Source organism: Diprion similis, chromosome 1, assembly GCF_021155765.1.
Source record: "Diprion similis isolate iyDipSimi1 chromosome 1, iyDipSimi1.1, whole genome shotgun sequence".
Classification (NCBI taxonomy): Eukaryota; Metazoa; Arthropoda; class Insecta; order Hymenoptera; family Diprionidae; genus Diprion; species Diprion similis.
The window spans coordinates 10,773,481-11,239,826 of record NC_060105.1 but is presented as its reverse complement, the minus strand read 5'-3'; the positions used below and the strand labels follow the sequence as shown (position 1 = coordinate 11,239,826).

The following is a 466,346-nucleotide window of genomic DNA, read 5'->3' as shown; positions in this document are numbered from 1 at the left end:
ATTTTCATTATTAAAAATATAATTATTCAACTTCACTTCGTCGTTGACTCCGTTCAATTTTATTAACTTGTTGAAGAATAGGAATTTTTTTAAAAGAAAAGGCGAAAAATTTGATTTTCCTTAGACAATTTGTCATCGAAATTTTCTGTAAATAAACAATTAAGTTAACAAACTATTAGATCTCCAAACTAATCTTCAATCGACGCCTGAGTCCGCGTGAAATGGCAATTTTTCGACCATCCGACCGCGCTGCGAACAGCTCGTGTAGTGTTTCCGACCAGTTGAGACTTGTTTCCGAGCGCGGCGCGGCGTCAGTCGCTTTTGAGCAGCCGTAGTGAAACCACGCAAGCCACGTTAAGAATTCAAATCGTCATGTACAGTCTATATATTCGTTACATGGCCATGTACCGATACCTTAAATGGTTAAAAAAAAGCCTGTGTAACGTTAATCGATCAGTGTATTTCCACGAAACGCCATGTGATCAGTGTACAAGCGGCATGCAGCGTTATACGGACCATATTACAGAACGCAGTTACTGAAAGAAAAACAGCCGAGGGCATCCAAGGTGAGTTTCGTGTTTAAAATTTTCAATCTTGCATGCAGCTTCAGTCTTTATAGCGAGTTCGATTCTCGACTGTCCGCGTCGTGTGTCGTTTGTTATTGTTTGGGCGGCTGATTCTCGGTAAGTGCGTCGTTTCATTGTTTGCCATCTTACTACAACACAAAAAGTGTGAATCTGTTTGGAATTGAGGGTAATTATTACGCTGCATAGTCGCAAGCGCTTTGTGACACGAAAATGCCCTGATAATCTTCCGTTGTCGTTTTCTTTGTTCAATTGTGGAAGACTGATCTTGCGGAAGGTGACTTTCGTGCGAGTTGTGTCTCGGATGTCGGTTCGCGGATCGCGTCTCTCACGTGCACATACATTTGTGGAATAAAAACGTTATTGCGTCGTTGATTTCGGCGTTGTTTCTTATGTAAGAAAAGTGTGCATGTGCTTGAAGTCGAGTGTAATTATTACGTTGCATAGTCGCAAGCGTTTTGTGACACGAAAATGCCCTGATAATCTTCCGTTGTCGTTTTCTTTGTTCAATTGTGGAAGACTGATCTTGCGGAAGGTGACTTTCGTGCCAGTTGTGTCTCGGATGTCGGTTCGCGGATCGCGTCTCTCACGTGCACATACATTTGTGGAATAAAAACGTTATTGCGTCGTTGATTTCGGCGTTGTTTCTTATGTAAGAAAAGTGTGCATGTGCTTGGAATCGAGTGTAATTATTACGTTGCATAGTCGTAAGCGTTTTGTGACTAGAAAATGCCCTGATAATCTTCCGTTGTCGTTTTCTTTTTGGTGATCGATCGAATTCGTAATGGAGTGAAATTTGGAAATTTCGAGTGAACCTAAATCGTCGACTTTTATTGATTCCTCGTAACTATGATGTTTTAAACAAATATGGTGAATTTTAAATGCTCTTTGAATCGTTATTAAAGTTACATTAAGTACTAAAAAAATATTTCTTCATCTTACCTGATTGCAGAGAGAATCTGCAGCAACGTTGATTGGCATTAGCAATCCTAGATTGAAAGGCCTCGTCAATAAATCTTGGAAAACATCACTCGGTAGCGGAACTGATGAACTTATTACAGATAGAAACAACAGGTATAAAACAATCCCAATTATATCTCACTTGTTTATCTAAACAATCGATAAGATTGTCCAAAGCTTGGCATAATATATTAGCTACAAACGGAAATTGCACGTGTTCAAGCATTGAGTATACCATGAATGTTGAGTTAGATCAAATATTAATAAAATATTTTGGTTTTGTTCTTCGCCTGATTACAGAATCAAACTACTGCAAGAATGATCGAGGGTAGGAAGTTTCCGAAATAAGTGACCCTGGTAATATACGATGGAGAACAAAATGGAGAAGCTGAACAGGTCGCCATTTTGTGGAAGACCAGAAAACAGGTACACATTTGAGATCGTTCTCTAATTTCAATTTGAGTAAATTCGTGAATTGAAATTGTTTGCTATTCAGTACATCGTGATATTTTACAAAAATAACAGTAATTTTTCAATGTCTTGTGCGTAGATTTTAAAAAACAAGTTCTAATAAAATGTTGTTATATCTTACCTGTTTCAGGGGCACACCATATTGCAGCACTATCGACCACATTTAGTGATGATCCGAATGACGTAACCCAATCAATCCATCTCTGACAACAAACTGAAAATTAAAACACCTGCTATGCAGTGAATAAAACTGAAAGGTACACATTCGCTATGATTTTCATTTACTGTGTCCCTTTGGATTGTACATGATTTTAGCTGCTCACTAATTTTATGCATTTATTCAACATCTGTTCTTATTTTATTAGTCTATTATTGTTTGATTGTAATATTTTATTATATTCTCATTGCAGTATGAAAAGTGTGTCACTGCCATACAACATGAGAAGCCACGAGGACTACTACACGTACATGGAAAGTGTGGAGCAGCCCAGAGGAGGTGAAAAAACTTATTTGACATACAACCTGAGAAGCCACGAGGACGACTACACATACATGGAAAATGTGGAGCAACCCAGAGGAGGTAAAAAAACTTATTTCAATTATTGTTTGATAATTCAATGTGCTGCATTTAAAACCTTATTTATGTCATTGCGTAACATCCGGCAAACAAATATGGAAGTAGACAACAGTAATAATTGTAAATCTAGTTTGCTTATCTAATTCGAGCTTCCTCTTTCGTTTTTTCAGAATTAAGCAGAGACATCTGAGCAACTTCTCCATTACTCAGCAACGTTGGTGAGTTTGCACGTGTTTAGGTTACGGGTATTTCCCTGGGATTCCTTTGTCACGTGGCGTGGCGGTAAAAATTGTTACACAAATCTTCGATTTCTTAGCTGCATGGATAGGCTCATTCGCGATCTCAACGGTGCTTGACTTTCAGTCGATTCATTTTCTTTTTTTCTCTTTCTCACCGAAGTTGACCTATTTTACCACAGTTACTCAAAGTTAGAAATTTTGCACGTTGCTGAAAGTGGAATGAGCATCGCGACAGGTTACCATTGCTTACTCGACTTTCGCGAAAAAAAATTGTGTTTAGCTACAGATATAATTACCTACCTGTATTTGAATTTTCCTATGATGTCGTTTAAGCGGTGGATAAACCTGAGGTTTGAACATATTCCAACGATTGTTTAATTCATAACGTTTCAAAGTCTGGCATAACATAACGTAATCAACTTGCATGATATATCTTGAATCATTTTCAACTTTTTAATACTTAGTAAATACCGAACAACAACAGGCTTAGCTCGCTTAGAAAAATGCTAATCAGCATACAGGATGTTTTTAATCCATCTTACAAAATGTTGATGTACCGATAGTCCGTCAGCAATCACTAAAACAATACTCTCGCTGACTATGGTACAAAAACGTTTTGCTCCCCACAGGTAATCAAAGAAAAAGTAAGTCTCAGTGACCACGGCGCAAATGAGGAAGAATGATGTGTGTTGGAAAGAATGGAGAATCGTTTAGAGCGAATATAGGTAATCGGGTAGGTAGGTGGTCGTTGTGGGATCCGTCGCGGGATTTGATTTGGATGTGCGTGTGAATCTCTTTTCAACATTTCCGTTGGGTGGTTCAGTTGGGAATCAGACGAGGGTAGGAAGGTCGCGATGTACCGCGATGTTATTAACTTTTGTAATCCACAGCGTCAAATGATCACAGTGATTTTCGTCCAGAAACACGTAAGAGACTGAATATAAGAGTCTCCGGACTATTTATTAGTAAACTTTCAAGTTTTAACGAGGTTCAATTTTCCATATCTCGTCACTTTGCTATCATTTTCCAGCCGTTATTGAATTCAATTATTTAGTCATTGTCTATAATTGTTTCATTCGATTAATCTCTGTGATCGTCTGAATGGGCAAAATGCATCTCTGGACCATCTATCGCGTTCCGTGGCACGCTAGATCGGGAGAGATGCTGAGCTCGAAGACTCCGCGTCGAAGAGGACCGCCGACCGTCACGCCACACAATAATGCATGCCCTCCAACCTCCCTCCCGGACTTGACTCGCATCTTGGAACAACAATCCGCTTCGCAATGTGTCGGATTCAAAAAGACGCAGATGCGGATTGGTTTTCTACAGAATTTTGCGACAAGTCCTAGATGTTTAAGATTTTTTGACGGATTAATCGGCCGCGCCTTTTTGCGCGTAGATTAATCACGGGAATCAGACGCGTCATTTGCGCGACGATTGATAATCAGGGTGGCGATGATAGACCGGGATAGTCGGAAGCAGTTTTTTGTATCTCGAACAGTCAGGGAATTATGATGAACCATGGGGAAAAATTGGCTTTTTAATAAATATTTTTTAATCTTCATCTATGCTTCGTTAAGTCAGTTGAGCTAACTTTGGGAAATGGTATCGTTCAATTTATAATTATTCGTGTGACATGAAGCAATACTACGTGTTTCTTAGATCCAAATTTATATATTAAAGCTGCACAAGTTCTGAAGCCTTTGACCATAAAAACTGCCCAACATTGCCTAATTTTCATGGGAAAACGTCAGGGAATTCTGAAGTTTTTTACGGGAAGAGTCGGGAATTTTATTTGGGTAAAATAGACGCCATCCTGCGCCTGATCGAGTGATTGAGTGATCCAGTGATCGAGTGATCGAGTGCTCGAGTGATCCAGTGATCGGGAGATCGAGTGATCCAGGGATCCTGTGACCGAGAGTTCGAGAGGTCGATGGGTCGAGTGATTTAGTCCGGGAGGTAACAACATATTTCATTACACCATTTCCGTAGGCTTCGTTTTTTTGCACTAGTTATCCGTGTATCACAAAACAGTAATGTACACGCCTTAAAAACGCACCGCTACGACGGGGGGTTGCAGGAGGGTTACAATTTACAGCAGGAAATTGACTAAATAATGTATAGCCGCATACGCGAAACTTATCGAAGGGATTAATTGAAATATAAGAAGCCTAAAAAATATCTTCTTCTGCCTAAATTCCACGACGAAATTCTATTTCTGCCGACATAATTAAGGGTGAAAAAATATTTTCAAAATTCATGCCTGCGGGGACAAAATTGATTAGAATGCTATTTTTTATAGTGAGAAACACAAAAATAATAGTCTTCCATCTACAGGATACATTTCACAGGGTGGTTCAAGAAAGGGCCTATCTTTTGGTTTTCGGTCTTCTCCGAGATTCTTGCACTTTTTTACTAAAAAATAGATAACGCTAAATGGCTGGGATGAACATTTTCTTTTACTTCTGTCTCAACGACGATGGAATTTCAAAAAAAGCCTATTTTCGAGAACTTCAAATTTGAGATATTCCTTGAATCCTTCGGTGGATATGTTTTGTGTGACGAAACAGAAGTTTTTACGAGTCCTGAGAGGCGTGCGATTTTTTCGAGTACTGAAATATCTATCTTGAAATTCTTAGATGAAGAATTTTTTTAACTTTTAAACATTGCAATGAACTTCAATGCAGATTTTTCGGCACTATAAAAAACTGCACGCATGCCAGGTCTTACAATAACTTTTGTTTCGTCATACAAATTGTAACGGATAACTCTCCTTACTGATTTAAATATTAATAAGAATAAAAAAAAAAACAAAACACAAAAATGAATAAATAAATACTGATGGCTAGAATCTCTATTTATGACGTGTTTATAAAAATGTGTAAACGGTGTAAAATTACAACAAAAATGTAAAATAAAATAAATAGAGACGTATAAATTAAAACAGAAAAACAAAAGGTAAATAATAAAATAAATGTAGATGTAAAAATAAAAACAAATAAATAAATAAATAGTAAATAAATATAGACGTATAAAAATAAAAACTTATCCTAGAAATGGCCAATAATTCTGTCTCGTCGTTTTCCTCTTATAACAATTTGCTCTCCGTTTTTGTGCCTCACTCCTCTTTTATTTAAAAACAGATGACCTGTGCGGTTTCGTAGTTTTTTTATTTATATAGATACGTCGTGACGAAAGGGTCTTCGCTGATTCCGAACGCTTTAACGAATTATAATTAAAATACGTATCTTTCACACCCTTTTCGAAATAATGCGTGTTCGTACTTATCTAGTCAACGGAGGAGTGAGTGAGCTTTGGTCACGGCGGAAATTATCGACGTACAGATCTGAGGTCGAATTTGTTTGGTCAAATCTGGTCGAATAACTTTTGAGACGGGCTTATTTGAATGGTACAAAATTAAACATAGCCGCTGAAGGATTCAAAGATATCCTAATTTTGAAATTCCCTAGGATAGCGTTTTTTCGAAATTTCAATGTGCTCGAGGCAGTAGTAAAAAATTTTTATCAGCCCAGCCCTTTTACTTGAGCTATTCTTTAGTGAAAAGTACAAAAATTTTAGTGGAGAGCGAAATCTGAAATAATGCCCTATTTGAACCGCTCTAAGATTCAACGAAGGTCGTCTTCGAAGCCAATGAAGCTGCATCTTTACGTCCTGCCTAAAAGACGATCGTTGTTGTTCGAAATAGTCGAATGACTATCCTGAAGTTTTTTGCTTTTTTTTTTATGTTACATGTTTCTTCAGTATATTAATTTATACTTTGGTGCATAGTTGTACTAAATCTTCTACCGTTAAAATCGAGACTTAAATATATCGATGAAATTCGATAAAATGGTTTACGATAAGAAAAACAATCTTTTACAATGACATTAAGGATTAATTCCGAGAAAATCCGCACTAATATTCGGAAATCTCAAAGCCGAAGTAATATTACACCGTCATTTCCCAAAATTGCAATCTATTCTTTTATTGAATAGTTGTAAGTTAAGGTAAAAAAATTACTTATTGATTTTCACTTGAAAGAATTCTATATTTAGAATGTGCATGCTGTATAACGTATGCTCATTTTGTTTGACAAAGGTAATTCCATGAACATTCATTGAAATCTTTAATATCAGAACTATTGATTTCAGCATTGTCGTCTTCGTCTCGTTCTGTATTTATTTCTTCATCTGTAAATATATAAATATAAAAATGTAGTAATGATTAAATAATTATTTATGTATAATGTTTTATGTTTTATTTATAATACCTAGATTTTTTTCTGAGTTGATTGCTATGTCATCGGTGGATTCAATTGAGAAACAAATTTAATATCTGACTTTTCCTAACCACAGTCAGCCGGAGAAAATTTTGTTCAAATCAAAATTTACAAAATCTTTGGAGGCATGCATGTCTCCCGCAAACGAACGAATTTTATTCTACTGACTATGGTTGAAATGAATCATATAATAAACTTGTTGTTCAATTAAATCCGTCGATGACGTAACAATTAATTCAGCAGAAAGTCTAGGTATTGTGAATAAAGAAAAAAACTAAAAAAGTTATGTAAAAATTATTATCTAGGCATTAACAAATTATTATATTCATATATTTACAAGTAAAAAAACAAGTACAGAACAAGACCCAGATCAATCAGACGAAGAAGACGGTGGTGAAATCAACAATTCTGATATCGAAGATCAATGTCATACTAAAACATTGTTGTTTTAATTTGAAGCATTTTATAGAATTCCATTAATATATCTAACTCTTGATTTGCATGGTAAAAGATCTAGTATAACTATCCGCCAAAGTTCAAATTATTTCACTGAACAAATGTACAATATAAAAAAAAAAAACTTCATGACAATCTTTCAACATGCAGAACAGCAACGATCGTCTTTCAGGCATCTCGTAAAGATGCAGTATCGTAGACGCGTGCCTGGAGCAGCTTCATGGACTTGGAAGACTACTTTCCATGTATAGTTTAGGTGGTTGACTATTATTCTTGAGTTTCTTACTATAAAATGAAGCATTGTAATCAATTTCATCCTTGCAGGTTTGAGCTTTTTAAATATTTTATCGCACTTACTTATGTGGGTGGAAGACGAGTTTTGTCGTGGAATTTAGGTGGCAGACGATTCTTTCTAGGCTTCTTATGTTTCAATTAATGCGTACAATAAGATTCGCGTGAGCGACTGTAAACTTTTTTTTATCAATTTTTTGCTGCAATTGTAACCCTCCTGTAGCCTCTCCGTCGTGGGGGTGCGTTGGAAGGCGTTTATTACTATTATACGATACACGGATAACTAGTAGAGAAACAATGAAGATTGTGGATGTGGGCCGGAAATTACTGATGTTCCCTTGCGGACTGATCGAGGGATCGAACGTATCGAGGGTCCCAGTGGCTCAGTGATCGCGTGATCCAGTGATAGTAACCCCGTATCCGAGTGATCCAGTGACCCAGTGGTCGAGTGGTCGAGAGGTCGAGTGATCCAGTGATCGAGTCAGGATGGCGACGGACCGGGAAAACCGGGAATTCACTTTATCGGGAAAAGTCAGGAAAACGTCAGGGAGATATGATTGGGCATAGAGAAGAAAAACGTGCTGTTCTTAAAGAATCGTTTCTAAATTTCAGCTATGCTTCGTAAACTCGGTTAAGCTAACTTTCGGAAATGGGATCGTTCAATTTCTAATTATTCGTGTGAAACGAAGCAGTACCATGTATTTTTTCGATCCAAATTTATATATTCAAGGTGCAGAACTTCTGGAGCTTTTCATCGTAAAAACTGCTCAACATTACCTAATTCAAGTTCCGTGGGAAAAGATCTGAATGAATTCTAAATATTTTGACGGAAGACGTCAGGGAATAGTCAAGGAGCTATATTCGAGAAAAATTGTTGCCACCCTGGTGATGCGAATTGATTGATCGCCCCTTTTGCTTGTTGATTTCGTGAACGGTCTATGAAAAAGTAAATCACGCTCGGTGTGTTAAGCCTTCAGCTTTTCAATCAATCTTGTTACGAACAACTGAGTGCTTACGTTCAATTTGATCGTGCATATTGCGCGTTGACTTGATACTTTTTGGTTCTGAGAGAAAGCGTTGCATTTGCAAGCCGGCGATCAATTCACGGGAATAAAAATCGCGGAGTGTATAGTGATGGTGAAGAATCTTGTCGTAAGTATTTATGTAGAATATATCTGAGGTGTATGAAAGTATTTTTTTAATAATTGTATTTTTTTTTGTTTCAGGGCAACGAACTAAGTTTTTTTTTAAGTATACCGAGAAATATTTAGTCTTCACTTGAACGAAATCGTTCTTGTCGGTGTACGCACTTTTGTCATTGTGCTAATCGTATTCTCATCTGTTTCAGCTAATAAAACCTTTTATCTGTTTCAGTTAACCAAACTTCTTAACTGTTTCAGTTAATCATAACTCTTGTCTGGAAATCCTGCTGAAATCTAATTAAGGTGTGTAAATCTCTGTACATTTCACTAACTGTAAGTGCGTGCATTTTACGCAGTACAAAAATCTGTACCATAAAGCTTGCGCTGACTGACGCTGAACGGCCCTGATATCGAAAAGATTAAACGAGTTGTGACGTCATGTTAGTGAATTCCGGACGAGTCAAGAGGCAGACTCAAAATTGAATCGCGAAAATGAACTAATTATCTATCATTTAACTCTTTATATTTCACACCCTCGCATTTCCCACCATCAAAGTAGTCTGACTTGTTTGAAAAGTTTAGTCAACCAATCAGAACGCTTGGATGGTGGAAAATGTGAAATTGTTAAATATGAAAAGTTACATGATAGATAGCTTAGGACCATACCTCTTTGGGTTAGTTCCGATATTATCTCCCAGTGCTGTCAACGACTTTTTATCGTTTTTGCGCTGTTGAGTTCGCGGCCACGGTATTACATACAGGTCTGGGGACTCGTCGAAATTTGCGTGATGGGGGAAGTACGCTTACGCTGCAGTTTTTGTTTTTCAGCGCTACCGCTAGTTGGCACTAATGGTAAAGTAATGTGCGCAAACATAACCTCAAATTTCTCAAACAATAAGTGGTGTGCGATGACGAAGTGATAATGGCACACGTTATTCTTAAAAATATATAACCATGTACGATTTATGCGATTTTCACTATTTTTACGTACATTTGGACCACGTCATTTGCAAAGTTTGAGAAATTTGGAGGTTATGTTTGCGAACATTACTTCAGATTATTACACTAGAGTCCCCAGACCTGTATGTAAGACCGTGTTCGTGGCTTACGTCTCCCTCTGTCCTAGGGAGTTTTTAGCGCTGATAGCTAATTTCGGAACGCATTTTTGTGTAAAATTCGGCTGCTTCGTGAAAGTTCGGCGAACCGCCGAGCCAATGGTGGCGTTCGAAAATGTCTGATCGGGTGCAGTTGATAAATGGAGGATATTGTGTATGTCAAGGTAGTTTTGTTTACGCGATATATTTCACTCGGAATAAACTCCCCGTGTGTCTAGTGCGCGTTGAGAGGTAGATGAAGGTGGGTAATGATAATCCGGGAACTTATAACCGCTTACGAACCTCCTCCGACCAAAAAAAACCCAGAAAATCCGCATAACGCCGTCGGCTGTCGTCCCGAGGGTAAACGGAGCCTTGTCTCAAAGAAATAGGAATTCCGCTCGGAAAAACGTCCGGATTTTGGTGGAAGGCTCGTCGCCCCCGTGCGTCGCGGTTAACGAGCGCTCGTTGACCCGGATATATTCACATGGTTAATATACGGAAGAAAACAGGTTAATACAAGCAAATCTTTGATGATAGGTTATGGATTCCGCTTTTAGTTATCCCCAAAGAAGTCGCATCCTCATCCTCGTCCACCAAATTATTCCCGAACGTTATGACGCGAGGAATTAACCCAGACAAATGTCGACTACCTATCGTCGAATGGCTCTGCCCGTTGCCTTGGCCTGCGTCAAATGCCTCGTGCAACAAAAAGACACTCCGATCCTCCTTCCTGTCAAAATAACCTCAAACACTAAACTCCTCTTCGTCGTCTGCCTCACTAGGTTAGTCCAATGTGGCGCAAACGAGGCTTATTTACAATGTCATAACCTCTCGCTCGGTGTCCCAAAGAAGTCTTTGATGTAAACCGCAACTCGTTTCTTCATAGCCGAGACTGTGTTACGCGGAAGAGACGCAAACAGCTGTCTTTGGATTTATCTGTCGATTCTAGTTTGTTCGACAGATATACGTTCCATATGCGACATGATTTTCTACAGTTTTTGGATTTTTAGCTTATTTATTGCTGGCAAAGTAGACTTGTTTTACTTTTTTTGTAACAAGGTCTCTGGACTTGCATGATCGGCGTCTAGACAATGATCTATGAATTTTTCTATTCTGCGGTAGAAGTAATGGGTCAATATTTCAAAGACTGTTTATAGAGCGAGTATTACAAAACTTTGGTCTATTGCGAAATAGATTATTTTTACCAATTGGCTGTTATTTAACAAACGCATCATAATCCAGCTAAAGAAGTGTTAGAAATAGTAGAAATATAAAGTATCGTTAAGACTCTGCCTTGCGGTTTTAAGACGCATTAATGAGTCGTTTCTTGATTCACATAATTTAAATGACTTTCTTGGTATTTAACATATTTCAAGTTGAATTCAGTTCAGAGTCAATTCAAATATAAGAGATAATAATTTCTTACAAATGTTTTGTTGCATCAGCATTACCAACACTATCACGTTATGTTTACTAAATTTATTTTTACGCAACCAAGACAATGTCTAGGATAGAAACGAGATAGCTGTTTGCGTGTCTGTTATACTTCGAGTTTGGTCTTTCAATTTATTGTCCATACATTTCATATTTTTAGATTTACGTGAAAATTTCTTTTCTTAGGTTTACAAGTTTAGTGTTTGATGAATGAGGACTTTGATTTATTATTACTTATTGGAATACATGATCATCGTTGTCGCTAAGTAGAGTTGCTTACGCGGCACTTGCTTTTGCCATGTCATGAATTTCTCCGTCTCTTCTAATACCAATTCCTGCTCATATAACCAAATTAACACCTCAAATAATCTAACGTAAAGCTAATACTTCAGCAACTTCGTATAAATTGCTTGACTTCTTAATAATATTTCTTTCAATTTGGTGTTTGAAAGTATATTGTATATATTTCAAAGTAATATGTTGTAGTGCTTGTTTAACGCTGAAACTTTTAGCCCGTTTGCATCTTTGATTTGTTGGTAAAATTCCTTGTAATCTGGTTCATGTATACATGAACAAGTCGTCAATAATTACTGTTTGTAGTGCAGCCACTTGCTATTAAATTCAAAAAAGTCAATAAATTTTGTGAAAAATTTTGACCGTAAGTTTTCTGATCATGAGACGGCGTTGTTCAGTTGCTCAAGTTATTATTTATACATAAAATAATAAGATAGCGATAGTACAATACATTGATTGTAAAGAATAAATTTCCAATATAATTATAATCTTTCTTTTCTCTTTAAAGGATTTAGGATGTCCCGCAATCACAAAGATAAGTATGAGAATGCTAACCCGCGTCGTACGCACACTATCATGTCCACTGAGGATGCAAACTCTGGGAAGAAATCTTATTGGCCGGAGTTGGAGATAACAGGCAGTATTAGAAATCTTAGTCCAAATGTTTGGCAGTTGACGCACCTGACCGCGCTGTATCTCAACGACAACAGTCTTCAGAGGATACCTTCTGAAATTAGCCGTCTTGCGAATCTACGATTGTTAGATTTAAGCAGCAACAAACTGCGTAGTCTACCTGCTGAGCTTGGGGATCTCATCTACCTCAAGTATGATGATTTAAAATAAAATTTAGAATAAAAGTATGTCGAAAAAATTGATCCGTTTTAACGTATCGATCTAATTTTTCTGTTGCAGGGAGTTATTATTGAATCAAAATTACCTTCGCGTGTTACCTTACGAACTCGGGAAGTTGTTCCAGTTACAAGTGCTTGGTCTTCATGGAAATCCGCTGAACAAGGAGGTGTTGGCACTCTACGGGGAACCATCAGGAACTCACAAGCTGCTGTCTTACATGCTGGACAACTTACAAGGTAAGTACCTCGCCTGGCCTGGCCTCTGCATGGTACTTGTCGTTACATACGGTCCAAAAACCTCCGCAAAATTGATTGTTAGTCGAAGGCAACTTCAGAATTACTGAAGGAGTTGAGCCTGTAAAATGAGAGTATGGTTCGTTTCACTATGGCTTAGTGAATCTCTGAGAAACCTGAAGTTGCGATGCAATTATTTGAAAAAGAAACTAAAAGTGTATCGTTACCTTGGAGTTATCAACTTCAACCTAATGAGCTGTCGTCGATATGAATTCACAGCTGGGTTGGTTCAGAAACTTCTTTTATTTCATCGATCATTGGTAAATAACTAGAGTTACATAGAAATAAATGATTTAACAACAGTTTAGTCAGTAAAAGTCATAAGGTTACAAGCTGATTGTCAGTCTGATTTCAATTTTTAGGATCTCCAGCTCTTCGGGGAAGAAGCCACCGTCATATGAACAGAGGATTACTAAAAATTGGCCGGCGAAGATATTCCACTTTTATTCTAGGAATCGTTCTATTCTGCGAATGCCTCTATAAAAAAGAGATTATCTCGCAATTTCCTCCGTTCATACGATGGAGACTTCTTTTCTAATAAGTAATGATATCTATTAGAAATTGGATAATGTCGCTGAAGATTTATAATTTTTATAGTTTTTTTTTTTTTTTTTGTGTAACTTTTGTCAATTATCAGTGATTAATAAATCAAGTAAAAGAGTTTCACAAACTTTCTGAACTTGCATTCATCATATAACTGATTTTTGGTTCTCATAGTTATCCGCGTATATCTTATACAGCGTTTGCGATTTGAAAGGATTCGGGAAATTATTTACAAAACGTCATTTGAATTTCGGTAGAAGATTATTTTTTGCACATGTCATTATTCATAAATCTGTAGATAAATTTCACTTTGAAAAACGTATTTGATACAAGTAAACGATTGTTTGTAATACTTATATATTCTAAGCACAAGATCTCATCAATCCAAATATATTTTTTTTAATTCAAGTATGTGTATTCACTTGCTAATAGTAAATTAATCATTTAGTTGGATCGAATACGTTTTCCTCCAGTTATATTTATCGTCCAAGAGTTGTTACAAATACACTGACAATGATTTGTGTTTAAACATTATCTCACCGGAATTTCGACGGAAGTAATATATTAAACTTTTGAAATTGAATTCAATCCAATTTTAAAACTATTCGTTTACATTGATATCGATTTGACTTTTGTACAGTAATTAAATTACAGGTATTATTTGCTTTATCATGTGCGATAAAAGTTTCATTTCAGTACGAGGATAAATAAACTCGTGCAGTGAAATTGATTAAAATTGAATAAACAAAAAAACAGAAAAAAATTTCGAATGTGGGTTTACCTATTTGAAAAATGGAACGAGTTGAGAACAAAAGTTGGGGAGGGTTCTGCGGTTGGGAGGAAAAATTGCCACAAGAAAAATAACTTCTGAAAGTATTGAACGTTTTTTCTTGGAGAATTTTAAGGGAATTCTTTCGACGAAAATAGAGATTCTCCTTTTATAAATAACGAAATTTTAATTGCACAGAAAGAAATAATTCGCTAAACTGCAGCAACTTTAAGTATTAATGCAAAGACAGCAAGAAATTTCAATGCAGTGTTTGTAAAAAAAATGTAACCAAGTGGGCTTTCGAATTTAGCAAGACAATTTTGACATACAGTAATTATAAATCTTGATAGTTCAGTGAATTATTTTTCTCTCTGTGTATGTAATAAATCTACTAAAAAATTTATCCACTTTATATAAATATTCGTAAGAATTAATGAAGTTTTTTTATCCTCGCAGATTCACGTTACGTCGATACGATTCTATTTATCTGAAGTGAAAAGATTTACTGTTACCAAAATTTTTAGTATCTTGATAAACAAATAAAAAATTTAGTCGCCTTGGAAACTTGATTTTTCTAGGTGACCTGTATGCATTCGATATGTGCTGCATTATTACATCGAAAATTATTAATTCGTAATTACGAGTCTAACTTATCTTACCTACCGACACACCTTATAATCTGCTCTTAGGTGCAGCTTATTTAAAAGCTCTTCAGCCACCGACGAATGGTGGTTTGTAACGAGTTTAGCGAATGCAGGTCATGGCTAATTTATTTATAGCGTAAGATTGACTTCTGCACCTAATCGAGAAGAAAAATCCCGCGATATTGATCATTGGTAAATTTATTCGTAAAGAAAAGCGTCTCGTTGTCGTTTCCGGTTCTCTCTACGTGTTTTTCAACTGAACTTTGAACGTAATCCGTGCAGAAGAGTCAGAGTTATCGATAATACGTAGAGGATATCTACTGGTCCTTAAATTTCTTCAAATCCTAGAATTATCCTGAAAAACAAAATTGATCCTCAAGTCCTGGAAAAGTTCTGGAATATTTTCATTTATTGTGGAAATTTTTACACGTTACATTTTTGATTGAAAACTACGACATTCAATTTGTAATATCCGGATTTGATTTCGATAAATTTTAGCAATCGATGGACCATGAAGTCCTTAGCAATTCACTCTGTATATATATATATATATATATATATATATATATATATATATATATAAACAGTTCATCATGAAAAATTTAGCAGTAAAATGAAATTGAGGTCCTAGAATTCGTCAATTTATTAGCGACCGTTTTAAAAGTTACTTTTTTCATAAAATGTTTTCAAAATTCAATTAGGCTTCGCAGATTTAATCAACTACTTTACAAATTTGCAAATACAGCTTTTAGTCGTAAACGAGGCACAAAATTATCTGACTTTCGTGGAAAAAGTTCAGGGAATTTTATTTGAAGAAAATTGTCGCCACTTCGTCCTGGAATCTAAATTCTCGATTGCAGTAGACACATCGAATATATATATATATATATATATCGAATTGATCGTGAAAGGAGATAAAGAAGAAGAGTAAAGACTGCTTTCTTGATCCAGAAACAACGACGCCTCGCATCGTGCAGCATTGCTCACTGCAGATACGTTGGATCGTCCGAGCACATTGGTCCATACATAATCTAATCTCTTCTACATCGAGGTCAAATGGGTGTGTCGTACCTACTCTTGGCAGACACAACAGCTTTGGGTGGAGTTCTCGGCGGCGAACCCAATCCCAACCCTCATCCATTGTGTTTTACCGATTTTTACCCGTTGTTAACCGATTGCCACGACTCAAGTCTTCGCCGCATATTATATCCAATGGAACTAAGCGATGGTCGGTATTGCGTGCCTCTATTTTTTCTCAAACAATAAAAACGATGTTCCTTCGGATAGCCAGGGGGTATAGAGAGGATGAAAAAATGGAATGAAAATGAATGAACAGGAACGTAACTAAACTAATCGAAAAAATCTTTCCTACCACGCCTATCCATTGTTAACTGACTTTTAACTATTCGACATTTCCATTCGTGGAAGCTCTTCATCTCAGATAACTCAGGGTCTTCGGACAGAGAAACTGCTTCTCAGGTTCATTCCTTCGCGTCATCATCTCTTGTGCAATTTATCCTCGAATCTTACTTCAAGACTTCAACTATCGTACCAACATCCGTTCTGTAATAATAAGTATGCGGACGAGCAGGTTGTTCGTTGTTAGAAAAATTCTCTGTAGCTCTACTCTTGGATACGGATGAACTTTTCTCGCCAAACCATATTTGCATAATAGACTGGCAGAATGGCTCGAGGGAAAGTCGAAGAGTCTTGTCGAGTTTTATTCTATAGGTTTATTTTCTTTTAACAATACCGTGAATTCAATTCAGTTCATAACGTTTCTTCAATGGTACCCAAGAGCGATGGGAAAGATCACAGCAGGTTACTATAAAAGCTAAAACCAGTTTTAGCCAGCAATTTTACTTCCACTAATTATTGAAATCATTACTAGATACCGGGTGTCGAATTCTCATTTGAAATGTCTTGTCACATGCGTTCGATTACATTCCACGATGGCTTGTTCTATTTGGAAAGCTATGAGGTTGAAGCTGATAACATTGGCGTAACGAACGAAACATTGAGGAGAAAAAATCACTGTTTTGAAACACTGGAGTCACTTTGAAGCGGCCAAGTTTCGAAAATATCAATTAATTTTGCTTTAATATAATTTACTGCGTTTCAGTGATTCCTAAAATCTCGAAATAAGAACAGTTTTTCCGAACACTAATCATTATACAATAACGTTTACTATCTTCAGCCTCTCGGAAAACTGTTTTCTAAAAATTCACTGTAATAAAAAAAAATTTCTTTTTCTAATGCCAACGCTTCATTATCGTTATTTCTTCACGGAATATTCGACGTTTCATACTTGTAATACGCTTAGCGGTCTTGCAAGTCAAATTAGCATTTTCCTTGGTCGTCTGATTACCGAAACTCATCTTTCATCGTCTTCGCATTCCATGCATCCTCTTTCAAAGCAAGATTATAGTTTGTATGCATAGAATGTAGTTTGTATGCATTGAATGTAAGTTTGATCTCTGAACGCTGTCGTAAATTCCGTTATCTATATAGTTAGACCTCTTGCGTTACATCGAAGAAGAAGGCGGTCGAACATCATGTCGGATTTTCCACTTGGATTCGACTCGTCTTCTCGTCACGCACTTTGTACCACTGCGCACCGTAGCCTCATTAAAGGGTTGGATTCGTTTGACGAGACTTTTTTTCTTCAGCATTTTTAACAGGCACGCTTCGCGAAAATCGCGTTATAGTTTTTAGCACATCCACGGTAGCGAATTTATATGCGCCCTGAGGTATTCTTCTTCGTTATACTTAACTGGATATATATCACGCTGCTGGAATAATATCATCGTATTTCAAAAGCAGCTGAAATTTTTGGCGATACCGCCCTTGTGCTGCCTTCCAAACTTCCAACGATTTATGTCTGTTACCTGAGGAGTATAATATAGTCTTACCTCTGGTTCGCTGCTTATTTTATGCAGGATTAGTCTTACCATTCATAAATTATACAATACAGTAGCCCATTGCTAGCCCACGATTTCGATGGAACAGAGTCTCCTTAATTGAGCACATTTTTTCTAAATTTTTGGATTGTTATTTCGTGTCAGTTTCAAATATTTAGGAATTTTTTAATTCATCCATCTCCCGTCCATTTTCAAAGTTTACAGTCCAGTTACAAATTTATCCTGTCAGTAACGAATATTTTTTACTATTTTCAATTATATTCGTTGATTGGATTTCGTCAGGGAACCTCTCGGTTTCCAATGAGGCTGATATCGATTTACATTTCAGATATTCAATTTCCGGTTTCAAATATTTTGGATAAATAATTTTTAGTCAATTACCTTTTTAACAAGGTTAGATTTTGTTCGATTACCTACCAAAGTTATTTGTTATTTTGAAAGTTCTATAGGTAGGTGGACGAATGAAAAATCAAACCATTTCATCTCACGATACCTAATCGTTAAACAATTTGCATGAAAAAGTTGAGTTTGTTAGTAAAATTATATCGATACGAGTTCTGGAAAAACCTTTATTTTCGTTTGGAAAATCAGAATTTGACATGTCATTGACGATTACAACGAGACGCAAAGACGCGAAGGCGATCGGCTGGTGGTCAAGATCGTAGTCCGAGATCGTTGCAATTGTCGGATCTTGAAGCAGGACTTTCTTTGCTCCATTGGCGTGAAATTACCGGAAATAGGGTAAAACAACCCGAGAGAATGGAAACGAAAACTGACGAGGTCCATGACCCGTGGAGGCGGCGGGAGTGCGTCGGTCCTGACAGCCAGATCTGGGTCAGACCGGACGTGACCCCGATCACCGACCGACATGAGCCAGGCCCAGGAGAAAGCTGTAAGCCATCGGGACGACCGACTGAATGATGGAAAATATTAGCGTCGAACCGGTTAGCCACAGTAAACTCTGTTGCGCGGGCGTAGAATCGACTCTAAAAATAATCAGCTTGATCCACTTTAACCGCGTAATGTTCGGGGAGGGATGGAGAAAATTTCACGAGAGAAAGTCACACCTCGAATGGCATCATTTACATTATTTATTTGTTATGCTGGGCAGGATTTTCCCTCCATGTAAAGTGTGCGTTTCGAAGCGTTTGTTAAGTCGAAATTTGATCAAGTGTTTGTTTCACTGTACGGATGACACTTTTTTATATCACGAGACATTTTTTTTTTTAATTACTCATTTAATAGTGGTCACTTTTGATATATAGTTGCTAAGTGAAACCGCATGGCATTGAGTTTGAAGTAGAATCGAAAATTGCAAATTTTTTATGTAGTTATCGAGTTGGCCTGCATGTTATATATTTAATGTTTTGCAATTTTGTATTTGTATTTTTTCACACTGAAATTCTCTGAGGAAATGATATTGGAGAGAAAAGAGCTGAGTGAGACACTTGAGAAAAGATTATTTTATGGTTGTTTGAATGAAATTTTTCTGTTTCTGCAGTTGGATTCTATGTAACGATTAACTAACATAAATATTCCAATTTTTAGGTGAAAATAAAGTTTTTTTTATTGAATTTGTGAACTATTTTAGGTTACTTCCGTCTTGATTATATGAACTTTCACATGGGATTAATCTTAGTCAATTTTAAATTATGTTTCAAGCAAATTACAACCTTAAAAGCCTCATCGAATGGTTCGTAGGTAGTTGAGGACCTTTTCAAGTAATTTAATCCAACAAATAATATCCAAGGAATCCTTGGAAAACTTGATCTATCGTAGTTGAAAGAGAAATGTTCATGTACACGTATGGTATTGGATTTCTGGTGAACGTGCTTCGCGACAAAACTTTCTTCGTATGACAGTTTTGTCACGCAATTGTGCTATGCACTTCTCTTGGAATTTAATGAGGTTGAATTCAGAATTCTATGCGATGTTTCCCCCTTTATTTAGTTGGCAGCAGTCGAAGTAAAAGTGGTCGAACTGGCTTTTGAGATATTTCAGGATTCTCTAAGTGTACTTAAAATTCGACAAAACTATACCATAACGTTGGAAATTATATAATACAGATCAAGATGCCACGAAACATTTCAAGTCCTAGAAAATTACGTGTAATTCAGGTGAATGAAATTTGCTGTGTAACGAACATCACGTGTTTCTTGTAAATATTTATCGTGAGGACGTATGCGTACTGCGTACTTCGAAGAACCCACGCAACCGAACACCCTCTTCAATTCGGCGAACATTGTTAGCGTCACGTCGATAATTTATAATACACACATACTCCGGGATTGATGTACCAAAAGTCTATTTGCCTTTCATATATATATATATAAGGAAAGCTGAAAGATGAACTGCCCGCTAATGACAACAATCTAAACTTAGTTTATACGCAATATTACCTCTACAGTGTAATCTGATTTTATATTATCTGAAATCAGAATATTCGACGAATGCTTATAGTTTGAGATTTCTGCAGTATTAGATACGCAGATAAAAAAATGTCGAAGCAGTCTCAAGTTTGAAAACGAATGTTCTATAACGAGGAACTTGGATTTGAAAATATAGTGAAATTTCGGATCAACCTGACAGCACTTGGCGACAATTCGAGTTTCGATTGTATCCACTGTATGTGTATGACTCTGATAATATCTGCTAAACTGCTGCGACAAAATTTCAGGATTAGTGAAAGGCTTGTCTTTGGAGATAAAAGTCTTTTCATAATTACTCCTTGATCGAGTGTTCTCGTGTCATGATACTAAGTTGCTGTCTTGCTTGTTACGGAGTTGATTCTCTCGCAGCCTCTGCTTTGCCCTCTGAAGAGATAGGACTTAGTTCTTAACTCGGTGTTAGTGTCTAGACTTAGAGTCCCATCCACATAACGTGCATAACTTTGTGGGTGGCTAGGATAGGTTGTTGCACGAAGTGTTACCAGGCGTATTGTTCTCTCGGGACCTGCGTGGCCTTTGAGCACAGTAGGTGAATATCTGAATACCCAGTGTATGTAGCATTGTGCCCTCCTTGTGGATGCTCTTCCATTCCGTACTCGCTCTCTTTTCGCTCTCTTGGCGGACCAGTTCGACGTTAGCATTGCGCCGGTGGCTTCGTGACCTGACCCACGAAGAAGTCCTCCTTCCAGAGCCTAGTCAGCACGTCTCACTTTCTAACGTGCGAGCTACTGCTTCATCGGTCTGGACTGGACTAGGAAACTTTCGTTCGGGTTTCAGTTTTTTATACGCGCTGTTAATACCAGATGAACGTGAAACGCTTTGACGTGCAGCGATTGATTGAGTTACCGAATCGTCTACCTCACGCACGCGCTTATAGGTACTGCCTGTATCAAATTGCTCGTTTCCAGCCTTTATCTGGCACGATCACCGTTTCGCCTGACCATTGAATCGTCCGTTTGTTTGTTCTTCTTTGTGTTTTTTAAGCTGACGCGCTTCGCCGTCGAAACAGCGATTCGCATCGGTGCACCTATAATGTCTGTGAAAATTTAACCATGTGATGAACACAATTCAGGATCTAATGACGTCGAAATGATCACTGAATCGCTGGTCTTATGAGTTGATAACTAGGTATATATATATATACCTTCTGGTGGTTGTTACTTCCACAAGTAGAAAGCCGTGACGAACCTCATTACGTCGAATGAGACAATTACTGCCAACCATGTTAGAATGCTCGAGTCCATATTTTACTCCGTTGGATGATGCCGAGTCACGCAGGATGCATTGGAACACTTGAAAATGTTTATCACTATAATCACTACGATTTGATTTCATGAAAACTTTTACCCCTTTTTAAGATCAAGAGGACGTGAAAGAACGAGACTATCAGCGTACGAGCTCTTATACTGCTCAACTGATTAATCCTTGTGTCAGGATACAGCACTCAGGCTGATATCCTGCTCCATTGAGTTAAAGAAGTGTATAACGTCAAATCTCAGAGAGTGGATGCTCGAGTCATCTTCTTTCCAGATGGGTCTGGACTGAGAAAACGATGACAAACGAATGCGCGTTGAGTGTTTGAAAGTGCTCGGTTCGTCGCAGTCGAAATCCATCCTACAAAGAAACCGCGGACTTGCCCATTTTTCGAAAACCTCACCATAATCATACCCTCGCCAATTGTAATATGGGCATTGGGGTGAAAAGGGGCACTTTCTATGGAATCAATCGCTCCCTCTTTCCAAACCACTACATTCACCTCGGTGTAACGAATTCATTAGCTCGAGGATCAGGCTTCTTCCCTCTTCTTCCTGCCTACCCTCACTTCAACTCCGTTCCACGCTGTTCGCGTAGCACTCTTTTTTTGCCCCAAACCCTGGGGGGTTCCGTGATACGCGTCGTAGAAACATATGATGACAGGCCTGACCCCAATGTTGGTGAGAATGTGTTCGATCGAGCGTTTGTTACGGGAAGAAGAAATGTGATTCGACTTTGGGCAGTACATGTGGGTGTCCATTTTTTATCAAGGGGATCAAGAAAAGGAAAAAGATAAATCAACTTTTCAGTCCAATCAACACCAATTTTATTCAATCATACGAATTCCAATATTCGTTTACGTTTGTTAAGTCGATCATCCACTCGTGCCACCTTCATGGGAAGCAAGAAGATCGAAACCGGATTTGCGGATACTCGGCACCTCCACGAACGGAAGTCGAATTCAGCTGGCACAAGTGACCGTTAATCCTTAGGGCTTGGTCCTTTAATCGAGTCGTTTCATCTCGACTGGGTTTCGCCCAGATGTGGCCCTCCAATTTTGGCCTTTGCTGTGTAGCCTTCGGTACAACCGACAGCAGAATAAATGGCGTGGAAATACTTCGTCCAGTTTCATCTAGACTCGTTACTATTCTCGGACTAGCGCCATATTAACGGGAAGCTCTATATGTGTTAGAAGACATTTGAAAGGTGGTACGGAAATACAGTGGAAATACTATCTTTATGATTTTTTTAGGAGAGCAAAAAAACTGTCCCAAAATTTTACTATTTAACTTTTCTTTTCAATCCAATAGTATCTTTCAAGTTTTTCAAGCTCTTTCAAATGGTCTAAACTCCGATTTAATATAGCATTCTACCTTTGAGAAAATGACTTGAAAACATTGATGTTTTTAGTGTAAACTTTTTTTTGAACTGAATGCTAATTAAAAACACAATTACGATGTTAAAAACGGTTTGACGGTTATTGGAAACTCATGTGAGACTTTAATCTGCTCTGATGTTATTTGAAGAAAGAAAATCACATTTCAGGGAGATTTGGTCGAAGCTTACAACCATAGAAATCCAGAATATGTTTATAATTAAAAGTTCATTTGTATACTCGTTTGGTGTTCTAAAGCCGCTTAACTACGTTCAACAGAAAAGAATTCTTAACTTTCGCTTACATTCGCACAATGTCCATTAACATTTAGTTGAAAATACTGTATTATTATACTTTTTTCTCAACTAAATGTCTCAAGTGAAGTTTTTTGCGCTTGATTATTGCACGAGTGTACCAACGATTATTGCATCTGTTCATCAGTAGAATCCAGATGTAATATCATGCGTTTTCTGGACTGAATGAACCTTATAAATTTCATATCAATTGCAAAAAGATTTTTCTTTCCAATCAACGTATCAATGCATCTTAGATTGGATCATTTATATTCCTGATTTAAGGGGGTATTTTTATCTATAAATTTGAAAAAAATCTAATATTTTGGCTCAAAGGTGGGCCGAATTTTCAAAAATTGAGGAAGTATTAAACATGGTGTGCGCATCAATTATAGCGCCGAGTTCAAGGCTAGAAAGATTTGTCTATGAGGAAACTGCGAATGCGGTGGAAGGTCTTTTATATGCTCCAGGTATCGCTGATTAAGGTGAAGAAAAATTTCCATTTTGTCTGATACAGGAATCAACTTCAAAACTGAGGTCAAAGCTTTAAATGCGTTTAGCTCGAAACTACATTTTTCAATCTGTCTCACGTAAAATCTCGAATTCCATTCAACCGATTGACTTCAAATTTGGTATGGACCTTCAGTATGTATTCCTCTATAGCCCGAATTATTGTTACTACTTTGAAAATGATTAAAAACTGAGAAAATGACTCGAAAAGTTGACTTTCTTCCGAATCGAAATTAAAAAATAAAAATAAATTTTTTGGTTTCGACTATTATGACGTTCTTATTGTTCCCTCCAGTAATCCGGATTGTTTGTTTATCGTCTAACATAAATTTTCTTTGCATGGAAATTCAATGTTGAATTATGTAACTTATCGTACAGATCCGTTCGAAGGATGTGAACGAACCATCGTTTCACTGATTAATTATGCATACCTATATCTATCGGTGTTTTTTAAAGCAAATACGACTGTGACGAGGACAAAATACCATTTTTTGAGAACTGCGTTTCTTCCGATGATGAACTTGCGCGACATTTCGCCTCAGGATATCGCCTGCAGTAACAAAAGTAAGGAATACTGCTTGGTGAATGTGAAAAATGAGAAACGCTCTTCAGGAGCTAGTAGCGTTCAAATACACGCTTTCGAATTCACACACGTCTTATTCTCAGTTCGGTGCTGAGTAGGTTATAATTGTACAGTTATTACAAGGTGCAGGAGAGAAGAGCAAATGTGCTGCTTCTACTTTGTCGCAGTGTCCTCGAAACGCGATATTCCCTCGTTAATTCGCGTGATAATAATCGGAAAGCAGCAAGTAGTTCTCGTGACAATTGTGCAAATCCTTTGTTCCTTTCTGCCTAGTATATTCTCATTTTTTCTCCACGTGTTTGCGAATCTTGGCCAACATATGTGGTAATACGAGGTGCAAGAAATGAACCGAATATGGTGGACGTCAAAATCACGAACGAGCAAAAAGTTAACTACTTAGTCGAAAACCTGAATCTTTTGAGATAAGATATTTAAAGTAATGAATGAATATTGGACGGAAATTGAAATTTTTTATAAATCACTCGGCACAACAACTGATTTTTCGAAAGTTCATTTAACCGAATGCTTTTTTATACGATAAAGTATTCTCAGAATAGCCTGCGTTCCGAATGAACAAAGCGGAGAATGGGAAATGGTAGAAAAATGAAAAGGTAACAAACCAAAAAATTTTGTTGTCGAAAATTGAAGATCGGAAGGAGAAAAATTTCGATACGTACATTGTAGAAGGACCGGAATTCCTAAAGGATGAAATATCGAAAGGTCGAAATGCTGAATCTATTGAAAATTTAAAATTTGTGAAATTCTTCAACTCGATGCTAGTTTTATCAAGATCATCTCATTGTATTAGACAATCTTCTGTGTCATCAGAGGAAGAAAGAACGCAAAAGAATAGGCAATAAATTTTTAATAACATTCAAAAAGTACATATTTTTTCTTGTACGATGTTCGATTTGTTCAAGACGTTATTACATTAAATCGTGTTTCACATTAGAGTCATCGATTAGCTGCAACTGGTGACGTTGGAAAGAATAAATGTGTTTCTGGCCTCTTGCAAACTCCGATATCTTGTCCATTTTGTATCGGTGGGTTTCAGAATTTTGACTTTTCAAATCTTCGGCTAGTCGTTATTGATAAATTTGGATTCTTGAATTTTCGAAAACTGCACGAGTTTCATATTTGAAGAGTCAGTTTTTTGACTGTTTGCTATTTTAGCAATTCAATATCTTGCTTGTTCTCAATTTTCATTTTCCGACAAGACAACTTTTCGTATTCATGGTATTGGACTGTACACTCATCGCCAGATATATATCATACATGCTGGGGTTACAATACGCTTGTCAATATGGGTCATTCGTTCCGTTCAATTAGGTTTGCTGAACTTTGCAATTTCCGAGTTCTCCTGCTTTCGCGAAAAGTTGTTCGATCAGCATCCCCGTGAGGGAGGGACTTCATCGTAGTCACTCGGACTTAAGTTCGGTTGCAGTTTCTCCGTAGCCAGTAGGTTTGTATCTAGGTATACAGGTTCGTTGAATAAACAACGAACGGGAATTTCGTTGCTGTTCAATTTCATTGCGCAAATAAGGAAAGCGCGGTTAGGTAGGTACCGTAGTCACTTTAGCTGATGCAGGCAGCCTGGATTCTCCATAAACTTCGTCTAGCGGCGGTTGTCTTGTTAGTCTTGTTGCTTCCAGCTCCAGGCGGCTGTTTTAGCAAATGTCTTTTTCGAACAGATTTTACGCTTGATCAATTTGTCGACGACAGAATTTACATTTTTTCATTTATTGGCTCTGTAAGTTGTGCAAAACCCGATATTATACAAGTTGAAATCATTTTTCTTTCTGAGATCGAAGAAATAAAGTCAATTGTTGATGAATGGATGATTTATATGTATATCGGTGTAGTTGTGTTTATGCAGTTAGTTTAAATACCTTATTCGGGTATGGCTTTGTGGTGAAGTTGAAGAATTATTGTAATATATGCTAAAAATATGCTAAAACAACTTGGTCGACTCTACCGTTATCAACTTAATTGTTAACATAACGATGAAAAATTATCTTTATTCTTAGATTGTACCATCATATATTTGTGTTCAAAGTCATACGAAATTAGGATTGGGGGATGATGAAAGTAAACTTCATACTTAGGGGGAAATAATTTAGTAACTTTTGAATTTCAAGGGGAGTGCTAACGCCGGCTGACTTTGACAAATGGGAAAAATTATACAGAATTTACGTTGTTGTAAATATTTTTGGTAAAAATTAATTTTTCATACTAAAACAAAGAGGAATCAATCACGAAGCGTTGTTTTGTATTTTTAGTTTCAGAATCTTTCGATTAAAATTGAAATAACTCGGCTATGGAGTTTGGTTTTCTTAATCATTATCACAATCTGCTAAATTTAATCAATTCGTTCTTTTATCGGTCAAAATTTAACAACGCCAGATGACTTCTGGACTTTACCTAACTCTTCGTAATAATAAATGTCGCTTTCACATTCCTAACGCGACGCTTAAAAAATTCAACTTTTATACATTACACTGCACTACCAACGACATAACTTTGCTGCCTTTTAATATTAAATCAATTCAAATTCTCCCGATCAAATTAAATTATGCAGGCTATTCTCGGACGCAATAGAGTGACTTTCATGCGGCGATGTAAATAATTTTTTATATATCCAACGAAAAGTTTTACTCTTTGATCTTTTTCTTTCAGTTATTATTCGTTTGATACTCGGTTCCTTTTGTATTTGGCAAAAGTATCTCCCGATTGTAACGCCAATCTTTACGACCTCGACGACGCAAGTTCTTGTATTCTTTAATCTTGCGAGTTGAACGAACTAAGATTATACAGAATTTTGTAACGAAGCCCCGAGGTTTTTTTTAATGACAATTAAATTTTCAGACAGTTTTTTCACCGTCTGCGACACCATCATTTTTATGCAGGTACACGCGGAACTACTTCGCTCGTCGCGTCTTTCACGGAACGTCTCGGTGCTAAATTGGGCGTGACTTCTTATCTTTCTAAATTTTGCATTAAGCGTCTTTGCCCTCAAACCCCTCGTCCTTTCTCTCTCTCTCTCTCTCTCTCTTTCTCTCGGGATTCATACTTTATACCCTGCATTTTCCACCCTTATTTTCTGCGAACGACTCTAGTTTATCGTTGGCGAGAAAACGGGGTCGGTCGGTCTCATTTCGTTAACCAATTAAAAAGAAATATCGTCGACTTTGACCCAGAAAATGATAATCAATTTTAGGTTACCGGCAAGGATTTTACCTACAGGGATATAAAATTTTAGATACGAAATGACTTCCTGTCATTTTTTTTTATTACGATCGTTGCTATGTTTTGTGTAGACTTGACTTGACGGAAATTCGTATCGATCATTCAGACAGATGAGTTTAAATTTTGGAACGTGAAATCAAAGAATTTTTGTCAAATGATGTTTTAATTATCAATGAATCCGATCGATGTTCTGTGAAGTCGAAGAGAATTGTCAAAATTTTTCGTTAAGTCACACAGAACACATAGAACTCTTTACTAGTTTTAAAATTATAGATGTTTTTTTTTTAAGTAAAATTTAACCTCAACAATTCAATTGAAGCTGAGACAAACAAACTTTAGTCAACCTGAGATGTTACAAAAAATCGTTTATTTTAGGGAGAAATTGTTACTGATATGTCTGAAAAATATACCAGATCCATGAATATTTATACAGAACTTGAGAAATTGTTTATACGTATTGTTAGGAAAGCTTATACATATTCCCAATCTATTTTTCTTACCCCAAGTTGTAAACAACGTCCACTGAAATCCATGAAATATCAATTAATTGAAAGAACTTGTTGGACAAATATTTTTCTAAGATTTTGCAATTGTTCAAGAATTATTTATTGTGCAAAAAATTTTAAATTTATAGTAATAAAACCATCACAAATTGCAACAAGAATTTTTGATTGAATTTTATCCAATCATAGATTAAAATTGTTCGGTAATTTTGTTTACGAATTAAAATTGTTGTTAGTATTTTTTTTTCATCATGCGAAAATTCTTGGAATTTGAAAATTTTAACCAATTTATGAATTACGTAAGCGAAGTTTAAGGCTAAAGTTACCGAAAATATTTGGATTCTTTTGATTGCTACTGAAATCGTTTGATCAAATGATGCATGAACTCAAACTGCGTTTCACAATTAAGGATGATGATTACATTATACGTTATCGTGATGTAAAAATTGTGTTTACCTTGCATATTTCTTAAACGATCAACTTTTGGACATAATTTATTTGTTGATGAAGTTTTACAGCGTTTACTTGAAGATTTTTGTACTCCTTGCGAATTATGATTACGCATATACATATGTAAATTAATATGGCGCCACTCATTGTCTGAGTATTTCGTGTGTTATTTTTCTTCCTCTGATTTCACGAAGAACAAACTATGCGAAGCTTTGAGTCAGGCTCAAGAATTATTTGTAGAACTGGAAATGACCGTGAATTATTTTTGTAGCTTGGAGGCTGCACAGTTTTTGTTTAATTCTGCTATTCTAACTCCTGACATCATTTTCATTGAATCTACAAACATGTCTGTCCGATACGATGATCGACAAATATGAAATTATTATTTCTATGACCTTTGCTTTAATTTAATTTTTTTATGATTGTGCGAAAATAATTATATTTTTTTTTTATCAAAAATATATCACTGCTATTTCTCATATTAGATATAACGAAATTGATGGTATTTGGTTGGTATATGGAAATGAATTATTCTAAGCCAGTATGATTGTGTCAATTATAGGCAGAAATTGCATACAATTATTAATTGAAATTTTTGTACGTACATAACATGCAAATATATTTCGCTCATTCGGACAAAAATTGTTGTCAATCCAGTGTTGAATATGAATGTATTCAGCAAAACACACAAATCATATGTAGTTTGTAAAATCTTTAGCTATATGTAATTGAAGAGTCAGAAATTCATAAGCACCGATGTTCTTTTTTAAATAATATCTCAAGTGATCTTCAATTTTATCATTCTGTTATTATAAATATTTTTGAACACGTCGTTCTTATTTCCTTTCACATATATAAAATGGCTGATTTTGACTTTTGATTTTTGACCGTCTTACTCTGATATCATATGCGCAGAATCATATTATAATTACTATCATAATTTCTCGGCACCAAAATTTTATTTCGTTCTACTTGTTTTTAATCAATCAAATTGCAGATTAAAGATGCAAAAATTGCGTCTTGTTCCACGAAAGTTTTGAGGCTCGAGATTCTTTTCGGGAAGGACCAACAGGTTCTAGAATGTTATTCACTCACGTCCTTGTCTTTCCATACATAGAACTAATGAAATGATTTCGACTTATGGAAATAGGAAGTTGCATACAAATTACCGGCTAATTTTATTTTGACCCATGCCTCCTTGAAATTTACCTTGTTTGAGGTTTTCTACTTTTTAGTTTTGGAAGTTGGATTAACGACATCGGATATCGTGATTTTTTTTTCCGAGTAGTCTGCAAAAATTTTAAATTCAGAAATTTTTTATTCGGTGGTACTGGCAACTGTGATAACCGGTTAAATTTTATGGAGTTAAAATTCTTAAGAGTCATGACCGTTAATCGAGGACGATCACTTTTTATTTTCACAAAAGTTGACGAGGGGAGCTTAAATCAGGAATCGGTACATTGACGTTACGAAAACAAATTCATACACTGAGATAAAAAGTTGTTGAATTAACTAAATGCCCGGTCACGAGCGGCGAAATGGATATTTATTTGTGTCAATTCAAGATCTGTTGGTTTAAAAAAATGATTCCGATTAATTGATTTAAATAAATTCAATTAAATATTTTGTAAGATCAACGGATCTTGAATTGATGCAAATGAATATTCATTTCACCACCCGTGACCGCATCTTTAGTTGATTCAACGACTTTTTTTCTCTCTAAGAGTATTGTAGAAAATATTGTTTTCAAAATTTTCTTGTTCCGTTAAAAGTGTTTGCGCGAAATGCGATAACAGATTGAATATAACGTAAAAAGCAAAAGCACTTTACGGGTGAATATCTCCAAAGTCATGTACCGTAGAGTTCTACAAATTGGAGGTTTTTGGTGAGTAGAGACTTGTCGAACGAATTGTCTAAGTTACAAGGAAATTCATTTTATTTTATCGAAATTTGTAACAAGAACTGGCGGGATACCCTATATATTTCAGCGTGAAATTTCGATGCGTATAAACGTTGAACGGACCTCGTTTTACAAGTCTGCCTCTCATTCAGTTTTTTTTTTTTTTTTTTTTCTTCTTCCCTTTTTTTGTCAGCGTATAATAAATTCAATGCGGGGGAGAAGTAGACAAGCGAGCGATGTATAATGGCTGAAGCAGCTCTCAGACGTAATGCGGAATTCGATGATGTCAGACGTCCGAAAGACGATGCAAATGTCAGGCTGAAACGTGAGCTGCCACGAGTTTTTTCCCTATTCATTATTCTTCTTTTTGTATTTAGGTAGCGAAAATTGTTTATGTTTTATTGACCTCTTGCAAATTTTTACTGCGCATCTCGACCGAGCATTCATTCAAATATTTACTTATGTCTAGAGTACTATATCGTATCCAATATTCAGACGCTTTGATTACGATGTGATAAGAAAGATTTTGGAATATTTGGTTCATTTGTAAAGGTGACACCGTAATTATTAACCAAGCGGAAACCTCCACGTCTTCGAGGTTCCCGCGACCCCGGCTGTGAAACCGCTTTTGACCGACGTCGTTTTCTAGTCACTTTTTAGTTCTCATCGTCCTCGATAAATCACTGTGAAACGGAAAGGACATTTGACACGCCTTACCGTGGACATCGTGTTGCACGAAGCGATAGATTCGTTACAACGCAGATTAGGATGATTCAGACTGGCGATTTTTTATGCAAAGAAAAACGTAAAGGAGCGAAAAAAGTTTTTTAACTACTCGAGAAAAGGTTGAAAATGTTTGAAAAAAATTGAAGAATATCCAACATAAAAAACGTTGACGAAGTTTGAGCATATTTAAAGACCGTTACAGAATATTTAGGTCTGAAATATCCGTTTAAATAATTGAGATACCAGTGGCTCTTAATTTATTATCCATATTTTGGAATCCACAATGATGGTTTTTATCTGTTGTACACAGCATCGTCATTTGAGAGAATTTATCGGTGAACGTCAAAACTTGGTGTTCCTCAGAAAGCTTCTTGCGTCATAGATCCTTTTTTGACAAATTTGAATGATAGTAAAAAAATCGCCAATTTTTATTCAATTTGTAATCTGATGATTGACTGTCAAATTATGCCTTTTATCAGTTCACAAAATATGTTCAAATACTTTGTGGAAATAAACATTTGACCAAAATTATATTTAACAATGTCTCACAAATTCAAAGTTTATTCATACTGATACAACCAAGTATGAAATGAATAGTTTTAGATTCACTATGTTTCAACTGATAAGGTGGGTGGAGCTGAGATAAAATTGACGTTTTGTCATACCATTCAAAGCTATCACTTTTGTTAAACAATTGCGAATAGTAGCGTTTGCCAGATTTTTCGATGACCACATTATTCAAATTTTAGTCAATCGGATTCTCATTACCAATTATCTATTATTCATGTTGAATTCTATAGCCTCTTTGCCTTCGTAGTGTATAGGGCCATTTTTTTAATTGATTTAGATCGATCTAGATCAGAAGCAAGGCGGTATATGAGAAAACATAAAGTCCCTTTGGAGTTCTAAGGGGCGAAATAATTCTATTCTATCACATTTGTTGCCAGTGGAACCGTTTACGACAGGTAAAAACCAACTTGGTTTTTTTTTCAATGGAACGGTATATTTTTTTCTCCCGGAATGTAAATTTAAAACTGCATCAGCAGGTTCGGGCACACATAGGCTTGGCCTCAATTTGATGAGTTATGATATGTGAGTTGGACAAGGTGGACTAGATGTTCATAGATATCGGTTTAAAACGGTTTAAAAAATCACCCTTCACATTAATCGATAGACTTTCAAGGTCACACATGGTCTTTCCGGCTGAATGTAATTCTTCCTTATACCGTTTCTATATCTATAATCTATTAAAAATGTTCTAAATCTTCGTTTCATTTTCATCAAAGTCCACTTCCATTGCATTTTTCATACAATTCCTTCGAACTAAATGTACTTCAAATCTACCTCTTGGACATTACACATAATTCAAATTGTTATACGTTCAATAATCACTTACTGAAAACAAATTCAAAGATACGTTCAATTCGCCAATTATTAAGAATAATTCATCTTCAACCTACTATTTTAAGCCAGAAAAAAAAGTCAGAAAGCTTCAAAATTATGAACGTTGTACGACATAGAATCAGATTCATTCCGAATTCAAGACAATTCCGTTTTTATACAAGTTTTTCACCATCCCTATGACTCTTGTTGAACTTTTTAATTCTGCCAGAATTGTTCCATAGTTGTCCAATTTTAGGCTTTCAGCACACCTGGTGTTACTCGGAGGTGTAGGTAGGTTTAGGTGGAGGGATGGGTTGAATAGAGTCGAGTGGTACTGTCTGGGGGACGTGCAGCATTGAGAGGCAGGAAGGTTTTTACCTAAGGGATTCACCCACGGTCTGAGTAGGATGTTAGACAAACGTTTTTGCGCTAATGGATGTCCGCTCTGTAAATCCCAAACATAATTACCACTGTTAAACCATTACGTCCGACGAAGTTCTGTATGTGGTTTCGCGGTGACATATCCAAAATGCTACTGATGAACACGATCAACGTACTTCAGAAGTTCGGTTTCATCGAACGTAATCATTGAGGCGTTTATACTGTATCCTGATTTAGTTGGAAGAATTGGATATTCATTATGGTGTTTCAAAAAAAGACGAATTTTTATTTTTTTTCTTATGGTATCCAAAAATTGATAGTATACCTAAAACTAAAAATTTTTGCGCCAATATGAGGTCTTAATATCAATAGTAAGGTTTGCTCTCCTATCCATTTCTTTTTTTTATAGAAAATAAAGAAATGGATAGAGGCAAACCTTACTATTGATATTAAGAGCTCATATTGGCGCAAAAATTTTTGGTTTTAGGTATACTATCAATTTTTGGACACCGTAAGAAGGAGAAAAAAAAAAAAAAAAAATTCGTCTTTTTTCTGAAACACTCTAATATCCATGCTTCATACGGCCACTGTGGCCATGATGACAAGTACTTTGATTAAGACTTTGCTCGGTTGATATTCGAAACCCATAACTTTTTAACGGTGGTGTGAATCATACCATATTTACTGAAGCTTGCATTGCACAAACAAATTCGGTATCAATCTAGTAGACTAGTGTACTTAATACATAATTCAATTTACGTCTTCTCATCATCCTTCGATCATAGTTACAATGTATTTAATTCAAATTGAACCTTGAATCAATTTGCACTCTGCCATCACTCAAGTTGCTCAGTTGTAGTCTTATAAAAATTGTATTAACTGTCTTTATCGGTGTATTGTTACCACTGTAGTCTTTAAATAACCACAATCGTCAAATTCCGTTGGTAGCTTAACAAACCCGTATATTCTTCGGTTCACAAATCTTCATTTCTTTTTTCATCGCCCCAATATTTTCAGTCCAATGTTCTTCCATCCATCAATATTTAGCTGCTGCACAGGCAGGTGAAGGGTTTCCGTGTATACCTACTAAAGTATAATAAATTGCTCTTTCTCCCGATCCTCTCTCCACTGAATGGAGGTTGACTGTCTACCTTTCTCCACTCCACGCAGACTTCACTCGGTCTTTGATTATTTATCTCTTCACCAATTCGTCTGTATAGTTAGGTACAGTCTGCCACTGTAGCGGTTCTAATTATACGTAGCGACGTTCTAGCGAATGTTCAGCCGAGAAATAGATACTAGGCCGAGGCACTAGATTTCTGGCATTTTTTAACCGCCGTACAACCGTTAATTAGGTTTTTCAACGCTACTGTTTGACCGTCCCGGATCGACGTTGTAATATCTCAAACAGTAAACTGTGGCGCTGCTGAGTCATCAATGCGGATGTGCATTATATATGCCATGCCATGCCTACTATGCGTAGTTCAGGTTTATTGGTATTCGTTTATTGATAAAGTTGAGGATAACTTATAAATTACTGCGGATAATCGATCGACGACTAGAAATTCAGAGCATCTAGAGTTTATCGCGTTCCAATCCACCGAAGATTCTTCATATTGTTTGAGGATGGGCTTGGCATGCATTTGCATGGTAAAATGGACGAAGGAGGTGTTAATTAACACTCTCGACAAGTACGTGATCTTTTAATGGTTATCCAGTCACTCTACGTTTAATGTTTCATTAGCATGTCTGATCAGCAGGTTGAGGCTGCAAATTCTATTTGAAAACCATCTTTTTGCCTCATGATTTTTCTGGATGAATGGAAAACTTGATACTTAGGACGTATAACAGAGTTATAATCTCTTTAATAATCGTTGTTATCATATAATAACTTGACGATGATTAATGAAGTCTGTCTGACACTCGCATATGACTGATTCTGCATCCACATGTGATGGCTGTGTGTTTATATGGGCAGTATATTATTCTCAATTTGCGGTTCTCGGTTTATGTATGACAAGTGAGCAGAACGGATGAAGTGTAGTCGAGAATGGTGGTGGCTATGCAAGCGGACGAGTTTATATAGAACAAGTCATTACTTGAACTACTTCCGGTAATCTTGGTTCGATCGTCGTCGTCTCGAATGGGCCGATCATTTTTATCGAGTATATATATACCTACTTGTCGTCACTTCAGACGTCTCTTCCTTCTGCCGACTCATTTCCGGATTAGGTAGTGCAGCCACCGGATTTCATTCTCTCTGAACTCTTCGGCTCACCTCCGTTTCATTGATCGGTATACCGATTATCTGATTTCTAAAGATCTTACGCTTCCTTGGTAGCATCGATTTTCGTCGCGCTGCATTGCAATATGCGATGAATTTGTTCCGATTTTATTATTATTACTATGTTGCCAGTTCCATTGTCCTGATTATTACTGTCACCATGCCCGACGAGCGATGCGATTATTACTCAAGCGGGAAAATTTTAGATTCTATGGAACGGCAGTGCGAAATTGATTGAGAATAAAATGTATAATGCATTGAATAAGTCTGGGAATGGAAGTAAAATCGGGGAAATATTTTCTCTTTTTAAATCGATAATTCTCGGTTCATTATCCAACGTTTTGTACAGCTGTGACAATGAGAATTAATCTGTTTTGGGTGTACAGTATCATTTCGCGACACCTTAAATTTCAAACTATTTTTCAACTAGCTGACTAGATGATTTATTACCTTCCTTTGAATCCTTTCATGCCTGTTCAGGAAATGCAGTAATTGTAACAATAAAATTTTCTGAATTAAAAAAACAATATTATTTATAATACTTTTTTAAATCGATGATACTTGATTGCTTTTTCGTCAGATTACTATCGCTTATTAAGGAGGGAGATAATAGATGTGGGAATGACCAGTATTTTCAAGTAGTATTCTTCTGCGCAAGTTCAAATCGGTTTACGACATAGCACTGTAACATTATCAGGATTGAGACCCAAGGCTTTAGAGAAGTTGCCAAACTTGGGGCCGGCGAGTTTGTGCAGTAAAGTGGCACTTTCAGTATATGAGATGGTTCTCAGAAATTTCTAGCTGCCTTTAAAACGATCAATGCTACTCTTAATCGGTTCACTTGGCATTGGCTACGGATCCCTATTAACGAGTAACAAAAAAGGAAATACCTAGAAGCGATTCATTAGTTCGAAGCATTCTAATACGATTTCAATTGATTACAGAGACAATTTATTTATTTTTTTTTTCGTTAAAATAAAAAATCAAGTTCTTCTTGAATGAATTTTTATCACTTCTTCATTCAAAATTTTTTCCAATGTAACAGCTTTTATCGATGCAGGACACAAATGTGCATTGAAAAATACGAAATTTTGATTGAAATGTTGGAAATTTTTTCTATCGATCAACAGTATTCTGCTTTGACTATTCATTCAAAAAACTTCTTTGGCATTTTTGACGTGCTTATTTGGCTTGATGCTTTGAAAAACAAGAGTACATCTGTACTAAATTCTGCTAAATCATTTCTTGGAAATTTTGAATCTCGAAGTTAACGATTTCTTCTGGGCTAGTTTGCAATCAGATTAGGCGCGGGGTCCAAGTTCCAAATTATCAAATTTCCGTCTGACGGCTAGGGTAAATGATAAAAACTCTCAGTGATCGAAATTCTGAATGTTCTAAATCCTGAACAGTGAAAACTCTAAACGCTAAGAATCTTTATATCTGCATTTTTCACCATTCGACACTTTGATCTATTCAAAGTTTTGGCCATTCAAAATTTTGATAATTCGACGTAACCGTTGGTCTGAACTTTGACCCGCAGATAAAAGATTCAATAAATCCATTATTCGTACGGTCAAAAATTACCCTTAACGACTTGCAAACTGCAGTCCTAAGAATCTTTCAAGAACCTCAGAACACACGAAAAAGATTCAACTCCAGCCGGAACGCTTCGATCAGGTTCTATAGCGTATAACCATCGGTGGTCGAGATGTACAGACGGGCGAATGATTCCATTTCAGTCATGGTCAAAGATATACGTCGATGATCCTCGATCGACGATCCAGCCTCTTTTTCTTCCGTGACAATAAAAGGAGGACGCGACGTCTCCGGGAGAGGAGAAGCGTCGAAGGAGGATTGCGGGGGAGGACGGAGGGAAGCAAAGAACCTACTTTCTCCAATGATTGGCCCACTAACCGTGATATTCTCGCATCAGACAGACTTCTTTCTATGTATTTCTGCTTCGTTACCTTTCTATGTGGGTTACCTAGGATTCGGTCTTTCGATATCTAGCCCCGGTTATATATATATATGTACAAACATCTCGTTGGAGGTTTTTTTTTTTTTTTCTTTGTCTTTAATCTGAACATTGCACGGGACAAGCTTTTGTACGATTCAAAAAAGCAATATTCAGATTAAAAATTCAATCTTTCTTTTATTATCTAAAGTTTATCAAAATAATACTACACAGCTTAACGTTCGAAGAGAAAAACAGTTTTTCTTTTGTTGCTCTGATTTTTTTTGACAAATGAAGAATCTTCGAATGAAACCATGATTATATTAGAAACCATCCCACCTCCTTACAATATTATATTGACAGAAAAAGCAGAGCTAATCTAATATAATTATTATTATTATATCCGTAAGTTCCAATCTTTGACATATAATGTAATTGGAAGTAGGATTCCATATTATTTAGTGTTATTTTATGTTTATCCGTAACTGTTATAAGAAATGTACTGAATACATTGAACGTAGCAATGAGAAGGTACCTAAATATTTATCTGAAAATAGAGCAGCAAATCTCTTGAAATCGAAGATTAGAAATTTTTATGCCCGGATTCCCGGCGGTCAGGCTTTTCCTCGAATTTGAATATCGCGAGTCTGAGAGTCTGCGGGTATATACATACCTGAATATCCAAGCTTTTCTAAACTTATGAAATATTGCTCCCGGCAGCAGGAAGCTCTCGAAATCTCTCGGAACTTTACGAACCTTTTCACGAGCTTATATTCCAACGGTTTGTCGGATGCTCAGAAATTGCTACCAGCGGGATCATCCGAGATGATGCATTTGCCGTACGAGTAGATCTATATTTGAATGCTTGGCGCGAGTTACTAACAAGAATACTTGATGCAGCATTTTTATTGGTAAATAAAATATAACTGCTCACTTTGCAGTTCGATACATCAGAAACTTGGATTTTCATCCTTTTCATTCACTCGTGTTACATTTTATCTGCATAAGACTCTTTTTTGGGAATCCGGATTATCCGAACAACGTGGATTATTAAAGTTTAAACATGGCAACTGACTTTTATAAATACTTTTCCATATCCGTATGACGCGTTTTTACCTCTTAATTGTCTTGAAATTCTATCCATTCTTAGCCGTTATCGAGATTCCTTTGAGAAATTGTCTTGGAATATCATAGGTAGTCGAAAGCCAGACGGTTCGATCAGTTTTGACTGCATCGATTTGTAATTTGATAAGTTTGTCGATTTCTCGTGCTCTCGAGCGACACGGAAAGTTCCTTGATCGTGAGATTGAAGTTTGGAATGTTTTAGTAACAAGTTGATCGAGAAAAAAACTTTGTTATATTGCAACCACCTAAGTTTTACGGTTGGCAAGAAATGATCTTCACATTTATTGATTGATTAGTAATTTTGAATCTGATTTTTTCAAACTTCAATTCAACAATCTTTCTACCTTCGATAGTCAGACTAAATAAATTATCTTTTACATTATAATATTTTGTGCCGTCAAGTTTTATCAAAGACTCAAACTGTGTTAACAATACTGTCAATGAGTTCCATTCATAAATGAATAAGTCATCAACTGAAACTTCATCGTTTCAAGCTCGTCAGCTTTCAATAAAACACCAAAAACTAATTATCGAAACCTTGGTCTCAACGACAATTCAAGTTTTCGATCAAGCTCGATTGATCCAAACTTTGTATGTAAGGTACACGAACATGTCACCCGTCATTTAAATAAAATTATACTTTATTACAACTTTGTATAAATTTTACAGACGTAATTTCTTATTCGCGAAATTATCGAATCTACTCAGTTATACACGAGCGTGTTATTTAGAAAGTAATATTTAATGTCTGTACTGCCTGCTGCAGAGACTTTAAAAGTTCGTACTATTAAATGCTCCTTTCAAAAGTCAAAATCCGCAACAGCCTACGGCGCTATTTTCTTTCACATGTTTTTATACTGTTTATGACTACCTTCACATTGTACACCCAAAAAATCAAGCGATGGAATGAAGTTTAAGTTCTGATCGTGAACTTTCAGACCCCGACCTTTCGACTGCCGAGTTCGCGTTCGAAGTGCGATTATAACTTTCACAGATAGATCGGGGGCGATAATAAACTATAGAAAGGTGCTTAGGGTTAACTATCTCGGTCAGCACTTCCTGTGTTTACGCTGCCTCTTCCTGTTCGTTGTAAGATATTTCACTATGCTGTTCAAATGTCGAATTGATTCATCGACATTTATATCTTAATTTCAATTGTCTAATTAGTTACGTTCATTTGTATCGTAAATTGAAAGAATCGTAATTTGAATGGAAACGAAAGTAAGAAAATTAAAATTCACATTTTTCACCTGAATTATTAACCATCCTGCTAGATATGATCAAGTTATTTGCGGTGATAATTTTTTAATCCCGTTTATTTAACGCAACGGAATTATCCTGTTCATAATATTTTGCCGCAGAACTTTGGAAGTTATTTTGATAATAATTCATGCTGTGTAGTTTGAAATATGTTTTTTGTACGTCGAGAGGCGCAGCGCTCTACTTTTTATCTTTCGGTGGAAATTAATCGAGTGGGTATAACGTTGTAAATAAACTTGATGAAAAGGAGGAAAGAAACAAACAAATGTGTGGCATTTCTGACCTCTGCAGTCACGTCTTTATCTAGTTGTATTTTTTAATATTCTACTCCATTTTCTTCAACAGTACCAACATTATAATCCAATTTTTATATCGAGTTACTTGTGCTCGGGAAATTTTTATCGTCTATCGTTGTTATTCGGTGTAAATTCATAAGCGAACGAGTGTTCACCTCCTATATATATATATATATATATGTACTTACACCTAGGTGAGAACTCATTCGCGTAGTAATCAACTGCTTATACGTGACTCTGACCGACACTGTATCATTCGATGTTTAAACTGCTCCTTTATTTTATGATCATTGCGAGAGTACTGTTAGAATGTTTCGTGCTTCGGATTGTTTAAAAAACAAAAAAAAAAAAAAAAAAGTGCGATGTGATGAGGGGAAAATGACACAAATTAAGAATTCGCATATGTGTTATAGCTTTATAAATCAGAGGTTTTTGATGTACGGCTTTTCTTTTGTCACTTTCCTGGAAAATTCAGTTATAGTCAGGCTGTGATGAAATTCCGATTTTGAAAAGATCCGAATTTTTTTGCTGGTGAAACTTGAAGTACGGTAATCAAACTTTCATGAAATGTCAAAGTTTCGGATCGTCCGAAAGTCGACGTTGAATAAGTTTCGAAAGTGCGGAAATGAGAAAATTCAAAAATCTGATACGTAGAAATTCCGAATGATCGATAATTTTCAGTTCTCTGAATTTCTGGCTTGGAGAAATTTCATCACTTTGATTTTTCTTTGTTTTGGATTTTTCATATTCTTACGGTCGGAATCTGGGTTATTTTGATTTTCTGTTTTTCTAATTTTTTTACACCCACTCGTTGATCGAATTACACTGTGTGACTATATTTTAACTTTCGGAATTTTGTTTTATCGTAACTTGAATTCTCAGAATCAATGAATTCGTTGCATTTCGGAACTACATTCGAAACTTTATTTAGTTTGATTTCTTTACTTCAAGTTTCGTCGCTAAATAATTCGAAATTAGACGCTTTCGGAACTTTTCAAATTTAGAACTTCAACCCCTGCCCTGACTTAAACTAGATAATGTCCATTTCACGAAGATAAGCAAGTATATTATAATGATCCGGACCACTAAATTTAAATTACCTATCTTTGAATAGATTCACTCCATCAGTAACCCGTACAAACAAACATTTTTCTGATCCCTTTTTCGATCTTTTCTTATTTAAATTTCTTTCAGTCTGAAAGGGTGAGCGGGGGAGGAGGGAGGGAGGGGGGGGGGGGCTGAATGCAGATAAGAGGCGAAGCAACAGCGGCAGCTTCAATCAGGAAATACGCAAACAACTTCTGGCTCGTGAATGAAATTACTAAAAGCACAAAGGAGATAAAAGCCACTCTGTACCGCGGGTCACGTAGCTACCCTCCTTACGGGGAGGGAGGAAATCAGGAACGCTGGGACACTGATCTCATTGCCGATCGGCTTCGGCTTATCGGATCTAAAAATCACGGCCACCTCGCGTGTCGATAAACGTATGAAACTAACGGATACACACACGACCGGTGATCGCTCACAATCCGAGCATCGAATCTGAATGATCCTGTTTTACCGACTATTCAACAGAGAAGTTCCCGATCGACGCAAAGCCGTGAACTTACCCTTCTCGCCATCAGCGGAAGCTCGAAGAGCGTTCATCCTGTAAAGTTTCTACGGACTACTTCGAGGAACCTCTAACTATCCTTTTTTCAGGATACCTAGAACGCTGAGATGGAAACTATGTTGTCTTTCCTCCCGGGGCGGTTTGCATCTGCGAGCTTGTAACCGAGCAAGAAAACGGCAAAAACGGGAACCGAGGCAACGAGCCTCTGCGTATGCATATAGTTATAGGTACTTGTACCCGTGTACCTAGGCTATATATGTATGTACAGTCGAACGACTCGCCTTGGATAAAAGGCCCCCCCTTTCCAAGACGCGGAACTTACTTGTTGGGAGGAAAACTTTCCACATGATCTCAGAAAGTTTTCACTTACTTCGGGAGAGGCTGGGCGGTAATGAGCAAAGTGGGTAGTTCCTTTTTTAGACTTTCAAACTTTGGCCAATTTTCGGATGGCTGCTCTCTTACCCCTTATGATTCACCCTCGGGAAAATGCCTTGTTGACCCCCACGTGGGTCCATTAATATTTTAAGATCATTAAGCGCATATATCGATTGCCTACGCTTAGCGAATGCTTTACGAATTATCAGGCTTCTTCACCCACTGCTTGCCGTCTGCCAGGCTTCTGGATTAATCAGTTTTAACTGCTGCGTAGGCTGGGAAATTAAACGCGCTTACTCTTCGTTGACGAATGAAATATTGAGATGGGGTAGCACATCTGGGTGGTGAGAGACCCTCGAGGCCAGGACTTTTCCTCAAACCTTGCGATGTAATATCCTCTTCTTCGAAAAGTATAGGGTGACGACGTCGGCGTCGTCCTCTCGCCTCGATCTTTTGCCACACTTTGTCACCCGCACTTCCACCTCCGGCTTCCTACGCAGTGCCGAGCTAATTATTCCATTTGAGACAAACTTAATTTCACCAAGCTTTACGGACACTTTCTTTGGTCATCACTTACTCCTTGGCTTTCCTTGAATTTCTCTCTCTCTCGCTTTTTCTTTTTCTTCGTTAAGTACTTTCAAACGTGATTATATTTTATTTCTTTCTTCTCTCGTCGTACACACATTTTAGCATCAAAAAGAATTGCTTAAAGAAAACACTCAACGGTTGTATAAATGGCAACAAACTTGAATGAATTCCGTTTTATTCTCACCATGTTATGACGAAGTATGCTTCATACGTTGCGAATCGTATTTCTACTCCGAGACTTTCAATATATTGAAAAAGCTCGATCCTCGATTTACCCACAAGCACTTGGTGCCCTCTTTTTGCTGTAAATGTAGCGAAGTTTTCGAGACTCTACCAGACGGGTTATGAACCTTTATTGGAAACTTGAGAACACCCAGGGGCTTCGGAAGTCTCGAAGAGGTCGAAAGACAGGTGTCTTAACCCTTTACCTTCGCAAAACTCGATTGTATAAAGGCGGGCGATGTCAGCGGTTGAACGGCGTCCCTCAAGTTTGCCCACAAAGCGTTTTATCGAGGGGCTTACACGTCGTGTCGTGTCTCTCTAAACCGCTGATTCTGCAGACGTCGGTTGGTTCTCTAATTAAATTGGCTGTGAAATTATGCCACTTAGATTTCCCACATTTTTTTTTATTCCTCGACCATACGCCGGGCGGTGGTAAGCAGCAACGAGTTTTTGGTCCCAGGTTTGTTGGGCCCTTTTCGCTGCTGTGCTATGCTGCGTTCGTTGCGCTGTGCTAGTCGCTAATAGTAGCGTCAAACGCTACGCCATGCGCCATGCGCCATGCGAAGAGGGATGCCACAGTTTGTAGCTTGCTGGTACTCAACCCTAACTCGCAAATCCCGCGGGAACTCAACCCCCCTCGACGATATTACACGTATTCCACGCATAGCCAACATATTCATTCCGCGGTGGAATTTCGCATCATTTACCATCGTTCGAATATTTGTGGCTCCGACGCACTCGAGATACGCAGTTTCACGGTTTATTATGAATATTATACATGTTAGGGTGATTCTTGCTTGAGTAAAAAAAAATTTTTCATCGAGGTGAAATTATATTAAAATACAGTTTTTTTTTTTTTCGTACCTACTTGTCGCTTTAGATTAGCCTGTCTGGAATAAAGATACTTGATTAGAAAAATTACGGTCCCACTGATAAACGGGATTGTTCTAGAAAATAACAATCGAAACATGGAATGTTCGTTTTTATTAAAAAAAAATTTGGAAAGAAATAAAAGAAGAGAGAAAAAAAAAAAAATTGAAACCAACATCAAATTTATTCAAGATTTCGAAAATACGTTATTATCTTGATCTTCATGATTGGACAAAAAGAAACTGGACCAAAATTCGAAAACATTAAGTTCTGATCCAAAGTGATATGCCTGATATATTTTTCTCTGATTTATGATGATTTTTTGTACTGATGAGATTCTGAAATTAACATATTATAAATCTACGATAACATGACTAAATATTTGAATATGGTTGTAAGTTTAATCTCTCATCTTTCTAATTGATTGCACGAAATTCAAAGGCATTTAAAACTATGTATTATTTCGAATATTATTTCGGAGTTGCAAAATTCTTTTACTTTTTACTTTTCTAATGTTTTTCCAACTTTTCCTACAGCGACGAGTTTTTATTTGCTCTAATACGTTACGTTGTCTGCGTTAGATTTCGTCGACGAACTTTGTTCACCGAAATAGTTACGAAATATTTTCAACGAAATTTTTCAGTCTCAGTATTAGAGAAATACTTGCTTCTTATAAACAAATTGTTTATTTTTTCTGGATCCAACAAGACTTTCTTCTGATTGATTTCTTACAAAATTTCAGGATATCCCAATAAATACATATACTCACTGCGTTGGTATAGTCGGTGAACTATAGTTGTGGAATAACGGTCATAACCCCAATCATTTCACGCTCAAAGTAATTGAATTTAAAAGAATTGTGGTTCGATCGTTTTTACTGCAGGACGTGCTGTTTCAGGGAAAGTCGATAGCCTGAACAGAAGTATAGTTGACGTTTTACACCTGTGCATTTGAACTTGTGAAATACAAGAAATTATTGAAATTACTTGTAAACTTCATATTTTGAAATCTATAAAAGTCTCTTCTCGAACCTTAAGACAAACGTATACCCACGTGAAAAGTAGAATTTCTGACAAATGCAAAGATAAGTGATCTTTGCATTAGCAGTAGGTACATTATGTATGTTGGTAATTGATTGTATCTACGAGTTAAGGCCTTAGGCCACTCTAGAGGCCGAAAAAAATAGGCTCTTTGGGGATTTTTTTTCAGAAATATTACAAAATAAATCGAGATAACAGAAACTTGATTTTATTATTCATATCAGTGACTGCTTACAATAATTTTTTTGAAGCGATGTATTTCAAAATGGCGGCTGTGCAGCGTTTTTGCGACGACGTCTCCTTTTTTTCGGGGTCCACGGCCGGACTAACAGCTCCTGTAATTTTTTTAATCATAATGAGCCAATGAATTTTTTTCATTATATATAATAACTGCTATATAAGTACGTAGGATTTTTGCGATGTATTGATTTTTGGCCAAATGGCACACTTCTAAAGTGGAAAGTGAAGAATTTGCCTAAAAAATTGTCAGATAATTGTTAATAACAAATGAACTACTCAATATAAAAAAAAAAATCCTTGCAAAAACGTTGCACAGCCGCCATTTTGAAATAAATCGCTCCAAAAAAATTATTGTAAGCAATCACTGATATGAATAATAAAATCAAGTTTCTGTTATCTCGATTTATTTTGTAGTATTTCTGAAGAAAAATCCCCAAAAAGCCTATTTTTTCCGGCCTCTAGAGTGGCCTAAGGCCTTATTCATTGTATCCAGTGTTTAACATCCATCAGTCAATCGCAAACGCAATCCTTTCACGGTCGCTGTTTCGCTAACTGTTGGGGGTTAGCAAATCATTCCCGGGTCAAAAAGGTCCTCAAGATCATCTCCTAGCCGCACTTGACCCAGTTCCGACGTTCCGGTGGCTGGGATCCCAATCACAAGATCGCCAGATCATGTTGCAGGGCAGTTTTTCACTCACCCGCCCTTCTCAGTCGTTCTTTGCTTTGTTATCGAGGCTGTAAATTAATATATGGAGCGCAACGCATTACCGTTATAACATCGTGTCACAGTTTTCACTGAGAAATGAAGAGGGGGAGAGATCCGAGATCCATAGAGAGGAACCAATTCCGCGAGTAACTCGTCTCCTCTCGTCGTGGAGTCAGTCGTGAATTAGAAAGTAATTCCATCTGCATAGATTATTCGTGTCAAGAGTTTCACACAGCTTCTTGTGTCCGTAGCTCGGTATCTTTTTCATATTCCGATTCGCTTGACTCAAACCTTCATCGACACAGCAAACAAATATCGCGTCAAATATTTTTACTTACTTGACAGAGATCCGATTGATCTCTGCCATGCCTCCAGAATAAATCAATTACTCGGCACAAAGAACAGGTCAAAGTTATGAGTCAGAGAGCCTGAAATCCGTTGCTTCCAATCTTGAGTCTCTCTCTTCCTTTCCGACTATGCCGTCGAAGCAGGGAAAAGCGGATACTCGCTTACATAATACAACGCAAGCCGCTTCTAAGCCCGGTTCTTGAATAGCCTAGCACCCAGAAAGGGCGGAGACATCAGGGTGGAACATTTTGCTGACGTGGCTTCACTCCATGGTACCGAAATATTGGGAAGGAGTTCCTTTCTCGGAAGGAACGGACCCACGAAAATATTATGGAACACGCTTATCTGACCTTGTCACATCCTTTCCAATCTATCGTGGATGGACAGACTTTTCAAAGTATTTAGGTCCTTCCGTTTTCGATTGACATGATTCAACTCAGTCATTACCACTCTCTATTTAATTCGTCTCGCAGTGACTTTTACATCGAGACTTTCTTGATGAGCCATGACGTTTAGTTTAGCGAAAGGATAGAACAAGAGATCTAGGTATTTCTCAGCGAATAGTTCTTCGGATTTGTATGTTTTGTGGGCAACCGCAAGGATGATAGAATAATGCAGTTTCTACCCGCAAATTCACGTAGTGATGATTGCCACTCGGATTATGCAAATTGATATCTGATCCGTTCCACCTTCATTTGAGTTCGTTCCACCTTTTCTCATGTTCCACTCTGTCCCCTTTCGCATGTTCTTCTTGTGGTGTTTTACCTCAGTAAAATTTGGTCACTTTTGTTCGTTCCATGCATACCTAAATTTGATACATTTCGCTACGTAACTTCTGAAATTTGTCCTTTGAAAGAGGATTACTTCCTTCCAAGGGGTTCTTGAATTCGTGACTCCTTGGTACGTAGAACATCACTCGATCTGGCCTCCTTTCTGAGGTGGCCATTTTCCACGCGCTGTTAACTAAATTCACTGATGTTTAGCATAGACTTGCCGTTTTCCGAGAGAAAGACGAGGAGTATTGAATAAATCTGGGGTAAACGACTTGCGCTTCTGAGTAAATGCTGCTACAGATTTGACCGGACAGAGTAAATTGCACTATCCGTTAGTCACAAGCCTACTTTGTTAGCTTTATCCTCTGTTGTGGAAATAAAAACGGTACTCAAATGACTCGGTGACTGTCCTTTACCAGGAGACAAAAAAAAAACAAATAAAAAATTATACACAAAATGGTGGAAGACGAAACAACGAAACGATAGTAGCAAGCGCATGCTCAATCGGTAACACCCTCAACATGAATATGAAAACCATGTGGCTAAGGTGTTGGATATGCGATTTACGATCAAACTGTTGTTATCTGAAAAACTTCTATTATATACACTCGAAGTAGGTATGGAACTGAAAAAGTACCGGGTATCAAGTCTGACGGGTGATTCGCCTGCATTTAATAGCACATCGTAAATATGGCTGGACATATTAGACACGCGCTCAAATTGCTACTTGAGACTAGCTGTTCCCGTAAATCTTAACCCATCATATTTATACACACATATATGAAGGTATTACGACAATCCACGAGCGAATACCCAATCGTGAATGTAAAATTTGTAGCTTTTCGCTGTCTGATTTTAAATTGCAGTACCAGAAAAAATTATTTCACACCATCGTTCTTGGCGTATAAAATTTACAGATTATTAACATTGTTTATCACTAAGGAGTTTCGAACGTGCCATTCGAACGCCTAAGGAAGTGTCTCGAATGTTTTAAGAAAATAATCTCAAAAATTTTTGTTGGTCAATGATAGAATTCTGAATATAGTTTCGGAAATTTATATACAAAATAATATATAACTTGTAGAAAAATTTACGTCTTTGCAGAATAATAAAATCCGATACTCCGCCATTTGGGCCTTATTGGTGTTTGATTTTATTTCGAAAAGTTTTTGGTGTTATTCGTCCTTATTGTAATCCGTTTTTCTATTTCGTATTGTTCGTACCCTAAGATAAGTGTCCCAGGGGCGTATTATTTTCTCGTCGTGAATAGTAAATCACATTTAAAAACAAACAAGTTATTTATTCAGAAATGCAATTTACACGTATAAGTTTGCAGTTTAAATACATAATATTATTAGACTTGATTCTAACTGATTATTCTTTGAACTTACAACAGACTGAAGTACGACTGAGGAACTATAACGAAACAACCGGAGTAGAAGTACACTCCAAAATGGTTCTCTGGCAACTAACTTATGTTTAAAACAAAATGCATGCCTTAGGCGGTAAAGACTGAACTCGTAAGGGTGGGAGGCAATGCCAGGTACCTACATGCGTTGTCCGGTAGGGGTTGGAAAAACGTAGAGACGCCTACGACACATTCGCGTGGCCCTAAGTGGAGGACCCTTAGCTGGTAGCCCATGGCGACGCGTATGGCGACCACCTGGACCTCGTAAACGGGGAAAGTTCGAGATCCCGAATTCATCAACCATTTTCTGGCCTTGTCTCTGCTACCTTTCCAAGCATGGTTATTTCTTGAACAATTGATGCGCGTTCTTTATGGCACATGAAAACCCATGGGGTCAGGACTGGCCTGGAATTACCTCCCCTTATGGTTTGGGAAATTTCGGGAGTCATTTTAATGACATAAATTCTTCGAAAATTATTTTTATCCGTACAATAAAATTGTGAATGGAATGTTCGGCCATGTTGGACTGAACACACGTGGATTGGCAGATGACTAAGTGGAGTTGGGAAGTGAATTCTTCAAATTTCGGGATAAAGTTGTATACACATATCACGTATGGTTATGCAATCGGTCATAATTGCGGTAGTTTTACAAGTCTGATTCGCTACTTGTTTGCTTGTTCACTTGTTCACAGGTGCCATTTCACATACGGCATCTGAAGCTTATATAGCTTTTGGATTATGAATCTTGAGGAGTGACGCCGTCTACCTAAACCGCGTTGCTCATCCTTCTCAATTTCCCTGCTCCTCACTCCCGCAGCCATATTCCTCCTGCGTCGTACCATTCGTATCGATATGGTAATATTCCGGATACGCTGGGAGATATCGGAACTCGGAGATGCGTTCGCGTGGGATTGGTTTGGCGCAATCCCCAACCGTTACGCAGGATAGAAGAGATCGAGGTGGTTTTTTCGTCTCTTCGATTTTCATCTCTCATCTTTCCTTATCCGCAAGCACATTCGCGAATATTTCCAGATTTGTAGACATCGGTGTAAATGGCTCCCCGGGGTTTGATCACCGGCAATGTGGACGCAAGGATTTCAATGTATTCGCTCGATTCACATCTCTTGCCTTCAATCTGCCTGATCCTCGTTATACACGCTACCGTACATAGTAACTCGGGATTCAAGGTGGATACGTGATGGCTTTTCATTCATTGTTACCTACTCGTGATGCGCACGTGACATCGAATTCCACGTACCAACGTTCTATACTACATTCTGCCAAATACTTTTCTCTGTGGAATTTCGCTCGAGTCATGCCCTAGAGATTTTCTTAGCTTCTACTATGGTTTGTCGCCTTTTTCATCAGGCCGAACCATCCGCGTAACAGAATTTCGTGAGAATATGTAGTACAAACTTGCACGTCATGCCGTGCCAAATATGTTTGTTGTCGAAAAGTCGTTTATATCACTGAATTGAATATTTCTGATCATTTCTCATGTTTCTATAGTCTTTCAAATATTTGTAGAATACTTGATGAGAAGTCCTAGGATATCTGTTTCGTCGAAGTCTAGTTGTTTCCTGATCAGGCTATGGTTGGGAAGTAATGTTATATTATGCAAATCATTACTAATCCTTGGATTAGTTGCTTCAGTCTTATCGAAAAGATTCCGTGCAATACAAAAATTTGCTGATATTACTAAATACAGCAAATGAGATAATCTTTTGTTTCAAGTACATGTGGTTCCAACTAATAACTCGAATTTCCTACTATTCCAATCACTTTTCGGCTAGATACTTTAATCGAACGACATATATTTGAATTCTTACTATTTGACGGTTTAAACTATGAAATTCTGCTTCTTATCGAATGTACGAACCACTTGTTATCTCTGTTGTTACCGTTACCTGAACTTTTGGTATCAGTTAGTTGATCAATAAATCTATCACCTTTACGTAGTCACTTGTTTTCTAAGAGGGACATAAATTTGAACGATGAAATAATTGGTGTTTGTGAAAATTTAATGCGCTTCAACATTTAAAAGCCCATTTATAAATTAGACCATGTTTCTTCAATCTATACTCACGACTGGCTCTACTAAAGAGCGAATATGTGGGAAGCAAGATTTCAAGTAGGTACTTATGATTTTATCTCTCTGTGTATACCGCATGCAGCATAGTGCAGACGAGATTGTAACTGTATACGGGACACAGTTACAGAGTGTTCATAAATCATCTCATTGTCAGCGGTGATATTTATACCTATATGCCAGAGGCGTATCCCTGCCTATAGCAATGCATATGTACACAAAGTGCATCTACTTGTAGCTCCGCCTGTGAGTATCACCATATATATATATATATATATATCCGTACATGTTCCACGTCCCTGCTTACCAATGGCGGCCTCTTGTTTGTTCTGCATTCGACATTCCCTGTTTCGACTAAAATTGGGTTGAGTCATCGGTCAACTCTTCAAACCAATGAACTCAAAAGACTGCCGGACTTGACTAGCCTATTATTGAAGACGTATATCTAGTACAAATAAACTCCCGTTGCACAGCAATTAGAATTTTTAATCAACGATCCTGAACCTTCAAAGTCTAGTGCATGGTCTGGTCAATGGTGAGAGAAATGACTTGAGTCTTAGAAGGTGAGTGTCTCAATTATTGACCTTATTGGTTCTATCTGTTTGATCTTCGGTTCTAAAATTACTAAAAAATAAATTTGCAGTGTCTTAACTATCTGGGAATTCAAATTGGTTTTAGTTATCGAGAAAATCATAATTTGTGCCGTAAATTTGTAATATTGGAATAATCAAAAGGGTTAGTAATTTGTACATTGGATCCGTACGTTTTTTTTTTGACTTCTTTGTTTTTCGTTTTATTTTTTTCAACGATCGAGGTGATTCGACGACTTGTCTGTACTTGAAGCTCTGTTACCAACCGTACACCAGACGTGTTTTCATTTCAAACCACGATGTAAACTTTGCACCTGAGAGCTATTTGCATCCAGCCGGTGCAATTTCTATAAGAGCTTCCACCCTCTGCGCTACCCTTTTTTTAGTCGTGTACCTAAGTTGTATAACTCCGTTTGTCATTTGTTGAATTGGAGATCCAGCGGGTCTTGAAGTAACCTACGTTTCATCTTTCTAAGAACGCAACTATACCAGACAAAAAGAAACGAGCTTTGCTATACTCGTTGCTTTTCTTATTCTTGCGCTTTTCACTAACCACATTTTCTTGCTCCTGCAATGATTTCTGTTTTGAATCTTACTATACGCAATTGTTCGTTTTTTTTCTTTTTTTTTTTTGTTTTTTTCCTTTGTTCATTTTCTCTCTCTCTCTCTCTCTCTACCTCTATATCATGTGTATACATTACCTATAGCCTTACCTTTGCCCTCGTTTTTTGATCCTGTTTCTTATAATTAATCTTCTTTCGTGAAGCTGGTATTATTTCTTTAACGCAACAAGACCTCGCTGGGTTCTGCTGGATTTATATCGCGTGAGTAACCCGATTATCAGTATTGGTGTATCTTAATAGTCGATGACTGGTGCAATAGCTTTCGTTGCCGATAGATTGGAAAAACTAAACCCAGTATTAGGAAACGTCATTATATTTATTTGCTGGCCAATAAAATGTAAGATACTTTATAGACAATGAAGTATTCGGGGCACGAACTGTTTCGTCTTACGTAATATAGTTTTTAGTTTCATTGTTTCATAGTTTTGTATCTAGATAAAATACGCATGATATAAAGAGATATATATGCACAGTTTGAAAAACTTGAAAGAAAGTATTTTTAATATCATTGGAAAATTAGATATAAAATACGATGCATCATCGAATGTATATCGAAATCTGCTTAAGCCCATCAACGAATCTTTCGAAAAATATGAAAAACTTGCATCAGATTTCTTTTAATTGTTTTTTTTTAGGTACTCTGTAATTAGTAAGCTATGTTAGGCTGATATTAAATTCGCTTGAATATTTCACCGTCAATTAAATTACCGAGCATATTGGAAAAAAAAAGGCAGGTCTTTAAACACCACGATATTCACTTTACGTCTTCATTATTTCGAGGCAAGACGCGTTTGTGTTTAAATGAGTTATTTCAATGTATAAAAATGTTTAAATGTCGTTATTTGTCCCAATTCATCCTGGACCTATACTCTGTGTACAACCATAACTCTGACGTTTTCTTGTCACATGGACGAGTGACTCCATAATATGTTGTACAGGGTAAAATAAAATTAGAGGAAGTCGAGTCGAGAGAATGTCCGAATTCAAAAGGGAAGCGAAGGAGAAGGAGCCGTCTTCCGAAGTTCGCTGAACGAGATAAGTCGGAAATGGAGACCGAGATGGTATCTCGGGTCTCAGATTTATCTCCAAAATTCTGTCCAGGGGTCGGTTAATCAGGTGACCAATAAGTGGAGTGGACAGTCGTACCAGATACTCTGCGAGAGTGAAATCTCACGTGAAAATTAGAGCAAGACATCTCTTCTGGATAACGTGCATAATAGGAATATATATAGAATTAAGGTGAATGCGACGGAAAGGACCAAGTTTAACCATTTGAGGGGCACATTTTTTTATGCAACAAATTTTCAAAATCATAGGTGGTCTAAGGGTTTTTGGGGTCGCTGATTACGATTCTGACGTAAGAATTAGAAAATTCAAGATGGCGGACTCGAAATCGCAACTATTTTAGGTTAAGTTCATGGTTTTTCGTTCAACTGGCACAAAATTTGGTATAGAGGGTTTTTTGGGGTCGCTGATTACGATTCTGATGTCTGATGTATAACATAAACTTTTTCCTTCGAAATTGGATTTTTGGAAAATGCGATAATTTTTTTTGAAAATTTGATCCTGCCGAAATATCTGAATATTTTTTATAACTTAGTAATAGACCTGAATAATGTATGAAAAAAATTTCAAAGCGTTTCGACACTTTGCTTGAGAACTTCTGAAAAAAAAAAACGAGTTTTTTGCGTTTGAATTATGTATAATTAATTATAAATAAACAAATATCCACTTTTTTTCTTAAGTATCTTTTAGCTTGAACCTTCAAGATACTAGAAACGACTTAGAAGTATAAAGGTATTGGAAAATAGAACGGCAATAATGAAAAAACTGCAGGAAAAAAGGTGGTACTCAAAGGGTTAATTAAGCAGCAAGTGAAGGGGTTCATTCTGATCTATTTTGCTAAGCTTTGGTCAGATTTAAAATGTCTGGTGTTCCGGGGTTATAGACGTGGAAATAAACACTTTGCGGATGGTGTAGATGTTGAATGAATCACGGTACACACTTGGGTGTAACCAATGAGTCTAATAGTATAAAGTTTTTATGCGGTTAGTAATTGCTTTGCCGATTACTTGCGCCCGAAGCAATTAAGTTACCCTGTAAATTTGTGACTGTAGTTATCCAGCGTCCATCTTCTGATCAAGACGTAATCTTTGGTGTATATCTGCTTTGTTTCCGATAAAATATTATAATCCTCCATCTTGGCGAGACAGGTTTTTACTTTGTTAATATCTGCGGTAGACTGTGATGAGAATATGCCTTATATCGCGACCATTTTCAGCTCGAGAGCTTTGAGAGCAATTAAATTAATGGGGAAATATTTAACCATCCACGAACTCAGCGACGCTTGAACGATTAAGAGGCAACGCAACGGTGCGCGGCAAATTTTTCGAATACGTTTCTCGAGTTGAAATTTCATCGAAAATTAAGTCTTAAACCATCTTGCGCAAAGTCTAGGATTTTTATCTACACACGTGTCAGCGGTTCTTTATCCTAACGTCTGCTGTGATGATAATGAATGCGTTTCAGAACTTTAAAATGGATTTACAGCTAAAATAGTCTTGCTTATTTATTAAAGTAAATCTGGGCTTCTGGCTGTCTGATCTAGGATATATTTCATAACACTTTTAATAAAAATCGATCATAAATGAGGACTGAGGTTCTATAACGCAATCGTGAATCTGCCATATTTTTCTCTTTAGTTTACACATAAATTGATCTGTGAGAAATCATTTTTTACTTGTAATTAATCTGAAATCTCGTAAATCTAAGGAGTAGTAGATCTAAAAAAAAAAAAAAAACCTAGTTACCTCGCTGCTTTGCAGCTTCGAAGAATCTCTGATTCGTAAACGTTGAGGTTTTAATAGTTCCTCCGTCGTTACATAGTATCTGATTAAATACATAATTAGCTTGAAATAAAAAAAAAAAAAAAAAAACGTGGCTGATTGCGAGAATGAGTCTCCTGGTAAGCATCCGGAGCTGAACAGCAAAGGAATGTAGAATCGATACCAGCGAGACCCAACTTGGATTTGGAAGGGTCAGTCGTCTGACGGTAGTTGGCATTGCGCCTCGCGTATATTACCCTCAAGGATGCACGAAACATTCCGGTATTTGCAAACTGAACACGCGCCTCGGTCCTTTCATTCCTGCATACGTATCTCGGAAGACATAAATAACTTGGTCATACGCTAGGTAGGTACTTCTCCTTATCCTTTCGATCCTTCTCTTCTATGCTGCACATGCCCTCTTTCCTCTTTACGCTTCTCTGCAGTTCAAAGCTGTATGATTCTCTTTACGTATCGGGTCTAGGATATGTCAAGGATCAATTTATGGCCATATTTGATAATATCCTTGACTTTTTTGTGAACTTGAATTCTCTTCCTTTATGCAAAACTTCTTTATTACAGACGGGCAACAGAGAAGATATTTCTCTAAGTTTTAAACTTTTTTTTTTCAACTCTAGTTATAAAATGGCCAAGATCTTTGTCCAAGTAACGGTTGAAATTTATTCGGAAAATTTTTAGGTAAAATTTTGTCATATTTTCAGGCTTCGAAAATCGGTCTGTCCAAGACGTTCGTTTAAACGTAAAACGGTAAAATCTACAATCTGTGAGGAATGTTTTGTTAACGAGACCAATCCCGGTGATTCCATATTTTGATGATTCCTTTTTTTTTGCATTCTATATTCTGACTTGACAATAAAATTGTTTTTTTTTTTTTTCTTGCTTGTCCATACTTCGGGCTTACTAAAAAATTTTTAATTCTTTAAACGAAGTTTTCCGCTTCTTAAAAAATCCAACATTTTGCCCTTCTATTTTTTGACCAATCAATATTTTTATATACATGTGACCCTGAAAGATTTGGATACGTACACCCCCTCCTCCCCCCCCCCCCCCCCCCCCCCCTGTGTGTGAGACGAGGTTGGCACATTTTTGATTTTTCAACACCTTTGGAACCGACGGGAATTTCTTCTCCGCATTACTTCTCGCCCCCGTGGAGACAGAAAGGGTGCGATGGCGAGGCGGTTCGTGTTTGAAGAAGACGAGACTTACTGCCTGACTTAGCAAACCGTCGCGTCGATCTGGTGCTCACCACACGTCTGATCTCGTCACCAAAAGTTGGTTGCACCCGGATCAGATACCGAAAACTGGCCACGTACGAGTCGATGCGCGCCATCCGCATTGCAAATTTTTTCATTGCGTCTCGAATTCCTTTACTTTTATATGCTGCGTTCCACGCAAACATAAAGGATCTCTGATCCGCATCATCTTGAATTTATTTTTCTCCAACAGCTGGTTATTAGCATAAATCTTACGATAAGTCGGATTTCTTGGATTCTTTGAATATGAGAATATTTTTTTTTTAAGAAATGATTATATTATTGTTTTCATTTATTTTACAATGTCTACTGATCGGACGGAGCAATTGAATAAAAAAAACGACATGTATACTGTTACGAATGAATCTTCTCACCATGTATATTCAAACAAGACTTCATAATCTATAAAGATAAATTAATGCTCTTCATAAATAGACGAATTACTGAGTTGCTGCATCAATAGCAGTCAGTCTCGAGATTTCAACACGAAACTGCATATTTCTAAAACACATTTTGCCCCATATTTTTCTGTCTTTATTGCACTCGCTTCATTTGATCGGAGGACTTTTTATTTTAAAGTAATTTCAGTTACAATACGTTAATATAATTATGATAAAATCGAAAATATTTTTATCCTACGAACACATCTGTGAAGCACTTTATCTTTGTCGCACTCTGTCGAAGATTCAGCTGATTTAGAGAAAAACATTGAAAGAAGTAAATTTTAAAAATGAAATCTGCAATCAGAACATTTTTTTTCTCCTAATTATACGTACTTGTGTATAAAATTTTGCAACCTTCATTCGTTTCTGACGTGATCTAAACTTGAACCAAATTTGACAATTGTCTTGAATGTTTAAAGTTTTGTGAAAAAAAAAAAAAAATGAATTTCCGTCAGGATACAATCAAGCTTACATAATAAAATTTAAACACAAGGTGTTGAAAGTATATTGAAGCATATTCAGCTTTTTCACTTTCGCATTTAGCCAATTTTCTTCTCATCGAAATATCAACAATCAATAGGACACATCGCATGATTCGAATTAAAGAAATCAAAAACGGATAAATTTAGCAAAGAATGTCCCATACATACGCGCGAGGTATTTCACGGAGCCTCCGAGGTCGTCCGCATAAGTATTTGGTTGTTTTCCTTTTCCAAAGGATCATGCACCTGCGGGGGACATTTCTCAGGCGTAGCTTAATTTATTCGCGGTGCATTGTCCTCGCTAATTAACACTCGCGAGTTTCTCCCAATGTCTCGCCAGTCTCGGTTCCGTCCTTTTCATTTCTCTTCACCAACAGCATCGCGGTGCTCGATCGTGTCGCTTCGGAGTTCTTGCGCTCCCTGGAGTATCGTCATCCTTGGAAATATGGCGGCTGGTAGCGTCATACACGTTTGAAAAAGAATTGCGAGACGGCAACAATTAGACTGCGAATACCTTATCATTCTGCTTACAGTTTTACGTCTGGCTGCTAAACTACGTTATTCAAATTATCAGCGAGGAGAAAATAATTTTGCGATATTGTACTTGAGAGAGAAACTTATTTTCTTACTTCTCACGAGAATACCGGTGTATTAATAAAATAAAATAAAAATCTCGTCTTACGTTTCGGCTCTTTGAGGGAGGGACATCAGAACTGTAAATGTATATTTTATTCAGAATCAAATTTTTATTATATAAACTGTACTAAGATGCGATAAAACATAATAATATACAATTCATTCAAGTCAGCGTTGCAACTAATTAATTATGTTTGTAATTAGAAATTAGTAAATACAAAAGAAAATTGTTATTTTACTTGTAATAATTAATAATTACATAGTAAAAATTGTAAATTATACTAAAAATAATTAATAATTAAAAAGTGAAAATTGTAATTTTTATATTCAAAACAATGAATAATTACATAGTAATTATTTTGTAATTAATAATTGTTTCGAGTGTAATTACAATTTTTCTTTGTAATTCTTAATTATGACGAGAATAATTACAATTTTCTCTATGTAATTATTAATTGAAAATGGATAATTAACCATTTTTGTAACCCTGCTTTAAGCATACTCCAGTCTAGATGTGATCTCACTTGCAAAAACCATTTTGGGTCAGCGGATTAGAATAAGAGATGATAAAATCCGATGGAAACAGAATTTCCTTCGGTATCATTGAACCCGATTCCCTCGCTTAAGTTGTTCATGTTTTTTATAATTTCCTGTTTTTTTGTTACAGGTAAGTTCGGCGTCTCATTTGAACCAAGAATTAGCGACGCTTGGTAGCAATGGTTGCCCGGTAACTAGAGTAAGTAGAACTATTCTACAACACCTTGGTGTAGGCATTCAGCGTCTCGCTCGTTTTATCCTGCGCTCGGCTGCGTCCACTGCGCCAAAGATGCAGTCAACCTGGCGTAGCAGTGTTTATACTGTTTATGGAGTAATAATACCGCTGCACTTGATCTTTCCGCCCTGTACCGAGTCAAGTAATTAAATCCGAGCGGAAAGACTGCAGAAGCTGTAGTCCTCTGCTTCTAGGCGGAGTTATAGCTCGTTGCTTTGCTTGTAGAAAATTTTCAAAAGGTGAACTATAGAATCAGAAAAATAGACAATGCGAAAAAATTCAATGGTTATGCACAAGCTTATATTTTTTACTTGAATTATGATTTTTTGCCCTAATTAAATGTACGAATATACGAATTTTACTTCGTACTTAAAACGTTTCAAACTTGAACTTGAATCATCATGATTTCTAGTTGCTCGAAATACGTTTTTAACTAGGTATAGCAGAATTTTTTTATGACAAGGGAATTGTTGTCATACTTGGGTGAATCGTATTCACGATATTCTATCCTTAAGTTTATGCTAATCAGCTTGATCAAACTAAATACAAGACTCATCGGTACTGTTTTCACTTGTTCATAAGTTACAAATTGAGAAACTTTTATCCTTCATCTTTGCGAATTCTCTTTCCTCTATAGGTTTAATGAAATTGCTTAATCTAGCAACGATAGATTGAGAATGGGTTTAGCCACAACAACAATACATCGGAACCGATTCTACTCCTCATCATATAGCGTCCGAACGAGACAGATATTATTTTTCGTCTGAAATATTCTGTAGCCCCCGCAATGCGACGAGTTTGGTATTTAGACGCTTTTTTTTTTTCTTTCTTCTTTCTTCTTCGTCTTCTTTCTCTTCCTGTAAATTGGTTGCAAATTACGATTCGTCCAGATCTGGCGACCCGCCGACTGATTAGTTTCCGTGTCGCAGCTATGGGGAGATCCTGAGTCCCTTCGGTTGTGTGGTTTGATTGCCCACCGTCAACCGGGGTGGCTAGAAACAGCCTTCAGAAAATGCCCAGAACTCTTCCGCTGTCTGGTCCTTGGATTGGCGAAAGTAATAGAGTTACGCTCGATGGCCGTCGTGACGCCTGAGATGAACAGATTGGGACGCAGGGGGAGGAGGAGGACGAGGATATGAACGCTGTCAGTCGCTTCAGGGTGGTCGGTGGGTGGGTGGTTGGGTGATTTATTGGCTCTCGTTCGAATTACCAGTTGCTCAATTAACTCCTTCTTCACCGTCTTATTATACCCAACTTTTCTTACTCTCTAAACGATTAATTACTAATACGCAAGTATTTATTATTTATAGATCCCAAAGAGTTATCATTTCGGGAAGTTTCAATTAGCCAGCTCCTTCGATGCACTCTTACTCTTACACCCTTCGACGATGGTGATTTTCTGTCCCTCTTTCATCTATTTCCGCATTGGGTATTGGAAATAAACTCTTCCGGATTCTTCTATTTCTGCCATGACTTACTCAGACCATCCCACCTCCGGGAATTTCTCTTTTCTCTGTCGTTTCACCACCCGGTAGACGGTAAGAGTCATCGTACCTCATTCCTTATCTTTGGAGTTCGTTACTGCAGCGTGACCAGTGTCACACGTTATCGCAGGTAGCTTTCGATGTTGGGAGCAATCTCAGAAAATGATTTGTATCCGCCAGTGGCGATCGTGAAAGCAACTGTTCTCTTCTACTTTTGGATTTAAAATTAGAAAAGACGTTCCACTAGTCTTGAGCTTCGTGTGAATGTTGTGAAAACTGGGGTAAGATGGACGTAGGTTTCAATCGTGGTTTACTTTGGTATGTACTTGATAGCTGCTTTTGATGATCGGCACTTTCTTTACGTGGATAAGGCAGGTTTTAGTTTGCGTCGTTTGCGTGTGACTAAAACTCAACGATGGATGTACTTACGTAGCTTGAAGTTTCACTTTTCAATTACAGGACGTGAGTGTGTGAATCGCTGCTCTGAAGCGAGCGCCTACAATTATTTCAAAGTGGGTAACTGGACCAGAGATCCGAGATCGTACTAGTAGTCATACAATCAGAGAAGTGTGTGTATTCCGCGGCTGGTCGTTAGCTACGGAACTACAATTTTGTTGTTCACTTTTTGTAATACCAAGGAAACCTGCTTCGAAGAGTCCCGTATTATACCATTCGTTAATTCTTTTCACTCCTACAACATAAACCAATTCTCACGATTTTTTCACTCACCTTTTTTTTTAAACATCTCTCACTTAACGCTGCTGTCATACATTTAAATTGCTACGTTGTACTGATCGTTATACTGAAATTATTGCCAGGGTAGTCAACTCTGACCTTCGAAATTAATTAACGCTTTTTGAGGGACTATAAAGAATTGCCTCTTTCATTTTACAGTTATTCATTACAAGGTGATTCGGTAAATTAAACCGAGTATTCATTGTTATAAATAATGGAATATCAGGTTTAAAAAGCCGTATATACATATGATCTACATATCGTTGTCAGAACTTTAATGATGGCGTGTGTAAAAGTGGAGTTTCATGTTATTTATGAGGTTAGTTTTTGCTTTGGGAATATTGCGGTATATATATGTCGTATCGTCGTAGTCGTAACAATTACTTTAGACAATAATAGGACAGTGTGTCTCAAACTACAATTCAAACTACTATTCTTAGGTACTTATACTTTTTTGTTATGACGAAGAACCGGTAATCCGCTTGACATTACAGTAGACTTTATAAATTCCACTGAAAAAGAAAGCAATGATGCTCACCTTTGAACTACTTAGCAGCAATTCCATTGAAACACGAAACTCAAATAAGTGAAATTCTCCAGCATAGTCTGACTGTTATTTTACAGTGACTGACAAGATCGGTATGTCAAATAATTTTGAAATTTTTAAAGAATATTCTTATACATACTGAGAATGAAATCGAACTTGGTATTGAGATCGCGTTAAAGTACCTGCTACTTAACTATACTTTCATACGGATATTCACTACACTTGTTGCCGTCGATTTACGTTGTGAATAAGATTGATGCACTGCCAGATTACTGGACGTATTCTTTACCAACTCACAATAAGCTTAGCCTCCTACAGACTCTTCTTGGGGATGATGGATGCCCGAAAGGAGCTTCCTGACCGGGATGCGCGAGAATAAGGTAATAGGGAACGAACGGTAGTCGAAGATGTAGACCGGACACACAGGTGGCACAATCCTATCAAAAACCCCGGGAAATCGTTGTCAGATCCGCCGGGCTGGAGTTGACTTCGTACAAGAATCCACTGTCTTCTACTTTTCTCACTTCGTATGAGTCTCATGTTTTTCAAAGGGCGTAGAAATTCTGTCTCTCTGATGGTTGGGGGGGATTTCATCGATAACGTCTTCTCATCCTGTTTGCGGAAGTTCGCAAACCTGTAAAAATAAAATCGTTCTCCACCACCATGATCGTTTGACTCTTTTTTACTATTTTCCAATTGCCGTGCTATTCAAGTTCCAACGTAAATTATCAAGGATGTTAGGAACTTCAAGTTCAAAACTACAAACTTCTCGTCGTCCAAATATTCTCGCTTATCCTTGCAAACTCTCCTGCGTTATTCTCTTGCGGTACCGCGATTCTAGGAAGTGAGCTGCAACCCATGGATTTTCTCCTGGTTTCTCGGCTTGGAATTAGTATGTATTATTGACGTTGGTTAACAAAGGTGGTCTTCGCTATGGCCGTGAAGCTGCCGAAGCTGTAACCCTCTTCATCATCGCGCACGAGTTCACCAAGTTGTTCTTCGACCAGGGATGAGTAGATTTAAGTCTTGAAAAAAAAACGTGCACAAATAAAATTAAGCTCCAATAGCTGTTACCTCGCGTCTTAATCACCATGAATTTCCGTCATCTCTCAAACTCGGCTGACACTTAATTACCGCGTTTTTTCCTCAACGGATATAAAGGCAGCTTTGTGCTCGGTGTACTTTACTCGAGATGACAACCGCACGCATATTCTTTGAGGATTATTAACTCGCGAGGTAATTAATTTCCAAGACGAGCTCAGCGAATTGAAAGACGAAACTCGGTTGATATCGACACAATACAACGTCTTACGTTCATTACTTTGCCAATGTGAATAATTAACGGGATAAAAGTTCACGCGTCAGAGGTTTTCGGTTTTGTCTTTTACTGTATAACAAAAACTCTACGTTGTTTACCTTCTCAATGAGAAAAAGATTGTTATTTATACGCTTATATTACTTGATATTAGGTGCGGACATTTTTGGAAAAGTTGGACCATTAGAATATCTAGTACATAGTCCAGTCGAATTAGCTCGAAAAAGGCGATATAAAAAAATTAATTCTTTACAGCAATTTTCCTTCGGAATACTTTGGGGGGGGGGGGGGGGGGGGGGGGGTCACTGGCGGTCTAAGTTTCGGTTTTCGGGATACTAGACCCATTGCGTCATCCGCCATCTTGAATTTAAGGGTCAATTTTTGTTTATTGAATAACTCGTTTATTATCAATTGTACACGGAAAACAGTTATTACAAAAGTTGTTTGAAATCAAATTTCCCACAATTTTGGTTCTTATACATTTTTTCCTAGGACCGATATTTTTTGATTTATACCCGATAAAAGGAGGGGGTAAAATCATATAACCGTATTATCACGTTTATTATCAATTTTACGCCAAAAATTATCATAGACAAAGTTGTTTAAAATCAAATTTTATACAATTTTTGTTCCTAACAATTTTTTTCTACGATCGATATTTATCGATTTACACGCGAAAAGAGGGGGTTGATTTTTTATCTAACAACTCGTTCATTTTCGATTCTACGCGAAAAATAGTTATTACAAAACTTGTTTGAAATCAAATTTCCTACAATTTTGGTTCTCATAAATTTTTTCCTAGGATCGATATGGCTGATCGATATATGATAATTCAAGATGGCGGATTACGCAATGGGTCTAGTATCCCGAAAACCGAAATTTAGACTGCCAGCGACCCCCCCCCCCCCCCCCCCCCCCCCCCCAAAGTATTCCGAAGGAAAATTGCTGTAAAGAATTAATGTTTTTATATTTGCTAATTCGACTGTGCTAACAGGCGAGCGAGTTGGCCAAAAGTAATATCTTCTAACTGGCTGGACCGAAGGACATCATATTATTGGGTATCGTTAAACTCCTTCTCCCTCCTCATCTTCAGCCATTGCTGGCCATTCGGTGAACGTTGGCACAAGTTTTGTTCGACGTACTATATAATTGTATATTCTTTACGACCTTTATCGTGCGAGTAAACGGCCTCTCCTGACCAGTTAAAATCAATGACGCTGCAGGTACCGTGTGCCGTGGGTAGCTGCCCATGTCCACTATGTGCTCAGCTACTATTATTTGATAGCCCATAACGCATCGCACGCGTTAACCAACCACCCGGTTCTCCGGACGAGGTGCATGCGCGTTTTGGTCCTGGCTACTTCGAGGAATGAGTGTGTCTGCAGAGATTCCGCTGGATTTCTGCTATTGTCCTGACTCTCGTTTGCAATCCAAGGTCCTGCAGCAGTGCCATGGGGAGACTAACGGATTATCCCCCTAGGTAGGTGGATGCTGCGATCAGACTCAGCCGCAGGCACCCCAATATCACCGTATTGCAATTTCGCCAGAACCATTCGGATATTGCCCAGGCTGCTTCCGTAAACTTTACGAGCGAACAATACTGCAGGGCTCACTTTTAAGCTCGGCATCGAATCGAGGTCTGGGTTTTGGTCTGGCACTGCAGGCTATCATCTTCAAATCTTTTTCACGGTGGTTCGGGGATTCGGGGTGAATGACACGATGTAGCTTGTTTGAATGGAGAATTCGTGTCGCAAGTTTGTACGTCGATATGCTGGAGCGATTTCGGTTTTACTATAGCGAATTGTTTGAAAAATTGGCAATTATGTTGGGTCGTAACATCAGGTAGAAGGATATTCTTAGTTACACGTGATATATGGATGATTTATAATTAGATATATAAACTTTGATACGCGATGGAAAATTTTTTGTGCAATGTTACTATCTGCCATCATGTGGAATGAACCTATTCAGAATATATGTAGCGTTGATATTATTTCGTTGATGGTGCTTTTCGTTTTCTGTCTGATGTGAATTGAATCGCTGTGAACAAAATGAAATACAGATTTTAATTATCGATATTTAGCAAGAATATTTGATGCAAACCCGATACGGCAAATATCAACTGCATGTAATCGAAAAGTTGTGACATTTGAATCGATGGTATTGTTGAAAAAATCAAGTTAAATTTATACAAGGATTTGTCATTCGTACAGGGTTAACAATTTTCAAGTTTTTTCATTCTGTTTTGTACTGATCGACCTATACTGTGTGCCAACATACGAATCATTGAAATTTTTAGTTCTCAGTCTGTTTAACAATTTTCTTGTCTCTTTTCAACTTCAATTTTATTATCCGGCTGAAGTTTGTAACGTTAATGTAATTATGCATCTGTAAATTTGCAGTCGAAACAAATCGTTATTTTGCAACTTTAGGATTACTTGAAGTTTCGTAAACTGTTAATACAGCATCAAAAAACTTAGATTTTGGAAATTCAATTTCTTTCAGGCATTTTAAACGTCTAAAATAGTAATTTTTGTTTCAACATTTCGATACATCAACGTTACTAACTTCAGCCTCGTTTACGATCACTAAGATATATTTTCTATTGTGAATCTAGGCTTGCTAGTTGCGATATCAATTTCAGGATCAATAATTCACCAAGTCATTACCGGGAAATATCATTTGGTCCGAGGATGGGAAATGAACGGCGTTTTAATTTCCTCGTCCTTGAATTATTTAGCCCCGTATATTCAGCTTCCTCCCTTTCCCTCGCTTTGTTCCTCTTCTCTCTACCTTTCTCTTCTTTATACTTTATACCTATACTTCGTTCTCGCCTGCTTGCTCTCTTATTCTCCCGTCGTCGTAGCTCCGTGCTCTACGGATTAAGTGCCGTGAAAAGAGCGATTCCGTTGAAAGACCCCGTTGAAAGCGATTACCTCAGACTCTCGCGAAGAACTTCTATATATGTATCCAGCTCATGTATATTTTTCGAAAACTTGAAATGTTTCTTAACAGTTATTGGCGGAACGCAACAAGGTATAAAGTACCATCATTGCGACGAATATATAAATACATATAATAAACTCGTATCTTGAATCAATTCTAACAATCTCGAAATAGGGCATTCAAAAATCTTTTTCGGAAATTTTTTTACGCGCAAGAGGATATCAGGTTAAAAAAGGGATGCGTACCGTGCGAGAAAATCAACGTAGTATTAGGACGGAAAGACTAGTATACTCGTCGAAGAAGACTCTTCGTGGAATTTGGCAAGCCGTCCCTTGCAAGAATTTAATCTTGGTGCTGCGCAAACGTTGTTTAATTCCTCCTATTTCTAGCTGGCTAATTCGCAGGAAAACTGCCGAGTTCCAGACTAGGAGTATAATGCAAACTTCTGAGACCCCTGAACTGGGAAATTGAGAGTCGAAATTGGTCATATTTTAGTCAAGTATTTCTTGAGCTTATATCCAGTACATGATATAATTATTTGGCAAGGATATTATGCGATATGAACATTTCACAAGGAGTAGATTTTTCAAGAATTTCATATTCTAGGTCTAAACAAATTCTCATTTGTTTGTTATCTTTGGTGGAATTCAAATACTTAAACAAAGTAATGCATTGTGGTTTTTCGGACTTCAAAACTTAACAAAAATTAACTTTTGGTCTCGAATCGCTTATCAAGTTAGAACTATATTCAATTGAAGTAGACGTAGAAGTGACACCTGTTACTAGTATTGTTTTTTTTATTAATCTTAAACGATATGAATATTACAGAAACTTGATAGACTATCAAGTAAAAAGAGATCCGAGTGAAAAAAATTCTGTTGTATTGAAAATTTATAGATAAAGCTTCTAGAATCTGAATATACTGGATCATAATATTAAAAAAAAAAAACTTCTTTCAATCACCATTTCATTTTTTTATCACGTGCGTATATCTTTCGACTAATTAATGGTGAAAATTTTTTTTATTTTCATCACGAAATCCACGAGGTGCAGTTGAGGTTACAGCATCGTAGTTCCAATAAAGATTTTTCGTTTGGATTTGGGTCACGAGGCCGTTGTCTAGGCTCGTGCTTACATCCTCGATTTTTTTTTATCTCAGTAATCGCCGCTCCGAATGTAAGGGGTATAAAATCGAAAAGACGGCACCTAAGTAGTAATCGGGAAGCGGATTTCACCCGGTTGGAGGAAACTGACTGATTTCTGGTCTCGGATCAGTCATCTTCCCATCCGCTCAACGCTTACGTGCCTCGGGCAATCCGGTTGACGGAAGATAAACAATATTTCTCGTTTTTCATCTCCGAAGGATGATCCACCCTTTTCGTTTACCACGTGGTATAATTGTCGGCTGTCAGTTGCAAGATAATATTTGCTAAACGTCGACGTAGATACAGATGACCGCTTCTTGTTGGGCTAAAGTCTTTGGCGGTTGGCTATCAAATTGATATCTGAGAAGTAATTTTGGTGGAAGATTATCGAAGAAATAGGTATGGTATGACTTTCAAAGACGCTAATCCATCGGCTATCTTAGTGACATTCATCGATTTAAGGAGAAACTAATATTGAGGAAAGCTAGGATTTTTCGAGTTTACCAGAATCAGAGTGTAATTTATCGAATTATGGAAATTTTAAAAAGTTTGTAACGCTTGATTAATTCTTTGGTACGCTGTACTCTGGGATATTTTTACCCTAAATTCTATACGAAAAATTTCCAAAATAATCTGATTTGATCCAAGATCAATAATTTAATATCGTCGAAAACATTGATTTATTATTTTTTTCAAAAATGAAACTTCACTTACTGAAATAAATAACTTTTTTTATTTTTTTCTTGTCTCAAACATCCGTGTCTTGAAAGTTACTCAGTCGATTTTCAGTTGAAAATATTGAAAATTTCGTGAGTTACGACATTTCGAGTAGCATGATCAATTTTTTGGTATTTTGTTGTTTTGTTATTTATTTTTGTATTCAAAATTTCATTTTGCTAAAGATAACTAATTTATCTTGAAATATAACAATGAAAGAGTGTCTCCTAATATTTTCAAGTTATTTGAATCGGTATCTTCGTTTTGATGCAATTACTTTTATCGTGGGGTCTTCAGCGACCCCGGTGTGATACCAGTGTTATAAAAATAAAGTGTACAGCGTAAGGGTTAATATTTACTTGAATTCGTTGTCAAATTCTGGTTAGTCTTTAGTAAAGGCATATACGTTGATCATATTCAGGCTCAAATATTTTACGTTATACAAACATTAGACACACAGTATTCATGTTTTTATTCATGTTTCAAGACTGATTAAGCTATAATTATCTTTGTGTATGCTAGATATTTTTCGTAAAAAGATAATATCAACGGTAGATAAATATCTGGTTATAACGATATTATTTTTACGAACAATTTCCGATTTCACAGCGAAACAAGAATATTTCATTCCCTATTTCGGAATAATTATTACAGTAAAAATAGTACCATACTCGAGCATACTTTTGTCTTCTAAGTGAAAAAGGATAAAGAATGCTGAAAGAATTCTTCTCAATTTTATGTACAAAATAATTTCCCACTTTTTCGTTTCTTGTCTTACGATAAATTTATTTATTAAGATCTCATTGCATACGAACCAGGAGTTTCTATTTCCGTGTAAAGAATTCGCTTTAATCACGCTTCTTCAAATCAAACACAACGTATCCGTGAAGTTATCGTCTTTGGAGCATTCGGCATCACACACAACCTTGTTGTGAAATCTCAAGATACGCTTCGTAAGTGCGTGCAGTAACCGATGCCTGAGGCCCAGAAGTTCTGCTGGATGAATGAATGAACAGGAGAGAAATGCTCATTGCTGCTTTGTCCTGGAAGCCTGGAGGTCCCGTCCCGTCAGTGAGAAGTTTGTTCGAGTGAAAACGAATCCTTATTTGATTACGATTACTTACTTACTCTGCAGCTGTAAACTCGTTATCCCTACGAGCGGATACTCACCTTCATACGTTCGGGTATAGCCTAACAAGTTTCGACGATGCATCCTGTGCTTCGAAACTTACGGCTAAAGCAAGGCTTAAACATAATATAACGTCGCATAATCCTGCGGTGGAACGAAGCATGATTATATCCTGTTGAACGATAAATTGAACTCGCGTTCTGCCGAGCTGGAAACAGTGGTTGATTATAATTATTCGAGTTGCCTGAATTTAGCCATAAAAGTTTAGAATTCAGGCGGTACACCTGCGTGAAAGAAATTGAGGAAAAACAATACGTGGACAAAAATTAAACAATCATTTTCGTTTTTCTTGTTTAATTTCTATAGACGTCCATGCCGCGAATGAAGTACGGTTGAACCTGTTTCGATTAACGGCAGAAAATCAACTCCATTACTTGAGAATCTGGATGATCTTTACTCTGCAGTATTTTATACCAATATTCATTTAACAACCTTGCACATAAAAGCTTTCATCTCGAGCACGTATTAAACAATAAAAGAATGTACAAATCGTTTCAGATTTGACATAATTACCTGATGTACAGCTTATAGCAGATTAATTATCTGATTGTGAGATGATTTTATGTCCTTTTTGCCATCATGGCACCAGTAACACTTGTTTCAATGTCATGCCTCTCACTGACCGTCTTTGGAAGTTCCGCATAAATGCGTTCAATGCTCTGCAGATGTTTTTTATGACTTCACGAATCAGACTGAAGTTTCTCCTGCTGCGAAATGTTTTTGCGAAAATTTTATACCGATTAATAGAAACTTGTTAGTCGACATTATAGGCTAATTACGTTCGTTTGATGCATTCCATGTGAATATTATGACCTTGGGAAGATTCTTTAACTATTTTTGGTCATTCGTTATCAAGATGTGCATCACAGACAATCACAGTATCATTTTTACACAGATTTTATCACTTCGAGTCTGATTGAATTCGTAAAGTTATCTTATATAAGTATTTCTTGCTTCACTTGTCATTTATACAAAATGTCATCAAGCGTGACGCGGTGGAAAGTTTCGCGACGGAAGTTCATGTATGTAATAGAATATCATCGCGAATATTCAAGCGTAGTAAAATAGCGGAAATAATGTTTTCGTATTTTCAATCAACATTACTTCTTAGCAGACAGAAAAAACATCTGGTGAACTTTCTGAATGAATATACATACATAGTCAAAAGAATTAGATTCGCTTTAAGTATCGTTCACCTAAATATGACAAATTGCCTTCCGCTCAACAACCCAGATCACAATTACAAAAACTATTAAGTTTCTGAGACAAATTGTGACTCGGAAAGTAAGAAAACACTAGATTCGTCACGTTTAGTTTATTCACAAGTACACAAGTCGTCTAGACAAATCGCTCCTCTGTTCATGTATAATTACAGAAAGTCTAAAAGGGTTGTCACCCTATTTTCCCTCGTCCCTCTAGCTCAACTGCCCGCTAATTCTCGTCGTGGTCATCGGGTTCTGAATAGCAAGTGCATGTTTCAGGTACGTTGCCTCAACAAATTTATACCTCTATTCATTCACTTTTCAATTTGCGACAGTCGACGTTGTCGGACAATGTATACTAAGGATTCGTCGGTCGTGAGCAACGATTCTTACATGCGGAACAATGCCTCAGTGCATTCCGTGTGTCGGTTAACCCTAATTGCGCAAATCGTTGAGGATCGAAGTGTTGTTAGGTCTGCGTGCATTCGAGTAAACTTTCTCATTCGCATGAACAACGTCACTACTTTTGCGATTCTGTACACAGATACATCGGGTCAGATATATAATCATGTCATTTACGTTCAGTCGTGCAAAAACGAACAATTCATGGTTCATTTATTCACTGTAATTATCGTATATATAATAATAAGTTGAGCATCTGAACTTTGGAAATTGTAGCTACGGTTTTATAAAAGACAGGGTCAAAATCCTACGAAACCCCTTCGAAATAAAGTTTATTATGCGGAATTGCGAGCTCACGCTGCTTATGAACGAAGTCTTTCATCGTAGAGTTTTTTTTTTTTTTTTTCCTCCTCTGCTCTGGACAAATGATTAATTTATTATTCACTTTTCATTGATGTTGCTTTCAGTTATTACAGAGCCTGCGTGGGTCTTGAAGAAATTTTTTTTATTTCTTAAGCACTGATGTTGTGGTCAATTCACGTGCTTATTCTAGTCTGTCGCGTGACGCTAAGCGAATCGGTTCGCGCAAGTTGACCTTAACCGATCAATTATCATGTGTCGGTGAACTTGGTCTACTAGTTCTGAAAAAGGAAACTTGCTCATGTTTCTTTTGTGCAAATTTTTTTTTCTCGCAACAGACATTTGGGGAGTGGGCGCGAGTTTTAAACATCTGTGTATCTACCCTTGACCTTGCCGAATCCAAGTCCATTTGCGAGTGACGATATCGTCTCGATCGAGTGGGATGCTGAAAGCTTCCTTGGAACGGTCAGCGTTGGTAACAAGAAACGACGATGGAAGGGAATGGAGAAAGAAAAACAAGAAATATGCGAAACTGAACTAGAAGTTGTGTATACACAACAACAACAACAACAATCATCATTATGCGTCTGTAAAGGCAAGAGGAATGCTGCTTTCAACCGCTCCGCCATTCGTACCTAACAATTAAGGATTAGTAATTAATTACATAGCTCGGATCGGTTCTCAGGACTTTCCCTGCAACCGTAGTTTCTCTTCTTTACTCTTCGTCGCGTCGCACGGAAAGGTATTATAATTTTTTGGCTTTACTTATTCACTCTGCAATTCCTGTAATTTCTGCGGCCTTTTGAAATTAAACGTATCTGTGACTCGCGAAGCGGTTTGTTTTCGTAATAATAGCCACTTGTTTTATTAAAAAGAAAATCAGAAAGCTTATATGTTGGGTTCCATTTAACTGCTACACCCATTTCGCGATTGCATTATTGTACGGACAGCTTCGTTTGATAGATCAGGTTGTTTACTGGGAACAATATTACATATATTGGGAATTATTAAAGATTTCATGTCTGAAGGAGAACGCAATTCAATTCTTATGTCGTTTGAACAGCGCTCTTCACCTCTTCAAGATCAAAATGATGTGGTACCGATATGGTATGACATGGATTTCAGACTATTTCGATCTATATAACCCTCGATTTTATCGACTTTTACATAACCGACATCGTCAGCTGACAATCAGCCGAAAAGAAAGCAGCTGGTAGGTAACCTTTCTCACTGCCAGTAATTTTTTTTTTTTTATCGGAGTCACTTTTTGTCACTTTATTTTTCGAGAAATGATCACTGAAATCACGTTTTCGGTTGTAATTAAGTTTCGTGCGTAAAAAATTTGGTTGCGCAATTCTTTTTCCCTGCGGTATGCACCACACAAGATTTTTTTTTTTTGTTGAAAGTATTTTAGTACCTATTTTCAGTGAGAAAACCAGACTCAGATCGATATCGAAAAATAAACTCTGATCAGATTATTCATTTTTTCTATATCGAAACCTTTTTCCCAAAGGGAAAATAAATTCATAAATCACAGTTATTGTTCACTAGTCACTGATTTTCCGAATATCGTGTACGATAATAAATTTTTGTTGTATAGAAAAACACGTGAAAAACAAGGAAAAATTCGTACGCAACGGCATAACACTGGCCTAGCACTCGTCGTTTAATCACTGTGCAATAATTACTTTTCACTAGTCATTTTTCTCAGTTTTTTTTTTTTTTTTTTTTTTACAAGTCAACTAAGCTTCTGCCAACCCTGAAAGTGAATAAACTCCCTCTTTCAACATTGACGTCTGTATCAGCATGGTTGGTACATCTGTATGCAGGGCAAGGACCAAACGGGTACGTGGTGCAAAGCGCGATGCGATTCAACGTGGAATTCGATAGAAACGTTGATCAGAAGTTACGGGTCGTGTACCTATACATTGCCGTAGGGTGTTATATATATATATGTATAGAAGGTTGTATAATACGTGCGGGGGCGGAGAATTGCAGGGTGTGTAACGGTACAAGAAGAACGAAGACCGCAGCAGCGCTCGCTCGCAGTGAGGCGTAATGCCAAATTCTGATTACACCAACAGATTAGAGAGCTTTGGCGTTCTATATTGGACGGGGGCTTAGACGAGGCCGCGTAACTTGCCCCAGAGTCGAGCTGGGCGAAGCGAATGCCTTAGGTGAGAAAACGATCATAAATCACACTAAAGAACAGTGGTGGTGTCGGCCAGATGGGGCTGAACTTGCCTGCGGCGGTTGCGCTCATTTTACACCCTTCTATTTCGAACGGACATTTTTATGTTATATATACGAATTATCACCCAGAAAAGGGGCTGAGACTTGAAAATTGTTGGCGAACACGCGAAATCTTAACAATTTGCATCGGTATACGATACTCGTTATTTCTTTTCTTTCATTCGTTAATTATTCTTGATATGAGAGGGTGATTATTTAAGCTCTTGTTGATTTGGTGGTTATAAAAGTGGTTCGTTGGACGGAATAGATCGTTTTACAGTCGTTATTGAGATCAACGATGGTTGAATTAAATTATTCTAAATTATGGTTATCGTTGTATTAACTTCGTGTGTCTAACTGTATTCGAGTAAAAATTTCAACCAAATGAAAGGAGGCATCGCTGGACTTGCAGATGAAATATGCCTTTCAACTGAATTGGAATTGCTTCACGTGAAACTTTTCCTTTTCGTAAGAGACCAAGTTTCTCCGAATTTCAAGCCTCTACTTTTAAAATGGTAGCTCAAATAAAATTCTCCAAAATGGCGTAGGATTCGGATTAAACTGAAAAATCACGCTCCAATCAATTTCACAGTGTACAAGTCAAGGTAGAGGGTTGAAATTTTGGTGAAACTTAGTTTCTTACGAAAAGGAAAAGTTTCGCGTAAAGCAATTCGAATTCGGTTGAAGGGTGCATTTCATATGCAAACCTGTTCAGGCCTTTTGTAAAAAATATGTTGTCTCTCACGCCTATTGTCATTGTAGATAAATCTCCACTGCTGGAAGCCATTTAAGTCCATATTTCAATTCAGTGACATCATTCGATTATCACTTATAATGATCGTTCGTCGGTGTAAGAATAATGAATAAATTGAGGGATAGTGTTGAAATTATACGTCAACGGGTTCTAGCTACGCGTTAGTAGTTCGTTGGAATCGAAACAAAAATTATTTTTTTGCAGATTAAGTGGTGAAATATTTATAAATTGTTTTTCAATACCTCATAATGTTCACAGAATAATGTTGAGAAATATCTGAGCATTGAACTGCTTCGTACTCTTGATTTAAAACACTTATAGAAAAAAAAAAAAAAACCGACTACCGTATAATTATACACCGTATCAGTCATTTACTAACCCTGCTCCTATGTTGTAGACAGCTTCTAATTTCCCTCAAGCGAGACTAATACTCTGTCGTTTTTGTGAAATATTTTCGAGTTAAAAATTGATGCACAAACATATTGAATAAAAATAAATTTTGACGGGACCGGGCTAAGGTATAGAATACTTTTTAGTCCTTGTGCGAATTCAGTGGAGCTTCCAACTTCCCGATTCAGTCCAATAAACTTCGGAAACTCTCGAAGCGATACTGGGAACATTTCTGTTAACAAGCGTGAGTGAAGCGGGTGGAATCCCTGACATTCGAGAGCCATTCGACCATGCTTGCGGGTGGGGTCGCAGGTCATTCAGTCAATGTATATGCCCAAGCCTCGTTCTGTGATGACACGAGTCCGAATCATGATCGGAGTAAAAACATCCAGTACCTACCCATGTAGGTTCAATCTGTTCGGTTAGATGGTTAGGGTTTCTCACTGCACAATTTTTATGAGTTTACATTGCTTACTTGTTTGAAATTAAACATATATATTTGTTCTATGGTCAGGATTTTTCTGTGAAAATTTCTATTGCTATTTTTTTTAAACATCGGTTTACCATATTTAATCCAAGTAAATATGTAATTGATGGATATCAGACTCTAACACAAAATTTCATACAAAATGAATTTAATGTAACTCTAAATATTCTTTCAAGAATATTTCAGAATTAGTGGAGAAAATTGTCGTTATCTTAACTTATAACACATTTATTAACAACAGGCAAGAAACACGTGAAAAATGAATTTGCCTTCCAATACGTCTCCCATATGACCATGCATTACACTTTGCACCAGAGTATTACAAAAGTTTCCTGTCGAGCTTAAGTTGCTGTGTGTCTTCATTGTGATCAAAAAATCTTCTAAGCCAAGGAAGTGACGCAGAAAGAATAAGACATGTTGGTTCTAGATTGTATATATGTACCAAGTACGATATATTGATTGCCGACGACGCATAGATTCTTAGACGTTCGACGTCTGTCAGTTTTAATTACCTACGTGTTTTTTTTTTTAGCTTCTTTTGGTTTCGAAAATTTTGCACAAAAAGACAGAGTGAATAAAAGCTCGTGCGTCAATAGCTGCCATAACCATAGGCGATGAACAAACGGTAGAGATGGTGGTAACAGACGGGTGACTCATGTTTGTCGTGCCGATTAGAGACAATCAAGTTCCTTGGGTGCTTCGCAAGATGAAAGAAGAAGTAATCACTCGTTTAACAAAGCCTTTAATTTGCAGCCGCGGCGCAGTGAACTGCTCGCTACCGTAATAAGATTTTGCGAGTTGGTGAAGGCCGTTGGGTGCTTGTATTAAAACAGGTTTATCGATTCCCTATACTTCAAATAATCGAAAAGCATTTAAAGGGGTTGTCAACCGCTGTTAATTTTTTTCTAACTTCTATTTAATGTACTTAACCTGTAGAAAATATTCGTTCTACATCTTGAGCTTATCAAACAATCCAAGAATTTCCGGTTCCTCGTACAAAAATTACCCGTTTGTTCTTCTGGTATAAATCTTAACGAAATCTAAGCCATTCTTTTTTTTCATGTCAATAATCATGCTATAGAATTGTACAATTTGGTGAAATTGGCTAGTTTCTTAACTATCGCTTAATTATTGGGACTAAGCGAGCTTAAGATATTCGAGACGCTAAGATTTTCTTGTCAAATGAGAAATAGGCAAAGTTCCTACGGACCTCAGTAAACTGCGTCAAGTTAAATACGACCGAAGTCATTGTTGTAATTTAACTCGAACAGCAGTGCCCAGCGACGCCGGTTGAGTGAGTAATGCTGAACGATAAAAGATAATGAAAGGGGCACCAATTAAGAACAAGTTGGGGGAATCGAGCGAGATAATCAGCGACAAAGGCCGAATACTCCGTTAATCGTGTAAGAAAGAGGTCCGAAAAAGGGAAGGCCGTTTTATTTCCACCCTTGATCATGCCCTCCGGCTCATGTCAGACACGAAGATACTCGAATCGATTTGAGTGTTCGCCCGAACTTCCAAGTCTAGCTCATACTCCAACTGAGCTAAGTTCAGTTTCAATAATTCATAGCTAAATTGCTACCGATTCTAGGATTGTTAACCATCGTGAAACTGCGCAGTGAATGAAATAAAATTTACAAGTTCTGAGAGTGAAAAATTCATTTTTTCAACAACTGTTTGAAAAGTTTGTATTTCGAAGCCTGTGAAGCGTGCGTAAAGTATACCATATTACTTAACAGGGCTGATAAATAACGTTGGCGCATGCGCATAACTGAACTGCTTCATTTTACACACTAGGGCTTTTTTTGAGCTGTTTAATGTACACAGTGAGTTGTTTAATGTGTATTTCGAATTGAGTTTCTTTAAGTTTCTATACAATTATAAATGATAGCGTTAAAACTCATCAGTCTTTTCTGAAAGGCCTTTGGTTACGGTTAAATTTACCTTTGATAATAATCTGAAAACGCTGCTGCCCTGTTGACTGATCCAATTTGATACTAAACCCCGATTAGGAAAGGTGTTGACATGTGAGTGGCATTGCGATACTTTTCACGATAAACCGTGTTGAATTTCTTTCAAACGGGTGAGGGTTTCTACTAGAACGCTAGCAATTCCTTATGATTCATCAGATACCCGAAAATCTAATCTGGATAATTTTTGGGAAATATGTATTTCATTTTCTGAGAAAGTTTCAAAACTTGACGAAGAGAACGGTACTTCATAACGTAAAATTGAAGCCTTTCGTCTCCAATTATGTATTTGCTAGTTTGTGAAAGTTTTGTTCTCTCGGCAATTGTCTTCGCCAATTCTGTTTATTTCATGAGTCTTAGATTATTTTCTATCGGTGTAAAGCGATAGCAGAATTTCAAAAATGTTTGCACGATTGCTCGTTGGTTGAATTTCCATACGGTTCATGCTGTATTTGACAAGTTTTCGTTTCGTTTTGAAGAAAATATATATATATACATATTTATGTATGTATAAAAGAGTAGAGTAACTTTCATTTTTCAAGACGAAACGAATATATATATATATATACATACATATACCTTCTTGCAATGGCTATAAATTGAAACTTTATTTTTACACTCACTCAACAACGAAGTTCAACTTTTATAACGAGCCGTAATAAATTATACCCCCGCTCAGCTCCGTACGCACGCTATTTCGTGTTATGGTCCGCCATTTGGTTTCAGTAAAACTTACTTTTGTACGAAAAGACTATTCCCGTTATTCCGTATCCGAGTAACTTTTTTTCAACGTAACGTGCCGACAAGTAGGACCCACCTACACCACCACCAATATCCTACAGTTTTGACTCAAATATTTGACGACCTTTAAGTGCTCGACAGGTCTGTGAGCAGGCTGTCAAGTACCTAGTTCACCAGAATCTTGATCCTCCCACATTGACTCATCAATGAAAATCCAATTCCCATGATCAGACGTCGATAATGGTTTCCTACAATGTTATCACGAACGGTGCCAGACCAAATCCAATCGGGGCCTTAACGTTCTTTGGGCCTACCCGAACAAATGTCCGCAGGCGAACTGCGTGCGTGCGTCTCTCGCACAAGGGTACACCGTAATCTCGGTAAATTGTGGTGGTAAGGAGAGAAGGCCCTCGTGTAGAGGTACATTGCATAGAGTAAAGTTTGTAGCGCCTGGCGGCATGGCAGTCGAAGTCGGTTGGCTGGTGGGGAGCAGCTGAAACGCGCCGATGTGGAGGTGGAGGTGGCGGAGGCAGTGCAATGGTGGGGGTGGCTTCATACCCGGGGCAGAGAGACGGTGTCGGCGCGCGCGACTCTCCCAACCTCAGTGTTGTTCGGGACGCCAATGCGCAAGGTCGTCTCGCGGAGGTTTCAAAGCGTTCGGCATCCTCGACGACGGTCACTAGGTCGCTCCTCGAGTTGGACTGAGTCTGATTCTTACTCCTCATCACCGTTACAGCCGGGATCCAACTAAACCCGAAATTGCACGTAGTGCAACGCGAGACGAGAAAATAGAGAGAGATATTGAAGAGCCGACGAAAGCTCGACGATTGAATCGGTGAAAACAAGGTGGAACCAGATTCTCGTTGACCCAGTTAAACAGAGCGCAGTAAATTCCGCGACCGGAGTGAACCATTTGTGGTTTGTAATATTTGACGAATAAAATGTGATAAGCGGAGAACTTGCACGATACGAGCACCATGTACTTGGGCTCAACTTGAATCTTGTCGTGATTCCGTTTGTTGTTTTTATTCAGTTTTTTTTTTCTTTTTACCCGGGCGTAATGAAGACCGTTGGTGTGAGTTAAAGTGGTGTTTTCGCGCGCGTAATACCACGGCGTAATCATAGATTGGCACGGTAATATTGAGGGTAAGATGAGCCCGACCTCCCAGGGCGCCCTGGAGGTGGAACGTTACATTGGAAGCTGTTTGATATCGTCTAGTGCTCGACCTGCGCTTCACAAGAGTGTCAAGAAACAGCAAGAACAAATTTGTCGAGGTAAACCTCGATACTCCCAACAAACGTTCGGCTCGTCAAACCCCACCGATCAGTCTCAGGTCCAGTATGCTCCCCAGGGTGGCTGGGCCGGCACTCCTCTTATATCTATGACGACTTCTCCCCGGAGGAATAACCATCGCTTGTCACCCACCCTCCAACAACAACAACAACAACAACAGCAGCAGCAACAATTAATCAGTGAGACTGACCAAGGAAATCCGCATCAACGAAACCCACTTTCACGACTCGCTATTCACACCCAAGGTGCCCCGCTAATTTTGTCGGGTCGATTCAACGCCTGGGGAAAATTACACAACGGTAACGCTGGGACAAATAACAATAACAACGGCAACAACAACAACAACAATAACTGCAGCAACAACAACAACAACGTCGCAGGGGGCAATACGAATTTTGGGATCGGAACGCGATGCGCACCCCCGCGTTTTCAGCGTAGTGGAGACCCGTTGAAAAAGGCCGGTAATTTGAGTCAAGGGTCATCTGGTAAGGAGATGAACGGAGGAAACGTGGCGAATATAGACTCGCTGAGTATCGCGAGTGACGAGAGTTCGGGATCGAACAATTCGGAGAACAGTTTGCCGAGGATAATAAAGCCGAGGAAGCGTAGAAAGAAGGATCGGAAACCACCGAACGTGACGACAGAGATTTCGAAATCCGAGGAGCTCCCAGCTGGGGGCGTCTCCGAGGCGTCTAGCATAGTCACGCTCAAGCCTTACGTGCCCGTCTGCTATGAGAGATTCGAATCCCACCGGACGCCGCCGCCTGGTGGTAATCGCCGGCCGCCGACGAGCAGAGAAAGTTATTCTTCCGGGCGACCCCATTCGACTCAGGAGATCGTTGACACGAGGCAAAGATACCACCGGCACCACGTCAAGGTCCTCGACAACAACCGAAACGTCCTCGCCATGCCGTCTGGCCGCATCCAGCAACCCGGCGTCGAGGCGAGGATCTACAGGAACACGGGTCACCAGTTCGTCCACGTGGTTGACGGGGTCAACGAGGTGACGGGGTGCAAGGAGGGTGTCTTTGACGGCCCGGGATCATGCCAATGTCGCTACTGCGACCCCTCAGGCCTGATTTGGGATGTCGACCAGAATGGATACTCGCCGTACTTGACGCCGCCGCCGACGACCGATTACAACAGTCCTCACTTCTCATCCGTGCCGTTGTTCTTGTCGCAGGGAATCAACGGGCAGGCAGAAAAAGCGGTCGAGTATCTCGAGGAGTCAGCTTCCATACCGACGTTCTATCATGAGAGAGAGAACGCCGCGTTGAGGAGGAGCTGGAGTGATCCGACAAGCTTCTTCAGCGACGAGATAACCCCTAATCGAGGCGTTGGGGTCATTGGTGACAGGGCACCTCCTGTCGAGACGAGTCGAACGAAACACGCGACCTCTTGGAGGGGCTGGAACACCGGGAGTGCCGCTACGTCTCCCGGGACATCCCAGGGACTCGAGGTGTCGACTGAGATTGTGACTTCGCTGAATGGTCATCGCGATATCGAGATTAAGTTCTACTCTTCGTCTCCTCCTACGGCTGTAACCGATGACTGCAAGTCGGGATTCGCATTTCCGGACGAGGATTTAAGCGACATTTGGAGCTACCATGAGTCCAAGCTGCAGCAGGACTTCCGCACGCTCCTGCAGGCTGAGGAGTGAGTGATCAGTGCTGGACTCAGTTAGTGAGTGATCATGATCGAAGCGATTGACGAGAATTTTTGCCTCGTGAAAGCCTATCGCTGTTCGGGTGAACCGCAAAAAAGTCGGTCGTGTCGGTTTTTCATCGCGTCCGAACTGTAGGAGCACCTTATCGACTACGTCGTGCGATTTGGACGAAGGGCAATGATTGAAATGAATAATCCATAAAATGACGAAGGAAACGAACGAAGAGTAGGGGAAAATATAAAGGAAAGAGTCCAGGTGCGGTGAGAGAAAGAGAAAGAGAAAGAGAAAGAGAAAGAGAGAAAGACGGAACTCGTAACGGTGCGAGTACGTGAGCCGATTACAAACGAGTCACGTATCTCGTTTACGTCGAGTACCTACCTGCCAGCCTGCCTACGTACTCCCTGATTACGTACACCGGGACGAAGGCGAGTGTGTGCGATAGTAACGCAACGCAACGTATGCATGATACTGTAAATAGCGAAGTGCGATGAGCTGCGATGATACTATCCGGCCTACGATTCTTCTCATTGTTGTTTTTCATGCTGAAACAGCAACGTGCGTGAGATTACCGGTAGACCCAATGAACACCACCGCTGGTGTGCAGTGACTATAAGCCGTCAGCGTATCCACCTCTTCGGGTCGGTCGGTCAGTCAGTCGTCGAAGAAGCGGAGGCAAGAGATGGAAGTGAAGGGAAAGGAAAGGAAAGGAAACGAGACCCACTTATCGTGCTAATGACCGACGTCAGCCACGTCGCGAGATGCGATATGCAGGCATGGAATCACTCATTCTTTCTATTACCAAGGAGATGAGAGAGAAAGAAAGAGATAGAAAAGAAATGAAAGTCAGACGAGGACAAAGAACTTGTTCTTGTCATTCACTACGAATTGTACTGGAATCGGCTACTTTCCGAACGAGCGTCTGTAGAACAAGTATTTGGCTGTGTAACGCACTCGGAGTCTTCAATATCATGAGGTGATAATCAATGGGACAGCGCTACTCACTGCGCAATCGGAAGGCAAGAAGATGGAAAGCGGCTTTCCTGGGAACGTAACCTCTACGTGCCGTGCCTGTGTAAACTGCGAGTTGAAATTTTGTTCCAGTGCGTGTATTATGTTTAGTTGAGAACAAAAAGAGAAATTACTGATTATGTAGGTATCCGTTCTGAAGAACGTATCAACCCCTCTTGGTACGAACTAAGTGATCTCGTTGATCGTTCGACAATGTCTATATGTGTATAGAAAGAAAGAAAAATTGTTTAATAACTAAGAGAAAAAACGCTAACGAAACATCATGTAGATCTGTATACGTGTATGCTGTGTGATTGCGCGTGTGTTTGTCTGCCTATCTGCCTATGTGTGTCAGGGTGGGAGGGGTTGTCAGGAACAAGGGGGCAAAGGGGTCGACGCGGTGTTTGGGTAAGGATAATGGTTTTACGTGTGGGTTATAAATGGGTTTGCCTTCGTTCACGGCGAAAGGACTCGTGGAAACGCCGGAGGAAGCCATCCCGTCGTCTAACTTGCTATATCGTAGAAACTGTGAAAACGACCCTGTTCCAGCTTTGCTCGATGTTACCCAATTTTCAAGCCGTCTGCATGTGTCATTGATCCGCCTATACTCTCGCTGCTCCTTAATTCTGTCCAACGATTGTGATTATTTTTCTTTCATCATCCTTCTCTTGTCGTTTCCTCAAATACGAACAGTCCAAGTGAATTTATCCACGTTTAACACTGTTTCCAGATATCTTTGGAAAACTGAACGAAATTTCATCTCGTGTCGTTAAAGGAAGTTATCTATTTTCCTACCACTACTACTCCTAGATCGAAACCCACCGATCTCTTGTTACCTTATTTACTCCAGTTCATTAATTCTTATAGCCTCATAGACATTTTTCTGAGCTAGTGGCTTTTTTGGTTGCGTCTTTACGCCACTACATACTTCTCTAGATTCGTGTCGCACTTCATTCACTTCATATCTTTCAATCTGCATCTTTTCTAATCCTATCAACATCTGCTATCATACCAACATATCTCGATGCGAAATACATGTCACTGGTGAAACGACGACATTCCCTACAGCAAACTAAATAACGAGCCAATCATCAGAAGTTGTAGTTATAAAATAGGTGAAATGTTAACTTATCACATGTAATCCAGATTGGTATTCTCGTATGCTTTGCCCATATCTGTATCCAACTTGTTCAAACCGTTCGCAGTGACCCAAACTCGATACTAAAACTGTGCGCTACTTACTTTATAGACGAATATAATTGAATCACTCGTTCGATCCATTTCCACCCCGCCATAATTATCCGCCACACCACTTCTCAGTTGGAATCGGATTTCGTCGGCCCGCAATCACAACCACATATCGCTCCTAGTCTAAACTGTATCGCTAATTAACGTCATGTATCGACCGAATCTGCAGTACCAAGTTGATTGTGTATTGCGGATAACAATTATTTATTTAACGCATAATCTACGCGAGTGTGGATGTGGTGTTGGTGTGAATGTGTCGCGAACGAACTCCTGCGGATCAACGTAGCTTTTGCATAGGTTTGAAATTCGTTATGTAACAAGGTTCGATGGGATTATTAGAAAGGTGCGGAAGAACGTGTCGCTTGTATTCTCAGCGATTTGCGAACAGCGTGTGTGGATGTAGAACCTCAAACTATATCCATTTGTGTGTATGCGTGTGTGTGTGTGTGTGTGGCAATGCGCGAAACGTGCGAACAAGTATGTCTTAAGGAATGTTAAACTAGGCTAAACCGTATAAATTTGTGTATAGAGCAGACATGTGTCTGAAATCTCTATTCGTTGTACCGAAAATAATGTTACTTACGTTAAGCATGTATAGAGGTTAAGCGAAATATGTATATGTACGGACAGCGATGCCCGTTTATAAATTCATATATTTATTAGAATATACGTGTGTGTTTATATAGGATAGAGACTCGTTTTCCGTATGTTGAATAATTCCACCAACGCAATGATCGCATTTTTAACTTGGCCCTGGATCTCATTTATCAGCTCGGGCGAGAGCTTGACGAGAGAATTTTCTTTTAAATCTGAAACATTTTGTCCAATCGATGCTGCGGAAGGAATACTTCTTCAAGCTGCTCTCGTCCCAGTTATTATTATGTATTATATATTCACTAAGAGAGGCCTCGGCATCTGCTTCAAAATACAGATGATCCTTTCGAAAACGCAGTTCCCATTGTTTATATCAATCCCTTATTTATTTGCATTGAAATTAAATCGTACGCTGGATCAGTCACTTTGGTATTAGTTTTTTTTCATTTCCCATTCATATTATATATCTCTCATACTTCTGAATAAGTAAGCTCACGTAACGTTTCCACTTTCACTCTCTTTGGTTAAAGCATACGATGTCTTCTTTGAAGCGAAACCTTGCGCTGGCCGATGCGATGGTGGAGCAAAATACGATTATGGTAACTGGAGTTTTGAAGCAGAAAGTCTGGGACTCGACGAGTCACGTAGTAACGGACCCCGGACGAATTCGGACTGCGACGTTGAACACCCGACTTCGACGATGGTCCAACAATGCCAATTTGTATCTGCGATCTAGAAATGCGCGTTCCACGTTTTGTCACGTACTCTCGCGACCGAGAGAGAGAGAGATAGACTGCCACCTGCTGTTGGTGAAATTATTCGTTACTGTTTTGCATTCGTGTTTTCTACTTACTTTACCGTCTAGATCCTTCTCTCAGCCAGTATAAAATGAAATACACTGAAATAAAGAAAAGATAAATCTATACAACTTCAACGCAGCTTTTTTATATGCGTTTCTTTATTCACCTGTCTTTACCCATTTCACACGAATATCGTAAACGATTAATTCAACTTTGCCTCGAAGTTATTTTATTTATAAACATCAAGCTCAACATTACCTTGGTTTTACTCAAACTTCGCACCGTTAATTGATCGAGTAGTAGTATATAAGTATTTATATTTCAGATACCACTGACTACCTAAATTGTCTTTTTTTTACTAATACAATGCCCCTGCAGTAATTAAGGACTATTTGAATAGTTGTGCATAGTCATCTAGCTATGCACATTAGTTTTACCAAGAAAATATGATTCGCTGATAAAGTATCGGTAGGCCAGTCAACTAGGAAAGTGAGCCTGTCTTAGAAAATATTTTTCTTTTCATAATATTGAAAATAATCTTTGGTAACTTACTGCAACAGTCGTTTGTTTTTTTTTTCTTTCTTCTTAACAGATATAAATTCATAACGGTGCGAAAAGAGTTAACGAAATAAGTTGGGAACATATTTCAAGCCAGAAGGCAAATAAGAGTTACGAAAAAGTTTACTTGAAACTTTCAGTTATAAAGCAGCCGTTAAATCATCTAGTTCGCCATGTTAGTCGGGATATTGGGCTCGATAAGTTCGCTCGATTATACTGACCTGATTACTAAATTGGAAAACTGTGAAATAATACTTATCTGCACCAGATGTTCATTCGCTTTCGTTTATTACCTGGTCATTTAGTCCAAATCAGTTTATTCACAGAATTTCAAGATTTGCACCTAGTACTTTGAAATTCGGCATCGTGTGACAAAATTGTATTAGTAGTCTAATCAATACATGCAGAAATTTTACCTGAACTAATTGCAAGCGTTGCGGACAAATGTTCTGAGGTAAAAGTTTTGGATGTGTTGGTAAAAGTAGTAACCACGTGGCTTGGTAAGGCCCGTTTCACGAGAGATTCGCGGTATAAACAACATTTGTAAATCAAATTCGTATTCATTTCAATTATTTGTTCCAATAAAATTATGAATGTTCACGATTATCCATGGATAAAAAGGTTTTTAAATAAGTATAGATTGGGTTTCTCTTTAGAAAGACGCAAATTTTTTTTAGTTTATACTGCAAGTAGCTCCATGAAAACGCTACTTTTTCGTAGTTAGATTTTGTAGTTAGATTCTTATTCTGAAGTAAAGAGAAATCATAAAGTTCCTAGATTTAAACAATCATATATTGTTGAAATATAATAAGACGATATAGGAGCGTATAACATCAAAAGTTACTGATCAATTTCATTTTAAAAGTGAGTAAAATTCGCTGTACTTTTTTTTATATTTTCTCTTGTGGTGTCATGTTGTTGATCCGTTACTTTTACCCGCATATTGCAACAATGCAACCTGCAGGCTAACGAGCTCCGCCGATTATTGTATCAAACGATGATAACCGTGTAAGTATAGCCTCGTTTGATGCTTGAAACGTTGGGTTCACCTGCGTGGCATGTTTATACACGCATGTGACTAGAATGGATATGTGGGCGTACTTGCGAGAAGAAGTAACACCGGGGATCGTCTTTTACGACTGGACAAAGCACCAGAAACTGTCTGGGAACTTCCTGCTGAAAACTACACCACAAAAACTTGTCAGTCACAGAATTTGTTCTGTTCAACAAGCTAGGAGCTGATAATTCAAAGAAATTATGCTCGAATCGTTTCCCAGGTCTTTATGCTCGTGTACACAGCTGACTTTCGGCCATTCTATTTTTAATTTCAAGTGTCGACTGTTGCTCGGGCTGTAGAAACAGCAGCTGATTGTCATTCATTGTCAGCTTGGCTGCAAAACAATTTTAATACGCTCGTATTTGCCTGTCTATCTTTTTCTTTGATTTTTTGACTCATAACCGCGAGTTCTTGACGGAAATTATATTCGGGGATTGAAATTACTCCGTAAGCGCACGTCTGCTTTTACGTTTTGGTAAAAATACTTGGACTTGAGATGATACAAAATGAAATACGCAACAGTCGTTGACGTTTCAAAACGACAACGTTCGAAGAAAAGATACTATTCAAATGTACGTAACTAGAAAAATATTGCTTACGCACTTGAAGCTCTGAAGGATCGTTGTGGATTCTTTTCGAGACACAGAAACACCTTTCATGCAGCTAAATGAGATGAATTGTTTCTGAGTTCTTCAACTTGCCAAGAAGATACATGCAACTGTTATTGTTGATGTTGTGGTTACTTACACACAACTGTTGAACAATTCGACATGTGAATTACAGACATAACTAATTTCTTGTAGGCATTTCGTAGCTCACAACGTACCTATGTATGGTATATGTGCATGTGTGTGTGTGAGTGTGTGCACGCGTGTAACACCTTGTACAGTACTGGTATCTGAACGTATGTTTTCCGGAATATAACTTATGCCATACATGGTAACGAGTCTTTAGAAACGCTCTCTACATGTGTGTTACATTTGCGAATGTTTGCCATGCTATGGAAGTGTGAAAGGTTGACGACAAACAAGGTGTTTCTCTGTCAGAAACATGTTAAAATCTGAGAAATTCAATGTACTTGATCCGTTTCAAGATATCGAGGAAATGTTAAACAGATGAACATATTTTCTAAAGTGATTTCTCTGGATTGATTGCAGCTCCGAAACTGAAATCATTTTTACAAATATCACAGAACTGACTTGACGACAATTTGAGAATGTTTAATCGTTTTCACCTTCCAATATGTATATAGGTACAAAAAGTAAATTTTACAATTGAAGGAAAGAAAAATGTGCCACAATAGAATTAGGTACTATCTTTTTTTTTTTTTTTTAAATTCTTAAGACATTTTGGAGCATTAATTACCTCACTAACACTACAGACGCATCGATAGATTCCTCAGTTTGCTAAGGTAATACTTTTCCAAAGCTCATAATAGTTCTCGTTATGAGATAATGGTCATTACGTCAACCTTTATCTGTTTACCAATACACTTATGGCTCTGGAAAGAATGATAATCCTACTTCTTGAATACTCTGAGAATTGAACGTCTTTTGACTTTATTACAAGGCAATAAGAAAATACTTCGGCTTGCTCTTTGTAGGCTAGCACCGTGATGCCGTATGGCGATGTATTTTGTCTAGTTCTGATGTTTTTTTTTCTTTTCTTTTTTTTTTTTTTCTTAACCCACGTTTACATACGCAGCTTATTATATATTGTTAAATTGTAAATTGCGTCCAACCGGTCGTTGGTACATCGTCGAGGTAGAGCTTGATAAAGATTTTCACCGTATCTTATCCTTTTAGTAAGAAAAGCAGACTTCTTTGAATATTTTTGCTCAAGTTTAAGAATCACGCGATTCGCGAGAAGAAAGATATTCAGACGAGTGGGAAAATCTATTTCTCTGTAGAAGTTACGCATCGTCGACGTTATGCCTTGTAAAAAGATGAGTCCTGATCCGAGACCCTGTCACGGGTTTGTTAAAGGACGAAGAGTCCACAACTCCAGATCAACCCGTTGCGTTCAACTGATTTTCACTCCTTGGCGTCGTAAAAGTGTATTTTCAAAAACTCCGCGCAGCTTTATACTAAGAGGAAAGGTAAACACAACGGTGGGGGGGATGCAGGGAATCCCGGGGTTGGAATTCGCTCAAAATTGCACGCCAAAAAGGTAGAAAAAGAGAAACCCCCAGACTTTGTTACAATTACTCCGCCAACAGTCACTCTCTCGGGATCCAAGCACTGGCTACGTTTGCTGCTGGTAGTTTACTTTCAGCTGGAACCGTGGCGGTTGTTATACCAGCTGGGTGCTAGTCTGGCTTTGACAATTAGAGTGTATACAGTATATGTATATGTATAGATATATATATATATATATATAGATATGTGTGTATGTACAACGAGCATCTGCAGGTACAGCAATGTCGGCCTGCACGTACATATGTATACAGGACTACCAGACATGTGTGCACCTACATATCCGCCTACGCAATTTCTAACTAATTTGCAAACGTGTTGTGCACCGTGCTTTTCTCTCCCTATTCGCACGGGTTAATCAACGCTATGTGGTCATAATTATAACAAACCCATTTCGGATGCAGTCGTATGCCCTCTGCTCGATTGTGACTTCTTATTTAGCTTGCTTCGGGATAATCTAAAATGAGATATTCCGGAGAAAATTTTCTATCAGGTTTAAGTTTGTTGCGTTGATGTAGCAAACTACAATCCTTGAATTTTGATTTGAATCGGGAATTTCATGTTTTTTTTTTTTTGTTTTTTGTTGATTAACGTCTATTCGCGATTTGTGCGAAAATTCATTTCATTTTATTTGCATTATCACTATACTTACGTTATCTTGTATTATCGACTGGCCAAACACTGTACGTTTTTACGTGAACATTTTTTCCGTATTTATCCTGCTTATAATTTTAACGTTGAAACAGTTTTGTAACGAACGTACTTTTGCGTCAGGTCTTATTACATGTGGCGACGACGATGAAACGACGATCTTAGTGAAAACGATTAAAGTAATATTGGGTCATGGAATTATTTTATGAAAAATGGATGCAGTCCATGCACCGCCGGTTACAGAGACGTTGTTACTTCATTGTTTTTACAGTTTTCCATAATGCTTAGCTGGATTTTTATAACTGCTACTTTTTATACAATCCTGTTGAATCCGGATAATCAATCCATTCGTTAGAAGTGAAAATATTATGTGAATTTCTCTATTTAAGATATTAGGATTATCTTGCTATATAATTTCAAGACAGCTTTCTCCCTGAAGTTATGGTTTCGAATTTTCTAATCGTTTAATGTGGATTCAACCGTATTTCAAAGCAGACGATGATTTCAAGAAATGTAGAGTACTGTAAGGATGTTTCGATTGATTATAACTCACGTTCTATTGTTGCTTGGATTCCAAGTAAATTGATTATGCATCCTGTGAATTATTAATCATTATTTTGTGGATCTCACTTGATTTGTTTTTGAACGAAAACGAAACATAGTCTGTACACGTTCAACGGATTTTATTTGACGTTTGGGATTTCGTTATCCAAGAGATTGTAGGTACAAATTTAGCTCCCGATATTCGATTGAGGGTAACCATTTAGTGCTAATATTCGTGTTCGACGCTGACTGTATTTTACTTAGAATATGACAATATGTTACTGCTGTGCACAAATTGCAGGGTTTGACAATGAATGATCTATTTTCAGGTAAGCAATCAATTCAATCGAGACGTCTGGTCACTGGAGGTGTTCGAAAATAGTCAATTTTAGTGAGTACTTAATTCTAAAATTTTTATCAACTCAATATATCGATTTTAGGATTTTGAATTCTGCTGTTTTACACAAGCAGCTTATATATAAGTTCTGTACATGAACAAGTTTCTTCAACTTTTAAATATTTTGTTCATCACATCAGTGATCTCGCGCATCTACGTCAGCAGCGTTGCAATGGCAAAAAAAAAAAAAAAATTAATGGTACAAGATAACGATATATATTATACCGCCAGACTATCGACATTATATTTCGATAATTATTTTTACTGCAAAAAACATACTGTAAAAACTAAATGCAAATAGGTGATGAAAAGAATTAAAAAAAAAAAAAAATTCAGAAGCTAGCTAATTAACCACGCAGCTAATCAGCCTTAATCTAAAAATGACATTTGCCTGGAAGAAAATTGAATCGTCAATAATTATATTATTATAAATAAATATGGAAAAAAATTTCTGGGTATATTTAAACGAAGTACGGAATCCGGACTGATGCCGGGATAAAAGCGGATGCTGAATATCATCGGGATAATGAAATCGCGTTTCGGTCCACGCAAACTGGCTGTACCTACTAATGAGGGCGGTTGATGCGTGGGCGCACTTCCGCCTCACCCCGAGACGACTTACGCCCAGCGGAAGAGCAAACAGGGCTACACACAGCCCAAGCACAGGTTCTTGGCGTGGCTTTTACCCACCTCGATGCAACGAGTAGTAAAACTACTCGAGTAGGCGCTCAACCAGTTAATTATAGGATTAATCCGTAAACTGGATTGTGTATCCGGTGATCAACCGCACTCACATGTTAAAACTCAGCTTGGTGTTCGCGCGATTGAACAGGTAGAAACTTACACATATATATATATATATATATATATACACGTTTATAAGTAGGTAACAGCTTCTCCTAGGATGCGACTCGCGTGCCGCCGCCGTCGTCTTATCGCGTCTGGTAATCTCTCGAAGATCCAAACGCGTATCATCATATTCATCTCTTATATATTATATATTTGTAAGCGAGTTATATTCCGGACGGCTGCTGTGGATATTCGCCCCGCGGAATCAATCGAAGCCTGAGACGTCGGAGCGTTTCGCTCAAATCGGGCCCAGTTCATCCTCTTTGAATTATTCATACAGCCTCCGGGTGGGGTAGCTTCGGACACCGGGTTTGGCATCTGGCTCTGTATAACATCTCGAGTTCAACGTTGACACAGGATTTTGCTCGCTGGGATCTGCTTCGTATTGATAATTCCTTGCGATGGCCTCGACAACGGGTCACTGATAATGATCAGGGATTCGATAGACTTAGACGAGAATTAGATATTAGGTATATCAAAATCGCAAAAGATCCTTGTGCAGTGTAGTTTGGACTGCACTGGTGAGTAATCGTTGATTTTACTGCTGGAAGTCAGCTAGAGAAATTTAACTTTGTATCAAGTATCAAGAATGTACAGGGTGAGCCAAGAATAATTGGACAGATTTAAAATGTAAGTAAAATGATAACACGTTGGCTGATTTTTGAATACTTGTTTTACCTGAATTAGAAGAATGAATCTTTCGTTTCACGTTTGAAAGTCTGAAAAATATTCATTCCTTGCAGAGATACATGCGCTTTTGAAAAATGGGTTTTTACAAAGTCACTGGTAGGATGAAAGAAAGTAATATCGAAGAATGTTCAACGTAATTTCTATGTTAAGTTGTGATTCGAAGTTTCATTTTGGTATTTCAGGAATTCTAGACTATTCGCGTGATATGAAACGTTTCTTGTAATATTCGAGGCAAAATGCGTACTTTGAAGTTGAAGTTCTGTTCTCCGGACGTTATCGTGAAAGTTTGCTATCAAGAAAGTTGCATGTTAATAATGTCAAGAATTTTACTGAAATTGATTGAGCCAATCGTTAATCATAACTCAATCAGAATTCAATCAGGAACGATGAACTACCAGGCGAATAAACCGAATATTTTTTAGATTTTTCGAGACGACGTTAAGACTGACTTTTTTAACATTGTCGAATTGCCTAGAGCATCACATTTGCGGTTGTGAAGGAGAATTATTCGCTTATGTGTGGAAGTTGAACTCACATTACATTGACCATATGAATTATTCAAAAACTTCGAAGTATGAGAAATAAGACGAATAAGAGAAAGATAAAATTTTTTTAAATTTTTTATCATATATATTGAACCAAAGTAAAGTAGTCTAAATCATAATTTGAGATCGAAATTAAGTCGAACATTTCCTGATACTACTTTTTTTTATTCTACTAGTGAGTTTCTTTTAAAACCTGTTTTTCAAAATCTCAGCAAGGCATTAAGATTTTTTGTGTTTTCAAACACAGAACGAGAAGTTAATTCTTCTAATTTCTAGCTAAAAATTTTTTTCACGTTTTAAATAAGTAAATAAGAAAGATGTCCTCAGACTACTAGACAGCGAAATTGTACTCGTCTTATCCCAGGATGACACGAGATTGAAGTTGTTAACGTTATCGTAACAAAACGTTGGAAAGAAATGAACTATTTTCGAGTTTCCAATATGCCTTCGAAGAAACTTAAGATTTCAAAATATGACTGTATCTTATATCATCACGGTGTTCTGAATTTCAGACATTTCAGATGCGTATAAATTTTTTTTCTTATTTCAGTAAGAAAGAATCGATAACAATACACCACGACATGAATTAAAAATCAAACAAAATACTGAAAATATAATTTTGTCAATTTAATTTTGTTGACGATTTTTGACATTTTTAAAAATTTGGAGTGACCTCTAAAAATTTTTTTTTTGAGCTGTCCTTTGGAGTGGGCTCTTAAAACATCAAAAACTAACATTTTGTCACACGAGACTCAAGAAAAAAAAAAATAGTCGCTAATTTTGCACCACTCTAATCTACATACAGGTGTAATTAATTTAACCGAAGTGCGTCATCAGATTCTGTCAACTCGAATACTCTGACAATATCCTTACAAGTTCCCGATGTACCTACCTCACCAACAATGAGACGTGTGTCCACTTTGTTTCTTTGTTGTTTTCAATCACGTTGCAGAAAGTGTCTGCGCATATCTCACCTACGAACACGGTCTCCAGTCCCTCTTCGCAACGTCAAGTAACTACCTTAACAGCTGTTTTCCTTCTTCACTGGTTGTTGGTTAATAGTTATGCAACAACCTACTGCCGACACCGTGATACGCGAGCCAGTCATCGCTCGATGCTTTCTTTGCTCGAGCTGCGCTCTCCTTCATTGTTTCCTTCTCTCCATTCTATTCGTACTTCTGTAGCTCACGTCACAGCGTTGACGTTATGGTCGGCACTCCTGATGCAAGACGGTTTTTCATTCAGGCAGTTTGTCGGGGAAGCAGAAGACGCAACGTAGAATTCATTTGATCTTTTTATCGTACGATGCAGGTTAATGAATATGACGCAGTGAAATCAAAATTGTTTTTTTTTTTTGTATATACTGGAATCCGAATAATCGACGAGTTGTTTTAAAATGATATGAAATATGTAACTTGCGTCAGCAGAAAAAGATGAAAAAAAAAATTCGATCGTCGAAAGCCACAGGTTTCTTTTTGTCAACTCGATTTGCGATATCGTCTCCTGATAAGAAATAACATGCGAATGAATGGATATATGTATATATTGTATGTATGTGCACATCTAACAGCCATCTATCACCGCCGCTGAATGATATTATTCGGGCACACTCTGCTTTTTGAATAATGTAGTGTGGACGAAATATATATATATATACACGTATGTATACACAGCTATGAGATTTTTTCCTCCCTTGCCATCGGATATCCATGCAAATATCCATACGCAGTTGTATTGCTAAAAATCTGTAATCTACATTCAAGTCTGAATAATTTAGAGGAAAGGGAAGGATAATTTTTTCGGTATACAAAGAATAAACACGAAGAACAATATTAACGGTTTGATTGACAGTTGATTGTTTATCAGACAAGATTTTGTTTACGAAATGTCGATTCACTTGTGTTTCACTCCTCACAGGTCCTCACTAATTAATCTGATGACATGATATTTCCTTTACGGTCGAGAGTATCACATTTAGTGAATCAGATCCTGGCGCTTACTGACGATGGAATTAGGCAGATTATTTCTTAAATCGCCTCCAATGTAATTATTTTACATCCATATGTGATTAGTTTCAGCGTACAGTTCTGCATTTCACAAAGCCAGTCAATCGTTCAATCATTTGTTATTGTTACGTAATTAGTTACACATTAACAATGACATTATAAGTCTTATAAATTCTTTGATTATTGACTAATTATTTTCCGTTCCTTGACTGCATGTCTTTTTTTTCTCTTTCTTTTTTACTTTTTGAAGTGAAAGTTCAAAATTAGTTGCTCATCTTCTGCCCCTCTGCGAATATTTGACTCAACGTCATACCTTGCGGTCGATTTCTTGCAATTACGGTTCTTAATTAATTAAAATTTAATTACCCTTCAAACCTAGTCAACCAACAAATTAAAAGTTCCTTTTAACGTAATTCGTGTACGCGGTAGAAAATTGTAGTGTCAATACAGACAGAAACTTTGGTTGATCCATGTACGAGGCTATTATTATATGCTGCTCGCGTAGTCGGCACTCTGTATATTTATGACCTCAAACCTGCATCCCATGTCCATTTACCGCAGTCTGTATTAGGCAATGCCGGCTGCGTGTGCGCCGGAGAGCGATTGATTCCACACTTGATGCAAAACGACACGTTTTCATGACTTGCTACAGGTTAATGTGATGAATAATGGACCTCGGCCTCCATTAATCAGCTCGCCCTGCTTTTTGCCTACAAACAGGCGCGCCCCTACTGATTGCCGCTGATACGTCACTTTCAGATTACACGATTTACACGCGTTTCGCCGAGCATTTCATACGCATGTCCAAACCTTTAAAAGTATTCATTCGTACACGCGTTCCGCGATTAGGAATGGACCTTCGAAACTTTTTTAAACAGATGTCTTCACAACGCCCTGTATCATAGGTACTACGTTTTCAGTCAACTCAATGCCGTCCTCTGACGAATGATATTATTATAGTTACACCAAAAAACAAATCGTTTAACTCGAGGGCCGACTGATTGATGTACGAAAGACTTCCGTCAACTGCTATAAGCAACTACATAAGAATATTATTAACATGCAAACGAAGGTCGAATTCAGATGTTGAAATATCTGAACAGTGTAACGTCGATTAAATTTAGGCAAGAATTGATATTTCCTTTGAACAATCTACCGAATGATATTCTTACGATTGAACTCAACCAACGGAAAAAGTGTTCGCTTCGTCATACTTATATTGATTTGTGAGTCTTCTTGGTGAACTAAATTTTTCAGGATACATATTTCCACTTCACTTCGTCGGAAGTAACCGGGTACTTTCTGTGGTCGAGGTAACTGAAAACTATTCGAAAAGCTTCAGCACTAGGTAGTCAGTGAGACGACGGGAGACGTTTACTCACAGTCAGAACTTCGGCGGATAAAGTTTTGTTCAACTTTACAAAGAGAGAGAGAGAGAGAGAGAGAGAGAGAGAGAGAGAGAGAGAGAGAGAATGTTCATGATCATGCTGAAGAATAAACCGGTTTGTCATCAATGGAACTATATATAAAAAACGAATAAAAAAAATTGATAGTCTTTTTGGAAACTGCAAATACGATAGTGGCTGGGTTTGATTTCCGTTCTTTAATGAAATGTAAGTAATGCTTTTGTATGTTTAAGCATTGGCGGTTGCGGATAACCGTAATAACATCAGTTCTTGGTCATCGATTGAGATGAGGAGAATCTGCACGCATGACTCGTTTGTAATAAAATTAATGGAGCGTAGCTAACCTCGTGAGGACATTCTCCTTGCTTTCATTTGCCTCTGTAACTTCTGCTTGAGCAATTCCACGCTTCAATTTCCACATATGCAACTCTGCCCACCTCCGAGGTCTTTGATACTCACAATCAGTATTACTGCTACCGCGTCTCTGCGTTGACTATTTTCATTCTAATACTTATGTGGAGTGGAATCGAGAGGTTTAGATTATCTATAAATTCCTCGCGATTTTTTACGCGCTGACTCATTAAAGTATGTGTAGCGTTTCACTAAAGCTGAGGTTTGTCATTGAGAATAAAACGTTTCAAGCATAGTCATTTAGTAGAAATATTTTCACCAATGTAGTAAAAGCTGGTTTTCAATGTTTCCGATTACAGATCCTTCGAATAATTGCTGCTATGATTACGTACTGCTGAAATGCTGTTCGTTGCTAGATCGAGAATTCAATTTACTATGCAGAAAATTCGCAGTGACCAAAAACTATAGTATAACGCTAACGAAGAAAAAAACGTTACAGTTTCCAAAGTAAGAATTACGTACAAGGGAAATATCCTCGCGTAAACTCTTCCGAGGATTCTAAACATACGTCATCATCTACGCTTACTAGTAATTTTCAAATTTTTCTTCTCTTCAACGATTATGTGAAACAATGAACTTTCATGTCAGGCATACAGCAGCTATATAGCTTGTTATAAAGCGGATGGTAATGGTTCACTAATAATACTTGTGAACAACGTCATCATTTTCAAACGAGCCGTGCACCAAACGATGATTCGGGATACAGCGACGATCTGCCAAGTACCTTACAATTTTACATTTATAATTGTTCGATATATGCGTTGATTTTGTAAATATCAGATTTCTTCATCTCATTCTACCCCTCCTTAATTAATCCGGTTTCTCTGATTAATTTTACCGGGTTATTTTATTGCATTCCTCGATATGTATTGATATTTTTTTCTTCTACCCAATTATATTCACTACAAGCTTTTCAACGCGCGAACTCGTTTACGACGAGGCATGCCTAAATTGAACGAAAAACAGGGCAAGAGAATTCAACCTGCGATTGAAAATTAGCACACAGGTATTGCAAATGGGCAGAAAGCTGCTCGAGCAGTATTGCCATCACAGCCAGGTGGGAGTTTGCGCCTCTCTCTATACGCGTTCTACATAAACGGACACGTACATTTATAACGTGAAACACACTCGTTGGATATTCACGGCCAACGAGTCCCGGCGAGTCTTCGGCACTGGCAAAGGTAATTGCTTTACCTACTTTATTAGGCCATACAATGACACGCGTACTGACGTCCGGATGAACTGCTCCCTCGTGAGTCGTCTTTACATTATTCAAACCTACTCACATTAATTATGGTTCGTGTCATAAATGCTCAGCTCGCGAAGTACTGTGCATGAATGCCGCCTCCTTCGAAACGTTCGGCGAATTTCGTGTCTTCACTTTTCGATCGTATTAACCCTTTGCGGTTGTATTAATTTGAGTAGAATTATAATAATAGGCTGAGAGTAAAATAACGAGCGTAAAGGGTTAGTTTTTCTTCTTTATTTATTCACTGTGTTTAGACGTATAGTGTAGGTATGCAATTTGCACAGACTATGAACATTTTACGCGAATCTGATCTCACTGTTCCAGAACACTTTGCTAAAGTATTCAAGAGACTGGAACACAATTCTCGTCTCAGATAGAAGAAAAATATAATATATATATATGTACACGCGACATCGTCATTTCAAAAATTTGATGCATGCTGGTAACTCAACTTTACCCGAATCTCTGACAGATTTACTCAAGTGATTTAGTCTTCCGTCTTGTAAGTCTGCTGTTATTAAATCTATAGAAGCAGAGTTTTGGGTATGATTTGAAACGAGGGGATAATCACTTATAGATTGCTGTGACTTCAATGGTTTTCAACGATTTCAAGCAATTTCAAGTGAATTTAAAATGAATTCAACTGATTTCAACCGATTTCGAGTTATTTTAAGGGATTGTAAGCAACTTTAAAGTCACTGCTTTCCAAAATAGTTTGGGATTTTAATTGATTTTAATTGATCACGTATGATTTCAAGTAATTTTACGAGATTTGACGTGATTACCCGTGATTTTAACTGATTTCAAGTGATTTTAAAGTGACTGCTTTGAAAAATGGTTTACGATTTCAACAAATGAATACGCCCTTGATTTGAAAGAATTCATACCACAAAGCGACTTGATTTTTCTGCCACACCATCAGGAATGATTCATTCTTTTCGAAATTACGACCAGCAATAGACTACAATATAAATCGTAACGTCATCATTACAACTATTTTGGAAATGTTTGGTTTCTGTAATCCAAACTATTCCTTTAGTAATCGGTATAAGTTTGCAAGTTTTGGGATATATGTTTCGAAATTTCACGAAACCAGGCGCTGACTGTCGAAGATAATTACTGTTCTGTACATAATTAAAACTACGACTAGGATATGAAAGAAGATGAACTTGGTTTGGTCTCTGTGGGTGGTTCGTTCGACGATCCTGTTTAGTAAGTAGTAACTGCAAGGATAATTCGTGGGCTAGTTCTCATTCTCAACGGTCGTGTCTCCCGTGATCCTTTCGCAATAATTCATCCCGTTTATGCCTATACTTGAGCTCGCCTGGCCGTTGTTGCGCAAAAATACGTGCTTCTCTGGGCGCAGAGTCGACCGCTCGAGTGTATCTAACCATTGTTGGTCTGGCTATGGTCGCTGCTCTTTAAACTCTTAAACCCGATTGAAGAGAGATAACGTCGCTGGTTGTCCGTAGCCGAGTGACGTCGTGATGAAATCGTTTCGTGATATATAATATACCAACTCGATCAATTGGATGAAGCCCGCAATCACCGCCCTACGAGTTTCATGCATTACAATGAGCGCCCAAACTCGCACTGTGCGTCTCAACCTTAACCTTAGCCTCAATCTCAATTACCGTTATCGTGATTTTAAAGTTGAATAAAATCATTGCGGAAGTCCTTCGCTATGAAGCGTGTCATGATATTCAGCAGCAAGAGAAGCAGGCAGCTGAGGTCGAGCTTATTGTGCTGCTTTTGCATCGTTTCCTCAAACTCAATCAAATGAATGAAAATCGGTGAAGCTATCGACCTCTAAGCTTTTATTATCCTTCGTCGTAGAACCCTTCTTTGCCATCGCTCTTCCTACGAAATATCATTTATTCTTTTGTAAGAAAATTCTGTTGAAGCTGTAATGAAGGCCTATGTAAGTGGCCCGATTCTTTTCAGGGACTCAATTCTGAGGACGTATTTAAATCAGAATACACAAATCACTATAGTTCACATGGCTAATCATGGGCAAACATATGTCTAAAGCCCATGATGTCTGATTTTTTTTTTTTTTTATTAAAAAAAAAGCTCACTTATTATTCAGTAATCCGTATATTGATTAAAAATTGTTCACTTTCGAATTTACAAAACAACGAATGACTGCTAGATCATCCGTTGTAAAAAAAATTATTCAAATTGAATTTTTGACCGAATACTTTTGAAAACGCGTCTACTTCGAGCCTGTTCTAAATGCACGAAATGAAGCGTTTTCAAAGTGATCGGACGAAAAAAAAAAATGTTTGCATTACTAATTGTTGTGTGAGTTCACATTAAATAAGTCGTCTGATTACTATTGAAACAAATTTTATTGACTGGCAGTACGTTACAGATAAATATATCTCGTGTGCTCTAACTTTTCGTCATCTTGAAAACCAGTTAGGAATAAACGCCTTGAGGCGACGTTGCAACACAATTTGAGAACTAAACACTAAAAACAAATCAATCCATTGCTACCACACGCATGTGTATCGTTTTCTTTAAATACGCCGAAAAATCGTGGCACCTAAAAAAAATTCACAATTCATTTTTTAAAAAAAATTCAATTCAGTTGAATCCATGCTTTCTTATATACCATATATATATGGAATCCGCAATTGATTCCGATGAATTTTCACACCGCGTGGACTTACCGAATTTCAAAATCTTTTAAGGCGACATATTTTGTTTTTGTACGTATTATAGTAATGCAGCAGATTCTATGTGACAATAAAACAACGCACAGTCACCAAGGTCCGAGACATGCCCAGTTTTCTGCCTATAACCGGTTCACCCGATTCTTGTCATACAAATTTCCACGTCAAAATGTCGCACTAATGCTATCGGTCAACGGTAGCAGCAACCAGAAGCTGGCAACGAACGCGCTCTGGACCTTTGATTTATCGGGACTTTTCAATCAGCCCCCCCCCCCCCCCCCCTCTATCATTGATTTACGGCACGTAATTATAGCGCTGATCACTTACGAGCGGTAATAACGAACCGTCGTACGTAGAGCACAGACCCAGACGTTAATAATAATTAAATCCGATCGAGTCGTCCTACATACACAATACACGTGGTATAACCCTACGACTATCGAGGTGAGCGTCTATCTTGGAGGGGCGGCACTTTATTCGAGGACAAAACTGCCCCTTGGGCTATCGGCTGCGCCTTGCGTACTTCAAATAAACCTGCTCATGAGCTTGCATGTGTCTGTGTTCGATCGTACAGTAACAACAACGACTGCAATTTTCATGCGACTACCAGAGTCAGGAAGCCTGAAAAGAAAGTACCTAAGTATACCTGCGGGGTATATAGCAGTCATACCGTTATATTTCTAGATTATTGGCGCGCCAGCAAGGTAAAACTTGACGAAGGTGAATCCTTGTCCGCAACACGATCGTCAAGATGGCAACGATTCATTAAAGCGTTCAAGTTTAATCAATTCACCGCTACTTTCACGCCTCTTGCATGTATGCAGAGGTATGTTCGTCGGAAGAACGATTATGGCTGTGTTGAGTCAGCTTATTCGATACTGTGTTACCCTGAAGATATGGTCGGATTAATATGTCGCGATAAAGTTCGTTGTACCAGTATATTTCGTTAATGCCAATAACCTAACGCTATACGTTTTTACTACTTTGGTAACACGTTAATCTATCCTGCTGAGGTACCTTAGATTCAGTATTATTAAGAGTTGCTTATTAAAGTTCACGGATATCTCTTAACACCGTGCAACCAAGACGGCGCCACAAGGTGTTTTGCAAGCTCAATCCGCACTCCCGAGTCACACGTTTGCGAGTTTGTGGGAGCAGCTGGCAGCGAGACAAGCACTATAGAGATACAGGTTCACTGAGAACTGGTGGATGTGCAGTATCTGGTCTCTCGTATATTATGCTAAAGGTAGTAACTACGGCACTGGTGTACAACGATCTGCCGCCTACAACGACGCGCGAATGGAATTTCAATCACGTGCCTTCGACTCTTGAAACTTTCTAATAGATCGAAGGTGGGTGAGGGGAGGTCTGGAGTAGATGCTTGATGAAAAATCTATCGCAAAGCCAACAACCGAGTTAAATTACCAACCTGTCCACAGCCTTATCGGAAAGTTTGATTCACGCGAGATACTCTTGATGATGATGATACACACGCGGAATAAGTTGATAGTCTACCTCCTATCTCTTGGTTCTGGTCGAAATAAGGTTCAACTTTGAAACGCTGTAACTTTGCGTAAATTTCAAAGAAAGTGTTTAATCAAAAACGATTTTAAAGTTGGAAATCTTGGCATCGAGATTCTTTTCGAGTTATTCTATCTTTAAGTTCAAAGTCATGAAAAATTTTGACTTTTACCGACGATATTGAGTCGATAACTGAACAATAATTATGATCACTTAGTTACTATATACCCGGAAAAAATTAAGTGTGCATAAATGCAGCTTTTTAGATTACGCTACTTTATGTAAATAAACATTAGTTCACAACGGATAGATACATGTCTTGCGAACAGTAGTGGCGTTATTGAAGGCCACTTTTTCTAGCAACCTTTGACCTTCTCGCGTTGCATGCCTTTTCAGCTTCAGTACTTACAACGTCAAATGCTTGCTGAGTTTATATTGCCAGTCTGTAACTCGTATCGCGTCCTTGAAGTAGTCCATGAATGAACCAACTGTGCACCTCGGGTTGAAAAGTGTATTTAATATGGAAATTATAACGAAATTAGCATGAGAGCATACTCATACTAACCAGTATTTACTTCATTTAATTCAATGAATTCGTGAGACACTCCGTGTATATGTGTGGACATTAATTTAGAGACTAGTTTTTTGGCCTAGTCTGCAGGATGAATCTGCGTTAGCAACGTAACCGACTTGGCCGAAAAACTGGACGTCTTTGAATTAATGTCCACACGTGTATACACATATGTGTAGTGTCTCACGAATTCATTGAATTAAATGAATAGTTTTTCTTTTCGACAGAACAAGGGACGCACGTCCTTGTGTAAAATGATGTTGATAAAATTGTTAGTCGTGTTATAGTTAAAATAAATAGTACCAGTCTGACATTACGTAATACTTTTGGTGAAATAAGTAACAGGTCTCTTTGAATACAATAACTTCGGCCGGACAGAAAATAAAAATACTTCTATCAACAGTCTGACATAATTGTAGATTAGGCACGCTATGGGTATGTATTACAATAGTTGTGGACGCAAACTCCGTAGTTTCATAGAGCTCACTCGGGTCTCGACCTCTTCCGTAATTGCTAGTGTAGTTAGAATATCAAAAACCTCAAGACCACGACGACCGACGACAAATGTAGCGAGTTATAACGCATAATTCACTCACAGGACAAGCTGTTACACAATTGAAGAGAGAGTCACGCGGTACTTGAGACTTCTATTATTATATTTCTTCGATAACTTTTTGTTATTTTTTATGTTACTTTAGTTCAGACAAAAGACAAATAGCACAGTCTTAACCGATCTGTCAATCAGATTTGGAGACTGGAATCGACTCGACGAATTCAAAGGACTTGGAACGAGTTGAAGTCAATTAATCTGATTTCATGTTATAATTTCACTTGACTTTCTTTAGTTTCGTGAGAACTATACTGAAATTTGAGTTCTGAATGTCACTAATATTTCTTTCGTTTATGACGTTAGTTCAGTGAAATTTTTTAGTTTAACGTAGCATACGTTTTCATCGGACATAATCCAGTTCTTAGAACGTAACAGGTACCTAAGCGGTGAAAGGGAATGGTTCCATGTCTATTATATTCATAGAACACGCATTTTCGCATTATCGTGTTTTGAAATTCCGTGTTTAGTTGGCTAAAAGTTCTGAATTATCGTCAAAGTCGCCTGACCAAAACAAGTGTGTTTCGCGATGAAAAACGGAAGAGAGCGAAAATCTATGAGGCTTTAAGTCAACTCGATTGTAACCTTAATTTCTATTTCTTATTGCCTAGCAAAGTATTATCAGGATGATCTTTCGCCATCATTTTCGAGCTCACACAGTCTTCTATATTATTATATGCAACAGATTATTTCCTATCGACCGAACAAAACATACAGGCATTACTCTATACGCGTACGAAGTAAATGTTGTTCCGTTTCAATTACTGGGCAATCTTCAGCAAGAATCTTGCTGCATTATTCATGATTATTTAGTGACCCTAAAACTTGTTAATGCCTACTTAAGTATTCAAACACCGCTCGGTGGTGTTAGTTGGGCAAACCTAGAGTCAGCTCGTCGAGATCTGAGCTCTGTACTCCTGGCAATGCACATTTACGCCTTACTCGTGTTCCTCACGTCTTCTTACCACACTCTATGCGCTTGGTTCAGGTGGTATTTACAAGTAATGTGTACACATACACGTGGTGCGTTGGACGATTTTGATGTTCGATCTAGAAGTCCTCGTTTTTTCATCGTTTTCTCACCTTTTTTCACTCGTTCTTCGCACCTTGTGATTGTTTTTTCCAACCTCTGAGACTTGTTCATAATTGGAAATTACGCTGACCTTAAGCGCTTTACGTTACCAAAGTTTATGACTATGAGATAACCGCGTTGATGCAGTGACCTGTGCAGTCTACTACAGAACCGACAAGTTTCGCGTGAGAAATTTATCCTGATTGCAGGCTTCGTTTCTTCGATCGACGTTACTCGTTACTCTCACTTTTGATGTAGCATGAATGTTTCGGAATTCTAATCTGCCGTCTACATGCATCATTATAGAGGAATTTGGTTTAGACGAGTTTTATGTATAAATAATAATAGTCCAATTGTATAGTTAAATAACCTTAAGAATCACGTGCATTTACGTATCTCGTATTACATGCTTGGTAAAATTTTTGTTACACTCGGATATATTGCTTTAAAAAAATTGCGTAAAATCGGTCTAAGAAATTCAAGACAGCTTTTCTTCAGACTTTTATCATTGAAGCACGTGTAGATTCGCAAGTTCTAAGTCATGACAACGATCCTTTTTCCTGCTGAAATGGTCTACAGTCGACAATCGCAGCTTACAGGTGTATATCTATCGCATATATCTTACACATGATCGTGTCAAACGTCGTAAATTTTTGATCTCACATAAAAAATAATGGGACATTACAAAGAAGCACGTAAAATGCTAGATGATGAGGGAGCCCGTGAATCCTTCACCCTTAACAATAGGGAAGAGAAATTGAATATTTCCGGTTTGTTCGTGGAGCCTTTTAAAGCGTTTGTTTCTTGGCACAGAGTTGTGCGTTCATATCATAACCATGAAATAGGTATAGGAAGGAGATTTGTGTATGTTGTACTGCTGGACTCGAATCTATGAGGTTGAAGTTAGTAACGTTACGGTAAAAGTGCTTGTTTAGAAAACATCGTTACTTCGCACCTTTAAGATTATCTGAAATTTAGTAAACCATAAAAAACAAAATTTACTCAACATTTTGAAAGCCAAATTCTCGAAAGTCATTCTAAAATTCCACAATAATGAACTTTTCTCTGATGTTTCGTTACGTTAACGTCACTTAGTTCACCCTCGTTTGAATCTGCGTTGAGCAGCTCGTGAATCTGGAAATTCCTCGAAGAATATCGTTGCTCGGATCCACGCTTTGAAGATTCCCAAGTTCTAGACTCTTTTCTCCCTTTCACGCACCCTTCAGTTCGGCCAACCATCGCTCCACTTATTCCCTAGTTTTGCACACGTAGCAAGCAAAGTTACGGCAAGGCCGTCTACCCCAGAGCTCTGTGTCTGACGTCTTCTCGTTCAATATTCCTGGAGAAGGGACCACGTGCGTTGACCTATTGTGCGAGGCAGCTGCCAACCCAATTGACACAAATAGACGTAACCTATAATGAAACGTTAGACGGCACCGCGTGCTTTTGATGCCGTCAACAATCTCGGTGGAAGTTTAGAGGCAGTTTAGCAACTCCAGAGAATATAGTGTTCCACTTTTATCACAGTGAAGACGTTATCGCTGGTGCAGTATTCGCATTCGCTACAGGAGAATATTCAGTCTGAGTTTATGATCATCCACAAGCCATTGAGATTCTCACAGTTCTGCTTACTCATGGCTAATGCTATTCACTAAATAACTCAGATGAAAATACTTCATCAAGGAATTCCTGATTACTTGGATATCACGCACGTTTCCAAGAACTACTTATTTTGAAAGGAAAACTTTTACATGATTTTACCAATGCTTGAATCCGTATGGATCTGTTCCTTCATCGTCTGGCGTCGATAATTGTGCTCCATCCATTGTTTCTGAGATCAAAAGAGTACGTGATTTTCAACCAGTACGAGGAGAAGGGTTTGACTTTTAGAAATGTTTCTTCTATACCTGGATTCCAAGTTTCATTCCTGGCCTCGGCTCTATTGATTACGTCAATTATTGTCCACTTTTATATTTTGCTCAGCTGTAATGCGACAATAATTTCTCAACTGAATGCGAAGCGTTCCTTTATAGAAATTCCGAGTATCTCTTTTCCACGTTTTCGTCTTGTATTCAGGCATTTCTTAGACGATCGCTTTTGAACTGCATTGAAAGTGTCTCGCTTTTCACGACTCGCTTTGCGACGCTTTCGTCGTACCAGAAGATTAAAATCCTATATCAAGAGCATTAGGGAATGGTTAAAGCGTACTGTGTATTCGTATTCTATAATTTCTAAGTTCTCGAAATACTTACTTCGAAACTTTACCAAAACGTCACGCAGACTCTTGTCTTCGTAGAAAGTTTCAGCAGGATTTAAAAAAGACCGTTACAAAACCTCTCGTGCGGTTGTAATATTATTACAGTACGGCAATAAAACCTCAACACTGAAGTGCTAATTCCGGACCTCGTTCAAGATCTATTGCTACCGTTTTCTGATTTAAAGATTACTATCGTACCTTGGGAGCCTTCGGGCTGTCAGTGCCGGCAAAAACGCGAAGTTGACATTATGCTTTACTTGTTAGAACTTCGGTAGCATCTGCCATCGGAGGCTGCGGGTGGCGTCACGACAACAACAACGAGCACACTGCCGACGGGCGCAAAAAGTGGCGTGTCAACTGGATGTTTTATAGCCAGTAATCCCGCGACGGTATTGATCGAATAAAAACTGGCTCATTGGTAGAAAAAACGGGGCTGAAGCCAGCTCGTGCGAGTCGAACGACGTCCGAACGACTCTCAATTCCAACGTTGAAGACCAAGAGAGAGTTTGGCTCGAATGGAGGGCAGCACGTTTTCCGAGCGTTTCTTTAATTACGTACCAAGGCTGAACCAAGTTCGAAAAGTTTAGCCCAAAATGGAAAACTTGACATCGAATGCTCCAAGTCGCAGATATACTACGTATAAACCTCATCATGGTCTCGATTTCTGTACCTAACTGGGAAAGTCTTATATTCTACATTGCAATGGTTCTAAATATCTTTTGCGGTCAGAGGTGAAACTTTGGATTTACAAGAATTCTTTGGGGTCGTAGTTGATGGCTGGCCTTTTACCTGCTCACGACCATGTGACACCGAAACGGGCGTCGAGGAGAAGACGAGGAGACGAGAAGTTCAGAGGAGTGGAAACCGGGCGGAGACGAGAAACTTGGTCTCAGCTAAAGCCGAATAATTAGTAGAAGCGAAGTGTTGCGGACATGTCTAACTAACTACGCGAAATGTTTTCGAATTTTCACACTTTCAGGGCTGGTCGTAATTCTTCTTTTTTACTTTTCAGTTATTCATTTTTTTTCTTCTTCTTTATTTTTGCTATTCGTTTCACACTTCAGCAACGCGCTTCCGAATTCTAGGCACTCAGTCGTATACTTTTCAACTTTCACATGTAACTTTCGTTGATGATAATGGATCGATTTTTTTTGGGTTACCCATTCAAATTTTCTGACCGTGATTTAAAGCATTCGGAAAAGACTCAATCAACATTTTATACACGCGGTCGGAAGAATCAGCGAATCGATAATAAAATCTAAAATGTGCCAGATCGGTTTTTTTTTTTTTTTGTTTCAACTTAAACAGTCGAAGGAAAATAGTAGTTAATTCAGAATGAAAATGGCGATTACCATAGTGTGTACAGCTGTGTGTTACTCTGTAGATAATTCTATTAAACTTCACGTAGTTCATGTATATTTATGACAGGGCCTATCCCTTCATACGAATGCTTGTTTTCGTTGTCTGCAAACGTCGGAATTCAGATTTAATTTTGTAAGTGATTTGCACAGGTGCGTTGTAATCACTTTTCGCGACTACTATGATAAAAAGCTTTTGGTGTAAATTAAAAATTTGAACGTGATTCAATGGCATATGATTTTAAATTTCACTCTATCGAGGTTACTCCATCCAAATTCTCAACTTTATCCAGAGTGATTGGATTCCAATAAAAAGCTTCATAACACGCGTCGATATTTTCTAAAGAATCGCATGAATTATTTTTCAACTGATGTAACTATTTTTAAATCAAATTGTAGTTTTGCAACAGTATATTTAACTTGTTATATTCAACTGTTTGAAATCTTTCACCGTATTTTAATCTAAAAAATATCAAACCAGCGATACGCTTAGCTGGATGCGTGAACCCGCTACGTTTGCGTTTGTGGGCTCGTAAAATGTAGCAACGTCGGTCAAAATTTATACAAGGGATAGTGGTGCTGTGAGTGGATTGGTTTGCTACGATGGCGTTCATCAAACTTTGATGTACATCCCTTTTGTCGTAAATGTCATCGAAATATTTCTATTCCAGCGGTAATAACGCTCGACATTACCGATCAGATATACGTTGAGAATCCTCTTGAAATTAAAAGCATTCAAAAATAATCAAAATCTTTCTGCAACTATGCAATATATGTCTTTATAAAAATGTAGAAAATAAATACCCATCTTTTCTGTACCATTCTTTTTTTTTCTTTCTTTTTTTTTTTTTTTTGTCCTACACGTTTTTTCACTACCATCCCCCGATAAAGGATGACCTCAATCGATGAAATGGCGTGATTTCGAAGCCTCTACTAAAAGCGAGGAGTTTAGAAACGGTGTCCAAGTTGACACGGCAGTATTCTAGACATGTTTAGAAGTGAGTGTAAGCGAAAGATTTAAGTGTGGGTAGGTTGATACGCAGTACGTATGTTGGACTCAAATCCTATCAATAGTTGCGTCATAAAACGTCGAAAGGCAATCAATAAATAGGGCGGAGACCGGCCCTCGTGCGAGTATTCAAATGAGAATTAAAATATGTACATATCTATGGTGTACCTTGTGCTATATGCACTTGGCGCAAACGGGTTGAAGTTGAAATGCACGGTCGACGCTCGTCATTCCTGGCGGATACCAACCTGTAACTTGTTTCACCAGCTATAAGCTTCGTGCCGTGCACCAGCCGCCATATCGAAGTAATTGATTCTCTGACGTCCTACTTATTATAGAAGTTTTTTTTTTCTTTTCCTTTTTCTTCCGTTTATTTATTTATATACGTTTCTTCAGGTACAGAGATAATCGAGTAAACAACAAACGAGGAGATAATCTCGTCATACCCTCTTGGAAAATGATATCTAGAATGGTATGAAAAGCAACTTTATTGAAAATGTCACGCAATGTCGTGTGAATAATTCTGTATCAGTTAGTTTTAACATTTCCAAGTTATTACTTGGATAGTATATTATCTGGAAAGGAAAACTCAAGTTTCCGCAAGTCACGAATAATTCATTATCATTGGGATGATTATTTTTCACTAATATTCAAATTTATAGGGCTGAACTGTATTATTCGTATTTTGTTTCATAAATAATTTATTTTACACACCAATGGAGCAATTTTAAACCAAGTTGAAGTTAATTATGTTTACGTAATGGGAGATTAGAAAGAAATTTGGGTTGGTTAGAGGAAACTTGGAGGTACCTTTGAAAAGCACGAAAATGTTAGTAATGTTATAGTAGGTGAAATAAACTGAAATTTTGAAATTAGAACGAGCTTTTGTATTTTAACGGTTTACTGAGTTTCAGTCAATCGGAAAGTTATGTACAAACGATTTTACTAAAAACGCATTTTCACAGTTTTCACAACTTCACAAAATTCAAACAGTTTCATGACATTTTCTTCTTCGTTCTATTATTTCTTTCATTCACCTATGTCATCACCTAAAATAGGTTCTAAACATTTACCTGACCACAATCGTATTCTAGTGTTCCAGTGGATTTCTACTTTACATATCTGTAAATAAATCAATGAATTTATAATTTGAAAATTTCAAACAACCCCGCTGCACACCGGATAAATTATGCAAATAATATCACCTAGCATTTCCAGCGTAAAATATCGGGCATCCGCGATGTCAATCTACGGAGACTGTAGTGATTGCGAAAAGCTAAAAGGACCGACCATGGATTCATGTGTGCGTTGTGTGTGTGTGTGTGTGTGTTTGTGTTTGTTTTTGTATATAAAGTATGGCTGAACATATTCCAATTATCGAACCCATATTAATTAATGTCCTGATAATCACTTTTCGTGGCGTGGAAAATAATTAATTTCCGTCATTAGTATTATACCCGTTGATTGAGTGAACATTCGTTTCACTTGTAGTCAACCATCGCCATCGCTGCTTACCAAGCGTTACGCTAAAGAACTTGAAAATGTCTTCGTTCTGTTGGGTGGATAAAAAGTTGTGTGGAAATAGTAAAAGTTAAGATGCAGCAATATCAGTTTTTCACTAATTATTTTTCAGACTAATTCGAATGCAATTTTTCCAATACTGAGCAATAATAATATTGTTTGATGTGAAATATTCGACCTGCTTGGCTCGACGTACAATTTTTCATACGAATATTGTCTACTGTTATAACGTTCTCGATGGAAAAAAAACATTTCCGCTGCAGCAGACTGCCAAGTCCTTATAAAAAGTATGTCAGTATCAGAGTAGATTTTAATGAAAACTTCTAACACGGTAACGTGATAAGTCGGCGTGAAAAAACACTTCTGAAAGAGCTCGTCAGTCGAAGAAAAACATCACAAGGATGAAAAGTCGCTTGTCGAGCTTTTTGCTAAACGAAAGAATAGTCGGTTCTAAGCCACTCTTCTCCATGATCTACATAGATTTTATCATTCCAACATGATCGAAGCGTACTAACCTTTTATGTTTCTTATCTAATCATAAACGCTGAAACGTTATTGACGGAATTTGACTTGTTTCTGTTCTGCGCAATGAAATTCGCAATAAAACCAATTTGTTTCTTTGAAATCACTGGATTACATATCATAAAGAGTCTTCTAAGAATGATCAAAAGTAGACGAAGGAGAATTATTATTGGACTTGGCGCGATAATCTTATCTTCAATACATAACAAATACATACTACGTCAATGTTTATCTTGAGAATATACAACATAACCGATAAGTCAATGTTTCGATTTTTTCCCGCTAATCCAAACCCCCGTGACGTGGACAGATACCACGCCCTTGTTTGCGCATCTAACTCTCTTAACGCATCGTTATCAGTGCCGGAGAATATAGTTTCACTTCGTAGCCTCGCGACTTTACGACCTGCGATATAAATTAGGTAGGTATATATACATCACTCAATAACCTAGCATGAGTCATATCCGGTCCTAAACGACCAAATATTCAAGTTTAAAATGACTATCGTTGAATTAGTTCACTAAGAAGTGACCAAACTGTGATATGAATAACTCTACCCACCTAACGACCAGATAAGATCCAAGTCAAATCAACCCTCAACATACCAGTCAGTTGGTCATTAGGTGTAAAAATCGTCTCGCTTGGAAAGCTCGTTTACAAAAAGTCAGTTAGAGAATTATATTTGGATACTAGTTTAATTTTCAAACATATCTGGTTTGGCCTCCCATTCTACCAAATTCAAATCAACACGACTACCATTTAACGCGATGGTCCACTCTTCCATGAAATAATAGCGCACCAAGACATGAAGCGGGGTGAAAGTGGCGTAAAGATATTAGGATCGAGAAAGAGAACGAAACGGAAGAAGTCGCTAAGTAGTTACCTGGGAGAGCACGTGAAAGCGAGGAAATAGGTGGCGGTTCTACTCCCCTTGGTACCGTAGCGGAAATTCATCCGTCTCGTATCAGGGAGACAATGGATACCGCTTTCACGCACCGTAATTGTTTCATTGTTTGACGACAGTCTGGTGCAACGTGCGAGTTGTGAGGATGGGGGGGGGGGGGGGGGGCACATTTATATCATCCCGTCGAATGGGTGGATGGTGAATGGGTGTAGTCGTCGTATCTTTGGCTATGGGCTTCGCAGGGCATGGGTCATGGGCCTCGAGGTTTGTCGCTTGTTAAGTAGGGCACGCCTTCGCCAACCTGCAATTACCTACTCGCGTTCCAGAGTTGAATTCAGACCTGAAACTACCATTCATTTCAATGAAAACAAACCGGCTGACTAATCGCTCCCCGGTCCTTCGGGTCCCACGGACCGACCCTGTGCCAACGGGACTGCGTACGTTCCGGGAAGTTGGATATTAACAGGAGATATGATTTCTGTACTGCAATGTCTTGACCAGTATTGGCAGTTAATCTATACTGATACTAATCCAGCTAGGATAATTCTATTTTTGTTGGTTGAAAAAAAACTTTCCTCTGAGATATGGTCAGCCTTGGTAGCAAGAGAACAGAAGTAATCTCGCTATGCTTGTATTATACATATTGGTAGATGACAGTAGTAATGCACTAGATGGAAACCGTTAACTACTCTGAAATACTCATTTTGTTTTTATAGCTTTTCTAATGGCTCAATTCACTTTGTGATCAGAAACTCGTACAAATCGCTATTTCGTAAAAACGTTCATGATAGGATAACAGGTTGCGTAAAATCAGGTTATCCGTTCTATCCCGAAAACATTTTAGTATAGTCCATTACAATAATTGATGAAACCGAATTTAATGATATTTTTTATGAATACCTGAAACAGATTTGTTGATCTTTTTTCAATATTTTAGGACGTCAATTATTGTCGCAATTTTTGCTAAAAATCAAAAGCCGTTGTTGAAACACAGGTTTGGTGATTACGCTTTAGTTTTTCTTTCAGCTTGTTAGAATTCCAGGCAGGCTTGGCGGCCGACGAGATAAGAACAGCGGGTCCTAATTGTTGCTTGAGAGATTGCGGGCGAGAGATACATCACTGGGTGGCGTGTGCCCTAACCAACTTCGAACTGAACCGCGTTGGCGAGTTTACCCTGCAACACCAACCATTCCGGAAGTTGGCAATCTCGGTTCCATAGTAATTTAGTACCCCCTCCTCCCCCCTCTACTACATAGCTTCTGCAGTCCTTACCACGATTGTGTATAGCTTTACGCCGTTATATCCATGCGATTGTAATTCCGGATACTTTTGCCTCTGTCTAACAGACCGTCGTGTTGTTCAGATGGTTTAACCGGAGGTGGGACTTTCCCTTCAAACGCTACGCTATCGTTTTAGATATTGATTGGGTTGGATTCTACGTGTGTAAGTCAATGGTTGAACGAAGGCGGTAAAATAATTTTCGTTTTTCTCTATTCTTTTTCTCTCTCGCTAATTAAATGAAAATGCCAAAAATAATCGTTTTTCATTACTTGATATATTGCTACTATTTTACAACGGGAACGCTACGAAAGTGGTCATAAATGATTTTATATTACTGAAGTGAAGGTTTCATGAATGAATTTTAATTTGTTTTCGAATTTGTACACCAAAAATTTATTCCGAAATTCTATAAGTCAACTTAACAATTACAACTTCAACCGTTTTCAGTTTTTCTTTACAGCGTTGGCATCTTTATCTGAATTTTTTGTTGTTGTTCACTACTCACGTCTTTTGCAAAGTGCAGGGTTACAACGGGTTAATCCGTATATTTTTTTTTATCCAGTTTAAATTTGCAGTAATATAGAGTTCTTCCTGCATTATTGTATTTCATATTATCCAATATCATATTATATCTAATTTTATCCGGTAGACTATGTTCTAAATGACAAGAAGCACTCTTATGCATGAAATATATTTAGAATCAGAATTGTTGTATAAGGCGTACATTATCAAAGTCTTATTGCATATTGTGCAAGACTTTGAATTAAAATCTAGCACGCCGTAGTATTAACAACTTATTTCCGAAAAAATTGAATGTACCTTCACTTGAGATAACTTCTTTTTTATTCGCATTTTATATTATTCCACTGATGCATCGAAATATCCTCGTAGATTATTTTCTATTTTTATTCAATCGCCTCGCTCGTAGAACGATACCAAGTGGATAATCCACGGACAGCTAGTTCCAACCACTAAAAAATTCTAATATCCTGCAAGGATTTCCAAGATGACGGCAATTCCTTGGGCTGATAACATGAGATGACGAGACGGTAGTTTCTGGCGAATCCATGCCGTAGGCTTCGTTGTAATTGAGTGATTTGCATCTTGGTCGAGAGCAGGACAAGGTGGTCAGGAGTGGTGTGAGACTAGGGCTCGGTCATGAGCACGCAACCCAACACAACCCAACTCTGCTCAGCTCAAGACACATTGATTGAAGCAGGAGCACTAGGCCCTGCATGCCAGGATGATGTTGGCAAATTATAGGTACACAGTGCACTCTGTGCCGGAGCATCATAGCCGCGTTGAACCACCTGCACTATAGGTCTGAATAATTCATCGAAGGGTTCCGGAACATCCTGTTTTCACCCTACACCACTCTTATAGCTTCTGACGATAGACTTGTGACGACAATGTTTGTCTCGTGTAGACCAGAGTGTCGTCACATACGTTTCAACTAAGTATAGGCTGAAAATTAGTGTGTCCATCATTGTAAGGAGAACAATGGTAAGCGGTCAAAATGATTTTCATTCTTTTGCATAGACTTGGATCCGATTGGCTGCAGTTGTTATTGGTACATTCAATTAATTTCTACCCTTATCTTAATTTATAACGATCAATGTTTGTTTATTTCAATCGGTATACCGAGATTGACTGATGAACAGCTATAAACAACCGGAGCACGGACTATCGCGTGTCAGTATAGTTTCATCGTTTTACGGAATTGATAGCCCTCCATGAATTCAAATAGCTAGGTGAAATCTGACGATATGCTCTGACGGCGTTCTCAACGGAGATATTGCATTATACGCGTCAAACTCGAGTGGTTTCTGCATAGACCTCTTTCCTTCCTTCAATAACGAGACTTATCCACAGTCACCTGACAACTAGTAGTTACGGAAAGTGAGTGCCGTCATCGATTTCTTGTCGCATCAACTCGCCTATTGCAAATGGATTCTCTGCATCTGTATAAATTATTGCAAACCTTTCTCGACAGCGTTCAATACTGTCGACATTGGACATCTACGTTAATCGATAGTCTGACGAATTTTTGTACACCCAATATTTAAGGTAGAGGAAAGAGTACCTTCGGGAAATTGTAAAATCCGTAGTTGCGCGACCAATTTAATTGGCATGCCGTTCCGAAAATTCTTTGATCGTAGTTACGGTACTGGTGGAAATATGTATTAATTGGACGTGCAGAGGAGGAATCCGCACGTTACAAGAGGATGTGCTTGTCCATACCTACTTCATAATTCCAATCACCAAACGGGAATTTGTCGAGTTCGCAGTGCCGTGGTGTTGTAAGTGGATACGTTGGCATTCACCCACCACCTCACCTCATCTCGCATCATTCATTTCCTTTTCTCTCATCCCTGCTCTTGATTCTCAATAATGGTAACAATAACGAGCAAGGTTATCACCAGCACTTCTCTTTCCTTTCCTTTCCTTTCCTTTCCCGTCTCCTCTCTCCCTCCTTCAAATATGCTCGAGGTCTCGATGTTCCTTCATTCGCATGAGCGTGCCTAGGTGATTGCGACGTCGATGGAACTGGGGGAAGAACGAAGCCCTTATATAACTGCGAACGATTTCATTTTAACGCGGGTAAAAAAAGTGTCGCCGTGCCTCGCTTTCTCCCTAAAACGTCGCATTTTCTCAGCTTCCATCCCTCGACCTTTGTAATGGGGACCAATACTCGCTTTCCTCTTATAGACATTATTCAACTACGCAGCGTGGGAAATGTTTCTCAGATAGGATTGTAAATTGTATCATTTTCGACATGCGAAGTAAAATTCTAAAGCTGCATCACCCTCTGACATTCCCCTTTCGTGGCAAACTCTTTATCTGAGCATAAAACACAATCGTGTATCCATCCAACTTGAGGGATGTCGGAGTACCGACCGAGCGAAAAAACGTATCTTACATGACTTTTGTTTTTACCTTCTGAGTAATAAAATCATTCAAACTTTGAGAAACGGTGCTATTTGCTGTTCTGTTTCTGTATTCATTCACAAAAGTTTCGAATATTCATGTAAGAATACGAAAAATATAGGAATCAAATATTAGTCGCATCTATAACCTCAAAGCGAGTGAGACTCAACTGAAAGTATATTCATAGTGCTTTTGTCGATTTTCGCTACGTTTTTCAATAACCACATAAACACGAAAACACACGAAATGATTCCATCACTCTAGATCAAAGAAAAGTATTAAATACGTTTTCATCACTTCGTTGGCATTCGTTCGTAATACCCAATAGAACCTTACAAATGATTTCCTACGATAAGAATGATTACTTACTTTCATTTATGTTTCAAATTTTAATCATTTTCACTTGATTTGAAAGCATATCAACTCCACAAACATTGTCTTTCGAGTACCTGCAAATTTCTTTTTGTATCAGAGTGGCTAATTCCGGTGCTAAAAATAATCGTAGATCAATTAAACTTCTTTCATTACATGTTTATTTGCTATCGGCGGGTCAGAATATCGGTCTAAAATACTTAAAAGTGTCGACAGAGAATTGTCGAAAACGGTTAAGCTCATAGGCTTTTCCATGTCTGATGGAATTGCGTGATCAGTCCTGCTGGTATGGAAGTCACCTGTAGTTATTTGCTTGTTCAATACGGCTGCTCATGGAGAAGGGTCGAAACATCATAAGAACCTTTTATAGCCCTGAGTTTGGGCCCACAGGTCCGTTGAGCGTCACAAAAATTTGTCCAAGGGTAATTGTAATTGCCTGTAGATATTTGCAACCAACGACCAAATCGTTAAGAAGTACCAAGTGCTCTCGAATCATCAAAAGGGCGTACAACACGTATCAATTCTGTGTAACCAGAAGGACATGTCCACTTGATCACGTTCACGACTTTTTCTCTGAGCAAGCCTTTGTCGGTAGCGTAGCTCCTCTGCCCGATCTTTATAGTGACAAAATCGTTAAAAAGTCTCCAAACCGTACTTGCCACCTGACCTCGGGAGTTAACTGCTTCATCTAGAAAAATAACAATATCAAGCTGAGTCAGGGAAAAGAAGACGCATCGATTTAGCGTACTTGGTGCCTGCAAGCTATCCAGAATTCATCCCTGTACGAAGTCACAACTTCCTTACCTACTAGAATTAACGAATTGGTCAATCTCCCCAAACCTTATCGAGTTCGTCGGAACGAAAACATTCAGTTTTATTTTCTTGTTTATTACCTCCCTTGAGAAATAATGGATCTTACCTCCCTATAGACGTTCATGCACGTTTTGAAAGAAGGACTGTCCAGTTTACTCCATTATGTGTTCCTTGGTTGTGTGTGAAGTTTGACTCGTCACTTAGTACTTGTCGTAATTCTTTCATCTACGAGAATCTCACTGAAGATTTTACCACATGTTAGATCTAGACGATTTTGGCTTTTGGGCCACATATGAATTTTTTTTTTTTTTTTTTATTGAAATAAAGAGCGAGCGAAATAGATGAACAAAGAATGGAAATGACGGTAAAGTGCGGTGACGAGAGAAGGTCTGCAGTGACTTTAATCCCTTGGAATTTTCACAGACTGTACGTTGGTGGATCGTGGCTCGCTGATCGTTCGTGCGTGACATTCGTATTGCGCCAATAGTTTGCGAGAACGCTTTCTTTGCAGCAGTAATGTTTATACACATCGCCGTACGACGCGACGAATCGCTACGTGTAGCGCCTTGCTTCACGTCGAAACTCGAGTAGATTCGTACGTGATTCCGTGACATCAGTTCAGTATGCTTTCACCGGCATCACTGTTATAAGGAGCATTACTTTTTCTTTGGCTTCGTCTACCTTCCTTGCTGCACGAACGAAAACTTATTCGTCTCGAATCAAATGCAGAGTCACTAAAATGTCTCCATATATAAGGTTCCACTGATGTACAGATCGGTTACGTAACTCTTTTTGAGTTATGATTGAACAACAACGCGTAGATTTGTCTCACGATTGAATATTACTATTTATAGTTACTGCCCTTTTCGAGATACCTTATACATTTCAATTATTCACTCGTCTTCTTCTTATGGTGCTGCATTGTTTTCGACGTTTATCAGCCAAGGATCACGTATATGGATCATATTTTCAGAGTATTAAGTCACGTCTCTCACGTCAGGGCGAGTTTTGGCGTCAAATTTGCTTTGAAACGACCGAAATTCAAAGTAAAAAACGTACTTTTTTCGCTGACCTTAAACAACCGGCAATTTTGGGTCTCCCAGTCTTTTCGACATTGTATATTCAAACCTTCAAAACGGACAAAATTTTTCAAAGTTAAAGTACTTCTTGCGCTTGACGTATATTTCATGTAAGATGTCCTTTCACAGCATCTAGATACCAACTATTTACTTGGCTCTAGTCTTTTTCTTCCACAAATATTTCGTAACATTTTTCCAAATACATGAGATGCATCTAACACGTAGGTTTAGAATACCGTCAAAGTTTAGCTACTTCACGGTAATAATGCATTTCTCGAGATCCTGAAGAGTTTCGTTTTTGTCGAGATTGAGAAGCGATTTCCGGCCCATTTCCGAGCAATCTCGAACACGTTTACACCTGACCTAACCTGACCTAAACTCACCTTATCTTACCTCACCTAACTCCTAACCCAACCTCGTTCAAGCTTACCTTGAGAAAAACAAGCAGTGAAACCCGGTTAAGTATCGTGGTTGCGTACAATGTGTACTCTAAGTGCATAGCGCGGAACGTTATTATATCAGATAGGCTGATGTCTTCGTCGTATTTTCGGTTGGTTATCTTCCTCCTTCCTGTGTTTTTTATTCCCTTTCCTAACCGCGTAAACGCGGCCCCTCCGCTTTGTAACTTCGTGAGTAACGATCTCTATCCAAGACCCAATTGCCTACTCCAGTTCTGGCAGTGTCTCTCAAACAGTTGAGGTACCTGATGAAAATAATATGGAATTGTTTTTTTACTATGCTTTTATTAGCATGATTCCTTAATGCTATAGTTGAGTCAAATTAGACATTTTTGTAATATTTGCTTCGAAAATTCAATTAGAAAAAAATTCAATTTTCGAAGATTGTGGAGCATGCGTAAAGTACTCCGTTTCCGAACAGTGCAAAATAGAAATCTTTCAGACAACTTTCCGCACTAGGGATTGTGTTCAGATAATTTTACGAATTGCTAGTGACGTCAGAAAGTTCTGAAAACACCCGAAATTTGAAGTGGAAATGATATTTTATGGAGAGTATAGTGACGTGCTGAATTTTTCGTAACTTTGCGCGTAAATTAAGTAATCAGAGTTTGTCCTACGAAGAAAATTCAAGAGCCCTTTTTTGTAACAAATTTCTGCCCGGAAAAAAATTCGTACAACAATTAGATCCACCTGATACAGTAACTTATGAACTCAATCTAGCAAGAGCAGAAACATCTCCGAGATATCGGTTTTGTTTTCTTACAAAACAAAAAATGAAAATAAAAAATTAGCGACAAAAATTTAAGGAATCGGTGACCTAGAAAAATTTGTTGTCAGTTGTCTGCGGATGATGGGTGAATTGAAATTCGAATTGCGACGAAGCGTGGTCGCTGAATGGTTTGAAATATTGACACTTGACACAAATGTTTCTAAGTTCGTTTTTGTTGAGAATTTCTGTCTCTACGAAAACAGTATAACGCTTTGTAACTCTATTCTGCTTAATTTTCTAAATACTTGAGAAAAACTTAGAATGTTGCGTTTTCTGTTCACGAAATGTTCAATAATCAATTATTTCCGCTTCTTTTTCTTAAAGCGAAATGAATTTCCCTTATAGGTGGGAAAACGGAGCTATTCGTGCATCGAAGTGAAAGTTTTGAGAACAACGAAGAGCTTGAGAAATTGTGGAATTTTGCGGTTGTTTTCTGAATACAGCCTAAGTTATACCCATTTGATTCGAAAAGTCCCCCAAGACCTAGAAAAAGTTCGGGAAAGATAGGAAACAAAAAAAATGGCGGGTCCCCCGAATTTCTCTAATTGATCTCGTTAAAAGTCCGAGAACAAGATTAACCCGTACGTAGGTAGAAAATGAATGACGGCGAAGCCAAGAGGCTAAAGATAGGCCATTATCTACTAGGGTCGAAGATTATTAGGGCACCTCGAAGAAACTTGGCCGAAACTTTACCTGCACCTGCTCTCAATCTTCGATGGCCAACAAAGATCCCACGGGCATCGAGATCCCGCTGTTCTTGAAATTTAACGCGAACACTTCGGATTTTTATCGGCTCCAAAACCATTCTGAGACATCTCCAAATCACTCGGTTTGACCCAATTAGATGCCACTCTCTGTGCGCCAGTCGGAAGAAAATTACTAGACTAGTTCCACTAAAACGAACCTCAATAAGCAAGTAGTGTAACAATATCAAGAGAAAAATTTGATGTATATGAATTCGAGGATTATTCAGGCATAAATTGTCTTGTTGATAAGTTGAAATACACTAATTTGTTACTTCTGTTTTGTAATTCAAATTGATGGTCTGGTTCAAATTACCTATCTGTTTGTTAATATCGTTAGTTTCTTCGATTCAAACAGTCTCGAAAGACTGTGGATAATATTTCGGCTCATTCAAATTTTAAAACTGTATCAGAAAAATACTTTCACCGATATGTTCACCATGCAGATGAAAAAACCGCAGACCGAAACTGCCCGAGACACTTATTGCCTCTGAGAAAATATACCTGAATGGAAATGGCGTTTCCTGATTACAATTTCCTTTGACATTTGCATTAAAACAGAAAAAACAAAAAAAAAAATGAAAAAATAATGCAACAGAGACAAATTAATGTTACCTACTTCACGTCCCACGGTTTGTTCTTGCAACTTTGACGCAACTGCCAGGTTAATTATCGACTAATGCCCCGCACCTCCATCGCCATGCCGTGTTTCCTGTTTCCAAGCTCCTGTACTTCAGATGCCGTTTGCAGTTGGTGATAACCGTCATCGACGTCGTTTGCACTTCCGCTGCCTACGCGACTGATAAGCAAACAACTTATTACGCAAGGCAACGAGGTCGTATTAAGATGAGAGAAAGAGAGACACATTCTTCTTCGGTACACCGTACGGGATAAGCATGGTCTGCACGTGTGTGTCCTGCATCGGTAAAATTCTGATCGCATGCGCATCGGTACTGGCAGCAGACCGACGCCGACGCCAGGCGTCCGAACCGGTTTCGACCAGCTGGTGGCACAGATTCGCCAAACCCGCGAAACACGTTTCGGCCCAAAACCTCGAGCACTTCCGTAGGTTGTATAACCGAAGGCATTACATTCTCTGCCCACGCTCGTCATATTATACCTGCAGCGATCACCAGCTGGTCTGCCGAACCATTGCCTACAATTTTCCACCGTGCACTGATTCTGTCGCCAAGTCGAGTAATGCCTTTGAACTCGATTGAGTGGAATGAACAGGTTGTTCGTCGTTTCAATGCGTTGGAATCTATTATCTACGATTTGTCGTGGCCCGATGTTTCACAGGCGATGAAAGGATATTGCTTCACCAACTGTTAGGAGTATTTTCCTGATCAAGTCGAAAGAATGGGAATTTGTTGTTTTTTTTTCACATTTTTTTATTGAGACAAGCTTTTGTCGGAAAGAATTTTTGATATTATCGATATTTTTTTTTTATCGTTTTATGATTCTTGGTGTCTTTTTTCCATTGCCAAACTAATCTTGAACGAAAATGGTGAAGTTATTGCAATAATGTCCGGAGATGAGGAACAAGGAATTTCAAACCCGAGCCAAAACTCTCGAACATATTGATCCCCAGTTATTGGATAATTGAATAGTATCTGCTCCATAGAATAATATATTGCTGCTGGGTATCCTGAAGAATACAATCACAGTATCTTGTTCAACAAGATTTTATCAAGTTGTTCTGTCCCAACTGGGATCGGTTATAAAATCATTCACGTTTGTTATTAAAGCCATAATATGCAATAAATTAGTACGCGAATGCCGATAATATTTATTGAATATTATAGTTCTTGACTTTGAGTACTCTAATTAACAATGCAAAGTATGTATTCGTAATTCGAGGAAACTTCGTGAAACGATATTATTCGATAAAACGTACCTCTCTATCAATGGATAGTCTGAAACAGCGGTGATAAAATGAAATACGGGAGCCAACAATTGGGCGAAATAACAGACGTGCATCTCGCTTGTCCGAGAAGACAGCAGCGCTATGAAACTATGATAATAACGGTAGTCCGGGGTGGTTATCCATCTTCGGAGACAAACAAGCGAGAAACAAGTTGCTGCTTTCCAACGAAGATGGATGGTCCAGTCCGTCCGAAGAACGCCGCAGTTTGCGCGACCAGCCATATCCCTTCGTTCTGCTGTCCTGGCCCTATTGTCCTAATCCTGAGCCCTCCCCCTCTGTCCCTTTCACCAGCCCCTCCCCCCCCCCCCCCTCTTCTCCTCTCTTTTCCCCCTTCAGATCTGTCGAGATCACATCCCACCGATAATGGCACTTGAAGGTTTTTTTCAGGGCAAGTTCATTTCAGGATCCTTTCAGAAAAATCTTGACCCGCTTTCAGCTTATAGAGCCTCTTGTATCTCAGTTGCAGGGCCCTTTATTTTCTACCCTTAACCTTCTACCCTTTTCTTAGCACTTCCGGCTGTATACTTACCCAACACATTTTATTTACGATTAATCTCGTTCCGAGCAGTTATCTTCGACGGAAGAGTCGGTTAACTAACGTCATTATTTTCTGTTGTTTCAGGTAAGCGGTTTTAACGCCAAGCGAGCGTAGCAACCCCGGAATGGTTTCTGTAGTCAAGGTGTGAGTATAATAATCATCGCCTATTATCTCGCGCTGTTTGCTTTTTCTGTACTCAGGCGCAAACCGTCGCTGCAAGGAGTCTAGAGCTCAGCTGTCTCCTTGCTATTTCTTTTTCTTCCGTTTCTCGAGCCCTAGATCTTTCCCTTGTCGTCTTTGTCGTCTTTCCTGTTATTCTACTTTCTTCCATCGTATAGATATACAGGGTGAGTCAATACAAACTTCAAGAATACTCTGAGCATAAATATAATCAATTCGTGTCGATCGGCAGCCAATCAGACGAGTGATCAGTCAGATCGAGTTGAAACAACATCAATATTAATAACATCTTAAATACGAAGAACGTTTAGTTCTTTGATACAAACAAGTAATACCGAGCAATGTTGAATATGTGTTAAAACATTAATTTCATTCTCGTAACACACGCGATAATGACCTAACTTCTTTATCGACCGAGACGTGTTTCAGTTTAAACAGTTTTCAACGAAATCATGCACACCGATGTATAAAAATTTCTACACTTCTACGTCGATATTCACTGTGTTTCGATACGATTCGCCTGATCACTTGTCCGATTGGCTGCGCGATGTCTCTTGATCAATCAAGCTCCTCCCACTCTCGCAGCGTGTACCGATTCACCCTGTACACTAAAGGGTGTTACCCACCGAGTTTCTGGATCGGCGTAAGTTGCCGCTCTGAAATATGAATATGATGGTGAGCTGTGGTTCCAGAGAATCGCGGCTATTATTACTCCATCCGAATTGCTGATGCAATATCTCCGATTTCGTACTGCTGGCCCGCATTGTGTAAGCCTTGCAAGGCTTGTAGCTGTGGTAGCGGGTGCCAGCCGTTGCTTATCCAATTATTTAATCATTTTCTCTTTTTCGGAACGAGAGGTTAGGTTTTGTTTTTTTGTTTTTTTTTTTTATTTTTCCTTTAACAAAAAATTGAACACCTTTGGTTCTGTTTGAATGCACGGAATAAAACGGACGCAGTTAAATTTGACGTTTAACCTTCAATTCCATTTACGCGTAGCACCTTACATGGTTGTAAAAATGAGTCATATGGGCACCACGTAAAACTGCCAGCACACATTGATTCGTGTTTTATTCGTGTCGAAATCGTGCCGCGTCCTGCTTTTGTGTGTGAATTTTAATGCAAGTTTCGGCCCTCAGGGATGCCTATTAAACGCAACAATCTTTCGGTGAGACTTACACATATATATATATATAATTATATATTCACTATACAAAAGGAAATGTAAAACTTGTCAGGGACTCGACACTATCCCAGGGGAATTTTTATCTTAACGCGGTTTTATTTTTATTACCCCAGCCGTGTTTAGAGCGAAGTTAAGTGTAAAATTAAATTCGAGCTGCCTCATCACTTGAGAGTCTAAAGAATATTACCATAGTACTCACTAGAATTTTTAATGAACATTAAAAAACAGGTGGCTGCTTGAGTACAGTCTGAATTACTCGGATATTCATAATCGTTAATTGTCTACTGAGAAAATCCTAGCCGATGCGATGGAATGACTAGAATAATATGTGAGCTGGGTCAAGATAAATAATCATCTCGAGCAAACAGAATTTGGTGCTGCTCCCAGTTGAAGTACCTATGAAGTTTTCTTTGTCCGTTACCGACCGCTGAAATTGAGCCGATGATTGGGCAGAACAATTGGCTCTGTAACCTTATACTCTTCAGTCTGTACAATTTACACCTTTATCTTCGGTAAGAGGAAAATTTAGACTCGCAGTATCAGGGTGCCCCGTGAAATCGTGAAATATTCTACATTGAATTTTATTTTTGTAAATATATACGTCGATTTCTTGTACTTCTCTGGCCGTTCGAGTCGTTTCGCAAAGTCATCTTTGCTCGCTGCTACAAGGTGGCCTCAAACTTGTGTCGATCATGACCACTCCTTTCTTCAAAGAAAGGCAGACCGCCTTTGCCTTGGCTACCCAGGAGGCCTGGCCTTCGGTGATTTGCAGCTCCCATTATTTAACACGTCATGCAAACTCTTGATGCTTAGAAGAATAAGGGAATTAGATGAGTTTTATGGTTTAAGGTTTTTTTACATCCCTTTGTTGCTATTGCTTCTAAATATGTACGTGCCAGAAACTACTTTGCCTGATCGGCAACGTGTACACTTACAAAGCGTTTATTGTGTTTGAAACAGAAAACTAGTTTTTGGAATCTGGATTTTGCTGCAGTTATTTATAGAGATAATTAGTTGACGGCGTTTGTTAACGTCAAGTTCTTAGTGACGAGAATTTATTATGTTATTATAGTAGTTCGTAGAGCATATCGATCAGTACATTATAAGTGGATGCTTTTGATTCAAGTTGATGTAACTAGTTACATAGTGAAAGCTATGAATAGCGCATAGTGGACTATGTGATACTGGTGATCGAATGCTAAGCTAAGTTGGTGGATCTAAAGAAAGCTAGTAAATAAATAAATAAATATTGCTGTGGCAGAAAAAGGAGGCGAGTGAAAATATCGATCAGATTAGAAAGTCTGGAAAACCGGGAGTTTTCAGAAAATTCAAATGCGTTTGCGAAAAACCGGGAGACATGTTTTTTGCGATTCGTTACGTTACGTACAACGATGCATACTCAAGAAAAAACGTAACTCTACAGCTTCAGGTTTGTTTGAAATTTAGTAATCCATAATTACAGATGAACTTGCTCATATTGTGCAGACTAAACGTTTTCAAAATCGTTCCAAAATAGCAAATTAACGAGTTTTGTTTCGATGTTTTATTACGGCAACGTTACTAACTTTAATACTGTTTTCTGCTAGGGCTGGTGCAACGGCTTTTACTATATTCCTTCAGAATGTAAATACCTGCTAGTCTCCCGTCCACACTCCACTCTGATGGACTAGAAGCACTCGCTATTATTTCTTCAGCCACAATTGTATTTTCAGTCGGATTATAGTGTACCGGATCGATTGAATGCTAATGTAACGATATCACTTCACGCGACCTGTTATAAAGGAACCAACTGGACGTTGTACGATTGCACTTATTCTCACTGCAGTGTATTCAAGACTGTTACGTGTACATTGGTACATAAGGACTAGGTTTATATCTCGTTGTTACAGCAATGAGTTATGGTAATATTCATATTTTCATTACTTGAAGTCGCCCTCGCAAATCTTGGATGAAACTAAACGATACATTTTATGCAAAATAGTAAAATCTACTAGTTATTGACCCTGTCTCAATTATTGAACTTTTTTGGTTGTATTTGTATGTGATCCTTGATTCTAAAAGTACCAAAAAATAAATTTGTAGTGTCTAACCATCTAGCAATTGATTTTAATGGTCGAGAAATTCACTATTTGAGCCGTAAACTTATAACTATGGAAAATAAAAAGGTTCAATAATTGAGTCTTATTCTCCAACCGTAATTTAAAGTACTAATTTTATCGGTGACTTTAAAACTCGGTTTTGTTACATTACACTACTAATTAGGCCTATTCCAGATCCTTGTAGTCATGTATTCAACCAGAAGAGGTAGTGAAAATAACAGCAATTTTTTGACTCCTGATTAGAACATTTATTTCGTTAATGTAGTACAATATAATCTAGTAAAACATATCATTATGACGATGCCGGATAGAATGCTCCTTGCCTAAATGTGAATTTATCGTAAAAAATAGATTGTAGAATAAAAACCGAAAGCCAAAGCTGAGGTGGCGTATCATTTTTTACACAGTAATTTAAGACACTCTTGACCTGACCTAGAAGCATACCTATAAAAAGTCTGATTAAGCCTAGCGTGATATATTCAGCTATTTCTACTTAGCTTTATGGCACATGGCTGTACGAGCTGACAAGGAAGTGTTCTAACTTAGCGCTATCATTATTCGGCCAATCTGGGTCGCAGTGTGCATATAGATACTGCCTATCTGTATTGTTATTATGTCTGTGACATATAATGTTTACACGTATAGGTGTGAGCAAAGGTTGCGTATCTCATTACCTTGTCTTTATCTTTGCGCTTTTGCGATTAACCGCGAACACCGAGGTAGGTGCGCACGAGTCTGCCTCGCTGCGATTACAACTTAATTATTCAGGCAACCATCGGGACGACGTAGCTTCTTCTAATCTCGTCCTTGCGGCACGAATCCTGGGTACGTCGTCTTCTCGAAATCGATTTCGAACCCTCGAAATTTCGTATACATACCTTTTTTTTTTTTTGTTTTTCTTCTAACAAGTTCAGGGATTTCAGTTATACTGCTAAAATTGCTGAATGTATCGAAATTTAAATAAAAATTATAAATATAACGCGTGTCTCATTCTCCTACCGCTGGATCAATGCGAAGCGTTTTCTGTACGGCTACTTTACGCAGAATTTATGGATAATAAAGTTTCATACAATTTCAACTCTCAAGGATTCTTTTTATTGGTTTTCAATGATTTTCCGTGCAGATTAGTATTTTAGAAATTTGAAACGTTGTTCAATTGTTGTTCAAAAATTTATATTTAAATCACGCTTTTTTTTTTTATATTCCTGAATTTTACAATGTACAGTAAGTTCTACGGAACTTCTTTTCAGTCGACTTACTGCGTGTATCACTTTTTTCCTAACACACATTTTTTCTCGCGAGTGCATCTTATAAGCATACGCTGAGTGTCCACCTCATTTTCGCACACGGACGCTCTCTATCTTCCCGATTCTCATAAAACCTTTTCTCTCAGCTTCCACGAAGCAGATAAATCCAACGAATTTACTGTACAGGATTTCCTGACGAAAAACACATTTAGACATGCTTTTTTTGCCCGTTTAATTCTCAATCTTGCATAACGTTTCTTAGTTAAATACTTAGCAGTCTACGAATGAGTCTTAAGAAAAATACTTCACATTACTTCATTCCTTGAGTAGCTCACACTTAAAAACAGCAAAGACTGTGTCAATGTGCCTGCTTAAAGTCATCCAATCTATAGGGTTGTGGCAAAAATTTTTTCATCAACGTATCAGCGAGTTTCAAAGCTTATCCGCAGATCATGGCAGGTTCAGGGTAAAAGCGTGTTCGCCTGTTGGTATAACGACGGGTTTGTTATCACACGTATCTAATACGCTTACGCTACACTGTATTTAGGCATTAATATGCATGTGTATATATGTATAAACATACTTATGCAAAAAGACGCACCGCCCGGTTAACACTTGAGCTCCGCATAATAGGCAAAGTGAATTTTACGCAAACACTTACCAACTATACGAACCGCAGTACAACGGAGCTTTGTACACTCGTATATGGATGTAATTCCATTAGCGCCCATTTGCCGTTTCGTAACCCAACGTGCACGTATATCTCCTCTACTCTTCCTCTACTCACCTAACCTCCCCACCTTGGGGCCCAGCGATCTACCTGTGTTTCCTGTACCACCCAGGGTGTCTACCTCGTTGTTGTAAGTTGCGCAATGTACACGCATTACTCATAGACAGTATGATTGACTATCAAACACGTAATCATGTCGGTTCGCTTGCGTCCGTACAATTGAACGGAGAATCTCATCAATTCGATAAATTGACAGTATTATTGAGGACTTGCTGGTGGTATCCGTGAAATTTGAACTCTTGTACAACTTGGCCAAACCGCGATGACCAAGCTTCTATGATTTCACACTAACTCCTATTTATTTACTGTCCTTTCACTTTTATCGCTGTAAAACTTGTCTGTAATTGCAATTTTCAAAGTTTGAAATTGCTAACGCTTTAGCGGTTAGTTGAATCGACAGATAACGAAGAGATTTCATATTTTCTTTAGTCTACCGACCCTCGATTTATTCGTCTCTGTCCACTTAGTTCGTTTTCCTGAACTTAATAGACCAACATTCAATCCCAGGGATATTGGCTTTGAATTTGTCGACGATGCAACTGAGATTTTAGATTTTCCATTACCGATACCTGTAATAAATATCGGTGGGATTTCTCAAATGCGGGATGTGCTTTTCTGGAATGGCAGACCTTGTAACTAAAATCGATCAGCCTGTCCACTCGGTATACGTTGAATATTTTTAACAGTATGGACTGACTTTTTATGCAGCGCTCGGAAATCTGAATTCGATTGATACACTACGGTGAAAGAATTCCGGATGAGGAAACGTTTCATTTATTGGAAATCCCTTCACAAATCAAATCAGAATTTTACATCAGACTTACGTAAAGAGCGAGGTGACACGAACCTCGGCTTTTTGTACTTTGCGTTGAAAGAAATGAAGTCAAGTCAGAGCCTTAGCCACTTTTGTAAACTGAATATTGAGCTTGAGCTATTTTCTTTAAGTATAAATACTCTCGAATCTTTTCAAATAACGATAAAAAAAAATTCTACATCAATCAGAACTTGATCAGAAAAATACTGGAATTTTTTTGGAAGATTTTTAAATTTCAAAGATCATTAGATCTCTTTCCAAAGCCCTTTGTTATTCGCCAATAAGATGAGCATGGATGCCGTATTCAGCAAGTCATGCTACAGAGTGACGATCTTCTCGCATTAGCTCAATTCGATTACTGCCTAAAAATCAAATCCTCAACTTCTGAAAACCATCCTCTGTGCGATGAACTTGTGTTAATAAAAAATGGCATTTCTGATCCATTTAGCAATTCTTGAAATGCATGCAAAATAAAAAACATTCTTTTTTTTTTTAATACATTTTTTCAACTTTCAGCTGTGGTTCGTAAATTCAGTTAAGCTAACTTTCCGAAATGGTATTATTCAAATTTTAATTACTTGTATGAAAAGAAGTAAGACTATGTGTTTTTCAATCCAAATTTATACGTCGAAGAAGCGCAATTTCTAGAGATTTTCCTCGTGAAAACTACCCAGCATTACCTACGTTTCGTAGAAAATGAAAAAGGTCAGGGAATTCTGAGTTTTTTGACGGAAAAAGTCAGGAAAGAATTTTATTTGAGCAAACTTGTCGTCGTTATCCTGCTTAAGATTAATGGAGAAAAATTCAGTGGCGGAGCAGAAGAAATTGGTTCAACTTTTGTTAAGATTCTCACATTTTGAAACTTGTAGAATTTTGCGAACTAGTCACGAGCTTCAGTCACCAAAAATATAAATCACTTCATCAGTTTCTTGAATCAGATTTTAAAAATCTACAAACTCTCTTATCGACGGTCCATTCATAGTTGATTTTTCAATTGATCGTCAGTCAAAATGACTATTTTGATTAAAGTAACAAGGCTTGTACACATACAAAACATGTATCATCTACAATAGAAAACAGCCTACTTCATCGAGCAAAATCGTTCAATCAACTATACAGAATAGTCAAACGAACTGTTTTTGTTGTTGAAATTTCCACTCCATTTGAATAGCCAGATTATACTCAATATCCCTTTCCTCAGTGTGAAGGCGTATAAGTTTAAGGGTATGTATAAGTTCGACCTTTACCAACCATACAGACTGATCATTTTCCTTGCTGAGTTAAATAAACAAAAGAACGTATAAAGGGTTCAACTTTCGTAGCAGAATTCAGGGAAGTTACTAATATTCTGAAAATCGTCAAAAAAATTTTTGATTTTTCGAAACGTCTATTATACTATTACCACATTTCCCAAATTTAAAGGACTAAAAAGCGCATATCTGAGACACATTCCGCAATCCCGGAAAGAATTGGGTGCTCGGTGGGTAAGAACTGCTACATAACCTTAATATTCAGGAATTTTCAATGACCTGATATTGGCATTACAGGAAACATTGGTAAAGCTGTATATAGATATCGTATATAAAATGGTTTCAGTTACGGCTCATTTATCGGGAGCAATCACCATGTCTATACACCCTGTTGATAAGCAGACGCATCGCGGCTCGTGTCGCCGTGAAACGATACGACCATTTCCTGCCCTGGCATCGGTCCAATCACTCCGAATGCGCTCGGTGCATGTTGCTACCTGGAGGCTAATTAGTTACACTCTGGATTAGCTCCGACCTCGCACTTACCGTGCGGCAATTGATGCCAGCTCCGTGATTCGAGACAAGGTAGTATACCTGCACGCTTAGATGCAGCGGTAAAGATCCTCTCTTCCGTGCGGTGAACGTCGAACGAAAGCGACTCTCAATTACTTAGCTTAAACGATTACCGATGTCCGATTGACCTGGAAGTCTTAAGATTTACGAAAAATACGAATACGATTGAATGGAATTGGACAACACCTTTCATGGCTTTCCAACATATGTTCTTCTGAACTTGGAAGGTACAATCATCGATTGCTTGTCAGAATCTTTCGTTTTTTTACACCTTTTTTATTCATCGAAATGAATCATTTGGCAAAAATGTTCTGGATGGTTTCGGGTTTCTTTGAATTCTTGAAAAAGCTGTTACAAATGAGCAAAACGACAGAGAGCGCGTCAATTTCTCTAAACTTCATTACAAAGTGCAAATATTATTAAACAATCGCCGATGGAGGTCAACGCAGCTTCGTACCCGTGAAATCGTTACGTTTATCGTTAAATGAACAAACGAGAATGGCAGCTTACAATTGGAGACCCGAAACATGCGGATCAGCGAATTTCCGTAAACAAGTCTGCAGAGAGTTTGGCACCAGTGGGTGTGCAAACTGCCATTTCCCTCTAATTAGAAGCTCTTCCGTATCTCTCGGCATCCGGCCGGATGAGCCCTCCGTTCGCAAACAGACTTTATCACCTCTCCTCCCTTCTCGCCTCCCGAACCTGCTGCTCCCGAACGGATTCTCCCGCGGCACCATTTCTGTACAGGTGATTATCGACGATCAATACCGACCGATAATTTAATATCAGTTTCACCTCAGCCTCAGGATTGTCGATATAGGCGAACCAGCATGGCTGAAACGCGCTTTAGCCTCCTCTTTTTATGTTACATTCACGTGTTAAGTTTCGGGGTTTTTTACAGTCGCATCGTTCGAATAGATTGTTGAATTTTTCGACACTTTTCTGATCGCAATCTGATCGTCATGTATGTTTTCCAAAAAGTAGCTGTTTTTTTCAACATGCTTGATATGGCATTAATTCTTTGAAGCACACATTTCTCCTTACGGTGAAATTCCTCAGGTCGCTAATTTCAAAAATGGGGTCAGATCTGAGAAATTTGAAAAATTCGAAATTGCTGATCTCACATGAGTGAATAGGATGAATTTTTATATTTTCAGTCCGCAATATTGGATCCATCATCTTGAAATCCTGACGTCGGATTCGTTTTCAGTGATCTCAAAAATGCAAGATCATCGCGTAACACTTTTCTAGCCCCTATAACTTTTCCACAATTATATTTATTTCGTAAAAACAGGAGATTTCAATACTTTGTTCATTCATAGTGTGAATATAAAAGCTTTTCAGAATTGATTGCGCATGGTTCAAGGTAGCAAGACAAATTTAGAATATTCCTTTCCTAGTACAATTCGTACAAGATATCGATGACAGGACTTATAAAAAAATAAGCCGTAACAGCCGACTGATAAGACGTGACAATCGAAGCAAACGAAACCCATACTTGCAAGAACTATATTTCGCAATTCTTTATTCATCATTTTTGCTAAAAAATTAACAAGTTTTTTTGTAAATTGCGATTCACACTAGAACCATAAATCTATTCAAAAGAATCGTTCGTTAGGCGTTGAATTCCATTGACATGCCAATTCTGCTATTGCAGTTTTTCATACCTGTAACTTCAAACCAGTGACGTAAATTTATTGTGAAATTGAATGAATTTTCGTTAAACGATTTCATCGTCGATGGTACGAGCCATTTTCGAATACACTGTGGCACCTGGCGTGCAATTTATTCTCATCGTCGCCACGATGTTCATACTTTGCTTCAAATTGAATGAATTACTTGAAGAGTCGTGTTGTTGGTCTATTTCATTAGCATACGTGTGCGTAATGAAAGGCTTGTTACGGATTGCGGGGAGTCTTTTGCGCGCGAATTGTGTTTCGCGAAAGACCGCACGTAACCCTTGCGTGTCAACAACTGAAGTTGATTGACGTGATGCGGACATAAGGTAAACTAGAGAGATTACATGGCTGTTAAGTATCAAAAAGGGCTGCCAACGCTGCCACCCAGTTTTTGGAGGAATTCGCATTCGCGGAATTATTATTTTACTTACTCTTTATGGAAATCAAATCAATTTCGTTTTTTTATCACAGTCTTTTTGACAGACTTCTTAATGTGATGCGATGATATCGAAGGGTTTCTTGATGCAACAAAATTTATTTCTCATTTTGACAGTGAAATTATGACACTAATTGGCCAAGAAAATTTTAATTAACAAAATTTTCATAGTTTTGTTTCACAATGTTTTTCCAAAAAGCTTTTCAGACGAAAACAATATTCAACGTTCTTTAACTTTTATCCAAGAACATACTAAATACAATTAATGCAAACTGGTAGGGTGAAAAGTTGTTTTGAAATGTCATTCCAATGTAAAAAAGTTTACAATATCAGATACACTACGAGTACTCTTAATCACTTTCAACTCATTAATCGAGGCTTCCAACTCTCCTTGATGTCAAGAACAACCTCCATGTAGATATTAGTTTCTCAAATCAATTATTATAAAATTGGAAAATTTCTAGAAAGCGGGAGAACGTTAATTTAGTCTTATTTTTCTAACAATTCATATTGCGTCCATTACTGTCAGCAAAAAACTGAAAAATTTATCAAACTGAAAAGCGGCAGCCAGATATAAACGGGAAAACTGCCTTCAAGTTAGTCGTTCACTCTTTGGCTGTTTTATTTTGATCGTCGAACCTGCAACTGCAGCAGCAGCAACAGCAGCAGCAGCGATTGCCGTGCTGCAGTGACACGGGGAATGCTGACTGCACAACATGAACAAACGGACATTGTGACTTGATCCGAGTCGATAGACCGCAGTATTGCATCAATGCACACGCTAACTACCGGCGCGCGTCCGAAGCGTAATATCTCGATAATTAATCGCCCTTCCCGCTAGTAGGTAGGTATAATGTATATATGCTTCTCGTTCGATAGGAAACGAAACATTTCCATTCGATCGCGAAGCGCCATATTCAAACTTGATTTAGTAATCTGCGAGCACGCACGCATGGCGAAGCCTGCAGCCGCGTGTCCAGTGCCGGTTGATGGATAACGTTGAAATAATCTGTTCCAATTCTTGTCCGCACTCAATTAAATCTAATTGGATGCCCGACTCGTGCTTTATATTGGGAACTATCTCTTTGCCTGCCGTTCCTTTTCGATCATTTTCCTTTTTTCCATCACCTTGCATATAGTACTCATATATATATAGGAATTTAAATTTTTCTTTTTTTTCTTTTGCTTTTTTCTCTCTCAATTGAAAAAGGCATTATACTAGAAGCTTCGCGTGACGTCGTGGAACGGTCATTATGCATCTGCTGTAATCTCAAACCGTGCAATCTTTAGATATAAGGTTAGAATGTTCTTGCCTTCTCCTTATTTAATATCTCTATACTACCTTACCTGCCCAGCCCTTAATTACAATCGATTGATTAAAACAAATCTCGCAAATAACAATCGTAATAGTCATATTTCTTGTATCGTTTCAAATATAATATTTAATTATTTTTCTGCTAATTTTGACTACTTGCGATTTACGAGAATCCATATCTTACCATTTCTTTTCTCGTTTTTTTTTTTTCACCAACGTTTAGGTTTGTTCATTTGTGTTTTCTGAGTTTTTGTTCTCTCCAGGAAAAAAGTTTTTTTTTTACCATATAAATATTACGATTTTCAGCATGTTTTTGAATAATCGAATCAGTGAGAATGTAAAAGGCCTCCAAATTGCATCCGTTAATCATTGCATTACGTTAATCTTACCAATCCAAATTCTTGTCTTTTCCTAACTTGAAAAGAGTGTTAAGAGAGAAATAAAGTGATAGAGTTTCATTGAGGGAAGGAAAGTAGGTCGCAATGAGACGGCATGTTGACTGTCAACATATGAACTTGGGTTGTTCCGGTTCGAATTGCACATGAGAGTTCAAGGAACGATTTTAATCAGATCAAAACTCTCGTCGCTATCTATCCGTTGATCTTGCAGAGAGAATTAATTTTCACAATGCTGGAGAAATTGAACAACGAAACAATGAAGCACGAACGCTTTTCTCTTGCCAACTATATATATATATATATATATATCTTGCCTTGCATATAATACTACGTCTTAAATACATGGATGCGTAAGTATGTATTATCCCATCTGAATAGAGTAGCATTGCGTGTAACAGAACAGAGATTGAATTGAGTCGAAGGGAAGACAACTTCTGAAGGTATAGTTTTCCATGCAATTTTAATGACAGTTTCAAAGTTTAGCCCTACTACCCACCGTGGTCTTCGAGAAACCTCGAGGGAGCATCTGACCCGCTTTTGGGCATTTCGAAGATTAAATTAGTCCGAGGTGGCTTCAAGTTGGCGAACGGCTATGGTGGGATGCTTATTTTATGATACCTTGCGAATCCCCGTTTTCAGCTTACAGCGAAATTCTCTCTAATAGTGATACCTACCTGTCTCACAGAAACTATAGCAAAAATAGCCTATTTTTACTCTACGCAATTCTATAACGTAAAAAGTTTTATCTTCGGTAAATTTTCGGGGATGGCTTCTGAGCGTGATTTCAAATTGGAATGGCAGAGGGTGTATCGTGTCAGCTGACAGGATGAAAAATACGGTTTATCAAATATGTAATCTTATAGACGGTGCATCGTAGAGCTAAAATTTTCATAACCCTTTTTGTTATGACGAATTATATTCTCTAAAAGTTTTAATTCAGTTTACTTTTCTTTTTGTTTTTTCGTTTTTCTTGCGTATATCGCACAGTTTTTTAACTTATAGCTCATTCAAGTTTTTCAAACACGATCTTTGCCATGGAAAAAAGTTTGAAATAATGGTTTTAGAGAATTCGATTCTTCGTAGAAAAAGTTTTAAACATTTTATTCGTACGTTGCTATGTTTACGAGATGTTTGATAAAACGTGTATTCCAATATGGCGACTGGCACAATATCATTTCTGCTACGCCAATTAAGAAACGATTTCATTGTATAGTTGACTTCAGAATATTTCGTTTAGTAACTAAAATTGAAAGAATAATTTGTATAGTTTCACTTGCCACTTTGTAATAGCAAAAAGAATCCATAGATATAAAAAAATCCATACACCCATCTTCCGAAGCCTATATATCTCGGAAACTACTGACGTTTTAGGACTTGTGTCCATGAAAACCTTTTGATTCGGGAGGATATGTACTATAACGTACTAAAAATCCAACCAAACAGCGTCCTTTCGGACATTGCTAAAGGTACGAAGTAACGGTTTTTCCTAAACATCGTTAAAGTAACTAACTTCGTCCACATGAGGGAAGAGCATGAGTGGACTACCATCGAATGAGCTGTTAACCTGCTTGAAGTTCCGAACGTTTATGTGTAGGTACTTCTTTCCAACACATCGATAGTCCGTAAAAAATTTTGACCACCATTGTTCCACATACTAAATCATCATTGTCATGTCACAAATTCGTAATCGATCCAAGAAAGTCCTGGATTAGAGAATAGGAAGTTCTTCAAACGGTTTTCGGGGTTTGACATTGGTATTGACGCCACCGCGCTCCCGAGTAGTGAAGTATGAATATAATTTATCGGCGGACCTGCTCCGTATAATAATCTTTGGTGGATCGGAGAGTTTCCGTACAACGAAACAAGCGTAGCTCCGTTGACAGTTGCTAACACGAAGCCTGACACGTGCCAGGCCTTCGCAATGCCCGTGCGGTGGTTTCTAACGTAGGATACAATTGAAGGGGCAATCCGTGGGCACGTGAGTGATTAAAACGCCGTTTGAATGCGTGGTTGGTGAAGGCTTCTGGCGCATCTCCCTCTTGGAATTCCGTACGCAGGAGGATGTCGCCATTCTTAGTCTTCATCCTCTTCTCCTCTCCGACAAATCCGAGGTCTGAATTCATTAATAGCTGAGGCTGAAAGCCTCGAAATCCAGGGTGGCAATCTTATTGCTGAAACGTGGAAACTGGGAATACGGTTTGATTTTTCTACTTTATTTAAAAAAAGGGAGATTCGACGAGCATCTTTTCTTGCATCTCAAGCTTTTCATTTCTGTAGTAATTTATGAATTTCTTTCAATGTATGGATAAGTACTCGTGGATTCGAATAATCGAATGGAAACAATTGAAAAATTTTTGCTTCTACGGTTTTGTTACTTGCCTGTAAAGTTCACAAAATTTTGTGCATTTTTAGTGATCACGAATATCTGTACTATCTGCACGGGAACTACCGGTAAACACGTTTCTTCAACAGCCTCAGTTTTTCGCACACTGTAGGACTGAAAATTGAATTTTTATAATTTTTTTTTGTATACCTTCCACAAGTTGAGGTTTTGGGATAAATCCAAAATCAAGTTTCAAAAAAATCGGAAAAAATTCAGCAGACTTTCTTATATCAAGAACTTCAGGGACTGATCGAAACTTTTTCGAACACCCCTTAAAGTACGCCAACTTTATACTTCGTATTTCTTTCTTATCTTATTTTTTTGTGGATTATCGGTAGAAGAATCGTTTCGCTTTTGAATACAAGCTGCGGAATGAATCGTACAAAGAATTTGTGAAAGTCCTGTCTTTTACAAATTGATTTCCTTTGCTTTGGTGACTCGTAGACACTAATTGAAAACAAACCAAGATCCCATCTGCTAATCGCGGTAATCAAAGCATAACATGAAATCCAATTATCCCTGGATATTATCGACCCGCTGATGACAACCAGTCGATGGAAAGTGCAGACATTGCCGTGTAACTGTGTCAAAAGGAATAGGAAAAATGAAGAAAAAAAAATGGAAATAAACGCAGAACGCGGACAAATAAATTGTTCCCTGGAATCCAAAGCATGTTTCCTATGTTTGGTCAAAAATATGCTGTGTATGACCACAAATCCAAAGTGAATTTTTCGGAAAAAGGTCAGTTTTGGTCTTTCGCTGTTTGGTGGAAACAGTAGATCCCCAGCCGGGTTCGGTTGAATGAGCACAGGCACTTTGCAGTGGGCATTGACTCGGCTTCGAGCCGTCCAAGAGCGAGTGGAGTAGAAATTAATCTTGCCTGCGGTACTTCTGCTCTTCGGCGACGGAACATGTATCTCCCAACTGCAGGATGGGCAGGTTGGATATCCTCGCGTGTGTCTCGTGCTGGGAATACAAAATTTATCGCACCCAAACGATGCGCAAAATATACAGAGACGCGGGGTTGAGAGAGAATGAAGAAGAAGGTGAAGAAGAAGAAGAAGAAGAAGAAGAAGAAGAAGCTGAGGCAGCGATGAGGTGGAGGTGGAGGTGGTGAAGGTGAAGGAAGTCGAACCTTTGCGTCGTTACGCTGGGAACGTGAGGCTGGGTGGTGTGTTGAGTTCTCTGTTCCAACCCCGAAGCGACCCTCGCAAACCCAAAACCCAAAACCCAAAACCCCTAACCCGCCCAGCCAAGGTAAATAATTCGATGGTCGAGTTTGCGTGTCTCTCATATAATATGCATGCGTTAACCTTCGCGGAGCTTTCCACTCCTTTCCGTGAATATTTTAAAGGCTGGATACGTCACCGAGGACGTTTCGCTCCCCAGTTTCCGCTGAAAAAAATTCTGATCTTCGATAGAATAATGGACGAATTTCGGCGATGTGCAGCTGCCTCAAAAATTCACCCCCCTTTCATTCGGTATGGCATACCGTGTCATATGATGCTACTTCGATCTTGTCGCCCCGTTTGACTGTCAAATAGATGAAGGTGAAAAGATTGTCACTTTCGATTCTCTGATCTCTGATCTATTCTTGATTTAAAAACTGTATCGCGAGGGTGTGTGTAAGATTAAATCTACGAACAGGTAAAGATAACGTGGAAATAATCCTAACTTTTAGCATAAGTTATTTAAGTTCAAACACCAGTATGTAGATTGAAGACATTGCAATAACGTTATAAATTCTAAATGTATTTTGATCTTTCGCGTCAGAACTGTTCTTTTTTTTCTTGTATTTTCCTTTCAATAGGTGTTGAAGAAATGCTTTTTTTGGCCTACCAGAGACGTTCAGCTGAAATTCGAGATAATCAGTTGAAAAAAAAAAAAAAACAATCTGTGCTTTGAACCCATAAATATGTATACAAAGGTACATAAATATATATATGTATGTACACAGCGTAGAGTCGAGGGGTGGTTTTTCTTTTTCAAAGATTGGTCTTTTGTGAATTATCGCTCCATTTCGTCAATTGCAACCTCAAGAGACGCTTTCATCGACATTTCAAAGGCACGTGTATCCTCTGCAAACCTCACAGGCTTCCGCGTGCCATATGCAGTCCTGATCGAATAATTTAATTCACGTTTCACGACGTACACGAAGCTTCGTTTAAAGATTAATTTCCAAAATCGATGCCGCGGCTTCGGCGACGAAATTGCTCGCGCGTGTTTCCATCTACCTGCGGTGAAACATAGGCTGAACCCTCAACCACGGCAACCTGAGTATCAATAATTCGTATTCCTCTGCACCGCGTCGATGCTTGCTTATCGAACTCGTTGGTATCGATCTTTTACTTCGTCCGTGGCACAATATCTACGCATTCGGTGTGTAGAGTTGGGCAAACGGTGGAATGATTAATTATATTTCTCCACATGTTTCTGGTATGGATATGGATTTGTTATGTCGAGTATAATTGATTTGTCAAACAATTTCGGAGCAAAGAGGGTCGTTTCAAGTTAATGTCGTGAAGTTTCTGTAGTAATTTGAACTGTCCAATTTACCTACTTTTATACCGTATTACCATCGCGTTGGAAATCATCGAATTATATCGCACGTCGCTATAGCTTATCCTTTTTGGAAGTTGGCAAAACGTGTAAATTCTCACCTGTGACGAGATTGAAGTTGGTAACGGGATCGTGATGGAATAATAAATGAAAAAGAAATCAACATCTAAAAACTTTGAAATGAGTTAGAATGAATTGAGTTGCAAAAAACTGAATGAATTTTTGGTTTTTACTACGATTTCAAGAATCTTTGATGATCATAAAATCTCACAGTCACGATTTTATCGAAATATGAATTGTCACATGAACATTACAAACTTCAAACTTCCTTGACTTCGCGATTTTTACGAACTTTTTAACTGCAGTTTCTTAAAAATTTACCTATTATAAACTAAGAAGACGAAACGGACTTGCAAATACATCTGAGTTTCATTTAACTTACTGACTATTAGCAAAATTATATACATTTTAAGCTCTTCGTGATTTTGTCGAGTAGACAGACTTTGATTGATTTTCATCAAAACTGGAAGTAGCAGCTATTAGCCTTTGTGCTCGCGTTTTTCCATAAACACAAGTTAGGTACTGCCATTAATATTACTCAGTTATAGGGTTGACATAAAAATAATGATTGTATTCCAAAAATTGGTAAAAGATAATGAAGGCCTTATGCATAAAATACATACGGAGATGTAGAGTAAAATTTCAGAACGAAGAAGAAAATTATAAAGATTGTAAATACACGAAAAGAGTATATCAATCCATGGAATGAAGTAAATTATGCAATACGAGTCTAATATTCAGGGACATTAGGCATCGTGGATGTGACATTGCGCCTTTGAGCTTTCACACACACCTGCCTTATACCTTTATTAATTATTCGACGCTATTAGTATCGCATGCAGTGAGTCCAGTAGCGTCAGGAGATGCAAGTCCTGAGTAATTGAAACATGCCTTTGCCCGAGAAGATCGCTGAGCTTTCAGGATCCCATGAGCTTCGAGACCTATTCACAACCCTTCCGGAATTACATATCGACCGACATTCACGTCAGCCAGCAATTTCTCCCGTCTGTCTACAGGCTTCTTCGAGTATCCTCGAGGGTGGTAAAGCCTCTGGTTCCGTTTATTAATTATTTGTCGCGTTCAGCTACCGGCCTCGCCGTTTCGTCCTCAACTTTCGGTAGAACCGGAAGTTCGAATAGCCCCGTCGATTAAGCTCTCTCGCGTCTCGACTGGAGTGCGCTTCTCTTTGTTCTGGCGTTAGGCAAACTCAATACACTCGGAGTTCACCGAACAACTCGGCAACTTCGTTATTGGTACCTACTCATTTCGCCCCGACAAGCTTTACACGACTATTCATTTATTTATTATGTACATAAATTACAGAGGAAGACTAACTTTTCTTTTATCATTACAGTATTTGGTTCAAACATGCGCCTGATGCGCTGGTATTTGAAATTATTTCGAACCCCTGCTCATATTTTCATAAATATTTTATCATCTGAAGAGTATACACCGCATTAAAATCTCTTCAACTTTCGAATCCTGTAAGGACAGAGTCGGGCAATCAATTCACCACATTGGCAGAAAATTGTTCATCCTGGAGAGTTTGCGTATATATTGTACAGAGTTTTTCCGTCAAGTCATCGCCTCTTCACTGGACTTCGTGTTCCAAGCGCATCTTCCGGAGCCTGGTTCAGACAGCCGTGATCCTTTCGGTGCCACGTTCGTTCTCATTGGCACTAAACTAGTTCCTAACAATTTTGCAGACTGGCCAGTCACTGAAGAGTTGCTCCAGGGCCGATTGATCCTAGCATGTATATCCTATAAGGTATCGATACACAGATACGCGGTGCCTTTGCTATACAGCAGAATCTCGGGGCTGAAAAGGTCATTTACGCCACAGCTGGCGGCTGCATGGACGATCTTTGGCGCCGTCAATCGAATCTGCCTCGTAACGCGAGTTTGGCAGCCAAGGTTTCCCGTCTCTTCGTTCTGTGGGCATGAGCGAAGGAAAAACTGGTGGGTGGGGGTTGAGCCGGAGGGTATCTGCGGGGGTTGCTGGTGGATGGGTGAAAAACCGCGTTTCCATAATTCAATTACACCGTATTGTGGCGAGCGTTAAGGCGTGTTGGCTAGAAACGCGTGCGGAACGAAATGGGGCGATGCTTGGAAAGGGGGAATAACGCGCTGCTTTTATTAGCCCATCAAATCCAATATGCCACTAATTTTGCCGTGTCCCTGCTTCTCCCTGCACTAAACTTAACTACAGACACGCGGCCTTAACGAAATTGCCTGCGAACGTGGTTGGGAAGGTGAATAAACTGAACCTGAGTGCAAATTGCACCTGACCTACCAAGGCGCATCAAAACGCATCGAAATCCAACATATCCCGTCAAATAGGTACCAAAAAATTTCTACTTGTTGTGGTTTTTTCCCTACTACATGCTATATGTGTAGTAGTAAGTAGTCGTGGAAATTCGGATCTTTGAACCCGACTGTAACCATAACCATAATTGTTTCCGAGCTTTCCTCGATAACCATTCGCACGTTTGGATTTCATGCATGTATCTTCGAATATATATTTACCTTTGTACATTCTCAATCTGATTGTGAGGGTTATACAATGTTTAGGTAATCGGTAAGCCTCTCGTGGATCCGTGAATGCAAAAGTACACGTATAAACTAACAATAAGCTAGAGAGGTAAAAATATGAAACATCATTCATCATGCAGTGTGGTCCCAAGGTCTGAAGTTGCCCGTCTTCTTTCCTGCAGAGTGTAGATCACTGAAGTGAGAAAAACTTTGTGGACATGTATGATCTCTCGTGGTACAAGTCGAGGATAGAATTTCCGGAACAAATCAGACGGAGTGGATTACAATTCTTCTAATGCAAGTCCAGCGCCTTGACCCAGTACTCAAGGTGTGCGCGTGTGTCTGGATGGTCTGTCGTTTTACTAGCGACGAGGATGAAGGAACTGGGAGAATAAACCGAGTATAATATCTTACTGAAGAAGCTCTCCATCCTCCACCTGCGAGAAACCTATTTCCCCTGGCGACAGAGAAAATTGAAGAAGCCCCTTGCAGCAGCTCGGTGTTGGTGTCAGTGCTGTCGCGATCCCCCCTGTGTATACGCTGCTTCGTAAACAGGCATAACGCAGGCGGCTCTCAACTCGGTGTCACGTGCAGTATAAAATTACCGGAAGTTGTTCGTCCTGGCTATAAGCTGTACATGTGACGTCGCGCGTCGTGCGCCAGAAGCATTTCCTGTTTTCACCATTCTATTTCGGTGCTTTTTTTTTAATATTTTTTTGAGGTGGTGTTTTGGTTTTTTTTTCACCTCTGATCGTTTGGAATTGGAATGATTACGATCTTGATTGTCGAATTACAGAATATGTAATGTGCCTAGCTGTTTACGTAGATTCCTGCCTACAATCTATATTCATTCATGAAACTGTTATTTAATAATTATCAGCAATGATTTTTTAGCAATAACTTTCGAAGAAATTAAACTAAAAAACAATGGCGTCTCAAACGGTTCTCATTGGATTTCGTGTTCGAGATAAATACTTAAGTGTATACCGTAGGTCATCATAACGAAATTTCGTCCGTTGGAAATTGCTTTGAAGAATCCCTGAAATCAGGTAACTTTTGTTTCAACAATTTGCCTGATACATCGAAAGGCAGAAAAGGTATCTCCGCTGATCACAACTTCGCGTGACAGACCGCAACCCCTATTACGCATACGTGTATGTGAACGACATACGTGGAGTAGCTTGCCATGCGGGCATGGATGGCCACAAAATAGTGTGTCGCGTGCTACTAGGCTCTGAAGTCCCTGCGATAGCATGGATTCAGGGAACTTGGGACAACGAGCTACTGCAGACTGCACCCAGCTGGAAGCTAACTTATTTCTACTGCGTTGGATGCAAATTTGACTACATTGTAAGAATTATTTCATCTGAAATTATGTCGTAAATCTACTATAAGAAAAAATGGAAAAGCATATGCAACGAATCGCAAAAAGGAGTGATTGACGTATTGGAGTTTATTGATAATCAAATCAAGTTTATTACCTTATGCCTACGAGATTAGTCGACCAATTTGAGTTCCATTGAAACACATAAAACAAATTGTAATGATATAATGAAATTAGGATTTGATCGTAGCTTATCTGCTATGTAGTTCGTTAACTTGCTCCAATTCAAACAGGTTTGAAGGAGGGTGTTGTAAAGGGTAGCCTTTGGAGATATTTGGCATAACAAATTCGACCGTTGAATTGAATAGTGTTGAAGTCCTTCCTGGCCAGAGGATCTAGGTCGACTGTCTCCTCGTCGCTGACTTGCTCAACGTGCTAATCTCTCTGTCCTCTTTTTCTCTCTCTAACGCATGGTAGTGAAATTCTAAACTTTTAACCATCAAGGTGAAATTTCAAACGTGAATGAAGTTTTACAAAACTAGTATTTTCCTATCTGTTTAGACTGATTGTATTCAGTGAGCCTTAAGCCGAAAATTGGTGTTTTTCCGAAAGCTCGATGCTTCGCACTAGCTGTAATGAAAATTTGATATAATTCTAGAGCCATCCTGGTAGTGTAGAAAAAAAATTTTGCATTCAATTTATAAGTTGATTGTGAGCCATCAAATTACGCAACTTATTTGCAATTTACAATATCCAGATACGAATTTTCAATTAACAGAGAGTTATGGCTCACAGTAGACTCACCCATTCAACTTATGCTTTTTTGTACTCTGATTCGCGTACTTTTTGCATCTCTTCAGTTGGAGTTATGTGGACTTTAATACTATAACAATCAGATGTTCAGCTCAAGTTCCGGGCACTCAGAAATGCATATGTAAGTAAGCTTTGTTACGAACGTAGTGGAAAGCAATTTAAATAAAAAAAGAAAGAATCTTATGAAAAACGTAATGCTTGAGATTCAAGATGGGCCTGAAGACTCTTGTCCACTTTTCGTTTTATACGTTGATTAACGCGTTCAGTGTTCAGTGTACAATGTAAACCTTGTCCAGAGATTTGTAAACATCCGCTATACCATCTTCTTTCTAGAAGTGTACATATATGTCGGTTAGAGCAGCACTTTTACCAGCTTTTTCACATGCAACAGCTCGTGACGAAATTGAGACGATATGAGCAGTCGTTTATTTACACACCGACAAATGAAACACTCGAATCACCTATGCGTGTTCTGTCTCACATCATTTACCACCTCGCATACATCACATGATCATAATTGAAGTAACGTTTCCTGAAAACCTACCATTTTGATGGAACTTAACCGTTTCAATAATATTCGATTTTGAGCTATAATTATGGTTCCCAAAAGCATGTTTATAAAACGATTACCAACATGTTCGGCCACAGCATGGAGACTTTCAGAAAATTGTTGTAATTGGTTACTACTAAGCTCAAAAGTCATTGCTATAGTCTCCACATTATACATAAAGGTTAAAAACTTCGTACAATGTATGACCAATATAGCTCTTTGTTTTTTAGACGGTCGTTGATGGAACTTTTGACTGGATTTTTTTCAAATTTTGCATAAATTTTTCGCAATTCTAAACTGTATTTTACTTTCCGAACCAATATTGTATATGCAGAGTTGTTGACGACTTTTTTATACATCTTTGTTAGTCGCAACTAAAATAAGGAACAATATTATAATATCTGTACCAAGTTACATACGTGCTGAACTGAGCTCTACTCAGAAAGTACCTTGACTGATTTAATGATTACAGAACCCGCACTCTTACGGATCACGCGAACGTAGACACGTACTAGTTTCAATTTATAATTAGAGCTTGGAAAAGTTAGAACCAGAATATGGGCGTACTGCGCAAGATGATGAATTTACCATGTAATTAACAGGATCGCTACACCCAATTTTACATTACAGAATCACGTGCGCATGTAATATGCAGTGCGGAAATTTAACACTACGAAAGGATCAAATATAGCCGCAGAGTTTTGCGAAAGTTTCTCTTTTGCATAGCGAATTTGGTTTATTTGACTGACCTTGATTTTGTTTCAACCATATCTCAAATACTGTTTAATGGTGGGAAGTGTACCCAATCGGGACCACAAATACGATTACAATTATTTTTACAAATACGTGTGACGTTCAGGGACTTTACTAAAAACAGATGTCGAGTCGACATGAGAATTTAATTTCAATCACAAGCTTCTTCACTTGATTAACCTGAACTGCAGCGACCCGATCAATAACACGAAATCCTGAGAATCGGAATAAAGATTTATCAACCTAACCGCGTGTGTGTTGCAATCCTTATTACGCTCTGTGTACCGTCAGACGCTGTGATTTTTAACGAGATCTATCGGGGGCGTAAATTCCGATATCGGTGCCGTCTGGTACGGTGTACACTAAATTGATATGGTGCAACCTTTTTCGTATTGGAAATGTAATAATTTGTCAATCGTATACGGATCACAGTTACTACTTTTGTAGTTTGAAATTGTTGTTTTTTTTTCGTTTTGAGAAAATGTGGAAGATTTTGATAACGTATATAATGATTAAGTATGAAGCACTTGATTAATTTATTACATAAAATTTTTGTAATACAATGCTTCATATAATTCATCTAAGGTGAAGCTGGAATCAAGTATTCCGGCACGGAATCAGCCATTTGAAATTAAGTAGAAGATCGTCATGGAATACTGGATTACTGTATTTTCACTCATACCATTCCGTTAGATTTGTTACTCAATACGGTTGATATTGCTATTATACCAAGATCGTCATAAAAATAGTTTAATTAATTACTCTGATGACTCGAGGAAATGACCTCGTGCACCCTGGATGTACGAAATGCATGGCAAACCCATAAATTTATCTCACAGTGTCGTGAACCAGGATGAACTCCACGATTTATCGTGACTCAAACGCTGCTCGTTAAGTCATCGTTGGAGGTCAAGCTTCAGAATGAATCTACGATTTGCGAAAGGTCTTTTGCTTTTCACCGCCGTACGATATAAAGAGAATATCTTTATCTTTTTGCGTTGGCGTTTAGATAAACTGTTTTTGTGCTCAAATTCAAGATGAAGCCAAAGTTGAACTTCTACTTACAGTTCTCTTTCACTTGACTTGGCTGGATTCGAAGGGTGATGTCACAGCCAGTTAGCCAGGCATCATCCGGCTAGGTTATTAGCCATCCGCATTTCAGGCAACTAGTTCAACTAGCTCTTTATCTAATTTGACTTGTTTTTATATCTTCTTGTTCGAAACTACGACGCAGAATGCGAGAGCGTAGTTACCGTGACTCCAGGCTCTAGTGATCTTATGAAGCAAACTCATCGTTAACTTGGCTGTATCAGCATTTTACGTGTAACGACAACCGATTCCAAGAAAAGTTGAAATTTGTTAAATGAAGCTTTCCGATATAGGTACGTACAGATTTAAATGAAATGAAACTTCTGCCGAGTTCTCTGATGAAATTCCAGCTGCGAGTAGTCTGAGGCAGTTCAGTCTGTTATTGCAGTAGTTCCTCGAAGTGCTGCAATCCAGCTCGGCTCGTATAGCGCTCGTCAAACTTTTGGCGACACGTAATCGCTGTGGTGGTTTGAAGCTTTCGCTACGTAACGCATATGCAAAGTTTCTCAAAAATATGCGGTACATCGGAGATTACGCAAGCTCTTCCTTCTTCAATTTATTCAAGGCAAACATGAAGTTCCACTTGTTTAGATACCGAAGCTGTAACTTGAATTTATGAATGAAAATTCTCTTCCACTGATTATGAAAAAAGTTTGCACCAATATCGTACTTTTTGCTTCTTTTTTACATAATTCTCGAGCTAGTTCATCCAGTAATTTGCGCGTACGGCACTAACCATTGACAGACCTGCTGCGCGTGCTTCTTGGATCATATCGGCACCCCGCCAGGCGTTTCAGAATTTCTCAGTATGCATGCTTATGACACGAACCACACGATTCATATTAGCGTCTCCCTGTTCTTCACGCTGCTCTTCAGTCACGTATATTCAAAGGGTTCTGAGCACAAATCGTATTAATTAGGATCGCCAGCTCACGTGTCTGTCTACGAACGTATCTATACCTACCTAATTGGAAATAATAGAAAGGAGTATAAGAACAATTATTTTCTCAAATTTTAGAAGAAATTAACAAATCTCGTCCCATCATCAGCAAGCAATGATATTTCATTTGATTGTAAAACGTGTTCGATCTTACAGATTGCATTCACTTCGAAACAAATGTGTAGGTAGAAACTTGTATCAATTTTCGTCTGCTCGAAGCGTTTTAGCAAATATCATATCATTTTTATTCATTTTTGTATGAATATTGATCGTGACAACGTTGTTTTGAGGAGTGGCATACGAGTTGATAAATGAGCTTCGGAATATCATAGACTAGTGTCGATACATAATCGAATAGCTGTACAGCTTCGTTGAACTGGAACTTTTCATTCTACTCACCCTAATCTCTACCATTTGACACTTAATAGGATCAATAAAAAACTCTATGTGTGATGTTTTATTCTATAATGTGCCATTCAATTTAGGTTCCCCTCCTATCGTCTCCAATTCCGCCTGCCTACCAAGTAAATGAGTGGAAATCACAGCGAATAGCTTTACTGCACAGTGAGTAACTACCGCTGTAAACGTAGTTGAAATTGAAAATTATTTACCGCGATAAAGCTGCAGCTGATCGTACCATTTAACCGTTATCCATTAAAGCATCGGGAATCGCGAGTATAATGGGACATCAAAACCTTGGCAATTAGTAACGTTATGACCAACGTTTAAAATCGAAAGTCTATCTTGTACTAACGCTCAAGCACACTGCTGGCTATGGTCTGACCATGAAAAGTATCAGTGCACAAGGTCACTCGAACGCGTGACCCAAGTTTTCCATTACATCGGACACCAAGAACTACCCTATTATAATACGAAGGGTTTGACCTATCGCCGAGTAATCATAGTCAGTCAGTAATTATTAATGGGAAATAGTTCATAATGATAGCTCGTCCATCCGGGGAACTGGTAGCTTGAGACTCTCACAAGAAAATTTATATTGATTTTTTCCTTTTTTCGTTCCGTACAAAGTCAAAGACGATGTCACGTATAATAGTTTTTAGCTTTTTATTATTCGTGCCCTATGAGTTAGATATATTCTAACCTGTACGTTACATACCAAGGATGCAACTTGACGAACTTCAGAATTAATGTTGTATTTATAATGAAATTTTTTGAATATGTCGAATTATTGAAGACAATCCATAATAGCTATTTTTGTGGCATGCCCGTAAACCGCCTGTTTTTGGCAAGGATAAAGATTTCAGGACGAGCTGAAGGCGAGCCGGAAGCGAGTACTGAAATTATCCGAGCCAAAAAACGGTTTACGGGCATGCCACATACAATATTTTATACGCTATGGGCATTGAAAAGCAAAACGAAGAGTGAGGTTATGTCGCGATCTGTTCGACGAAGCTACTTTATAAGGCAGTTTGGGATGCGCACTTCGAACTGCGCATCAAAACTCCGGAATAAAGACTTTATTCCGCAACTTTGTTCGCTGCCGTATAAAGCGTCACTTTACAGAACGAAAACTGCCACAAAAAGTGGACTTTTCAATACCCAAGCCGTAAAAAGTAATTAATGTTTCTCTCATACAATAAGCAAGTGAAATTTGAATCGTGAAAGGCAATCTTTCAGAATGAAGAACCCACGATTCAATTTTCATTCGACTTTCACACCATAATGATGGAATACGGTGTCCATTCAAATGGTTCAAGAACCCCCATTTTTCTCCGTTCAATAATTGACAAGTATGTGGGGTACACTTAAGCTCTCCATGCGTAGTATTTTCCAAGTCTTCTCGTTCCATGCAGTCAGAGGGTGAGATTGACACCTTATCGGGTGGTAAAGTGAGCTGGAAATGTCTGGCGAGAATTGGCTTGTCTATCCGCACGACCCGCTACGCAGCTCCCTTTTCCAAAAGAGCCCAGAGATATGCTGCTCGGTTATGATTGCGTGAGTGCCTGAGACCAGCATTGCTTCTTTCACTATAAGTTTCGGGAACAGCTGATCGTTGTGGTTCACACAGCAGTACCAAGTAATCATTACTTTTTCAAGACAATAATTATCAAATTTATTCTATATCTCAGACACTTTATTTATGAATCATTTTATCATTTATATAATTTTAATCATTTTAATTACCACTAATTTGTACCAATTTGCGGTACGTCGCTCAGAGTATTTCTGCAGTTAGATACGGTATGCACTTTTATCTATTACGTTCGTGTTGGTCATCCATTGCCGAGAAAACTATTATGGCACTGAACTTTTCAATATTCAAAATTAAGCAATCTAAATTTTACTCGAATCCCGTGAAAACTGATAACTTATTTCTTGTTTTCTTTGGTTTGTTTCAGGTAAGCAACTGCCTATACAGGATCTTATTCGTGTTTCTAATGGAAGGAAACTCACAAACCAGTGCTTGAGTACGTATTCTGTTTTTCAGGTATATTATTATCGTTGAATTGCTACACATACCAAGAGAAAATGGTAAAAGTTAACGGGCTGAGTGACTGTCGCCCTCTCCACCCTAAGCTTCAGCTGTCAAACTTGGCCAATTATGGTTATGTAGATAAATCGTTTTTTTTTTTTTTTAAGTTAAGCAGATTTCAAATAATTGATACAGTGATTCGAGAAGATTTTATGAATTTTTATTGTTAACTGACCGATAAATGATGGCTGCTACGATTTATCATAACAACATAACCTCAATTAGCTAGTTGACACGAAAGACTGACATTTCATATCTCGTTTCGGATAACTTATCGTCTTGGTAGAAGAACATCAATAGTTAGTATCAATTATCATCAACAGAATGATTTGTTTTTAGTAGTCACACCATGGGTTCACGGGATTTTTTAATGTAATAAATATCCGTCCAGGGAAGAAATCATTTATCTCTTATCATAGTTATCCGCGAGTTTCGGAACTGTAAAAATATAACCAGATTTTGCCTGGTGCACCAGTTCAGGATATTTAGAGCATTTTTGAGCATAGTTTCGCTAGAAACAATCTCCGTACATGCAGCATGGGTGATTTCTGTAAGCTCATACCTTTGATGGGGCTTCCTTAGTACCTGAGTAATATTATCGCGTGAAAGTATCCCGTAAGAAGTTTTGGATAATGAGAAAACATTAAACCACGCTCCTTGGAAAACGAGCGTCACACGAGCTAGTCTGATGCAAATTACAGCAAATATTTTAGCTCGAATTTCCTCCTTCTCAGACACTCACACTTTGTAACAAAGTTAAAAGAGGAGGAAAAATAGTCCTCTGAGTTGGCGTAAGATGTTTTACTTATACTTATAAGTCCCAGCGACGGACGACCGTATCTCGGCTCATCTTTCCTCTGCAAACCTCTCGCCTATCCTTGGTGCAGAAATGAAATGCAAATGATGAAGATTAGAGAAGGTGAGTTTGGTGATATTAAACTTTCCACGTTAAAAATGCACCTCGGCTTTCGCGTCGTTTCCCGCAGCGGGATAAAATCTACGTATCTGGTCCCATTCAACATTGAAATTCACAGATCTTGCGCTAATTTTGCTCTTAATATAACGATGCCAATTACTGTAATAATGTTTACACAAATTTTTTTCTTATCGTGAAGCTTCTCGTTCCAAAAGGTTGGTTTGAGGGCGTGATATTTCATTCCGAATCGTGATCAAGAATCACGTGCAAACTTCGTGTTGCAGCATACAATTCCTTTGTTTAGTCGATTTTACGCTGACGTTGTGAATTCGGTTTCCAGGGTGGGTTGGACTTCCGTAACGCCCACTGCTGATCGATGCTTTCATCTCCGGCTATAGCAGCGCTTTACGTATCGTATGTAGGTGAGAATAACCGATGTACACATACCCATGCATGCGAGATCGTGAATATTGGAGAATGGACGAGGATCTCGCCATTCGAGTCACGCGAAGTGAGATCCTTTTTTTCATACTCATAGGCCGAGTTTTAAACCCAGATACGTGACGGCTTCGGGATGCGTAATTTCGCCCGGAAATCAGGTATTTAATATATTCTCAACGGAACCTGACTCTCGGCGTGGCTTCCTTTCATCAGGATTCCAGCTCCAGTTTCCATGCCCGTGTATTCAGCCCTCGATGCCCTCGTGAATTCTTTTTCCGGACTCTGTGCATCTCAATTCAAAGTCCAAAATCGTTCTCAAGCAATTTATTGAGTTTCGTGATCTGGTCGCGGATAAATTTGGCGAAACATTCACGTTGGCATTCTTATCTATTATCTCTCTGGTGGCGAGAATTCGTCCACGTAAGCCTTTGCTGCTTGGAGTGAGTAGTTACCTTCGCTCTGCGACGACGCCGCAACCAATTCGATTGGTTCGCTGTGGCCTTGGCCACGCGAGAAGAGATCTACGACTTGAAGTAGAGTATTCGCAGTCCACTAAATTACCGCTCTGCGATTCGAATGTAGAGTCCCGTGTCCGTGACCCTGAATCTCATAGCGTACTTACTTCTCCGTCATTGGATATCGAGTCAAGTCTACGCTGCGCAAGAACACCCTCGTTGCAGTTTTTTTTTTTCTCCTAATCTTCGTCGATTGGAGTATTTTTCAGGAATGCTTTATATATTTGATGAATAACCAATTTTTGCCGATATTTTTACTGCTAACGAACCATTTATTTAGCATTTTCAAATTATATCGCCCGGTGTCTTGGAAGTCAAATTATCCAAACTGATTAATTTTGTAAACTAAAATTAAAAGGGAAAAGAAATGAAGTTCAGTTTACCTTGGCAGGGTTCAGCGTTGTTACATCACTGACACAGCATTGATTCGAGGAGTTAGTTACTGTCGAAATTCTGTTACACTACATCTCCAATTTCAGTCAAAAGTTTTCAAATTCTTTCATCATTTGCAGATATCACTAAAAAATTTTTCAGAATTTCTGAAACTTTGTCAATTTCTGCCTGCTATGGCTTCCTTCATTTCTCAATATTACCTCTCCGTTTTACATCAAATCTCCCATGTGACACTCCCTCGCATTGAGTGAAGTCATTTCAAAAGCATTTTTGATCCTGACATTACTTTAGATTTGACTATGGAATTCGTCTCTCACGACTGTATGTAGTGACACCTGTAAAGGATTTGATTCGACAAGCAACTAAGATGTCACTGATATCGGATAAAATTGTCGCTAGGTATCGCATGCTCAATGACACAGTGCGTAAAATTAATTTATTTGGAGGTGCGCATGCGCCAACGTTGCTTTACTGCACTGTTCGGGAATGTAGCACTTTACGCACGCTCTACACACGCTACGAGAATCGAAATTTCCAATCAAATATTAGGAAAATGAAGTTTAATCATTTACATCTCTGATACATGCATGAATTTATTGTTCAACACTACCGTCTCCCTGAAGTGTGCTAATGAACGATAAATTCAGATCATGATACATACAACTTGCCTATCGTCAAGGTAGGTACTTGTAACGCTCGATCGTAGGTCTGAGGTCTTAGGTACACATGTAAGCGAGACAAAGATCCAGCCAGCGGTACTGACTATTCGATCACGCTGACATTTTTATTGTCGTGTAATTCAAACCTCTGGCCTTTCTCTCTGAAATCAATATAGCTCTTAAGAGGTTGAATAATTTGAAATTTCATGTAACCGGACTTGCGTAATACTTGTCGTCAGGTGACAACGATTGGTGGATCACAATTTTTCGCTGAATATGCACCCAGCGTCTAGTCTCTTCCGCCGAGAACCTAATCAACCTTTCCAACATCTCTGCGTCAACTTAATATCCAGTTCCCATTATCTTTTGACCTCAAGTTCCTTTGAGTCATCAGTTGCCAACCAACTGGTGCTCAGTACGTAAACGCTAAATCTGGTTTAATAGCGAAAAAGATTGTTTCTTGAAAACTGATGAAGCTTCCTGATCACTAATCAGGCTGTCGTACATCCATTGAAACTCATCATCACGTCCTCCTGCAACGTCTATATCACCAAGATCAAAAAGTTTGAATTAGATCGGGAGATTAAGACATCATGAGATTAGGTTCGAAGTAGAGGTAGAATGGAGCGAATACAGTACCCGCAAACGCGAGCAAATACGTCATCTTCTTTGTCCTTCTTCTACAATAGATGACTATCAGGTAATTCGGTAGGGTGAAAATCCGTATAATTCCGACTCACTGGATCACTCTTTAGATCACACTCACACCAGTTACTCTCGACTATCTCTCAACCGTTTTTTTTTTTTGCCGATCACTTAGAGCATGGAATGGAGCAGTGAAATGAGACTCAGATGAAACGGAGTCAGCAGCTCAAATGTTGAGCTTACTGGCTCCGCGTTTGAACATATATCCTGAGGTGTGCACACTGGTTTTTAATAGAATTGAAACGACAATGTATCTACTAATTAATGTTTGATGATCGCATTCAATAAGATATTTCAGAATGTGTAAAGTGTATATATTGTGATGTGTTTACTGTGGATGTTTGATTCTAACTGTAAGGAAATCGATTTCTAAGTAACTCTAGATTTTGTTAAAAAATGGGTCTATGGTCTATCTAATGGGTCTGACCAATAAGCTGGGGGAACAAATTGCGAGTAATATTTTTGAAACAGATAATATGACTAGGCTGTAAGATCAAATTTTCCTATAGATTCAGAGAATTATGATCAGGTGATGCGATTGTAGATTCATCAGTCAGTTTCGTGAAAAATGACGACGTAAATAATGTCACTGGCGATTCCTCCTAGACAGGAAAAAAACAAGAAAATTTCTCGTTTTATTATGTTCAAAAAACGAGACGTGAGTCCAGAATACGTCATCTGTGCATTATTTCGGTTTTCATAGGATGAGATAGGGCTAATATAATTTACAACATGTATTTGGCACCGCTGGAATCGATAGAGAATGACGAAAAAACAGGGGCTGAATTATTTCAGACTTTTAGCTTGATTGGAAAGGGTGCCGAAAAAAATTTGACAGATGAAAAGTGCTTTCGAGCCCACCGCACTGATTTTTTTATGTTGCCCCGGCTATTTTACACCGATCAATGACGTATGGTATGCTGTAACGTTTACACCATAAATGAACACTTTATGCAAAACCAATAAAGTGTGTATAACATTGTAATGTGATAAGAACACCATCGAATGTATTTATCAGCTGTAAATATGACATTTTTTTGTCATTCTAGGTTTCTTCCGTTTTTGTCTAACCAATTAAAATGAAGTAAACAAGAGTTTTTTCTTTTTTACTCGAAAACTGAGATTCAAAAAAAAAAAATTGCAAATTGATCTTGTTACCTTTTCTAATCAAGCTAAAAATCTGAAATAATTCAGATACTGTTTTTTTTTTGTTTTTTTTTTTTTTTTTGTTTGTCATTATCTATCGATTACAAAAGTGGCGAGTATATTCTGGCAATTAACGACCATTCTAGGTTCTTACTATAATATTAGGGTCGCCTACATGTATGCTCAACAGTAATGGGTACCTGAGATGATAAGTTCACCTGATCGGTTTTCAATTTTTCATAAAAGAAAGTGAAAAATTGAAGAATAGTAACGTTAATTAAATTATATGCAGATAACGTGAACAAAATCGTGAGATTTTATTTTCATTTGCATAATAACAACACGGACACGAAATGTTACAGCGACGCGCTAGCGATTAGTTTATCGATCATTTGTACAAAGTTCACTGCCTAATTTAAGATACTGAGATTGAAAGCAAAGTCAAAAACTTCGGGAGTATCTGACTGTATTTTAATTTATGACAATCGTCAAGTATAAATTACGGATCTACGATGGCTGCTGATACTTGGACACGTATCCTCGAGTAGCGTGTTTTATTTTCTAAAACATCTCTCGATTGCTATTGAATTTCGTTACTCTTCAACGAGGCGCTTATACCCATCATATAAAGTCTCGCTGCCGCAGCCGATCAACGTTGACTCAGCAGCCATTAATATTCATCTGGCGTCGACAGGGTAGATTACAAATTTCCGGAATTCTTGCAATATTGTGTACCGAATAGAGGCGGATCCCCTTCGTCGGGATCCGGACAGCGGGCCTTTCGTATTGGACGGCTCCAGAACACGATCCGAGAGAAATTAATTTAAGACTGCCGCACCGCCGTAAGTCGTTATGTAATTACGTATCTCGGAGCAGAATTTCTCCTGAATTTCCGATGAACCTGTCGGTCGTCGGTGGAATGAGAAGTAAAAAATTAATCACGTGAAACCGAACCGTCCGCGAAAGGTGTACGTGTTACGTCAGGTATTTAATGAGGACTTTTATTAATTGTCCTGATTTGCATCAAGGTTCGCTGGCCAAGAAAAACTATCAGAACAGCAACCGATCGACTCATGGGAAACAAAATATCATGACCAAAAACGTCAGCTCAGTGTGTCTCGAAAAAAACCAGCCTAATTTAAAACATGATTAAAACTTGAACGCGTTCATCGATCTTCAAGATTTTTTATTTATTTTTTTTTTCTCAGAAAGTGTAGAACAATGAACTCGTCATTTTTCATCTGAAAATCTAAAAACTCTGTAGGGATGCTCACGTAGTCGAAAACTAATTTTCATAAAGTTGTCGCGAGGTTGAAAAAATTTATTAGGTATTCATCTATGATCAATATCATTTCTAAGTTTAATTGTCGTCTAAAGGCGTATGATTCACTTCTTCTCAATATTTCATATCCGAACTTTGGGACTTTCAAAAATATAATAAGTCAATCTTTTCCGACGACTGTCAGCACTAAGCTTCAGCCAAATGTCAGTAACGTTTTCTGAAATATGAATTCAAAATAATCACAGGGCTTGTTTTTATTAATTCCGAACCGATTGGAGTGGCAAAGTGTTAATGAAATCCCTGATGTGTACGTAGCATTAATCTTATTTTCTCAATCAGAAGTTCCGAGTAAAAAGAATACCGCAAATGCGGTATTAAAAATTGTACAACAAAGTGCATTCATCCTGGAATTCGGTTTGCTTGTATCACATCTTTCGCAAAGTGAACAGAATTTCGTAAAACCAAAATAACAAAACTGTTCCATCGGTATGACCAAATCGATCTACTTTATGGTGGAAGGTATCGCACACGTATGAGCTTCTTGAATCCAGACAATTTATCTAAACCTTGTATCTCTATAAGCTCATATAAGAAAAAGACGTCGCTACTGGTGACTGTAAGCCAACATGACCAAGTCGGGCGTCGAATCTTGGGAATTTGAATTCTGGAAGTTGAAAACTCTGTTCCTACAACCCGACGCGGAAGTCGCGGGTACTCCTCAAGCGAGATTTGAAACTCTCGAGAGTTTTGCGCAGCTTTTGCGGAGAGACGTCACGGTAGGATGCCCTCCTCTTCCTTAACCACGCCGCATGGTGCACTGGCGGCAGTAGCGGCAGTAGCCATGAAGAAGTCGGGTCGCCTCCTTTCTATATAACTGTTTGGCTTATTCAAATATTGATTTATGGCATAAGGAAAGCTAAATACACTCGCCCACCTACCGCTGCAGTTCTTCCTCGGATCTGTTCCTCTCTCCGCTTATCCGCTGCACCATTCTTCTTCTTCTTCTTCTTCACGACGACGACGACGACGACGACGACGACGACGACGCGTGTAGGGGAAATACTCGTATTCCTAGATCCTGGTAGTTCTCTTGGCCGACTTTCTTTTCTCGGGTCGAAGCGTTTCGAGCACTCTTCATGCAGTCGCATCGAATCTCGTGTTTGTTTTCATTTTTCAACCACTTCCCGAATCCATTCTCTTATTATCGCTTCCAGGCTTTATGCCTCGGGGGATTCATCTTACTCTTCGAACTTCTCGTCTTCTCTAAAGGTTGGATGAAGGTTTTAAGATCGCGAAAATATTCCGCTCGATCAATTAGCTATCGGTTGAAAAAAAAAAAAATCTTCTCTTTTCATTTTCTTGTTTGTTTTCCTTCACCGCTCGTCGTCGCTCCAACTCTCCAGAGGTATTTTCATTCCGCTTGGTCGCTCGCGACAAAGTAACTACAAGACACGAATAAGAACGAAACGAGAAGAAGAGGAAAATAAAACGCCAATGGTCTCCGAGGGGAATAGCTATATTCTTTCCTTGTCCCTTCTCCTCCTGGACGTTATATCATCTGTTACGCCGAGTGCAAGAAAAAAAAAAGAAAAAAAAGGGGGGGGACAAACAAAAAACAACAACGAGAAAGGCGAAAAACGAACGAAACGTCGGGGAAAAAAGTAACCTGTGTGAAAATAAACAACTGAAGATACCCACTCGCGGTGCTGAGCTTCGAAGCACGTGGGTAATTTGATATCGATACAACAAACATTTATAATAATCGGTACATCGAAGCGATGGGGCATCTGGTATGCCGAGCGCTGACGCGGCTCGGTTGGTAGGCATGCCTTTCGTATATTCACTCCTTCATTTTACTTCCCTTTTTTCATCCTCTTTGCTTTATCTCTCCTAGAACTCTTCCGTGCTTATCAATCCGTTCAACGTTTCCTGAATACCATCGAAGATTCGCAGTTTCTGATTATTAGACTTGTTCCAGGTTGTGTGTAAATAAATTGACCTCGTGAGAGGGACGCGGTTGATAGTCGTTAATAACTCAGCAGCAATTATTATCCTTCATAAATTCCTTATCAAGGATCGTAGAGTCCTGTATGTACTCTTTTAGAATAATTATATACCATAGAAGATTTTCAATTTCAAGTTATCTCACATCTCCTAAATATCAATGTTCTTACTGATTGATGTTTGTTTAATTATTGGTCAGTTTCGTTGTCTTTTTTACTCTTTGGCTTTTCCTTTTACAGAAAGTGAATTACTTTCAACCCTTGCGGTATACGGTATGAAGTAATCGACGGATTTAGCATCGATCATTTTTCCTTTCACTATCTCTTCTCCCTCTTTGTCGAAAAGCGCTAACTCTGTTTCCTTGCATCTAATTTATCTCCCATGAGAAAAATATTGCCGTTGCAATTGCAGTCTTATGAGAAATTCATTCGAGTAGGTACCTCGGGCTTGGGAGATTTCCTTATCGCATAAAAGTATAACAACGTCGGTGACCGAGTTCGCGGTCTTATGAAATTCAATTTCAGAAATTTAAAGGCTATTATTACACACCGGGTAAAACCCCTTGGCTACAAATTACGTAGGTTGTCAGTGTAAAATAAGAAAAGAAATGGAAAAGACACAGGGAAAAAGGCGGAACAGAGAAAATGCTCGCAGTCGCGAGAGATATCGTAATCCTATAATTTTTTTTTTTTTTTTTTTTTTCGTTTCAACGTTCCATAAGCTTTACTTAAAAGCTTACGTATTACAATCTGTCAAAAGAACACGTCTATTGAATTAACTATTCACCAGATCCCAACAAACAATTGTCACAAATTCGGTACGTAAAATCAACAACATAAAACTTTTACTTTTCGTTACAGTCATTATTTAACGAAAAAAAAAATTATTCCAAATATTATTCGTGGGACTGAATTGGATAAGAATAAGCATCGCTAAAAATAACACAATTTACAGCCCTCGAATCCGATAATTTATACCTACGTATAGTTAATTCCAAATTAGGTAACTCTGATTATGAGTCTTATTCGTTTTTTATTCCAACGGTTACGCGGATCAGTTATGCACGCTGCGTCTGTGATATGCATATAATATGAATAAGATTTTTGGATATTCATCGCGTGTAGCGGGTCGTCTATGGTTAGGAAAAAAATTTTCAATCCTGGCTGTGAAAAAAATTCCATTTTTTGCCCGTGACGTGCGTAGACGTTTGGTGTTTGTCCATTGCGTAGGTATACTTACTTACCTACGTGAGTGAGTTTCTGTATTTTCAGACTGTTGAAAAACTCGAGTAGGTACCTACACAGGTCGGTGAGCGTAGTGTGCAGAATTGACTCAGCAGACCGAAAAGAGTTTATAAATAATTCAACTTCACCCCCAACGAGTTGAGGAGAAACAATCACCATTACTTTGTATACCTCCTCTGTTTTCATTCATTTTTCATTTACTTATTTTCACTTATCTTACTTTCCCCGCTATCTTCAACCCGGAATAAATGATGCAACGGGGGATGCTCGGCGCAGTAAGATTCGTCTGGTTAATTAAAACTTTACCAGCTCTCCAAGTTCTTTAAGTATGATTCGAGGATTTTCTCAACCGCACGAAACTGCAATTCTGTTCTACTTTTTTTTAATCTCACTTATCCAGTGACTCTAAGGCGCAATCTCATCATTCGTAATAATCGGTTTGACGCTGTTCAATTATCTGCAGAATATCGTTCGAAAAATTATTACTCTTCGAATTTTTCTTCTTATAAAAATGCTGAATAAATTATCAAACTAGAAACGAAAATTCACCATTTCGAGTATTCAGGCTCTGGATTTAAATCTACTTCTTCCATGCTATGTAAGAAAATAATCACCTTTATTTTCAAGACTTGTTTTTTAAAAAAATTATTTTATTTTTATTCGACCCGAATAAAAAGTTTCTGCTATTGAATAAAAAGGTGTTCCTTCGTTACTTCGACGTGAAATAATCGATTGAAATATTACTACGGTGTGACATAAAATACTTAAAAGTTACTTAAGAAAATAAAAAAAAATATGCTTAAGTTTCGGTATATTTTATGAAATTATTAACGAATATCCCTTTCATACCGCGTCGCTAATTCAAAGTTCTCCGTTATTTCGATGTATGAACTGCTGTCCGACGATCGCGTTCTTCTTTGCCAGCGTCCGTCGATCGAAGGAAAGATAATTGCAAATTGGAGAAGCACTTTTTCATCTTGGGTGGGTGGGCGTATCGCGTGCGAACGGATAGAAGTAGACACTGAATACCTACCGTATCGCGTAAAGGTTACCGTACCTCGGCACCGAACGAAGTGTTGCGGTAGTAACATTCCGAAGCGTGCGCAATAATCCTGAGTGAAAGTTGTTGTGGGTATACGTACACGGCTATTTACTCTGCATATTAGCTAATTGTGAGCTTATCCGTAGCCCCTCTTTCGCCAAATTGCCATTTGTGAAATGTTTCAAGTTTTTAAATTCGAATAATGTTTTAATAAAATTGTTTTTCAAATTTTCATTGACAAATTGTATATTGAGTTTAATTTTTAAACGATTAATATTCTTTGTTTACTGATGAAGCTACGAGTTTTAAACGTTATGTATATATATTAGACTGTATCAAAAAAATTGACTATTTTTTATTTTTTTTTAATGGTATACTGAAAATATTGTTCAAGGTGACGAAAAAGAAATAACATAAAAATTTCAGATTTTAATATTGATATTTAGAGGTGCCTCATCGCGATTTTCTACTTTCCATAAGAATAACATGGCAAAAATGGTTCTTGCTCCTTGCGATTTTTATAACTAGATAACGACGCGTCGTACAGAAAATTCATAAACATGTTTTTGTAGGAAATTGAACGTTCTACAAAAAAGGTCTGTTGTCATTTTACAATAAATCTACTCCTTCAAAAGTTATTTGAAGTCAAACAGAGCAGTTTGATTCTGATATATTTTGAAGAGTAATTTATAAATATTATTAAATTGTTAGTAAAAAGTGAAGAATTCAATATTCCATGTTGAAAAATTTATTTGATGCAAATTGTGGTTTTAGGAATAAATTCTCATTTCTATTCGATTTTTATAATTCACGTTACCGATTTTCCAATTTACTCGTCCATTCAAAAAAATTGGTGTTAAAATAGTATCAAATAGGGTTAAACTGACACGAAATCGTGTTCTATTCAAGTCCACACCCGAGTATTTTTCACAGTGTATTGCAGCGTCATGTTTGAATATTCAGGTATAACATTTTATAAGAATATTTACTATATATTAAACTCATTTCGAGTATCAGGAAATGATAAATTATAAACATGCAAAGAAAACTCTTTGATTAATTTCTCATGTTGAGTTTTCATTAAATTCATAATTCAGCCGCTCGTATTTCCGTGACATTGCACTTTTATGCTCCGAATGGCCGAGTTCATATTTCTTACCACATTTTTGTTTGTTCAAGAAACGCCCGATGGTATAAAAACTTCGGTAACCAGAAATTTTGAGTTTACGTTTTTATTCGATTACAATGTATTGTTATTTCGTTTTTTCTTTACACAAGGTGAAATATAATACATATAGAACATTTCGTCGTAGTTTGGCTTCGAAATTGGATTTTACACCATAAACTCAAATCCGACAATCAAATTCTTCACCGCGCTTCACTAGATTTCATTACAGGAAATAAAATCTTTATACCCTGCACGTCCGAGGGAATACTTTTGCATTTCATTTTTCGTTTATCGCTGTTTCTGTGATGCAAGTTCGTTCGCCGATTTATTTGAATATTTCACCTCTCACAGCCATTTTTCATCAAGCAATTTTACAGCCAGATGAATCGCAACTCTGTACGATATATTCGCTCTCTGCTTAAATCGCGTCGTTACTCTTATCGTAACAATAAAAAGTTCATCAATTCTAAATCATCCATTAAACATCCAACATTAACCTGATATCAATCTCTTATTCAACCAACTTTCGAACGTTCATCTCAAGTCGACCTTACGAGAAAACACCTTGTGATTCGGTATCATTAAATGTATCAAGTAGAATTATTCAAAATACTGTATTCAAAATATTTTTTTATCGATACAAAATTGTGCCCCGATTTAAATGTGACAAATACGAATTCGAAATATGTATTCATCGCACTCCGAAGTCTGTTTCACACAAACGGTACGTGATCTAGACGACAGTTATTTTGTTATTCATCTTCAATACAAATTTCATCAGACTTAAAGCTAGGATAAATAATCTTTAAAATACGTCAGAAATAGTCGAGGATTGCAAAACTCTTATAGAACATGCATGAATATCAAGTCTCTCAGTAAATCTTCGACTTTTACCATAAAATATTCACCGAGTTAAGTATGGATTTGGGTAATTCGTAAGCCATGAGATTATTGAAGAGAAAAGATTAGTTATTTATTCTCAGATTACAGTATGCTTTAAGTTCTGCTAGACATAAAATATACAAGTAAACTTTAGTTCGGTGTACCTAAGCGTGTTTTTTCACGATGGCCAATGCACCGTGTATCTCGTATCGAAATCTTTCTTGCAACATACTCCAACAAAAGTGTTAATTATTTTCCAAACTGCGTTTTAACAACAGAGTGCAATTTATCCTACGAGTAGTTAACGATAAGGCTTAGTGTTGTGAACCGGAACTAGTTGACAGCCGACGACGAATTCCGGGTGTTAGTAAGCGGTGTTAACAGTCGGTCAGACGGTCGACGAATCACGTTAGATCGTATCTTGCGTAATGCGAAAGCTCCCCTCAACGTGCAACAAGTGAAGCAAGCAAGCAAGGAAGGAAGGAAGGAAGGAGGAAGAGAGAAAGGGACTGAAGGGTGGGTGAATTGCGTTGAATCGATCCTTCGGTAACCGCGGATGCGTGGACTAAGCGTGAGAAACGCACGTACAGCGAAAGCGGCAGCAGCTGAGTTTAAAAGGTCACGTATCCAGAGTTTTTCCTCTTCTACTCAGCCAACCGGCTCTCCCTGATGCTGGAAGTCGTTAGAAATCAGACCGACAGAAAACGAGAAGTTCGATCTTACGCTGGGAATTCGAATATATTCACACGGCAAACTCTACGCCTAATGGGCCCGATAATCCACCACGGACTGCAGGCTACCTTTATTCAGACCCAAGAGAATGTTCTGGTTCACGTTCCGACCATACGTATATTTATGGTGAAGTGTCTTCATGCCCATGCTCTCCAGCTATTCTTCTACGGCGTACTAGGCTAGCCTGGAACTGCAGGGACTCGATATTTCACCCCTCGAGTACTGTAAAGTGAAAATTATTGCCCAGAAGAGAGTTTCGCCTTCGGAGGTTCTCCGGATATCACTCGTCCAAAATTCAAACGCGAGACCAACACAAGTGGATAACTTTTTAAAACTTGTACAAACTGTGCGTGTTGTAGGTAAGGAAAGGCAAGGCAAGGCTTCGTGTTCCTGTATGGTGTATTGGTTTATATCGAGAGAAACTGCCGGTCTGGAAACTTTGCAAATCTCTCTTACCAAGATAAACTCGCGAACGGATCTTCCTACTCACTCCTACATTTTTCCCCACAACTCTCTTCGAGCGAAAAGGAAATCAATTATTTATCACAAGAGACGAGTGTGTCGGGAAAAGTTTCTCATTTTATGAAATGAATATTTATTCTTCTAAGCATCTTAAATTCTGTTACAAACAAAAGATTATACGGTAGAATTGTTAAATCAATTTTAATTTGGTACTTTGTGATAAAATTCATCAAGTTCCTGGACTTGTACATCAAGCATTGCAATCCCGTGATAAACAACGATCATTTGGCTGGGTAGAGTTAGTAAAATTTCGTTCCGAATGGTACGATACTTTAAGTCTATCTCGACTTTTCTAGGTACTTCTCTAAATAGCTATTTATGTGGCATGCCCATAAACCACCTGTTTTTTTGGCAAGGATAAAGATTTCAGGACGAGCTGAAGGCGAGCCGGAAGCGAGTACTGAAATTATCCGAGGCAAAAAACGGTTTACGGGCATGCCACGTACAATATTTTTTACGCTATGGGCATTGAAAAGCAAAACGAAGAGTGAGGTTATGTCACGATCTGTTCGACGAAGCTACTTTATTCGTCAGTTTGGGATGCGCACTTCGAACTGCGCATCAAAACTGCGGAATAAAGACTTTATTCCGCAACTTTGTTCGCTGCCGTATAAAGCGTCACTTTACGGAACGAAAGCTGCCACAAAAAGTGGACTTTTCAATGCCCATGCCGTGAAAACGATGGTGTTTGGCATAACGCAAAGAATAAGGCTTATCCCACACAAAATATCTATTGTGAGATTTACGTCGATGAACAAGTAGAACTAACATACAAATTATAGCGAGTGACGACTGAAACTTACGAAGTATTAATCGATCGATCATTATCGTTTTATTTCAACGTTGTTTTTCTTATTCTTCGAATCCTGTTGGAAAATTTATTTGCTTATATATAGTAATTTCGACGACATATAAGAAACGCTAACGACTAATATTAACAAATTCAAGGCATAACTCCGACGTATAATAACGTTCTTCAGAAACAAGACGTGCATTAAATTTCCTCAAACGTCTAGTTACTTTGTTTTTTGTAAATTTCACATTTACCAAATGAAACCAACATAGCTTCTCCATCACACACTGACAATATCTCTACAATCGCTTTAATAATTTTCACTTAAATCCGTACAGCCTGAGAAATTCGTTACAAACTTAGAGAAACATTGGCTGTCCGTTCAGGCAGACAAAATGAGCTGAGTTCAATTTCTCACGAGGAGGAGGAGAGTTTCAACGCCCGAACAGTGAAATAAACCCCAAAGTCAAGGGTGTGGGACGCGTGATTGATAAAGCAATTTAGAATCACGTTGAAAATAGCTATATCGAAAGGTCGTTCGTTCCTTCCTTCGTTCCTTCGTTACTTCGTTCGTTCGATGTGGTGGGTACCAATAAGCCACTACGGTGCCTATACCGATAGTTATCCGTGGGTGACATTTATAACCCTCGAGCGCAGCCGAGACGGCGGGAAGACATCGTATCGCGTGACAATCGCTCGACCGCCGCCAGGCCTGAGGCTAGGTCAGCAGGTGTCCCTCGGGATCATAGGATTACCGGCAAAGGATCTCGCCCTGGTCGCAGCTGAGTTCGCTGCTGCGTCTGGATGCCCAGATTTGATTCTGTATCAGTGTAAATTGATCGAAGCATGATCGAGCGCGTAGTAATTGGTCATAAATCGATTAGCGATCTTGAAGCCTTTGGAACCTTGGTCGATGTCTGGTTTACCGGCGTGGAAAGAGTAATTAGAGTGACGAAGGAATACCTTCGTAAAATTGGTAAACTGGTCCGGAAATTGTTTAATTACTTTTGATCGAAGCATTTTTGTGTGCTCTTTATATCAGTAATTTTTAACGTTACTACGAAACATCAAGAACTCTCGTTTGCGTTTTAATATTGTTTATATATTATATATATATATCCGGATTTCCTGCTATCTTTACAATGCAAATATGGAATGTTCATGCAATATCTTTTCTTTTATTGTGATTTATGGTTCAGATCTAAATTTAGATTTCATTTGGTTTGTGGTTCAGATTAGAAAGCATTGGAATATAATCAGAAATGATGTTGATGCAATCTTTCGTGAATAATTCAAGTCTGATGAGTTGGCTGCTTCATCTTATATCAAAGATCGTTTCAGAGCCTTCAGTAGATTATGAATCTCCATTATTTATATTCACTTATGATTTGATTACATAAATATGACCATCTTCGAAAGGCACCTTCTCTGCCATACGTCGTGAAATTATTATATAAATTTCATCTTTGAAATGATGATTTTCATCCTGAAATTGTGAATTCTCACGTTAAGGATTTCAAAATCGATGTCTGTTTTTCTAAACGAGGGGTATCCAAAATAAATCAAAATTCGCATTTAAATAAATCATTCGCATTATCCTCTGCATACTTAACTCGTCGTTTCGAGGTGAACGGCTATGTGAGTTTGCTTTTGAAAATGACAATTTTACCGTAAAAATCGTTCAACAAAACGATGATTGCCGTACAAACGTACCAATAATGGCTATACATACGGCATTCCATACGAATTGAACCTGGGTCTGACCCTCGATCTCTCAGATTCGGATTTTTTTTTTATTTATCATTCTTCTGACTCTTTTTATCACCCTTAAGCTGTAAAACAGGTTAAAGCAAAAGCCGAGACATCGTAAATTTTCGTTAAAACGTTCTTATCTCTGACACAGATCTTTCGAGAGAATTTTTCAGATTTTTCGATCACTATCATCGAGATGTGAAAAAATAGTATTTGAAAAAATCGGTAAAAAATTCAAACTGCTATTTAAAATCAGAAAAATCATACATAAAATCGCGGAGCGGATCTGAGAGGTTAGCTGTCAGGCTCAGACCGAAATGGTATGGAATGTCCCATACAGAGTCGAAAAGCGACGAGACTATTCTCGAAATAAACAAGCAGCATCGTATTTGCCGAGAGCTATTTTTCACGCGGGGTCTACGAACGCGAATTTACAGGGTGCCATCTGTGGGTGTCGGTGTTATCGGGCTACGTGCCCCCGTCCGTATCTAAATTTTCCGCAGAAACCGCCGCCCTGACAACACGCCAACAGTTCCTCCGTGCCTACACGCGTTTCCACAGCGGTAATTGGCTTGACCCATTTCTGCAACACCGTCGTCGCTTCGCGAAACTCGTATTTCACTGTGTTTTCTATGTCATTCGAAAAAACAATCAATCTGAAGTTACTGACGTTATCGTAACGAAACCTTAGGCTTAAAATATAAACGTTATTCGGAAATTTGAAAAATAACTCTCAAGATGTTGGATTTTCAAAATTAATTTAGGTCATTTTCTTTTTTAATGGTTTGACTAAATCTTTCGGAATTTCCAAAGATTTTTGTAAAATATGCACGTTAAACGTTGAAATAACGTTACTAACTTCATCTTCATAAAAAAAAAAAAAAACCGTAACGAGATTTAGAAATATGAAATATGTTCGTTGATAACAACAAAGAAAATTTGTACGGGAATTAAAAGTGAAATGGCGATTATGGTTGCAACACAAAACTGATAGTCTGAATTTTGCATTTTTCAAACAGAAAATGAAAAGACAACCTGATATTTGGAATACTTGCCCTATACTCTGGAGCGATGAAGTATTTTAAGGAATGTCCAGGAACAGATTCGTATTCCATAAAAATTTGCGTGGTGGATTCTGACTGTGAAGACTCTAGAATAATAATAATAATAATAATAATAATAATAATAATAATAATAATAATAATAATCCCCTTTCAAGGTGCTAGCAACGGAACGGAAGCGCGTCTTCCACTCAACGCCGTCGGTATACTGATTGACAAAAATTGAACGTACCTATGGGCCATTCCACGAAATATCGATCAAAATCGGAAATTGATATTTTCGATTTAATCCACTTTTTTTCCACGAAAGTAGTGATTGAAAAATGAAGAGCTGATTTTTATCGTTCTTTTTAGGAACTTTTTTTGTTCATTTTCACAGAAAAAAAAGAATTCTAAAAATAATCTTTACGATTGTCATTATTTTCGAAATCCAATTTTTGATTTTATTAAAATTTTCATTTTGAATCAGGGCTGAAAAATGTTGTCATATTTTCTTAGAATTGTGAGAATTTTTTTCAGATTTCGAAAAATGGATGGTCTCGAAATAATTATATCTCAGATAACAATGATTGAATAAATTTGAAAAAAAAATCAAGGCTTTGTCTATCGACCAGTACTTTTGCTGGAAAAAAAATTGAGATTAATCGGAAATATTAATTTCCGATCTAGATCGATACTTCGTGGAATGCCCCCTATACCGGTGTTAGCTATACGTATTACATAACAGTGTGGATGCAGCGGATTCTAAGACCCCCTTTGGACCTCTCTAGACATCAAACGCTGGTCGACGTGCTTCCGCGGCAAGAAAGACGGCTTACAACTGACGGGATGGTTACCAGATTTGAGAGGAGCGAGTGTGGCATGAGGGAGGCTGAATCCCGGAGGAAAAGAAGAGTCGATCTATTATGTATCGCCAGCTCAGTGATTTATAAGCGAAGAGGGGTTGGTTGTGCGGGCATATATATATATATATATATATATATCTATATCGCTTGCTGCGATAGATATATTTATCTGGATCAGGCTGTAATATAATTCCGGACTCATCAAATGATCCCTTTGTGACAGACAAGCCGGGGTTTTCTCGCGAGGAAGAAAAGAGGTTTTCAGAAGGACGCTCAGATACCGAGAGAGCAATACTTTTGATCAGCAGTGCGAAAGGTGGAAATTGCGAAATATCAAATCGTGGAATGCAAATTACACCAATTATAGGTATAAATCGCGAAAGACTTCTTCCGCATTTTTACAAACATGTCAATAGTATCGTATAAACTATGAAATTTTAACTGATAATAATGGTTTCGAAATTTTCTTTGTTCGAATTTGATTTCTTCTAACATCAGCAGTTGCACATTTACCTTACTCGAGTACATGTACTCGATTTAACGTGTAAATGAGAATAATGATTACAGTTATTCCGAGGTGACGTAACTTGTTATCTCCATTTTGAAAATATTGCAATAGAAAAAAAAATCATTGTAAGAACAAAATTTTTAATGTTGAACGAAAAGGAGGCTCTTCAAGAGGTTAACTTTTCATTCTCATTTATCGCGTTGTATCTCAACAATGATTAAACATACAAAAAAAAAAAAGTTTTCTACGAAAATTGTAGAGAATTTAATAACCTACAACTTTTGTCAATAAATTTTCCGCGTTCGAGTTATTGCAATAATCATAATAGAATTGAAAATGATAGAAGTTGTAAATTAAAAACAGTTCAATGTTGTAAATATGGTTCGCATGAAAAAAAGTTTTCAAGCAAAGAAATAGATAATATACTTGTCTTTAAAAAAGATCATTATAATTTCGCGATTGAAAGTATTATTCGCTAGTTATAAAGTAAAACGCGTTTACCAAGACGGAGCATGTAGCGGCCATCTTGGAAGGTCGATAATGGAAAGTTGACTTTCTGAGAATCCCCCTACCCTTCCACATAAAAAAAATTTCTCACAAGAATGTTTTTTTTAAGTATTGCTTATTTTTTGTATAATTTGATTGAACTAAAAGCGCGATTTGAAGGAAATTTGTGTTTATCGTAAAACTGGTTTCCCATCCGAAGTAATTCAGTCTCACACATTTCTGTTCTCTTTCATCGATTGCCACTTTCATTCTTCCTCTTCTTTCACCTTTCCACTTGATCAGTCCTCCGTTTACCTGCGTACGAGTTCAGAGAACAATGTAATGTAATGTTTTTTTTTTTTTTTTTTCTATTTTATGTCATCAGTGTAAAGCAATTGCTTTAACAACGATGAATTTCCAGAGAAATATTTCCGAAAACGTTTCTTAAATTGTCCAAACTTTGTGCAGTCTCATGTACCCAACCCATCGGCTACCGGCGAAGCGAATGGTTCGAAATAAGGTGGAGGTGGTCGTATCTCTTTTAATCGACGCCCAGCACCCTCTTTCCTTCCTCTCTTCTTCACTCCCGTCGATGCCTTTCGCCTCGCGTAATACCCACCCCCAGACGACCCGAAGCTTTCCTTTTAAATTCACTGGTTCAACAACTTTGGAAACCCCGTGCGCGCTGTTCCGTTTCACGCCGATTAAACCGCCCGGTGCGAATCGTAAATCCTTTTCTACTAAAAAACGGCGAACAAAAGGAGGAGAAAAAGAGGGCGGGATCGCGGGCTCCTTATGATCACCGACCGGCTAATTAAAAAGTGACGCTAGGGATTCGTTTTACGATCAATAAAAAAATTCCACGCTTTTCACCAACGAAAATACTCACTCACCCAGCTTATAAGCTGTGCGGCCAATTTACCGAGTGTTTTCGTTTCATCTGTACGAGTACACGAATCACCAGTTGAAAAGGGAGGGTTTTCACCCCTTAATGGTTTAGCCAGGGAATGAAAGTACGCGTAAATTTATACCTACATCGTCTCGCGGTACAGTGTCGGATAGATTAATTAACCAACTCTGCGTGCGAATGCCGAATTTCTGCTGATAATTAAGCCTGGAAATTTTATCTAACAATAAATTCATTCTCTAGTCTGTCGTACTTTAGACCAATGCAATGCAAATGATCGATGTATAACTTAAACATCACCTTCAGTCCAATGAAATCCTTCCTCCTGCATGTGCAAGTGAAATGGCATTCCATCGACGTAATTCTTTCGTCTATCCTATTCTTACACCTGTTATTGCAGTTGGATAAAACATCTCAAGACTGTGGGTGTATCCTACACACACCAGCTTTGTTTCTTTGCTGTAATATTCATTATCGTTGCCAAGAACGACAGCAGTAGTATGATTACGTAATGTTTCCAGGTCTACGCACGTTCGAGCTATTAGATTAGGTAAGGTTGACTCAGGTTATGTTAGGTCAGGTTGAGTGACTTCGCATAGGATTGGGTTGGGCTGAGATAGACGGCCACGTAACTCGTTACCTAATCGCGGCCTTACCTGACTCCGCTCAGGTTACACCTGTCCTCTAGTTTCTCTCTGCCGCTTCGTCTCCCCCCCGATATTTAGTTACTGCGTTGAATAATTTTTTTTTTTTTTTTTTTCTATGAAAATAGTTATGGAATAATGAGTCTATCGTTGAGCCACTTTTTATACTCCGGTCTTCGGAAGTTCGATAATTTCTCGGTCTTTTTAGAGCCACTGAGAGAAATGCCAGGGAGTGAAAATGAGCGGGGACTGAAGACGTGAAGAAGCTTGAAGAAAGTCCTCGCGAGCCTCATCCTTCGAAGCTTATATTCGACCCCTCGTTGAGTTCGAGGAGTAATAAAGTTGGAGGGTGAAAAGGTAAAATGTTAAAACGCGGAAGGCAGGAATTGAAGTTGGAATTTTTTTATTCCTCGATTTCTCCGCCACTTTCTACTCAATATTATTATCTATGTATATCTGTTCGCTCCACGCGTTTTACCTCGATACATATCTCGCTATTCGAACATCTATTTTAGATGAACTGAGAAACGTTGTATGAAAAAGGATATAAAACGAAACGAAGGAATAATTCGAAAAATGCACGTGTGATCTGGATTTTTGAATAATCATTATAGCAAGGACAGAAAAATTTGCATTAAATTAGTGCTTTCTTTAGATAAAATCAACGTCACAGTTTCTTGTCGATCTAATTCTCATCATACAGAATTATACTCAGAGCCGTGGGTGAATGAGTTAAGCAACGCATCTTCCTAAGTGATTCGTTTGTTCCATAGCCGATGCAATCACTGATATAATCCAAGCAATGAAAAATGTGTCCCTTAGCAACAATAGAGTATCGACGCAATCGTTCCCCAGAGATCGTATTAAAGTTCAAACATCACGTTACAGCGTTAGCTCCTCCAGCAATTTTCCATCCGGCTTTAACTTCTTCGCTTGTATATAGAGCTGGCGAGGACTTTTTACATTTGATTTATTAACTCTCCTCCGTGTTTCCTTATCTCAAATAGATCTGGTAGTACGGAGGATAGCGACAGACGGCCACCTGTTGTCCGCAGGTTCACGAAGCGCTATCCTCCTGACTTACACCTTTGCCTAGTACAGGTTCACCTACAGGTACTTGTACATGATTCTTTGAAATGAGATTCCGTTCCGAAGATACAAGACGCGCTGAGTGTAATGATGTTATGCACGCGCCTCCAGTTTGCCTGCATCTCGTGCACCTCGTTCGCGTTTTTTAAACCCCGGTCATTACACGAGATCCAATTTCATACGCCAACTCATCCGGTTTTATCGGAAATCTATAATGAAAAATGAATATTCATGCGAATAAAGAAAATATATTCAGAGTATTTTATTCCCCGTATTTCAGGATCGTTTTTTCGCTACAGGTTGTCAGGATTTCTTGATAGAGGAATTAGGGCATTTCTTATATTGAACAGTATTTTGTCAAGCTGCTAGCATTATAAAAAAAAATTATCGGGTTATTCGATGTGGATAGAATTCAACGTGAGTAGAATTTTTGAAGTTCAACGTCAGGTTGATGGTGAAGCCTTGAAATTTAATGCTTCATCTCAAAAAAGAGCTCACTTATCACTCTGTGCACTGTTGAAAATGTTTGTGTAATTTTTAAGAGTATCTAGAATGAAAACTTCAATTTTCCCTGGCTTTGCACCAGTAGATTATAAGATTTAGCTCCAACACGCTTGTGCCACGTGGTGTCCAGTTTCATACAAAATGATGCAAGTTTTTTTTTTTTATAAAAATGGAACTAAGTCTTGGGTCTACTTTTGTTCGGACCCAAAGGCTTCCTTTAACCCTTCGAGTCACTCGATTCAGTTACCTGAAAATGCAAAAAAAAATGCAGGATTTTCCATGGGATAAAAAAAAAACAATGGCAAAAGAAAAAAAGGTGGGACTATCGTGGCTTGTGCAACTGAAAGGGTTAAACAAAGAAGTTTGGTATTGCGGATGCCAGGGTGACCAAATAGTGAGTGTCTTTCTAAGAAAAACGTTTTCAATCATATTTTATGTGTTATCGTTTATGAGCTTTCAACGGTTCTTAGTCCTGGCTAAATAAAAAGACACTTTCACAGCGGACTATATCTGTATTTGACCGTTACAAGTAGGTTAATTGTTTTAATAATCATACACTGATGCTTAGTATTAGCGAAACGTAATATATTTCGGTAACACTTGAAACTAAATAGAACAGATTGACTGATATTGAATTGAGAATAGGAGGATAGATCAGCTTAGATATCAAAGTTGACGCTGCTTTAATCTGGTCTATCGAATCGCTCGTCTGATTAGTTACGGAGCAGCTTTTATTGATCAACTAAGCTCCTCCTACTCTCGGCTTTAGCACTGATTCATCCTGTATCTTCACACACAGCATAAGCTCAACGCTCAATAATTAGATCGTTAAGAATCCTGTTGAATTTCTTTTCTCCGATACTTTCTTCAGATTTTCAATAAACACAAGACCAATCCCGAAAGTTCCTAGTTGAGATTCAAATTGTGTATTCAGGTTAAGTCAGCATTGTGAAAAATAAGCAATCCGAGTTTGTCGCGGAGGATAAATTGGTTTACATCTACGCTGGAATGGCTCTCTTGGGTACTCGCGACGAGACCATAGACCAGTGGAACGAAAGATTCCGAAGCAGAGGAGGAGGTCGGGGATGCAATGGCGGCGAGGACGAGGAGCATGAGGATACCGGAGGGCAGCGGCTGGAGAGAATATCCGTTAGCCATTCTCGCCCCGAGAGAAATCAAGTTGCCCTCTGGCAACTGAGGCTGCGAACAACGCCTGTTCTCTAGTTTCTTCGACAAGGTGCTCTCGCACCACCGGCTCCCGGGTCCTGAGGGCTGAGATATACCTCAGTGACGATGCCTATATTCACCCCGAAAGGTTTCCGCCACCAGGGTCAATCCACCCGGATCAGCTTTCGATCCTAGAGTCTAGTCCCTCTCGGGAGACGAAGAACGTTCCCAAATCATTCGACTCCAACCCTGGATTCGCAGCGTCTACTTTATCGTCGATCATAGACGCAGGCATGGACATCAGCTCGCTTCTTCCTCTTTCACTTCTCTACTTTCTTCGATTGATCATCTCCTCGTAAAGTTTTTTATATATATATATATATAATGGAGATCGCGAGATGACAGTATTTTTGTCTGGTTTGTCCGATTGTTCACAAAAGTGGAAGAAATTGTCTTTTGCGTTGTTTTTACACATATTTTTACCCGATGGAAATTCAATAGGATGACGATTAGGGAGAGAAAGTGTTGTTTCAATTTAGAAACGATAGAAATGTTATTAGGATTTTATGAACACCTGCTGAGTATGTTAAAAGTTCTGAAATCAGTGTAACGAATACTTTTACTTAGTTCATTCAAATTGACTTGTTATTCTAATTATGATTTCTCGTGCGGTTATCTAGCGTGTTTTACGTCGTTTACGACGTTTTCAAGGGCGTGAGCTTAGTTAAAAAAAAGATTTTATATTATCCTGTAGATTACACACGAGCAAATTGTGTTATTCCGAAGCAATGATATTTCAGCAACTTTGATATGAAATTATCCTCGAAAGCTCTAGAAATTTCACGCTTCAGTTTGTACGGTTTCCACGGTTCGCAAAAACCAAAATATACGTGTAAATCGCAAGAGCGGCAAAGAAGGCAAGAGTTAAGAGTTATATTTTTGTAATCTTTTTGGGTGCTGAGTTTTCCCAGATGTGTCCACAGGACGAAAGTATAACATGAAGGGTGAGTGAAGAGTTGTCGTGAAACATTAATAACCACTGTACAGCTATTAAGAATTCTACCGTATTTTGGGTTACACACACACACACGCACACATACGTAGACGGAAAAACTCGGCCGACGATAAAGTTAAAAATTAATTATAACACTTTTGATGTTTACGATCCCGGTGTATGGTGGATATGAAAGAAGCTGCAGCAATGTGCTCCGAAGCGCCGTTCTGCGATAGCGGTGAACATTTTATTCGGTAGTAAACCTTGGCTCGTTCCATCCTCGCGATGCCCTTCTTCTCCACGTTCGTCCACCTGCTCGTGCCACCACCTGACACACATGCGACCCGATACTAGTCTACATGGATACCTACGAACCGACGTTTTCCCGCCAGATAACAAAGATGCTTTCCAAATGCTTTCTCGCCGACAAAGAGACGACGAGGGGACGCATTTCCTACCGCCAACGTCGAGTTTTACGATTGTCGCGAGATGAGTGGACCGTCGAGCTCAGGAAAAAGAGTGCCGCTCTGATCCTCGCACCCATTCGCTACCGGCCGGCTACATAAAACGACGAGATCAAGCCTCGCGGCTTCTGCTTGCAGATTTTCGCACGCCTGATGAGTTTGCGTCACGATTCTGCGGTCGCGAACTCCCTCCTCCTCCTCCTCCTCCTTTGCCGTTCGGATGCTGTCTGCTCCCACGACGCGACGCTGTGGTAGCACCGAGACGTCCTTATAGTACCCACCGTCTCTATCTTTACTGCAGATCGTAATAACCCTTTCCGCATTACGTCGCCACTGCTCCTCTCTCTATCTGCAGGCCACCAACCGACCGGACTATCTATGTATGCAGGCCTAGATTAACCGAGAAGAAGTGCTATTCCCTTTTTCACATAGTGGCTGGTACGATAACATGTTGTTCTTGCAACTGTCATGTCGAGACGATTTCTTGCTTTTGGGAAAATATTTAAACGATATCGGTAATATAATCATTTTGCTGTAATTATTGTAATAAAATGAATTGCTTTTTAATAACCTCGTGAAAACTGAGTGCGAGAAAATTTGAGGAAATTTTAATTGGTACAAACAATTGTACAGGTAAGGTAAAATTAGTTCAATTTAATTACCCTTATGGTTATTTAGATTCTCTGTTATATATAAGATATATTCGATATTTTCTGATGGTTGAAAATCACCAGCTTAAAGTTAGTAACTTTATCGTCACGAAACATTGCGGAAAAAATCACTATTTTCTTATTTTCGCAATGATTTTTAACTTACGTTATTCTTTAGTTATGTCTTATTACGGTTTACGGAACTTCAAACAGTTCCAAAATCGCGAAATAACGGTTTTTTCTTACCATGAATACCTCGATTAGTAACTTTTTCACAACATAGGTATAGCTCAGTAGTTTTTTATAGATTCAAACTTAGTGGTCATATTTATTTGCTGTTTTGGTTTTGTTTTTGTTTGTTTGTTTGTTGTTTTTTTTTGTTGTTTTTTTTTTTCAAAAAAATAGTCCACCGCGAGTGGACGTCTACAAGCAACTAAGTTTACTCTCGCCTTTGAATCCCGTAGGTAAAAAACTTCAACCTCACCTCGTCTAGATCCCTAAATATATTTTTCATTATATACTTTTTATTATTATTATTACAGAGACATCTGAAACTTTTTTAATCGGGTTTTACGACTGCTTGGTTCGCGTTTCGAGGTGAATTTTGACGGAAGAAAAGTAGGCTCCGAAATTCACAATGAGCGAGAGCTACCGTGAAAATGCTCGTTCAGCCCCTTACTTTCAATTTTCACTTATTGCCACACAGCCTTTAACACAGAGATTTACTACTTTTGCACATCAGAGAGATCATTCGAGCTGCTTGGCGAATTGAATGGGAATGAAAATTTCTAAGCATTGAAACTAAGTATTTTTTGAGAGGGAAAAGCACGTCAGCTTGCGGCACGTTTTTAAAGTCGTTCAACGTTTTGCGTTTAAGGGCGCATCACGTGTCACGGGGTAAATTTTGTTGGTACGTAAGGTAGGCGGGGATCTACGCAAATCCTTAGACTGCGGAATCGCGGGATAAGCACGAGGGGCAGCTAACGGCTCCGAGATATTAAGAGACAGCAAACCCGAGATGGGAGAGGCTGAATGGCTCGGCTCAGGTTAGAGCGAGTTAAAAATACCAACCTCGACTTTTTGCGCCCTCTTAACCCCCGTACAACGATTTATCGGTCCCCCATCGTTCGACTCAGCAATAGATGGTTAAATGGGCGTACCTACGCGAGTGAGAGTGCCGAATGCTTTCTTACTTTCCTGCCGGAGTCAAGTTAATTTCCGATCCTTATGGATTTGTAGACCTGGCACAGCCACTCCTCTTAGGGTTGCCTTATCCAAATAAAAGTACGCAGACTTTATTAGGAAAGCTGTTTATCCACTGCGAATATACCGCTAAGTCTTGTCGTGAATATGCCTATCACGATCAGTCGGTGAAACTATGAGACTGAAGTTAGTAACGTTAATGGAACGAAATATCAGGGCTGAAATCGTTACTGTGCAATAGCTGAATCACTTTCAAGGAGTTGGCTTTTACAAATATTAGGACATTTTTCTGTTTTAACATGGTTTGTCAAATTTCACACGATCGTAAAGGTGCGAAGTAACGATTTCTCCTAAACATGCATTGTTACAGTGATATTGCTAACTTGATACATAACTCTGAGGTGTTTGAAAATTTTCGAACAGATTGTTCGCTCTTGCATTGAGAGAAATGATGTTGGATATTCCACTGTTGAAATTCGTTTCATTATCTATATAGTTCATTTGAATATTCCACATCTTTGAATTAACCGTCTGCTAACACTTCGTAAGTCACTGGAGAACTAATGAAGAAATAACGTTCGAAAAACGAGGTTATTAAACTTGCTTTTATTACCTGAGACTCGAAGCTGCAAAATCTGTCCAAAGTGGTCAGAATTGCACCACCTTTAACCCAAGTCTCCAGGTGTTTCCAATCTCGACAAGTGTTGAGTAACGCTACGATGCTTGTGTCCGTTATATCAGATCGTCTGCGGTTGTAATCTGATTAGTGTTGATATCTGACTGTATAAGTACCTCGGTGGTATATCTCTGAAGGATTTAGCGGCGGAAGATGACTAACGAATCTGATGGGATAAAAGATATCGGTCCGGGAAGTTTGTCAGACAGCGCAATTAGCGACGGGCATAAATTCTACGCGGCTCGATCGCGCTTCTTTTGATGGCGAAATGTCTTCTGCTCTGCAGGCTATTGAATATGCATTACGAATACTTGTCGCCTCCTAACCCTCCTCGGAGATGTTTTGTCCCATCACTCCGACTCGACTCGCCGCTATTTGAGCTTCGGTGCTTCACCTCGCGGATCTTTTTCGACGTCTCTGTAAGTCGGGTTGGCTGAATGCTCGAAAAAATGAGAAATGCAAAAATGATGGACATTATTTATTTTCACGTTAGATGTTCAAGTGTCATACCTTCCAGATTTTTCTTCAGTTTATATAATTTCATCAAACTTCAATTGAGTTTCTGTCTTCAAAGCAAAAGCCTTGAAACTTGAAATCCAAAATCCAAATTCAAATTGATGTACTGATTTCTATACATGATACGATGATATTGGAAAAATAATTCAACGATCAGAGTCTTAAAATAGAGAGCCTTATGGATCGACTGCTGGCAGCCAGTACCTGTAACATCTATCGTGAGATAATTGAGGGGGTGAATAGTTGTTAGATATGACGTCACGGTGCCTCGAAGCCTTTCTTCTTCCTTCCTGCAAAAGATCTCTCGACAGAAGTGTCGGGCTCCGCATCGAGGCCGACTATTTTTATAAATCCGGCGCCGTCACGCTTAATTGCAATCTTGTATGATGCCAACGTTTTACTTAACTGGTTGCACAGTTCACCAGCACGTTATTATACCCATCCTAAGATTGGAAGGGGTGGCTCCGTAACTTTTCCACGCCTCCGTGATATCGTCCCCAGTCCACGCCAGCGTAGCAAAAGCCATCGCATTCCGTATAATTTCTTCCAACATTTTTTCTCTACTTATTGTTAGTTATTCAGAATTCTTGTGTAATATGAGAAAAACTTCAGGGTTGGCTGAACATTTTCCTGTAAATACCTGAATGCCTATTTTTATACTTTATTTTATTTTCATTTACTTCCTTGCAATATTGACGCTGTTGACTCGGTTTAGATGAGATTGGCATGAATTATGGAAAACTGAAAATCAATTTCAACTGTTATAAACTAAAGCGCGATGCAGCGCTAGGCTGGCTCAAGAAAAAGTTGCTTACTCATTTCATCCACCCTAAAATAGACCAACTTCTACCGACTGTATAGGATTATCCCGAACGACAAGTGAAAATCTTAGCTACTGAACGCAAAATTCCAAAAATAGAAAAATCATGTCGAGATTAGATGTTTCTTGTGCGAAATATTAGAAAATAGGCGTCTCTTGGTCTTTGAGTTGCGAGTTTTTCAAAATTATATTACGGATTCTGCTGAAACTTCGAGGAAGAGTTTCTTTGCCCCAAAATATGGAGCTTTTCATTATGTAGCTCTATCAATTATCTAGACCGTTCTTCAATTCGGTTAAAATTGAATATAGTAGCAGTTTAATAAATAGAATTCCTAATAAACCATTAGAAGTTTCAGCAGAATCTGTGGTCCGGACTTCATATTCTCCTCGTTGAACGTGTTTCACATTTACTATGACGAAGAATTGTTACACGCTTTATAAATGCTTCGCTTTTCATGTCAAAGAATGACTCCTGTTCAAAACACAATCTCATTTCAAGTAAAAAACAATTTTTATCTTATTGTGTTTTCTTGTAAGGTTCTTCTTCTTTTTTTTTTTTTTTTTGACAAGGTTGTTGGATTGTTGAATCGTAACTTTGAGTTTTGTTTCCTTGCTTTTCTTTAGCCTTTTAAACTCGTTCTTCATTAGCTTACTTCAAATTGAAGTACCAGAAATAAATGTATCTTCGTATTATATGATAATTCTATAATTGTTTCGAGAAAGCAATTTCTCCTCTACTTTCACAGCTTTCATGCTCTAGCTTTGATACTCAACATCTCGTGAAAGAATATAATCTACAATTTTGGAAATATTGAATCGAACAAGCTTGAGTTTGACTTTATATCTATCTCAAAGTTCCGAAAGAACGGGTCTAAGATTTTTCAAAGTTCCTGCAAGTATCGAAATATTCCAAATTATGTATTCCTTCGACATTCGACAAAATAAAAAACCAAGTAACTTTGTAATAAGAAATCTTTTTCCAATCTGTCGATTCACTCTATTGTTTTTGCATTATACGTATACCACTATCCAGATATCGCAGATAAGTGCAGGTCGAAGAAATCGAACAGGCGTTACAACTTCCGGGTTCAAGAGTCAAACTTGTTTATCTTTGTTCCCGTGGTATCTGAGATAGCCGAGTTGCAGCCGAGGGTTCGGTACTTCCTCGGCGCGAGAAGACGATAAAAATTAATACGTTGTATTATATGCGAACGTTAAAAGATGGGTAATCCGATCTCCGTATACCGCTTCAACAGATACATTTTGCGGCTCGAAAGCCGCGGAGATAGGCCGAGCTGTGCTGAGTTCAAATTATTGCTGACAGGTAGGAAAGTAGACGTTAGATCACTGCTCTTACAAGTTGTTACAAAAGTAATGGCTTCTCGTTTCTTCCAATTATACGGTTCGCCGAACAGTTCCCAGCTGTAGGTACCGATACATCTGCCCATTCAATTTAGTTTCCACTCTCGAGTTCTTCTCGAGTTCGCCATGTTCCAACCGCGTGCCTGTCTAGACGAATGCATATTTCCTCACGTTCACACCGAGTTTTACGCAGCCTCTGCGATTCCCCTTTGAGCAAACACTTTGTAACTGCGCTCTGCGTCTTTCGCACGCTTACTTACTTACATTCAAGATCGCCTTCCATTATTTGAAGACTAACACGTGCCGCAACACAAGATTTTTATTGTCGTATATTTTATTCTGGGATTTTTGCAAGAAAGAGATTTTTCGTGGAAATGGAAAAATTTCACACTAGACCAATTGGTTCTACCGATGTTAGATGGAAATTGGAACTGTCTTTTCTCCAAGAGAAAGTTACCTGAAAATTAGAACTACGAGTGAAGACCTTTTCACTGACCTTTAAAATAAAATGTTTTTCCAAGTTTTGAAGAAAATTATGATTAGTTTCGTTTCACATTCGAATGAACTGTACAACGGAACCTCCCTTATTCAAAGTTCCTTTACCCGAAATCCCCGCCCACTTAGGTGGAGCTGAAGGTGTCAACTCATGGCCAAATCCTCAGTTTGCCCCGAACCAGCATGACGTCACGGAGTTTGTGCTGGTAGATCCTTTATCCGAAAAATAGCCCCGTCATTTCGGTTGAAGAAGGTTCCACTGCATTATCAAGAACTGCTCCAATTCATGAGGAAGTTCCGAAGAAAATTTTCTTGTCAACGATTATTTGTAAAATAAGACAAGCTTTCGGCGGTTGATATTTAAAAAATTTTCTCTCAATTCCACCATTTCTATTGTGTAAAGATGGGAACAAAACTCTGAGCTGCCCGGTAATGCGAAGGTAGAATATCGTGCATATCGGGAAACGTTAAAGCGGTTTTCCGCTCCACTAAAGCCTTGCAATTTGACCGATCGATTTCCAGAAGTTCGACTTAATGATATCTCGACTCGTACATCGTCGGAGCGTGCTCTCCGGCTCTGTTGAATAAAATAAATAGGTCGCTGAATGAATCAACAGATCTATTTGAACGAGAATTTCTTGTGAGGGGTTTTGCTCTGCAAAGCTCGGGACGTCTAAATTTAGCGAACGCGTGTCTCTGAATAATCAACTTGCTTGTTCCCTCGTAGTTTTCCGCTGATACTACGTCATCGTGTCGCATATTTAAATCGTATTTCAGTGATATGTATAGCTTGGGCTTGAAAATTTGAGTCAAATGAACGAGCAGAACGTGCACGTCATTCCAAAAACTAGTAACAATCGAAATACAGAATTCTTATTTCACTCCGGGCCGCCGCTAAAAAAAATATTCAGGCTTTAGTACTCGCGAAAAAACTTTCACGATAAAAAAAAAAACTGCGAGGCGTTGCTAGTTCTCGTTTAATCATTATCAGGGAATTTCCATCAATCCAATTCTTTCGAGAAATAAAAATTCTGTGACACTTGGGCATTTTTATGGGGTTTCGAAATTGTTATGACGAATATCTATGTGAGCTGCATCGTTTGTTGAAGAATTTTTATGAGACATTCCTGTGGGAAGTGCATTGGCTTGTAGGAATTCTTATGGGAATTCCATGGGGTTCCGACTTCCTCGCACAGTTACCAAAGCTACTTTTGATTCTTCTACTGTATGCCATCATCAATGGCATCAATATCATTTTACAGTATATCTACACCTGTACAGTGATGTCTAGTTTACCTGTAAAAAAAACATCTGATTTATTTATTCTCAGAAAAAATCACTTGAAACAAATCACACGTAAGTTCCAAGGAAAAGATACTTGGAGAAAATATGGAAACCCAAACTATGCCTGAATCGTAAGTCGAATATTGCACTTGCTGTTACCATGTGCAAGAAAAAACAGTTTCCCCATGAATTACGTGTAATTTCACTTGGTATGTGATACACCAGACACGCATTATGTTTCTAACAACTTATCGTTCACCGTCAATCGATGAAAAACGTATCCTGAATCTGTGAAATACTTCTGCACTTGGAGCAATTTGAACCCGGAACGCTCGCGTTACTAGTCACACGCTTCAACTATTATGGCAACCTAACTGTTTGAAAATCAGGCAATTTACAACCCATTTTACTGTCGCTCTTGAACTATCTAATTTTCTTCAATAAATATTACTGTCAATACGAGTTATTGCAGCGTGACGTTGAACGTTACTAGGATGATTACAAAAAATCACAAATAAAAAAGTATGAGCTAGCCGCGCTAGATTTATGGTAAATGCAACAATAAATGTATAATGGCTGGTATGAAATTTATGGTTTCACATACTACACACATTTTGATTAAAGATTTCAGCACTCAGATGAAACGTGATTAACCTGTTCAAAGCATAATAGTATTTTGTATTTCTAGTGCGGAAAACGGGCTATTCCTAACGAGTGTGAAGCTGACAACAAATGTCGAAAACACGAGTCGGAAAAACTTTCCTCACGCAAATGTGACACACGCTATGTTTTCAAACACCTATTTGTTTTGAAAAGCAATGAAAATGTCACTGACAGCACGCAATATTTAAGTTGACCATGAAATTTATTGACTGAACTATAAATTTTTTCACAATACAAATTTTCAACAAATTTTTTTCCGTATACCTTTCAGTCAAAATTTGTAGGACGTTATGCGAAAGCACCGATTTTGTTGGCTCAACTCGATTAACCCAATGAGATCCGGCACGTTTCGTATAATCTGATTAAAAATCTCCGTACTCGGAAACGATGGTTAATGACGATCCTCGTTAACGCTGTAAAACCGTTGGGGTGGCTGATAATATTAACTTAGGAATTTCGATATCGCTCAGCCAGTAAGCCTACTTATACACGTGCAGCGGTATCCGAGTAGGAATCAGTCGTATTTACTAGCCATACTCTGGCAACCCTACTTTGATGCTTTATATCACTATTTTCGGGCAAAACTCTAAAGAGAGAAGGGCCATTATCACGCGTCTGGCCGCTTGTACCAGCGCACGACGTGATAAGCCGCTTTCCAAAGTGAGATTAGCTTTTCCGGCTTGCTGCCGTGTCCATTAGTGGTGAAGAAGGCTTCTCCCTCCAGCAAAACGCCACAATCAGTCTATCGTGTCTGCGTCTAATCTTCCTGACCAACGATTTGATAAATAATTTGGAATCTCATTTGAATATTCAGTCTTGCGCACGTACGGTGGGTTATCATCTTGGATTTGGACATGAAGCTCGCAGCTCGCCGTTGCTTTTTCATCAAATACTTCATTATAGCTTAATTTAAGTTGATTGTTTTACTTCGCCTCTGCAATTCAATTTATTTCAGTGAGATTAATGAGACTTTGGTGTTTATGTTATAACTTTATAACGTTGTAACAAATAACTGGATGAAAAAAATAATTTCATTTTCGTTAATATATAGATAAACTTTCTTGTTTTTATTTCACACTTTCTCGCCAATATCTTTTTGCAAATTTTAATTTTAATATTTATCTTCTCAACTCTTAAGATGGCTACGTTATATCAATGATTATATATCTAAGTTTTCTTATTATTGAACTGAAAAAAACATATCCACGAATCAGATTTCTAAGTTTTATTTATAACACGAAATTACATGAGTGACTGTTAAGTTGTTTATTAAATGAAAAATTGATTGATTGACTATGGCATTTTGTAAGTAGATATTCAAGTCCGATCTAATACAAAAGAGGTTACCTCTATGTTGAAAATTATGTACCGTGAATACCGGAGTGAGTTAGATCTTAAAAAGATCCGAGAACAGTAGCATGAGATGTGCAGTGGGTAGGTGAACTCTGATCGCTTCGTAGTAAATGTTTCTATTTCAAGCGTAAGAATGTTTTATGCATACGAGCAAACGGGCTGCCGCCGAGGCACTTCCGAGGAGGATCCAACAGTAGAAGTATTCGATTCCATGTGTATGTACCGTGGAGTTCTACGAATACAATGACAATGTGCTGAGCTACCCGGAAAACACATCCTCGAGTAATATTTCACTCGGAAGTTAAGTTCGGCAAAGCAGGAACAAAACCAACAAACAAACTATTCCAAACATAGATAGACGTGGATTCATTATGTTCGAAATCTGATGGTAGTTTTTTGGAACAAAGCCGTGAGCAACGATATCAAATTAAACTTTGCGTCATACTTTAACATAGAAAATATCCAATATCGTGAAAAAAAAAGTCGCCACTAATTTTGACTTACCATTGCGCCCTAGTAATTTTTCCGACCTGATTCCGTCACTTGGCACTATACCTTTGGGGAAAAAATTGAGTTAAGTTAGAAATGCTCGTTAGATTGATATCGCGCAAGACAACAGAATGACCCAAGGTAACGAGTTTTACCGTTGATCGTCGCGGGTCCATAACACGTTTGTTTCAGACCCGTACCTGCCTGTAACCCCCAAATATTTTTAAATGGTTTTTCCGACCCCTTTAGTTATGTCACATCTACGCTAAACGCTTGGATAATATTCACCTAATCCACTCATTGTTATAATAATATAACTGAATATGTATGCGCGTAGAAAGGTCACGCCAAATGATCAAAGCTATTAACTCAGGACCGCTTCTCCTGCTGTGGTAATTCGGGAGAGCCATTAATCTCGGGGAAGAAAAATGAGAAAAAGAAGGAGTCGGGGGGAAAGGACGAAACGAAGTAAGAAAAGTCTCATCAGATTCACAGCTACCCGTGCGCATGTACCGAATAATGCTCACCGCCATTCGCAGCTATTCACCACTTGACATTTTACTTCCTTGTTTGGGGGTGTAGATGTACTGCGCAAGTCATTATCTCGATGAAATCAGGCCAATGCCGTTGGCGATTGTGAATATTTTATCATCATACTCGATGCTCAATTGCCACGAAAGCTGACCTGTAATAATGGTGGTCACCGCGTCGGATAAGTCCGAAAATATTATCGGATTCGTTCGTGAAAAAAAAAGAAAGAAAGAAAAAAAAATATCCACCATCCTCTGTAATAGGTGCTTACAACGGCTGTTTGAACTATGTATCCTGAAGCTGTCCAATTTTCCTCACTGACATCAGATTAGTCTCAATCATTTAAGTTTCTACTTGTGTTTTTGCACAATGCAAGGATATAATTAACGAGCTGTTTCAATTTTGTCATTTTAGCTAACTTCTGTCGTAATGCATAACGAGTGGAATATTAGTCAAGTGCTATACAGTTGAATCAACCTTTTTCACTAATAGTTTAGATTCTATTCCGTCTTAAAGTCACGTCAGTTAAAATCACAATGACTAAGCACTGGGCTTGAGATGGGCGTGACTCGGCAAAGCAAGAATTGTACAAGAATATTGAACATGGTTGTTCCTTTTAACAGCTAGACTACAGCTGATTTAATTTCGTTACTACAGTCCGTCACCCTTGATCTCGTTATTTTCACGCCACGTCATACGTGACCCAAGCAATGACCAGCATGACTACAGAAATGTAGAACCAAATCTGCATTGACGTAAAATTAAAATGCTTGAGTGCGTTTAGAGAAACTGTGCTAGAATGTTTTAGAAATGTTATTCATTGTATTCGATACAAAATTGTTTCTTCTGCCAATTGGACTAACGGCGTTTTCTGTACTCAAAATTATGTGCTGCTGTATTATACATGTATAATTGGAAACAAATATTGATTATGATTATCACCAAACGGTGAGGTTTCGAGTGCAATAGCGAAATTTGAAACGCAGTTTCGCGCTGTCAACACTTAAACACGGATACACAATGGCCGTCTAGTCAGGCCATCTGTACGTGATAGTTACTCTGAACAAAGTCACTGACACCGTTTGTATGCCTCGATCCTACTTGCGAGTTACGGGAGTGCTACTCATCCCGCGTTCACTTTCACTTGAGACCCGCAACCACGTACTGTTTATTCCCATGCCAGCTCAGAAGTCTTGGCCAATGTGTGAAATGAATTATATAATTTGCACGATATTGGCAAACAGGTGAAACGCCCAAATCCTTTGACATCGCAAAATCACAAAGCAAAAGTTATGGTACTAAAAATTTATTTGGCATAAAATTTTAGCGAATTAAGAAAAGACCCGAAGCAAATGACGAATAGAATGATATAACTTTGACTGCAATCTAAAATATCCCTTTATTCTAATCAGCAAAATCATTGATCGAGTTTTGTATTTTCTCATATTCATTTTTCGTTCACTATTCAACCTGACGTTTATTCATCGGTTGCGTTTTTTGCAGTTACTGTAGGTTTACCTGTTCAATTATTCCCGGGTCATGGCAATTGGCTCACAGATTTTTTACCACGTTACAATTGAGCTCCGAAACCCATCTAAAATCGTACTCGGTTGAATCTGTAATCGCCACCAAGATACTGCGGTTGCAGCACAAAAACTTCACCGTTCTTCAATATACTAGACCTTGAGCCTTTCGTTTATGTCTTCGCCGAAATATTAGGCTTGTTATTCTGCATATAAGTATAAGTTTCTTGACCGGCTGAGGACTTGCTTCTCGTGTCGTTCCTGTCTTCCATAACAGCTGCAGTCGCTTTGAACTGTCAGCATTCGTGCAGCTAAGAGGTTTGTGCAATACTTTCAACATGAACTCGTCTGTTCAATTGTCGTCAGAGTATCGTACCAGCTTGAACTCTCTAGTATTGCAGTATTTTCCTCCCGCAAAGAGGAAAAACGCGCTACTAAATCGTAGCATGAACATTTTAAATCATGTTTCCTTCTCCCTTCGAAACTATCTCGTAATTGGAAGTTCTGGTTAGCTCAATGCTCCAGGAAGAATCGTATTTCCGATATTCGAAAATCCAATACTATAAGGAGATTTTACAGGATTTGTTGAAATTTTGACCACACCTGTACTTAATTGCAGTTTTATTGTTGCAACTTGCGTCTATCGAGTATATAATTTCTTGTCGTTTAATATGAGGTTATTTCTGTGATTTGAAAAAAGTTTCAACGCCCTGAACGTGGAAACCGTCGAAGAATCGATTTTATAGAATCTGTAAGATAAGACAGGATTGTTTCAAAACTTCTCACATCTTTCTATGAAACTTTGGTGAACCAAGTCTGCGAGCTTCTGTAGTCGGCAAAGAATCATAAATCAAGGGCTTCGGAGCAGTCGGCTGGTATTGATGACTTCGTAATTTTTACGGCGATCAATATATCCTTACATACGTCGATCACTATCCTCTGGGTAATTGGGAGGTCCAATGCCTAAGAGAATCTGGCAGTATAATCTACTTTCCTGCAGAGAGTGAGGCTCGAGCGTTGCGGACCAGCGTAAATATGTAATATCAAACTTAGAATAACTTTACCATTAGAAGTTGGAATTCAGAGATCCTCTTTGCAGAGATTTATGAAGGTCGACTTAGGAGATTGCTCGCTTGCTCTCTCGATTAGGTATAGGTATAGGTCCAGGTACAAGACACTGCCGTTCACTCTCGGCTCTACTTCCTTTTATCGAAAGAAAAACGAAAAGAAAGATGGCCAGTGTCTTCTACACATCGTGCATCAGACGACCGCAGTGCACTTTACCATCCTCCGGTTCGCAGACTGCCTTGTTAGTAATCTGCTTTTATAAACACATCGACAGAAGCTGTCATATAATGGCGTTGGTCACGCCAATTTTTTGTTACACTACACTACACTCTCTGACGAGCGGATAACGTGGGTGATATTTTATGTTTGGAAATATGGTCGCCGTTTTACGCAAATTTTCTTGTTTCTTCAATTTCAATTCAATCCAGAGTGACCAGAACAAATTTTCGCAAAATCTTTATGCAAATTTAGTTCGGATGAACCAGTTTATAATGAATAATTCAAATAAATACAGCTTCTTTGTGCCAAGACGTAGTCTCGATGTGTAGTGAAATACTTCCTTTTTTTAAATTTGAAACTAGTCTCGATATTTCATGAAAAAAACTAAGCAATTCGGGATACTTTTTTACTATTGTACTAGGTTCAGTTTTTCACTAATACAAAGTTAAATTGAAGCTTAATCCTGATTAGTCTTTACTATTACTACTACTATTTACTAATCAGTCTCCTATTACTATTAGATCAAGTTAATTTTAGTCACATTGTGTGGCCAGAGTTGAAGCGAAGAAGGTACAACCTGAAAAGTTCACGCCTAAATCTGACTAACGTAATCTTCGTAACGAATTCATCGAGTCCAAATGCCAATAATCTATTGTGTAATTTGAATCGAGACGTTTTGAATTAGGTTGGAGTGAGGTCTCTGGTGTGACTAATGATTGAAACGTGAATCAGTATACTGCGTAAATTCTTCGAGCTTCATTTTCTATTTTAAAGGTAAAATTGTGCACTTGGCAAGCTTTCACAGTTTTATCGGGTAGATAAGCGATGACGCGTGTCCACCGATTGTTACGCCGAATGAATCTTTGTACGTTTGTTGTATAGTATGGAGTAAATGAAACGTGGGAGCGGCACCATGTGACACGGGTGGCAGGTGACGGCCGCTTTTCGTTTAACCCCCATAAAACGCAGGTTGTCTGCTATCAATGGTTGATAACACCGTTCTTATCTAAGATTCCTCGGGCGCGAAGTACGAGCTTGCGAAACGCCACTCAAGTACTTTCTTTTTAAAAGGTTTTCCACAGAAAGAACCACCTCAGACCTGACAGCATAGCCAAGTAAGAAACCGGGGCTTTTAAGGCTCCCCAAAATCTTCTGCCCTCTCATCCCTTTCCGGAAATTGTCACTGCTCGACTCCTTGACGAGCAATTAATCCATCCGCTTATTCTTAAAATATGTCGGCCTTTGATCGGAAACCTCATCCCAACCATCATGGCTCTTTCCTTTTACATAGCCAATGCAGTCCCTTTGACGTTAAGAGGTATTTTATCACGTTCGTGCACTTCTAGCCCTTGACAGGTAAGACTTCCTGTAAGATAGCCTGGAGTGGCGCTTTGGTCTCTGAGATAATCGATCGGCAAGATGAATTTGTTCGACTCTTCGAATCTCACGCAATACAATACCAACGTTCACTTTTCTCCAACGTTTCACCTTGGGAAATGGATGGAACATGTATGGATTTTTCTTCTTTTCTAAATCGCGAGCGCGTTGACGTGCTGAACCGTACTTATATCGGCGCCTATCTTGTGCTTTGAGTTATAAATACGTGTGCGAATGTCAGTATCGTATATATATATATACATAATGTTAGCGCATACATGAATGTGTGCGAATCGAAGAGCCATAACGTCTCCGCCGGATAAGTTGATGGCTTCCGTCTCGAATGTTCGGCACGTCGGGAAAAAGGCTCGTCTTTTCCTGGCAAAAGCGAATATCGATTTCTATCACTTCTTCTCTCCAGATGCTTGGACCTCCTCTTTGATATTCTATGGCAATATTTTTGGGGTGGAGAGGCGTTTCGATGTCGTTGCAAGGCGTCGAACACAACGCGGTCATGCAGCTTGGTGCCGGGGTATCGAACGGTGGTAAAATTCTTTGGAGCAATAAAGCGATGAAAGTTTAAACCATGGGTCACCACCGTTGGTATGCTTTTTACCACAGAAACTCTTCTTCCCCCTTCACACGGTCCTATTACTCCCCAGACGTTGGATTTACTTGAACTTGCGTTCCTGTGTTTCCTTCGTTTCAGTCTCTTCTTCTTCTTCTTCTTCTTCCTCCCCCGTCGCTTTACGTTACTTTTGTATCCGATGAGCCAGAAAGGGGATAGGTATGTATTTGCGAGAATCCTTTTATAGAGAAAGTTTATTTTATCGTTCCAACACGCCATTGCTACAGGAGGTTTACACTCATACTTCGAATTTTCAGAACCACTGTTTACAAGATAAGCTTTTATGCGGTCTTTGACGCTCATTTCGAAAGCGCTGTCATTTCAACTTTGTTTTTATTCTTAGATTTAGAGACAATTTCTGTAAAGCTACCGTAGAATAAGTATTCCAGGATCGAATTATTTTCTCAATTTGTATGGACGAAATCAGTATTGAAAAAACAACGTAATTTATTCAAGCCTGATTACAAATACGGCTCAGGATTTGAAATTAGTAACATATAACTGTTTTTTGTGAACTTAAACTAGGCAAAGTAACTCAATTACAACTGTTATACGAGAGCAAAGTATTCGGGCTATGCAGGACCGAAAATCAAATAGTTAGCCTATTAAAAATTCAATGGAAATTAAGGAAAATTCATCCCATATTGAATCAGAGCTAAAAATCTTCTTTTTCTGTCAGCTAAAAAAAAAAAAATTCCAAAATTACAAATAGCTCATTTTTGGAAATTTTAATTTTATGTTCCAATTCAAAAATATCTCGTCGATATTCAGGATGGAAGTTGGAATTATTTTTTCTTGCAAATAATTTGAGTGAAAATGAATATATCATGTCTTGATAATCTTTTTCGAAGGGCTAGTCATTAAAAAAAAAAAAAAAATGTCGATAAGTTGTCAACCGGTGATTATTCAACGTTTTTTTTTTTTTTTTCTCTCTTTCTAAGATCTGAGTTATAGTTTCACATTCGTAAATAACTTGAAACAAAAATTCGAGTTGTGTTAGAAAGTTCATTGAAGCTGTAAAATTTTTTTCACACTCCGTCGCGGCACTTTGGTCCTTGAACTGATCAAGACTGAACTCGCATTTCTGTTCATGTTTGCAATTTTTTTGCCGAACACTCAAACTCGATATAAACTGCGCTCGCTCGTGCTTCCACAGCATAATTGCCGCGTCGTCGGCCCACGAGGAGTAATTATCCAAGAAAACCACAGCTGCCCACCCCTACCAGTTTTCGGTACCTTAAAAAAGTCCATCTTCTTCCTTATTTAATGTGTTTCCCCGCAAAATTTTCCCAACAGTCATCAAAGTCTTCTTTACCTCGTGTGAAGGGTATAGTATAAGAAAACGCGGAATAGACCGTGAGCGGGCGCTCAACTGGATCGTATTTCCAATTTCACTTATCGAAGCCAAAGTGCCGTATCCTGGAACGTCAACATGGCGGAGTATCCTCCTTTTTCCTGGGTATAAATTGACCGGCAATTGAGTATTTGCACGCCGGTACAAAGCTGTTTCCTCGCAATCGAATGGACTTTGGCCATTGGGACTTACTCGGATACTACGGGACACACAATGCTAGGTCTCTCTCTCAAAAGACTCCTCATTCCAATGGCCAGAAGTGCACGAGATCGTTGGAGCTTTTACGATGTCGGATATTGACAACCCGTACGTAAAAGAGGTCTCGGCGTTCACTACGAGTATCTTCTCGTTTTTTCTCTTATTTCATCTTCCCTCTCAGGAATCGTCGCAATTAATCTAAACATATTTCTCATCTTCTATGAAGATAGTTCATTGCTTATCGTTGCTCTCCTTTTCTTATGTTTGAAAGATGTCGGATCGACAAATTTTCACTTACGCATCAACCTCGTTGTGGCTGTGTTAATTAAAATACGTAAATACTGTTACGCCGCAATCCGTGGGGCCACACACCAGACAAATGGGCTGTCGAGTAATGTGGAAACCGATAACAGAGTACCGAGACTATGAGGTGAGGCACAGTGGAATGAAATACCGTGAAACGGTTTCTGGGACGCAGGAGTGATCAGAAACGGTCGGACGGTCTCCCGTTACACATAAAATGTTCATGGCGTAATTAGCAGTGAAACAAACATCGTCCCTGTTATTCGCTAAGTGAGTAGTTATGCCGACTATTAAATCCAACGCGCCCTGTCTGTACGTTGACCAAGAATACCTGATCTTCAATGCAGTTGCAAATCCTTGAAGATGCGAATAAAAGATCAACGAATACACGCCCTTGATGATTATCCAACGAGATGAACCAGAGTTTCAAATCACCAGCGGAACACAATGATTCGACGCTGTCGCATGTACACTTGGTTTTAGTAATCCAACAGTTACTTTCAAACACTTCTCTGTACTTCGACCATAGTACCTACTCCATGTATAATGGCTGTTATACAGCACTAGCGCGAAATTAGACCGCATCAGGATAGAGGAACGATATTTCATGATTCTCTCGCAAATGAGGAGAAAATAAAATCATAAATGGTAAATTGGATTTCCACGTCAATTGATTCGACACGACTCTGCTCGTGGCGCGTTCTAACTTGAACCGATTGACGTAACCTTACGGTTACACTCAGTCTTATAATCCTTTCTACCTGCCTGCTCGGCTTAATTAATCTATGAAAGCAATTCTTGATCACCCGTCCAAACAACTCGCAATGCTCGAGACAGGCAACGACCACTTTATCGATGACAGGGGCGCTCGAACCAGCTTCTGGGTACTTGAATAGTCGTCTGCGTTTGAATCGGAAACGACTGTGTGGTGAGAGACAAGTAGTCCTCTCTGCGACTCGAGTCACTCGCTATTGAACATCGCATGTCCATGTCCGACTGTCTTCTTTGTAAAATCTGCTCCATACATATTTCCAATCGATTGGCTTCTTGCGACTAATCTAAGCATCGACTTATCTGATAGCTTCCTTTATCCGACATACTTTTTCACGGTTCGGAAATTGGCCTTTTTTATAAGAATGACGAGGCTGTAAGGTATAGTGATTGGGAAAACACGAATGAACATTCTAAACAAGGACAGGCAAATAACGGACTCGTTGTCGAAAAGAATCATCACTGAAGTTTCAAAAATAGGTATATTATGAATTGGAAATAGAGACGTATTAAACGATTTTGTTTTATTTTATACCCGATGAATAGATTCATGTTGCATGTTTGTGTATATGGATTTTGTGACGATACTTCATGCACACTCTAGAATTCTAAAATTTTTGTAAATGTATTATCTACTTCCAGTTTTTTATGACCATGATATAGAGGAACCATATCTATACGGACACAAAAGACTATACGCGCTGAAACGCGCGGACCCAAGTTAAGTTAAAAAATATGAATACTGATGTAAAAAAAATGAATCGGGGCTCATCATGTCGGCCTCAGCGATGCCCATAAAAAAAACCCCATAGAAAAGTACAATTCTAAAATGCGAATCTGAAATTATACTGCAAAATGTTTTCCTTCTGCTATACGTGACAGGCTTCTTAATGTTCGTCGTAATTAGGCACACGGTTTAGAAAATGTAGCACGAGTATTGTATCGCGGTGAGTGAATGTAGGTGTTGGTATTGCGATACAGTGCGAAGATGCGTATATCTATCTATATATCATCTGTAATATTTTATTTCATGTTTAAAATTGTATCCTTATTACAAGCCGGAGTAAGACAAACTGATTCAATCAATATCACCACCATAGTGCATATACCATAGTAATTTGACGTAAGCAAACTTGAGAATTTATGTCTAAGAATGTATAGTAAATTTAGTGAATAAAGTTATCGCAAAAGTCATTTCAAGATTGTATATCACGTTTATCTCGAAATATTTCAACGGTTCCATTTGCCCAAGTCCCCCTTACATCAGCGAATAACTGAGAACTCGAGGCGATATTTTATCCGACCTTCTAGTTTTGAGTCGTTAAGTTGATCTCTTGGTAGCAACTTAGCCGGTGACTCTTCATCCCCGTGGTCCACCTATAGGTCTATACCCGGGTATCCGATTCAGTGCAGCTTCCTAAAGTTTGATTAGGTCGGTAGAGCTCACCTGGTTGCAAAGATCACGTCGCTGTTAAATTTCTGATTTGTGAATACGAAATCTCAACGGTTTGAAATCCCCCTCGTTTGTCTTATCGAGGATTTCTCTACGGTATTTGTTTTATGCCAAGATGGGGAGGCTTTTCTCTGCGACCCTACAAAACGTGATTTACGTCGCCCCGAGCTCTACAGGCTTCGCCTCAAATCTCTAGAAACGGCACAAGGCTCAACTCGAGTAAAACCAGCGAAATTGCTACCTCGCCTAATATTATTATAGGATTATAATTTACACACCGATTTACATACCGAAGAGGGTGAATCTTGTGTACCTTTCTATATAATTGGTACTTCTTTTACTTTTGTTCAATTTCAAGTCACGTTTTACTCGTGTAACAAGCGAAATGAGGTGAAATCCTTTAAGCCATTTGCATGACGCAATAAAGAACGTGTGTACAGCACAGAAAAGTCGTCGTTGTCATCGTCGTAGTGAAGATTCCTGACGACCGCGACGTTCGCGTGACAACTCTTTGTGCGTGGCAAAAGCTGTGACCGTATTCGCCGATTTCCCTCGGGGCAAAGTTCAAGTGAATGTACATTTTTCATGCCGAGGTTTCCAAAGAACCGCATGCGACCGAGTAACGTCATCGTCGTGCCCTCTCCTTCGTTCTCTTCTCTTGGTTACCTCGAGACTATATCTTCACGTTCGTGTAGTTTCGATTCGTCAAGTTAGCGAGATTGTTTTTTTTTTTCTTTTTTCTTTTTTCATACTTCTTTCTCCCCTTGTTTACTTAGTATTTGGCTTCATCACGATATTTACTGGTCGCGTCTGCGAATCGATGTTATCGAATCATCTTTACTTTCACAGTTTTACTTGCAATAGGGTTAATTTGATGAAGTTACCGTCGCCAGAAACCATTCTTTTCTACCGTACTGAGAGGGTGTGGTAGGAAAAGTCAGATATATAAGATAACTGCTATACCTTGAATCTCAATGACGTTCATCTACTTTTATCAAATTATTCGCAGACTCTTCTGTTGTTTCCGGGTCACGAGACCGTCGAATTGCTCGAGCATACCGCTATACTGTACCCTATACGGTAACTTTTAAGAACGACACAAAAACAACAATTCCCAGAAGCTAACGAAACTCACCCTCTGCTCAAGAGTCGTTATAATAAATAATCTTGCAAAGATCAACGAAAAGTTAGAAGTTAACTTGCTTTAACAATAAATTTCTTTCGTTTATTGCCAAGCACCGCGATCTCCCAATCCTGTGTTATCACGTGTGTTCACCGAGACGTTTCAATGTCCATACGAAACACTGTTCATAGCTATTATAATAATCTTTTTCATCGTATGAATGAGATACAACAGTTTTTCCATTTCCTACTGTACACGTCTCGCCTACTGAAAATTCGCAAATCCATGCCAGTATAGTTGGATACCGTATAATTATCCCAAATGGTACCCTTTTCTTACCTTATTTTTATTGTTTTTCATCCACTTACATTTCCCATGAATAAACACGCTTTTTTTATATCATTAATACATTTATGAGCGAACACGTACATAAATATGTTCACTAGTTTCTTACCACATTACTGCAGGCATACATAAGTCCAGCTGATGACGCCAGATCAGACTGAACGAGGCTGTCGAGTACTGGCCAAGAAGACCCTGTTCGCGTTATAATCAGCTCCAGAGTCCATCTCTCCTCGTTTTAATCGCGTCATTCCGTTATAAGAGAATAAAAAGTCTTTGTCATTCCAATATCGTTCTACGGCACATGCAGCTTCTTTTATAATCTTGGCAAGGCTTATACGGGCAGCGTTAAACACCCTTTTATAAAATCCTGAGTGGCATAGCTTATCCCTCGGGGTAAACTCTGCGTGCCAGCAAACGGTTAACAATCCGATCGCGAAGAACCGGAGGCGCGCGAGGCCAATAAATGTACTGTAAGTAATGGTAATTTATTATTAGTGATAACCGGGGCTTACCTTCTTATGCCGGCTTACCACCAGAGCCTTTATTCCGTTCGTCACGGCATTGCAGTGCTTCCGCTAACGTTACGCCGTGCGTAGCGAGGCGAGACCCTAACGCAGTTGGCACACTTTTCCATGACCCTATGCAGTATCGAGGTGGGACTAATCAATTTGCATCTCAATCAAGGATTTCGTTGCGGACAGTGTGCTTTATAGAAGTTCGTGACAATTGGCGGTTTGTGCGGCCGTGAAATTTTTTTTATTTCTTTTTTTTTTTTTAAGGGAAATTTAACTGGCTATATTTTTAACACCGGGTGTCTACAGACACGAAAGCGTAAATCAATTAGTCGGCGAGACGTCGAGGAGTAAAATATCGAGGTGACTGGTGGAATAAATTAATTTACGTGACCGCGAGAAACGAGAATTAATGGGACGTCTTTCGAAGTAAGCCACGTTTTACGCGCTCACTCTCTGACTTCTGTATCAAGCAAATACAGGTGGCGTCTACCTTTCTTACACCGTCGCGACGCGGTAAGGTTGAATCTTGGAATTAAGAAACCGGACGAATCACTGTATACAGCACTTGCCGTTTCGTTTGCGGAATATTGCTATCAGTGTGAAATAATGCGTGTAAATTATATCAACGTTTCAGGCACGAAACAAAAGAATAGTTTTCGCGCCCACATTCATTAACTCTGTATCTGTATAATTATGCAAATTATTCAAATAGAATTTCAGCCATGCGATAAACCTGAATTCACGTATCGCCGCCCCAGTTGCGGTGAAATTGGAAGCATGCGTCATATCCCGTATGTGTTTGTTATAAGATGTATAATGAAGTATGAGACTTAGGATTTTTTATACTATATGTATAGGAAACTGATTTGAACGCCATTCATAAATATATTTACAATCCGTGCCCCAAAACCCTGAGATCCTTAATGGCAATCCACTCACTCAAATCGTTTCCTTGTGCAGTCAGCTTTGAATTCGAAGCGCTTTGATGCCTGTTGATTACGGTTTGACTTTTCGCCCACACGTCGAGGCGGAGTATTCATTACGTAAGGAAACTGAACGAATTACTGCGCATAGGAGCCACTGTACTGAAAAATGCACTTCCACCAGCTACGAATACGAAGATCAGTTCCACCGAGACCGAGTGTTGAATACTAATTTAAATATTAAACCATGCAAAGCAAAATTTAAATAATAGTACAGTTACCTTGGGTGCATTTACATGAGCATATTATTCTGCAATGGTGCAAACCTGTGGAGCGGTTTGGACCAGTAAATTCAACTGCACTGTCTAATGCCCAAACCATTTTCCCAAGGGATGCTCTTGGCTTTGTTTGATGAATCCTTACCAAACGGAAAAACTATCTTGCGGGAGTTTTACCCAAAGAACAGTATCAGAAAAAAATCTGTGATTTCTGATCCATTGTGTTTTGTTTTCTGGCTTTATGATGCCAGAATAAAAGAGAACAATTTCGAGTCAAGAAATTAAGAAGAAACCCTGTGAAGTCTGATTTTCTTTTGCCCAAAATGCTTTGATCTATTCTCACATCCGAGATTCTTTTACTTTAAAACTGTACTACAGATAACTAACCTCCTTTACATAAGTTTTCGCTGCTTTTTACTGGTGCTGGTAAGAGTTCCACCTCAATCAACTCTAGGCTTCTCCGTCCGATGTCAGTCAGTTCGCGATGAAACTGCTTGGCGAGTCTGTAGGCTTTTTGGGAAAGCGGTTAATGGATCTGGATCTGTATCTGTATCGCTCTCTGATCTATTTGATTGCGGAGCGTGCTTACCATCATTTGTTCACTCACTGTAACGCCCCCGCCTTACCGTCCTGATTCTCTATCGGAAACACGAGTCAGATGAAATACGCTATTCCCGTTTGATTTCCCAATCCCCCGAGTGTTTCGTGCAGTATAGATTCTCTCTCACACGTTATGAACACCCTGATAATCACCCGCTGACAAACTTCAATCCCGCGAATTAGTTATACCCCACCTGATCCGCCATCGCTCGTCATATTACCAAACGGACGTCCATGTACGTATCGTATATAGGTACCTATATAAGCCACAGTCACGACCATACTAATGGGCACATCGGCCAGACCAGTGTATATTCGGTATGAGCCCTATCAGTGTATATCTCGAATTAGGCCCCTTCATGTCGCCTCGTGTCTCTGCATTCGCGAGTCTGTGAATTTCCGTGTCAAAGCTAAACAGAGCATCCCAGGCTTCGATGCCTCGATATTGTGCACTGCTGGTGAAAGTGGGTAGATATAACAATACGTCTGACAGATTGGCGGTTCACACATCCCGCGACTGATTTTACGCTCTGATATTTGCGCATCTGCGTGTACGTGTATGCATGTCAACACATATTTTCATCCGTAGTTTAAAACCACCATAGACCAAAGAGGATTGAAAGACAAATTACGAATAGAACGAGAGACGTGATCTTGAGGCGGATCGCGCTCGATTCGAACGATGCGCCTTGCCTTATCTAACCCTTTGATTCACTGACGTAACGTCGACCAAAAGACGAGGTAACTAATTTTTAATTCACGTACCGGGTTGCTGGACGTGTGCGCAGGGATCGACATACCTGTGCTGCATTTGCTAAGCCTGCAGAGTCAAAAAAGTTGGAGACTCCTGACGTCAATTAGGCTGATGCACTATTGATACTAGAATTAGCTGGAGTTTCAAACGGTGCGACGATTGCGTGTGATGTGAGCAACCTTCTATAAACTTAGAAAAATAAGCACTGATGATGATAATCCGTAAATGCATTGTGTGGAAAAAGTCAGTTACGAATACAACTGGCTCAGTTCTTGAGATTTTTTATTTGGACTCAAATGGAATGAGTGTGGAACAATTTTTTGTTGTGTAGTGAAAGCGTTTTCCAAGGAATCACATGGCTACTTACAGAGCGTTTATTGAATATGTTTAAGCACCTCAAATTCCGCCCAGTGATGAATAGTGAGTACTCAATTGATTGATTACTTTGACCTTTGTGCGCTGCCATAATTCTTACGAAGTGAATATCGCGGTGGTGGTTAAGGGAAACCAAATCTAGCAACTACTTGTCTCAGCGGTGGCTTTAGAAGCTTAGAACTCTAGTTGAGCTTTGCGATTATCAAAAATAATTTTTATATGAACAAACGTTGGCGTGAAATTTTTACTTGAAACTGCAATTATATGCAATCAGATAAAAAAAAATGTTTTAAACCAATCTCGCAGATCCAAACAAGTTACTCCAGATTTCTGAATACCGCGTGTGCTGGACTGAGGAATGTATGATAAAATAATGCCGTTGTTACTCAGAATGCAGCAAGTAGGTAGTCATAGTCAGTGCAGTCAAGCCCCGGAAAATAATCGTCCGAACATTCAGCGCCTACTCACCGCAACGACCAAATTGATTATAATAAAACTGCGTTTGGTGAATAAATGAATCAGATATCAAAATAAATTGTTATAAATTTATTTATGCATAATTCATATAGATTATATGAAGCAAATCAACATCGAGCAATTATATTAGTTTACAATCTCAGGTTAACAGAATCAAATTAATTTTACATAAAAAATAATATAAATATGGCATATGATATTTTTTTGTAGTTTTATTGGAAAATATTTGAAATTTTTTATTAGTGTTATTTTTGATCGCTGATATCTTTGAAACGGTTGATCTGAGGAACTTCAATCTTCAGACGTTTTTTGTAGAACGTAAAATTTCCTACAAATCTCTTTTTTCAGATTGTTGTTACGATGAACCGTTCCAAAGTAATAAAAATTCAAGAATAAAAAAAAATATCCGTGTTATTTAGATAGAAAATAAAGAAATGGATAGATATTGGCGCCAAAATTTTTGGTTTTAGGTATACTATCAATTTTTGGACACCATAAAAAAAAAAAAAAATTTGTCCTTTTTTGAAACACCCTAATGTAAATATTAGTCACAAATTTTCGTTGTTCAAAGTAATCCCTTTCTTTTTTCTCCTGTACTACAACGTGTTTTTAGACACCCACCGGCTTTTATTCCCAATTTTGAATTATACAGTGATTAAGTCCTTGAACTTGTAAGAACGATCCGATTGAGGTATGATGATGTCTTACTTCTATCAAAGAAAACGGAACCTTTGAGACTCCGAAAGAACACATTACGACAGGTTCGAGTTTCAAACGTTGAAAGTAGAATGATTCTCTGAACGCTCATGTATCACATTGTGTACATTTTGCGAATTCGCTACGTTTATAATTGAGAAGCTGTCTTTGCGTGCACATCGTTCGCATTCATGTGAACGGAATTCAAATCTGCATTTGCGTTCTACTATTGTTTCAGTATTTCCGTTCATCAAGTGAACATTAACTGCACAGTACTTCCACACGGTTGTACGTCACGTGGTGTCCAAATGGCTGCCACTATTTCGAAGCAATATTCGCAGCTACGGTCACGGCTGCACTTTGAACAATGCACGAATATACTGTGCCTTCTACAGCATCGGCAATCGCAACTAATCCACTGACAACGTAGCTTCAATTTGTTACCTGACTTCATCGATACGATTGACAAAGAACTCTGGAAATGAAAAAAAGTACGTCTTGGTCAAACCTGCAAAAAGAGTAATCCGTGGTCCTTTATCGTTTGTGCAGAATCTTCAATTGCAATTTGTCGTATCACTTACCTCCGTCTATAGTTTGGTCGATTGGAACGGTTCTTACTATCTCGAATAGTGGTAGTCGAGAGGCCAGATTGTATAGCTACTCTCGTTCAGTCCTTTAGGGGAGTTCGGTCTGCATTCCATTGTCCTTTTATCCAGAGATATTCCAGAGAATCTTGGCTCGGCAGGAAATTGGGAGATAGTTTAGTGGCTATATACACAAGCCTCGTGCACATCCGGCTATGGAGTTCGAATAAGAAACGGCACCATGCAGTCGTCGTCGCATTTCTCGCGTGTCGCCTTTTGCGTGATATTCGAAAGCCCCGGTATCACACGACGTGAATCTTTTACACCACTGACGCCATGGCACGAAGAAGCATATCCGAGGTTGGACCTTTGACCTCTTTCAAATGCTGATTCAAAGCCACGGGTCAAATGGCATTCTGATACACAGGCTGCTATACGTATGGAGGAAATGAGAAAATGTACAAAGTACCTATTTTCTACCTGCTACTTCTGACTCGCAGTGCTTCTTTTCATCTGGCCCGTGACAACCTTACATGCAGCACTTGTAGCGTGCCTATAATTACACCTTCTGTCCGACCAAGAACCGTACTTCTCTCTTCGAATAATTGATCACGGAGACGATGTCTGCATAGCGCTTAATCGCCATTCATTCACGCGTTCTTTGGAACCCAGATGAGCGGTGAAGAGTACCTACGTAGGTTCAAAAGGATATATAATATGAGTTCAAAGTTGGACAGGTTCCTGTTCATTTCTTTCCTTTCATTCTATTCTATTATAAGGCAATGTAAGTGCAATTACAACCGAATGGTATATACCAGACTTATAAGTAAGTATGGACGTACTTGAATGCATGATTCAATGTAATGACGGGGGTCGTGTCACGTGTCTGTAAGGCAAATCGAACTGATTGAATACAGCATAGGGACATAGATTCTTCTGTTTTTTTTTTTTTTTTTTGGTATTAATAAGAAAACGATGCAAGCATTTGTTAAAAAGCATTTCTCTTCGTCGAACAATGGCATTATTTTTCTACATAGCATCTGAAATCATAAGCTCAAAAATAATAGGATTCACAACATATTTTACGATTATCAATGAGGGTGAAAGCCCGCCACCCATGCACTAGCTGCAAAAGGAAATATATGTTGTGCGCACACTGATATACATACTACGGAATGTACCTTTACGACAGGCGATCAAAGCTTATGAGCATAAAGCAGTACGAACGTTATTGCATAAGCAAATAAGTACATAAATATTGTCGCTAGATACCCGGCGAGCCTGTTCTAAAATTATTGCACGGGTTGCAATTTTGACGAGTTACACCAGGCGCAAAGTGAAACGATAGAACTTTACCCAATTGAATTGTTAAACCACCTGCTATGTAGCTTGAGAGAAAAAAGAAGTAGAATGTAACGCCTTTTGTTACAAAACTTGAGTGTTATCGAAGGGAACAACTGTATCGAAAAAAGATAACGATGCACGTGATAGTCGGGAATGCAAGTTCTTTGTTTCGGACCTCGTATTTGGTACTTTCGAATCCTGAATCGAAAATCTACATTTTGAAGATTGAAATTTTTATGTGAATCCGTCGGACTCTTCAATAATCATGGCAAAAATTATATTGCAATCGTAATAGCAAAGTCAATTCTCATTCGCAAAAAATTAAATACGTTGAAATTGCACAGAAGAGGTCAACAACCCTACTCACTTATCCAATTCGGATTCGGATTGACATACGTATTCCCGAGCCTTGTTTGAAACATTGTGTATTGTTTTCTGGCAAATGGCTTAACAGGAAACGCTGCCAGAAGTTCGTGAGAAACTATCAGAAGAAATCGTGCCGCAGACCGCGGGCGTTACGTATTTACGATTTTCTTTCAATCCACGGGTTCAGCTGCTACAGGCTCTGAGTCTGCTGAGATTACTAAATACCTCCTTCTTCACTTCAGTAAATATCGACGCTCTTTCTCCATCGCCTACGGGGAAGTCAAAATGGATTGCCTATATGCAAGTATAGTTCGAGTACTCAGTTATATGCGAAGAAGTATACCTCCACCGGAAATATTCGATACTCAAACCTTCATCATCATTTCGGTAAAATGGTTCCAATTTTGAATTTTGAATCTTCAAGATAAATGAGCATTAGGCGGGATATTAAAACACACTTCAAATTTAAAATTGATGAAATAATATTCACCTCTGCTTGCGGGAATTGTGTATCTACGTGTTTTTTTTTTTTTTTTTTTGCGGGTTCACTAAAATGCAATCAGTAGAAACAGATTGCACTCGCATGCGGAGAACTATGTTGTATCGTTAACAAAAGAATTGGAAGGACTCATAAGTGTTGATGGAATTCACTCCATTAGTCCGTACTCCGCAGCTATAGTACACCAGTATTTACCGTAATTGCACGTCGGTTGTACCTTGAGTTGATAATTTTGGGGCAATTAATGGAATTCCATAAAGCGGTGAAATATTGTCAACTTGAGTACGGAGTCCTGATTTCGAGAACAGTTTTATGGAGTCTGATGAATTCTTGAACCAAGGATTCCATTCCGTGATTACTTTGCTCCCTTCGACCAAAATGTGAGACTTGACGTGACTCGAAAACGTTTACATGCCATTAAACAGTCATTTAAAACAATTAGCTGCCCAAGTCATTAAATTTGACATTAGACTTAAATCAATGATCAAACCGTTTAAGTGCAGAAATTTTTTCATTGGAAATGACGCAACGAGAAAAGCAATTGATGGGTACATCAATGGATTGACAAATTATCCTGTGATGTGTACATTTGCTATTCAGGCTTACGAAATCTATCATGACACAACTGAGAATTTCCCCCCAATTCAATATCATTATATCCCTACCACACTCACGCCGGATCTGATGCACACACCTAACCTATTTTTATTTCTTTGTTTCAGGTATGGAGAATAAAAGCAAACCCTATTACGTCGGTGGTATGATTCCTGATGCTTCTTATCTCAGGTGAGAGCACGTCCCGGGTTTTCAGCTTTACTTTTACGTCAACGATCGCACTCCTTCTCACTCGAGGGATAAAGTTGAGACGGTTCGACAAGTCGCAGTACGTTTCACCTCTCACCAAGGTGAAGAGAGAGGATCGTGGGGAGGATGAAATTGACTTTGTCAAGCTGGTGGTTGGTAGGCTCGGGGGCCATTCCGTCGCTAATAGCTTTAACGTGGTCTAAATTAGGGAAGTTGAACGCAGATTAGGAACACTTGAAATCAGACCAAGTTGGGCTCAAGCATGCTTCGCCAATTATCAAAACCCTGAAATGTCCGTAAGTTTGAATTTGTAACTCGATGAACCTGCTCTTACGTCGCACCTGTTTCGGTGGTTTATTGCGCCACAGCATAATGCTGATCTCTATAAACACTCTTCATATTTATCCACTTTACTTCAGTTTATAAAAGTCTGTCAATATCCATCAGCATTCTTAGTAAACCCATCGGGGGGTAAAACGCCTGGTATCAAATCATTATAAGAGACTTACGCTACTCTACGCTTCTGAGTGCAAATAGGACTGGCTTATGTCCACTTAACACTTACAATTACCGATATTCAAAGTGAATCATAAAATGTGTGAAACAAGTATTTCTCATGATCGGAACATTGCTACTTTATTTCTGATGCTTGTATGTTTTTATTTATAACTAAGTTGAACGTGAGTGTACATTTAATGTGATACGTATGTGACGGTAGAAGTATGTACCTAGATGGCGAGTTAGGAAGGAGCGAGTTATCAAGCTTCCACTATACATATACATACACGCACCTTAATGTACCGAGAGATTTCCGGCGGAGAAACTTTCCCGCTTATCTGTAGCCGGAGTTTCTCACGTTAATTGCTTACCATGGTACACCACGTCTATGTGGGGTTAGCTAACAATAAATACGGGTGGGGCCATGGCTGGCTTGTTTATTCCCACTGATCCGTGGCTAAACATCAGACAATCCTCTGTATGCTTCCAATCTCTGGCATGAAGATCAAAACCCAGAATTAATATTCGCTACCGACGCACTAATTTTCACTGTCTTTGTAAACATTCAGTTTTTTAAAACTATCTCGAATTGAAAAACATTTCCCCAATAGAATATGAGAATTCCGATATTCAAAAAAAATTTCTTAGTTGTCGAGTAAAAACGACGAAAACTGTGGTTTAACACACTTTATTTGATCCAACAAAAAAAAAAATTTTCAGCAGATAATAGCTATTTATGTGCCATGCCCGTAAACCGCCTGTTTTTTTGGCAAGGATAAAGATTTCAGGACGAGCTGAAGGCGAGCCGGAAGCGAGTACTGAAATTATCCGAGCCAAAAAACGGTTTACGGGCATGCCACATACAATATTTTTTACGGTATGGGCATTAAAAAGCAAAACGAAGAGTGAGGTTATGTCGCGATCTGTTCGACGAAGCTACTTTATTCGGCATTTTGGGATGCGCACTTCGAACTGCGCATCAAAACTGCGGAATAAAGACTTTATTCCGCAACTTTGTTCGCTGCCGTATAAAGCGTCACTTTACAGAACGAAAACTGCCACAAAAAGTGAAATTTTCAATGCCCATGCCGTAAAAATGTATTTGACGGTGTTCTTATCACATTACACCATTATATAGACTATATTTGTCTTACATGAATGCTCATCCATGGTATAAACGTTAAAACATATCATACGTGATTGATACGTTTGAAAAAAGTCGTAGAAAAAAAAAATGCAACGTGGCGAGCTCTAAAACGGTTTTCATTTATCAAATTGATCTCACCCTTTCCAATCACGCTAAAAATCTGAGATAATCAACTGTTTTTTTCGTCATTACCTATCGATTTCAGGGTGGCAAGTATATGTTGGAAATTAACGACCACCCTAATGATGATATTTTTTCCGCATTCCCAAACGTGAATTCGTCTGCTTGAAACTCATGTCCTTAATACGTTTCCCATATGGAACAGGCACCTATAATTTCCCTTCTACGTTTCTTTCACCCTGCCAACTGTCGTTAATGATAAATATCGTCGACCAGGATGGCAGCAGAACGACGATATAAACGAAGTGCTTTAGAAGCTAGATTGAACCGCGCGTGAAACTCGGTGGCAGAGATAATGCGGATAATAGCTAACGGACAGCAGAGTGGTTCGTTCTGGATTTCCAGCCATGGTGAGCAAGCTGGGTAAGCCGTAACGCCCTGTCGTGGCCTTAGGCTGAGTAAGAGCTGCCAGTAAACTCCGGACAATATGTATCTACCTGCCTGCATATGCGTTGCAAAGATGCAAAGGTGACTAGTATAAATTTCATTGATAACCCGTAGCTCGTGAGAATTGCGAGTGAACGTCTCGCGTGGTGTGAAAGGTGACTTGCCTGAGTCCGCATTAATTTTTCTCCAGAAAGTACTGAGGAAGTTTCGTGCATTGATTCCAACCTATTGACTCCATTCGAGCATCGATTCAAATTAAACTTCTAAAACTATTCTGCTTCGGCTCCATGTAAGCCATGTCTATTACAAAGTTCGAACAAAATTTACGTGCTGGAAAAAGTCGTGCTTGGTTTTTTACCCCATCGCTGTATGGATTTTACTGATTTACTTTGCATGCAGGTATATACTTTCATGAAAATTTTATTGAACTTGCGTTGAATGAACTCACCTAACTTTTGGTGGCCTAACCTTTTACGTGTGATGGTAACATGAATCGAGTGAGTATAAATATTCCTGAAAAGATGTTTTAAATCTTTAAAGTAATGCCAAATTTTACGGTCGCCGTTCAATAATTATAATAATTGAGCCACTGTGTTCTGAGATCTGTATTGGTATTTTGATCAATTCATTCGACATCAACTGTCGTGAAACTGCTGCATTGATGAAAGCTTTTCGTTGCCTAGTTGCTATGCAGTCCTTGATTTTTTTGATTTTTGCAGGTACCTACTGGGAAATGAAATTCTGAGTAGAAAGTAAACTGACAGCAGAAAATTTGATACCTGAGACTGTTTTTTCGACATTCAATTCTTTTGGTGCAACAATGAAACAATATGAAGGTTTTATTTCAATGAAAAACACGTAACAAGTTTAATTAACAGATTACAATTGCAATTGCCGCGTAACGTAGTATTAACCATGATGATCATGCGAATGATTACTTGAACTTAATTTCGTAGTCATTTTAAAAAAGCTTATTATCATTTGTATGAATATTCACTCGCAATCAGCATAATTTCCAAGTCGTACCGTGATGAAATTCAATCTCTCTTCATAAGTACAATAACACTACTTTGAATTTAGATTTATTGAAATTCAATTCAACGATACGTGCCATCGTCCTGCTCGAAAAGTCTGATCCAAAAAAGTATGTCTTTTATAATCTAAATCAGAAATACGAAACGTAACAATACTTTAACACCATTGGCTTCATTATTATTATTCTACAATAAACCATGAAAATTCTTCATATTCTTTGGACTTTCTGAAATGAAACCTTTTAACTTTTCTGTAGAACGTACGATATTAACCTTTTATAAGATAGAATCTCGAATTTTCATGATTACCATACTAAATATCTTATTAAAGCGCTAAGCTTTCGAATTTCTAGATGCAAGTGTCTCGTTCATGGTAAGTTAATCCATAATCGTCGGCAAAGAGCGGGATTAATTCCTTTGAGCGTTTAAACTAGAGCAAGTGAAACTGGAAACTAGGCTAATGCAGACTCTGGCTGTTTCAGGCACATATGAGAGCCAATCTGTGATCCCCGTAATTACGTCAATTACGAACGTTGAGAAACATGACTAAATTGATGTTATACTCCCCATCAAGCCTTCCACGAAGAAATTATCCAGCTCATGTATAAAATCATCTAACCTTGACTCGCATATTACTTTTTCACTCAAATGTCAATCACTCGGTCACGAGGTATTCGTCTCTATTAAAATTGACCTTTAAACACGACGTGAAGTCGGCGCTAAAAACACTTCCCTTGAGGTTTTACGTGCAAGTATTATATTCGCCGTAAGGTCACTCTGTGATTATTCAAGTACGGTAACTTCAACTATCGTTTCCAGTCAACCAGTTCTGTCTCACAACTATAGTGAAAACCGATTATTATTATCCATTGTCAGTCTCAGTATAAGTACAATAATAGAACAATTGAAACCTACGAAAATGAAAAACAAAACCACTACCCACAATAAATAGTTATACAAAAATTGTCAAAACCTGACTAATGAGATCAAGTAATGAAATCACTCTCCATTCTATCTACTGAAATTTTTCAGAAGTAGTAAAATTCAATGCCTCTCCAGTAATCTAGCCACCTACTTTTTCAGAGTTTATCATATGAACTGAAAAACTGTTGCCGATGTGAAACTTTTTCTATCACTAAAATCATTTCTTTATCAGATTCGTTAGAATGACTTGGATTTCACTGCAGTGTTAGATCTTATTGTGAGTAATATCCTCGTAAGATTGCCACCGAACACTTAACGTATGCATGTATTCCTACAAATGCATCTGTTTTCACAATTTATTCATCAAGCATTACAGTGGCCAGATACCAAGCAGAATAACAAAGACTGCTTTGCTTTTCTCTGGCACTCTGCCAAGTAACAACTGCCTATCCAGTTCACTTGCAGTGAAGTTCATTACCTGCAGGCACTTCCAGGCACCTGTCTGCCAGTCTGTCTGTCTATCCATCTGTCTGGCTGTCCATCTGTCCACGCGCTTCTTCACTAAGGAAAAAGAGAACTCTACGCGATCACAGAGTACCTGTTAATCTGTCCTTATAATGAAAGACAAAGTCTGACAAACGTAAGATCGAATCGATTCAGTGATGCAATCAGGTCAAGTGGACACATCGGTGAAACTCTATGATTTTTGATTTGCTTGAAAGTTGAACTTATAATAAAGCTTCACAGAATAAGTAGTTTTCACTCGGTTTCAATCAATGACATTATTCAAAATAAGGTGAAGAAGTTCTGTTTTTTTTTTTTTTTATTTCTTAAGAAGCTCCTTGCAGCACACATTTTGTCAGAAAAATTTCCATAAATCCATAGACATAGAGTCTAGAAAACCAGAGTTTCTATGGAAATTATGATCCGAAGAGTAACCACCTAATTGTGCCAATAATTTGTAATTCAATTTTCATTTCAATTCGTAAAAATTTGAGTGAAAATTATCAATGAAAATATGAAACAAAGCTGATGGTATTAGAGTAAATTTTAGCAGGTGTTGTCGCGCAATGTTAATGTAAAAATTGATGTAACGCAATTAGTCTCAAAATTCTCGGAGCATTCCGTCATTGTCATTGATTGAGAAGTTGCAACCAGTGACGAGAAAAATGCGCAAAGCCGTGGTAATTCGTGACGGTATTTTATATTTAACTTCTGGTTGATTGGAAGTGTTGCTTTCCCGTTTAGGAACTCGTTACTTCAATGCTTATACTCGCAGTATAAATTTTCTGCACATAAACGTTGTTGTTAAGCAAAGCTTAATACAGAAATGACTGCAAATGTTTGTTCACGAATGGGATTTTTACAATCAGTTAAGAACATTAAATTGCACCGGGTGTCTAAGGCATTTGTTGCAAATGAACTGATCCCGGAGAAAATGAATAAAGCATCAAAGCAAGAATCTTTTTTACATTTTTCATTCTATTAAACATTGACGAACAGAAGTGATTCAATTTTTCCGCTACCATAGTAATCCCATTATCTTAAGGAATCGACCATTTCTCAATTTTATCCATGTATAATGGCGTCGTTGAAAATGAAATCGCCCAAGCATATCTGTCTTCTGCTATTCCCCAGGGTGCAGTTTCTTCCTAAAAAAATGAGCGTATACTCAGTTTCGACGAAAATTCTCGCATGAAAACTGTCCCCAGAGTTGTAACGATTATTTTAAAGATCTTGATGTACCTACATGGAAAACAAAGTGGATTCTTACGTAAATGCAGTCCTTAGCTCGCCCGCTGGAACTTGAACCCTGAGAGCTGAAAGCTCGCGGAAAGTTGGATGGCAGCCACTTTTTTCTCAACTCACTTCAGGTTTCCATCGCCTTTGAGGCTAGTGAGAAGTTTGTCCAAATATCGAGAGGATTTGTAATCCCTAATTGGTCACACGTTGGTAGAATCGCACAACGATCACACAGGGTGGAATTCACCCAGCTCCAAAGTTTGAAAAATCTAAAAAATACATATATTGGTATTGTTTAAGGATCGCAGAAAAAGTTCTCTCAGATTTCCCAATAAAAATTGACTGTTTAAATATTGTAAAACGTCAGCAAAGTTAAAGTACTAACAGACTCCACGAGGAGTTTGAAAAACGTGTAAGTGATCAACTAGGGTTAATACAATCGTGCGCATCGATGCGCAAAACTCACATTCTCGCATTGAATTCTTTGACGCTTTCCTTTCTCCTTAAAATTCTAAAAACATTGACCAAGCTTTTTGTACTGAAGAATACCGGTGTTCCAATTAATTTTTTCTCTCTCGTTTCAAAAGACACAGCGTCTAGCCATAACGCAATGGAAGGAACACGCCTTATATCCACTCTTATCTCAGCTTGAATCAGAGCGCTGTTCCTCTCCCCCAAGAACCAGGAACCAACAACCAGGGTAATAGTACCCGGAGGGTATTCCAGAGCTTCAGGACGATACTATAATCCGGTTTTAGCATAGGCAAGCTCACGCCGTGTGTCCACGGTCATTTGGACGTCGACGCAAGCCACCGCTATCAGAATCCTGCAATGTTTCCGGAGCCACCCTCGCTGTTTCATTTCATTTCGTGCGTATCCCTTGCCTCGAGGCCTTAGGAAGGGGGTGGACACTGCAATCGGAGTCAGATCTAGCCACACTAAGGCACTTACCGACGGAGCAACGTTTGAGGTAGTTGGTCATGTCGTAATACCTGGTGCGGAATGTTCATTTGTCGTCGTTAGAGCTGGTGAATTTCTTCGATCAATTCGTAGCCCTTGATCGCTGGAAAGTTCCATCTTTCTTCTATGCATGTGCGTGTCACTAATGAGCTGGGTTTAGGAATTTGGGGCAAGTTTGAGCCGGATGGAGTCGGTCTTTCGTGTAACTGTAGCAGAACGGCATTCGGTTAAGGACGGAAATGTTTCTGGAGCACGCCTAATTGTAACGAATTATTTACTCATTTCAAATCACTCGTTTCCGCCCCTAACAATATCGCGCGACCGAAGGTATTTTTTTTTTTTTTTTTTTTTGTAAAGAAATTGATGTTGGACACGCTACTCTTTTACAGCGAGGTTATAACTTTGGGAGGCTTAGGTATAGTTTGATGAGAAAACTTCGGAATCCTTTTTTGCAGATTTGAATGGCCTATTAACAATTATCGAAACGCTTCTCGTGACGTAAAACTCTACAAGTCAAAATAGATGGTATTCCGCTTTTGTAACCGTTAAGGCCTTACATACGTCTAGCAGCGCAAAAAATGCGCTACAAGAAAAAAACTTTTTTAGTAGAGATAACGATAGAAATTAGTAAAAAATAAATAGTACGCATTGTTTGTTGGTATTTAAAAACTTTATAAAAAAATTTATTTCACTTTGTTTTTACAAAAATTACTATACAAAATATCACGTGATCCACAACACTAAGGAAGAAAAAGTTTCTCCACGTACTTACACATATACAGATTACCCTGTGTGTATAACTCGCGTATACAAAATTATTTCGATAAAAATAGATCAAACACACAATCACTGTGTTCTACTTTATAGGAAACATTTGATTAGTCGATGTCGAGTGAGATGATGAAACCTTAGATTTCTTTTGATTGTACGTCACCCTCGGCCTCGGAAAGTGCAGATACAGTAATCGATGATCTGAATATCTAGTAGTTTCAGCCAGATACTTTATCTAAATTTCCTGATCACACAATCTGGACTTGAAAACATTTCTTCCAACTACGTCGCCATAATCTGCTTTTTTCAAGCGCTTTGTTGGCACACTTACTTCTTTCTTTCTCATTCTGGATGAAGGCGAATGTCATGTATGTACGTGACTGGAGTTTCTTTCGTTCAAGCTTCATGCCCTTTGCCTAAGAGTTACTAATGAAGACAGGAAGCCTTATAGTTCCCATAATTTTGTGTATAATTTGGTATTGTAGAAAAAAGTATTTGTATACGTACATATATACGAAATACTATTAAGCATTTTCTGCCGTAAATGAAATGCATTGTTAATTCAACATTCGATTCAACTTGCTTTCATTTGCAATTTGATGTTAACCGAGGTCACTTGCATCTTGACGCAAACTCATTCAAATACGAGAAAATCATTCAGGCAGCTAAGCCCAGGGCGAACATACGAACTTTCCCAACCGTACAGACGCAATTAGTTTAGAAGTTTTCTGAATTACCCCATTAAATACGAATGGCAAAGATTAAGAAACTCTGAACAGCAAATCGTCCTACGCTTGAGCTTGTACGGTGCTTTATATAAATTAAATACATTTTCATTCATTGTTTCCGTTTTGAAAGAAGAATTAACGTTTAATTATTTAATTTTAGCTTTTAATTTTTAACAGTTATAACAAATGATGCTACGCAGATAGAAAATGCAAATAAGTTTACGTCTGAAAAATGGAATATCCCGTTCGTTCTGTGAATTCGGGTCTACCGTTACCAGCGAACTCTTATCCAGCTCGAAGATCCGCCATAAAATTCAGACCATTCGGGCAGCAGTTAACTCCTGACGATTGAACCGTCCGATCGTCCAACTGGCTGGTGAAACTATAAATGGAAAACACACCGCTGCTGAGGAGGAGTCTCCCGGGCGAAGAGGTCCATCCGACTCTCTTGCGGTTCTGCAAACTACGGGACGAACTGCTGCTAACGAGACAATTTTCGTCCTGCACCTCCGAAGGTACGCTCGAGTGAAGAATTCTTCTAGTTGGACGTACGTGCTCACCTGGGAGTTCCCGATGAGGAGGTTCTCCGCCAGGGAGACGAGGGAGTCCACGTTATACGTGCCCCGTAACAGTGAAATGACCCGCCAGACGCCCATCAACCGCCCTACAGGCCAGGCCGAACGCCTACTTGGCACAAGTATCTCTCTCGCTTCGTCTTTGACGTCTCCTTTTTCTCCAAAGAGTTGCCACCAGACCTCGTGCTTGACTCATGCGCGTGCCTGCGCAATGGCTACTCTCTGTCCACTTCAGCAAACGATGAAACTTGAACAAGTGGGATAGAATTGCGCCCAAAAAGGACCATCGACGAGGCGACGCTTTGAAGAGACATGCAAGCCTGGGAATTCCGATGCCGATGGTAGTTATGCTCTTTCAAAGTTATGACAACGTTAGAAATTACTTTGCTCGCTCGACTAGCAATGGGCTTTGACAAAATTTCATCTCGTTCAAGTTGCGACCAGAGAAGGAAGTCTCGCTCTTACTCTTCCTCCTCCATTTCACCGTGTCACTCGCAGATTTAACGAGTAATTAGAATTTGCAGGTATCATACAGATATTACAGATAACATTTCTGCGGCACATGATTTTCTGTGACTCACTTTTACCACCCCTTGATGGATTTGTTCTGACTGCGTCAACGGACGTTATCAATTTTGTAGCGATCGAAAAACGGTGGGAAAAACGCTCGTTTTCATCCTTTCAAATTGCTATCTCTCACTTGTAAAGCAAAAACCATTCCTCTATAGAGAAAAAATTGTCTTTCCAATACAGTCAACCCTATGTTACTACTATAGCTGGGAGTTTAAACAACTTTGGTACATTTTTCTCTCAATTCATGTCGAGAATTTTTTATTCAAATCGCTGGATTCATTGATTTTCCATTCCTAGTAACATCTTGCGGCGAGTAAAAATATCTACTGCAATAAATTGCAAAGGATAAAAGGATAATGATTTAACATAAGTTCACCATACTCTCAATTCATTCATCAACATTTTCCATTCCAATTACATCGACGTCAAAGAATTAATTTGACTAGACACGAGCATCCGATAGCAAACGATCACACCAAAGAAATTCACTTTCATCTCACAACGGCGTCGTGTATTCGCATGTGACAAAGGTTACCGTGCTTTCGTGACTCGTTCTGCGTTCGATAAATTTTCGTTAGCACCCTTGTCCCGTCCGTTTGGCGCATTATACTCAGTAGCGACCGATTGCTACTGCCACGTGTAATGACCACGTAATGATCGAGCACACGTAATAGTCGGAGCGCTTTTGGGGGAATAATGGTGCCTTCGACCTTTCCAAAACCTTAACGGCCTCTCAGCGGCTGGCTGTGGCTTCCTTCGTGGCGAATTTACACAGCTGCGATCATAACGGACAATGATAGGCACGCAGCACGCCTCTATGACACTCATATATTTCACACGGGTTGAGTCACACGTCATTTCACTTTCGCAGCTGGAGCTTAACCATATGATGTGGATTTTTACCACTTCTCTTAGGTAAATGATACTTTTTTTCCGAATTCTTCATCGACAAAGTTGGCCTCTAAATTCTTCGGAAATTCACCGTCACCGTAATCATTGTTTTCCTACATAATAAAACAGAGTCGTTGCTTCTGGTCGGAAGTGGCCATTTGTTTCGAGACGCTGCGCTTAATTACTTGACTTCATTTGATGTGAACGTAATTAACGGCCCACAAGTGTACTGCGCTCAGTAGCCCGAGTTCTCCAATTAACCACTTCTCTCCTCAGCGCTTTGGCCGTCACCTGAGCCACACTTACCTCAGTAGTACCTATCTCATATGTGTTACATCCCAACGTGCAGAAACAGCTCATGAATTCACCTATTGTGTCATTATCTATTCCATAAAAGGTTAAATTTGAAAATTATCAATTTCTTGCTTAGAAATATTAGATTAGCACAAAACTTTGTTTGCATTTAAGACTTAAGACTTAAGAAATCACAATTCAAGTGACTGTTTTTCGAACCTTATCTAGATTCACGGTTATCTAGATCACAAACACGGTTTTGCTAGAACCTTATACTTGGACATTTTTAGGATGTCATCGCTCCACGTTTCACTCTGATACCCAAGTGGATTTAGAAGGATGTTCAGCCACAGTTTTAAGGTCTGAAATAGGTCTGGTTAAAGGTAGCATAAATTCATCGCACAGTTGGTTCGTATGATCTACAAATATGGAATTGAGTGGTCTACAGTGGTGCTAATAAAGTGCAGAGACATGTGCTCTCGGAGAATCCCTTTCATAGACTTTTATCGCGAAATACACAAAGTATATTGTAGTTTCCATAAGACTGAGTAATTAGCAATATAATTATGATAAATGTTTCCTTGTGTTTTTTCTTTTTCTTTCTCTCCTCCCGCGAATACTCTTGGGTTAATTATTTGCAGCCGTTACGTTCACAGCATACGTTGACGGTACCAACACTGCAGACCTACTTACGTACGTTCGGACAAAGTATCTAGTTCACGGAGTAACAACGGTTCTAGTTCTACGCCTATATATATATATATATATACAGCGCTGAGACCATTATCTTAATAGGCAACAGAAGATATAATTAAATTTGTAGTGTCGAGCTTGAAGCATTTGTCTGTCCGCCTCTCGTCTCCCTCGTTCTCCGATGTGCTTGAAGACGTAACTGGGAACAGATGCGGAGTCGACTTCGACGGTTGACTGACAGTGGGAGGATCGGTGTATAGTTAGTAAGTAGCACTTGGTCAGAGTGGATTGAGCAGCTAAACGAATGAATCCGATATGAACGTTTTGTTAAAAGTTTTAAATGGTTAATTATATCGTCTTTCCACTGGCACCGATGTTCCAACGACCCATCTTAATTAACTTGCGGCAACAGCTTAATTGCAACCATTGTTTATATTTCTCTACTCCCACTGGATGGAGAAAATTGAGAGAAATGCGAAGTTGGCTGGCATCGCTTCACGCTCCATACGGTACAGCTTGCTTCATCCAACTTATACTAGGAAGCTTTGCCCAACTTTGCCTAATCTATTTGGATTACAATTTGAATTATCAGATTTCACTGGTTATACTGTATGTAATGTATATACTGCATTTAGGGTATTCAAAGTTAAAATCAATTCACACCATGCAATGTTGTCTTTTTTTTTTTTTATCGTAAAACTATGAGAAATTAAGAAAAAAAAAAGTATCCAGTTTGGAATCGGTTACATCGTTCGGCAAAAATTATTTTCTTCTTCAATCCTCGGGAACACTGTTACAAGCTTCACAGAGTTCAATTACCGTATAATAGAGATATTAACTTCATTTCACGGAATTCAAAACATCCAGAGAATCATTACGAGTGACGTAATTCCATAATTAATTGCTTTTCTTTAGCTAGTACTGGCATCTGAACGTAGGCGTAACCTACGGTCAGACTTATTGTTAGTGTAGCGAGTAGTCTAGCTACAATATTTCACGTTGGGAAAGACAAGGTTGTCGTGAGAAAACACCTTTAACAAGTTGTTAATTTGGCTGATATTTATGGGGTGAACACAAAACTTCCTGCTGAAATGCTTTTCGAGCCCATAAAACATTGACAAATGAAATTTTATCATTCTGTTATTCATAAATAACTTAAAAACCAGATAACCCATGAAATATTGATCATTACACCCAAACGTTCATTCAAAAATGATAGGAAGTGATGTTCTGGACCTTGAAACGTCTATGCCTAGTTCAATCTCGACCTTTCACTTTAGGGGTGATTATAATAATTATCCTTATCTTTTTTTTTCAAAAAAAAAAAAAAAAAAAAAAAAAAAAAAACAGCAGTAAGTTAAAAAAAAATCACCATTTCCCAACTTTAGAGTGACTTTGAGTTTACTAAATAGAATTAGGTTTTATTCACTACGGTTTGTTGAAAGTTGAACTATACTTACCGATGTGTATGTAGTGAAATAAGGATTTCTTTTAAAAATATGTCATTACGTCAACGCCATAAACCACAACTTTGTACGTGAGGAGGAAACTTGGCGATTAAGGTAGAATTTTTATTGTAACTTCGTCGATTCTCTGTTCATTTCAAGAGTAAGTTAAACATCGGAGAAGAGAAACGGCGTTTAAGGTACCAAGAAACGACCCTCACCTACGCTACGCGGTTAAACTTTCGTTAAAACTCCTTCGAGAGCAATGCATGGTTTTACATATTTATCTTACCCCTTGGTTATTTCCAAAGTTTAGCTCCTTTTCGTTTTTATCGTGATCCTTCCTCCCTTCTCTCATCCCCCAGATGCCACGGTGATAACGTGACACTGTTTCAACTGGCTCGTTTCTTAAAAGAACTTGCGATAAGCAGAATACCTGAATTTATTGCCAACGAACAAGTATTATCTCACTTTCAGACAAGCTTGTCTTTTTAGATTCATCCGCTCTTTTTACGTGTCACTGTAATACCGTAAAGCCACTCATTTGATGCTTACGTTCAAAAGTCAAGAGACGGTCTCGTAGGCGAATATTTAGAAAAGCTTCGTTCTCTTTCGCTACGTCCACACTTGCCCAAAAATTTTTCGCTTTTTGACATTTTATATGGAGTCCGTGGCAAAGTGGGGTGGATTAATAATTAATTGAGAAATATATTTATTTTTTTAAATTCTTTCTTCAAATACATTTCTTTCAAAATGCCCTACATTTCCACTGCAGATCATTATTTTGCATTTGCTTAGAACTCGGAAATTGAAGAAGAATGTCATTTGAATAATCATGATCTAGTGTTTCCTAGAGTTTCTTTATTTACCGCTGCCTTTCCCACTGTACAATACATAATAATCGAGGAATTATTATTTCAAAAAGAGATGATTTTACGAGGCGTGATCTCGCGACTCAACGGAAAAAAGTTTGCGTTTTGACCTTCGATTTAGTCAATATGCGCAGCATCCGTGAATAGCTATTTATGTGGCATGCCCGTAAACCGCCTGTTTTTTTGGCAAGGATAAAGATTTCAGGACGAGCTGAAGGCGAGCCGGAAGCGAGTACTGAAATTATCCGAGCCAAAAAACGGTTTACGGGCATGCCACATACAATATTTTTTACGGTATGGGCATTGAAAAGCAAAACGAAGAGTGAGGTTATGTCGCGATCTGTTCGACGAAGCTACTTTATAAGGCAGTTTGAGATGCGCACTTCGAACTGCGCATCAAAACTCCGGAATAAAGACTTTATTCCGCAACTTTGTTCGCTGCCGTATAAAGCGTCACTTTACAGAACGAAAACTGCCACAAAAAGTGAACTTTTCAATGCCCATGCCGTAAAAAATATATATCTCGATATATTTCAAACGCAAAATGCAGTTCAAACAGTAAACGATGCTAACAAATATTCCCGGAGGAGGATTCGGGTTACAGTAAATTGCAGTATACCACTCGCCCGATAGCCAGATAATAACATAGTCGGTCGCCTGTGTGCCACGACGCCTTGGGTGTCCCACCAAAGGGCCAAGCGGTCCTCCCATCTCCCTGGTAGCTAATTGAAATTTGTGGGGTATCGGGCTACTCGCAGTAACGGCGCTCCTGAGGTCAGAAATCATAGGGCGTAATCGCAGATAGGGAACCTGGAGTATTTGTCAGATAAATTAATTTGGCAATAGCAGGCAAACAGCCAAGAGATACTCAGCGCGTTCGCTACTATTATGTGTAACATTCTGTCCAATCGGACTTTGCTAATGAATTCACGAATCGACCCGCTGTTGCCCATGCCGTTTATGTTCGGTGTAATAACTAGTTATTCAATTATTATATCTCCTACACAGCAATATTGACGAGCAAATATTCTAAAATTCATACTATATATTCGACTAGTTATTTACCTCATACTTACAGGCGCCAAAAAAAAATCTTTTTACCACAACTTTTCTTCTTTTTACTGTTTTGATATTCTATTTCGTTAGAACGGTTTTTCAAATTATTCGCCTTTGTATTCGAAAATATTATAATTATACTTTTATTCGAAAATATACTTCTCACCGTTTTTCTCACTCTGCGACGACACAACACATTATAAAATGTCTAGGGAAAAATCAAATTCAAGAATTTAGGTAAAACTTCTTCTTGTGAATCATATTAAAGTAATTTCTAAAACGACTGTTGACGTAACACATTTTTTTCTATTCGAAAACTTGTTTTCAAAAATTAGCAAAGTACTGGCTACTTATATATATTATATATCATGATACGGCAAAATAATTCTTCACTTTTTAGTTGAGTTTTTACTTTAAATTTAAATGATTTTCAACTTAAAGAATATGGAATATCTCCATACCAGACATACGATTATAACATAAAGTTTCCGTAACCAATCAAAGATGGCGTAGCTCGAACGGTATGAAATATCGCTTGGACTAACTAAATTTATCTTTAGTCAGCCGCCTTCGCTAGATACCCACCGAATTCCGATACCGCTTACCTACGTAGTATCTGCTGGTCTAAAACTTCTCTCGTACACCTACTTGGCGCAGTTTGAGTATTTTTTTTTTTTTTTTTTCTTTATACGCGATAAATAACATCCAGGGATAGCTCGAAAGCTTTGGGTAGTTCAGAAAGAAGGGATGAGGGGGGTGACTGCAAGCCTACGCCGAGCTCCAATAAATTAGGGCCTAGATTCATCACATTCGTTTATTATCAGTATTTATCGTCAGCATTTACGGCAAAATATAACTTACGCTTCCTTCGCGAGAGCTGTAATGGCTTCCTACTTTTTAGAACACCCGCTTCCCATTCCACCATCTAAATTCTCCATCCGTTCGCTCCTAGTATATTCCATTTTATGAAGTTTTCCGTGTATATCTGAAAGCTTATCTTGATGAAATTTATTAAAAATGTCTACGCTACTCGTGAATCGTATATACCTACATGTATATATGTATATTAGGGTGGCGCAAAAAAACTGACTATTTTTTCTTTTTTTGAGTCCCGTGTGACAAAATGTTAGTTTTTCATGTTTTAAGAGCCTACTCCAAAGGACAATTCAAAAAAAAATAATTTTAAGAGGTCGCTCCAAATTTAAAAAAATGTCAAAAATCGTCAACAAAATTAAATTAAAAAAATTATATTTTCAGTATTTTGTTTGATTTTTAATTCATGTCGTGGTGTATTGTTATCGATTCTTTCTTACTAAATTAGAGAAAAAAAATTTATGAACTTTTAATATGAATATTAAAAGGTCGCTCGAAAAGATCTAAAGAAATGCACCAAAAAATTGAAAAAAAATTATGAGCCACCTTTCAAAATTTAAATTTTGAACTGAAACTTTCGGAAACTTATTTTTTTTTGTCTATAAAATTATACCGTAACGATAAAAAAAATTTAAAAAAAAAATCGGATTTTGACGATCTCTAACATTTTAAAAAATGTGGAGCGACATCTTAAAAATTCTTATTTTGAACTGTCCTTTGTAATGGGCTCTCAAAACATCAAACACTAACATATTGTCACACGAGACTCAAAAAAAAAAAAAAAAAAGTCGGATTTTTGCACCACCCTAATATATATATTTGTATTGTGTAGGAATAATACGAAATCCTTCAAACTCCGTTATGTTATTCCGTTCCTTTAATTCGCTGGAAATCTCGTACCGCACGTAAATAACTTCGTGTGGTGCAGTAGGAAGCAGCATCGAAGCTGACTACCCCGACCTGATTGAAATAGTATAGAGGGTAGCGGTTATTCATCTCAGTGATATCAGCGGTTGACAATTACTGTTGTTCGTTAGCGTCATACGTCATTAGCAAACGTCTACTAATGAAACTGGTCAACGCGCAGCGTTATTTTGTTGTAATTACATTAACCTCAGCCCAGTTTGGTCATTTAATTATGTACCTCAGTTTTAATTGGTGTATCTGCTCGTTAGATTCTCATTCCATTCTCCGCCCACCACCCCACTCACTCCAGTCAGTCCCCAGGCAAACCCAGACGCCGTCCTCTCAACCTCGTGCTATGCGCCCATCTGCCTCCTTCATCCGCAGGGCTTCGGCAACTTGACTTTACTGCTTAATGAGAGCCATTAATTAATTCAATCAATTTATATTAAGTCGTAGTTATAGACGCTGCGTAGAAAGTCGTTCTGTGATTCACTCATTCATCCCTGGCAACGCGACGCTTTATGCCTAGTCACAAATTCTTGAGTCCATGGTTTTCTTTCTTATACCTGCAGACGCTAATATTTGTTAGAGCGAAGAAACTCCTGAATAAGCTGGACTGAATTCGAGAGACGTCGTGGAACTCGGCTCAAGAGGCTTTAATACGTGTCTTCTGAGGGAAGAAAATTAGGAGGGACATTTCGAGGGGCATAAAATTTTCGCTTATAACGTCAAAATTACATCGTAAGTTCAACACGCCAGGCTTGCGCGATCTCCTTCATTTCGCTACATTGCTACTGCAAGAAGGTATTCTTACTTACTGAGAAAAATAATCGACGTGTCAGAAGTGAAACATGTGAAGGGAGTAACGTGAAGATGGCTAAGGGGAGCTGAACGGCACGTAGGTAATTAGTCTGGACCAGCAAGATGAACGCCATTTCATTTCTCGCTTACCTTCTCTCTTATTCCTTCTCTTATCTCACGTCAACCTCTCAGCGCCTTGCAGCATGGTTTGCCAAATTGATTTATTCTAAGAACGTTAGTTAAATTCTCGATTGATATCACAGCCACGGCAAACTGCTGAGTTTTAATTCTTGTATCACAATTGAACCTAAGGAAACACTTGGACGCTTATATGGAGAATGGAATAACAGCGGTTTATTCTTTACGGCAATATGTCTTCCACGAAAGATCAATGTCACAAAGTTTTTTATACCATTTTGGACTTTGGGATGAAATTGTTTTTGAGAATGGAATAGAAGCTGTGTTTTTCTCGGGTTATCGAAACTCAATATTCCGGAAGACCAAATTCTGAGGGGCCGAATATCCGAAGTACAATCGTCTGAAAATTCGAGTTCTGAAAACTGAAAATTTTGTAAGAGTAAGAACTAATTGTAAGATGTGCAGAGTTCTGAAAACTGAAATTTCGAACTTCAACTTCCGGTTTAACCGATATTTTAAGAAACCAACAGTTCGATTGATCGGTAACTCATCGTTCGAGCTATCGTATTTTCGAAATATTGCACCAGCGAAACTTTGCACTTTGTGGATTGGTTTTTAAAAATTCTGGCTTTCTGAAAATTGCTATTTGGATATTTTGTAACTTCGAATCTTAGTCGATGTTTCGATGTTTCCATCTTTCGCATATTCTATTTAATAACTTCCCAATATACGATCATTCGGAATTCTGGTCTTTCGGGATTTCAGACCTCATCCATATTTTCCTTGGTAAGACATAATCGTCCGCCTGAAAAATTCCAACGAATTTTTCCACCACGAAGTGGTAATCCCTGATGGCGATTTGTCTCATTGAATATTTCAAGATAAAATTCTCATCCAATGAACGACTAACAAGACAAAGAAAGAGAAAACAAAAGCGACGTCTGAAATTGCCTGTCAATAAAACAAAATATAAGTTAGCGTATCGGAAGAAACCGAAGCAAGAAAGAAAGAAGCTGGTTCTTCGTAGTTGCAGTAATTTGGCAAAACACGTCGAAGCGGAAGATCTTTGTCATCTTGTAGCGGAAAGCTTACCGTTAGCCACTTTCCTCGTGCCCCGGAGTGAAAACGTGAGGCTCGTATTTCCGTCGTCAGAAACACGTGCGCCTAGAAAGAAGACACACCTCGATATCCCAGCAGCCATTGAAGCACCATTCCACTTATAGCTTTCGTCTAAGCATCTCCTGTAGTCGCCTTTCCGAGTACTTCATACCTTATTCTTACCTGCCAATACTAATAATTGTGAAAACGGACTTCCAACAAGTTGCCAATCGTGGTGGGCGAACATTCTCATTACCAGATCCTTTTTCCGGATTCTAACGCATTGGATAGTCAACCGGTAAATCTAATGTCCACTTCGATGACTGATCGTGAATTATTCTAGTGAATCACGTCGGTCTTAACAGTTATCCGAAAGCAGTGTTGTTCTGCTAGTTAGATTTGTCAAAACACAGTTAAGAAACGGAGCCACTCAGATGTCCTCTTCTTTCACCTGGTACCTACTTTTTTAGAGTGAGGATATGTAATTGGGATTATTTGTTGAATCGATTTTTGGAAAATCCAATTATTTATTTAGACGATGATTATAAGATATTTGATTACAAGATTGCAGTAGTATTATTCGTAGTAGTTTAAAAATTTGTATCGTTATAGCAGTGAGGTTGATATTGTTTATCGGTTTATTTGTTGAATTTGTCAGAATCCGAAATAGTATTTTATTCGATGTATTGATAATTAGTTGACTTGATAGTTGGTTAGATTTAGATACTTGGTTGATAATCGAAATTGTTTTTGGCTTCAGGATTTGAAGTGAACTGTTGTTGGTTTGAGGTCTTGATGGGATCGGCCTTTTGGTGACAATAGTAGAAAGAATTCAAAAGCGTTTTGGAAAATGTAGAGGATGTTTTTTTTAGCTAGAATGATATTCTCCTTTTTTCTTTGATGTGTTCAAGTGACTTGCAATCATTTAAATTGTGAAGAATTACTCTGGTTCAACTGTTTTCTAGCATTAAATGAACTGCTTAATCAATAACTGTTGAACAAATAAGTTAAGACTTTCTGTTACGAGTTTTTTATTCAGTGTACTGCCCGCGCTTCAATCTATACTACTTTCGGTGCTGAATTACATTTTTGTATAATGTTACACATCCAAGCAATCCTGAGGCAAGAAATTCAATCCCTGTGTCCATAATAGTTGATTCTTTGCAACCACCGACGCCGATCTATCATCCTCTCTTCTTTAAACCTCCGCAAAATTGGCCAAGTTTCCAAAGCCGCCTTAGACTTGACTTTTTTCTTCAGACACCGTAGCTCCAGGGTCTATACGTGCCGTGTTTGAGAAAACTTTTCTTCCAAACGCCGATCATAACTCCACACGTGCTTTTGTTATTCTATAACAGGCTGTTCAGTAAAAAAGTTACATTAATTAAATTTTCACACGATTATTCTAACATATGTTATCGACAGCTAAGCTTTGACTTGTATCAAGTAAAGTTCCTTAACATCGAACCACTTAGACTTCAACGAAACTGCGGTGATTCATATTCTGCTATTGTTCAAACTATTAGTCAGCGGTGAAGTTACATTGCAGTTTTCTCTGTCGTTTTGGTTTTGCATTTTGTGCAAAATACTCTGCTTTTAGATACAGTCTGGAAAAGAGGTTCTATCAGAATAACTCTGGTCGGGGAGTAATTGAGTTCGCGTTTACCGCATCAACTTGGGAGGGAAATATTCGCAACGTTTACATTGCAAAACTCTCTCGTTATTAAAATACTTGCAATTATTCTCATTCGCAGCATTCTTCCATATTCACCGCATTAATATCTAACTAACCTGTTTCGGAACTTTGACCTCTGAAATTCCACAGATGAAATCATTGCATGTATTCCACGATGGGTCAACTACCCACCATCGTCTCTACCTTCGCACGACTAATTAATCGGCACTACAATCGCCAATCGAACACCGGATACTGACTGGGGGAATTCAGAGATAGAATTGCTCGCGTGCCTGCAGGGAACGATCGTTATTGTCAACGTCATGGTGACTTGGTAAAAAATGCTTTTGGTATTTAATGGCGGGCAAGGTGGGTATTCGACGCATTCGCGACAGCTAGTGTAATGATAAATATGAGCGAATGAATTGATGATATCTCCGGCATTGCCTCTTGGTTTTGTCGTTCCTATTCGTTGTAGGGATTATCAGTTCATTGTCAGTGTCGATCCAGTACCCTCGACAGTGATCAGGATTTATGGTTGCTCTCGATACTCCGAATATACCGTTTCAAATGAAATAGCCTCGAAAACAAAGAGCTTTTTCATCGGTCCTCCCAAAAAGCTCTTTACAATCAATAAAATCAACAGCCGGCCCCGTTTGCTGCCCCTGCAGGCTGCCTATCATCCACGTTACCCTTTACAAATTACAATTCACCCTGTGACTGATGTTCATGAAACTGGCGTTCAAATTATCGGAGAATCAATCTGATTCACTTTTCCTGATGGTAAAATTCTCTGGACATATATTGGTTCTTCCAACAAGATATTAAACTTCAAAATTTTTATTTATTCTTCTTGTGCGGTGCAACGTCAATCTTTTTAACTTAGTGCGCTGCCAATAGATTCTAGAATACCGTTGACAGTAGGATTAACCACCGATTGAATTGTCTACTCGTATCACAAGAAGTGATGTACCGTTTCTCCGCTTTTACCTTCCCGTGTACTCTTTTTTTTTTGTTTTTTTTTTTTGACCTCTTTTCTTCGCTCGATGTGACATTCATTTTCACAGAAAAGAAAACAAAACCATTACCCCCAATTAGTTTTTAATTATTTTCAGCCTTATTGACACTATATTGTGACTTAGCTAATACTTATTTCTAGATAAATACGCGCCTCTCGAAATTAGCTGAATATTCTATCTCTGTTCCATTTTTTTTTTCTGCCTGTGATATAAGAGAGAAAATATCTCGCTTACATCTGGTCAACTTTTCTCTTTTATCCTACGTGGAATCGTTTTTCGCGTTAGCGACTCTCGCCAAACATAACGATGTTTCAATACTCGTTATTTTTGTTGACCAACCTGGTAGATATTCTGCGATCATACATCCTTACAAAAGAGGTAATAAAGGAATTCGGATGAAGAAAATAGAAATATAAGAAGTAAACCATTTTCAGATACCTCCATCGGCTCCTTGGTAACTAATTACGGGCAGATCCATTGAGTGTAACGAAAACACTCGACCAACGTCTTGCTTCGTGTTGAACGTTATTCATCACTAGCATGATTTGCATACATTGCGTCTCGCTGTTCTTTTCCAGTGTGAATAGCCCCGTGTTTCGAAACGACTGACAGATGGTGTAAGAAACTATTAATTCTCAACAAATTACTAGTGCTTCGATAAAGAAGTATATCCGAGCCTTGAAGAGTGAAAAGTTCACGAGTATTGAATATAAATTTGTACCTAACTCAATGAGGCTAATTTGTAATCTTTACGAAGTCAAATTTTTTCGTGTGACGTAAATAATAAAAAAAAAAACAAAATCATTTTTTTTTCTTTCTCTGTAAAGATCATAAAATAATATATGTGTCAATCAACACTTACTAAAGCCTTATTCGTTCCTTTGAAAATGAGGTTTGAAAAGTAGATCGATATTTCATGTATCCAAAAAATGTAAGTAAATACGTTTTATGAAGTTTTCGTTAAACGGTCGATTTGGTACTCTTCGAATCGTATAACGGCAATATTGTAATAACTATGAGATTACGTGCCGATACCGTGTTAAACAGCGAATATTACAACTAAAACCTCGGCTAAAACCGGATTTCCGCTCCTGCTTTATAGAAACAAATAAACGGCTGATTCTTTCTTTTACGTTTCCTGCAAAGTACCCTTCATGACGTAATAACGACTTTATTTACGTAATACAAGAAAAAAAAAAAAAAAAAAAACTTCCATTGTTACCCCAAAATGCATGAAGATCTTTCACAATGATGGACTCGAATTTGTATCCTTCATTATGATTTTCTTCTTCTCTGCTAACTACTAGTATTCTGGTACCAAGATGGTCAGGAAAACATGAGGGTTAATGTGTTTCGCCTTTGCAGTTACCTCTTCATATATACTATTTGACAGAAAATATGAAGTGAAATGGTCAAAAACTTTCCAAGAGACAGAGAGAGGTAAAGGTACAGGATGTGCGTACGCGATTGCGAACGTTGTGGTTCTGTAGATAATGGCAAGTTGACGGGGTGTCGAAGAGATTGAGAGGATCAAGCATGTCAACGTGGGGAGGAGCATTATTCGCTTGCATGTCAATCTAGCAGTAAGCCCAGCCGAAATATCTGCTACCACATTTGTCTGGGTATGTATTCACATCCCTCGGGGTCACCCATTTTCAGAGATGACGGGGTGTGAGTTGTCCATAATCCCATTGTCTTCGATAGTGCTAATATTATATAAACAGATTTATAAGACAAAAATGGAAGTACCTTCATGAGATTGTTGCAATGCCGAGGAATCCACGCGCGCAGCATCGACCAATTGAGAGTTATTAAAATGTGGAAAAACAAGAAAATCATCGTCAGAATAATCTAGAATGTTGATCGTGACGACGTATAAATTTTTATTGTTGTTTTTAGAACCTCGTAATCTTTTTTTTAAGCTGAGTTGCAATAAACTTCGGAGTGCATTCGGATTCGATCGATATGTTGTAACCTTCTTGATTCTCGTTTCAGCATCGACGGAAACGTTTTTTACTGTACGACGAATAACGATCGTTATTGAACATTTTTCTGCTAACAAGAAAAAAGGTATTACTAAAACCAAGCGTTTTATACCTCTTGCTTAATCTTATATTCTCGTCAGGTGCATTTGACTTTCCAATTCCTATGCAACGAGAAGTTATCAAATCTTCACTCTCAACTTTGATATACTAAAAATCTTCGATCGTCAGTTTGTGCCATACATTTATAATTATCTTGGACATCAACCACAAGTACGTAAGCTTTCTCCTTGTGGGTAGTTAAGTCGAGCAAATGCAACGTTATGGCACACTTTAAAATTCACTTATTAAGTGTTAGGAAATTTGTCCTACCTTAAATCTCAGCTTGTGTTATTATTACATCTCTTCGACTGAGCGGAGCATTTTAGGTCATACAAAACCAAGAGAATTTCATTCAAGCAGATCGTTTCAATTATTCGGCTGCAGTTCAAAACTGTTTTTTACTGTGTACAAACTCATTTTCTCAACTTTCATTCAAATTCAGTGTCTATTGTCTTTTATTGATATTCACCAATAGTCTTTATGGAAGTAATTATTGATCAATCGAAACGGTTAATATCGGCTTTAGTTTACCAGAAATGTATAAACCAAGCTGAGTTCTAGTTGAACAGGTCCTTTGTTTCAAGTTCTGTATATGTAAGTCCACTTTGACATTGTTCTAGAGGTGAACGAGGTCACTAGTTTCAATTACGAACCGGCGTCAAAGAGAAAATAATTAATTGGTAGCATAACTCATGTACCGTGGTGGTCAGTTCAAATTGCCATTGATTTCGATGAATTGAAGAAGCCCCGTCATTACGTTGAATTTACTTTGAATTTCGGGCTTCTAGTTTTAACCAAGCTTTTTAACGTTTCCGAGTGATTTGATAGCCAATTCAATTCATTCCTTATATACGCCAAGTCTCAAATCTCGTATATTTGATAATTAATATCCACGGTAAGATTTTTTCTTCTCTTTTCTCGTCTGTTTCTAAGGGGAAAAAATTAAACCTCTTACCGTGAAATCTATGTGGCAATTATGCGCCTGGCAAACTATTTAATTATGAAAGTGTTATTCCTGTCTTGGCCCCGATTCCATGGAATTATAATTTCAACGCATGAAATGCTTTCTGTATTTCTCACATCAAGCGTTTATTATTCCCGAAAGCAAACTCCAGCTGTTGGAACAGCTCGGTAGCTATAGCTTGCTGTATAGGTATACGCATCTGCAAAGTTGTTTTGAAATATATTTGATACAAATTCAATTTACCCTCTTTCACGGTACAACCATCTATAGTGAAACATTTTAATCTAAGTAATTTTAAAGTTGAATGCACAAGTTTACAGAGTTTACATTCAGCATGAAGCTGTTTCCTTACTGATTACTGCATGAGAATTTCTAAGAATTATAAGTTTTCTAGTGGTTTACAAATGTTAACCGCTTTTTCCACGCGTTACCATTCATCTTGACTCCAAACAACAACTAACCAACAGTCTGAATATCCGTCATTTCAATATGACAACAGCTGTTTCACGTCGTTATTACAAACTCTTCTCTCCAAGTCTGCACTGCTCTCTGCGATGGCTAGGTGATATACAAACAACAAGGGGTGTTGCACCTTGCTGACCAAGACGAGACTCGAAAGAAGAGGGTAAGTTGGGGAAGCAGTCTCTGGCTAGTGTTGTGTTTTAGGATGCTGTAATGGGCGCGCAAAATTGCTTCGCTTTAGTCTGACCTCCTCCTCGCCATCTCATCCTATTAACCGGATCCGCCTCACAGTTCGTAAGTTCGCCCTCAGAGAAGGAACACCCTTGTGGGTGTTTGCCGTGCAAAATAATTGGTAACGCGAGACTAGACGGCGATGATTCCCTCCAAGATGTAGGCGGAAGAAGTCCGCTTGAAGAGAACTTCAGGTGTATATATATATATATATATATATATATATATATACATATACAACTCGAAGTGGGCGTCGGAAACTCGGTGCTTTCAACTTGGAAAAATACATCGGCAACGTCGCATATGTTACTCTCTTCAATCTACCCTCAAGCTGCAATGCAAGGTATAACGAATCCTGTTATTCCGAGGTCTCCTGAAATACAACATAGTTGCTAATTTTACCGCGAGTAGACGCGCGTGGGTCATGAAATGTAGTCGTGGTTCTCGAGAAGTGAAGATACGACGATCGCTGAGTCGACTGCCTCGTAGATTTAGCACTGAAAAAGTTACCAGTTAAGGAAAATTGTATCTTTCTACTCGCAACATGTTCTGATAAAACTTATCCAATCTTATATATATTCGTCTTTTTATAGAGCCGATCTGATAAATTACGCTTCTTTCAAACCATCGACAGATTTGTAGAACGTAGTTTTCATCTGTCACACTTGAAATCATCGTAAAGAATCTTTCCCAGTGTTTGAGCTGGTTATTGTGTCACGGATTTGTCGAAAGAAAACTCGTCCTCGTCTCTAAAATACCACATCAATTCTCATCGTGATTAGTTGCTATGAAAAATCTAGAGAAAGCCACGCCCTCTCTCTCTCTCTCTCTCTCTCTCTCTCTCTCTCACGTCTTGAACTACTCGTCTGATATAATACGTAGGCATACATGGTGCAACCGCATTGTTCAGACATCTGAAGATATCGGGTTTATACAGGAAGTGATGGCAACCGTTCGTTCGCACGGACAAGCCAAGCCACTACCGTGGCACACTTGGTGAAACAAGGCCCTGGCCCTTGTCTGGGCCGGCGCTAATGATGCCCAGGACACGTGCTCGCCTCCCACGCCAACCTCGGCTGGCCAGGATACCTGCTTTTACTCCGTTCACGCTTTCTGATAAATAGTCTCGCTGCAATCTATCTGCTCCACACTCCAATCCCAGACATTGTCAACTTGCCCGACATTTTATCACCTTTTCTACAGTAGCTCTGCGAATCCCTGTGATATATAATAAAATGTAAATTCTACAAGGTCCCAATATCAAAACGGGTTGAAACCTTCATCGAGCACCATAATATGGACATGTTATCGCGTGGAAGGTATAATCGTTTCCTATCTTGGTCCCAACCTTCTCCTCCAATACTTGCCAAACAAATTTCCACACGGGTGTGTACGAGGCTGGGTAATAACGCGTTAGAGACTAAACATAGCATAAATACGTGGAGCCGTGTAGGTCGATTGCTAGGTGCGGAAACCGCAGGGCTGCTACTTGAGGTGCTGCGGTTTGGTTCGGTTCAGAAAGGCAAAGCTCTCCGCGGTCCCCTGCCGTTGCATTTGTCCCGTTACGCGGTGTTCAACGAAGCGATATCCTATCTAGGAAATATATTGGATAGGATATGGGTAGCCTGACGACGCGACGCGTCTGGCAAAGCCATCACTACCTACCGACTGACTTTTCCATCAGCCTCTTCCTCCGGCTCTGGGTTTACCCACATACCCCGCCTACTTCGTCGTTTGCGATGCTTCGCCCTGATGTAATTACGTCACCAAGCGTGCACACGAGATGCACTCTGATTATTATCCAGACAAACTTGCCGACCCGGATCGATCGCTGCGTCTGTCTGTCGGTTTCCGAGGCTTTACCGCCTGCTTGATCAGCGGAATTTGAATACAGCTTATGCCCGATGGGAAAGAGTGAGAGAGGCGAGAATAAATTGATGAACTCTCTCATAGATATGGAATAAGACGAATTGATTCTTCGTTACGAACGTATCTCACGAATGACCGAGGGCTCGTCTTCTCGTGTCTTTCTCGATCGCGTTTCCCACCCTTCAATTAAATCCATCCTCCCTGGTGTGTGCTCAGCTCCACGCCACCTACGGAACTCATCTCGTAAAGGAGAGAGGCGGGTGTCATTCACGATTCTTGGACAAAGTCAGCATTTTCTCTACGAACGATTTTCTTTTCGACCGGACGCGTTCTTCTGTGCCGCCGATTACCGGATATAACTTTAGTCGATTTTAACGAGGTTGGTTTGGTCATTTCGATTTTTTTTTTATGGTTTTCGATTCATTTGTAATTTTTCTTTTCTACCTAAGAACTGGAGATCGTTTCCATGCTTACCCAGAACGGTTCATTACATACCTGATAGATTGCCTGTAAAGTCCCTCTTGCGGTGAAAGATGAATTGAATTTTTTTTATTTTTCTCCAAACAATTCAGTATAGAATTTTGTGTGTTGCATTCGAGACAGAATCGCAATTAGATTCCCGAATGCTTACAGTTGTTTTTTAAACAGTTGGAGTGCTTACCTTGAAAGAAGAATATCGTGACAGAAATCGAAGAGCAACTAGACAAGGTATAACTAAATTACTGCTTTTGTCTGAAGCAGCTGAAGTGAATTCAGAGTTGGTGAAGTATCGATTTACATATCTTCGCTGACGTTGGAACTTTCGTGGTTTGCCCCTTGGAATTCATCCAAACCCCTAGGAACCAAAGATCGAGTAGATTCGTCCTGTAGAATCGTGCATTATGCAGAGTATTTTGGATCTTCCGCGAATTCCAGAGATGCTAAACCCGCACTGTACAACAATTCGAACCTCGTATTTAGACCTGAATAGTCAGAGCAGCTAGAAATCACGTCATTGCAAACACAGATTTCAGCTTAATTTCGGCAAGATGTAAATAACATTCAACAACTGACCACAGACCGTTGACGTAAAGCATGTCGCGTGCTGAGAACATTACGGTCAAATTACTACATCGGGATTTGGAAATCCTTGAACCCAAATGACCAAAGCAATGCGACAGACTGATGCCTGTAAACTGAATTGAATAATACAAATCATGAGAAACAGAAAGATCTTTTTCAATTGATATTGAAAATGACTATTCGCGATGCCCTTCGAAGAACTAACTGTGTCAAGAAATTATCGAAACTTATTGTTGGCAAGAATCCTGAAGAAATGCTTTAAAATACTGAGCAGAACAAAAATCATCATTGAAATTCTTTTTTCATCTTGTTTATTTATCCTTATTCCACCGTGCATAAGAGCGTGCTTGTAGGTATTTGAACTACGTGGAGTACCTGGTCGATACCCAGTAAGAACACGACGTAATTTTCAAGCGTAACAGTAATGGAACGTCTCTCGTGATCCTGTGAGGTCGAAAACCTTATGTCGAACATAAAATTTTCTATGATAGCTGATAATCACTAACTGAGATGTATAAAAAACCGTAAATTCTACACTTACTTTCCAAAAAATCATTACAACAGTGCCTAGCAATCGATATTTTGATTTCTGTAAACTTAATTTTTGCCAATTATCGTCACCCTAAGAAAATCGGAAACGCAGATAACATTACAAGTTAACTAATAAAGATAGGTCAGAAATTTCGGCCAAAACTTAATATGCAAATAACGAAGGATCATGTAATCACTATACAGCTTATGGCGAACAAATCGCACGTATGTTCATAGCCATAAGGTATAAACGATCTGCAGTGTTTACCATAGAGCCAGTGAATTACCGATCGTTCCACATTTTTCAAGGGTAACTGATTGACGGTGGTGCCGGCATAACGGCTCTACATTGAACGGATAATTTGAGTATGCATGTAAACTTCTTCTATACCCTGCCTTACCGCTGGGGTATGCAGCAATTACCCAACTAGGCTATTTTACGACCATATCCAATTGTTTAATCACGGTAGATTATGTGTTCATACCATGAACAGATAATTATGTCTCGATTCTGTTCGATCCTGCTTCGAAACAATTGAAACCCTTCATCTTTAGTATCAATGAGAGTCTAACAATAGTAGTGAGAGTAGTCGTGGTACTTCTATGGTCGACGAATGAAGAAATAAGAGAAAGAATCGAGGACGTGAAAGGAGCGATAAATTTTTATGAACGAGAATAGATCGGGCACTTCATTTACGAATTGAAAAGCCATTTTCCGTCTATCGATTCGTCACAATTTGCTTCCGGAGACTGTTTGCTTGACCAAATCCCGAATGCTTGGACAAAATTCCTATTGTTGAGTAGTTTTTGGTACTGGTCACCTAGGTAAAGGGAGCAAAATACAGGAAATCTGGTTCCTATTAATAGTGCGTATCCAGCAATGATATCTGTCGCTGTATACTTGTATGCGTACCGTTTCGTCATGGCGGACTGAGAATCCCATCTACTCGTGACGTTATGAATATGAATATACACCACGTACCTAAACCTAACTACTCAACGATAAATTTAATTTTAAATACGTGCACAAAATCCCCCGCAGAAAAGCGACGCTCCGGGGAAAATAATACCATAAAGAGAATGTAATTCTGTACATAAGTGCATACTTATACTTGGCTGCTTACACCAGCGTCGAAGCATTCGACGGTAATGGTAATGGCATTAAATTTGTTATAATAACACGGTTATTGTAAGTATAACGGTATAATAAAGCCAGTGTAGTTGTAAAGCGTTGTAGAGACAAGAACAGTCTCCTCCCTTTGAAGAACACAATGGAACATATTCCAGCGTTTGCAGGACAGATACAATTTCAATCACCTTTGGTGACATGGGACACGAGAATGGATGAGAAACATCTGGAATTTGTCATAGCCTAGCAAAAATAGGAGAGATATTTATAAGTTGATCTCACTTCTAGCTTTTCGTGTCCGTCCAGCTCCTCCTTGTTTTTGCGGCTATTTTCATAATTGAAGACACCTTGCTCGCAGTTTCATGAGGTATAATTATACGCAACGCAATTTATTTGAAAATCGAAAGTGGCAGACCTTTGAAAATTTCTGTGATGGTAGCTCATCTAATACTCTATTATATTTCCATCATTATAATGGATCAGCTGAGAAGGAACGATTTCGCAAGTTTCGACCATAGCTATGAAGGCTTCTCAAAGCAATTCTAATAGAGTAAATGATAGAATATCGCAGTCCAATATTTTGTACATAATTGTCAAGTTTCTTCCAAATTATCGACCTTTCAAAGCCCAGACAATCGCTATTGCAAAATCATCAGTGGTTAAATTAAAAATTTAAATAAAAAATGGCACTCCAAATGCCATAAATCACTGTCTTCAAGTCGTGCTAAAAAAAAAACCTGGTAAACAGGTTCTTCTTACCATCCAACAGCTGGCACAGCAACATCGTCGCCGAAATAACTCGTTCTCAATTCTCGCTTCCTATCACTAGTACTGCTTGATCCAGCAGTGTCAATTTTGCATGTACCTTCAATCAATCTCGCAAGTTTATCAGCAATATCCCCTGAACTTGATCCTTGAACAATTTCTTCAATTCAAAGCAATAGCTATTCATGTAGCCTGTCTGTAAACCGCCTGTTTTTTTTTTTTTTTTGCAAGGATAAAGATTTCAGCACGAGCTGAAGGCGAGCCGGAAGCGACTACTGAAATTATCCGAGCCGAAAAACGGTTTACGGGTATGCCACATACAATATTTTTTACGCTATGGGCATTGAAAAGCAAAACGAAGAGTGAGGTTATGTCGCGATCTGTTCGACGAAGCTACTTTATTCGTCAGTTTGGGACGCGCACTTCGAACTGCGCATCAAAACTGTGGAATAAAGACTTTATTCCGCAACTTTGTTCGCTGACGTATAAAGCGTCACTTTACGAAACGGAAACTGCCACAAAAAGTGGACTTTTCAATGCCCATGCCGTAAAAAATGAATTTCAAGCCATCATGGTGCACATGAACATAAGAGGTCCATTTTTCAGTTCACGGTACGTTTCGTGGTTGTAATTGCACCCCACCGTGAGGGGAGAAGATTATCGCAGGATTTCTGAAAACATGAAATTAGCCTCCCTTCTGTGCAGCTGGGGTAAACGATAGGAGTTACCGTAATACGTCAGATGAAGGTTTGCCCGCAGTGTAGGCATACTCGCGCTACAAGGGTGTACGTGACTATTACGAGCGATGTACAGTCCTTTATCTGATGGAAGCTTAGGTCTGCTGTGTTAATAGCCAAAATGGCAGTCTGGCCCGAAAGGGGTTGCGAAAGTTTGTCCAGTTCCGCCGGCATACACCAAGTTCCTCTAATCTTCCATCGAGTGTACCGTCCTCCGGGTGGGCGAGTATTGTCCATTCTGCTCGAGTTCTCGGTCATCTATGTTATACATCTATTCACGGACCACCGGAAAACCGTGCCACGGCGCTGACCTCCCTTGGTAGAAGGAAGCTAAGATGATCTTGTGCCCCGTTACGGGGGTAGTTCTAATATCTGTAATTCGATATGCCATCTGTATTACCGACTAGAAAAATTCCAGCTATACTTGCCTCAATTCTAACTTCTTTGACGGTATTTAGTAGAGTTTAGATTTGTAGAGAATTGTCAACTCTGGTCAAACTGTATTGAAACAACATAGAGTGATTGCCAAATAGATATATGACATACTTTTGCGAAGTGAGATTTTCAAAATCATGATGCTGAAGCATTTTGCCTACAATTTATTCTTATCACAAGTATACAAATGAGCATCTATTCGTGTTTATGGAAAGGTTATGAATTTGTTTAGAAAACGGATGGAAATGGTCATAAAAATTTTAGCCTCTGTTTCTCTATTCATTGTGCTCCAACGAACACTGTAACTTATTGTTAGCTGAGCAGCAGTGGTATTGATTCCTCTTATTGTCTGTGTATTTAGTTCGATCTCGCTTCGTTACAATGTTTAAAAATGTGTCTGGTCCACGAGAGACAAGACTTTCTTGTTTTTTTTTTTTTTTTTTCTTTTTGTCAGCTTCCACTTTTTCTTGTATATCCTCTCTCATTCCACCGAACGTGCTGCAGGATGTAGTCCAGCGTGCGATTTGCCGCAGCTCAAAGAGAGAGGGAGGTAGTTGTAAAACGTATTGAAGGCATTGTTCCCTACCAGAGTCGTGCAACTGCACTTCATAGCACTGTTCGTTCGTTCATTCGTTCGTTTGTTAGAGAATATTGATGCCGTTTCGTAAGCCAGTACTATACGATTTATCTTCTTTTGTTTCAGGTACGGAAGTGCTTGCCTGGCATTAGTTTGAGAGTTTGTGCTTGCCCATGGATACGTACGTATACGAACTATATGAAACATCAACCACTATTCTATTTTCACACTAACTTCTGTATACAGTCCAGTCAAAAAATCACTTACATTCTGAGCTGGTTGCAGTGAACACATAAAAAATTCTATCACTTTCAAGTATTACTGGATTTGAAAAGGGAGAGCAGAAGAAGGAAAGGCATAAGGTTTAGAATGATAACATTCCTCATAACTTGGTTACTAGCGATACGATCTATGAGATTATGGCAATACATTTTCTCACGAGTATAACGAATCATTGACACGATTTGTGCTGCAAACTTACAATCAGTTCCTTATAAAGATTCTATTGAGGTTCAAGTATATAGCACTTCCTTTAGATTTGCTTTCATTTGCGACTCATTATCATGCACTGGTTCGTTTTGACTTAAAACGAAAGAAAAAAAGCATTTGAAACAGTACATTCTTTCTCAAAGTGTGAAATGTTTTTCAACACAAAAAACGATGCCTGCCACTGGAAGTAGATAGTGTGAAATGCATTGTCCTAAAATATGGTTGTCCTTCTGTCACACCGATGCAATTTGTGAACTATGAATCCGGTATATTAGTTGTTAGTTCCTCACTTCACACTAGTTTGAACCTTAACAACACCGCCTTAACTCATTGATCCTACACCCCAGACAAGGACACACGTTTCTGTATGGAAGATCGAATTTTCTTCAAGCGAGAAGTTCCCCCTTGGTTCTTGTCTGGCCATGATCTCCATACTTCTGAGCAAATATTTGCTAACTACTTCACCAACTGTTACTTCCCACCACTACCTCTCTGGTACCAGTGCACCAGCAATCCTGCAAGATTATTTGCCACTGACTGCCAGAGAAATTTGACCTCGGAATTTCACTCGGATTCTGCGGCCCCTGGATATCTGTCTTGCTCTGGCTCTGTCTTTCTCTCACTCTCTCTCTCTCTCTTTCTCTCTATGTCATTGAGTTACATTTCGGCTGCAACCAGGCAGCTGAAGTGTAACTGACTAACCACTGTCTCGGCCTTACTTCGTGATTGCATTTCGAACCAATCGCCAAACCGCGCAGTTGGAACTCTCCGACTGTCTATGTGACATGGAACCCTGACAGAGCTCTTTGATCTTGAAACCCTTAAGAGATGAACTGTCTGACTGGGCTCGTTTTTACATTCCGTTCGTACCAGTTGTGGTGAATTCACGGATTGGCCGATGATGTTAAAAGCACATGGAACAATCGGTAAACCTATTCATGTAGCCTAAAAAATGGAAAAGAGACTGATATACACATTAGGGTGGTATTTAAAACAGTCGTTTTTAAATTTTGACCGGCTTACCCTCAAACGAGCTTCAAATAATTCAAAAATAATTTTCTACATTTTTTAGATTTTTATCTCAACACTAATCCATGTCCGCAAGAGGGTGTATTTTCAGATTTAAGTCTTTCAGGGTCATATTGAAATACCGAACAGATTTCGATAAGAGATGGTACAGGGAGGCTTCTTGGGTCGCTGATTACGAATCTGAAGTCGAAATTTGAAAATTCACAATATTGGATCCTAAACATATTGCGAACAAAAATCCAAAAAGTTATTTAAATTCTATATAACTCGGTGCTCGGGGATTTCCGAAGTCGCTAGTTACGAATCTGAACTTAAAATTATAAAATTCAATATTCAGCTATCTCAAAAACCTTCGAGTACCGACTTTCACCAAAATCGAGTGACTTTTTGGATTTTGGTTCACCACATTGAATCCGCCATATTGAATTTTCAAATTTCGAGTTCAGATCCGTAATCAGCAACTCAAAAAAACCCCGGATCCCAAATCTCATCGAAATTCTTTCCCTGGATTTAATGTGCCCCTGAAATGTTTAAAACGGAAAATCCACCCTTTTGCGGTCACGGATTAGAGTTGAGATAAAAATCTGAAAAAATTATGAAATTATTATTGAATTATTTGGAATCGATTTAGGGGTTGAGCAGATCGATACTCAAAAACTACATTCTTAAGGACCACCCTAATGCACATACTGCATACATTTACTTATCAGCCCACTTTCCGCTTTAGAAACAGCGCTTACCTCAGTAGCTTTTCAAGTGGAAATCCTTCGTCTTGACTCACCTACCGTACGAGTGTGCTCAATGCGTGTGTGGATGTTCGTATCCACTACCTATGCAAGCATGCATGGTACTGCGTCCATGCCTGGCTGGTTCCACTTCAGGAATAGAAATTCAATCACTTCCAGGAGTTTGATGCAGTTTGGCGACGCCAGCGTGTGTCCGACCACCTTATCGTCAATCGAATTTATATTGGAAATTTGAACGACAACGTCTTCTTCTTAGAGAATCCAACGAATATCAAACGGAAATTATAATCACGAAAGAACCTTGCGGTGAACAACGAGAAGCGTTTAAGAACTTGATTTATTTCGATCACAATTATGTTGAAATATTAATTTTCTCTTTCGTTTCAACGAATTTATCTGTTTTACCGGATGACACAAGACTTCCTGCAACATCATCAGAGATGCGATGACATTCGTGACGACATTTTTTCAGCTGTGTAATCTTACAATTTTACAAGCTCCACGATATTTTTCTCTTGCAACGTTGAAATACCGTTAGAATCATCGGTACTTTCGTTCAACATTCCCGCAACAAACGATTTTGTTGATTGATTAAGCTAGCACTTCTCTAGTACATTCCTAAATTTTCTGTTCAGAAAAATGTTTTTCTGCGCGTAGTATAACAATTCGCAAAAGATTTTTGGCAAGCTGGCAAATATCAAAGATTTGATAAAACACAACAAAGTTGCCCGAGAACAATATCTATCTTATTATTTTCCATTAACTAACCTCGAGCAATATCGATTCCATAACACGAAATAGGTTGAACCACATAAAGAGTCGGATAACAGAAAATTTTCACAGACTATTGGTCTCCAATTTTGGTTGACAGTAATGCAAATAAAGTTACGTAGGAAAAATCTCTCATGTGAAATTAGCTTATTAGATTATACATTTTCAAGTTTCTTTTATCCTGGATAGTTTAATTTCCGTTCATGTACGAATCTCTTCGCTCCTTCCTGCAGGTCAACGAATAGATTTTTACGTGCATATGAATCTTGATAAATTCAAAGTAACCCGCAACTACGAATATGGTTTGAAAATGCAAGGATGCGCTGCAGGATTGCATTCATACGTACAAAAGTGTATCCTGCGTATAAAAATCTACATGCCTGCTCGTGCAGCTTCGAGGTTGGCCAGGTATAAAGCAATCCGCAGAACATGCGGAATATCGGTTTGAAACGACGCAGAGCCACCATAACCCAACTACGGTGCGCGTGCAAAAGTCATCAGCGTCGAGCAATATTTCGTGCTAAAATATCTGTCCAATCAGACTCCCTCGTTCACCACAGTTTGCCCCAGTTCGTTTCCATTTTCTGTATTACGATATCGGCCGGTTACCTCCGCACGGCGTTTTCCCATTCGCACGCGAATACAAGCCGCGCAGACCGACGCGATCCGCGATATGCAGAGAGGAAATTCTGTTTTATTCTCCTTTCATCTTTTTTCTCTTTCTTTTTTTCTCTACTTCGATCGGATTCCTTTCATACACTTTTCACCTTTTTTTTTTACCTTACCATCCGTCATTTTTTAATATAATGTACCCAACTCGCCCGCGTCAGCACCGTTGCGGTGAACATGATTAAACGTTCATTTTCTTCTGCATCTTCGTACTCACTCGGTGATTACTTTCCGATGAGGACGACGGGCTATGTATTTCTCAAAATTTCAAAAGACTTTTTGGCCGTCTATTTGGCCATTATTCATCAAGATAACAGTTCACCCCTCACTAAATTCGCATCGGCTTTCCACTCGTATATGTAAGGTACAAATTGATGGATTACTTTCAAAGTAGTTAACGTTTGACCTGACACTATCTGCGTTTTTCTTGTTACCAGCTGTTTTCATACGTCATCTCATCTTTCACGGTGAGAAATTTTTCTATTGATTATGTTTGTAGAACGTGAGCTTCTATCTATCCGATCCCGCGAAATGAATGGTTTTCTATTTTCTCCTCGTCGAGAAGAAAGGGCGCCATGTGGTACGATCGATGTAAAAACGTGTTTGCTTACCTCCGTATGGGAATAACATTATCTTCATTTATTTTTTCACCCTTAACCAGCCCCGCTCGAACTGCCCTAAATTGCCCTACATTTTGTATGGAGTACTGACAATTCGTTTCTCCCCTCGCTCACTCAATCAATGTCGCTTTATTTTCTCGTTGGATACATTTGCAATCAGTTTCGATGTCGGAATAAGTTAACTCGATATTTGTCGGTCGATGAGCCAACAGGTGCTCAGCTCATCGGTCTTATTACACCGAAAATAGATACTGACACTCGGCTAATATGCATCGAGCAACTTTGATCGATCTTCCTAACATCGCAGTTATGGAGATTGTTCGAGTGATTGGGATTAGTCAACTTGGGAAATCATTCGAAACTGTGATCTGTATCTATCAATTTTAAATGCGGTCTAAGGACGGCTTCACTTTAGTTTTATTGTTCGGTTACAATTAATTTATTCTATTTTAGTTTATTTATTTATTTATTATTAACTTGTGAGTTCGATGTCCCGAAATTTCAATTGGCCAGACGCAGTGTAGTCCAATTAAATCGTCTAATACAACCACTTGCGATTAGTTCTCGATATAGGTGTTCACCAACCGCCTTGATCAACCCCAATTATTGAAGCATTAAACCTGAGCTTTTCCGCGAATAAACACGTCGCGAAGTAGTTAAACATCACGTTGAAGTACCCTTGCATTAAACTTGTACCTCTGCACTCTGTTATATAACCGTTCACACTGTTCCTGTATATACCGACGTAGAGACAGCGCTGCACCGTAGAAACTTTCGACCGAATTAGAGCTTGACAACAAATCAGTGCAGGGGAAATCAGTGCGAAACTTTAGTGCATGTAAGTTTCATTACATGCGGGAGGTGTTAACAACGCCTGATTAGAATCTAGTATTCGAGTTGGTAATTATATTTATCGATTTGAAACAGATATGGGTATACCTTAATTTGCTGAATTATTCAACAGAAATCTCAACTCAGGTAAAACGAGGAATTTATTTTATTCAGAAACAACTGGAGACTGTTTGCTTGTAGTCGAATAACTTGTCACTTTTGTCTAACTTATAGGTAGGTTTCAAAAATAGGTTGAGAAAAAATCACCCTTACAATTGAAGGAGTATAAATATCCATTGTATGAAGTGATATATACTGGTTGGAAATGAAAATGAAATGAATTCATAATCGCTGATGACTAATCAGTTAGTAGCAAGATTCTATATCACTTACGATTGTTACCCAACAGATTATCAAGTATCGTCTCGGTAAAAAGGGTTTTATTTTTTTCTTCCGCTGTTCCCGTATCCCTTTACTACCTACATTATCTTTGAATTCAATCAGATTGTTTAAAAACTTACATTGATTAAAACGACGCACGGTTATTAATCGGATAAATCTTCAAAGCTAAAAGCGCACGTTCATTTAACTTACACGATCGTGGCCGAGTCCCAAGAATTATTATTAATTAAGCACACCTGTTCTATGGCCTTGAGTATACCGGCTCGAGAAAACTCGATTATTTCAACTTGTCAACGTGATAGTCTTCGGCAAGAAACAGGTTACGAACAAAAGAGGTTCTCTCGGAAAGCTGAGAGGTCTAATTCTATTTATCAACATCACGTGCCATATGAGAAAGGTCTTTTTACAATTCAAGGGGAAAAACATTTTCTCGGATACAACTGGGCTTCTTCATGTCTATCTCCATTATCTCGATCCTTTCGTTCTCCTCGACATTAGATACGAGCTATATATATAATCTCTATGATACTCACCGAAGTAAGAAATTCGCGATCACAAAAATTGCAGTGTGTTGAATGATCTGCACCACCGCGCAGCTTCCCTTACAGGTTGCTATGAAATTCTCCTTATAAATACTTCGAAAACAAGCGGATCCTTCGTACAATTTCTTATCCCTCTAATTGACAACACTTTTTACGATAAAAACGATTTTCATCGTTCGGTGCGGATGCTCAGCAATTGGATTACACGTGATGTAATTGGCTATTAAAATCTCCTTTTTCAGCAGTAAGATGGGACAGCTGCACTCCACTTAGCGCTATCGAATTTTATTGAACAGCCTTTTTTCAGTGGTTGTTTTTCTATTTCGATGGATTATCCTGATCCAGCGGATTAAATAAATATCTAACGAAGCGGTAGGAGCTTGGTAAATAATTAATCTGCAATGCAAATATCTTGTAATCCAAGAACTGAACCGAAATAAGTATAGCATTCATTTATTTAACACCAATAAAAACGTATAAGCTATTACGTACCAAATAAATCAATTTTCACTCGCGCTACTTACAATTTTCTCAAAATTTATCTAAATGAATTTCAATGCGTTGAAACATAAATTTTTAAAGTTCTGAAGCTAATAGAAAAAATGCATTCTATCATAGAACCAATTTTGAAATGATCGTGATCAAAAATTAAACTTTCAACAAAAAAAAGTTTAACGGATTTGAATTCAAAAATTACGGCAAGAAAAAATATATTTCAACAATCTCGCGGGTATCAAACGTGCTACCGTCACTTGGATAAATGTCAACGAAATCTAGAATGTCGCAGATTCAAATTTTCTCACCAAGCTTACATTTTCATTCTCAGTATTCTATGTTCGAACAATATTCAAAACACGTTGAAGGGATTAATTTGTAGAAAATCGAAAATCGAAAATATATTTTCCTATTCGACAACGTCTATCCATTATTACAATCCATGGTATCCATATCAAGGAACATGTGTCTCTTCAACGTGGCTAGTCGGTAGTCTGTAACCCTTAACACTCAGAGGTAAGGCGAGAGATAAGTGGCTATAAAGTCAGGTTAGCGATGCTCGGTTGTACCGGAGAGCTCGAATACGGATACTTTTTGGCGAGGTAGAAGACACGAGAAGGGGTGCAAAGAAGAGGAAGAGAAGAGGCTTAGTGACGCAGAGTCGTTAAAGTGACTACGACGTCACTCGGACGCTGGTAAAGTGTCTCCTAATTTTGTATTATCTCGAACTAATCTCGAGGCGAGTACCCTGTGCATGGAATTAAGGGGAGGATCGTTCCTCCTCAGTATGCTGTTTTCTCATCCTGTACTCTTCAAGATTTTTCTTTTAATCAGGCTTTTTATGAACCACTTCGCGTGAGCTGATGAGAAAAACAAACTTTCGTGCTAAAGTATACATGAGATTAAGTGAACTGTGCTCTTCAGTTACACTGCTGGGACAAATAAATATTTCAACTTCACTATATACTTCAACAATACTCTGGGAATACTCTATCAAAGGGCACATTCGACTAGCGTTATACCCTTGGGAAATAAAACTAGGTTCTAAGTTTGAAATAGCAGATTATGTAACAAGGGAATAATTAACTTTTATTCCTGCTTTACGTGGAGAACTTTATTCCCGATTCAACTCTTGCCACATTATTGACTTAAAAGTGTAATCTATCAGTGTGAAAATTATATTATTGTTGTAAGTTTATAATGATACAGAGAGATGTAGTTCAATCTGGAAAAGAAATAGGAAAAAGCAGGAAAACTGAAAAATTCATTTGCTGGAATTCATTCTTATTTATTTATTTTCAAATTTTATTGTCCTCTCGGGTTCAGTTTTTGTTGTAAAGTTTAGATAATAATGCAGCATTCGATAGTGAATTTATAATTACTTTCACTTATTTGTGCCTGAAAAAATCATAAGTAATGTTGCAAAATTTTTTAAAGATGAATCTCTGTATAAAATCTTAAGACTAGTATCGAAAAATTCAGAGTATAAAAACATTGTAAAAATAGAGTCAATTATATCGAATAACGGGTGATTTGTTGAACTGCCACAGTTGGTTAGATTTCAAGGATTCTTCGTCTTCTTTTCAAATATTAACTGAGTATAATGATAGAAAAACGCTCACATCCGTGCTTCTTGATTAAATAGATTCAAGCAAAAGCGAGTATTTAGGTAAATTATGTCGCGTTATCTTGGTGGAAAAAATATTCCAATCCCGATAGATATTTCGAGCGATGAATGTTCCATAGATCTATATATAGGTTATACTAATATCATATGAAAATAATAAATTTCGTCGTTAATCTTGATTCATAAATATATGGAATAAAAACTCGGCTAGCTTGGTCCCGCAGGTGCGAGATATATGGGGTGGACATTTTATATCTTCACCTCATCCTGCACCACGGAGACAGACGGGGCTGCCGAGGCAAAGCTCGGCGGTTTATATGCAGTACGAGGACACAGGAGGGACGGCAGCCACTGGAAAATGGAACTAAACTGGAATCAAAGCCTCTCCTCTACCGGGCTTATCTCGTTATCCGGAAAATAATGAGCTCTACTTTTTATTCATAACCCCTCCCCCTCAACGAAGTCGTTTACTATCGTATAATGCAGAGGGCTCGGAATTACCGACCGAGAAAATATGAAAATATAAAAAAGAAGAAGTTGAAGAACGAACCAAAGTAATAGAAAATCTTAATTGACAATAAGAAGGGAAAATACGCTGCTGGGGAAATAGATTTATCGTTATAATGCAAATCAATACCGTCGTTGCTTGTCGTCGCCTGATCGTAAAGTGATCCTCTCCCAAAGATTAATGAAATACTGAAAATCTTCGCGCTGACCATCAATCTTACTAGATGTAAGTTGCGCGAAAAAATTCATTAATTTTGTTCTGATTACCGAGCTGCCTCGGTGACGCTCCCTTGGATTTCCCATTTTTTTCACTTTCTCTCTTCTTCGTTTTCATCCATTTTTGTATACGTACTCAGGTACTCAGATGGTCTCCTCATTAGTGAATCTAATGCTTAACCTGAGATGTATCCATTTCAATTCACTAATCGATATATCTGTTACCTCAACTACTCAATTCTGTACAATAAAACTTGAAGTGAATTTTTTAATCACACTTTATATGCTATATTTTACAGTCTAATATCGATGAATGTATGTTATCTTATTTTTACTTCACATCATAAATTTCAAACACTTGTATTCAGTGAATATAGTTATAACACGTTGTATAATCCCTAATTCATTAATTATGTGAGCGTGAAAACATTTATGGTGTCAATAAAACCCATAAAATTGGGTAATATATATCGACGATATTTTTCTCTAATTATTTTTATGTCTTTTCGAAACTTACACTTGACTCGAACCACTTTTTTTACCCACAATTATTCAAACGTCACACGTTAGCGCGTCTGGCGCAGATAATTAAAATCGGCCGTTATCGTCGCGTATACACAATCCCATTTGGAATTGATGAATTCAAATTCTCGCTTGTGGATACCGGCTGTGTATAAGAATGACTGAATGGCCATCGTTAGCATGCCTTCCGCCGAGTGTTGATTAATAAATTCATTGCAAGTGGTATATCTGTCACGCGGGAACCAACAACCTGTTATGTGGAAGCGAAATTGATACCCGCAGGTACCCACGACTTCTGCATACGCGCAAGCGGCGAAAGTGTTCAGATCGTAAATTTTTATCCTTGTTAGAGAAGTTAATTGGTAGCAATCACGTATCGAGTTTATTGACGCCCGTATTCCAAACGAGCTCGTGCTTTCCGAGATACTACTTCGGTTACTCGAACTAACAACGATTTCTACCTCAAGTGTCGGTATTTTCTATTTTTTAACCTATACCTGATTGACCTCCGCGTTCACGTGTCTCGATAGTTTCTCATTAACGTCTTGAAGGTGGTCCACACACCTAGAAAAGCTGGAAATGTTAGTGGAAAACCTGAAATTGGTTAGGGAATTTTTAATTTGATCATGGAAAAAACAGAGAATAGCAGTTTTTTATCATGGGAATTATAAATCATTTTCTGAGGTAATAAGTCTACTTTTTTTCGGTGGGAAAAAAAATTTGCTTAAATTGACTTTTTTGTACATTATATTTTTCTTCAATTCGAATTGAATTTGAATCGAAGATAGAGTTAATAAGCTGAACGATTTAGGTTTTAATAACTGACTAGACTTGGAAAAATGTCAAGGAAAACTAGGTCTTAGGTCCTAGAAAATCTGAAAATGTCATGGAATTTTGTTTCCCAAAAATTTTTGGCCATCCTGCAAGAAAAGTGATTTTCGACCGTAAACAATAATTTTTTTTCTGTCACTATAAAACACTTCGTCTAGAACTTGAATAACTGGATCCAACCCTCATCCTGAGAATTTAAACCTGAATATACAATGTTTTTAAGATGTTACTCTCGGGACGATATCTTGAAAGCTTGAAAATTATTTTATTCTAAACCACTTCGACAATAATCATTTTTAACGAGATTTTTCATGTAAAATGGAAAACAAACGTGATAATGCAATAATACAATTTCACCTCCTCTTTTCGGGCCTTAATCGAAAAATATTGACCCTAGAGAAAAATCAATAAGATCAAATTATAGGAAATTTAATTCCCAACAACTTTGGTGATTACCATTTTTCGTTTGAAATTGAAAATAAACGAGTTATTCAGTAGATTCAAGATAACGGCTAAAGTAATGGGATTCGAATCCCGAAAATCCTAATGTAGACTGCCAGCGACACACCCCCCACCCCCACCCCCAATGATTTGCGAAGAAAAATCGCTACTTAAAATTTTTTCCGAGTCAAATCCCAATTCGACTGGGCTACCAATAAGCAATCAAAATTCACGTCTAGAAACCAGACTCAAAATTCACGTCGACCGTCGGTGTTATGATTCAAAAGAAAACAAAGATAATCTCCTGTGAGCCACAGAACTGTTGATACGCAAATTTACGAGCGCCATTTTCTTGTTCTCACGATCAGTCAATACCGAGCTGTTGCCGCGATCGGACAGAATCACCTCGAACGAAAGTGTACTTACCGAAACAAAGTAGTTCAAAACACAGTGTCTGTGTATGTGTGAGTAAAGATTAGATACCATACTGACGATTGTTGGTAGCGTAAAACACTCACGGTTAAAAATTTTTGCGTAGAACTTCCTACGGAATACGGAAGAGTGAATTCACTACACATTTACTGATCATTCAATACACAGTTTCAGTAAATTAAAATAATTTTCTTGTCAGTTTTCTTAGATAAATTATAAAATAGTAGCATCAAAAAATTTTTATTATAAATTTAAGGTAAATACAGAGTCGTAATTTACATCGCTGAACCGAAATTCGTAAATGTGTAATGAATTTGCAATAATTTTAAACAGTGCAGCGGATAGTCTTGTGCGCAGTTACCGAAAGTGAAAAGTGACCGTGACCATAACCGCGATGAAGGTCGAAAGAGCATTTTGAATTGTGAGTCTGTGCAAAGTGCAGTTTGTGTTTGTTACGGTGTAATTGCTGGATTCTGGCGAATAATACTACCCAATAACTACATCCCCTCTACTTCTAGCTGTTCTGGCAATTACCGACATGCGAGGACTCCGGTAAACAGGTATGATGTCTTCCTAACTGAGTAGCATATGTTACGTACATCACCCGTCTGCTCCGTGCTCGAGATTCTCTTGATCGTGATCTCGAGGTTAATTGAAAAAGAGCGCGTATGGTTTTTCATACTTGTGGCACTTGTGGCAGTTGACCTCATTTGCATTTTATCTTATCGTCAAATTGTTCGTTATTATCTGTTATTGACCTGTAATTATAGATTTTGCCGGATCGTATATACTTATGGTATCCCTTAAATCAACAGACTTGACCTGAACATCCGCTGACCTGATTGAATTTATTATTAGATCTATTCATTCATCAGAAATTTGGTCCAATGCGTATCTAATTGATTCTGGATCCCGAGAACTGTTTTCAGTAAGTTAGATAGAAATTTTTCAACTAGGCGAGTCACGTCTGACGGTGAAATTAGGTTTTGGAATTCGCTGAAGCTTGTTCGTCATTAATCAAATGCTCTGTATTTTATCGAAATTTTATCGCAATCTCTGTTTATTTAAATCATTCAATTTTCTGAAAACATATTTGTTCGTCATTTTTATTCAAATTATCAGTAATCCCTGTTTCGATTATTGTACTTTCAATCCATAATAATTCATCCACGCTTGTACTTCCCGCGTGACTCGAATGACGATCTAAAAAACGGAAAATTCGTTTTATTTAGAATTCCAGACAGTGAAGAACACAGAGAGACTCTCGTACGAAAGGCGAAATTAATGATAAATGCTTCTCGTTTTTGTCACGTTTTTATTTACCGTTTGAAAGAGACTTTGGCGTGTCTCGTCGCATTTTATTTATCCCGTAATTTGGTTAATGCATTTCTTTCCTTTCTTTCATCATTCCCTCCGATCTCGTAGTCGCTAAAATTTTTTTTCATTTCTCCTGGAAAAGCAAGAAATATCTGGAGTAGGAAAGAAAATCAAGGAGTCGGGTTATACTTTATTTTCTCGTATTAAATCTCAGGGTAAACCCTGACGGATTTAAATCTTTCCACCTTAATTGTATGGTCACAACTTGGAAAACATTCCACCGCTGATGGAGTCTCCAAAATTGTCTTTACATTGAAATAATTACAGGTTAAAATGCTTTGTGTTCTAATTGGCACTCGAGTCTAAATTCGAATCTCTCTCAAAGCGGGTCTCATTTTCATTTCATACCATTTTTTTATGACATTCAAGATCAAAGGTTTCGCCTCGTTTGCCATCAGAAATAAGGTAGCAAAACCTGGTTTATGGTCGGTAATTTTCATCCACGTTGAAATTCGAATTGAGATTCAAGGATCGAATAAAATTAAACAGAATTCATTTTTTCCGTTCAATATTGTTTCCTCGCTGTGTATCTAGCTGCGAAATATTCTTTCCGGTGTAAACTTTGCTGCTAAAATTTGCTGAACCGAACTCTCTGCGTTCGCTGACTAGATTAGGCAAATTTATTTCGTGCAAGCAAAACCAAAGCTGATTTTAACTAAGCTTGAAACGGTTTAGTACTGGTTAAATTTTTCCCCACCTTTTCTCCCCCAAATGAAATGACAAAATTATGTGATCGGTATTCAGCGAATGAGAAATTGAATTCTATACCTTTTGAATTCATACTTTTTTTTCACTCTCGACAATAATTATATCTCACGATTAGCCGATAAATGTTAACACACATCTGCGAATACAGGTTCATTTAAAGAGAGAGTCAATTTGTTTTTGCATAAATGAATGATATTTTCCACTTCGTACTTGCTTATCGTTGGAAACAGATCCGATACACAATATTTCTTTTTTGACAAAAAGAGCGTATGGGATAAAAAATTACTTCATCTGGGTCAATGTCTGATGGCATTGTAGGTTAAACCATACGTTCTCACTGTCATTTCCGCAAAACATGTGCAGTAAATGTTAATCACTTGAGTAGCCGTTGTAAAACATAAAAAATTCACTCTATGAGTAGGTATCGTAAAGCTTGAAGTGCAGCTAAACAGCGTCTAATAACCCGAGCTGAAATTTTCCACCGTTTACTGAAGCGATCTTCTTCTAACGTTCGGGTAGTAAGAACATGTAAAAGTAAAGTCTCATTTGCTGTAGAACCGAGTATTTCTTGGCTTGAGAATAACGATTGAAGACACCGAATTTCATAGTAGAATTACATTTATTCACCCGAATAAAATAATGTGACAAAAGGTTTTTCTTGAACTCAGTTTCACCTCCATCTTGAGTTCAGCCAAGATCTATGTAACTGAGGTAATACACGCTTGTACTCCTTTGGTACACTGTGCGAATAAGGTCACACGTGTTCGCAGCCTCGTATGGAGATGAAATTACACTGTGCATATTAGTATGTATTCCGAGTAGGTTGGTACCGCGCAACGGGAAAAGGCATAGGTTATTACGTCGATGTATTCGCATTCGTGTTATGCCATGAGCATTAAACTCTTTCAGCCTTTCCACGTACGAACACATATATTTATAGTAAGAGTAGGTTAAGGGATCGAAAAATTGCTGATTTTTGGGATATTTTTTTGTCGGTGGTTAAAATAGGCTAATCAGTTTGATTTTTTAATGTCACTCGTGAAGACGGGAAATAAATTTTTTTAAACTTGTCTTTATTTATTTATTTATTTATTTTTTTTTTTTTGATTTTGTATTTTCATCGATTGAAAATTTCTTTAAAAAAAAAAGAGTCCTTACGGTGTACACGGTTGTGATTGTGAATACTAACCGAAACAAAATTTTTTGAAAGGTTGTTAATCGGTATGAAAGCCGCTATTTTGCTATGGAGGTTTTTCTTTACCAAAATTGACGAAATGACGGCGGTTTGAAAGAACACTATCGAATTTAGCATATTTTTTCGACAGTTTTTTGTTAGTAAATATATCAAGATTTCAAAAAAAAAGCTTCCATAGCAACATAAAGAATGGCCAAATTTGAAACGAATAGCTTAAAAACTATTTCTTTGAGAGTGTACACCCCTTTGAAAAACCACGTTTCGAAAAAAATAAAATAAAATATCTTCCGATTCGTTAGTCATGTTTATAACGGAAATTTTTAACGCGATCGAATAAAAGGTTTCGTATTTTGAAGCGTTTCCAAAAAATTTCAACTGTCCGAAATTTCACCCCATCGGAAATTCGAAAACTGGGGAACACTTGAGCCAATGAAAAAATTACAAAATCGCTACTCTTCCGTAATTGGAAAGAGTCGAAACATCGATCACACAAACCGCACACTTCCACCCCATGGTGAACCATCCCCTGCTAAACCTGGCGTCACGATCATTCGGTAAATCGATTCCACCTTCGGCTCTAATCAAATCCACTCAATTCTATGCCATATCAAACTGATCAATTTACATGGATAATGCATTAGTGACACAAGCCTCAGGCTCAAGAATAGGGTAGCATGAATGGTTTTGGATTGCACGACGATGCCACGTTTTTCACCCATCATCGGCGGCCCATTTAATTTCACTTGCTTCCCAACTTCTTTACTTTTACACCATTGAACCCCATGCTCTGTGTGTAATATGCGTGGCATCGTGCACCCAAGATCGGTGGGCGTAAGCGATGAATTATTGGATGGCTGATCCAGCGGCCGTTGCGGCATTACTAGTCACGACAAAGGCGTCCAGATGTAATAATTCACTGTTACCCGCGCAGTCCTTCTTATATTCACAATAATTACACCCCACGCTCTCTCTCTCCCTCTCTCTCTCTCTCTCTCTCGCTTGTTGTTGCTCCGACACATTTTTCCACCCTCCATCAGCGGTGGAAAGTTACGCCTACCGCAGCAATCTGTTATTGGTAATAGATTTACGTTTTTCACAACGCCTGCCCTGCTGCCAACCGGAGACCACCTACACGCCTATGCAATATTATACCAACCTACCAACCTACCGCGACTATCAGCAGCACAATTCACAACTTTATCCTCTTCGCACGCCATTGTCATAAATATAGAGCGTAACTGGAGAATCACATATTTTGCGACAAACGTTTTTTAGGCTAGCCCCGTTATTGATTGGGATTATTTTTCTCTCTCTCGTTCTCTTTTCTTCTCTTATCACTATTACTGGTATTGTTAGTATTGTGTTCTTTGTGTAATAGATCAAGTTATTTTCTTGAGTCTGTTAATCTCTGAGGTGCTCTTTTTTACTTCGGGGCGCCAACCTTGGTATAATAGAACCTGTTGTTCTTCCTTCTCTTCTTCTCTCGCAGACAATAAAGCCGTATTCACTTTCAGTTCGTTTGTAATTTAACTTTTTGAAATATGAATTTTGATGTTTTATTTCAAATTTTTTCAAAACAAAAACTTCTCTCGTTGGATTTTTTTTTTATATTGTTCTGTTTTTTTTAAACACGTTCAGGTAGTTCGTCTTCATTGTCCACGAGAAAAAAACTTCACTGTTCGATAAACATTTGTGTATTTCATAGTCGTGAAAATTTTCAAGTCTGTGTCCATTCATCTATGATCGAATCGATTCCGAGCGAATAGAATTCGAAAAGTCTATTCTAGGAAATAGGAACATTTCCAAATCGTCTGGATAAAAAGTTATAACAATGAATACGATTCTCACAAAAAGTACAATGTATCTTTCATTCAGGCTCCATAACACAGAAAATAAATTTGTTTAAATTCTCACAAACGACGAAACTTGCAAATGAAAACATCTACGTATTACAAATAAATATTTTCCTATCCAAAAGCGAGAAAAAAGTTTACCACCGTCTTGTACCAGGTTTGTTTTTGTGTCGCAACAATCCCCCTTCCCTCCCCGCCTCGCTGGGACGTAATGGAAAAAACTCACCAAAGTTCTGTAACAACCAAAGACTTGTATTTTACTACCAATTAGGCAAGTTTTGGGACGCAAGGGAATCGACATAAGTATCAAATTGTAACAATCAAAATTAACAAGTTTTGAGTTGTTTTCTCGACATCCCTACTATGCAGATTATCAACTGTCTACAGGGATAAGTAATTCAAATTGTTTGTCCGGTTATCAATAATACACGCTGTCAGACAATGTTAATTACATTTCAACTTTTAACGAGAAGTCAAATTTTCCCACCAATCAATGAATGGAAACTATAGATTTAAAGTGCGACCTGTTGAACTTGAACTAGAGAGCTCATCTTTTGCGAGGATCTTTTCTCCATTGAACACTATTATTTGAGGGTGTAAAAGCGAGATAAAAAAAACACTTTTTTAATCATCCTACTACCTATAAGAATTACTCATTCTTTCAACCGGTTTCGGATACCACCCAGCTAAAGGTGCTTATAAACTTGATAAAAGAACAATTCGAATCTGTCTCACAAACTTGATTCAATGATTTACAACTAAGAAAACGATCACCGAAGCGAGTGAAGTCCACTAACTAACCAAGGTGATCAAAGTAACCAGAATTACGCCGGCGATTTCCATAGACGGATAATTATCCCCCCCCCCATATTCATCCCTTCCTTGGTAACGAGCTGTCACGTCAGCAATCCCAGCGAGGGTTCGTTATGGAGGTGCGTTAATAATTGAGTATTTGCTTCAATGAGTCCGGTCGTTCAGGGATCCAGAGATCGGAACCTATTTTAACTGCGTCATATCCGATTTGTCTAGTACCGCTAGTTCCATGAAAACATCATCATCCCTTGGGATGATGAGTGAAATTCTCTCGAGAATTCTCGACACAAATTGACGGGACAAGCTTCACAATCATTTTTCTAGCACACTCGGAAGAATTTTTAGTTTTGATAATCAGAATTATTTCAGCTTGAATAAATTTTCGGGCTAATGTACAAACAATCGAACGATGTGTCGAAGAAACCATAAAATGTAATCCAACTATTCCGCACACGAGACGGAAATATTTTTGTCCTTTCCAGAAAAATGTATTGGTACAACGTTTTTCAACGCTTTATAGAGAGTATTTCGACATTTGAACAACATTTTTTGTGGATTTGCAATGCAACATATTATTTGAAAGTGATAAGGAATTAGTAGCTCGCAATTTAGTTGAATCTATCATAGGGTGCTTCAATATTTTGATAATACCACGAAAAAAGTATTCTTTCATTATATTTTCTGAATAAAAATCGAGATTTTATATTCATAACTACATTTCATTCTAGAAATTTTTTTTTACAATTTTCAAACAATTATTTGATTAATTAAGTTGCGTTCCCGGTGAAAAACTTTTAAAAAATGCGTCAACAAATTGATGGTTTTTAAAACAATCTTTTTCGCTCGAGTTATAGTTGCAGATTTTTGGACATAACACGCGGTGCTTTGAATGAAAAAAAGTAATCCATCTACTCAAACTTGGGGATATTAACACAGAACAATAATTTTACGGCATGCATAAAATATCTATTTAGGTACTCAACAGCTACTGTCGTTCACGTACTTGTTCAATGCCAACAAATTAGGGCTCTGTCGGTAATGGCGCCGCCTGGTCTGAATTTCAATTACTTTAGACAGAGCGATGGACGGGTTGGAGGTATATAGAGATCCGCGACGTGACAAGAGAACTTCGCGAATTAATCATCATTTGTAAAATATTTGTAATATTAAACATTATCTCAGGACAAATTTCTCAAACTGTTGCCATCATTATTTTCTTCTCATTGTCAAATAGCCTCCAGCCAAGTGGTGCAAATTGTTGGAGACAATTGTAATCAGTCTATGCAAACGACGATTCGAACGAACCATTCAACTTCACTCAAATTTACGAGATTGAAGTTAGTAACGTTATTGTAACAAAAAATTGAGGGAACAATCAAAAAATTTTATTTTGACAATGATTTTTATGGAACTAAGATTGACTTTTCATGCATGCCGGTAATTTTTTACCGACATTACACGCATACATTACCGGCATGCGCGTAATGTCGGTAACAAATGTCGCTAAAATGAGATTTCGGTGTTCTTCATAATCGAAAACCAGATCAGCTGCCATTTCGTCATTTCACCATCAAATCTCATGGGACTGGGCTCAAAATGTGTGTTCCATCACCGCCGAGTGGCATCATACTGGATAGTTCGATCCTTTCAGTGCAACTGTGAAAATTGGGCCAATTTCTGTAGATGGTAACCAATCTGTAAAATTTCTTTCCAAATTTTGAAAAAGTAAAAAGACGCTCCACTTTTTGCCAAAATAAGGCACAAACTGCCCAAGTTTGACTCCGATCGCTTGAGCGGTATAAGAGTTTTGCTTCCCCGCGTTTTCGAGGTGTACGACGCTTCTTTATAAGCACCTTAAACGCCGAATCGACCATCGCAACGTTGGCGAGAAAACGGAAGAAGAGGGGGGTTAAAAAACGCATTTACCGTTGGTCAAATTTGCAACGCTTACCCGTCGGGACGTCGCCCTCGGCGGAAGACACACTAAGGGCCGGTTTCCGTGTCGGTTATGAAGTCTACGTTTTAGCTGAAATCTTGAAACCTCGTAGAAATGATAGGTGAGTAGGTTCCTGGAATTGGCGGTTATTGCTGGGTCAGATACGCCGTCGGTAATTCGCGAGGATCTTACTTAGTGTGGGTGCATCTGAATTCATCCGTGCGATACACGCTGTGCTCGAGAGTGTAAACGACTCTGCGAAAGCCCGCTGCGGCACCTTCTCGTAAAGGTGTATCAACCCAAAGGTGTATCAGCCTCTATAATCGACATTCCGCGTCTCGTTTTGCGCAGAGGGTAATCCATCCGTAGGTGTGCCGGGGGTTCAGGTGAACACCGAGAGTTTCTAACGGCGAATCATCCTCACAGCTTTTGATCCGACGCTTTTGACTCTCGAGCTTCTTCCGAGTGCATTTCTTCCCCTTGAAAAATTAAGCTTTTAGTGCCAAACGGATGCCACGACGGTTCTCGATGAAATGAAAGAAACTGTCACGTTCAAATACTTTTTCTATGTTCCACTGTGCCGCTGTGTAGATTATTGTTTGTTTTTTTCTTTTTTTTTTTTTTTTTTGAACCACTGAACTGTTCAGCTGCGCGACTGCGGGAAAGCTCGAGCTGCTGAGCTGGCTTTGCATATTACTTAATGCACTTTTCAATTTAACTCACGAATCCAATTAATGAAATAGCGTTTATATTGCTGCGTTTATCTTTTGATTTAAATTTTTCTTTCTGTTTTTCGTTATCGTTATATTTTATCTGCCCTGGTGCACCGTCTGAAGTAGCCTGCTGTTCTGCTCTCTACTGCACTGGAAAATTAAACGGCACTGCATAAGTTCCACCCGAGAAACCCGGGCTTCGAATCCGTGAAATTGACATTTATATGATAGTTTGGAATGTTTATTCATTTTGATAAATGGAAAACTCTGCAGGGCAGAGACAATTCACTGCATCAGAAAATTTTAGTCCTCGTATAGAGACAGCAAGAGAATTTTTTGAAATAGCTTGAATTTTGGAAGTTTAACGGGCAAGTTTGTGCTATTGCAGTGCAAATTCTTACCTTTGACCGCTAAAATTTTTGCTATCTCTATATTAACACTAAATTTTATTGATCCTACGAATTATTTTCATTCGTATATTCAAATATTCCTGGAATAAGTAGCTTTCATTTTTCAATGATATACTTATCATTAATAATATTTTAAGTTTCTCCTCTCAAAACCAAAAGTTGTATTTTGAATACATTTGAGAATAACATCCTTAAACATATCGTGACAAAAATAGACTTTTTGAAATAAGTTCGTTACTCCTTTTTACGGATTTTATTTATTAAGGGATGAAGCCACTGTAGCAACTGAAAAAAACCTACCTTTGACGATTTATTTTAAAAGTATGTAAAGAGGAACAGAATTTATTTTCAGAGGGTTTATTGAACATATATTGAAATATGAAAGAAAAACATTTTTTTTAGTATTATTTTTATGCAAAATCGCGGCAACAGAGCCAATCTTTAGAATCGCCTTTTTTAAAAACCAAAACTTTATAATCTATATACTATAGCCTGTAAAAGTACGTAGAGGTTTTTGTTTCAATCAAATTTCGTAAAAATGGTGCACTTTTGAAAAAGTAAATCGATTTTTGGCCAAAAGATAAGCAGTAGTAAATTGCTTATAAAGAAAAAATTTACATTAAATAAAGAAAACGGCAACGCACTTTTGTAGAAAATGTAATTATGAAGCTACTGTTGAAATTTCAAATCGATCCAAGCGACAGTGTTCAAGTAATCTGTCCCCCCAGTTTGAAAAAAGTGTTTTCGAGAAAAATGCATCCAAAGTTTCACGAGCACTCAGCACACAAATCCGAGGTACTGTGACAAAATCGAGAATTGAACCTTGAGAAAAATATTTCACTATAGAATCAATTGGTTATTAGTTTTATAACCCCAAAGTATTGTTTCAGCCATAAAAAAAAGAAAAAAAAATTTCCAAAATCCTAGAGTGGCGTTACTCCTTAAAGTGCAAGCCGTATGTTGAATGGTTTTTCTCGAAAATAAGGGTGAACTGCAAACTGACATTTTGTTGTTTGATTAGGTCTTGTTTAAACGATTAGCTTGCCAAACCCAGTTTAGAAAAACAAAAACACCCTTCTCGTTTCATGTTCCGTGATTTAACGCGGAAAGTTTTATTTTTTTTCCGGACAAAGTCGAAGACGGAATTGAAAACCACAAAGAAGCATAAATTATGTGTAAACACATCGTTCTTAACCACACCCTCCTCTGTAGCCACATGCAATAAATGCGAGCCATATCTTTCTGAGGGTTAGCTACTTGAGCAGCTGTTAAGACTCACTTTAGCTAACTCAAGTAAGGGTTAACTAGTCTGGTATTACGCCCTGAGAGAAACGTATTGTCGCCCCGTGATAAGCATCCTACTTTAAGAGCTTCCGGACTTCCTTGAGAAATTCGCAGTGACTCGCGAAGCTGCGTCTCGGGATCCGTGAACCCTCATCCACTTTCTCTGTCTCATTTTTTATTCATGAACAAATTTTTTCATTTTTGTTTTCACATTCATTTCTATTTTTTTTTTTTTTCCTGTTTTTTCTCTCTTTCCCTCTTCTCATTTGTACCATTCTAATTTTGATTTTTATTCGGATTCTCTCTCTCCTACTATTTATTTTAAATTGTTTGTACCGGGTACAAAATTTAATCTAGCTTCCAGAGATCGGAATAGAATATGTCTGTCGTGTTTAGCCTGCCGCAAGGTATAATTCGGATGGCATAAAACTTTGTCACTTATGAGTTTCCAGTCTCGTTATCGACTCGAGTGAAAGAACCTCCCTAGGGACTTTGCAAACTCTCGGCACACTCTATTTAGTTTTAATTAATTCTACTCAAAATCTCGGAGGATCACTTACAAGTTTTTTCCATCGAGTCTTAAACATCTACAGAGAGGCTTCTCGAGTCTGTATTAATTTATGGACGTCAAATACGAATAACAGCGGTCAAATTTTGTTTATAAAATATCAGCAAATCGTTACTTCTACACCATTTTTTCGACATTCTAAGAAAATAAAAGAAATCAACACACCGACTGCAACTTTCCACGTTTTTCTCTTTTTTTCAAATCTCTTCTTTCTTTTCTGCCTTTGAGAACGAAACGGTTTACAAGTGGGAAGGAAAATTTCTCTTAATCAAATATCCTCGGTAGAACTTTTTCACCAGTAACTCCGACAGCCGGTAGATTCGAACAAACTGTTAATAAAATTGGGGCAGAAGCCGTTGATTTTAGCGATGGGCAGCAGAAGCCGAGATTCGTTAACTCCAAAGTCGAGGTACGTAACGCCCGGATGGCTGCGTTAATGACGCGCGTGAATCTGTTGGGAATTCCTTGGCCTGCAGGACCCAAGCGAGAGTACGTTTTTCCTTTTTCATTCTTTTCATTTTCCCTCTTCCTCTTTCTCTCTCACGTCCCGTCAGACGATGCTCAACCTATAAAACAACTCTAGGCTGCTATTCGACACCCTAGTCACGTCAACGTTATAGAAGAACGCGGGTAGCTTCGCCAAGAAAATTTCAAAGAGTAACACGCATACCCTGTACATGCTTGTGAATCGGTAGGGAAGCAGAACTCGGAGTTACAGGCTCCTAGGAAATCGTTGTAGAAAACTCCTAGCGTGCAGACTTGCGCCTGTCAGAACGATCAATTTTACAGGGGTTGCAAACCGTGGAAATAAAACGTACCAGGACGAATGAAACATCGTTCGAAGTTTGCCTAGCTTCTGGACTGTAATGGTCAAACAATCCGGCACATTTAAAAGCTCCGTCGTTTTCCCTCTGCGCCTATGTTGGAAAATTCAACACTCATTCGTCTGCCGTTACATACGCCACTGCGTCTTTTGCGTGTTGTAAAGCTAAGCTCGTTTATGGGAGGTAAACCGCTTTAATGATGATTTATCGTTGAAATGAAACTCACGGCACTAAAAAGTACTCCCCCCTCCCGTCATACCCGCGGTTACCTGCCCCGAATAAAAAGCTTGGTTTAACAGAAAAACGAGCTTTTTGTCCTGGTGCAACTATATGCTAAGCTCCAATTTTATACAAAGCTTCTTGTAGTTCACCGTAGAAACTCGTAGAATTTTACCCATATATCCGTTGAGATCTGCAAACTCTGTGAAAAAATTTCATTCGCATTTTTGGTCACTTTATTTGAACTTCGTTTTCCTTAAGACGGTCTCCTTAAGACTCAAAGGCGGGAGAATATGTGTTTGTTTTAAATTGCATGAACTACTGGGTTTATACAAAGGTTCACTGTTTTCAATTCAGGGCAGTTATATGCTTCGAAATTTTGCACGTAATTCAGGGATGATACGGAATTACAATTTTCATTGCTGTATATTTAAGGCGAACAATTTTTCTCCGTAACAAAACTCTTCGTAATTAACTTTCACTGATTCGCAAACAGTTCAGAATAGAAAAAAATTCTTTTCGAGAAATCACTTCATTGGATTTAAAGAACATGCGTCACTTTGTATCGTTTAACCGAGCTTTCCAATCACTTGATAAATCTCTTGAGCTGTGAAAATATCTCAAGAAATACTGAACATATGTCTTGTTAAATCTGTTTGAATCTTTTTTGTTTACCAAAGTCAACTGTAAAATCTCATAAACTTCTAAGGATTATCTCTAAGCATTTTATTTCTCATTAAAATTTCTTGATGCGTATATGTTTTCTTCTGCTCTTAAGTAATATCATAGTTAATAGAAGGTGCCTATCTTCATTTGGTAAAGCAGTCCTTGCGTACATTCACATAATCATGCTTTTAGTCTAACTAAAAGTGCCACTCAATTGAAGTGAGGATGTGTATTAGGTGACCTTAAAATCCTGAGTGACTTGAATTAATTAAGCCAGTGATAGCTTGCAGACAAGTTTGGGTTTGTTTTATTAAACGTTCGTTAAAACATCCTTCTGTTACACGTTACAGATACGTATAGCAAACGATAATGTGCCATGAAACGATGAAGTTGGTGGTGTGAAACTCATTACACACCCCCAAGTAGAGTTCCCGAATTTTCCACCTACATTATAAACGCGTGTCGTCAGTATTGGGGTGAGAAATCAGGGATAACAGTCGGAAGCGCATCGAAGAAGTAAACGCGCCCTTCGCGATCCTCCCCGCAAGGATCGTAAGTCACGTTTACATTGGAAATATGGTTTTATTTTTAGAAAGAAATCCGAGGGTGGCCATAAATTCGACGATGGTAATGTCCCAATTTGCATACGCTCCCAAGATCTATAATCACGCTTGTGAATGACAAATAGGGGTGAAAACGAGCGGGAAAAAATTTCGGGATAAACGTACCCCCCGAGGGATGCTTCCTGTAAAGGCCCGGGTTTCGACCCCGTGAATCGCAGCGGTTTCGATCATCCGAGCCTTACGTCTGGTATTGCCGCTCTTCGTGGTTAACCAAATTTATCTTTTCGCAACTTTAAAGGATTCCAATAATACGCAATTCTTGCTACCCTGATCAAACCGCGGTAGAATTAATCGAAAGACACAATGCAAACACTGCAAATTCCTGCAAAGTAAGAACAACTGCAATTCACCAAGTCTAACGAGATTCCTTTATTTCGAAATTCTTTTATTTGAGTTTCAATATTTGTACAGTAAGCAGAAGAGCCAGTTTAAACAACCAAACATTCGAAAGGTTAACCAACTGACTTCCTAAATTAACAAATCTATTTTGCTATACTTGCAAAGTGTCTGTTTATACCGGAGTGAAATCCTTGATGTAAATAGATTAATAGCTAAACTTGCTAGACCAGTCAATTATTTTTTCATATCAATCACATCCTTTCAGCTACTTGACGGTATTTGCATCGAAATCTTCCTCATTTAAGTATCTTTCTAATTTTTCTTCAAAGTTTAATCTGACTGCGAGGGCTTCGCACTGGGTTTCACTACGAGGGCACCATTAAGACATACCATGACTTGACCATGAATGATCGCGTATCACCTGTATATAAGTTTCTGCTTCTCAGCAATATCCATAGTAAAATGTCGTACGTTACGGTCTTCGTGGCTATTGAAAAAATGATGATCGTGTTGCCCAATGGAAGAACGTACAGTCGTCCAGGTTTAACGAGGGCGTAAAACAGCGTCTTTATCTTTTCAGTAATGTTGTTAAAGTAGAAGCCGCTTTATAGATTCTTCTTGGCCATATCGTTTTACGGCGGATGCTCAAAGTCAATTCTACCGCTGTTGCTGTGCCATTGTTGAGGTGCAATTTTCATACCCCCGAATATAATATCGTTCAAGGCTTTCACAGAATGATATTTTCGTCATTGTCTCGCTGCTGCTGGGTATCGTCCTAATGAATCTTTCACAGTTTATACCTAACCGTTAACGCACGATGAAAGAATATTGCTGTTTTATTCTTTAACGTCTGAAAGGAAAACAACGTCGTGAATATGGTTATATAACCAAGAACAGTACCGAGTGTCACATCAAAAACTACAGCTGTCACAAAGATGAAAAGCTCGAATAATTTATTTACGATATCTATGCATCGATGAATGGAAAAAGTCACTAGACTAGAGTGAACTGGACTGGATTTAAAATCGTCTACGTTCATTCAGCATGAAATCTATGTCGTTGCACAGTAGCAGATATCTACTACATCAACGAAGTAGCCCCATTATGTTTTCATTTATTCCGGATTTCCAACCTGCAGGCTTCCGTATCTCGTTGAATGGTCAAGTGTGTTTAACGAGGCTTGAGAAATTTAGAAAACATGAATATTCAATATCATATTAACGCACACGGTGTTTGTTTATGGACGAATAATAAAGCTGCTACGTATACAAAATTTGGCACTGTGTACCTATCCTAGACACACGGTTTCAGCAGTGAAGCGTATATCGTTGATTATTCCTCGTCTTCCTCGAATTCTTTGCACGAAGCTCACAATCAATCACGACATTTTCTCTTTTAACTTCGTCCAACTTTAGTTAGGTTGATCGTTTAACCTGCACTTTGCTTCCGAAACCATTTTATAATCACAACAATCTGCCGAGTCAAGTTGGCAATAATATAATGCTTGTTATTGTTGTAACGAGGCAGATGGATACACTAGATTTCTTGCAACGTGTATGCGGACGATAAATAACTGCAGCACCAACTTTCATGCGTTTCCTACCCTTCGGACGGTGGCATTTCGCGTCAACTCTTGAACTGGGCTCGAAGATTTACACTCACCATTTCAACGTAAAGGTGCTCGTTTATCATCGTGCTACCAGATAGTGCAGGGCGTAAAAAGCGAAAACTTTTTCATTAAACTGCCACTATAGAGCTGCTAGTCATTTATGAAATCAAAAACTGTACAGTCGATTCTTGCAGTGTGCCAAAGATAATATCAACTGGCTAGACTGGATCTCCATTAAATGCCAGGTTCAGCTTGCTAAGAATGAAAGTAAAACTTGTTTACTCTCCAAGCAATATCATTCCCGCACTGACAGCGTTATGGGAAGCTCGTTGAACGGGAGCTTTTTTCATAGAACCACAAATTTCGGGATAAATTTCACTCGAGGGAATTCGGGAAAAGACAAAATCGGTCAGCAGTAATGCTCGTCACATATGGTTATACCAGATATGTTTACAACAAGGATGTTTTAAGGAGTTTCGTTTATCTCACTAAAGACGAACCGAGTTACGCCTCTTGCGCAAAGAATATAGCAGAGAGACAAGCGTGTCAGCTTTCTATGACAAATGGAAACCCTGATCGAGGTTGGCGTTTCAAAAGAACCTCTCTCGAGAAACGGCGAAAAATTTTCGTTTACTGGGACAAGCTGGGATTTCGGATGAGCAGAGAGTGGATATAATATCACCTTCGAGTATTCCTTGTACGATTTGAGACCGAATGAATGCGTCCCCCGAGATTTGTCATCAATTTACTTCATCGGACTGTCACTTCATCCGAGTCACACTGAAGCGTTTTGCGTCGCCAAAGTCAGAGTCGGGTTGTGAAGTAACTTCGCATGACATTATTGAAGAACGATTCTGATTTCCAAGAACTGTAGGTACTCTCTGCAACTCTTAATCTGTATCCAAACGTCTATTTTTGTAACAAAGTCTTGACGATTACGTAATTATTGTTAATGACAAATAGAGCTAGTCTGTCTTGTCTTCTCCTATCTGTTTTCATACTTTGTCTTGCTTTTTCTCTTTTTTCACTCTCGCTTCGTCCTTGGTTGGATTTAGCAAAGAATATAACTGCAGGTGACGTAACTCCGAGTACTTTGCATGTATCTTACGAAAAGAATAAAAGGGGAAACGTTCTACGAGCGAGTTAGTGGCTCGGTCGTCTTGTAATTCGACGAACGCATTTGAGTAACAAATGGCTAGATGCCACCTAGAATATAAATTCTTTCTCTGTCGCATTAACACTCGGTTATCATTATACCTCTACATGTCATCTGCAAGACTTACTGGAGCAAAATCACTCGAATAAAGATGCATGAATATCATTTCTAACGAGTACTCACAGCTATCCATGCAACTTCCAAGAGTTTATTTCGTCTATTTCGTATTTCCGTTAACTATTTCTCATCATATTTTCACTCTTTCCTTCGTTCAAAACTTCTGAGGAAGTTTGATACTAGTAGAATTTAAGACGAGACTCTCCGTTTTGTTCCAGAACCCTATTCGCTTGACTACACGACTCTGCTATACCGATAATTCATTCATCTGTGGATGAAATTATAAAATCGGTGTTTATTCTTATTGGAAATTCAAAGCTCTTTAAATCGTACAGAATTTCGTCTTGGTGAAATCAAAACCAAGTGATAAAATCGATAAATTGGTCAAGTATAAGGAACGAAAAGAAATAGTGATCGCGATATTCCGATCTTCACCCTTTCACGTCTGGAAATGCTTACTTTTCCTCTCTCGCGGTAAATTAAAGCCGATTCCCTGCTTCACATTTAAATTGAGCTGCAGAAAGCGGGGAAAAAGAAGTAATAGAGAGACGGCAAAAAGGGATAAAAATTTTTTTGTTTCCTTGGCTGAGCTTATAAATTGACGCTTCGTCTGGTGAATTTTTATAAGCTACACGAGAGTTCGAATATCCGGTCGCACCACCACAGTGAGGCAAAAGATGTCTTGGAAACGAGATTATGTATTCGCAATTCTTGATCATTGATTCACATCCCATTTTTTTTCGCATCGTTAGGGTACTTTTAATCCTATAAAAATATGTATCTTCCGTGAACTGGAGTATGGTTTGTATGGTTATGGATGTAATCGTATTTCGCTAAGAAACCATCAAGTATGTTTTATCAGAAGTAACTGTTTCGCAAAAATTCCCACCACAACGAAATGTGTACTTTTTGAAAAAACTTGACAGAATTAAAATTCAAATAAACGATTAAAATGTTACGAGTAGATTCCTGCTTTCCTGTTTCTGCACAAGGAAACCCGAGGCAAAGCTTTGGCGGATATCGTAGTGTTAAAAGTTTCCAAAAATTATAAATAAACGGAAAACCACGTTTCAATACGAGGAAACGAAAGAATAAATTTTTTATGAACGAGAAAAACCACTCTTGATTGGTAAACACGAATCCATGTTGGATTTTCAAATTTCTTTGACCCCTCTGATCCCGTGGTTTTAAATTCAAGAGGTATACGAAAAACCCCGCGTTCCGATGAATTTCCAAGTATTTAGTGAGCACGCGATTTCCGCTCTCACGATCATTTACTCAGCCTATTCCACTCTACTCGTTCTGCAAATATTGATAACCCCTCTAAAGAAGTCCTTGAACATTATTCCGACTGTTTAAAAACCCATTATTTCTTCAGGTTTGCTTTTGACAAATTAGACTTCACTAATTATATACTTTCGCAAAGTTACAAAGAGAATCTCTTCTTTGCCTTAGCAATTTCATTTAATATCCACCGACCGCTCTGAGATCCAGAGAAACCGATTAATTTTTGTCAAACCAAACAAATACCTATTGCTTATTAATTAAATTCTAACCATTTATTTATCTTCAGTAGTTAGATGCCAAGTATTGAATTAAAATATTGTAGAAATATCTTTCTAGTTACATTTCATTCCTTAAATGAGTCACAACGCATGAAGTTAATGCAGTTCGTTTGCAAAGAAAAATCAAATCAGGAACACTGTTTTTATTTTGAGTCAACACATGCCTTTCGATTCAACGAAACTTAGTCACAACTTCAATAAACATTTGCAGAATTTGGACAAGAATATATTCTGGCTAAAAAGTGATGGTATCATTCGTTCTTCTCATTGTCAGTGCAATATATTGAATGAATTCTCGGTGAGGATTTTCTCTGCGTGATACAAAGCTACAACGTGATTGCAAATTTGTACCAGAAACTAGATGCAAGGGCGGGGAATTCCAAACGTCAAGAGATTCCCGGTGATATATTTCCCGTCTGTGTCCTACCGCGCATTCTTCCTTGGAAGCATACCATACATTTTTACTGTCGCGTAGTGTAACGAATTGTTCTGCATACCATTGTGGTATGGTTTGTCGAAAAAAGAATCCCTTGTCCGTCGGCCATTATATGACAACAATTATCCACCTTTTTTCCCCCTCAAATGAAATCCACCGCTCTATTTCTGACTCTGATCATTGTTCTTTATTGTTACAGGTAAGTCTTCCATGCCGCATTGCTACAAACTCACGTTTTCTCTATCAATCTACCGAATTCCCAGATTCATTATAATGGTTGGTGAGTATTTAAGAATTTATTTTTAGGGTGTATTTTCTAGCAATTTTTTCGATCGCAACGTTCTAAACGCAACAAAGACTTGATTCGATAATTTTTTACTTCTTGTTCGTTGCGTGAATACGATTTCAAACAATGCGTTGTGACCATTTCACCAAATTTTCACGACCCACGATAATTTATGGGTATCTGTAAGTGATCGGAATAAAAATTCAGTAAATTTTTAATCATCGAACTATAATAAATGACATTAAATTATTGCGAGACGTGGAATATTCTTTAATTCAATAATTCAATATTTTCTCTTTCTATCCTGTTTCCGAGGAACATCCGATTTTAGTACTACCTAGTTTCCGTATTTTCCATGATTGCGCACTAAAGGGAACACGCTCAAGAGTCCTTCACGCCTGCACAGTCAGGGAGCTTTTAGTAAAATTACTCGGAGCGAAGATGCGGGTATGAATTCTCGTTGATTGTTAGGTACCTTCGCGCACTGTTTTCATTAAAGAAAAGAGAAGAATAACTTGAAAGAAATAAAGTAAGAAAATAAGAAATAAACGTAAAGGAAACAAGTGAAGACAGAAGAAACGTAAACTTGTTCAGAGTCACGTTTCGTGGGACCGGTTTACTCCTGCAATGAAACGAAACACGTCCTCGTTATCCTGCGGTTATGAGATAGTCCCTGGTCCTCACGTCGTAAACTTTGATCTCCCGAGGTGGCTTACTGCGCTGGAAACCGAGCTTAGCCTTACCGAAGTTTTCTCCATTCTCGAATCTCCGGTTTCAAGATGAGCGAGAGTGGAAGTCAGCTACACTTGTCTCCAACTCGTTACAGTCAATCTTGCCGATGTGTTCACTTCGTCGTTGCGTAATCACAAAGGATCCATGCACGCGTCTGAAGTTAAGGGCGTCTGGCACTCCTGCCTTTACCGACGGAGCAAAGAGCTCTACAAAAGAGTGATGTTTGCTCGGTCGGTAAAGGTAGGAGTACTACACGATCTTAAGGCTTAACTTCGCATGTACAAGACGCAGTGTGACGTAAAAAAAAAAAAAAAAATTAACTTTAACTGAAAAGAAAGTCCTATCATTTCAATGACATTTTAATCACAACATCGCAAATTTTTTTTCGAATAGAATCTTGTCAGTTGTCTCTAAACATAATTTTTTCGAAGATGCTCAATATCACGTGGTTGTGTTAACAGCGATTTTTGAGTAAATCTTTACGGGACAATGTTAACACGGTTTTTTTTTTAATGGTCGTGGGCACATTATATTAATTCTTGTTTCGAGCTAAGCGAGGGAGGCGAATAAAAAGTTCCAATGCTTTAATCCCGCATCTACGTGTAAATTTAGGATCCTGCTAAGGCTGAAGGGGATCATAATTCAGCAGTTTAAGGGCTAATATTGCAGGGACGTTGAGTTCCGGACTGCGAGGGTGGCGAGGGGATCGTCGTCGGTTTTTGCAGACGAGTGCTAAAACAGATTTTGCCTTGGACCGGAATTGTGAATAATGCAGGAGTAGTCTAGCTTTCGCCAACCCTGCAGCGGATTTTCGGCGCTGGTAATTTCATCACCGACCCCCGCGCATACTGCCTGACGATGCGGATAGCCGAGTAGAAAATCGTGGGCGAATGTCCGAAGTCCTTCTCACGGGGTAAATAATTTTTTTAGCACACCTGCAAAAGTCAAATGACAGAGAACCGAACAATTGTAACGGCGGTGATGATATCAACGGTGATAAAAAATTAGCATCACGAGAAACGCGTTGTCTTATTTGAATATATTCGTCATTCTATATCACTTTTTCATTCTCTTCCCTGCTCTACGTTCAATTTTTTTTCATTAAATTGCGGCGCGATTACTTGCGTGAATTTAACGAATCATTTGGTGCAACAGGATGGAAATTGTTTAGCTTAAGGGATCGAGTGGCTCTCAGACTCTGCTTACATTTACAAAGAGGCAGGAGTAGGGTAGTTTTGAATTCTATTGGTTCGCTCTTTCCTGGGGGAGTGACACTTGCCTTCTTTCGCATGAAGGGTAATCAGTTTTCGACTTATCGTTCATGGTATTGGCTTCGTGCTAGCTTAGCGAGGATCGCAGATTTTTCGTTTTCGAAATATCGTGAGTTGAGGATAAATGGTTATCTCCTTTTTTTTTTTAAACCGACTCGTTGCCTTTGCAACTAACATCGAAACCTGAATGATTTTGACCCTCCAAGGCACCACTGGATTCGAACAGAGATGCCACATCTTTCTAGAATTACAAATCTGTGAAACGACGACCGTGTACATGCATATGGAATTGAGTTCAAAATATAAAGTGATAAAGTTCACCCCCTCCAGTATTATTTATGCGCATAGTTTCTCTGTCATAAAGATAATTTTTCTGAATATTCTGTTCGCGATGAGCACGATTAATTTCACGGTAACTTATTCCCGCGTCGCAGTCTTGCAACGTTATTACCTCCACGCGATTCTATCTTCAGGAACTCAGCTGACATCCACTTTTACGATATGCTTTTGGTTACGTTTTTTTTTTTCTTTCTTAAATTGTTTTGTTATCCTGAGGAATTTATTTTTTTCTTGTCTCTCGGTAACCTGTAGTTGTAATAAAACCTGGACCAAATCTAATTCTTTTGAACTCTTTTCGTGTCAGTTTATTCAAAAATACTTGTGGACATCCAGTCTCAATAGAAATGACTGTAATACCTGCAATAAATTGACAAAATAATGGTTGATTTAATAACCAGAATCAATTGACTTGAAAATATAAAATAGATATCTCATTAACGTTGAAAAAATTGCAAAAGTACAGAATAGTATGAGTATTTAATTTCAGAAATGAAACAGTGACGTCATTTTTAAGAATTATCTACAACCTAAATTTTTATACGAAACTTGTGGTTCCAAGTTTTTTCTTCACGTTGAAGCGAGATTTTTTTTCAGTGACATTCGACTCAGATCAACGTCAATTAGGGGAGGATGGGGCAAAGTGGGCCCCCTAAAATTTTTGATATATGAAAAAATTTGGGGGCAAAGTGGGCCACCTGAAATTTTTTAAATAATAAATTAACCAGCTGAACTTTTCATTGAATATGAATTATTCTGAAATCATAATTACTCTAAACATTTTAGCCTGATTTTATGAATTTTTTTCTTGAGGGGCCCACCTCACCCCCCTCTATTTTGTTGAATAATTTTTCTTACCAAAATGCACATCTGAATTGTAAAGATTCCTAATTTGAAAATAACGTTTTACAACTGCTACAATAAAGTTTCGATATACCGTTGAGAAAAATAATACTTATATGTCGCTGAAATTGAATTCTACTGAATTCACTGACTTTGAATTGAATTGAATTGAATTCGATAATCATGGCAATCAATTCCACTCCACCGCTCTGACGAATCGATAGTAATTCTTGAAACTGGTGAACGTATCGACTGTTGAGCGTTACGTGAGTAAGGAGGCTGCATCGGCAAAAACGAATTGCACTTAAGAACGAAGGCGGTAGGTATATACGTACCTCCTATAAAACTTTCCTCCTGCTGCACTACCCACGGTTCTCTGTTACTGGTTTTATTCGCACTATGTCGGTGATCAACTTGATAGGTTCGGGAGAGACATTCTTGTGTGTTAAGTCTTGTGTATACATATCGTCTTACCGAGTCTTCTTCGAGGATCGATTTTCTCAGGACCACCATTTACACGTCTTCGATAGTACAGATCCACGTACCCACTTTATTCACACTGTTATATTTCAACCGACATTTTCTCAAGGCATTCGATGGTTGAGCTTTAGCGAACGAGTAAAATGTCAATTTTTTTCTTATTCCACTTTCTTTTGTAGAGCATTCGATTATCCATCTTCACCATTTATGATACCAGAATAAAAAATTTCGTGCTAATGACAGGAGTGATCGTATTACTATATCAGCTTTTGGCCACCTTACTAGTATATTCTATTACTACCTTTTTAAAACAGGTACTGTCAGAAATTAATATTTTTCAAGCTTTCAGTATTACTTTGGATCGCAGCTTTTATTCGTTTAGTTTCATTTATTAAAAACAAATTTTGAAAAAGTATGAAAATTTATTGAAAGACGATCCACTTCTTCGTCAAAATAATCAAAAAACAATATCTGAAAATGAAATCAGTAACATGATAATTGAGCAGAAAAATTATTTACTGAAAATATAATACTGAAAAGTTTCTATTCCATCAAAAGATTCCAATAATATTTCATCCTAATTTTGAACTATTCATTGTTTCTTATTATAAATTTTTATTTTTTCTTTTACAAAAAGCTATCGATAACACAAAATTACAGACAACAACGTTTCTTATAAATGAATTTTTCAAAATTACATATCATTTTAACTGTGTATCGAATATTTAACTTTCGGATTTTGGTTTACCGAATATTTCGACAATTCGGTGATCCGTTTCAACGTCCAAGGGTACGAAAAATTTATATGCCAATAATAATCCAGCCCAAAATGTGATGAAAGTGACCAAAAGTCTGACGTAAATCTGGCGCTAATTTCGTCAGGCAAACAACGCCGTAAACTTACGCCAATGCTTACTTTGAAAATATGCAGACGCATGCTGCAATAATACGAATGTTTAGCACCCGTAATTCCGTAACCCCCCGTATACTCCCCGCTGTTTTACTATTTTGCAAATTCGCGTTACACACGCACGCTCTTCACGACACGGCAGCTTCCACCCTTCCACCACACCCTACCCGTATTTTCAATGCTTATATATCTTCTCGAGAGACTAAACGTGTCACGTTTTATGATATATATCTCCTCTCTTCGTGTTATTATTATACCATACAAGGGAAAAAATTTGACGCACAACCTACGGTAATGGGAAACTTTTATCCCCGTATAACGTTGTTCGCCGCAGGATGGTGGTTTTTTTTTTTTTTTTTTTTTTTTTTTTGGTGAGGGTTTTTTGAGAAGGTTGCTCACTTTTCTAGTGAGCTTGCAGCTGTTTTTTTTTTTAATAAACCGAAACGACCGTCGGTTTTCATGGGGTAAATGATACAATTATTTATTTCCATCAATTTTTCGTCTATTGTTTATAAATTTTTTAACTTTTTTTTCTCTTGTTTGTTTCGCCGCGTTCGAGTTCTTTTTTTGTATATTTTTCTTTAATCTTGGATGGAAGATAACTTCCTGATGCAAATTCCGAACGATGATGTATGCTTGGTCAAAAGAAGTAGGTACGTAGTACAGGTACAAGCACGTATATGTATATATAATATATTCCAACAAGGTTTGAAGTGTTATTCCTTTAAAAGCTTTTTCTCTGAAGTCTCGTTGATTTTCTGTTGCATGCTTGCGAAGGTATTTCCATACGATATAACCGTGCAGTCTGCTCTGTACCAAACATCATAAGCACTACCGGAGTCTATTTTCCATGCCTGCATTCGTATTCGTATAGTTCGTATCACGTTGCGGTTTATTCGTAAATGCACACGATTTATTGAACTGCTGTTTTAGCGATAAACAGAGAATAGCACTCGCATTGCTGGTGCGGAGGGGATTTTCACTACCCTCACATTCTTCACCCCTTTCGTATTTTCCATTTCAGTCACACGTCATAGCCAAATACCGCCCCCCCCCCCCCCCCGCCGCCCCTTCTCCTTCGTGTAGTCGAGAAATACGATCTGCCTCAAAGCCAATCCCAACTTCCTGTATTTCTCTGTCATGGCGTGGTTGAAAAAGTAACTTGATTTTCGTTTTTTTATGCGTAAAAATATTTTGCCATTGATTCTAATTTCACTTTCAATTGTAATAATCTCAATCAATGATATGATTTTAATGTTGGATTTTTAATATTATCTTGATATTGCTTGGTTGATTGATTACCCATTTTTATCATATTCTTTCAGAATATTGTAGGCATTAAACTTTACAGACGACTTAATGATGGTGATTACCCATTGACTCATAGTACTCAGCGTACTTTTACCATTTTGACTCTCACCAGTTCAAATATAATTTGACTAATCTCTGGTGCTTCTCAGTCCGCTGAGGTGAAACGAGCAAAGCGGATAAAGATTAATTTCGCTCCCTTGAAGGTTTTAAATTTTCCCACAGAGTTTCCAAGCCGAAGAGAGCTTAATTATTCACGTGACGGGTGGGTGGCGGACAGGCAGGAGGTAAGCGCGGGGCCGGGGGGAGGGGGGGGGAAGTTATTGATTTCACACCAAACACATAAAATCTATACATACGAAATAATACCAGCCGACGTGAATTATTGAAAACATAATAATATAAAAAATATAATAAAAATAAATATTCTCATCAAAATAATCTGGCGAAAAATTTCATTCGGCCAAGTGAAAGGTAGGAAATGTTAATGGTATAATGCGTGTGCGATATGCTTGCGATCTTGTGCAATCCAACCTGTTGGTTTTCTTAGCAAAGGTCATGGGAATAGGTTTTATACCGTATTTTCATAACGGCTGGTGAATAATCCTGATGCAGGCTGCGCGGCTTCGTGAATTTTCAACAACGGGCAAGAAGAGCGTTCAGAGAATGAGATACGGGAAAAGGTGAAGAGGTTAAGGATCCGTTGGTAGCCAAATGCTGCTGTAACGCGAGTAGGTACGCAGCTCTTTACCTGCCGATGCTTTTAGACCAACACATTTTGGTTGGCTACGTTACACTAACGAAAATGTCACCCACCCGGCACTCCTGCCCGGTATTGTTAGTTAGAAATTGCCAAGACAATATCTGCAATTTGATTATATATATTTGATAAAAATTTCAATTTCAACTGCATATACTATAAAATCGAATAAAAAAAAAATAATTGAAAAAACATTTCTCCGACACTCGTGATTACGTAGAATCTAATAAACGAGAGATTTTTTTGATCGTACGAAATTTATGAATATTTTTTTTTTTTTTTGTAATCACCCGAAAATATTTATCACGTAATAATTAAATCGGTGGAAACATACGGAAGATATTTGGTTTCTACTTTTTGATTTAAGTTTATGAAATTATTTTTCCAATACAGCCAATATCCACTTATAGCATGTGTTCGTTTAATCGAAATAAAGATGGCGTCGTTTCACTCAGCGAAGCTGAGAGCTTAAACAGCATATAGCGGTATAAGCTATAACTCCCAGCCATTCATCATGCGCGGAATTGTTTCTTTCACCCTGTGATATTGAATGAATAAAAGTTTCGGACAGTAAAGAAGATAAGAAAAATAATAAGAAGAAGAGAAATTGAAATTGAAACAAGAATAGAAAAAGTCGCGGAGCTTTTTACTCGTCGACTGTGTTAAATGAAACAAAGCCTGAGGGAGGTAAACGGATTCTTGTAGTTTTAATTCGTGATAAAGTTCATTCAGATGTAACTCCGAATCCTTACTCGGCAAACTTGTCGGAATTTTCAAAATTATTGCCCTCAACTTTTTTTAATTATCCATACGCGGCTCGTTGTGCCTGGGTTTCCTCCTTTGGGAAATAAATATACTAATGAAATCAAATGTTTGGTGAACTTGGGGTTAATTACTATATATGTATGAAAACAGAATGCAGAAGCTCAAACAGCACTGCCCCGAATAGCCGACAAAACTTTGTTCACATTTTTCTTTTCTTTTCGAACCCCGTCCGTTTCTGTACACGTACGGCACTTCTTTTATCTATCCTCAGAATTCCCCTCGAGTCATATTGGATGAAAAGTTCTGACCAAGACAAATGGAACGTAGTTTCATATGCGCCGTTGGACTGTCCATTTTTTACAATAAACTTTATTCACTTCATCGACAATAGATATATGCTATTTTACTTCCGCAAACATCGTTCAACGATACTCAAATTGCAATTGAACTTATCTTAATATGTCGTTTACCTAAGTAAAGTGAAATATTATGTGCAAAAACTATACTGTTGAAACCAATAAATTAGTGATTATAACTTTGAAATTTTTAATTTGTTAATGATCCATCCAATACGGTATACAAAAATTAATTATAATTGTCTGAAAATGGCTTTCCTCGGAGTCAACTTTCCTATACTAAATTTAAAAAACAGAAAATAAAAAGTTTTGACACTTTTATCCGCCATGTTGTATCAGCTGATTGAAATTGAAGTATCGTATCCGTAAAGGAATACCATAAAAATCTATGAAATTTGTAGTAACGTATATTAATTTCTGAAAAAGGAACTACATTTTAAATACAGGATTAAAATCATGCCAATAATGATAGCTCAATGAAATGGTCAAGTGTTTGACTTATCGATCATTGATAAGACAAGTTCGATCATTTCACAATCTTCACGGAGTATCAAATGGACACAAATTTTTTTACCCGCAATAATTCTCCTTGGATGAGCTCCACTTTATTTCTGCCTGTTCTTCTCGGATGAAAGACGCCTGCGTCTCACTGTCATTCCGCGAATAAGACGTGGCATTGTCAGCTTCAGCCAGTCACATGGATTTCTCATATCTAGCGTATACGCTTGTCTTATGGCGCCTTGCGCGACCCGACAGTGAACCGAGTCAGAAGGCTGTCATCCCGTTAGCTTGACCGTCTGTCCGTCTGCTACTGGCCACAGGGCACCCTTTGGTCGAGTGTCCTAGATCTTTTTTCCCATTCTAGCCATAGCTTCTAGAACCGTCACTAATTCCATGTACAGTCTCACCATGGGGAAATCTAATTGTAACATTAGATGAAGGGTTCAGTGCCAGAGAAGCCTAGAAACCTTAATCCACATTGTCGATAAGGCTGATTTTAAATTGTTTAGGATAGTTGAAGTAAAACGTTATCGAAAATCTGAGGAAGGATTCTTCCTCAAATTATCGTTCTCGGGTCACGAATGTGGTTTAGGCTACTCTGGCACTGAACCCTTTATATCTAGAATGCTTCTCGTTATTCTTCCAATAAGAGATTTTATTCAAGTTCCAATCTTATCGAATTTACACGTCCAGAAGGGGCTAACGCGTTTCGACTCGGAGGCTTTACCAATGGGCTATGATTTTCAATGAAGGTACTACCAATTTCCCATTGCACTAACGTAAAATAAAACTGCTGAAAACCAGCGCCTACACTTATCATATTCGTATAGCAACGCAGCTTTCCATCAGATGTAATTAATGGTAGTATAGTAGCTGGAATTTCCTATAGGATTCGACCCCGCATTAATTATCTCTGAGTAGGTATCTGGACGAAATGATCGGCGTACCAACCTGCCAGTGCACCATCGCGATATAATACCGTGGATACGTATCTCTCGCTTCAGATCTGCGGCCCGTTTCTTAAAGAGGCACGTTTACTAACTCGTATATCGGTTGTGGCAGGTCAAATGTGCAGTTTAACAAAAGAAAAATCGCTCGATTTACAATACTCATGGGAAACGTGATGACGACTAGAGAAACGAGATTAGAAGTGTCAATGAAACAGTTCGTTTTATCGTGATGTACTTCTTTTTAACAATATATGTTGTATTTTCGCGTGAATATTGTCAAAATTAACGATAAAACCAGCTATTTTACTGTTAGAAATATATAGTTACTCTGTTTTTCCATGAATCTTGTGAAACTTTCGATTGAAAGAGAAGAGAAGTGTAAGGTCGTAAGAATGAACCATCTCGAGCAAATTTAATCCAGTCAGTAATTATGGTAGGAATATAACGAACGATGGCCTCTTCCTGCCGCAAAGTTGACGCGCTTTATTTTCGTTACTAACACGATCGGATCCCTAAGTTGTCCATTAATTCGTTGGTTTGACTTGCTAATTAAAAGTTTTAAGCTCCCTAGATCTTCTTTGGCATGCCGCAAGGGTACCTTGGAGTAGCTAAAGTCCTCTTCGTTCTCTGAAACAAACAAAATCCTCAAACTCATGCATTGCCAGAAATTATATCGCCCACATACCAGCCGCCGTCCATTAGTTTATTATATTTCATTAACAGAATCAGACGTGGAACAAGGATTTATTCTTTCTATCTACAATGTGTTTTTTTACTCATTCTCTACTTCGAATTTGCGTATTTGACACGACGGAAGTACTTTTTGCTTTTATCATAATCCACGTGACACACGCATCGGATAAAACTGATTGAGGTTCAAACGGAACCTCAGTAAAAGCACTGTGGCAATAGTAAACGGTCAAATGCTGAGTCTCGAGCTCGCTGCAAATTACTCGAAGGCCAAACTTCTCCGAGTAGGATCTCCGTTGGAGGTGGCGGCGTTCCCACTTGTAATTCTCTACTAATAATAAATAATGCACGGGTATATCTCGAGGCGTTCGCGACCAGGCAATCAAATAATTCAATCTCGAGCCTTGGTCGTGTAGCAGTTCGTTCGAACCACTCCTGTAACTCCTGGCACAGATACGAGATACGATACCATCCGACTCGGTTTATGGTCCTAGGTAAGGATCTATGGCCAATATTGTGCCGATCGCACGCCGCTACCGACGCGCCATCTACCGCACAACAGTAGGTGAGGCTATAGGTGAGGGCGAGGGTGCGACCATACAAATCCAAGCCGCACGCTGTGAATCGTGGCGGAATCCCATCCTCCTCGCAAGCCATCAATCAACCAGGCGGCAATTTCATACGGTATAATCGCCCCCTGTAATTACCAGCCAATACATATACCCACCCGCGGATATAGGAGCATGCCATACGAGCTTACACTGATTGCACGTGTGTGTGTGTGTGTGTGTGTGTGCATGGTGCTTCCTCCTGAACAGTTATGCCCGACTGTGACACGCCGCGCATCTAATGCTGCTTGTGCTCTCAGCTGACGATCAACAGAGTCCCGCAGTTTGCCAGGGCACGTGTTTCCTATATATCTATGTGTGAATGTGCGCATACATGTATTGTGAGAGATCATTGTGTATACCGAGGATTTCATTCCAGCTTGACAGATCGAGTCACGGAATAATTGCTCGGACGTCTCCTTCGCTCTCTCGCTTACTTGCTCGCAGAAGAATGTCCGGTCTGAGATACGCGGACTTCTCTGCGGAAATATATTTTTTAGTTGGTAAATCTTCAGGTGTGATTAACAGTAGTCTGATATAGTGTAATGATTATTACGGGTTTTGCAACCAGATACTTTTCTCGCGAATGCGAGATTTTTGAAGAAAAAAAAAAAATTCTACCTCCTATGATTCATCTCCGAGAGTCTTTTCCATTTGTATATATATGTATCAGTGGCGTCCTCGTATTCTTGAGAAGATTTTCTCATGCGCATTTCTATTTCGCAACTTCACTCGGTGCACTACCTTTGATGCAAACTGCAATGGCTTTAGTTGTTTTTTTTTTATTTTTTGTTAAACGCCTTGCATACCTTTGCTTGGTTTCATGCTGCTGGTCTTTCTTCAAAGACCGTTGTCCTGCTTCAAAAGCGAGGGAAAGATTGAAGATAAGACAGCTTATGAAATATAGAAGATGGGGGAAGAGAGGTACGTATCTAGTCGTTGGATTTGGCAGGGGTGTGGAAGGGATGCCAGTGAAGTAGGTGTAAAAAATTTTTGACGCATTACCAACGATTTGTACAGCTCACGAAGCACACTTACCAAATCACTGGGTGATAAGCTCTCCCGTCAGGGAAGGTGTCTTAACCGTAAAGAAGGCAAGGGTGTCTTTACTCGCCTTCACTCTTCGCCTTCCGTCCCGTTACACTCAGCTTTACCCTTTTCTTCTCATCCCATGGCTGTAAGAAATGTACAGCCATTCGTTAGCTCGAATATCTTCTACAATTCTTCAGGTCTTAGCAAGGTTTTAGCTCAATTTTAAGGTGAAGACAAAATCATCGGTAGAATAACATCTTTCTTCCAAAAATCTTCACTCATATACAAGCAATCCCATAGTTGGATCGGTATCCTAAGTCTGGCCGAAACCGCCTGCCAGTTCATGCCGGAAGTCTCGTGGCTTTGAATCGATCGTCGAGTCTAACGCCCACTTCTTTAAAAACCTTTTCGCTTTGCTTAGATCCCGGGGAAGATAGATTTGCACGAAGTTTTTTCTCAACACTTCTACGACGACCCACTTTCCAGCTACCATCTCTGAATTTTACCGCCTTGAAGAGTAAATATATCCATCAAACACTGAAGGAGAACCAATTTGTCACACGCATGATCATCTTTTTCTAAACTTCAGATATTCGGACTAGTCAATGTCAAATCTCTCATATAGCTGGTGAGTAGGACGGATATCACGCTTAACTGACAAAAGCACCCTTGATATTGCAATCGTCGTGCAAATAGACCAAAGGTACCAGCTGCTCGAAGGAAAGATCACTTTGTGCCACTCGATGGCACATCCGGCTTTCCTTACCGCCTGGAATGTCTGAGTTATAACCTCGCGATCCCAACAGGTCTGACCGGAATCCATTTTCTACTGAGTCCGCTCCATTTTCACTTAATACCTAATACCCAAGGACCAACGACACTGACCCAAGTCCGGAGCCAGTACCGAATCACATTTCTCGTTTTCCGGAACTTCGGGTCGTTGAGTCATCGCCTAATCCCACGTGGTGCGGTCGACCGCTTTCCCTTTGCGATTATCGCTTCGTGCTCTTTTTGCCTCGAACTTGCATTCACTACGCTTTGCGGAAAGTGATTTTTTTTTTAACCCAAGTCTAAAAAGGTTGACACTGCTTTAGACTAAAGTTTGGGATTTTTAGACACAAAATGGAAGTCGGGATGAGAAAATTCGTTCTCTTCATCCCTCGGGATTCCCACGGTTGACTCAACCACCTCGACTGACGTTTAAATAACGGCCCGTCGTTACTGTTGCGTAGCATTAATTAAATTTATAATCACCAAGCCTGGCTTAGTCAATGTAAATTGTTTTCAACAAGACGCCATTGAAAAAGAAGAACAATGAAAACAGAAATTGAAAATCACCAAACCTGCAGCTTTTTTACCATAAATATTCTCGTATACTACAATTGTATTTCAGCGTCAAGTTCAGCGTGCATTTCATTGATGTGCAATTGTCTCATCATCTTTATTCATCCACCCATACAAGCACCATTGTAATTCAAATCTATTCAAGCTATGATCACATGATTGGATAATCAGCGTTGACTAATCAGTAGTACTGTGACAGGCAGTGATTAGATACGCAAATTATTTAATTTGAACAATGAATGTGAAATGAGATTATTCCGGCAATCAAACACTGATTGTTATTGTTATCATTATTGATAATAATCATATCATCACTATTGTTATTTAAAAAAAAATCAAGGTTTCTATTTTTTATTAGTAATGACTTAAAATTAGTTCGGCATACACTTTACATGTTTCATCGATCTTTTTCCTCATATTTCTCCTGTCAACTCAACACATCCTGAAAGCTTTCAAATATGCGTTCCATTGGCTGCAAAACTAGAATGCAAATAGTAGAATACTAGAATGGATTCTTTTCCTTATTCGTATTGGGTAATATCATTTTTTTTCCACATGAAATGTCACTACAAATTGCTCTTTACTAGCTAATTCTCATCGTCATCATCATCACCATCATCCAAATCCTCTCCCTCCTTATCTACCAGTAGAAAATGACATCTTTACTGCATCTATGACTAGCCTCTTATACGTGATAACGACACATGAGCATATCTTGTGCAACTATGAACTCACCGAGTGATGCGAATCTCAGAAGCAAAAGCTAATCTCAAGTGTCTTTGATAATGATGCTTTAAGTTGTAATTATGGTTCCATGTCAGAGTGCACGTGATTCGCGATGCTTATCACCTTATAAGATGTAAGTCATGATCGGTTCGATACATCCAGTGTATTGTTGACTTCAGGGTGCGGCAGGCTTAGTTCTTCGTTTCGCTACTCGTTCTGAGCCACTGCTGTTTGGTCTTGTTTCTTGTCTGCAGGCGGAATATGTTGTTGCTCGAGCGACAGAGTAGAGTATCGCGTTCGCAGTAGAGCAATTATCCGGGAGCGAGAATCACGATGACCCACCTAGATACCTACAACGTGGGGTCACGCACGACGAAACGTTGTACGGTTGTTCGCCATTAACAACCGTGCAGGCCATCTTAATCTTGCAGTAGGCAGAGCCCCGCCGTCACACCTCAGGCCGCAAATCTCACTACACTCGATAATCTTGTCCGTGGCGAATCTAACACCCTGGATACTTACGCCGGCTTCTCACAAGGCTCTTCAATACCACATAGTAAGTAGTAATCTTCGCCTCAAGGCGTCTGGAGGTCCCGCATATTAATAAACCCTCGGCCAAAATCTCTCTGGAAACACCAATCTGTTTCAAATCGATTGAAATGGGTCACAGCCTCTTCCAAAGTTAACTACAGTCTCTACGGAAAAGAAATCTTCACATATCATCGGGCATTTGAGTAGGTACATGACAATGATGAACCGTAGTGTGTCCAAATCCTCAAGTTCGAGTGATGCGATGTCAAAAAAGAAAACAGTTATTTTGTACAATGGGAAATCTAGATCTAGATGAATAGTTTATGAGCTGTATTGTGTCATCATCGTTTGACAAGTATATTGTTCGTTGCAAAGACGTAGATTGTAGGTTCCCGTCAGAGTATTCGAATGGCGAGATCTAGCTTCGATTTCCGGCGAGCTTGGAGAATGTCTTCATAGTGCTTGACTAATGTAGTTAAACGTCAGTCGTACGGATAGCCATTTTGCCATTTTCAGTGCCTCCGTTTTAAGTGGAGGATCTTTCTCCGGAAGGCAGACGAACGTCGATAAATCTGAACTAACTTGTATACACAGTGAACCTTTGGGAGCTTATTATCACCTCGAGTAAACGAGGCACCGGTGTATAGAATGGAAGAAGAGATTCCGTGGTAAAAACTCCCCCAATCTCTCAGGGGTAGAAGAAAGGATCACGTTAAGGATGAGATTTGAAGTGTAGGAGAAGCAGGTTTCGTAACGGGCGGTAACTTTACCTCGAGGAATAATTCATCCGAGGAATTCAGCCCTCGTTAATTTATGCAACCGGAATATTTCAACCCTGGGAGACAACGGGGAACAGCCAGGTACCTGAAGGTATCTGACTGCAGGGGCTGCCTTTCCATGCTCCCATGGGCCAACCGCCAAACTACCCTATTATTGGGGCTCCAGGTCTCATAATTAAAAAGTAACAGCTTGTGCCCATGGTCCCAGTGTACACTGGTGGACAAAAAATTCTCCCTCCGTTTCTGTGCCAAACGCTGCTTACACAACACTAATTTAAAACGCAGGCTCAAGTATATTGAAACCGTTATAGCGGCAAGCGTTTCACGAGGGAGTCATTTTTAGAACGTCATAAAGGGTGACATATGTCTGTAAATTTTATTCTAGTACGATTTTTTTCTTTACTTAGAACAGTTCCGACTGAATTAATTGTTATAACAATCTAGACGACGTTATAAAGGAAAACAAGACTTGATTTGTTTTATGACCTCTTCGTTAATCTACAACTAATTTTGTCAGTACTCAACTTCCGGTTTAGACATATTACTCACCAATCAACATCTGTCCAAATTAATGCCATGCATCAAGAATGTATAAATGACAATGCTTACGTCGATAATAGTTCAATTATTTACTACCGAATTTCAACTATCGTTATTCAAATGATCTCTGTCTGTTCGACTGAGTACACATGATCGATATTTGAGTCAATGAATACGCGGTGTGCCATGAGTTCTGTTCGTGCGCTATATCGATTTGACGGTATTGGGCAATACAATACGTCAAATGTGCGTCTCTCTTATGGTCGGACGCTCACTGCAACACTGGAATAGCCATAAATCGGATCCTGAAGGCAGTGTTCCTGTGACATAGGTGTTGTAGCGTGCAATTCTGAAGACGTGGTTTAATTATCGTTTGATTATTACATTTGCCAATCATCACCTTCGATTTTCTTGCTAATTTTGTATTACATTCCTTAGAACGAAATAGATACTGGATATTTTTAAAGAGTTTTTTTAAAAGTTAAATCATTTTGTGGAGATACGCTCTGCTCTACTTCGTGACACTTTCTCTTTTCTTTTTAACAAGTATTGTTATCAACATTAACGAGACACACAATCTATCGTTAAATTAAGTGTGTTAAACTTCAAAAGTGAAATTGAGTAACTCCTACAAGGAAATTAAGAATTTGAAGGAAAAAAAACTCATCAGCAGTGCAGAACATTCGAAATCCTAATAATTTAACTCTGTTTCGAATGTGACAGTGGTTTCTAAAATCTTTTATAGTTACTTTTATAAAATTTTCCACCAACGTCGTATGAACTGCGTCGAAATCCTTACTGTCTTTCGATTTTATTTCCGCTAAAACAAACGTTCTACTCTCTTACGTATTACGACAACAAGATTTTCAGAGTAGATTATTTGCATCGGAAAATTTCCACATTCACAGCAACCATCATCAGATTGGCAATTTTCAGGTCTGGTAAATTGCTTACTTAAAAAAATCCAAAACCTAAACTTCTCGTATCCTCAGTATCATCGACCCCCATTATTATAATGATCAACCCTTATGACTGAAATTCTGAAAACTATACACATACAATTCAAAGAGCTAAGACTCAGGTTCCAATTCCAACACAATCAAGGCTCCAGTCCTCTACTTTACTTTTGTATTTAGTGTGAACAGTTTGACACACTATTTCCGCGCGCTGTTCCTTCTGTTCCGCTCCCGTTCCGCTCCTGTTCCGTGTCACGTTTCGAGATGATGTTAATCATTAGACGTTGAAAGTTGGCTGCGTACTGAGCAGCCTGGCTACTCGCACTTCTCACTGTACTCAATGGTTATGCGATATACGTAAGCATATGTAGTCATCACTTGTTGCCCAAGGGGTATAAGCATCTCGCGCTGACCTCGCAGTCCTATCGATCGCGATCGATCAAACATCCATGAACACAGTCCGGAGGCTGTAAAATCGAGAACTCACGATCGGACAAGAATATTGAGAACAGGCATCTAATTAGAAGGTGACTACAGTTTGCCCTGATTCCATCAAACGATAAATCACGTTCTGCGAATAGCTTAAATCCCTTCTTTTTTTTTTTGTATGGAAATGGAGAAACAACATCACGCGCCAATGACCGATATCGAAACGGCTAATTAAAATCGCCATTGAAATAGCCACGAAAGTACAGTTGCATATTTTTTTTGGTCTGCTAGCAAAGAAATAAATCCGTTTCACCTCATTCTCAAAGACTTTCGCATAAGGAAATGTAGCGAAAAGATAGCAAAAATTCTTAATTACTACCCGAAGTACATGTGACTCTAAATTGCGTGTGTGACTTCGCAATACAGTCACCAAGTCGTGAACAATCACGTATCCAACATTTACTACCTATTTTCTTCGTCTGTTACAACGACGAATTCTGCTAATGTAGAATTAATTGGTTAATGAATGGCTGAGGAGAAAATTAATGATTAAAGTGTCGGCTGATCTCTGTTGATGTACATCGGCACGGTAATTTAGTATCAACGAAACCTATACTGTTTAGAAATACTGTTGGGAAAAAACTTTAGTATTTAGTCTAGTCTATTTTAAAGTCTCGAAATTGAGGTTAGACCTGTCAAGCTCGTCGCAGTAACTCCTTTACACTTTCACGAAGTAGAATGTATTTTTGAAATCAGAATACACGTGTTTAGTTTAAAAGCTTTAACTGAATCTGACTGTAATGTTAATATTCTGCACGACTTCCTCAATGCATTTTTGTGGCCAAAACGTAAATTAATCGCATTGTTTTCAGCAGATCTCATCATACATTTAAATTAAGTTAATTACATAAGCTGCTCGTCGAGGATACGTCATTGGATAATTGGAAGTACACACTATACATCGAAATGGGTCTACTTTTTAACATGAAAACTTCCTTGCGCACTATTCAAAGCAAATATCTTTTAATATATGTCATCAGTTACCGTTGAATCGAGCCGGACCTTCTTCGATGGGTATATTTTTTGTCGTGAGAATACAATGCTGAGTTCTTCTCGTTGCTCACAGTGGAAAACAATAAACTGTAAGAATCAGAAGAAGCTGATCGGGTAATCGAACCTGACGTTTTACTCTGCGAGCATCGCTGATCTTTCCGCGTGACAATACAGTTTAAATCAATCGATTCTGATCGGCAATGAGATAATTCAATCCGTTTGGAAGGGATTTTTTAGGAGCAATTGAAGCCGATTAATAATATGTATATATTGTATATACGAACGGGCTTTGTAACGGTTGCTCGATAGTTGTAATCACACTACATAATCCGTAGACACACCCACATTGATCGTTGCACGTAGCTACCAAACACGGACGCTATTTCCTGGACAAATACCCTCGGTACGTTCCTAATTCGTAACCACGTTGCAACGTGAATCCCTCTCTGCTCCCCTGAACCCCGTGTCATCCTGCTGAGCAAACTTTGCTTACGTGACGGTACGTGTCAGCCAGACCATCTTCGGATCACCTCCACTGGCTCGGAGGATCTGCTCCGCCAAATTATTCCCCTTTCACAAACAAATTACGGGATATTGGGATGACAGGAATGCACCAGTCTTCACTCTCATCTTCTATTCCGATTTAGTGAAGTTCCTTACTTTCTGCCACTGACATTTAACCTCCCCTTCACATATATCGAGATTAATGTGTCTTGGAATCGTTTGAAGTGTAGGATATGGTAAGGCGAGTGAATTTGCACAAAGATCATGCAAAGCGAAACTTGAAATATTCAACAGCGTAGACTCAAACTGTCTGAGACGGAAATATCTCACGCACGATATTCTGCATGAGGTAGTGCAGTTCTGAAAACACAATTTTTCTAGAGCTTTAAACCACCGATAAATTTATCAACCGTTTGCTCGTATCCATATCGGCTATCGGCTTGGGGTGTTCTGGGTATTTTCACACCCTATAGTGCCATTTTTATTACATAATTTAACTTTTGGGTAAAGTACGGTCAAGTCACTGCTGTGACCCAACGCCAACGACGCAAACACAGGCAGACTGAACTTGGTAGTAAAGGAAATAAAAACTCTTTTTATCGCAGAAAAATATTTGCATTTGTATAAATTATCATATTACAATATATACGGTTAGATTTTATTTTATTTTAATTGAACAAGTGATCAGTTTGAAGTATGAGCCTGTAAACATGCTAGTTTTTCCAATACCTCTGAAGAGAAGTTTGATTCCAGACGCAAACGAATGTAACATGATAATACTTCATGGAACATAATCTTAACGCGGAAAATTCAGGTTAAACTCAGCTAAATGACGTCACTGGCGGTGGGTAAGGTCAGATAAAGTTTTTCGAAAGTGCGCATGCGTAAAAAAAAAAGCCCTAGTGTGTAAAATTAAAAATTTTTGTTATGGGAGCGTACCCTTCAAAAATTGGATACTACTTTACGGATGCTCTACAGGCTTTCTAAATCTAAATTTTCAAGCAGGTGTTGGAAACAAGATTGGTAAATCCTGTCCAATCTACTGATCCTTAATATTCTGGTTTACTGAGAATAATAATTCATATAATTAACTAGTAGTTCCGCGTAAATGGAGAAAATTAGATACCGCAAACCGAGTTCATGCAACTTGTTGGTTTGATGAATTACTTTTAAGCTGATGCCACATAGTTTAGTGTAAACACTCACGAATTCACGAGGCAATGAGAAGGTACAACTCCTAGCACCTGCAGGCTCGTGGCTCCTTTGCACTCTGTATACTATACCTACTTCCAAGCTGTCGTGTCACGCTTATTTTCCGCAGATTGAATAAAAAGAAAAGTCGAACGCACGTGCTGTCAACGTACTTATTCACGCCAGGTACTGGTCTCAATTCTCCGAAAGTGTTGAGTGCGCAACCGTGATGCTGACGTTGACGAAGAACTCCAGAATCTATCTCTCGGTTTTCTTACCGCGCCAGAGGCACGTAGGTAGATCACAGCAGGTGTAAAAAGTTTTGTACTCTACAGTAGTCTGTGGCTGTTCAATAGCGTGTCTCTTTTCTGATTTGACAATTCGTAAACGATAGAATAAAGTCTTGAAACTTTTCACTTTTTCTCATAGCGTGTAATTTCCACGCTACGTCTACGAGGCATCCGATGTTTCTAAACATATTTTCAATTATTAAAGGTTGTAAGTCTCATATCGAATAGCGTAATGTAGGACAATTGATTTCGTGTAAAGAAAAGAAAACCAAAGATGTGTATATGTATATAGATATAGTATATATACGTGTGTATATATATATACACGTGCGCCAGGTCAGAGAGTTATGGGCATAATCGTACTAGCTGCGTAAGGTTTAGCCGAGGAAGAGACCATAGAACTCCGAACGAGACCATCGCCGAGTGGACCAGCGAACTCGTTACCCTTATTGCCTTGTTAACCGAATGGATGGATTTCCTATTGCTCTTCAGCTAGCTCTCCTGGAGATGGTTTATACGATATCTGAGGTTTCGCAACCCTCGCGGCTTCTCTTTGCCGTTCAGACACGCCGCAGAGATATTTTCCCGTAGATAGACACGTCCAACTATATATCTATATTGTTACGTACCTCAGTTTATTATTTCGTTGGGTTTTTCGCCTCTAGTTTCGTTCGAATGGATTTCCTGAAAACCAAAAGCCAACTTAGGTAGGTACTTTTACGAATGCCAACAACGTAAATTAATCATGAGTTGCGGGTAGTTTTTTAGTGCGTGGAAATTTAACCGTTACGGTTATGTTTAAAAACTGTATATTTTGATAACAAACAAGACGAGAATTGCGGTATAGCTTATCAATTAGATTTGATTACAATTTGTGGAGAGCCTGCGTTTTCGGTTTGAAGATTAATTCCTTACTGATAAGGATGGGAAAAATCCAAAAGATACAGAAATGATCGAAAGGTAGAGAAAAAAAAATATGGTATTTATGTTTACACGGTCAGGGTGGTAGAAGAAGATTTGAATGTGTGACTAATCTATGGGAAAACCAATTGGAGATGGAAAGTTACGAGGGTTATAGAAAGGTACTTGAGAAGTTTTTTAGGTTACGTTATAGTCGCATTTATCACGATAGAAAATCGTTAGTTTGGATTAGATATAATTCATAGAGAGAATGATAGAGGTGTGTGCCTAGCCTTTACCCTTTGTATACCTAATTGAAACTGACAGGCGAACAATGGTACCAATCGATGTATAAACTCTTAATGGAAGATGGACGAAGAGAAAAATAAACAAACAATCGTGATACAAAACGGCTTTCACAGCTCATTTTTACAGACAAACGTCCAGAGGCACCTAAAAGCCTTACCACGTCTAGTCTGAGTTATTTATCTTTTACGATGAATCAGCAGAAGTATCGTCTACTGGTGATTGAGGTTCGCCAAGTGCTAAAGATTTTGAAGGCAAGCAGATGACTTATAATCCTGTTGCATGTAGTATAAAATACTTGAATAGAATAAAATAAACAATTTTTGAGCCCTTTAAATGATTTGGAATATTCATATTATTCATTCAAATTTTCTCCTCGCGAGTGGTAGACCACCTCGTAGTTTACCCATGAAAAGCACGACCACGGACCGAGAATCTGGTATCCAACAACTCGACTTTACGGGTATAAATCCAATTTGTGGATTTCGTTTCATATTCGATGATACCTTTCGATGGATCTTTTTTATTCATCCTTGTATGTCAAGTCACTTGAAGTCATCCGAAGTGCACGTATTACACTGAAATTTTGGGACTTAATTTCCACGAGAAATCACTAATCAATATAGCAGTATCCTTTTTACAGACCAACCGAGGAGTTCTTCGATATATCCTTTCGCGACCACTCCTTGTGAAGGTGGACAAGCCGCTTAGCGAAAACTTTCAGAGGTACAAAACTTGAAGGATCTACTTCAGGATCACTTTTCCGATTTCCTAGTTTAATCCCTTGACAAGACGTGGCCAAGGATATGAGTCTGTAAAATGCATTGAAAGTTTTTGACCAGACAAGGATCTCAGACAGATGTTTGGTCCCGAATCTCTCCTACGCGTTATTGAAGTTTCAGTTACGTGGATAACGACCATCTGCAGTTTTAATTTGGGTACACCGATCGCCTCGATGTTGCAAAAAAATCAGAAATAATCTGTCGACTCTATACGGATATATTAGGGTGGCGCGAAAAAACCGACTATTTTTTTTTTCTCGAGTCTCGTGTGACAAAATGTTAGTTTTTGATGTTTTAAGAGCCCACTCCAAAGGACAGTTCGAAAAAAAAATTCTTAAGAGGTCGCTCCACATTTTTTAAAACGTCAGAAATCGTCAAAAATCGATTATTTAAAAAAAAAAAAATTTTCTCGTTACGGTATAATTTTATAGACAAAAAAAAAAATAAGTTTCCGAAAGTTTTAGTACAAAATTTGAATTTCGAAAGGTCGCTTATAATTTTTTTTCAATTTTTGGTACATTTCTTTAGATCTTTTCGAGCGACCTTTTAATATTCATCTTAAAATTTCATAAATTTTTTTTCTTCTATTTAGTAAGAAAGAATTGAAAACAATACACCACAACATGAATTAAAAATCAAACAAAATACTGAAAATATAATTTTTTTAATTTAAATTTTTTCACGATTTTTGACATTTTTTTAAATTTGGAGCGACCTCTAAAAATTATTTTTTTTGAGCAATCCTTGGGAATGGGCTCTTGAAACATCAAAAACTAACATTTTGTCACACGAGACTCGGTAAAAAAAAAAAAAAATAGTCGGTTTTTTGCGCCACCCGTAGTATATGTAATCGTTTCTGAATTGAGGAATCATTTTTGTTAAGCTTGGGTCTGTAAAGAAGTGGCTTCCACCTGATTACAGACACTCTTTAATCATGTTGCATTCATTAGGACCTTTGTGCGACGATGCAAAAACGCGAGAGCACTTCTATATTCAGGCGGAAACCATTCCTGTGCCGAGCTTTCAACGCGTAACTACCTATTACATTATCCCTCGATGTAATAGCGCGGATTGCATGATAACGGGAGAAATTTTCTGCATTAAAAATTTCACGAATGGTTCTTCTTTTTCTCTCTTCCTCGTTTCATTTGACGTATTAATATCATCATTCTACGGCAGCCTTGAGCTCTCGAATATTAAAAATTATCACCGTACTGACAATGTCGAATATTTAATTTTCCGTAGGTGAATATACCGGAATAATTTATACGCCCCAGGGGGTTGTGAAAAGCGGTAAACCGGCTGTGATTTCGGAAATTAATTTTGAAAATTAAAAATATATTCACATCGCCGGCGTGTAATTGATTTTCATTTTATTCTATTTTCTACCTTTATACACGATCCACCGTTTACATGCGAGCAGGTACTTTATATACCTACATTGAAAAACTCTCCTGGAAAGTCTGCTGAAAAACTCACCGTGTGTGTATATCGTTTTTATTTTTATTTCTCTTCTTTCCCCCTTCGTGATGCTTTTTCCTACAACCCATTGGGCTGCGGGGGGTGGAGACGCGATCAGAGCCAGCTGCGCTACGATTTATTCTCATACGAAACGTCCCATCCATTAATTGAAAAAACAGACGCCAGTCTATCGTGATAAGAAACGAGATAAACGTGCCTCTCGAAACCAAATGAGTAGTTTTTTTTTTCAACCCTGAGACAATCCTCTGTTTTCTCACGTCAGTACTATTGAATCTCGCTGCTTTTATTTCAAGAGGATTGAAAAAATTTTGCCTGAGAAGCAGCACGAATTTTTTTCCACTCGCATTGAGAGGAAAAATATGAGATAATGTACCATTTTTAATGGCAGTATAAGGACATAGTCGATAAAATGGTATTTTACGGAACATTTTTTTTTGTAACACGTATCGTAAATATTCTTACAATTTCCATCATCCCGTGAAATAATAAAAGGCGAACTGCGAATAAGTATCAAACAATTTTGATAATTATTCTTTATGGTAAAAACTACAATGTCTTTCACAAATTTTTATTATAACAATCTTATCAATCGAATACATAAGTAATTATTTCTAGTTAGGAACTGCAAATAACATTAATCAAAATGGGATTTAAGCCTGACGAGAAAGCTTCGATGGTTAAAGTTGGTATTTCGTCATTCGGTGCACATTTCTTATGGTGTCTCATGGCATTGAAACCCTCTATCGAAAACGGCCGCGGCCTGCCACCAGAGTCATCGGATTCCCTGTCATAAAACTTCATCTAATCCCGATCTGCCAGGACCACCGGAGGAAAAAAATTCCCTTTTCTTCATGCTTTCGACTTGTTTTCACCAACAGACACGCAAAGGGCTTCACTAAATCGCTAGCTCATCCCGGGCGTGCCTTGCAAACCAACTCGAATTGCCATCACGTCCTTCGTACTGATATTGCGAATACATCTCGGCAGATATATGTGAGCACCCTGCACGTTATTGCAATCCGGGTAATGCCTGACAGACGACGGAATTAATACTTCACGTTCGTTTTATGGAACAACTCTCTTCGCCGAGGGATTCAGTCTGGTTAGATTTTTAATACCGTAAGCACTGAAACTTTCGTTGAAAGATGGAAAAATTTAAGAAGCTGAAGGGAATTTTATCAGTTTGAAGAATCGATTACACGATTACTTTTGCAAGAATTTAGTATACTTTTCCTAAAAGTGAATTGTAATAATTTTATGAAACGATTAAGGAGCACATCTAAAAAAATGGTCACACTTTAGATTTATTTTCTCATAGCTTGTGGGCGGAAATAAAATGATTTTTCTTTTTTTTCTCTCGATTATATGTACAGTAATATTTATTAATAAGTTCCTAGTGGCACAGTAGAAGAAAATTTTATGTACCAATGACTAGCAAACGCAAGTGGCAAAAGAAAAAATTTGGAAAAATAAGGGTTCTGATTTGCGATAAGTACTATTTACATGAAAAAAAAAAAAAAAAAAAAACTATGATCATATTGACGGGGTTAAGGGGCAAAATTATTGATTCATGTACGAATCGATATTTATTGTAATCGAAAACCTAAAGTTACGAAGTTCACCACACAACTGAATTCGATTCAATTATCTTCGTTTGATCCAAATACCGTCACCAATCAACTGAATACATATTCATCAATTGTTAATCAACGACGAATAACCGAAATAACAAAACCAACTGTACTACATATTCCCGATACACAAATTCAACTTTGTTTTGCACTATTTACTTTGCCTGAATAGTATAGTGCAGTTTCAATTACATCAAAAAATCTTCCTGGATTACGACAATAATTTTCAATTGAAATAAATTGCACTTGTCATTGAATCCTTCTTATCACGTTAGAATGTATAGTAGTTTACTGACCATCAAGTGTATTTCAAACTATCCTAGTATAATCATATTCTTGAATTTAAGAACGCTCGTAACGGTCAACGATACGTTATTATATTCTGTTACTGTGGTCTGAATCCCTAAATATACGAGGAAATCTATCGGGACGGAGAAGAAATAATGGAATGAAAAACTTGACCGCATTTCAACATCCGTGGCTCGTAAAAGTGCGGCGTTAACGGATTGGAGTCGTGAATATTGGCGTTGGGATTCAATTTATACCGCAGAAAGTTACCGTCAAGCCATTCGTCGGAATAAACGATATCTCATTTTCACTTGGTTGGACTTTTTCTCGGGTACCTCTCGGTCCTCCACCAGGAACATCTGATTTCACACCGGCATACGCCTCTGTAAATAAAACCTGCGCGACTTCTCACGCGCATAATGGATACGTCCTTCTTTGACTTGCCTGTCCGCCAACACTTTCCTGGACGACCAGATGGTCGAATCTTTGATAGAAATCCGTTGGACGATAAAATTGACCAATCCTTCAATATCATCTCAGTAAATTTAGCTCAACGTTCTTAGTTCAATAATGTAAACCACCAGCATGTTTAACGTCAGTACAACGTCAACTCAGAAAATGGCATAAGTTTATCGAAGATCTAGCTTTTTTTCTAACGGAATGGAATGGACCATAATTGAAGTCAACTATACACTTTATGTTAAAAAGGCCAACCTCTCATAGCTCTCTCAAAGTTTGAAAATAATCATTTTCAACTCTCAGTTGGTGCCACTTAATTGGAGAATGGTTTTCACGCTACCAAGTTGGACCGTAACGATCAACACATCGTTTTTACTCATTCAAATAATGATTTCATTCAAGAAACGTCAATTTATCGGTCAGATAATCCTCGCCTTGACCTGAAACGATCAGAACCAAGAACAGTATCGTCGTAGTCACTGCAATGTTCAATCAATCTCCAACGACAGTTTAAAATTGGTCTCCTAACGAAGGATGACTCTAACCAGGTATCTTGCTCTTGGACCTGGTGCTCGATTAGGCTCGTCGTGTTTCAACAAACCGTTACAATCATTCCTCAGCGTAAAAACATCTACGTAACATATATTTGCTGCTGCTGAAATTACCTGCCAATAATTGTAGCGGATGCCTTATTATTATATATTCTATTGCCACACTCACTGTTAGTTTTACATACCACGTTGTGTGGGTTGCTCATCGTCATAGAGCAACACCGTTGGAAAGATCCAACGGAAATGGACTATTCTTACCACTTTGTCTCGATGGTCCAAGTCATAATATTGTTGCAAAAAATAGTCGTAGTACGTTTAATCTAACGTGATTGAAGTCATCCGTTCGAGGCCAAATGGCACTGCGCCATTCTTCTTTCATTATAACATTCTCTTTTGGCTAGTACACAATTCAGCGCAACGAGTGTTGCGTCGTCCGATGTTTTTTCTTCTTTCCACCGTACCTACTCCTGGGTAGTGGACATAAAAGCGTAATGGGCACGACGAACACAGGAAGGCCCGTCGAGGAGAAAAGGTTTACATCCTCAGTAACAACTCCGGGCTGCTTCCACCGGTACAATACCGACGGAATTTGTCCTGGTTTTTGTACGCGGTAGGCCGCACACGGTTCAATTACAAAGATAATTAGTTGGTCGAGTTCCGGCGGACCTCATGTATGTCGTAAACTGCACATTCTGACAGCAAAAAGTATCCCTGGCAACCGTGGACAGCTTGCTTAGGAACCCATGCTCGTCCAGTTAGGCAAGACGTAATCAAGTTACTCAGACTCGAATGGAAGCAGACTGGACTACGGACTTCCGGATGTATCGTAGGTTGAGAGCTACTGTTGATGATATCCTTACAGGATCTAGAGAGACTGAGACAAGTGACGTATGTACCGTGAAAAAGTTGGTGAGGTGACTTATCCTTTTGGGGGTCACTAACGTACATCCAACTTTATTTCAGAAACAGATTGTCTAAATTGAAAGTTTTTCACTAATGAAGAGAAGCCAAGTGATTTTCATTTTGGAAATCACTGTCAATTTAGTGATTTTAAGAATACGAATTATGGAATGTTGATGACACTTTAACTTAGATACGCAAAATTTGTGAGGCGATCTTAAATACGAATTCGGATGAAAATTTGTTAAACCTTTTAAAATCATTTATCTTGCCTGATAATCTTCAATATTTTTAATTAAAATGGTTGCATATTTAGTTTTATGGTGAAATAGTCTGAACGACATGAATCTCCTCTTCGTTGGCATGCACTATTTCTTGTACTGAAATATTGGACGTTTATTGTTAGATGTATGCATGTATAAACTGTTTTTCATCCCTACAACCCGCGGGGCACAAAAGTTTATCTCCAGTAGTGTCCACCTACGTGGGGATCGGATTTTACAAGATATACGTACGCGGCAAGTAATCACATTACATTTCTCAGTCGTGTCGCGCTCGTCCATGGACTGGTGAAAAAGTCCGACTAGTAGGTGCGACATAATTCACGGAGGGACCTTTATTCATTGAAATAATCCTGCAGGACGTGCCACATGGAAATGCTTTAACGTATAGGAATGAGTGCCCGAATTTCGATACCGTCATATTTTATCGGATACGTACACACTTATAAAAAATTATATCGATATGAATTCTCCTACTTTTGGAGCAGGGGAAAAGGTGAGAGGAAAGAGGTTCCAGCTTTCTCTCTCTCTCTCTCACGTACCTACTGAGATAGCCCGAAAAACGGATACGGCATCGTTTTATCCGTCCTCGGTCTTCGCCCCGCTTCGATCGGCCAATGTAATCGCAAACTTCTTCGACCGGACAGCACGTTTCATTTGATTATCTCTTAGACTTAGACGTCGAACCTTCAAGGTCCATATACCTTCGCGATCGATGCTCCTTCCAATATTTTGATGTTGAAAAATTTATTTTGCGTAATTTCTCTTTCAGTGGGTATGTGTCTTTGATTATAATTTATCCAAATTGCCTTACAATATCGCCTTTGAGTTTCGAACACGGTGGAGGCACTTCTTTTGTTTACTTCATTCTTTACTTCTTTCTCATACTCTTACAAATCTACCCTTAATTATTGAATCAGTTACCGAAATTTATTGAAAAAAAAATTTTGAAACGTAACTTTTTGATTTTAGATTGCTCGAACGTCAAATTCTGCTACGATAATAATTTATAAAATATGTTTTTACCATTTTTAAATACACTATCATTATTGTGTCACAAATTGATGGATCAATGGACATATTGTACTATGGTGGTCAAAAATAGTACGTCTGCCTTACTTTACTAGATGATGAAAAAATTCTAAATGTTCTCACGAAATTCTTTGTCACGCGATACTAAAATTACAAACTAATATTAAAATAATATAGCAATGATTTGACGAACATTATAATACCAGCCCTGAAAATTAGTCCAAAGTTGTCTAAAGCGTAAAATAACATGACCCATATTCAGAATTTAAATTTATCTCCGAATTCGAAGAGTGTAATTAACCGCAGACTTTTAATGATTGAAATTAATGGATTAGCAAGCAAATCTAATAATCTTACCAATGGTCAAAAATTTGTCTCTGAATATTTTCTTTGTTGAGCAAGAAAATCAACAAATCTTTCACAACTCAAAAATGGTAATGCGTGTCACTAATTGGCTCCTTTTCTTCTGTTTCAGGTTAGTGATGATCAAGCCTCACGCTTCATTCTTACCTTATCTGTATGGTGGTCTTAAAGTATCTCACGTCTTCCAGTGACTCGGAAAAGTTTTCAGGTGTGTATCTATATCTGAGTATAAGTTTACATTTCAGATTTATATTATGAACGTGTAGAATGTAAACCTAACTTTATCGCCAATGTTCTTTAATTAGATTTCTAGTGAAAAAAGCATACGAATGATAAAGCCTTCGTATCATTCCTCCTCCGTGATTAATAATTTAACGTTTTCATTTTCGTTTTTCCCTAATTCTTTTCGTCCGCACATTACAAACTGCCTGAGGGTTGAGGATGTTTCATCTGATATTGCATGAGGTTTAGTCAGGTCCCTGCTAGGATTGTACTACCCATTTTATTTCCTAGGCCATTTCTGTGCGGCAAAAACCATACAGATCGATTCGACCGCCATAACAGTGACGTAAAACGATCTTTACGGTCGTTGGATTTCCATGTTTTTATTGTTTTTCGTTGCGAGATTGAGACGCCAGTCTCTTGCTCGGTTTCCCGGAGTTCAAATCGTTTCCCCAAGTCTCGCCAATCCTCACGGTAAACCGAGCGAGCAAAGGGGCTTCCTTGTGATTTTTTTTCCATTTTGTCCTCTCGTCCGCCATCCGGCGGACGATGTACCGTGAAATTTTGTTATATCTACCAAAATGAGCGCTCGAAACGAGATCAAAACTCCAATGTCCACCACTTTCACAATAATTTTTCGCTTTGTCGAGATGTGGACAATAGACGCGTATGTCGTAGAGATTCGACACCTTGTCTGACAGGTTTCATTTTAATTAACTGGTCCAATTCTGTCGTGTCTATTGCAATCTCTAAAATATTAAATCTGCGTAATTTTTGCTTGCCATTTTTTACCATTTGCGCAAACACAAATTCATGAGTACAGTTTTCGAAGTAACTGGTATGTTTGAGAATTTATATCGTCTGACGTTGAAAATAAAACCATGACTCATGGTCAGTTGAGATTGAGTCACACGGAGATGTGCAATTTTTTTTTTTTTTTTTTTTTTTTTTTCGATCGGTTTACGGTATTACGTGTGCTTCGTCGTGCAAATATCTGAATGCAACGTAGATGCGGTCTTACGTAACATACATATGCACTGCATGCACTCATGCCGTTCGTAGAACGTATAAAATATGCACCACCTACATCAAGTCCATTAAGTCAAGCCGGGAAAAAATCGATTCGACGTTTCTTGTGCTGTTGGACGACAAGCAAGCTAGCCAGTCGGAAGATAGCCGCAGGTATATATATATATATATATATATATAACGTGAGTCCGAATAGCCAATATTCAATTAGTGGCGAGGTTATTAAGACTCCTGATGATTCACGAGCTCGGATAGTAGGCCTCCTCCGACGTGCCGTACCGGGATACAAAATGACAGCGGTTATACATTTAATTGAGCAATTAATTTTAGTTATAGTTACTGATTAGCTTCCTGAATACAGTCCTTTGTCTGTTCCAAATTTCATACCTTTCAATTCTCGGGGCGGGCGTGCCCGTTTCTCGATTGTTGAATACTCTTGAAGGGAAATGAATTTTTGTGATTAATTAAAATTAACAAACATACAATGAGAGGACAGTTTATACAAATTCTTGATAATTTTAACTTGAAGAGAACAAAAAAATGTTTCAATGCTTTCCTTTGTATTGTTTAAAACGTGCTGCCATTTTCGAAGAACAAAATAACTAAGAAATTAGAATTTTTTATTTTGTTTAATGTAAAGTATATTTTTCTTCATTCTAGTGTAGTTCTTATCGGCATTATAAAGTCACGAGTATAATCGTTCTTTATTCAGCTGAGCGTTATAATTTGATGTTATAATTCACTTACAATTGAGATTTATTCGATGTCGATTCATTATTGAATCGAAATTACAAAAAATGGTAAAAACGTTGAACATCTGACTCCTTGCGGACAAACAGTGATCAGCAGAAAACTTGTGAATTTCAACACTTTATTAACCGGTGTGCTAAAAACGGTCCTTGCAAATTTGCGACAGACATGCTTAGTGCAATAAAGCTCGGATTCAGGCGCAGCCTCTCTCTTTCCACCTTTTAAGGGAACAGCGTCTCAGGATGTGTCGAGGGGATTCTGTATTATCTACTTTCCCGCCATAAACGTGCGGAAGTAAATCCCGACGCTGTTCAAGCTTCCAGCTTCGTAACGTTCACGGCTTTCTTGTTTCTTTGTCGCTTTTACGCTCACCATATGATTTTAACGATTTCATGCATTTTACTCTTAAACGGACGATTTCACCTTCCGCTTCACGTCCTGCTATTACACGGCTCTAATACCGAACGTACGACATACTTACATCCGCCCGTAAGAGTACCTGAAGCCTTCTCATATATGCCCCCATTCGAAAAGTTGGGTCTACGTGAGTGCGCGTAAAAAGGAGAGAAAGAGATAAAAAGAACGTTGAAAAGAAATAAAAGTAAAAGAAAACAACTCCGAGTGCGTGCAAGTGCGTAATAACCAATACAGGCATAATTGATAGTTTCATAGGAGTATATAATTATAGAATGAAGCGGATAGAATTTAAAAGTATCACGAATATCGCGTGAAATGTTCGTTTATTACTGTTCAGTGAATTTTATGCATTACATGTATCAATCCGAATTTCATCAATCTTTAATTCCTCGGATTCTTGTCTTTCGATAAGGTGGTCGCAGACTTTTTGCACATCAATTTCTATCACCGGATCTTATCGAGAACTCTTTTCTATATAGTTTTCTGAAATAACGTTTCACCCGCAAGTCGCTGGGTATTGGCATTTGACGTACGTATCAGAGATTTGTTGGCAGCAGAAAGCTCTTAGAACAGGCGTCGAACCCTCAACGAGATGACTTGATCCCTCAACTCTGCCCCAGCGTATCCAACCATTCGGTGTTTTCTATTTCCCGAGCTGGAAAAATGGTTATGATTAATTGCGCCAGTGGATAAGTGGCCGGTCTGATCCCTGTCAAAACGAAGGCTCTTCTCTCTCTCTCTCTCTACATATATATAGCTCTTTTTATTTGATTATCTTTCTTTGTTTATAAATATTAGATATATAATTCTATTTTGATTTTTTTGCATTCTATATTTTTTTTATTTTCATCTACCCAATTCATTATCGATAATTTTGTTCTCTTTCTCCTACGTTTTTACTTCAGTACTAATTTTAATTTTGTACCTCCTCACTATTTAACTTATAAGTTATTCATATTTGTCTGTTTTGTCTATGCACTGTTCATATTCCTGTTCAAAAGGACTTGTCTCAGGACGAATCAAGTAGTAAATACTTATAGAAGATTATACGAATAACTCCCACGTCGAGGTTACGTATTTATTCATCGTCCTCGAAACTCCAGCGTTCAATCCTCGTCCTCTTCACCTCGTTTCTTCTATCCCACCGATTGACAGGAGTCAAAGATAACCGCGTTAATTTCCCGGTCTTCGTACTCCAAAACAGGCGGGTAGAAAACGGGTTGGAAATTCGCTAAGACGGCTAAGACGAAGGCGATAATTTTCCTTCTTCAAGATAAGAGAACCGCTGATGAAAGAGGTGCAATAAATGACAAGATCCAGTCAGTCACCCACCCTGAGGACCCGAGGCGCAGCAGCATCCGCGTCTCGACGTCTGTGCCGCTTCTAATTAAACCGGAGTTGACTCATTACGGTCGAAAGCTCCGGGCGAAGCCTGGGATCAGGTTAGACGCCTCGCAAGTCGAAGAGGCGGGGATTCACCCAAAGCTATAAGACAAGACTAGGTGCATCCCTTTCTATTCTCGACGCTGCTCCCGGTGGAGTGCTGACACCCACGATTCCCCGGCTCTACGTCTTCGGCGCAGGTGTGCCCAGGGTGCCGAGTGGCGAAGAACCGACGGGGATGAGAAAACGCGCGCATGGCGATAGCGCTGAATTACTCAGCGCTAATCCCTCGCAATGTAATATCGCCGCACCGCCACGGCAAGTTTATTCATAACCCTGTAACCGGGATGTATATCTGCCTTACTCGCGATCCAGACTGAATATACACCCGTGCTGGGCACGTCTCGGGATCCTACCGACACCTTGAGCTGGGGCTAAATGTACCCCGCAACCAGCCCAGTCTATCTACCACCACCACCAACACCCCGAACCACCGAGCAGGGCAGAAACGTCGACGACGGCCTACCTAAGACCTACAAATTACATCCTTGGATATTACTTCCGCTAGCTTATGATCTCTGCAAAGTCGGCCAATTTAAACCACCCGAAACCACCCCTGGGGCGTTATTAACGCGGAGACCTCAGCTATGGTGAAATTTCATACGGCGTCGCTTTGGGTGTTTGGATTTCTTTTATTTAAAATTTTTTTCTCTTATTTATCTTCATTATTATATGCTTTTTGATTTCTCTAACTGCAGTTGTACTTTTATATAACTAACACTGCGGTTTATCTTGAGAAAGACAGCGGTTGTTGGCAATATATTTGTTTAGAAATTTCTTACATCTTACACACTTGCGTCGAGTGTATTTTAATATTTGCGTCACGGGTCGGTGTTTTATCGGTAATATCCTTTTTGAAGTCGAAATTTAAATTGGAGAATTGAAAACGGCTGATTCGGTGTTTTTTATTTTTCAAGCATCTCACTATCCTAAGATCATATCCATAATTATTCATCTCCACATTATTGACTAGAAAATGTTTTCCAAAATCTAATAAGTTGAGATGAAACACAATTATCTTAATCGTGAAAACTGTAGGTGTCTGAGGGAAAATATTTGATTTGCAAAACGAAATAAGGCATCGGATTTAGAAATGATATTAACTAACATTCTCTGAATGTTACAATTTTAATGTAAATTCTCATGCCTCGAATAAAAGAACCGACTCTTTACACACCACTTGCAAAACCATACAATCGCCAGCTTGATAGGCTTTTTCTTTTTCACACTTGTTCACATTTCAAACCAATTCAAGGCAAGGAAAACACTGTGTTGAATGAAAAGTGTGAGAAATTCTTTAGAAACACAATTACGGCAATGCGAAACAACATTGCAGGCTACGGAGTAACTGATTGATTTACTGTTTCAAAGAGGTTGACCGGCATCTGATGTAAAAAGATACACAAAAATGTTATTCCAAATTTTCGAGGTAATATCTTTCCACTTCAAATCATTTCTCGGTACTTCGTGCATCAACTCCGAAGTTTTTATTTCCTTGGTTGAAAGCGATTTCAACACACGTATACCTACAATTTCATCCTAGAAATCAGCGATGCAATCTTTTCGGTCCCTTGCGTTTGATTGAACTGAATTATTTAGGCTCGTTGTACGATCGAGCACATTTACGAGGGCCTCTGCAGCAGCCGATACCCACAATTCGGTTGAATATTTCATCGTATAAAGTTGTCTGCTATTCGCGGCGCTCTAATGGAAATTTAAAGGTAAACCATTACACAGTGGTATAGAATTTCATGGTTAACAGAACGAAACCGTTGCCTTCAATTCCAATTTTTTCCTAAACTTTTCTTTTTCCTATTTTCCTCCTTTTTTTTTTATTTTTCAACTCGTAGCTATAATAAATTCCGTGCAAACGCAATGCATTAAGAAAAATATCGTTCAAATGTAGAACGATGGTTTGTCACTGTGTATATCAAAACTGGGTTACGTTGAAGTTCTGTTTTTCATTTGACCATTTTATATTCACGACAAATTTCACATCGCTCGTCAAATAATGGAAAGAAAAAGAAAAGCAATCCGAATTTTCTCACTTCTACCCCTCTTTCTTTGCTCGAAATGTAATTGCACTTGTAACAACGTCTGGTCTGTCAGAAATGTTCTACCTACCTCCACTAATAAGTATTCGTGTACGCGACGTGCCCTCGAGCCCGTGGTTTCCTCTTCAATAATTTCAGTCTCATAAGTACACATGTTCACTTACACACTATCCGTGAATTTACGCAGTAGCGTATTTACTTGGCAATCTGTTTGGAAGTTTAACGTGAACGTGAGCACTAGGTTTACGAACGGCTAGCAAATACGGAGCAGTGATTTATTACTTATTTTAGAAAGTTTAAAGCCCTTGAGAACAATCAACAGGAAGGGATAGAATGCCTCGTTTACATCACGCCAGCAATCCTAATCCTTGAGGTTTTTTCTTTTCTTTAGTTCCTTGGAATTAAGGTTCTATCGAGTGCGACTGGAACATGAGGATCTCGAGGTTATCTTTCGATCTAGAATATTTTTTAAATACTCGAGTTCAAACTACAACGAAACGTAGGATAAACAGTTTCAAACAAGTTCTGAAATTTCGATTCGGGCACCATGAACTTTATGGTGGCAACAAAATCCGCTCCAGTTACATGCCTCAACTAATCCGGTTTCCTCGAGCTTGCGGAGTGTCGACCCGATGTCACATAATCTTTGACCAAACAGCGCGTCTGCTCACATCGTGGCGAACAATGAGGTATTAAGAACCCAGGAAATGTTCCAAGCCAGTAAAGACTTGATGTCATGGGTTATCAGGCGACGACGTAGTGACGCATCGATCGAAGAGAATTTCTTGTGGACATGTGCCACCATTAACAGTGGAACGTCATTTTCATCCATGTGTCTTGGAATCACTAATGGCGGAGGTTGAATTCCTTCCACGTCTGTTTTTTTTTTTTTTTTTTTTTTTGCCTGTGAAGTGTTGCCTGTCGTAATTACACCGTTTCGCGAGATTTAGAAGCTGCTTGTGTGTGAATTGCAAGGGTTGTGGATCCAGGTCCGTTGCATTGTTTCCAAAGTGCCCGCGTATACTGTGCGATGACAAAACAGGCGAGCTAGTGTGAGACTGAGAAATAGGCAGTGGTTGCTCCCACGGTAGGTTAAGGCAAATTTCATCTTTTCATCCATTCTCTGCCTTCTTCTTCTTCTATGCCACGAGATCGATCCAGAGATTGTCCTCGTCATTTTATGCCTGTTACGTGCCTCGCTGAATAGGCTAACTCAGCCGCAAAACTTTAACCGGGAATAGCTACTTCGTTGTCCATTTGCTGACCCTGGTCCACCTTCCACCCTACTCGTCCTCTTAATCACTTCTCGTATTCTTCATGACCAACCGACAATGGCGAAAGATAATCGCGTGTAACACTTTTTTCACATTCCTTTTACTGTTTATTATATATTTATTATACAAGAATACTTCCGAATACTTCACGCAACTGATTTCACCTCAATTTTACTTCATTGATAACTGGCATCTTATGTCTCTGAAGACATAAAGTGACTAAAAAGAAGGACAATATTGGCATTCGTATGTCTATGCCAGATTTTTACTCTCCAAATGTGGAGGAGGCCCAAGAAAATTGGATACCTATTGATATTGGTTCGACACTTTGTGTTGTACTTATCTATTTTGCGTTAACTTGATATCTGATGACATTCGATCATCAAGTGAGATACGAATGTAGCACATATACGGAGCCACATAATTTAGATTCTATTTAGATCTAACGTAAGTTATTTTTTACTCGACACCTGTAAAGGTGTTGAATAATTGAATGAACCATAATTCTGACGTATACGGGCTTCCACCCACCGACCGGATTTCAGCGCCCAATTTTTTTTTTTTTTTTTTACCCCAATGTATACTCGATTTCTCGTACCGATTTAGAGTCCAGATTATCGCATGTTCCGTTGTGCCAACTCCATTTCTAGCCTTGCTGTTAATTAATTCATATTTTAACGTGCTTTGCGTGCACGTGCCACTCGGCTGTGAAATCAAGATGAAGTAACGATATGTGATTGTTATTATGATATATACGAGTATGTTGGTTGCATTTTTATTCAAGTCAATTATACAATATTCGAGAACTGCTTCTTTCCACCACTGTTATGCTCGAATCGAATAGCAGAGAACTGTTCCTGAAGCTGTTGAAGTTTCTTCAGGTAACCTTCGAACGATTGATCCGCGGCAAGAAACAGCCTCGTGCTACTAGTAAGTCACGTTGAAATAATTGAAATCAACTTGAAGTAGAGAGAAAATATGAATCTGTAAAAACGCTACATGAAATTTAACGATTCAGAGATAATCTTCTACGAGTTTTATTAACTGGTTGCAAAATCTCAACACCTTTAAGACCTTTTCCACAGATTGCGTTGCAACTTACCATTCACAGAAGAGTTATTTCAATCCTCTTTGTTTCTCCCCTCGTGATTATTGGCGGAGTTCTATGTCGTAATAATTTTTTTCCACAAATTCTGAATCTGTACGCTGCCATCGCGTGTCGGAAATGGAGTAGCCAGGTACCAACGTGTAAATACGAAGCTACACGAACGACCGTATAACGCTCGTCGTCTGCGTACCTTCTATCTCGGAAAATAATTCCGTTTCCGCTAAAATCCACGGCTATTTTCCGGCTTTGTTTGTTCACGCCTGTCCGTTCCAGGGTTCGTTTGGCGTACCTTCAAACTGAAAACTCCACCACGCTTTTGGCTCGCCAGGTGGAAAAATTGTTCGACGATGTAATTTAAAGTTTCATCGAATTCCCGCCTGTGGCAATCAATCGTAACGTCCTCGGAGTGGGGTAACCGCCTGCAGGCACCCGCTGCAACGAACCAATTCTGCATTATACCTTCGCTTCGTGGAAAGGCAGGATTTTCCGTATTTTCTCGGTTCGTTTAAAAAAATCGGAGCAAATCCATCTTCAATTTATCGAGCTCGTTTCATCACCCTTTTTTTCTCTCATCCACGTGGGTATAAGTAGGTATGTAGGTAAGGTTCACCCGAATGATATACCGTCGGTTCACACCTTGGATACAAAATGAAACTCCTAGGTGAAAAGAATGAGAATCGATTCAAATCCAACCACCTGGTACGCATTTTTAACCCCCAATTTCAGAACACGGACAATTCTTTGTCCACTTATACACTGTTCTGCAAAAAAAAAAAACTGTTCTTTTTTTCTCTCCTTCTTACAATTATTTATAATTATCACAGATTTGATGCTCCTGAATCAAAATGTAGTAACAAACAGTATTTATCACGTATACTTTTTATGTAATGATTTTTTAAGGGCTGAGGCAGCTTGACCGGTCTAAAAAAATTTTTTTCTTAAGAGAATAAAAACACTCAGAACAATTTCAACTTAAGGGCTTTATTATTTATAGTTTCAAAAACATTTTACAATTTTTTTTTCATTGAAATTAATAACGAAATGCCTGCATGGCGCATATCGTTTGCTACTTGTATGCATCATGCCTCCATTTTGTTATTAATTTCAATGAAAATTTTTGAAAACTTTCTAATACTATGAATAATAAAATCGTCGGACTCGAATTGCTTTGAGCGTTTTCATTTTCTTTAAAAAAAAAAAAAAAACAACAAATTCTAAGTTTTGAATTAAAAAAAAAAAAATCGTACCACGTAATATATACGCGATAGTATAAAATGGAAAGCTGATCATCTAGATTCGGCACTTCAATACCTTAATTTCTATCATATTTTTGTTTGAAGGAGAATCTCGTTGCAGAACAGTGTTGCTAGTCGAAGTATTTGAACAGGATATTCAGGTTATTCGGAGGCTGGGTGTATCTCTACTAGAGGCAGAAGTAATGATCTAGTAAACTGATACCGATACCGAATCGCAGAGCCGCGGCACGATAGGCTTACGATCGCAATTGGGTAAAAGATACTGTTTCGAGTTCGAAAAACTGTGTTACTTTACCTCGGCTATACTCACCGCACTTGTAACATATATTTTACCAGGTTTCTTTACGACCGTATGCCGTTACGTAAACACCAAGTATTTGTTTCATTTCATTTCTTCCGTATTACAGAAGTGTGCCGAGCATCTGCACACCGCAACTGATCTTATGCTCGTACATAAATCATACACGTAGAGCTAATCAAGAAACGTGATCGAAGATAATGGGAAAAAGATAATGTTTAGCTAGTATGATCTAGAATTTTTAAACTCGTCTTTCATGATCAATATCTGTTTTGGCGATAAAAAACCAAACACTGAGTGTTTGCATAATTAGATAGATTATTTATTGATCTTTAATATTATTTTTTCATGAAATAGACGATTGAAATCTACCTTTTTCGTTATAATTGGGATAAATTTATGGTGAGAATTATTTTTTAGAAATCTTCTATTTCTAAAATGAATTAAAAATACTTATGTACTAACAATAATTCTATTTTAACTTATTCACAATTATTATACTGATGAATGATACGTTTATCTATGAATTAAAAACTAATTTTGAATATAATTCAACGAATGCAACAAAATTTTAAATCTCTAGGGACTGAGAAGAATCTCTCAAATTCATAAAAACTCCTCAAAATCGAACGGATAAACCATAGTCTGAGAAAAGTGATAACAAGCTTTAAAGTCAATAATCGGTATAATGAAGCTCATCAAGCGAAAATTGTGCCGAAATTTAAAAAAAATTCCCGTTTTGCAACAAATTTCTGTAATCAGAAAATTATAAAAATGTGATGAGACTTACGTGTAAAACTGATTTTCTATTAAATCACATTAAAAATAGATCTAGTTGTTTTACTATAATTTTTAGAGAAGCACATCTTCAATTGCCTATAAAAATTTCTTGCAATGACTTGATTGTAAATTGAATTACATATTTTAACCATCATTCGATATGTATTAAGAAATCGATCGAGTTTTCAGAAATTTGATATTTCTTCATGGTATCTTAGATGATGAAACTTTGCTAATCTTATCAATGAAGTAAAAACGTAAACACAATTAGTAAAACGGAAGTAATTCTACATTACTGACCTCGCAACACGGTTTATAGTAAAAACCGTAACACACAATGATTTGTGCACAATTTTCCTAGCACGTAAACTCATTTTAATTAAAAAATATTTCGCACGCTGAAAGTTTTTCTTATCTATTTCTCTCGGCGTGTTGGTCATGTCGACGGAAGCAGCGTGAGATAAACTTCTTGCTATTATACTTGTTCATTATGAAATGCTTTCCGTTCCTTATTAACTCCGTACAATAATAAGCACTCCGCTAGACTTGGGACACGTTTTGAAAACATAAATTAAAATACTTTTTGTGCGATTGTACTGTTTTTAATATCTTTCGCGAACGCTCACCTCGCGGCATCGTAATTACATCCACCTGCACTAACCGAACTCCGTCGGCTTAATGTCTGAACTTTATGAAGTAGCACGCGTGCGAGCTTATGAACTTTATTTAGTCGACTTTTCACACGCGTGTTCAGCTTTGCATAAACGCGTTCACGTTCCCAACATTATTAGCCACTACATCCGCGTATAAACAGTCTTTTTTGAGGGGGAAAAAAAGTTCTGTTTGTCGTGTAAACTAAATTTTTTCTATTCCATCAAAATCTTATCTTCTAAGTAGCAAAAACTATGAAATACTTCATACTATTGGGCTAAGTATAACCACCGGGAAAAAATATTTGTCTATTTCAGTCATTGTGATAATATTTTAACAGATCTCACTGCGTGTCGTTTTTTTTTCTATTCCCTACGACGTCGAGATACTGTTCAGACATTTGAATAAAACCATCATATCAAAAATCTTTGTTTCTCACTTTATCGAACAAATTCTTGAAATATTTTTCATCCGGTCTCTTCGTGATGTAAAAAATTAATTTTCAAGTACAATTTACCTCATCGTCGATACTCTCTGAAGGTTTGGTAAATATTTTTTACAGCTAGTATTTATAACAGCAGTATTTGCTAAAATTATTTCGTTCCCTCGCAGATGGTTTTTCCTCTCTACCGTTCAAGCAAATATCCCTCTGGGGAACATTTGCGGTCTACTGAATTCAGCACGCGAAGTCTTTCGCAACGATCTTTGATGTTTATTGAATTTTTAAAAACTCCTTTGGCAATACACTCTTCCGTTTTATGTACTCTCACCGTGGCATGAGATACACCAGCAAGCTTTTAAATAAAAAATTTGAATAGTTACGAAAAGAAGGAAGTTGAAGTTGAAGTTTTCGCGAATATTAAATAATAAACGAGGTGGATAAACGCGCGTTCGTTACAGAGATTCAAGAGAAACTCGATTTTCTACTGGTTGCGCAAATGCCGCTCACATACACACACACACACACATCTGCATCGGATGAATTACTCCGCCTAATGTTCACAGGCAAAAGTATAAAATTATATCCGTATTTACCGTTCGCCGTTTGTTGCTTGCCCGGCGGACAATAAAATAGGGGATTTTTCCTCGTATATTGTGAAATATCAGCGGACCTATAGCTCGCTAATAATCCACCGTGTGCGAAATCGCCGTTACAATTATCCGTTTCGCGGCTCGTCCGTTTAGATTTATGCGTCAGAATAATTTACAAGTGGTGCTTGATTTGCGATGCAATTTACGCCTCTCTTACACGTTACATATTCTCTGTGTCAAAGGATGCTGTCGACATATATCAAATGTTTCTCGGATAATAGTATGCAATTAACCTGTTCGAGTGTAATACATTACCAATTCTTTTTCGGATACTACAACGTTCTGAACTTGGATAAAAAATGTGTTATTCAACCCAATAAAATCTGGTCCTGTAATTAATTGTCCTAAATAAGCTTGGTTATATTCATATAAACAAATAGTCTTTCATTATTAACAAGTTTTCAATTTTTACTTTGCAAATTCATTTTAATAATTACTTAAGTAGAGTTTCTTTGAATTTGTATTTTGTAAAGATTTCGGTAGTCTTCTTTTACACATGTAAGATGAAAATGATGATTTGGTTAAGAGTAGAATTAAGAAGACGCTGTGAACAGATTGAATTTGAATTTCTAGCACACGAAAATCAGTTGAGCACAAGTAGAGTCAGAAATGTTAAGCAGATGATACGTTCATCTCCATTTCCTGGTCTGAGGTGCCGAAAGCAATTGCTTGTAAGACACAATGGGAGGATGGTTGCGCTATATACTCGAGCGGTGATGACATTTATGAGACGAAGATACTGCTTCTGGGCCACCTCTAACTATGCAAAACTTAGCACTGCTGTATACAGATGGTGAACATAGTCAAAGTTCGTACATGTTCGTACATCCGTTCGAGGTGGCATTTCAACAATTGCCAGGTATATTCGCCGGCTAACAATAAGAACGACGAACAGTATTATCCGTCACTTAAGCCGAGACGAGTCATCTCCTGTCTGGCTGATAAGTTTCCATTTATGGTCTCGTAAAATGAAATGCCAAGAAATTATTTCCGATCACCTTGAATCACTCAATTTTTCGCTCTTTTTCGAAATATTCTTTCAACTTGACTTTGATCGTTAATATTTATGTTAGAATCCGTGCATCGCACACGTGAGATTTATTTCTGATTTCATACTTGCATTTACATTTGCAAAAATCTGTCAAATCTTTCCAATGCAAAACAGGTAGCTGCTTTTTTTTTTGGGGGCAGGGGGGGGGGGTAAATTGTATTACCATCCCTGATGAAACTTTTCATCTGAAATTGTCGTGCTCTTTTATATTATAAATCGTACGCATCCGTAGATACGTTTATAAATTCGTTCTGTTACAAAGTTGTAATCACTTCCGTATACTAATTAAAATAATCGGCAGAAGAGTCGTAAATTAATTAACTCGGTTTATATTAAAGAAAGGAAAGAGAAACGGACGTTAGAAAAGAAGGGAGCAAAAATAATTTCAACAAAGTTTTTAATTCTGTCGCAAACTTTCAACGAAATTTTCTTCATCAGTACTCAGTAGGTGTATATTATATAAGCTATCGAGTCTCTTTTTTTTTTGTACACCAAAAACTTAACTCGCTTGAAGAAACATTTTTCCGGAAACAGTTACCATCTGGTCATATAGAATAACTGTTTTGAGTTAAAGAACGCAAAAAGTAGTAACGCCGAAGGTGGAAGGCAAGAAGTTTTGCAACTACACGAATAGCGAAATGTCTACAAGATTTTTGACTTTTCGTGTAAATTTGACTCCGGATAAAAAGTTCTCTAAAAGAGCTACGTTCTTCAGTTTGCATTAAAAATAATTGAACTTGTCAATACACTGATGTACATTGGAGAATTTATTCCTGCAAAATCTCTTGGTATATATTTAAAAAAAAAAAAAAAATGTTTAAACGCGTTGAACGATTTATGTAACAGAAATGCTATAATTGAATGTCAAGTATATATAGATGAATGTAATAGGGTCAATTCGAACGATAATTTGCGGCACTGAACTCGTGCCAAATCTTATGTAAGTCACTTTTGGGCCATTTTTAAAACTGTTTTTATACCTATTTTCAAATAAACTCTCGCTCTTTGCCTCTTTCTGAGAAAAGTTGCTGGTCCACCGGGCTTAAATACGTCTGAGCGTCGGCGATTACTATACCCAGCCATGCATGAAACTGTTCCGGTAGTACCGCGGCTCTTTGAAATCCTCTTTTCATGCACGGCGGTAGTGAGTTGCGGTTCCTAAGCTGAAAACATCTCCAACAGGACCCACGAAGGCAGCTTACAAGGCTTTCGAAACAACCAGCCATGCCAGAGTGAATAATTCACACTCTGTTTTCACCATCCACGCCACAGAGTCGTCCTCTGTTTACTTATTACATCGTTTAGACGTCATAAACAAGGCTTCTTTCAAGGTATACGACAAAGGCAGCGGAAGTGGCTTCTGAAGGGTGCGAAGAACGCCCGCCATGATTCTGCACCAAATCCTCGTTCAAAGTTCGCTAAAACTTTGCGAACAAAGTGTCGCACAAAGCCTTCCAGGGCTCGATACCAGCGTGGTCTTAGTTAGGCACCCAAGGGTAGGTAACCCAACGACTCCCTGTGTCCGAATGAGAAGACTCTTCTCCTTGCCTTCCTTCCTATTTCCACTTGGCTGGCTCAGACTTCCTTGTCTTCGTTCTCTTCGTTGTCCTTGGGTACAAGGCATACCACCCGTCGCCGCATGTGAAGACGCCTCGAAAGCAATTGCCGCAGACTGCTGAAACTTCCTGGCGGCATATACCCGTAATTACGATCTTGGGCTTGAGGGAGGCGAAAGTGTGTCAGAATGGGTCTAACGGATGACGTCTGCTGCTTCCAAAAGCAACTCCCTTGGTCGTATGTACATTTAAAGCAAAGAACACCTTCCCTCGATTTTCCTCCGTTGACTCTGTTAATTAGGATGTCGTTTTTGTTTTTCATTCATCTGGAGGTAATTTTTCTAAAAATTTTGTGTACTTTTTTCTTTGCCGAATCATTATTTCTGTTCTGCCATGCATTCTGAGGGGATGTTTTTTGTAATTGTACACTAAAGTATTTTACAAATCAAGATTTAGGTTCGTGTATCCGTCTACGTACCTTCAGTGGTATCAGGACAACCATTCTACTGTACAAATTTACGAGAATTCCATGGATACGTGGTTTCGTGCAACCCATTTCCTGGAAATTACGTGAAATCTGGTCCCACTGTACCCCGATTAGAAGATAACCGATAGATTCGTCAAAGCCGCAGTTAGATCATAGCAAGGAAACTACTGACCTGAACTCGGTATGGCTCAGACCTCTAGCACTGTCTCGGTGGCGTGGCCGGAGTCGACAGTGGGTCAGGAAATCAGGTCGGCTGGTGGGATGAGTAAAGGCGGAGGAGATACCGTTTCTACATTTATCGCGTCTGCCTCAGCCAAGGAGCGAGACGAAGTCGTAACCTGAGTTTGGCTTTGTGAGACGGTTTTTACTTTGAGAGAATGCCTTATATATGTATACGTTAGCGGTAAAGGAGTTTGATGTTCGCATTTCCGTTCTAAACATGTGAATATGTATGCAGAATGACATGTCTGCTGATTGTGATTTCCTTGGAAGAATCTTGCAAGTGGAATGATGATCTCGTTTACATATTCAATTCACATTTTCTTAAGTGAACGTTTAGTCTACGTAGGTACTAAAGAAGCTGGAAAATTTCGTTTTCACCGATAGAAACTAAGATAGGATTTATTATTTACATCATATATAATAGAGTTAGTAGAAAAGCTCACTTTTTGTTATGCTTGTCCAAAGGAGAGGAAACTATTTCAGTGTTGGATGCTTCATGTATATTCGTCCACTTCGTGATATTTGCTGATAGAGGACTATACGTAGATCTCCTGGGGTACATTCTGACCCCAGGTCACCAGTGTAATCTGTAGTTTAGATTAAATAGATGGTAGCAGATGATACCAGTGACCTTGAATCAGACAGCATCCACGTGGTGTACGACATCCCCAGATTTTTACGTCATCTATTTTAACCAACGTAATAGTTACGAATTCGAGACAATTCTCATTTGATTAATTAATTATCGGTATTCGTAGGCAGTTTTTTTTTAATTCACTCTCACTTTTTCTGAAATTCATGTGAAATTCTCTGACATCACAAAGCTGTTGAAAGATTCTCGAAGTCTTGGATCTGTAAAATCCTTTTGAGTCTTGCAGCATTGGAATTGGCTGTGCGTATCATCATTAGAACAATAGTTTCAGGAATCCAAAAATTAGAACCCATTTTGCAAGAACCCAGGATCTTCGGAATTGCGTATGCTTTCATTCCGATTCGTGGAACGACGTCATCCAATAATACGGCAAGGAAATAAACTTCTTGTATGTTCCTGTTCGTTTATACGATAATGATAATTAATACATTAAGAAGTACTCTGTGATAGTCTTAAGAGTCGTTAAGCCCCAAAGAAAAGATGGCTTATCGAGTTGGCTTACCAATAATTGACTTTGTTGCCATTTGTCGTTACCGTTTCACAGTGGCCATTAGATTAGCCATTTGCGCTTTCTTATCGCGCGACTGCCGGGAAACACACATTGGTAGGCATGCGTGGCAGCCGGGTTCGAGTTCATAAAAAAACACCGTCCGCCATAGCGGCGTGGTGCTGCCATAACATTTTATGAAAAGGGTCGAGAAAGGTGTTACTTAAACAGCGCCTCGCGAAACTGCAATCGCGTATACCTGCGCTCTTCCTCCATTTCTGTCTCTTTCGCTCTCCGCTTATGTCTCTTCATCCCATCAGTGCTCATCCCTGGGGCGTTTTTATCGTCCCTTGTCTTTAGGCAAATGTGGGCCTCGCGGGGACACGTATCTCTGAATTATTACAAGCCCGTCGCTTTCGCTCAAGAATACCTTGGAGTGAGTCAATGGGGTCGTTTTTTCAACGGGGAAATCGCCCGCTCCACGTTTCTGTTTATGTATAGTATAACACAACAAGTATAACAAAACAAGTACCTCGCCCGGTGGACTTGACCATCATACCAATATGTTTTTGGCCACGAGAATTTTATTGCTCCATCAATTGCCCAGATTTTGAGTTATGGATGGTGGTCAAAATACAAAAAACAATTTACCGAGGGACTAGACCACCATATTCAGCTGTAGGTAAAATCATTTTTTTATTGCATCTATTGGATATCATAATAAATAATATTGTAACCTAACCTCAAAAAAAAAGATACTCTGTATCGTGTTTCAAAATTGTAAATAAGAAACGTCAAGCGCTTGAATTTATTTTCAAGAATGAGAGAAATTACTTTACATTCAGGAAGTATTTTTGCTTGCTGTTTTATTATCTCTTTTATATCTTTTATAAGTAAAACGTTCTTGTTCTGCCAACTTCTTTGCCACAGATAAACATTTACGAATGAGATTATAAATTTAAGTGGTTTACAATATTCTATTTTCAACTCTCGGCCGCGATGCGAAACGATGACGTAAACGTGGTATTGGAATTCCGGTTTCCCTGTTATAAATTACTTTTATTCGTTGTTATTTCGGACACAACGGAGCGTGAAAATTAAGCCGCCCCTGAAGGCAGGATACGGGTCATAACTTTACTTCAAGGGTTTCGGACGGTGGCTGCACCTGCCTACCGACTTAGTGTACATAAATTGGTGTTTTGGGAGCCAGAGAAAAGTTTTCTTCTCTCTTCGTATTATGTTGTTCTTCAATTCTTTAATGCTATCCAACATTTGTAGTGAAACATTATTTGTTAGCATCGTAAATCCTGAATCAAACATATATTGTTCTGATAAACTTTACAGTCTTCTTTACTTCATACGAAGAATACAATCCAATTTTGTAAGTCGTGAACCACAAAATTCACTTTTAGAATTTTAGAATTTGAAACACCAATTATTCACCTTGCCAAATTGATAACTCAATATTCGTCATAAATCGTAATTAGCATGACCGTATTATTCAAAAAATTGTTATCTGTCCTGCTATTCATCTTTGAATTTTCCGAGTTTGATCTTACGTTACGGGAATGGCTGCTTCCATGATACGCCCCTTCCATTAACAATACCATTTTCTTCCAACGACCTTGTCGTTTCTCGAACCATGTACCAGTATTAAGGCCACGTCACCGATATGGCGACTAATCGATTACTTCATAAGCACGGTGTGGTACGAGGCCGTAGCTGGCGTGCCTTTATACGAGGTAGAATTGATTAAGGACCTTTAATGTTTCCGTTTATTTTATCAATCCGCATTTGGAGTTACCGACCAGCTGTACAAACAGCGTGGTTGAGAAACTGGCAACCATTAACCTCAATTGTTGGTATTTCATGGCTATCGCTAGGTGCCATCCCTCTGATAGGCGATGAAAACACCACCGTGATTTAATTGAATGTTAAGAGCTCGATAAAGTTGATCAAATCCACGCTTCATGTTATCCGAGGAGTCGAAATCATACGAAGTATTTTTAATACCTAACCATCTATATGCAATTCGTCTTTCTCCTTACTGTGAATATTCTATTTTACGAGGTGTTTAGTTGTTCGGAAAATTTAACGAGAAATGGAGAACTTCATGGGATTCTATGCATATGAAAGTACCCAGGAAACGTTATGGAAGTACAAATGTATCGTAAAATTGACGAGTTCTCTTATTTTCACAACTGTTTCGATAGAGGCGAGATGCTAAGCTTATAGTATGCAATTGAAGCTCTGGACAGAATCCGTTCGAATGTTAACTACTTTTCTGTGGGTGCGATTCACTATTGTGCTATACTTTGCTCAGAAGTATTTTTTATAAGAAGGACCATAATTTTGTTTACAGATTTGTATGATGCCTTTGAAAATATTCAAATGCGTTGATGCCTTATTAGCTTTTTGTTTGCTGGAAGGTTCAACGTTGAGTAAAAATACGGAAATATAATTGCGTTGAATGTTACAATTTCGCAGGGGGTGAGTTGTGGCAGAGTGCAAAGAGGGCTCTTTACACCAAACGATTGTAGGTACGATATATTATACGAAATGATCCGCATAAAACGCTGCCTCGAGTTCTTGTATTTTCGCGAAAATTATCTCTTGCACCTTCGTACCTTTTATTGTAATTCATACAACGGGTAACGCGCTTAATAATTCATCCAATTAAGGATACATCGTTAGTGCCCAAATAATTTAAATTTTAACTTGCCAGTGCATGATAAAAATGGTACGATTTTTTTTTGTCTTCTTTTATTCGCCAGTTTTTCAATCTCCACAGATTTGTTAAGCCACGTTACTTTCACCGTGAAATCAAACGAAATATGAGATATCCATTCTTTAATAATCGTAAAGCTTTACCGAGAGCATCATTTCACCGAGTTTTATCGACAACACATGTTCTTTAGCAACAGCTGGCTACTGTATTGGCAATTTTGTCCAAATGGAAATTCTCAATAGATTTTTTTTCTTGTACAGAGTTATTGTACTTACTACTCACCACCCAATATCTATATATTTTATTATTAGTATTCTTCTAAGATGAGCAGGAATGGAGATAAATAACTACTAGATACTCATTTTATATCAGTGGCAGTGACTGGTTAACACTACTAACGACATGATCCTCAGGTCTCAAGTCTCTGTCAGGTCACCATATAATGTCTTGTAGAACATTTCCGGTCAAAGCATTGACGATGGATTATCACCATGTTGAAAGAGATCCGTAAAACCTGTCGTAAATAACGAAAAACCCTTTAATCTGCGTCGATACTAGCGTAATAAATTCCACATGCGTGAGCAATATAAGGAATACTACCTGAAGATTGCATCGTCGTATTTTATACCTGGCCGTTGTAAGCTCTCAATTATTCTACTCGTCGTGTACACTTCAGTATAAAATAAGTTTAACAACGAGTTTACGCCGTATTGTATTAGTTTCATGCGCAGTATTACAATGTGTCTTCTACGTTACGCAGGTAGTTTTAGCAGTGCATCAAAGAACTTCCATATCTCGCATCTCTGCGTTCTTTCTAGCTAATGTAAAACACGCATTTACTCTCAAATTGTTCAGGACCGCACAAAACAGCAAATCCCTAAGCCGATACGTATTCCAAATATGATTCGAAGGATGTTCATCGCATTAAGTAACACAGTTGCGTAGTGCAGTGAAGCGTATAAGTGCAATTACCGGAATATTTGGTTTTGCAACATCGCGATTTCCTCTTCGAGTTAATTCATGAATACCAATTATTTTGGAAAGATTCAACGCGTGCTAGCTGATGGCGTTGAAAGCAAATCAATTATTTTCATTATTCGAATTTTCATTGAATCTGAGAGAAGGAAATGACTCCACATGAGTTTGGTTGCCGTGAGCGGAAGTCACGTTTTCGGTAACCCTATTAGTAAAGGGTTACGTGAATAGTCAGGAGGAATGAGTTGGAAGTCATCTCATTTTATGATCAGTATGTGTTCAACACTTTTATTAGAGTGAATTCTGATCCATTGGTATTTTCAAGTCACGAGGGTAGCGTTAATGTCACCTCGATGGAGTTCAGGGTTCTCGCTTGTCGTAACTTTTCATCAGGATCGGGTTAAGAGGTCCTTTGTTTGAGATAAATGAGGATGGCCAAGAACCACAAAGGGTTGAGTAAGGTTAGCCCTCCTCTATAACCAACGTCGTAAAACTGATCCCAGCATTATCGCTAATCATCTCCTGCTGGTATCGCCCCTGCCCCTGATTCAGCTATGCCCTTCGTATTAACATTACAAAAGAGCCTAACGATACACCTTGAATGAAGTCTTCGCTTGCATTACCAACGAAAAACAGATCTGAAGCAATTTAATTCCCCTCAGATCAGTCTACGTCATGCCATCTCAAAGATCCGGATCTTATAGGCTTTTCTCCCGGGCGAGAACGAACTTAATTATTTTCCCCGGTTATGAAATATGCTTGCGCTAATTGTCAACCAATCCAATTTTACATATATATATATATATATATATATATATATATATATAATATATAACATGAACACACTTTGACATGATACATTCTTTTGTAATAATGTCAAGTTCATGCCACTGCGTTTAAGTCATTTAATTTTTACCTAAATATCGTCTTATATTTACCGCAGCACATCAATTTCTCTTTACACTTAGTTATTTTAGGTATTCAGTTTAACGATTATTCCAAAACTACTGAGACTCCAGTTCCAACAAAAATTTTAAAGTAACTACCAATGACGAGGTTTATTTAAAGCCTGCTATCCTTCACTGCAGACCTACTATTCTACCAAATTCGAGCATTCCAGTTAGGTTTCTCACCATTTCTCCAAAACTAATTGATATGCATTGGACCTACTCGTTACATGATTGATAAATCCTTAATTTAATCCTCACTTGATAGTTATTTTATCAAACACTTGTAGCTCAGGTCGTATAAGGGTACTTGCTTTGCAATGTGCGTCAGGATCACGAGATACTTGTTGTGTTGAGTTGTCATGTTACTGACCTATCGTTTTGAAGCAATATAATATAATTTATCAGCCCAAGTGTGGGATAAAAATAGTCAGGCGACCCACTGGGTTCGCATCAAGGCAACGAGCGGCTGTCTTCAGTTAACTGTGGACAACCAGACCCAGACTGAGAGTTCAACGCCTTCCCTTGGCCCACATAGTTCAATTCTCTGTGACCTGAGTGGGATGATGACTTCCACAGCTGTGGCGGGTGGCATGTTTCAATCACTTACTAGACGTACATTGGCAGCTCCGTTTCTTTACCCTAACCATGTTCGTAGAGGTGTGTTTTCGCTCTCTTACTCCCCTTTTATCCCCCGCCAAAGGGAATTGATACGTAAGCTTCAATCAGTCTGCTCGTTTCGATTGACTTCAAACTCGTGATGTCCACTGTAGCGTGGGTCGACTTTTGCAAAGAGAGCAAGGTTGCCGGGATTAATGATATCCTTATATTGCTTCTCGATAAATTCACTTTGGGCTAACAAGGCTTTTTTGACAATTTCGATTGAGACTCGGGTGATTATCTTTCAATATGCATTTGCTTTCGACGAGGAATAAAGATGGTGAAATTTACCGAAAACCGATTGATTCTTTCCATGGATGAATTTTACGGAGTCACTTATTCTGGTTAACGTCTTGATGTATAATTTTCCATTCAGAATAGTCTCATGGTCTCATGGTCTCAAATAGATAGATTAGAAAAATTTATTCTTTAATTAGTCAAAGAAACTTGTAACTTGCGATTGTCAAATGCTAGAAATATTCTGATTTTAGATATTCCATGTCGAATTTTAACCGCTTTCATACAATTTTCTATTTTTTCACATTTTATCTCCAATATTCGATGCACCAAAATATTCACTACTGTCATTAGTCACCCGACGTTCGATAACTGTCCTATTGTAGCTGAAAATTTTCCCATCCATCAACGTTTATGTATACGGTAGAACGCAGGCTGTTTCAACGAGAAATGAAAACTGAGAAAATGAAAAATAAAATTCACCGAGGGACGTGAAGCTTCGGCAAATTTTTAAATTTGATACAGGTCTATGTTGTGCCTCTAAACTTTTGAAACTCGTTCGCACGTCGGTTTTCTTCTTTTCTCTATTTGTCACTGTAAAAGTGTAATCCATACCACAGCTGCTGCGGTGGAAATGGTGATATTTTTCATTATTCTTATCGATACTTATATGCTTTCGTACTTTGGCATACTTGTGTACTACCAACGATGAGTTTTTCCATATTGTATGACTCGTAAGGATAGAACAAGAAAGTATAAAAGCTGATGTTACAGAGAACCTGACGTAAATCTCTTATCTTGACCATATTTTAAATTTGTAATAAACTGAGTCTGTGTACTTTGGATACATCCACATAAGACACATCACGATGAAGAAATTGAAAGAAATTTGATTTTCATTGCCATCTTTACCTACAGACGAAACCATTCTCGCTTTATTGCTACTCTTCAACTTTACTCTACCAGCTTTTATACACAGAAGAAGTTACGTGTGATGTGTGTGTCTGTGTGTGTGTGTGTATGTTAGTGTGTGGGTGTAGCTAGCGAAGCCTTCTAGCTGCCAACAAATCTCGTTATCCTCAAAGATCTTTGCTCTATCGTAAAACATGTCTCGTTCAACGATCCTCAACTTTGCTGCCCTTCACAAGCAGCACGTGGTGTTTCAGAAGTATGTAAAAATTCTCTCAGAATTTTTAAGGATATTAATTTATCTGCTAGCTATACATTCGACGTCTATTGAAAACACTCTATATCATAAGCTAAATATCAAAACAAAAAGCAACTTTTACTAAATCGTGAAATTTTTATTTTCACTTCAAGTTTTGAACCTGGTTAACTTTTGAATATATCACGTAGCAGTCATCACTGGTAGAATATGAGCTTGCACTTTCCTTAACTTATCGGAGAAAGTTGTTAAACGCAATTTAGCTCCGTGACCTTCTCTAAACGAGAATAATATCATGAACACACTATTGAAATTCCTGTAAAACCAGAACCCGGAGTCAATCTGTTGGTCGGATGATTCGGCAGTAGTCACATGGGCACTTTCGTTTCAAGGAGCCCGTTTGACCAGGTGTACATGCCCTCCTCCCGCCTACCTTTGCCTCAAGGTAGACGCGGTGAAACGAGCCTCTTCGTGGAAGAGTTTGCTGTTGTTCATGACTTAAGCTTACTTGCACGCCGTCGCGTGACTCAAGAGTAAGTCAGACCGGTAAGGCATGACCGAGTGACCTAGATCTAACCTTAACGCTGTCAACTTGTTAAGCCGCTCGGTCATGTACCTCAAATCTGTCTCAGCTGGAATCCAGTTGTTCCCAACAAAATTGCTTCAAGAGATTGAAAATATTTTCCCTGACGGACACAATCTTCTGGACGATTGTTTTTAATCAGATTAGATTAGCACAATTTTTCATTTACCGATAGATTTCTTCACGATGTTGAAAAGCCTGACACGTTTTTAGGAAACTACATGTGAAAGCTTAGCAAGTAGTCTTCTACTATGTGAAAATTACTTAAGGCTCACGAGTCTGTGTATCATTTCACAAGAATCACTTGATGTTCCTAGCAATGCAACAATTAAGGGATGCAAAAAGTAGATAAAAGTATACAGGCAACTCAACCGCACGTTTTTCAGATATCATTGTGATCATGGATCTTCACTTGAATGTATTGCGAAGTTGTTATTAAGGAATAAGTGATACAGGTTTTCCAAGTCTTATCAAAGTTGGAAAACGATGGCGGAAGGATCGAACGCGAGTATAGTGGGTTATAGAAAAGTAAGAAACATGAGAGCCTACGTTCTTTTTTACGCGTTGAAGCTCTTCGACTCAATCGTCTACCATAAATCAATTTCACTTTGCGTCAGTTTGAACGACAGCGAGGCACTAGAGTTTCTGATCGATTTACGGTCGAGAATATCTTACGATATTAATAAGAAAGCTTACAGCCCTGCTCACCCCTCAATGGAGCTAATCGATTCATCCTCGATCTTCCACTCAATATGTTTCACTTTGCTTCTAATTTATTGTGGGTCACGATCGATGATCCGCGAAGCACAAAAAAATAAATAAATAAATAAATAATAACAAAATTACACGTGAGTTGTTGATTCAACATGCATACTCACATTCATACATATATTTGTGAGATGAAAAAACTCTGGCAGAGATCAAGGTTCTTCGAACAACGAACTCTTCAATATTAATGATGCAAATTAAGAAGCAGAAGGATGTTTAATCAGAATTCTGTGTTTAATACATTTTATTCGCCTGAACTATCACATTGACATTTTTCTAAACACTTATAAGCCCTGTAAGAATATAACTAATCATAGGACTCTGTTTTTTCTAGAAGTCGATGAAAAAATTGCATTTTTTGCTATGTATAATGCGGTCTGTGTAATACATAATGAAAAATTTCAGCACTTGAATATCGCAGACAAAAAATCCATTTGAGAATCACTTTATAGTACTACTATATTATCATCATTGACTATTTCTGAGACCTAGGATTTCGACGATAAATGCTAGTCACCTAGAACAGATTCCGATCCTCTTCACGAGGAGGAAAATGCACGCTAGTATACGGCAGGCAGTTTCTGGTCTGCTGGTTGCTTTGTCCTCTGAACTGACTTCCTCTTCTTTCTTCCGTTTTCTTCCTCTATTTCTGCCTCTCTACCATCTCATGATAAACATTTCTTGTTTTTTCGTATCCTCATTCTGCTCCTTCTACAAGCGGCTTGATACTCTCATATCGAAGCTGTCCAGGTCATGTTATAACTGTCGTTGTGTTTTTCTATCGTCTAAATCCGGACTCCAATGCGGTTCTTTCTCTCTTCTGCCAATATTACTCGATACTATATATCGATCACTTTGCCATTCCGCAACCATGGAATTAGTATACGAATTATTTTTAATATTTTACTATGCTCAAAAAAGAGATTTGAGTGAGACTAAATGAATGAAATGACATTTAGGTTTTACTAAAAATAGCTGTTTTAGAGAATTTCACAAAGATGCTGTGCTAAACATCGTCTCTACTATTCACGTTATAAAAAAGTTTGACTAAACTCCAATAATTTTAAAAGAATTGACATTCTTTTGATAAAAAATATTTATTACATATCATTTTTTAAATCACATCAGTCTATTAATTTTTAATCTTTAGGATGATTTTTCTACGTGACATACTCGTAGTCGTGGACGATATTTCAAGTAAGTTTTTATATCTATATCTTACGAGTATATACGCGTCGCATTATGAGTTATACTGAGAATATTATACGTCCACTGAAAGTGGGTTGCGACAGTCTAGAGACATATAACAAACGACCATTTCACGACTTCTCGGTTCCTCCGGTACATATTCCATTCATACAAAATTTCTTTGGAATGGAATTTGAAATTCGAAGTGTTTTTTATCGTCTACGTAAGTTTTTCTCGTTCCTTTAAAATACATCTTCGAGGAAAGATTTTTTTCTATCTTACACTTGAAGCACGTTTCGTTCGCACCCTTTACAAGCTAGATCGCACATTCAATTTACATTCGCTTTAGCGGGTTTACGTCTGTGATTGCAGGCTGAGTCCGAAAGCAGCCAGCCATTTTCTTCCTCTTTTTTCGATAATTAATCACGGTCCGGGTAATTCATTTTGGAAGTATCTGCCAACTTTCATCATCTTTCACCGGGGAGTGAAGTCCTTTTTTCATTCAGAGTCACATGAAAATCTCTGCTGATGTGAGATTTATAGCAGTCGTATAGACTCTGGTCCCTTCTTCCCTTCCTTCCTTCCTCCTCGGAGGCTGCGTGACAATAGTAAGACGTATGGAAAATAATCTAGACATCTTCGCACCCGAATATATCATCGACACCCCATATACCAACTTCCCAGACTATTCCAACACCATTCATCCCGAGCCGCCATTGCCCGATTGAAAATCAATACCACGATAGCCAACCATTGTTTTACGTCAAACTCTCGATGGTCTTCGACCCCAGGAACCCCTGGACGATCCCATTCTCTGTGAACGATGCCCGTGTCAGGCAGTTAAACGTAATAACGGTTAGGTCTGACTTTATCGTCGTGGAAAGCGAAAATCCTCGTACCGCTATTATGGGTTCCACGAATGTTACTACCTGAAATTTCGATCGATCAAGCCGCCTTATCAAAAATTCAAGTAGTCGCTAACGCCGATTTCTGATGATGAAAATATCCTGAGGGGTAAATGAATCTTGATAACTTTAACTTGAGACTTAATAAAGGAACTAATTGTGAATGAGGTTTAATTTATCGATATTAAGGTAAAGATACTTTCTCTAAAGAAATTGATATTTCGTAATTTTAAGATTGTTTAAAATTCAGGAAATTATAATCAAAGAAATTATCCGGAAATTTTGGAAACTCGTACAAACGATAGAATTCTTGAAAAAAAAAAACGAAATATATTTATCATTTATTCAATATAAAAATTATTTCTTCAGTAAAGATGATTGGCGTAAAATAAAGTCCGGTAATTTTATATCACTGTAATATTGAAAAAAAAAAATTACCTTTTGGCTCTCCATTGCTTCCAGACTCTTGTTAGATGTCAAATGTTACAGTAAAAAAAAAAGTGACAGCTAGAGTAGTTGAAATATAATTCAACCTTCGAACAAATTTTATTAACCGAGAATCAAGCCCGCGAAAATACTTTTCGACGTCTGCATGTATCACAGAAAATCAGGGTTATAAGTAATCACAATCTTCTACAGTTTTCTTGTCTTTAACCAGAGCAACTCAGATCTCATCTTTCCTTCCACCGCTTATAATAATCTGGCAAATATCCGTCGAGCAAAATTGTCAATCTTTATTAGCGGCTTATTTTTCTTCATTGAAATTACTTTCTATAAACAATAATAGAAGAATTTATGAGACGCTCTTTTTGCACAGACATGTCACATGTAACGAGAGGTTGCAGTATAATAGGCTCTTCGCAAATCATCGACTATCCTCCCGACTTTCGTCCTATCATTCGAGCAACACCCTCGTAATATTTATGATTAAAAGTTAATTCCCGTCAGTACCTTTACGGGCTTCGCCCCACGGCCAAGCTTGAGTCGTTTTGATCGTTATACCACAACTTGACGCGCCTTTGGCCGTAACGATAACGATTAACGATTAACCGTGTTACGAAGCCAGCCGCTTCGCCGCAGGGGTGGCCATCCTGGTGCAGGCGAGAAATGCCAACAAGGTTTTACGTCCTGCAGGAAGCTGACCACAAGGAAATATCTCGGTCCGCAGATTCTTGCTAAGTATATCGAAAGTTTCGGAAAGTCGTAAGAAAGTTCGAGGCTACAATTTTTCCACGCACCTTTCGATTGGTGAAAATACATTGTAAACGCGTTCAGTAAACTGTATCATTTCATATTAACGAATGTTTTATTACGGTGAATATGTATTGCGAGAATTCATTTATTGAATCATATAAAAATTGCTTACATGTTTTGAGTTTTGAATTCATAGTCAGATTTGGGGTGGGATTATGGGAAATTAAATCTTGGGGCCGATGTCATAAAGAAGTCAATTTCCCCTGGACCTTTTATGGCCACGTTAAAATATACTGTCAAATATTGGAGTAATATGTCGTCTGCTGCGTGCTGAAAACTTGCGTTCTTTCACTTTCTGCATGACGCCGTTCGATTCGAATACTTCCAACAAAACGTGCTTCGTGCATAAATAGATGGATGAAAGTGAATTCGTCGAATTTCAAAACAACTTTTCTAATATTGCATCGTTTTATAAATTTACTTCGTCACGGTAAAATTGTAATCCTTTTAAAATATGTGTCTTGTTAATAAGGAATTCACGTCGAATTATAGCTCAAAACTCAATTCTTGTTGCTCAAAATATAAGAGAAATTATTTTTTACTGAATCTGAAATTGAAACAAACCTTTCGGAGGATTCCTGCATTCGTCTAACGCATTATCTAAACTTGGAATCGTTTTCTTTCATTCGAATAATCAAGAATAATCTTCTCCTCTCTGTTTTCAGTGTCATTCGCTAAATAACCGTGTCAGCGTACAGCTTGATAAAAAAGCCTTTAGCGTTGTATCGAAAAAAAAAAAAGAAAAAATCCGAGTCTACACAAAACTTTCTCTTCGTGGTTATCCGGATAAAATTAACGAGCCGAAACGCTACCATACACCGTGAACTGAGTTGATTCTCTTTCCGGATCTCTCACGCCATCGGTAGGGTGAATCTTTAAAGGCCCGAGAGGTCCGGCTTACCACGAAGCGATGCCTCGGAGAGAAACTGTGCCAACGGGTCAGCGGACTTCTCTCTTTGTTCGCCTCACATTCTCCCTCTCTTCCTCTTCCTCTTCCTTCTCTTTTCCTCTATACTACAGCACAGTCGGAGGATAACTAACTTCCACAAGTTCGCTCCCCATCCACCGTATCTTACCGTACGGAAACATGAACCATCACGATTATAACAGGGTGAATCGATTTTTTTCCAGCCATCTGTAACGTTCGAAAATCACCTGTACCATTATCATACTATTTGAACTGTTTGCGAGATTAGTTAAAAGCAGGTGTAATCTGTTCATGACGTTTGCTTCTAATACTCGGTGTATCAGCAGACCAGGATTCAGCTGGTGGCAAATGATAAAGTCCGATAAATGAATTTCAAAGCCTCGAAATTATCGGGATTGTTAGGCTCAACGCTTCAATTATTCATCCTTTTCATTTGATGAAGGCATGCATGAGCACCCTTAAACGGGAAATAGAAAAAAGCTGTAAGCAAAAAACACAGTTTGACTTTCACAGCTTCTTAAAATGCAACTCGCCTGATGCATCCAGTGCACTGTCAAATGCGATTTACAAAGATTAAGGCGGCATGATAAAGCTTGCACAAAGTAAGATTGGGGGATGACGTACCGACAATGAGGCTCATTGCAGACACTTTGTAGCGCGTATATAATTAGTATATTAGTATGTGATATCACGGCCTAGAAACACACTTTTTATATTCCCTGCCGTAGGCTAGTTGTGTCGCTACGATTCTCTTGTCGAAAGATCTCAAACCTCGTCTCTAACTCGACACGCATAGACGCGGCGACAAACTATTAATATTACCACTCTAAACACAAATTACTGTTATTTTGGTTCGAAGTACATACTTTCGAAAATGCCATTCTCCTCAAAGTAACTGAGGTACAAAACAAGAAGATAGCTTCAAAAACTCTCTATAATATCGCACCGGAATATAACGATTAACAGTAGCAAAAAGACACTTATGTACAAAATTTATGTCACGCAAATTAAAACGATTATTTTATCAACTAACAGATAATAATTTTGTCGATTTTGTCGCATGGAGATGATAAATCGCAGAAATGCCGCTACTTCAACTTTTACTAGTCTCATGAATATTTCACAGGTGCTGAAAGAATTTTCATGTGGCTTGCTTTAATTACTTCGCGCCTCTCGAGACAAGTCTTCCACTCTCGTATAGACTGACAATTGTCCTCGGGAACCTATTTGAAGTATTCATACGTCGGTTTCGCCTCATTTTAACGCCCGTGCGCTACGTTTTTATTGATTTCTTTAAGTACGCGTAAAATGTTATGCTTGTATAATTTTTTTGACTAACAAAACTCTGAGAGCGAGTATAAAACAAACTTGATGTAAAATTAATTAACCGAATGTAAATTTAAATCGCTCCTCGATCATCGTCTAGTAATATGGTTGGCAGATGGAGATACTTGAGAGATTTCTATATGGCAGTATAATTATTTCTCATTCCATTTAATTAATCACATGTTTCACTCGATGTATTTTGCATAAAGAGGTAATAATATTTGCTCGATGTTAACGCACCACTTTCCTGTTTGTTCTTCATTTTCGCTATCCGATACCTTCATACCTCCATACTTTAGCGATAGTGGAGCTCTTAAGATTGCTCCATGGTTGAGTGCTTCGTGTCTAATACTCGTCAAGTACATCCATCCATGTCACGCAACGCGCTGTTTATGATACTTTCGAAACGTGAGGGTTACAAAAATATCTTTCCAAGTGCTTTTCCAGCAGAACAACCGAGATGGAAATTGAAATTGAAATATAAATAGCGTGTTGCACTACCACCACGGTTAAGGGTATAAAATCGACTCACCACAAATCGTTCTTCGTGGTCTCTCGTACCAAAAAACTACTTTTATTGGCTCAGCCACCTCCAATTTACTCTTTACTATGTTATGCCACTCATTCAATGAATCCTATTAATTCTTTGCTCTTCCAGTCCTTCTTCGTTAGATTGTTATGTATAAAAAAATGTATGTACAAATCAGCAAGCAATATTTAATAGCAAATTTTAACAGGAATTTAAAAATTACGCCAAGTATGTCAGCGATAAAATTTCCTACTAATCGATGTTGTTACAAACCTTCCCCAATATCCATTTGCAGTTTAATCATTGTTTCAGCTCATACTTTTTCAATGAGATATGATTATAGTGATTGAACGTGCAGGTATCATACTTCCAGGGTATACATTTTTTAAATTTCTCCTACGTGTACCGAGCAAATAACGAATGGACCGAATGTATAGGTTTTAAAGTGTCGATGCACACGCTGCTGCAATACTCTGTATATTTCCCATGAAATTACCAACTGACTGGCGGATTGCTGTTATTGCAATGTGGAAATGGGCATTCGTCGTTTACCACGAGCCTACATGCGTCGCTCGGGAATACCTGTATCAGTATAAGTACGTATAATACGTAGGTGCAGGCGGCATCAATGCAAGTTGGCAGCAAACGAGTATGGCTGGCTGCCTAATGTACCAGGTGTCGATCGGCTCACAATACAGCAAGAAAGAAGCCTAGCTATGCACACCTCGACTGGGGGTATAAGGTACACAAGCGAGTCTGAAACTCTCGTCGTAAAGATGATTTATGGAATTCGAGCATCACTTTTTTGCCATCGCCTAAGGCAAGTACAAGAGATCTCGACACGTGTGTGTACGTGCGTCAGGGCTTACGGATCTGGCCGATCACCTAAAGTGCGGCATTCGACGATAAAATGCATCCCCCGCACGTTCTCGCATTTCAAATACGCTCATCTCTGCGTGTCTTGAGCTTAAAGGCTTCGCCTTGAACATATATATGTATACGAGAGGTAGGCATACCGATTTGTTGATAAATTTGGGACTACATTGTACTTATCAGTTTTTATAAATGGTAGTTATTTTACTATTTAGATAAGCGCGATGGGATCTTAATATTTGGATGTTAATTGTTTAACGAGCATTTCAATTCAATGAAAAATTTATGAAGAACAGTGTTTCATCCCGATAATTTCTGTTAACCTGATTTTACATTTTTTTTTTTTTTTGAATTATTTATATACGACGAGGCAGAAGAGACATTTGTCATGTTTTACATGAAGAGTCTTCAGTTTTCAACTTAGCGTTTATGGTATTGACTTTGCTAGCTTGACGAGTATTGCAGAGATTTCTTTCTCGATACTTTCTCAAGTCACCCGCTGACTTTGCCATTAAAAATTTCGAAACCGATAGCCGTTGGGCCATCCAAGGAAGTAGAAGGACTGGACAGCTTGCTCGACGAAGATATATCTAATTAAAAGAATGTTATGGGAACCCTTGCTTGTGTACAGTTCATTCATCTCAAGTCCGCTGAATTGTTCTTCCTATAACCTTGTTAGCGATTTAAAATCAAATTTATTGTAGTAAAATTCACGATTGTGTATGAAATTTCTCAAATAGAAGGTACGGCAATGATATTCATCAAAAGAACTTTTGTCACCTCTCAAAATCCATACGCTTTAGTGATGAGAAATTTTTTTGAGAAAGTGAATTATATAATTCATCGCGTCTTATGATTCTCTGCAATAACTGGTTCCATTCAACTATACGTCATTTCAATTCCAAATGGTGGTGCTCTGTGGTAACTGTGATGAACTACCGAAGTAAAACTGTTTTGTCAATGTCTTATACATTTGAATGTCCGAGCCTTCGTCATAAAGCGGATTCACAGCTTCAATGGTTGACAGAAATACAATTTTTTTTTTAAACTAGAAACTGTTTAATAACCTGGTTCAGTGCAACGATTGGGACGCATTCTTTTCACAAATCAAATACAAAAACAAATTTGATCTTAGTGTTACTTGGGTATAATACTGTTAAAAAGTATAGTATTAATCTGTTTTCCTAATCACCGATCAAATTACGTCAATCTATCTGCTCCTTCTCCTACCATCCTTCACTGCAAAGAGAAGAAAGTATTCAATGCTTACTTCGGCCAGTGATCAGCGGACAAAAAATCATGTCGTGAATTAAAATCGCACCCGCACTGTGCGCCATTGTGGAATTTATTCTCTTCATCATCGCATCGAATATGAACGGTCATTAATGTCATAAACTCTCACAAACATCGCATTTGGTAACCAAGATTAAATGCCGTAACTCGAAAACTGGTCGCACGGATACCATGCATATAATGTAAAATTATGCATATTATTATATCACATTCGAACAGTGATGTAAGAATAGTATTGATTTATGGTATATGAATTTCATGAAAGTTTATACATACAGTAACGTAAAAGGTTAATATCAGCTATAATATGATATCTTAATCATAAATTTTGAGCAGTTTAAACGATGGAACTGTGTACTGTTGAATAATTCCTTAGCTTCAGACAAGTTCATTGAATTCTTTCATTTTCGGATGATCATCGCATCGCATCGTAACCGCGTCTTCTAATGATCATCGTTACTCATATTTGGTTCCGAGACGACTAATAAAGTAGCTCAAGAGAATGTTGAAACTGTACAGTCTGTGATCCGGTATTGGATAAGGAAGAGGGTGAAATGGACAGAGACAGAGACGACGGGGGTGGGGAGGGCGAACGTCGCCCTTGCTCACTATCGTCTCCCTTATACGCTCCGCCATCTTATCGTTGGCAACAAATTAAAAAGTCTCAGCTGTTTTCATTGCTCGTATATCTCCCACGTGGCTCGTTCGTAAAACGTAAGCCCGCCTTCTCTCGCTTTGCCGTTCCTTAATTTGCCCTCGTCGTCCCCTCTGTTCTCACCCCTACCTTATTTTATTCCCATGCCTTCCTGGGCGTTTATCCTTTGTTATCACGCCATGCCACACACACTAGTCGTTGGCGCCGTTTGAAGCTTGAGAGGTGTCACGGCATATACGTAATGAAATTGAATACAAAAATTAAAAGGAAAAATGATTATTGCTACCTGAGTGGAAATGATTATGGGGAATAATCGCCATTGTTGAAATCGTGTGTAACCAGAACTTGAAATTTCCAAATGACTGCAATCTTATAGTAACGATCTTCGCGATACAGGGGTAAAAACTTTTTTCTCGTGTATTGAAATTGAATCCTTCGTCTTTGTTTGTAGTAGTAGTACAGGAACTTGAAAATGAGTTGAAAATATTTTGAAACGTGCTTAAGTTATAGTTTTGCAAATTTTTTTTGCAGGTTTTCTGCGATTTTTTTACTTTCCGTCAGGGTTTTGTACCTACATAATTTTTCGGGGTCTTTACTAGAAATAAGAAAAACAATCGAAACCAACTTTTCGGTGTGTTCGAGAAATACTACAGTACATTTTTTTACAACTGTAATTTTATAGACAGTGAGAAATCTTTCGAAAAACCGCGACTAAATAGTAAAATAAAACTTTCCAGATAATCGAACAAATATTACAGAGAAGATTTGATGAATATAATTTTCATTTCTTTAACAGAAATTTGTATAAAAACGTCTTATTATTACCAAATCCCTGAAAATGCGCTGAATTTCTGATTTCAACTTACATAATCCTATTCGATATGCGAGAAAAAAACTAGCGAAATAAAAAGACAGATTCCAATTTTCAGGAAAAAACATACCGGGGCTGAAAACGAAAATTATAATATGCAAATGTATAAAACACAGAGGCTACAGTGAAAATCGATTCCAAAAGCAGGATTTAGAGGTGTGCTTTCTTTATTGCCACACACGTGTCTCTTGCTCCACGAGGAAAGCTGCTTTTGTTATCCAAAATTCGATACGCTCCAATTTCTTATTTCATGCAAATTTAATCTACACCGGATTCAGACTCCCAGGGACAGGGGAAAAGAGCCGAGAGTGTGCCCTGGGAATCTGGGAGAAATAAGATAACGTACGTGAAAAGTACAGGAAGACGTACAAAAGTGGAGCAAAGTCCTTTGTGTATTTTTTCTTCCCCTGTGCTGCCTCACTCCCTCTCTCTCTCTCTCTTATCTTCCATCGTCTTTCTATCGTCATTCTCACCCCTTTCATTGCCAGATGATATCCAACCAGACTTGGTGACAAGTTCGAAGCTGTATAAGAAACTTCAACGGTAATTTGATGATTTTCGCTGAAGTGCAAAGATACGGCCACAGGCTAATCGTGAGTTACGAAAGTCACCCGGCTAACGCTGATTAGTCTGGTCTGATTTTCGGCTTATCTCTTTCGTTCACGAGTACCGTTTATTTCATGGTCGAACAATTTCCATCCAACTGTTGAGTTTTATTGAACAACCAGTACTCTATCCATATCCTGGACTCTCGGTGTTTCTTTTTGGCTTATTATTTTCTTTTCACTTCTATAGTAAGACTGTAACAAGATGTGAGAATTTTAACCTCATTTATTTGGGCTGACATTTTATGTTTCAAATTTTACAAAACAATCGGTAAAATCTCATTTTTCATTCCGGACAAACGTATCTTTGTACACTTATCTTCGGAAATAAATTTTGTTTATGAATTGGCTCTTTCAAACTGGCAAAATATTTTCAGCATTTTAAAAAATCATTTATATTACTTAAAGAAAAATGTTTATATAAAATTATCGTGACCGGATGCTATTGATTACTAAGGATTAAAAAAAAAAAAAAATTTGCAAATTGTGTCAAACATCAAAATAAATTTTTTTTGATACTTTGAATTGATCTTTTATACAACAAATACAGACAATTTTATGAAGCTGATAACATTATTTCCTACTTTTGAATCCGATTATGACTCAGCTGGGAATTGTACCATCGCATAACAATTACAGTTTACAGTTATTTCATGTAATTATTTGTTTCAATGTTAGCAAACGGTGTACAGTTATTATCGTCAGTACAACTGTTCTCGTTATTGTTAATACGTGTGGATTATGTTTGTCATAAAGTAAATGCCGGTGAGTTGGTTCAACACGAGTTCAAAACGCGTTACTGTATGGTAGAAATAAACGATCTGATATATACCACCGACTGTTTGTGGAACTGTGAAATTTCCCCCAATCTCACTGAAATATTATACCGGGTAATTTAAAACCTTTCACAGTTCCAGATATTGCCTGTGTAAATAAAAATATTTATTGCCATTGATGCGCGTTGCCTCTAAAGGTGACTTTTCACCCCATGTACATTCGAAATATTTTCCCAAAATCTGGTATTAAACGAACATTTTAAATCCCGCTAAAAACAACGGCATAAATTTTCATTCATACGAAAGATTTGAAATGAATTACAAGACGACTTGTAGTATATATTATAGATGAGGAAATACCATGGCATCTTTAGTTTAACATTCCACATCCTGGTCATACCTGTACCAAAATTTTTATCCAAGCCAAGGAGGAAAAATGAAGTGAAATACAAGGAAGTCTCGCACCATTCGGTATAGGAGGGTGGTAAAAAAAAGGATCTACATTTCCTCATTTTTTCTAAAAACGCAGACCCGGCTTTCTTATTTGGTTCACCGCCCTTCTCTTTCCCTCTCTATCTGTTTCGTTCCTTATGTTTCTTGGAGCCCGTCGTAACTTTCTTCTGCCCAGTCAAGCCCTGTTGCCCGTCAAAAACAAAAGTCGTTCGGTGTGGCAAGGGGAAGTTTGCATTGAAGTAATATCCAAGGGACCTTTGTATAAGGGTACAGAATATATGTATTCCAGGGGTTGGTAGGTACAACTGCTCCAAACTGGGTCCACCGAATATGATTTCATATCGTCAGAGTTGAAAACCTCCGACCCTTCATATATGGCTCGAATTCTTTAAACTTTCCGTTTCGTCATTTTTAATTAGCCTGATTTGACTGAAACTTGAAATGAGCGCAATCCTTTCACCTCTGTTGATTATGTTAGAATGTTTCTTAAAAACACAAACTTTTTTACGGCATACCGATCTGCAGCAGTAAACTTGAGACTTCTCACCCTACTTTGTTTTTCATTGTTTAGTCGATAGTCGATGTAATCTTTATATTACCGAAATTATTATATATAAATAATTTAATAACTGATATGAATCTTCTCTTTTTTCAGGTAAATACTTTTTTGCTGCCCTTTTCCATGACGATTCAACGAGACTCGGTAAGTGCCGAATAACTCTCACCGAGCAAAATAATATGACTGACAAATTTTTCGTAATCACATCTATTGGCATTGTGAATGTAGCGTAACGATAATTGAGCAGTAAGAATATATTCGCACAGTGATGTTAAGAGCATTTCTTACCGAAAAATTGAAAGCTGCATCATGTTGATTCGGAGCATTTTCTCACGCCGCCATTATGTAGTTCTGTAACAGCGCTAGAATCAATTAGCTCAATTGTCTGTATAATCTTTAACAACAAAATAGAACATAAATATTTTCAAGTGTTGTTTGAAAGGAATAACACGTCCGCGACGGAAGATTTAAAGTTCGAACGAAATTGAGTTGACGACCAATAAACCGTATATTTAAATGACGGAAATCGATCAAACCGCGAAAATGGTTTATTTTTCATTGACTTCAAATTGAAATTGATTTTTGGATATACTTCATAAGTCCATAAACGATCTTGCAATTTTTGGTGAAGTGAATCTCTTAGGTTGGCAAAAACTTAGGCAAGCAAAAACTTTGAAAATAACATTGTTCATACTCATTACATAACCATCTCTAAACCGAAACGTTAGACAGTTATACTCGATTTGGTTCGGCAACAAATATTTCAGACAAGTGAATTCACCCTTAAAAAAGGATTCTCGATAAGAAACGCGAATCACATCCCTGTAGAAAAATCAATTTGTATACAAAATGAATATCGCTTTATAGGATCTTTAGATTTTATTCGAGACTAACCTCCGTGTAGGACGACATTGATTGAAAGAATTTTGCGCATGGCGTGGGTGCCCTGCAACGTTATTTTGTTGTCAAATGGAAAATCGCTCAAGCGAATAAAAGTAAATAACAGCTTCCCAACGGAGCACGTACTGGAATACAACGTCGTTATCCCGTCACATGCGTGTTTGAAAATCGATTAATTGACTTTTGAAGGCTGCGTTGACGTTATCGATACGTAATTGTAATCAGATCTTGTGGCTTCCGTATTCGTGAAACACCGTCATCAAAATTTGGACTATTTTTATCGAATCAGACCAGATCATAATTGATCCGATTGTTTAAAAATAAAATCTCACGACGTGACGTGAGCCGTGAACATGTGACGCATATTAATCGAGCTCAACTTCGGACGTGCAATTTTTTGGAAAACGAGTCTTTGATATTTTCATCGAATTGAACGAAATTCATGCGTGTTCAGTTTTCTCGAATTCGTTTGATGATTAGGATACTTCAAGTGATCAGGAAACTTATTTACCATCAATCAGAAAGTTTTCAAGTTTCCCGGCTTCTTGATGAAATTTATCCTTACCCTGCAGGTGGTTGTATTTTTACAATATTAATCCCAACAAATTTAGCAGGGATATCAAATTCTGATAACCGCCCTGAAAGTTCATTCAAAGAATTAAGTTTCCCCTCGCGAAACAATATCAAACTTCAAACAGTTCACTTTCAATCAAAATGCTGCCCGTGTTTCCGCCTTTCTCAACTTTCTCAAACTGCTTACGGTTAGCCTGGATCAAACTTTGACGGAGTACCGAGTATCGTGATAAACTCCTGTCTTGACAATACCATGGACTGTGTTCTCACTTAAAACGTTCTCCGTAAAAGTTAACTCGACTAAACTTGTTTCAAACACGGCGTGCTGCATTTAAAACGTAATTTTCTTAGATTTCATTTTTACATCACAAGTATTCATAATTACATGCTTCTCGGTTCGAAAGCCACTTTGGTGTCTCCTTTCGACGATTTCAAATCCGTTTGTTTATGGCTCCTTGTAATTCAACAATCAATAGTCAACATAAAATATGGCATATCAAATCGTCGAAACACCTCGTGACTTTGATTGCATGAAATTCTACTATTTTAAAGGAGACGGATTCACCGACGCACGATAAACGTGTAACGTACGTTGGTTGTGTAATAGATCCCACAGCTAGCCTATTGCGATTGGCAAAGATTTATTTATTATTTGCAAGTTAGTGTTGCTATAACGAGCAAGCATGCCGATATACCTTGGTCCGTACCAATACCAACGGACTGTTGTAAGTCGAGTCGAAAAATCCCCGAAGCTTTTCCCTCTTAGTGTTTCACAACGTACAAGAGTTCCTTGGTTTCGACGTGCTACCATAATGTCGCATGTGTGATTGCGCACGAAGCATGTTCATTCCATAAGATAGAACCTTTCACCCAGCGTACCATCGCTTTCGCGTTTGGCTTATGCAAATTTGCGATCGACAGAAACGCGTTTGAACTCTGAGCTCTGTTCTATCTGCAGGATGTAACTTCAAGGCAACACTGCGTATTTTATATTTTTTTACGGCACGGGCATTGAAAAGTCCACTTTTTGTGGCAGTTTTCGTTCCGTAAAGTGACGCTTTATACGTCAGCGAACAAAGTTGCGGAATAATGTCTTTATTCCGCAGTTTTGATGCGCAGTTCGAAGTGCGCATCCCAAACTGCCGAATAAAGTAGCTTCGTCGAACAGATCGCGACATAACCTCACTCTTCGTTTTGCTTTTCAATGCCCAAACTGTAAAAAATATTGTATGTGGCATGACCGTAAACCGTTTTTTGACTCGGATAATTTCAGTACTCGCTTCCGGCTCGCCTTCAGCTCGTCCTGAAATCTTTATCCTTGCCAACAAAACAGGCGGTTTACGGACATGCCACATAAATAGCTATTCTTCTCTACTTTTATATCCAACCGTCTCAAACTCCACTTCGCCAAGAATTAAAGAATGAGGGAGAGACATTGGTATATAAAATTCATTGTGTAAAGTCCAATCGTCGATCCTTCTCTAGTAGGTATTGCATATCTTACCATTGAGACCTAGACAATCTAAAAACGTAACCATGAATAATAAACAACGATTAATATCTCACCTGCAAAGATTTTTCATTAGCGCACTTCCACTTTTAATGTGATCCAAATCATTACCAATCTCGCTTCCATAAATTGATGAAAAATTCGTAGAAAATATACGAACACTTGAACAGTACAAACTATGAAATGATTGCACCCTGATCGCCGTTACCAGAGCTCGAACTAAACCCACTGACCGTCATTTTGCTACCCGCGTTGATTCACGTTCAATTAAAATTCTATCCCAGTACGTGGCACAAAATTCCCGGGCAATAAGCGAGTATTTATGAGTCAGATAACGGGCGCTATCGGACTACGCGCATCGCGTGTGTCGGTCGTTCAGAGCGTCCCAAACCCAGCCACGAACCCGGGGTGAACCCGGCGGGGTACTCAAAGGCCACTGGGTTTCACATTTTCGGAGACTCGTATCCTGTTTTATCTCTACTCTCAGCTCCTCTGCAGTCCTCTGCATAAACTCGGGAAAATGGTAAGCGTCCAACCTAGTACCAGTCTACCTATATACCTGCCTACCAACTACTGTACGCAGGTCAAACGTCCTGGCTGCCAATTGCTTTGAGTAGAATCACAGCATGATACAATATGACAACGAGGCTGTTTCGTCTCGCGTATCCGAATGGAGATATGACAAATTTTTTTGCCTCTAGCGCTTGGATGCAGTGTCTTCTCAGTACTTTTACGAAGCAATCTCTCTAGGCACCGGCTACTGAGAGCGTATTAAAACTTCTTTTCGCTGAAAGTAGACTAAACAAAAAAAAAAACACAGAGCTTTTCATTTTGTCTTTTCCTTTTTGAGGCTTTCACATTTTTCGCACCGGTGAAAAACAGACATTTCGACCTCTTCTAAAACATTTTCTACTCTTCATTCACAGCGCCAACTTCGCCTCCGTTGTTAAGCTCAAGCAATGCTCCATTTATTTATTTTTTTTTTGTCGCCTCCATGTGAAAGGTTCACGCGCGTGTAGGTAAGAGGTAGCTGCAGCTGCAGAGGTCGTAGATGAAACTAAAGGAAACAATGAGATAGATAGATAGATAGAGAGAAAGAGAACAAAGTGTCTGGTGCCAAGCGATTGATTGTGTTACGATTTTGCTCAACTCTGGCCTGGCTCATGTAATATCGGCTAATGCTCCACCCACACCAACTGAGACGACCTCGATAATGCGGCGTGAAACTGCGGTGTGAACCGATTAATAGTTTATGGGCTTAACCTATAATACATAGGCACGAGAACGTGCTCCATTATAGTTAGGTTTCCAAAGCTTCACACGTTCTTGTTTTCTACCTTTGAAGCGAGCAGACGCAAAAGATCAAATCGTTGGGTTTGCTATTCGAATTTCAAAACATCTTCCAAGTGTTCGATTCGATAAATATTAACCGTATTCCAGCGTATAAAGGTAAAGCGGAGGCAGGTTTTGCCTGCCAGTGACGCATTGTGTTCGATTCTTCAGAGATTAGAAGCGCGGCACAGTATAAGGAATTGCGTAACTCCAGTTTCCATACGAGCCTAACGGGTAGGCATTCAAGATTGAACGATGGCTCCACAACTGCTTTGAATATCATTCCGGAGTAGCGTTTTGTTCCTGTCTCAAGCTATCCAAGCTTATGTCATCCCCGAAAAAAGTTTCTCCACCGATAACTTCTTCGATCACCGAACAATTTTGTTCGAAATCGATCGTCCCTCGCTGCATCTTCAGGGCACGTGAATAAATGGCGTCGCTACCTCCGGCTCCAGCTATCGAATAGTTGGCATTATCTATTATTCATTCTGATTTAAATTGTTAATGTCAGATGCGTCCGGGACAACTGCGCCATACGAGTTCCAGGCTTTGGACAGTTGGTCGCTACAGGACGCATCTGTCAGCCACACTTGCTTTGCATCCCGTATTATTCAGGTGGACATTTCAACTAGTCACTGCCGCCCTCGGTCCCATACTTCGGATCGGTCCCACCGCAACGAACCGAGTCGACTTTCATGCTTATTCTAATGTCACGCCGTGCATACCTATGCCAGTTCTCGCCATCCGTCCACCCTAATCCTATTCAGCTACGTACTCAACATGATTACTCTTAGCCGCGTAAGCGGATCTCAAAGTTATTGAGTTTTCCTTGATTAAAAAAATAAGTGCATAGCATATTTTAGAGTGTCGAATGATGCCAATTTCAGTATCTTTGGATATGAATTGGTTTTAATATTGTGTTCTGTTCTTGATTGGTTTGTAAGAATTTGTGGTTTTTAAGGGGCACCTATCCTGAATCACAACTTTAGTTCTAAAGCATTGCTTGGCATTATATTAAAATTTTTTGCATCAGTAATTTATAGCTTATTTACGTACTGTCCATAAACAAATCGTGCTTTGTACCTGCAAAACAGGTTGTGTTTTGGTGGTAGAGACCCTGGAGCAACTATACTTACTTGTATGTACACATACTTACGAATTCATAAGCTGTTTAAGATGCCAAGAGTCGGATTACGTATTTTCATGTTTGCTCTCACTCTCTTTCTCAACCACAAACGTAGACCGGTTTTCTTTTAGTGATAACCGATGGTTGCAATATTTGGAGAAAATGACAAGAAGACGTGGGTAAATATGTTGTATCTTGACGCATTGTTTTTGTACAATTGTACGAACGCATCTGTACGCTGGGTCACTTTAGAGGTCAGCAACTGCAAATCCTGATAATAGAATAGAAAGTTCCATTAATTGTAAGTGTTTGAACGTGACAATTTTCTGTCCAAATCCACATGTTGAAATGCTGACATTGGAGCTTCTTATTTAACGTACCCACACCTAGATTAGAATTACGCTAACGTGGAGTTGCTTCTTGGCCCTCGTGAGTTTAAATATATATCAACATATTGAATTCTTTTGGTATGCTTTATTAAAATTTCATTCATTATCGTCACTGGGTACGAAGCGGAGTTACAGAAAGTAATAAAAGTTACTGAAACAAACACGGTTGGAATGAAATGCTGCACCAACACAACCGGTGTCTGAATGGTCAATCTTCGTCGTCGGTGTGAATACCTTTGAAACCAGAAGCTGCACTTGATCCACAGGGCATATTGCTGACTGCGATACAAGTTGTGGAATACTAATTACCTGATCTGTTGATCATAGTATACATATGCTACTATTCTCTGAACTGGATTAGATTAGAGGCAATATCTAGATCGTTATCAAGCCAACCTGTATCCGATAATCTGGCATGCAGATCTGCGTCTGGCATGCGAAAGTCGCGCTGTTCACAGGCCAGACAGGATTTAACGTTTCCTTACAAGCCATTAACCTAAGTATTTGTTTGGACTTTGTTACCTTGTTGATTTGTCGCAGGTGGGAAAAAATATCGCCGGTGTTTTAATTAATTTTTTTTTTTATTATCGCCCTCGATCGTATCGTACCATCTACCATCTCTACCACTACAACGATTCCCTTTCTACGTTCACGTTACCCTCGTGTTAACTGACAGGAGAATTGTACAACGTGGGAGGCTCTCGCGAACTGGCAAGTGCCACCGTGGCAACGACTTTCAACCTACACCAACCGGCGCGAGCTTCGGTGGCAAAGTGCACTTCCTTACTGTCGGAGATTCTTAACCTTGCATGGTCATAATCGCGGCTTGCATCTAACAGCGATCCTCCGTACAGCTGTACCTATAAGGGTATACGGCCACGCTATCTTCCTATCCTCTCGGTTAATCTAATTGCCAAGTTCGATAAACAGGATGATGTGCGAGTTTCACCCGAAGCGTTATCTTCCAAGGATAAAAGAGCACAAGGCAATGGTGCTGCGGTTAGAGAGGGGGGTGGGGAAGAAAATAAAGGGGAGAGGAGAAAGAGGGAGAAAGAGAGAGAAGGAGAGGAAGCTTAAAGGCTAGCTAGAGCTGCACCCTTCCAACAAGAAGCAAATTTACGTTTCTATTTCTTCAAATGCAAATCAGCAACCACCCAGCAGTGAGCCTGATACCCAGGTGCATTTCCAATGTAGGAAAAGCACCGTGCTGCCGAAATTTGCATGGAAATTGTTCTCATCAAATATTTAATTAGTCCACTAGTTACCCTTTCTCTACCTTCCCTTGAATACAAGTGTTATTCCGATTCGACTTTGCCTGCATAATTTCAACTGGATTCGTTACTTTCCGGGTGTCGCATACCAGCTAACTTCTACACCACATCATTGCCATGCAGAACGGGATGTTTTGTTTTAACGGTGCTTGGTTTAATTTTTCCCCAGAGCTGGTCTTCTGCACCTACGCCTTTTACGGGATAAGACTAACCAACTTCCTGCATAAGTGATCATGAATATGTGTGCTTTTGTTGAAATACCGAAGCGACTAAGTCGTAACTCGCAGCTCAAGTTTTAATTGGTCGGGGAATTTTTGTCGACGAATCAAGAAATTGTTCCTAGACAATCTCTTCAAGGATTTATGGAAACTCTTGAATTTAAGAAACGGCCAAGAATGCAACCGAACAATAAATCTAGGATTTCCGTGAAAGTTCAATGCTCTCTCGACGTAGTTGGATTACGTTATTATTATCTCGGCACCAGACATTGCAGAGCGTTTTTTTTTGCAAAAATTTCATTCCATTAAAAATTCTATTAAAACCTTGGATGGTATAGACAGAATAGAATTAAAGTTGACAAAGAGGACTCCGCTCTCAACGGGCTTACAGCTTACGTATAGGTTAATAGCATTCAATACGTTTTCGAAAATTATAACCCGGAAAAATCAATAGTTATCACAGTACACGGGGAAATATATTCGAGAGAAATTTCTCTTAGAAAATTAATTAACTATTCGTTTGTACACCCTTCTATAGGTACTAATTAACGGAAGATGGTTTCCAGTGATAAGCCTTTCTATCGCTTATATCCACATTTTTTTTTTCCATCGCTATTCCATTCACATCTGTTTTCATTTCTTCATAGAATCGAGTTGCAAATTTTCTGCAGATTCCCCTGGTCATTTAACATATGTCATCTGTCTTTGTTTTCATATCTTATGTAGTTCCAATATCTTTTTCATTTTCATGTAAATTTTTCACTCTGCTGAATAATAAACACAATGGTGGATGTGCCAGATTTTCCAATAACATTATACGTGGATCACGCTCAATTTTCTCTCAGCTGGCTTGGCTCTTTTGTATATTCTAAATATATGCACGTGAGCCTTGTTTACGCTTTATCAACTTGACAAACGGTTTTTCTACGCCCCTCTAATTTGTCCAACTCGTGATATACGTAGCACTTTTACCAACGCTATTAGAACATGCATCTACATTTTAAAACAAACATTTCTTTGGGTCTACATATCGCAGTCAAAAGTTTTCAACAGTTTTTTACTCGTGTATATACAACGTATTCGTAATATTGAGATATTATCTTGCGTAAAAAATGATTTTGTAGATCCGTTGTAGAGGAGGAGAGCTTATTGGTAGTCAAGTGTCAAACCGAATAAAAATGTAGGTAGACGAATCCTTGAAACCAGTGCGTGAAAATTACTGCGGATACACGAATCGTCTCTGTTCTCCTCAACTGATCAAATCTACCATCGACCACTTATCTCAGCAGCAACTAGTAGTTGTGCCACGTAGTGGGTTTAATTCACTTAGTCCAAGAGTGCCTCCGCAGTTCGATGCGAGGGCTTGTTAGAGGCGTGGTAGTTTAATCGCGTTGCCCGTTCGTGTCCACGGTCTACAAGAGGAACTTTGGGGGTTAGCTGACTGGTCTAGTGCTGATCATTACGAAATCAATTCTACCTCGGCCACGACCGAACCGTGCAAATTCTACGCTAAAATTATTCGCCCGTCACCTTATGCATGCGCATATTTGCCTGCTCTATCCAATCTGCAAAAAATCAATTGCAAATGGTACGTGAGTATAGAATTTCTAGAGTGGTAGGTATACTAGTCACCGGAGTAATCAAGATCGAGTCCCTGTCTGATTCGTAGAGTGGAGGATTCCCTCGAGCTTCATGAATCCCGTTTCTTCCCCCTGAATCCCTCGCTAGACTTATAGACACCTCGTGACCAACCTTGAAAAAGATTTATCTCCAAGTACACCGAGAATCTGTGAGCCAATCGGTTCTCCGTCGTTTCGGACTTGCCCCATGGGACTTCGACGTTTAAGTGTTGATGTACCTTTTCGTTTTCTGGACCTTTTTTGTGCGACTAGAAAACCAGGGACAGGATCCCTGCCGCCGATGGGCGGAGAAATCGGTATGTTTATACCTATCATTACTTAGAAGTTCCATGGAAAATGGGGAAGTTATGGATGATCACCGATACGCATACGTACCTGGAATATTCATTAGCCAATATTCTAGAACCAGTGAACAATGATCACCCATATTCCTACTTCAGGTCTGCAACCTTTCATTTCTGCATGACAATGGACAGAGAATTGAAGACGTAGTTTGCATGCAATGATCCGTTTATGGGTTCTCAACGTGCAGACGGTTCTGTTCTCTCCTGCCTTGTATTCTCGTTACGCACTTCTATAGTTCGGTGGAATACTGCCTTGGTTATTTGAGAAATTCCGGTAGGATTTCCCTTTGAAATGTGCCGAAAGAGCTCCTTCATCTTATCTTGAGCCGCTGAAATTGGTTCAAACGAAATATTCTCTCTGACCGACCAGGATTTATTGCCTTTGTACAAGCAATTACCAGCTTGACGATCTCTTGGTTTACTTAAAGATGTTATTCTTCCAATGGTCCAATTAGTAGAATATTCTTGATGAATAATGAAGTATCATAGAATTCGTTAATTCATTTTTTTCTTCCAAAAATTCAATGTCATCGTACAGTATTCTCATCTTTTTTCCTTAAATATCTGTGTCTTGAAAGTTAGTCAATCAATTCTTAACTCAAAATATTAAAAATGAGTGAGATATGATTTTTTCAATTGTATGATCTATTTTCTGGTATTTTGTTGGTTTATCAATTTTCCTTTCCTATACAAAATTTCATTCTACTCAAAACAACTAATTTCCACTAAAATGTAATAGTTAAATAGTATCCCAAAATTTTTTCAAGCGATTGGAATCGATATCTCTGTTTTTTACTCGATTACTTTCGATGTGGAGTTTACAGCGACCCCCTTGTGACTAAAGAAATAAAAATAAACCAAGTAAATAAAGATAAACCAAGGCGATGTGTATTGATACTATAAATCATTTGCCTTATGACCGATGATACGAACGACGAAAAACATTTTCAGTACGTGTGTTTATTCGGTTGCCCATTCGTAGTCACCAATTCCGATTTCAATGGGTATGAAAAATGTCTGGCGTTTGATTCGTAGGATCTTGAATAGATCTGATTTTTTTTCGAGCAAAAGAAGAAGAAGAAGCAGAATAAAACCTGCGATACTGTTTTATCTACCCGTACGCTTCAAGGATATCATGCTTTTCAGTGAATAAAGCAACACTAGAATGAGATAAAAAAAATTACACATAATATACCGTTGCCATAGGATTAGTTTATATTTATTCTTTACCATTATCTACCACAATTCTCAAGAAAATTCTTATCTGCTACTGAAACGCCGCATCGATCATGATACTGTTCAGAAGTTCCAAGAAGCCACACCCAATATTGAAGAGTGGAAAATTGTATTGCAAATGAAATACCCCAAAGATAAAAATCAGAAGAAAACTGTAGACAATCGACGAATGAAATCCGTACGAGTGGAATTCGAAAGCAGATAATCGAGCTCAAATCGAGGAATCCGATGCAAGTAAAGGCTGAAGACGAAGGCTCACGCTGCCGGCGCATAATCTAATCCACTTAACTCAATCGATCTTGTTGCGAAACGAACGAGCAACCTCAATATATCAGGTGACCTACAGATACTAAGCGAAAAATTGAAGAACCCACTTTTTTGGTAGACCTGCGATGCAACTGAACTCATGAAAGGAGTGACCTTATCCTTTTTATTACCGAGGACCGGAAATGATGGAAATCCACATAACCGAATGCCGATGATATGGATGTGTTCTGTTGGCAACTAAAGAGACTAAAGTCGGTATCCCGAGTACCGGCAAACTCGTTGAACAGATTCGCTTGTGCTTTGGTTTATGATTCGAAAACCGCGTGGTTACAGGCTAGATTCTTTCATACTTTACGTATTTTATCTCCAAAATACGAATGATGTTTTACATTGAGTAATTGTTTCTCAAGATTTTATGGTCTTAGCTGTTGTAACCAACACTTCTTTGTACTCCACTCGATTTAAAAATCTATGCATTAAGAGTTGACATTAGGACTTCATTTTTCCTGAAACTGCACGATACGTCGTCCTGAAATTGAAACTAAAACTATAGGTATTCGGCTTGATGAAATGTTTCTTCATGGTTTAGAATTTACTTTTTTCTTACACCATCAAACGCAGCAAATATGCTTCCTTACATCCTTACTGCGTTGCTTTGCTCTACTGTACACGAGCTATAAACCTAGTACCCTAGTAACCCTGTAGCTATAGTATCTGCTTCAGGATGACTGTCAGGTGTCTTGTACAGGGTGACGCTACTGCCTGCAATCTACCATCAGCGAAACTAAACCGCGCCTCAATCAATAAGGTTGAAATTCTCGTGGACAAGGCAAAAGTTTTAAGACTTCGGATAAAGAAGTAGAGATTTATCGTAACATTCTGAAATACAACTCTGTATAAAACTGGAGTGTGGAGTAAATAGTGCTTTATCATCCTCTTGAACTAGAGCACTTTTATGTGTGTATTTATAACGCCTTTTATGAACGAATGGAACAAAACATGAAGAGCAAAACTTCGCAAGCTCCACTAGCGTGGTGCTCGATAATCCTGAGGATCGTGCACGAAGCTGGTTAATAAATTCATTGTGAAATCAATATAGTGCAATTGAAGCCACGCTTGGCTAGCTCGTTTAATGATATTAATACTGGGCAGTTTAGCGATCACGTACCTACCATTTGTTCAAAATACAGTGAACTCGGAGAGATTTGCTTTTGATAAAGTTGAAAATTGCAACATAGTCAGAAATATCCACGGAATTGCGAAATTCACTTTTCGAGTATCCGTAAAAGTTTCATCAAAAAATGCTAACGCGTGAAAAATGTAGGAAGTAATTTTCGTCCTATGGTTCAATAGTCGCATATCAAATTTGCTTGAACAGTCCTCACCTTCTCCTGCTCTTGTAAAAGTGCTAATCAAATTGACTTCGACCGTCGAAGCCGTCCGTTTCACATGTGACGATGCACCCGAGTGCATTTTCTTCCTCTGGTCGTCATGGCGCGTCTATCACAGCCGTCCTCATTTCAATCTCGGGGATAATATAAAAAGGAAGTGAAATTGAGCGCATTCACTTTTCCACATCACATCTGCATGTCTCGTAAGAAGTAATCAAGAAAATGGTAGATTTCAGTGCACCGTTGAACTGCATATTGCAACTTTTTCAGCAGACTTTCGCTTCTAGGAACTATTGAAGGCATCGTTCAGACTAATGGAAAAACAGAGAATGGTGAAGCGAGAAAAGCCGGTGGTAATAAAGAATTGAGAAAAATTATTTAACTCGTAAACGTCGGCACTTGAAACCTGAAACTTTCTCATGGTGGTAAATAATAATCTTCGTATTCCCCACGGAGTCTGAGAGCTAACCAGAGACTGCAGGTCTCAGGTTTGAGAATCCCGAGCGTTTCCATCCCCTCTTCATAAATTAGTCGTTTCTACCCGGCTAGAGCTTTCAGTTTTCCTTGAGCACCGTACACCTCAACGCCAGCGCTCACATAGTATGCGCTTGTATTTGTAAGCGCACGAAGCAGGTACCAGCGCTGCATTCTGTGCGCAGTGACGTTGCATTGCAGCGTGTTGAAAGGACCCAACAGCCCGTACGAAACCCGCTCAGAAATTCTATAAATGTTTAAACGTTTCTATAAAAGTTGAGCTTCTCGGATGGCCGAGGTCGGTCAATGACCTCAGCACCGTTCGCCACGTCTGCTGTATGTTTTCGATTCTTCGTCGGGTTGGCATCGATTAATTCCGCTTTAAGTCGATGACCCACCAAACCCGAAAACGAACGGAATACAACAGGGGCCTGAAATTCATTGTGCGAGTTTCTTTGAGGGGAAACACGTGAACCAATCGGAAGCAATTAGCGTATCGATCCAGAGCTTTCTTCTCGAAAGCCTCGTTTGCTCGCTCTTGTTGCTCTCAAACAACGCTGCAACAGAACGATGAATCTACCAAAGAGGGATGATAAGGGTGTCGTTAGGACTTCACTTATACTGGCATATCTCGCGCACGAAAGTTGGCGTGACTTCTCAGGCTGGCTTTCATTCTACACTGCGGAAAAGAACGTAATTTAGTTTTATTATCAGCCTTGTGGATAGTCGGGCCACGGTTGAACGACTGCAACAAAGTGCATGCACCGTCGACTAGCTCACTTTACTTCCCCTCCGCTTTATGGAACACCGGAACCAGACTCTGAGGCTATCCGGCAAGCAAGGGAATTCCCTGCTGTTTTATTCCTCATGCTCGTAAGTCTATTTTCTTCGTTCGTTTTTCCGATATGCAAATGAACCACACATTTCGTAAAAAACATCCTGAGTTGAGTAGTTGCCAATAATTATCAAAATATTTAGATATTTGCTTTGAAATAACTGATGTTTTCGAGGATAATTTAAAAAATAAGAATCAAGGTTCTTTCCTGAAGTGAAATTGAATACTGTGATTTTTTACATACAAAAATTCAACAACAAATAAGATTTGTAACTAAATAAAGACAACACTTTCCGAATCTTTGTGTCACCATCGTTGCGAAACTGTTTTCCGTACTCCAATCTATAATTGCGATCAAAATTTGTGTGACAGTTAACTGCTGAAATCAGCTCAGTGGACAAATAAGGCTGTTTTGAATTGTTTTTACATTTTCTTACCACAGGGTAAACAGTTTAAAAAACCTCCGCCGATGTTATTTGAGTCAGTGATCGTGAGCATGAAGAAATGAAAAATTTTACAATTGAAACGTTCAAAACGCTTGAGGCTCGGGTATTTTTGATCCACTATACATATATTTGGTATCGCTAGAAAACAATTTTATTTTATATAATTTGTATGCATTTATATGTTTTGATATACTGAATACATTGAATAAATACACTCTGTCTATTAATATACTAAACATTCCTTGAATGTTTTATAGACAATTTGTAGAAATCTGGTCAGAATGATCCCGAAAACATTGTAATCGGCTCAAAAACAGCATCTCGAACATTGTCATCATAAGACATTATTTCAAGTTATTGATGTCTCAGCCTGTGTTATTCCAATTTGCTAAAGTTTATTTCCATCACACGTACAATAGGGATATTTTTTTATTTATTCATGAAGTATCATTAGCACATATGTATATATATTATTGCTGGTGCCTAATAATCTTGGCAATTTTGTTTTATCTTCTATTCTAATTATCCTTGAAGATACATGGATTGTTATACGAGAGATGCAACGTTTCTTACTTCCTGTCGTTCATAATTCAGTGAACGTCGAAACCTGAGCGTTTGTACAAGAATGTGAATTTTTAATCAAGCAAATCAAGCTTCTGACTCCCATAAATTATATATTCCGTAGCATGAAACAGACGTTATTACATTTTCATCCGAAACGAATACGCTCTGAATCATTTTACTGGATGCCTTGTTTGTTTCCTTTGAAGGTAAGAACAAATTGTTTTTTTCATCGAGTAGGATCAAAGTTGCGAGAAGGCATCAGACAGAGGCCTTTTGATACTCGATTATTGCGTCCTTTTCTCGGTTATCCATCAGGTGGATCTAGCTGGCATCTCTGAGCTGACTATGTTTGCCGTCAACAAAAAGATAGAACCCTTAACAAACCACTTCCCCGGATAATGTCACGATTCGTGGAACTGCCTACCGTAGACCCAATTCTTCATCGACGATCAATAAACGTCCTCCCTCCCAATTGTCAATATACGTATTGTAGGTACAGAGAATTAATTTGACAATAAAAACGTCTTATAACAATGCATATAATAATAATAATAATAATAATGTGTGCGTTAAGGTGGCGCAAAAAAAAACCGACTATTTTTTTTTTTTTCAGTCTCGTGTGACAAAATGTTAGTTTTTGTCACACGAGACTCAAATAAAAAAAAAAATAGTCGGTTTTTTTGCGCCACCCTAGTGTGCATATGTATTGATATATTGACAGTGTGAAACTCGCTATATAGTCACATTTTTATTGTTAAATCAATTCTCCTTCCTACCAATCGTGGCTGCAACTTGGAGCCCGAAGAACCAAAACGATCGTATTTATGGTGTAGAACGGGGAGCTAAACAGTCATTACAACTCATTTGTCATACGTATCCGCATATAATACGTGAGGTACGCGCAGGTGACACTCTTGGCACAGAGTCGAATGTGATCGGAATAATATTAGTACGCTAAATGCATAATTCATTTGCAGTCTCACAGACCAGTGTTGACAACTCTCGCTTGCCGGCTTAGAGACTCCGCGGGATTTCTTGCCTGATCGATTTTTGGCCGGGAGTTTGGCTTTTCAGGTTTTTTTGTTCCGTTTTGTGATTGGTTAACAACCACGCAAAATGCAGATGCTCTTACAACCTCCTTGACGTGATTGAGTAAATAATTTCTACTATAAGGCTTCTGAGATCAATAGATTAATCGAAGACTTGTTGTTATATTAATTATTTTTCCAATTAATCGATCGGTTGATCAATCGAAAACACGATTAATTTAAAGGCCCTAATTTATAGTGAAAGATACGATCACCGTTTTGCGATTCTTTCATTGATCAGCTTTGGGCTCGTTATAAATTTTATCTCAGATCTGTTTTATACTGAAAGTATTTTATTTACAGCCAACAGTTTTCTGCTAGCTCGTACCTGATCTTTCTGGCTAATTAAAGTCCATCTTTGAACCCACGCTGTTTGACCGGGTATGGTAGTGAATTTTTTTACAAGCGAATGGAACTAGAATATCCCAAAAATTTTTATTAGGTATAACAAATGAGAAAATAAAACAGAAATTTAGTTTCGTCAAAGTTCATTCTATTTCAAAATACAAGACATCCATTTGAGGTGTCGACGTATGTTGAAGCCTTGCACGTTCATGGAGTATCTCAAATTTGCACACATATATATATATATATTTTTTTTCCCTTATGAAAAGTCAATTTAATTAAAAAAAAATTTCGCCTCGTATTTCCAGAACCCTTGTTAACGAGGTTTCGTGTATGATTCATACAGTAATAACGTCGTTCCGTAACGAAGCTTCAAAAGCACATAGCAGCACAATAATAACTGTATATGTAATCCGCGTGCAGGCTGCGAGTTAACAAGCAAATTCCATTTATCTGGTTCACTCAATCTGTCGTTACGTAAGTCTGCGGATAGCAGACTGAGCACATACTTAACTTTTTTATTCAATTCAAGAAAAGAAAGCAACACATCGACAAACTAACCAGCTTTTTGCGGAAACAAACATATTCCATTCGACGATACGTTTTCCGCTCTGTTGTCATTATGAAAAAATAATCACAGGAAGAGGAGATTCATTGAGGTAGATAATACTCAGTTGATTACTTCCATAATTTTTCTAGAAGTAAAAAAAAAAGTTTGGCCAGATTATCTTTTCGACTGATAAATTTGACGCTCGAAGGAAATATTTTCTCTATTTGTTGAATGGCAAATGTTACTATACAGCAAAGAATTCCAGAATCTTGGGGTTCAAAGTAAAGACAACCTTGAGACTTTGTATTATACCTAGCATATTGATGAGGTACTTTGGAGTGGTAATTCTGTTGCCTCGGTAACCGCAAGATCGACGACGCAAATGACTGAAGGCGTGAAGGAACGCTCGATTTCACACGTTACCAGAGCCATAAAAGTACGCTTAAGGTCGAGAATAATGGCAGGCAGCTGTCGACATTTCGATCGACTGCTTAAACGGTGAAAAATAACGATGCTTCACCGACTAAATGCCTACCTAATTCAATTCAATTCAATTCAATTCAATTCAATTCACACTTCACCGACACAATTTCAAAATGAAATCTAATAAAATTTTCTACATTGTTTACTCTCAAATTGTAAAAACTCGATGTACTCATATTATTCATATTATCAATCTCCAATATCATTGAAAAAATATAATTAATGCGCAGTCAAGTTCCAAATTTGTTTGCTATTAAAATTCTGCATAAATAAAGTTTCAGCTTGAATTACGGATTTCTCAGACGAGCCAGAAAGAGGAAAATATCTTTGAACGATGAAACTTCATGTGAGGAATAAAATACCATTGAACGAATAGCACATCTATTGTTGTCAGTAATTTTCTAATTTATGCAATCAAGCCGTGTTTCAACGGTGAAAGCATTTGACGTTCGTGAAATGTATAGCAATGTCGGAGTTCACCCGACTAATGTGACTGATTACGATTGACACTTCGCAGTGCAAATCGAAGAGACCTTACCGATGCGATATAAGCTTTACATTAAACGAATTTGACGGAGTCACGACCGTGATCAGGAAAATCATCCAAGACACGAGCCACGATATTGCAATAAAACTGTATGTACTGCCGATCGATTAGCGTGATTTTACTCGAGATATTTGTAGTCATAGGTCGTAATCTTCGAGGATAGAAACCGGAAAACGTCGACATTGTTTTTGGCACAACCACCGATTACCGGTTCCCTAATTTAAACCCGCAACAACCATGGACAGGCAGGAAATGTTCATCGGCGCTGGGTATTTCATAGAAATCTGGTTCACCCGTGGTTTATGAATAATATATTTTCCTCGTGTGATTCAGACGTGCTAATTGGAACCGCGAATGTATCAAGCTCGGATTGAATTATTGGCCGAATCCCAGGCTGCAATTAATAGTCGTTAATTGATACTTTTCCTCGTTTGTTACTCTCGTAAATCATTCCCTGACGTATTTCGTGTTCCCTTTTGGTGTCACTGTTCACTCGAATCACTTACGGTAGTCCCACACTGTGAAGATGGCAATATTTTTTCAGTCTCTTTTGTGTGCGTATCTTGGCACACGAGCCTCTCACAACTCGCACTCTCCTCTTTGTTGAGAGTGTGTGTAAATTTTGTCCAAGGTAGAAATAAACGAGGGACAAATAAAGCCGAGGAAGGAAAGAGATTTGCCTCTTTGGGGTAATTGGATCGCTTGATGTGAGAGAGGCGTAAAAAAGAAAATATGACCTCTTAATACTCTGACGCCTAGTGCTTTTTCAGGTTAAATCAAACTCATTATATTTGCTCCAAGATTATACAACGACTCTGCCTTTTTCATAGGTACCTACATAAAAGCTTTATTCCATGGTGCTAGCGGGGCGAGGGAAAAAGATCAACGCAAATTTAAAACCAGACGCGTAGAAACGTGATTTAATAACGCTGGGATCGAGAAATATAGTGATAGCCGAAGACTGGAAAGCCCACCGAGAAAGCGAGTGGGAAAAAGAGAGTTGGGGGGGGGGGGGGGAGGGGTTGAATCCGTTGGTATGAATTTTAGATAGGGTCGACGGGGCGAATATTTCGCTGTTATTTCGCATATGCGTGGATGTAGCCGTCGACGGAAGGGCCTATATCGTATTTTTTTTCTCTCTTTTATTGAAAAATACCTTCAACCCAAGTCATTCCCTTGACACTCTTAACCCTAGAATAGAACACTTATTTCTTTTACCACCCAACTATGCATTAACGTACCCCGTGCATTCGATCACAATTATCATTTTTATAAATAGGGTTTTTTTTTTTGAGTTGATGATAAATTCCGAAAGACGACCATCTGTATTGACATGAACACCAAACTTTTCTATATATGTTTTCTGTATAAAAAAAAATAGTCGACGTTGTGTAAAAATGAGTTTTCTATACGTTCATTAGTTTCGTATGTAGTTTCCTTTTTTCAAGTAAACAGTGGAAACCATTTTCTAACAGCACTTGTCATAAATGCAAATTCTTCTGGATCCTATTAATACTAAATTGTAACAAAAGGGTATGTTATATATTTCATTGAGGCTGAAAAGTCTGGGGGAGGAGGGGGGGGGGGGGGCAACCACAAGGGAAGATCGATTCGGGGAGAAAACTTAGTCGGGGAAGTGAAACTTCGGAAAAGCAATCTGATGGTCATTTTTAACATTCACCGTTCGAACGACCTGTGGGCGAGGAACATTGGCTCACGCACAAGTTGTGCCGCGCCAGACCTGATTGATATGCATAGGATTCAAACCATCGCTCATCGTCATCCAATTCTGTCCGCGCGAGTCGCAGATTTAATATTCAAAACTACGACTGGAGTAAACTTATTTACATGATATTACGCCGAGACTCTGTGGTCTCCCGACTGGCCACGATGCTAACCTACCTAGCCTGCAATGGCTATCGCGCAGGAAAATCTGGTCGAGATTTTGAAATGTAGAACAAATGGAAAACAGAAAAGAATGGAATTTATAATACATGGTAACTCGTTTCTCGCACTGCAATGTTCAACGAGCAAAACATAAAATGAGCACCAATTGGACCAGCCATGGTCATATGATAATAATCCAATCTTGAATAGTAATAAAAATCGTATCAAATAATGATAAATTGAAAACGTTTCCAGAATCGAGTGTAGCAAGTTTCCAGCGATAGTTACAAAAATTATCTCTTCAAGCATATTGAATCCTTACATCTGTCCATACCGAAGCACCCGATAAGGTAATGCAGAATGGGTATTCGTTTGAGCGACAGCCAACGGATGACCAATAATAAAAGTCGTTTCGTATCGGACAAAAGGTAGAGTGAGAGACTCAGAGAGCAAGAGATGCAACCCCTGGCCTGTCAAACACGGGTGAAATTTCCATCATAAATGCGGTTGTCACGTCGTGAGTTGCGTTATCTCAGTGACTTACAACAATGGTTGGGCAAAAGAGTCGTCGGTTGACGGTGGTGGTTATGTTGAAACGAGTGATCGACGGAGTACACTGAGTACACCGATATCATCATTCTCGAGCAGTGAATTTCCGTTACCAGATTGATGTGAGTTTCCTGTTTTTCATCGTGGAAATTCGATCTGAAGTTGTTCTCGTATCTCTGTTTGAGGTGAATTGAATACTTTGGAACCGTCGACGGTTCTCAGTCTCTAGTACCTAACGATAAATAATTTGCCTCCAGCTGGTAGGTTGGTTGTTACGTCCTACCAGATGTAGGAAAATGGTTCTTCTTCAAATCAAAACCATTTCCTCGATAATTTGATAGGTCGTTAGTCTCTTCATCCAGCCATCCGGTCCAACATTCATTCTATCTTACCTGCGGACTTTACGTGCCAAAGTAGATTTTTAACGAGCTGTTTGCTGGCACGTGCATTTTACCTGCATCCAGAGAAGAGAGCTGTGTGAGCAGCATCACTTGTACGATAGGTATGTAAGTAGAGTCTGTGTGTCGAGAGGACATTCTGAGAGCCTCTAAAGTGCAGTAGAGACGAGACGCGGCTAAGTTCTTCTCGTCGAATGACCGCCATCCACTATGGCTCCCTGGAAGACGGTTGAAAGAGGAGGAAAAAAAAAAAACTCGTCTCAGCCTTCCTTAGATACTCACGGCTAAGCTCTGTCTAATGCGGAACGCGGTCAGCCCCAAGGCTCCAGCACTAACCTTACCTAACAATCGGATCAATTTTTCTTACCACGTCGTTCTACACTCGTTAACTCATCAGCGTTAGAAGTCATGCCACTTTGCGCGAACCTGAAAATCATGCCCCTTCGAAGTGGGATGAGGATTCAATGTTTCGCTTTCGTGAATTCATTTATGTTACTGCTCGAATGTAAATCGTTTCTTTTTTTGCAATACTAATTACGAGGAATTTCATTCTAGATCGTTGTCTAACGAGTCGAGGTTACGTGAGTCCAATGACATTTCCTAATATGCTCGATAAATTTTTTCCGTTTGGTAAACCGTGAAGATTAGATATGTACATATAGGTGTTCAAGTAAAGCGACACTTGACACGTCCGAGCACTTATTTACTTGAATGCTAAATGAATTAACTGCAACAGCGGCGCCTCGTTCAGCCGGTATTGTGTTACTCCTTACGGTTGTAAGGATGAGCACGCGCGACTCAAAACGTGGAATGCAGAATCAGGATACGCTAGTTGAATAACAAATGTACAATCCCTCTTATTACTTTTACCGAGGTGTGCCAAACGCACGAATACCATTTGTCAGTTCACAGGTGGTTTAATCGAGCACGACTTCTCCGGTATTTTCTCAATTCACCAAAAATATTCTTACCCATACGTACTATAAGGGCACCGGAATTTCCTGCGGGATGAAGACCAATTGAATTTCTATAATCGTCTAGACGCGTAGGATTACTCAAACCTGCTTTAAGCACAACCCATGACACAGAAAATGGTTTCAAAAGAAAAAAAAAAAAGAAAAAACAAAATTCTGTAATGATTGCAATTTACGGATTCATGGACACCAAACGCATGGACATGTAGTCATTACGTTGTACTCAGTACATCACACTTCCAGGGCAATCACGCGTGCAGACCGCGGGACCTGGGCGAGTCAACAGATAATCTGATGAAAGGAAAATAGCAGGGGAATGAACTGGAAGCGAGGGCAGACACCCTTTGATGAAAAACCGAACAACGCGGTAAATAGACAAGCCCGATCGCTAAATTAAGTTGCAAAACAGAGGGGACCGATAGGTTAATCGACATCGATGTGCATTGAAACTGTTGTTCAGCAGTTTGCCACGATCGCCGAGCATTGGTTTCACATCAATTTTCAAAGAACTTTGGATTTTTTTCTTCCAGTTCAATGATGCGACCTTATCCTTCTTTGAAAAGTTACCAATTGCAAGTTTACCTTCGCTTTTCAAAAGAAGAAATTGAAAAAGTGGCATTGTTCAAATTATTGTAAAACATCGGTGATTATTTATAAGTGTTTTTTAGACTGTTAGTATGATTACATTTGCGAAATCTTTCGCCTGATCGATAAATCTTGAAACGATACCGTATTTTGCTCACGTTTGTACATCGAAATACGCCGCCGTAGCATCCGTATCTCGCCTAACTGATTCCAACAGTCGTTTAATCATTTTCTTCACGCCTTATGTGAGCCGTATACGTGTACAGATTGGAACGCTCAAAGCTTACAAGCTTATGCTTCGAAAATGCCTTGAAGTACCATAAAAAATAATGACAACAATAACAGCCTACTCAAAGTTATTGACATCAAAAAATCGACTAAAATATGGTGTGCAACTCAGATGCATTATCTAATTGAGGAACGTGAATTATGTTTTCTTTCGTAGGTGTGCTCAAAAGACTTACCATTCCTTCTCAACTGTACCATAGACTTTTTTATATCCTTGAGCAATCAAGCAGAAGGACTGTAGATGGTAATATGTGCCGATAATAGTTGGGAAATTTATGCGATTATATCGCACGTAGTTGTATAATTTATTTCTAGATATTCGACAAGTTTATTGAAATCTCATATTACTTTAGGCATTCTAAGTATCGGTCAGATGACAGAAAAAATGTTAATGAAAAAAGTTATACATTCATCCCTAATATGTGTGTATAAGACACTTCAATTTAGTGAAAATGAATGAACGACTCGAGCTTATGTTTGCAGAAACGGTGGGACTGAGTATCACTAAAAATTCAATTGCCAACCGTGAATAATGTATTAATTACAACGTATTATCCAAAATCTGAACAGTTCTAAGTTGAGAATAGTCGTGTCGATTTAGACTAAAATCCGGTGATCCGTTCTCGAATATCAATTGAATTTTTCACACATCTGTGTGAACCTTAAAAAAATGTCAACATTTCATTTTCGCGATGATTGTAATACCTTCTCTCTCTCTCTCTCTCTCTCTGAAAACAGAGAAAGGGGAAGTTTGCAGAGAGAAGTTACAGATTGAAAATTTTCATGCATTCAAAATCAATCGAATTAATATTCAACTAAACAACATCGGCAAAATATCCTTACGGTATGAAGTTATGACTCACTATGACAGGAGAAATACGGAGGTAAAGAAAAACGAAATAAGGCATAACCTATCCTGGGTTATGCCAGAAAACGGATGATCATCCCCGTAAAGATGGACCAAAGTGCCGTAGAAATTACCTCCGAGAGACGGTAGCAAGAAGAACCAGGTTCCTCCTGACAAAACCCTCCCTGTGATACAACCTTCTCGGGTTTCTTGCTGTTCCAACTTCTCTTCGTCGCCGCCATCCACGTACCGTACATCTTACTCGAGTTGGTAACCGTCAGCGTACGTTTTTGCATGTCCACTGCGAGGACCATACCCGCCTACCTTGTACCAATGTACACGTTGGTGGTACACGTGGCCACATACGCTTGCAGTTGTACACACTGGTATACAAGTCATTTGCCCCGCGGAAGCCGTTTGTCGCCGTACTTTGTACCTCCCTACCTACTCATTGACTGCTAATAAATCACTTGTAACACGCACTCATACCGAGCAACGATACAACCTCGGATGTCCTCCGGTCCTCTGCAGTCTTACGGCAGGTTTATAATCCCTTTCTTGATGCAAATGCCCGGCTAATGCCTTATTATTAACGACGTCGAGTGGCTAATTAGTTATTCTGAACGTGGCTGTTAAACGACAGATTGTCTAGCATGTATATCGATGAATATTAAAACGAAGTCGCCGCTGCTTTGTTTTAGAAATATAAATGGTCAAAGTTTTTACCGTCAAATTTTGTTCAATTGACAAGATAAGCTGGAGAAGTTTCTTTCTGGGATTGAAAAATGGTTTTATTTATTCAATCAGCTCCCTTCAGTAACATTCAAGTTTTATTCACTTCGTACGCGGAAAGTTCTGCAAGTGCCGATCGGGACCCGTAGATCAATACTTTACATGTTTCGAATCTCGTGTTATTTATATTCCATCTTACCGCGTATGCAATGGTGAAAAATCCAACATTTAATCAATAGTTGAAGATACCTCAGAGTTCAAAATTTGAACATTTTGTCATCAATTGAATTGATGAGCAATAACTCAACGTTCACAAACGTTTACAAACGGAACACAGTCCTCAACGTTTTCCTAATATCCCTAAACTCATTCTGGCCAGCCTAGTCGACTTTTCATCGAAACACAACAGTATTGACACGACATTTCGTTTTCACAGATTTTCTCACTTTCCAAAATGCCAAAACGTGAAATTGTTGAAAGATTCTGCTTAGTTTGGTGTCTTTGGACAATCACAGAGATGATCATGAGCTCTGACCAGATGTTCCGCAATGTTGAGCGCACCGCAGAAAAACGTCTGATTAGCGCAAAAAGCAATACTTCTTTGGCACTGCAATAATACGGAACTTCTCTCGGTCTATCCTTGGTCACCCTATGACGCCACGTAAGCCAGAACTCAGAGAATTCCTCCAACAACCCAGTTGCCGAGGTTTCCCATCCGACGTACGTGCGATGGATACCTTATAACCTCTACGATCCCAGTCGCGTCCGAGCCCAGTCGTTTGTCTTGCTCCATCCTGCCATCCCCTGCCTCCTTGCCCTTCGAAAGGCTCAAACCTCCGCCAGGTTGTCTTAAAATTAGATACATTAGTCTCCTCTTGTCTCTCCGCTTTTGCTTCTATTCTTCCGGCTACTCTTCCCTTTCTCTTCTTCTTAAGACCCTACCTTACTCCGCAACAAAACTCTTCCTACAACTTGCCCCTGTATCTACATTAATAAGTATTGTCGTATACATCGCCATGGTTTTGCAATACTGAGTCGACCTTGGACAGGTGCGAAGTCAACGGTTTTGTCGCTCTTAAAAAGTGCAAAAGTCACTGATAGGTGGTATCTACGAAAACGTTTGCTTAGGAAGATTATACATAATAAACATTTTTTCTTTGTGATCGTACAGAAATTAGGTTGCACACTAACTGTATGCAAGAAACCAGATAACACGAAGCTGAAAGTCGTCTAAATGATGTTTGAAGACTCGTTTCTTGACGTTTAAAGTCGTGAAAGACATTTCTTGGTCCAAAAAACATCTCGAGGACTTGAAAATGTCTTTTCGAAATAAAAAAAATGGATCATCAGACACATTTTAAACTTCTCTTTGACGATTTTCAGTTTACTGCCGTATGGAAGAGTTCCATTATTTTTGCAGCTGCTGCAGTACCACAGCGTCTTTGAACCGGATACGAATCAATACCGGATCAATAGTGATCCGGAATCTTGTGAGAAAATTAGCTTGTAGTCGCTAGTAAAACTATGAATTAATTGCGCAACACATAACCCCTGTGAACTTTCGTTAATGGGTTTCATTCATTACGGGTTACCAGTCGTCCGTAGAATAACATTGGCGGCAACCTTCTAACCCAGCCAACTTGTTACTAATTGCAAGTAATTTGCAAAGCGGTGATTCAAACTTTGAGATAATTAATCGACATTTTTATTATGTTGACACGCCCGATGCTTACATCGTCGTGAGTACCTTCTATGATTAGGACACCCCTTATCCATAATTTTGCTCAACCTGAGGTATGATTTAGTGATACCAGACAAAAATAGAACATGTATTTAGTATGATTGAAATGTGAGGTAGAATGTATTTACGATGGTGATGCTCAATGATGGCTGCTCTTACAGTGTAAAATTTAAAAAATTCTGGCCTGAAAAATTACGGGTAGTGGCTCGAGTGTGTAGAAGTATTTGACTCTAATCAGATTAGAGGATGAAGGGTTAATAGGGATCAGGGTCCGTTGAAAAGAAGGAAAAGTTGTGAAAACAGAAGCAGTTGAGAATATAAGAACTAAAAAGGGATAAAAAATCATTTCACGTTGGATGTGGCAATTTTAATATTTTCTTCAAACCCCCTGCAACTGGTCAAATGCAAATCAAATGTATATTGCATTGATCTTCATTTTAAACTATCCGCTTTAAGCATGTAAATATCGTATCCATAAGCCTTTTTCATTTTTTTTCTTGTTTGTTTATTTGTTTTTACCAAGATACAATGAACAGTGAGATGCACAGTAATACTTCCAAGGAGGAAAATGTCCAGCAATTAGTATGCTTGACGCATCATCGTTCCTGGCATCCCACGTATGAAATTTGAATATAATACTCGAACAATGACGACGTAGGTTTCCGACATCACGTCCGAGTTGCATACCGAGATTATCACTGAATTACATTAACCCTCAAAAGGGCAGATTCCTTTTCTTTTTCCTCTTATCCTGTACTTCATGTCGTTATACACCTCTCCATATTCGTGACGTTGACATTTTTAGTGTTCATACAAGTCTCGCCGGTAAATCCATATTTATTGAGTGCTCCAGCGGATATAAGGTGTCTTCAAACTTTGGCAACGTCTTTCTTTGCCAATACTGTTTCTGCTGGTCTGTCACTGAAGTCGTAAGTAGAATTTGAAGCTTGAAGACTTACCAGCTGCGTGAATAGATGGAAATTCAGTTTGACTAGTCAGTAAATGATACTAAAAGGCAGATTCTTAATCGCACCGTTTTATTCTACCCTCAGCTCAAATCATGAATAATAGAAAGGCATGAGATGAATATTCTCCCTTAAAGTCAACACACGTACCTAATATTATTTTAGTTTCTACAGGGCGATTGCTTCTCTGATATTTAAAGTTGGTTCCAAATTTTTACCAGAGTAAACTGAAAAATTGAATTCAACCGAGAATTCCACCTCAAAGAGGGGTCTGCGGGGGAGCCCCTGTCAACTTTGCTAATCTCGTTATACCCGCATGAATACATTGGGATCATATATCAAGTTCGCGCATGAGCTGCCATGAAGAGGATGTATAGATGTTCACTGAATGTAATCTACCTCTATTGACGTGTCTGGCAAAGTCAGTTCTAAAACGGCATCTACCGATGGAATGTATGTAGGTCTTTGAGGCCATCTCACAAGGGTGGATCTTCCAGCTAAACGCTTTGTTGCCCTTAAATTTTCGTATAGATCAGAACCACTCGTTTTAGGCAAGAAAAGTTATCCTTCTAATGAAAACAGAAGTCTTTGTCGTTACGTTCACTGCTAGCCAATTCTTCCGCTTGGAATATCCACACACGAATCATTGAAATAAAACAAGTAAAACTGCGTAAGAGAAAAATTGGGAAATATGAACCGATTACGTTCAGGTATTGCGCAAGTGATCAAAGTAATGTGCTAGTAGCTTGAGTCCATGACCCGTGTAATCGTCCGTAGTGCGCACCAGCTCTGCCCATGCTCCAGTACAGTCTAAAGCGCGACCACGATTGCAGTCGAGTTTCCAGCAAATTTCAAAGTTTAGACCAAGTTTGACCACGGGATACGATCGTACTGCGGATCACTTAGCTAAATGAACAAATCTTTGATCCGAGACGACCGTGGCGAGCCACATTCCCAACCACCTTCACAGCTTCATGACCAGATGTCCCTACAGGATTTGAAGACGCAGCACTACGATGCCTTCATCGTAATAGAAATTAAACCCTTTGCTACCACGAGAAACTTGAGTCAACCTGATATTACAAACAGCCGAAACTCCGAGTACATTGGTATAAAATGTAACTAGACTAGTCTATGCTCATCGAACGTACCTACTCCTTGAAATGCAATATTCGGAATCCTGATTTTTATTTAAATCAAGAAATCAGTAAACAATAGCTGAGCTGTGAATATGACTGATTGCATCTATCCAGAGACGAGTAACCCTTTAATTAATCTGAACTGAACACTCGTTGCTACCATCAAGCACTTGAATCCAACTAAAGAAGAGCTCTTTCCCACTTTGCGACGAGTACGCAATCATGATCCGCATAAATTCCAACTGTGTGCACAAGTGCCGACGTTTGGATCTACTTGAATGCTTATTGTATAGAAATAGTCTCAGTTTTCTACTCTCAAGTGTGTACTCAGTGTCAGAGCAAAGGGTGCATCAATACATGTCAAGGTGGTTATTGACATACAGAATTGCGAGCTACTATAGCTTTCCTACGAAAAATCCTCAGGGTTTTAATTAACGGTTCTGTTTCGTCATGACTATTCGAACTAAAAGTTTCTCTGCTAGTATACATTTTTGTGGACACATTTCACATCGATGAGACCAAATTTTCATTATGTTTCTGGACTCACCGCTTCACTTCTGCCGATACCTTGAAATCAACTATAACCTTGACTACTTTTTGCCGAGAAATCTCCGACAACAATACAAACAATACTCTACGCATTCAGAAATATGCATATACGAGTTCAGGGTTCATCCTCAATTGCATATATGCGGCACAGACCAACTCAGTCGAGAGGCAAACACGTTTCTTCGGTGATATTTATTGGCACATATACGAAAGAACAAGCCAAGGATCCCGAGTTTCACGTTTACTCGGGCAGAATGACCAGCGGATTGCCATGTACGCGTTAAGGTCCGATGTAGAGACAGACATTCACACCATGAAGCAAACGTCGCTCCGGCGCATTTTATTTTCTCTGGGTCATAAAACGCACTGTTTGCTGTTCGGGCGTAAACGAGGAGGCAAACACACCGTACATTTTCCATCCATCCGTGCTATATGCGAAACCTGGTAGCGTCATACGCTGGTTAAGGTTTTCGCAAAATGCAATAACACCGACACCGACACCGACATATGTAGACGTGTACAATATTCATATAAGTATACGTGATACGTGTTTGGCAAGCGGCTGGGCAGCCTTGTCTCATATTCGCAAGCGTCGCAAGTTTTCTTATCTTATATGCGCTATAGAGAGGAAACTCAGATCTCTTGAAATACGTCAGACGACACACATCAAGGCTGCAAGGAACAAACAGTTTTATACTCGTTCGTTGTAGCAATTTGTACGTTGCATTGGGTTGTGTTATTTAACTCCTTATTTTTACACTGACTTATGATAATGCCCTCCGATGAGATCATCTGTAGCTTTGATGCAGCTCGTAGATGAACATTATTTAATCAACTGTCAATTGAAAAGAGAGAAAAGATTTGATCGCAAATTTCATTCTTTTTAACTCTAATGTAGGACCATCAATTGAACTATCGTAAAGAACCGAAAAAACTTCACGCAGAAATACGTAACCATTTTTCACAATGTTTGCTTATGGGACAGAAGTTGGAGTTGTACGTTTCCTTTAGAATTTTTCATATAACCGTGCTCGTCGAAAAAAGCAATCACATATCTATTTTATTCAATTTATTGACCAACTCATACCTGAGATATAATTTAAGTTAAATTATTTCTTACTACATCAAATCTGAAAAACTATGGAAAGATAAAATTAAATCGTATCTCAGAGAGAAAATTTCAAACGAGACTGTATTTATCACCCAGTACTTTTACATGAAAAATTTTGAAGCAAGACTGAAATCTCATCTTCGGATTTCTTGATCTACATCTCTTACTGGAATGCCTCTTGTACAAAGTGGAAGACAAGAAGATTTGAAACCTGGGAATGATATCATCACTCGTGAATGTACTTCAGCGCATGTTTACCCCATCGAAAATAGGGACGTGGATATATTTTAAAAATTGAAACTTGATACGACTCCAGGGCCAGGACCACCCCACGTGATTGGTTCGCAGCTGCTGTAGTCGAAGGGTAAATTATGGGACGGAAGAGACCATACGAAAGAAAATATACGAGTTTGTTTTACTTCGGGTTATCCGAACTCGTTCGAGCTCTATTTCCCGACACCACTTCCTACGCTCCGCCCTGGTACTCGACACTTTCTTCTCGCTGGTTCCACACCGTCTCTTGGCGTCGTCGTTCACAGATCCGTTTTACATTACTGCCGAAGAAACATGGGCGGACACAAGCATAAACATACTCTTCTTTCGAGTCTATACACAAACGCATGTCTCTCGAATAAGATACCTATTATGTGGAGCTCAACGTCAAAGTGCTAGAAATCAGACAGAAGACGTACCATCTTCATAGGTGTCAAAAAACACTTTCTTGTGGTAACGTCTTGACGCTAAAAACTTCTCTGTTTATAATCATTTTAGGGGTTGCTTACCTAATGTTTAAAATTTTAAAATGAATAATAATTAGCGATATATTCAATGTGATCACATTGTCGATAAGTTTTTATAAGATTCACAGATTTGATCTCGCTATTAATTCTGTAATAAATGAACTATAAAAGGTATTCAAATATAAGATACGCGGCAAAATATGAAATCAATTTGAACACTACACTTTAATTATGCTTCAACAATAGCTGCAAATAAAACAACTCGGATGTTTTTGGAACATGTTATTCTCTGGCGCATGGCATAAAGGTCTGTTGTGATTTGTACGATGATTCTTCGAAACTACGTACGAAACGAAAATCTGATTTTCTGATACCCGATTAATAAGTATAGTGAACTCGTGTGCTGAAGATTGATGCGGTGCAGCAGCATCGAAGCAGGATTTCAAGCATGAATAACGATTCTGCGAACTACTTTAGGTGAGTTAATTGCATGTCAAGCTACGTTGAAAACCTTTGGGTGTTCTATTTGACCTGGTTTCACTGTCAAGCGTTGCAAATTATAGGATTAAACAAATTCACGTCGGCTCCTGAACGACCGCTTATACCATGCTAAAATTTAATTTCACCTAAATGACAGATTTTCATTTGTTGCACCGCTGCCTATTTTTTTTTTTTTTTTTTTTTTTTTTTTTGTTTTTATGCTGGTTCTATCATCGACACTAAGCAGATATTGTCGATAGTATTTATATAAATATATTATTTTTCATGAACCGTTGATTGTGATTATGTCGATACGTTTACTCAGGTGATTATAGTCGACGCGCGTTCGAGCCATTAACAATTGAAAATAAATTCACCGAACCGCTTTTTCGTGTCCGATGCAATCGCCACGTTCCATATATAATTCATACCAGCGATGAAACTCGTTTCCGTATCGGTTAGCGCGATAGAGAATATTTGCAATAGCGATAAAAAACAAGTCTCACAATCATCCACAGTCTACGTTATATATTGAAATCACAAAGTAGTTTCCGTCCCACGATTCATTCCTTTCTCTTCACTTGAGTCATCGAATAATCGTCATAGATTTTCGTACAAGTCACACTCACAATTTTTTTAAGAAAACCCGGAAGTGATTACCTGTAAAGTAAAACATTTCATCACCAAATGTGTTGCGCGAAGCAATTGTGTAGTTGTCTTCATAACTTATATGTGACGAAAAATACCGATTAAGAACTCATACGAGATTTTTTGAAATCGTTTGAAATTGCTTGAAATCGTAAGATCACATAATAATAATATGAGATCCCTTGAGATCATATTAAATCGTGACAACTTGCGTGAAATCGCAAACCACTTTGGAAAACAGTCGATCATCCGATCACGAGTGAATACCCTCTCGCTTTTTTAACATGATAATCAAACCGTTTGAAGAATCTTAGAGGCCAAGGAAGGTTGACGGTTTTATCGCATAATTAAAATGGTCAACTCAATTGAGAACGAATTCATATTACGACATAATATTTCTTTTCCTGTGACATAGTCTTTACTCCATCTGCCACAGTCCTGCCCAAAGTAGTTATATATACGTGTACCCTAAGCTATAGCTGACAAACAACGTAGTCATGAAACGAGAGTGAATTGTGCTAAGACAGAGAATTGCATTATGGGGTCAACCGAAGTCAACGCCTGAGGCTTTTTCCGCTCTGTTTGTACTTTCGAACCTTTGTACAAACTACTGTAGCATTTTTATTCCCCGCGATTAAAGTGAAGGTGAATACATTTTGATTGTTCCCTAGGGAGGGAACCCCTACACATTTGTTACAATCCCCAGGGCAAATTGAGGAACGAAGAAATCGATTCTCCACCAACGACATCCCCGAAACCTTTCCCAGCAGAGAAAGAACCTTTGCTAATCGCGGACCAACGATACCTGCACTTTATTGCCCGTGATACGACTGAAAGAAATTTATTATACTCATGTATATAATTTATACGTTGTTTTTTATGGAATTACTATCAACATTTAACCGGTGACTGTGTGTTGTGGTTTTGGATACGCCTAACTTATTCTAACCTTTAAGGTGCTACAAATAACTGAAATGAAGTTTCCGGACCAATGATTCTGAACTTACTCAATAAAAACCGTCCTTTTTCGTTTGATCGCGTTAATTACACCACGAAACACAAATACGAAGATTTGATCGTCGTTCTTCAAGTGAGACTTAGTTTTGTTCCATTATTCTTCAGCTCTGTATTTAATTCTTTATTTCAAAAGATACAATTCGGTTTAGAGTCAATCAAACATCAAGGTAAATAATGATAGCAGAATCTGTGCTAAAATAATATTTGCAAAGTAATTTTAACCGTGTGATTATTCATTGGTATTGCTAAAAGTTATATACAATCGGATGAATTTCATTTGGTTAAATATCAGTGTAATTTGTTCGTTTTGTTGAAGTGCGATTATCAGCTTGCACAGCAATTCGCGAATCGACTAGTGTAAAATTTTGCGGTGGGCAGGCTCATTAGCAGCCACGCTTTGTTTCGTTTTATTCCATTTTCCCGGTCCTAAATACGGGCCAATCTTTCATCTACGTACACGTACTCACACTTGCTAAAAATACCTGCGATACACCGGTCGATTTCAGCCTCTCAACAACCCGGCATCGGGGAGTCATTTGCATCGATTTCAACCGTTGGGGCTTAATTTGCTTTTACTTAATTACAAAACAGTCCAAGTATTAAGCGGAGTATTTATCCATGTGAACCACAAATAACCGTTCATTATTACTTTCCACCAGCGACCTGCCTGAGGATTTTACATTTCGCACGTAATAAGTTCGTCATTTTAACAACGAGTTAAGCTGTGCTCCTAGAATGAATTATTTTTTCGTAGTACAAACACGTATTTCTCTTGGCTAATCTACAGAAGCTCAAGATAAATCGATTACCATAAAAATCGACAATCTTACGCCTCCGTCATGAAATTGATTCGTCCTGATGCCATGCGATCCGTTCAAAAGATCTCTGAATGGTTTCCATCAAGTCTGATCTTCTGTAAGCAATCAGGAAGCTGTTGTGTGCAATGACCCGCTTCTTCTTCAACTTTCGATTCGAATACAATGTTCGGTGTCAAACGTGATTTTGGTTCAGTCTGTGTAGAGGATGGGTATCTTCCTTCTGATTGACTAACAACGAAGCCTCGTGAAACCTTCATACGATCTTTATCAGAGTTGACAGGCTGTCGAAGGGTGCGAAAATATTTGACACGTATTTTTCAACATTGGTGAAATACCCTTCTTAAAAGACGAACGTAGCCCGAAAAAAAATTACTCTTTTCACATCAATAATACCCAGATTGATTGAACCTTCGTCACCTATACCGTTTTGCTACGACGTACGATGATTACGCTCGTCGAATGTGGAATGCGAGGAAAAGCGAGCTCTGATTTTTAAAGGTCAAATTTATCCCCCAATAAGAAAGAAGAAAAGCAAGTCAAACACACTGTAGCTTCACTTGCAATTCTACGACGCCATCATGCAAGTCAAGTGCTGCTCAGGTTGTACAACCACTTTAAAAACGATATACGTATGATCCGAGATATTTCAGCCATTTTCAGAATATACGGTCACCACAGGAAGAGAATTTTTCGCCCCTGTCTTGAAAATCAGAGGATCCTTAATACCCAACATTTTGTTTTCATCCCCTTCGCCGAGGTTCTTGGCTCTATTACATCCCAGTTTGGGTCATAAGGCCATACCTGCCTTGGAATATCGCGGCGTTGGACAGGTCCCGAATAATGCTGAAGCGAAAGGTGAAAGGTGAAAGGTGAAAGGCCGTCCAGCACTGGGGCGAGGTACGGACGACGCCTTGTTTCATTAGTTGAGCGAAGGGACGCCGGAAGTTACGTCGGCTGATGGGCACACAGGTGCACGTGCGAAAATGTCAACCTTACGCCAACGAAACTTCAGTATATTCGTTGTCAACGTGATTCTCATTCATCTCTCGTCACCACGAACAACAGTCTATTGTCGGATTTTACCTTCCGTTATACGTCACCGCCCACGTAGTAGGTAGTTTTGACACCCTGCAGCAGCTAGCCTCAAAAGAAGCCAACGATCAATAACTCATACGCATACCTACGTGGAAGGCTCGTTTTTATAAGGACGATTAGATGCTGTAGAAAAATGGCCGATTATGGCCAAGGCTTCTAATTTTGAATACGAGAAATTGAGCAGATGTTGAAAGGTTTTTGAAGAAGGTAAATTATAAATTTCTAACAGCAGGCAGAAGTTGTGATTTTTTTCTTACATCTTTTCTCGTTTGAGAATATTACTTTTCATCTAACTTCTATATTCTTCTAAGAGAGATGTCTCGCGCCACTTTCTTCAATTTTTATGATAATTTTAAAGGTCCTGTGTGTAAATGGTATCCCTAATGAAATCCAGGAAACTTTATACTGCCTCAGATAAAAGTAGAAAAAAAACTGCTCGGATCGAAGGTCCATTTTCTTCACGCTCTCATTCACTTCGCCAAATTAATAACTATTCTTCAAATATCGCTACAAATTGGCAAAATTTCTAAAAACGTAGCCCTCAGATCACGGAACTGCTGTTTAGGAATCACTGCGGTCTGAAATAGCAATGAAAATTTCATAAAGAATATTATTCGACGATGATGCGAATAGTTCAATATTTAATTTTTACTTCGCGTAACAATTAGTATAGAATGAGAGTTTCCAGAAGATATTGGATCTTTGTGTTGAAAGAAAAATCCTTTTTTTCTACGTGTATGTGGCAGAAGAAAAAAGCAATAATTAGTTGGTATTTCGATTTTTTTTAACTACTCGATAAGCTTGTAAAATTTGTTTATCCACAGATCAAATTGAACGCGAAAAGTTTATTAGTACATCATTATTACGAGGACAGAATTTCAGCTCGTCACATCAGTCATCGACCATTGTCAGATTTCCATTCATTCTACACATTGTTACTGGATTAAAGGCTGCCCGCAAAAGTTACATCCATCACCGACATTTTCTATTATTGTTTTTATCATTTTGTTCTGTTTCCTGATGCAGAAATAATATGAAATATGTCGTTTTTCGTACGTCGGGTTGTACAAATAAATATTATAAAAACTTGTCGTTTTGTATCGACTGAAAATGTCCATCATGGCTGTGCACAATGGTCTCAAATAACGTGGTTGTTTGTTTTATATTGTAAATTTTATATTCAAAATCAACGATTGCATATTAAACTTTATTTATGTAATTTTTTCACGTTACTTCATTTCAGCGGGAACAAATCTTGTCGAAATATTAAAATTCGTATCTCAAGTTGTGTGGCTGGTTGTAAATTACATCACCCACTCGTCGATGATGGTATAAAAACGTAGTGAAAAAAAGTAAACAAATACCAGGCATACATTTAAACGTTCAATGAATTGTCGAAACCATCATAAATCACGTCATTCAGTACTCTGTATGGCTACGGCGAGAAGCAATAGATGAAAGTGCGAATTTAAATGTTTCGCAAATTCTTGATACATCTGCCTATCAGTCTTACACCAAGCATCGTCTCTTAAAAATTATGCGTTACATCCGAAGCATTGGTTCAAGAAATTTTTTTGGCTCTGAAAAGCTGGTTTAGCATGATCAAGTGAATTCTCAATCTCTTTCACTTTGTTCAGCCTCCCGATTTTCATTTAAAATTTTTACTGTAGAATTCCTGGAATATTCGATAAAAATTTTATCACTTTACTCTAAAGTAATACAAAAATGTGTACATAATGTGGTTTTCTTCACAAACTGAGGCAATTCTTTCTAAACGTTCCAATGGCAGCTTTTACATCTGCCAGAAATTGATCTACTATAGTTGAAAAGATCGTAGGAAAGTTTTCTATATATCGAAATACAACCTTGTCGGAAAAGCACTTTCATTCCATGTCGGTGTACTTTGAAAACTGTATTTTTGTATCTAAGAAACTGTTGATGCGAAAGTTTATTGTTTCCTATAAATATTCCTCGACAATTTTAACTGTAATTTTTTCATCTTCGAGCTGAAATTGATCTCGTAAGCTCTCGTGGCCCATCCGTATAAAGGTAAAAGGGAAAATGAACTTTTTTGTATGTTTTGATCTTCTCAACCACGTGCTTATAATAACTTCACCGTCATTCTATTAACAATACATAGTCAAAGCCTGCGGATATTATAGCGATTCGAATTACCAAGGAAAACCTTTGCGTGGTTGCCGCATTGTTCAGTAATGATCTAGGTACCTGTGCATATGTTGTACAGTAACGAGCCCGGTTGACGACTCGTTATATCCTGCTATTTACCCTCGAGTCAAAATGAGAAGGTTATACGGCGAACGAGTTTATAATGAAAGAACAATTAGCTCGAGGCGGTGGCGGATCATCCTTGTTATGCATATGTGCGAGCGAATGTAGTATGCAGTGTATTAATCGTGGAGTAATTCCATCATTTTCCATTTTTTCCTCTCATATTTCCTTTTCCCTTTTTCTTCCTCATTTTTTTTTCTGTACTTACTGGAATTTTAATTTCTTTCGAAAGCTACGTTTGAAAAACTTTAAAGTAATGGCATCATTTTCAATTCTTTTCTCTCGTATTTCCTTTTCCGTTCTTCTTCCTTATTTTCTTCTCTCTTTGCTGGAGTATGAATTTTTTTTCGAAAACTACGTTATAAAAACAATGGTGTAGTTCCATCGTTTTCAATTCTTTTCTCTCATATTTCCTTCTCTGTTCTTCTTCCTTATTTTCTTCTGTCTTTACTGAAATCTTAATTTCTTTCGAAAACTACGTTTGAAAAACACTGGAATAATGGCATCATTTTCAATTCTTTTCTGTCATATTTCCTTTTCTGTTCTTCTTCCTCATTTTCTTCTGTCTTTACTGGAGTATCAATTTTTTTCGAAAACTACGTTCTAAAAACAACGGTGTAGTTCTATAATTTTCAATTCTTTTCTCTCGTATTTCCTTTTCCGTTCTTCTTCTGTCTGTACTGGAGTATAATTTTTGTTCAAAAACTACGTTCTAAAAACAACGGTGTAGTTCCATCATTTTCAATTCTTTTCTCTTATATTTCCTTTACCGTTTTGATTCTTCATTTTTCTCTTTTTTACTGGAATCCTAATTTCTTTCGAAAGCTACGTTTGAAAAACACTAGAGTAATGGCATCATTTTTAATTCTTTTCTGTCATATTACCTTTTCTGTTCTTCTTCCTCATTTTCTTCTACCTTTCCTGGTATCTGAAGTTTTTTCAAAAGCTACGTTTGAAGAACTCGCGTTGCACGACTGCGTCCTACCGTAGTAATAACGCCATGCGAAATGAAAACGAGGGCACGTTTTGCTGCTCCTTCAGGATCCTCATTCGGATCTTCGCCATGTGTCTTTGTACTTCCCTCGATTGTTTGCACGTACGCTTACGTAATAACACGTTTCTTCGCCGTTGCGAATCAGATTTCTTGCCAATAACGTTGACCTCTGAGCTTGAAATACTTACGTAGGCGCGCCGGGCCCTCGGTAATAACTTCTAACATGTTTTCCGCTATCTTGACGAGCTAACGTTTTTACGCCTCGACTTACGGTAACCAAGGGTACAATTATCATTGGGCAACGCTCGCGTACGTGTGAGGAATAAAATTATTCAGTCTTATACTCCTCACGATTTAGTCGGGAAGTAAAAAATTATTCCGAAGATAGCCGATAAATTTTACTCCGCATAATAAGGTACAGATTGATCACATTTCGTTTAGCAACGATTACAAGACCGTTTATTATTCAGATGAAAAACATATTGTAATATGCGGTTACAATCAGCCAATTTCTGAATGTCGACAGCAGCGACTAAATTATGTATAACAAACCATGTGATGTCAACATTTTCGGAATTTTTATTATGAATCCATACTAAATTATAATATTCCTTAACATCGGCACGAAAATTTGTAAGTAATCATATCACATACGGTTGTATACATGCATTGCTGTGTGATTTATTCTTATAGTTGAATTATTAATCTCTAAGAAATTTGTCTCTGAAAACCTGGCCGAGGGTTTTATGGTCAAGAAATATCAAGTATCGGATTTTGAAACGAAAATAGGACTTCTCTGAGTTCAATAAATTTTTACTTGGTGATAAGGTTGATTTTCTTTTTTTTTCTTTTTTTTTTTTTTTGCAAATCTATAAAATTTAATAATGTAGGAAGAAAAGTCATAAACGTAAGAAGCAATAAATATTGTTAAATCCACGCGGTTTTGGCTTATATAGTACTTTTTACAGCACCTGCGATGTTGACCGAACGGCTTTAGACGCTAATATGGCGTGGGTCGACACTTGACGGGCATTTCCTGGCGGGAAATGAGATAAATAATTACGAAGACGAAGCAAAACACAAGAATAAACGGGAAAATAAGGTGGAAAAAACTACTGGGAATCTGGTTGTGTAATACATGCGCAATGTCTAGGAACGTAGCCTCTTCCGTGTATAAACCGTATCTTACGGATGTGTGCATAGATATATTCGTAAAAGTACAAGTCACATAACCAATCCCACTGCTCGTAACCTTGGAAAATAAAAATTTGAAAAATGTCTGTAGGTACACACTAACATATATACCTGTATATACGACCACGATATGTAAATTATTATAATATAGTGAACGAATGCGATACCCAGTTAGCGTAATCCCTGAGAGTTGATTGGATTTTATATTCAAACACACGGAGAGATTTTTGGTATCAATGTTTGCTTTTTGGTCAACCTTGTGTAGCCTATTATTTCCCAGAGTTTACTTAACATTTTGACAAATGGCCATCCTGTCGTATCAGGCTTACGAATTATCACTTTTACATGTCGTCGAGGCTTCAAAAATCGTGAGTGTCATGAAAACGAGACTAGAAACGTTGTAAGCTGTCTTTGCGAAGCTCAGTTTTTCCGGAAAACTCCTCGTACCTCTAAGTTTCTGCAAACTAATGTGTATCCACTCAATTATTAATGCGAATGAAAACGCAACCTTTATCAATTCGACAAATTTTACGACGTGATTCTTTTTTCTCTCGTTCTTTAAGTAATTCTGAAAAGTAATATGCTGTATAATTTTTTACACTGACATACAGTACAGTAGCAGTATTTTGACCTGGAAATATTTTTTCTGTTTCAGGTAAGAAAATTTTATCTCCAACTGTATCTACTGGGTGTGTGAATTACGCTGGGTGAGTTACAAAAAAAAAAAAAAATTAACAATCATTAAATCCGGTTAATTGAATTACGTACGTTGGAAATTAACACAGTTTATGCAACTATCGAAACATTCATAAACAAATTTTTACGATTACAATCTGCCCTTCATATCCCTGGTTAGTAGTAATTTTAGTACAGCATTAAAGTCTTCAAAATAATTGCAACATAATATTGCTGTCATAATGACAGTACGTGGAGAAACTTTTTACAGTAGAGAGTTCAATAACTGCTAAATACTCCGGAAAGCATTGTAACATCTGAATTTTTTTTATTACTGTAACAAGAAACAGTGATATTTTTTAAAATAAGTTTCAATAGTCAACACGAATAACCAGTAATATGAGTGACTAGAAAAGATGGTAATCGTGTGTAAAACAAAAAGGGGAATGAAAAAAGTGACAGGGCTAAGTAATATTAAAATAATTCCAGTAACGAATTATTGAAGTCATTAATTCTACTCGAAATGTCAGGATAATTCCCTTTTTACCACACGTGCACAAAGAGTGAGGCTTTGCATCACTTCACCTTCGTCCCTTGGAAGATCACTTTTCGTCCCTAGGGAGAAAAAATTGACCACTCACGTCCCGCTAGACTGCCACGCAAAGCCCCGCCATTTTTCATCCACTTTTTATAAAAACTGTCGTCTGTGACTCGAGCCAAAAGTTGGTCTTGCTTGTCTCAGGTGCAAACTTTTAACTCGTCGCAAACACTATTATAGAGAGGAACGCCAGTACAGCAATGTGATAGACTTGTGCTAATTTCAACAAAACGTAATACATAAAGATTAAACATTAATACATTCGATTTAAATCTTGCGGGTTTCACTTTGCCGATAGGTGAAAACAAACAAATTCCCTTTTTTTTTACTAGCAGTATAAAGGATGAAAGTTTGGTAAAGTTCACAATTCTTTTACCAAACACTATACCCGAAAACATCTGGAGTTTCATTCGTATAAAGAAACGTAAATTCGGTACATATTACACAAGCTTAGAAATATTTAAAAAAATGCACATATATCTCTAAACTTTTCGCAAAAGTTTCAAGAACTGGTAAGAATTTAAAAAAATATTCCTAGAAAAAGTCTCTCCGTGTACAAACTGCCAGTCTAATATGATCGATTGTTTATTTATTCCCTAAGACCACGCTATCGAAACCCCAGTGTTCAGAAGTTTCAGCTGTTAGTTTATTCAGTCGTCGAATCAAACTTCGATCATTTTTCTTAGATTTATGTAATTTTTTTTTTATTTGATTCTTTCACTCCTCAATATCTTTCCGATTGTGAGTATCTCGTGCAGGTTATAACCTAGTATTACGTCGTGTACTCGAGATCACGATTTTCAACCTAAATCGATCGAGCAGCGTGTGAAAGTAGAGGGTATACCAATATAATTGTCTAACCTCGAAGTCTCCAACGTACCACAGCTTCATCCACTGTACCCTGTAATGGGTTAATCCTGTTCACCTCGGTACGCGAAAACGTCGAACACCCTCGACGACACGATAGCTTACTTACGGACTCTGGTATACATACATAGGTAGGTACACAGTCTCGCCTGAAATTACAGCCGTTATTCGGAGACTATGAGTGTTCACAAAAAGTATCGACTTTCGAGCCTGCGACATTCGAGATCCTTAAACTGGGCTTTTTCAGACACCCAATCTCTGCAGGTTGAAAAAATACATCAATAGGTAGGGGGATGAGGGTCGTGTTTTTGTGATATTGCATTCAGATTCCTTTAGTTTGTAGAACGATATTTTAAAACCGAAATTTGTTTAGCTAGTCAATTTTCAACTACGGAATGACATGATTATTTGATTAAAAAAAAAAATGGGCCCGATGCCTGAAGGTATGCTCGATTATTCAATTGTCCGAGAGTGGATCTTTCGCTTCTGTAAAGAATTGGGTAAGAATCATTACCATGGATGACAGGTTGATTGAAGAACCTTGCTCCTCTCAATTTTCACTATTTTAAACAAGATGTCTGTGTCATCGTAGCATTTTTTTAATTGGAAATGGAAGTATTTCATCCCCGGAAAATTAACTGTTCCCCTATTCCCTATTCCCCTATTATGGGAACGTGGATCGTCGTTTTGTTCTTTCGATCGGAAATGCTTGATTATTTTTTTCAAGAGCTACAGCAGTAGTGGCCTGGAAGAATTCTCATTGTATCCTCTGAAACAATAAAAGTACGTAATGTCGGATCTGAAGATTTCCCGGTGGACAGTGCCTGCTGTCGTATGACAATTCACGGATGGTCTGTATCGATTTCACAACACATCTGAAACTTCATAAGCACCATGAACCCACGGGATTTAACAGCGAAATATTAAACCTCGCATGGCTGAGTACATCAAATGCAGGGTTAACGTCTAGAGGACTAATGCCTAGCACCCATATTCCAGTGTCTATATGCATTCAAACATGCCTCGCAATTCAAATGCTGAGAATACTTGATCATATCTCTCTTCAACCTCTGGCACACACGGATACAGATGCAAACGCGGATGAATTATTCTCGTATCTTCTTATCTCTCCTGTTGGTAATTCTACGTTGCATGACGATGAGAACTTCTGTTGTACGGAACAGAAGCTTCGATAAGATAACGTCAACTTTCGTCAAGATGCCAGTCTAACTGGAACGGTGGAAGGTAGAACAGTATCCAATTTTTTTTTTTTTTTTTTTTATATATAGCATTTTTCGTTCTCCAAAGTTTTCTTATTATTTTCATCTCTGAATTCTTGACGTCCCAGTATGAAGTACAATCAATTCGGAACCATTGGCACACCCAGACTTTCGTGCTTGAATTTTCATTTAATAACATCTTTCCTGCTCGAAGAGTTTCCAAAAGTTGCATGATGATCCATCCGAGCACTAGCTCTCCATTGCAATGGTTCTTGCGATTAATATGAGGATTCTTAGGTGAATGTGGAAGTTTATACTCGGTACCTTACACAATGTGGAATTTACCCAACGTGCTCTGCCCAGCTTGAGGGTGGTGAGAAGAATAAAAAAAAACGGTAATAGTAAAAAAAAAAATTATACGTCATATGAATATAAATACACTCAACACTTGACAGCAACTTAAAACCCAAAAAGTAATTATGGTCCCTTATAAAACTCGCGGTGAGGAAGTTGTTAAAATCGCGAAGTCAAGAAAGCCTGGATTCTTGTGGGTAAGGATTTACATCCTTTGCCAACTCCCAAAATCGATTGGAAGTCTAGCGATTTGTAACAATAGTAATAACCGATATCAACATTTTTGCCATTCCATGTAGTTCTAATTGGAATGACATTTCAGTGAAGTCTCTCTCACTCGTTTCTGTAGTGCAATATGCTCCCAAGTACACAACTTATAGTTTGTCTATCGTCCGTGTTTAATTTCTATTGGATAATGTTAAATCTAAAAGGTACCAACAGCAAGTTTCATGACGAAATTATTCCGTGTTTGGATACTAGGGCTACCACTTTTTCGGGTATTCGGATTATCCAAACAACCCGAATCCACCCTTATCCAACGCTTCGAGTATCCAACTACCCGAATAGTTAGAGCACTTGATTTATTTGGATACTTAAACAATCCAAATAATATTATAAGTATCACAGCTAAGTTTTAGATATAACTATTGTTATATACAGTATATTCTTGAAAATATTTTCTAATTCAATAGAGATTTTCTACGTAAAAGTGAAGCGAGAGTACAATTTCAATATAGCAAAGTGGATTTCACAGCTAACTTACAATCTTATCCAAATTTGTTGCAAAAACACACAACTGTTTTTCAAATTTCTTAAACTTGTGGTGGGAAAGTAATTTATTTGCAATTTGTGTACAAATTGTTCTGGATGTACTAACTATCCGGATATTCCAACGATACGGATGCTCAGTCTATCTGAATATCCAAACTACCTAGATACTCTAACTATTCGGGTACTTAAACAATCCGGATTCGAAGTTTCATAACTAACTAAACCGCGTAATTCGGACATCGGAATATCCGAATAGCTCGGATCCACGTGTAAGCAATAATGCATACGAGTTAAAGGGTCAAACAAACATCAGTTGACTCGGAATTTACGGGAATATAATTCCTCTGACTAACAATATCAAGTCCCCTTGAATTGCGCCATGAATCTCTCTCTTGCACCGCGTTTATTCGAGAATGGACGCGCGTAACTTTCACAGATTTACTGCGTTCATCGGACACACCTGACCAAACCCAACAACAACAATAATAACAATGACCAACAACACGACCTATGCGATGCGAGTACCAGACATGCACTATGCACCGTGCAATCCTGGAACCGCGCTACCAATCTGCAGCCGTCTATACCCTGGTCATATGTACATGGATATATCCTCGTTACTCGGCCATCCGGACGTGCGCGCAGCAGGGATTACAGGAGTGGTGCACAATAACCTATCCAGCGTAACGATCGCCATCGAACACCCTTTCGGCTTTTAGCTGTCTATTCTCAGTTTTACGATTTCCATAAAAAATTATTGGGATATCTTATATTGATTGAATTTGCTAATGTCGTGAGATTTTTAACCATTCTTCAAGTAAAGGTAAAGCATGTTTCGTCCAATTGTAAGGTGTTGAAATTTATTCACATCATAGTAAGTAGCTAAGTAGATTTCGTAATGATAGTTTTTTCGCTTCCATTTAGGTACTAATTAATCAGCAAAGCTTTGGCTTACTTTCAACAATTTCAAAGTAATAAATAATTATTATAGACTTGTTGATTTATTTACTCAGTCTAAAAAATTTTGAACCCATAATTTATTAGAGGGTATGGTTGCAGAAACAGCTCACTACCACACTAGTTTATAATGCTTCCGTCAACACTGAAGGAAAAAAATGAACACTTGAAATCGTGACCTTTTCAATACTATCCAAGTTACTGCTCTTGATGTTGCATGCACGCTGGTCCAATATATCACACAAATATTTGTACTACATTTCCTTGGCCATTGACGACGGGACATTAGTTAACGCTATCGAATCAAACTCATAGAACAAATAAATAATCTAAGGGTGATGAGAAGATCTGCGCAATTTGGCGATGGTGAAAGTTGGCGAATAGTTAATAACGTCGGAATTATTTATACGAAGGAATCGTGCCGCTACGTCATGGGAAACCAATGGAGTTTGATTAATTTTTCACATATAACTGCCTTAGTCTGTCATTAGTGCTATTGCACCAGTTAGTTCATCACATCATCGTAAACTCTGCATACGTGACTCAAAGTGAAAGACGTGACAGAAAAAATTAGTGTCAGCGCTAACTAATATCTCTCTGAAATTGAATATGAAAGATTAAAGGTTTCAGATGAAAGTCCCGGACGCTTTTCGCATCTCTTTCCTCTCTCTCTCTCTCTCGCCACCCCCTCTCTTTTCCTTTTTGCAATTTTTATTTCTCGGCTGCACGTGGATAGGCTGATGAGATGAAAGCTGCGGAATCTCAACGGCAAAGCGAGTACTACTAATTCTCTCTACCATTCCATTCAGCAGGCAGCGACTTAGCATGTGAGGGTTACCGTGGGATGAATTTTTCTTTGATCGCCTTCGTCGATTTAATTTTTTTTTTTTTTTTTTTTTTACTGCTACAAAACTTCACTCGAATCCCTCGTAAAGCCAGATACTACCAAGTGAACATACATGAATTCCGTGATATTCCTTTCGAGTAATGTGAATCAGCCCTTTTTAATTTTGCCACCAACGATTCCTTACACCAATTATAGTATTCTGTCGTTGCAATCTACGTTAAATACTTTAAGATTTATATCGGATTTATTTTTTCGTTTTGCTTATCGAGAATCGTTACTAACCCCCCTTTACACCCCTTCGTTTCTCTCTCTCTCTGTCTCTCTCTCTTTTCTTCGTCTATTGATATATCTATGATTACATTCATCTTGCTCTTTCTCTCTCTCTATCTCCTCCTCTGAGTAGTTTTAATTCCACGTGAAACGGATCGTGTATAACGTCAGTTGGAATGAAATATTTTCCACGCTAAAGCCCTGCTGCCTTCGCGTGCATTTCTGTCAGACAGATTTGCATTCGAGCGATTTCCTCGCCCAGCAGTAACAGTTCACATGACATTTATAGTCCCGGTGCAATGCACTTACGTACACACAGCCTTCATAATTAAATAACTTGGTTCTTAAACCTTCCTCACGACGGAAATGAACCAGGATTACGTTTCAGAGCATACGTATAGCGGTGACTTTAAGCTTGTGCGAAATTTACCGCAGAGCTGTTCCACACTCTTACATTTCATGAAAAACTAGAATTACTTCATTTTAGGTTCAGTGTTTAAAATCTATTTCACGGATTTTTTTTTTCATATAAATACATGTTTTTGTCATGAATTGGTTAACTTATCTTGTACTTTGAAAAATATACCGAGACAGTTATGAACAGCAAAATTTACAGGAGCCTGCTAAGTGCTAGGATGCGAATGAGATATTGTTAAAAAAATTCACAATTTATAGCGAAACGTCCAAGTCTCACAAACGACTGGTGAATGGGTGTGGGATATATAATATTACACGTGCGTAGTGCTCCTTCCGGCATGATGATGCTCGAGGTAATTGTGAGGCACTTTAGGAAAGAGGCGAGGCCGACAGGCTGACAATATCGACAAACTGCAGCTGCAACGTTAGAGAGCTGAAATGATACTAATGGTAAAAGCACCGCAGATATCTGCCCGGCTGTTGGAGGCAATAGTACAACACGCTACCTAGGACTAATTCATTAGGTTCTTATGCGTGACTTATTACCGAGTTGGGGCTCTCGCAATCCTCTCCCGTCATGTAGATACGCCTTTCGCGCATGCGGCACGTGAAGAAATATACCACCAAGTCTGTCTATCCCATAGCCCAGCGAATATGTAGATACATCCACATACCGCTGAACGTTCTTGCCAAGGTATCTCATACACCGTCAGGTAAGCATATTCCATGCTTGAGGCATTAATCCTGCAGCTGTTGCTCCATAGCACTTCCATGATCCTTTCTGTGTCCCTCTAAATGATCAGTTCAGACGTGCCAGTACCTTCGGTCACATCTTCACCTGTCATTAAACACTTTGGAGTTCCGAATGGGTACTGTTTCATAGAACATCGAGCAATTTGTAGTAGCTAGGGTGGTACTGGCTGTCACGTTTTCTTTCCTGCCCTCGGAGATGACCGTGTGTTTGACTCCTAGCCTGTGAGGAGAGGATGGCACGCGCGTTTGTGTGGTCCGGAGCATGGCGATTGTCCTCGGCACGATCTCGGGGAGTCCGGCCAAACCTGGCATCGGTGAACACGTAAGGCGTAGTGAGTTATGGCACATTGTTCCGTGCCCGTATAGCCACACTGGAATGAACATCCAGAACACCAGGGCGCACGGAGAGGTGGTACATCATACCGAGGCCGGCTAGACGCTAACGAGCAACCCCTGGAGGCTGGCTGGCTTCCATATTCCAGCAGAACACCGTCGTCATCAGGAGTACCTCGGATAGTCATCCTAGGTTCAACGGTCCGTTGAATTCTATTATACGCTTCGGCAATACTATCGTATTACTTCGTTCATCGATAGCGATCGCGTATCACACGTCCGAAAGTACTTCCAAGCGAAGCCTTCAAGCTCGACGATTGACTCGATAACTGATATTTCTCGATTGCAAACCTTCAAACATATTTTGTGGCTGCGATAACTTTTTGGGTGACCACTCTGATCAACCCTCGTCTTTGGTATTTCCAGCCTGCATGAGTCAGGTCTGATAATATGATTGGCTCTAGTCTCACGTGATATCATGTAGATACAGGAAATCGATAGACCGTAGCGTGGGTTGAGTCTCCTCGTCAAGACAATGCAATATGCTCATCGACGAGCATCCTGCTGGTGCAGTCGACCTACGAAGGTTCAGTCAATTACGACATCATAAAAATTCGAGGCACACAGTCATCGCGGAACCATTATCATGGAAGAAACCCCTTCCATGTCGATGAAATGAGTACCGTTGCTCTTTTGTTTCGACGTTTGCACTGTTTGCTGGAGCGTGTACGGACGTCGGGTAAATCATGTGCGCATGTGGTATAGCCACCTACGGTGAAATCACAATTACTTCAACGGATCTACGAGGCTTTTTCTGTCACGTGAAACATCCGAGGGAAGTCAGGCCGCACAGCCTACCACTGAATTCGAACACGTCTCTCAAAGCCGTTGTTTTCTCCGTCTTCGTATATCTCTTGCTTTCTTGAGTGTTATTCGATTCCGAAAAACGTCAAGAGGGACAGGACCTTCTTGGCCATCCGTGACGCCCCTTCTTACACGCTAGAATGGTCCTTTCAGTCCAAGAAAGTCATACGGTCAGGGGTGAAGAAAGAAAAAACCAGTTATTCCAAGATCAACTTCCAGGATTGTACGGGGACGACATGACAAAAACCGTGTCAAATTCACGATGGCGAGGCTAATCACTCAGAGACATCTTTGCGAGAATTGGGGTCGTCCTTGTATACAATTAGCAAGTACTAGTCTCTTTGGCACATCGCACATGCATAACTAACTCTAGCTTTTCCTAGCACTGTGTGCCACCACATTCAGGGATAGCGACACCGATTGATGCCATTGACTTTATTGATCCCGAAAATAAAATTTTGCAATCAATCATAGCCGAGGTTATTTTCCCTCGTACGGTTCTAGATCTATGTGTCCGACTGCAAAATTGCCTTTCGATGCATTTTAAATTCGAATACATGTCATCTAAGAAAACTGATTTCCACTAATGTTGCAAGTCATTCGTCTGCTTTAAGACTTGTCTAGGCGTGATCAATGAATGATTAGGTACAGATTCCTTCATCATACTGAAAATGAGTTCATTCAGGACGACAGTTATCCGGCGAAAGTTTGTAATTGGAACTGAATCAAGTTTGAAAAACCCAATCATCCTTTACCGATAGATGAAACGGCAATAGTCAATCAGAAGTCAATTAAATTGAGTTTGGATCTTGTCCCCCAGCTCTTGCCTCCACCTGCTCTGAATAACTTTCATTGAATTCGAAACGACAAACTTTCGAAGAATACTACTCGGCGCTTCCGACCTGAAGCAGATATTCATTCCCCTTAACGGGGTGAAACTACCTCCCCATGTTCCGGAATGAATTAAGAAGATCGCTGTGTGCCAGCCGGTTTTCACCGACATTTAAGCATGCCGATCTACAGGGTGGTGAAAAGTATCGAACAATTCCTAAAGAATGATCTTGTGAAGTAGTGATTTAGTTTTTCACGCAGCGCTCAAGGGTTGATATGAGGAAAACTTTCAAAGTTGCTACGGAAGAAAACTCTCAATAAACAGTAATCGTCTCACAACCTATTTTTTTAAGGCGTACGTATCTACTAACTCTCCAGAATTCTAGGCCTTCGGATGTTTTCAGCTTTTAAATTTTTGCCAGTATAAAATGTGTCCTCTGCAGGGTTAGAGCTGCGGTAACATAGCATAAGGGATATGGTAGCCCAGTTACGAGCGAGTGGCAAGACTTAAGCCGTTTTAAGCTATGCAAAATATACCTACCGTAATTTGCTAGCCCCATTGTACGGCTATAATTTTAGTAGTCCGCCGCTGCGCCGGTCGCAAACGTTGGAAAGCTCGTTCCGGGTTCGGGAAAACAGTGGAAAGTGTACACCAGAGAAAGAGAGAAAGCGAGGAAGATGCGGAGGGTGAAGGAGGCAAAGAGAGAGACCGAAGTAGGCTTTTCGCATTGTTACAGTAATCGGGTCATTCTTCACTATGACGCGTTAAGCACGACCCCCTCTTCCTACGGTTCTACCCTCTTCCACAATAGCGCACCTCACATACATGTATTCATGTAGAAAAAAATGTACATGGTATTACATTTTTAACAGATAAAAATTTTTAAAAATTAAAAAAAAAAAAAACGTGGTGGAGATTAAGCCTGGGAGTAATATATCAAATGCAAATCTTGTTCTATACATATATCTTTATTCCTGCCTACTTTAATTTGTACACATACATTCCCCTCGTACTGTTTGAAGAGATTTTACATACTATATTTACTTGCCGTGATAAAATCTTGATCCGCAGTATATAGGAGGCTTACAAAAAATTATGCTGTTTCTTTTTTAACTACTTGTAATTTTTCTGTTTGTTTCTTTTGAGTATAATACTTTATGTATCCGAGGTTGCAATTCGACAAAGGAAAAGAATTCGGCAAAGACTGTATCACAAATTTCTCATGTTTTTACTTGTCAACAAACTTGATCCTGTATGATTATTTGACCGTAGCATCTATCCATTCGAGAATGCCTTAACAGCTTCATCTGCAACGATGACAGAATTGGATTAAAACTTTTTTTAAACTTCTGTAAAGAAACGGACTCTTCATGTATATAGTAAACCCTATTTCATCGCTATATTTATGAAGGATATAAGGATCATGGAGTATTTTTAGTTCCTTCCTACTGCCATGAGTTTTACTTTAAGGACACTTGAAGCTCGTGGGTCGGGACAACCTCGCCTTGGCTTTAAGTGAATCATCGCCATCAGTACTCGCAGTGTGCATATGCGTCCAGGTCGGTGCGTCATATCCGAGTACAGAGCATCGAGATATGGTATGAAGTATAGCGTGGAAATAAATATTTATTCACTGAAACATCTTGCGATTAATCCCTTTTGAAAAGGATATACATGAATATATATATATATATATATATATATATATATATATATATTTACCACGCGTGCTCGTCCAACGTACAAAACTTAATTGCGTGAATCATGCAAGTCTCTATTTGTCCACGTTCACCAAACCCTTTCATCCTTCGTCCGATTCCTGCGAGTACAATGTCTGTACAACATAAAACACTCTCGTTCCGCTTGAGTCAATAAAGTGATTCACCGTAAATCACAGAATCGTACATCCTTACCTTATGGAAAGGATTAGCATGATCTCGCCTGATGCTAGTCATGTGCTTTTAGTCCGAGGACAGTCTTTTCTTCAAATAATATTTGTTGATAGTGATGCTGATCTATGTATCAGGCTTGCGGTCCAGTTAAATGAGACTGCAAAACGCTGATAGTAAGAGATGCCGAGACACGAAGTGAGAGAGTGTCTTTTGTACCCACGACTGGTCGCCACTGGTTGGAAGTAGTTCGCACAATAGCTGATTAAGCCGCTTCTGGGGGCGCACTGCACAGTGTTCCAACGATTCCTCGACGCTTTGATCAAGATAGTCACTGGCAAACCGGTATAACGCGAGTTGCTATCCTATAACATGGTTTCGTAGACGGTAACTCAGAGGTTCGCTTGATCGTGACAACCTTGAACCTGATATTCTCAAGTGCCATTTTCCCTACGCCTTGTTCACATCCAGAGATGCTTCAACTTCGTATCGCTTCATACCAATAGACTGGTATTATAGCATGCCACGCTGTATTCCAAAATTTACAAAAAATAATCCGTAGGTCTACGAAGTGGGAATTCTTATCTTGTACGAAATCATCGACTAAGCAATTTCTTCGATACCGGAATATTAACGAGTTTTCTCCTCATGAATTCCCGCTTCGTACTCCACTTTCACTTCTTTATCCAAACGACACTGATCATTCTACTTTGGGAACGCCAAAATTAGCAATTCAACGAAATTGAAGTCCCACTCTTAAGGATCGGGTATTAAAATTCTAAATACTGCTCGCCGATGTCTGGTTCAACAAGATCTACTGTACTTATGATTGAACTGTAACCAATGATGTATGCGAAAAACAAGAATCTTCTTGACAAACACAATGTACGGAATGTGTTGAATCTGGATGAAATTTGACTTGTGAGACGAAACGAATCGGTTAATAGATGAGCTGTGTACACCTTCCGCAATAATAATCCAGGCTTTTTCTTCTCTACAGCTACGGAACAATGGAGAACGCAATAAAGAGACGTACGTGCAACATTTACGGTGTATGCGAATCAGGGTACAATGAATTCAGAGTACTGATTCGCCTTGTTGACATAAATCTCGACCACTCGAGGCCTCCATATTCGTCTCGGAGAATAATTCACATCAGCGTGTATTCAAATCGGGAAAGATTATTCGTAGATGAAATTACAGCAGCCTCGTAATGCCGCTGGGATGAATCCTGATAATTTAAAAAGCATGTAATCCATTATTCTCGTGACCCGTCAAAATACGCGATAATATTTCGAAATATATCAGATTCTTTCACGCAGTGAAACGCTGGAACAGAACTGTCACGTCATCTCGGCGTCGTCGTTCCGCAAACGGGTCAAGCTTCGTCCCTCATCTCGTCCTTATTCCCCGCACGTGTCCTGCCTTTTTATTATTGACTGGCTTCGTGCCGTCGTTCATCTGGCCGGATGCTTTCCATCATAAACTAAGAAATAAACTGGTAACGCGCTCGTACACGTTGGCATGTGTATCTGCCTGTTATATATAGGGTGTCCAGACATGATGCAAGTCTCAAAGACATTTTCAAGTTATAATTCCTACCACTAAGTCTGATCTAGGTGTTTCCGCACATCTTTGGCTTGAGGTTATAAGGAACGAAAACTTCATACAAAGACCGATGTACTGAAAGTCATTATAAACTTGGTTGTTCCGAAATGTATGAGAAATATTTCAGAAATTTTCGTGGCATTTTGCAATGTCAGAAATTATTTCTAATATATATATATGAAAGCACAGATTGGGGCCATTAAAGAAATTATCAGTAGCTCCTAATACACCAAGTTCAGAAATAGTCAAGTGTATAACAATTTGTATTACAAAGTAAGCTGTAAAAATCAATACCCACGTAAAGCATCTCACCGAAATCTAAAAACCGCTGAAAGTACAAGTATTATACACGATGGTTTAACCGTTTCTGCTTGGTCGTTTGCCTGGAATGTGAACGGACGTGCCTCCGGAGAACGCGTGAGAGAGTATATAAACGACCAGTACATATTATAAACGTAGTGGCAGAACCTTGATAACGAGTTCGTGGACCGTGAACCCAGCGGATTTACGTAACGCGTTTTGCCACGCTAATATACGCGCGAATTCTAGCCTGAAGTGATGCTTCTCGGTCGTCTCGATTCAGGTTTCAATTTTTAAAGCGGTGTCGAAGATCATAGACAAAACAGGTGCCATTGATAAACAAGGAATCTGCACTTTTCACTGCTGCTGAAGCGAACGCATGTGTGAATGGCTATATCGCATGTATGCATATTAACACGGATGAACTAACTAACCAGTAACCAGTTATATAATCTAATGACCTTGCCCTTGTCGAGACAGTGTTAAGGTGAGTCTCACGGCCACTGCATGGCCCCTGCACACCGCAAACACCTCGTCACGGCTCGACCACGTGCCAAAGCACACGCTACGATGACGCACCTTCACTTTGCGACTTACGTGCCATTAATTTTGTGGTAACGATCTAACAAGTCTGCGTTGGTACTGATTCTCAACTTTCCTTCATCATTGTTATCAATTTTCATTTAGTGAAAAATTGCATGGCACATTTTTTGCAGTCGAAAAGTTTGACGAGCAGATCGTATCGTTCCACTCGTATTGATTTTCAGGGAATATGTCGCGGTCATTTCTATTTTTTTTTTTTTGCCTCTACGAAACGCGATAAGTTTGCTCGTTGAAAAAATTGGCTTCCTATTTTTATGGGAAAAATTTTTGTTTCCTTATTGGAATCGGAATGTACTGAACTTTTTAGAACTTGTTTGGTATTCGTCGTGAGCGTATTAGCTGGAAATTCGAGAGAGAACCGGAAATCATAGAATCCTGTCTGATTAATTTCCGCTGCTTGTTTGACGAACGGACAAAATACCGTCAAAAATTCACAGCCTGCTGTATTAGTTACACGATACCACGGTGACAAAATACTGCAATTAGTGGAATCCTTTTGACAGCTTGGTTTTTTCTCTTCAATAATTTAGTTAAACAGTGCTGCACATTCTCCGATCAGTACGCCATCAATATATCTGAATAACATCACGATAAATGTAAATCACAATTTAATTTTCATTCAAATTTGTAGTCTCGATTTTTACCCATTCATTTTTCACGTAGTAGATCAAGAAACGTCAGCAGATTACTCATGTTGACTTGATTCATTGAATGATTGCTTTAAACTTGATCATCGATGTCCAAGGCAATATAAACTGAAAATAATCGTAGATTTCTCATATCGGTTTTATGTTAAAAAATGCTTAAGAGTCAATCTTTATAAACTAAGTAAAACGTCACTCATTTTGACTATTAATTATGAAAGCCTACGCATCACTGATGTGAATATGCTGCAATTAGCGCAATTCCACATGCTATGCTAAACAAAAATATCCAAAAACTATTTTATTTCTTACGTCAGCGTTCTTTTGCATGAAACAAAACTTTCTTTGGATACTTGGATTCGATATTGCATATGAAATTGTGGTCATTGCGGTTATTTCACATCCGTCATTCGTAGGCTTTGATTATAGTCAAAATAACTGACATTAAACGCGGTCAGTAAAGACTGACATCATCCTCTGTGCACAAACATGAATATCAATTTCATATTATTTGTGCATTCAGCCATTTGCGATTAATTTTATATTGATTTATATTTTTTTTTTTTTGCTTTCTCGAATGCAAATTAATTCCTTCTTCACCGAACTATTAAGGTGTTACGTCCGACGTCCCGCCTCACGTTTCTCCCACCTTCCTCGACGCTTGTCTTTACCTACCATTCCCACACTCCATATTTTGTCATCCTATTTCCATCTTGGCTTACACCACTCGCTATCGCCCTTACCTTGCTATTTCGATCCCCCTCTACCCTGTATCCTCGCTCATTTTCTCATGCAAAAGACTCACTCTTATTCCAACGCTCTTACCTCTTACATTCAACTTCAACTCCCGTTCCCCAAAACCATTCCCTCAACTACTCCTCATCGACTTCACTCAATTTCCAAATCAAAATAAAAGTTATAATCATTCTCTAATTACTGTTCTTTCCCTTCCGTTCCCTGAACGAAGACGTCGACGACTACGAACCAACAAAAATAGCACCCGAACCAACACCATCGGGTGGGTACATGGACTGCCGTCCCCCTGTACCGTAACAAAGGAACGATTAATTTTTTTCAAAATAATTTACTGGTGAGTCAAATCGCCGAGATGACACCATTGATCGTGGACGTAGTATTTAAAGAGGCAATCGTTTAAAAATAAAACTTGACTTAATAATCGCCTGTCCAACGTAGATACGCTAATAGATCGCGTAATGGACATTGTGCGATAATTAAACTAAATGCTCGTACACGGCCGAACTAGCAAAACGTTAATTCTATAGCACAGCAGCATCGTTGTCGTGACATTTCAACTTCGTGGCTTTAATAATTCTGACATGCCATCGTACTGGACGCAACTTTGCAATAAAATTGTGAAAAGTCGATGTATTTTGAATCATTTTCTTTCTTCACCCAATTCTGGTAACTCGACTCACGGGATCTCATTTTCAAGACGTAATTGAGGAAATAGATTGCGTGGGAGATGGATAGAAAACACAGTAACTTATTCCAAATATATTTAATATGAAATTTTCAATACTTATGCAATATCTAAATTGTAGATACAACAAAGAGAAAATCATTGAGCTTGTCATAATACTGGTACAGCTTGACTCGAACCCTTTTCATTCCGGCCTACACAGTCTGTTCAATCCGTTGGTCAACATCGCCTACCTTCTTAGATTCAATCCCGATGTCAAAATAACACTTCCTTGCTTTGAAATACTCTTAACCTTCTAAAGTATCTATATAGCTGTTACTCCGAGGCGCCATTGAGGCCAGGAAACTAGGCTGAAAGGATTGCTTGGAGATACGAACGCAGCCTTCTTTCCCCACGTAGCTTTTCCCCGGTTTTTCTAATATCCCACCCTCTTTTTGTCCACTCTTTTTCTTACCTTTCACCGTTTCAACCCTCCGGCTAATCGAATTCCGCCATACGGTCTTGTCACTAACCACTACATCCTGTAAGACATCAACAAAGAACACAGAACGGTGGACACAGCTAACGTAGACCAAATCCTTTTCATCTACTTTCTCGTCTTTGAGAAATCGTAGAAATCAATACCATTTTTACTCTGTCGTACCCTGTTTTCACCGGAAATTACATTTCAAGTTGGCTTAGTATGTGTCTACCCAAAATTTGCCCACAAACAGTCGTCCTGAGTTATCCAGCAATACTAATACATCTCGGCTTTGAAGTGAGAAACGTTTCCTATTATATGAAAGAGGCATATCAATCAACACTGAACAGACGATCCACCGACGAAAGATAGTCTACGTTCTATGGTGCCTGATGTATGTCTAATAGCAGATGCTTGATTTTTGACTCTCATTTCTTTTCGTGGTTAGATGGTATCAAGTCACAGTTCCTTATTTTAAACAAATGTCTCTTAGAAATGCGAAACAGACATTTCGTTGAGCCTACGCACACGTCATCGTATTTTTTGTACTGCGCATAGCGACGACACGCGAGGATACGTACAGCTAACAGTGAGCATCAGTGATTTGGTGACTTAACTTCATAGTCTATCTCAGTCTGGCAATGACAAATGACGACTGTATGCTTTGATATTACTGCATAGTGAACGAACTAATGTTCTGCATGTCGTTAATCTTAACCTGACCCAACTTGACCTGACTTGACCGAACGAACGAGTTCACTTGCCAGTATCAAAGTCAGTACCAATTTCATTTTAATTTAGATGAAACCAGCTCCGTGGGTAGTCGGATTTTCCTCATAATTTGTTTTAAAAGGGACTGAAGTACCGATTCTTAGAAATTGTATTAGCCGCATTACCTTTGTGTAATATGCAAATCTTAGGACGAATTTCCACTGTCTTACGTACGTACCTGCGCTAGAGGAAAAGGGCTTTCTGCTCAAGCCGTAATCAAACCCGCGTCCAAAGACAGCACGTCTCAACGCCAACCATAGTTACACAGACTTGTTCAAAATATCACCCTACTATAGGGTGATTTTATAATGAAACAAGAAACTGTTTTCTTAAAGCGAATCAATAACAGTCATACAGCTGACGTCTCATCTTGAAATGATTCGGAATCGCTCTTTCTACTGGGCACCTTAAAAGGATAATTATATAATAATGTTGACTCACGAAAGATTAAGCAATTATCAGACTTGTTCTACACTTCTTCTGGTTTGGATCAGTTTTTTCCAGTATCCATTAAGCCTTACAGACGTAGACTTACGAAAAAGACATTCTTTGACAAAAATTTTCTTATTTGTTTACTCTGTTAAATGAGGATGAATTAGGTACGTAAAACACTTACTCTACAATGTTCAACGTCTAGACACCAAGCAACCAATAGGACCAATTTTGCTTTTCATCTTAGGAGGGAAGTCTAAGAATATATGTACTCGTAAGGTCATAATATTTAGAGCCCAGCTCACGTGACTTCCAATTTCCTTTTCTCGTTCCAACTTATACGATTCCTTCCTGGTTTGAGAAAATACGTTGCAAGGATCCCTCGGAGAACATATGTATAGCGAACGTGAGGTAACTCTTGGGAAGTGAAAGAGGACGAGTAGAATATTCTGCTTAGTTACTTGCAGGTCTCCTTTGTAATTCAAGAAATTTAAAATAACTCTTTTGATGCATGTTATTGGTTGGAATTATATCATTTACGTACGTTCCCAGCTTCTCACAAAGGAGACCATGTGACACATGAACTTATGAGATATTATTAAAGTTTTCAGCGAAAGAAACTCGTCTATAGACGTCCAAAATTTTCGGAAATTAAATTTCTGCGACAAACTTGAAATACTTCACTGATTCGATTTGCTAATCTAATGAATCATGTTTCTTCTGCAAAACAATTATCAAGTGATTTAGTCTGAATCTCTGCACATCCTCAGTTCGCTTGTTGAGAAACTTTCAAGAATTTTAAATTGTATAGGTATACGCACAGCTTTATTAAAGATATTGGAAATTGTTGTACCAATCTTACGGGAAATTTGTTTGAAGTTGCGTATTCTACTAAATGGCATTTGGACTTTACGGTTTTTGAACGGCATTTCCAATGTTTCTTGTTATTTTGCTTGTCAAACAATCTGAAAACCGTCTTCCATCATCAATCCTCCTAGGTACGAGATCAAAGAAATTATATAAACTAATGATCAAAACCTTCCGCTAGCATGCGATAAGATCCAGTCTTATACGCACAATGAATCGTATCGTATCACTCAAATTACGGTCGGATTGCGTCAAATTTTTTGATTTTTTTTTCTCGTCTTTTATATCAAATGTATTCTGATAGGTTTTCTACATCGAAGGACTAACTTATAAAGTTGTACACTGTATTTAAAAGGATTCATTAAAATCAATGAATTCCTTTGATGTCAGGAGGGGGCAGTTTACGCATCACTTAACTTCGAGAATTCATGAATGAAAAAATGTCCAGAAGTACCAATCTTCAAGTATTTTAAGAAGCATCGTAAGGCCACGCGGTGAAAGTGAAATCGTAATTATAATGCCTTTGAATAATAATTCGTGCATATTCGCTCTTGTACACCAGAGAGCCCGCGTTGAGTATAATTGTAATTAATATACAAGAATGACAATTTTTTTCCCCTTCTCTCGGTTGAATATTTGTTTTATCGTATTCAATTCAGTTTATGTATAAATTTGCAGTTCCAATCCTGCAGTGGTAACAATTTTTTATACGATTATCTAGACGAGATTTTGTGCAGAAAATACAACTTGATTTGTTTACTATATTTCTTTCAATCGGTAGGAATAATTCAATATCTATTACTAAGAATTTAAAAGAAAAAAAAAATCACTCTTCATATAATTTTCTGTATTTTCGAAGTCGATTAAGAATCATTTGATACGTAAAACTTTAATACACCTCACAAATTTCACTTTACGATTCCAGTAACTGACAATAAGCTCTAACGGAATATTTAGGAGTGACATTCTATTTCGACCAAACCCATCACATTTGGCGGTTATCTGGCTATGCCCATAAATCGACCCCTTTATTTCTATCCTTATGCAACACAGTTGAAAAGAAGAGCTCTCGCAAAAACTCGAGACCCAGTATCTAACATTGAAGCTAGCTTCAATAATCTACAATCTCAGTCATTCCCATATAAAAAAGTACCCACCAATCACATCCTGAGCACGTGATCATAACCGGCGCACGTAATTGGTTTTAAAATATTGAAAAAATCAGACAGAACGCGTTAAATTCCCGTAACTTTAAACAAAAACATTACACAGAAAACATTTACAAGTTCCGACACTAATAGCTATTTATGTGGCATGCCCGTAAACCGCCTGTTTTTTTGGCAAGGATAAAGATTTCAGGACGAGCTGAAGGCGAGCCGGAAGCGAGTACTGAAATTATCCGAGCCAAAAAACGGTTTACGGGCATGCCACATACAATATTTTATACGCTATGGGCATTGAAAAGCAAAACGAAGAGTGAGGTTATGTCGCGATCTGTTCGACGAAGCTACTTTATTCGGCAGTTTGGGATGCGCACTTCGAACTGCGCATCAAAACTGCGGAATAAAGACTTTATTCCGCAACTTTGTTCGCTGCGGTATAAAGCGTCACTTTACGGAACGAAAACTGCCACAAAAATTGGACTTTTCAATGCCCATGCCGTAAAAAATATATTCTCATTCAATTCAGTTCCAATACCTAACTTGTACGATTTCTTCAACTATACCTATGCAAAGATGGCGTTGACGTATAGGGCCGGGAATTCTAATACGATGAAGGAATGAAAAAAGTTCACCCCGAAGACCTCAGGCGATATTCATCCGAGTCGTGTATGTGGAATTTGTACTACGGGTACGAACCGCAGTCGTCGTAGTTGTCCTTATAGTCGTCGGCAATGCTCGATGGCAAAAGACAGGCGTAGAATTTAAGCGACGCAACAGATGTGCCGCTCGTTCGCGCGCGCACAGCAATATCGTTGATGGCGTGAGATTAATAAATAATCATTACGTGGCAATAAATAGCACGACGAGACTGTCCAGAGGCTACAGTTGGCTGTACCCTGCCGGAGTGTCTCTGATATTATTAATGGGCATTCATGGTTCGAGGACCGCACGTGGCGGCGGCCGAGGTATATACGACTTTTATTCAAACACATCCACGTCTTATTTTTATTATTATTATCATGCTTATTCGTATGAATTCACGTGTACATCACCTTCTTACCTGCCTACGTACGACTAGTGCCGTATCGGAGCTTGCCGAGAGGATTTACTGCGCAGCTGATCGCTACTATGTATTTATAGCACGTAGATACTGAATTTGCAAACATCGCAATGGTTTTTCATCGTTCCTTACCATGCCTACTTACGCGTACACGTTTTTCATACCTACTCCTCGTGCAGATAAGGATTCTCGTTCTTCGGAATCAAATCCTTCCACAGATTATATCCGGTATTAAAAATACGCCAAAGCGGAAGGGCCGCGTGTTTCAGTGGCGAAAATTATCGATCAGTACAAAATGATAAACCGAAAAAAGTCTTGTTACCAAAATTTTGTGCAGAAAAAAAGAATTCTAAAAATTTAGTCCGTAATTTTTGATAATTCTTTGGAAATCAACCGAACGTTGAAACATGGTGTTTTGTTTCTTCCAAATGTTTAAAGTGTTGGAAAAAACTAAAAGACAAAATCGCCCCAAGTAAGATTTTTGAGAATTGTTTAAAACTTTTAAAAAATACCAATTTCTAGATGGGCTTGAATAATCATAGAAAATTTATGATTGGAGATAAACATCTGGAGAAATAGTGAGGGAAGATCATTGGCCGAGTTGACGTGAAATGCGCCATATATATGTAAATTTGGCTTCCGTAATTTCTCGCCTATTTCGGGATGAACCTGTTTTATTTATTTTTTCTTTTGGTTTCTTCTGCCATTCTCTCCAGTTTTACAATGTGAAACCATGCAATAGGCGGATGAGCGATTTAACGAAATCGGGGCAGAGATAAATGGGAGATCAAGAATCATGAATCAACTGTCGACAGAGGAAGAGAAAGAGAATGGAAGAGAGAGAACTCGCTGCAGCCGTTGTTCAACGATTAGTCAAAGCGAATTCATTTGTCGTTTGCGAATTGTTGTACCAGGCAGAGATCGCTCTGGCATTATGCAAATTAACGCTTTCTGCGTTTGCCGGCTACAAACTGACCGCGCCAACTCCCATGGCAAACGGGCTTGTAACACCGCAACGTTCCAATCGCGCAAGGATCCTAATCGCACGATCTGAATACGACAACGCCATTATATTCTGGTCGGCCTCGACTTCTTTCAGCCTTTAAAGCGTGTGGAAAAAAAAAACGAGCCGTATTAGATGACGGAATTTTTGTCAACCGATTCACTAACGCTTGTAAAAAATTTGAGTTTTACGCTACAGTAAACTGGAGACACCAATTACTTCGAGGATTACCTCTTGCTTGAGTGTACTCCTAAATAAGTACACACCTTTCTCCTTTGATCCCTACGAATTGCTTTGAAATTAAAAATTCACAGAACAGTCCGTAGGTTGAGTTAGATATGGGATCGGTTCTGCGTACAGATCCCGATACCGACATTTTACCCGATTCACAGCTTAGACACAAACCCTTTTTCGGATAATTGATACGATGGTAATGTAGAGCGCAAAGTCTAAGCTATTTTTCCGATAATCGATAAAGTCGACCACAGTGGGGATTACTTGCACCCGAAAAAAAGGGTTTGTGTCTGAGCTGTGAAGCGGCTAAGAATGTTGGTAAAATGTCGGTATCGGGATCTGTACGCGAAACCAACCCAACATTCTTAATACAGTTTTTATCTGTTTTTTCTTTTCTTTGCCTTGCAGTAAAAGCTTAACACCAATGATACAAGACGAAGGGATAGTTGTGCCATGTATCGAACTTTATTCTTTAATAATTATGCGAGATGGTTAATATTCAGTACGAGTAATGAAGCGAGAGTGCACAACGCCAGGAAGCGAAAACCCAACAGGGCTTCATCCGCCTCTGAGGGCTGGGTATCACTTAGCTCTTATGTTCCCTCTTCTACTATACCCTGTACCGAATTTCCGGATGTTCACTCAACCCTCTCTCTCTCTCCCTCTCTCTCTCTCACTCTCTTTTCCTCCGACTCGCTAATAATCCATGAATATCCGTCGACAACGTCTCACAAGCCAATGATATAACATCAACCAATGATTACGCAAAATAAAAAAATCTCTCGTGAACTGGGTTCATATCAATTTCTAAGACTTTCCAAGCCTGGCGTGCCAAACCTTTAATTTCTCCAGGACTTTTCCGTCATCTTACTACACTTCATACCGTTCCACGATTCTAGGATTTCTTAAACATTGATTGAGAAAACTAAAATTCTTGAATAAGGTACCCAGATGTATGTGAAAAGCTCCAAGCATCTCTATAAGCACCCTCACGTGCATCCTGACTATGGGGTACAATTACCATACGGGTATACCTACCACACCGACCGGTTCAGCCATCTCAATCGGTTACACAACGCAATTCTAAGCGGATTGCTCCTGCTTTGAATCGATTGGAACTGAGCCAGTGTTGTGATAGTCATGTGAAGGTACTTTGCAGGCATCGGTCTGGAGAAACTAACCTCGATCTTCGATCGATTTAACTACACCGGCATCCTTTCGCTCGCGATAGAGATCTACAGAACGGGGTATCCTGAAGAAACCAGGCACAGCCGAGGAGTGGCGATCACGCTTTAGACAAACGGAAAAATAACAAGAAAGAATGATAAAATAACTTCGTTCAGATTGCCTTTTGTAGAATTAATAGTCAGAGCATTTTTGTGCACACAATTCAATAATGATAATAATCAGCGTTTAGTTACGATGCAGAATTTCAAGAGTGAGTCAGGACTTTCTGAACATTACATTTTTCGTACAGCTGCTGTTTTCAGTTTCACAATTCGTTGTCATGAGGTAATTATCTTGACGATCTTTCACGGTTGTAATTTACTGACGGTTATAAATCCATGATTTGTTATCGCAAAAACGCGATCTGCAGGCGAGTACCTAAACTCAGAGTTGCTACCTTACGCCTGTATCCGGATTTTCGTGAATTTCTAGACTCCTAAATATCCTTGAGATCGTCCTAAAGTGAACTTCAAGTGGTAGCTCAGGAATCTCTCAGCATTCCAGATCGAGTTTCGAAAAAAAAATGTTCCGGTTAATGAATATGCAAAATCCTAATGAATACATAAAAGGAACTGCTGCACCGTGGGAAAGGTATAATAGCGGTGCGGATATTTATCACCATGGTACCGACTATAATCTACGTAAAATCTACGTAGTTTTTAATGCTCGCACTCGACACGCAGTGCCGCTGACGCGTTAATCAAGGGCATCCGATCCACGTTTCACGCACCACAAAGGCGTCCGTATGTCCAGGTAAAACTGTGATTGCAGAACTGTTCATTTAATCAATATAAATCCTTACGTACTGGATGTACAGCTAAAGAATTTGAGCGATGAGGCGTTATTACTTTACTTTCATTTTCAACCCTGATTTCATTTACGTCGAACGTCATGCAAACATCTCTGATTCAGATCTCGGCCTCTGTAGTAAAAACGGCAATTACCCAATTCTTAGTATGCAAAAAGATGTTTGGTTCAGTTTTGGGATTCCATCGGGGTCTGGCAAGTCGTCATTTATGTATTCAACCGCAGGCTGCGTCTGAGGTTGTTACGCAATTGGCAAGATACAATTTACGCCCACCTTCCTAAGTTGTGTAATAAGATAATTATTTCTCGGAACAAACCTGTGTAACTAGTATATAGACACCAAATTTTCCACCTTCGATTATAATTCAATTTTGTATATATTCTGACGTAGCATTTCTTTTATGTTCCAGGTTCGTATAGCCATTCTCTCTTGCTCACGTGCAGTGCTTTTTCACTGCCACGGATCAGTCGGTATAATCTGTCAGCACAGAGGGTCCAAATAATGGTAAAGAATTTCTTTCTTCTTTCACATTTACTATGTCAGTTAGGTATTACATCACCCTAAACGCGATGAGAAATTTTTCAAAAAAATTACTACTCACCTCTATCTCAGTTTAACTTAACGAGTTCACATAGTTTGGAAGTACCTAGTTGAAATGATGCACCCTGGCAAAAAAAAATGTTAAAAGTTGCGTGTTCAAAATTTTACGTTAAACTTAATAACGTTGCTAGTTATATACGTACATATCGCGTGTTGACGTAAATTAACGCAGTGACTAATAGCATCCTATATGTATAATCGTGATTCGTAATGTGATCAGTGGCGACTATAAAAAATAAAACAACGACAAGTTATAACTATTATATGTATGCCAGTGCGAAACTTGTTAGTGTTCATTTACACATTTTCATTGTCGCATACATATTTGCACACAGGCAAATATGCGTTTTTCTTATTCTCTTGGCCAGCAAGCGACTTTCAATCGTCGCAAAATAAAGCAACTACACAGACGTGCTTATTGAATTTAAACTGATTGTGGATTCATGTCGTTCACCTTACCTTTCCCGTTTTTATCTTGCAACAGTTAGTCATAACGATGAGAATTTACAATAGCCAAAGCGATTATCTTTCCTTACGAAAACTCCTTCAAATTATTTCGATTGACGAATTAAGATGACGTTATTTTCACACTCTAGCAAGTCTAAATTAAATTGAAGCAGACTCTTAATCGATGAGTTAGCTCCATCCAATTTATTTTGATCACTGTGGAATGAATTAAAAGAACATTAGTAAAACATTTAAATATCATTAACCGCAGATTATTCACAGTCAACCGATTTGTGATGTTTCTGCTTCCATAAACCTGATGCGTGTTGGTCATAAAATTTCTCATTAGAATTCTGAGTGTCACATGTAGATGTCGAGTTAATATTCTGCAATCTAGCGCACGCGTATATATAATTGGGTGTTTGCATTTGCAAGAAAAAAAATGAATAATTAAAAAATAAACACTTTTTGTGTTTGTTTAACGCAGAGAAACACCAAACGATTAGATCATCTTTTTTCTTTTTATTCAAACAAGATCATTTCGGGTGTTACAAGCAATTACATTTCACTAATTTTCTAACATATATATACACATTCCTTAGCATTTGTGACGTCTTATTGTTATAGTTTTAAACCTACTATATTTTGGTCAATTTTTTCTTTTATTTTCAAAATATGATCTCATTATTTTAGGTTTTTCTGTATAATATGGATATGAATTTTTTTCATGCAAAGCGCCAATTAATACTTTATTCCGTGTCGCATTTCTGTAACGGTGCTAATCTCCATATCGTGTCATCCTCCGCCAACGCAGATACGCCTACCCATCTCTAGATTACCTTACCAGCCTCGGTCACAGTGTCGCGTGTCAAACAAACAACTTCCAAGGTATTTGCGGTTTACAGGGTCATTCAGCTTCTATTCTACACCGAATTTCACACTAGCAATAATCTCATATTGTCAGCACAAACATGTCAACAATGCCACCCGTTACATTGTATGAATGCTTATAGTTTGATAAGTAGGCCATCGTTACTTTGGTATCGATAAACCACTCAAGAAAATTGCGCTTAATAGTTTTAGATAATTCGTTGTTATATCGATTCCGTTCAATGTTCTTCCAACATACATAACGCGATCGTATCTCATTAATTAACAAAGAAAAGTAAAAAAACACATCATAACTGTCCCACTTCAACAAACCTTCAAGAGATTCTACGATATCGCGTGTGCTTTGCTAATCAATCACAGGATCGTTGCAAAATGCAGAAGATTCTCATAACCGGAAATCGTCTTTTACCTTATCTGGAATCGCTTGCGTTGTTTTAACAAAATGCGATATCGTTGGCGTTGGCAGGAAGACAGGAAGACGGAAAGTCCGGGCGTGCTGGTGGACTCGAAGGACTGGAGAGAGCGAAAGGAGTGATGATGCTATCATCCAACCCATGTTTCTTCCTGCGTTGATACAAAACCGATTTTCTGCAAACAACGTATATTGCCCTGACGCTTGTAGCCGAATTTAGTGTTATAACCTCGATCCCCGGCCCTTGACACCATTCGCCTTGTCAGCTTTATTGAGATAATTTTGGAAAATATGAAGGAACCTGTTTCCGTGACGTCAAACAAATGACATAATACAAGCGTGAGAGAATTCGTCCTCGGCTACAACAGCTTTGCCTTTTATACGTTTCTCAGTCGGTTCCCTAGTCTTCTCTCTGCATTGCGATACATCCTTCCAAATGTATATAACAGCTATTCTCAGTGTCATTCTCTCGTTTATACAATTCACACAACTCCCGACCATTAATTCCAAGACTGCGGACCTCCTCGGATTGGTGATAATATTAAATACACTAATGAATAATGTATTCCACCACCACCAGTGGGGGAATATGTAATTTATGAAATCTCTTTGAATAAAGATGTCGTCTGGAAGTGTGCTAATGGATATGCATTTGCGCCGTTCACATTTAACCGCCCATTCCCCTACTAACGACACAAACGAGCTCGTTCATTACTCTTGTTGGTCTCATTATCTACGTCACGCAGTTGACAACTTTGATGATTGATTAAATTATCGATAATCAACCACAGCCTGGTTTCATGGTGAATTCCATACAAGGTCCTATAAGCTTATCGTAAACAGCATGGTGCTTCAAGTCCATCAATACATGGTGCAATTTGTTTTGTGACCTTCACGAATAGAAAAGGGATGTTTCTTCTCTTACTGAACTCTTTGAACGCTACTTCCTTCTTCCTGTTGCTCGATACATTAGTGAAAAAAGACTCTCGTAAATTAAAATCTTCTTGCCAACGCTTATTCATAACCAAGCTTACAATACATGCACAATGAACGTAATCCACAAATTCGAAATTAATTGACATATTTATAACAATTTCTGTAACAAGTTCAAACAATTTATATCCCCATTTAAAAACTGTTCATCCCGATTATTGATATTCTCGGAAATCGACTGAAATTCCTCAGCTTTTTGAAAGTCTCTGCGATCTCACGACACACTTTAAATCCGCAAAATCATGAGAGAACATTTGCATTAGTGGTTTACGACTAGGCAGTCATTGAACAGCGAAGATTGATGAGGTTATCGGAGCTGTATTTTAGTCCTGATGACATCTGGATTACCTACTTCGCATCACATGATTAAAACGAATAATAAAGTTTGATCGGTGTGGTTGAATTAAGTTACTGGAACTTTTAATTGCCATGGTTGGTCGAGGCAATGATGGATCATTATAATCGCGCATAACCAGCTCCTGCCGAGTAATCGATTAATTAATTCTGCCAGCCAGACGCGGTTGGATTCGCTCGCAATTACCGACTGCTGACAAACTGGGGCAAATGCATAGCATTAAGGTGCAAGGTGCCTCTCGAGGAGACGAGTCAGTGCACCGGGAACCAGTTTGTCAGGGCGTAAGCTAGGTCGGCTGGCTGCGAGTCCGTCTGTCCGTCGCGAAGTCGAAACTTTTTTTCTTGCACATCGTGGATATCCTCTCTCCATGAAACTGGTCCAGACCGAGTCAACGACCCTGTACAATCCATGATCCCAGTTCTAAAAACCGTGCAGTACTTTGCACAATTTCCTACTTACACGACACTTCAGCGTTACACAGATTATTTAACGGTTCTAAAACGTGATATTTCAAACCCACAGAAAACTCAGAGGTACATTATTTTTTAAATTTCAATCTTTGATTTCCTGTTCTATATAAAAGTTGATTAACGATCATGAAATCTAAAACGAGGCTAGAAACTTCTATAATACCCACTCAAAATTTTCAGTAGTGTTTGGTTGGATACATCCTGAAAACGACGATTTGATCAGGTCTTGTTATCAAATCTTGCTATGTAGACCAACCAATATCACCTCTTGATCACTGAAGATGACATAAGCAGAAGTATAATCTCCCTGGTGGTTTATGGAAAATTACTTTGAACTCGACTGTTCAGGTTAGATATCACAGAAACTTGTACTCAATAGTAACGAGCAAGGATATGATGCAGCCAATAAGGATCACGTGTTCGTATACATTTTGTGCGGTAGCGGGACAACGAGCTAAGCCTTGAGGAACTATGAGTTCAAAGCGTGCTAGGAACAAGAGCTATTACAAACGGAGGTGTGGAGGGTAACGGAAAGCTGGACACCGTCGTGTAGCTTTAGTGCACTCGGAGTATAGGTTGAATGTAGGTTAATTGCAAAGTCGAGTCGTACATACATACATACATACATACATACATACCTCGGCATGTCTTCTTGTGTGTAAATACACAATATACTACATTTTCTCAAAGGGTCAAAGCGAAGTAACTTATACACTATCGTGAATTCACAGTCTCTATATACATGGCGTACCGTAGGAACAGCTTTAGATTGGTATACATGGGAGAATTGTTCAGGAAATATTAATCCACCTTTAAAACACCTAGTTTAATGAAATTTAATTTAATTAAGATTTTCATTTACCAATCAAGTTTTCACCAGGTAATACCTCACGATATTAATCCATTCATCAACTTCGACAACGAGAATCTTACTTTTGAATCATTGACAGTAAACGCTATATCTGTGAATAGTAATAACCTGTGAACGTATGGAAAAAGCTTTGCTGCAACTTCTGTTGTCAGTGGTCATGAGTTCGCAGACTTGAACAACTACTATACAACGCAGAATGAGTAGCATCTTACTGAGTAAAAACTAGTTCCGGTACTGTCAATTCTGTACTTTTTCTTCACAGGAATTTAATAGTTTTTATGACAATTTCGTGAAGGAAACGTGAAACCATGCGTCATTAGTCTCTCGGAGTTTTTGAAGGTATTTAATTAGATTATCCGACTCACGTTATGCGCGTCAACAAGTACACCAACCACGTCAGATAGTTAGAGAACACAAAGTACCATCAACTACCTGGTAATATAGACTCGATCTGAAGTTACAGGGTTAAGGTACTATCATCCTTTACAGTGAATGCAGTCGGCAGAGTCTAATGCAATAAGGTATCAACTCTGATCGTTGATATGAAGCAGTATAATACTCTCGGTACATTGAAAAGCGTCGCCGTAGAAACACGTCCGTCAGATGATTCGGATTAAAATAACGAGACGTATACTTGATATACTTAAACTCGTCTTCTGGCCACTCCCGACTAAGCTTGGTCTGACTCGTCGTTTATATTTCACTGATCGCTACCTACAATGTTTCTCTGCAACTCAGATGCGGGTTGATGGACGATCGTTTGAGAATTTCAATACCTGCATAAGTTCTTCTTGGTAACGAATCATGATCTTGATCTTTGTAAGACCGCCCGAGTGAAACTGCGCCCTTTTTAACATTTGCCCGTTACAGCATTTTCACGTGTCAGAATCCTGTTGTTTTTTGATGAAAAAAATTTCAATTCCAATCAGCCATCACCAAATTTAGATTTCAAAATTATAACCGTTGTTCTCGTGCTTTAGTGAAATGGTATCTCTAGTTTAATTTGCAAATGCTTAGACAAAAAAATACTATGTTCTACCCAATTTAACCGTTCAATTCGAAAATTCTTTTACAGAAGTCATTATCGTGAAAAAAACGTTCTGTATTTTTTTTTTTTTTTTTTTTTCTTTTTTCTCCACTACTCTTAAAAAAACTTGCGCTTATTCGCTGTGAATTCATCGGTAATTGAATATGACTAGCATATAATGCGATTCGCGATGTCAATAATCAACATCTAAACTCCAACAGTTTCGGAACTCATCTCATCGGTAATTTTAATCTCAAGCAATCAAGGATTAATCACGTACGAAGTCCGGTGTGTGAAGCTCCTCACCTTTCACCCTCGTGTAGCGTTCCCGACTCGTTATGGTTATGATAGGATCCGCAGAACCCAGGATATCGTATTTTCACTCGGTAAGTTGGATATTTTTATGAGTTATGAGTTCTTTCTTTCAAGACTATCGCTCCATAGTTCTGTCTTTCCAGGTATTTTGCCAGGTGAGTCCTGACTTTCAGGACTTTCACTTCGTAGTTCTGACTGTTTAGGTCTTTTTCTGTTTAGGTTATTTCAAAATCCCATTCTTATAGTAACAAAATTCATGTGCTCATGTCAATTAAAAAGGGTGTGCAAGTTGTAGAAACCTGAGCATAAGTTGTCTCATTTTTATTATTAAGGATACCCATCAATTTACATCCTGTATGCAAAATATTAATCGATCGCAGATTTTGTCATTTCATAAGTCTAGAAAATAGAGTTTTGTCTAAGGCCTTTACTTATTTTTAAACGCTGTATTATCGTCGAAAGCTTTTTCATAAAGTAGAACACTATTCTAGCATTTAACGTTAAGTTGCTGAAATTGCAAAATAGCAGATATTCATACGAACAAATCACGTTATTCGTCAGGTCTGCGATACAAATTGTCTCCATTGTGTCCGTACCGTCATGGATCGAGAACATGATTTTATGGAATGATAATCTCCTCTTGCGTGGGGAAAAAAGCATAATAAATCACGCATATTTGAGACGGCGAAGTGGGCCGAACACATGAATTATTGGGTACCTTTACCCGAAAGGCTATCTCCTCAAGATTCGCTGCTCGATAGTCCTTTCGTGCTTTTGGAAAAGTTAGCGATTGTACGCTTTGAATTCTGACCCCTTAACATCCCATTGCCGGCCAATATTTGTTCCATCTTCCATCGAGCCTGGGCAACGATGCGAAAAGCACTAAAGTGCCTTGTTAAACATTTTTATGGCCCCAGTTCTACTCTCACATCGTCGGTTGGCAAGTACATTTCTACGTATGTGATCTTAAATATAGGGTATTCCGAGTCAACTCCACTTGTCTGTACAAACGAACGGTAGTCATGAAAATATCCATGCCTCGAGTATAGTTTTTTGGCTAACGAATTCTGAACTCTACGGATTTCTGATTTGTCAATGCAATTACTGACGACTCGTTCTCAGAGGAATGTAAACGTTTACGAAAACTATTTTTAACCACTCCTTTCAGCGTCAATTTCACGAGAGAAGATTTGAGACAGTGGATGTTGAGGGCAGGTCAAGCTGTAGTGGAATGGACTATATAAATATATGCGCATTTGAATATCGAATATGAAGATATACCCACTCCGCCTACATAATACTCGGCATATCGAGTGACTCGAAGGTAGGGCTCCGATGTATATTATAACAATGTAATATCAAGTAGGTATAAGGTGTATCCACACGTGTCGATAGAACTTGAACCGTACAAGTATGTGTGTACGAAGATACACCGGCAGTCATATAGAAACAGTTTCTCGTTGATACCGCTATGGAATCGGTTCATCGTGTTTTCTATAGGCATATGATTTCCAAGAGGACAGAATGGAATAAATTGAAATGCATAATAGGATTCGGATTGAATAGTACGAGAAATGAATCCGAGGATGTGAGCGCATGCGCGGAGAGCACGTCCGACGAATGAAGCTAATTATTTATTCAAACATTTGTGTCGAGTGTCATGTGTAATGAAAGTCATCTTCGTCTTCCTCTCACGGTGAAAGATGGAGAGGATGAACTAGCTGATTCCATTTCCTCGCCTTTCAATTCACTGTGCAAAATATTCTCGAGCTTACTGTCTGATCATTCGACACCGTATAACCAAGGGACCTAAACGATTAGATATATTTCTCCGTTTCCTATTCATGCACAGTTATGGAAATCGAGAGATAAATAGATAACTTTACAACCCAACCTCTTCTCAACATTTGCATAAAAAACTTTCTTGCAGCTTCGTACCTCATTCACATTTGATCTGTACTGGAGCTACATACACAGAATTATTGAATTTGTGCGACTAACTTTCGTTAGAAAGGAACACTCGTTACTCGATCGAGCAGCATCGCGCCCTCGGTTTTTTTCGTTAGTTTTCATTTTGTACTTTTTCCTGTATATGTTATTGTACGGGCTGTTGTATTCTTAAGATTAGGTTTCGTAACCTTGACGAATTACTTGGCAAATTATCTTTTACAATTATTCATCTTTAATCTATTTGCAGAATTGAAAAACGAAGAATTGCGGTTTCAAATATAAACATTTCTGTGATTATCTCGCTCCAGTCACTGATCATGAGACTTCGATGTTCCATTATTTGTTGGAATGTACTTCAACAGCTTTACCGCAATTTACTGACAGTGAAATCTTCATTTCTCAATTTTTTTCCTGGGATTTGATCAGTCGAGTCGTTGAAGAATCTGACTTAATTTCTCAAGGAAAAAATCAAACTCAGTTATATTTTATGCATGCCGAAGAAATACGTTCTAAACCTTTGTAGTCGAGTAACAGCGGTTGAAGCAAGTTTTCAGCAACAACAGCATCTTTAATAACCTCTTATCCCGTCACTTTCGATTGAATGTGATTATTTTTTACAAAAAATAAACTACAAACTCGAATTTCAAGTATCTACAATGCCGCGAGTGAAAGAAAAAAAAACTCTGCTTCTTAAGTACTCGATGGTGTCGTCCTTCTTTTTTATTCTGTCTCACACCGTCTACTTTATTTTACTACTTTGGTTTATTTCTTGCCTTATACTTTTTTCGTCGTCTCTTCTCCCTGTCATTCCTGGAAATTTGTTTATTTAATCGAATAAACGCAACTCACGGAATTCGCCTCGTTTATAAAAAAAAGAGCCCTTCGAGTGAAGAGGGTGGTGCGAATTCCACCGCGTCTTCGTGTCCCTGTACAATTAGTACGGCGTGATAACCGTTAATCTCCAAGACTCATTTAAGCGGATTTTGTATACTTGAGATGCAGAATGGAGCTGGTGCTCCCGAGGTCGGCGATAAAATTAATTAGCAAGAAACGTGGACCGCTCGAGGTTACAGATCGGTTATTTAGCCCTGCTCACCACACCCTTATACATATACTTGCCTACCTTAATTGCAGGGAAAAGTTGCCTCTCCAGAAGAAGAGCGCCCGTGCAATTGCAGAGGAAATTCAATCCGCTGGTACACCAAGAGTGAATGAAAAACGTTCAGAATCGTTGAATATATATTATATCCGTAGTATTCTGGAAGAGGTAATGAATAATCGGGAGCAGATTACAAACAAGATAACCTTTTCTATCTACTTCGACTATATAGCTTTGCATAGTTGATGGTTTCGCGAGATTCCGTTCTTGCCGTGGTTCGTCGCTTCCCTTTGTTATTCTGCGTTGAGAAGGTACCTACCTACAGCTACCTACCTTGTGCCCTTCATTCCTTCTTGGCAGTTGAGTGCTTATCGACGAAAATAAAAAAAAAAGCAGATATCCCGCCGTCCGCTTTCCTCCCTGACTTGAGTGGTCTTCTTGTTATTGCTCTTTCTCCACGTTCCTATTATTTCTACAGCTGTGATTTCGCCCTTCTTCCACCTCTTTCTTTTTCAAATCCAAATTTAAACTCCGTCACCGTTGTGAAGTAGAGAAAAAGATTACTTCACCTAAAAGCTTGGAGAAATTCACTCATTCGAAAATAATTACAAAAACTTTTAATGCAAGATAATTCATTTAGTGTGCGAAAAGAATGTCATCTTTAAGGAACTTAAAATTTGTAAAAACTTTGTTCAATCTATAAACTGACAAAGTGAATGGTACGTTGAATTTCAAGATAGAGTTTGTAAAGAAACTCGTTTACGTAACGCAGCGTTGTCTCGTCATCCCTTCTCGATCTTTCGTATACTTGAAGACAACTCAAAGAGAAATCAAGATCTGTATTAGATTTGTCTCTGATATAGTTAGACGTGATAGAAGTAATATTCCACCAAGGATTATTATATAACTGCTTAACTTACGCAACAATCTCTATAAAACTGAGTTATTAAATAATCCACCTCAGCCGTGGCAGCAGTAGCAGAAACCTGAAACTTCGATCGTCCAAGTTTGATGAAAAACTCAAGTTCCGACTAATTTTTGGCAAGTAAATAAAACCTAGTCAGCCATTCGATGATCTGAAATGGTGATATTACGGCTAAGTATTGCAATGATTTATTCCTTCATCATCGGAATAGTTTTAGATGAAAACTTCAAGTACATCTAGAGGTTCATGTCAAAAGCGTTCATGAAACTAGGAAAAACTCCCCTCGACGAACTTAGGCTCTTGAGGACTGGATGATTTATAGATGTTTCCAAGGACTTCGGTAGGACGTTGTTTGTCGTTTTTACTACCCACTTCTTCCTGTTTAGTTTTATTTTTCTCGTAAACGAAGAATGTCCTTTAACATAGATGCTGAATTTGTGATACAGGAAAGAAACGACGTGAGCCTCGAGCTACGCGTTCAAACATCGATCGGAAACCAAATCGTACCCGAAGTGTTTGGTAGCAGCCGCAAAAAAATTTCTCTAGATTCCGGAACATCGCAGATCGCAACTCACAGAGCGACCGGAAACCCACCAAGATGTATCCTCCGTCTTTTTCTCAAAAAAGGCTCGCCCCACGGAATCCTTTGTGGGATGCCGATACGACACCCCAGAGGCCACGCCGCAATGTCGGAGCAAAGGATACACACGTCTTCTTTGTATATAACCTTCGTACACCGCCGTAAACTACCCGGCTGCATTACACGATCGGAATACATTATCTAATATCCTGACGAATCGTCGGACGCGACTTGAGTTCAAAATTTTCAATATTCACCTACTAGGTCCTCGATTCTATGTGACGCATTCCAACCTCTACACTCATCATCCGCAGCATTTATCATTTGGATTGACTAACGATCGTGAGAGAAAGGTTTGGTGAACCATGGAGATGAAATCGTAGGCATATGTTTCGTCGATGTCAATTCTTTGTCCTACATGAAGTCATTTTTTTCCAAATTTTGAAAAAATAAAGGTGTACAACGCGTCTTTATAAGCACCTTAAGAGCTACATTTCCTCGCCAATTCAATAGCGTTTGAACTTCTTATCGCATTTCAGAGAAAATGGGGTGCATTTTTATATATAGCTCTGTATAAATTTTCACCAATTTCTCCTGGTAGATTTTTATTTTGCAAATTACACTTGGAAAACATTCTATTACACTCATTTTTATCTCAATCACCAGCCGAGTTTCCTATTATTATAGAAAAAAAAAAAAAACACAGAAATTCCGATGCCGGTAGAAATGGTTTAGATAGCCAGGCTGGCCAACGGCTTTGGTTTTTCCGATATTTTCCAATGACTGGGATATTCAAATTCAGCAAACCCTGGACTGCCTGCAGTAAGTTGATTTTTGTTCTCTATCCCGTATCTACATCGTGTTCACGGTACGACGATTCAAAGTGCCCATTTCACAGCGATTATTGTTTTCCCAGTATGAATATTGTTTCAGCGAACGAACCACGCTGCAAATTCCTCCCACAGCCAACGACGCAATCTCTCCGCTTTGAATCGGCAAGTTTTTTACACTCTATGCAAGCATTGCTCAAACATTCGTTACACTCCTCAAAACCTTTCACTTTGGCCCCGACCTTGCAGAGGTTGCCAGCTCTTGACCCACCTGACGTAATTCATATCTCGCACCTACATGTCCGGGTTCAATTACCGAACACATTCCGGAGATCATGGCTTTGTCATTTATTAATAAACTTGCCTAACTTGTAAAATTAGCTGCGTTTTTTCTTCTTTTTTTTCTACCTCATTTCGCCCGAGGAATAACTGTCAAAGTAATAACTTCTTCGACATTATCCTGAAACGTTGATTTGTAGACAGTTTTCTAAAGCAACCCCTGCGACTCTAATCATCTTTCTCTATTATTTCAACTATTTTAATGTCCGCATAACTGTTTGGTATTTTCGTAATTATTTCACGATATATTACTCCTCCTCCTTTTCCTTCGTGTACACTCCTAATACTGCAAAATCATCCACAAAAATCTGGAATTTTTCAACACGAACCTTTGATCCGAATCCAAATCTTTACTGCGTTGTGATATTGGAAAACTGAGTTTCCACCAATTCCCAAAAGCAATTTTTATAAACAGAAATATAGAAGAAAAAACTATCCTAATTATAGTCTGAAACTGGCAGCCACCACACTGGCAGCCTAAATACAAGGCAAATGAAAATAGCGTTACTAAATTGCATGTCACGTGGAAGGAGCAAAAACAGAGCATCTGCAGAACTTCAATTTGTGTAACTACAGGTTGTGCTACCGGCTGCATTTTCACAAGTAGAGGCAAAAGTGTTCCCTGCAGTAAGTTTCTGTATAATTATCTCCACACATACATGTGAAAAAAAAAAAAAAAAAAAAAAAAACGGGAAAAGATGGAAATATTTAGAACCGCGCGGGCAGTAAGCACACCAAGTTGCGAGGAAAGTTTTAAACGAATTACAAAGTAACGGGTCAATTTCGCTTTAACTTCACTCGTTTTTTTCTCCCCATATTTCAAAAACAACCGTGAAACCGCAGGAACAGCGAACACAATTTCCGCAGAAGTTGAGAGAGAAGCGATCGGTGCAGGCTGACCGTTGGCTTTTCGCATTATTTTTCACCTCGAGATCCTTCGTAGCCTTACACATCCGCGTTCCCTTGGGAGTCGGCTGGCTCGCCACCCGGGGATTCCGCCTTGTTACACCTTCACCTTAACTAACCTCTATCCGTTAGATTACGTTGAGCGTATGCCAGACCATCTGACGCGCCGGTTTGCGAGCTCGCAAATCACCGTTTAAAACGTCTCCAAATGAACGAAATGCTGACTAGCTGATCCTGCCAGGAGTAGTCAGCCGCTGACGTCATAGCTATGAGCTTTTTGCTTCCGAAGGAACGGACCAGTCTTGTTTTTGCAATGAAATTCAATATGCTAATATTTACCCGGGCGAGCTTGCTATTAAAATCAGATCACAGCTCGAGAGTTGTTACGCACATGACGAGTACTTATTACTGAAATTTGAGAGGATGGTCAGGAGTTGCAAGTCTTGAATCCATTCAAATTCCTAAGTTTTGGTAATTGACTAGGTCTATGCGACGATGAAAACTTCCGTAAGTTTTTTTTTTCCTTTTTTTGTCTTGTTGATGATCTTATCATTTCAGAGATGTTGTTTTGAATAATTTGTAAGTCAAGTCCAGTCACGGTGCTTGTGTAATAGGGAAAACTCCGAGTTGTGAACCAGCTGAAATGTCGTGAGGAACATTTAACCGCTACCTAAGAATTACTTCTCTAAACTACGCCCCTATGAATTCAAAGCCATTTCCATACTGTGGCTGCAAATGGATCAGTCTCTTCAGGCTCCTGGCTTAGCACCAGAAGAATCTAATCCATTTTTGCTTACTTTGTAAATGTGACTGAAGTGACTCTCTTTAGACGTGAAGTATAGCATTATAGATGAATACTGGCACAAATAACAGTTTCCAATGAAATCGCACTGCTTCAGTAAAAGACTTATCATCTCTGTACAAAAGCCTCGAGAACTTTATTAAGTTATTGTTTAACTTGATAGACTATCAATTAGAGTATTGACTTCCGACTACTTATCAACCACCAAACGCTGAGTGATAAGGGTTTGAAACCAGAAACGCCATGTACAAGACATGCTGTGAGACAGGTCCCCACCCACATGACAATGTTTCTCGTATCTTAACATTTCGCGTCTTATTATTCAAGACCATTCCCAGCATCTTGAATCTCCTGCTGTGGGCGGGTATACCTTGGAAATGCAGACTTTTGTTGGCACTGGCTTTGACTTTCCTGCGACACGATGGCGCAGTGCAGAGGAACTTATCGCACCTTCTGTTCCGCAATATTACTCGGCTTTCGAGATGCATGGATGCATAATACACCCATACCTCTGGTCCATGTACTGGCCGCGAATCCTACCGGGTGTACGCGGCCACTGGACATACCGGAAGGCCAAAATAGACCCAAGCAGACCAGACCAAACGAGACGAGACTCAACCGAACCGCAGGATTTATGAGAGGTCGTGTAAGTGTGATCTTGCCGTTTCGTGCCCGGTATAACCTGAGCTTCCAGCCATTTTATTAACTGTCCGATAAGACTTAATGGCCCCGCGACACGCCACTGCTACTTGCCCATTTACATTCGACTCGATGTATTTCGTTGCCGCCTGCGATTACGATGGCGTGCGCCCCGGCCACCGCCTCCTCTACTGCACCCGGGCACCCGCGATGATATACACGCACGCACACATGTGCACACATACTGACCTGCGGACATTCGACCTACACGTTTATTTCCTGGTACGATATCGCCGGGGATTAAGACGTCACGTGGCAAAGGCCAGCTCGTGCCCTGTTCGGGAGATCCTTTTCACGAATTCTCGTGTGTTGTACCTTTTTTTTATTTTCTTTTAATACAACGTAACATCAAACGATGAGAGGGTCTTCCAAGTTCTTTGTGATGTTTGGGAACTTGGAAATTGGAAAAATCTTTGGTTATTTCTGGGAATTTTACATCGATTTGTTGAAAAAATCTTGAGATTTCGATCCGAAAATTGCCTTCCTTTAAAAATTCTTTTTATTTGTCAAGTAGTTAGGGGCTCACGGATCGGCTCCTAAACACAGTAACGTTACTAACTTCATCTTTATAATTCTATCAGCAAATTTCGATTTATATAATTCAAATGAAAAATCACTGTCACGTTGCAAAACTGAAGAGGCATTCCTAAATCTGCACGAAGTTTGGAGAGAAAGGATTTGGAGAACAATTGATTCCAGTGACACGCATTCATATGTACCTAATAATGTACCGTTTGATCTACCGAGCTGGGGAATCCTGTGTAATAAAATCGAACCGTGAAGTGGTTTCAATCCGAATCGGAACAACCTGCTATACATCGTTTTTGAACTTTTTCACATAAGCATCATTCCATCCTATTTCCGCAGCTCTAAACGCAGACATGTATAGGAAACACTCGCACAGAAATTGTATCCGTACAAATATCTGATCCTCGATATAGGCACAACAGCACGCAGAGCATTCTATTGATGGCTAAGTCGGATTCTATTCCAGCACTCAATTCGTGCAATAACATGACCAACTACGGCAAACAGAGCCGACTGCAAAAGTGAACGAGAGTCTGTATAATCGAAATACCCAATTTCAACGGAGCGATTGGCGCTTCGATGGGCTCTGATTGCGGCTTGATTTTCCACTATAGCCATTACTCCCCACTGAGCGAGGCAATATCCTAAGCGAACGGATAATTGAAAGTGATTTTCAGCTAATCTGCCGAATGACGTTCCGCTTCACACGTATTCCTACATTGGCAAACACCAATATTGGTAGGCAGGTACTGTATTTTGCATCATCGGAATTGTATAAGTTATAATAATAATGATCTACTATAGTCACACGTTCAATAATTTGTAGACAAAAGTAGCACGGTATAAAGTTGTCGTTATTCTTTGTCATTTTTTATCCTTATTATTTTCACATTTTTTCTCAACACTTTTCTTACGCGACAAGGATAGATACGATGACGTATGTGGCCATGAAATTCTCCTCAATGATTAACTTTGATACGGCTTATAAATTATTCGGCAGTGATTAAACGTGAATTTCCGCTGACGTTCTATTAGTGTGAAAAACTTATCAAATGATCATTTTTCCTACGATGAAAAATACATGCTCGAGTATCAATTCATTTCCTTTGACCAGCAGTGGAAAATGGTTGTCGAAGCATGTGTGCATGGGGTATTTTTCTAGTTTTTCAACACGTCAGACTTGTTCTGAATTACGTAAAAACAAATTTCGCCTTTATCCAGAAAGGCAGTGACAAAAACCTGATCTTCATCCCTTCACCTTTTTTTTTTGTTGATTTTATTCCGAGATTCTAAGCTCTAGAAATTTAAAAAACTTGGATATTTTTCAAACTCGTACATTTCTCTATCGAGAGATTTAGGAGATCCAAAAATAAAATCACCCCATCAACGTTGTTTAAACAGCAACCGGTCGATATGAAACGTGAAAAAGTAATTCCGAAACCTGTTAATTTTCGTATCACGTGAAGCACAAGAATAACCCAAGTACAAATGAGAGGCTTCACAAACAAGAATCTGCAAGCGACAAGTTCCATTAAAAACTTGTATGAATTCGCACATGTACTAGGCAGTGTCTGCATAGCTTGATTTTTAAATTACGTAACAAATTTCCGGATGTAGTTGGTTTTACATCTGAAAAGTTTTTCCTCTCCTTTTTCATCTCCATGGTTCAATAATAATCGATCGCTATTGGACGTTACTGTACGTGTATAGTAGACCAGCGGTAAAACTCTTGAAGACAAAGTGGCGACTTCATATCCGTCCATCAATCCTAGCGTAAATTGGCGTCGTTCATTAAAATGCTCCGCATATCGGAATGGAATGCTAAACCCGATGTCTTCAAAGTTACTAACGACAGTTGACCATCCATATTTGATAAGAGAAAAAAACAAAACTTTCTTAGCTCGCTAGAAATACGTGAAGAAAAATATGAATCAATGGTGTTTAAGTGTAAAGCGATAGGCCGGAGAATTTACTGGCAAGCTTTTTCATTGATCTTTCGAAAAATCCAGGGATTAAAATGTATGGAGAAAAAATTATTGTGCAATACTTGAATGGTTATTATATAACTTAGCACTCCACATCCTTGAACCTGGTCAAAAGTCGTACCCATAAATCATTGAGACCAAGGTAGGTATGATTCCCAGTGTCCTTATTGGGTGAGTTTAAATCAATTATCATATCATAGCATAGCAGATAGCGTAGTAATTGGGACCTGAGGTGACCCATCGTATTCAAGAACATTAATGTGCTAATATCATTTTAGCGCATTTTTATTAGAAACCTCAATCCGTGAAAGTAACACGCGACTGTAATATAATCTTCACATCATAAAACGACAGAAGAACAAACGCTTTTCGCATGCAGTTACCTTCGTGTAATATCCCTGCAAAAGCACATGACCAATGATTATTCGCCAATCGATGTCATAACCTGCAATGCACAAAATTGATCTGTTATGATCCAGCTTGATCCCTACCTTGCCTGCAAAGTGAGAACAGCACACTAAAAGGTTGATATAACCAGGAGTTAATCGGCCAAGCACGCAAATTTGTTCCAACCTTGGCCAAAACAGGAAAGCTGGCGATTTTCTGAATTCATACAAAGAACTGCTGGTCAATGTTCCGCACGAAGGCTTCAGAAATGATTCGCGACTGAATTGGCTGGGCGGCGAAGGGCGATGATAAAAGCACCCGGAAAGTATAGAATTGTCGCTACTTCATCCGGCGATTTTTCTTTAATGAAGACTGGAAATTCCATTTCGCGAATCGTGGCTTGAATCGTTCTAAAATGCGAAACAGGAATTTCACGTGCAGCCTTAGTCACCGTAGCGCTGCAGTAGTGGTAGAATATTGCATGCTTGGTACGGTTTTATAAGCAAAATAGGAGTCGCCGTGCGCATCTAGGTGGAGTGCAAAAATGAGAAAATAGTATGAAAAATGCAGGTATGCGCGTGGGGAGAAAAGGCTTTTGCCGTTACGCTGCAAAGCTGTAATGTAAGGCCACCGCGGTGTGCTGAGTGGCGAATGAAACGAGTAGCGAGTGCAGAAACAGAGAGAAATATGTCGAGAACCTGACACTCCCGCTCCAAGCACAAGTGTACAGATACATAAAACTATCCTCTGCACACGTGTTTTCTGTCGCCAACTGTAAAGAAGGAAATACCTCGTAACCGCATCTTTGAATAATATTTGATAAACATCTATCCACATTCTTGACAGATTTTCAATGAATCGGAATAAAACGAATAGAAAGGAATTTTGCAAGATTTCATTGACTCTGAAACCATAAAAAATACCATCAATTTGCAGTTGATATGATCGATTTCATCGTAGGAAAAGTCCAACCTCTGAAAATCAGGGATTTCTTGTCATTTAATCTTTCCTCGTACTCAATAAAATATGTATATATATGCATATCTCGGAGACCAAATAGATTTCGTTTCGGCCCACTGATGCCTTTCAGGTTTCTTTAGTCTAAACGTTGTTTGCGAAAAAAAAAAAATTCCTCCAAAGTTTATACGGGAAGGAAGTGGAGCGTGGGAAAGGAAACTGAACTGCTACCCTGAATAAAAAACTCAAAGCGAAGAAGAGGACATCGTTTGTCATGTGAAACAAAGTACCTCCAAGGGACCAGCCGCGTTTCCCAGTATTTCAAACACGCATCGTTCGCTCTTCGCTGTGCTGAATTGACTCCATTCATATCGATTCGAGTAAAGAGAGAACCCCGTTTAAAGGCTTCACGATGCGTGGTCACGGTGATACAAGCTGTACAGAACTCTCGTTGAAAAATCGAGAATTGTACGAGTATCCCTGAAAATTATAGCAGTTATTCGACGCCATCACGCGACCATGAAACTGGGGAGAAAATCTCATCGTCAGTCTGAAGTTGAACTGTAACAGCCAACATTTCATCTGAAGAAAAGACCGGGGTGAATTGTTAGAATATTACGGGGTGCTTACTCTAGAGGAGGTGTTTAATTCCAGGCAATAGAGTAGAAGGAGTAAATGTGGTTTTATTCTCCAGGGGTGAAAAAGTTTGCGAAACATACGCGGTTTCGTTCAGCTACGACTGTAGGTTGGTGGTGTATTCGCTGCACGCAAGCACCTAGGTGTATATTAAAGATGGAAGGCAAGTCACGGATATTGTGTGAAATTCACAACCGCCAACTATGATTGTGATCCGCACGCCAAACACGGTATTCCAAAAACGCGTCGTTTTCTCCGCCATGTAAGTCAGTATCCTGCAGCTATGTAAATGGTTCTGGTATACACCCTTTTCCAATGGATATTCCCAGATGATGTATCATCTTATCTCCATCAATTGGTAACAGGACCAAACAGGGGTAAAACCCTAAATATTCTGTATAATTTTTCAAAGCCGATCTGTACTGGGTTATTTGTAAAACAAGATCAAAGTTTCACTATAAAAGTTTCAAGGACACAGAAAACCTTACAGATAACGTAGCGATGTTCGTGAGTGAAGAAAAGAAAACCTTTGAACTGCCTTAAACTATACAAAGGGTACCAAATGGTTTTCACCAAGGTGGGACAAAAAAAAAGGATGGTAAACTTATTTCGAAGGGATTCAGGTGTGCGTCGTATCAGACCGAAGGGGCAATCGAAAGAGAAGGGAACGAGAAGGTATAACCAAGCTGAACATAGAGGACCAAAGGCTGAAAGGTCCTGGCTGAGTCCTTGGATGCAAATGTGCGCGCCACTTGGCGTGTGATTTATCACCCTAACAAATTGTTCCCTGTCTTAAATTGCTTTTTAAACCCAACGCGTATCACATTCGACGAACCGTCCCGTCATTCATAACCATTCAGAAACTGGTTTATCTTAATTGGTATCGTTTCAAACATTCTCGATGATAATTCTTCTGACATATTACAATATTCATAAAATAAGCTGTACGAGGAAACAGACACGCGTCGTCATTAATCGTTGAATATTTTCTTCGCATAAGTCTTCGAAAAATTCTACTTCAGGTTAAAGATGGTTTTGTTACTTTGACATGTGATCAAAGTGAAACCGGTTTCGTTGGTCTCACCAATTATTACACTCGTCTCGATGATATTCATGGCGGCAAAGACAGAAAATTCTCACGAATCATGAACGGAAAGAACAAAACGAATTTTACACAGCGATAAATTTGTTACAGTTCTTTTATTCATTCTTCTTTCAATTAGTTGTTTTTCACGACTGGTGATTATACAACGTCACGCCTTCCGTGGGATCAAAGGAATTAACGTGATTACTCAAGCGTCTTTGAATTCGTAACGCCAATGAATAAACTGTCTGAAATTAGTTCCCTCAATTAATCAACGACAGCCGCAATTGGGATGCAGTTTAAAATGAAAAGGAATAAGGAAGAACATGAGACATGATTCGAGTGAAAAAATGGGTCATGCACGGATCAATCTACCATCTCATTCGAATAAACGAATGAAACTTCGAGTCGTGTTCACGCTATAAAGCGATCATTTGCACAATTAATGCAGGGAATTCTAATTAGTTACACGGAGAACAATGGCCTGGCGATTTATTGGCGAGAATAATAATTACCGTCTGGAGGAGATCTTCGGCAATTGTTGATTCAACTGGCTGCTCCACTGCCGGAGTGTAGCGCCTCGTTATTCTCGCTGCCGTTTTCTAGAATGGCTTACTTGTATTTCACCTGCAAGATGCATGTGCTGCAGCCAAAGCTCAAGACGCTCCTGCCAACTTAATTCCATTTTAAATATTACTTTTGTTCCCAGCGAGCAGTTTAGATATACGTTATAAATACATTTGCATTTTAAGTACGATATTATACTGTACATGCTACCTGAATGAACTTTTCTCCACTTCACCGCATGGACCGAAATTTTCTGCTGTGCTAAACACACCAATCAAGCAATCAATCTTTCGCTAAAATAACAACTTTATCATTTTGAAGAAGCAAATAACCTTTTTTCTACTATCTATCACGATTCATAAACTTCGATGATCGTAGAATATCATTGATATCCTGTATTAATAAAATGAATGCCAGAACGTAACGTTCCTGTGAGTTTCTCCGTGGACTCTGGGGTTTAAAGAAAGTTTGAAAATAAAAGAAAATAAAGAAGTATAGAGAAAAGTATCTCGTGTTGCAATATTGCATCCGTGCTGCGCAATCCGAGCCATTCGAACGTGTACGTAATACTTGATACAGACATGCATTTAGCTTGAATGAAAACAAGCGGACTAAGATATTGCGGCTTTGCACGTTGAGATATAAAATGTTCCAAAGAAAATAGATGAGAATACATGGTTTGCAGGCGGAACAAATATCTCGACACGCTTATTTCAGACAGGTACAAAATTCAGGTTGACCCTGCGGCTCGCGTCCGTAGGTGTACAAAAATGCAAAACCGCGGAGTGTTAATAATTTCAGGTGAAAATAGAACTACAATGAGGATAAATAAAATTTCTATGGTAATTACTGCGCTGCCGGTCTCGAGGCGGAGCTGAAAAGCTGGTTTCTGCAGCTAGCAAGTATTAAAAAAAAAAAAAAATAATGGCACTGAGAGATTGTGACTTTGTGAGTGGCCGTTACGAGAGCTGATTTTTTTTTCACTGAAAATAGTCTTTGTTCGAGGTTCCTATAGTGAGATCGGTATTTCAATAGGCGAAATAATCAAGCTTGTTAAGAGTCGAAATGGATTGCCTGTGGTAACAAATCTACTCTTCAGATCGGATTCCAACGCTGTACTCGCTGTTTGTTTGGAATGTATTTTCCATCCTACCCAAAGCAAACAGAGCCCAACCACACGCACGTTTTCGTTGAGATCAAAGAGGTAAGGGTTCAAAAGTTACCTGTGTGTATTCAACGTATTGGCTTTTCGGTCTTCAAGCTCATGCTGCCTTGCCTCAATTTCATATTTAATTAGAAGAAGCTATGAGGAGATTCCATGCTCGACAAGTCAATGCGAAACCAAATCTTAACCTTCCATACGCAGAACTGCCCAACTTCGTTGCCATTCTTTCGCTATTTATTGAGCCACTTAATCTTGGCTACCGAGGTTTGGAGTCCAATTGAAATCTGCGTCGGCAGTTTCCACTCCTTGCCTCATACATCACGTAATACTCGGTACTTCAGCTTATCTTGGCCAGCCTGGCTTCGCCGATATTAATATCAAAGTGGCCACAATGTGGGGTTAGTAATAATTGGTTTACCTCTTAGTCTCTGGCGGACTCAGCACTGTTCTCGTTCGTCGTAACCATTACACACGCAATTTTCGTTTTCTGAGTGAAAAGTATCCAGTTCATTGCTAGAAAATTAACCAGGTTCATTTTTTATCACATATTCAATTTTTTCTGGGATAATAATATCAATGTTTTTAGAATGGTTACTGGGAATCAGGGTTTCAAGATATTACTACAGTTTCGAGGTACTCCTATAATTTCAAATTGTATTATCGAAGGGTGAAGATTATTGGTAATAAAATCTCAAAAACTGTGAACAAAGTTACTCAGATATTTAATTCTCCCATCGAGCTACAGGAAAATTCCAATATACTGTAAAAAATTTATATTTCTTTTCTCTTATCTACACAAATGTAATAAATCCATTCGCGCCTTTGGCGATTTGTGTAATTAAAGACGCAGTGCATAGTTGGAATATAGTTTCAGCGTTGAAAACCAGGGGGCTCGTGGGTACCGCTCAACGCACTGATAATCGCGAGCGCGCAAATTTGCGCAGATAAGTTTCGGCAGTGAGCGAGTGCGGACGAGCGCATTTTAGCGCGTGTTTCATAACTCGCTGGACACTAGATCGGGTCTCCCTATATTGGGCCCACTCACTATGGTGTAGTGCATTAGCACAAGGGCTCCCGTCTTTATTTAGAAATTAAGACTGATTTAGACATAAATAAACAACAGGAGGCAAAGGGGTTTCAAAAGACATTGATCAGTAGAAATTCGTCGAGTTTTATTCCAACGCTAATATTTGTAGAACGCCCTATAAATATTTTCGTTTCGCATAGCTCAGGTTTTTCCTATTTATTGTGAGTATTGCTCAATTTGTATAAAATATAGTTTTCTCCCAGCTTTATGCTGTGTTTGATTTGTTTATTATTCTAGCACAACGATTATTGTTAAATAAAGCTTATGTAGTTCTGAGGAGGGCTTCCCTCAAAAAAGCGAAAAGTCAACTTATTCCGGTTTTATTTAATCTAACCTTCGTTTGCAAAAATATTTTTCCATACTTTGCGATATTTTTGTTTTTACCATCGAATTCGTTGCCAGTATCAAACATCCGTTCAGCGTGTTCTGTACAAGGCGGTTAAGGCAGCACAAAAAAGTATCAGCAAGCACGCCTGTGAGACGGTAGTGAAAAATATAGAAGCGAATCGTATTTGGCGTCATATTTCAGTATAATACTCGGTGTTATAAATCCGAGCCGGTCGCCGGCCGCATACTAATGCTGAAGTTGCGCCCCGAAGTTGGCAGGTGTGAGTGCGGGGAGCGAGGTGGTGGGGTTATTTTAAAAAATTCAAGAAAAATCTTCCGCCCCTAGAGACGTTGGGGGCTCGGTTCACCTGAGCTAGTAATTTTATTCATCCGTTGCGAGATTATCTCGCCAGCAGAGCTCGGGTGTGGGAAATCCCGTTTGTTCGGCCTCTGAGATATGCCAGTCAGCCAACCGAGGGAGATCATTTACTCGCATGAATTCGTAATACCAGAAAGCTTAACCCCGTGCCCCAAGGGTTAAAGAATCTCGCGAAAGAGAAGTTTGCCTGGAATCAGAGACGCCGCCCCAACTTTAGATCCAGGGTAAATGTACCCCCGAATGTCAAAGGACAATTGCGTCGGTTGGCTGCATTGCTTCCTTGGAGAATACATTCACTTGCTTTTCTTCCTGCTCCTCGATGTATTTGCTAGATTTTATCCCTGCGTATGTACCGGTACATACACCCAGAGGAATCCTGAAAGGAACGACTCACCCTTGGCGCACCATTAAATTTACACCCCAACAATATGCCTCAGAACTTTGATCCGGACTTCCAGTTTCTAAGGAGGAACGGATGTCATTGAAAATTCATCCAGCTAACGAAGCTTGGGAATTCAACCGTTCGAGAAAAGTATTTTTGAATAGGAGTCTGAATGCTGATAATTGTACTTGGTAATACTGTAATACCGAAGGAATAGAACAATTTTTCAATGTTGTTTCTAACCTTACTCTGAAACTGCGTTACTCCTTAACAGCACCTTAAAGTTTTTTAACAATGATATCTACAAGCACATATAATATCATCAACCCACTTCGAGAATTTTCGTAAGGCTTAGGGTGACACCAAAGATTCGAAGACCGAAGATTTTTAATAACTAGACTCCTTGAATGTCCCGGCTACGCGTTTAGTGCAGCTTTAAAGCTAGATGACAAACTTGCGGTATCTTAATGAACGCCTAAAGCACGATTGGTACGGTTTTAAGAGGTTCCAGATATTCGCCGAAGATAAAGCCAAAATTTAAAAAAAAAAACTCACCGACTAATTTTGATAAGAAGATGATACTAAAGTTTTGTATATTTTTGAAAATTCATCTGCGAGTAAATTTAATTCAAAACTCATTTTACCAAAAGTCGAAAAACCTCCACCCCAGCAACACTACGTAGTATTTTGAAAATTGTATAACTTCAACAAACGTTCTCTAAATTTTTCGAAATTTTTTCAGTCATTTTATGATACGCATTTTATTTGCTGTTATTTATGAAGTTTCATTTTAAAACGTTCAAGTTGGCAGTCATTGTCGTGGATAAAAATGTTAAAGAATTGCTGACTCAGGAGGATTTTCAGTCACGCTTCATTTCGAACAATAGTAATGGCTTCTAGCGAAGCTCGGGGATGACAGCTAATCCGCTCAACGAGAGATTCAAACTGTGAAGAAAATCTTCAGCGTTCATTACTAGTAATTGTGAGCTAAAGGACTGTTACTTTAATCTCCATGGAATGCACTTTATAAAGTACGAACCTACTTGCTGCTGAAGATCATTACTTCTCTTCGCGAGAACTGCAGATATACTGCATAATCGCTTAATTTTTATAATTGCCGATTCAATCACGAAGAGAATTTTAGTATCAACGTTACTTTATTGCTCATCTGTAATTACAATTTAAGACGACAAAACTTTAGGTTACTTCACATGTTCATTAAATTCAAAGACAATTTCCATGACTTATAACGGCTAGAATGATTTTCTTCGAGTTAAAACGAGGGCCGATGATTCAAGATGTGAAACTTTTTTGTTACGTAGTTAAAAGTCATTGCATGAGCAGTTTGACAAGGCAAATGTCGTGGAAAACGAAACCTGTTGTATATTGTTGCCTTAAAAATTAATCGCCATTGTTCTTTATTGAATTTTTTTATGATAGGTCAAGTTGGGTTAGGTTAGGAACTTCTGATGCATAGTTCCATTGATCGGGCCGTTCTTTACTCCGGTTAAGATTGCTGGCATGAGCAGTTTGCCGAGTCAAATGTCAAGGCAAACTAAACCTGTGTTGTATTTTTGCCTTGAACATCAATTTCCATTATCCTTTGTTGAAGTTTCTACGATAGGTTCTCACAGGTTTAAAAGTAAACGGATGTATTATATTATTTCAGTGCCATGGTGAAGTGTAAACTGATAATTTTTGACAACCTAATCCAATATAAATTGAGCAAAGAAAGGCCCAATGGATGGAACGAATTTATTTCTCTGGATTGAAAGCGTGGAGATAGAAACTAACAATAGAGAGGTAAATCCGTTGTCGATCGTAATTCCTGTCTCCTTCACTTAGACCAGGACGTCACGGCTATTACAGTCTTCTCCAGCGAGTTTCTGTCAGCGCAATGCTCCAGTCACTCAACTCGTAGGTACGTGTGAGTATCGTAGCTAACACAGAACACACGTACATTACGCGAAGGGAAGAAAACGTTAGCCAGCAGTGGTAACAACAAGAGAGAATTCCTTTGCAAGCAGCAAACGAGCCAACGAGAGGTTCTCTCCTTCCCTTCTTTTCTCCTTTCATCTGAACAACTACAGAAATCGGCTAACCCGAGTCGCTATCTCGAGACTCCCCGACACGAGTCACCCAGGGCTTTACACATTATGCGTAATGACTGGTAAGTCCTGGGAAAGCTTCGCGTGGATGGCGGCTGGAGCGAGACTCGAATTAACTCCGTTTACCCCGGTTTAATAACAAAGTTCGAAACGAGTTTATCAAGATTTCACAGATTCATTCTCTCTCGCTACCATCTGAAGTAAACTAAAACATATCCCTACTTTAAAACTCATCCACGAGTTCCGCCTGTTGGTGCCCCGCCTCCCAAGGAGTCGACTTGAACTTTTCCGATTTAGCCACTAACCGGTACTTAACTCGACCCATTATTGCCACCGAGGAAGAAATACTACCGGGAGAAATGCATCCCTTCGAGTCATCGTCTGCTGTATATATATTCTCGATTTCAATAAGTCTTCTCTCTTCATTTCTCTTTACTTAATCCTGTGAGACAGCGTACCTTGCCATCTCGGTAATACTGCACCCCTTTACGAGTGCGTTACTGAATCGTTACGAGCTAGTGGTAATGCGAACGACGAAAGTTAATAACGTGAGGAGAAGTCAGAGATATACGAGTTGGACAGGATATATATCATTTTTCTTTCTTCTTGGCCAGAGGCTGACGTGTCTCCGGCACTGGAAATGAACAAGACCGCTGGGTTGCTGTCGGCGACACAGGAAGAAATCTTGTCGTCTTCCCGGCAAATGATTCCAGTTTTCTTTTTCCCAATCTCTTTTCTCGTTTCTCTCTATCCGTCTTTCTCTCTGTCTTGCGAGTTCTTGTAAACCGAATTAATAAATATCCAAGGATTTAAGAATCCATTCTTATGCACATTGGACATCATCGCGAATGGATATTGAATAATTAAATAAATGGAATTTTAGACTGGCGATGAGATTTTTTATAAGAACAACAAAGCAACTGTTAATATTATAGATTTTCATTCCTTACTGAAACGACAACGATAAAATCGTGAGTACTCCAGTCACGCATTATTTTTCATTTCTATCTTTGGGAGTTTATTCGTTTTCTATTTCAATATAATATTTCTATCAGCTCAAACAATATCTCGCTTCGACTAGCAGAGAGCTCGAGGACGAAACTAAATTCGAGGAGTTTTTTAAGTTGAATAAGAAAAAGTAAGGGAAATAAAAAAGAATTGATAAAAAGACGTTCCCGCTAAAAGAGGAAATTTTTTTTTACCAGAATTGATTTGACTTTTATGTTGGTAGAAGAGAGAACAAAATCTGTACCTTTCAACTTGTAGTAAGTAAAATTGATCTTCCGATTTGCGTTACCTAATCCAAGAAGCTCGACTTAGAGTTATAAAACTTTATGACTAATCGGCCAACTGCAGCTCTACTAAGTGTAGAAAGTGAGTTTTTATTAACCAGGTTTGAAATACGTTCTTCTAAAAATACTAGTTAACTTGGATTCCTTGATTTTTGTGATTCTCTGCAAAAACTGATTAGCAGAAAAAACATACTTACTACCAAAAATTTCATTGCATTTCTATAAACCGAGAAACAATGAGAAAAATGATGTTGCCAAAAGTCATCCATGAATATTTCAATAACTTTTGCATACGAAATTCGACTTTTTTTTATAGAAAAAAGCTGCTGCTGTTTCCTTAAGAAAATATAATTGCGGGTACCGAGATACAAAAAACTAATAGATGCCTAAATGTCGTGTTTAAATAATGCCCTTCGATAAACTTCCATTCTTAGAGCGAACAAAAATGGGCCAATAGTCATCTCACCTTGAAGTTAACCTTCTCTTTTATATTTTTCGCAATAGAATTCCCCAAAGAATAAAAACAAATAAATCGTAATCACATAAATTACGAGCAAAAAGAGTGATCGGAACCAAAAACGTTGACGGTCGACCTCGTGTAAATATAATATATATATATATATATGAGTTTATACGGTGTTTCCGCAGTGAAGTTAAAAGCGAAACGTTCTGAACGTCTCAATTTTTCCTCGTTATATGGCACGGCAATTGAAACGTTAAACAATCCACACAATAGTCGTTTTGTCGCGTTAACACGGAGCGGATACAGTATTTGAAATTGGTTACGTGATGGTCTCAAGCCATTCACAGTAATAGCTAAGTCTGTTACAACTCGTGCGTAAAGTCTCGAGCGAGAGATACTGGTCAGGGCCAGGTTACGTCTATCTTGTGAGAAAAACGTGGAGCACCATTTGTCCGAAGGAAATTGAGACCCAGATTGTCTACGAAGCTGGTACAAGGAGACAGACGACGTTTTTTTTAGGAAATCGAGGGAAATGAATCGGGCAAAACAACCAACCAATCGCAGGGTCGGATTATAAGGTGGACAATTTTTGTCGATAATCAAACGTAGCTCTGTTCAAGGTTTAAATAAGGAAAATAAAGTGGTGTCACTGAAACTGGATGAAAAATAAGAGAAAACGAAACAATGGGAGGAAAAGAAAATTAAAAAGAGTTCCACTTTACCGGGCACCTGCGCAACTGCGCGCGAGAATAGATGTTGCGTAGTAATTTACGTTCCCAAGGAGCTGGTCGAGGGCTGCAGGCCACCACCTCCTCGTGTATAAGTAATCTTGACTCACAATGCCCCTCCCCCTCCCTCGACTCGTAAATGAACCAGTAAACTTTTCAGCGAGCTTAATCATTTCCAAAGGCACCTTTACTTTTTTGGAGCTGCGAGGTGCGGGAAGGAATTTTCAACAACCTAACAAACTGTTTTAAGATGAACTCGTAAAACACTTTGGTATAGCAGGGATTACTTTTAGCCGATAAAGTATGCCCCAGACTAACACGGATATCATCAGGCGGCACCCTCGGTACTTCATTTTTGTTCTCCCTTCCCTTCTTGGCAACCCAATATCTTCTTCTTTCAGGAATTCGCAAGAGCGACCCTTGACCGAAGAATTTACACCATCGTCACTCAGCAAAGGGTCGACCCCCAGGTAATATCCGGACTCACTGGTGCCTTTAAGGGCCCAATTGCTTCGCCTTTCGACCTTCGAAACGGTAAAAGCAGCGAGTGATTTGAAAATCAGAAGCAGGGTACCATTTTTGTCGATTTATGATGTCTGGAGAAAGAAATCTCTGCGATACTCGCGAGCTGGCGAACGGCAGGTCGAAAACTAAAGACTCTTTATGTGCAAAAAGACAAGTGTATTTTCCCCAGAAAAGAGCTTGTGTATAATCTTGCACCGCGTCATCCCTCGAGAGTGTATTTTGTTACTTTATGAGAAACGGACTTGAAAGAAACCAATTTACATAAATTTTCATCAATTTTATTCGATTTATAATTATGAATGAATTTCAGATACATTCACGGTGAATAAATTCCTTTTGAATTTATTATATTCTCCGACAAAATTATTAGAGACTAGCACAGTTTGCTTTTAAAATTTTTGCAGTTTGCTGTTAGATTTACTTAAAAATTTAACATGGAGAAAATTGCAGTGACATCGTTAGCTACAAAAACGCACCAGTCCGCAAAGAAGTAAATACAACAATCATGTTTTTTCCATGTGAAAGTGATCGAACAACCATTTTTTAACTAAGGATAATATTGTATATTTTTGTGAGTGCTTTTCAAAAACTGGCAATTTTACGTCTAACAACCAATTTCAATTCTAAAGTTCTAAAAAACACTTCGATATGAAGTAGAGATGTGCAATCATGCAATTAATCGTAGACATAAATTGTTTGTTTTTCCAATCAATCGATCGCTCGCTCAGCCCTAATACAAAGATGCACAGTAAAAAATGTGTGACCTTAATCGAGCGGAATGATCAATAAACCTGAACGGAAAGTTATACCGAACAATACTCTGTCCGCTCTAATTCCGAGAGGTAAAATTTTTCTCCCCGGTATTTGATTTATAGTGTTAAGAAAGCAATTAGACGGTCTTAATGCTGTGTGAAATGATTTTTTAATTAGAATTATTGTTGGTAAATGAGAAGGATTTGTGCCTTCCCCCAGGCTTACTCCCGACGTTTGACTGAAATCCCTCAGGGTAATTGAATTAATTATCGAAGTCAATTACACTTTTAGGTGTGCAACAACTCTAATTCCGTTCTCTCCCCCTCTGCGACGAAATTTCCATGAAAATTGTCAATTTTCCAACCACCTAACGTATTTATTCACTGACAGATGGTGGTAACTAATTACAAGGCTGGCTACAATTAACTCAGCGGAAATTGTATATCAAAAAATCGTTTCAAAGCGATAATTTCGACGATGACCACGAGGCCAGAACCCAGCTACCAAGTTCAGCCTGCACTTCAGTTCATCGACGGTTTTGCCTCGCGAGTTTTGTGCCTATTATACAGACTGGTAATTGTTCTATTCTCGTATTTAACCAGCCAAGTGTATTTGCGTAACAAACTCATGCTAATGAGCCGTCTTACAGCACCACGCGTCGTCCTCAGACCCTTTGCCAAACCCGTATAAGCGGCCAAGTTATACTCGTATGTGCCTGGAGTATCTAGCTGTGATACCATCGTAACTTTCGTCTCCGCATCTACTAAAGTCGCGATTGTAATTGCGTAATAAACTCACTGCCTACGCGCTACGGGCTCGTTCACCCGAGCGTCGGAGAGAAAAAGGGAGAAAAAATGAGGGAAAAAACGCAAGTGTGAGAAACAAGGGAAAGCTGCTTCATTAACAAATTCCTATTTCACCCTCGTCTAAATTTTCTTCAATGAATTGATTTGCCAATAAATTAACTTCTTCTTCGATATTTTCGGGCTGTATGAAGAGCCCTTCTACTTGGCACAATGGTGGACGTGAATTCAAAATGAAAATTAATGGAGCAGTGTAAAAATGGGCTCAAAGTTTGGCATAATCGGCCATGTTGTTTTCTTTATTCATTTCATCTGATAGAAAACGGTACTTTAGAAACGTGTAAATTAAATCTATTGAATTATTCTTAACATTTGTAACAATGAAACCGAATGTTTTTTATGAGTTCAAGTTTTCATAAACTGTGTAAGTCAGTGAATATTCCGAAGTATGTGGTACCAACTGATCTAATTCGTTTTTCCAAAGATAAATCGTTATGTGAGTATTTTTTCGGAGGAAATTGCGGTTCGTTCACTTTTTAATTTGGTGCATCTTGTGGGCAACATCCGGCTTTCACAATTGCGATCGATCAACACTCGAAGTAGAAAAAAACAAAGGAACATAAAACTCCTAGAACACTTGCAAGAACATTATAATCAGACCTCGAATCCCACACAGAGGAAGCCTTTCGTAATCGTGCTCGCAGAATTTTCGAAAAAGCAATTTTTCCGCCACAGTTCTTCTCATAAGCATCTTCAGTGGTTTTTGGGGTGAATAATCCTCTCGCTCTTGGAATACAGCTTCCCATAAATCCCCTACGTTTTCATATGTTAACTCATGCGTACCCTTCTAAGCGAATTGAAGATCAGCATAATGCTTTCCCGAGACTCGAAGCTCACGATAGCTTGAACATAGATAAAACACTATCACCCGAAAATTTTAAGCGAAAATCAATGTTCAGTATCTTTACCAAACGAATAAGCAGCACAAATATCTCAGAATAATAGTGACGTAAACAAGACTCAAACTTGGCCGTTTACAATGGCATATTTCTTCGAACTAATAAGTCGATTGTACCATCAAACAACTTTTTAAAATGACTTTGAGTGGATTGGTGCCGCTGCTGCAAAGTAGCAAAGTAAGCTAACAACATAAAGCTATACAACAAGTAAACATTTGATAAGCATGAGCATTGCTGCGAGAATTCGTCTCCGAATCGAAAACAGTTCCATTAAACGAGAACCTTCGACGTTCCATACAACGTATACCGAGGTAACCCGACTCAAAACCCTTGTTTCTATTTGACTCAGCGCTGACAGGTGAAAACCTTCCTCATGTAAGATACAACCCCGTAAATAGGCACACCTAAATCAGGTGCCTCCCACGATGACTATATCAAGTCGATGGTAAGTGAATACAGGTATAGTGGAGGTAGGTATGGTGGAGCCCTACCAAGGTGGGGAAGACCAGGTAAGAGACGCATAGCTCGACGGCGCAACAATACATACGCCTCTCGCGGTGTTACTCTACCAACTTAATCTCTGGTGTAAGTGTATATATGTATGCACGGGAGGAGAACCTCGAGCATTATTATTCAGCAGTGAGCACAATCTGTCGTCTCATCAGGAACTCAACCACTCAATCTATCTCGGCGAAATACCATCTCGCCAGATGGATCGAGGTATGCGGCAACAACACTGCTTCAATCATCCTCCAGCAACTTCATGAAGAAGGCCAGAAGCGCCTCAGTACCGACGACATTCGACAGGAAGTCAACTTTCTGCGTTGCTGGCAAAACACGACTCTGTTCTCATTTCCTCACTCTGGTCCGATTTGGTCCTCTGGGTTGGTTGCAAGTGGAACCAGTCAGTAGGTTGCACGTTTTGCATCCCTGACAAATATTGTGAGAATAGTTTGATTGCCTTGGTGAGACTTCATTTTCATGGTTGTGTCAAAAGGTGATAACTTTTTAAGAGACACGCTTCTTTTCCACGTTCTTGTTCCTCTCTTTTCCCCTCCTCGACGTCTATATGGCTTTCAGGATTTTCAAGAGGATCCCTGGGGATTTGAGGAGGGAAGTTTCTCTCCTCTAATGCCTCGACCTGATCGGGGTTTCTTCGCGAGACTGGAAATTGTGCCGTGTACACTTCAGGGGTGTTCTATGGTGCTTATCACACACTGGCCTCCGTTACTTGGAAGCTTAGGTAATCCACGTAAATCGGTATGCCTAAGAAGAACTTATTCTTGTTTGTCACGCACGAATCTCTTCTTCTCTATTTCCTCTCTTACCATATCAATTGTGAGGCTCGTACGATGCTTTCGTATATTTTACAGAAGCGATTCACGTCTCAGCAGACAGTCGATCATGATGTGATATAAAACATGTCGGTGATGTAATACATTTCCAGGAATATATTCGTGCAGTTCGATGAATTTGAATGAATTACGTTATGATACGTCCAGATTATATAATCAAAATGACAAAAAGTTTTGTCGATATATATTCAAAACGACCATTTCCAAGAAAAAAATCATTCTTAAAAATTCGGGGAAAAATGATGATTCCAGAAACTTTTTCAAATTTTTTATTCTCAAGCCGAGCTACATGATCAAAGTCAAAAAAATTTAACGTAAATGTAAAAGTGTAGTTACTAACAATTTGTATACAATGATAAGTATTGAAAAAAATACTTTCTCAATAATTTCGTATCGTTTTCTGGCCTCTGATGTCGATATAGTGACACTTTCAAAGAATAGTTTCTTCGTGTAGGTGAAGACAAAGTTAAGAGTATACAAAAGAAATGCATTTAACAGCATCTTGAATCAGAATTCAATCAGACTTTGTCTGTAAATTAGACAAACAGTTGCGAGTGATAACAATGCAAGAATATTCGCGAAAGGAAAGCAAATGCTAACTTAACGTGTATTGATGTATTAATCACTCCAACTTCGATAACTTTTACTGACCGCAAAGAAGCTGGAAATAAGATACTTGACCTAAAATACACCCTAGTGTCTCTAGTTTCCGTATTAACCTCGTTCTCGTTTCGTGGCCTGGTTCCGAAATCCGATACACACGGGGTTTAGTTTGATTTATTTTTATTTATTTTACTTCCTTGTATCATCCTTCGTCATTCGTTAAAATCCTGCTCAGATACATCTCTCGTGACAGTATATATATATATATATAGTGATGTACAAAAACTTTGTAAACATGTATTGCGGAACACTTTCATCCTTAATTGGAAAATTACTTACAACGCATAAACAAGGAGAAGCGTCTCTAAAACTTTGTTCGTAACAAGCTTATGGTGAATTCGCCTCTGCAGTGTTTCCACTGAAATTTGGCAACTTTCCTCCAACATATGTTCCGTCTACTTGAATACTGCTCAACAATTCCAAACCATGCAGGAATGAACCATCCGGCAAATTCCAAATCTCTTATCATACCGTAGAATCGTTTGCAACTATCGTGTAAGGTGCATTCCCATTCAGCCGTACAAACTTCCCATTTTACGGTTGAACAATTTAATTGCACTGCATGATAATGCAATTGCAGTAAAAATGAAAACTCGTCATATTGTTTCAGTAGTACTGTTTGACGGACTTAATTTAATTCATTTTATTCTACAGACTGCATTCTTTGAATTGCAAATGCAGTCTACAAACAATTAAAAAATGTGATGGCAATTTCAACCCGCAATAATGTGTCAACCATGCTTACATTACACGCAACAGAAATTTTTTTCCGTGTTCAAAGCTTATGAGAGGACATTCAACATTTTAAGGGTTGGACTGGAACATTTACATCCTACGGTCATTACGTCAGAATAAAGCCCCGAGCCTTAACAAGCCGCATATTTATCTCGCTCATTAGTTCAACCAGCACCCATGCCGTACTTTTGTACGTATTTTCAGTTCCCGTCGTCGGTATTTAAAGGCATACACTACCAGCGAAGTAAGGACATTATTTCGTGTTTAGGATGTCATTGAATGTTGCAGCGTCAGATGCTTCTAATGATTGGTCCGCTCATGAGACCGAACGTATGGCAATGATAATTATTATTATATATTCATAGGGTAATAAAATTCGCTCCATTATGCGTTGTTCTGTGGAACGAGCTTGGCTCAAGTCTACGTTAGGTGAGCTGACTGCGGTTAAGTAAAGTCAAGGTAAGATGAAGCGAGGCGAGGCGAGGTGAGGTGATCCAGTAAGCATCCGTTTCTATGAACCGATAACCGAGCCCACACGCCAATAATTACCAGGGAATGCTTGCTGACTGTGGGAAATTCTGTGGCGTTCCGTAACTCACTACCAACTTCAACATACATTTATGCATGTAGGTAACTATGTGCTCAGTGAGCTTCACATTTCTTCACCTTCATAGACTGGAGATCAATAATGTCATTGTCACTTCCGTGCCACTAACTCAAAAATCATCTTGTATTAGGACATTGCTGAAATCCTTTGAAATAGTATGCAAAGAAGTGGAAAAAGTGCACTTGACTATTGGAAAAAACGGTTCTAATCTTCACCAGAATCTTCATTGCCACGATTATTACTAGTCAGTAGGTTTGTCAGCTACTAAACATAACGATTTTTAACAATAGATCCTGGTATAATGAACTTCCTAATTTCAGTCAGTACACATTCAGTAGAATGAATAACACTGTTAGTTCGACTGACTGAACATTTCTGGATTTCATGGACTTCTAGATATCCTTTTTCCAATGCTAGAGATTCATTTCGAAAGCTCCTGAATCACTCGAAAGGGTGTAGAATGTCTGCATTGAGCATTGCTCAGCCAACTGGTTCGAGGTACAAGTTTAACGCAAACCAACCCGGGAACTTCGTCAAACTGGTGTATAACCAGCACTTACCTACCACCTCGACCCCGTCTGCCATCTTCGCCTAACGCTGTTTCTCCGACTCACCCAGTTCGCAGTGGGGGACCTCGAATTGTTAATTCTGATTACCTTTATGCCCGCCATTTCTCGCTGTTCCGTTCGCTTCCCTCCTCGCCCGCTTTACCTTCGCTAATGTTCCTCCATTTGTGTCAGAGTTGAATCACGTTTCAGAGTTCGGAGATTTTGCCAACAGTACCAGGACTGTCGCATGCTTTACACTCGCCAACTTCGCGTCTCTGCAGATTTGATGCAGAATGAAAATTCACGCAGACTTAGACACGTTTTATTCCTGACAGAACAAATGGTCTCAATTTTACACACCAATTTCGATCGAGTCTCGATTAAACGCGTTCAATATTTTTGTGAACTCGAGGAAGAAGTATCACGTCCTACAGAACATTAACATGTTTTAAATTATTTCATGCTTGTACTCATACGCAGAATATCATCTGGTTCATAATGCCAACGACGGGATTATCTGATGATTATCTTTCGTACTACTGTCGATTTGATTCGCCCCCGACAGATTAATTATCTTCGAAATAATCACATTAACCGCATTAAGATTTATGCCCTTTTCTTGCAAGCGGTTTGCCGCACAAGGAATGTGAGCAACCAATCATTCGGCAGGCGTCCTTTGAATTTAAAATTCGCTCCACTCGTAAATTAATGATTGCCTGTCAGACGATCAATGCATTTCACATGATTCTCGTGGGATATTCAGTACCGTGAAAGCCATCGGTGTAGATGAATCTTTGCAGTAGCTAAAGCCTCCGCACTGTTTTTACTCTTACATAACTGCAATCAGGTGCTTAAAGTGTTTCCGCCTTTAGTTAGGCTGGCATCATAATTCTTCGGCAATTTCTTCGCTCTTTCATTTTGCGGCAAATGTTCGATACATTGTAACTCAGGAATGAATCTCACGTTATAGCCGTTTCTAAAATTCCGTTCTCACCAAGACCGCCACCGCCGTTGTAAATCTTTTTTTTTTTTTATAAAGAATTAGCTAATGTCTATTGAAAAAATGATCTACAATTGCGATAGTAATTCACAACTGTTTGTATCTACAAATTACTAATTTTGGAACTATCACTGGTAGTGTCTTCCACTTTTTTCTAAAAATTTGCAGTATCGACTCGATACTTGATAAGCCCTCAGCATTATCATAAAACAATAAGAAGTTCATCGAACCATGCAGTTAAACTCTGACAACTTAAACCTTCAGAGTTTTCACCTGAGATTGAAATCGTTAAGAATAATTGGAAGTCGTTGAAACGTTATCATTACTTGGACTAAAAGTTTTTAATCCCCGCTTTGTATTCATGGGTACCCACCTACCTCCCCATGCCCACATTATCTACATGTGTTTGTCCCGTGCTTATGGACCGCGTGCAGCACAGACTACACACGCATAATATACACATATACATACTTTAATGCGGACGCGTGGATATAATTTGCATAAAATTATTTTTGTTGTGTTACAGTAACGGCAAACCATCCACCGCAGAGACCATGGATCCCCTTGACGAGGCCCAACAGGACTCGACCGACCTGTGAGTAACACATCCTTCGTTTATATAATGCATAAATACGATCACACACGCCGGGAAAAGCCATTCAATAACGGGTAATATTATAATTCAGTTTCATGTATATACAACGTAATTGTGAATTATCTAGTTTCGCACTGCCAAAAATGGTGGTGTTAAAATTTTCTAAAGTCTCCTGATATATAGAATATTATAGAACCATTTTTGGGGTCGATTTGAAAATTCATCATCGTATATACTAATGTTAGATCTATTGTTTTGACAGTAAATGAGACAAAAGTTCGGATGATCTTATCTTACCTTCTTGGTCTACCGAAGAAAATAAATCGCTGGACCAGAAAATCTTAGATAATCGTAGAGAAAAAATTTATTGCGAGGCTAGAATTTTGCTAGTATAACTAACGAGTCGACTACATTGGAACTCAACTTGGCTACGTTTGCAAAACCTTTGCTATGACAGTGAAAATTCTTGCTCTGACTATATCAACACAAAAATTTGCAGGTCCAGAGAATTATATTATGTATATTTATTTTTTGTCGTGTCGTGACTTGCACTCGTAAATTCGTACATTTTCACTATATTCCAGGACAGTTTATTCAATTTCTCCACTCTCTCGGCTTTACATGACACTCTAAAATTTTACTTGCAGAACTTTTTCACCTCCGCGTGATGGGCATATAATCCACGGGTAATGTAAAACGGGAAAGTGGCCGTTCATTTTTTATGACGTCGCCGAAAAATTAACTTCATCACCTAGAATCCAAAAATTACACACAATCTCCAGCTAGATGCCTTACACCATTTCTAAATACCGTGCACTGAAACTACTCGTCTCGACTGTTGGTCGTTTAAAAAAAAGGAATTTCCACGTAAAGTTATACTTTCGTCATCGAAAATTCTCCCGATTTTAATCGCTTTAAATCAAGTCATCATCTCATCTCATCGATATTTTTCACACGATCGCATTGTGCAAGTATAAACAGCAAACACAGCGATGTTAGGAAGCAATTAGTTAGCTGTGTATAGTGGGCACGATGTGGATTGCTCTGCGCATTAATTTCTACCCACCCACGTGCTGGCAAAAGACTCGATGAAATATCGTCTGCTCGATGATAGCACCGAGACATTTGTTCCCTGTTATATCTTCACAATGAAATCTCTTCTGGAAATAAATATATGAAAGGAACGCGACGAGATGTTCAGTGTGCCATGAGCAAACAACAAACGCTGGCGGCCGCCACCGCCAACACGTACCAACCAGAGATCCGCGCACAAAATACCAGAGCACAATAGACGTCCGGCTAAATAGGCTCCTTTGAGAGCAGGAGACTTTTTTCGTCGTATTCTTTCTCTCTCCTTTGCGTTTTATTACTCCTTTCTTCTTAACACTATGGTCATTTATATTTTTTAATATTTTTTTTCAAAATTTCATATCTGCGATAGTCAAGAAGACACACGACTCTGAGGTTCTGTTTTATTGTTCATGTTTTATACATATTGTAGGAATGAAGAGGAATCCTTGTAGCAAAATTATAATGGGAGTTGATTTTAACGAACAATCACTGAAATGATTGACTAATCAGGAAACGCTCGACCAGTTGCCGCAGGCACGAAAACGAAAGGTCGGTTTCAATTGACAGATTTGATAAATTGATCTACATTTAAACGATCTTTCGACTTGACGACGACGTGACACTTTTTCGTCCTCGTTACTATTTCGGTGGATGTAATTCAACGCCACCACTTTCGCACCGAACAATGTTCATTCTTACCAAAGCGCTTGATACCTTCAAAACGTTCACCTTCCATTTGATCTACCAGTACTTCTGTTTATTTATGAAAAGCATCGAACAACAGATTCGCTATTGCAAAAAATGTACGGTCGGTTCCAATCCAGTTTTTAAACGTCTCAGAGCATTCAATGAAATATCTTTCGGATGTTAAAATTTAACGTTTTGCTATCCTGATACGTTTTATTCTGTATAGATTAACATCATGGAGTTACTAACTCGTCGATTTCGTGTTAACCAGACTTTAAGATTTCAGGGGCTTACAAATAATACCTGGGGTTCTAAGATCTCACAGATTTCGAGAGGTTCCAATGATTAAGCACAATTAAATTTTCCTTCCAAAAGCCACAAACGATTAAAAAAAATTTCAATGACCGTTGCACCCGAGATTCCAAAATCAGTATCAACCACTCTAGTAATAATACTACGTTAACCCGTAAACGAAACACCACGAAACTCGAAGCAGTGTTGGACTTAGGCGGTGACAATTTTTTCCACCACATTAACTTGTAAACTGAAATGTTAACACACGAAAAGATCCAACGTTTGCACAAATCGTCTGACGAGGTTAGCGTTTCCAGCAATGGGTCGAGGTTGTCGAGGAGGCGACAAGACGGGAAGTATTCGAAGAATGCCAATACTGGTCAACTGCTGGATTGCATCGGTATTTCGGCGCGGTCTGTTCATGGTATGAGGACACGTGCTTGGGCAAGTAATTAACCGCTTCAAACACTTTGCGGTAGTCATGGAAACGGAGGATTAGGAACGATCTGTGGCCCTAGTCAAGAGAGGATTTCCCCTTCGTACGAGCGGTGAACCTGGACGTTGACATCGGTCTTGCGCAGACGTGAATCAATGTCACGCATGGATTACTTAGTGCAAATATATACACCGTGGCCATCGCGTTACGGTCTGGTTGATTGGATTAACAGGATATTAAAGAATAATATCCCTGTCTGTTCATACAGCAGCTCCGACAGGAAGTAAGGGACTTTGTTTCAACAATATGAATCCTCTTAAATTAAAACCGGAGAGCACAACTCGGCACATACCCTCTACACCCTGCTGAGAAATTCATGATGAGCGCACACCGCTGGGTTATGCCCTCATCGCGTCGATTTTACCCGGCTTATTTTTTTTTTTTTATCAAATACTCCTCCGTTTTTTTACAATCATTCTGAAACGTTTATAATTGCCTCGTTATCGGGCAACAGCTGGTCTTTGATCCTTTTTTATACTATGCATATATATATATACATATATATATATGTATATACGTTCTGTTACGGATGAGCTGCAGAGTATGGCCTTACCATTAACAGCATGTCTTCTGACTTGTTCGTAATTACACCGTTGAATGCCTGCGTGGCCTCGTGAACATTCCTCATTTCGCGTTTTTATTTATTTATTTTTTTTTTCTACCTTTTTGCCAACACTGCTGGGTGGATTTTTTAGGATTTTTAGATCGGAGGAGATGAAAGAGAGTTGGTGAGCAAAGAGAGGGACGTGGTGAAGGGAAAGGCAGGCCCTCCAACCGCAATCCTCGTTCTTTAGGATTACGACACAACATTATGTATGCGATATATGGAGCGTGTTGCTTTAACGACAATAATTGATTACGGTTATTAGGGTTATTAAGCCAGTCCTTGGTACAAAATTGCCGTGATGAAGAACGCATTATACATTCGCACGCAGCAAATAACCGCCCAGGGACAGTTGTTACTCATTACAGCCGATACGACGTCGTTATAATGCATTCCTAACAGCAAGAATGACTGTTATAACAATAAAGTTCGCAACAATGATTACGACGGAAGTCAATCCATAATGGCTGCCAGTTTGATGTCATTCCTAATGAAAGCTCCGCTGAATGAGACCCTTCTTAACTGCGCGAAACCTCTCGCAAGATGAAAGTCAAAACTGTATACCTGCATGAATATTAGAAATTCTGAAAAACGAAATTATATGACTAGTCCTGAATTAGTAATAAGTTTTGCAAGAATGACACGAACTAGATCTCATTAATTAATGGCAGAATTTTCGATAAACAAACTACCGAAAAATATTATATAGTAACACGTCGATGTGCTAATACAATCCTCACATGAGTTACTGATATTTTTTCCAAATAAAAATCTGTCATACATATTGATTTGAAAAACATATATAATATTAAAGAATTTCAATTCGTACATCAAACAAAGATAACACAATGTAGGCGGATTAATTAATGTTATACGAAATTTTTTTCAGTGCCGTACGTCACATGAATAGATTAAAAATTTAAGAATCGTTGAAGATATTGCGTATATAACAGCACGTGAGAGCAAAAGTTCTACACGTGAAGCCATCATATATTCCCCCTCTCCGCTTGTAGAACAATTTTGATGAGACCTGTAACTCCTGAGCATCTTCCGGGTTATTCGTTGTTTTGCACCAGCGATAAACTAATCAAAACGCGTCGAAAATACCCTCAATCCATCATCACACCCGAATAGCAGAGAGTATTCCAACCGAGAAATGGAATGAAAGCACTATGGATGTCACCCCGAAGCATCAGCGAACCAATTACCCTCGAATATACACGCGTAAATTTTGAGATACTGTGACACTGCATCACTTGGGATTAAAGTGTCAGAACCCCTCCGCTAAATTTCAAGGCTCTAAGCTGTGGCTCACAATTAGTTAGTTCATGCCATCATCCAGGGCGAGGCGTAATCTTGGCTCTGAATTCGATTGCCGCAAAGGAGGTACTGTCAGCCCCCTCATACCGCTCGGGGGTGGGTTTGAGGATCGCAGACACTCTTCATTACCCCCAACAATCATGCTGGGTAACATAAATTGAACTGATAAAACGACGGGCTCATACCATGCTCCTTACTACAAGTGATTACTTTTTGCACTGTGCTCTTCAGACATAAAGTAAGGTGCTTATAAAGACCCGTTGTACACCTCGAAAACGCAGGGATGCAAAACTCCTATACCGCTCGTGCGATCAGAGTGAAACTTGGGCAGTTGATGCCTCATTTCGGCAAAAAGTGGAGCGTCTTTTTACTTTTTCAAAATTTTGAAAAAACTTTCACAGATTGGTTGACACTCACGGAAATTGGCCAAGTTTTCACAGTTGCACTGAATGGATTGACCTATACGGTATGATGCCACTCGGCGGTGATGAAACACACATTTTGAGCCCAGTTCCATGAGATTTGATGGTGAAATGACGAAATGGCAGCTGATCTGGTTTTTTATTATAAAGAACCCCGAAATTTCATTTTGACGAGATTTGCTACCGACATTACGCGCATGCCGGTAATGTATGCGTGTAATGTCGGTAAAAAATTACCGGCAGGCTTGAAAGGTCGGTAACAAATGTCGCCAAAATAAGATGTCGGTGTTCTTCGTAATTGAAAACCAGATCAGCTGCCATTTCGTCATTACACCATCAAATCTCATGGGACTGGGCTCAAAATGTGTGTTTCATCACCGCCGAGTGGCATCATACCGGATAGTTCGATCCATTCAGTGTAACTGTGAAAATTTGGCCAATTTCTGTGGGTGGTAACCTGCCTGTAAAATTTTTTTCCAAATTTTGAAAAAGTAAAAAGACGCTCCACTTTTTGCCAAAATAAGGCATTAACTGCCCAAGTTTCACTCTGATCGCTTGAGCGGTATGGGAGTTTTGCTTCCCCGAGTTTTCGAGGTGTACGACGCTTCTTTATAAGCACCTTAATAATCGCTAATTTATAAGAATTTTGAATAATCGCAAAGGCTTGAAAAATCGTGACTACCGCTTGTGTTTCATGTTCTTTGAGAAATTACTGACCCATTGATTACCAGTGAATAATTCTCAAGTTTCGTTTTAACTGGTTTTCATCAATGGATTTGCTACCAGCAACACTTGTGCCAAACGTTACCCTTCTCCCCGATGACAACTCACCGACAATTTCCCAATCGACAATCCGAAAGTTGGCCAGCCAGCTTCCTTCGTGCAAGTATATCGCATTCTAACGATACGTAACCTTCCGCAATATCTTCCATCTTGACCAATGCTCTCAGCTCTCCGTTTCGCCTGGCGAGTTACTCAACTCCAAGGTCCACGTCATCCATGTCACGCCAGGCCACCGCGCCGCAGCATCTGGGCAGATTTATTGCACAGCCGGTCCATCGGGTTTGGCCATCGTCGACCATGCCACTCTACGGGCACATGGCGATGGGCGAGGGTATGCATGGCGCAGTAGAACGACCGCTACTGGCCAAAAAGAAGCCATTGTAAACCCGGCGCAGGGTGGTGTCGCCGTAAATCACTTCATTAGAGTTTACGCCGTTCATTATTTATAATATGACACTATTGTATAGCGCGATATACGAGCGGAAGAAGTCTTTAGGTACCGGAACTGAACTGTCGAGAGAAGTGTTGCCAGCCATCTGTTCGACGTGTATCGTTATCACTGTGTTCGGTACAGTGTTTTATTATTTGATGTTAACACAGTGTAATGGTAGGAAAATTTTTCTGCGATCAGTTTAACTGCTTGTTCGATGGCTATCAGCTGCTGGCTAGCTTCCTAAGAACCATTTTGCGCCTCAGGCCTCTTCATTGCTACAACGGATTACACATCAAGATCCTACATATTTCGACGTTGCAGTAAATCCTGCATGCGTAAATGTTTGCAAATTATCGAACGTGAACGGAAAGCACCATTTATCTAGCCTGTAAATTCTCAGTATCATTTTGAACTAGTCAAGTTCAGAATTAATTACTTATTGAGAGAGCATATATGTCTTGAAAGTGAAAAAGTTGAACCATATTTTTAATCGTTTATCATCCGAATAACATGAATCACCTCTGACAACGCATTATTATGGCGGTACATTATATTATTAAGATCGATTCACTATGCATTTTAAACTATGCATCTCATATGACGTTAAATTCAGGTTCAGTATATCGAAGCTGGCCCTGCAAGCAATTTATGAAAAGATCTAACCAGAAATGATTTATGTTCCTAGATGCCAAAAGCAATTTCATCCAACTTATATGCATCTTTGATGTTAGAAATAACTTTAACTTAGAAACTGCTAAGAACTGTATTACACGTGGAAATAACTTCAAAGAAACATTGTTGCCGAATTTACATCATAAAGTTTGGAAACTCGGTAAATTACAATAGACATACGGCCGTCCAGTTGACATTCGTCACCTTTTCTCAAATGATGTAAACATGTTAGAATTACAGATTCAGCATCATTTGCTCGTAGCTTCATAAATTTTTACAGCTGTTTTGCAGCACCTTTCAATATCTACACCCCACAACTCTGCCTGTGTCAGAATCAGGTTGACTCGGGTGTAGATACGAAGGAAAAGGATATTGCGGCAAGTGAGGAAGGGTCGAAGGAAAGGCGGTTAGGGCTAATTTACAGCCTTCCATGTACTCCAGTTGCCAATTTTAGTATCGAATGGTGCCAAAGTCGTTTATTTATCGGTTGGAATCCTTATCTCACAGTTTGTCTGGCTTTAGGTTTAATTTAGCTCGTCCGAACAACAGTCCGAGGTTCAGACTAAAGAGGCTGAGTCTGAGGCCAGCCCTCGAAGAAGGAATGAACGATGCGCAAGTAAGAAATAAAGAGATAGAAAGAGAGAGAGAGGGAAGTCAGGTTGAGTGGAACCCAGTCCAGAGCTACCAAGGTAACATTGATACGCGCAGGGCTTCTGGCAGCTGGTCTGATATATTGCTACGTAAGTGCTCACTTCTCAAACAAACTGCTGTTAAATGTGCTTTGCAACTACCGCCTCTGCATCTTCCCCTCCGTCTGTCTCTCCTCTTTTTCTTCTTTCGCTCTTCCTGGCGCGATTTTCTTACGTGAAAAACTCGACTCATTCAATTCTCGCACTTTCTTATCATCTGCATCTCCACCACCCACGTTTCTCCCCTCGGCGGATATGGAGATCGCGTATTTTCACCACCATCTCAACCTCGTCGCTTTCCGCTCTACTTACGCACTACTCGTTTTCCTTCTCTCGGGCCAACTTCGTTTCCGGGTAATTATTTACGTATGAATATTCTTGGCAACAGATAGTCAAGGGCCACTGCAGGTTATAAGCGCTTACAATTATTTTCCAAGATTCTGCACGCGCGAAAATAGAGCATCGCGAATACCACAGACTGTTTTTAAGTCAGCATCTTTCTTTGATAACCCTCAATCCGCTGAAGAAAAAATTTTTCTACGAGAACAGGAATTCATTCAGATAATAATTTCAGGATACTGTTATCTGACTACTCTCCAAAGTTTCGCTACAAATCCGATATTTCAGTAGCAAAAAAAAATTTCTATACCTATATCTATATATATTTTCCCATTAATTATATTAAGACACTTGTTAATCGGTTGTGTTGTAATTTTTCTTCTCCAACGTGTCCCAATAAATTGTAACAGAAAGAGGTGTTAATTTACAGCTCCACTTGAGCGTCAGCTGGACAAGTTCATTTCAGGCGGAATAACTCTTACTACACTCGCGGACGGATAGACGAAATAAATTCTCTCTTGTCACGTAACAAGATATAGATTAATACCCGAGAGTAGGCTGAAACGGCATCCTTTTCACGCCGTCTCACTTTATGCAGACTGTATTTACAGTATGGAAAGCTCAAAAGTTTCATCACTCGCAAAAAACTCCTGCAAAGCTTGACCAGAATCAAACGTTAACTGCATGAACCTATAAGAACTTTAATTCTTCGAATAGTTTGTGGGTAAAAATTTTTATCCTGATTCTTGAAACGAAAAACTTGACAGTTTGCCGCCGATTTCCATACCCACGTTGAAGAAACAGCAGTTTGATATTATTCGAACAGCTCTTAAAAAGAACAAATGCACACGTTTCGATAATACAATAAGTAACAAAAATTTACACCGTAGAACTTTCCAACTCTTTGAAAATTCTTTGGCATCATTATATTCCGATAAAAGATATGAACATTCAAGAGTGATGAAAACTACGAAGTGCAGCGAATCTTTTCCAGTACAGTAGATAACTATAATTCAATAAAAGTTTGAAAAAGTTTGCAGCTCGTAAGACTTATTCGCAAAGTAAGTCGGTATGCAGTAATTACCGCGACCAAGTTTATGCACTACAGTGACAGAGAGTTGGGAGCGTGACTGAAAGCTGTTCTGTCGTCTGCAGTTGACTGCTCTTAACGGCAAGTAGTTATTATAGTTTTATTTATAATACTGCATTGCTCAGGTATTCAGGAACTGGAAAGTGTTTGCCGGGTAAGAAACTTCAGCCATACGTTGGCGAGGTGTCCATTGAAGCGACAAGCTGTACTTGGAGCCCAAGCGGCGAGTATTAAACGCGTGTGCGTAAATTAGGTAACTTGTCTGGGTTTATGAAACTGGTTTCATGCCGAGACTCACAGGTCGGAGCATCGATGACCTCTGGAATTCCATCCGCAGCAATGAATGAAACTTGGAATCTGCCTCATCTCATCCGGAACATCGTTTAAGTCAGATTGCGAGCTAAGCCAGACTGCAGCCTCTCCGTCTCTCTCTCTCTCTCTCTCTCGCTCTCTCTCTCTCTCTCGCTCCCTCCTTGATAAGCATGTACAACACACTTGTACCATTGCTTTTCCACCTGTTGCTAAGTACCTTGCAGTTATAGTCCGCATCTACGGTGGATGCAGAGGATTAGAGTGAATTCTGTAAACTTATCACATGACCAGGGTTCGCCTGCTTAGGATTATCCCCTTTTTTATCATCCCCATTGCGGATAGTCTTATTCTTTACTTGCAATTAGAAGACGTAAATTCGTTGGATATATACTCAGATGCTAAACAGTTTCTGCACAAATGCTCGCCTTCCAAATATACTCTGAGCTAAAGAGATGGTGAATTTCTGGGTCAAGCCAATTCAAAGTTCAACCCTGCTCTTGCACTTACTCGTTTCACTGTCTGAACTGCTGCCATACATTTCTGCCTTGTTATTGTTTTTGATAGGAATTCACGTCTTTGATTTCTTTTCTCTTGGAAAATTCTTTGTGGGGTGACTCACGGTGTATAAGATTGATGAAAGATTAATACGGTCAGGAAAAAGATCCGCCTCACAGAACAATGACGGAATAATTGCGGAGGAAATTGATGAGCCATTTTATGGAGGAAAAACGATACAGCACTTTGATCGGAATCGTACTAAACGTATTAACTTTCCTAAGCCTTTTCCATTATACCTCCCTATCTTCATTGAATGAAAGCCGTGTTTATTTTTCGAGGGTAGAAATATTCTTCTGCCCCTTTTCCTAAGCTGATTATTCTCTTCGTGGATAAAATTTTCTTCCGATTGATTCAAGCCCGTTATTAGTAGACCAAGACCATTACATGAACTTGGATATTTCCGGATTCCCCTGATATATTGTGTGTATAGCTCTATAAAAAAAGTATGGATATAAGAATAAAATGAATTTCAATAAACCCAACTGAGTAAATCAATAAAAAGTAGGGTTTGCAGAATGAAAGAAGTTGTGAATAAAAACTGAGAAATATTTTAACTGGATCTAACGCTTAAGGATTTCTCAAGTCGAAGCTTGGTGAGTGTCATAAAATGCCATCTCTTCTTGGTATTTGGGTCGGACACTTTGATGCTCGAGGCTATTGAGTGAGAAATAAATGGAGAGGAAGTGCAGACGAAATAGCACGTCTTTGACCTTTGTAGAGAACCACCCAACCGTGTAGTTTTTCGTTCAACCTTCTTTCATCAATTTTCTCATAATAGTCGATAGAAAAACTGAAACAAAGACATTCAATGAAGCGTTTCGAATAGATGTGGAGCTTAAGTTTCTAGGGGATACCTACCAAGTCGCCGCCCCTTTGTTGTCCACCGTCGTCGCTCGGAAGGCAAACAAGAGAGACAGGCACCTTCGATAAATGACTTTTAAGAAAAGGTATTCGCGTGGTGGTAGAAGCAGCGTCAAGTGTTTTCTAACCTTTGTCACTTGGTCGTCGACCCTAAAAAGACGGAGGAATAGGGAGGATTTGAGGTTCGATCGTTTTTTATCCCTCTTCTTTTTTCAGCTATCGATGTTTGACGGTCTAATCCTCTAAAGTGTCGGGGGTGCCAGACAGTGGAGAGGGTGACCAGACAGAAGAGTGGAAAGATTGCGAGATGAAAGAAGAGTTCGTGGCGTCATGAATAGCGAAGCGAAACTCCGATGTGAATAGGATGCTTTGCGCGATGAATATCGACTAGTGACAGCTTCGCAGAGGGCGTCGAAAATATTTTCAGTCAGTGAGTCGGTCCATCAGTCAGTCAGTCAGTCAGTCAGTTAGCCTTAGTCAGCGCACATTCAAGCTTCCGGGGTGAAATAATCCCCCGGTCTGCATGCCCATTCATTGATCCATTCTGGATGGTGAAGTTGTCCACATCCTTCAACGTGCCGTCGTATATTGCTTCTCTGATGTCGGCTGCGGGCAATCTTCTCAGAAGGAACTTGTCCCAGCTCACTGCAAGGTCTTACTCCATGGTGATTATTCCGCCGATACCCTGGCATAACTAGAATCTAAAATGAACCACTGTTGATAATATATTCTGAATATGCACACGTCCTCACACCGAATTCAACATGTTTCATTCAACTTTCGTTCTGATTATATCCGCGGCCATCGACTTGACATGAAGTTCATGAGGTATTCCTTGCATGCCCATCATAAGTGTGTCTGTCTGATTTTCACTATTATTCACCATAAAAAAATGTCGGTAATTAATTATATATTTATGAGTCAAATTCACATACCAGTAACGTGTGAGCTTTTTTCGTAACTTTCTGGATTGTTCCTGACTTTATTACAGCTCAAGGAATTTTATCTCTGAAACAACAAAAGTGTCCAACGACTAACTATTATGAGACAGATGAGTTCGATTAATCGTTTATAATTGTATTCCCTTGCTGAACGGATGATGGTTCGTGACCGATAGCTTAAGGCCCGTGAACCTTTGAGTAGTGGAGTTCTCGACTGAAGTTAAATCCACCAATCCTCCTACAGAGTCTTTGTTATACATACAGGTTTCTCCATACCTCCTGGGCGAGGTCACATAATGAATTACCTTCATCGCCGTGTTCCTTTGCGGCACCGGTTCTGGTCGTTTCATCGCGCAATTTGTGGACTTGGATTAATTTCACAGCACCGCTTATTTTAATATGACATAACGAAGACTTTACGATCGCACGTGGCAATGAAACCGTCACTTGGTAACACAAAGACCATTTCCGACGAAAACTAGTGCCTATGCTATCGCTATTCAGTGCTTTTGTTTGAGCTGACCAACCACCACAGGTGTAAATAATTGAAGTTGCAGTCAGCATGCTGTCCAGTATAACACAAACCTACACATCGACTATGCAACTCTGGAAAGTACCATCATGGTAGTCCTGGGTTTCTCTGATCAATCCGAGCACCACATGCTTTGTGCAAAACAAATCGCTGTTAAGCAATCTTTCTCGTCCATTTGCTCATACTGATGTGACAAGTTATTCAAGTAAAAGACGCGGTGGAATGAGTAATATATAAATTTATCTTCACAAATATTCTGGATTAAATGGTCCCGGACTATTCAAACCCTGTATTATACGTTATTAAATTGCACAGTATGAATTCACGCCCAGGAATCGAGTGAAATGGTCCCAATTTTAAAAAGGAAATATCATTCTTGAAACGCGTGAAAGTTACGCCCGGCAGACTTTCTTTGGGATTTCACGTTGTAAAAAGACCTCTCCCGAGGCTAAAGGCCATAATTCATTTTGCTCGATTGTTGGACTTGTCGGCCGCTTCAATTCAGTTTACGACAGGTATTGCGTCAAGTTAAAGCTTTGGCGGCGGAAAATAAATTCTAAAAGTTACGCGTAAGGTGTAAGGTGATTTTCAGATTCCTCATACAATATAATGAATTTTTATCCAAACCATGGATCGATAGAAACAGACTTGTGAGTAGGTAATATTCTTTTCCTTTACGTCGAGCACTTTCACTATCCGTACTCTTGCGAAATATAAATTTATTTACTCCGATGTCGAGTATTAGAAATACGATCGTGTAAAATTGAATTATTTCTCTATATTACAGTATAGATTATTATTATTATTGAGTGGTTTTTTATTTTTACTTTCCTCGTAAATTATTACTAAGGTAGAGTTGTTTTGGCCAAAGTTGGTATTGGCATCTTAAATCTGCAGGCAATCAATGTCAGTCAGGCAATCCTCAATGGGAAATAGAATCGGATAGCTATAGCTGGTATAGGAAGCAGTCGTAAAAGCTAAAATGGGCATTTCATTACGGTGATAAAACGCAAGCGAACTTCTCGAGCGCTAAGATAGTTGGTTGCTGCTGGCTGGTACCTAAGTTGTATCAAGTCCTCTGTGAGATTAAACTCCTTACCCTCATCCCCGTCAGTTTCCCCTCGTCACCCTCTTTCGTGCTTTCGTATTCCGCTTAATCTTAGTTCAACAAATTATACGGCTTATTACGTTCAGCTTTGGGCATGGCTGCGCTCAATACAGAGATCTGTAATCGCCTCATTCTCTCTGAAGCGAGTATTACGCTCCCGATGTCAGTGCCAGAAACGTAACTAACTGTACCGTAAAAATGTTATCCTGAATACTCAGCACATTTTTAGAAGAAAAAAAAAAAACCGTCGCCCTTAATTTGTTTCCGAATTGAAGTAAAATTAGCTCGAATGTAGCACGCAGCACAATCCTAATTGCCAAGATTGCAATTCACACGCAACAGCTGTGCGAAGGAAATTTTGTTATTTCCTCTCCCCTGACGACGTCTTGTTGCCTGAAGTAACACGCGGGGCGTTACTAACTCTTGTCGCAGTTTGCACCTTGCTCGATAGCGCTGACCACTCTTCCTATAAAATCAAAAGTTTATTGCGCCATCGACGCTGGCAAATGGTCACTCGTTTTACAGAATTTCATGCGACATTTTCCAGCAATGCTGACCGCGGCCGCATTACCTTCACCGAAGATATACCCGTACTTCGAGGTCAAATTGTACGAAAGAGCTCTCGACTTTAGCACCCGAACTTCGCAGTTTCAAGCCTCAAGTATACTTTTGAAGAGGTGCTTCAGAAAAGTTGTTCCCATTCACGATCCTCCTGCTTTGCATCTTTGATGCCTTTTCATTTTTTACTTTCAGTTTTATCGTGGAATGCTATCGCTGACTCAACCTTGTAGACCGCTCTGTACAGTTTCAACTTGGATTTTATCCACTTGTACTTTTAGAACATCGAATTACCGTAAAACGGTCATAACGGAGCTGTAAAACTGGTTTAAAAAAATGGTGTAAACGAGGACAATTTATAGGTGGGAATATTTTCAACTTCCATCTATCATTGCGTAACGAAAAAAACGCGAGGCTATAAATCACCAGAATAAATTGAACGCAGGACCTGCGTTGTAACGGACGGTTGACACCTAACGCAAACTTGACGAGTAATTCTTGTTCCAGGTATATTCACAGTGATGTGTTACAACGTACTGTGCGACAAATATGCAACGAGGCAGATGTACGGCTACTGCCCAAGCTGGGCCTTGGACTGGGAATATCGAAAAAAAGGAATCCTGGATGAGATCCGTCACTACGCAGCGGACATAATAAGCTTGCAGGAGGTAGAAACCGATCAATTCTACAACTTCTTTCTACCAGAGTTGAAGCACGACGGTTACGATGGAATTTTTTCGCCAAAATCCAGAGCTAAGACCATGGCGGAAAATGATCGGAAATACGTAGATGGATGCGCAATTTTTTTTCGAACAGCCAAGTAAGTGTTAATTGATATATTCTACCACTTGATTACTGAATTAGTACTTTTTATCCTTCGCCCGGCTCAGCTACTTTCGATGCTTTCAAATTGCAGAGTGTATCTTCTATGATATCGTTTTACTTTGTTCGGAATTCATTCATAGCTCTTTGAGTGACTCCGTACGATTTACTCGATGTTTGAAGCCCCCAAAGGCAACTTTCTCCTCTTCTTAGACACAATTAATCAAATATGATGATTTTCGACTTTAACGAGATTTTTCGTATCAGCTTCCAATGACTACGTAGTTATATGAAATACGAATGAAAGTACGCGAGTTATGAAAAGAGAAACTTGACAGTACTCCATGTTTTTAACTACGTTTTGGCCTGAAGCTTTGACATCAAATATGGTATAGATGCGTATAACACATTTGCATTACTCGTCACAATTACTACTCCATGGTGCATAACTGAATTTCAAAATTGCGCAATCAACGCGACATTCTAATGCTCGTTCAGCCTTTCACATTCGTTCTCAAACCGCACTACTCGTTTCAATTTCTCTGTGGTCGGGCGTGAATGATAGCAAAACTATCGTGTGCAACTGAAGCTTTAGGAGCGTTGATGGTACTCGTTTAAGTACTGTCCTCCTAGTAATACATCATCGAAGATTGGGCGTGAGGGACGAGCAAAGATAGGGAGAAAAGGCAAGCTTTAGTTGGCTTTCTACATCAAGCCCACAGAATCTCGAGTTCCACCATAAGGATACTTTGGTATAATATGTAGGGTGGATGGGTTGCAGGGTCAGGTAGAGCCGCGCCGACCACTTCCGGAGCAAACCTGTTTACAGCTGTGATGGCAATTCTGTTTACCCTGAAATTTAGGGAAATACAAGACTGGATATTAACCAGAGGCAATGCTCCGGAAAGTTACACTGCAAATGATAACGTTGCATCTTAGTGAGAAAATAATTGGTGAGCAATTATTACACAATCTTACAGATTTATTCGTTACCATTAAATCGTTTGCGATTGATTCACTGGCGAAATGGAATGAACACCCAATTCGTAATTGGCTGTTGCGTGAATTCTCGATTCTCAAACATCAACCTTTTCAGCTCGTGCTATTGGTGAACTCAGGAAACCCACTTTGATCAGATTTTTCCATTTAATCAAGTGGAACGTTGTGAAAAAAGTTTTCCCAGCTGCTCTATGTCGCGAGATAAACGAAGAAGTGAGAAGAATAGGTTGTCGACCTCTATCCACCCACCTATTCACGTTTAATCACTTGTGTCTGAATCGTCAACGGCGTTTACTTCTATTGATTTCTTTTGCTACATTGTAATATCAGAGCAAGATAAGCCGTGGTTTGAGGACCATTCGCACCTTTTCGATTGCCGAGTGGAAAAAAGTCGGAGAGTTCATCCCTCTAGTCAAGGACCCTCGGTAGGACTCCCCAGGGGCCATGGAAATGGAATGTCTTGGTTCAATTAAGCTGGCGATCCAATCTCATACAACGGTTGACAAAACCTCTGCCCTTTCACTCGAATCCTCGATCGAAGTCAAGTTACTTGCGTTCAATTTCCGCCATCGAGTCTCTAGTCGCTGATTTTGGGTTTATTGCCTGCCCGTTGCGGTCTTGGTCGTGGTCGTGGTCGGGATTCCGTCCGCAGTAGTACACCCTGTTATCGTCGTCAGGAGCGAAGGCTTATAACCACCACACAACCAAAACACGCACATCAACTTGCTATTCCAAGATTAAACAGCCGCTTTTTCACCGCAACGAGCGTAGAACCACTGAAAACACCTCGGCTACGCTAAAAATAAACTATCGGTCTGAATATGTTCGGATTCATCATGAAATGACATCCATCATGGAATTCAGTTCCCTTATATTTCGCACATAATTCTCCTTATTTCATCAATTATGATAGAAATGAATCATTTCTTGGAGTAGAAACCTGCTTCAAATGATCGAAGAGAAAACACTCTACGCACCTATTTAGAATATATAGTCCAGTTAAAAACACTCTAGCTTTCTCAGTAGGAATAAACCTGCCGTAAGCTCTAGATTGAGAATATCCAGGCGGTTTATGTTGGAATAGTGGGTTCAATATAAACAAAGAGCTTTCTACCCTCTTTCGTTAAAACTCCACCTTTTGAATCAAACCTTAACCCACCTTTACGCAGCCTGGAATCTCTGCCATTCCGGGAAATTGTTGGATCATTTAACTATCACCTGATATTGTTTTTCATCTAAATCATTCGCTCTTCGTCTTTGATGGGTAGAACGTGAATGCGAAAGGAAAATGAATCCACGAATCCAGCACCTATCTAGTGCGCATCCTGGTGTTACTGCTAACAATAAGAAGGACGAAGGTTCGTAGAGTGCAAACTGTGCAAGTGTACTGAATAACTGACGCTGGATGACTTCGTGCGTTTCACTATACGCGGCTTTCTGGCAGAGAGTGAACCGAGACTATCCACGCAATACGTATGGTAACGACCATCCAGAAGTTTACGTAGGCTTCGAGGCAGGCGCTGCACATTGAGTGGTTTAAGCCGACGACGACGTCGACGAGGAGAAGTATACTGTGTCTGCCTGGGTATATACCTGAAGGAATTATTGTATATCGTAGCTAACATCTCACGGGATAACAAGATACAGAACAGGAATGTGCCGGCTCACAAATGGCCTGCTTCGCTCGTGTAGAAAAGTCGATGGATATATCGTGCATTCCGTGCCAACTCGACTAACGTTTCACCCTTATCATGTCGGACCCAATCAGCACCATTTTTTGCACCATAAAGTCCAAGGTTGATGTACTTGAATATTTCTGTTGAAAATGCGTTCGATACAGTTAGATACCGCTGTGTCATCTGTTAGTGTTGTTTTGGCTGAAAAAAATGTATCCCAAAACCAGCTCAATAAGTCCGAGTGAAGTTCGTAGCGTTATTGAGAATCATTGAAAATTATCTTTGCCAGACACACAATGTTTGTAATCATTTCGGAGTTAGGATTGACTTGACCAACGGCGTTGGTCAAGTTGACATGGAATGCCCCATTTGAGTGTGTATATACCTATCGGGATGAGTTTTTCTCCTCGACGACGGAGTCCTTTTCTTTGGCTGGTACCTATACAGCTGATAAGCTTGAGATACGGTGAGCAGAATCGTTTTTTGGAACCTGTCACGCTATCGAGGATATTCGGATGGCTACGCAGGGTGACCTGGTCGTATGTAAAGAGCGGAAAGTAGGGGACTACGTCGCCACTTTACTTCTAGCCAACAGATAGAATCAGAAGTTACAAGAGTGCCGAAGCGGAGGGGCGGATTCCCCCCCACCTCCACCTACTTTATGACGGCTTGCGGATTAGATTTTTATGACAGCTGCTGTTAGCTTAGCGAGGTGATTTGTGGCGGCCGACTCTGAGTTTTTACTGCTTCCGCTACCGACACCTCTCCGCGTCGTGGAGTGGCTTATTTTAATATTCAGTCACACTGTTTGTGTTCCGTCCTCATTGCTCAAGGCTGCTTTGACTAATGCATTCTCATCCAGCTCAGAGCCCTTCACAAATTTAGTTGTAAAGGTCTAGTCTCTGGTTCATCGGGCGTTGAACCTTGTCTCTATCATCACTGGTGTATTCCAAGCCCTGCGAATCGTTACAATAACGAGTAAATTTCACGTACAATTTTGTTATAGACAGAGATAAATAATCGTTGACCATGTCATTCAATATCCATATCACCGTGTTATGAACGCCCTGAACAAAAGCTTTGCAATTCACTTGAGAATAGATTGGCCTCGAGACATTAGGGAACATGGAAATCCTGAAAATGTACTACTTCACTGTAAACCGTGCGCCGGAACTGAGCCTTAGTCATTTCGACGGTAAAGGTACGTATTACCTTCAAGTAGTTCACTTCCGTTGAAGTGGCATTATAAGGGTACACCTGTATAGAGGGTGACTCGATTGGTTATTGAAACGTACGAGGAATTCCTTTTTCAATACGGCGACTTGAATTTCTCATCTTTGCATGTGAAGGGCATGATGGATGTCATTCGAAATGCAACTACTGCAGTGTGATCCTCGTTTCCTCTCGAAGAGAACGACTTTCTTCGTTCATGAATGTAAGGGTTCAAGCCGATCACTGTATACATGAGGGAAGACGCGCAATTCAGGAATATACTTTCGTCGACACGTTCCAAGATCGTGAACCCTGCATCGCATCGGTGCTTGAGATCGATGTCGAGCAACGACGTTTATCTAGCTACTCTTGAAGGTTAGGTAGGTACATTTTACAACCTTCGGATACCGTAAGAAAATAAAAAACGTTTTATCGGGGTGATTTTCTGCGTTTATGACTCGACGTTTTCCAAATGATCGATGTATCGAAATCCCTTTTTATCTATCCCTTTCCTTCGTCTTGCAACACCCTGAACGTTAGCGAAGGACAACCAGTGAAGCAAACCTGCGGAGTCTGCCACTTCGAAATTACATTGATCAGCTACAGTTTAACGCACTCAGCACCGCCGCTCTTCGCATTTATCGCGTTGAAAGTAGTCGTAAAATGAGATGCACCATTTACCTCCATCGGTGCTATCTTTGCCATTTGAAAAACTCTCAATTCCATTGAGAGCAGAGGTTGTAGCTTACCTATTATCGGATTTCATTGATTGCCAGCGCTGCGGGCCAAACATCCCCTATTCGTTTCTCTTATCAAAGCACCACGTACCCAAGGCTAATGGAAAAAATACACATCGGATATAACTTTTTTAGAAAAAGAATTATAATTTCCCAGCCGTCAAAGCATACGGATGTAGATAATATCGTGTATTTCTGAATTTATACTCGACTTGGGCTTTTCGATGATTATATCATCCAGTAATCAATAGACCTTTCAACAAATTACTTCGTGAAATTAATATCTACCAAATCTGCGACTATGAATAACATATTTTCGCAATTTTGTTACTCAACGAAAATATACGTGCAACGGCTGACGTAATCCAAAGGAATTTTCCGATAAAATTCTCTCTCTACACAGCAGTTTATCAGTCCTTAGGTGTTTCATCAGGTAAGAGTCAGGATCTACTAGAAACGTTGCTGCCCACAATTAAACGTAATAAAAGTATCGAAGGTCTGTAGAATTCCTTTAGCAACATTTTATTATTTCACATCAGATTAAATAAAATCTTACTTCTTCAGATATTTGTTCTCCAATCAGACGTATGCATGCCTGTTCTTGTCGTGTAAAACGCGTATAAAGTCGAAACCGATGTCGCTTCACTACGGGTACAAGATTCTTTGCTTAAATTTATATAAGCTGCCGCACCGAAAGCGCAGCACAAACTCGGGCGTATTATGTCTGAGATGGCGAGCTTTTGGTGCCTCTCATCCGAGCTGAACGAGACTGTAAATATTTTAGAGACTCCATTCCGGTGTCGGTCGGAAAATAGAAGCCAATTTTTGAGTTGGTATATTTGTAGCAGAAACTTCGGTCCTGCATTATTGGTGATAAAACCAAACACGACGTGAAATATATCCAACTGTTTTCTAAATTATTCAAAATTTGTGCAGTACGTGTTCGAAAGTATAATCATGTTGAAATTCTAAAACATCACTTTTTAACGGCAAGAATAGAATGTTTTGAATAATTTCTTAATTATACATTTTTTAAGCGTTTATATTTCGACTGCTTATCTCTCAACTTTTAGCAGTGACTCCTCAATTGCTCACAGATGCGAGTACCTACCAGCCGAATTGAAAATAAGGTGATTTTGTCGACTAAGAATTTTTTGTCCTACAGCATTTTACACCGATTAACCTTTTTTCCTTGATTTTCAAAAGTAGGAAATTCGAAATCGCACCATTTGAAGCGTATTTGTAAGCTATCGAAATTACATGGTGCGAATTCGTACTTGAGTGTAAAAGATCAGAAAATATTTGATTGACGATTGATTGCTCCGAGAACTTTGACTTTATATATGTATGTGTTAGCCAAAAAATAATAATTTTGATAAATAATTATTCACCCGATTTTTATTCGAATATATTTAATTAGAACTCAGGATGCTTCGTGAAGTTGATAATTTGACGTTAGTTCTTGAGTGTAGAGCTTGCAGCAATCCCGATCTCGATTAGGTACATCCATTGTCTTGAGATAATTGCGTTCTCTCGTCTGTCTGTATCCACTTTGTTTGATATACCTACAAGAGCCTGCGAAACCTCAAAGGCAAATGGATGAGAAAGTGAAGGGTGCACGCTGTGATGTTTAACAATAATTAATTGAAATTTGATTAGACGTGTATGTAGCAATGGTTGAACCGACCGCAAAGTCAACATGACGCCGGAATTATATCCAACGAGCACAGATTTTATGGACACTAGAAATCTGAGCGTTAAAAGTCATGTGTTTCCAAATAAATTTTTTTTACAGCTTCCATTCGCTCTCTCCTTCTTTTATGATCGGAGACTTTTTGAAAATAATGTCTCTAAAAACAAAAAAGTTTAATTTCAGTTTAATTTCATAGATTTATTTCGTACAAAAATAAGTCTTACAAACATATTCCTTCGTGCTTAATTCACTTGTAAGTGTTTATTGAACGTTTCTACCTGCAAATCAATGATACATCAGCAATGTATTAATTGTCTTCTATTGAATAATTCTCGATATGTGATTCATTCTTCAATCCTTCGTGATTTCAGGTTTGTGTTAATCAAAGAACACCTAGTAGAATTCAACCAATTGGCAATGGCGAACGCCGAGGGTTCTGACAACATGCTCAACAGAGTTATGCCAAAGGATAACATCGGCTTGGCAGCCCTTCTCAGAACGAAAGAGGCAGCCTGGGATAACGGTGAGTTTTTCAACGATTTTTATTGCCATTCTTTCCACTGGCTTGGCTTTGTGGGTTTCATTTTTCTTGCTAGTATAATGAAATCAATAAACGAAGCTATATTCGTACACGAGAATTTTATAATCGACGGTCGATATTTTTCGATTCGAGTGGCTCACCTCGAGAATTGCTGTTTTTTTTTTGTGCTCCTAATATAATGTAATGAACAATTCACATTTCGCTTTCATTCGTTCCTTGAACGGCGCGATTATTCGTACAACAATACAAAACCTTATCGATACCCGATTGATTGATTAAGCAAACATATAATTTAAACAAAAGCTTCGAAAACTTATTACTTGGCCCTCGAGGAGAGTTGAGAAACTTTTCGCCCATTCTTCCGTACCCAATCACTTTCGATATTTCTTATCCTCTCTTTCTCTCCCTCTCTCTCTCTCTCTCTATCCATCTTTTCTATAGCCTCAGTACTCTACAGAAATAAAGAATTCACAGTGTGACGTTCACGCTCAATTTAGACGCAAACAATTTTCTCATTACTCACCCGAAACCTCGTAGTTTATCCACACGCTTTCGTCTTACTTTACCCTTGTGTACCGTTCCATTGTACTCGAGGATAAATTCAACTCATTATACGCATCATACACTCGAATCCAAGAGGATCAATAGACGTTCAAAGTGTTCATAAAATATGTAAAAATTGCTCTCCTATCTGTATTTATACGACGAAACATGACAATGAATACATTCTTGGGGAAAAAATGTGTATTAACTTCAAAAAAATATATTAATTTCATAAGAAACAACAACAATATTTCAGAATATGCTATTCAAACGAACGAATCTTCAAATCTCAGTTAATACAATTATATATCAATTATAATGTCAATTTATACTTGATTATAACCTAACTTAAACTTGAGACAAAATGAATTTTCACGGCGCAAATTCATTTCGCACTCACGATTGTAACAGGATCATCACAATTTTGAACGCCTGGTAATATTTGTCGACGACGTCTCGTTTTTTCAGTAATAGACAACTCATGTTTTGTGCGATTGTAATTTCAATGAAATAACCACTTTACAAATGTTTTAATTTCATCAGGGTAATAGCTTTAGCTCTCGACTTTGCAAATTTTCAAAACGAATCACGAATTCTTCCTGGCAGAATAAATTATCACCCCTAATGAATCACCTCTGAATTTTCTCTCTTCTTTTCTTTCCCTTTCTCCGTACACCTCGTTCTATTTGCTCTCAAGACGCGAAGATAAGAGCTGGCAACACAGGCGAAGTATAAAATAGAGAGAAACGGTTAGGTGAGGGTATTGTTCTTTTGTCCGCTGAACGCTCATTAAATCGGTTGTTCTTCGCTAACTAGTCGGATCCGTCACCATCTACTGCCTGTATTCCTGTTCCCGAGGGTAGAGTAACTTTGACTCTCAAGTCCTTCGCTATGCTGCGCGATAAATTTTCTTATCCCCGCCTCTTCCTGTCCCTCTTTCCTTTATTCCGTTTCTCGTCTTCTTGGCTTTTTTATTCTTCCATGTTCAAGTATTTCTCACAAACTCCTCTGTATCTTCGACTACCGGAGTTCCTCTCATCGCCTAATCTTCCCACGTGTTACATCCACTTTCAATATACCGAATGTAAATGCCCCTGATTATAGAGGGGCCAACCATGCTTCATGCGGTGCGAATCTTAATCTTGTACCTTACAGTTCGTACTCTCATCTTCTTGTTAGTTGGAAAATAATTATTCAAGTCCTCCAAGGAACTTTAAATAAAATTTCGAACCACCGTTTTCCTCTACAACTCAAGAAAATTCGCCTGCTTTGAGAAATTGGAATAAAATTCGATTCATTATTCTACTTCCTGCGTCACACGAACAAGTCAAACTTTAAAGCAATATTTTTTTCACTAGATTACTCTAAAAACATTTGCGCAAGTTGACTCATAATATTAATTCCCCTGATTAAATTGCATGTAACTATTACTCCAATAATTGAAAATGATCGTATATTACAGCTATTCTTTTTTTTTGTCCTATTTACTTCGTCAAGGGTTCCAACAGGGTTCCCTTGAGTTTAGAATAATCGTTTTCACACATCGTTTAATACACGCTACGAGGTTGTGACGTAACTTTGATCAGAGTTTACCTGGAATCGTCGCCCTGCACGCGAGAGCTTTGATTAGATACATGAATCCGTTCCTGTTGAAGATATAACGTGATTATTATTGAGTTATTGGTTTCAATTTCAAAATTTATATATTTCCGTTTCAATTGGAATTGTGGTTTATTTTTTCAACGATTCTAACGACTTTCACACCCGTCCACATATATATTGTGTACTAGTTTAATGATCGTATAACCATACGCGTTTCTGTAATTCTAGCCAATTAACTCTCGATCGATGATAATTGACGAGGACGCACCTCTTGTATACGACATGCAACGCCGCAAGCTGGAAAGGAGGATTGAATCAGCCCTCAGCTCTCTCCTTCTTCTTAGCTTCTCCCTCAGGCTTCCCTCTCTCTCTTTCCCCAGCCAAGCCCCGCGTATAACGCAGATCGGATAACTATAATAAATCCGAGATCGAGCCACTCGATGAGACCTTCATCCATGTCGCTTTTTCACCTCAACCCCTATAGGCATGCACGACTCCGCAGGGCGTCACTTTCGTCACTTTCGTCGCTTTCTTCGCGTTATAACGATTAATCGGAGATGTAGGGAGTATATCGATGCTTGCATGGGGTTGTAGATATGAAATAAACTGTATCATTGGTTCATAGTCCAGTCAAAGTAAAAGTTTTCGACCCTTACGACCTTAAATCTGAAGTCATTTTTGAACAGCATAGTCAGCGTTCAGAGAAAATAGCAGAATTTCAAGCTTTTTTTTGCGTTTTCTTCAAAAACTGCTATCGAGAGATGAACAATGACTTGATTATCATTTAAAACGGAAAATTTCACAATGAATTATGTTCTCATGTTTAGAAACGGAGTCGGATTAACAAATTAAGAAAAGAGAAATTACTTCACCAAAATTCCTCAGATGCTGTCGATAAGTAGAATTTCTTTGCTCAAAAATGACTCCAAATTTAGTTATTTTGAGTGAACTATTAGTCTCAATCACGTACACTGTTCATGATAAGTATCATAGTATAAATCCCTTTTTAAATGAATTACCCTGTTTAAAGTACTAAATCCGAAACCGAAGTAGAAGAGACACCTGCTTGAAATCTTTTAAGAATATTATTAAGGCAAACACTTTAACTAGTATAGAATTTAGGATTGGCTTCATTCCGCGGTTCCATAGACTAGGCCGGTCCATACAGCTGGGCAAACTGAAACCTTGCCCAAAGGTATGACGGGTTCGAGCTAGGAATTCCATTTTTCCATTTTTCATCCATTCCGTCTTCTTTTTGTTTTTTTTCATACTTATATGTATATATATATATATATACATTATATATATATATATATATATATGTATAATAGACGTGGTGTGTATGAGAGCCTACGTGTGTGCACATGAAAGCGTGCCAGCCGATAAAAGCTTTCTTACAAACCTACATTTACGATATTGATTTCTCGTAATTTATCGCCCTCGCGCTCTGAGGCCCTGTCGTCACCGGCTTGCTGCCCCCATTTCGGTCGTTTGCCTCACTCTCGTTCACCCGGATGAAGCCTCGAAGCCTCGACAGAACTCGAACTTCTCATGCCGGTACAGAATTCACCGCAAGCGCGGGGTGCCAAAGCGAAGTAGATTAGTAGAACGTACAAAATACGTGGCTTTTGTGCGTGCAATCGGATAATATTTTAAAGTCGGATTTTTAATTTGTTTCATTTTTACTTTGATCTGCTTATCGAAAGAATAATTCTGATTTTTTCCATATTTTTATCTCAATTTGTACTCAATTCACAGATTTTCAAAAATTTCCCTTGTTCAACTTTTTGAATACATAGATATAACTGCAGAACGATAAGATATATCTACAAAATTCAAAACACGTAACTTCGTCTTGAATCATACATTCATGTAAAAATTTGTAGAAATTATTTCTCTTTGAAGTGATCAAATTATTTGAATCATAGCCAAAAAAAATTAAGTGACACGATGGTCACGTTTGATTTTCTTGCTCCTCGTTGTAGGCCGATCACTCATTATATTTCTATTATTCATTCAAATTTTAATTTTAATAGTTCAAATTGCATTTAATTCAATATGTATTTTCTTACTTGATTTAATTTAAATTTAAATAGATGACATGAATTTAACGAGCAATCGGACGTATCGATACTGAGCTTAAAATTCTTGAAAATATCAATACTTTTCAGGATATTTTTCATAAGATTTCTTTTCATTTAAAATTCAGCAAAAAGTTGGTGATTTCAAAGAGATATAACTACTTTATATTTTTTATAAATCTATGATTCAGTGCGAAAAAAAATATGTTCTGAATTTCGTCAAATCGTTTGTCGTTTGCGACTTATATCCATTTGAAAAGTTGTCTTCTATTGTGCTATTGGCAAGTAAATTGTTAATTCTAATACACCGAAAGGCATCAAAAATTTCGTGCAATCTGTCAAGTTTTTATTTTGCTTCCTTTAGTTAATGTACACTAAAAAATTCGATTACAACAAACTTCTATAATTAAATATGCTCATCGCAGATTTTCTTAGTGCTACATATTTTCTGTAACCAAATGTCGTATTCCGATGCCCATAATACTGCCGGGTCGTTTATGTAACTTTTACCTGTATAAAAGTCTAATTGAGATTCCGCTCAGCAGTAACACGGGATGGAAATATATGCGAGCATTAAATCCACTATACAGGGTGTCCCAGCTCCAAGTAACCAAACGGATAGGGGTTATGGAGGAGGTCGAACCGAGTGAATTAATCCAAAGAACATGTGGTCTCCGAAATCGCATTCGCGAGATACGACCAATTAAAAAAGTCCCGCTAAGCGCCGGCATGTAGACAACCAAGTACACAGCTCAACGTGGATAAATGATAGGGCTATTTCCATCGCACATCCTCGTTGTTGGGTTTTATTGGCGAAAATTCAACGTCAAGAGTGTTTTCGTTCAAAATTCATGATGTTGAAAGCGTTATGTTTCGTATTAGTAGTAAATCACGCATGAATAAGACCACTAACCACTGCCTGCTGTGTAATCGGTTGCCTACATGCCGGCGCTTAGTGCACTCTGTTGCCTACATGCCAGTGCTTGGCGAAACTTTTTTAACTTGTCGTATCTCGCCAACGCGACTTTGGAGACCACATGTTTTCTGGTTTAATTTACTCAGTTCAACCTCCTCTATAATACCTATCAGTTTGGTCACTTGGAGCTGGGACACCCTGTATATCTATTATATCTAAAAAATCAGTCATTAAAATATTATATCCTGCAGCTCAGAGCACCTCGATAATAAATTGAAAACCTGCAGCTGCCGCAATACGTGCTGTATTTGCCACGCCTTGGTACTTCCAATTACGCAAAATCAATGCGAGTACAGAAAAACCGGGTGGTAATAATTCTGGGAACCTCAGCTTCTCGCTACCCTATTTCTCTCTTTCCACCTCACTCCTCTTCCTCCATTCATCTCGCTTAGCCGCCTCCTGCACTGTACCAGCGGAGTCTGCGATCCTGTGTACGGCGACCGTTTTGTCGCTGAGTTTGCGCAAAGTACGCTGACGTTTAATTAGTTTTGTAGAAAAACCTTGCTCTTGCCACGTACCAGTACTTGTGACCTACGGATAGGCAACCAATATCACGTTCATTGCGACGTGCCATTTACCAATATTCACCGATTCTGTACATCTACGATATTTAACATTTATTCGATCTATGATTAGGTACAAAGTATCGAAAGACCGCAACAGCTTATGAAAACATAACGCTCCAAAAACGTCTTGTTATAAATATTCGTCTGATTAGTCCGAAAAGACTACTACATTTTGGTGCCATATCGCTTGGCTCAGTCCAGATGTTCAGTTTTATTTTATCCCTACATGAAGTTGAAAATGAGGTAAAAAGACTGCGAGCTAGTGGCAGCCAGCCAAAAACTCAAGTATTACGAATGGTCTGGTAAAAAACTGCATGCTCTCAATAACCTGCAACTGACGATCGATCGAGACACGTCAGCGATAATGAAACTGTTCTAATAACGGGCTTACTGCGCTAACTAAAATACTCAATTTACAACATGTGGTGTTAACCGCGTTATATGTATCTGCAGTTGTGGGGAAAAAAAAGCACGTTTTCGTAAATTATGTCCCTGGAAAAGTATAAAAAAACACACTGAAAGCGAGCTTACATCATTCAAATTTTACATCACATTTGAAGAAACAAAGCGAATATTATTGAGGCCCTAGAGGTTTGAAGCCTCAATGACTTACCGCCGTCGGTAAAACAGTCTTGAGGTAACCGGTAACTTATCGACAAAAGTCAAGCTAGCGTCATCCGACGTATATCGCATGAAATGAGAGAAACAGCATTCAAGACTAACGATACGTCAACGTGCCAACTCTCAATTTCCGCTGTGTTGTCAATAAATTTTGTTCCTCTGCCCCTCATCTTTCGCGCGTGTAAAAATTTGGATAAAACAAAGTGAGAAAATTAGCGGTGAGAATATGTCTGGCTACGCTGGGCCGGAAGATTATTGGTCCCAACCGCCCCAAGGACAATATAACTTTGACGCATCGGGAGGCTTCGACCAACCTAACCAACAATTCGAGTTTCAAACATACACCGAGCAACAAGCCGGCGATTATTCAAGTTTCAATCAGAAGCCGTACTTGGATCCGACCCAAAATGTTTATGGAGGTGACATGTACGCTCAGGATGATTTCGCAAAAGGTATGTAACTATTTTCCCAGTCATTTTCCTATTCTACTACAACTTTACTAGTACCCAGCGCACAGATTACACCTTTCTTCCTTGGCGAACAACGAATTTGAAAGCACTTGATTCCCAATATGGAATGGAGAAATGACCTGAAGATTCTTTAAGGATGTATCTAAAGTGGGATAGCGAAAAAAGAACATTCCAAAGTCTACAGGAATTAATTTTTTTCAGATAACGAGCAAGAATGAAACAACATTCTTACTAATATGGAATAAAATTAAATCTGAGCAATAGTTTGAGAAAAGGTTTTATAATTATAACGTTCAAAATGACTTAATTAAGGTTCTATTTTAATTTTTCAGGACTCATTTTTCTTGCCTAGCAGATTTTCACATATTTTCTGGCAAATGTTTACGAAATCTTACATTATAGTATAGTTGTAATGCTCAAAAGTAATTATTGGCGGACATCTGTTTTACTGTAATTACAGAAAACCATATCTATCAACTTTAACTATTAATATAAATACTCATTTAAGCAATCTCTACAAATCTCTTGACTCAAAAACATTAGAATCAAAGTTGAACATTCCAATTACGAAACGTTTTCTCATTTGATATGATATTAGAATTACACTAATTATTTTATTGTGATAATCTTACTAGATTCAGAGTATCTGCATTATTTTCATTGCTTTATTATAAGTAAAAGTTTTCAAACTTTTGTACATTTGTTCAGTCTTTCGATTTTCCTCAGGAACACCTGGATTCGACGAGGAAGATGAACCTCCGCTTTTAGAAGAACTTGGCATAGACCCTGACCGTATAATCCAGAAGACTCTGGCTGTTTTGAACCCGTTTCACAGGCGAGGACAAACGGACGATGCAAACTACCTCCTTCAAGATTCAGATCTTGCTGGTCCAGTCGCATTCTGTTTGGTGCTAGCAGCATTTTTGTTGCTTGCTGGATCTAAAGCACATTTTGGCTATGTTTATGGGCTCGCTGTAACATCGTGCTTAATGATGTATATCTTGCAATCGCTGATGAGTAGCACTGGAAACATAACACTGTCATCGGTTGCATCGGTTTTGGGATATTGTATATTACCTGTGGTTGCTCTGGCTGGATTGAGCATCTTTACTACTTTGCGAGGTCCGATAGGCATGGGTTTAGCCGCATTCGCTGTAACTTGGGCCACCCTCTCAGCATCCAGACTCTTTGCAGCCATGTCCTGTGAAGAAAAACAACGTCCACTCATCGCGTACCCTTGCATACTCCTCTATGGAGTGTTTACCTTGATAGTTATTTTTTAGTTCAACGAAAATTTATATTGAATTATGGCTGCCAACAAAAATCTGCATCAAAATGAACCGAGTGAATTGAACCGAGATGGTAAATGTGGATAGAAAATAAAATGAAGGTATAAGAATTATGGTCAAAGGTATTCCTAACGAGTTTAAAAGGGAAATTGCCATGGCTTAAAGTGTGTAATCAGTGATGTATTATAACTACATAAACGTACCTATATGATAATAATTCTTTTATTGTAAATATTTATCACGATAATGTAATAAATTGTGATTTAAATTTGTGTAACTGGCTGAAGTAATAATTATTTTGGCCATGATTTTACTCAGAGTAGATATATGATACGATATACACACATATATTGTGTGTGTGCGTAAAAGTGTTCACCGAAGATAAACAACTTATTTAACATGACAATGCAAAAATGTTAGGCACATTTAATCCGTTGATTTATTCTTAATACTCGAAAAATTTTGTCGCAGAGCTCTTGAAAATAACATACTTTGCCGTAATACTTATGATTTTACAAGTAAATGGAGTAAACATCTGTACAATTGAGTAGACCAGTTATAACTAATAAAAATTAACGTAAGCTATTGTTACTATCTGTTAGTGAATTATGTCTTTTTGAACAAATGAACTTGATCAATTTATTCGTGCTTAATTTTCAGCTTATTATTATTTAGAACCCACCAAATAATGTTAATTGCAATCTGGTTTTGGCCAACACAAATATTAGTGCTGGCTATTTGAATTGCACTATACCTAGATGAAAAATTTCACTTCAAGTGTGAGTGAACAAAGAGGGTGGTATCATTGCTAGACAACTTAGCAGAATGTGGTGTTCTGTGTGGTTGATAATGACGAAACTACCAATCGAGTATTTCTGTTACAAATATCGCCTCATACTTACCGCCAGTATCAAAAGTTGCCAAACCTGTAGTTAAAGGCGTGATTATTTGAGCAGACTATTTAAACGGCCATTAAAAAACAGATCAAATGACGACTATTGTTATGGTTTTACCATTTTGTTAATATCACCACTTTATCATGCAGGCGTACCTTCGGATCCAGCACAAGTACAGCAGCCGATATTGGTCTGCACAGCACACATTCATTGGGACCCTGAATTCTGTGATGTCAAGCTGATTCAAACAATGATGCTCAGCAATGAGTTACGATCCATACTAGACCAAACCGGGCAATCATTTAGACCTGGACATAAGCCTGATTCTTCCAACGTTCAATTACTGCTTTGTGGAGATTTCAATTCACTTCCAGATTCAGGTAATGTTATATGATTTTTCGTCGTTACATTACATTCTGTGTTCTACAAATATAGTTCTATATGAAATGGAGAATAGACTTGCTGTAATTGTGGTTTATTAAAACTTACTTTTTCTTTGCTGTAATGAAATAGGAGTTATCGAGTTTTTGACATCCGGACGTGTGCCCGCCGACCACAGAGACTTCAAGGATCTGGCCTACAAATCATGTCTGCAAAAAATATCTGGTTGTGACAAACCCAACGAGTTCATACACTCTTTTAAGCTTGCATCTGCCTACAGCGAAGACATCATGCCTTACACAAACTATACGTAAGTTTGACTATAATGCAGATACTTCTTCTTGATTCTGTGACTATTTTATTCCTTTCCGTTTCGTAAAATGGGTAAAAAATAGAACAAAAAATCGATATTTGCTGTATCTTAAAACACAAACATTACATTAATCTTGGTATTTATACTAAGTACTTCAAATTCTTATTTCAGGTTCGACTTTAAGGGAATTATAGATTACATTTTTTACTCCAAGCAAAGCATGGTACCTCTTGGACTCCTTGGTCCGTTGAGTGCAGATTGGTTTAGGGAGCACAAGGTTGTTGGATGTCCCCATCCCCATGTGCCCTCTGGTATGTGATACTTTTAGTACTGTTGCAAGAATAATTTAACGTTGAATCAATACCGAGCAAAATTTAAATGTTCTTACTAGGTTTTGTCTTACATTAAACTATGCCCAATAATTGGAATTTATTTCAGACCACTTCCCGCTGCTAGTGGAGCTAGAAATGACCCCTACAGTAGGAACAAGCAACGGATTGATCTCACGCAGGTAGCAGCTGCTACGATCTAGGCCCAAGTAACAATAATAAAGAATGAATAATATTAATATTAATAATAGTAATAGTAACAATAATAATAATAATAATAATAATAATGCTAATAATAATAAAATTGAAATCCTCATTGCTCCTTCTCTTACATTCTGGCTCTAGCAATACAACTCACAGTTGACAACTACTCTAATTGCAATAGTAAAATACAACAATACATATATACTCCATATTGCCGCACATTCAAAACAAACGTCGACGAATATTTTATAGCGATCAGGCTAGCGGGGTCATGTTGTAATGCGTTTAGTTCTTGTGTATAGTGGTATTGCATTTTTAATAAGTAACTTCTCCTTATTAAGGATATCGTAATGTCTATTATTATCATCATAATATGTAGATACCTATTTTCCTACAAAAGAAGCGAAAAAAAATGAAAAATGAAAAGACAAAAAAAGATGAAAAGTGAGAAAAAAAAACACAAATAATTCCGATTAAACCTCTGTGATATCGATACATGAATAAAAAGTAAATGAAAGAAAGAAAAAACCTTGAAAAAAAAAAAAAACAATTGGAACAATTTCACATATTTAATTAACGAGTTAGTAGTTACTAGAAGAGACATGCCAATATCTTCCTAAATAGCATTACAACATACTCCAAAAGCTGACCTTATGATATGAATGCTGCCATCCACTGAGAGATATTGTATTTTTTAAAAAATAAAAATAAAAATAAAACAAAAGTTGAACAAAAAATATGATAACATACACGCTGTACCGGGCTGTGCGAAGTGATTGGAGTTGACTTAAACAATTTCAGTACAAGTACAAATCTGTTCTTATTGGCCACGTATATTGATAATTGATAATGTTATCATGTAAGAATGTAGGTAATATAATAGTATCAAGTGTAATTTATAAGTAATCATATATTGTAATAATGTTTTCACATACCACGGGTATCTACGTATCGTCGTGATTCTGAAGTTTCCGTTGATATCCATTTCACCAGCAATCATTGGGTTCCATTAATTATTATATAGCATGCCGTTCTAAAAGCTTCACGTTGTTCATTCAGTCATATCCGAATGTACCAAGAGAAGCAAACACACAGTAGTATTTTAATTCGTGGATTTGTTTTCAGAAATTTTAAACCTTGCAACCACAGTTTAAATGCTATTTCAGATTTTAATATTTTCTACTAATGGTAAACATAATAATAACAGTAATAATAATAATAACAGCAAAAACCGGTATACTTTTAGTTTTAGCAGTGGTGATGGTGACCCAATTTACAATTTAAAAAATCTCAATTACAATACCGTTAGATAGATTAACATCCATATACTTACCTTATGCTCTGTGTATTTGATTATTTTTACTTACATTCTCTCCGACACATGACAAAGGGCCCACATTTTACATCTAGAACAAAAACGTCATCTCAACAAATTAACCAACTGGATATACCTATATATGTATATATGTTTACTAAAAATACAGTGCTTTTCAATCGCTTCAGCTTACATTGAATTGAAGAGAATGACAAGTTAAAATCTAGCACACAGATTTGAATGTTGTAGATCAAGAGAAATTGATTTACGAAAATGAACCTGTTTAGTGGAATTAGTTATGCATTATTGAATACGTTTGAATAGTCGCATAAAATTGCTGAAGTAGAATAACTTCTTGACACAAAAACGCGTTGTGATTATACCGCCTTGATCACTGTAGCATTGCTTCCGCTATTCCTACTCCTTTCTTCTCAGCATTGGCAATTCAAAATTTTCATGACAATTATCATAGTGACAGATTAATTATAATCCCTTGTCATTCGTAGGACCAATTTATGTATTCAATCCGGGTCTTTGTCTTTCGTACAGATAAAATTGCACTAAGTTGTAATGCGTACCATAATGACCTGAGCTCAAAACTATAGAACAAAATACTTAATTCTTCCATAATAATCTATATGACAAAACTAGACGGGTTATACTGTTACTATGCTAACAATTTTGATACAGATTGAAGAAAGAAAGATTGAAGGTTTGAGGTCGATGCTTTGAAACCTAAAAATAAATTTTATACCCATAAATTGAACGTAAGTTTCAAAAGAAATACGGCAAATTGTATAAATGCAGTACAGACACACACGTTGTACAATGTAATAACTAATCACCACGTTAAACTTACGTCTCCTGTCAACGGGCGTTGAAAACGGGAAAATTATTGTTGTTAAGTAATGTATTAATAAATTGATATACCAAGTGTGGAAAGGTGCAAAAATTTTTTGCACCTACAAACATAATATTAATTATATTATGTATTGTCAATGGACTTATCAAAGATGAAGATTAATCAACTGCGAAATACTTTGATCAGCTCATAAAAAATTAGTTGTGTCCACACAATAATTGTAGTAAATGTATAAAGTAGATAATTGCATTATAGTTTGAATAACTTGAGATATGGAGGACATTCTGTATTTATATATTATTGATTTGTTTTAAGTATCATAAATAAGAGGGAAAAAACCAATCATTTTTCACTCTCGAATTTGATTAATACTTGACACGTTATAAATTAGAATCATTTTTCAAACAAAGTTAACATAGGTTGTGATTTGAAGTATTTTTTCCCTGTCCAAAATATTCAAAATTATACATCCATTCTACTCGTGTTTCATATGACGAATATCGTGAAGATCAATGTAACTCGTAACAGTCGTGCAATGAAGCTAAACAATTACATCTTCTACTTACTTTACATATTTCTGAATCTCTTTCTGTTTCTTTTGCTTGACTTCCACTTCCTTTTTTTTCTTTTTTCCATTTTACACATACACGTGAAATATATGTATTAACTTTTCATTTTTTTTCTGACATCTAAATTCTGTTGTGCAAAAGCTCAATTCCTATTATTCTTATTATTATATCAAGTGTAACTTACAACTTGAAAAAAATCAAGGTTCTTTAGAAACGTGCAATTATTATTGAATGATTTCGATCAGACACAGAAACATTTTTATAAAGAGGCACCAAGAAAAAGGGTCATTCCATCTCCATCCGACAACTCGTCTAAACCGAACATCACTGATTGTTACCAAACTTTTTTTCATCAAGTTTGATGTTCCAGGGACTCATGTAACTTGACTGTCCGCTATTCTAACTGAATATCAAACTTGAAAAATAGTTCCTTAAGAATCAGTGACAGTAATTTTCAAGGAGTGTCTGGATATCACTGAATTAATCTCTGCTTGATTTTTTTTCGCACTCAAAGTCAGTGCGAATATCTTGATTTACGAAAAAAAAATGTTGTCAATTCAGAAATCCTTTTATTATACATGTAAGAAGTACGTATACTTATGTTAGAAACCAATTTGCTCTCAGGCATTTTGGAAATAGGAGTAAGTCCATAATACATTTCAGAATTAGTCTTGAGATCGTATTAAATTGCAATAATTGCAATGTGTCGTCTTAGAATTTTAGCACAGTGTTATTATAGGCGCACAAGTAACGTATTATTTCAATTTCAGCAACGATTGTTCCATCACAAATTATTTTAATGTATGCGATATTACGGTAAACATGTAACTGAGGTACTGTTGGTATAGAAAACCAGTACTTTTAAACTTTTAACATAATCGTCCTGAATTAGATCCTTCGGTTTTGGGTAATATCAATGAGTTTTGCGAATGTGTCATAAAAAGGAAACATCTTCACTGGCTCATTTCATTTTGAGAAACCGATTGATTTTCAATTTATATTGTAAAGACACGGGAATACTTAGTACGAATTGATAGTTATCAACAATTGGTGAGCAATTGTCGTTTTACTTTGCCAAATCATTATATATGTATAAGTAGTCTTACCATAAACTATACACACACACACATATTTATATATAAATATTATATAAATATTATATAATATATATAATATTTGGTTAATATATATTTATATAATATTAATATATGTATATGTATATAAATATTATGTATATCGTACGGTACCTTACCGAAATTTTAGACGAATTCAACAAATTGTAAAGAAAATGCATTTATATAAAATCGATGTATGTTCGCGCAGTGTGTGATTCAGTGTGATTTTGTACAAACCGACTGGATTGCAAAATTGATTGAATGTACAATGATTTCATGAATGATATATGTCACTTATGCCAAGCTTATAAAACCTAATATATCATTATAATATTGGATCATCCTTATATAAAGTAAGTTTACTAAGTACCTTTTAATCTCTCATGTAATGGGATTACATTTGAATACTGTCTTTTTTTATAATGATTTATTCATAATGTTGAGATTTATTTGAGAAATGGAACCATCATGGTCGACTGCAGTTTTAATTCAAGTGATAGATAATTATTTAACGTTGGCCAAAATACGTTATAGAGTCATACATATCTATAAGAGTACCATTCTTTGTTCCAGCAGAGTGGTCTCTCACAATATTTATGTCTGTCGTTTCGCATGTAATCCCTTTTCATCGAGATTTAAAATCTAACATTAAAAAAAGTGAAATTAAAGGAGAAAATTAAGCGCATTAATTATCGCATTCACCAATGAAACGAAAAGTTTGAACTGAAAGTTTTTTATAGTAATATCACTTACTGTACGTTACAGGTATTGAACACGCACTAAATTTATACTGAAATCACGGAGGATGTGGTATATGTATACTGTAATCATATACAACCAAAAATCTAAAAGACAGTTAGTGAGCCACCCAACCATTTTTGATGACACGTTGACACTCATTGCTTGCTATGTTGCTAAACAGCAGTAATCCTCATTTGAAATCTGAGTTTCTTGCAACCTTCCAATTAAATACCAACAAGATTCAACTGCATTTCTTCATTTGGATTGATAATATACCATGCAAATTTAATTAGTTTCTTATGGGTAACATAATAGTCATATTCCATATTCATATTTTGAATTGAATTTACGTATTATTAATGACGAAAGGGACTATTTTGTTAGTAAGTTAGCTTATGCATCCTTGTCTTATTTGAAGTAATGAGTTCTCTACCGTCAACTGTTAGCCACGATAATTTGTTTGTGCGGTAAAACAAAATGCCTCATACAGAAATAAATCTGTTGTAGAAATTTAGCATAAGTTTTTGTTGAATAAATATCTATAAATTACCTTGTCAGCTCAAATAATAATTGAAATAAAATCTATGTACAGCTTTGTGTAGTGATAATCTAAAAGCAATATACAGAATGTCTCTCTTTAGACAGACTTGTCGTTCATCTCTGAAACCAGAATCGTTATATAGATGAGTATGTTACACCAAAGTAT

At 38.5% G+C, this 466,346-nt stretch overlaps 3 protein-coding genes and 1 long non-coding RNA gene across 6 annotated transcripts; all 4 read left to right on the top strand.

Annotated features, from left to right (window-relative positions):
* Positions 1-1,884: 1,884 nt before the first annotated feature.
* LOC124406083 lies at positions 1,885-2,468 on the top strand. The gene is made up of 3 exons (XR_006929158.1): positions 1,885-1,970; positions 2,146-2,272; positions 2,426-2,468. It is a non-coding gene; the product is annotated as an uncharacterized LOC124406083 (long non-coding RNA).
* Positions 2,469-10,221: 7,753 nt separating this feature from the next.
* On the top strand, positions 10,222-462,168 carry LOC124408355 (CCR4-NOT transcription complex subunit 6-like). 3 transcript variants are annotated; one of them, XM_046885244.1, is made up of 10 exons: positions 10,222-10,605; positions 12,333-12,648; positions 12,737-12,912; positions 429,249-429,317; positions 443,595-443,907; positions 450,598-450,749; positions 459,961-460,191; positions 460,325-460,502; positions 460,677-460,816; positions 460,944-462,168. In XM_046885244.1, exons 1-10 carry the CDS (start codon positions 10,581-10,583, stop codon positions 461,018-461,020), a joined length of 1,677 nt encoding a protein of 558 aa, XP_046741200.1. In that variant the 5' UTR covers positions 10,222-10,580; the 3' UTR covers positions 461,021-462,168. The 3 variants fall into 3 exon arrangements, with proteins under 3 accessions (XP_046741200.1, XP_046741209.1, XP_046741216.1); XM_046885253.1 differs by having other exon boundaries at positions 10,230-10,355; XM_046885260.1 differs by lacking the exons at positions 10,222-10,605; positions 12,333-12,648; positions 12,737-12,912 and adding an exon at positions 245,136-245,247.
* Positions 77,383-87,280, top strand: LOC124408349 (homeobox protein 5-like). The gene is made up of 2 exons (XM_046885231.1): positions 77,383-79,407; positions 87,271-87,280. Exon 1 carries the CDS (start codon positions 77,502-77,504, stop codon positions 79,302-79,304), a length of 1,803 nt encoding a protein of 600 aa, XP_046741187.1. The 5' UTR covers positions 77,383-77,501; the 3' UTR covers positions 79,305-79,407; positions 87,271-87,280.
* On the top strand, positions 457,230-458,979 carry LOC124408372 (protein YIPF5). The gene is made up of 2 exons (XM_046885272.1): positions 457,230-457,608; positions 458,353-458,979. Exons 1-2 carry the CDS (start codon positions 457,383-457,385, stop codon positions 458,907-458,909), a joined length of 783 nt encoding a protein of 260 aa, XP_046741228.1. The 5' UTR covers positions 457,230-457,382; the 3' UTR covers positions 458,910-458,979.
* Positions 462,169-466,346: the final 4,178 nt, after the last annotated feature.

Bases quoted from the DNA above. Each gene is read 5' to 3' on its own strand.
- LOC124408349 (XM_046885231.1), top strand. From the start codon at position 77,502: ATGAGCCCGACCTCCCAGGGCGCCCTGGAGGTGGAACGTTACATTGGA.
- LOC124408355 (XM_046885244.1), top strand. From the start codon at position 10,581: ATGGTTAATATACGGAAGAAAACAG. The intron at 450,750-459,960 runs GTGAGTTTTTCA...TTTATCATGCAG, and splicing joins AGAGGCAGCCTGGGATAACG to GCGTACCTTCGGATCCAGCA. The intron at 460,192-460,324 runs GTAATGTTATAT...GTAATGAAATAG, and splicing joins CAATTCACTTCCAGATTCAG to GAGTTATCGAGTTTTTGACA.
- LOC124408372 (XM_046885272.1), top strand. From the start codon at position 457,383: ATGTCTGGCTACGCTGGGCCGGAAGATTATTGGTCCCAACCGCCCCAA. The intron at 457,609-458,352 runs GTATGTAACTAT...GATTTTCCTCAG, and splicing joins TCAGGATGATTTCGCAAAAG to GAACACCTGGATTCGACGAG.